The sequence below is a fragment of the Rousettus aegyptiacus genome, unplaced genomic scaffold, assembly GCF_014176215.1.
Source record: "Rousettus aegyptiacus isolate mRouAeg1 unplaced genomic scaffold, mRouAeg1.p scaffold_m13_p_13, whole genome shotgun sequence".
Lineage (NCBI taxonomy): Eukaryota > Metazoa > Chordata > Mammalia > Chiroptera > Pteropodidae > Rousettus > Rousettus aegyptiacus.
Genome location: NW_023416288.1, coordinates 68,693,704 through 69,270,419, shown reverse-complemented (window position 1 = coordinate 69,270,419; position 576,716 = coordinate 68,693,704). Strand labels below are relative to the sequence as shown.

General features: G+C 33.7%; 1 protein-coding gene and 3 pseudogenes across 1 annotated transcript; 1 reads left to right on the top strand and 3 right to left on the bottom strand.

The window, feature by feature from the left end:
• Positions 1–28,990: 28,990 nt before the first annotated feature.
• Positions 28,991–29,109, bottom strand: LOC118611003 (annotated as a pseudogene).
• Positions 29,110–84,252: 55,143 nt separating this feature from the next.
• On the bottom strand, positions 84,253–84,842 carry LOC107503205 (annotated as a pseudogene).
• A 23,149-nt stretch (positions 84,843–107,991) lies between these two features.
• On the top strand, positions 107,992–557,211 carry KCND2 (potassium voltage-gated channel subfamily D member 2). The gene is made up of 6 exons (XM_036230989.1): positions 107,992–110,569; positions 538,287–538,449; positions 547,250–547,345; positions 549,260–549,352; positions 552,698–552,945; positions 554,556–557,211. Exons 1-6 carry the CDS (start codon positions 109,455–109,457, stop codon positions 554,731–554,733), a joined length of 1,893 nt encoding a protein of 630 aa, XP_036086882.1. The 5' UTR covers positions 107,992–109,454; the 3' UTR covers positions 554,734–557,211.
• On the bottom strand, positions 380,682–381,679 carry LOC118610794 (annotated as a pseudogene).
• Positions 557,212–576,716: the final 19,505 nt, after the last annotated feature.

Here is a 576,716-nt window from a genome sequence, read left to right as displayed (position 1 = left end):
AATGGGTTAAATTTTTACCTTATCAAAGGAATTTAATTGATCAAGAAGTAAGTGAATCATATTAATAGGATACAATTTTTTTATCTGTAATATAACATGTTTCATAAACACAGAATGAGAATTTAGAGATTCTGTGTCATATATAGGATAAGCTAAGTTGCAGCAACAAATATATACAAATGTTAAAGACTATAAACGATATATTTCTCTTTTGTCTAATAGTCTAGGCTAGTATTCTACGTCAGTGAGAAGAGATATGTGTATGTGTGGTGATTGTAGTGGCGGGGTAGGTGGTCGAGGGAGTCTTGTTCCAGCATTTATTTGGAGTCCCAGACTTTTAGAAAGTCTTCCATCTTCAATACATGGCTTCTCCATTCTAGGCAACCAAAGGGAGCAAAGAGCATGTTGGAGAGCATGTAGAAAATTGCAATTGTCTGCCCTAGAGGTAGCACATATCACTCTCTTCACATTACATTATTTTGATTGTAACTTAGTTTTATTACTCCATCCAACTGCAATAAAGACTGAGATGGTAGTCTTCGCAAGGTGCCCAGGTGAAAAACTAAAGAAAAGATTTTGCTGAATAGCAAGTACTTCTGCCATGCAAACCAATGTGTATTACTAATTTCTGGACTGACGTTTGTCTTTATAGGATCCTAAATATTTTAAGACTCTAATTTAGTTTCCTCATAAACATGAGTTCTTTTTTTATATATATATATAGATTCCATTACTTTATTTTCTCCCCCTCTTTAATTCCCCACCTCCACTTCCACCCCTGACATATGAATGTTGCCATTCCCCTTAAAAACTGAATCTCTGAAGGTGGAGTATCTCCTCCCACCCACACACTCACTGCTCACTCACGAGTGTATGCCCCTCAGGGGCCTGGCGCACTGGGGTATGGTGTGGCTCCACCTGGGTTATGAACCCAGGACCTTCTGTGTGTAAAGGAGGCATACTAACCATTACACTATGAAGCCACCCCAAGGAGTTCTTTCTTTTTAGAATACTGTATTATATGACTCAAGCAGAGAGAAGTCTTTTAGCTCTGAGAAAGACAGAAAGAATATGATTCTGTAACTTGGAACAAGGACAAAGAAGAATTTAAAAACTAAGCTTTCTGGTCCTGGGATACCAGTTTGATTTCCTCTTCAGCTGCTATATTCCAGAAAAAGAAAAAAAAAAATCAAAACAGAGAGGGATTTTTGAGTGGGAGAAGCTGCAGGTTGTGGTAGCAGAAAGGTGTGGCCCAGTACTCAATCGCTTGTGCTGCAAACAGCAGTCACAACTCAAACAGCTTTCCCTTTTTGTGAAAAAGGATGCTGCTGTAAGAGGCCAAACAGTAGGAACAACAAAATTCTGCTGGGAGATTATGAGCCCACAACAGAGAAGAAACAGCCAGAAGGAATTCTATTGCCTTATAGTCACTGTCATCCTCAGGCCTGCTTCTAAAACCTCTCTATCCAAAGGGGGGAGAAAAAAAAAGAAAAAATAAATAAAATACAATTAATTAATTACACTGCTATATCCTTTGCAGAGAAGTGAACGAAGCATTTCTGAATAATCACTCTTAGATTCCGTTAAGCACTTAACCATCTAGTCCCGGATTATCTTTGAAGAATCCTCATACATTTTGAAGGATCTTCCTTCGGTATTGTTCTATTTTGCACTTCTTGAAAGAATTATATCATTTGTTTGAAACATTCCCCTCCCATCACCTCCAATTTTTTTAGCTGATAATTGCATTCTTCAGATCTTGATACTCCCGATTCTATGAACATCCTAGAACTGAATTAGCTCTTCCAAGTCGAGATTGCTCCCTTAGTAATCTCTACTTTACCTTTTATAGACACAAGATGTATATTGATCTGTTAAATGCCTGACTCCTGCTATTAAACTGTAAACACCCTGAGGACCAGGACTTGAGTATCTAGAGTACATTGCCAAGGCAGAAGCCAGTTCTTCACAGTGGTAGGTCCTAGTAAGTAAATAGTTATTGAATTAAAAATATTTTTGTTATATATCTTTTAATATATAGCACACATTGGTTAACCCAATCACATATCTGAAGCAATTTTTTTGTAAACAAGAGTCCCTAAACCAATTTCAGAAAATACTCAGGAATCAGAATTGAAGACACTCTCATTCATTCTAAAATCAAACATTTCTTAAACTGTTTGTTTCAGCTGACCAAGTACCCATAGGTTATCTTGTTAGTACAGTAGTCTCCCCTTATCTGTAGGTGATATGTCCCAAGATGCCAGTGGATGCCTGAAACTATGGTTAGTACTGAGCCTTATATTTACTATGGTTTTTTTTTTCTTTAATACTTATTCATGATAAAGTTTAATTTATAAACTAGGCACGAAAGGAGATTAAGGCTACTAAGTGACAAACGATGGGTAGCATGTACAGCGTGGATATGCTGGACGAAAGGGTGATTCATGTCCAGCCAGGACAGAGTCGAATGACACAAGATTTCATTATGCTACTTAGGAAAGCATGCAATTTAAAACATGAATAGTTTATTTCTGAAATTTTCCATTTAATATTTTCAGACCGTGGTTGACCTTGGGTAACTAAAACTGTGGAAAGTGAAATCACAGTTAAGGGTTACTGCTGTATATGTTTTTACCATAAAGGATAAGGGGCATATGAATGGGCAATGCAATTCCATCACTATAACTAAAACAAGTAATTTAAAAGAAATATTCCATCTCTGAATCAGTAGATTCTTGTGTTCAAAATTTGTTCACAGAACTACAAAGCAGCATTTCTAAATTTATAAAGAAGTGGCATAAGATAGTCATTAAGAACATAGGTTCTAGAGCCCAATCATGGGGCCCCAAATCTCGGTTCTACTACCTGTGTGACTTTGGGGGAGTTATGCAGCCTCTCTGTGCTCCTAGTGCCTCTTTGGTGATAAATGGGATAAAAATATTCTCTCTCCTACAGGCTATAACATATATATTATGTTCTTTCTCCAACTCTTCCTCCTCCTCCTTTTTATTTTTTCACTTTCTTTTTACTTGAGCAGCAAACATAAAAGCCATTGTTTATTTTAAGAAGCATCCACAGAACATGATTTCTGGAATTACGAAGTAAACTGGCCAGTGAAATAAGAACTCTACTGACGTGTTAATTAATTCAATGTTATTTTTGTTAAATACACTCTTGAGTAATGGTTGTCTGTTGCAACGCTTAAACCAGTACCATGACTGTGTTTTTAAAAAAGCTTCCCCATCTGTGGGGCACGTGGACAATACAAACTAACATGAAGGACCTAGATATTTTGTCAAGGTTATGTTCTTACTCTCAAATGGAGTAACACTGAAAAGTACTAATTATATCTAATAATAACTTCAGTACCTCAATGAAATTAAGAAAATTATTCCCAAGCAAGATTTTGCCATGTGCAATTTAGGTTCTTCCTAATAAATGTTGATCCATTCTACTTGAATCAAACCTGTGCTGGTTGCAAAATATAATATTTTTCAAACAAAGAATCTTCTAAAAATTAAAGGAAGAAAATAAGCAGCAACAAGCAAAGCCACTTTAGTAGTAGACAGAAAATGTTATGTGTGAGATGATATGTGCAACTATTAAGAGATTGTTGCAACCAGAATGAGCTAGCTTTAGACACTAATCATAGCAGAATAGCTCTAATACACCCTTTTATATTGACTCACAGGCAAGTTACATAATTTGTCCTGATTGCAACAGTATTAACAGTATTGTCTACACGGCACTATTCTGTGGAAGCATTTAATACTATTTTGAATACCCATTCCATAAGATTCATAGTATTGCTTAAAATCTGGCTACTGTAGTTATTTATACCTTGAAAGTCAATTGCAATATACCTTAAACTTAGCATAAGTAGCCTAGATTGTTTTTGCGCATACTGTACAAAATGTCATTTTGACTATAATTTTTAGTCAAGATAACCAGTTATAGTTATTCCGTGGCATGTAATCATAGTGATTAATTTATCTACTTATGAAAGAAATATGTGATCTTCTATGAGAGAGAGAGAGAGGGCACGAGCCCTTGATTTTACACTAAATCTGGAAAAAAAATGTTTTTTCCTGGGAACCTAGAAACAGAGAAATGTTTGGCTTAAAGTGGCGTATAAATAATATTGGAAAATATAATTACCAAGAAAAATGTTAATAGCATATTTTCTTTCCAAATCAATCAACCCTTTTGAGATATAGACAGAATTGCTTATGTCTTAAAGTCCAAACTTAAGGTTTCCTTATCAAATATTGAAAACCAAAGCCATATTTTCTGATTCAAATCCATCACCGCAGGAAAGTAGAACTATCCACGTTCCCTACTCTGTATTCCCCACAAGGCTGAAGTGCCTCATAGACTCCGTTTACTTAGCCAGACACAACCCAGTACTGTGTTCAAAGCACAAATCTGCCACTTACTAGTTGTAGCTTTGGGCAGATTATATTTTTACTTTATGCCTTTTCCCTAAATGCCTACATATAACAATGTTAATTATCTAGTGCTGTGACTATTTCACAAAATTCTATGAAGATTAAATGAGCAAATATTTAAAAAGCATTTACCACATTCTTAATAAAAGCTTGTTGTTTAAATAAGTATTATTTAAACAAAAAAATAGAAATTCCTTTTTACTGGTATTCTTTCCATAAAATTCATACTCCAGAGTCCTAAGTAGTAATCTCTTAAAGTAATAGATCTATATGTGCAATATTTTGGCTAAGTTAAGGATGATGTCATATGAATAAACATAGGCAAAATAAAATGTGAGGTAAAAGATTTTTAAAAGAAAGCAGTTTGGTGATATATTTTAAATAATATAACTTTTAAGCAAAAATCAATTTACTTTTTTATTTTTAAGTGCAACAACTTAAAACATTAGTAGTTCATTTTTTAGAAGATTAGATTAACTCATACAAACAGTTTAGAATTCCAGGTAAACTATTTAATTAGTATTTAATTGGGTGATCTTAACTTTATTACATGATAACTAAGCAAACCTGAACACTCTCAAGAACTCATATACTGTATTAACAGAGCATGCAGCTGTCAAGTATTTTTGAAGAGGCAATCAAAATAAATGAGAAACTATTTTTTATGGATGACATAATCCAAATGCAGAAATGCATTAGAACATCTTCTGCATATTTCAGAGCTTAATGACCGATCTCATCTTCATTCAGCATTTTTCAACTTCTTGTGCTTAAAAGGATGGAAGTAATTATAAAATCATCTTTCATACAAACACAATATATCTCTAAAAATTACAAAAGCTATAGGAAATACAAATATAATATATTACCTGAGCTAATATATTAGCCCCTTACCTCTGATGTTTCTTAGCAACTTTACCTTTGAAAGGTACTGCCAATTGCAAATCAGCAAAATGTGTGATATCTTTTCATAGTGGAAATGCACAAAATCCAGCAATCATTAAAGTTAGATAAAGTTAAATACAATAAATGAAACGAGACATTTTCTTGTAGATAACATATTATTGAAGTTCTTTTTTTGACCATTTCTTTCGGGGATAAAGATTGTCTTTGGCCTTGGGATACAGAAGTGTTACCCTGCCAAATGGAAGATGATCAAAGTGATTTTCTTTTCCAGAAATTAAAAGCCTCATCTAACACAGAAAATTTTATTGGTAAAAAACTCAATCTTATGTTGTTTTTCATACATGACCTCCTTTGATAACAATGTTAACTTTGAACTTTCTGTTAGATTTAAAAATAAGTTGTGTTTCCTAAGCAAATATTTCTTAATTCATTTCATAAAACTCTAAATTTTGAGTCATTTTTAGTGGCCAGAATTATTATTATTTTTTTTTTACTAACTGATATGTGTATGCCTGACTTTCAAATATTTACCTCAGTTACAAACACGTTTCTTTTATGTACTACATTTGAGTCAGGAGATTCTTTAGTGATTTTAAATACAGTTCTTGTAGGTTTCTTAATTTGTCAATCAAACGTCTTTTTTAGATTAATTAGCACAAGATATTCATAACTAAGTGAAGAGATGAGACGTTTTAGCCCAGTCTCAGAATTTGCTTCTGTTTCTTTTGAGCAGTCCCCACTCATCCCCAACACTTTTTTTGTATCTTCGACTAAAGTAATGAACTGGAAGTATTCAAGTTGGCAACCAACTCCCTTCTGTTTAGTTCAGAATGGGTTTCCAATCATTATTTTCTCTGTTCAATGATCTTTTCAATTCCAGGATTGTTTTTTTGTTACAGAGCTGTTGTGCTACTTAATTAATATTTGTTACATACTTGGAGATCCTTGGATAGTAGATGATATTCTAGTTCCAGGTACATTATTATTTCATTAAAATTAATGCCAAGTTGAAACATAATGTTGAAGGTGATGGCCTGAAAACTGTTTTCCTACTCCCAAGTAGAAAAGATATATTTGTTTGGCAGCTTTCTAAGCACAGTACAAGCAGGTGGCCACTAGCAAACTGGTACATAGAAGAGAAATTTTTCATCTACATAATTTAGATTTAATTGAATTATTTGCAAAATATATAAAGTCTGGTTTTTTTTGTTTTTGTTTTTGTTTTTTGTTTTTTGTTTTTGCTAAGTACAGATTTAGTTGTCAAATAGAAATCTATAAGGAGAAAAAGCAAAGCTTCAAATTAGAGTTACCTCCAAATGCTTACTTTAGTGTAGTGAAAGGCTGTGAGCTTGAAGTTAAAGATGGGCTAGAATCCAGGGTCCATCAGTGTTGAGATTCCATGCCTCACAGAATGGATCTATTTCATTCACTGCTGTATTCCTGGTATATAAAACATATGGACACATACCAGGGGCTCAGTATCTATTGGTACATGAATAAATGAGTGCATGTCTTTAAGCAAGACATGTAATGTTAGTAACATTAACTTAAAAGTGTTTTGAGTTTAGTAGTGATAGTTGGACACAGGGAGCATGGAAGAGGGGATGTAGTTAACATTAATATGATGGCTAAGTGGAGGGCTAGGGGAGGGAGGGAGCAATTTGGGGGATCGTTTTATGAAAATTATAGATGTCTAACTAATGTACTGTGTACTTGAAACTAATTTAGACAAATAAATTTATTTTTTAAAAAGTGTTATGAAAATCAACTCAGTTAATGGATGTAAATACTTTGCAAGAATAATGTCATAAATATTAATAACATATTCTATTGTTCTAAAACCTTTTGTATAACATCTCCGTAAGATTAATAGTAAACAAATCTACTGACTAAGATAAAGATGCTTTATGTTTACTCTTTCTAGTTTCAATTTTCTCCTTTTAGTTTTAACTAAAGTCCAGAATCATCCATACCAATGTTTCTGACAAAATCAAACATGAAACAACATAGATTAATTTATAAAGTGTTGATTATAAAATTCTGAAACTCATTAATATTTATATTACAATATGTAAAATATAGCAAAGGATAAAGAATATATTTCAAAATAAACTTAAATCCCACTAACTGGAGATAATAATAACTGACATTTTCAATGTACTCTGGTACACACACACACACACATATAAATACATAAACACATGCATGTTGTATTTTCATTTCATATTCTTAATCATTAAATATTCCTCAAAGCATTATTTTGAATGGTTGCTAAATATATTTTATATTAATATTTATTTTAAAAATTAATAACTAAATATATCTCCCCAATGTTTAATTAAAATTTGTAATAGTGTGATAAAATGTATATATATGAAATTTTACAGTCATAACTTTTTTTTCCTTTACAAATATCATTTGATAAAGAATTTTATTCAATTATTAATTATAATTTAATTTTGCTCAGCAAAGGAAACCCTCAACAAAATAAAAAAGCAACCTGCCAAATGGAGAAAATATTCGAAATAGTATATTTGGTAAGAAACTAATATCCAAAATAAAGAACTTGTAGAACTCAATAGCAAAAAAGCAATCTGAATAAAAAATGAGCAAAAGATTTGAATAGACATTTTTCCAAAGATGACATGTAGATGACCAAAAGGTACATGAAAAGATGCTCAACATCATTAATCATCAGGGAACTACAAATCAAAACCACAATGAGTATCACCTTACACCTGTTAGAATGATTATAATCAAAAAGACAAGAAATGTGTTGACGAGGATGTGGAGAAAAGGGAACTCTTGTGCTCTATTGGTGGAAGTGCAAATTGGTTCAGCCACTGTGGAAAACAGTGTGGTGCTTCCTCAGAAAATTAATAGTAGAACCACCCTATGATCTAGCAATTTCATTTTGGGGTATTTATTCAAAGAAAATGAAAACATTAACTAGAAGAGATATATGTACCCTCACATCTATTGCAGTATTATTTATAATATCTAAGCTATCTATGGAAACAATCCAAATGTCTATCAACAAATGAATTGATAAATTTTGGCAAATATATATATATATATATGATGGAATATTATTCATCCATAAAAAAATAATAAAATTTTGTTATTGTTAACAAAGAGAGGGCACCATGCTAACTGAAATAAGTCAGAGAAAGGCAAATACTGTATGATCTAGTTTATATGCAAAATCTAAAAACAAACAAAAAACAAGCTGATACATAAAGAACAGATTGATGATGTCCAGTGGTAGGGGGCAGGTGGTGGAAGAAATGAATGAAGGGGGTCAAAAAGACAAAGAAAAATAATTTAATGCTCTTGATGCAAAATTGATAATAACCTTCAATACTGTAAGAATTACACTGCCACCAGCAGTTACCTTGTACACATTCTTATTGCTCATTTATATTGCACACATATTTTGTGACATGGGTTCATAGTTTCTGCCCATTTTAGTGTGTGTAATGGTTTTCATTTGGTTTATAATGAATTATTTGTAAAATATATATTAAGCTCTTCAAATAATAAAAACATTAATGATTTCCTGAGGAAGGAACATGCTCAGAGTGTTGGAGAGAGAGAAAGTGGCCATTTGTGTGGAAAGAATGAAACAGTTAGTATCAAGATGATCTCTGAAGTGGGCGATTCAGAGCCTATGGGCCTTGTAGGATAATGTAAGATCATTAGCATTAACTTGAAGTAAAATGGGGAGCTGTTGCAAGATTTTGAGGAGAGGAGTCACTTAGCTTTTTAAAAGATGACTACTCTGGCTTATCCTTTAAGCATAGACTATAAAGTAGGCAAAAGAAAAGCAAGAAATGGTGTTGACTTTGGTCTAAGAGAGAAGCAGTGAAGGTAGTAAGACATGGTCAGATTCAGGAAACATTTTAAAGTTATTACTAAAGGGTAGTGATGTTGATAAGTTTCATTCCTATATAAGTTGTCAAATATAAATATGTCTGGATTCCAGGAGAAAAATCTAAACTAAAGATGTAAATGTTAGAATTGCTGCACAGAAATAGTATTTAAAGTGCTGGAAACAAATAAAATTTCAAAGGGAAAAATGAAGGAGAAGAATACGCACTGAACTCTGGGGCACTTCAATATCGAGAGGTGAGAAAGAAGGGGAGAAACCAGCAAAGGAAGCTAAAAAGGGGAAAAGTGAGGTACAAAGAAAATCAGGAAAAGTGGAAGAATGTGAATGAAAGATAAGTGCGTGATCAGCTGTGACAAATGCTATTGCTAGGTCAAGTGCGATGATGATTTAACAATATAGAAGTCATGAGTGCAGTATCTGTGGATGAAACCTAATTGGATTGAGTTTAAGACAGAATTAGAGAAGAGATGAGGACGGACAAGTTATTCAAGGATTGTTGCTTGAATGGGAGCCAAATAACACATAAATAGCAGGCCGGAAAAGTGAGTTCAAGAGAAACTTCATATTTTATTTCATAGTTACAACGGGATAAAAACAACCTACTTGTAAGCTAATGAGAATTATCTAGTCCAGAACAAGATTAGAATGTATATAGGTAAAACAGGTAAGAATTACTAGGGCAAAGTTCTTGAGTAGAAACGCACAAGTACAGAGCTTGGCATTACATAAGAGCAAGAACAATTCATCTCTGAGGTGTGAAGTCAGGTGCAAATGCCGTAGGTGTGTAGAGATGGCAACGGGAGTAGATGGAAATTGTCTTCTCACAGTCCCTGATCCTCATTTCACCTTGTTCATATTTTTTCTTAATTAAACATTCTAGTTTTTGATGTAGTCAATATCACTAATCTTTTCCTATAGGCTTTGTAGTTTTTATATCTTTCATCAAAATGTCCTCCCTTATTCGATGTGATTAAAATGTGTCCCTGTATTTTATTCCAAAAGTTTTACTTTATAAATTTAATTATTTAATCTACCTGGATTGCATTTTTAAGGTAAAAATTATAAAAAGTAGGAGAAATGGTCATAGTCTAATATGAATTTTAAAAATTTAAGATGTATTGAGGATAATTAAATACTTTGTCTCCTAATTATAAATTATAGTACTTTCATCTGTTGTGTTTTACTTTTTTAAAAATAAAGTCCTGCACCTATTTTGTTAGTTATTTTAGGTACTTATTTGTCCATGTTAATACTGTATATGCTATATTTTTTAAAGTAACTTAAATGTCAGATTAAAGTACTGAATCTGGAAGAGTACATCAGGAAATATCTATATTTTCATCCAACGACTGCCCTTAGATAAACTATTTAATCTTCCCCACCTTCCTTTAATGACTCCTTAGACAGAAATCATCACTATCAGAACACTTTCAATTATAGAAACTAATTTTATTCCAGTAATTATAACTCGCTTTTAGATATTAAAAAGATGGTTCCAGTAAGGTCTCATTTAAAATTTAACTGTTACTTCTAGTTTATAGATTTTTTCCCTTTCCCTAGCTCAGGATTGACTTATGCCATATAAACCTGGATTAGAAGATTCTTTTACTGTTCCTTCCTTGTTCATTATTTTCCCAGCCTCTCTGGTTTCCCTTTCTTCTTTAGTATAAATGCGATGTCAAAGCAATCATTGCACTGCACAAAGTTAAACAGGCAAGGAAGATTTGTTTAAGGCTATTGCAATAGGAGAGAGGGGCCAGGACTCAGTATGAACTCAACACTGCTGAAATAAAGTGTTGGGAGTTTTTTATAGCCGGATTTGGGGATGGGGAAACCACGATGGGGTGAGGAGAACAAAGGAGTCTTAGGTTTACTGGTTGGATTGGCTTTACCCAAACAAAAGTAAACTTTCTCTTATCTTCATAAACAGACGCAATTACAACTTGGAAAGATTCTCCCACCAGATACTAGGCGATAGGTGCTTTAGAGTCCTTGGTGATTATATTTCAAAGGATGCCTCCAGGTCCTTGAGAAAGATATTTTGGATAGTAAAATTGACAAGAAGCTTTTAAAAAGATTTACAAGTCGATGAGGTAGAAATAAAAATTTACTAGTACATATTTTCTAAAATAAATGCTCTAAGTAAAGGGAGGTCAGAGACTAGAGTCAGGAAGAAGCCTCTCTGAAGTTTAGTCAAGGGGAGGCTCTGTCCTTTTGATCCGTGGGTACTTGCTGTTCTGTTTAGTGCCTTAAAATTTAGTGAAAACAGGTAGACCTCCCCTGATTATTTGTGCTCCTGTTAAGAAAACAATTAACTTAGGTATATTAGCATTTGTTGCTTTTCAGAAAACTACTGGAACTCTATTTTTATTATAATAATTTATTATAAAGTCTCTTAGGTTGATATGTAAACAATTCAATTACCTTGCCAGAAAATTGTGACAGCTTTGTTCCCTTCTCATTAATCTTTTTTTTTCCTTGATATTTTTACTTTCTGTGTTCAATAAGACCTCCCTTAAAATGTTTAATATATGCATTGATGGAAGGCATTCTCTTTTCTGCTTGACTTTGAAGAGAATGCTACTATTATCTCACCTCTAAGTACTAAATTCGATATAAGGTTTTGAGAAGATTTTACTAAAAAAGACAAAATATCTTTACGTTTTTATTTTATTGAGAGTTTTTACATAGGGTTTGAATTTTATAAAGGGTTTTTCTCTTATTATTATCATAGGTTTGGAAATATAATACAGTAGGTCCTTGAATAACATTTTGTTATAATATTGATGAGATGCCATAGCGATTTAATTCTTCTTTATATCCACAAGTCTGTACTAAAATTTGTTTCATTTAAAGTCACAGAACCTATTGATGACAGTGAGGACTTAGTATACTTATAAATTTAACATAGTCAAAGTTAGTGATTTTTTGTGTATGTTTTTTGCTTTAGCTATTTATGCATTTTTCATTCTAAGATGACATAGAAATTCACTAACACTTTTTTCTAGAGCTCTTTTAATAATTTAAATATTTAATGCCTTTGTAATTAAAAGCATTAGTATGTTCCATCATACGGCTAGTTAGTATGTTCTATCAGAGGGCTCTAGTAATTTTCCTGATTTGTGATGTCTTTAAAATTGCCTATAACAAGTAGTGTTAGTCTAGGGTTTATTTTTTGCCGCACTTTTTTTTTTTTTTTTTTTTTTTTTTTTTTACAACAGTGGGTATGATGGACTCTGGAGCCAGAATACTAAGGTTCAGAATTCAGCTTCTCTACCTTTGGTTCTGTGTCCGTAGTGGATATTTAACCACTTAGAATCTAATTTATCTACCTGTAAAATTGAGATAAGAATAATACTATGGCAGAAAAAGTTCTAAAGATGTCCCCTCAAGTTTCCCACCTCCTAATTATTCCATCAAATGCTAACCTCGGTGATGCTGCGAGGGACTTTGCAGATGGAATGAGGGTTACTTATCAGCTGACATTAAGACAGAGAGATTATCCTGAATTATCCAGGTGAGCTCAATGTAATTACATAAGCTCTTAAAAGCCAAAGGGGAAGGAAGAAGAGGAAAGCAGCTGGAGATACCTAGCTGAAGGTAGAAGTGAAATGCAGTAGAAGAGAAAATCAGAGAACTTTGATGTGTAAAGACTCACTCAACAGTTGCTGGCTCTGAAGATGGGAAAGGAGCTCATACAAATGTCAAGGAACATGGGCAGCCTCTAGAAGCTAGAAATGATGCCTAGCTGAGAACCAGCAAGGAGATGGGGACCCCAGTTCTACAACCACAAGGGAGTAAGTTCAACTAAATATCTAAATGAGCATGAAGAGGGATTCCTCCCCAGAGCCATCAGTAAAAAAAAACAGCTCTCAGTCACCTTGATTTTAAAGTGACAAAAATCTTATTGGATATTGGACCTACAGTAACTAAGGTAAATTTGTGTTGTTTCAAGCCACTCAATTTGAGGTAATTTGTCATGCCAGCAATAGAAAACCAGTACAAGTGCATTCATTAAAGAATTATTATGCTTATTAAATGAGTTCATTTTTTGTAAAACACTAAGAAATAGTACCTAGCATGTATAAAGTCATAAATTCTGACTGTTAGTATTAAGCTACTCCCTATGTTATCTTATTAACCTAAATTAGATCTTACTTATTATAATGTTATATTATATATTAATCTGATATATAATGTACTCTCATTGTCCTTTTAAAATATATTTATTCATTTATCCCTCTTTACTCTGTCAAATTTAAATTATGATTGGAAATTTTATTGGAAATACTGTAAAAGGTATATATTTGATTCTACTTTCAGGTTCTATTGATAAAAAGCAAAGCTTTTACAACTAGATTATTATTATTGAATACTTTTATTATGTTTGTGCTCTTTCAAGAATTATTTTAGCTCTTTGTCTTATATCCATGATTATATTACTTTAGATCAGCTTTCCTTTCATTTTCAAGAATGCATGTTATCTTTTTGTTGCATTTCATTCTCTGTCCTCCATATCTGTTACTTATTGTTGTCATATTATTAATACTCCATATTTTGTTGTGGTGTGCTCAAATCTAAGATCCATGGAGCCAATTGAGATGAATTGTGAGCCTTTATTAGCCAGCCTGTGACTGACTCTCTACCTTGCAGGGTCAGAGGAGATCAGCCCTGAGCTCCCAAAAGAGGCAGTTTATAAAGCCTAGAACCATGCCCTGGTTAACAAGTAAACAGATTACCACGCCTTGGTTAACATCAAGACAAGTAAGCAGATTACAAAATCAGAAGTTGGCTGTTAGCATATTTTTGACCAGATTACCATACCCTGGTTAAGCATATCTTTGAGCAGATTACAGAAACAGAGTAAATCCTTAATGCTGGCTTACTGGAAAATTTTCCACCCTTAATATTTAATATACTAATGTTTTCTCATTCTAATTATTTGCATTTATTCTCTGGATTATAAGAGACATCCCTACAATTTACATCTATATCACTGATTCTATTTTATATAGATTTCACTAAAAATAGTTCAATTTAAGAACTTTAAAAATTTTCTTTACAATATTTTCATATCCTAATGAGGTTCTCCCTCTCTTCTTCCCTCTCTTCTCATCTCCTCTCTCTCTCTCCTTGCTTCATTTTTATCACATACTTTTTTTATTTGAATTTATTGCATTATCTCATTTTTAAAATTTTTATTATCTGCATTTTAATCTTTAAGAGTATGCAATTATTTTTTTGTATTTATCTTTATTACTATATTACTTTTTATGTTGACTTTTTTCATTGGTTTTATTGCAAAATTCATGTACTCTTTGTTTTCTAATCATTAAATGAAGAGTGCTCCAGCTTAGCTTAGGTTTTAAAGTAAACAAAATGATAAATTATTTCTATATCCCTAATTTTTTTGACTCAGAAATTAATCTGGATTGTGAGATGTGTCCCCCAACTTTCTGTTGCTTAAGGTTCAGTTATTTAATGTGATTCTACTGAAATTAAAGGGTTTTCTTATTTTTAATGATGGGAATTTATTTTGGAAATATTTGAGATAGGCTGCAATTCTTTCCTTTTCAGAAATAATACACCAGCCACTGTAAACCCTAACCTATTAACATTCTAATTTTCTCATCTCTGCCTTTCCCTATGATGGACTTCATATCCTAGGATGTAACAGGTCACTAGATATCTAATCAGCCCTGATATGGAAATGAATGAGAACTAGATCATCCAAGGATTCATATCTTGGAGTAAAAAAAAATGCAGAAAGCTACTCCTATAAGGCGTACACATGTATGTTTAAATTAGAGAAAAAAAATTGATAGTTCCTCTTTCTGATCTTGGAAAGATTTTTTTCTCCCAGTAATTGGATAGAAATCTGCCATCAACTCCTTAACACGTTTAATGTTTTTCTCTAGTATTCTATCATGCTGTTGGTAACAGTTTCAGGGACCTGGAAAATCCTTAACCAGTGTTGTTAATTTTCATCTGTTTTATAACTATATCTTTCTGCGTTTCCATGGGTATTTCATTCAGAACTCAGTATCCCTAGCTAGTAGTCATTTTTTCAGTTTGTAGTAGAATTTCTTTATTTTTGCTATATATTTTATCAAACTAATAGATAGCAGAAAATCATCTAAGATTTTGGCAACAGATTGACTGTTTGCTTTTTCTGTGAGGCTGAAATTTTCAGTACTGTTTTGCACTTTCACAGGCATTTGAAATATTTTTTTGTGAAACCTGGGCAGTGCAACAGCTGATGACATCTTAAATTCTGATTTTTACATTTTCATTTTGAATGATCATCACATTTTCATTTTTCATGATCATAAAGTGAGCCAACTAATCTTTCCATAGATATTCAAATTATTTGGTAACATAGAAAAGACATTTTTGAAATACTGTTGTGTTTAGACACTCTTAAGGGCAGAAGTCTTTTTAGGTTATATGTCAGTATATATACCAACCTAATCTGACAGATGATGATGTGAATGTCTACAGATTGTGTCTTATTTTGGTGATGTTTTCCCCTTTCAATGCAACCACATAATAAAATTCTATGTGTATGAAGACTAGAAGATTACATGTTATTAAACTCATTTTGAACAGTTAACATCGAGAAATCTTAAATGTTTTGACCTGTTTTAAGTAAGTCACAAAGATATGTCCCACTCAACTTCTGAGTTCCTATAATTGTTTTTCTATCTTATTCTTTTGAAAATCATTGACTTTCATGCATCCTTTCATCTTTTTTAAAGCTCAAGGAGGGCCTTTAAAAGAAGCAGACTTGGCAAAAAAAAAAAATCTTCAAAGAGAAACTGAAACACAATTTGAAACTCTGTCACAAACCCGGGAGCTGCTGAAAACACAGAAAATGTCCTCACACTTACAGAGAGCTGCCTGAATGGAGCATCACTTCTCCAGTAACTGCTTTAGAGAGCTGTGATTAAGTAAATGCAACAATGCATTTACTTAATCACAGCTTCAAACCCTAGTCAAAGTATCTCTCCTTAGTATAATGCTACAGGAATTGGGCATCATATTGGCTATCTTTAGACTTTTTCCTCTAAAAGACACGTAATTTATATATTTGCACTCCTGCCTGAACCCTGTTCCTTTCTAAAATCACAAACAAAGGAAGGGAAAAAGGGAACATATCAGGGTTTTTGATGAGAGAAACCTTTCAGTATTATTCCCTCCTCTCTCTTCGACTCATACCCACTCCAAGCCACAACCACAGTGAATACATACAAAATGTTATTAATAATTTGGAAACTATGCAGTAATCATATAAACAATTAGAGGACTATGTACATTTTTCTCATGCCAGTAATTCATGATTTTTTAATTCGCTGGTAAGTAACAGATTACTGAATATATAGGTGTTTAAACAACCACTTTAATATGTCTCACTGTTTTGTGAGTCATAAATATAAGCATGGCTCAGGGGTGATTCTTCTGTTTTGTGAAGCATCAACTACCCAGTAACAATATTTCGCAGGCAGCCTGACTAATCTGGTGCCTTGGGAAGGAAAGGCTTAAGGCTGAGCTCAGCTGGTTGCCTCTGCAATGTAATTTTAGGGCCTCTCCAAATGGTCTCCCCAGCTGGGTAGTCGAACATCATTCATGGTGATTCAGAGTTGCAAGAAGCTAAAATAAAAGTAGCTAGATGTTGTAGAGCTTAAGCAAAGAGTGTCACTTTTATTGGTCAAAAAAGTCTTGAGCCAGCGCTGATTTAAGAGTAGTAAAAATATACTCCAACTCTCAATGAAAGGAGAATTAAAAAATTTGTGACATTCTTTTATCCACCTTAGGACAACTTATATTTTCATTGCCTAATAACAATTTATGTAATATTTAATGTCCTTCAATTTAGTTCCCTATATGCCAATTATCAATGCAATGCTGCACTAGGAAGACAGGAATTCGCATTTTAATATAGTCACCGTGTATATCCTATTGTGTGTATATGTACAGCAAGTAGGTCCCTCCCTCACCCTGTCCCCTCTCCATATCATCTGTTAATGAGTGACTCTGAGGTAACTAGTCTGGATTCTGAAGCATTTTAAAGTGGCACTGGTAAGAGCAGAGAATATTTCTCTGTAGGAAACAATGTGGCATATGCACCTTATATTCAGCAGTAGGTTAAACAAGAGTTATTTTAGAGTTATAAATATAACACAAATTGCCAGTGGATGATGAACTGGTGGGCATAGGCTCTCTGAAACCATGATCTGCTTTGTCCTTAGCAGAAGACATTGGTGGGAAAGACAGCAAAACAAGAGCTAGTGAAGTTAGAAGTGGTAGATCATTGTTAGGGAAGGAAAATAGCATCTTGTTTACCCGACTACAATAGAATAGAATTATACAAAGGAAAGGAGAAGGTAAAAAAACACAAGGAGGGAGACAAGAGGGGAAAGATGAATGCTAGGTGAGGAGGTATGAAAGAAAAAAGAAAATGAAAAATAAAGAAGAGACAGAAGAAGGAAACACTTCTGGTCACTTACTTCATCTCAGAAATGGTTTGTTTCCTATCATGTACTCATCAACACAAAATAGCTTTAATGCAATGGTGGCTATCTCCAGGTATATTATTTTAAGCTGTAGTTAACTACCAGAAGGGAAGAATTGTTTTATTTGTTTCTGTCATGGCCTTTTTAGTACTTGACATAATGCTAGGAACTATCTACATATTAAACCCAGATCATGTAAAAGTAAGGATAATTCAATCTAATTTGACCAGATTGAGATATAATGAATGGATCACACATATTAACTTTATTGTTACATTAATTGTAGCATTTGATATCACCTTTGCAGAGATCATTTAAATCTTTGGAAATAGACCCAGATCTTTTTTGAATTCTTGATTACTAATTGCAAACTTGGTTGAGGATATGTCTAACATAGGAAGGTAAGAATTAACATAGATCCAATGAACATCATGCATATTTAGAATTAGTCATTTTTCTCACACTGCAATTTCTCATATTCATCACAATGCTAATAAAACAAAGGAAGCCACCATTGCCCTATAAGATAACACTACCTGTTTGTGTAGCAAAATTGTGGCTTGATTCTAGGCCTCTGTTTTGGGACTCTAGGATAAGAATGCCATCATAAGAAAGGTTGTTCTCAGAATCTCATCATTAAAAATAAACCTATACAAATCAATATCAGGGATCTAAAGTCACCCTCAATGGAACATAAAGAATACACTGTGAGTGTAGATTTAAAAATATAGCATCTCTAATTATATACTATTTCTCTTTTATAACATATCATATAATGTAAATATATAAACACATTTCAGAACACATACATCAAAATTTTATACAAACCTAAAAATGCAGCTTATTAATTATTATTGTAAAACTATATATCTAATAGACATGATGCTTTGAAAGTAGTTATCATGTTTACATGACCATGATTCTTTACTTGTTTTGTCAGTTTCTGAAATCAATTATAATAGTATATAAATATCTTAAATAATGCTCATTTGAAAGTATCAAATTATAATAGCTTTATACAGATTTTATTAACTATGGGCATACTCCTTTTTTTTCACTTCACTTTATTGTGCTTTGCAGGTTTTGCATTTTTTACAAATTGAAAGTTTCTGGCAACTCTGTATTGAGTAAGTCCATGGGTTCCATTTTCCAACAGCATTTGCTCACTTCATGTCTCTGTGTCACATTTTAATAATTCTAGCAATACTGCATTTCAAACTTTTTTATTATTACTACATTGTTATGGTGATCTGTAATCAGTAGTCTTTGATGTTACTTGCTGTAACTGTTGGGGGCACCAGGAACCATGCCCATATAAGATGGTGAACTTAATTAATGTTACATGTGTCCTGACCGCTCCACCATCTTCCTCCCTCTTGTTGGGCCTCCCTATTCCCTGAGATACAACAACATTAAAATTAGGCCACTTAATAACGAATGACCTCTGAGTGTGCAGGTGAGAGGAAGAGTTGCATGCCTCTCCCTTTAAATTAAAAACTGGAAATGATTAAGCTTAGTGAGGAAGGCATGTTGAAAGCTGAGACACAGGCTAAAAAGCTAGGCCTCTTGGGCTAAACGGTAGCCCAGTTATGACAGCAAAGGGAAAGTTAGAGAAAGATAAAAGTGTTACTCCAGTGAACACACAAATGGTATGAAAGCAAAGCAGCCTTATTGCTGACATGAGAAAGTTTTAATGGCCTGAATAGATGGTCAAACCAGCCACAACTTTCCCTTAAGCCAAAGCCTAACTCAGAGCAAGACCCTAATTCTCTTCAATTCTATGAAGGCTGAGAGAGGTGAGGAAATTGCAGAAGAAGAGTTTGAAGCTAACAGGTTTGTTCATGAGATTTAAGAAAAGAGGCCATTTCAACATCAAGGCAAGACCCTCCACCAGCAAAAAGATGATGATTTGTCGAAGGCTCAGGTGATAGTTAACATTTTTTAGCAATAAAGTATTTTTAAATTAAGGTATGTACATTGATTTTGTTTTAGACATAATACTATTTCACCGTATATATAGAGAGACTACAGTACAGTGCAAACATAACTTCTATACGTACTGGGAAACCAAAAAATTTGTGTGGCTTGCTTTATTGCCAATTTCTCTTTATTACAGTGGTCTGAAACTAAACTGCAATGTCTCCAAGATATACTTGTACTGTAGAATTTGACTAGAACCTCTACTTTATGTGTGTGAGTATATGTATGTAGTGTATATAGTAATTTGGAATTCCTGGAGCTTTATTTGTGCTATAATGTTATGTTCTTATCAGTAGTTTAAAATATTGATCTAGAGCAATCTGCATCATATATTTCGGAGAAGAAGAAATAAGAGAGACTATTTTATATAGTCTCTGTATAGTCTCTGTTTTTCTATTAAAGCTATTCCTGGAAGAAAGTGTCTCTACTTCACTATTCATTTAGAAGCTTATAATTTTTTTGCATTTTTTTTTCTGGTTTAGAGAAAAACAATCAAAAGAAGACAGCAACTCCTTTAACTTGTCACACATACAGTTTACGAATTAATCTCCTACATCCCCTGCTATTTGCATATAAGAAATATACTTTATACAGGCAATTTTAGGAACTGTGTATTTTGGGCATGCTTACCACTACCAATCAACAGTTTTAAAAGAAATATCACTATGTTCAAAGCTTTGCTTAAACAGATTCTATTGCAAAACGTTCTTCATTAAATTAAGAATAATTAAAATTCATTTTTTCCTCCTCTCTTTAAACTTTGTAGCTAACTTACTTTCAAAATGTAAACACATATAGGAGAAAAAAAGCATGCAGAGATGGCCTGATAACAAATGTGGAAACTAAAATGCTCATAAAATAATTTTAAAATATTAAATGAAAGCTTAAAATAAATCGTGAATATATACATTGGACAGATAATGTAGTACATATTATGTGTGAAATGTTATACTAGGATCTGGAGATTTTATAATAAACACATATGCTTTGTACATAGTTCATGAGATTTCTTAAGAGGAAACTTTAATCAAAATATACTCTTTGGTGACATGAGATATTTAAAATATTTAAAATATTATTTAATTTAGAAAATGTTAAAAATTTTTGCTTTCAAATCAAGAATCAAAACAATTTAAAAAATAACACTACTCTCAATGTTAAAAGAGTTTAATTATCATTTATCAAACATCTCAGATAATCCACCAATTATTCTATATTACCTTTGACATAGAAAAATTCAACTATTTAATTCAAGAGACATTCTTTCTTATTGTTTTCTGGTATCTACAGCACAAAGTTCTTACTTATAATGAATCAAAACTCACTGGCTGTTACTCCTAGGTGCTTAGGTAAATGGAGTTGAGGATGACAGTTTTCCTATATAAATCCTAACAATTCTATCTGTGTCACTTAATTACATCATTTTTTTTTTTTTTTGGTCTTACTCGAATAGAATTTCCAGAAGAAGGCATTTGTTTAGTTGACTGATGTTCACCAAGCATTTATAATAGATATTTCCAATAAAAGGCATGCCATAAATATTGGATGAATAAACAAATGTCATATAATAGACATAAAGCAGACTGTGGCAGATGCTATTGATGCACCAGGACATTTGCCTTGGGCCATCTGAGTTCACCTACTGCTACATCAGTTTCCAACATGCCGATTGCATCTTAACTTGAGGCCCTGCATCTGCTCCCCTTCTCTGCCTGAGGGCTTTCTCCAGCACCATGGGAGCTTACTCCCCACCATCAGGTGCAATTCTGTAGTTGGTAGAGTTAACGTTCTTGGAAGCGATGCTCTACCAATGCAAAAAGAGAGTTAATAGATAAGAGTTAGAGTCTGCCTGCCCTCTAGTAAGACAGTCCTGGGGTTTGTTCCACAGTGCTCCTCAGCTGGCCACCACACCCCAACAAGATTGAACCCAGCTGCCCTTAGGAGCAACTGACTCATTAATACATTCTTTACCGGCTTTCCTCTACCCCACTTTCTCCAGTTCTTTATTTGTACTTCTCAAGACTGCACTTGGGAAAACCCAAACAATGGATAGCACATAAGTCATTGATGATGATGTTTTCTCTGGGAAATGGTTTTATCAAGTTGAAGTTAATGAGCCAGTGCATAAGAATTAACTTTGCTTATTTTGACGTACATCTGAATTAGGAAAAAAATCAAGAGTCATCAAAGTTAAACATTAAAATAACTTGGCCAATACTTAAATGAAAAGTACTAATAGATTTCAAATGCTTTGTGCAGAACATGTATTCATCCTTATGCTTTATTTCAGTGCCTAGCACCCTGCTACTCCTAACTGTTCTTCTGTATTTAAATTGTAGAAAACTCATTTTATGCAAAACATAGACTATATTATATCATAATTAACAATTATATTTTCCAGAGCTTAAATAATTATATTTCAAGACAAATAGCTAAGATATTAAAAATAAAATCTTTAATCTTATATATTTTTTATCAACAAAGAATTTTCAGACTTTGTATATAAACCTTTCAAATGTCATTTTAAACAGTATTTGTTTTCTAGTGAATTTTGAACTACATTTCATTTCTGAAAAAACTTCTTAAAAAGATAAAATTTTAAAATGAAGACAAAAAGATTTGGAATAACCCACTTTTAACTTTAAATAGGGGGATATCAAACTGACATATGTTTTTGTACATACATAATTTAGCAGTGGTACTCTTTGATGTTCAGTGTATTTAGGTTGTGTGATTTTGCAAAATAATGTAAAATGAGATCCATCTTTTCAATTATCAAAAACGTTATTAGCTAACCCATGTAATTAAAAAGTGATAAAAAAAGATTTTATATTTAATGACAGGATTTTATCTTAACATCTCTCTATATATGTGCTATTATAAGAAGGTAGTATTAAAATTACTATGCCATGTTGCTGAATTAAATGATCATAATGGGTTCATTGGTGTTAATATGACAAGCCCTATAACACGGTGTTTGAAAAAATAGACAAATTTATTTCCCTTTTTATATAATAGTTCTAAGTTAATAGTCAGCGTTTACGAAACGATTCTTCTACACGAACATTCAGAGACTCAGATATTTTCTAACATGTTGTAGCCACATCCCATAAAGCGTTTTCATGTCTCAACGCTGAATCACCATGAGTCTAACTCTAACTCTGTGGAAAGGATAAGGCCACTGTCTTGAGGACTAAACACAGAAATGGAAAACATCACTTTTGTTCACCTTCCATCGACAATCACATTATCATATAGACACACTTCACTGCAAAAAAAGTGAAAAATGTAGTCTACTCATGTCACCATAAAGAAGGAAAGACATTTCTGAGGACCACACACTGTTCCTTAAGCAAATGGTTAGGGCTTAGTCACTAACAGGCATAAAAATATTTCATGTAATTTTAGAATTCTTGAGATTAGCATAAGTTTAAAAGACAGTAAATAAAGTATTCATCCCCATTGTATTTCTTAATATATATTGTTCCCCAGCTCTTATAAACAAAAATTTTAGTTTCTAATAAAAAATAAATCTATTTTTGATGCATTTTAATAATACGATATCAATGTAATTAGTAAACTATGACATGAAAGAAGTTTAGAAAATGTCTCATGTAGGCATGTCTAACTGCTTTAGCATATGTTTATTTCAGAATTATTCAGAATCATTGTAACTCATAATATTACTAGATCTTGCAAAAGCTGAATTATAGAATTGCAATTATTGCACACATGCTTTCCTGGTGATCAAATTAATGGCAATGTACAAGTAGGCAAAAAGAATTTCATTTTTCAGTTAGCTTATGTGTACATTAACAGCATAACAAACAAAAATCCCTAAACCATCATCTATTACTACCCCTTAAAGACCTAAAATTATTAGTAATTTTATCTTTTAACATGTTATAAAATATTGGTAGAGAAATTGATTGGCCAGACAAACAGTAATGTTATAAATATCTGACCTCAGTATCGTTATATATTTTAATATTCATTACTATAATTGTAATTGTTATTTAATAATAATTGTCTCAGTCTACAGTTTTAAAAATGTTGTTTCTGTGCATTGTTCTATTATGTAAGGATTAGAAAGTATATAATTAAAATTGGTGATTTGTGTACAAGACTATAGTATTAATTTCTCAAAACAGAAAATCAAAATGAGTCAAGTTGATGATGGTTTCATCTAGTTTAGTAATGTAATTTCACAGTCATACTTATTTTTGAAATAAGAGTCTAATGGCATGTACATAAAAAAATGCAAGGGTATTAATTTGGTTTACTCAATGTATAGATTGTATTTTCATTTGTGATTCTTCCTTTCATCTTCACTTTTTTGGTTTGTAATTTTATTTTTTTATTTTATTATTTTATTTTATTATTAGTTTCAACTTTTATCTTCACTTTTACCATAATTTAATGTGGAGGGGAAAAAATCTACTTTCCCACTGACTTTTGCCTTAGCCAGCTAATTTTTCCTGACTGGTGAAATGCAGACAGAACAAACTTTGCCAGTACTAAGCAGAGGTTTTCCTGTCTTCTACCATGAGAACATGTCTCATATAACTCAAAAAGAAGTTCAAGGAAAAGACTTCCTCTGGGAGGACATTGCTCTGCTTAAATGTTTCATCTTCCAGAAAGAAATGAAAGAATTGAATAAGAGTAAATAGCCTGACACACTTATAATTTTGGTCTCCCTCTGCTCATAGCCTGTCTCCTGAAAGAGTTATTTGTCCTTCTGTTGCTGCTATTGTATGCAAACATTAAACTAAACCTGAGTTCCTATGGTCAAGAAGATACTCATTTTAATAGAAATGGTAGAGTGGTTTTATTTATATGTTACTTGATAGAATATTTTTAGATTTTCTTTTTAGACAAAGTCATCATAAATAGAAAATAAAATAATACACAAGAAAAGCTGAGAGACATTACAGTGTAGAGATTTTTTTTTTTCTAAACTTAATTAGATGTGAGAGAATATTAGGCTTTTAAAAAAAAAATCATGCAATTAGTAATTTACTTAAATTGTCTAAAAAGTAATTGTTTTAAAAGACGATAGTAGCTTGGCTTTTTTGTTTCTCTGGAAAACAATTTCATCTTTACCATTCTTGGTTAAACTGAACATCTTCGACACTGTCATTTTCAGCTATGTGGAATATAGTGTATATATGTTGTTTGTAAGAGATCTACTATATCACTTTGTAAGGAATCAGAGCACTGCCTCATGCAGACTTGAGCCATAGTAGTACACATGAATCTGGAAAAAAACAGTTTATCTTCAGCTCAAAACTTACCATCATTATAGAAAATTTTATTATACAACTATGGCATGGCAGGCATAATCAGATAATTAAATTTTCACTTTTATTGCCAGAAATGAATTATGTTATTAAAATATCTTTAAAACAACAAAAATTTTATGTTTTCTCTTTTCTATGATAATATAAGTACTAATGAAATTATTGTATTTATAATCTATCTAAATATTTATCCTTTTATAGCTTCGTATTTATATTGCTGTCCTATATTTTAGAGTTTTATATAGTTAAGTCTTTTTTTAAGAGTACTATTTCACTTAATAGATGTGTCTTGGATATCACTTTAGATTCATGAAAGGTAAAATTAGTTTATTGGTTTCAATCAATGGTTGAGCCAATTTTAAAAAATAATTTCTGCTAAATTAACTGGTGCTTGAATTGTACATACTGTAATATTCTCATTAAAGGAGCACATCAATAATTTACTTAGAGATTATGTTTTAGCAGGCACTGTTTAAAAGAGTTTAGACTAATGAATTACAAAATCATTCACAAGTTCTATAAAGGATTCCTTTGATAATTTGCCTAATGTTCCAATTTTAGATTAGTAATCACAGGGTTTTGAAAGCTACCACAATCAGTCATATGCCTCAGTATCTTTCCAAACAAAATAAAATACTATATATTAAATCACACTTTCCCTGATGCTTAAAAAGGTAAATTTATTTTTAAAATGAATGTGTTAGTAGCTAATATGTAGTATTTTTATCTAAATTTCAGGCTACAAAAATAAATTGATAATAAAGAGATGAAAATATAATAGTAATTTCAATGAATTCTTATAAAATGATTTGTTAAATAACTTCTGTATCAGATCTGAATAACTTAATTTTCCTGAAGGAAATTTTGTTACTGTGTAATCTTTATATTGGGTCAATTTAGTACCTTTCTTTCCAATAGAATATTAGATTTAAATCTGAATCCATTACTTACAAATTGTGCAAAGTGAAAAAAATTAATTTTTGTTTCTATTTTTTATTTAAATGTCTATGATATCTCATTGATTTAGTTATTGTGACTAAATTACTTAACACAAAGCAGAGCATCTAATATATAATAAGTATTATATGTTTGTGCATTTCCATTTCACTGGTAAATTTCCATCTTATCCTTATATGATCACCAACATTGCTTTCAGAAGTCTTATTTATTAGTAATAACTATTTTCTTTTTATACTTAACACTGCTATGGAGTATAGACAAAATATTCTGATACTACCTTATACAAGGGAGACCATATATATTTGTACACATATAAGTTATAATTTTCAACATGTATATATGCAATTGTATTCTTAGAGAAACATATGTGATATATACATGTTTATGCATGTGTACGTTTATGTATGAACATATTCATATTATTGTGAGAGAGAGAAAAGGATATGCTTTATAAGAGATAATACAGACACTATGGAGTACAAATAATAAAGAAATAACAGTAATATATAGCTTTTGATTTATTTTGAAGTGAATTCTCAAATGTAAGTAACTTAAAATTTTTAATTTGACCATAATTAAAACTCAGGTTCTTAACGAAAGCCCATTTATTGGGCTGCAGCAATACAAATGAACACCAACGTTTACTAGGCTCTGAATCTTTTCTCTGGAAGGAACTCTCTTGACCATTGTTTGTCATGACCTCTCGCTCTACACTTTGGGAAACTTTTTATCCGGTATTCTCCTTGGTCATATCTGAAGTACATATTTTGGAGCACGTCATCCTTGGGATCATATTGTCTTTAAAGCTTATTGCTTATTGAAAACTAGAGGTCTAAAGGATCGCAGATATCAAAGGTGTTTTTAATTCAGCCTTATGGTTTCTTTACTAATAAGATTCATTCACAAATTTACTATGTGTTGTATTTGCCATTAACCACCCAAAAGTCTGTTCCTAGTCATAGGTCTCAGATTCGAGTTATTTTTCTGTTACGCTGCCCCATGTGCTCCACTTCAACTCAGTCCTCAGCCTTGAGCTCTCTCTTCCTCTCTCTCCCTCTACCCTCTCACTGCTTTGTGCTTTCTTTCTTCCACTTTGTTCAGCTGAGATATTTTACTAAAACTTTGGTCCTCACATCCCATTGCATGGAGTGGCTTTTCAGCCCAGAAGCCCTTTCATCGCTTCATCTCTTATTGCAAACTGGCCTCTGTGTTTATGTGTTAAAAACTATCCTTTCGATGTGTTTTTTAAAGCCAGCCCATAAAAGCCAACACACTCTAACCGAGTTTTGTATTCTATGTCCTGCTTTCTAGCCTCTTCTCCTGGAATAGCTGACCCAGCAACACATGTTTTTTTCTCCATTATTGCCAGTGATAATTTAGTAAAACTTTGCCATTACATACATGGATTATCATTTTCAAAATTGCCAGTGTTGGTTTTCTCAGTTCCTGCCATCCAAACACTGTCAGTGCCACATATTTTTGTTTTTTGCTAAGATAGATTCCCACTTCAAAAAGCCACGTTCTACATTAGGTGGGGTACTAACTAGCTTGCTATATTAGTTAGGAACTATATTTAATAATTAGAAAAAAAAAGTATTCATCAAATAGTCTCCATCCTCATATTTCAATGAAGTATGAAAAGAATGTTTAAGAAACCAATTAGTTTACAGTAAATGTATAGAAAATTCAAAATGTAAAAGGCAGCTTGAAAAGTAATGAGAATGAAGTACAATGAAGGTGACATCCAATTTAATAAAAGAGAGAGAGAAAGAAATAAAAGGTAGATCATCTCTTTGAAAACACCCCCATTGTGTTTTTAAAATTGTGAGTTAGGGATTATGCTTACATAACTAAATCTTTCTCCAGATATCAAGGAGACAGATAAGGGTGGAGAGAGAGAGGCAGGTTTGAGTGAGGATTCCCTAAAAATAAACAGAACAAGGGTGGAAAGGAAATTACTTTGTTAAATAAATGAGCTTCAAGAAATTGATTTTACTAATAATAGTAAGTAGGAGTGTTCTCAGGAAAGCAAGTTCAAAAGGTAAATGGGTCCAGGAAATCACAATGCCACTTTCAAAAATAATTCCATTTGTATTTTCTAAATGTTTATAGAGAAGAGGGAAAAGAAAAAAAAAATAGGCCATCTAAACTCAAAGCTACATAATAATGTAAAATTTAAATTCACTGACAATTAAGGCAAAGTTAGTTCAAAATTACCCTTCTCCTAGAATATAAAATGGAGGAACATTCTTGAAGACATATTTTGCCTTTATAAAGAGAGAAACGAAATAAAGCATCAGTACTTTATTTGAAGTTAAATGACATAGATTAAATACTAATGATAGCAAGTAAAGTATATAACATTTTTTACATTTTATTTACATTTTATCTATTTTTTCATTGGTTACAGTAATACATGCAATGTGGAAAAACAAATTTCTACCTAAACTCCACCCTTAGTTTTTCATTATTCTCCCAGAAGCAACCACTTTTGTCAGTTCTTGGTAATGCTTTCAAAGATAGTCTGGAAGATATTTTAGATATATATAAACATATATGCATATACATATATGTACACATAGATATGCACATGTATACAACAAAAGGAACTTACTCTGCAGTCAATATATAATGTTCTGTATATTGACTTATTTAATTAATGATATATCTTGAAATTATATTTTGTATATTTAGATGTGGAGCTTCTGTATTCTTTTTAAGAGCTATGTACGTAGGCTTATATGTACATACATACCTGTGTATAGCTGTATCATGTTAGATGTCAAATTGCTTAATAATATAAATCGAATAATATAATCGCAACGTCAGTGGGTATGTGAAGTCTTAATTCTGGTAAATATTTCTAACTGCATCATAGTTGAACTTTATTTATTCATTTTTTTTTTTTAGGTGAAGCAACCCTTGGTTGACCTCATAGAATGCAAGGACCTTGTCAGATTACACTCCCTTATTATTTTTTATTTTTTACACCTGTAGTACCTGGTCTTCCTAGGTGGTCTCCCATTCAAGTACTAACCAGGCCCAACCCTGCTTAGCTTCTGAGATCAGACAGGATCAGGCTTGTTCTGGGTAGCATGGCCGTAGGCATCATGGCTGAACTTTAAATGATCAAAGTGGGACAGTACCTATCTCCTAACTCTCTGAGTGTGATATCAAAATGCCAGAATAATTATTTATTCAAAATTAAGTTAACACTTTATTATAATGTGATAATTATAAAAACAATATTTAAAATAACCTATGGATGTTTTATATAAATGTTTGTCATAATGAGTGTAATTTAAAAGAAAAAGAGACACTAAGTAATAGAAATTTAAATAATCTCAGTATTTTTTCTGTTAAGCAAATGTGTTCAACAATAATTTATAATATGCATATAACTTCTTCTAAACCAGAACTGTCATTGAAAACTCTAAATTTGGTAGGAATTCAAACAGTTAGTTGAAAGAAAAAAAACAAAAAACAAAAACTCTGTAACATTTACATAATCTCCTGGTACTGACATATATATTGTTTTATATGAGTGTTATTTACTCAATAATCTATAAAAAGTCATCTGACTCTTTCATAGATTTTTTTTTCCATGTCAAAGCCTATTAGAGTCTTTCCAATGAAATATTAAACCTTTAGGTTATAAAACTCACAAATGAGCCATTACTGTCTTTTAGGTCAGTTACAGGTGCTATGTATGAGCTATCTCTTGGTTAAAATGGCTTATAATATTTCAAAGATAAAAATATCAAGCCTGTATAGAAATGATTTACTATAAAAGATGCCATAAAAATGAAATGCATACATTTTGAAAAAAAAAACCACTTGTGAAATATATGGAAAATTAAATTTCTAAACATTTTTAAACATATATTTCAAAAAATATTTTGCAGCTATAAATTTTTTAGGAAGTTCTATATTTATAGATTATTCAAATGCTATTCTAATTTTTTCCCAGTTATGCAGAAACAGGACTGGAGGAATTATCCTAATTTATACCCAAAGCTGGAGAAATAAGACCAGAGATAAACATGGAATTTTAACAATGTTATGAAGAGGAAAAAGAACAGAATTGAGAGTCCAGAGATCTATATTGTAATCTGAGCTCTGCCACTAGCTCTATTATCCTGGAAAAGCATTTTATTTATTGTGTCTTCAGTCTTATTATCTCCAAAACAATGAGTTTAGTGTATAATTTCTAAGGATAATCTTTGGGCTAAATTAAGTTCTCAATTTTAAGTACCTTATTTTTTTATTGTAATTGAAATGCAATTTTTAATAAAACAAAATAAACATTTGGGTACTTAAAATACCTAAATCCACCAGTAGTCTCAAACTAAGAAAGATTTCTAAACAGTATATAGAAAAGCCATAAAAACAAGGACACACTTCTAGGGAATTAAGAAAGTATAAGTTTGTTAGTCAAATTTGAAGCTGACTTTGAGTTTGAGAAGTAGAATCATTACATAATTCCTAATTGTTTTTGTAAAACAAATATTGTATTCTGAATTGGATCCTGGAACAACAACAATAACAACAACAAAAGATAAGTAAAAACTACAGAAATATTAATATAAGCATGAACTGAAGTAAGTAATAATGGGTCTATATTGTTTCATTAATTGTGATAAATGTTACTAATGGAAGATATAAATTAATAATAAAGAAAATGGCATGAGCATAACTTTTGTAACTTATAAAAGTTACAACTTTTTGTAACTAGATGTATTCTAAAAATACTTTTTTTCTAGATCAGAATTTTTCCTGTTAGCCTAGCTAGTTTATCAATTTTATTGAAATTTTCAAAAAAGTAGCATTTGCATTTATTTCAATATTTTTTAATTTGTTGAGACCTACTTTCTGATTGTTTCTTCTGCTTGCATTTTGCTTTTTCTTGTTTCTCTGTTTCCTAAGGTGAAAGCTCTGGTTACTGATTTTAGATCAACCTTTGTTTTCAATATGTTCATTAAACGTTTCGTATTTCCTTTTAACAACTTCTCTTGCCCCATTCCAAAGATTTTTATACCTTATACTTTAACACGTGCTTACATTAAATGTTTTAATTTCTTTTATGATTTTTTGACTCATATAGTACTATATTGGTTAATTCCCAATATATATTTTTTATTTTTTAAACTTTACTATTTAAGACTTCAGCCTATCCAGTAATACAAAAACCACCAAGCAATTTTTCCCAAACGAAAGCCAATCTGGGGAAGTTCTATGGCTAAATAATCACTACCAAAATTAATAGATATAGGAAAAAAATATATAAAATCAAATCTACTCATTTTAAACCATAGAAAGAAACACATTCAAGCTCCTTTAGTGTATTTTTATATATAAAGAATAATTTCATACATTTTAAAATTTTTCATGGGACACATTATCCCTCAGGAATGCTTCAGTGTCAGATACAAATTATAAACACTTTGAAAGCAGCACTAGGATTAGAATAAACAGCAGATTATTCTATTATCTTTCTGTTTTTGAGTTTGTTTAATTCCATTTTTGTTTTGAGAAGATAATTTGTATACTGTCTATTTTCAAACTTGTTAAAGTATGTCTTATGGCCCAGAAGGTGGTACATATTGGTGAATGTTCCATGTGAATTTGAGAATAATGTTACTATTGTATATTCTGCTGTTGTTGGATGGAGCATTATATAAATACTTAGAACAAATATATTTCATAATGTTATTTAGGTCACAATATCCTACTGATTTTCTTTCTGCTTGACTTATCAATTACTGAATGAAACGTGCTGAAGCCTCCAACTAAAATACTGGATTTATCTATTTTTTCTTTTCATTCCATCAGATTTTTCCTCATGTGCTTTGACACTCTATTGCTGGGTGTGTTGAATTTTGAATCTCAAATTTTTATTTTCTTGAACAATTGAACCCTTTATTATTATTAATGTACCTCTTTATTCTTGATAATTTTCCTTGTTCCTAAACCTGCTTTGTCTGAAATTAATATAGATATTCAGATTTATTCTGATTAGCTTATGCATAATGTATTTTCTTCATCTTTTTGGTGTTCTTATATCTGTTTCCTTGTATTTAAAGTGAATTGCTTTTGGAGAACATATAATTGGATATTTTTTAAAATCAATTCTGACAGTCTCTCACTGCTAATTGGTATATTTATACTATTTATATTTAAAGTAATTATTAACATAGTTGGATAAATAGGTATGATATTGGTACTGTTTTCTATTTGTTTCATTTGTTCTTTGTTCTTGGTTTTTTTTTTTAACTGAGCATTTTATAACACTATCTCTCTTAGCCCATCAATTACACTGCTTTAAAAAAATTTAACGATTATCTAGAGTTTTCAATATTCATTTTTAACTATTCTAATCTACCTTTAAATAACATTATATCTCTTTACATGTAGTACAGATACTTAAAACAGAAAACTGCTAATTTTTACCTCTCATTTCTTGCAACATCATTCATTCTTTTTTACTTATATATATATGATATAATCTGTAAAACATTATTACTGTTATTTAAGTAAGAAGCTACCCTTAAGATCAATAAATAGTAAAAAATGAAATACTTTACTTTCACTTACTTTTCTTTGTGTTCTTTATGTTGATCTAAGTTTCTGACCTATATATTTTTTTTCTTTCTGGCTTTAGACACCTAAGATTTTCAGGACAAGTCTGGTTAGCAATGAATTTCCTCAGTTTTTGTTTGTATGGGGAAAATTGTTATTTCTCCTTCACTTATGAAGGATAGTTTCAATAAATATAGACATTGTCCAAAATTTAAATATATCTATAACTAAATATTCTTTCGTGATTTCTGACGAGAAGTCCACTGTAATCTTATGTATTTTTCTACCTTACGTGAGATGATTTTTTTCCCCCTCTGGCTTATTTTAAAATTTCTCCTTGTAATTTGACTATGATATGTTTAGCTGTAGTTTTTTTGTTTGTTTTGTTTTGTTATTGCTTGTTTGTGTGTGTGTGTTTTGTTTTTGTTTGTTTTTTTGTTTTGTTTTTTTTTTTAGTATTTATTCTGCTTGGTTTTGTCTGAGCTTCTTGGTTCTGTAATTTGATGTCTGTCATCAGTTTTGGTAACTTCTCAACTGTTATTACTTTGGATATTTCTTCTGATCTTTTCTCTCTTTTTCTTTTCTGTTATACATTATACATAGTTGACATCTTTGAAATCATACCAACATTCTTGGATATTCTGTTGTACCTTTTCTCATTCTTTTTTCTTTTTTGTATTTCATTTTGGTGTGTTAGTAAGATATGAGGAGGGGGAGCAGTCTCTAATCTTTTACTGAAATCTCATTATGTTAGTGGCCTGTTTTTTCAAAGCTGTGACCCTCACACATCTTTCCCCAGCGGTACAGCCCTTTCCTCCCTCTGCCACCTATTTCTCTAGCTACAGTGTTCCAGAGGACGATTGGCTCTATTTTTCTCTCCTCTTAGTTAAAACAGGAAGGCTACATGGCACTGAGATTGGGCTCAGAATTGTGATCTGCTAAAATTCATTCCCCTGGAGTAGTTAAGACAACTAAGGTAAGTTGTAGAGGGAATAGACAGATATTAGGGAGGTAAAATTTACAAAATTTAGTGATTGGTTGTATATGGAACATGGAGAAAGAGGAAGAACCAAGCTACATCCTTGGTTGTATGGCTTTATTACGGTGGAGGCTCTGGACATATTGCATACTGATTACTCACCCCTTCTCCCTACCAGAGCCATGAAGGCATCTTTCTTGGATCTTCACTGTGAGAAACTGGTGGCATTCCTGGAGGCAAAGCCCACAAAAGTATTAGAGTCTCTCAAGACTGTGGTCCTGAGAACGTTTGCCCCCTCACACTAGTCCACATTCAGTCCTCAAAATTTATGGCTCCAGTGCTGTTTACTTCAGGTAAGCAAATCTTGGTTGCTAGAGTTTGCGGGATGTACCTGTTTCTACAGATATCAGGCTCTGTAACTTCACTTCTTTGATGTGTCCTGGATAGCACTGATTTTGTTTTTCTAGTTTTTATTGTGATAAGAATGGTGTGATAATTTTCAAGCCCTTTACATGTAAGAAATGAAACTCAAAGTGTAATTAATCGCTTTTAAGCATAATATTCTTAGCTAATGTTTCCAAAATATCTGGTCTATTTTTTTTTTTTTAATCAGAATGACTGTGTAAACCATATAGGAAGGAAGCTTCTTAGAAAAACAGATCCCTAGAGATTCTCTTTTAGAAATGTTGTGATCCAGACACCACTGTTATTAAAAACTACTGTTGGTGGTTCTTTTATACAACCAGGTAGAAACTAATGGTCTAGGAAATAAAGATTATTTTTGGCTAGAGCTACCGACTTATTATTCTCTATTTTCCATCTCTTTTATTATCTAACATACAGCTTAAATCATTTTAAAGTTACAATGATCTTGAATTTTTATATTCTTTAAGAATTTGGTCCTACAGAATACTATAATGAAACTTTTCATTATCATCAAATTCTCTCAAGCCTAAGATAGCATATTTTATCACATTTGATTGGAATCAAAGTAGCTATGAAAATTCTTGAAAGACCTTCAAAAGATGATACATGGTAGTATTAATCAGTTTTTTTTAAAATAATAGTAATAGTCCATTCAATTTATTGTCAGGAAGGGAATATATAAACATACATTAAAATTAGATAGAAGAATATGGTTAAAAATAATTAAGAAGATATAATCATAATTTGAAAATTTTTATATGTAAAGCAAAGTTGAGGATCACACTTAATATTCTATTAATATAAAAATTAATTCAGAACACTCTTGATCTGCTTCTGTATAATGCAAAGCTAAACATATAAATAGAACCGTGGAGTGTTTAATGAAATAAATTCATTATCTCAAAACTGAGCCTCCTAATTTTGATATAATTTTTTAATTGTTATAAACAACATGTGTGTGCATGTGTGTGTATTTACATGTTGACATATATATTTTTTCCATCAGATTAAAGAGACAGATTTTGAAAGACATGGAAAAAGAGAGAGAAAAATGAGAGATCACTAGAAAGCTATGTGTGTGAAAAGCCTAGATTTTAATTTTCTTCCTGGTAAACTTTAAAGAGATAAACCTGGAGGGTGCTGTTGTTTCTTCTTTGAGCTCGAAAGTGTTTAGTCTTCCAGAGTATGTATTCTATCTCTTAACTTTGACGTGGATAATGGAAAATTTTTAATTGAAGTTTTGTATTACTAAAATATTAATATTCCAAATTTCAGAAGCCCAAGCAACAGATGATGTCACTGGACCATGATCTATAGAAAATCTTAGCAATGCAAGAGAATCCATGATACCAATACTTTCTAATATCCAAATTCATTAAGGATATAATGATGGTAGCCTTGACTAAAATATTTAGAGACTCTTGCTCTATACAGCGGGCCTAAAACATTAGCAAAAGTACTTTAATGTATTTTGCCATTGGGGGAAATAGAGGAGAGGAAATAAAATTGTGGTTAATTATGCACAAAATGATATATTGAGCTTGGTATGGTTTGTTGCCTACCAATTACAATATTAACAATGAATGTAAAACAAGATGTGAATTCAGTAGCATGCTTATGATTGTAAACTAACTGCACTGAGAAGATGCTTCACTGGTCCCATAGGGTGAATACAAGCTCATTTCAAGTCAGCTTAGCTAGCAAGTTGTCCTCATGGTATATAATAAGATTTCCAGTACCCTGGATAAGAATGAGGAGATAAAACTTAAATCATAGTACATGACACTTCAAAAGGTTTTTTATCTCACCTAATTTAAGATTCATAACTAAAGCCAAGCTATGATTTTATTCTGACATTTCATCTGCTTAGCATAAGGAAGAGTCATCATGACCTCAGAATGTGAGCCAGCCAGAGTCATTCAGCAATCTAATTTTATACTCAGTGGGCCAGAATATTTTTTATCATTCTGGAAATGTTCTGGTTCATCTAGGAAACACTGGTTCTTGTATTTTATCTTCTTAAATAGATAATGGAATAGTAGTGATCATGTAGATTAAGATTAAATTCCTTTAATGGCTTTAAAATGTAGATTAAAAAAATTTTGTTAATGAGAATAATCCTCTCATTATTTTGCCAGATGCTTGATAAGGACTGTTCTCTAGTGCAATTTATCCTAAGTTATTTGCTTCTTGAAGTTTTCCTGATTAAGTGAATCAGAAGTACTTAGAATGCAATTTATACTCCTTTCAGTTCCAGATTGATCTTCAGCGCAGATTGAATTAGAGTTAACTGCTAAAAATTTTAATTTTTATGTTATCTTTTTCAAATTTTTATATATACTTAATATTCCCCCTGTGTAACTTGGTTTTAATCTGATGTGATTCTATGCAGCATATATAAAACTGGTGACATAGAATAATCCATAACTTTTTAAGATTCTGGCCTTTCTGTAGGTAGATGAATAATACATTTTTTGAATGAAACGATTAATTCTCTAAACTCTAGATTTTAAAAAATGGGGCTTATTCACAATTAACTAAAGTATTAGCATACTTTATATGAGGGTTTTGGGTAGGTGATGAAAATAATAAAGACTATATGTATAGTCAGAGATTTGGGTGTATGAGGGTAAGTTTCCTAAGGAAAGATAAACTTGGAAAAATCCTTGATTAAATGAAAATGCTTCTAACAGATACATAGGTCTGGAATCATATAGTGCTTTTAAAAATATTGTTTAAACTCCCCACCACAAATCCCCAAAGTGTGGAATACTATGCATGAAGCAGAAACTCAAGGAAGGCATGAAGATCCTTTCAGTCAATTATCTGATCTTTTTGCCCTTGCAGTAAGTAGCCCAGGAATATATCCAGACAACCCAAGAATTCTGGGTAACAGAATTAAAAATCTGCTACTCAGTTTATTTTCACATTCCTATAGGCTTATTAGCAGTTTTCTTTAGAAAATTCTTTTGTTAAATATTATGCCTCTCAGCAGTGCTTTTAGAAGTGTCTCTTAAAGATGATGAGGTCAAAGAGAGTTTTGACATTTATTAATAATGTTTAAAAGGTCAGAATCATAGAGCACGTGAAGCTTGAAATAAAATAGCATTCTATGTGTAGATGTATTAATACTTTAGAGATAATACCTTAGAGATAAGAGCAGAGTTGGATGGAAGCATGTTATCATTGAAACTACAGGTATAAAAGGACAGAACCTCATAGACATGAACCAAACAAGGTTAACAGTACTCCAGATGTGATTTACAGGAAACTGGTTGTTCCCAAGGACATTATGAGTAGTCTGCCAGCCCAGCTCTCTCTGTTGAATTAATGTTTATATTATTTAATTTATTTAAATCCTGCCTAATTACAAAAGTGATTTGGGTTCAAAATATATATAAAAGAATAATTGAGTAAATGAGTAAATTACCTAAGATCAAAAGTAGGCAAATACGATACATCAATGGAGCTGTTATTACTTAAAATAATTCATGAATGAGGTCCTATGTTATTATCAGAATTGACATAAAAATTAGGATGAGTTCACAAATGTCTAACATAAGAAGGGAAGATAATTATGTTAATGACAGTGTCCATGACATAATAGCTACCTTCTTAGTGTTTACAGCCCAATCTGTGAGATAAACATATTAATATGCAGTTTCAATCTACTGCTTAAATATTATAGTAATTTGGTCAAAACATGTGGCCTGGTGTATTACAAGATAGAAAGCAATGACACATTGGAATGCTGTTGGAACGATACATTGGAACTAAGGTAGTTGTGGTGGGAATAGGTGAATATTAGAGAGATGTAGAATTTACAAAACTTAGTGATTGCTTATATACGGAACATGAAGAAATGGGAAGAACCAAGAAAGGATAGCATGTCGTTGGTTGCACCATTCTCCAAGGTTAAGAAACAGGAGGTGGAACGTGTTTTAAGGAAGGAAAAGTGAGTTACATTTTAGACGAATCAAGTCTGAGGCTGCTAAGGAGAAATATAACTATTTCTAGAACAAAGGACAGAGTGCCCCCCCCCCACCCACCCCAATGGTCTTCTTCTAAAGGTATATCATCCAGGTAGACACCTTGGAGGTTGGAGTTGTGGATAATTTTCTTCTCAAATTCTTTGGGCTGTTATAATGGAGACATTCCCTTTGGGAATTAATAAGAAAGCTATTTCTGCCTCTCTCTTTACCCTGTATATACTTCTTCCCAGGAGGAGTGATTTATCTGATTGGTGAAATGACAAGAATCTCACAGCAGTTGGTACTTACTCCTTTCTCTATTATCAAGGGTTGAGGTGTTAAAGATGACTATTTTTCTGTTGTTTTTCTTTTTACTTTTAGACTAACTTATAGCCACAGATCATTCCTCCCTGAATCTAGGTTTCATAAAATAAGCATGTCTTTTAGAAGCAGGTATGACTTGCAGTCTACTTTATCTCCATTCTCAGAACAAGATGAGTATAAAACAGTGATTTATTTTAGGCTGCCTGAGTAAATGTCCAACTGCAGACTAAATCTTCTTATGCATGGGTCTCAAATCTGGTTTTTGGAAAAGTGGCAGAAATTCTTATTTTTGAAGCTTTTTATCTTATCTAGTTTTCCCAGAAAGAAAACTGATATTTCGACGCCAATCTGATCTTTGTGTCAATATTTCAAATCTGTAGAAGTAGGAATGCAATTTTACCTTCAAAAACCCCCAACACATTGGAATGAACTTCAGGGTGATTAAAAGAACGGATGAAATACATTTCTCTCCAAAAGATCTAGAAGAGTATTTTGGTAACCGTCAATATTAAATACTTAGATTTTACTGGAAAAATAGCAAATATGTGTATCTCCTAACTCTAACCAGAGAAATTCAAATAAAATAGATGAGCAGTGGAATTCAGTATGTGTATCTCTAATGATAACTGAGAATATTCTGATTCCAACATCCATGAACCTTACTTCGAGACATTGTTATTAATTTAGGAACAAAATAGCGTATCTCCCAATAGAGCTTTTGTTAAACATTATCCATCCTGGAGGCTAAAACTTTACTCTGTATTAGCTACCTGAAATATAACTCCCACACCAGTCATTGTTAATTGAAACATTGTTGGGTACCTGACTCAAAACTGATGGTGGTCTATGTTCTAGACAGAAATAAAAGCTAAGGGAAAAAAATTAGTAAATATCATTCTCTTGATAATGCGAACTAGAAAACACAAAATGAGTAAATAGGTAGCAGAAGGGTCAAAAACCAGAGTCATAATGTAGGAAAAGCCTTTAAAGGCGTAATGTATTATCTTTCAATTAACTTTTAAGGAAGCAAATATTAGAAAATATGCCTATACTATTATAAAACTAAAAAAATATATTAGAGCAGAGAGTAAGCCAGTTGGAAAGAGGACAGAAAGATCACCATGAAGCAAAGGAGTCATGCCCATGATCGGTGATACCAAAGCTATAGCAAAATTCCAGCCTGCAGTTCCTACTCTTCCTAAGCCCTTGGTTTTTGACACGTGTGTGTGTGTGTGCGGGGGGGGGGGGGGGTGTTGATTCATATAAATCATTATGGTAAATTCTGTTACTTTGGGTAAATTGTGTTATCTTTGCTTTTTAAAAAGTATTAAAACTAGATACATGACTCTCCTGGGCATCATTTCACCTAGTAGCTAATCCAAAAACCATTGGCTTTATTATTTTATTTATTTCTATTTACTTGCAGTATGTGATTTCATATTAACAAAAAAAATAAAATAAAATTTTAAATTAATTGTACTTTATGTATTACTTTTGTTGAACAAAACATACATGGTTGTTATATGCCATCTTTACTTAATTTTTACAACAAGGTTTTCAAAATATTTGAAGATAGCTCTTCTCTTACAGAAGAAGCACCTAGTTATTTGCCTTTGTGGATCTGCCTCTGGTGTTTATCACCATTTTGCTGCAACTTTACCTGTGCAAATTGTGGACTATTGTTTTTTTAGTTCATCCCATCTTTGAGCATTATTTAATAGTATCAGATCTGCTGGGGAGCTTTACTTTTTGTCATGTAGCAAACTTACAAACTTTTAAAAAATATTTTTTACAAATTCTAGCAATTTCTAGGGATGTTTTTAGGTTTGTCTTAATGGGAATTGGATCAGTCAGGATCCATCCAGAAATTGGAAATCACTCTAGTCATTTCAAACATGAAATTGGTCACATGGAGGAACTCGGAGAGAATGAGTTAAAAGTTGTGGGAAGCAGTTACCACTTCTAAGTCTAGAAAGAAGAAAAGTAAAGGTGGAGTTACAAGAACCCAACAGCTCAGAAGGAGGGGCCTAACAAAGCTGGCGCTCATACCTCTGCAGAGGGGCACTTCTCAAAGCTTCTTATGGGGAACATTGGCTCTGAAATGACAACGCACACACCCAGAAACTTGGAGATTAAAGCCTACTGCTGCTTCTAGAGCAACACTGACAGGAACAGGAGAAAAAGGAAGTAAATACCTTCTCTATAGCTCCCACTTTCCAAGCTTTCTCTAGTGCCTACTATGACCTAAATGAAAGGCAGCTCACAATAAAATGAATCCCAACAATCAAATCGGAGTACAGTATAGAAGGTTTGATTTAGCACTGAGAAACAATAGATGATCTTAACCAAACAAAAATCTTTTTATGTACTTTTTTTAATGTTATGTAATTACGTGCTTATTATTGCAGTGGTTATCTTTCCTGTATGTGTATGTATTTATTTTAAGACAGTTAAAATCATTGTGACAAAGGAAAATATAAATTATGAATAAAAGTACGATCCTTGCTCTGAGAGTTACCATCCTGCTTGTAGAATGAAACTCTCAAACACAAGATATTTCATGACTATTCATTTTGTAGCTTCTTGAAGTGTTTCATGTTTTCTTTTTTTCCAATAGATGCATTTAAAGCTATAAATGTTTCCATATGTACTGCTTTAGCTGTATCTCATAATTTTCGATGTCATATTATTTTATTTTTCAGTTTAAAGTATTTAAAAATTGTCATGCCAGTTTTTTTGTGTGTGGTTTTTTTTTTTTTTTTTTTTTTTTTGGACTCATGGGTTTATACTTAATTTCCAAGCATTCAGGGAGTTTTTAATTATTATGTTGCAGATTTCCAGTTTAATTCCACTTGACCAGAAAACATCCTTTGTGTTATTTTAAGACTTTGAAATTTGTTTATACTTGCTTAAGTGCCTAGTATATAGTTCATTTTGGGTAGTGCCCTATCTTTACTACAAATGATGTACATTTTCCCCCTCTTGTGTGCAGTTATATAAATTTTAAATAGGACAAGGTAATAGTGTTTTTCGAACACATTACATATTCTTTACAGTTTTTTATTAATAATGTTTTTTAGTTGTAGTTGTCATACAATATTATATTAGTTTTAGATGTACAACATAGTGATTATACTTCTATATACCTCACAAAGTGATCACCCCAATAAATCTAGAGACCCTCTGACACCATATATAGTTATTACAATATTATTGGCTATATTCTCTATACTATACTTTCTATCTCTATGACTATTTTGTAACTACCAATTTGTACTTCTTAATTTCTGTCCTGTTTTTCACCAATCTCCAAACCCCTCCCATCTGGTAACCCTCAAAATGAGTTTGTATCTGAGTTTATTTATGGTTTTTTTCCACCCTTTTGTTTATTTTGTTCTTTAGATTCCACATATACCTGCAACCATATGGCATTTGTCTTCCTCTATCTGACTTTCTCTATCAGTATACAACTCTAAGTCCACCATGAAATAGCTTTTTCCATCCCATTACTTTTAGGTTATGCGTGTCTTTTAATTTTAAATAAGTCTTTCGTAGGCAGTATATATAAGGATCTTGTTTATTACCCATTCAGCCACCGTATCTTTTGACTGGAGCATTTATTTAATCCTTATAATTTGAAGTAATTATTGATAGATAAATTATTGCCATTCTTTATTCAGATTTTTGATACACATTTTTTTCTTCTTAAAGAAGTCCCTCCAACATTTCCTGTAACAGTGGGTTGGTGGTACTGAACCCCTTTAGCTTTTTCTTCTCTGGGAAGCTCTTTATCTGACTTTCATTTCTAAATGATAGCTTTGCTGGGTAGAGTAATCTTGGTTGCAGGTCCTTGATTTTCATCGCTTTGAATATTTCCTACCAATTATCCCTTCTGGCCTGCAAAGTTTCTGTTTAGAAATCTGCTGACAGTCTTATGGGAGCTCCCATGTAGGTAACTGCTTTTCTCTTGCTGCTTTTAAGATTCACTCTTTGTCTTTGACCTTTGGCACTTTAATTATGATGTGTCTTGGTGTGAGCCTCTTTGGGTTCACCTTGTTTGAGACTCTCTGAAGTTCCTAGGATTGTATGTCTATTTTCTTCACAAAGTCAGGAAAGTTTTCTGTCATTATTTCTTAAAATAGGTTTTCAAGTCTTTGCTCTCTCTCTTCTCCTTCTGGTACCCCTATGATGTGACTATCGTTAATGCTTGACATTGTCCCAGAGGCTTCTTAAACCATCTTCATTTTTTTTGGATTCTTTTTTCTTGCTATTTTGATTGAGTGTCTTCTGCTACCCCATCCTCTATGTCATTGATTTGATCCTCCATTTCATCCACTTTGTTGAGTCCATCTAATGTAGTCTTCACCTCAGATATTGTATTCTTCATTTCATACTGGCTCCCTATTATGTTTTCCATCTTTATTTTTATATGGTTTTTTAAAAAATTAATTTATTAAAGTTCTCACTGTATTCTTCTACTCTTACCCTAAGTTCCTTGAGCATTCTTTAACCACTATTTTGAATTTTGCATCTGGTATATTGCTTGTCTCCATTTTGGTCAATTCTTTTCCTGGAACTTTGTTCTTTTCTTTCATGTGGGATGTGTTTTTTGTCTCCCAATATTGGCTGCCTCCCTGTGTCTGTTTTTATGTATTAGGTGGGCTCTTAAGTCTTTCAGTCTTAGTACAATGGCTTTACATAGTAGATGTGTTGTGGGGCCCAGTGGCAGTTCCCCTTGCAGCTGGGAGGAGACCAGCTGCAGGCCAAGTTTGGCTGTAGCCTGTGCACTTCCAGGGTCATCTGGTAAGTGTCATGACATGGAGACTCAGGGAATTCCCTAGGAGGAGTGACCTGTTTTATTCGGGTTGATGGTCTCTGTGTCTGCAGGCTGGGAGGGATGAGGGCTCAACAAAGGAACAATGGCTTTTGTGTGCACCTCTGTCCTGGAGCAAGCTGCCCCTTTAGCCCTCGTCCTGAAGCCCAAAAGCTAAGCACCTCCCAGTATGTCCCTGGTGTCCCTCGAGCAGCTGCCTCAGTGCTGGAGCTCAGAGCAAATAAGTCTGTCAGGGAGTAAGGCTAGGCATGGGCCCTTGAAGAAGAAGGTCACCACTCCTACAGCCTTCCATCTCACTCAACAGCAACCTCCACTGTATTTCACAGCCAGAGGGTGTGAGGACTTCTCTTCACAGCTCTGGAACCCTAGGCTGGGGACCCCAGTGTGCCGCTGGCACCCCTCACTCCTTAGGTGGAGGAGGTGGCTCCACAGTCAAGATAGCCCTCCCAATTCTCAATGGTCACATGAGGTAGTGGGACCTGGTTGTTTAGCGTTTTCGCCCCTCCTATCACCGTTTTTTGAGGTGGCCTATTATTTAAGATGACCTAGTTGTAGGGCTTCTATTCAGCAGGGCCTCAGGCCACTCCACCTAGTGGCTGCTCTGTAGTTTTGCTTTAATTTTGGTGTGGTCGCTAGAAGAGCTGTGCCCAGCCTCTACCTTTTACATAGACTTGCAAGGACCCCCTCCCTTTAGTTTTACATTAGCCTTTTCTAATAATTACTAGGATTTGTGTTCAAATATCCACCTATGATTGTGAATTTGTCTATTTTTCTTCTAATATTTTTAGATTTTTACTTTTTTCATTTTGAAACATTTAAGATTTTTATACCTCCATTTTTATAAGGACCATTTTATCCTCACATAATGTATTTTTTGCCTCTAATAATTTCCTATATTAACTTTTTTTGTATTTTTATAGTTACACTAATTTTTTATTGTTAGCATTTGCACATTTTCATGGTATATTTGTTTTTAGTCTTTTAATCTCTATATTGTCATCTAAAATATAACTTTTGTAAAGAGGAAATGATTAGATCTTTTATATTTTTAGCCTTTCTGACAATCTTAGTTACTTTCTTAGATTCATTTCTTTTATGTTTAAATTAACTATTGATAGAAGTAGATTTAAATCACCATCTTGCTATTTATTTTCTAATCGTTCCATGTATTAATTCTCTATTCTTTTTTAGCCTCCCTTTGAATACTCAATTACCTTTTATATCTGTATTCACATATTATTTATATCATCATGTTTTGTATTCTAGTAGTTAGTAATATAGAGATTAAACTATACAAGCTTTGCTGCTTATAGTCTGCCTTAAATAAGTATTTTTACCATGTCTCAAACAACATGAGAATCTTAAAACTGTTCAATTCCATTTACCTCACTCTTACACTTTGTGCAATTATCATAGATTTCATCTCTTTATTTACTTTAAAACTCACACACAATAATTGTATTTTTGCTTTTAAGTATAAAAATACTTTTTAAATTTGCCTGTAGATGCTTCATTTATGCTGCTGATTCATGGAGCTTCCATCTGAAATCATTTTCCTTCTGCACAAGACACACTTGCAAATAATTAGCCAAAACAGTGATTCGAGTAACTAGTAACTTCCAAGATGAATATGAAGACCCCACTCAGAAGTTACCTGAAGATCTCACCTCTTTATATCCCTGCCCACTCTCTTCCTCATGGAAGACAGGCAGAGTATAAGCATTAATAACTTAAAGCACCCTCCTAAAACAAAAACTGTGCAAACACACACAGGTGAACGTCTAACAGAAAATCTCAAGTACAAAGAAGAAAATACGATCAAGACTCAACAAACATACAAGGAAAGCCAATAACAAAAGCTTATAGCAGTGAACCAAAATAATAACTGCATAAAATATTATAAAAGTTTAACATAAGGGAAGAATCAACTCAACCCCCACATATTATAATTTCAAAGTTTAACTTGGACTTTTCTATACTGATTCTATATTAGAACTTTTTCACATAATTTTTTATCATCTTTTCATATTATGTCCATTTTGTCTTCTGGAGTAGAAACAGAGAAGAAAGCATTTATGCCTTTTTTGTGCTTCTCCGGGGGCTTAGATAAATTTCACTTTTTAATAAATACTGTGCAGAACTTCAAAGTTGAATGTAAAAGTAATCTGTGAAATTCAAAAATAAACACAATTTTAAATTAAGTTTAAATGATATCATCGACAAGATAGAAAAGATAGCTGATCAAAAAATGTAAATAAACACAGTTGAAATTTTGAAATGCTTGTTGAAATATTTTTTAAATATTAAAATGTTATATAGTAAGATATTAAAATGGTAGTTATGCTGGATTTTTTAAAAACGCTAAATAACATGTTACTTCTCTAAAAGATTTAGCCATGGAATCTTTCTGGGATGCAGCACAAAGGGATTGACAGCAGAAAATATGAAAAAAAAAAAAAAAAGACAAGGAAATAGGAAATGGAAGCAGACATTCTAAATCTTTCTAATAGAAAATGATGGAGAAAAGAAAGAATGGAGAAACGTTTCCTTTAAAGACAAAAAAGGAAGACTAATCCAAAACTGAGGAGAGATTGTAAAGGCCCCTAGTGCTGGGATGAAGATAAAAAAGTATCTACTAATAAATACGTGTAGCAAAAGGTATAACATTAACAAACAACTAAAAAAATTCTGAACAGTTTCAGATAAAAAAAGGATAGATTTATACTAAACTAGAATCAAACTGACATCAGACTTTGCATCAACAATGGAATCTAGGAAACAGTTAATGACATTGTCAGAAAGAAATAGATTCTGTACCTAAGCAAGTATGGAATTAAAGTAAATAAAATTGAAATATGAAAATTCTCCGAGATTGTCTCACTTGTAAATTTTTAATAGAAGAATTCATAGAGTATTCACTTTTTAATCCAAGAGAGAATTAGGTTACAGTGAGAAAATATTAGCAATAAAGTTAGTAAAGCTATGTTTACATGCACGTATAAATACATATAAATGGGAAAAATTAATCTGAAAATAATACATTAGACAAAATCAGTAGAGTAAGTAAAGACTAATGGTAAGAAGTGACATAGATTCTCTCCTTGACCAAATTTGACAGAAAAGCTAAGAAAATTGAAAGAATGATTAGTTGTTTGTTTTCCTCAGATGTAGAATATAAATGCTGATTAACTCTACACATAGTTAAACATAAGTAAATGCTAAGAGACTTCTGATTCCTGATGACTATATATAGAAAGACTCTCCTACTAAGATACAAATAACCTTGAATTGCCACAAACATATTTTTAAAAGAATATCTGGGCTCAGAGGGGGGGGGGGGGATGGAAGTCACCAAAAAGAACAAAATAAACAAATAAGCAGAAATATAAGATAAAACCAGACTGGTTTAATCATTGTAAACAATTGTTTTACCTTGGATAAACGTCAAAAAGAGGCTAAGATCTGGAAATAAAGCCTTGAGTCCACACCAAGGTGTGGGCATATTAGGGTGAGACTTTCAAAGGGAATAAAATTGTTCCAGATAAGTAGTATCCATACCTCCTGGCAAAAAAAAAAAAATAAGCAAATGTAAATCTCATCTAAACACAAACTGAAAATATCCCCAAGTCAACTCTCCCTTAGTTAGATCCCTAAATATCTTAGCAGGCAACTGATATACCTCAAACATAAGCAGTAGCCCTCTGAACCAGATAGCCCACTATTTGCCACAGACCACAACGACAAAACTTGAGGAACAATATTATTCTTGGAAATTTATACACTTTGAATGACCCAAACCCCTATAAGAACATAAAATAGTAGAATAATACCTAGACTAGAAAAAAGGAGACTCAGGTTTTAATGTCATTCTATATACTGATTTTTGAAGACAATTAACTGTTTTTCTGAGACTTTTCTTTTTAGCAAAGAAGAAAGAAAACAAAACTGAACAAAGAAAACATTAGAAACATTATGAAACCAAATAGATTAAAAGGAAAAAAATCTTGTGGTACAAACACTCTCAGAAAATCACTTTGATGTTAAAAATTTCACAACCATGCCCATATACACTAACATACACATATGTTTTTGCTTAATAGCAAAAGATTACAGAGCAAAGAAAACATGTTACAAACTCAGGCAATACTGTAGCTTATCTAATAAAATGAATTAAAACAGCTAGCAGTTATTGCTGAAATCTATGTTGTCACATTAAACACTTGAGGAAAAGGACAAAAAGATTAAAGTGATAAGATTGAGATAATACAAAGAGACTGATGATCCAACAGAAATTTCCTAAACTGGAGACTGTATCAATTCAAACCTAAAAAAATGTATTTAGAGAATTGACACAGTAAAATTTCCCTGAAATGAAAATTGCACAAGTAGATTAAAATATGCCAACTATTCCAAAATGAATTAAAAGATAAAAATCAACATTGAGTTATATACCGCATATTATAAAGGTCAAATATTTCTAAAGCATATGTCTAGGTAGAAAGAGAAAGTCAGCTGCAAAGGGAAAATCAGACTGGACTCAAAAGTTATTCATTAAACCAGAAATAGTAAAATTTTGAAAGGACTGAGGAAATTTTGTTACAAAGAAAATTATATTCAGCTTAATTTTCATGCAAGTATAAAAACAAATGGAAAATATTCTCAAATATGAGGAAATACAAAGTAGACAGCATTCAAGAGCTTTTATTGAAAAACATTGAAATTTAACTAACCAAGAGATAGTCAAAATATACAATGCAGAAATGAAGAAGCAATTAAGGACTGGTGGTATATATTGAAATTATACAAGCATAGAAATAAGATTTTGAAATAATTGTGGATGTTGACAAAGAAAATGTGCAAAATGTAGAGAATTATTATGGGCTTATTTGAGCTAAACTGACAATAGTGCTGGGAAGCAAAATCTCAAATGCTCCAGAGAATCCGTTTTGCAGTTTCTTTTATACATTTGGAATTAAGGATGGAATGTAAGGAAGATTACATGAAGATGGGTTAAAGCAAGGCAGGGAAATCTCTGTGATTGGATTACAGGAGCGTTAACAAGAGATTATGTGTTCTCTTGAGGGTGGTTATGCTTCTGAGGGATCTGAAAAAGAGACATTTCAAAGTTGTGTTAACCCAGATATGTAAAAACAAAGGACAAGGCATGTTTAAAAAGATAAAACTTTTACTAAAAAAGTTATAGGCCTGAGGCATGACAATCCATCATGACCTACCCAGTCAGGAATTTATGGTCAGATCAGCCTGTGAGGTTAGTTTTAGTTAGATTTATTACAACAACATTTCCCCCCTCCACCTCCCCGCACAGGGATACAGATCAGAAATGTAAGTACTGCAAACTCTGACCAGTAAAAATATATTCTAAAAAATCAGAAGTTGTACAGAGGGAGAAATTGGAGTGAAAATTATAGTGCTAATAAATTCATCATTCATAGCAGGGAGTCAATAATAATTAATTATTATAAAGTAGAAATGTAGAATAGAATTATATACAGATAACAATACACTAAGTATTATAAAATAGAAATGCTGTTTTAAAAAGAAAAATAAATGACTTCAACATCTCTGATCTCCATTAGACCAAAACTCTGAAAATGTCTGTGCTCATTATCTGCATTTCTCTCCTAAACCTGATGCAGTCATTCTTTTACTCTTGCTATTCCGTGGAAACTGCTTTTGTTAACATCACTAATGAACTTCATGTTGTCACACCCAATGGTAATTTTCAGCCTGAATTTTATTTGCTTTATCTGCAGCATTTGACACTTGGATTATCTTTCTCCCACCAAGACTTTCCTGTTATAGGATATCATAGAACATCTCCCAATTTGATTTTGACCTCATGGCCTATAGCTTTTTATTTTTTTGTTTTTATGTTTTTATTAAATTTATTGGGCTGGTATTGGTTAATAAAATTATATAAGTTTCAAGTATACAATTTAAAAATACATCATACGTATATTACATTGTGTGTTCACCACTCAAAGTTAAATTTCCTTCCATCACCACATAGTTGACCGTTTTTACCCTGATCCACCTCCCCTCTCTCCCCTTTCCCTCTGGTAACCACTAAATTTTTGCCTGTGTCTATGAGTTTTTATTTGTTTGTCTTATTCGTCTGTTGCTTTCAGTTTCATATCTCACATATAAATGAAATCACATGGTTCTCAGCTTTTTTTGTCTGACTTATTTTGCTTAGCATGATAATCTCAAGATCCATCCACATTGTTGAAAATGACAGTATTTCATCTTTTCTTATGGCTGAGTAGTATTCCATTGTATATATGTACCACATCTTTATTCAATCATCTATCAAAGGGCACTTCAGTTGTTTGCATGTCTTGGCCACAGTAAATAATTCTTCAGTGAACATCAGGGTACATATATCTTTACAGATAAATATATTCGAAATTTTGGGATAGATACCGAGAAGAGGGATTGCTAAGTCAATAAATCTTTCTCATAAATCTTAGCACAACCACCAGACATCAAAATTATACAGCAACTATAAATATTGTAGTGCTCCTAGATTTAGTACTTGAATCTTTTCTCTGTACTAACTCACTTGGGGGTCACATGTAATTTCATCAATGTATGAAATGAATTGACAATATATACTGTCAATTTAAAAAATTTTATATTCAGCCTAAACCTCATCCCGAATTCTAGTTACAAATATTTAGCCACTTCTTTGATATCTACATTTGAATATCTGCTAGACATCTCAAATTTAACATGTCAAAAGTGGAACTTCTAATACTACATCCTGACCTCGCACAAGCATTCATTTCTTATCCTGCTGCTCATCCATTCTTCCCCATATTAGTAACTGGCAGTATTACCTTTCCTATTGATTTCTCTTTGTCAGAGCTCATCTGCAATTACTTATTAAATCCTGTTCTTTCCATCTTCAAAATAGATCCATTTCCACTGTAGCTTATATAATCCACTATTATACATCAATATATCATTCCAATTTACTCCTTACCCGCTTTCTTGCTTTTATCTTTGTTCTTACAATCTACTTAGTAGAGTCTCTAGAATAAGCCTGCTAAAAATTAAATCATATCATTTACTCTTGTGCTCAAAACCTACTAATATATTCCTGCCTGTCTCCTAGTAAAACAACAATAATAATTAGTTTTCATTGGTTTTTACCAAGGAAAGTCTGACCTCTGTTACATCTCTGCATTGTAGATAATAACCTTTGTCCATCTAAAATGAAGTGATTATTGAAGGTAAGTGTTTGTAGGACTGATAATCCAGTGTTATAGAAAAAAAAGATGGTAATGAATAATTCAAGAAAGGCTTGGAGGGCTGATTGTCTCTAACCACACTGGCGTTTTAAAGAAAATAGACTATAAATATGAAGTCCAAAATTCTCAGCTCAAAAATCCTCTAAGATATGAGGAATTTCTCTGATTTTATAAAAGAATCAATTATAACCATTTTATTTAATCTACGGTTTACTAAATTATGTTAGATGAATTCATAGCCTTGACCAGACTCTCATATGTAAAAAGAAAGGGAGAGATAACAGGAATTAGAGTCTCCTCTAGAAACAGAAAAAAAAGCTTCTATTTTATGGGAGCTTTGATAGCTTCCTTAAAGATTTTGTGATGATGTTTCTAAGGTACTTTATTGGCAAAGAGAAGCACTTTTTTCCCATTGCTTACTTTCGAACATGCTCCTGGTTTCTAGAGTCATAACAATATAAGTTTAAGCCCAAAAGAGTACAAACTCAAATCTCAAGATTTGTTTGTTGATTTATACTGAGAAAAATCTGGGAATGTTTGGGGATGCATTCTAAGATGATAGACCAGAAGGCTAAATTTATCAACTTGGGTGCATAGAATAGAAATTCTGAATTTAAAAAAGCTGGGTGACATAATGTTTAGCTTTGTTAGTTGGTTAATACATAGAATCAATTGGTAACTTGAACTAAATGTGACTTCCAAGAGCTTCTTGGTCAGGTATACTTTCTAAATATATCCAAATCAATATATTCTATCCCACATACTCTTTTTATATGATTTTGATAGCCCTTCAGTGAAAGGTATATGGTCTCTCTACTTGAAATCCAGGCAGGCCTGTGACTACATCAAAAGTAACAGCCTGTATATAATCCTTATGGGATACTCACTCTTGGAACCAAGCCTCATACTGTGAGAATGACAAGCAGCCACATGGAAAGGCCAGTTTCAGTTGTCCCAGCCACAGGCTAAGCTGAGGTCCCAGTTGGTAACTAGCGTCATCACCAGACAAGCAAGTAGTAAGCAAAATGTCAGATTCCAAGTCATCCCAGCTGACACTGAGTATAACAGAGCCTTACACAAATTCCTATTCATGAGCAAAATAAATATTGTCATTGTTTTAAGCCACAAGATGGTTTATTACCCAGCAATAAATAACCAGAACACTTGATATAATGTGCTATCCTTCGGCCTATTTGAGCAGAGATCTATCCTTCACCGCCCCACCCCCTGCCCCTGCTCTGTATTGCAGCAAATAGGATACCTACTAGCTGCACTTCCAGGCTCCTGAAAGTTGGCTTGATGCTTGTTTAGTCTATTAAACAAAAGAATTGGAAGCAGTTTGGAAGATGGGAGGAAGGGAAAAGCTGAGATATTTAACTTGCATATTCTCTGCCTCTCCTGAAGTACCCTCTAGTGATTCTTATCTTGCCTATATCTCTAGCTTACATCAGATAGATCTGCTGTGGTTTGACCTTCTTCAGGTTAAGTCTGTGCTCCTAGAAATCTGGTAAAACTGCTTCCTTCCTTTGTAAACTCAAGCTAATGGATGGTAGCAGCAACCGCAAGCAGCTAGCTTTTTCTTATTGTTTATTATTTAGATTCTGAGATGTTCCATCACCTGTTTAACAAATTCTGTATACTAACTTTTCTGTTTTAAATGTTGTAATTAGTATACTTCCTCCTCTCCCCAAGTAAACCCTGCCTGGTACAAATATATAGAATTCAAATAAATAGAGAATCCAAAGGAATCCAAATAGAGAGCTAGGACATTTGGAGTTGATCCATCATATACGAACTTCTTACTCATCTCCTAATCATGGCGGGGTGTAGGGGTGGAGTGAGGGGTAGATATTGATAACTTGAATTTTGTCTGTATTTCTGGCTCAGTCTACACTTAGTGTTATGATTAGTTACCCAATTTTAGAGTTTGTGTTTAAAACATATAAAACCAACTCCTGAATATATGGAGCTAGGTTTGTGTAAAAAGGCAAGTGGAAGTCTTGACTCTCCCGCTACTGTTCAAAATGGTAAATCTATAAGAACACTTCATTCCCCTTTTACTTGCCTGTTTGCCCATACAAATAGAGCTGTTGATGTAAATGTGAGCTGAGAACTAGAGCAAATTATATAACCTCTAAACCCATGTGTGTATCCATTGATCTGATAAAGTCTTCATTTTTATCCCTATAAAGAGAGAAAAACACTAGAAGCCATTGACCAAACATGGACAATAGGAAGCCCTCACTTTCTTATTTCAGATTTGCAAAAACATTCCTGCTCTTTATCATATATCAATCCAAAGAGTTCTTAGTTGTGTTAGCATAACCACTGGACATCAAAATTATACACTATGTTGACATATATGCTGATATGTTCTCATTAATAAGACATTGTAGATGCCCTAATGTCTTGGAACAGCCAGTTATGGGAAATAAATCTCATGAAATTATAGGTTTCTACCATCTCAATGAATTTTCCAGGAGGTCTAGTGTTATGGGGTGTATCATGACAACCATTCAAAATCAAAAGACATATTTAAACTTACACTTCTTTCTGCTATAAAGGGGACCCAATGCTTAGTAGGTCTGCTTAACTGTTAGAAAAAAATATATATCCTATATGGGTGTTTTTTTCACACCCTTTTAGCAAAGTCATTTTTATTTAAATGACTATGCTGAAATTCAAGCTATTCTATTGTCCCTTATTTCCAACAATAGCACATTGCTTTACACTTATGAGGTAGATCAAGACAACTCATGGAGTCTAAAGAAAGCTCCATGGTGTAACACTGAGAAGGTCTTTAAGGTTTTGGAACAAAATTTTGGCCTCTTCAGACAAATGACTAATCTCCATCTGATAGCTACTAAATTGTGATTACACCTTCATAAACTAATTGCCTCATCAGTGGATGTGAGACGTCTGTGTGAACCAAGCTGCCCATCGTGAACTGAGCACCCGACACTCCTTTATCAAGTAGAAGTATTTGCAGGACTGGACTTTGACAAGTCCTAAAACTTACCACCATCCCCCTATCCCCCCCCAAAATGAAGTTGCATCTGTATATGGTCATACTTCTTGTGAATCTATTAGTGCTGTACTGTCACACCTTCCTCAAAAATATTTATAGCTTCATGGATATTTCCTACTACAATATTCACGTTACTAAGGAGGAAAAAAAAAAAGGCCTGCTTGACCGATGGTTCCTGGGATACACTTAGATTAGCTTAGCTGGATTTGTAGTACTTCACTTAAGTATCCTTATTTGAAACTAGGGCAGAATGAAAATGTTGTCAGTAGTTTTAAATCCAACTTGTATATCTCATGATCTACTTAGTCTAGAAAAAGAGAAGCATTAATTCATAGACAATAGCAAAATGTTTGGCCAGGGGTTTAAATTGAAAGAAACATGACCAGAGGATATGTGGCAAGGATACTATCTATGAGTGTGCCCACATTGTAAGAAATGTGACTCATTTAAAACTCACTAAATTCTCTTCTGAATAAGAGTCTCTCAGTAATCATGTGGACAAAATAATCCACTTTATGTCAATCGGCCATATTCTTTAGGTACATCGATGTCAATTAATACATTTTTTTAACAAATAACTATGGTAACAGAGTTATCATTTATATTTATACTTTAATTCCCACTAAGTTTTAACTAGATATCATCACTACTATGCATCTTATATGTTGACATCAGCAACCTGCTTTGAGATCTCAATATAGTACCATACCTTAGAGCAATCAGAAAACCAACTGATACACTATGACTTTACAACTCCTTTCATTGAGGGCGTCTGATATTGTGACTTCTGTTGGCTATAACATGCAACATAATTATAATACACCATTTTCAAGCTCACATACCAGGAAACTTGCATGTTTCCTCTCTCTTATATAATCCTGCCTCTTTGCCATGCAGACAGTCCTAGGCTAACCTATTGGGGATTGAGAAACCATATAGACAAGAGATGATCTTTCTCAGTTGAGACCATCCTAGACCAGCCCAGCTTCAGCCAACTAGCAGCTGACTACAAATGCATGTGTGAGCTCAGCCTAGACCAAAAAGAAAAGCACCCATCAGAGCCCAGCACAAATAGTTTACTCAGAATTATAAACTAATTTTTTGTTTATTTTAAACTATCTGTTTTTTATAAAATTATCTTTTGTTAAAAATTCTTTCATATTTTCAATTTGTTTCTTCTTTAAATATTTGCTGGAATTCACCAGTGAAGCTCTCTGGGCCTTGGCTTTTCTTTGAAGAAGCTGTTACTTTTTTATCCTGTTGGTTTTTCTTCTGTGGAATTCCTAGCAGTTAAAACAGAATTTCGCAATTAAAAGGCTCTTGGCTCAGTTATTGTCCAAGAAGGAAATGGATGCCATACTCTATTTAAGATAATTCAAGGAATATTTAATGAAGGGAAAACTTAATAGGTATGATCAGGTAGGGAAGATCATAAATGGATATTTTAATTCCCCAGCTCTAGCAGCATGAGGCTCTTCTTACCCTGATACTCAAAAGATCAAGGGGGATAAAGTGATTATGCAAATTAAGAGAAAAGCTGTGTCCTCCTTTCCAGGGACATAATCATCCCAAGGAAACCAAGCAGGAAAGGATCCTCAACTTGACTTTCTTCCCTCCTTCTGCTTTTTTGTCACAGCTTGAGGTTGAACTCAATTGGAAGCCAGAGGATGAGAAAGCCCATTCATATGGTTAAATAGATGACCCTTCTGGGCCAGAGAATAGGGCACAAAAGGGTATACAATGTATCTGGAAAAACAAAAATATGTTATAACTGGTATACCACACAAGAATATATATATTCTTGAAATAATTAATGAATGGATAGATGTTGCTGTGTACATTGTTGCACTCTTAAGGCAATTTGGAAGCATACATTGGCATTTCATATATTTGATTCTATATCTCAAGATCTAAACTAAGGAAATACTAGTACAAATGAACCAGGAGAGATAACTAAAAGATAACTAAAGAGTTCAGTTTGGTCATTATGTGGGATTAGTGTAAACTTTAAGGATAATCTTTACTTTTATCTATAATTATTTTTCAAAATTAAAAGGACATTTTGTACATGTACTGCTTGGATAATTAAAAGATAACTTAAATTTTAGAAAAACACATGTAGTAATTTTACTAGAGCCAAGATAAAATAATTTCCGTAATTAATCATTCCATCCATATGGCTCTTAGGTTTCAGACAGCCAAAGCAAAATAAACAATATAAAAGATTACATAATATTAATTATCTAATGAAAGGAAACAGACCAGTTGAAATAAATGTTTAATTTCTACTGAACTCTTTTCAATATTAAACACAATGCTTCTGTAAAAGTTTTTGGTTTAAACTATCATATGAGTGACAGAAGTAACTTTCAGGGTACTATCTTATAAGTTTTAAATGTTGCAAAAGCATTCTTCATAAAACATTTTCTTACACGAAGTAGTTAAAAATGATAGACATTATGGTTTAAATGCTCAGTGAAGCAATTAATATTATCCAAATACATTATATTCAAGTAGCATAATATGAGTAAAGGCTAAAGATACCATATTTTTATTAATTTTATACAATATGATATATATTATTTACATAAAAGTGTTTTCATAATGATGATTACACAAACTTCACCTTTTTTATTATTCTCACCAAAAACAAGAGTAGTCCAACAGTAAACTGACACTAAATTACAGAAGATGATCTGTTGCTGTTTTTCAAGTATTCATCTTCATGTATGGGTAAAAAAAGTATTTTTAAAATAACATATGGGCCACACGAACATGATTTATTAAAAAAATGAGATGATATGATTGTTCTATGTATGCAACTCTTCTCGACTTGATCATTTCACATTTAAGTGCTCCTTACTAGACTGTATTTCTAATATTTCTAGAATAGATAATATTATATATTCATGATATATTTATTGGGACCTCACCATAGTTTTGGCATAACATATAAAGATAGTTGTATTTTAGTGGTTTTCAAAAGTTTATTTTCTGAAAGCCCCGAATGGAACCGTTGTTGTACTTTAAACATTACTGAGACATGACTTTTTGTAAAGAGTTGTCTTTAATTTGCTTACAGACATCAAAATCATAAATTAAGTCTGAAGAACACAAATAGCAGAATATAAAAATGAAGAGCTCCACTTCAAATAAAAATATTAAGATTATGACTATTTAAGCTATAACTCCTAAATTTCTTTAAAAAATTATAACTTCTTTGTATCAATAGTTATTTGATTATGTATTTTGGTAAATAGATTATCCTAAGAGTTTCTTTATTTTTCATGTATATAAATATTTGAAAAATGACCAGAGTTTGATAAAATGTATTAAATATTGTTATAATTATATCCCACCTTCACCTTATTAAAGGACTTTAGGAATTGGAAAGGTTATTTTCATAACCCTTGACTCTCTATACACCCCCTTTATATTGCCCCAGATGGCAATGAATACACATGATCTTACCCAGATTCTTGAAAAGCAGAACTTAGGGAATAAAGCCAAGTTTACAGAAATTTAAAAAGTAAAGATGATAATAATACTGAAGAAAATTTTTCTGCTAGGTCAAGTAAACCATTGTTAAAAAAGTCACATAGAAAAATAAAGTATAAATCAATCGGATAACTCAGCTGTTGAACTTTCTGAAGATATAATCAAGGGACAAATAGTTCCTTGCTGAGTCTTGATACTGCATTCTCAAGAATGATAAGACAAGAACAAGGTCAGAATCGAAGGTGTCAAATTGAACTATGTGGCATCAGAGAGCTAAATTGGGTTTGATTAAATTGGTGAGAGGGGAGGGAGACCTAGGCAGAGAATACTCACCAATGCAGTACAATGGGGACTGACTCGATTAACAGGGGCATTTTGGTCAGGATGTGCTCATTAAAAAATTAAAGAAAGAAAGTGGATGCGGTAACAATTGGCCCAAGTCAGAGGCAATGTAAAGTTTATTCCAGTAGGGCATTACTGCAAGGACACCAGTAGGACATTACTGCAAGGACACCTGCAACCATGATAAGTCATTCATCAGCAAATCACTTGAGGTTTCTGTAAAAATTCCTTTTCATATCACACCAAGTCTTCATTTCAGACAAGTACAAAATGAATATAAACTGCATTATCAATGCTTGATTTATCTCTGGAGAATGAGGTCAAAGTCTCAGCAATGGGGTGTTTTAGTGGAGTCCCGACAAAGTCAAGTCTTAGGTCAGTGCTTAGGAGAACAAGCTTTTTCTGTGTGGCAATTATTCTTCCACTCCAATAACAAGGAATTTTCATAATTATGATTTCCCCCATAGATAGTGTGTTATTCATATATTCTCAGCATATGGACTCAGTCCAAATAACTTTATATTGTTCCATTACTTTCTCCAACATGACACAATAATCACTTCTTTATCTCTGGATAGATTTGTTATAATCTCTCTTCCTTTAAAAATACAAATATTGAGAGGGAGGAGATGACATCTACTTTAGATTGCTTTGCTTGAGATAAATCAGTTTATCTGACATTACCTGAGATGACTATCATCTAGATTTTACAAAGAACAGTAGATTATTAACTGACCCAAGCTCAAAAAGGAAGAAAGGAATTTGAACCTAGGTTTTTCTGATTCCAAAGTTTTTTTACTTTTCTAATAAATAAAAATTTCTAATAAAATAAAAGATAGATTTAGTACTCTAAGCTATAAATAATGTTGTACTGGATTGTATAGTTTACCACAAAAATCTATGTCCATTCAGAACCTCAGAATGTGACATTATTTGGAAACAGAGTCCCTGCAGATATAATTCGTTAAGATGAGATCATTACTGGATTAGAGGTGGCCCTAAATATAAGACTGAAGTCCTTTTAAGGGGGTCATGTGAGACACACACACACACACACACACACACACACACACACACACACACACACACACAAGCCATATGAAAATAGAGACAGATATTGGAGAGATATAGCTACAAGCCAAGACATGCCAAGCATTGCCTGTAACCAGCAGAAGCTAGGAAGAAGCAAGGAAGGATTCTTTTCCAGAACTTTCAGAGGAAACATGGCCCTGCTGTCACCTTGATTGCAGACTTCTAGCCTCCAATTAAGAGAAAAAATTTCTGCTATTTTAAGACACCAAGTTTGTGATATTTTATGGGCAGCACTAGGAAACTAATACAGAGGTCAATTAACAGAGAAAGTTTAATTTGCTTGTCACAGTGCTACTAGAAATAAATGTTCTTTAATTAATTAGAGGACAATTTAGAAACATATTTCCTCAAAACCATAATTAAAATTATTAATTAGCAATCATGCTTTTTTATTGATTTTTGTTTGTTTGTTTGTTTGTCTATTGCCTTATTTGACTACCTTATTCTCCCCTTATAGCCAAACCCAGGCACTGAACCCAGCATAACCTTTTGGCACAAATATTTGTTGGTGAAATAATCTAATGAAGGATTGATGAATTAATTCATCATAGAAATTATCAGAGATGTTTGGAAAAGCTGACTAGATGGAAGCCTAGATAAAACTTTTGACCAAACATTCAAAGCAAATATGAGAACTGTGTCACTGACTTTCCCTTACATATACAAAATATATATAAATATGTGTTTACATAAGAATCACTAAGTAGGTAAATTTTTTATAGGTTTTAACATATTATATTGTACAAGTACTTTCACAATGGAGATAAAACATTGTATTTAGACATTTTTAGTAAAATATACCTTTGTAGAAAGCATACTAAAACTACCAACCAAAATCTTAACAGAAATGTGTATAAATAAAACACTAACCCAGAAGAAGACTCAGATTATATTTATGAAATTGTAGCCCTAGGCTCATTACTTAATCTCTTGTGGCTCTAATTCCTATCTAAAAACTCTGGATAAGAAGATATGTCCTCATAAATATATGGACTAATAACTGTTATTAGAATTGAGTAAGATGCATAAAAAAGCAATATGAAATAAATGCATCCTTAAATATGTATATTATTAATGTTTTACTTTTAAAAATTATTTTTAATAATAAAACAAGCACATATTTTTTGACTAACGTTACAAAGCATGTCGAAAATCATTATCTCCTTTTCACACTCCTCTGTCCCCTGATTTCACTTTCCACAGTCAGTAACTTTCAATATGCATGAGCATTTCTTCTGCCCTTAATCTCCATATTTCTAAAATAATAGGCTTATATTGTTATTTCTATATTTATACATTTCCTAGAATATTGATTGATATCTTGTTATGAGTTATTTAGCTCTTTTGAATCTTCTGCTCAAGCCTGTATCCCAAAACTCTTACGCTACCCATGCTATCAATATTGGATGGTTACATTATTATTAAGTATGTAATATACAAGGACTAAGTCTCTGTTCTTGTAAAAGTGTTTCTCCACAATTATTTATTACCCATTTTGGTTGTCTGTCTCTGTAGCTAATTTCCAATATGCTCTAACAGATCTGTCAAAAAGCACAATAATTATTCTAAGTGTCCAGCGATATCAAGTTTTTTCTTTCCCTCTTGGACACCAACTTTCCATAGCTGTATTTCTTCTCTAGTTCCAACTGTACAGCTATAAATATTGAGAATTCCTTCCAAAATTCACCTTTGGGGATCTCCTGTTTCATATACGATACTTCCTTTTTTATGTTTCTTCCTTAGCATATTCTCAGTCTCTTCTAAAACGTGTGGATTGTAAGAAACGTACTGACTTTTCTGTTTCTTGCATATTTAAAAATGTTATCATGCATTCTCTATTGAGTAAATTTTGTCAACTATAGACATCACTCCCTGCCCCATCAGATGGTCTCTTTCCTCAGAGGTCATAGGGAATGGTAAGTTGGTAAGTGCTACAGTCTTGATTCAAATGGCAACCACACCCTGACGCACAAACTCCAATGCCTTCCATCATACATCCTGTCATTGCAGAGATATACTCAGATAGGTAGCAGACAAAGCAATGTGAATCTGCTAATACTGAAAAACATAAGCTCACCAGCTTCCATGCCAGTAAGAGACACAAGAGGTTTATGGTACCCCAAAGTTCCCAATACACAAGCTGGGATTTACCTATACATATCATTATTCATGTTCCAGCTTTTGAACTCATCTAACTTTCTATTCAATGTCTCATTCAGGATAGGGCCACAGATCCGCTTACTTCTCCCCCTAAATCAGCCTACTTACATATAATGTCATAGTATACTAAATGCTCTGGGGTTTTAGGCTATATTTTTCATGCCCCAACAGTCATATCATCTATCTCTTTAAAGTCTTTGTAGAGAAAGCGAACATCTTTTCGTTAATATCTTATAGACAACAGTTGGTATTAAACATAATCTATTTTTCCTACATAATCCATTTTTTTTCCTACTCACTACTTTGAGTTCCATTTTTTAGTGCAAACCATTTTTTGTTAGCATACTTCTAAAATATTCTGTTAAGTTGAATTTGCTTACTATATTTTATTGTCAATTTTACTCTTCTTCAATTTATTCTCCAAAGTTAAAAATTAAACACCTTCGAAGATTTAGAAAATAAAATGTATAAACCAAATAGACAAATATGGAGATGTTTACCCCTCCAAAAGAATCTCTCTTTGGTAGCTAAAGGATTCTATATTATACTCTAATTTAGTGATTGTTTAGCATAAAAAAATTTAGTGTTTATCTTTAAAACATAAAATGATAATAATTTCAGTTAAATTGCAACAAATATAGTATTAAGTTCTGCTTATTGGCTGTTTTCCTGCTTCATGGTATTTGACTCTTCTTATAATTTCACTTGTTCATAAATCCAACTCAAAGATATCTATGAGCGCAAGGCTATTTTAAACAGTTGAGGAAAATAAAAAGTTGTCAAATAGAAACCAAATATAAATATGTAATCAGGAGAAACTGCCAAATTAAAAAAGAAAGATACAGAAGATGTACATTTTCAAATTTTTACATATTGGCTATCTGCATGATTTTAACTCACCATACAACTTTCAGCTTTTAGCTCATTTTTCAACACATTTTCATTGAGTAATAGTTAGAATAATAGAAATGTCCAAGTTTTGTCCTTTCTGGTCCATTGATTTGTTCTATCACCTCCTGTCTTGACACTGTCGGACCTCAATTTTGCAATCTATAAAACCATTCCTATTATATTTTATTGGGTGAATTACTCTAGTCTTGGGATATCTTAGAAAAAAAAAAAGATGATACATCCATCCTATTTCTTTATAGTATGTAGTTCAAAATAATGATGGCTTTCTATTGCTTAAATCCTTCCATTATCTGAAATTTTTCACAGATTATATTTTTAATTATTAAGTTAAAAATATCATAATAGTGGTGATTAATAAAACAATCACCAATCTAAATTTAAATAATTAAAAGTATACTTGGAAAACTACAGAAAACATCAATCATAGAATGTATAATGGAAAAATTATATTTCTATGATAAATATTTAAAATTTGTTTCTTCTTGGAAAAAAGTTCTCTTCTAATGACGTTGAGGAAACAGATAATATCTAGAAATGCTGCTGCACAAGGTATACCTATATCATCATAAAATAAAATCTATGATGTACTGGAAACAAACAAAAAACAAAACAAAACAAAAAACAAACAAAAAAACAAACAAACAACAAAATAGAATTGCCACTGCAAAATACGACTTCCATGGACCTCTTATCTAGACTGAAAGTGCTATTCTCCTCTGCAGATGTGAGCATTTTCAGTTCTCTAGTACATGTGTTATAAAGTAGAGAAACTTAAAAGAATGGATAGTAATAATGAAGATTGGGTCTTTCTTCCAAGATGCACAGATAAGAAAACATTGTACATAAATTTGGTGCAAAAATATACAACTATATTTAAGTGTTATCATCTCAACTTCTTGTGCCTTTAGATGACCTGTGCAAATATTGTAATGAATATCCCTAGCATTTTCTCCAAGTCTTTTTTGTTTGCCTTTCTTAAATCTTAAACATTGTTATACAGCAATACCATGAGAGGATTTGAAAAAAAAAGATTTCTAATTGAGGGTTATTAATCATAGATTAGTTCAATTTTTAAATATTAGTCATTTTATGTCTTCATAATGAAAAAGTTGCTTTCATTTTATTAAAAGTGAAAACTTCACCTTTACATTTATTTTATTATCAAAAAAATGTTTTCCTTGAGTGTAAGTATATATAACTGAGTAGGTAAGATCATTAAACTAAGAAGGCAAAAAGTAAGCAAATGTGCACCCACTGTAACAACCACTCTAAGGGTACCTTTAAGAAAGGTTTCCTCACTAACCATGGAAAAAGGATTAAGACAGGCCGAACTCAACTGTCTTTACCCCATAGCTAAACATCTGGAATCCTTACCCCCTTTGCTCTTAAGGTGACTAATAGTGACTCACATTTCCTCCTAAAATACTTACAGACCACTTATTAAAAATCAGAAAATGTCAAAAAGTAGACTCAATGTTAAAACATACTTTATTAATATTAAATAGCTTATAACTAACTTAGCAAGAATAAACTGAATTTTATAAAATAAATAATGACTGGGATATTAATTGTATATTTATTTCATAGTTAATATTAATATATAATTAATAGAATATGCTTGTAATGGTATATTTGTACTAATATATATAATCTAATTGGTAAAATTGAAACCACTGAAATGCAATTAAATCAAATAATTGAATATAATTGATATAATAATATATAAAATTAACACAATATATCTAAAGAAAAGAATTTGGAGAGCAAAACTTTCCATTTCTGAAAATATCTCCATGTTTAAAGACCTAAAATTATTTTTCTATAGTTTTCTCTCAAAGCTTTTAATTATAATTTTTTAATCCTAAGCAATAAAATATACATATAAAATCAACTTTTATTTAAATATGACCCAAATTTGATTGAATTTTAATACTAACCACAGCACCCCTAAAATCTATATAAAAACTTATTTCAGTACTTATTAATAATAGCAACTATTTCTCTAAATTATAAACATTTTAAGTTTGATATTTGTTCAAAATACTATGCTTTATTTTCTCCTCAAGGATATTCTGCACATCTCATTTCTTAGATTGGCTGAGGGATAAAAATGTTTGGGTACAACTATTAGAAATATATACATACATATATATTTATATATATATACACACTACACATATATATTATAAATACATATATAATATATTACAAATATATGTGTATATATATAAGCTATATATATATATATATATATATATGTACTTTCCTTGCAAACAATGTAAGATATTATCACGATTTATTAACCAAGAGTCATAACCTATGATTACATGGTCAGAACATCTACCAGGTAAGCAAAATGACTCATACATGAAGTTACTGCTCTACCTTTATATACAGTATTTTGATGCTATTTTATGAATAAAAGTAAATAGAAATAGTTTCTGGTAAATGAAATTCCATTTTCAAATTATGTAATTTAGGGCTGAATTATCACTTTGCCTAATTTTACCAAGCAATTAAATTGAGATACATATTTTAAATGTGTTGGCTGCTTGCCTTCTTGCCATAATATAAAATAATGTCCTCAATGCTGCTTACATTGTTTTATCATCTTAATTGATAATAGTCTCAGGAAAGAGTCCAACCATCTATTATCTCTATATTGTACTTATTTCCTGCCCCTTTGCACACACCCACCACATCTGGTACACTTCTGAGAAAAAGGACAGCACAGTGACTTTCTTTTCTAGGCATCTCTTTATAAGCAATTTCGTTTGCTATTTAGGCCCTGATATCCTTGCGTGGTGTTCCTTAATGAGTACAAAAGAGAAGAAATTGTTCAGGATATGTGTGTACTGCTAGCATATAACATTAGGGCAACAGAAGGCTAGGCAGATTCCAGTTTTATATGATATCTGGCTAGCAATCAATACTTTAGGAATCGACAAGCCTACAATAGTTGCAGACTGCAATTCTCATGTCAATTCTATGAGATAGTGATATTGTTGAAATTTGGCAATAGTTTGGACTTTAATTTTTAATTCTGAGTGTTTTGACTTTTGCTGAATCTTCATAGATAATTCAGAGGGAAAATTAAATAATATAGAAGCAAAAACATGTATAGTCAACTGACTATCCTTATTGACTGCTGCTGATATCAATATTCAAATTCTACATAAACATAAAACTGGGTGATGATCTTTAATCTGGGCTAATATTAGAATATGTGGGCTAGAGTATGACAGCCATTCCTTTGAAAACATGCACATACACGACATGCCACACAATGTCTTATTTTGTATACACTATATTTGAAATCCACTATTAGAGATAGTAGATAACAAAAGTTTTACTTGAATCAGCAGATGTCTTAATCAATCTTATGGAGAACAAATGTGTGGATTTTTTTCAGCATGAAGAGGAAAATAAAAATAAAAAAATAAAATGCAAGAGTGCCAGAGAGTATAAATATTTTTAAAAAGTCCAGATAAAAGAATTATAAGTATTTCTCAGATAAAAATCATAATAAATCTCTAGAACTGTACAACCTACTAAGACTGAATCATAAAGAAATAGAAAACATGAAAAGACTAATTATGAGTAAGGAGATTGAATCAGAATTCAAACAACTCCCAACAAAGAAAAGTTCAGGACCAGATGGCTTCACTGGTGAAGTCTATCAAATATTTAAAGAAGAATTAATGCCAATTCTTCTCTAATTCTTCCAAAAAATTGAAGAGTAGGGAAAACATCCAAGTTCATTATACTAGGCCAGCATTACCCTGATACCAAAACGAGACAAGGATACTACATGAAAAGAAAACAATAGACCAATATCCCTGATGAACTTAAATATGAAAATCCTCAACAAAATACAAGCAAACTAAATTCAACATAGTAAAAAGATCATACGTCAAGATCAAGTAGGACTTTTTTTCCTGCAGTACAAGGATGATTTGACATTCACAAATGAATAAATGTGATATCCCAAATTAACAAAATAAAAGATAAAATTATATAATCATCTTGAAGGATGCAGACAAAGCATTTGACAAAATGTAATATTTTTTCATGATAAAAACTCTCAGCAAATTAGGTGTATTTCAACATAATAAAGGACATTTGTGACAAAAACCAGCTATCATTATTCTCAATGGTGAAAAGCTGAAAACTTTTCCTCTAAGATCAGGAACAAGACAAGGATGCCCCTCTCTCCACTTCTATTCAACATAGTACTAGAAGTTCTAGCGAGAAATTAGGAAAGAAAAAGACATAAACCTCATTCAAATTGATAAGAAAGAAGTAAAATTGTCATTGTATGCAGATGATATGATCTTATATATAGAAAACCCTGAAGACTACCACATAAACTCTTAGAACTAACAAATAAATTTGGCAAAATTGCAGGATAAAAAAATCAATATACAAAAATCTGTTGTGTTTCTATACTATGAGATCAAAATGTATTGAATATCAATCATTTGGTAATAGTAAATGTGAGGAAGAGGAGCAAGCACATCCTATAGAATTAACAAGGACATGGCTGAATTCAAACTTTTAATCTCTTTCCTTTTACCCACTCTTTCACATATATGTGCACAACTATAATAAGGTGTTAACTACGGGGAGGATGACTGATGTTTTTTCTGTTTCCAAATGAGAGTCATGTTACTACCTTCAAGGCAAATAAAGGGAATCCAGGAGAACCACTCATAGAGAATGGTGGTGGGGTGGAGACACACAAAAGAAAGACAGGCATTTATTTCATAGCTGGGAATCTTTTTATATAGTAGATTGTGCTTTGCTTCCTGCGCTTATCTGAACAAAGGTTGAAGAGACCTGGAGAAAAATAGGTCAGAGAGGTGTCCACAGAACAGGCTGCAGTACTCACATTGGTAAGACAGGAACACAGACGTGTCCTGTGGGTCAACTGTACAGTACTATGGTGGGGGGTGGACAGCATGTAGGGTGAAGGAGTCTGAATACAAACAATTTTCAAAGACAATGAACTGTGCAGTAGGAGGTTCCCTGTGGTCCTCGCATAACAATCATACAAGCAGCTCAGCATTTGGAAACTTGCCCTACCATGTGTTGTCAGAGAGCCAATATCAGTGAAAAGCCCTTTCCACTCCTCTCCTCCACCCCAGCCTGCTGGAAGAGTAGACTACAAGAAGAGGAAAGAAGGGAAGGCATTTAACTATTTCAGGAAAAGGACTTATTTGCATTCCAGGGCATGTGAGCACAAGCCTAAACAAGTATGAATGGGAAAGGAAGAAGTCACAAAGATTTAAGCTGGGGTATGGGATTGGAATTTTTAAATAGGCTAGACTAGACTTCAGTTTCTGAAAATCGAAAGAGATTAAAATCTGTGAGATTTTCGGGGGGTGTCATTTAGGAATAAAAAAAAAAAAAAGGAAATTCACCAGCATGGTAAATGGCAGTGATCAAAGAACACTAAAATCATTTCTTTTTTGTAGCCCACTGATTACAGATAGTTTAATTATTGGTTAAAGTAATTGCTTGACAAGAAAGTGAAAAATGGAAAAAATAACCTACTATTATCACTTGTACCAAAACTCTACATAATAATTTTGACTGTAGTCTTGGAAAGGACTATGCTAAATAACTTGATTCAGATCGGTCAATTATTTAATAACCTAGGAATGAGGGGAAAACTCTTTACAGCTAACATTTCATGAAAGGCCCTAAGTTGGTAGGCTTAATAAATTTCTATTTCAATTAAAGTAGCTAATATCTAACACCTAGCTTTAGAATTTTAAATGCTAAATTATCTATTCAATCTATGACATGAAAATTGAGGGTTTCAACCAATTATCTGAATAAATGCAAAGATAATTCTTAAGACCACTTTGTCCTAGTCTATAAGCCTCCTTGAAACAGTTCTTCAGGTTAAGAGGTGGTGAGAATTCCTAGAAGCAAATTTAGTCTCATGATTTTATGACTTTATTTGCTTTGTCTCTATGAAAGCAAAGAGATCACTCATCAACTAGAAACCAGAAACTGCATTATTTAGATCCTAATGAGTCATGATAGTACAGTAGTTCTGAGACAAAAGTGTTAAAGTCAGACTACCTGAAACCAAATCCTTCATGTTTATGTTACTTTAGACAAGTTATTTAACAACTTCATGCCTCAATTTCCTTATTTTTTAAAAAGAAGCCAATCGTTATCTTATTTCACAGTTATAAAATAGAAAATCAAATAATTTATAAAAGTCATTCAGAATGTTAATATTAAGCAAGGCAACAATTATGAGTTTGCTATAAGCAACCCTTGTCCCCCCCAAAAAAAAAGACTAAAATAAGCATTATTTGAAAGTGATAAGGAAGTGGGACAATATACATATATATTGTCCTACCTTCCCCCAAGTTTTATTCCTGTTTTCATCTTTGTACCTCAGCCACCTTATTTTAACACCTTGACATTTTTCTGGATCATATTTCAATACTCATACTGCTCAGTGTAAGAAATGGGTAATTAGGAAGATTGAATAGGCATGTCCTTATATAAAAATATACATGATACTTCTAAAATCAAATAGCAGCAAAATTATTTTTTCTCTCCTAACAAATGGATATATACTTTCTTTTAACAGACAATAAGAATACATCCTTGTTGTTGTTGTTGTTGTTGTTAGATGTATGGGAATCAAGTTAGATTGATCAGTTGAAACCATATTAGACTATAATTTTTCTATAATACTATCTCCCCTTCAAATATTTTATATTTTATTATTGCAAGAAGCTCAGGTTAAATCTTATTTTTGACATAGGAAGAATTTAAAATATAAAAGTAATTTATAGAACTATGTATAAACTACTATTGAGGTAGACTTTCCTATCCTGTAGCGTGAAATGTAGTAATACACATTTACTAGTAATCTATATAAAGAGTAAAGGTCAATATCGATTTGCTTATAATAAAAATTCCAACTAAATATCCCATTTTTTGTGGCTTGATCAGAGAGACAGAGAAAAGAAGAAGAAAGACAGATTGAGGGAGACACAAAAGAGGGAGAGGGAGATAGAGAAAGGAAGCGAGAAGAAGGGGAGGAGAGAGGAAGGAGTTTACTAAGAGGTGCAAATATCATAGATCACCGCTTCCACAGTCAGTCATGGACTAGGGGTTGGGGGGAATAAATTAACTGTGGACCCCATTTCTAATCTTCCTAAGAATAGTAGAACCCTTGGGATTATTTTCAGTTGGGAAAATAGCATACAGTTAGACATGGGTTTGTAAATATGTAATGAATGCTTTCCTTAAGTAAGTAAATACACATTTTTTTCTCTTGTTAAATACATTAAATAAAGACCCTGTGTGTGACACAACCACTTACTCAATTTCAATTTGTCCTGGGTTGGGAATTAGAAAGAAAATTCAAACAAAATGTACCTATTTTACTAAAATTCAAAGCATGCAAAGTGGTACTGCATTCGGTCAAACAGAAATTCCGTTCAGAGTTCTCGCAACATCTCAGATGCAAATCTTAGGCGCTCTGCTTCAGGAGGAACATACCTTTGAAAGAAATAAACAGGAAATACATGTGGACCTTTTCAATTTAGGAATAGAGTCCCTATCATTTCTCACTTTAGTTTATACTATTTTCAATTGGAGAATATGCCAATTGAGTACAGCTAAAACCCATGAATCAGAGGTTTAACAATGAACACTTCTGATACCTGAGTATCTGCTTGATACAGCATTAACCAATCAACATTCCACATTTATCTTAAATTAGGACTTTTCGGAAGGTAGAGTTGCAAAAAGGCAAATGCAGAGTCATATTGAACGATCTCCCACGAGTTCAGACCAAATTAATCACACACATTGAAAACCAAATTTTCTTATGTTATCATTATCTACAGATTTTATTGATTAAAAATCCCTAGACAATTTAAACTGAATTCATTTTTTTTTAAATTTTGGGTGCCTTCGAATATTTAAAATATCCTAAACCACAGGTAAAATGCATTGCAAAAACAATTAATACAAAAAGATTTAACATATTAAATCACTTACATATAACCATTATGGGAAGTATATGTCTTTATTAGAGTTAATGTTTTGTTTATAACTTTGTTTATAGCTTTAACTGTTTCGATATCTTTTATAGTTCTAGTAATATATAAATTTGATATTTTATATGGGTTTGCAATAGTCTTACTAGAAATGAAGGTTAAAGAATACCAAATCAAACTAACTAATGATCTGAGTTATGCATCTATTGATTCTTGCTCAAAATATAGTATTAGGATGTTTTTCCTTTGGAGATTTAGACTCATGACTGTCACCATCAGGTTGAAATTTCCTTTAGTAGTTAAACTTATTAAAATGTAGAATGTAGGCACCCATATCCTAAACATGGAGAACAAGGTCTGAAAATTAGTGGGTGTTCAATAAATAAATATTTGTTAGATTTATGATTTGTTAATTATCTTTATTGCTTAATCGTTCATACGCTTTACTTTTTGAAGCCTTGTTTGTCTCAAAATACTATTTATGATCCATTTGAAATTTTGATTTATCACTATTACAAAATTCATTGCCCTAATGTCATGACATGTTGACCTGGTCTGCCAACACTGTTAAAAATCTGTGCATGACTCATCAGTATTTTATGATAACTAATAGTACGATCTAGAAAATTCATCTCCTAGGAGATAAGAAATTGTATTTTCCCTATCAATTTTCCTTTTTTGGAGACATTTGGTCAAGGAAACATTTTTATCACAGTATTTAAATTTTTTTTCCTGGTTGCTCACTGTCTGTGGCAACCAACACTCATTAACTATTGGATCCCAGGATACTCTGTCCCATTTAACTGATATCGCCCTGTTACTAATGGAGTTCTTCCTTCACCTGGAACAGCTGTGATTGATTCTGAAATATCTGGCATTATCGTTGGTTCCCAGTGTTTATTAGTTTCTGCCTACATTCTGCTTTTTTATTCTTTTACACTCTGCTTTTGTATCACAATTACTTTAAATTACTTTATATTATCTCTTTCTATCTTGAGTGTTTACTAGTCAAGGTAAGTAATGTTAACTGTGTAATAAAACAACTCTGAAATCTTGGAGAATTAACAAGATAAATGTTTATTGTCCACTCATGTGGAAGTACAATATGGTCCCCAAGAATGGGGAAAATGAGGGTTCTAACATGTGGAGAAATTCAGAGAACCAGTATAACTGATACTTGGCCATCTCTAACATGTGGTTTCAAATCCACAATCAGTCAACTAAACAGGGAGAGAAAGAGATTTTGAAACATCTCTTAACTGCCACACCAGAAGTGACACATCACTTCTGTTCATATTTTATTGGTGTCAACCACGCATATGACTGGACCTATAATGAAAAAGACTAGAAAACATTTTAACTGTGTTCAAGAAAAAGGAAAAGTTTAATGAGCATCTGGCCAATAGTTGAATCAAATGTCACACACACTTGTGGACTTTACAGACTTGACGTTCTAAATAATTATTTTTAATCATTATCATTATCATCTTGATACAAAAATTGCTGTGACATTTCCAGTGTAAGCTTCCACACTACTTCCTGAAAGGATGTTAAGTCTGAAAAAAATCTTTCTATGCTAGGTGAAGGGAAGATATAAAAGACCCTTCTTAATCTTTTCTTTACTTGAGACAGGGATTCGGCTGAGCTCTCAGTTCTTTTTAAATGGAGAAGAGAATTAAAATCCAACATAAAGGCACTAGGGACATACATGAGCCAAGATTGCTGTAACTTCTGGGTCTTAAAAATGACATAATAGAAGTTATATATATATATATATTTAAGATTATGAATTGAAATTTATTTTTTAATTTAATGTATTGTCATATACTCTTTAAAAAAAATGCTGAGGGGGTTTCATTGAAAACTAAGTTTTTCTACAACTTTGATGATAGTTATTTTAGACTTTGTTCAAAGCCTTTCCAGACTCATCTGGGAGCCTAATCAAAGTATTTCCAGGTGAATAATGCTTGGGTTCAACCATTTTGTAAAAATACATTTCACTTCTGACTATAATGAGAAAGCTGGTCTGACTTCTACAGCTAATAGCCAAAGTATATCAAATTTTTCCACATATGACGAGTGGAAAATTATACTAACAATATACTATATTCTCTATGAGAATTTAGCTTACCATGTCATCGCAAATAAAATTATAAAATTCTAAAACTTTATTTAACTAAGTTTCAGGTTTCCTTTTCCCTTCACGCTTTGAACAGAACACATCATCACTTATTTTTATTACTGAAGCCTGAAATTCTAAGTTATTTTGTGTATTTCATTTGCTGGGCCTTTTTTATTCCCCAATTCATTCATATGCAGAATTACCCATGATATTCTGAAGAAAACAGGATGTCATTCTCTAAATGAAATGCTTGGAAGGAGGATTATTTCTATTTCAAGCCTCCAGTTTATTTTAATTTATTTGCTGATGGAGCCAAGATCTGCAAGAACAGTTGCACATCCTCATGCTGATTCTAAGTGCAAAAACCTACACCATGACCTTTGTATTAACAGACACAATATATCTTTAAAAATAGAGTATTCCAGCCATATGTGCTAGGGCCTTAGTGGCTTCCAATCTAAACAGACAATATTACTATGGAAAAACGTCAATCTTGAGAAGAGTGGCTTTCACACAATTGAATGTGAATTTTTAAAAAAATAAATAAAGCAAATACTGAGCTTAAAATACATTGTCAAAGTACCAGCATCCAAAATAGAGTGAAAATATATGCCTCAATTTAAGCAGTTTTTGTTTGTCACTCATCTCATAGTTTATCATCATTCTCAAGTGAATATCATTAAAGAAGGTGCTTTTGTCTCCTCAGTCTCCATCTCCCTTGGCTACTCTTCCCTATCTTCATGAATATCCTTAGATGAGACTTCGAGGGAGAAGAAGTTCGTTTCTCACATTTCAATTGCACAGCTCCTGGGATGAGGTCAAATTAATGATTTAGCAGCCTTTCTCTCTGTTTTTGTTCATTTTTTTCACTCTTCTAGGACCACAGAAGATAAATAACCCTTTTGTAGTACGCTATTTGATGTCAAAATAATTGAATAGTTAATGTTTTGTTAGGGAATAGGTTGTCACTAACTAATATATCCTTGGAGGCCAACATAATTATTTAAAAGGATAAGAAACTGTTGATATTGTTGAGCAAGTGGTCATTGGAGACTGGAGAGGCCCTTAAAGAAACTAGCTGTCTGGATATTTCCTTATAAGGGGGAAATAAATGTCAATTGTAATATCAATTAGCAGTGTATAATATTGTATAGTTTCCTGTGGGTGACTTACCTTATTTAATATGTCAGCTTCGTGAATAAGATGACACAGGTATTATCTGCAGTTTTTACCTGAAGAAATGAAGATTTGGAGAATTTAAGTAATTTAACCTGTCTTCAAGTTAATATATGCCAGGCTTAGCATATTATAAAACTCTGAACCTTTGATTCGAAATCTTATACTCTTTTTTTTTTTCTTCACTATACTAGTGACTTTCAAATTGTATTCTGTGGTGAAATGGGTCTCTGGAAAGGAATTTTGGGGATCACCATAAGGGCAATGCAGAGAATCGAAGCAAGTAGGAATGTTAATAGCCTACTCCCTTCAATCAAAACAACCCCATTTGAATTGGTTGTTTAAATTGGGATTTGATGTTAAGATTACCTTTGTAAATTAAAAAAAAAAATGTTCTAATAACTAAACCACACAAACAACAGATTTTCAGTACAAAATATTACAAATAGATACTACTCGAAGTGATTCTTGGTTAAGAATTCATCTTTCACGCTTACCTAGAACTCAAGACATTCAGATTATGAGACTGATGTGTTTCTGGCTGTTCCCAGAGGGCAGCTCTATTTACGTAGGGAAAAAGAAAAAAAAAAAAAAACAAGAACAACAACAAAAAACAGAAATTGTAAGATTATTTTTATGGCTAATAAATTTATGTACATCTCTTTTGCTAACCATGTTTAAAGATCAAATTGTAGTTTATTAAATTTATTAGATTTAGCAAATATCCTATATACCTCATAGGGGTCTTACACAGTAGAAGGGCAGATGGATCCCTCTGTGACAGAACCCTGACTCTGCCACTGCTGACTAAATTAAGGCTGACATCTAATTCAAGTTGGGTTACCTTCCACATATCAAAAGCACAGTGGTACAACACTTGAAAGCTGAAAGCTGAGACATGTAATGGCTTAGCCTCACACACTGTAAAACTGCCCAGGTTTCTGCCCATTCTAAAACCTTTGTTTTCCAATATTTCCTTTGACTCCTTGACATTCTCTTTTATTACTTGAGTTACCTCAGTTTTTGTTTTTCCTCTCTTTTGCAGTCAGCAATATCTTACCTAAAAAAGCAACCATTTAAAAAAATATTTGAAGAAGCAGTTATGTTCTGTAAATCACAAGTGTTCTTTTCTTTTTATCTTTCCTTATTAATGAGCTTAAGGAAAATACTTATTATATTTTATAGTAAGTTACAAATCTATCAATAAGAATTTTCTTGATTTGTTTTTGGTGTATTTTTACAACAAATACAAATCATCTCAATGCAGGTAAAATTAAATAAATCAGTGACAATATTTTCCAGATATTAAATTCAACTTCTCTTCTACTGCTAATCCTAGATATATATTTCTGTATTTGAGGAATCTTTAGTTTTGGTATGGTTATTACTCTGCTAAGTATTTGAAAATAGACTACTTAATTTTACAATATTCTCTCAAATGCAATCATTACTGCATATATGACATTTTATCTAAGTACATACTCTAAAATAAAACTATTCTTAAATGATCTCCATATGAAGTAAAATCCCTATTTACATCATTCTCTATTATAAGAAATGTGAACTGTACAAAATGAGTAATTGTATATAAAGGAAGATTTTACTGATGATGATTAAACTTAATTTTATTGTATTTCACAGTATATTATTTTATTAACCTGGGGAAAAGAGGACATCTTTCACATTTTTAAACACCCATCATTATTCAATTAAATAGACTATTTGAAAAATAAAATTCTCATGGTAAACTGCCGAATTGGATCACTCTGAAAGTCGTCTAATCATTTTTATGGTTTGTTCTTAATAGTTGTACATTATCGCCTTATGTTCCCTTGGCTCAGGTACCCATCAATTCACAACTTATTGTAATAACCTCTCAACATTCCTCCATATCTCAGGCTCCTTTCTTGTCATTCTAAATCCAGTGCAACCTATACCCAACGCATAAATTAATCCTCATAAACACCATATTCATCTCCTATCAGCTTATTACAAAAAAAAAAGAAGTATTTTAATTTCATTTTATAAAAACGAGTTACACTTTTGGGAGTCGTTCAAGGTTTCCAAATTGATATTAGCTGACCCAATTCAAACTACTTTTCTAGAGCCAAGCATTTGTAATAGATGTTCTCCAATCCTCATAATAAACTTGTTAAGTACGTTTAGTTATTTTAGGCTTACTGCTGAAGAAACTGTGGCCCAAAGAATTTAACTAAGAATTTAACTTTCTAAGTTATATAGCTAATAAGTAGACATATCTGTTTTTAAACACGAGTCTGTCTGGATCCATAAAATACATCAGAAAATATAGGTCTGAAGGTCAAATAAGTGTATGTAAATAATGTATAACATATCTATCTTAGAAATTCAAAGTTTCCATTAGCATTTTAAGGAACTGAATACTCCTACATTAATAAAACTATTCCAACTCGAATAATCCACATTTTAAAAACATATTAGACCTCACAAGCTATTTCATGTCCCACTATCACATTACTAGCAGACTACCATGAAAGTAGTCTGCTTAATACATTCACATGCTCCTTTTCATGGCTTCCCTGGGAACTTCTCCCTACCTCGCATGGCCACACACCTATTGCCTCTTCTTGGTGCAGTGGTAGATGCACTGCCCAGGTTGTTCAATGAGAGTACCATAGACCATAGAACACAATAATTATTTCAAAATTAGCAAATGTTTGAGGCAAGGCCATTTAGAATTTTTCCCGAGCATTAGAAAAGTTACTTTTAAAAAAGCATCTTTATATGTATATAAAATAAAGTCAAATAAATTCAAAGGATGAAGAGAATAACTGAAACCTCTAGGTCCAACTATGTCTAAAGTAAACTTTCACTCCTGAGATCCACAGGCACAAAGGACAATAAATTTTCTCTTGAAATAAACTAATTTGAATCACGATTCTATTACCTGCAATCAAAAATAGTTCGGACATGTAAAAAAACTGTGACATTTATGTACCATGCAAAGGACTCTGGCAAAAACTGGGCAAGTCTATGTTAAAATAATACTTTTCATTTTCTTCATAATATCATAGATTCCAATAAGCAATTTTTCCAGATTATGTCTTTTCAATGATCATTTCTGTGTGATATGATACATATTTAACTACATGTCAAAAAGCTGCTAGGTTTTATTTTTTATATCATTATAATTACCTATAATGAGGTTGAATCATATTCATATTTAGCTAGTTATTACAACCTTCTTTTAGATCAGATCCTCTAGAAATGTAGCACCTGGATGAGGATTATTGAGCCAGACTCATCAAGGTATATAGTTCCCCCTTTTATACACAGGGGATAAATTCCAAGACCCCAGATGGATGCCTGAAATTACAGATAATACCAAACCCTATACACACTGTGTTTTTTCCTATATATACACACTTTTTATATAGTTTGCTTTATAAATTAGGAACAGTAAGAGATTAACAATAACTAATAATAAAATAGAACGATTATAACATTATACTGTACTAAAAGTTATGTGATCTCTCTCTCTATCTTATTATACTGTACTCATCCTTCTTGTGATGATGAGATGATAAAATGTGCATGTGATGAGACGAAATGAGGTGAATAAGACATTATGAACTAAAATAAGGGTTACTTGAAAACAAATGCCATTGTATTGTGATAGTCATTCCGATAACCTAGTCTGCTACTAAGAGGTGGGGAGAGTCTGCAGCGTGGAGAATCTGAAACAAAGGATGATTTAGGTCTTGGGCTGGATGGAGCAAAACTGAACAAGATTTCATCCTGCTATTCAGAATGGAGCACAATTTAAAACTTGCAAATTATTTCTGGAATTTTCTACTTAATATTTTTGGACTGCAGTTGACAGCCAATAGCTAGAACAGCAGAAAGTGAAACCTCAGCTGGGGGAGGGGGGCAGGCAACAGTACTATGCTCAAATGAAACATATAAGAGAGTGAGAAAGATAGGAGAGGTGAAGAAGGCTGCAAAGGTGTGTGCAGATAAAGTCCAGCCTCAGTCTAAAAACATGAATGTTCTAGCACTGGAATGTCTTCAGAACCATCTTAGCCTGAAGCAAACTGTCTCCCAAACCCTGAAAGTGAGTCCAAGGAGAGGATGTGATTCACCTGCTAGCAACCAACACTCACAGAAACTGGGAGATGGGTAAGGGAGACGTTGGCAAGGCAACAACAGTCAACCACAACTGTCAACTGCTTTCTAAGGTAGAGTTTCGAGAAACTGCATGGTATGATCTAGAGGGAACTTGATCGTTACGATTAAATTAATCTAGCTTAAATTCCAGCTCTAGAATTTAATTTTTGGGTTAACTTGGATAAGTTGTTTCACATCTATCGGCCTATTCACACCCTTTATGGTGATTAGACGGATTTAAAACTTTGATTACATAGTAAGTATTCGATAGCTGATAAGCATTAATAATACTTTTAAAATCAACACTTGGTGGCTTTTCTAATCTCTGTATCAATTCAAAGAACATGTATTCGATATACAAAAATAACTTATGGAATTTAAAAGTAAATTTTTGCTGCAGCCTCTATCAAAAAGGAAAGAAAAAAAGGCCAATAGCGATTACATACCTACTACAGGTCAAACTGCTTTACCATCTTCATTTTTAAACTCTGTCCTCAACTCTAAACCTCAAAGCAGCTGTCCCTAATTTCAGTTCTTTTTCCTTCCAGACTACCCCAAGGTACCTCCCAGAACACGATCTTCATTAAACTATTTTGAATTTTTTCTTTCGTATTAGTTTTTTTTGGAGTCGCCATAACAAAGTACCACAAACTGGGTGGCTTAAGCAACAGTAATTTATCTTCTCACAGTTCTCAAAGCTGGAAGTCTGAAATCAGTCAAGGATTGGGCAGAGTTGGTCTCTTCTGAGGCTTATCTCTTCTGCATTCCTTCACATGGTCTTCCCTCTGCATGTGTTCATGTCCTAATCTCCTTTGCTTATAAGAACCTTAGTCATATTGAATCACGGACCACCCAAACTATCTTATTTTAACTTAACTACTTCTTAAAGGCTCTCTCCAAATCCAGTCACATTCTGAGGTGCTGGGGACTGGGACTTCAGCATCTGGATCAGGTGTGTGGGGAGGTGGGGACCAAAGTCAGCCCTTAACACCTTTTCTTGTCCTGTAGCTAACATTCACCAGACCCTTGTTCTTTTCAGAGGTTCTCTATTCTTTACAGTGCAAATCTTATTGGCCTGTATGACTTCGTAACTTTTGCATGTTACTCCGTAATATGATATGTATAAAAATGACTGAGAAATCACTCTGATAAAGGAAAGTTCTTTGGGACACATCTTGTACAGGGGAGAGTGTATAAATATGAGTGGTCATGAATCAAAATTTTTTCTATCACATTTGAAAATAAAAATAGATCAAAGATAATTTAAAAATAGATCTTATAGTAAAATATCTCATCGAGATTCAATATCAGTAATAGTAATTTATGTTAAAGCTGGCAGTGGTCATTTTACCAGGATTGGGAGCAAGAGCTGAGAGAACTTATTCTATGAACCTGAAAATATTAGCTGAGCACAGTATGACTATTTCACTTTTTCTCAAGCAGTTTTGTTTTATTTTAATTTCAAAATCAGAGTGCAAAGTAGACTGGACACTTACAAAGATGGTATTTATAAAATGTAGAGCTCTTATAAACAGGTAAGATTAATAGAAAGAAGATTACTAGATCAAGATTATTTTGTGTGTATATATACACACAAAAATATATATACAAAATAATATATATATGAAATTATAAATATACAAAATTGCATATATATGAAATTATATATATATATATATAAAATATCATATCATAGTTCCAGAGAGCTTGGTGTTATATTTGCTTGTAACAGGCCCCTGAAGGCAGTTCCAGGGCTGGACAAACACAGGTCATCAGAGAGAGAGAAGATCTCTGACATTTTTATGAGAGAGTCTGCTACTGAGCTGCCTACCAGGGAAAGAAATCATTTGAGGTGGGGAGAACAGGGTATCCTCCAACTCGGAGTAGTAGAAATCTCTTTTGAAAAGAAATGGTCTGAAAATCAAAATTGAGAGCGAAATTATGAGGCAATGAGAAGTAGAAGCTATCAATTTACAAATATTTAAAACAAAAGAGAGAAAAACCCAAGATAAGTTATTAATATCTTTAAATTAACACTCATTTCTTCTGTAAGGGATAGTCACTATATTTTTCATTTATTTAATAAGTACTTTTCTGAGTTCTGCCTGATTATTGCTAAATAATCCAAAGCTTTTCATTTCTTTATTTCTTTCCAATATGAATTTTTAAAAATTAGCTCAGTGGCTCAGATCCTTTAGAATTATCATTAATTTACCAGTCTTTATTTATTAATGTTTCATCCTTACATTTTTTCCTCTCTTTCCTCCAAAGTATTTGTAAAATTCTATTCTCTTAAAACTCTTTGGCCACTATGAATTATTTCTGCCTTTTTTTTTTCTCTAGTACTGAAGACTACAAATGATGTAGCATCTCTTTGTTAAGTTTTTTCCTTCCCTTTTTTCTTCTGATTTTTAATATCAGCTTTTATTATAATAAAAAATAAAACCATAATCATTTTTATAAAATAACATTAATGATTTAACAGTACAATTTGTCATAATTATAATATTTTCAGACTGTTTGAAATATGTAAGCATGTGAGGCCCATCCAATTTATGATGAATATATCTGTATGTGTATAAATTTGTAGATAATTGTACATTCACATGTTGTTGGTGATACTCTATGCTAACATTAGCAATATTTACTTGAAATATTTTACAAAGTATATAAAACAAACGTTAATCTCACTTAAAATATATGTACATTTACTGGAGTGATGGTTTATGCCACCTAGATTCCCCTTCAAGACTGAGGCACACCTTCCCCGCAGCTGGGATTGTTTGCTACTGACTCTTTTTAGCTAATTCACTGTCAGGAAATTGTCCTCATATAAAAAGAATGTCCGTGTCTAAGGTCACATCTCCATCCTGGAGATCAGCATGAATCTAACGACTGGTTGATATTGGGATCTAAACACCTGGTGCACATGCTTCAATCAAATCTGAAGCATCGCCCCATCTCTAGAGCTCCCATATGACTGACTGAGACCTTTGGTACAGCTACATCACACTGTAATTCTTTCCTCTATCCAATCTTGCTTCTTACACTCTTCCGCAGATGTTGACCCTGAAGGCAGTCCCTTATAAATTCTAGGAGCATAAAAATCTCAGTCTCATATCTATTTCCCAGGCAGACCACCATAACAATTTTGGTACCATGTGTGGTCCAAGCAAGCAGACTCTAAAACAAGATTTTGGAAATCGACCACCCGCCACCCAGGTGCAAAATAGGACCCTATTGGTAGCGGGCTGTTGTATGCAACTGTTAATTTTTTCCAGTAGTTAACATATTAACTTTGAGATAGAGATTCACTGGCAGGTATAATATTTTTTTAAGTTCCTTGAAAGTGCAAATTATAAGAATAATTGTATCTTGATATTTTTTTGCTAGGTGCCTTTTATGTACTGAAGGAAGACATTAAAAAGCAGAAGGTGATTAATCACTGAATAAAAGTAAGCATACAAGGCAGAGGTCCTGTTTGGCAGCATGAAGAGACTTATTTCCTATAGCCAGAGGGTAGAAAAACCTAAAGAAGAAGTTCACAACTTAATTATAAAGAGTAGTATCGTTCCAGGGAAGAGAAACGAATACATTGGACCAGAACCTAATTATGCGAGAAGCAAAGTTCAGGGAAGTTTAATTCTTAGTCTCCTCTACCTGCCCCATGTTTGCTGTACAAAACATGGTTCGAAAAGAGTGGGTGTTGAGACAAGGCTTGAGACATCTGTTTCACTGCACTTAAAAGCCTTGAGAGTCCAGACTCCACTAAACTCTCTCTGGACCTGCAGAGACTACCTTCTTGCTTAAAGTTATGGTAATAGCCCTTGCCTTTCAAGATAACATGTGCACCCACACCTCACCTTATCATTAACCGCCAATTACTAAAGCCAAGTCACAACCTTCCCAGGGTTATGGGCTTTCTCCTGTTATACAAGATATAACACTCTGGCAAGGATCTCAGGAAACAATATTAATATACTTCTCTTGGAAGTATGGAAAACATATTGTCCCATACTACATTACATAGAAATGCCTGCGGCAAACTCTGAAAAAGAGGATCAAAAAGTTCAGGGAAGTAATGTTAGAGTAGATATTCTGTGTAAGGCTTAAAAATCTATGTTCTTCAGAAGGACATGAAGGGCACCTCATTTACCAATATGGTAAATAATCCACTAGTGAGAAGAACGTAGCATTACTTTAAACTTAATGGTTGCTGTCCCCTGTAACAGGGCTGGTGGTAATAGATTCTGTTATAGAATTAAGCACACTGATAGCAATGGAGATTACCCCCATGAGGGAGGCCAGGTGGAAGTATTTAACTGTCAGAAGCAAGTTAAAATTGTCCTAATGAGAGACAAGGTTGGAGTGAAAGCCAAGAAAGGCTGATTGCAAACGATGTATGGCTATGACTAATAAAACACAAAGCTAATTTAGCTACCGCTTTGCTAAATATCCACCTTGCCAGCCACAGAGACCAACACTGAGTCCTGACATGGTACTTTATCTAAAAGAAACAAATCAGACACATTGATTATATTTGATTCCTTCCACCCTGAAAAAGCCAATCATTAATTTTGAACAGAACAAATACATACCAAGTGTATAGCTTAGCCTTTTCTGAACCACTATTTAAAAATTTTAAAGAATTAAACCCACTGACAGACCCAACATGACATTGCCTTGGACTAAGAAACCACTGTACAGCAGATGGGTGAAGTAGGAGACATATCACCATTGAATCCCCTGGTCTTTTCAGATACTGCACCTCCCGGCAGCTCTTGACATGCTGTCTCATCAAGGGGTGGAATATATATCCAGAAATGTGATGAAGGAGGAATGAAAACCTTCTATATAATCTCATAAAATGCTTACATCATTATTTTAAGAAAAACTAAATAAATTCCCGATGTTGAGACACATAGACAGAAGAATGAGAATTTCAACCTTGGTCTCTTTAACCTAGCATTTTTATTTCCACTGTGAATCATGGCCTTTCCGTATTTGCACCTAGATCAAAAGACTCATGAAGTAGGAATTAAAACAGTGGGAATAAATAGTCTCTCAGGAGTAAGTGACCAAGATTGCACTTTAGGGTCTCATTCATATACAACAAAGTTCCATTTGTTTTAATATTAACAAACTAGGATCACTCTAAATATCCATACTTAAGGAATTAGTTGTATAAAATATGGCACGTTCACATGATGCATAATTTTGCAACCATTTAAAAATTTTGTTGTTGTTGATTGACTTACCTACGTTATAGCAATAGAATCTAGTCTAGAACACAGGATATTTAATGTCTAACTAATGAGCTATTCACCATCTAGCTATGAATTGGTCTTGATCTCTGTAGACATCACATGCCAGGACCACCACCCTTCCATCCCTGATCCACTATCTGCTCTTCAAAATTATGCATTTTAGGTTGAAAAATGTCATCAAGTTCTAATGTACATATAATTCACAAATAAGTCAATCTCTGCTATTTTAAAAGACAGATTCATTTTTACCTTGTTTTTTAAAGTATATAATGGCATGAGATTATAACTACATAACCTTAGTGAAAAATCAGAATAAACATAAAATATATAGCATGATTTCATTTATAGATGTATACACAGTGGATATTAACCATAAAATGATAGAATTTGAAGAACATTTTATTTCCTTATGCTTTTTCATATTTTCAATTAATTTTAGAATTTTGTAATCTAGAAATCAGAGTTATATTAAAAAAATAAGAAAAAGTAAATAAGAAAGTATTTTTAAAAAAGGAAAACCAAGTTAAATGATAGAAAGCCTGACCCAAGAGCTCTTGTGTACCTGATTTAAAACATTTTAAAAGCATTTTTGAAAATAGTATTTCTTTATTGAGTATATTTCTACAACATCTAACTGAATCGAAGTAAATAACATTTCTCTTAAATAAATTTTAGTAAAGCTGTTCTCTAGGGAACAAAATTTCCTTGAAGACAAAAGCAGGATCCATTAGGGTTTACAAAGAACATACATGTTATTACACCAGGTCAGACGAAAGCAGAAATTGTTTCCAAGACTTAATATTGCCTCTTTAATCTCACTCCTAATTCTTCTATGTTAGTTTATGAATGAAGTGAAAATGAATATTTGTCACATTCTTTCTCAATTAACAAGTTAAAGCTCTACCACAATGTATAATAGAAAAGAAGGAAGGACTTAAATCAAGTGACTTACTACTTAGCCACTTTCATTTATACATTTCTTTCGTGTTCTCCCCAAATGATATGGCTACATCAAAGACAAAGCTAGCTACACCGTTCGATTTCGAACAATTGGCATAAATAAATAACACAAGGGACATAATGTATGATGATTATGGGTATCTTCTTTTTAAGCAATGACACTTTGTAGTAGCTATATAAAAGGCCCAATCATTTCCTGTTTCACCTTACCACTTAAATGCAGTTAGTTAATTGCAGTTTCTTTGCTCATCTGTAGAGCTGATAAATCTTGATATACTAATAAATACTGTTTGTTACCTGAATAACCACATTAAAGTTCAAAACAGCTTTGAAATTACTACCCAGATTAAAATAAGCCTTAAAATCAGAAGGTAAGAAAGTGGTTGTTTAATGTCTAATATATTTAATGAAATTTTACAATATCAATCAGATTCTCAACAGAAATCCAGTAGCACATTCAAAATGGAATATGCTTCAATGACTATTGTTCACAGAGAAGTTATTTACAAAGCGTGGAAATAGGGCAACCAAGGATGGTGCAGTAACCTGGAGTTAGTAGTGACCTGGAGATCAAACAGAGGAGGAGAAAGACTAGTTACTAGAATCTGAGAGGAAGAAGTCCTATTGATTTGATAGCCTTAGGAGAAACAGTAATCTTCAACTGAGAGGCATAGACCACCTAAGGGGCAAAGCCAGATTAAATATCCTGATCTCATGCTCCTACTCTCTGACTTCCTGCTATGTTTGCCCATTTTCAAAATCAAGTGTAATATGGAAGGCAGGGAAGCTCATAGATATAATCAATAAAGTTCAGATTGTCAGGATGGAGGGCAAGAGGAAAACGATGAAATGTGTATCTGGAGAGAAAAAAGGAAAACATCCCACACAATCAGTGAAGTTTTTCTCCTTCGATTTGAGCAAAATAATATAATGATAATAATAATAATGGTTTGTATACGGGTATATCTTTGGTTATTTTATATGTATTTTTAGAGTTTAAGCTAGTCTTCTACGATTTTTTTTTTTTAATACACAACTTTAATTGCATCTTTAATGTATCGCAAATAAGTCTGAGGAATCACCTGACATCTTGGCTTTTCTGTAGCTTGACAACTTAGACCTTATTCATTAGCCTGCTGAAATGTTCCTTTTTCAGGAACACAGACACCATCAAAAATTCTTCTGATATTCTTGTTTTTAATTGTTGTGGTTTATTTAATCAAAACAGCTGAATTTGATACAAATTCAATGTCATTTCCTTCAAAAATTAACTCATCTTTCTGGGCTTGAGATAATGAACAAGCAACACCTGACCTCATCTGAACCCTGCAGATGTATTATTCACCCAAGAAATGTCGGATTTCAACAAGAGAACCATTCTCCTGAATAATGACTTTGTGGGGGAAGTGAGCGTACACAGACCTCACCTTGTAATGGAAGCAAGTGTAACACTCTTGATCATGTTACATGACTACAGAGAGTGCCAGTTCCTTTCTATTTCCGTACCATTTGTCAACCGGGAGCCTCTTCTTTTTCTTTCCGAGAAGGCTGAGTTCTACATTGATGTGATTGAAGTCCCTTCACAGAGGGCCTCTGGGACCCTTCACAATAACTATGCATCCCCTCAGAGTCCCATCAGGGTATCCACATTTTCTGGAATGTTGACTGTCTGATTACTAAGAATGATCTTCATCTTTACAGTAGATGCAGCAAAAAGAGCTATGGTATTTTCATCTAATACAATGTGATACGATATCCAAAGTGGAATTTAGTTTTCTTGGGGTTCACCAATTCAAAGCCTCCTATTGAGCTCTAAAATTATTTTTTACTTTATTTTCCTGAATAATCTTCATTTTCCATGGAATTAAAAGTTACTATTTGTGTTTAGTTTTCTATGCAATTATATTAACTCAAAACTTTTGCTAATTTAAAAATATCCTATCGAGACATTCAGACTCATATGAATTTCATAAATTTAATCTTCCAGGGACAGCCTGCTCTGGGCCTTCTGACCTGCTCCAGGCCTGTGCGTCATCCGTTCCTGGTGCATATTGATGTTCTGGGATCTCCTTTAACCAACATTTCGTGTATTCTCCTTGCCTCTCTTTGAATTGGATCTCTTAGATTCTGTATCACATGTTCTTGTGCTCCGTGATTTTGCGGAAGCATCGTCTCCAATATCCTTTTTAGAATAGTAATGTCAAAAGTGGTATTTTTGAGATATTGGGTTTGCAAAACTTCATCCTACCTTCACATATCTTACCCTCACACACAGCTGAAGTTGAGAAGAATTATCTTTCTGAACTTTAAGGATATTTCTTTTCTTGCCTTCTAAATTCTAGTGTTACTGTTGAGAAGTCTGAAGCCAGAATTTATTTTACTTTGTGTGTATGTGCTGTGTATTTTCATCTTTATCTCTAGAAACTTGAATAATTTTTTTCTTGATTCTCTGTCTTCTCAAATCTTGTAATGATGTGTCTTTTTGAGTTCGTTACATCTGTTTTGTTAGGCATTGCGTAGGCAAACTATTCTGATTGGAAACTCATGTCCTTTGGTTATAGGACTTTTTAAAGAAACGTTTATTGACTATTTGTTCCCCTGTTCTTTGTACTCTCTGCATGTCTTGATTTGTTTATTAGATCTCATGAACTGTTCTTTAATTTTTTTGTAAGTTTTTATTTTCTATCTCAATGTATTTTTGTTCTTTTCTAGAGAATTTTTTTTCAATTTTATTTTCCACATTTCAGTTAGAAGTTGCTAACATGTTTCGAATTTCAAAGAGCTGCTTCATGTTCTGGAATGCTGCTTTTTACATATACGCATAGTCTTGTTCCTGCTTCATGGTTACAGTTGTATATTTCTTACCTCCTTGAGGCCAATGATGATACTAGGTCTTTTCTTCCCCCAAACAGTCTCTCCTTTTTCTAAGCCGGGATTTTCTTTTTTTGTCATCGTTAATGGTGGCTCTCTCATTTTCAAGGCAGAAGTTTCCTTTTATATTTGGTAATCCACTTTTCTACTGATATGTACCTATAGAGGACTACTCACTTACTTCGATGCATGAACCTGTGAGTGGGGCCTATTGACTGTAGTTAAGCTATATATTTGGGAAACCGCAAACATCGGATTCATTTGATATCTCTTTGAAGTGTTAAATTTTTACTTAAGTACTGATGACACCATCACATTTACATCCCTGCCCTCTTATTGACCATTCAATTTTATATTCATAAGGCCCATAATGTGTGGCCATATGAATTATTAGTTTCTATTTCAAAATAATCATGTCCATACATAAACTCTTTTTCTCTCCTAGGATATTTATCTTTTCTCTACTCCTTTAGTGTCCTTTGAGAAACTATCATTCCTTTGATTACTGAGGTTACAAAGTAGACTTTTTCCTGTCTTTTTCATCTCTGCTTCATCTAATATGCCAATCAGTCCTACTATTACTTCCTTTAAATAATCTCTTGGGACTTTCACTTTCTCTACTTGCTTGATATCTCTATTCTGATTTATCTGTATACCACTGAAATACCAGCTCAGTAAATATGAGCCCATTTAATAACTTTGTGTTATATTATCCAAATTCTCACACTCAACGATCCATTCAGAAATTAATGTTGGCAATATTTCAACTTCAAATTAAGGTAAACCTGTATTTATTAATTTAATCTACATTTAGTATTACAATTTATTGATATCTGAAAGTGGAAGGAGAATAAATGGTAACTAAGTGAATAAATAGTCAGTTTTGTTATTATTACATCATTGATTTAATTCATATGGACTCGGGAAAACATTTTTCCCAAATTAATTATTAAGCCCATGTACCTATTACGGTGAAAGCATATTACTGTTTATTCAACAACAATTAGTTTATTCAGTACCTACTATATATCAGTTATTGTGTTGCTATTTGGTTGGACTGTGCCTGGATAAGAATACAAATCTAAATAAGAAAAATAGAGCATGACTTCCCAATCTTTCAAGTCTCACTGGAATGACAAGCTTTTAACAGCAGGACATGATGTGGTATGCTAAGTGTTGTAATAGAGGTAAAGACAAAGCAGATAGAAGAAAAAAAGAGTATAATTTTAAACTTTTTTCTCTTAGAAGAAAGCACTTGAAATGAGTATGGATATTATGGGAGAGGGTATTTCAAAGGCATCAAATAATGAGATAAGATAATATTTTTAAGCAACTATCTTTTCACAATTCATCTTTGAATTTCTATCACATGGGATAGAATGTTGTTCATACTATGTACTTATTAAAATATAATTGCAAATTTATTACATTTATTAATGTAATAATGTACCATATGCATTAGATCAAAAGGAAATAAAGCATATGCTACAAAGTAATATCCCTGGTTTTCTGATAGATATCATTTATCATTGTCCTTAGAGCTATGCTCTATATGCTGTAGTTTCCACCCTCAGAATTATGACTAGTATGTTGAAAAGATGGAAACATGCAAATAGGACATGATAGAACTATCTGTACAGTATGTTGCAAAGTAGAAGGTTTCACAGAAAGAGCTGTGAATCAGAAGTCGGGAAACTTAGGTTCAAGTTTTAGACCTCTCTCTAACTAGCTACGTGATCTTTTTAGAATCAATTATCATTTCTGTGTCCCATGTTCTTAATTTGATAGTGACTTGCACTACATAACAACTAAGTTTCTTTTTAGCTCCAAAGTTACATGTCAGTAAAATGACAAATGGACAATTTCTACTGCCTCTATTCCTTTATAATTATGTCTGTTGGGCTTTGACCTTTATTCTTAAGGTTAGCACAGAAGCCAACTTGTCTCTCTTATGAACTCCCATGGAATTATATTTCTAACCCTCTTAAGGTGAGGTATAGAATGAGATTTAGAGTATAAGTTCTGGAGCCAGACTGCCTAGTTTTATTATCCAGCTTTGCCATTTCCTTACTAGGTGTATAATCCTTGAAAAGTTATTTTAACATATCTGTTTATTTATTTCCTTGCCTATTTATATAACCCTTGTAGGAAACAGAGGAAGAGGACACTCATTTTATGAGGCCCAAATTATCTTGATTAAAAAAAACAGACCCAGTTACTATAAGAAAAGAATACTAAAGACATTTTTATGGTTATATGGTTATATGCATGTCTTTATTAAAACATTAGCAAATCTAATCCAGCATTATGTAAAAAGGAAAATCATGAACAAGTTTATTTTTGTATGGCATGTTGGTTTAATATTCAAAAATCAAACTAATGAATGTATGTTGCCATATTGTCAGTATATAGAAAAAATTATATTATTTCACAAGATACAGAACAGTAATTTCACAAATTCAATATTCATGCATGATAAAACTAGTCAGCATATTGAGAATAAAAAAGAATTCCTAGGTTACTGGTAACAGTAATCTAGAAAAAATATACTGCTAACTTTATACATAAGGGTTAAAGCCTGGATGTTTTTTCTCTTAAATTAGCAACATGGCAAGAATTTCCATTTTTATCATTTCAATAAAGCACTGTGTTAGAGACCCAAACCACTTTAGCAAGGTAAGAAAAATAAATAAAAGTCTTGCAAATCAGAAAATAATTAAAGTCATCTTTAATGTAGACTGTAATAATGTGAAAATTGAAAAGTATATAAATAAGTAAACAAAGCAAACAAGCTACTAGACTTGTTGGTATGGGAGGGATACATGATACATGGTCAATACAGATTTGCTTGTGTTTCTATAAACTAGAAAGGAACAGGTGGAAATGAAATTTTTTAAAAAACACTTTACAAAAACATTAAAAAACAAAAAGTTATTTAGTATGAATTCATGAAATACTCTGCGAATTAAAAAGCACTACTGGAAGAAATTAAAGAATTAAACAAGTGAAGAGCTATATCATGTTCATTCTTCATAAATTACAGGTATCCCCAACTGGCCTATAAATTCATTGTAATTCCAACAAAGTTTCCACAGTCCTTTAATGTGGAAATTAACAAGATTACTCTACAATTTATATGTATTGTACAACAGGCTTGGTGTAGGCAAAACAATTTTGAAAATATGAACACAGTAGAAAAACTTCGACTACCTGCTTTTGAGACTTATAAAGTTACTACTGTAATCAAAACACTATTGTACTGTCATGGGGAAACAGCTGTAGGTGAGTACTGTAGAACACAGAATTCAGAGTTGACCCACACATTTGTGATCAAGTAATTTTCAAAAGTTACCAATATACTTCGATAGGGAAAAAAGAGAATTTTCAATAAATGGTCCTGGGAAAAAAAACTACACATTTCTGTGGAAGAAAGTAAACTTTGACTTTATCTCATGTCATATATAAAAATTGATTGAAAATGAGTCACATATAAATACTAAATCTAATATAATTAAACTTTAATGTAAAGTGTAGGAGAAAAACTACAAGTCTTTGAGATGGGCAAAAATTTCTTAGGACTTAAAAAAGTATAAACATTAAAAATAATTGATAAATTGAACTTCATTAAAATGACAAACTTAAACTCTTCAAAACAGTCTATAAAGATAATGGAAAGGCAAGCCATAGACCAGGAAAAGAGAGTCACAATACATGTATCAAACTTTGAATTTTTATGATGTTTATTAAAAAAATACTGTTAAAACTTAAAAATCAGTAAAGAATGCACTATTAAATAGGCAAGAGATTTAAATGACTCACAAACAAAGTTACATAAGTGGATAAAATGTACATGAAGATACTCAACATCATTCGTTATCAGGGAAATGCAAGTAAATCCATAATTAAATAACGGCGCATACTCATTAAAATAGCTAACATTGTAAAGATCAACTGTGCCAACTATTGGTGAGGTTGTGGAGCAACTAGGGCTTTTATTCCTTGCTGAAGGGAATAGAAATTCTGTAACCACTGTGCAAAAACATTTTGACAGTTTGTTAAATAATGAAACACATACATAATAAAACCTAGCAGTTCCTATCCTTGGTATTTACCCAAGAGAAATGAAGATATATGTCCCCCAAAAATTTGTAAACAAAATTTCCAAGGAAGTTTATTCAGACATTGAAAATATATCCTATGATTTCTTCTATATAAAACTCTAGAAAAATCTAAATTTATAGTGAGAGATACAGATCAGTGATTGCAGGGATTGACAGGGATTGAATTGACTGGGAAAGGACATAGGGAACATTTTCAGGTGATGCAAGTATTCTACAGTTTGATTGTGGTTACTCATTAAAATATACACTTAAATGGGGACATAATATTGTATGTAAGTAAATAAAAGTGAATTAATTTGATTTGAGAAAGTTTTCGCAGGATTTTTTTTTTTTTTTGCATATGATCTTAAGTGAAGTCAACCAATAATCTCCAAATTTATCACATCCTTTTATATTTTGTGGTATGAACTCTTATGTAGAGTCTTAGCCCCATTCTCAAGCAATCCTTCCTTCTACCAAGGATCCAATATGCCTCAAATGGGAGCCACAAATTTAGTGAAGGAAAAAAATCTGTGTCCTCAAATGTGCTAGCATTCCTGCTGTCATATTTGCTCTGGAAATAACTTTGCTGATATTAAAGTTTGTATTTAGAAGATATATTCTGCTTAAGCTATTCATTCATTATACTGTATTTCAAATAAGAATATTCTGTTTAAATACTATAGAAAATAGAAATGTTTGGTACTCCATAAATCACCTATGATTATATTCTATCTAACCTGACATATATTTTTCAAGGGGATTTATAGAGATTAATAAAGAACTTCTGTCAGAAATATAAGTTTATATTTGACTCACTTCCAAATGTTTGGCTTGTCGTTTTTCTGTTCCCGGAAATTACCTCCTTTGCTAGGTCCAATAATACGGAGTTAATCATGAGGCAGTAACTATGGAGATATAGCCTAGACTAGACAGGCCATATGTTATTAATCAATTTCCCATTTAAAACATTAACTTTTACTTCTTATTTCCATCTAATTAAAGGCATCATATTTTTTAATTATCATATTTGCTCTTATTAGAAGTGTTTGCATCTTATTGTAAAAGTCAAAACTCAGACAAGTTTTACTAGTACTCCACCAGAAAATGACTTTGGAACTAAAGCAGAATATATCCAGCTTTTGATCCTATAAAAGTGAGAACCACATGGCATGTGGTGCTGGCTGCCTCCACTCTTTAATATGTTATCCAGATAATTTATTTGTGATGCCCAGATGAATGATACGCACATTACAGTGACCTCGCTGGACTGGGCGGCTTACAATTCACTGTATTTGTTTATGTATCTAATTCAAAAACCTTTGGTAAATTGAGTACTAATCATGATTTTCTTGTCACTTATTTTGAAAATCTACATTTACGACAGTATGCTACCCATTTATTCATTACTCAACTCCAACATTGCCATTTTGGGTGCTGTAAATCGTCTGTAGATTTTTTATTTTGCTTAAATGAATATAAAATCACATGTAGCTGGAGATATCCTTATTGACTATGCATGTAAACAGGCTCAATAGCTTAATGTAAACCTTCTAAAGATTATAACACTTTGCCTAACATAGAAATTCAATGATGAGCATGTTTTATAAACTGAACTTGATGATAGACTAGATCTATGTAGAGTCTAGACACTTTGCAGCTTGTGACTTGAAGTCAAATTATATTTTCTTTTCATAAAACACGTTTCTTGACTATAAGTAGCAATCTACTAACAATATTCAATTCATAAGAATAACACCACCAGTATTGAGGAGAGGCACATACAGTCTAGAGAATTTGGAAAAGTGCTACATTACCATTCACCATCCTTAATTCCAAGTCCATGTAATATGGCTAATTATATAGCAGAAATCTATATACAAGCTATCGTCACTTTAAATTTATACTGATAAACTATTTTTATAGTGTCACTTGGATCCTTCAATCAATTCTGCAATCTCTCAATATTTTTGCCTATAAACATGCCTTCAAAATGATGGATAGAATCTAAGTTCTTTCAGGATAGTGTTTTATTACCTTTTTGTAACTTAGGTTATTTTAAATTATGTTTAGTTACTTGGTAAATGCTTCTCAAGTTTTTCTTTTCCCTAGAAGTGATGTGAAATATAGTAGGGAAAACATTGTATTTAGGGTCAGAAGACAGTACAAATTAAGGGTCTATCAAGTGAGATGCAAAGGTAAATTGAATACCATTACACCTTTGCAGAATTTAAAACATGATAAATATGATTTTATAAGTATAAGTTTCAATGAGAGTAAAGAGGAGGAAGCATGCAACTTATGGTTTTGAAGATATATTTTAAAGAGTAGGATATACCTAAGTAAGAAGTTGCCAAATAGAGAAAGGGAGAAATAGCATTTCAATCAGAGGATACAGATGCAACACATAAAAAGAAAGTCTGTATATTTTCAAGTATTCTGACATGACTATACTACTGTATGTGTGTGTGTTGGTAGTTGTTTGGGGAATATGAGAAAAGGAGATGTACAGATTGCAGGAAATGAAACGGAACCATTGCAGAGTGCATGTAAGTTTATGCTCCAAATAATGATGAACCCTTCAAGAAACTCAGTAGAGAGAAGTAAACCTGTTTTTTGTTTTGTTTTGTTTTGTTTTGTTCTGTTCTGTTTTTTTTTTTTTTAGTTTTTCATTTCCAATATATGGCTGTGTACTGTAGACCTTTGCCTGGATGGAAAAAGAAACTATTGCAGGGAAACCAGATAGAAGATATGGTCATAAGCCAAATGGAAGAAGAGAGTGTATAGAAGAAATGAAAAGGAATGGATAGATTTGAGAGTAACTTTATACCTTGTTAGAAGCACTTTACCTTTATTTACAAAAGTAGCTGGTACGCTTTTCATTGACTCAACACAGAAGACATTGCAAGTATTTCAATTCAAATTCCTATTTTACCCTACTCAATTAAACTTCCTCATACAGCCAGAGGCCACACTGTTGCTTTGAGGAGAATTGCCATTTTTTTTCCTCATTCAAGCTTTCCATCTCATTATCTAAAAATGACTCATCTTGTTAGGATAACTCACATCTTAATACATCATTATGTTTCTCTTCATCTTCCCACTAAGGTCAAATTCGTTTCTCCTTCCTCTTTGCTCCCATTTTATATTGCTTATACCTTCTGTAACAGCTTTTATTTTCTTTGCCACCTTTACTATCTTAAAGGATCCTTGAGAATAGGGACCCTACCATTAACAATCTGTGACACAGAGTTTTTTTCTTTTATCATAAACACTAGATAGCTGTATGTTGAAAAGAAAAATAATTGATTCAAACTCAACTCTAATTTCATAACGTTATCACTTAGTGATGAAAACTTGCCAAGTGATATCTGTGGTATAACACAGAATCCTGAGTCTATTATTTTTGTGTATATTCATCTTTACTCACATTTGTATATCAAACATAAATATATAGCTTTTAATCCCATCTATAAATGTAAAATTTGACTTTTGTTTTTAAATATATTTATGTATAATCTTTCATATTTATTTTATTATATTTTTATTGTGAAGAGTTTTATAACAATATCTGACATTCAGGTTGATTTAGTCAAGTTACCATTGTTACTAGGAACAAACTATTGGTCATATAGAGATTTACTATGTATAAACAAGAACATCACTTCAATGACTAGAACACTAGAATGGAAGTTCACACCTAACTGTACCATAATTTATTAAGTTTTTGAGCAATGAATCCCTACATGCTACTGTAACAGCACCTCTCCATTAAAAAGGCTGCTTTATACGAGACCTAGATTTTTAAAACAAATCAAGTCTTCAACATGTCATTATTATTTCACAAATGCTACAATAGTTTATACCTTAGAAATATGGTAATATTTTCCTATACATTATAGTTATGAATATTGTACTTTTCATAAATGGCTGTAACAATATTTCTAGTTCCACATGATCTTCTAGAATCTTGCTACTCCTCCATTAGAGAGTGTAGTCTATGTAGCTTCCTCTTGAGCTTGGATGAATGTCTAGAGGCAATAATAAAGTGAAATGGCACAATGTGGAGACTGAGGTTAGTCACTAAAGAAATATAGTTTTGTCCAGCTCTTGCTCTGAATGCCTGCCCATGGAACCCAGCCATCACACTGTGAGGAAGAGCTGGCCACATGGAGAGGTCTACATGAAAAGGATCTGAGGCCACATGCCCTCAGTCCTTTCTGAGACCCCACCCAACAACTAACACCAACTGTTTGCCATGTGAGTTTGTCATATGGCTTAGAAACTAGCCTTCCTTGCCAAGCCCTAATCATTACATATTTATGAGAAAAAAAATGATTGTTGTTGTTTGAGGCCACACAGTATTAAGGTGCTTTGCTAAAAGGCAACAGTAATCTGAACAAAGTAAATAAAGCATTCATAAGAGGTATGTCTGGCATTACATTAGAGAGCATTTCCTTGCAATGAGAATGTGACCTCCAGTGCTTGTTTTGTTTGGTTGGCTTCTGTAATACTGATTCTTACAACAGGGCTTGGCCCATATTATTCAGCATGTTAAATAATAATAAATATATGTATATATATATATATATATATATATATATATATATATACACACACACACATGTATATCATGGATAATAAAGATTTTTTAAAAATGTAATCAAAAATGTTTGCAATGTGAAATTTGTCAGAATGTTACCCAAATTTATGAAAATGTTATTATACATAAGAACAAAATATAATTTTATATATTGAAAGCTGTAAGAATCTCAAAATATGACACATAGCTTTATGTCACATTCTATTCAGTTTTCATTTCAAGTATACACACTTATGTTGACCCTCAACAGTACTGCTGTTTGCATACCAATGTAGTTGTCTGTATTTGTTCATTTAATATTTTACTAATACCTGAGATATAGGAATTTATTTAAATATCTCAAAAATATATTTTCAAATGTTCTTTCGAGTATCGTATAATCCTGTAATGTTGATTCAAAATATGTAATGTTATCTTCCCCAAAGCAACTATTCTTCTGATTTCTATATATAGGTTGCAAGGTAGTTGTGTCTTTCTTAATGTTTTATCCTAGATGAAAAGGTCCCTTCAGACACCATCAGTCCAAAGATTTAGATTAGCCATGTGTTTTCCATTTTATTGACTTGAAGCAAAGCAAAGCATACTTTCTCTAAGAAACACGTAAGGCTTTGGGGAAAAATTCCATAACTATGAAAATTGTGATGCAGAGCCCATTCCAAGTGTGATTGACAAAGAAGAACATTAACTAAATAGGCAGAGGCACATAAAAATCAGCATGGGAAAAATTATTGAGCAAAAAGTCATTGAATGATGTTATTAGACATTTTATGTTTCTGTAATATAAATTTATCTATGATGAATTTTAAATACCTCCTGCAAAGATATTCAAATATGTTCTGAAAATAGCAAAAATATTAATTAATTATTGTCATTTATACTCATTGGGCTCAATTTCAGAGGAAATTCTATAATGTAAATATTTTTAAGCCAATTTTTAAAAACATTAGAAACATCATTCTGTTTATAGAAATGCTGTTAGACAAAAATAAACATTTATGGTAGTATAAAATTTTATTAAAATAAAATTTTGTATTTTATTTTATTCAAATAATTTTCTAGATACAGTTCATGCCTTAAGATTTGTCAAAAGGTAAGATTTGTGTTTTACAAACTAGAAATACTCAATAGTTAATGTTAAATTGCAGAGTTAGTGATGTTTCTCTTTGAAATTATCTCTTATGAGAAGTTTTTGAAATTAAAAAACAAAATAAAATAGCACCACCAAACACAGCATGAATAAATTTAGTTTTAACCGACTGTTTTTGATATGTTTTTTTTTTACCAAGGTGGTCTAGCAAAAATTAAAGATTTTTGTTTTTCAAAGACAAATGTTTAACAGCCTTACCCACACATACACTATATTTTAAAAAGACTATATTTTAACTTGTTGACATAGTATTTCATATTACATATAATGCAAGTAATAAATTTTGTTTTGCAGATATATTATATTTTGAAGCTTATGATTGTTCTTAAACTGAAAGAAATCTCAAAACATATAAAACAAAATGCTAATATCACTGAGTAAAGAATGCCAAATTTATTGCCTTTTCTGATTTTTATTAGAATTTATGAATAGGATAAAAATACACCATAACTTATTGCAAGGAACTATTAAGTTAGAGAACTTTAATATGATTCTTTTCTTGAAAATGTAGATTGCAAATAGCTATTTGGCTAATAATTTTCCAGACTATCAATAATTTACTAATAAAAGCATAAATAAGTTTAGCCTAAAGTATGAATAATAGGGATTAAACCTATCATTCTTTTGCTGCCCCAAATATCTGCTGAATCGCTCAATTTTACCAATTTTTCATCCTGAAGACTTCCTAAGTATTAAGAAGTAATACTGAGTAGAACTTCTGAGACCTTCCTTCTGCTTATATTTTCTGACACCATTTTCCTTATACTTACTATGAATTAGTCGTGCATCGCCCCATCTCTCCAACATTGTGTTGATGTCCACTTCCATGCTTTTGTTTATGCTACATCCTCTGCCAAGAAATGCCCAAATGCCATCTTTGCTAGACACAATTTATTTTAGCGAACTTAAAAATCAGTTCAGGAGTGCGTTGGGTGTCCCCATCTTCAGAGATTTGCTAAAAGACTCACATGAGTCAGCATAACGGCATACTCACAAGGATTTATTACAGCATTGGAGCAAGGATATATGGCTAGATCATATGGGGAAAAGGGAGTGTCCAGAGGAATCCATATGATAATTTTCTTCTGTTCTCTCCATCCCATGAGGTGGCATAAAATTGTCATTTTCCTTCAGTAAGGAAATGCAGCAAAATTTGTGCAACATTTCTGTTAGGGAAGGCCGTTAGAGGCCTACCTGCAGGCTGGTCATGCAGGAATCCTCTGCTTAGCATGTACTAACACTCGGATTCCCTGAATTAAAGAAGGTGTTTGCACAGTTAAGGCAGTGAAACTTCATCAGGTAACTCTTGACTGAGGGCCAAATTTCCAGATGCCAACAACCAAGGGCCAATCTCTCAAGCTGGCTTTCCTAAAGAAAGCGCTTGGGGCTGTTATGGTAACTCTTATCTGCACAAGAAGTATCCCCTGAGGATTCTGTCTCCTATTCCTGGAGAGGTAGCTGCTGACTCTGCAGCTCCTCCATGCCCACACATATCATAGTCTTCCCTGCTTTGGAGTGCCATTACCAGTATAGTTAGCCTTCTCGCCCATATTACCTCTGATATATTTTTATATAGAACTTGGAAAATAGTGGGCACTTAGAAAAAGCTTGTTAAAATTTAAATAATGGATCATCAAGTCCCTTTTCATTAAATAAAGCTTTAAAGTCTATATAGTTCATCCCCTTCCCCCACTACCTTTTGTTCCTGAACAATTCGTTCCTAATATCACAAGGGAAGGCTGAGTAAAGTATGTGTCATTGTGTGAGGTGGAAAGGAAGCAAGCTGAGCCGTGGTGGCCCAAAGCTGTGCCAGAGCTGCACAGGGTAAGGAGAGATTCCACAGGAGAGGAGTGAACCAGCGTGGGGCATTGGAACCCTATGAGTTGTACTGGAGGCGACCCAGTACATTGAGTCAGAGCCTAGAGGGGTGAGGGAGTAGCCACATAAGGGGAGGCCCAAGGCAGAATTGGGGATCTTAGGGCAGGGAGAGGAGGGTGACCACACAGGGGTGGGCAGTGGCAGCAGTGTCCAACGGAAAATATCAGACGAAGTATGGGGAGGACAGGCAGTAAGGAGTGATTGCATAAAGGGGGATCAATAAAATAAGTAAATGTATAGAGGATAATGAGAAACAGGAGTCTGTTAGAAAAAGTTACTATAACTATGGCAAGGAAGATAAGAAGGTTGAGTCAGGAGTATCAGGGTGAATTCATAGTTTTTAAGATTCAGAGACTGAAAGAGACAGAGAGAAGACAAAGACAGAGATAGTTACATAGATATTTAAGTTATATTTAAAATTAAATAAGATACACACACACACATAAATTTCCTCTGTGGTCCTGTTATGTAAGTACAAGAGAATTTTAAATATTTTTATGGCCTTTAACCAAATAGTTTACTGCTTATTTTGATTAAAATATATTCATTCTCCTGTTAGGGAGAGAAAAGTTATCAAGTAAATTGTAAGTGCCAAAGAAATGTTTTGTTATCTTGATCTCTAATACATTCTTAAAGTCTTTTATTTTCTTCCTTTCAAGATTAATTCATTGCATTTAAGAGTACTAGAGGTGAAATTGGGGGGTCTAGAAAAGAATACTAGTGTTCAAGTGTTTAATATCAAAAATAAATTTCTATGAGATCTGAAACGGTAAACTCAGGTCTTCCATTGAACCATAGAAAGCTTACTGCAACTCCTATCTCAACATGCCAGTGATGGAAGGTAGCATCTTCTTTCCTTAAATGATTTTCTTCTATTATCCTGTTTCTTATTCTTATTCTCTTGTCATTGGGCTCACAATCATCGTCACCTACCTTTTTTTTTCTTACCCTTCCATGCCTAACATTAAAATAATCACACATGCTATATAGTTCTTTTTTTTCCTCATAACTTGTCTTACGTCCATTTTTCACTGACTTTTTAATTGATCTCTTTATCTGGAGTAGCCTTTTATTCTGTCAGCCTCTTTTCTTTTAGCTTTCTCCTGCATGTGGCTATAGTAAAATAAAGCATATTTGTTATTTCTTCTTTAAATCTGTTATAGAAATAGATACAGTCTGAGGGAGTAGGATTAGTGTTGAAATATCTTTTTTAACTCCTTCCTTCTCTAACTTTGAAATTTCTTTCTCCATGCAAGCAATACCTGGTTCCTTACAATGTCTACATCTCACATTGCACATTGTCCCAACTTCCCTTTTCATATTTTAGATATTTAAAATGTTAACATTATAAAATATTTTGAATATGTTAAAAATATTTATACATTATTTATGCCCCCATCTTACTATGAAATCTTTTGCTAGGATAGAAAAGCTGAGTTTTCCAAATTTCTTTATTCAGAGTACGATTCATATTTTTAAAAAATTACATTGAAAATCAGACACATATAAGACCAAAATAATCAAAGGCAATTATTCATAAGCGTTCTGACAATGTTGCTCTCCCCAAATCTGTATGTACAGAATTCTTTTTAAAGCAAGTGAGAGTTCTGCCCCCTCAAAGGTTTTACACAAGGGAAAAAGAAAAAAAATTAAACATAAATAAGTAGAACAAACTTTAATAAGCTCTCTCAGTAAGTATTTACCTGAGGGACTGAAACAGCTGCAATGTAAAAACTTGTTTAATAACCTTCTATTAAATAATTTTATTTAAATTAAAATCCAATGCAAGCTAAATTATAAACAAAACAAGATTTACATAATATCAATCTTTAAAAATGAGGTAATACAGGGATCTTCTGTTAACCAAACATTTTTAAGTATTGTATTGTTCTGCTTTCTTTACGCTCAACTATTGTGGGTGATTTATTAAAGCCAACTACATAATTCTGTATAGAAATAATGAGGCAAATATACTTCATGTATCAAAGTGGTTTGCTAGTACATATCAAGTAGTTTTAAAGAAAGTAAACAAGCAGATTAATTGCCAGTTTTCTCACAAAACGTGGCTTCTTAAATGATGAAAACCTTATAAGACTTCAAGATTTTCAGTGACCATAAACTGTTTGGAAGTAATTTATCTTCGTTGCCAATGTTTCTAACATATGCAAGAATTAACTTTTCTCCAGTTTTAGAAAAATAAGGCTTTTGTTTCTTTAGAGCTCTCACTGCTTTCTTTCTCATTTGTAGTCACAATTCTCAGTTTATGGCACTGGAATTATTCCATAGCAATTAATCCCAAAGTTATAAATATGATAATGAGTCTAAGAAGCATATTTATATGTTCCCTCTTATGTTCCCTCTTTTTCCATCCCTAACAAATAAACTGTCTCTCAGAATAAAACACTTAGGGAAAATATCCTGAAATAAAATTTACAAGCAAGGTTACTTTTGGATTAAAAGAGATTTCCATGCCCTCTTTCTTTTTAAAAGTCCAGATGTCAAGTTCCCTGAGGACAGGTAGACCTTGAATAACTTGGGTTATGCTAATGTCCAATTTGGTGCCTTGCACTTGTGAGTGATTTATAATAACAATGTGTCAAAAAATGAGTTTTCCCCTTTAATTTGCCTCCTGCTCTCTTATATCATAGGAACAGCAGGTGTATCACCATTCATGCTATCATACATATTTTACAAGAAAAATACACTTTTTGCATTACAACAGTCACTGTGTTCCTTCATGACAGCCATCCCATGAAGCAATATTGAAGCTGCGATAAAAGGTTAGATTTTATCCATCTATTTACAAAATTTGTTAGCCTTACAGACTTCCAGTCACATAGACAGTGATGGGCCTCAGAGAAGCACTGTGGGAACTTTGAAAGTCGAGTCTATTTCATTATATAAATATATATTCAAGTTCTGTATATGAGAAATAAAGTCCCTGAAAATGGGCTATTTTTTATAGTTCAGGGTCTAAAACTTAAAACGGGGAAGTTACTTTGAAGAGGACTTTGACAGTATTAATAAAGGGAAAAAAGATGTTAAGCTCAGGTTGCCAACTTATCTTTTTAAAAATGGTCCAAAAAAAGATACAGGGTCATTGCCCTTCCCCTGATGACCATATTCTAGGAATACTGTTAGGTATTTGAAATCTCAAGTCTGTTTAAAGCATTTAACTAGCCTCCCTATGCTGTGACTTTCTCATGTCCCCTGTGTCTTACCAGTATGTCATATTTTATTTCCCTGAGGAACAAAGAGGAAAAACAGAGAGATACAGCTTGTGTACCTCTTCGATGAACAAATAATTCAAAACAAAATTATCTTTAGATAAAGTAAAATACTCAAAATAATATAGAATCTAGAAAGTGAATAAAAATAGCATTCGTTTTTCTACAGAGCCATAGATTTTTGAAATGTTTGCAATCTGTGATCAAATATTTTGGAGTAAAAAATGTTGATTTTTTTCTTGATATTTAACTGTATGAACAAATATGTTGTTTATGAAAAAAAATTGACATATAAAAATTTGAAGTTACTAGACAGTCAAGGTTAAATGCATGTAATTTCAATTATTGGCCAGAGATTTTGCTAATTTTACAAGTTAATTGATTCCTTTCTTAATTTAGGGCTTTTTTCTTTCATAAAGATGATACAATGCTAAAACAACTTAATACAGGGTTATTAGAAAATAAGTGAAGGTGGCCAAAAGGTACAAACTTCCAGTTATAAGATAAATATGTAGTGAGATGTAACAGCGTGGTGACTAGAATTAATAATATTGTATTGTATACTTGAAAGTTGCTAAGAGAGCAGTAGATCTTAAAAGTTCTCGTCACAAGAAAAAAATTTGTAACTGTGTGGTGATGGATTTTTAACTATACTTATTGTGGTGATTATTCGATAACGTATACACATATCAAATCACTATGTTGTACACCTAAAAATAACAAAAAGTTCTATGTCAATTATACCCGAACAAAAAAATAAATAAAAGTAAAATAAAATAACCTAATATAGACTCTTAGGGAGAGTTGCCTGGGAAGAGGTTCTAAGAATATAATTGGATATACTAAATTTGTCTTATGTAAAATATATAATCCAGATCTTAAAAATCATTTGTCACACTGGGCAGTTATCATAATTAGTTAAAATATGGGATGAACAGATGCCATGCTCCCCTTCTCCGTGACCACAGACTGATTCCTTGCCCTGGCAGAGACCTTACAGAGATGTGCCATGAGGGATGAGTAAGATACTATGCACCTGTCTATGCAAATTAATCACCAGCACTAATAACAACAACACATTGGCAAAGATACTTTACTATTGCAGATATTGGTGTATTTATAAACCTCAAAAGAATGTGAGTTAAGGTCAGGAGGCCTGGGAATGAGTCAGCATCTGCCATTCATTTACACGATCTGGAAAATCCCTTCGTGACCTTGAGTTTTGTTTCCTTTTAGATAAAATGAATGTAACAATAAGACCCACATCACAAGGCAACTTTGAGAATCAAGTGTAAGTACAGTGTAATTAATATAAGTACATTGTACCATGTATTATAAGTAAGCATTTGTACACAGCTAGACAAAATGTGGATCATTTGTCTCATTGTTTTAACTCTTTTCCTGTTTAGAAGAGAAAAAAAAAAGTACAGCTCGTTGCCAGCATTCATTTAACATCACTGGTAGGAATGCTATGTTTTCTAGGGTTTGACATTTTCAGCGATTGAACTACTAAAAACAGAATGCTATAAATAGAATGATGTCACTTGTTTCCAAAGACTATCAATATACTAGAGCTATGCAAAAATAATAAAGGCGAGCTATTTCATGGCAAACTTTGGGGATAAGGTTAGAACTGTAACCCATGAGTTATCTTGGGGTAAACACTGTAGCCGCAAGCACTATCAGCAAGATTTCTCTGGGCAAACGGTAAAATGGTTTCTAAGGTAATTTGTTTTCCATTGTACATCTTGGTAGTAAATCAGCTTGCTCTTTTAAGTCTTTTTTTAAAGAGTTACTATAATAATCTATAATGGGAAAAGGTGCATATTAGCTATCTAATATTCAGTCATTCAACAAACATTCACTGTGTTTCTACCATGTGTCAAGTACAATGGTAGACACTGAGGATATAGAAATAAAAGATTACTGCTTTCTCTCAAAGAGGTTATAATCTATTGGCTAAGAAAAGGAGGGAAAGACAAAAATCTCATTCAAGCTATTATAGTCCTTAATGCAGCATCATTCTGAAGTTAGGCAACGGTTCCTGGAGGAAGGGACTCGAGCTAAATATTTAGCTGTGAATAAAAGGATGCATGAACCATGACCCAGAATTAAGATAAAACACACCAACTTCTGCAAACTGAAAATAGCTGAGCAAGACTGGAGTAAGCTAATATTAAGATGGCAAGAGATAAAACTGAAAGTGTGGAGAGAACTGAGATCCTGAAAGGTTCTATATTCTCTGCTAGAGACTGATTTCTGATAGAAGAGTATTGAAAGGGGTAGTATCATGATTATAAGTGCATTAAAAAACATTCTAAATAAAAGGCATACGGATTGCAAAGGAAGAAACTAACCTTTTCTTCAGGTGAGATGATTATACAGAAAACTCATGAACTAATATGGAAGTTAAACAAGATTACAGGTACAAGACTAATACATGAAACCAACTTCATTTCTATACACCAAAAATGAACATATGGAAATTGAAATTTAAAAAATTGCACAATACTTTTCACAATTCCTCCAGAGAAAATGAAATGCTTAATATAAATCTAATAAAACATGTGCAGGATCTGTATCCTGAAAATTTCAAAATGCTGACAGAAGAAATAAAAAGCAAAATAAATGGAAAGACATACTGTGCTCATGGATTGAAAGACTCAACGTAGTAAACATATGCATTCCTCCACATTGATTTATAGGTGTAACACAATACTTATTAAAATCCTAGCAAGGTTTTTTGTATGCACAGACAAATTTATTCTAAAATTTATATAGAAAGGCAAGGACCTAGAATAACTAAATCAACTTTGAAAAAGAATAATAAGGAGGAAAGAATAATTTTACTTGATATTAAGAGATACTATATAGCTACAGTAACCAGGAAAGTGTGGTTTTAGTGAGGGGATAGACACATATCAGTGGGACAAAATAGAAAATCTAAAAATAGATGACAAAAAATACACCCAACTGATTTTTGACAAGGGTGAAAAGCAGTTCAATGTAGGAAGGGTAGGCTTTTCAACAAATGGTGCTGAGGCACTTGAATAGCCATGGGGAAGGGAGGGGAAGACCTCGACCTAAACCTTAATGCCTTACACAAAAGATAACTGAAAATAAATCACGAGCTAAAATTTCAAATGTAAAATTATAAAATCTTTAGAAAAAAATAGAGAAAATCTTTGGGATATAGGGTCAGTCAGAGTTGTTAGATTTGATACCTACAGCATAATCGATAAAGGGAAAAAATGATAAGTTGGACATCATCCAAATGAAAAACTGTTGCTTTGGAGAACATCCTGTGAGCAGGGTGAAAAGACAAGCTGCAGAATAGGAAAAATATTTTCAAACAACATGTCTGACAAAGGTCAATTATTTACAATACATAAAGAGCTATCAAAAGTCAACAGTAAAAGACAAACTACCCAATTAAAAAATGGGCAAAAAACCCAGGAACATACATTTTGCTGAAGAATATACAGATGGCAAATATGCACATAAAAATATGTTCAACGAAATTAGCCATCAGAGAAATGACCATTAAAATGACAGTGAGATGTTGCTGTATGGTGTCAGAATGGCCAAAACGAAAAAGAGTGATAATGCCAAATTTTTATGAGGATGCTGAGAAATCAGATAACTTATACTTTACTGGTGGGGCATCAAAGGGTACAGCTACTTTGGAAAATATTATGGCAGCTTCTCTTAACCTAAGCAGTCTTAACATACAATCCAGCAATTGCACTATTGGGCATTTACCCCAAAGAAATGAAAACTTACATTCACATAATAACCTGTACATGAATGTTCATAACAGCTTTATTCATAATAGCTCCAAACTGGAACCAATCCAAGTGTCCTTCAGTGGGTGAATGCTTAATCAAAGTGTAGTACTAGTCAGCGATAGAAGGAATGGACTATTGATACATGCAACAACTTGGATGGATCCTAATGTAATTCTACTGAGTAAAATAAGCCAATCTCAAAAGCTTACATTGCATGATTCCTTTTATATAATATTCTTGAACCGATAAATTATAAAAGAGATCAGATTAGTGGTTGACAAGGAATAGAGAAAGGGAAGATAGGGAGACAATGGGGCTATAAAAGGAGATTCCTGTGATGGAAATATTCTACATGGTTACTGTGATAGTGGTCATACAAATTTACTTGTGAGATATACTTGGACGGACCTAAATATAAGACACAAAAGTTAGTGTAGGTAAAATTGATGAATTCTGAATGAGTTTGGTGGATTGTGTCAAAGTTAGTATCCTGGTTGTGATGTCTTACTGTAATATGCAAGATGTTACCTTTGGTGGAAACTAGGTGATAGGATTAAGGGATTTCTATTATTTCTCACAACTGTACATGAATCTATAATTATAAGACGGTTTTTAAAAACTCGCTCTAGTGCAGTATAAGGATAGACTGACCGGTAATGAACGTGAAATATACATGACTTATTGGATCACTGGCTAAGTGTGTGTTTGTTGGAAGAAGCAGTGAAGACTAGGACATGGTCTATGATGACCACCAGGTTTCTTCCTTAGGCTTTAATCATTAGGAGAGAAAACAGGAGTAGAGAGTTGTAGAAGAAGGGTGATTGAATTTAATTTGTTTTTGCTGAGTTTGTTTTCCATCAACCAAGCAGAGTATATAAAATAAAATTCCAGAAGGAAGAGCAAGGGAAGCATCTAGAGTGTTCTTCTGGATTCTCATCATATAGCTTTCAAAACGTGAAAGAGTTAAAATATTAGAGGACAAGGGAATTTTTGAACTCAGAGGCAAGAGTAAGCATACAAAAACATCTGTGGGAATTTCAAATTCAAGCTGCATAAAAGGATCTTTCACGTTTCTACTGTGTATTAAAGTAAAAAGAAATTGGTATTGAGTACCCTTTGTGTGTGCCAAGTTCTGTATTGGTGTTCAGAAATATTATGCTGTTCAATCCTCACAATAGGCCTAAAAAGTGTTTTATTATCTACAATTTCTAAACATAAGTAATTTGCCAAATGAAACAAAGCCTATGAGTAATTTTTGGGGCTAAAATTTGAATCCAGATGCACTTAACTTCCAAGCCCACATTTTCCCTCCACTATATCCAGAAGCTTATAGAAAGTGGAAGTAGAACAGATCATAAAAACTTCTTAAAAGCAGATTTTATATTCTTGCTTATTTAGAGGTTTTTGTAAAGTTCATCATTTACCTTTCTATTTGTAAGTGATCAATTTCCTAAAGGGAAGATTTAAAGGCTCTGTTTAGCTTGCTTGTCCCATTCCTACAAGATGACATGCCAGTATGCTATCAATTGAGTACTCATGGCTTCCCACTCTCTGGACATGCCTGTCATGGTGGTAGCTTATTGTCTGGATTAGAGAGCAGTTGATTTTCTTTTAGTAACTGTTAAGTAGTCTCCTCCTTTTTATTTTCCAGTTAACATGTTTGTTTGTTTGTTTTCAGGTAGGCAGGCTATACAAATTTGTTAGCAAGCATTTTTCACCTCAACTAATACAAACAGATAAACAGCAGGAGTCTTCAGTTCTATGTTTCCAAACTTATATGGTGTATTAGCTCCAACTTCATTAACTACTAACATGGGATTCCTTAAACCTCTACACCAGTAAACAAGTAAACAAAAAATATCTTTCCATCTCTACAGAAAATCTTGTACATTATAAGGTTTGTTCTCCTCTTCTGGTGATTTTCTCTATAGTCCATTTTTTTTTTAGTTCATATCTCTTCTTTGAGGTATTCCATTTCCAATTTTGAAGGTTAACACATCATGCCTGTGATCTCTAGGGCTTGAAAGTCAATTCAATTCAAGACTATACATCACTGTCCACTTAATTTACAAACCAAGGACAGGTCGACCAAGTCTTTAAAAGGCATTTTTTTTTCAGGTAGAAATTAGACTTCTCTCCTTAATCAATATAGATAAAACTTCACTATTTCCAAATGCCTTTATTAGTATTGTTATTCTGTAACCGAAATTTAATTTTCAAAGGCATTTCAACAGGAAACTCTTTACTTCTCATCCCATGTCCATCAAAATGCAGACTCAAGCCTGCATAGTACATGTCCTATAAATACTAAAAAGGTGGGTGGGGAGTGGGGGATATGAGGACGTTTATGTGATCTGCTCCTCTGCTGGCGGGGTTCATTCTGATCCTTCACCTTTCTATCCAAACCTTAGGGATAGATTTAACTTCTCGCCCTTCGCGCCATCTAGTGGTTATAAGTGGATGTTTTGTTTTAAGGAAGATGCCTAATGACTGGGGGGCGGGGTACATAAAAAACGAAAACGGTTGACCGCAACAATTTCCTAGTCTCTCGCCACATCACTTACCCGTCACAAGGACACCTTAAAACACTTTAACCATTTTAGATCTGGGTAGAGATGCGCAGAGAGAATGAGGGGGGTAGGGCGGGGAGAGTGGAGGGAACGCACAACGCACACTCACAGAGAATCCAAGCCCCTCGACGCTGACATTTGGAAAAGGTTCTAAATCCTTCCTGTCATTCGCAAAGGATGGGAAAGGAGTTGTGGCAAGACCTAGACTGAGGAAACTGCCCGACTTTTCGGCAAGTTGAATAGATGACGTATTAACCCCTGCAGTGTTAACATCTGATTTGAACAAATAAAAACAAAGAGAAAGAGGGAAAAGCACTTAAAAATTCAGCTGCGGGGCTTTGCAGGGCTTGCTACCCAGTAGCCCCCAGAAGAGAACCAATTCCTGCGCGTTCCGCTCCGCTCACCCTCCTTCTCAGCCTCTCGTTATTCCCTTTTCCCACGCTCGCCTTGGACGTGGACCCAGAGAGGCAGAAGCAGGGCACCGGTCCCCTTCCTCTTCTCCTCCGCCAAGCCACCGCAGCCGAGCGCGTGCAGCTTCCCTTTGTTCATCGAGGCTCGCTCTCCTCCCCGGCAGATCCACCTGGATGATCTCCCTCGGTGACATTTTGCGCCGGGGCTGGTGGGTGGCTGGGGTGGAGCAAGAGGAGCCCGAGGGGGCGGGGGCGAAGAAAGGTCAAGCCGAGGGGAAGGCGGGAGACGCCTTTCATAACCTGCGTGGCGGGGCGTGCACGCGGTTATTTATTTATTTTTTCCTTATTTAGTGATCGCACGAGCAGAGCGGCGCGGGAAGCCGGGGGACATGCAGGACCACCCACTGGCGGGGAAGCAGCGAACCGCCCCCCCGCGTCCCCGCGCTGCCGAGCGCCTCCTGCCTCCGCGCTCTGGCGATTGCCCGCGCCGGCCCCGGCCCCGCCGCGCCGCCGCCGCCCGCCCGGCCGCCCCGCAGCCCCGCCGCTCCGCAGCCCGGCACCACGCCGCTCGGGCCCCGGCGACAGCGGCGGCGCAGTAAGTTGGCAGGAGAGAGTCCCCTCGGTTCTCGCCTCCCCCGCACCTTTTGAACTTGTTGCTGCTGCTCGGCTCGGCTGCGCCTGGCTTTTGGAAGGTGAAAAGGAGGAGGGAAGCACGGAGGATTGGGGGAAGGGGGAAAAGAGCTCGCTTGAGCTTTATTTATGCTCCCTCAGCGCCTCGGATTCGGTTGCTCGCGAGCTGCTCTCTCTGGTTTTCCCTTTCCGGGTGCACCGCGAAGAGAAAGTCTCTATGCAACTCAGCCCCGGCGCGCACTTTGCCAGGTATGTACCGCGGGCGAAGCGCGTTCTGCGCGGAGGCAGATGCTGCTACCGCCGCCGCCGCGGCGGCTGCCAGCTCCCGGGCTCCGTAACTGTCATACTGCACCTGAGCTGAACTTGAAAAGAGAGTGAAGGGACGATTGGGCGAACGCTTTTTGCAGAAACAGGGGGTGCTTCTAGACGAGGGGGAGAGGGATCTATATTAACGCCCCCCACCGTGCCCACCGCACAGCACCTCCATCTCTGCAAATACGGCCCGAGGGGTAGAGGCGGCGACCGGACTCCCAAAGAAACGTGGGGCAGCGGCTGTGACCGCATCTGGCAAGCTACAACAGGTCGCCTTTTTGAGACTCCTTTGGCGGGAAGGGTTACTTGGAAAGGGAGGGTGTGAAAGAGCTGAAAGAGAAGGTGAAAGGAGGGTCCCCTAATTCGTCGAAAGAATACCAGAGTGACGGCCCTTCGTTTTCTCTACAATACACGATACGTTACTGACCCCACGCTATCCAGACTGAGTCGGGGGAGAAATCAAAGACACCTGTTTGAAGAAATTGCTGCATCTGAAGTCACCTGTGTACTTCTTTGTACCAAGAGTGGTCTGTTCCAACTGCTGGAAGAGGTTTGGTTAGGTTCTGTTGGGAGTGTGTCAGGACATAGTATTTTCCAAATGCCTGTCTTTGAGGAAAACTTGTTCTTCTGAGAACTGTGACTTCACCAGGAGTCCTCCCTTGGAATAAGAGTGACACCTCTGGACCACGTTTCTCTGCACTATTGGACGGGAGGAAGTGGGTGATTGTGGCTACTTTGACCCACTGTAGAGGCCTGATTGCCCTTCTTGCTTCCACCTCAAGGAACCATGGCGGCAGGTGTAGCGGCATGGCTGCCCTTTGCAAGGGCAGCAGCCATCGGGTGGATGCCTGTGGCCTCGGGGCCCATGCCAGCTCCCCCAAGGCAGGAAAGAAAAAGGACTCAAGATGCTCTAATTGTGCTGAATGTGAGTGGTACCCGTTTCCAAACATGGCAGGACACGCTGGAACGATATCCAGACACTCTGCTAGGCAGTTCTGAGAGGGACTTTTTCTACCATCCAGAGACTCAGCAGTATTTTTTTGACCGTGACCCTGACATCTTCCGCCATATCCTGAATTTCTACCGCACTGGGAAGCTCCACTATCCTCGCCATGAGTGTATCTCTGCTTATGATGAAGAACTGGCCTTCTTTGGCCTCATCCCAGAAATTATCGGCGATTGCTGTTACGAGGAGTACAAGGATCGCAGGCGAGAGAACGCAGAGCGTCTACAGGACGACGCCGATACTGACACTACAGGAGAGAGCGCGCTGCCAACCATGACTGCTCGGCAGAGGGTCTGGCGGGCATTTGAGAACCCCCACACCAGCACAATGGCCCTGGTGTTCTACTATGTTACAGGGTTCTTCATTGCCGTCTCAGTCATCGCTAATGTGGTCGAAACAGTGCCATGTGGGTCTAGTCCAGGTCACATTAAAGAATTGCCCTGTGGGGAGCGGTATGCAGTGGCCTTCTTTTGCTTGGATACAGCCTGCGTCATGATTTTCACAGTTGAGTATTTGCTCCGCCTGGCTGCAGCACCAAGTCGTTACCGTTTTGTGCGTAGTGTCATGAGTATCATAGATGTGGTGGCCATCCTGCCTTACTACATTGGGCTAGTGATGACAGACAATGAGGATGTCAGTGGAGCCTTTGTCACACTCCGAGTCTTCCGGGTCTTCCGGATCTTTAAGTTTTCCCGCCACTCTCAAGGCCTGCGCATCCTGGGGTACACACTGAAGAGTTGTGCCTCAGAATTGGGCTTCTTACTCTTCTCTCTTACTATGGCTATCATCATTTTCGCTACAGTTATGTTCTACGCAGAGAAAGGGTCTTCGGCCAGCAAGTTCACCAGCATCCCTGCTGCCTTCTGGTATACCATCGTCACTATGACAACACTAGGGTAGGTGCCATCGAGGGAAATGGGATGGAGGTCGGATGTGCGGGAATCATTGGTGGACCAATTAAGGTTATAAAACAAATAGAGGAAATAATTTTTCTCTTTCCTAAATGGGTTTAGGTAAGCATTATCTAAATGGTTTTGAAGAAATCTTTTGATCTATGAAATGAGTATGATATAGAGATCGAAAAAATACTTAGGGAATTGCCGGCAAATATTTACTGATGCCCGAAAGTGATAAAGACAACAAAGAAATTTTAGAATTCCAGAATATAGGAAAAGATCATGACCATTATAAGTATGAATACCTAAAAATAAAATGACAATGAAGAAGAAAATCTGTGTCCCAATAAAGATATGAATTTGCACAATATATACTGAAATGCCTAGAAAGTGCTTCAGTGTATTCAAATGAAAAGTTTCCGGTATATTTGAAGTATTATTTTCACATGAATAGATACTTTCGGCATGCTTTTTTTCCCTCTAAGAACCCTACTTTTCCTTTTACATTACAAAATATAGGCAATAGATGTAATTATTAAAGGATTTTGTAACATATGTGCATATTCATATATACGCATTTTCATTATGGCTGTTATGCAGTTTTAGTATATCAGGGCTGAAACTGATCGACTTTACAAAATGCAGTGGAATGATATTTGCAATATATTTAAGACTCTAGGTTCATAGTTTCAAAAAAAGAAGCAAATGGACCGTCATCCACACATTTTCTTAGAAACTACAGATCCCATCAGGCAATGGGTCAATTGATGCCTATTAAATACACGTAGAAGGTAGAGCAGTATCTGGTGAGATTGATGGTCATCAAGGGCTGGATGCATTACAGAATTTTGTGTAGTCTAATCTACTTCCACAATTCTTTTGTTTATTCTTTTATCTGGGTGTAATGGTGTTTTGTAAGCAAAGGGACATATTCCTAATTAATATGTTTTTTTTAAAATAAATTTTAGCTAGAATTAAGATTTTTTTAGATTATAGGAAAAAGGAAAGGTATGAAATGATTAATAATATTAATCAAACTGCAAAAAAGTAACAGCATCTACATATTAGAGATTCTAATAAAATAGGATGATTAGAGCCTTTTACTTTTATGAGTTCTTAGATAAGCCAAATAGTGATAGTGCCCTTTCTTCAGCTTTATGCTGCTTTTCTTGCATAGTTAATCAGTTCAATAGGGACTTGGTAATGGCTAAAAGAGTTATTCCCAAGGCAGCTTTTGAAGTTTTGTGTTTCTGACTAATTTAATTGCCTTTTTAAAATGACAATGTGGTTAAAATCAACCTAATTATATTAGACATCTTGTGTTGAACAGAATTCCTCCTGTTGTCTTTTGGCCAACTAACGCAATATTTTATATGTGAAGAATTTTTGGCTAAGTAAGAAATTATGGTAAAGTAAAATATAATAATTTATGATTTTGATCTGGTGCATTTGCAAAAATTAATTAGTGAAAATTCATATTATATTGCTTATATTTCTGTTTTATCTTGTTGGTAATGTGGTGACAAATTTTGAAGAAGATTCCGAATACCTTAGCAATATAGGTGCTAAGAGAGTTATATATATATATAGCCCTTGCCTCTTTGGCCTTTGAAATCTTTATTAAGGACAATTAGATAGTACAAATCAGTATCAGGACTTCAAATTAGAAATACATATAAAAAAAGAGGACTTTGTGTTAAAAGGAAATAAAGGAAGAAATATGAAAAGGATATATATATTTTTAAATTTGATGTCAATAGTGTTTTTCATGAAGTATCAGTGAGTCATTTTAATGCTATGTACTGTCTACATGATTGAATATAGGTATTATAGTGAATGTTGTTGATGAGATGCTAATTTCATCTAACTAGATGTCTTATTCTAGATGAGTAGTATTATTTTAAAATTTATCTTCTGAAATTAATTTCAAATTTTTATTTTATTTTGAAATTTATTTTTGTTTTCAGAAAAAAATGAGGAAATATTAACCATTACTGACATTTTATTATATAAATAAGATCCTTATAAGCATCTACTTTTTGAAATGTTTTAAAAAACTGAATCATGATATCAGAGTAAAATCTATGAAATTGATTTAGCTCACATGTTTTGTATGTCAGTGGATTAGAAAAATTAAATGTACACTATCTTAGAACTTGGGAGCAAAATGGGAGTTACTTTTAAGACTTAAATTTCACTGAAGTTGAAAAGTTTTATTTTCAGAAATTAAGCTAATTAATGATCCTGATCGATAATAATAGTCATACTTTTTAAGATGTAGATATGTTGATGCAATCGGCATTCAATCCACTTATTGGAAAAAAATTAAGAACATTTAACAAAACATATGCTTTATAAGTAGCACAGTTTCTTAGGAAAATGTCTTCAGTTTCTCATGAAAATATATTTATAATGTATTTTATTTTCCTGGAGAAATAGATTCTTTCAAAATTACTGCTTTTTCAGTGTCTTATCTTTGGTTGCACTGTGACTCGACAGCTTTATTTAAGAATAGAAAATATTCAACAAAAGCCATTGCCTGAATTTATTTTTTACTCTGTAGTTTTATACTCATGAGCTGAAATATAAAGTATTAACTTTCTAGAAAATGTGCCAGTAGCTGATGCTAATATCAAACTGTGTGTGGTAGATGACCAAGAACTTCTCATTACATTTTCTGAGCTTTTTTCGTGGCTGTTATTTTTAACAGAGTTAATGTTCATCAATTAATGATAATAGAAGTGAAAATGGAATCCTAAATAGTGGTTATCAAAAGTTCCAGCTCACACAAACTTTATCTACGAGAAGAAATGGCCAAGATCTTTGTAATTCAGGACTGGCAGAATTATCTGCTGCCTCTCAGGTCATTTTAGGTAATATGCAGTTGGTGTTTTGTTCTGAAGAAATAAGTGAGTCTATCTTAGAACAGTTGTGTATTCATCTAATCATTTCTGTGCTCTCTGAAATCTCAAATATATCATTATACTATATCTTAACCATGCTTGTTACAGAAGTAAATATTTAATTTGCTTTGAAATACAATTTTAAGACTACTCATTTCTTATTAAAGTAGGAAACATCAAAAGCACAATTTTAAAAAGTCAATAAAAGAAAGAATGTCAGATTTTTAAAAACTGTTTAGATTGGCCATGCATTTCTGTTCCTTCCTTCCATCCTTTCTGTGTACACGTATTGACCAGCATTAGGCCCTAATTACCCTTTTATTCCTCTGCCTCCCTCTTTTCCATAATGCAATGTCTACTGTCTTCAACTGCTATGGGAGAAAAAGCACCTGCAACTCCTCTTTTGTCCTAATGACCTGTGAGAGATAGCATCCAGGCCTCATTCGTTCAGGTGGTAGTGCTTAAATATTGCCAAATTTAGGAAATTTCCAAATGTTCACCAATAACCAAAAACAATGCTGTAAAAATGTATTTAACAAGGTCCAGCCTCGGTTTATCATTGTACCTCAGGTTCATGACTTGTGAGATGTGGTGCCAGGTGGTACATTAAATAATTTGAGGAGCTTTTGTTTTAGGAAATATCTGCATTCTTGGTCATGATTACTAACCATTCAGACCCTTCTTAAAAAAAGAGATCGTATTACTCATGACATAAAACTTAAAAACTTGAGAAGTGTCATTGCTGTGGTCCATACCACTTCAATTTTCAAAAAAAGTTGTTTTCATACAATTTTCAATATGAGAAAGAAAGCTAGTAATGGCACTTTTATTAAGTTTATGTTTAGAATTAAACGTTATGATTTAACTGCATAATTCATATTGTGATTTCTGAGCAAATCTAGGAAAACAAATAGTTCATTTACAGTGTGTATTCATCAGAAACAAATATGGTTAGAATTACACCTATGCTCAGAAAAAACTTGATGCAGTTGTTTGTTTCTAAGACTCTCAGACACTGGATCTGTAATATTTCAAGTTTAATAGGTTTGGTAAATTTCTATTTAAAAAAACAAAAAAGCAGAATTGTTTTTCATTGTAATTTTTCTAACAATGCATCAGGGAAATTCTCCTTTTTATAATGGCATAACAGGAGTGGATTTTATATATACATAAATATATATTCACACTTATATATGAATAAAATAAGTCCTATATGTTATATTTTATATAATATATAAGTATAATATCACATACAAGTAAATATATTAAGTATGTTATGCATTATATATCTTATATAGCATATGTATGTTATATAACATGTTATAAAATATGCATTATTAAAAAGAATAAACTTTTAAATATCTTTTTGCTATTCATCACTATTCTGACTACATAACCTTGGGAAACATTGGTAGTATATCTTGCAGAATCATTTATGTAGAGACTTTTGCTTTACCCAAATATTACTGAAATGGATGTAATTATTTTCCCCTGGCCAGCATGTTACATAAATATTATAACGTGTTCATCGAATACATCTTTACAAGATGGAAAGCACCAAAATTTACCTTTCTGTTGAAAAGTCATGCTATGAGTAACATTCACTTTTATTTTGGTATATTACAATGGGTTTTGATCAAATTCTTTATGGAGCACGTTAATTGATGGGAGTTGAAAATGAGCTTTTAAGGAAATGTAGAAAAATATGATATATATTCCTATTTTAGCATTATAGGTAAACAAACCTTCAGTGTCTTTATTTTGCTTTAGTCATCATTTGAATTAGAGACAGTATTTGACATGACATATATATTTTTAAAATGTATATATTTATACATTTTTAAAATGTGTACATCTTAATTTTTTTACAAGTATTTACTCGATTGCCAGACAGGTATGTCAGAAAGAGATAATATGTGTTTTCTCAGCATAGTATCCTAGAGAAGAGGCCATTTTCTAATTTTCAGTGGGTCTATGACATTTTTTCTTTTTTAAGAGTTCCCTTTAGGCTACAAATTGTCTTGGTCTTATACTTATTTGTATAAGTTACTTCATTTAATTTTGATGTCATGTATTTTGTATTTGTGTAAACTTTCCTCTCAACTATACGCATCTTTAAAAATGAGTTAATGAAATTCAAATTTTTTATTACCTAATTTCTGAATTCCTGGTGAAAGAAACTTAGCTCTTATTTATATAAATTCTGACATTTTATACATGCAAGATTTTTTATGGATTGGTCATAGTTACACAATTAAATAGCAGCAAGATTTAAAAAAATTTTTTTTTCTTATTTTTTACTCATTTTTTGAATACCTTAAAATGTTATCTAGGAACGTACAATAATAACTATCCAGGGATTACTACTGATGCTACAGGGATTAAAAAAAAGGAATACATTCATTCTTTATTCTACTAATAGAACAAATTTCTTTCCTTGTTCTTCTCTCTGTGACTCACTCCGCGTTTCTCAATAGCACGGCTAACTCTGTATTCACTCAGTAATGGGGTTTATCTTGATGGTGACGAGTTGATGTAACACAATCATGTGTTGTCATCTGGTGAACTGTTAGGTCATTTGGTAGCAAACTACTTGATGGTGAATATTTTACATGGCCTGATGGAGAATAAAGTAAATCAATTACTTTGGCTAAATTACCTAAAAAAGATTTGGCCTGTGGGTCATTAAAACTCTACAACTTAACTTCTCTCTCATTGAAAGAACAGAAATGGTAAGAGGAACAGTGACAGAAAAAGTATTTTTTCTTCGGAGTTGTGATAATGATTCACTCTTGTTCTTCTCCACTCTCCATGTGTGCTACTTTGTTTTCTGAGACCATATACATATTTTTTCCACCGGTTTCAGCACCTAGATTTTTGACAGTGTGGGATATGGTCTGGTATTAAAAAGAAACCCGGGATGAAACACCATCTCTACATTTCTGTGCACATATTCACTGCTCCTTGCTTTAGTAAGTCCATTGGAATTTTTTGCCCTTCAGTTTTCTCCTTTGAGAGCCAGCCTTAAAAATCGACCTTCTGCATGAAGCCGTCTCAACCTTCTAAGCCTACATCATCTGTAGTTGGAATTACTCTTGACATTAGTAAATGCTATTTTATATATAATTTATGGTTTTACTTCTTGCCTTCCTAACTAGATTGAAAGGCTTTTGAGGTTTGGGTCTATACCTTTTGGGACTTATCTACTGGTTTGGTACTCAGATGTAGAAAAATCTATATTAATGTGTCGCCGATCGTGGTGCGAGATCGTGGTACACACCTCGGAGGGCTCCTCAGCCAGAGAACAGTGTCATCTCAATATTAGCAATAATCTACTCATCTAATTTTTGCTTTGTTCAATGTTTAAAAAAATTATTATTTTGACATTTTATCTTTGAATGTACTCCAATCTACTCTTTTTATTTTTTATTTTTTTAACTAGGGAGGGCATTGAGACTTCTCCACTCTATGATCTATAACTAATTCTTCTGCAAAAGTTAGAATTAATGGCTGTTGGAGGCTCTTCTTTTAATCGGTTTGCTTTCTGGTGAAGGCTAGGTAAAGTGTAGATGCCTTTGGGAAATATATGGAGATATCTTATAATGTAAGTGAATCAGCACAGAGATATAATGCCTTCTCTTTCAAGCTCAGTTTCCTATCTAAATATGAACAGGCAAGGAGCCCATGGGTCAAAAAAGATGCTTTGCTTACACTTTGTGACAAGAAAGATGTTCTATCTTTAACCCAGTAAATGGCAGTCTTTTCTTTACCCAGGTTTATTCAATTATGAATAAAATGGAACTATTATCTGTAAATGACATATAAATGTAGTCTCTCTCAGGAAGAAGTTTCCATTCTAAACAATTAAAAAGCAGGTATATAAAATGTAAATATACATATAGATACATGTCTTAGAATGGTACAATTTATTTTGCAGTGGAAATTTTGACAAGTCTGTTATGTAAAGAAGGTTCAAATCCTAAAAAAGTGTGGGGAGAATAGGGAGCAATTTACCAGAAGTTAATAAAGACAAAATAACATTGAAAGAGTAGGATGACAGTTGAAATAATGTCAAATAGAATGGAAAGATTTTGTTCTAAAAGTAAAAGATCTTGTCTTTTTTGCTGTTATGTGGGCCTGATTCTTCTATCTTCACTTTTAAGAATAACAGTAATAGTGCTTTTAGAAACCCAAAGTTTTTTCTAGTAGCATATAATCTCAGGAAATCAAAATGTGATTCACAGAGTTCAATTCAATTTAACACATTTCGTTGATCACTTACTACCTGTCATGAAACATAATAGTAAACAACCACCAGCTTCCTGACCTTCAAACCATGGACTCCAGTGGGAAAGGCAGGAAATAGACACATAAATATGTAATATAATTCCAGTGGTGGCTGCTACAAGCAAAATAAATCAGGGTGAAAGGTGTATTACTTTGAACAGGGGACAGGCAAAGCCTTTCCAAAGGGAATATTTAAGCTGATGGCTAACTAACGGGATTGATGCGAGTCCTGTGACTATCCGGATGAAGAGCTTTAGAGGAAGAGAGAAAAGAAGTATAAAGACCTGGAGGTACGTAGGGACTTGGTGTATTCTACCTAAGGCCACTGTAATTAAAGCAAAGGGAGAGAGGACCTTAGTAGCAAATGCTATCCGAAAGGCAAGATGATGTAGGATGTTGTAGACCATGACAAAGGCTTCTGGTTTCATTCAAGATTCAATATCAGAGCATGGTAGGGATACAATATGATTTCTGTTAAAATGAGCACAAGTTCTGAAATATTTAAATTTTAATGGCCATTTTAGCATTATTTCTTCACCATGTATATATCCTTATCCTTTGTTAGATTGTTGTACTTAACTTAAAATTTATATCCAATTATTCGTGAGATGTTCCCCCAAAATGAAGTATTTTATCAGAATGCATGATTAAATTCTACCTGTCTGACAAAAAGAAAATTAGTTCGAGTGAAAAAACAAATTTTAGCTGAAAAGATGAAGGTGGTTCTGAGTAGATACGGAGCTTTTGGGGAGATCATGGGATTGTTATTTATTTTGAATATTTGCAGACTTACAATAATCAATTCTAATATTAGTATTCAAGAATATCACATATGCTTTGGCTTCTATTTAAAAATTTTTCATTCCTTTTTCTCTCACATTGCAGTAGGTACATATATATCCTCCAGGTGTTTTGTTATATTTGTAAGTTTGAAAGAAAAATGATTTATGTGTATTGAAATTTGTAAAAATTGCAAGAGGATATGCATTTTTCAACGTAAATTAAGTTGGAACCATGTGTGTGGCCAGCATGTAATAAATGAAAATGTATAGAGGCAGTCCTTTGGTAAGAGTCGCCATGCTGGAGAGTAAAGTATAATTATGAATGGATAATTGAAGAGAACTTGGGTTAGAAGAACAAGAATTGAATTAACAGTATAAAAATACAAAAAAAAAAAAAAAAAGAAAAACCTTATGTGTGCTTCCCAGATGAATAACTTGTGAAAATAGTTCTTGAATCTAAGGGAATTCAGTGTGGCATCTCACTTTAGCATTCTGTTTTCATTAAAGCATCTGCCCTTTGGATAATTTTCCATCTTACCCAATAGTTCTATCTAGAGGCTTGATTTCTGATGGAACAACCTAGGTAGGATTTACGAGGGCCATCACAAAGGAAAAAGTCCTGGTAGTCTCTGTCCTTTGCATTTCATGAAGTTGATAATGACAATTATACTCGCATAATTAGTATCCTTTGTTAATTTTGAATGGAGACTGATTTTCTTTCATCTTGCTGCAGAAACCAAAGCTAAATACATGGAAATATTTAATTAACTGCGACTCTGTGTTTGAACTCAAGGTCAGCCATATCAAATCTGAAAATATCTCACAAGGCTTTAGTTGGCTGTTTTGTGAAATTAAGAATGAGGATTGGTGTTGATATTCAACTAATTTTCTGATACTTTATAATATTTTATAAAATATTGCATTTAACATTTTACAAATATTTATAACCAAGGAAGTAGCACGTATTCTCCATTCATATTGTATAGTTTATAGGAATGTTACTGTGTCTAGAAAAAATATACTAACTACAAAGTATCTCATGGGCATTCAGAAGGCGATGCATCACTGAATAAATGTCAAGGGGAAATTACTTTTATTTCAGAAAATTTTTAATTTGGAAGTTAAAATGAGTATTATTTCAGTCCTTCATAGATAATCTTGCAGTATTTTTTTATGTTTGCGATAAAAGGCAATTATTTTAAAAAAACATAAATTTGATGCAAAATATTAGAAGATAACAGTAAATATTCTAATAAAAGAAAAAATAATTTAGAAAATGACTATAAACTCTTCTTTATGGAAATAAAACACTTTATTCAGGATTGGCATGGTCCTAGAGTAGTAATAAGTAAAGTGCCTAATGATTTTGCAGAGAATTTCATTATATTCATGTATAGAAACCAACTGCCTTCATAATCACCTAAATGACAAGTAAGATTATTTTATTTCAAAAACAATTAAAAGAAAGCTCCCTCCCCACCCCCCCGTCAAGTCAAAAATTTTGGCAATTCATTCTAAAATATACTATTTTCAACCAAACTTTGAGTTAATTAAGAAATCACTTTACAGATATTCACATTCATTTTACTCCTGTCCCCTTCTTATTTCCCACATTATTCAATGCCTGGTTTCTGGATCTATACGTGTTGTTTTAGATACTACTGAAATATGTGTGAATGTATAATGCATGCTCAAATATGCTTTTAAGAAACATGAACACACATATACATCAATGCAAAATATATGGATATGTAAATAAGTATTATACACATGTGCATAGGTCAATATATGCATATCTTCTTTTATTTTTCTGGGAAGACACAGAATGAATGATAGACGATAATACTTTTAAGAAGTCTGGGTATGTGGAAGGTAGAAAGAATTATTTAATATTTCATTTTGTACTTTTTCCATCAGCCTATAAAACTGTTAAAAGAGGACTCTCTGGTGACATTTGTGGCCTTTTCTCTTCATATTTTTCTATAGAAAATCTTTATCAGATGTTATTTAAAATTAGATCTCTATCCTTCAATAATCCCTTGATGATTCATTAAAAAAGATCCTAAATATAAAGGAGAACAATTAGAGATGGACTGGGCTTAAATACTACCTGGATGGCATTGGTTAAGTTACCTAAACTCTGTTTGCTTGAGATTCCCTATCTATAGAAATAGGTGAGCAATACCTGCCTCATAAGACTAGTATAGAAATTGTGAAGTTCTTAGAATATTACTTTCTATATAGGTACTATATCAAAGGTTGCTCTTATTATTATTAAATACATGATATTAAAATAATTTTAAATATAGTACATATTTTTCTTGCATAAAAAGTGATAAAGGAACAGGAGGAGACTTTGGGAGGTGACAGATATGTCCATGATGTTGATAGTGGTGATGATAGTAGGTGTTTTTTTTTTTAACCAATGTAATTTACATTGTCTGTACCAATATTTTCACAAAATATTTAGAACTATTTTTGATTCTGTTCATATAGTATATAAATTTCTATAATGCAAAGTACATAATAATATTGTAAAAACATGAAGGCATTTTCTTAGGAAATATAAATGATTTAATCAAAATATAGAACTTCCAGAGAATTAAAAAAATGATATATAGAGTTTAGCAAATTCTTAGTGTAGACTGAAGACCACCAAAATTAGGATTACCCAGAACATTTATTGAAATTCGGATTCTTGGAAGTCACCTCAAACAATTTAAATAGTCTCTGGAGGTGGGAACCGTGGCCACTGCATTTTTACTTTTTACATCAACATTTAAGAACCATTGATCTTGTAGAATATATGTTGAGCCTATCTCTACTGTTAACATCCTGGAATATTATTGACCTTGAACTGGAATTTTGAAAGGAGGTAAAAACAAATCATTTAAAATAATGATCTAGACAAAATATCTAAAGTGGTAGTTTTCAGTATACTTAATGAATGAATATATAAACTTAGGTAGAAATGCACTAATCTTGAGTATAAGTGATAAATTGCTGCTTTATTGCAAAAGCCCTATCCTATCCTGTGCTAAAGAATAAGGTTTCACAGATAATAACCAATAGCACTAGTTTCTGGAGAGCATCTGGAACAAAAAAAGACACAACTACTTCCTTTGGGAGATTTAGGACTATAAGCTTTTAAAAATGCATACATACATACATACATACATACATACATACATACATACATACATTAAGTGTTTGTTTGTTTAACTTCATTTCAAGTATACAGTACATTGGTTAGACATCTATAATGTTCATAAAACGATCCACCCAATTGCTCCCTTCCTCCCTTGGCCCTCCACTTAGCCATCATATTAATGCTAACTATATTTTCTGTGCCCTGCTCCCCATCCCTGTAACCAATATCAACTACTAATTCGTACTTCTTTAAACCCTTCACTTCATTCTCCTAGCCTCCCGACCGCCCTCCCCTCTGTCTGTCACCAAATTTTCCACTATATTTGTGAGTCTGTTTTTGATTAATTTGTTCCTAAGATACCACATATAAGTGAAATCACATGGTATTTATCTTTCTCTGTCTGACTTATTCCATGCAGCATAATAACCTTTAAGTTCATCCATGCTGTTGCGAATGGTAGAATTTCATTTTTTTTAATGGCTGAGTAATATTCCATTGTATATATGAATCATAATTTCTTTATCCAGTCATTTGTTCATGGGCATTTAGGTTGCTTTCATATCTTGGCTATTATAAATTATGCTGCTATGAATACTGGAGTGCATTTTTATGAATGATTATTTTGGTTTTCTTTGGATAAATGCCCAGAAGTTCAATTGCTGGGTCAAAAGGTATATATCCATTTTTAATTTTTTGAGGAACCTCCATACTTTTTCTATAGTGGCTGTACCAATTTGCAAGCCCACCAACAATGTATGAGGGTTCCCTTTTCTCCGCATCCTCATCAACACTTGCTGTCTTTTGGTTTATTGATGATAGCCATTCTGAGAGGTGTGAGGCAATATCTCATTGTGGTTTTAATTTAGATTTCTCTGATGATTAGCAACCTTGAGCATCTTTTCATATGTCTGTTAGCCATCCGTATTTCCTCTTTGGAGAAGCATCTTTTCAGGTCTTCTGCCCATTTTTTAATTGGACCGTTTAGTTACTGATTTCCTAACACTGTCAGGGATAGGTTGGCTGAGCTTTCCTTGGTGCAGGAATAAGTTAACTGACCAGCTGATTATAATGAAAATCAACTTGGAATCTTAGTTCTGAGCCTCAGAAGAAGGGAAGAGCCTATGAGAGGCAAGACAGCATCATGTATGAACACAGTCTAAATCTCATGAGACAAAAATTTTCTTTGGGTAAAATCCTCCTTTTTCTCTCTTTTGTTTTGTTCTCTATAAGCAGAAACTTAATTTGAAAAAATTTACTTTCCAAAGAGGATAATTTTTAGTCATATGTTAGAGATTTTAACTGTGGAGGACCTAAAGATAGAAAACAAATTATTGGTGGATTCTTAGATTATAGCTGAGGATAAGGGAAATTGTATGTAAAAATCCAGTGAATGGCTGATTCAATATTGAATTTTTAATTGGCTTTCCATGACCATTGGTCTGTTCAAAATGAAGTAAACCACAAAGCTTTTTCAACAAAGTCTAAGTGCAGAGGGAACCATCTTGTAAAAGGTTGATCACCAATTAATATGGCCAGGAATTGAAATTCTCTTCCTGCCTTCCTGCCTTGGAGGATCCTGTCTCATTAGATATGGATACAGAATTTTGGGTGAAAAAAGGAAAACTATAGTCAAAAGTTATGATTCAGTCATAAAGTCCTGATAAATATACTCTTATGCAAACTCAAGTGTCCCTTAGTGTTAAGATCAGGAGGCCTCACATGACATTTTAAAATTTTGGTTCGAAATGAGATTAGATGATGACAGGGTTTTTCCAAGTTACATAAATAGGAAAGGGAGCCTCCTAAACCCTCTGGAATTCCTCTTTTCCTGAACAGGGATGTGAGGGAGAAGGTGAGAAAGAGAGGGAGAGGGAGGTAGGTGGGGAGATGTGTAAGGACATAATCTGGGTCATAATGGAGCAGGAGAGTCTACATTTATTTGGCCCCTACTCTGTGGCAAGCATCACCCCCAGAGATGTAAGCAGCACTATTTTTTCATACTGCACATCTACCACCCCTCCTTTCTCTGCCACATTTCAATTCCCATTGGTGAGAGAGATAAAAAGAAAATAAGCTAAACAATTACTTAATAAAATGGAAGAGATGAAACCAAATTAAGACCACTCCACTAAAACCATATTTATGTTCAAACAGCTAGAACGAACATTAAAAAATCAGGCAAGCTCTTCTAGCTAAAATAAAATTCTGGAACTGAAAACAATAGAACATGTTCTGAGATGCATGTTGAATTTTGATACAAATTTCTTCTAGGAGAATATCAGGGAAAATTCAACAAAAAACTCATGTTCCTGATTCGGTATGCCAGTAAAAGAACCTTATGCTTCTACCAAAGATTTGAGCCTTGAGCCACAAAATAAACAAGTCCTCTTATCTTCCTGCAGATGCCATCGGTGGGCTGGCCAAGAGCAGCAACAACTGTCCTTTCCCTGTACCTTAGGACAGATATAAACATCAGTCAGCTACCATACACACCGTGCTTTGAAGTTCTGATTGCTGTTGAAATTTGGAATATTAAAAACAAAACGGCTTTTTAACTTTCAATCTAAGATATATTTTAATTGCATCTATAATTCTTATTTACTTTTATTTCAGTTTATTTAGAGGACTGTTTTATTGAAGAGTTAGACACTTTTTAAAAAGTTAATTTGTTTGTAAGCCTGTACGTCTGTTTATTTGTAGTAACCCTAGGAACCAAATAAGAAAAAAAAGTCATGAATCCGTAATGCACTGCCTGCAGCCTTGTTGTGTTTAAGGTGCCTCAGTGTGCCTGCTGACAAAAGTTCTCTCCTCAAAGAACCTCAGACTTTAGTTGAAATCTCCCCTGTAGGTTTTATAACAATGCTTAGAACATTGCTTTATAGATCATAGATGCTGCATAAAGATTTTCTTTTTCTTTTACTGTAGAGCTAAAGGTCCAGCCCATTTTAGGAACTTATATCACTCACAATACAGTACTTTCTAGCTACTTCTGTCTCATCTACACATCTCTGACTCACAGATATCTATCTACTTACTGAAATACAGTTCCTGCGGATGTGAAGTCTTCAGCTTAACATAACATAAAAATATATATATGTGAAATAAACTTTTAGAGTTTTGGCATTTTTTGAATATGCTGATTGACTCCTCTGTAAAACTAGTTTCCAAATCTTGGTTCATTTTCCTTAACTTTCAAAAGAAATCCCCTACATTCTGTGCTTTTTCTCTCATCTCTATGCTATTGGGTCAAAGATGTACATATCTATCCATCCATTCTTCTGAGCTTCAGAAAATAATTTCTAGACTTATGTCATCAGGAAATATTACGTCCTTGGTTTTTATAGACAATCAGCATAAGAAATGGCCATATAGAGAATATTTCCAAGTCTAATGCAAAATCATTAGACACAGAGTATTTTTTAGCTAGCACATTACTCAGTATCTTATATATTAAGCTGTGGAAATATATTTATATATTTTTCTTGTATGCTAACTCCATTAGAATTTGAATATTTCCTGTGTGACTGATGAGGAGAATTCTCAGGCATGTCCAGGGTCACCAGTAATGGGTGCCACAACCAATTAGTGATGTCTGCCGTAGTGGGGGATGGAGAAGGGTTTTCTTATCTGGCATAAGCGAAGTCTCAGCGGCAGAAAAATGCAGAGCATATCCTGGGCACAGAGTATAGATTCATTTGGCACTGCAGTATCTGCTGAATGTTGACTGAACAAAAATCTGGAATCTCTTGTCACTTTTTGAATCTTAATAAATTCTGCTATGAATGGATTTGAAAGTACTTATTGTGACACAAATAATAATCCCTTTACTTCTTATTAGTTGTATTTGTTCTCATAGTTGTATTTTTTCAAATGTGAGTTTACCCTCAAGTGATCAATAAATATCCATAGAATAAATGGAAAAGTAAAGTAAAAATGTCTTTCTGAATGCATAAAAATTCAACTCTTATATGTGAAATTGAAGAAACACTTCCAGCAAGCAGATGGAATAGAGATTGAATTTGATGACATTTGACTCTTGTTTTATGGTCTTATCACTTGAGCTTCTCAAATAATCTGTGATACGTGACATGTTACTTTACCCCTTTGTAATACTCATCTCTCTATCTCTCATGATTACCTTAAGATTGGTATTTATTAATAATCTATGAAATCAGTGTACGTTAGGTGTTGCATACAGTTAAACATACCAGAACGCTAGTGTTTAACAAATATAATTCCCAGAAACACACGCAAACAATGCACAGTCGTATACAAACTCAGCAAGTAAATAGCATCCGGATTTCATTTACCCCTATTTATTAACTGTTCTTATGTGCCAGGCAATATACTTGGCACTATGAAGAAAAATATAAGTATGAGAGAATAAGTTCTATGCAGAGCTGAGATTTTAAATCCTGGCTCTTCTAACTGGTTGACTTTACAGAGCCTAGATACAGTTTAAAAATATATTTGTGTTTGTGTGATATAAAATGTGTGAGGAATGTTTTAATGCTTTGAAATGAGCTACTGTTTGCCTGAGTTGGAAAGAACAAAAGTCACCCATCAATTCTTGTAGTCAAGTTACAGTCCATGGAGCGTATGAAATTGCAAGGATATTTGAACATGGTTTTTCTCATGTAAGTGCCTCCTTTTCTCCTTTTAGGCCCATTCTAGTAACTAGAGAAGAAGGACTAGGATGCATGCAAGCTGACTTGTGAGCTGATTTTTGTGCCCGTTGTTTTCCTCTTCACTTTTAGTTGGTAAATCATAATCAGTATTTGCTTTTTTCCAAATAGTTTAAGATTGCCTATATTCATTGTAGTTTCAAATGATAGACAACTTAAATTGATAAATAATGCAGTATTGACATTGAGATTATTATATTTTCTGTCTAATGTAAATACATTTTTCAGAGATAATTATATTAAAATATATTAAATGAGTACTGTAAATGTTCTAGTTATATTTTGAAAGACACATTTTTTTTTTATAATGAGAAAGCAGTTAATTTAAATATTACTTCTCAAATTTATTTTAGTTCTTTAGCTCACTTTGTCCTAATTAATTTTCACTCATTTGCAATGGTATCTAAATCCCTTTTGATTTCATCTTGGTTGTTTAGGCCATCATATTCCATGATTCTTACATGTTCCTAGATAGAGACATTTAAGGTTTTTTTTTTTTTTTCTTCCCCAGATAATAGTTCTTTATATTCTTAAAATGATAGAATCTTGAAACTAAAAATTTTTGAGCAGGTCACCTAGTTCAAATGTCCACCAATTGAAAGTCTTTATTTCTAATATATTCTATATATTTTTTGGCCTTCTTTTGAGCTTCTTGAATATTCTTTGTAATTGAAAATTTAAGGCAGCCCATTTCTTTGCAGCATTACTCAAATTTTTATCAAGTTTAAAAAAAATTGAGCTGACGTGTATACCTTCCTCTGTCACCCATTTATCCAAATTACGTCTTAGAAATTAAACAGAGTACATTTTTCTTTTCACATCTTTTCCAGAGCTGTACTTGAAGAGAGTTATTATGTCCCTCCTTAGGCTTTTCTCTGAACTTCCCCAAGTCATTCAGACTTTGCCGCGTAACATGGTTTCTGGACACCTCCCCACCATTGCCTTGATCTCATATTCTCTGAAGTTGATCTGACTGGAAGAAAGTACATTAAGGTCATGATCTATCGTGATTCGAACATTGTGTATCTCTGAATAGGACCTAAATACAATGACTTGTATCGATCTTGTGATAAAATAAGGGGTCTTTTATTTTTACTTGAAATGCTATAAAACTTTTTCTTTCTTCTCTTCCCTTATACTATTTCCTACTTAAGAACAAATTCTACTTGATTTTTTCCTTGTCAAATTTCATTCTATATGCTAATAAAAATGCTTTGTTTGAGCGTTACCTAGCTATGTGCCTCAAACTTCTCTATGAGTCCATTTAATTGTATTATAATAATGAAACAGAACCAATAATAGATAATGTTCTTCTGGAAAAGCTATAAAGGAATCTTCATCAGTTGAAGTATTTATCCAGATCATGTACCCAAAAGGATCTATTCAGTGCAACCAAACATTTAAAATCCAGTAGGGGAAGGAGAATAGAAAGAAATAATGTATTAGAAACCTTAATTGAATCGTTTCAACCCCCATGGACTTCTGGTTCTGTTTGACCAGAGACTGAGGTTTATTCCGGTTTTTGATGATTTCCCTTTCACTCTCTAGGAGGATCATCAATAATGAGCCTATTAAGGCAACTGGGATGAATAGAGGAAAAGAGTCCAACCCATGCAGCTTTTTTGTTCCTCTTTATTTGATCAAATTCATTCCAAAGGATGACTTGGCAATCATCATCTCCATCATTATCATCATGATCATGATCATCATTATGACAGAAGCTCTCAATTAATGAGTCAGGCATTAAACCCAGCTTTGCTTTACATAGACTGTTTCTTATTACATGTGATTCTACAACATAGGCATTATCTTTGTCACAGGTAAACAAAATGTGACTTAGAAAGAGTTGATGTTTATTCTGTCTCTAAAACATGTACATTATCCACAGAAATATGTAGACTCAAATTAATTTTGTTTGTCAAATAGTAGCAGAAATGTAATCTATCTTTCTGGAGGTAGAAATACTGTAGAAAAGGCTTAGTTCAAAGAATGTGAGGACCAGCAATGACAAAACTAAATTTTCTGCTCTTGAAGGATATTTACAAAGACTATTATAATAGAGTATTCTAGGAATGTGTTGGTTTGTGATTTGCAAGTTTCCTAATTGAAGTCCTTCAGGATGAAACACAATGCTCAGCACAGCAGTTCTAAAATAGTTTAGTGAACAAGTGAGTAGGTCATGGAGCCTTGTTTATTTTATTTTATTGCAGAAGGAAAAACGTTGTTGGGTGTTTTTTAACATTTCTGTTTGAATTTATCATCCAAACATCTTTGAAATAATGCATGACTGGATAAAATATACAGTTACTATAACAAAGAGGCTTGATTGTGTCACTACTTTGGAAATAGAGTTTATATTGAATATATTAGTTGTAAACTCTGTTGTGACTTATTAATTGGTGTGTCATGTCAGCAATAGTGGACTATATTGTCTGCAAATGATGAAAGCTTACCCTTGATAGATGGACAGGCAATAGTTTTAACAACCTTAGTATTTTTTTCCTAGAAGTAATTTTATTTATTGCATTTTCTCTCATTTATAACATCACTATCTCTTATTATAACTGGTGGCATATACAATAAAAATATATGATTATAAAATACATATTTACAAAGGTATTTTCATCTAACTTAAAATTTAGAACAAGCATGGATTATAACAAGAATCTTAGAATGGTTTCAGAGTTTACTGACAATTAATTAGGGCTTGTTTAAAAGCTGTTTCTCTAATGAAAGAATTTTTGAAAATCATGAATATGATGATGATTTGCAAAGAAAATATGCTTGTTAGTTAAACCCTTTGGCCTGTTATTGTACATTTAACTTCTCTACATTGCATACTTGCATGTTATATGTGCGTGTGTATGTATATATGTATGTATGTATGTATGTATGTATGTATGTATATCTTACAGAAACCCTTAGATATGTATGCACACACACATAAAAATACATTTGCAAGGTATCTAATTTATTTATCTTGTACTCTGCCTCCTGTATTATAAACTCTTAGAGGTCAGGACTTGTAACTAACTTAATTTTCTCTAATATGCTGAGCACTAATACATTCTTTTGCTGAGTTTTGTGTTGGTTTTGATTTAAAAAATGCACTATTCTATTTATAAAGGGAAATTATCTTGGCTTAGAGATAATGATTCTTCAATATGTGCACTAAGAATTCATATTGATGCCAAGGAAGCAAACTCAATAAAATATCAGTTTAGTTCAGCTTTGAATGCAAGAATATTGTAATATTCTCTTTAAGTAGCTGTTACAAAATATCAAGATTCTATTATTTTACTTATTCAGTAAATATTTAAGTGCCTACTCTGGGCATGCTCTTGCTATATATTAAGGATACAAAGATTAATGAGGCATAATTTTTGCCTCGAAGGCATATACCATAGTGTAGTCTCACATGCACACACACATACATACACACGTGCACATGCGAGCACACATACACACACAAACTGAGATTGTTCTACATTACAATGACAAGAGCACAGTCATAAAGTTATGTCAGAGAATTGTGGGAGCCATGAGAAGGACACCGGATCTAGCCAGGAGGCTCATGGAAGACTTGCTAATAGTGAGTCTTGAATGAAATATTTAAGGAAGGATGAGTATGAGCTGTCAAAGAAATGAGGATGGAGAGAGGGAAAAATCATTCCACATGGAATAATAGGGAAGCTGGAATTCAAATCTAGGCAATCTGACTTCAGAATCCTTGCTATTAAGCACCCCTGTACAATCTGGCATTTGGGGTTGGGGCACTCTCAGTAATTCAGAGTTGCTGTAAACTATTCCTCAAGGAAATAGTCATAGATAGTTGGGCTGGAGTGTCACAGCAAGGGTTCATGGGAATCTTTGAGGTAAATGCTGAATACTCATCTATAGCCTAAATAATTTGTCTTTTTCTAATATATAGTATTAAAGATTTAATAATTTTTTCACACATTGGAAAGGTTGACATATCGCCTTCCAGTGCTGAGTGTTTATGTATCGCCATTCTGTCTCTTTTTGGCAGGATCAGGATTGCATTCATGCTCAGTACACAAGAAATTTAAGTGTAGAATTTTAGGTTGACAGTTCTTCCAGTTATGGAAAGCGCTGTTTTAAACACCATGTTCTTCTACTGAAGTGTTTGAGATCAGACTTCTAGTTGTGACTTTCGTCCCATAAATTTTCAAACATATTCAAAGTGCTGGATCTCATTAAGTTTAATTACTAGGACCATGGAGAGGGTAAATCTCTATTTCAGTTTAATCTCTTAAATGTGAATTTCAGATTTTAAATAATTCTCCCAAGAAAGACTTAGTGCTAATAATCAGCTTTATATCATCTTTCATTTTTACAAAAGCAGAATTCAACATGTGCCTGTAGTATGATCATATGGGAATACTAATTGTTTATTTGAAACAACCTCTTTTAGTCCATATTAAAATAGTCTAAGAATGAATTATTATAGCCTTCGTAATTATCTGAGTGTGCTCATCACATAAGTCTGGAAGAATACTTTAAATGCAATATTGTACTATACATAGTTACTAAGAGAAGCAGTTTTTTAATTTTTAGAGCAATGAAGAATCAAATATTTGAGATAGTTTTTGGAATGCTTGGCTAGGGTGAAAGAAACCAGAGCCAGATCTGCAAATGAGACATCAGTAAAAGGAGCCAAGAATGAACAATTGGAATACCCAAACACTAAACCTTTCATTTGGTTAGCAATTATTTTCTAAGAATTTTTTAAGCTATGGGTTTTTAAGAATTGCAATTTTGATATGATAACGGGACATGATTCTACTGATCTTTTTATTAGTTGAGATCTCTGACATGTTGTATTTACATGATACCTTTTCAAAATCATATTATTTTATATACAATGGAATATTACTCAGCCATAAGAAAAAAGGAAATAATGTCATTTGCAACAACATGGATGGATCTCGAGATTATCATGCTATGCAAAATAAGTCAGACAGAAAAAGTTGAGAACCATATGATTTCACTTATATGTGGGATATAAAACTGAAAAGAACAAATGAACAAGACAAAGACAGACACAGAAAACAGTTTAGTAGTTACCAAAGGGAAAAGAGGGAATGAGGAGGTAAATAAGAGTAAAAGAGTCAAATATATGACGATGGAAGGAAATTTAACTGGGTGGTGAACACACAGTGCAACATACATATGACATAATATTGAATTGTACACTTGAAACCATGTAATTTTATTAACTGTTGTCACCTCAATAAATTTAATTTGAAAAATCAAATTATTTTAAAATAGCTTCTCTATATCAGTGTTATTTTCAGAAACTTTATTTTTTAAACATTTCTACTTATGGCTGTTTTATGAATAGCTATTATTTCTTAGGAAGTTTCAAGCCTCCTGGCCTCTAACTGAAATACCTTGAGGACTTTTTAAATATTTTGCAAGTTTGTTCTATTCAGTAAAAAATATTTTAAACATAACTTTTCATTTTTAAATTAATGCTCTTTTAAAGTATGTTGATACATGAAAATCTAGTTCAGCATTGTCCAATAGAACTTTCTATTATAATGGAAATGTTCTGTATCTATTCTGTTCAATATAGTAGCCACATGAGGCTATTGACTACTTAGAATGTAGTTAGAGTGACCGAGGAATTGAATTTTTCATATTAATTAATATTGATTTTTTAAAATTTAAATAGTCACATGTGGCTAGTAGCTACCTTGTTGGATAGAGCAGTTTGGTTACTACAGTTTAATTGTGTGGCTAGTAAAGTTCTGTATGCATAATTGAGATATTAACTTGGGCATGCACGTTATAAGAAAGTCTCTACATGCAGATTCCATGTGCTTGGCTTCAACACGGGCTATCCTCTTCTTACATAATTTCATGGCAAAACCGAACAATCACCAAAGAGGAAACACATTTAACTAGAGCACCCCAACAATGCCACTGTACTATGGTAGTTTGGCAAACAGAAATAATAAATTTTCACATTGAGAACAACCAGAATTATAAGATATACTAGTTTACTGACTAAAATTTTCTGGCCACATGCTTTTTAGTCCAGCTATTTAGTGATTGATGAGTTCATGATTTTAACTTAAATATTCAATGTGTTTTCAATGATGGATGATTGAGACTACTTCCTTATCCAGCTGTACGTTTCCAGTGTTCCTGTTAATAATCTCTAAAAATAAGTGTTGAAAACCAGTCTTAAAAATGTTTTTTTTTTCAAGATGAAGATATCGATTTAAACATTTCTTTTAGTTTCTACTTTAATGAATTCAAAACGATATATGTTAGGACAAATTAGGAAATATTTCTCTCAAAGTCTAATCTTGGAAAAACCACACAGAGAATTAAGATTCATTTTTATTCTGCTCACACAAGGTAAAAATAATTGAGCCCTACTACTAGAAAGTGTAGCTCTTAGCTATATCTGATACGACTACTGGCTCTTGATGAATCACTTAATATGAGTGAAAGTGTTGACAGATTTGCTGGTTAATGTGAAATATATCATTTATCCTTACTCATTGTTATTGTTTTGTCCTGTTTCCTCTTGTTTTCTTAGTAATACTTTGTACCATTAAAGACACAGTTAGGCAGATGTCATTCACAAACATAAATAAATGCGTCACTATCAGTGAGTTTGAAAAGCTTGATAAGGAGTGAGACTCAGAGCTATCACTCTCACCATTGTGTGTGTGCGATACAACTTTTGCATGTGAAAGTTCTGGATATCCGAGATTTTCACTATCTTTTTTTTTTTTTTTTTAACAATATTCACTCAATTTAAAACACCACATCTATATAGTTTAGAATTTAATTCAACTGTGTATGAGATAAAACCTGAAATAAACATGGTTTAAAAAAGAGAGATATTTCTTTATTTCTCAAATTAATAAAGTCAGTATTTCAGAGCAGTTTTGGCTGTTTCTTCATCAGAGAAACACAGACTTCTAATATCAAGTTCTGCACCAAATTCAAACATGGCTTCTACCTTATGGTCAGAAAGGCTATTGAACTCTAGATATCACATCTGCATTCCATGATGTAAGGAGAAGAAAAAGGGAAATAGGACGAAGTTTTTATGCTAGATGTGTTTGAAGAGATTCTTGGTAGTTTCCGCATGAGCGTTTTGTTTATGAGCTGAACATGGCCAGGCATACCTGGGAGGTAGCCGTCCCAGGAATTTTTGTCAGAGGAGATGTATGTATATTTCCTTTTGAAGATTAATGCTGACCTACATTGAGTTTCTTGACTTATTTTCAAAATAGATTACTATTTTGGCATATGTTATAGCTATTTTGATATATATATAAAGCTCTGCAAATAAAAATGCAGAACTGGTCAAAGATATGTGCCCTCTGGCTTGTAGCAAAGTTAGCACTGTAAAAAGAGTTGGTCCCATTAACTGAGACAATGAGACCGGGCCCTGATAAGATAGATATGATAAGGGACAAACTCTTAGAACAATGTGGAAAACATCATCTTCACTAGAATGGACTAATTCATTTTAGTAGGATATTTATGATATTACAATTCCATTTTGTTGTATCCAGAAAATAAGGGGCAGGTGATAAAACTCAAAACTCACAATGAACTTCTCACAAAAACTGGATGAAAGAACTAAATGGTATTTCCATGAGAATGAATTATAAATTTATAAGAGAATTTGAGTACTAGATTTGCATTCTGATTGCTGATTTGGAAGACATATTTAGAGGATAAACTAAGAGCATTTGGATTGCTATTTAAGAATACTAATATATGGTGTTTTTATTTCAATATTATCTGAAGCATATTGTTTATCTTCAAAATATACAATGAATGTGGATATTACTCAGAAAAAGACACAGTGGTGAACATATGATAAAATTATATACTTTGGTTTTATTTTTAGAGTCCCAAATGCATTGTAAAATATTCTTGTAAATTTAACAAAACAAACTAATTATGGTTACAGCGAAAGTCTTTACCATCTAGAAACTTAACTATTCTTCCACATGTTCTCCAAGTTCATTAAGAGTCTGCTGTCAAAGGCCAACTTGACATTAAGTGTGGTAGACACAGTGCCTGTGGTCCGCCTTACTTTAAGGGGGTTCACAAAAATGGTTTAACTAGTTTTAAAAAAAGAAAAAAAAGGAACTTTTGATAAAAAAATTTAACATATAATATTAACATTTATATTTATACCTATGCCATTTTAAAAAGTGATTTTTAATTTTTAAAGGGATGAAGGAGACCACAAGAGCAAAATACCCTAGAGCCCATGAAATTTACAACGTACCCCAGGATAGTCAAATACGAATCTGAAAAAATACCTCCATTTGGCACGATAAATTACACATAATAATCAAATGAAAACACATAACAAATATTAAATAAAAGTTCTTTAATATTAACTTTTGATCAAATGCTGTTGTATTTTACTTAAGTTAACTCATTTAATCCTTTGTTAATCTTCTGAGGCAAGCATTAATACAATCATTCTTAAAATATGTCCATGCCATTCTTTTCGCTTATAGACAATACCATGGAAATACCCACTGTGAGCAGTAAACCAGAAAATGCTGCAACCACTGCATTATTATCTCTTTAGTAAAGCAAGAAAGTAGAATTAGTCATCAGGTGAATGTTGAATTTCTCTTGTCACCATTACCTAAGATCTATTTTTTTGGCACGTTGCCATCCAAAAGCTTTAACAGGCTTTAAAGGCTTTTGTTGTTCTTGTTTTTTAATTTTAATGAAATGTTACAATTATTTCTGCCAATTTATTAAATCCTGGCATTGCTTACTTTATAAATAAATGCTATGAATATTGCCACCACGTTGGGTTCAATTCCAAGGTGGCACAGTTTCTTCAGAGGAATAAAATATGGCAAACTCTGAAATTTTATTATTCTAATGCTATCTTTCCTGGATATAGTATTTAAGTTTTCTTTTGTTTGTTTTTAACTCAAAATTTTGCTCAAGTTATACATTTAAAAATAGCTTTTGCATACGCTGATTCAAATAGAGAATAAATATAATGTGTCTTTCTGTAATTAACTAATTAACAAAAACGACCAAAGTATGTGCCTGCCACCATGTTTGGCATAACCCGCATAAAACTTACTTAAATAAGAGAACATAGAGAACTGAGACAGGTAACCAGCTGACTAATTTTACCAAAGTGCATGTTTGCTAGGATCACATTTATATTTTCAGTATCTCTATGTTATGTATTTCACCTGCAAATATAGTTTTAGTTTACTTGTTAAAGTTAGAACAACAAACTACACATAAGTTAATATTTTGATATGCCTCTATAAGATTATATCTATAGCATACAGTTACACATGATATATTTGATACAGAGAACTATTTACCTAGTTTATTCCTTCACAACAGTAATCTCACTAGTGAAGTCTCCCTAAAAGTTCAAACCAGTTCTCTAACAATTTATCTAGCTGCATTATTACTGTAATAGTATGAGTGGACTATTGCATATACTATAATTTATTGTACATATTAATATTTGAGTGATATTAATACATTGAACATGCTATTAACAAAGTCTTAAAATGTTTTACATATGCTTGAAATTTTTGAATCTAAAAGTGATATGAAAACAGCTTATTAATTTAATTTCTACCAGAGACTATGTCTTTTTGTTAGAACTCATGCACTAACTATATTTCTGAGCTAAGAACTTTATCTGTGATCTTTTCTGGAATGCCTTATAACATAACCATCCAGGATCACAGCCAGTTTATCAGAAGGAATCATAAATTTGGAGAGCTTCAGTAGATTTTTAGAGGTTACCTAGTCTAATGCTCTCATTTTATATATGAGCAAAATAAGATGTATAAAAGTAGAGTGATCTTTACAAGGTCACACAGCTATTTAGAGGCAGAGATGGAGTACAAGTGAAAACAAGGTTTTAGAACCTCCATCTCCTCACTGCCATCCTTTACAATAAACTCTGTTACTTGTTCTACATGTTATACAATTCAAGGTTCTATTCTAATATATTTTACTTTGTTCAGCAGACCCTTATTATAAAGAAAAGATGGGAAATGGATATTATAACTCAAAAAAACTTGAAAACGGCAAAAAAATTTTCACAAATTACAACTGGGAGAGATGAGACAATTACTTCATGAAGAAAGATACTATAGTTTTGAAGAAGGTGTTGGTTGATAATGTTCATTTCCAAAGATCTATGATCAAATTCACCTATAATTGTGAAAAACACAGCTAGTTTTACCACCATTGATTGTGAAACAAGGAAATTGGTGATCTTTTCTCACAGAAGTTCAGAACTGCATTTCCAAACAGAGTTGTTACTTCTTTTTTTGGATAAGAGGTTTAAGAGGTTAAAGATAAGATCATTACATACTTGTCCCTGCAAACTAAGGAAAGGTATTATACAATATACATGCTTTCTTCTAAATGTATCATCATAAGTCGTTTTTAGCATTTGAAGTAAAATTTAAAAAATAAGTTTGCTTATTGCTTCTCAGTATTCTGCCATGGACAAAGTTTTGATTTAGGCATAATTAAAGAAAATGACTTTTTCTACTCCAGCCTCTTTTTGGACGTTACAAGATTTAGAATTATTTTTATGGATATTCATCCAGAGCAGGAGAAAATAAGTTTAGTCCCTGCCCTGGTCTCCTAAGTGTCTTTAGATGAGTGAAATAGAGAAGATACCTTTCTCTTCTCATTCTCTTTCTCTCTTTACACACACACACACACACACACACACGCACACACACGGTATACACACACCTTTTGTGTCAGTGTCTCTTTTAAGTTAATGCTTACACAAGTAATTAACTGTAAAAAATTGATCTGATCAAGAAAAGCACAGTGGAATCTTTTTTTTTCTCTCTTAGGGTTTTTGGAGGATTAAATATCATAACATATGTAAAACACTTAACCAAATTCTGGCACAGAATAAGTTCTCAATTACTGTTACAAATTGTGGTTGCAATGGTACCTTTAGCTGTTGAGTTAATAAGGCTATTTTCACATGGCACCTAAAGATATTCTAAAACAGCCAGGCCAAATTATACTTGCACCAGCAATAAATGCGAATGTCCATTTTATCTGTTCCTACTCCATCAGCATAAATGTGCACTGCTTCGTCATTTATTTTGCACCTCTGATATGTAATAAAATATAAAGCAAATCTAATCATAGCACAAATATAAGTAATCATGACTCTAACATATGCATAAGTAGAAAAAAGTTCAGTGTTTTGAAACAAAATAATACAGCATGTAGAAGAATAATGGGTTCTAGAATGATCGCTATTGAGATAATTTTCTTAATAATGTAAAGAGCAAAGTGAATTGCATCTGCTTTTCTCTTGGTAACACTCCACCAGCAGTATTGGTACCACCTGGGAACTTTCTAGGACTGCTGAACTCACATCCTAACCCCACAGATAGTCTGCATCAAAAATGCTGGGGTGGGACCCATCGGTCTGTGTTCCAAAAGTCCTTAAGCTTATTTTGATGTTAGTTAAAAGTGAAGAACCACTAATACATAAATTGTCCTATCTCACCATCTTCTTTCCACGTCTCTCTTTCGGTCTTCCTTTTTTTCCCCTCCATCTTTTCCTCCCTTTCTCTTTCTGTGTTCCTCTTTCTCTCACCGGCCTTCCTTTCGTGCTTCTCCTTTCCTCTATTGTGAATTGGTCGTTGTAGAGACTTTTTTAATTATTGTTAAACTAGAAGTTGCCTAATTAGCCATAAATACTCGGCTGATTATTAAACAAGCCTAAGTTGGAGTGAATATCTCCTTGCCTTCTGCCCACCTTCTTTCCATTGCACTGCTGTCTGCTAATAGGTGGAAATGCTCTTGAAGAAACTCCCTGCTATTGTCAGTGTCCTTGGAGACATTGTCTCTCTGACTATAATAGAATTTCAAAGCTTACTGATTTAATCTTTCATGCTTCGAATCTAGACGCTGTGTTACATTCTAGGTGAAAGATTGCTATTTCTTTATTATTAAAGGAAGAAATTGTGTCTTCCTAGCTATAATTAGTTACATCAGCCTTCACATCAAAAGGGTGGTAATTTTCTGAACCAGAGCTTTGAAAAGTAGCAAGAAAATAATTTTACAAGTGTCTTTTTCAAGAGCATGAAAATTATGAGGCTGTAGATTCAAATTGTTCAGTTGAAAATATGTCCAAGTTAAATCAGATATAAATTCATATTTTTCTTATCTTTTATTTTTCTTGTGTCCCTTACTATGTCGCTATGACATTTTAGCTCACCCTGAAGGCTTCATGAGATGGCTAGATATAAGGTAAAGTGAAGAAAGTAGACAATCTGCAATAAAGGAAATTAAGAAAGTGACGTATCTTCAACCCAGAGACAATAAGGGATTTTTTTTCTTAAATCCTAAGCAATGATAAAGCCTTACCTATTTTTCTGCTTCCTATTTCCATCTCTTTGCACTCAACCACGAGTTTGTTTTTCTCAAAACACACTTTCACTTGCATTTTCCTTCTGAACAGCCTTAGTAGCTTTGCAGACTGTGGGTTCATCACTCTATCCTCCAAAATATTTTCTCCCTCGATTTTGAATTCTACTACTCCCCTAAGTGAAGCCAAGCTTGTCTGTTTCAGGTTTTCCTGGAGGCATCCTGTAAAATTAAAGGAATTGAATGCTCTTAGTAATAAACTTTGTTATGGCTAACTTAATTTTGATTTTTGTGAGCAGAGTCTTAAATTCTGAATTTTAATGCTTTTTAAAGGCCTGACCACTGGTGGCAATCCAGTTTGCAAGACTATTCAAATTTACTTGGCTGTTAACCTTTGGCAAGATTCTTAATATTTCTAAGTTTGGCACTAATCTTAATAAATGGAAAAATGCTTTTAGGGTAGAGTTGTTTAAGGGTTTGCTGAAATGACATAGGTAAGTGGCTGGCATGCAATGGACCCAGACTGGTTCCTCCACCAAGAATTTTGGCCCCTCCCTTAGCTCCGGAAAGCCTGTGTTGCTTTATGGTCTATCTTCAATGCCTTCTCCTCCATAAAACACCTCTTAGACGTTGCCTGACACAATATGCAGATAATTTATGACCGGCCTTCATTCTTATTTATTGGTTGTAAGCTATGCTCTTCTCTCCAACTCAATCATGACTTTTTTTTTTTGTTAAAAATTATTAATATTTCGGAACAGTTGTTTAGTCATTGATTTGAGCTCTTTCTGGTGCCCTGTTTTTAGGAAACATCCAATAATAAAATAGCAAAGTTAAAAAGACAGTGAAACAAAACAAGTTGAAATAATACAAAAAATTCCTGTCACACTATTATATAAATAATATTTAACATAAGTTCATTAATTATATTTCTTCCTACCATTGTAAAAAAACAAATGTATTTGTAAAATGTACCCCTAATTTTATGAGGCCGTGTTCTTCATCAACTAATTGCCAGATTCTTAAAAAACAAACAAACAAACAAACAAACAAACAAACAAACTTCTCTATAAAACTCCATGTCAATGTGTACATGTGTATCTGTGGAGGGTGTTTTAGTGGGTAAGGCAATTTTTCAAATATTGACTTGCACACTTTCTGCGTATTTTCTTTCTCATTCAACCCATATATATATTTTGTCTCCAGTAACTAAAAAATATTGTGAGACATGAAAAATCATGAGGGACAGCTAAGAGACAAGAGAAAAAGGAAAATACATAAATCTAGGAGAAGGCAGAGAGATAGAGAATGCTTACATCAGTTTTTAGATTGGAAGCTTAACACTTTGCTTCCAGGCCGTTGGGTTATCATAGATTAACCTTCAGATGAATAGAAGTGAATAGAAAGTTAAATTGCACAGAGTGATAAAAATATTAAATCACAAATCATATGAGTAGCAACTATTAAAATTAGAGAAGTATACACACATGTTTAAAAGGGTCATGTATTGTAAATGTTATTTTTTCCTGACAAACTGGTGCTAACTCTGAGAGGACCAAACTTTCAAGATGTAAGTTACAATCCTTCCTCCTGGATAAGAAGTGCACATTATAGTAGTTCCAGGAAATTCTTGGTCTTGGAATAGCTCTGGCTCCTAATATTTCTAGATATCTGAAGGAGAGTACACAGAAAATAATTTTTAAAACAATTTCAAAAATACTTCTTAAGTGAATTAAGGGAATTTAATTATGTTTAACTGTCAATGATCTAAATTGGGGACTCTCTGAAGAACATACAATAATATGTTGTAATATATGTTATTCTATACAAAAGCATTAAATATATCACTAGCTGAATTTCAAAATAAGTTAGGTAAAATGTGACCAGCCATTTCTATGACAGAAACTATACAGAAATATTAATTACCACTCTTGATGAAACTCTTAGTCAAAACAATTTTTATGTTAATGGCTGATAAGAAATACATATTTTCACAATTACTGAAATGCATATTTACTGTTATTAAAATAAAATGAATGTGGTGAATATTCATTTCTTATATAATTGACTAAAAAATTATTTTAGGGAGTTGAACATTACCTAACTACATATTAGTACTATCGAATATTTTTTAAAAATTCAAGGGAGTATTATTAGTTCATAAATAATATTCAATATCAGTATTAGTGAAACATATGTACTAAATACCCCCAGAATTTTGCACCTTAGTCTGTTATACAAATTATAAATCTGGCAAAAGATATGTATCCTTCAGGGAAATTAAATTGCACTTTAAATAGGGAAAAAGAAAAAAATGTTTGGTCACTCTTAGGTTTTGTTTAAAGTCCTTCTGTTCATAGGTTCACTTTGAAAATCAATGCTGTGTTGAAGACTAGAAGTAAGTTTTTATGTCTTATGGTACAGGTGTCTTTCTGCCTCTAGATTTTAATCAAAATCTGATGTCATCAAATAAATAGGCATATTTCTCTTTGGGTAGCTTCATTATTACAGGGAAAATAAAACCTTCACAGCAAAGAAGAGGAGTTTATATTACTATAACTATCTTTTCCTGTTTCTTATTTCAGCAGGGGAGATTATCAGCAAAAGACGAGTGTTTTTAGAAGATAACATGTGAGAATTTTTGTTGTAGTTGGTTTACGAGGTGGTAACTATACATGTTTTGGATTAGTGATGTGCCTACCTACTACTTGTAACTTGTAGCAGAATAGTATTATCTCTTGAACGTAGTACATTCATAGGACCATGGTATTTGTGTAAAGACTACAAGAAAGATTTCTTTCTCTTCTACTTATTTTTTTTTAAATATTTATTTTAATTAGTTTCAAGTATACAATACATTGGTTAGACATCTATATAGTTCATAAAACAATCCCCCCAATTGCTCCCTTCCTCCTCTGACCCTTCACCTAGCCATTACATTAATGCTGACTGTGTTCCCTTTGCCATGCTCCCCGTCCCTGTGGCCAACTATCAACTACTAATTTGTACTTCTTTAACCCTTCACCCCATTCTCACAGCCCCCACCCTCCGTTCCCTCTGTCCATCACCAAATTATCCACTATATTTGTGTCTGTTTTTGACTAGTTTTTTTTCTTTTTGTGGATATCTCTTCTACTTCTTAAGAAAAGTTCCAAGAACTGGAAATTCTACATCGTTCTCATTTCTGAAATGAGAATCTTCCCAGTAATAGAAAAAAAAATTGAACAAGTAGAGAAATGTGTTTAAACATGCCTGTGTGGTCAGATACATGTTGTATCACAGCATGCATAACTCATGTTGCATAATCTACTCAGGAGGCATGCTTCGGCTATCTGAGTGGAACGTATCAGTGTGTGAAAATTGGAGTTACTCTTTAGAACGGGAGCAAGCTTTAATAGATGCTGCGCAAGCTTCTGAGACTAGACACCGTGAAGATTTTCTGGGCTATTTCATTAACAAATTGTATCTCTGCAGCCTGCATTTCTCTACTTATTTATTGAACAGATAATAGGAAATAACTACTTTCTCTGTGAAGTCATAAATAATATGGCAGAGGATATTAAATGCACTGAGATGTGAAGAAGAGCTAAAACTTGTGGGTTTTAGAATTTTATGATGCAAGCCTTTTTTTTCATGAGCACATGTAAAGTAAACAAAAAAATTTGAGTTGTTTATGTGAACAATTGCCAGTTTAACATTGCAGTTGCTGAAATGTGACTATCTTAAACCCAGAACTTCTATTTCTTCCTGGAAAACTACTAGCTGAAGGGTTTTTCTAAAGAGAGAGAGAGAGAAAAAAAAACTGTCTACATCTTATCTATAGTCCAGCTTCAAATGATATAAAAATCTTTTATGATTATAAAGGTAGTTTTATGTCCATGCTTCTCGTGATCACTGTATGGCTCCTACAAAGGTGATAGGAGTGCACCAGCTCCTCTGGTCTAACAGCTTTATCCTGTTTACTGAAATAGTTCCAAGCGGTACCGTGCCGAGATGATACATTACCATTCTTTTTGGGAACAGCACGAGAGCTCTCTCGGTTTGTCTTTTGAGGGCTTAGCAAGATTTTACAATTATTTCTTAACAGTAAGTGAACAAAAGCTCATGTAAAGATAAAACAATAGAATTAAGGTTTCAAGGGACATAGGCATTGTATTTTTTTAAATTATAAACAAATATCTCAAATTGTATTGGTTCATATAATTTGATTTAGGTGTTGTTTGCAATTGTTATTGATTACAGAAACATGTCTTAGATATGCTCATTTTGGTTTCCTCATCAAGAAGTCATATTTGAATTGTTCAGAGAAGTTTGGAGTAGGAGAAAATGGCTTTAGAGGCAGGTACATCTGGAAGTAATTTTATCCGTGAGCAATTATCAACTGTGTAAATGAAAAATTACCTAACTTCTCTGAGACTTCGTTTTCTTACATGAATAAAACAAAGGTTTCTAGTTTATAAATTAACTGGAACACTTTTATCTCTACTCCTTTCTGAGTCATAATTAAACCGAGCAAATTAATTTTGAAATATATAAACCTACAAGGAATAAGAGAATAAGAGAGGAGGTGACAACAAATGAATGGTTATCATAACTTTTTAAGGGATGGGAAATATGTAGACAGTGGTATATGACTCAGTAGGTTACATAAGCTAAGACTTAAGTGTCTTCCAAAGGGAACAGCAACAGAAAACAAGACAGTGTGTGCTTCAGAAAACCATAAAGGCTCGAGAAGTGGAAACACTTGGGATTTCAGGAGACATGAGTGGAGAATAAGTTAAAGGTCTTTATAGGTTATAGTGAGAACTTCATCCCAGTGTTTCATGCTGTGCATCAAAGCAACTACTTTTTCTTGACCTTGGTGAAAGATATGATATGTGTTCTTCATGGAAATTCAACCAGAAAACTTTTGTAGAGAGAAAGAAAGGCTTGGTGCAACAGAGAATAGAGGGGAGGAACGATATTAAAAATAAGAGTGTTTACAGAAGGTCAACATACTATTTTATATATAACTGAATACATCCCGGAGGGGAAAAAAATGTAACATTCATAAGAATAAAAGCGTTTCTCTAGTGAGTAGTTAAAATATGACACAAAGTATTTGTCTATTTATTTAATTCTTACATAGCTTATTATGTACCAAACTGTTCCAAGTACTTCGCAAATATTAGTTTATGTATTCTCCAATGCATGTGAGGAGGTGTTACTGACTGCTCTCCCACCTTCAGATTCCCCAAGCCCCTCAAATTCAACCTCCAATCTTGTCAATCTTTAGCTTAAAACGATTCAGTAATGACTCTCTAGTACAAACATCCAAACTTTTTATTTCGGCATACAAGTAAGACTCGCCATTGCCTATGCACCAGTCATGGGGATTTCTTTGCAAAATATATATTTGCCTTTACACATGTTATCCCTTCTGCCTTTCACTCTTTAAACGATGTATATTGGAAGGATTTCTACTGTTTCTTCACATCTTATTTCAGTTGTTACTTCTGTGACAACTGATTTTCCCAAGAAGAACAGTTAGGTACTATATTTCTGTGTGAGCAGAGAACATGGAACATTTCTCTATTTAGTACAGGGAGAAGGAGAGAGAAAAAGAGAGGGATTAACGTTAACAACACACGGTATTAATTTTAAGATTGAAAAGAACTTCAAAATGTGTAAATAAAGAATAAATGATCTTTTGAAATTAAATCACTTGTGTTAACCTAAAATTTTAAAAATTTCATCTTTTATAATATCAACAAATAAATAGCTGTGTAGAACTTATAGTCATCTTTGAGGTAACAGCACACCCCATATACTTTACAGTTTTCAAGAACAGCAAAAACAGTTTGTCCTCTATTATATTTTTTTTAAATAAAAAATTATTACAGATAAGTGACACCTGCCAACTGTTATTTCCAAAAAGCTCACATCAATATCTGGTTTAAAAAAAGAATTGCACAATCAGAGGATTGATTTTGTTTCTGTGTCTTTATTTCCCACTATAAAATTAACTAGAAAATTGCTAGTAAATATAATTGTACTTGATTAATGTGATTAAAGCTAATGTCTATTATAGAAAGTTAAAATACATATTGTAGTTTATATTCTGTTTGGTTAGTGGGTACCTTAAGCTCATTGTGTTGCCACTTCCATAGTGTGTATAATTTTTTTCTTTTTTAGTCAGGTTCCTGATAAGTAGAGCATAGACACATGCCACATCCTCTTGTTAGCGTAACTGCTCTTTGAGAATTTTTGCTGATGTATCCATTATTTTTTATGGAAATCTCAAGTGGCTGATGTTTTCTTGATAAGAGTGCATATTTTAAAGATCTTTTGAAGGGTTTTGTAGGTAATTATTCAAGTGACCTTTGTTATATATATATAAAAAAAAAGACAGGACAATATAAATATTTTAAACATTTTCCGGAGTTCTCCATTATCATTATAGTAGGAATTTTAATTAATTACAGAGGCAGTTGTGACAGAATGGAACATTTTAATTTGGGGAACACTTAGGAATGAGTTCAAAGTTTATAAATGGCTTCCTTTTAGTAATAGTAAAGACCAATATTCACTGAGCACCTACAGTATTATAGTAACTATTCTGAACGGATTCTCTTCTTATATTCTTTGTACATTAAGTGACAGGTAATGCTTTTACCCATGTTTCATGCAGCTAGAAAATGATCAAGTAGAAGATATTTGCAAGGGGTATTTGATTCTGTTGTGGATATTTAAAATTGACATTCATGGCTATCACAAAAAACATCTGTACATTCAGCCTCAAAGACTTGCTTAGACTGTTAACTAATTTTTCTAAGTGTTGTTCTCCATCTAACTCAGTGATAGTTCTAGCTTAGTTGTGAATGAGATCCTTCCAAACTTATTTTTACAAATATAGTTCTGATGGCATTACCTGGTCTAGAAGTTTCTAATCTGATGACAGGGCAGTTAAAAAAGACATTCTGAGAGCTTTTTACATTGCAAAAATTTTAAAAAGTGAATTTACTTATGGTAGTTTGTTGATCCATTTGGAACTTTATTAACCAACTCTGCACCTATGTGGCCAAAAATAGTCTGCTTACTTATACACTTCCATTTTTCTTTGTGATCATATGACGTTTTCACTGGGCATAGTCTTTTTATCTGGTTCAGCAGAATGTTGTTGGATTGAAGCATAAATAAAGATGCTTGTTGAATGGAAATTTATTACTACTGATTAGGAAAATTATCAAATGAATGGATACAGTTGTTTATCCTATTATCCTAACAGATACAATATTTCTGTTGTATAACTATATATAGATATATAGATAGAATATCTGTATTTATTTGTGAAAAGTAAATCATAGATGGCTTATATTATTATTTTTTGGGAGGGAAAACATTTATTGTTACAATATTCTCTTGTGAAAAGAAATATTACTAAAAGTTCAAAGTACATTGTGATAATATTGAATATAGAGCGCATAACTATAGCTGATTTAATTCAAACCACATTTTCTGTCTCTTCTGTTTTTCTTTTTCAATAGTAATTACAAGATGTGGATAGCAGATAGAAAGGCTTCTTGATGTGGTAGCATCTGGGTGTTTGTTGAATGGCATAGGCTGCTTTGTTGGTGGCTTCCAAATTACTTCTAGGTTTGTCCTGGCTGGCGGAGTGCCCAAGCTTTATTGTTCTTTAGAAAATTCTGCTCAAAATGTCTACAGGGAATTTTTTGTAAATTTTAAAAATGGTGTCCTTCTTTGGAAACATGCAATATTTTTAGAATCCTGTGATATTATACTGTAAGACACAAGCCAACAGTTTACACATCTTTGTCTGAGAAGTCGAATAATATTCCTGGGAATTTAAAACTCAATTTATACCTCCATAAGGACACTTTCATTTATTTATTTTTTTTGTGTAAATACAAAAGTCATAGTCTGACCTTCTACTCACTTCAAAAAGAGCCCTATATTAGAAAAAGAAGAAAAAAACAGGAACAAATGCAGGTGGAAAACAGAACTATTCAGATTGAGTGAACTTATTTCTTATTTTTAATTACTTTTGTAAAAGCGGATTGTGGATAATATGGGACACATTTATTTATTTTGCACATGCATTTTTTTATTGTTGTTATTTGATTGCTTAAAGTCAAACAAATAAGAGCAAAGACCATAATGGACTTCTTCTCTTTCTCTAACTCATGTTTTAAAAGGCTGATTAGTAAAATGAGTAATTTATAGACAGAATGGGAAGATAAATGCATAATTGAATTAGTACTTAGTAATTCTTTGGCATTTCATGTATTTTATTTTGATTGTCCCACAGTGGCATAAAGAAGAAATTATAAATCCCATTTTATGCTTAGAGAAACAGACTTTAGAGCCTGGACAGGTCATTTATCCAGCAAATATGTGTCAGGGCTGGGATAAGAAATGGATCTATAAACCACATAAAGAATGCCTAAATAATTACAATTTTGTTGCCTGTATATATTGCAAAGCAAACCAGCACATAATTTGGCCACTCACCAAGACATACGTGACTTGAAATTCATAATAATCTCTACATATAATGCAAGTAGGTACATTTACACTAAATATGAAAAAATAATGAACTATTATTATAAAAAAGTTGCATGTGTAAAAATTGCATCCACCCATTTGCTATATTAGAAGCTTAAGCCATAGAGCTCTTTCTTTGTTGAATACCTTCAGTAGCACCACTGAAACTTTTAAGGGACACACACAGACATATACACACACTCACAAGATCTATGGAGGTTATGAAAAGTACAATTATTGAAAGATGTATTGAAGTAAATTATCAATTTACTAATTGATTGAATCTTAGGCCATTGTAAATTGCTTTGTAAAAGAGAAAACACATCTATTAATATGATTTACTTCAGATCCATGCAAGCTTGAAAGAATTGAATTTTGCTCAGCATTTCATTAGGGCCTTCTACCACTTCTCCTCCTCCCCCACCATACATACAAGCTTGACTTGTACTCACAAAAGCAGAGTTTGCACAGACCCAGAATTTTCTGTGACAGTTGATGCATTTACAGGAAACAGTGTTTGAGTTAAAAATTATCATGCTTTAATCTGAAAAATCCTGGACATACATAGCATGAGAATCTTCTTAGGACCTCTAGGAGTTTAACCCTTTAAAGTTCATTTTAGGATGACACAGTGAAACCAGAAACAATGGAAACCCATGGTACTTATATTTTCCTCAGCAAAGTGAAAGACTCAGAAGGAGAAATACCAAATTTGTCTACTCTTACAACAAATTTTGCTATTGCTAAACAGAAAATAACATATTTACTATCTACGATACGTCTGACACATTCTTGTTCCACTCTTATGGAATAGTTTCTGAAGGTCTCAGATGTGAGAGTTACTTGAACTCTGACAGTGTCCTCTAGATCACTGTGCGGTAAATTTTGTGGTCCTAAAGCATTGTGACAAAGGTAGGCAAGGTTGAGCAGTGAGACATCGAGTGCCTTATAGTTTTTTTTTTTTTTTATGAGTACAGTTTTTTGTTTCTTGTTTTATTAACACTTAATATTTTTAGACTTAGTGACTGAATTCAACTTAGGAGTAAGCATTATTAAGATCCAATGATGGCATACATTTTAGAGTGTACAAATCTTTAAAGCAAAGGAAAGTGCATACACTAAACTGGGTCTTTGGCATCTTATAGCTCTTTATGTTGAATCAATGGCTTTTGCATATTTTATATATATATATATATATATATATATATACACACACACACACATTGCATTTAACTCTTAAAGAAATATTTCTAGACATGAATATCCAGTAATATGATATAATTTTGATATTTTAAATGGCAATGACTATATTTGGCACAATATAATTTTCTTTTCCATTAGACATTCACATAAATTAACTTGTTAGGTAAATTATTAGGTAAAATTTAAAACTATTCCTATATTCACCTTAAAATTAGATAATTATTACCTTATTAGGTATTTTAAGTAAATAAACAGATTTAAACTAAAATTTTCTTGGTAAATTTCCAATATTAAACGATCTTATTAGTGATTGCTTAAAAGTTATGTTTCAATAGTGGTTAAAAGAATGAATGAATAAAACCTATTTTTTTTCCAAAATAATAGTTCTTAGGTTTTCTTATTAGAAGTAACATGTGGGTTATGTAAGACTCCACAATTTGGGAAGTATAACAGTAAGTTTACAATTCCTGTCTCTGTGATGTACTACTCAACTGGTAAACAAATAAATTCATCAATCAAAACTAATTTTTTATCCTCCAGACTTTCTGAGGACTCAATTCTTATCTTTTATAAGATTTTTACTACTCTCAGGTGGCATTTCTTATCACCAATAGCCTATGCTAATTTGTAGCTGACTGAGAAAATGGCAAATGGTGGTGAAGAGCAACAGACAAAGTAACTTCCTTTTTTGGGGATCCTTGTGACTAATGAATTTCATGATACCCTCTCCCTAAATAATTGGGAGAAAAAAAAGTCTTAGAAATTATCACAGATACTATCTGAGCTTACATATTTAAGAAGAATGAATACAGAGATAGACAATGCTGATAAATATTCTGTGTTAAGACTCCTTTCTCTAGAAGTAAAAATCAAACTACTTGGAGAAAGGGAAGTTATTGGGACAGCTACAGTTTAAAAAATAAAACAGAGATAAGTCTGTTTTCTCTTGATGCTACATCATTGCACTTCTTTAAATGGCAACTATTTTAATCTATTTTTTGGCTTTTTGTGTTATAAGAAGTGATACGGAGCTCAAAATGTTGTTACTTTACTATTTGGACAGGACTACCTAGGTTGCCAACTAAAAATTCATTCCTGAGAAGTGACCATAGCATAGATGAACTTTTGATCTCTCAGAGCTACAGTAATTGGATTATGTGAATTAATGTCATGCTTAAAATTTTTACATAGCAGTGTGTGTGTGTGTGTGTGTGTGTGTGTGTGTGTGTGTGTGTGTGTTTCCCTTAGGGGAACTTCAGCGGTAGTGTTTGCTAGGTCTGATAAAGTTCTGGAAAGATGATAGGTTAGTAAATATTGGAACTTTGCTATATTTGATGTGAATTCCTGAAGCTTTCCTCAACAAATTAGAAATTAGGTGGGTTCAACAAGACTTGGAAAATTAATAAGATTTAGGGCTGCCAAATCAATAGTATGTGAGATGAAGAAAGCCAACTGGAGGAGTCTTCAGAGTACTTGATAATCAAAAAAGAAGAAACTGCAGTAGAGTGTGAATAGATCTCAGCATCACTCAAACTTTCTGGCAAACTTTTTCTCAGAGGAGAATGTGTGACGCTCACCTCATTCTGAGGTGATTCATCACTGAAAGTGTTCCATGTGCAAATGAAGCACATGAAACAGAATTTGATAGTATCATCTCCTGGAATAATTTGGGGAAAATAATAGCAGCATAGTCTTTTCTAGAACTCTCTAGAATGTGGCCCCTACTCGAACCCTCTAGGACTGTTAGTCTTTTACTTTTTCATGCCTGATACATGTATGCTCAATGACATGAGCCCATTCAATTTTTCTAATCAATTACTCTTTGTGTTTTTCTCAATTGCTTTTTGTCTAGCTCCTATGAACAATGGTTAATGCTTATATTAGCTTTTTTTAAGCCCAAAGAACCTAGCAGATTTCATACAGCTTTGTTAATATTTTTGTGTCACTCCTTCCATTGTCGTCACAGTTATACTTGGTGAACCTGGCTGTTCTATTGATTGTTCAGCATCAGACTAAGAAATAAACCCATTGAAAACTGCTGAAAATCAAAGATTAAATCATCAGGTAACATCACCAAAGCACAGTGTTTGTAGGTGTGTCAAAATTCTAGACATCTGGAATTTGAAACACAAGGAAGGAAAGCATAAAAATTGCATAAAAACATCAATGATTGGTTTATGTAGTTCCAAGGGAGAAAATTTGGAAATATTATTGTATTCCAAAAATTTAGATATATCCAAGACTTATGAAGTTATACAGAACACATTATTAAAGAAGACAAAGTATCTCCAGTTTTAGAAATTTCAAGGTTAAAACCATATTATTTTTTTCATCTATCTTAATATGTCTCACGAGAGATGGGACTCCAGATGCTTCTGGTTTCCATACCATTTTTTTACACCTATTACAATCCTAATTTTGCTTTGAGAGAGAGAAAAATGATTTCACTTCTAGGATTATTTAGCTAGCTAGCTCTATGATGCAAGGCAGTTTTATATTCTCTTTTTATATTTATTAAGAGAATCATTTCTGAAAATGTTACTTTTTATTAAATTTATTGGTGTGACATTGGTTAATAAAATTATGTTTCAAGTGTATAATTCAATAATATGTCATATGTATATCGCATTGTGTGTTCACCACCTAAAGTCAAATCTCCTTCTGTTACCTATATTTGACCCCCTTTGCCCTTATCTACCTCCCCTCCTTTCTGCTTTTCCTTTGGTAACCACTAAACTGTTGTCTGTGTCTGTGAGTTTTTGTTTGTTTGTTTTATTTGTTTGTTGCTTTCAGTTTTACATCCTACATATAAGTGAAATCATATGGTTCTCAACTTTTTTCTGTCTGAGTTATTTTGCATAGCATGATAATCTCAAGATCCATCCATGTTGTTGCAAATGGCAGTATTTCATCTTTTCTTATGGCTGAGTGATATTCCATTGTGTATATGTACCACTTCTTTTTTATCCAATCATTTATCAAAGGGCACTACAGTTGTTTCCATGTTTTGGCCACTGTGAATAATGCTGCAGTGAACTGGGGCGCATATATCTTTATGAATAGATTTTTTTTTTTCAAAATTTTGAGCAGATACCCAGAAGAAGGATTGCTGGATCATATGGTAATTCTATTCTTAATTTTTTGATGAACCTCCATACTGTTTTTCATAGTTGTATCAATTTACATTCCCACCACCAGTGTAGGAGGGTTTCTTTTTTTCCCCACAACTTCTCCAACATTTATTACTTGTCCTGTGATGGTAGCCATTCTAACAAGTGTGACGTGATATCTTGTTGTGGTTTTGATTTGCTTTTTCATAATTGCTAGTGAAGTTAAGCATCTTTTCATATGTCTGTTGGCCTTTTGTATTCTTATAACTGCTGCTCTAAGGTCAATTATTTTAAAAAGGTCTTTTCAATTTCTCCTAATATTTTTATAACTACCACAAGCTTACCTTTAAATCAAAACTTATTTTTGAAATAACCTCATAGACTTTTGAAGCATTCAGCATCATACTTACATGAAATTTCTACATGTGAAATTTGGTGTAAAGATTTAAAGATTTTCTTTTTCTTCCAATCAGTTTATTAAGCTATAGCCAAAGTCATTAATGTAAATTTTAGGCTTACCTTTTACAAGATGTTTTCAAATTGTGTTGCCATATTGGCTATTTATGCTGGTTACTATGAAGAAGGATTAATCAAACCTTAAAACGGTAAAGTTTCAGTTGTATAAGATAAAGAAGTCCTAGTGATCTGCTTTACAGCACAGTGCCCATAGTTAACAATACTATACTGTACACTTAAAAATTAAAAATGTTTTATGAGGGTAAATCTCATGTTAAGTGTACTTATCAAAATAAAAAATCCTATGGGTAAAACTTTTCATTTGGTAAAGAAATGGAATAGCTCTTTGTTATGCTGAATTATTGTGCTTGATATCCAGGATTAAAAAAAAAATTAGATCATGACATACTAATTGCAAATTAGTTTTGTAAATCATTTACATATTCCATGGTTTATTGAACAGAAATATTACATATCTCAAATTTCTGAAATAAATGGTTAGGAATATTTTACATCAATCTACTTATGATGAATGGTAAATGTTCTAAGAAAAATTAAGCCATCAATACATGGCATCAAATTGTCTAAAAAGATGCATTAATTGTAAATTAGATTATTTTCATATTAATATTATATTAACTTTTAACATATTTCAACCACAATGTATATATGTCACACTTATCTAACACATGGCAATTCTGTGTCCTTACTTGTAGATATATTTTTCTCTTAAAAAAGGAATGCATTATGCTTTCTTTCTGTGTTTAGTTGTGCGTAGTGTGAATTATGTATCTTTTAGTGAGAGCATCTCACTCTAATTAAGAATGCCATTTACAATATTTGGTCCTAATGTGACTATCAAGTTGCAAGATACCAAATATTTAAAGATAGGTTTAGAGTACTCAAGGTGAGACAGATTGGTTTTCACCCTTAAATTTCACCTTAATTCGATTTATATGAATCCGTAATTTGGCTAAGATTATAGTACAAGGCTTCAGAAACAAAATTGTCTTTGGAGGTTATTGCTACTGTGCATGTATAATTAAATGCACACGTTGTTGTCTATAAAGCTGTAAAAACTCTCAGTTTTACAGGAAGAGCATAAAGCCAACAATTTCAAATCAATCGGTTGGAGAGAGTTCTGAGATGTTCCAGCCATCAGTTTTGTGAAAAACTTTTAAGAAACACAATCTTCCTGCAGTCAGCCTCGATGGATAAAGTAGTGAAGCTGTGCCATATTAATTAAATAACCATTCATTAAGCACCCGCTGTGTATTTGCCACTATGTTCTCTTAGGTGTGAGGGCTGTGATGAGAGGTGTAAGCATTATGGAATACTAGATTTGGAAAGAACTTTCAAGAAAATCTTGGTCCAATTTTTCTAATTTATTGTTGAGACCTAGAAAATGTGACTGACTTAAGTTCTCACATCTAAAATTAGCGTCAGCCTAGAATTAGAACGCACAAGCGAAAACACGATTAAAATGAGTGAACCTAAGAGCTCAGAGTAGGTGTTGAGTTGACTAAAGATAGTAAAGTGTAACTGTACAAATTACATAGTGATGCCATAGGAAGGAAAGTGAAGAGATGATTAAATATAAAAATTGTTTTTATTGTTACATGTAGATCATGATCTTCATTTTTTTCAGAAATAATATTAGTTACTTTCACTGATTCCATATGAAAGACAACAAACTCTCTGTTGACTAAGGTAATTCATAGTGACCAAACACATGTTCTGAATTCATACTTTTATAATGCTTTAATCATAACATCAACACAACTCATATGTTTATGTAGCATATCTATTTGCTCTAATGGCAATGCTTACTGCTCGTTGAATTTGGAAATACCTTGCAATAACTCCTTGGTTGGGAACCAAACAAAAGCCGATGAGAAAGTTCTTCCTTCAGTGATATATGTAACATTTTAAGTGCTTCCAGACTCTCCTTTTGGCCTCACATCATGAAGAGCAGGGAAACACTTTTATGAATCTAAACACATAAAATTCATAGTCAATGCTAGCATACCAGATTCAAAACATGGCTTTCAACAAATTGGTATTGCTTTTTAAGACAATACCGCAATCATTGAAAAATAAATAAATAAATCATTTACATATCTCATGGCAGTCTAGAAATTGAACAGACTAACCTTACGTCAACATATGGTAGATTTCAAAATTTTTAAAAATTGTATTTTAAATTATTCACCTATAATTTAGAAACAATGTTATGCTATTGTTTTCATCTCTATTCAGCAGATTACCTTAGATTTCCTTTACCTACTATTTTTCAGCCTTCTCCTTCCCCATCTCATTACTACATGGAAACATTAAAGCATTTAGTGTTGTTTTGTGAGCCATGATTCCTTTCCATTAACCTAGTTAATAGAGATGATTTTAATGCCTTTCTTCCTGAATGAACCCTAACTTTGTTTTTTCTGTGTTGTTCATATTTCTTACGAGGCTCTAATATAATCTCAGGCATTCCTCCAAAATCACCGTGGGGTAACAAGGGAATACATACAGAGCTATTTTTGTTTTTAAGGGATAAGTTGTAGAATAATAATACACTGTACCAAATTACACTTTTTTTCAAACAAAAATCTACAAAACTGGGACACAAACCTTATATTCACTATTCTGTTCCATATACTTCGTATATTACAATAGACTTTTGTATTAACATCAAGCACAAGTTCTGAGCATTTAAATATTTTTCATAAGATAGATAAGCTTTTAAAAATATTGGCTATGAAATAGAAGGAGAACAGAATATGAAAGCAAATTCCTTTTTTGCTTCAAAGGTAGGTCACAATAAATAACACTATAGTTAATTCACGAGAAATGTGCCATGTTTTATATCTTCTTCCTGATTTAAGTCATTGAAACAACAAAATCATTTTGGAGTAAAGTCAATGCTTTAGCTATTTCACGAAACTAGAGAAAATATTTAATAAAATTACATTACATTCTTTGTTCCATGAAGTTTTACCGTATAAACATTTTGCTCTTCATTTAATGTAGTAGAAGTCATATAATCAATATTATACTTCATTTTTTACCGATATATGCTAACTAGTGTCATACTATGTTTTAAACCACGAAGTATTTATTAATGTATAGATTTCAGCTAATTGGCATTAAAAAGGTCTTGACACCAATTCCAATGTGTGGAGAGGGGGATGTTTTCCCACACTTAAGCAAGCTATGCTCCGAATGCTAGCTGGGTCTTGTACAATTCAACTGAATTTTGATGCTATTTACCTTGAGATGGCATCAGATTCCACAGATTAAGGGCTCAGTCCTACAAGACTGAGTCCCACTTTAGATGCCCATTGCAAGCTCAGGTTGTTACCTGTACTTCTGATCGACTTACTGTAAATCAGAGGTCTCCACGACCATCCCCTTGGTTTAAATTAATTTGCTATAGCTGTTCATAGAACTCAGGGAAACATTTTACTTATTAGATCACTGGTTTATTATACATTGAAAGGATATAACTGAAGAACTTCCAGATGGAAAAAATGCATAAGGCAATGGATGGAGAAATTGTGCAGAGCTTCCATGTGGTCTCCAGGTGTGCCAGTCTCAATTCTCCATGGGTTTACCAACTTGGAGGCTCTCTGAACCCCATCTTTATGAGTTTGTATGGAGGCTTCATTAATCAACCATTACATGGTTTATTAAATCATTGACTATTAGTTCTTTTCTAAGTTCTGGTCCATTTCTTCTAGGTTATTAAATTTGGTGTTATGTAATTTTTCATAGTATTCTTGTATGATACTTTGTATTTCTGCTATATTAGTCATAATTTCCCCTCTTTCATCCCTGATTTTGTTTATTTGTGTCCTTTCTCTTTTTTCTGTAGTGAGTCTAGCCAGGGGTTTGTCAATTTTATTAACCTTATCAAAGAACCAGCTCTTTGTTGCATTTATTTTTCTATCATTTTTGGTTTTCAATTTCATTTATTTCTGCTCTAATTTTGATAATTTATTTCTTTCTGCTGACTTTAGGCTTCATTTGTTCTTCCTTTTCTAGTTTTTTAAGATGAAATGTTAGGTTGTTTATTTGGACTCATTCATGTTTTTTGGAGATAGGCCTGTAATGATATGAACTTTCCTCTTTTGACTGCTTATTCCATGTCCAAAAAGTTTTGATATGCTGTGCTATCATTATCATTTGTTTCTCTGTATCTCCTGATCTCTCTTTTTACTTCTTCTGTGTCCTAGTTATTCTTCAGTAGCATGTTGTTTAATCTCCATGTATTTGTGGTTCTTTCTGATTTCTTTCTGCAGTTATCTCTAGTTTCAAAGCATTATGATCAGAGAATATGGTTGGTATAATTTCAATCCTCTTATATTTGTTGAGGCTATCTCTGTGTCCCAGTATGTGGTTTATCCTTGAGAATGTTCCATGTGCACTAGAGAAGGATATATAAGCAGCTGTTTGGGGATGGAAGGTTCTGTAAATGTTAATTATGTCCAGTCAGTCTGATGTGTCATTTAAGAGTGCTATTTCCTTATTGATTTTTTGTTTGGATGATCTGTCCATATTCGGCAGTGGGGTATTTAGGTCCTCTGCTATGATAATGTCTTGGTCTTTTTCTCTCTTTAGTTCTGTTAGTTGCCTTACATATTTTGGGGCTCCCTAATTGGAAGCTTAGATATTAATAACTGCTATGTCTTCTTGGTGCATGATTCCATTTATCATTATGAAGTGTCCCTCAGTATCTCTCTTTATCTTTTTTCGTTTGAAGTCTATTTTGTCTGATATTAATACTGCTACTCCTGCTTTTCTCTGAATGCCATTTACTTGAAATATTTTCCACCCTTTCACTTTGAGTCTATATTTTTCTTTGGAACTGAGATGCATCTCCTGGAGGCAGCATACAATTGGGTTTTGTTTATTGATCCAAAGCTTTAAAAATGCCTTTTTATTTTATGATAGATATTTAATCATACTCGCTACCCTCAGTTTAAGTCTCTGTCAGTGTTAGCAACAGTTTTGGGAGCATTTGCTCAGATTCCCCTGGGGCTCTGAGGTGTTTGGTGTCGGAGGGTATGGAGGGAGAGGCCTCTCTGGTTTAGGAGTTGGGGGCTGTGGTTCAGCTTCGGTTTTACAACCACAGCCAGTAAAAATCAAGTGTTGTTTCTCTGCTAGCTGCTTCTCTGCTTTCTGCCCTGATAACTGGGCCCTGCTGCTGGCTGGCCACAGGGAGCTGACAGTTTTCCCAGGCAGGGCTGTTCAGAGAACTTGCACTCCTTTTCCTTTCCCCCTCCTCCTGCAGGGAGCTCTGGAAGCTATGAGAGGCAGCTTCTTTGTTTCTCCCAGTCCACCAGGGTTCTGACCTGTGGTAACTCTTATGCGCAGATCCCACACTCAGACGTGCTGGTGTGCAGTGGGTGATTTTTGTTGAGTTTTAGATGTTTAGCTTATTTTTGTTTTAAGGGGAGAGATCTGGGGATGTCTCTCACTCCGCCATGTTTCCAAAGATTCCTAATCGTTGGTTCTTGAACTCAACCTCCAGCCTTTTCCTCACCATGGACTGAAAGTTCCAACCCTCTTAAACACATGGTTGGCTCCCCTGGCAACATGCTGTCATCCTTAGGTGCTTTCCATAAGTCACCTCATTAACATAAGAAAAAGATCATTATTAACTCTCAATACTTAGGGAATTTCAAGGGTTTTGAGAACAGGGAGCCAAGAATCATGGATGAGGACCAAATATGTATGAGAAATATATATTTGGTCATCTGAATGACTAAATATATTTTTCCTTATAAATCACAACATTGAAGCATTAAATTTTAAAGTGTATTTATTAGTTTAAGCTATACAAATACAAAACTAAGAAAATCATTTTAAAAATTTTAACAAGAGGTATATTGAAATTAAAATTCATTGAGTCAATCAGCCCCACCAAGCTGCTTTGTCAGTTTGTACCACTTGTATAATTACAAACATTGAATAACATTGGAACTGTAAACATGTGGCAGCACTAGAGATACACAAAAATTGAGTAGGTGACAAGCATGTAACATAGTAAGATAAATGCAATAATGGATTCTATGGCAGTGTAGGAGTATTATAAAGGAAAGGGTGATGATACCTGCAGAAGAGAATTAAGGAAAGATTCACAGAGGAAACGTCACTTTCATCTGGTCTGGTAGAATGAATATGACACTGTCAGGTGTTCAGGATTGGAAAGGGCACCCGAAAACTAATAGATGCAAAACCTAGAAGTGTGAGAATTCTGTATGTCTGTGTGGTTCAGTGTGTGTATGAAGTTTATAGTGTGACCAGGGTGAAGCCACATAGGTGGCAAATTAGGGAAATGCCTCTCTGCTCTACAAAAGGACTTTTACTTCATCCTGTCAAAGACAGGGACTCACTGAGGAATTTTAAGTTAAGAAGTAACAATGCAGCTGCACTTTGGAAAATTGATTGAAGTGGATTAAAATTGAAGCAGCAAAGTCAATTAGGAGTTTATTGCAATGGCTTAAATGGAAGAAAATGAGAGTGAAGATGCAGTAAACGAAGAGAGATGCATTTAGAAAGTAGAAGTAGACAGAAAATGAGCCTGGAAGGAGGGAAGGTGTTTGTTCTGTCTCGAACCTGGTGGATAGACTCAAGTGAAGACCAAGACAATACAAGAACAGCAGAGTTGTTGAAAAAGAGGTTCATTTTTGGATATATTAAGGCTAAAGGATCTGTGGAGAAGTTTGGCATTTATAACGAAATACTTTATGAGTGGAAAAAGTAGTGTTCAGTGGGCCGAGGTGGCTGTGCTTAGAATCTATGTCCAAAGTAAAATGTTTAAGAATGCCCAATCCTCAGTACCTTCCTAGCATTAAGTGCTATCATTTCCATTCAGGTATCATGCATTCATCAGTCAATTCACTCAAAAGATGTTTCTATATTTTGCTAGGTAGGCACATGGATGTACGATTAAAGACTACAGACCAGTCTTCTATTATTTTAATTTAATAGGAAGTACTAAGAAGTGAAGCAATGATTACAGTACTGTGTAATACTGGAAAATGGTAATTTATTGATTTGCATTTATGTGATATTAAGACACATTTAAATAATTATTACATACTTGTATTTCTCTCTGTGTTTTTTTCTGTGTACATCTTTGGACCATTTACTTGTTAGAAAAGCAATGATTTTAAACTATTTAAGGTCTTTATTTTTGTGATATTGATATGCTTTGTGTATTGAAAATTTTATTGTTCACTTTTTATATTTGATTATTATTTGCTTTTATTTTATTAGAACTATAACAATATGTCCACATTTTAAATTAAAGAATATTTGAGATAGAGATGGAGATTATGTGTGTGAAAGTACATTGCACTGTGCCTCGCAGAGAATATGCGCATCAACACTTTTTTATTTCATATTATGACTTCTTTTTTAGTCCCTTTCATCACATATACTAACTAATGTTCTAGTTATGTCCAACACATTTTCTCTTCCATGCTTAATAATTTATTAGAGCAGGATAAGTTCAAAGATTCATAAGCATTAAATGGTAAATATGATAAATATATTGAAGGCAATATACGTGGTTCTGGGTGGCTGGACAACTGCACACAGAATAAAGTCATGTAGAATGGGAAAGTAGACTATGTCAGATTGTGAAGGATTTGTTGTGCTTTAATAAGAAACAATACGGTTTTTTTTTTTTGATGTTTTAAAGTATTTTTGTTGGACATCGAGAGATGCTAGTCATTTTAATCAGGAGAATAATACGGACGTGCAATTTTAAATTTTAAAAGGTGGCTCTTTTCACATGAGGATGGACTAAATAGAAATGCTGAACATATTACTACATAGTTATTTTAGTGCTAGATGGAGTTATTAAACTATTTTATTCATGTACGTGTTGTGTGTGTATGTGGACATGCTTGTGTGTGACTTCTAAAAGTGCATGTTGAGTGTGTATATTTTGTAGGGAAGCATGAATTGCATCTGCCAAAGAAGCAGAACTTTTGTAGAAAGTACATTAAATTCAGGCAGTTGAATGCCTATCTGTACTGATAAAAAATGGTTATCGAGTACTGAGAGCAGGACATCTGCTGAACAGGAATGAGGAGATTAGAGTCATTTTTCTCTTTCAAAAGTCAATAATTTCTTCCATTCTAACAACCATGTTCTCTTTTTTTCTTTTTCATTATTATCAGTACTGTCGAAAGGTAATTACTAGTAACATGGAAGAGAATGTATAAGATGAGTTAAAATAGATGCAGTCACTGAAATGTGTTTTAAAAAATGAAAACATACCAGAATTAATGAAGTGTACACTGGCTATAGATCTAAAAATTAATGACTAAAATTAAAATAAAACAAAGCAAAACAAATATGTGTCAGCAGCACAAACAACTGTGGAGTTCTGTGTTTTCGTTTTGGGCATGCCAAATATGCTTTTTGTGAGATATATATTTTCAGAAGTATAAATGACAAATTGAGCTTGAACAAATGAATACGAGAAACATTTTAAGAATGTTTTTTAAGCTGAAGGAGTACACAAATATGGGGTAATAGATTAAGAAGTGGAAAAAAGACAATTTGGATAATAAAACAAAAAGAAAATAAGCAGGCTGATAGTATTGTTTAATCCACACTATAAAGTTTTGGCACCTAATCCATTCTATGAAGTTTCTATAAGATTCTAAAGAGAAGCTATCATAAAACATCTGGAATATCTGCAAAGTAATGATTTACTGGAAAAGGGAACTAGAAATGAGAGGAGGAAGTTAATGGTGATGGTGATGTCAGATTAATTGTTATGTTATTTATTTAATCATTCTTAAATTTTTCAACATAATAACTAGGCAAGGAATCATTACTTTTCTGGAAACCACCTCCAGTTTTTATTGTAAAATTGTATGAGAAACAATCTAAAATTCCCCCTTTGCCATTAGTTCATTTTTGTTACTATGAAAATTTTGTTACTATGAAATAAATTAGTATTACAGTGGAAAATTCTTTTAAAATGGCAAAATTGAAATCAATGACAGATAAAATAATCTAGTTTATAACACTCTTTATGTCAAATATAAGCTTCCTTTATTTAATAGGCTTAAAAGTTTTAAACATAAAAGAAAATTAACACTCAATTGTTCTAGATTCCTTACTTCGCAAGTGAGGAAACTGAGGCGCAGGGATATTAAATGCCTCACATGCAGTGGCACGTCTAGTCAGTGACAAGATTAGGATACAATCCAACTCCCTTCCCTTGTCCATGGCTCTTTTTGCCACGTGTTGTTGACCTGTATGTCATGCGTTAAAGTTTAGAGTATTGTGAAGAAAACAGTTCATAAAGCAAACAACATAATTTCTAGTTATTACAAATCTTATCCTTTAAAAAAGGGAATATTTACTTTAATTTTGCTACTGCCATCATCTAACATTTAGGAAATTTCCTTGTCCTGTTCTCTGGTCGTTAGCTCATTGTAAGAATGAAAGATGGCACTTCTCTCTTTGTCAGCTAGTTAGTTGTTAATATTTTTTATGTCTGAGTAAAACTCAGTACTATTATTGGCAGGATATGTCATAGTTTTGTCTTTTGAGAACAGATCATTTGTTCTGATAAATGACTTTTAGGTGTTGGATCGATGAATATTTGGCTTTTTATTTAGTGTTATTAAACTGAAAATTTTAAACTAAATTCTAGATATTATTAAAAGTAATTCTTTACTCTAAATGTCAATTTCTGATTTGTAATAAAAACTAAAACAGTTCTGAAACAAAGTGATTGATCAGTACAGTGGCTTTAATTAGTAGATTAAAATAAGAACCTGGAAGAAAAACTGTTAGTATTTAAAAATAGAATCAGCCATTTGGAAATAACAGTGTCAGCTTTGTGTGAGATCTTTGGAGATTAATATTGATTCAGTGGCATTGATATGTGCTGTGATGTGGTGTCAACTTTTGGTGATAAAGGAGCCCAGTTCTCACAGTAGGAAAAGAAAGCTGACATCATAGGAAAAGCAGGAGAATAATAGTTCAATTACCAGTGAAATTAGCAACACTGGTTTTCAAAGTTTTTTCTCAATTGTACAAATTGATTTCTTTAAAGACACAAGTTTGATAAATGACATGTGATTAATCTCAGGTAAAAACTTATAAATGAAAGCCTCTCTTGGCACATTTTAAGTTAATATATTAGTAAAATATTATTTGTATGTAAATTTAAAAATTTATATTGAGTAAATAGATGACTATTTATTTATGTAGTAAAAATGCACTTCCTTGATTAGAAAAGACTGATACAGAGTACATCTATGCACAGATATTGCTTACTCTTTGAGCTTCCTAAGAAGAGCACTCTGATAAATTGAATGTAGCCTTTTTAGTATAGTTCATTAATAAATGTTTTATTACTTTATGACAGAGTAGAATAGAAAAATGACACATTTTATGTTGATCATGACATCTGGTCAAAAAAAAGTGCGAAAATTCTAAAGGAAAATAAATTATATAGAATGTTCATTTTCATAATCTATTTAAGTGACTTGTTTAATTACAAAATGTATATATGTGCATAAGCATCCTTGCATACATGTAGTTACAGACGTAAAACCAAGAATAATTGGAAGCCTACTGTTTTTGGGAAAATATATTTTATTTTGTCTTCAAAAAGGAGAATTAGAAGAACTCTTCAAGAAAGTTGTGCAGATAATTTTAATCAGATTCTACCATAATGAAGATGTAAAATAATACACCAAAAATATTTTTTAGTTTGTTTTTTCATGTGTTCTACAAATATGTATTGAGAGCCTGTTTGTTTATCTTTTGTCTTGCCCACAAGAATGTAAAGTGCAGGAAAGCAGTGACATGGTCTATCTATTACTGCCTTATACCCTGCACCACTAACTGTGCCTACACAGAATAGGCATTCAGTAAACATTGATGAATGAATGAATGAATGAATGAATGCCAGGTACTGAATTGCGTGATAGATGTATGCTGGGGACCAAAATAAGCGTAGTCACTTGCCTTAATATCTAGCTGAGAGAGTGAGGGTAGGATAAAAAAAATCAAATACTTACATCAATACATACTTAATGACATCGTGTTAAGCGATAGGAAGAAAAAAATGATATTTTTTTTCAGTTTTGAAAATCTTACTCTTGATAATAAATCTCTTCCATATTACCATAAAATAAGCTATCTACAAGGCTCATTAAATTACTTAAGTTTAGCCTTCAAAAGAGAAACGATAAAGAAAATGTAGGCTATGACTTTTCTGTCAATTTATATTCTAGAATTAAGGGTGTGAATTTGAACCTGTGGCAACATATTAATATAAAAGGTCTTTAGAAATTGCAGATGGTGTTTGTTACACAGGAGTTACATCAAACATTTAAGATGTAGATGTTTCGACGTGAGTTTTCACACATAACTCTAGGAGGAAACCTTAATGATCATTAAATTTAGAATGTTTGTAAACATTTTCATCTTCACATTTATCTAAAATGTTTCTTATATAGACTAGTTAACATTTAAAATTCCATCTTACTCTCCTCCTGTATCAAGAGTTACTCTCCCAAAACAGTAAATGGGAGGATTTTCTGTTTCAAGACTACAGACAAAACTTTGTTTGCTAGAATCAATCCCAAATTGCAGCAACTAAAGCAGTTTATGAATTAATAAAATTATAGGAAATAATCAATTCTAATATGAGACATATGCTGGTGGACACCTTTATAGTCTTTCTTATAAATGATCTACTCAGTTTTAATCACAAATGAATGGAAAATACTCAAACTCAGGTTTTGAAAGAAATACATTACAGAGACAATCACTCTAAATGTAAAGGATGTCTTCTTTTAGAAACTTTTAAACATAACCTTAAAAAGCAAACTGTTCTAGATCATTTAAAAATGTTTGGAATTTATTTTTTATTTGAGTTATATATAAAACTTTATGAAAATATTTATTATATAACATGATCAGCTTCCCACTGAATCTTTTCTTCCTTGATTGAGTTTGAGAGCATGCCACCAAAACTATGTCCCTAAATCTACAGCTCCAGTGTTGTCCCAGATCTCACTGAACATAGATCTATAACACATAATCACTTACCAAGAGGTAGATCTTAATTTCACTAAATCTCTTGCAATTATTCTATCTGCTACAGCCCTTGTATTTTATTTGCATTGCATGACATAATATTATGGCTTTCCCAACTGGACGTGGCGGTAGCATCTTTCAGTAGCTTAGTCTTTATTCATGTGATTTCTATTTCTTAGTTCCATAGAATACAAGACAGTTCTTACAAGGTGTTATTAAAAAAGATACCCCAAGTGCTTAGGTAGTCAAATTTATTAATTTTTTACTCACTATTTGATATTACTTATTAACTTTGTGTTAGACTATGCATTATCTCAGTTAATTTTTAGAATCACGCTGTTGAGTTGATACTATTATTATTCTCAATTGTAGGTGATGAATCTAGTGGTTATAGAGATAAAGTATTTCCCAACAATCATATAGCTAGTAAATAGTAAAGTTGGAAATATAACCAGGATTGTCAGTTTTCAATGTAAGCATGCTTAAAATCTGTGCTATGAATAGATGATATTTTGAATTATAGCCTCAAGAGGAGACATTTTATCTTAAATAATGAATAAATGCATGCATGGATGAATGAGTAAGGGAGTAAACTGGTACATAAAGTGTATCAACACTAAAAAAAAGCAAGAAAATATTATTGAGAAATGTAGTAAATTTCTAATCTCTAAGTTCCTTATCTTTTATTGTGACATTTTGGTTCTTAGCTTTAAAATAGGAAAATAACTTTCTGAGCGTATGTTTAAGAAGCATACACATTCTACAATCTTTATTTACCCTCAAGTATCAAGAGCATAAATATGCATTTAAATTTGTTTTAGTATACATTCTTTATCACGTAAATTATACGAGTTAACAGATGATATTTCAATAAGCGTGTTTTTAATATATGTAAACCTCAACTCTCAGAACTTTTTAACACATCATGTTTTTATCTCTCTAAAGTCATTTGGGAAATGCCATAAACATATCTCACTAGAAACTGTTCAATTGGTTACTTATTTGCCCTGTTTAAATTCAGTTATGAATCCCCTTAATCTAGCTATATGGGCAGCTACTATGATCTACTATTAGGGAAATAAATAATATCATGTGGTGAGATGAAACTATGAGATAATGAAAATATATTTATACTCACACTTTCTTTCTGATTCAGAACCTTAATATGAATTTTCCTTGCTATTTGAAAATTGGGTTAAGTCTCCCAAGAATTTATGCTGATGCTGTTTTTATGAAAATTCAAAATTTAATGACTTTTAAAGGAAAGAATTCTTACTTTTCCCAGTAGGAAATAGAGAATTTTAGTCCAATAAAATGAAGACATATATCTTTTTCTTTCTGGTCATTTTCTCTTTTCTGAACTAACACTTCTGCTTTCTCAAGTACTTTTTGACAATGAAAGAACTATTTTGAGCTCCTGAATTTGCAGTGTTTTGATAAAAATCTTTCAAACTATCCTTATGCTGGCCACTAACTGTGTATAGACTATGAAGGAAGTTTTTCTCTGCTATTGTCTACACAATTAAAAAAATTTTAAATAGTCGAATGAATTTCTGAAATTAGAAAAATGTGGAAAATCCTTGTGGATTGTGCTGCAAATTTGTCCAGGACCCATGTTGTTTAATTATTCTTGACTTTTAAAGGAGCATGTATTTCTATTTATTTTACATCTGTAGATTAAGTAGAATGCAATGCTCCATTAATATTCACCACTGAGAAGTGTTTTTCATTGTTAGTTTCTTTCGTTTTGCTACAAATAAAACAAGATATATAAGGGGAGTATATTGACCCAATCTGTAGAACTATACAGCGCTGGTTGAAACCTCATCTTCTCATATTCATTAGAGATGTAAACCTTAGGCAGGTTGCTTAAACTTGTATCAGTTTCTTCCTCTGTAAAATGAGGATCGTCTACTCTGGATGGATGTTGTAAGAACAAAATGAGTCCATCTACTTTAAATGCTTAGAAGAGTGGCTGGCACATTAAAAATAATCAGTAAGTGTTAGCTAACATTACTGTTCTCAATATAGATTTTTTTTCATCAAACTTAAACACAAAAGCTGCTGAAATAAAAAAAGGCACAAGAAAGTGTGGTCGTGTACTCATATCAGAAATAATGGGTGGGTTCCATTTTAGAATGTGAAAAATGATAGAACAATCATGCAGGTGCAGAGAAATTAATGTGTGAAGATATTGGCTATTTCATTATTTTTTATGCTACTGTTTCTAAATAAAGCACAATACTTTCAACACGTCAGAAAGGATTTAAAAAATAGATTACAAAGTATCAATGTTGTTAACTATGTAAGATTCACATATAAACCTAACTGGGATTGAAATGAGGAATGAGCAGATATTGAACTGATCTGAAGACAAAATAATAAGAAAATAAAGCATTTTTTAAAGATTATAAAACAATGTTATTTGCCTATGTTTTAGCTTTTTACATTATATTAGAGTTTAATAGCTGTAATAGCATGAAACATTTCAAGAAGTAACATTTTTTTCTGGATTTAAATTTTAATCATATGTCTAATTGAATTTTCTCACTTTTAATATTAGAAATAGTAACATTTCAGCAAATTAATATTTTCATTGTAATTTAGTCATTGTTTCTGGTTGTAACATGTAATTAAAAAGGATCAAGGTAAAGGCCTTTTGTTTTCCTTTTTTTCTTTAAAAAATTATCATATTTTTAATAGTTGTAAACTTTTATCTTGATAGTTTTAAACAGTATATTGCCCTTGGCCTGGGATATTAGAAATACTTTTTCTTTACAACAACAAATAAACAAATAATAAGTAAATAGATAGATAGAAAAAATAGGAAAGGAAGAGAGGGAGGGATTAGAAAGGTAGATTTCACTGGCATTTACCATGTTTACAGAAATAATCAGAGAAGTTTTTGACATGTTTTAGCTTTTATAACATGACAAGTAACAAGAAATTAACAATGATTATAGGGTAGGAAATAAGCTTATAATTTTTGTCACAGTAAAAGAAAAATGCCACTGTAATAAACAATAAATGATCTGAAGTAAGTGGAAGAATTCAAAGGACTCTTAAAAATCACCCTTACTTATTTTGCTTAGCATGATAGTCTCAAGATCCAAATGTTGTAAATACCAGTATTTCATCCTTTCTTTTGATTGAGTTATATTTCATTGTATATGTGTACTACATCTTTTTTATCTAATCATCCATTGAAGTGGGTAAAGGGATCGAATATATGGTGATAAAGGAGACTAGACTTTGGATGCTGAGCACACAGTATGATGTATAGATGATATGTTATTTTACATAATGCTATTGAACATATGTAACGCTATTAACCAATGTCACCCCAATACATTTAAAATAAAATAAAATAAAATAAAACAAAACAACTAAACTAAACTAAACTAAAATAAAATAAAACAAAACAAAACAAAATAAAAATCACCCAGATACTTGGGCTGTACATTAAAGTACCATATCCTAAGATTTTAAAATATCTTTATTGATCCCATTCTCTCTAGCCTTAGCTCCCTCTTTTGCTTTTCTATTTCTTCTTAAAATTTCATTTGTATCTCATTCTCCTGCTCTATTTTCAATTTCTCCACCCCATTATCACATTTTTTTTTGGGGGGGGGGTGGGTAGGGTCATGGATGATGCGAAGGCCTTCTGTAGACTCTCTTACCTGATCTTTCTGTTGCCTTTAACACTCTAAATACCAGCGCCACCTCCACCTGTTGGCCTTTTTCAATTTAAGTTGAAATTCACATCTCCAACATCTACCACAGCAGTATTAGTATAATGTAAAGTAAACAAGTTAACTAACATCAGAAGCAGCTCCTTACTTCCACCAAATTAAAATAATAATTAAATAATTACTGCTTGTGGAGTTATCTTTAAAATGTTCTTAACTTTAAGTCAATGATCAGCTTCTATTGCAGCATATGAAAGCTGATTTTTCGGCCTTGCCAAATGTGAGACACAAGGCAATACATGTACCACACATTTTATTCATGCTTAAAAAGCAACGATGTATTTAGAAACAGGTTTGAGGAGACTAATTATATCAAGTTAGAAAAAGTAGGTAGACATGGCTGACATTTCTTGGAAGGTTCTTTGTTAAATGTAGGAAGCCCAGATGCAGTCAGTTTTTTATTTAATCAACTAGTGTTTCCAGTATGAATGAATGGCTATTGAAGCCTTTATATCCCATACTTTTTCTTAAATGCTTCATTGAATGTTTAATACTCTGGCATCCTAGTTTGGAGCTTCTTTTAAAAGAGTCTTTCATAAAACTTGGGACAGAAATCTGCTCTAGACGACCACATGGAGAGTTGTAGAAAAGAGAAATTATAAAAGCTCAGTGTTAACTTGGTTGCTTAAAATTTCTCTCTTACCTCTTTCTTTAAAAAAAAAAAAATGAAATTAATCACTGACCTACTTTAGTTTATAGAGACTAAGTAGTTGACAATTTTATATAAAGGTTCACATAAAATAATTTTATAAGTGAAAAGAGAAGTAGACAGTGTTGCAATTAAGCAAATAGAAATTAGGGAAAATAATAAAGACAACTTACCTAATACATTCAAAATCATTTCTCTACATATACGTTTCAAATTACATAAATCAATACATATATCCAGAGTTGTTGTGAACAGTTTTCAGTGTTTTTGATATCTTTAAGACTTTATCCCCATCACAGGCATTCCTTACAGTATTGTCTGATGATTGGAAGAGCATGGGGCTGGGAGAACAGAGACTTGGCCCTGATTCTGTTTCAGCCACTTGCTTATCACCGTGTTCTGATGTGTTAAAAAAAAATTAAGGCTCAACAAGATTAAGTTATCTGTAAGAAGAGGTTAATAATTCATTTCTTGACTTCTTTGTAGGTTTATTGCAAGAATTAAATATGCATTGTTCCCAAACTATAAAGTGTTTGTAATAGAGATTATTATAACTATAGATTAATTGATCTAATTATGTTCGAATGAGTCTTCACTGACCCATGAAGGTTTAGTTTCTTTTTACACTTAGATCAGTCACCTTGTGGATTGTTGCTGTCGATCACCAGAAGAAAGGATGATAAAACATGGACAGATACCAGAATACAATCCACTGATTGCATAAATTTTGACTCTTTGAAATTTTACTGATTATATTACAATTAATCTTTTATTTTGATTATCACAGATCTTGTAACTAGCTGATTCTATCTCTATTAACACTTTAATAACAGATTTGGTAGAATTAGCCATTTAGCATTAATAAAAATAAATTATCGTTACCAAAATTCTTCATTTTATGCATTTGTAGACAATTTCTGACGGCCATCTTCCAAAATACTTTCCAAAACATCTTTTGACACTTTAGAGCTTAACAACCTGCTATTAATTAAAAAAAATATTTTAAAATGTCATGTAAATATTGTTTGTATTTTATATAAATAAATTATAATCAGAATATTATCTGCTATAGTAAAAGAGTAGAAAGAAACTAGGTTCTTGAAATAATATATCTTTTTTAACATTTTAAGGCATTTTTATTTTTGTTTTGTTACAATGGACAGTTCTTTAAGAGGAACATGGGAAAACCTAAGTTTAGAAGAAGAAATAGGGGTCTTGAATCCGTATCACACTAGCAACAAACAGGGTAAAATAGTATGGCACGTTAGCCTAAATAATAGAATATTCAAGCATCAAAATAGAAATTTCGAAATATTTGAATGGATGTTCAAAGATGATTATACTTTCTCTACCTATTATAAAGGCTAGAACTAAATCACTCGGTGTTGTTACATGGCCAATTCATTTAATTTTGTCTCTTCAACAAAATGTTGGATTTTCTAATAATTTTAATCATATAGCTGTAAAATTAGTTGCCTTATTCTTCTGATCGCTCTCATTTGTTAGAGATAGGCCTACTATGTTTCTGCAGTAATTTATGTATCTTTACCAGGGAGATGGTAATTGTTTCTGACTTGAAGGAGACACATTTCAATCAAGGTCAGGAGTAAAGGTGACCGCCTGAGAGCCTAAAACAAACCACTTGACACTCAGTAAAACCATACTTTCTATATTCTAGTGTTTGTCCTAAGACTCTAGGCACCTTAACTGGTGTGTAAAGGCATGCAAAGTTTCCACTGTGATCACTTGCCCTCTGGGGACAAGGGAGTATGTAATCTCATTTCATCTTAAAATTCTGATGGGCACTGGGGTCAACAGTAGAAACAATTTACTTTCATTAGTATCAGAACCCACTATGGTAAAATATCATGAGTCTCCCTAGTATGTAAATTCTTTAGGCATAAGATTTTAATCTGTGCTGCAGCTAATAAAGAAAACCTACCTTTTTTCGTTTTTTTTTTTTTTTTTTTCCCCAACTCTGTCCTCCAGAGTAGGATACTGTCATTGTTTAGGAATCTATTCTCCAAGATGCATGTGACAAGCACCAGATGTGGAAATGACTCCTTGAAGACTCTAGCTTGACTGTGCAAAGTCCCTGTCAAGTCACAGCCCTCCCCCCACGGAGAAGGTGAAGACTGGGAGGGTAGAATTGGGTTTCAAGAAGTAATCCAGATAGGAGACATATAAATGACCTTCACAACAAGTCATAGTTTGTCTGTTTTTTTTCTTCTTCTTCTTTAACTTACTTCTTCATTCCTTTCCCTGGCAGCAGTAGCATGGGGATTGCCATTTAATAGTAAAACTTCTCCAAAGTTACTACACTAGAAGCATGGTTTAATTACTGCATTTATTTTAATCTTTTTTTTTTTTTTTTTTACTATTTGTCTCAAATACTTAATCAAACTTAGGGAAGCACAGAGAAGCAATATCATAAATAATATTGCCATGAAATAAAAACTTATCCTACTGTAAAAACTCAAAACTATACATTCTAATTATTATTATTATTATTTTGCTTTATTGTTTAGGGTGGGATGAACATAGTTATATTTTTAAAAATTCCCATCTTATTCATTTGTCACAATAAGTATTCAACCAGAAACCATCAAACCCCTTATCATGAATATAGAAGAATTTATTTAAAGAGAAGATGAGTAACTAAATTAGATAATGTCTATAGATATTTCTAAATCTGAGAGACTATGATTTTGTTAATAATCACCCTGCTTTCCCATTCCTGTCTCCTATCCTTGATTTCCCCTAGATTGTCCATATTGTCATCCAAGATGAAAGTGCCTTTTTTTTTTTCCTGCAGGTATATATGTTAGATTAAGCTCTTTCCAGGTCCTTCGACACATTCTATCTTGTGCTTGTATGTCTAACTTCTTCCCTATGAAGACATTATCTTTGAAGGCAGATTTCATGCATGGTAGAAATTTATTTTTTTTATTTCCTGCAGTTTATTAGCATAGTGATATAGCTAATAGTAATACTATTCATGTTATAAATGGGTAAATAATTACACGGACCATTTAAATTCTAACTGTTGATCAAGCCAATAAAATCTGTCTGTAGAGGCAGTTAGAGTTATTTCAGTTCTTGAATTGAGTACTTTTCTGAAACAATCAGTTATACTAATGATAGAGACCAGACACAATAAGAAAAAAATTTTTCCTTAAGTGTACAGATACACCCAGTGCAGAAGTAGAAGCTAAGATGCTTGTTAAAATCTCAAAGTGAGGACAGGGGCAGAACTGACAACTGACAAGGGATCTCGGATCTGTATTTTTAAAAGGATCACTAGGTAATTCTCATGAACACTAAAATTAAAACAAACACTTGTCCAAGAAATTATTTTCTCTCTCGCAAAGATTTGTTTACAACCCCAACTCCAAGTTCCCACATGAAATAGGAAGATTGACTGTGCATTACAAGTAATTTAGTGAGCATTTGGTTTGACCTGCTTTTTTTTTTTTTTTCCTTTGTGGAATTTATATGATAGGGAAAACAGAAAAATAACAGATGTCCTCATGCATATACATACTTACCACACTGCAGGGTGTGACCTATATTTAAAATAGTATATTGTTTATTTTTGAAACAAGAGCAACCATATATATATTTTTTTCAACTAGTAATCCAACTGTAGTTTTATTTATTTAACCTTTGCAAATAGGTAATTTAAAGCATACAAGGTATTATGAATGAATTTCCCTGCAGGTAGTAATTCTTGCAATTGAAGTTGAAGTCATTTTTTAATCTCCTATTCAAGCAAAGATTACCAAACCTGATATGTATATGACATAAAACATCTGGATCTAACAAAGACTTTTCAATGAGGCTCTTATCAGTTTAGCATATACGGTGAAGCAGCGTGGAGTACTAGAAGAAACACTGCACTAAAAGTGTTCTTTTAGAGGTGACCTGGGTTTTGTTGATGAGCTAGTTTTTCAATTTCTTTCACTTCTTTTTCTCTATCAGTAAAATCAGGAAGTTGGAATAGATTACCAGTATATTCCATTTCCATTCTCAAGTCATATTTCTATAGCTTGCATTTCCAAGAAACTAATATGTATGTGTATAAAAGTACATAAAAGCAAACACGTGTATATAAAGTGTGTATATAATTACTAAACCAGAGCACAAGAAAGTCTTTGGAGGAAAAGTACTCAATGAGAATCAGTTTACAAAAATTTTAATGAGATGTGTTTGTTGTTTTGAAAACACAGTTTTTCTATTTTCTGACATAATATCAAGAACTTACTCCTTCTGAGAAATGATTATAAGACACTGTGTTCATTGAAGTTTTGAAAATTTTTATTGAGCTGTACAGAATAAAGTATATTTGAAATGATAGGCCAACATTGCAAATCAAAAATGTCAAGCTGTTTTACATTTCAGAGTCCTACAGTAATAAAAATTGTCCTTTTATCCATTAAATATAACATCTCTACACAGGAGAGCTCTGATAGGAAGATCTTTAGAAATTCAAAGTGTTTAATGATACCACCGAGCACTTTGTTATCATGATCTCTGTGTTATCTTTAGGCACCCTAATTATGAATATTTCATTGTCTCTTATAATTTTATTGCTTTTTTATTCGTTTGTATCATAGTGTGCTACACCACTGAGCAAAAGTCCAAAACATAATTAAAATATGAAAAACGTTTACAATTCAAACATAATGTTTGGGTCTTGTTTCTTTTTAGTAGTTCTTTCTACTCACCTAGTAGTAGAAAGTACAGTGACTTTTTTCAGTTATTTCTTGCTTTCATTTTTGTCTTCATCTTTCCGATGTGAAGGTAGTTTCTTTTTTTTTAAATTTATTTATTTAAATTGGTTTCAAGTATACAGTACATTGGTTAGACATCTCTATAGTTCAAAAAACTATCCTCCCAATTGCTCCTTCCCTCTCCTGGCTCTCCACCTAGCCATCATATTAATGCTAACTGCATTACCTCTATTGTGATCCCCATCCCCATGCCCTGCTATCAACTACTAGTCTGTACTTCTTTAACCCTTCATCCCATTATCCCAGCCTCCCCGCAACCTCCCTCCCCTCTGTTCATCACCAAATTGTTCACTATATTTGTGAGTCTGGTTTCTTAGAGCACAGTATAATGCTATGTTGAAGTTACCTGTGGAATTTTCTACCTCAGACTTTTTGTGAATTCTTTTTCTAGGCCTAGTATCTCTTGATGATACTATTTTATCAACAAATGCCTTATAATGAGAAAATTTTAAAAATATTTTCAATCCTAAAATTAGTATTTTTCAAGTTTTATTGAAGTTTATATATACAGACTCTTGATATTGTTTTCAAATTGACTTTAGTTGTATAAATATATTTTTAATTGTCAATACTTAAAGTACTCATTTGGCTTATTCAGTAGACATGTATTTAAATACACTAAAGGTTTTCTATATAGAGTTGATTATGGTACAGGTCACTGTTCTAGTTGGTAAGAGACCTGGTTTCTGATTTTAACATTGCTACTCTCCTTAATTGCTTTGTAATTTTAGGTAACCTTGGCTTTCAGTTTTCTCATTGCAAACCACATAAAGGTCCCCTATTACTGCAATATTTAAGTATAGACTAGAAAATTAATATGGGAAAACATGTAAAAGAAATATAAACTAAATTACATGCATGGTTGGATTACATAACCTTTATAGTTCTTCACAATTTTGAGTCTATTGTCCTATATACAGAATTATTAATTACCTTTTAGATGTAGGTCATCATCATGTTTCAATTATTGAGGAAATTTTTCAGTTCTGATTAGAGTTGTGTGTGTGCGTGGGTTTAACCAAGCTTATGCATCATCATTTTATACATTTACTGAACATCTATTTTGTGTCCAGCACTGTTCTAGGCACTAAGAGTTACATTTGGGGAAGATACATACAAATTATTTAGATATCAGAAAGTGATGTGCTTTTGAAAACATAGAGCAAAGGAAAAAGGGATGGCATCGGGTTGCATTTTTTAATTAGGTGGACAGAGTTCCTCACTGAGAAGGTGGCATCTGAGCAGACCTGATATACTTCAGGGGAATAAGCAAGCATATATCTGGAGGACAACATTCCAAGAAGGGTATAGCCGTTAAAGCATAAGTATACCTGATGTGTTTACTAAATAGTAAAGAGGTCAGATGGCTGGAGGTGAATGGATGGGGGAACTATTAGATCAGAAAGGAAGTGGAGCCTGACTTTGTAGTCCTAGTTGTGCCTTGTTGTTGCTTATAATGTCTTGAATTTTCCTCTGAGCAGAGGAACTAGCAGAGGGTTCAGAGCAAAGGAAAGACTTGATCAGACTTAGATTTTATAAGGATCACTCTGGTTGTTGTGTTGAAATAATTTGCTCATAGATGAAAGCAGAAAAACCAGTTAAGAGATGATTACGGTACTAATTGAGATAATAATGATGTCTTGGTATCAAGTCAGTAGCAGTGGAAATTTTGAGAAGTGATTGAGTTCTGGATATATTTTAAGATAAACAACAGGATTTCCAACAAATCAGATATGGATGTGAGAGGAGGAAAAAAATCTAGGATGAAGCCAATATGTTTTTCTGAGTGACTGAAAGCATTGGTCATCCATTTAAATGAAAAATGGAAAGACTCTCAGTGGAATAGGTTTGTCAGGGGCAAGGAGACTGAGAAGTTTAGCTTTGGACATGTCAGTTTGAAGGTATCTATTTGATATTTTAATGGATCTGTGAATAGGCAGTTGTATATATGAATGTGAAGTTCAGGAGACATGTCTGGGCAAGCAATGTAAATTTGAGTGACATGAGAATATTGTTGTTATTAATAGTTATTTACTAATTGAGGTCACAGTGTAGTGAATGTAGAGAGAGAAGAGGAGAAGATAAAAGACTGAGACTTAGGTCTGGAAGAGGAGGAGAAACCAACAAAAAAAGATAGAAATGGAGTGGTTTCATGGAAGCCGAGTGAAGAAATTATATCAAGGACAATACGCTTGGTGTTGCTAAGTCAAGTATGATAAGAACTGAAAAATGACCATTGGATTTTTTTAAGGAGGGAGAAAACACGTTTGCTAGTGGTGATCATCTCTACTACACAAGAAAAAGTAATAATTCAAAGAAAAGAATAAATTCTATTCTGTGGTTTTTGTATGTGTGATAGTAAATTGTATTTAGTGTACAGGGAAGGTTTTAGAAAGGCATAAATATCATTTAATCTCCAAAAACTAGAGAGAGAGCAGAGTATATTATGGGTGAATATATGTGGCTGTGAGATTTTCTGGAGATTCTTTCTAGTTGCTTCAAGTTTCTTAGTGGAGAAAGAAGCAAACTCATCAACTAGGAGTGAGTATTAGGATTGAGGTGCTGGAAATTTAAGAAAGGACAAGGTATGATATAGTCCTCTAGGACAGTAGAAGGTACATGGAGTAGTGAAATATATGATTGTGGGTGACCTTAGGGGCCCCCTGGAGTCGGTCAATTTGAATTTAATGTAATATCATTCAGAGTTGTGTGCATCTGCATGCACATTTAGCAGCACAAGAGCAGATGTTCAAGAGGCAGAGAGTTCGATTTAAGCAGGATTACAATTTTGCCTAGTAGAGGAAGTTGAGTTCAATTGACTGAAAGTTTCAGTGAGATCAAATGATTGCTAGAGTTGAAATACTAAAGCAAATGAGCTAGAAAGATAGGAAACATGGTCAGAGAACTGGATACATGAAAGAGATAATGGAAGTATAGGCATTATTTATAATGAATGGATCTAGAAATGACCAAAAAGTTGATTGGTTGAGATAACATGAAGGCCATATTTCAAATAAATTCATATGTGTGTGTGTGTGTGTGTGTGTGTGTATTGAAATCGTCAATAATGAAATCAAGAGTCATGTTGGAAAAAGTGAGTTAGGCAGGAGCTAAAATAGTTTAGAAACATGGAGGGCTTAATTGTAAACTCATTAACTGCTACAATAAAGGTAATGAGCAACATAATCTAATGACAGGAGGTTAAGAACCAGGATTTTCAGGGAAGAGAGAAGAAAAAAAGTATAGAAATGACCATAACATTTGAAGTGGCCATCTTTCAATGTGACCTTTTGGATAAAAGGCAATCTGTTATTTGATTTTTTAAAACTTTATCCATATGTAGCATAATACAGAAACCCATTAAATAATAATAATGATTTGACTTATGTGTTGATATTTAGAAGTAAAGCACTTCAAACACAAGTGTCATGAAAAATACATAGATGAGAGAATCTAGAGATAATTCTGGTATTAGAGAAAAAATGTTTAAAAAAATAGGTATGAATTACAGCCGCATAAAAAAATTCTGCTGTTTATGAGCTAAGTTCTCATTAAAGTGATTCGTCTCTGCAATGGGGATAAAAATAAAGACCTCACAGAGTTATCATGAGGGGTAAGTAGCACCTGACACAGAATAAGCATTCAATTAATGCTAGATCTTCTATATAGTAGAGATTCAAATATTGAACTTATTTACAGGGTACCATAACAAAGATAGACTTCTGAGGTAAATAATTTGATTTCTCTCACTACTTATAAATGTTTCATGAACTCATTCATACACCAATTGTGTGTTAATTTCAGTGACTTGAGAATGTGTGTATAGACCCTTAGAGAGTTTCTTTTTTCAATTTCAATTTCTGGCTTTATATTACTTATAACACCTATTGGGAACAATGATCAAATAATGAATATTAAAGCAAGTGTTAATTTTTGTTTTACTTTTTACTTTTTAAAAGTATATGGATGTATAATTATCATGATCATTGAATACTATATCAATAATTAAATTTAATAGTTTATGAATAATGGAATGCATATAATTGAATGATAATAAGTTTAAAGACAACACGCATTATCTATTAAAAATATGCTCACATTGAACAAATGTTATTAAAATCATAATCGGTTATATAAACAGTTTTAAAAAGCATTGGGATATATTCACAGTATTTTATGATCAATGAGGGAAATAAAAATGACCCAGGAAAAACAAGGATACCATATAAAGTTGTATATTGGGACAGAGGTTGGAGCTTTATTCCATACAGTTATTAAGGCACCTGTGGCCTATTCCATTCCCTAGAATCCTTGTTGAATCATCTGCATGTGGCCAGTAGAAAAGTACTAAGAAGGAGATTGCACGAAGGTTTTTAAAAAGTATAAATATCAGGTCTCAGAGTGTTGAACGTCGTATTTGCCTACATACCACTGGCCAGAACTAGTAGATGCAAAGAGGGTGGGAAATGCAGTCTAAATGTGAGGAGAATTCGTGCTTCTGAATGAGCTAGCTAGTCTATTCTTCAGTTGATGTATTACTAGATGTTAACTTAAAAGTTAGGTAGATATTAACTCTGTTGTACTATAAAAATGTAGAAAATAGATTATTTTAAGCTACACTGTACTAGATAGCTAGATAATGCTTTGCAGAAGAGATTGACCCCTAAGTACGCCTGGCAGGACACAGGAAATTTGGTTTGTTGAATATGCTTTTCTGGGAGCAAATGACAGTAAGAGGAGGGATGAACTTATGATATATTTCAACAGTACTTTAGGGGGAAATTGGCTTTAATTACTGAAGATGCATAGGAAATCCTCATAGACAGATAAATTGGCTCAGACTAAGATCTGTATTGGATACCAGTATGAAAACTGGATTATTCGGAAGCTATCTTTGCAGCTATGTTACTTTACATTATAAGGAATATAATATTGACAATATGTTTAATTAAGAGGTTTATAGCAAACCCAAGTATAATCCCGAGCTCTATAGTTTGAATTTTTTATTTTATACTGGTCTGAATGTAGATCTATTTTTACGTGATATTCAGGATAGTTTCTTTTTATAGAGAGCAATGTGTAAATCTGTGCATGTACACATGCAAATGAATATTTAGGTTTATTAGTCATGCAAGGGTTTAGCACCTCAACTATCATTTTAGACATTACTGGATAGGTCCATAAAGTTTTTAGAGTCGGGAAGAAATTTTGGGATAATCTAGTCCTAAGCAGTTAAATGACTTTTCCAAGAAATTACAATTAATGCTAAAGCTAAATCTAGATACACATCTCGTAAATTCTGTATTTTAAGATTCTTATAAAGGAACTCATATTTTCTATTGTCTTCATTATACTAACAAAAGTGTACATATCTCCCATAGAAAGAGTCTTGACTAGATTCTCTTATTACTTTGAAAATAGCTTAATTTAGCCATAATTTAAGGAAAGATATAATAACTAATATGACACACAAGTAGATATACATTAGAAAACAAATTATGAAGAGCAGACTATACTGCCTACTCAGAAGTGAGCTAGACAAGATAAAGCGTAGAAGAACAGGTATTGCAGTAATGAGAGCACAGCTGTTTAGGATTCTGCTAAAATGTAGGAGACATTATTCATGGCAAAGAAAGGAAACTAAGGAGAACAGTTTTAAAACAGCATCTTCGTATTTAGCCTCATATTGCATATTTTACATATTTTAATCATATCTCACTTCCTTCCAAAATAGACTTGAAGCCGTTTATAACAAGATAATGTTACAATAGCACAGACACAAGGATAAGATAGAATGGAGTAGTGGTGTAATAATATCAGACTGCCTATACTAGATTATTAACATTAGGTGTAAACTTTTATTTAGGATAGACTTGGTGTTTAGCATCTTGACACAAAAAAGAAAAATAAAATTATGCTATGTTATTTGGTAAAATAAGATATTGTTTAATAAAAAGAAGGAGCAAGTGGGCTCTCTCCACTTTCTCAGAGGAATCAGAATTATTTAACAAGGCAATTTTATTAGAAGTAGCCTCAACATCATTATGTAAATAAATACTGAAATTCTATTTGTCGCCTTGTTCTCTGCTGAGTTCTTAGGACACGTAGATGAATATGAAACATTTTACCTATAAGGAGCTCACAGCAAGTATAAATCTAATCGAGCAGTAAATGCAATAAATGAGTTCCTCGCAAGATATAATGGTAGCCCCAAAAAAGAGTGGTCAGCACAGACTTCACAGGGGAAGAGATGTTGAATTGATTTTGAAGTATGACTGGATCAAGGGTTAAAAGAGAAACAAGTAGAACTTTCTTTTATCTTAAAACACATACACACACAATGCATAATTTTATGAAGATATTTGTGAGAGAATTTCTTTGGAACACAATATGGTTTTAGTGTCTAAACTTTAGGAGAACTGGTTGGATAAAAAGTACAAAAAATGAAGAATGAGTGGTTGGTTGGTCTCTTTGACCTTACGTGAATATAATCGGTCATACATTTTTCATCTGGTAGTATACTTTTCCACCACGTAAGCAGTAGAACTGAGACAATTCAGTTTTCTTTTTTTCTTTCCTTTTTCCTTTCCTTTCCTTTCCTTTCCTTTCCTTTCCTTTCCTTTCCTTTCCTTTCCTTTCCTTTCCTTTCCTTTCCTTTCCTTTCCTTTCTTTTTCCTTTCCTTTCCTTCCGTTCTTTCTCTCTCTCTCTCCCTCCCTCCCTCCCTCCCTTCCTTCCTTCCTTCCTTCCTTCCTTCCTTCCTTCCTTCCTTCCTTCCTTCTTTCCCCCTCCTCCTCCTCCTCCTTCTCCTCCTCCTCCTTCTTTTTTTTCTAAAGTCTGTATTTTTTTTAATTGCAGTAGAATACATATAAAATTAAATTTACAATCTTAACCATTTTTAAGTGTACAGTTAGTTCAGTATTGTTAAATATATTTATATTGTTGTATGACCAATCTCCAGAACTTTTTTATCTTGCAAAACTGTAACTCTGTACCCATTAAACATTAACTCCCTATTTCCCCCTTGCCCTGTCCCCTGGTAACTACTGTTCTACTTTCTGCTTCTGTGAATTTGACTACACTAGATCTCTCATATAAGTGGAATCAGTATTTTCCTTTTGTGATTGGCTTATTTCACCTAGTGTAATATCCTCAAGGTTCATCTATGTTGTAGCATGTGTCAGAATTTCTTTCCTTTAAAAAGGTGAGCAGTATTCTATTGTATGTATATACCACATTTTTATTTTACCATTCATCCATCAGAGGACATTTTCACATTGTAACTGTTGTGAATAATGGTACTGTAAGCATCAATGCACAAATATCTCCTCAAGACCCTCTGCTTTTAATTCTTTTGGATACGTGCCCATAAGTGAAATCGCCGGGTTACATGGTAATTCTGGTTTTTTATTTTTTGGAGAATTACCATCCTGTTTTCTAAAATAGCTGTACCACTTTCCATCAATAGTGTACAAGAGTTCCAATTTCTCCACATTCTTACCAACACTGATTATTTTATGTTTTTTTTCCTGATAGTAGCCATTCTGATGGGGATGAGTGATGTCTCATTGTAATTTTGATATGCATTTTCCTAATAATTATTTCATATGCTTCCTGGCCATGTGTCTGTCTTCTCTGAAGAAATATCTATTCTAAGATTTTGACCATTGTTTACTTAGGTTATTAGTTTTGTTTTGTGTTTTGAATTTTAGTTTTCTATATATTCTAGATGTCTACATCTTACCAGATATATGATTTACAGATATTTTCTCCCATTCTTTAGATTACCTTTTCACTCTGTTGATTGTGTCTCTCAAAATGTTTTACTCTGAATCAGCTCAAAGAAAATCTAGTAGTTCATATTCATGAAATATGGAAGCAAAATATTTTTCCTGGAAGAAAATGAGAGTGTTAGTTGTTAATTATGTCTATTTATATTTTAAAATACTCATCTTGACAAGAATGAGGTTACGATTTTTAAGTCCATAAATCTAGTAAAAATAAAAAGACACTTGGACTAAAATTTTAACTCTGGAAATATGATAAAATATATATTTATCCCAAAATTAAGTAGTTTCTTTAAAATTTTCTGCTTTTCTCTCTTTCTGTTCTCTCTCTGTCTCTCTCTTTCTTCCTCTCTCTCTCTTTCTCTCTTTCTCTGTACTGCTCCTACTATACTGGTGCCTTGGTTTCTCTAATATTTAATCTAACATACAGTCTTGATGAAAATGTGAGAGAATCTTCTTTTAGATAGTCCACTGACTGAGATAAACAAACTTATTATTAATAGCTGTTATTTTTGTAGTACATTCTAAGTGCTATGTTGTGCTCTTCTCTGGAAAAAAGTGAGATGTGAGAGGTTACTTCTCATATTGCTTCCCCCCCACACCTGTTTAGTCTTGTAATCCAATGGAGGAACATGAAACAAAAATTTGGATGAAATGCGTTTACTATCCTCCCATGTCCAATAGCTGTTTTTTTTTTATTGAAGATATAGTATATGAGTGACATTTACCCTAATAATTAAGTCCAAATTTTTGCACTGTTTCGAATAAGTTATTTCTAAGAGGGTTTAAGTTCAAAAATGGTAACTGACTTTCATTGAGCTGTTGCTTTTGTGATTTTTCCGTCTTTTTTTTTTTTCTGTTCAATAAATAGTTATTACACTCATAAACAGAGTCTCCAGCCCTTAAATACTCAAGTAGTCAAAACAGGTTTGGGGCTGTGTATATACTGTCATGATAAAAGAGGCCTCATTTTCACTCAATTCTTTAACATCTGCATCCAGGCCCTCCCTGCATGTGGATGTGCAAGCTGAGTGGCAACTCAGTTTATTAAACGCTGAAACATAGATTTTCTAGATGAGGATAAATAAGGAATTATTGAATACTATGAGACTGTCTTTTTGATTTTAAATGTGGTAAAGATTTCTCTTAGATTTTCCCCAAACCACCGTTTAACAGAATAAAGTTATTATAGATGATTTTGGCCACAGTTTTCCTTCTTGCTGTAGGCTGAATGTTTGTATTCCCCCCAAATTCCTATGTTGAAATCTTAACTTCCAAGGTGATATTATTAGGAGGTGGGGCCTTTGGGAGGCTCTGTCTTGACTGAGGTGAGCACTTATAAAAAGAGACCCCAGAGAGCCATTCACCCCATCTGCCATATGAATTTTCAGCTATAAGACGCCATCTGTGAACCAGAAAGCAGGCTCTCACCAGACACTGAATGTGCCTATACCTTAATCTTGGAATTGTAAGAAATATTTTTTTTGTTTTATTAAGCTACCTAGTCTATGATATTTTGTTATAGCAGCCAGAACAGACTAAGATATCTCCCTAAGAAAGCTAATAGAGGCTTAGTTTTTGGGGATGCCGACTCCCTTGGAGGTCTTCTCTCATGGAACTTTAAGAAGTCATTCCTGAGTAAGCTACTAAAGCTTCTCATGATTGTTTTGTTGTTCGAATGTTATTAAAAGGTTAAAAAGTCTATCAATTTAGAACCGAACAGTGTGCGCACACGTACCTTGAAAATTTTAGGTAATATACACCTTGATAAAGGCCAGATCTTCTTCTCTGAGTCAGAGTTTAGCTCTAACAACTTTTGTGCATACAAGGTAGCTAGGAAACAGTTTCTCTGGTATGACCAGAGATCAGACTGGGTAGCTTGCTTTGTCCCTCATGAGACCTGATTAAAACATACCTTACAACCTCATTGTGAGTAAATGCATTCTCCTCGAACGAACCAAGATTCTAACAAATGACAAAAAAGACTAAAATAAAAAGGTCCTATCTTGCTACACCTTACGGGAGACTACTTTAGATGTTATCAAAGATACATTTAGGGATTATTTATATCTCTTTTTTTAGAAATATAAGCTTGTATATTTCTCAGTTTATATGTATTTTTTTTTTTACTGTTGCTACTTAATTCCTGTGCTTTATTATAATGTGCTTAGAAGGCAGGTGTCAAGCTTTACTCTTCAGCATTTCACTGACAACAGAGTAAGATGTGAACATAAATATCCTCCCTAGAGAGCCCATAGTAATACACCAAATACTCAATAAGTATTTGTTGACTATCTGAATGAACATGTTCATACACACACACACACACACACACACGCACACACACACGCACACGCATATGTATAGTATCTGAGCTATAATAGCTGCTCAAAAACGTGTGTGTATATATCTATATATTTGTGCTATAGGTACTCAAGAATAATTTTAGCTGATATATTCTAGGATGGTTATCATTCTATTCCTTTTACATCTCACCATGTGTCCTATTTAAGGGAGATTTACACTACTTGCCATAGCCTATTTCTCAATCCTATGAAGAAATTTACTTTTGTTCTTCCACATCCACCTTAGGAAGGCACACCATGCTTTCTTGATTTCTCCATGTGACTAATTGGTTGGACATCTGAAGTAGTGGGAGGAGCATAAGACCATTACCACCACCATCACCATGTGTAAGCTACCACACACCCACACACTGACACAGACACACATACAATGCTTCCTCAGGGAATGTGGACATTTTAATAATGTCTTTAAAGAATGCACATATCTTTTTTATTTAAGTCAGTGAGGTAAATATGAATAAAATGGCCAGAAGTGCATCCCACTAGTCTCCATTCTCTTGGATGGATTTTCATTTCAAATACACTTGATTGTGTGTGTTTGTTTTTCATGGAGTATATAGAAACTCTGCTGGTTACTCGGATTTGCCCTGCTGCTAAACATTTTTCAGGGAACTTTATTATTGGCAAAGAGGAGCTTTTGAACTTCTATATTATTGATGATATCATGCAAGTTAATTTATTCAACACATGTTTTTGACCAGCTATTACAGCCCAGATACTGTTCTAGATATGTTTAAGTACTGTTAATTAAAATGTACAGTGATTCTGGCCCCTTGGGGCTTTAATTTTACTATTATTTATGATTTATGTTGTTCTTTTCCTTCATTTTACTCCTTTTAGTCTATAGTCCATTATAGATATCATAAGAACAATGAAATAATGTTATTTATTATTCCTTCCATCTAGTGCTTTATTAGTTTCTTTACAAATGCAATGGACAGTAATTTAATTATATATTTGAAATGTATACTATATATTATATGAATTTGTCTACATTATTTCATGATTGGAATTTTGATAAGTTGATATAACATCATATAAATAAGATTTTACAGAATTTGCAAGCATATATGATATCATTTTATGAAGAACTTTATCAGTATTTCTAAAAACTGCTAGATTATTAAAGTTTTCATCTATGCCTTTAAATGCAGATGCTGTATTTCATTCAAGAAAACAGGCATTATTTTTATTGAATGAGCATAGTTCATTTTCTCAACCAGTTTATTTTACTAAATTGCAGAATCCCAAGCTAATACAATGTTAGGATTGCAAATTTTAGCCTCCATAACTCAATAAAATGAAAAGTTAGAGTTTTCCTAACAGCATTAATTTCTTTACATTTCCTATGCCTTATAATAAAGTGTACACTTAGATCACTAACCAGCAATTCAGGAATTATATATAATCAGTGTTGGACAAGTTAATGTTACTAAGAGCATCTTAACTTTCATATTCTCTGATTTGTTTTCAAATTTACAGCTTTAACAGAGTACTAATGGAAAGGTTTTGCATTTAATTTTCTAATTTTTATGAAGCAGACAAGAACAGATAATAAAGGTGAAAAAGCTGATAATGATTATTTCAGTATGATGATTATTTCATTAGTGCATTTAGAGGCAACCTTGGAATTTTTAATCAGTGTGAATACTTAAAGCATGTCCACATTATTTCTAGCTAAGATTCTTAGAAAATTTCAACTATTCACATGATAGCTTGTAACAGAACATCTTTTAACATTTACTGCAAGTAAAATCAGTTACCAAGTCCTATTGTGTTCTAATCATGGTTGTATTTTGACAAATACTGATTTCAGCAATATGCACCCAGGCCCACTGTATGTATTTAAACATTAAGCCACTTATAAACTGTAACAAGACAAAAATGAGTTCAAAGAAAAATCTGCCTTAAACTGATATGTACCTATTAAATGTTGTTGTAAAGATAGTTAAGTGTATTTATTGAAATATAAGTGGCTTTTAATTATTGATAGAGAGTAATGATTTAAATTAAATTATATTTCTTGTGAAATTCTTGTAGGATTATGTACATTAAATATGCAAACTATTTTATTACTGTAGAAAAGCCATTTTTAGAAAACATCATTATGCATTAGGCATTAACATTGTATAAACTTTATTTTATATTTTATATTATAGCTTACATTTTATATTATGTATGTCATTTTGTAATGTATATTTATAGTATGTATCATATGTCATATATTATATATCATATGATTTTTAAATTTTATTGTTTAAATTAGAGCACCTAAAAAATCTAGAATCCACACACAAAGACACACACACACACACATGCAACCCTAGTTCTTGATCACACAGGCTCTTTCTAAGCTCCCAGCAATGTTCGCAACAAACACAAGGCACACTGTGAAGAAACATGCAGTAAAATTGGCACTGTGATTTAATGATTTATGTATTGGCTCTTGTTCGGAGGTTAGGTCCTTGTGTTCAGGGTGGTGAACTTCATATGATTTATTTTCAAAGTGCAGATAAATGAGACCTGGTAGGTAGTTGCCTTTATTGTGTGATTTGACATGTTCCCCAAAGATTCATGCTGAAAAATATATCTCCACTAGTCTGTCATGGGCCCTGCCAATTCTTGATGCTATGTTTTGTGCCATCTTCTATAACAGTGGTTATTAACCTTGTCTGGGTCACAGACCTCTTTTGAGAATATGAAGAAAGCAATAGACATTCGTCTTCCAAAAAAAGCATCACATGATTTACAATAAAAATTACATATAACTTAATGAGTTTTATAGACTCTCCCTATCCTTTATTAAGGCAACACATGGGTAGGTTAAGACTTTTGCTCTTGTGAGTCATTAGAAAAAATGTGTTGTTAAAATGGCTTGGGAATATCATACATATGATTTAATTAAGATGGTGAAGTAGGAAATGCTGCGCTTTCATCCTTTCATGACCACATCAAAATTACAACTAAACTATAGAACAACCATCATTGAAAATCACCTGAAAAGAAGTCCTATAACTAAGGATATACATAAGAAATCATGAGAAGACTAATAGGAGGGACAGAGACATGGGACAGATGGTCCCACGCCCATGTGTGGAAGTTAACAATTGGGAGGGATATCTCAATCACAGAAGTTCCCCTGGAGAAGTGAGTGGTCCCAGCCCCACAGCAGGATCCCTAGTTCAGGGTTTCAGTGCCAGAAGAGAAGTCCCCAAAACTTCTGTCAGTCAAAATAAGTGAATATTGTGTTTGCGTGAGATGGAGGACAGCTGAAGTGCCAGCCATTCCTTTAAAGGGCTCACACACGAACTTACCCACTAATGGACTCAGTTATTTGAGCTTCAGCACTGTCCCCAGTGATGAAAGCAGCAGGAAAGGTGCTAGGGACATACAGGGAGGAACTGAATTGTCTGGCTTCAGGGCGAGGGTTGGAGGGGCAACTTTCTCCCAGACAGAAGTGCTGCCATTGTTCCTTTGTTGAGCCCTCACCACGGCCAGCCTGCATACACAGGTGGCCACTCTATGTGAGTCTCCATCAACCTAGATAACACAAGTCACTCCACCTAGGTGATTCCCTGAGACTGCCCCTCTCCTGATTTATATGCTCACCCCAGCAACTTCCAGTGGTTTATTCCATACAAATGGCTTGTCTTGGCTCTTGCTGTGGACTTTCCTGAAATTGCTCAAAAGTTTACAAACCTCAGACAAACACTATCTGGTCTCTACCTACCCTATACCTTTTGCTAAGCATCCCCAAGCTCGGTACTAGAAGGCAGTCTGCCTTGAGTTAAAGCTTAGCTTCTCCTAGGCACCTCCAAGCCAAGCATGAATGGCAGCCATCTTTAGATCACTTTGTAGCACATATCAAGTGGCTCCATGCAGGCACAGGCAGCTGCTGACCTTGGGCTTCAACAAATCTCCCCCCAAGAGGCCACAGAACCATCACACCTGGTGACCAGACTCAAACCACACCAAAGCACCACTTAGCAACCTCCCCAAAAGACACACCCAAAGGGCAGACTGGGAAGGCACCAGAGCCCTAATAAATTAATCCTGCTCTGTAGGGTGAGCCCCCACACAACAGCTCCTCCACTGTAGTCATGACCAGTCCTGATGATGAATCAGCCTGAGGGTCAGTCCCTTTTACTGACTTGCAAACAACAACCAAAGCTCAACTATGACAGGAGGGCACACATAACGCACACAAGGAACACACCAGAACATTCAGCTCAGGTGAACAGGGAGACCGTGCCACTGGACTCCATAAGATACCTATTCCATAAGGCCACTCTACTAAGACCAGGAAACTTAGCAGCTCTACCTAATGCAAAGAAACAAACAGAGGAAAGCAGCCTAAATGCGAAGACAAAGAGACATATTCCAAATGAAAGAATAGAACAAAGCTCCAGAATAAGAACTAAACAAAATAGACAATCAGTCTACTAGATGCAGAGTTCAAAACATGGTTATAAGGATGCTCAGCAAGCTCAGTGAGAATTTCAACAAAAGATAGAAACAAAAATGAATATAAAAAATATAAAAAAGAGCCAGACATAAATGAAGAATACAGTAATTGAAATAAAGAATACATTAGAGGGAATCAATAGTTTAGATGAAGCAGAGGTCTGAATTAAGATTTGGAAGATAAGGTAGCAGAAAACACCCATCAGAACAGCAACAAGAAAAAAGAATCCAAAAGGAATGAGACTAGTTTAAGAGGACTCTGGGACAATATCAAGCGTAACAACATTCACAAAAGGAGAAGAGAGAGACCAAGGAATTGAAAACGTACTGGAAGAAACAATGATGGAAAACCTCTCTAACCTGATGAAGGAAATAGATATGCAAGCCCAGGAAGTTCAGAAATGCCCTCACCCAGACACATCATAATTAAAATGTCAAAGGTTAAAGACAAAGAGGATCTTAAAAGCAACAGAAAAAAAGCAGTTAGTTACCTACAAGGGAAATCCCATAAGACTGTCAGCTGATTTCTCAATAGAAACTTTGCAGGCCAGAGGGATTGGCATAAAATAGTCAGTGATGAAAAGCAAGAACCTGCAACCAAGATTACTCTACCTAGCAAAGCCATCATTTAGAATCAGAGGACAGATAAAGAGCTTCCTAGACAATAAAAAGCTAAAAGAGTTCATTAACACCAAATCACTATTACAAGAAATGTTAGAGGAACTTCTTTAAATAAAAGAAAAAATAATCAAATATATGAATAAAATGGCGATAACTATGTATCTATCAATAATTACTTTAAAAGTAAGTGGATTGTGTGTTCCAATCCGAAGACAGAGGGTGGCTTAATGGTTAAGAAAACAAAATCTTTACACATGCTGCCTGCAAACGACTCACTTCAGATTGCAAGAGACACACAGACTGAAAGTAAAGGGATGGAAAAGATATTTCATGAAAATGGAAACAGAAAAAAATCCGGGGTAGCAATACTTGTACCAGGCAAAATAAGCATTAAAATAAAGGCTATATAACAAGAGACAATGAAGGACAGTTATCCTACCTCTGGATATTTATCAGAAGAAATCCAAAACATTCATTCTAAAAGACCTATGTGCTCTTATGTTCATTGCAGCATTATTTATAAAAGCCAAGATGTGGAGGTAACCTGGGTTTTTCTCGATGGATGAATGGATAAATAAGAAACGGTACATATATACAGTAGAATATTACTAAGCTATAAAAAATAATGTAATTTTGCCATCTGCAACAACATGGATGGATCTGGAGGGTATTGTTCTTAGTGGAGTGAGTCATACAGAGAAAGACAAATGTCATATGGTTTTACTTATATGTGGAATCTAGAAAACAGATAAATAAATGCAAAACAAAACAGAAAAAAGCTCATGTGATACAGAGAGCAATTTGATGGTTGCCAAATTGGAGGAAGAATTGGGGAATAGATAAAGGGGGGGAGAAGATTGAGAGTTATAAATTGGTAATTACAAAATGGTCATGGGGATATGAAGTGGTATGGCGATAGTTATTATGGTGTCAGATGGATGCTGCATTTATCAGGTGATCATTTTGTAAGTTACATAAATATCTAATCATTGTGTTGTACACCTGAAACTAAGATAATATTGTATGCCAAATATAATTGAAAAATGAGAAAGTATTTTTAAAATAAAAATAATATAATAAACATGGTTCAGGATTTTGCCGATTGGGAACAATGTTAGGTTAATCCTAGTATATGATTTAGCTTATATGTGTTTAGTTTATAAAATATTTTCATCTAGTAATTACATAGAATCTTAAATAATTGAGACATATGATTTAAAATTCAGATAGAAATAAAACTAAGTCTACATTTATAGATAATTCAGAGAAAAGTCTGCTGATTAACTTTCACTAATATAACTGATAATTCTTAATCAACTATGTTTGAATGCTGAGCTATGCTCTGGCCATAAAGTGAAGATCAGTTAATGTTTCTTACTTTAAGAAGATCATATTCTATTGTCTGGGAGTGAGAAAGATGTGTCAGATAATGTTTATAATAAAATTAGGACAACTTTAAGGAAGGAATGGCAAAATAATAATTCTTAATATTTATTATCTTGTTTCATATCAAAGTGTTAACACTCTATGAATTCCCTCATTCTGTCTTTGCAACCATTTGATAAATACTTTTATTAATTTTTTTTACAAAGGCAATATCAGTATATAACACAGAGAACCGGAGTGATTTAACAGGGTCACTCAGCTTGGAAGTGGCAGAAGAAGAAATTAAGGTCAGTATGTGTGACACAGAGTCTCTGTCACTCAATATTGCGTAATCTAAATTTGCTTTTTCAAAACCTAACTTTATTAGGAGAGTAGGGAATGAATAGGAGGAGACGAAGAGTGGGAGATGGAAACTAGATACAGGGCAGTTTTTGAGGTGCTAAAGGCTTAAACTAACAAACTTAATAGTGTCGGGTAAAAATGAATACATGCAAGAGATTGGATTTAGTGACTAGTTACAAAGGGTTAAGGGGAAAGAAAAATTACAAGTTACTCCTAGGTTTCTGACTTGAATGACTTGAGTAATGATGGTGTCTGAGATAGGAAATGAAACCGGAACAGCCAGAGGGAAATGGAAGAAATATGACTAATAATCAATTAAGATTCCATTAGCATATCTAGTAGACTGTTGATTACATGAGTCTAGAGCTGAAGAAAGGGTTCTGAACTGGTGCAGGTGTGCTCAAAGTGTGCTTCACAGACTCCTAAGGGTCTCTACAAACTTAGGGAACCTGTGGGGTCAAACTAGGTGGATAGTGTTCTAAGATAGTATTTGCCTTTTTCGCTATATTGATATTTGCACTGATGCTGCAAAAGCAATACTGTATAAAGGTGCCTTAGCATAAGTGGCATCAAATTTTTATATTCCTCATCACCAATGTTTACTGTTTAAAAATAAAAAGCCAGTTTCACTGAGTGTGGAAGTTATCAAATTTATTAAATTTCAGCCTTTGAGATTTTTCAATATTTAAATATTTTGTGTGCTGAAACAGAACACTTCTGCTTCAAACAAAATATTGTGTCTCAAGAGGAAATACTTGTGCGCTTTTTCAGGTGGTGGACTGAACTAGCCGCTTTTTTAATGCAATAGGAATTTTGGGGGGAGGAGAAGGAAACTCTGATATGCCAATGATGGCTGTTCAGATTTGAGTGCTTAACAGATATTTTTGCAAAAATGAATGAAGTGAGCTCGTCATAACCACTGCTATGAGTTTACAGATTCCTAATACTTAGAGACTTTTCTGATAAGGTTGGTGGTGATGCTAAAAATGTGTTTTTCTTCTATATGCATTTTATAATGAAATGTGTCAACATTTGAGAAATGAGTAGAACTCAGGGAACTAATATTTCACAAATGTCCAAGGCAGGATGTTACAAAATTATTCATGACTAAAAGATCCATTCAAAGTGAATGATAGAGGAATGGATTTAATGTAAGAGAATATGGAAAGTTCACTGATATGGTTTCAGATTCCACCTTGCAACTATTCTTTTAAAAACTGCCACTTGTCAGGAGTTGGTATAGTATTAAAGAATACCTACAGTTATCCAAGAATCCTAGTATAACATAGCACGCTTTCCCAAATATATATCTTTGTGAGGCAGAATTGTATTCATGTATTTCAACTAAAAGAGCATATCTCAAAAAATTGAATACAGACACAAATATGAGAATCCACCTCTCTTTTATTAAGCTAATCACTAGAGATTTGTAAAAATGAAACAAATAAATACCGCTTTTCTAACATATTTTAGCATATATAATTATTAATATAATTATTTTAATGACAAAAATGTCATTTATGTGAAAGTAATGGGCTTATTACTGTTGTTTTAAAAATAATTCATAAAAATGTTTAAATCAAAAATTAGATTGTGTTGTTGATTTGGAAGTGACTTCAGCCACAAATCTAAGGGAAATCTAAAGCTCAGTCATTCCTGATTCACTGAGGTTTATTTTAGATAATTTTGTGGCCCTTTCATAAGATGTTTTTTGCATAAATAGGGTGCACACACATAAAGAATCTGTGACTGAGGAGACCCTTACTCAAATAGGCCAATATGCTTTAAGGGATAATTTATTTTGCTTTAGTAACTTTAATTTGAAATTCTCTAAAGTAAACAACAAACATTTTGTATATGAGATATTCATTATGTAAACTATAATATTCTTTGGCTTTGATAAGTATCCAAAAATATGTTCAAATGAATAATGTTAAGACACAATTTTGGAAGGAATGGAGAAATCATCAAGTTGTTATCCTGCTGAATTTACTCATTCTTCTTAAATTAGACCATTCTAAACAACCAAGAAGTGAACCTCTCTCCCTGGCTTGCTTTTTTTTAATTGAAACTCACTAGCATATGTGAATCTTCTAGTAGGAAATTCGTGCAGTAGAAGCCACAACTTCAGTTTTTATCATTGTTTGTCATTTCTGAGGAACTTGGCAGTATTTCTAAATCATCCATGAAATTTTTTTTATAAATTAAAATACCTCTTGAGCCAGTTTACAAAATTAATTTGTACCTAGATTCTTAGAGAACATTGATTGTATTTTTTTTTCACTAAATTCTTAGAAATATTTAAAGAATTATATTTTAGAGTTAAGAGCTCCTAAGACATCACAAAGCTCATTTAAATGAGGAAAAGTTATCAGAAAGAACAAACAAGTCTCAATGGAAATATGAATTTTGTGATTCCTATGTGTTAACCTTGAACTGAGGGAGGGCACCTAATTCTTTTTGCCAACCCCATATCAGCAATGTCCTAATGGAAAACTACTGAGATCTTAAATGCTTCCTGAGCAGACAAAATGCCATCCCTAGTGTTTATGTAATTATAACATTTTTTTACAAAGGATGAAATAATGTGTTTTCCCCTAGGTATACTTTTAACATCATATAAACTGTAATTACATTGCTCAGAGTAGAGCTACTTTAAGGATAATGGCATGTATTGGGCTCTTCAAAAATATAAAATCTAAAGACATTGTAAAGGGAATTCTAAATCATAGATGAATATTTTGAATGACTACAGGTCCTATAGTAGTGTATCATGACAATAGGGAAGAGATAAGATGATCATAAAATTGAAATCCTGTGGCCATAACTTACTTGAAAACATAGTTGATAAGAGTAGAGGACCCCAGTTTGGCTCACTGTTTGGGTAAAATCAAGTATGGAATTTTGAAAAGCTATAGTATTGGTAAAATCAAAAAATAACTAAGGTGAAAGCAGGGAACAAAATTACAATTTCCAATCCCATGTACTCCCTTCTATCAGCTCCATCTTGGCTTGCCGTATCTTCTTATCCAGCGTGAACTAAGGATCTAATATTTAACATTGCTCTCATTCTCCTTATATATTCTCTTTTGGGCCAACCTCTCTAGACTAATCTCAAGCTCCATGTGAATCCAGTAATTCCTCTTTTCTTATAATTTCCAGGCTAGTTAGTATTGACAGAAAAATCTACGCAACTCTGTGGATAGATGTCTTTAAAAAGTTAGGGTTCTATGCTGAGCTGTACTTTTCAGTACTGCTTTTCCCCTAATAAAGTCTTTTTCTGTCTTCTGTATTTTATCTGCTTCTTTTATACCTTTCCTAATACAGTTACCCCTTTTTCTCAGATTTATTCTTTCCCCAATTTATTCTTTTTCTAGTTGTACTATGTAAAATTGTCAATATAGCCAACATATATTAAGCATCACCAGAAATTAGAGTTAGTGCTTAACAGCTTCTTTTAATCCTAATAATATTGAAAGTTAAGTGTTGTTATTCAATTTTAAAACTGTCGAAATTGAAAACCAACCTACATAGTTATTAATTGTAAGAGCTAGGATTCAAAGACAGGGTTTTATGACTCCCAAGTCAAAATCATTTTCATTACAATGTGGTTTTCCATTTTATACTGGGAATCGTAAGTTATTTTCACTCTTGTATCCTAGCAGTAGTTTAAATCTTCCTAATGAATACTTTCTTCCATAAGAATCTCAAATTCACTCATTCATGTATGCAATAATTTAATCCTCTAATATTGTCACAATAAAATATCTCAAGCATTATAAAAGATTTTTTAAATTTCATAATTTTGTTTCCTGCCTTGCAGAGGATCGGAGTCAAATAAGGGAGGTAAGACAAGTAAATACAGACTATATATTATAGACTATAACAAGATAGCATGAACTGGGTGCGTCAACTAACAGAAATTTATTTTTTAATAGTTCTGGAGGCCCAACTCCAAGAATAAAGTATGTGCAGGTCTGGTTTCTCCTGAGGCCTCTCTCCTTGCCTGCTTTGCAGACATCTGCCTTCTTTCTGTCTCCCCGCATGGGCTTTCCACTGTGCAGGCACACTCCTGGTATCTCCTTGTCTTCTCATAAGGATACAGGCCTTATGGATTAGGACCTCACCTTTTTGACCTCATTTAACTTTATTACCTTTTAAAAGGCCCTATCTCTAAATACAGTCCCATGGGGGAGGGGACACTTGAACGTATGAATTTGAGGACATAATAAAGTGTATTATAGGCAGCAAATATGGTAATTGTCTTCCATGAGTTTTAAAAAAAATAGTATAGGTGTTTATAAAATTGAGAGTTAAGTATAGTTTAGATGGAAGTGATTCTGACACATATCTAGAGAAAAGGAGATATAAAATAGAACTTGATGAATGGTTTAATGTGAAAAAAACTGGACACAGGGGACAGAATATTTCTTATGATGGAAATTAACCATAAGAGTAAATACTAATGTAGGAATTAGCAAGGTGTGTATAACCGATGTGTATAGTAGGCTAGGAAGGTGTTTGAGGACAGACAGTGATGGCTGTGAAAATCCTTTCAAAGTGGGCATGAGGATAGTCCTTGAAGTTAGAGATGTTGCTTTCCCTCCTTCATCCAAAGCAAAATCTAGCAAGGATTTTGTTTTTAGTTTTAACTCATGAATCTAAATTGGATTGATTCAAAGCTGTAATGGTCAGTTGGTAGTAGATGAGGTAAATGATTACTTTTATCTGTTGCATCGAGTTCAAACTTTTCATTTTAGTGCCTTCAGTGTAAGGTTTCATTTTGTCTATCCTACATTATCTCATCCTTTTTCCAGGCACGAACCCTGTGGTTTTTACTAGCACAATGTCTACACTATCCTTAAGGCATTGAGCCTGTATCTAAATCTACCCTTATGCTCCTGAATTTATCTTGCCTGAAGTGCAATACTCAACTCCTCTTTATTAATTTAATTGTTTTATAAATGCTATCTTCATGTTCACCTTCTGCAGGGGTAGTCTCGCCTAAGGGTTGTAATCAGTGAATTCCTAACTACATTCAGCAAAGTACTTGGTAATATACTATCTTGCACAGATCTTTGGATATTTTATGGAAGTAAATTTTGTCTTCACAATTAGAGGATTTTGTTTGCTACCTCTTACATTGCATCGACTGTACAATAGATACAGTACATTGTAATATTTTATTGACTACAAAAGCAGAAGCTATTCTGTAGCATAGGTCAGATATTTAGAAAGAGATGGACACTTGCAAGCCACAGGAGGCATGAATTGATCCTTAGTGTTTGTCAAAGGCATCTTTACCTCCCCTTCATCTTATTGCATGTGCCATGTTCTTATCACATCATATTATATTTCTAGCTTTAATCTGAAAGCTTTGGAAAACTACCAAATTTAAAAGCTGCAATATATTTATAGAATCTACCTAAACTCTGTACAAAGATGATACCATTGTGACAGTATTATTTGGCTCTATATGACATTCAGTTTGAAAGTAGACTGAGTGGCTCTAAATAAATTTTTAATTAAGCATCTGATTTAGATGATTTGGGACAGAGTAAATTTGATTTTTTCCCTCTGTGTCATTAAACTTTTTTGTCTATTTCTCTCTTTAAAAGAAATGTAATTTTGTCCTAACCTCTAAATCGTGATGCCATTATTACATACATTTCAGTTTAAGCAAAACTAAACATTTAGATACAAGAAAACAATGAATGAAGCATTTAAGTAAATGTACAGCTTTTGAAAAATGGAAATGTCTTTTTGCCTAATTTACTTCATCAAAGAAAAATTATGTGATCATTTTTGTTTTTGATTTTCTACTTGGTTATATTCATGAGCCTATTATCTGTAAGTAGCAGGTAAGAGTCTTTTAAAACATTTGTACTGGCAATATCATATATCTTTGTTTAATTCAAATTAAGTTCAGCCCAAATACTCATTCTTTCCCTGTAGACACACATATGGTAGGACTTTCGTATTGGTCATTTGTTGTAGCAAAAGAATCCATGCTTGTCTGTTTGACTACACGTAAGTTTGGTGGTACTTACATAGTTCCAAAAGTGGCCCTTTGTTTTGACTGTCACATTAGCCTTTATTTCTGCAGGTTGAAAATTACTGTGTAACCCGAGTGGTACAATGTGTGAACTAAACCTTGAATCCAAGGACCATTTAATGAATTGCTTTTTAGCCCATCTTAGCCTAAAAATTCTCTTTTCCAGCTCTGAAACACACACAAAAAAATCTGTTTCCCACTTCGTGGTATAAGCACAGCTCAGTCTTTAGAAATAATTTATTGCATTCTCGGAGATGTAACAATCTCCCTTCTCTTTTTCTTAATTAATACAGCGTAGAAATAAAACATAAGTTAATTTCTCAGTTGATTATCTGCCTACATTAAATTTTCAATAAATCACCTTTCTGTGCTTAAAAAGACAATTTGTAAAAGCCATTGATTTGAGAACAGAGAATTGGGATATGAGGCATTCACAGTGGGTGAGAATGACCAACACCACATGGTGAGTGAGTTGCACGTTAAGCATGTTTTATGAGGAGGAGGCAGCCATGATCGAAGATTAAAAACCAGAAAGTCAAAAGCAGAAGTGCTTAGAAACACAGCTTCAACAATTTCATGTACTGATTTTCTATAATCATCATTAATCCCTATTTGGCTCAATAATGTGATGAGAGAACCTGGTTGAAAGGAGTTCCAAAGTATGTTCTAATTCTATTGAAAGATTTTTATGCAACATATTATTTAATTATCTTAAAGAAGTCTAGGCTATTTCTATACTGTCAGAATTAAACAGAAGGTTTTACAGTCCTTGATAAATCTTGATAAATACTTTATGAATCTAGTAGTAAACATGACAGATTTCCTGAAGGAAATATAGAAAGTACAGCTAAAAAAACAAACAAAGAAACAAACAACAATAACCAAACCAATAATCTGCCATTTTGTATAACTATAGTATAGAAGATTATAATTAAAGCAGTTCAGTATTACCTACCTGGTTAAAATTTTATCATTTGTTCTCATATGATCCTAAATTTTCCAGGATGAAATTATAAATAAATCTATATAGTAAAATAAAGTAAAATAAAGTGTAAAATCTTAAGAATTTTTTTTCTAAATTGTGATAGTCCAGCATTCTCTCCATAAATAATTCTTTGAAACTCTTGTAATGTCATAGTTTTTGTATAGCTCAACTCTACTCAATAAAATGTCTTTACAAGTTAAAAGTTAAATTATCTCTGGAGTAAATCTCAGGCCACCTTATTGGTGCAAATCACTTATCTCCTTACTGTTTTACAGTCCATATTCTTATTCATTTTGAGGTTAACTGAAGGTTTCAAAAAATATTTAATTAGAAAAGAAAGGAAAAGAAAAAGTTTTGTTTGCAAGGCCAGGAAAATGAAGACCCTCTGATAGAAGTTTTATATGTAATTATATTCAAATAAAAATATGTAAATAGAATGTAAATGCTGCAGCATATGAATAATAGCAAAAGCAGAAATCAGCTGAGAGGCCACATACCCTAATAGCTTTCAGGATCCCTGGGTTCCAGCTCTGTGATAACTAGATGACTGACCTTTGAAACTCATTTATCCTCCCTGGGCGTCAGCTTTCTCAAGGATAAAGGAAGAGGTTGCTTTAGATGCTGCCTAAGGTTCCTAAAGTCTGTAATTCTATGACATAGGCTACATATTATGGCTTCCTATCAGAATCTGTTTAACAATAAAATATATTTTATCTTTGGAAATTACACAATATATTTTCTGCTTTTCTATTGAACTCTACTGTAGGTTGCACCAAGAGAGGACAGAACCAAGAAGGTCCAAGCAGAAGATTTTCCTCTGTAAATTATTATTTTGGAGATAGGGAGAGAGAATAACAAGGAAAGGGAGGAGTAAAAGGAGAAGAAAGAGATCTGTCTTTTGGCGAGACTCTGGTATAAATCCTAGAGTGTGTAATGAATTTATCAAATTACATGTAATCGGTGACTTTGTGTTCATAATACATCCAGAGAGCAACCACTTCTCGTTGTTTCCATATTGGTTAAAGCCATTGTTATTGCTCACCTGCATCATTACACTAGCAGCTCAGTCAGAATTCCTGCCCGACTCTTGCCAGACTTATCCTGTCAAAACCTGAGCTCGATCATGTTCCTTCTCAGAGCTGTGCAATAGTTTCCTGTTCTACACAGAATAAAATCTAAAGTCTTTATAATCGTCAACATGTCCCTACATGATTTTCTCTCATCTTGGCACAATTCTCTGACATCTTTTTACCTTTCTGCCCCGCCAATGTCTCCTGCAGTTCTTCCTCTTGGTTACTCTGCCCCAGCCTCACTGACCTTCTTATTGCTTTTCTTATTCCTGGAGCACTCTATACTCGTGGTTCTCTTGACTTGGATCATCTTTGCCCACTTGGCTAGCCATGTCACCTCTTTCAGGTTTCTGCACTACCATATTATTGAATCCTACACTGTTGACTGTTTTGTTCACTGATGCATCCCAAGCACCTTAGGCAGTGCCTGATACATTGTACATACTCAGTATTTGCTGGATGAATTCATCTTAGATGTTATATTTCTACTATTAGGTCTTGTTTTATTTTCTCAGTTGCTAATTTTTCCAATGTGTGTCTCTGTTATCAATTCTGTTATCAGCTTTGTGTTTTGTTTTGCCATGTTTTCTTGGGGGGACCTCCCCATTGTCTTACGTGGTATCAATAACTGTACTAAATATTCTCTAGAAGGAAGCCTAGTTTAATAAATGGAGGCATTTTTATTACCTAGATTTCTCTGGAGAAAATCAGTGAGGCGAGCACGTCCACTTTCAAAGCAAAACCGTCCACAGACCAGGAGGTGCACCTTACAGATGGAATAAGCTGAGAATATGACAGGAGGAGGACAAATACTGTAAGAAGCAAAATAGAAAAGTTATAAACTACACAAAGAATATACTGGAATACACAATTGATATTGTAGACAAAGGTATAAAAGGAGGCATTTAAAGATATAACAAAGTTCACAGCTGTTCCTTATCTCTTTGTATTATGCTTTGAGATAGGAAGGAAGGGTGTTGTATCAGACAGTAGCGATCCAACGGGTTTCATACTGGGTCAGGCAGGACCTGGATGGCTAAGAAGACTGAAAGGCCAGACATAACAAAGGACGAGAATCAATGTGTCCACTAGAATTCCCATTCTTCTTTTCAGTTTCTACTCAGAGAAGATAGAAGATGCAGAAATGTGTTTGCATTTATTACAGCTAGTGGTTTAGTCAGTGCTCCAAACAATTCTGTCTTTTGATTAAGGCCTGTGGGGAATGAATGCAGAGATGAGAAAAATATTGGCATTCGATTATGCAATTACTTCATACTTTTTGACGTACATGGTTAAGGCTATAGAAAAGAAGGAAATGAAAAATACACCTACAAAAGAAGATGAATGAGATTTTGCAAACAAGATGCACATGTTCTAAACAGAAGCTTTGTGAATAATATTAATGAAAATTCATGTAAGCATAAAAAAATTGATATCTAGGTAAAGAATAATGTATGTTAAAAATAACATGTAAATATAAATGAAAAAATATTGAACCTCATACTAATTTAAATAGGGATAAAATAGGATTGTATAATAGAATTTGAAAATTATTATTCCAAAATTAACTTAAATGTTGAAATTGCAAAAGAAGCGATCTCTTAGAAAGCTTGTAGAGGATTTACAAATGTGTCTTTCCTCATATGTGATTTTAGGCAACTGTGAATTCAAGTAGAGGTGATTCCAGTTATCAAACAGCGTTGTGATGAATCACATAAGTCCTGCAGAAAGTAAGATCAGAACTCTTTGAGTTGCGATGACTAAACACAAATAGGTTAATGTATATAAAGGACATTAGGCTGCAAGTCCAGACATTTTTTATTTAGACTCCTTTATAATTTTTGAGGGCGGGAAGCAATGTGATGATGATCTATTAAATGCATCTCCATCTTTTATATTCCTTTTATTCTCATGTAATTTTTTGGCACTGAAACCAGACTTCCAAAAACCAAGAGATCACTTGCCGTGCTAAAGTTAAACTTTGCTACTGAGAATTTACAACGTAATAACTACAAGCAGACACAGTATTTTCATGAGCCATAGATAACTTTATGCCTTTAAGACATTATCTTTTAAAATCGTCTTCCAGTGAGGCAGGGAGTATATCAATCTGGATACAGCCTCGGGGTTGGAAAGGAGGGGGTCCTTATCTCTGTAGAATCAGAAGCAGAAAGAATAAATGGAACAAATAGTGGGACCAAGGAAAGAAAAGGGATTAGTCCTACTCCCCACTGTGCAGCCTGGATGTTCAGGAACTGAAGACAAATGTGTGAGCCATGCTGGATTATCCAGTTGGCCAACTGAGTATATGATTAGTGTACTGGTAAAGTTAATAATATTTGTAAAAAAATATAAATTGTATATATATAAAATGTCAAAATAAATGTAAAAAGGTCACCATGGGTAAAGTCCTAACTGTGTTGGTTGTCTTAGTCTTATTTTAGAGCTTAGTGCCATTTTGTTATGTTTAATTACAAAAGGCGTTTGTGTGTGGGTTATTTATATAGACACTGTTTCAGTTTTCAGAGTCTGTAAAACAGCCCTGGTACGGAAATGGCAAGCAAGCAGGGTTTGGGATTTGGGGAGAAGCTCCTGACTACTCCAGAATATGTAAATATCTTTTTCTCCGAAGCTCTCGGTGGCATTGATGCACTGTAAGCTGCCTCCCTGGCTCTCCCGGAAAACCCAACTTGAGAGAAAACAATGGGGCGTAGTTAGAAGACAGCTGTTCTAGAAAAAAGCAGACTAGTTGGCTCTTTCTCACTTGAAATCCTCTGAACTTGTGTTTATTCATTTGTTACAAGAATGAATTGGGCCAAATTATTTCCAAAATCTGAATCTTTGTCATCACTGTGTGACCTTGGGTAGATTCCCAACATTTTGGTTATGTTTCCTCATCTTTAAATTGTGAGATAATAGTTGTTAACCTCATCCATCTCTCTTTCCTTTCCTCCCTTCCTTTGTTCCTCTTTCTTCTAAGTGAATGAGATAGTACTTGTGAAAGCACTTTAAGAATTAAGAATGTGGTATACAGGTGCAACACATTATTACAATTTCTAAGGGAATAGCCAGGTCAATAGCTGTTGAATTCACATTATGTACCAAACACAGTGCTATGTGTTTATAATATGTTATCTCATGCAGGCTTAGTATATTTACAAGGTGGTTATCATATATTTGCTACAGATGAGAAACCCGGGATTCATGAAAGTAAAGGAATATTTTTAAGGTCAAACATAAGTAGCAGAATTTTAGAGTCAAACCCAGGTGTGCCTGATGCCACTCCACTAAGATTATTTCCTGTGGCTTTAAGAAAAGTAGATCTGTGAGGTGAACCTAAAGGATCAAGGCAGCTGGGGATGTCCTATTCATTCTGCATGAATATGATGGCTACTCTGCTTCCTTTCAAAAGAGACAAAGGGGGTCTGAATAGCTACTTCTGTGGGGGTAGAGCTGGCAGATAATTTTGGGAATGATGTTCCTTTTCCCATATGATATTTGCATCATTACAATACCTCATCACTAGAATACTGAAGTTTTAATAATTCTTCTAAAGTAAGTGTTGAGGAGGAATTGCTTATATGGGGAATTGCAAAACATGCATAATTAAAAAAAAAAAAAAAGCCTTATGGATGATTTAAATGGGTCTTCCTCCCAATGAGAACTTCTGTGGTTAAAAGCACTTAAAAAGGGTGGGGGGTGGGGGAGCCCCGTGAAAAATTTTGAAAGTGTCATTCTAATTAATAAATCACATGGGTTTGATTCTCAGAAGAAGACCCCCAGACTCAGCTTGTAGTTTCAATTATTTTCAGAAAATAGTAACCATTTCATAATCATTTTCAAAAGGAACAAGTTGTAATGAGGACACAGTTGTTAATAGCTAAATCTTTCTATTTCATTGCCCTATCAAGGAAACTAGGGAAGAGCCACATCAACCTTAACAAATACCTACTCTAAAGGTTTAAGTTCCTATGGGATCTTTGTTGCCAGAGTGTAAAAAGGCCTGGGATAGTGGTTTTATTTGATACTAATTCAGCCAGGCAAGCCATAACCAGGAGTGTCACATCTAAATGTCTGAACACACTGCTCATCTTCCACCGTGATTGATCTCAGATTATAGTACCACATCAAGGTTCATTTGATCCGAAGCATTTTAGCTTTAGCTTTTACCTCTTGCTAGCTCTAATGAAAGAAATTTCCAGAATGTAAAGGTCGAGGATTCCTTAACCTTTAATAATTTTATTATATTACTCTTCACATTCTTCTTGCAGATCCAGAGACAATTTTTATTGTTAGTGGTAAAACTGCTAATTGCTAGTTGAGAATAGAGAGTTTTTATTTTTAGTACAAGTTTCTTGGGTTTTAAGGGATTTCTTGACAATTTAAGTATTTTTTGTATGGAAGCCAAACTACTACATTGAAAGAAACCAATTCATGTATCCATGGCTTATATTTTTAAGATCTATTTAAAGTACTTCTTAGTAAACATGGAAATGACTAATTATCTTTTTTCCCTGAAAAGTTAATTTTCCCTGATGATAGAAATCTGATTGTAAGTTTAAGAATATTTGACAGCATTTTTATTAATAAAATTTATATATTTAATCTTTCTTAAAATACATAAGCTCTCTATACATTTAATTTTTAGAAGTATTCAGTTTTCTAATTGTCTTTTTTCATTTTTAGTTTAGTTAATAATATGACTGTGTTTATAGGAAATTTGGCTATCAGCCAAGTCTCTTGGAAATAACTATTGGTTGCCATTAAAAATGTAAATATTGACAAAGGAAGAAAACTATAATGAAGTCACAGAAGTCTCTCATAGAAGAGTAAGGATAGAACTAAAACAAGGAGTTGAGGAGAAATTGAACCACTATGTTCCTCCTCAAACATTTCTCTTCATCAGATTTGTTATTTATTGTCTTTAAAAGATTATGCTTTCCGTGGATAATCTTCAGCTGCTCATTTTCCAAACTTAACTGAATCTACTGATTGGACACACCTGAGTATGTTGAGCTGCTACCATAGAGGTGGTGTTTGGTGTTGGTTTTCTTGGTTCTTTGATAAATGTACATGAGCTAGAGTTTGATTTTTGACAGTGTTTTGGGGGAATGAGGTAAATTGGTTAAAGTAGAAAGGAATTTTGAAAAGCATAGTAATTTCAAATTAATATTTTATTAGAATCAATTCACGTTATCTAAATGTGTACCAATCCACTTTGTTATTACCTCAAAAGAAAAAAAAATGCAAAGCATGTGACTAATTAGTTCTCTCTCATATTTTGCCTCAGTTTATTTTCAGCTCTGTGAAGTTAGAAAGATGTCATACTAGTGATTTGTTTTGTAAGAAAAAAGGCACTATTTTAATCTTCAAAAAACAACAGCTTGCAGGGGTCAATCTTTTAAAGTATATGCTTCACAAGTTGCAATTATTAATAAGTTTCCTTCAGGAAATATATGAAATTAAATATTAAAGTACAGATCTAAACAGTGCTAGAGTCTCAGGGCTTCTGAGAGCATGATTTCCTTATTAGGGTGAATTAATTGACCTTCTTCAATCCAAATGTGTAGGATCTTACATGAATACGAAATCCTCATTCTGTCTCTATACCTCATCATTTGGGCTTTATTTACCTGTTAGTATTTGTTTCTTTTAATAGACACAATCTCTTAGAAGTTAACTTTCCATGATGGCATAGTTAGCTGCTAAATAAAGGTTTTGTTTTTTTTTTAATAAAAATGGAAACTTTTACATCATGCTCAGTTTTTTGTTGGTTCACTCAGCTGACAATATTTGTTTATCACCCATTTTGTGTCAGGCATTACTCCAGTTTCTTGGAATCAGTGAACTAAACAAAGGACCTGACCCTCATGAAACTTACCGTCCATTTTTATGGACGGTAGAGGAAATTAATAATAAATGCATATTCTAAGCATATTATATAGTGTGTTAAAAGGTGATAAGTGCTGTGGTAAAATTTTTAAAAAAAGAAACTGTAGACAAGAGCAAAAGTAAAAATAATGAGTGCCAAGTGTGTGTGGGAATTAGAAGAGTTGCAATTTTAAAAAGGATGCTGTGTTTGCTTTGTTTAGAGGGGAACATTTGGACAAAGATGTAAATGAGGTGAGGAATGTAGCAGTCTGATGCCTGAAGGAAGAACATTCATGACAGAGGAAGGAGCCAGAGCAAAGACTCTAAACCAAAAGTATTTCCTGGCGTGTTTAAGAAGGATCAGAAGACAGTTTTCCTGGAGTAGAGTGAGCAAGGGGGCAGTAGTAGAAGATGAGATAGCGAGGCGCGGGTTGGGGGGAGATCACACAGCCAAAAAGGGATAGAGTTGGATTCAGGTCCTGGCATTACAGAATGTGTGCTCATAACTTGAACTATTCATTTTTGAAGCAAAGACTACTTATAGAAAAAGCCCCGAATAGGAAGGGATATCTTTTATTTTAGAATGAATCTTCTTTTGCTTCATCACAAGGAAAAGACAGCAAAGCGGGGAAGTGTTGACACTGCCGAAGGAGAATGATTATGTTTATGCCGTCTGAACAAAGACTTATTTCTCCCTGGTGTTACCAGTCTCAAGAGCCTGATGCAGCTTCACTTCTTACTATCTTTATTCTGGGACTCAGTGTGATGGAGCAGCCCTTATCTGGGGGCATGTCAGTATCATAAATGATGATAAAGAGAATGTGCCAAACCATGGACTGCCTCTTAAATCTTCTGTCTGGTGGAGACACACTTTGCCTCTGCCTGCCTTTCATTGGCCACAGCAAGTCATGTGACCACTACTGAGCTCCACAGATCAGTGCTCTACACACATCCCACAGGGAAAGGACCCACAGAGGTGGACATGAAATTGTGAGTAGACTCCAATCTACCACAGTGGCACCACCTTAATTTTAATCATGCCTTACATCTTTGCAGCTGCTAATCTGCTAGCATTTTCCAGGGCTAAACCAGCCTATAAATAAAGCAAAAATTAAAACAGCTGATGCATTTCTTAGGTTGGGAGATCTCTTACATGATCTAAACCAGTGCTTATGCAGAGAATCCTTTTGAAGAACTTTGACAGTTTTCCTGATTGGATTTCATGAAACCCATTTCTTCTGAAGGAAAATAAAAATACCATGCCCTAAAATATTGGTGGGTAATCTAAACTTCAGCTAGCCATATATATCTTATGAAGGAAGAGAATTAGTAGGCCCTAATTTAAAACAATGGTGATGACAACAACAAAAAACCCAATTATATCAATATTGTATCTTTCTGCTTTTTATTCTAGGACATATACAATATCCTAATACGTCAGTTTGCAGATTTCCCCTATAGAATGTGATCTCTTTGAAAACAAGACCTGTGTATTATAAACTTTCTCTCTTTACCACCTAGTGCTTAGCAAATAGAAAGTAGTCTCAATTCACAAAATGAATGAATTAGTGAATGAACAAATGGAATGAATGAATGAATGGCAACTTAAAGCCAGGTTAATTTATTGAATCAAGATTGTCCTGAAAGCAACTGGTATACCGGTGATTCTAATAGTTTAATATTTGCTCTTTGTGCTTCATTGTAGAAAATCTTCATGAATGGTTCAGGAAGAAGGACTTTCTCCAGAGTAGGACTGTGTGCTGAAAGGCCTTCCATAGGCATAGGCTGTTCAGAGAGAGTGTACTCTTGCATGACATAAAAGAGAAGTCTTTTATATGTCAGAGAACATGTGGTTTTGTTCATTTGTTTGTTTGGTTTGATTTCTTCTCTCCTAAAAATATCTTTGGTAATGTTTTAGCAATGAGGTACAAGCTGTGTAGTAGAAATGTTCTTGAGATTTAGGATAATTTTACAATACTTTTATGAAATTAATTTGCCCTGCTTATTTCTTGAGGTGCTTATTTTGCTACAGATTCTCCAGTGTCCAAGATATTCGACATAATCTAATTCTTCATGCTCCTCTTCACCTCTTCATTTCTCTTACACATCTAGAATTGCTATAAATTAAATTGATCTGAAAAAGGAAAATCTGTAATTTTCTCATGAACAGTTAAATTTAATATTACTCTTATTATTTTACTATGCAATGAATGAAGGTTAATTTTTTTCATCTGAATTTATTTTGTTTTATTTTGCAAAAGAATTTACTTCGGTATATATGTGAACAAAATTTTTTTGCTTCGTTTTGTTTTGTTTTAAGATTCTCTTATTTTGTAGATCTAGAAAAAAATCACAAAAAAATCTCAAATGACTTTCAACTTTTTACAAAGAAAAATACTCTTAAATCATAGACCTATTTTATAACGACTCATTTATTTTCCTTTTTTGAAATTATAATTCTAACTCTTTGGCTCAAATGGTCAAAACCATGAATAGAAATTTGTGTTTTACCGATAAACATCTTTTTTAATAGGTATCTTTTTCCATAGAGGAACAGGACTGCTAAATTTAGCACTGTCAAAAACTCCAGGCTCAAAGCTCTCTGCTCAGACTCCAGAATGGAAATGCTGCCACCAGCCTTTCAACTACAAGTCTTTATGAACCTGGACCTTTTGGATTGAGGTTAGAAGTCTGTCAATTGAATTCTCTTTATCAAGTTTTACTTCATATTGATAACCTTAGTTTCATTTCTCCTCTGGGGTCCTTTAACTGCACTAGAATATTCTTTGGAAAATGGTACTTTTCAGTGACTTGTGCCTGAGTACTATCAGAATTTTCCTATTATGTACCAATGCTCTATTACTTTCTTCCTTCTGTCTAATTAATTATTAAATTTGGGATGTAATTTACTTGATTTTTATAAAGATTATTTCTTTTCTGTCAGCTTTTCATTTTATTTTTGCTTTCCTCTGATCTAGTACTAGATTTTTTAAATATAAGATTAATTTTCTTCCATTTTCTCTCATAAAGAAGGAAGAAAAATACAATAAACTGATCTTTTTGCTAGTTAGAGAGCAGGCCCTGGTCTCATTTCTAACTGGGACATTTTAATCCAGAATAACCAGTGTACATATATCATCTCACTTTAGAAAGCACTTTAGAAAGAAAAACTCTTTTATAAGAAGTGATTCATTATGCAAATCGAAAAAGCTCTTTGCCTCCTTCTTACAGTGGACTTAGCTTTGAGTTGCTTTTTCATTTTTGAAAGTAGTGATAATGAACATAATTGTTCTTGTGGTATATCTATGCTGCTGTGAGAAGGGATCTTCCATAGTTTTAAGAGTTGGTTAAGAGCTGTCTCCACACTGAAAAGAAAGTGATCATGAATATAAATACTTCAAGCTTTAAATATCTAATACCTTCATATTTGAGCATATAGACCTATGGATAGATTAGGTAGTAGACAAAATTCGATAGTCTATATAGTAACAAAACTTGTTTGTGTGGCTTTCTCTTTAAATGTTTTTAAAATTGCATGGGAATTATAGAGGAGGGAAAATAATTTTACCTCTACCCTTCTAGGTTCTTGGCTGAATCCATTCCTAACCCCTGCCCCGCCACCCCATAATAAAACAGATTAACGGGAGAAAAACAAATAAAAGTTTAATAACATATGTACCTCCTCTGTACAGAAAAACTGAGTAACTCCCAAAATGGCCCAAACTCTCACCTTAAATACCTTTTCCAGCTAAAAAACTAAAGAAGGTATACAAGGGAGTTGGAACCAGTTATGAGAGTTTTTCAGGCAAAGCACAGTAAACAAAGATATGGTTGTTATACAGATTTAAGTCCTTCTCATCTCTACTGATAAGAGCTTTTAGTTTTTAGTCATCTTCCTCTTCCTGGTACAGAGAAAACACTCTTGCAAATGGAGAATGTTCCTTATAAATATAAATGTCTCTTACAGAAGTGTAATTTCTACTCTATTTTCAGAGCTTCTTCTCCTTTGTCTGCCGTTTCTTAATAGTCAGCTCAAGATAATTATTATGACAATTATATATATATATATATATATATATATATATATATATATATATGGGTGGCAAATTCTGCTTCCCTTCAGTATCAAGTTTGAGTTCAGAAGAATACCACAGGAAATTTGCTGATGAGTTTTCTAAACCACTACTGAAGAATTAAGGCAGTGTTATTCAAATTAAACGACTCTGAAGTTTTTCTATCCCCATTCTGATATTGTTTCAGAAAGAGTTGAAATCACATTAAAATTAAATATAGACAGTAATTTCATATTCTATAATTTTATATTTTCTGACTAGTTAATAAACCCAGAAATATAAACAATTGAAATATTTTATTGTACTACTAGCTTGTTTGTGTTTTAAAAAGTCGATTTTATAAGTAGCATAATTTTGTTGAAAGTATTTTAATAAGTTGACTAAAATTGCCTTTTCCCAAAAGGTTTTACCTTATTTTATCTATCCTAAAGAGAAATTTATCTTTTTTAGCTTGGAATTACATTATCTATATTTTGATTAAATGTAATTTTTGGCATGTACCTACATGGGTATCATATAATTGTTTAACCTTTATATTTGTTCATTTTTACTATACTACAATGGTTACTTCTTAGTAAATACTCAAGTAACAAATGTTTAAACAAAATTTTAAAGGGAACTCAAAGTTATATATTTGTGATCAATCAAAGAAGTCATATTTTAAATGAGTGTTTTACAATTCTTAATCGGTTGACATTCTTCTACAATCAAGTTGTGGGGGAGGGGTATAGATTTGAGCTAAAGTTAATTAATTATATATTCTATGACCATTTTAAGATATGTCTTAGTTGAATTATTGCGATTCCTCTATATAGGTCTCTCTATGACTTGTCCTACTTCAGTTTTGTCTCCCAAAACCGACAAGTTAAGCTTCTTAATATATACTTTGATCTTAATTAGGATACTTTCTTTAACCACATGTTACTTTTCAGATAAAATTTAGAATGTTTAATGGGTAATTCAAATCCTTTCTTGTCATATGGCCCTACTTTTTCTTTCAGCCTTGGAGACTATATGACATGTTCTGAATTGCTAAGGCACTTTTCCCAAACACACTTTGCCCTTTGGCATTTCTGTATCTTTATACATTGTATTTCTTCTGCCTGAGTATGCATCTTCCCCTGCACAATATTTCAGTAGTCCTTTAAGATATACGTCTGATAATATTTGTTCTGATGAGCTCCCCCAATTGTCATCTACTTATCAGAATAATAACTCTCATCAGTGTTTATGAAGCCCTTGGCCCTTCCTGGTAAAGGAACTTATCATATCTCTGCCTTATAATCATCTCTAGAGTTTTTTTTATAAGTCACATGCCTCGTGCCCTATGGTTGACATAGTGCCAGGAACCCATTATGTGCACAATACGTGGTCTTGCTTTTTTAAAAAAATTTTGTCGTTACTGTTTAATGAGTATTTTACTTCTGAATTAAAATCTCCAAGGTCTCTTTGTTGTGGTATTTATGGTTTATGTAGATATTGTCTGTTTCCCACGGAACATACATTTTTGAAGAAATAAATAAAATAGCTATATTCTTCTTCACAAAACACTATTAAAAATAATAGCTTATTAAGTTATTAACTGAGGACTTCTGTGTATGCCACTTCTAATCAGAAAATACTTAGAAATTTAAATTCTTTTCAGTCTCATATGTAAATGCTGCATGGCACAATGCTTATTACATACCATACAAAGTCTTTTTAGATCAAAGAATCGTTCAGTTTCATTCCTTGTCAGTTTAAATGTACCATAACAATGGAGATATGCTTTTTCAATATGCTACATGAATTTATACCAGGGCTTGATAACTGAACTGTCAGAAATCCTAAATTCATCAGAGACTGAATTATTTTTATATAGATAAAAGGATATGGTTCTTCATTCTATTACATGAATTGTCATCATAATATTACAGTTAAAGCTAATGAACCATTCACTGGCATTTGAAAAGCCAGTTAACATAGCGTTTTCCTGACGAAGCTCAAGTTTATAAATGAATTAAATCTGTTTGTGTGGGTGTTGTAATGATCATGAAATTATTTCTCAGCATTATAAAATAACCCCTTTCTGCCCCCAATTAAGGCTAGCATGACCTACAAAAAGAAACAAGTCATATTCATTTACTCAAAATAAGATATGAAAAACTTTAAGGGAAAAATAATCCTATGAAAAAAATTAGTCATCATAGCAAAAATTTCTTATTGAAATATGAGTTGTATATTTGGCTCAAAACAGTTTGTTTTTTAATCATTTAATCCCAACCAGACACATTCAGTACCACGCCCTTGATGCACTTAGAAGTATATTCACATTTGATTGCCTTTCTTGTCTCCCGAACAACAAACTGCTTTTTAAAAAGTATCAAACAGAAATTCCCAGTGACTTTTTATCTGTATTCTGCTCTCTCTTCTTGAAATTCTGTTAAATTTTAGAAAAATTCCAGTTAGAAGAAGGGCTCTGGCTGTTGAGTGAGGGGAGGTCCTACTTATACTGTGAGGCAAAAACTCACAAATAGGCGATCCTTGCAAGAGTCTTCTGGCAACTTTTGAGGAACTAATTTCAGGTTATCTTTGCCTTAGTAAAAGAGTAAGTTATTAAAAACTTCAAATATGTTTATTTAATAGTAATTGATATCCTCTTATTGTTAATTTAAAAAGATTTTCATTTATCTTTATAGAAAAATAAACTATAAACATATATTTAAATATAAAACATAAATAAAATCTATGATGAATGTAAATATAAAATAAGATATATTATATATGTGTACACTATCAAAATTCCTAGACCTGAACTCATCCTCTGAATTATTGAACTGAATGACGATATTGAGTTTTAGCCACTGCCCATCGACTCTTTTCATTTCAATTTATTAGTTAATTCTACCTTTCGAGAATCATGAAAAACTTTAGGCTTAATCAGTTTTATCTCAACTGAAATCTAAAATGACAGGATTAAAAATTCATCCATACCAAGTTTTTTCTTTTCAAATTTTTACATGTTTATTATCTCTTTTAAAGCATTTAGATGACTCACCGATTTTTTTAATGTTTTTTTTTTTTTTTTTCCCCAGATGTTCTAGTATTATATTGCCGGTATCTATAGCTCAAGTTTTTTCTGTTACATAGGAAATGGGCTTTTTAGTGTGTGTCTTTTTTTCACACAACATCTCATAATGTTTTGACTCCAGTTGAAGTTAGGATGTTTTCAAACTAGAATTAGAGGTTTTATTTAAATGTGCTATTGAATAAAGTGCTGAAATTGAAATCTGAAAAGTTAGGTTCAAATTCCGGGTCAGTCATATACCAGTGGTATGATTTTTAGACAGGTCACATAACTTTCATAAAAGTTAACTTTGTCTTCTGAGAATTTTTAGAAGGATCAGAGATATATAGGGCATATATTTAATTTTAAAAGCGAACCATATATAAGGGAAGCATGTGTCTCTGAATATTATAGTTTAATTCTTTAATTTAATCATGAAAAATACATCTAGAGAAAGAGAACAACTAGAAATGTAGTGGGCTCAAGTTTTCATAGCCATAGGGTTTTGCTACGATTATTAAAATTTGATTATCTCATCCCATGAATAGCTTTTTTTTAACACATTGTATTTCATTTTCCAGAGTTAGTCAATAGTATGTTAGTAGTTTTCCTATATATCACAGAATTTTTAAAAATACCAATTTTATATGTCATTCTCCTCCCAATACAAAAAGGAAACATAGTGCCAATGCAGCAGCTTAAGAAGTCAGACAAACATAAGTTTATATTTAAGCTTGCCACTTCGATTCTTAAACTAAGTCTTATTTTTACTGTAAGGCAGTATATTTATTTTGTACTATTGTTTTAAATGACATATGTTCTAGAAACTTAGGGTATTCTTTTATGCTTTCATGCCTTTGCATATGCTGTCCCTTCTGTCCGGAATGCTCTTCTTACCCAATCTATCCACTTAGAAAACCTCTGTTCGTTCTTTCAATTTTTTCTCAAAAGGTATGATGTCCTCGATAATACATTCTATGATGTAGTCAGCCAGCTTAGGTGGCCCTCTTTATATGCTCACACTGCATATGTAATGTGATTTCCATTAAAGCCATAAAATTATCAGTTTCATAGCTTTTTGTTTGTTTATCCTTTCTTAACTAGACTATCTACTTTTAGAGAAAAGGCAATGATGCACGGGAAACTACTAGATAACGACTCATTGAATGAATGAATATAGAAAATACCTAAGCCTAACATTTAAGGTAACTAAAAATAATAACTTACCTTTTCCTTATTTTTATTTAAAATAAAGAAATATATAGTATATACATGTATTTATATACTTTTAAATTTAAAATATGATTTTAAAAGTATTCATATATACAATATTTAAAATTTAACTTATGGTTACCACATACCATGATTAACATTTTGAGAGATTAAAAGATGATTTATTAAGGGTAAAGAAATACATCAAAAACATTGCTTTCTTTCAATAGGTACAAATTTTGACAGACATTTGTAATACAATCTGTAGACTAGCGATCACCAAGTTTGCAGATGCCCTTTCATCAAACTAACAGTGACTGCAGTGGAAGTTTTTTCTCATGGGATGTTTTGTGGGAATTAGGAATTAGCTAAAAATTCCTTTACTGGCTGCTGTATTTTCTCTAGTGACATGTAATATGTAGGTTTTTAAGTGAATATATTAATTTAACTGAATACAATATAATAATTATATAAAAGTCTTTTGTTAGTTTTATAAGATATTTGAAAAAATAGGTATTATGATTAGAACAAAATTATTCACAAAGCAGGTTCACAAAAATGTTTTATTTTTTCTTTTTCTTTTTTTTAACTGAATTACCTAGCCATATAAATCTTTAGGGATAATTTCTGTTTTCAGCATAACCCTAAGAGATCATTGTTAAGAAACATCTCAAAAATGCCAGTATCTCAAAAATGCAGCAAGAGATACAGAAATTTCCCTAAATAATTTGTTTTTTTTGTTTAAAACACTTACCTTTTAAAAAATATGGAATCTCATATACTGGAACTATTCTAGGCACTAAGAGGGCGATAAAATCTTAGTTGTAATATTACTTTTCTCAGGAGCAAATGGCTCATGTCTCCTACTTTAATCTATTCTGGAAATTTATATGCATGTTTAAGAGGAGAACTCATTTGTAACTGAAAATACAATAAAATTGAAATAAGTGGCCAGGAAATTTTAATAGTTATTTAAAAGCAGAGAGATCTCTATCCATGCACGTTTTTAATATAAGAACTGTTTAATGTGTTTTTTTCTTCAAGGTTAACTCTTTCTTAAGAATAGAATAAAGTGATTCTGACATATAGCATAGCTCAGGAAAAGTAAGACAGTGTATTTTCTATAAACCATGGAATTTCTTAATCTTGGTAAGGTAGTCGAGTTTGAAAATACCACTGATAATATTTTGGTTATTGGTATGCAGCCATGAAAGAAGTCCTTTATCCATATGTAACAGCATATGTCAGGGAAATAGTAATTATTACTGAATTATTATTATTACTATTATTTGGTTGATGGAATGGTGGCACAGAAAAGTTTGATAATGTGTCGTGTTTTAAGTTCACAGCTGATCAATTTCAGCTTGAGTTTCGTCACCCTAGATTCCCTGCCAGTTGGCTATACTGCTTTGAAAAATGACATGTTAAATGTTGTTTATTTCAATAAAATAAAATATAAATCATCATCCGTAGGTGACTTCCAGTGGAATTTCAAATTTGCCTCTCAAGTCATTTTTAAATTCTCTGCACACGCAACTCTTTTTTTTCTCTGTGGCCTGGAAATCCTTCTAAACGATTTGTTTCTTATTTCTTCTTGTTGAGTACAGATGAAAGTAGACAATCTGAATGTCAGACAACATAACATTCTTCCCAGGGAAATGTGACTGGGAAAAATGTTTGACATCTGGACAAGAGCAGGGAAATGCCTTTCCCTCTTCCCTGCTGTGACAAACTGAAAGGCTTGTGTCCACATGTCGAAGGCACAAAGTTGAGATGACTTGGATCATTGGTTAATCACATGTGCAGGAGCCACCCTGGAGTGTTACAGGCACTAAACATCCTTTGTGTCAATGAAATGTAAATTTCTAAATTTCTCACCGATACTAATTATGGGATGTTATGATATGATACTGAACCTCGGGGTTTGTTTCCACAACATAACCTACACTATCCTGCCATATCTTTTGTCTGAAAGACATATTACTTACATAATAACGGTAATAAATTATCTAATATATGAAAATATGAATTTATAAGAAAACAAAAATATGGCAAACATCATGTCAGGTCAGACTATAGATAACTCTTAGAAATACCTACTGCACAAAGACAAGAACATTGACAGTCACAAATATTTTATATGAGACTATTATAAAACCTTGCTAGAATTGCTTTTCCAATGTCATTAATGGATCTTGAAACAGAACTAATAAGGACTGAGTTTGTGTGCCTTATCTGTGTGTTGTAGGATGGCACTGTTTTTTTTTTTCATTCATCTGTGTCTTCCCTCTTCCTGTTTATGAAAGGACTGTATTTGTTCTGAAGTGAGTAGGGTCTCTAGGTCAGGGAGTGCGTGGGTGATGAACTGAATGGAGCCTGGCAACTGGAGACTTGCAGTAGGTTCTGATACAGCACACATTCCTAAGCAGTAATGACAAACAAACAAACAAACAAATGAACAAAACAAAGACAACATGTAGGAATTGAAAGAGTTTTCACACTTAACTCATTATTAGATGAATAATATTTAATACGTTTTACTCCTTTTTATAATTTTGCTATGAGCAAATTTTATGAGCTATGAATTTACTATGATATCACATTAATTATTTTGTAAGGAAAATATATATTTGTCCCTAAAGTTGTCCCTGACTACTTTAGGGACAAATCATGGCCACAATATGTGGAAAATTGACAAAGCAAAATAGATATAACTCCTTTCCCTAAATCCAAACTGAGACAGCAGTCTGTCCTATATATATAACCAGGTTTGCAGAAATTCAGTATACATATCTATATGTTATTAAAAATTGTTTTAGATGTATTTACTTCAAGAACACTGACAACTTACCAACAAGTTAATTAAAATAAATTATTTTATGTTCACAAAATTGTTTCATAAGGAATTGTCAGATACACTAAAGATTTAAAGGTGTTACAGAAAATTTAAGGATATAAGAAATTCTCAGAATATGTTGCTAAGAAAACTAAGTAACAAAATACTACACATAATACAATTCTTATTTCATGAAAAGTACTGAAATTATTTTTTGCTTAAAAGAAGTGATTCAAGTTTTATTGATAATAACATGATACACGATGAAAATAAGACATGGAAGAGTTGTTTGTGGCTACATTATACCAAATTATTATCTTTCTAATTTGATATAATGGGAGCAGTGAATGAAGGCCTTTTTTAGTGTGACATTGAAGAATAAGTAGTAAGTTAATGGGATAGAATAATAGAATAGTAGAAATGTTGTTTCTAATTCTAGATAAAACTGAGCAAGATTAGATTCTCCTCAGAGGTAAAATACTCCCAATTATTAGATAAAAATAAAAATGATGAAAAAATAAAATATGCCAAAATTATAAGTAAATGGTTTCTGTAATGTGTAATTAATTATAAGGTTTGATTTGATTGAAATTTTATTTCTGATAAAAAGTATTTTTAGGTATATAAAAACAATTTATATATAAATATGACTATAAAATTAATTAAGAGAAAGGACGTAACTAGTAATTTCTTATTAGGTTTAACAGAAAACTATTCAAATGATAAAATTTAAAAGTCAAATATGTAATTTTCTTGTTTTATAAAGATAAAAGTTTGCATAGTTGATAGTTTTCCATGATTTACTTATTTGACTTTATAGTTCTATCTAGAATCCAATCAACTTTTGTCACACTGAACACATTTTTATTTTTTCTTGAAGAGTTTTAAGAATATGTAGCTAATCATAAAGCATATTCTAACTAGGAGAAAATGATTTTTTTCTTTCTTTTTTAATTCAGAAATGTAAGAAAATGCTTTTAGAATCTAAAAATCACCAATTTCCCTCTCTCCCCACATAATCTTTTCATTGCCTAAAGACTGAATATTGAAACCAAGATCATAATTAGTCAAATATTGATTAAGGCATTTAAGGGCAAAAAGATGAAAATTTTGTGTAGCATAGATTTTTATGCTAGAAACAAGAATATGGCAAAATTATTAAGCTGTTGGAAGAGTGCAAACATAGGAAAGCATTCTATTCATTGTAGAATAATTATAATACCTTTTTTTTTTGTCTCAAACGGACTACTGTTTATTATTATTAGAATTCAAATACAAACATAATGACTTGGTGATTATTCAGATAATGTTTTGCCTTTTGTTACTCTGAGTTAATGGTCAGCACTGACATAGAAAGATTAATATAAGTATCTTTCCATGAGTATATTTTTCTCATCCTAATTTTAATATAGCTAAAAAGTAGCTTCTGCAGAGTAATAGTCGAATTGAATTATATTATAGTATTGTGAAGACTTTGGGAGTACTTAACAACAACAACAAAATCCTATGAAGAAATTTCAAGGATTACTCTTTATGTTTTAGATCATTTTTTCTGGGTTCTCAAAGAATATATTTTGGTTTTGATAACCAGTACATGTTACCCATAATCTTTCTTCTTTTCTCCTATTCAGAGTTTAAAAATTCACATTCATTGTCACTCAGTCGATGAGTTTGCCAGTCACACCATTCCTATCATCTTGAATGACGTTGCCCTTCAGACCACAAGTCACATCTAACTTTACATCACTGACCGGCGACCCACATGATTCTAAGGCATTCATGCGACTTTATTGTTTCTCTTAAAGAAAATACTTATAAGTAAGTTCAAAGGTTCAGATGTTATAGATTAGTTCTGGAATTAATTTCAAATAATATCATACCATTCTTTCAAAAAAATGATTTTGCCTTGGATTCTTAACACGTTATTTAAGCTACTACTCTTCATTCTTTTCCTTTCTCCTATTTTTTTCTGGCCAGATTTTCTTTCTGTCTTGTCTACTTCTGTCTCAGCCAACAGAATCCAGGCTTTAAAGATTGCTTATGCTTCCATTTATTCTTCACTGTCTTATTGTCTTTTCAGCACATTTATTTAAACAGTTTACTTAATTAAGGAGAATAAACACTAGACACTGTGAATACTATTAAAATGAACCTTTCTTCTTTTTGGTTAGGAAATAGGGATTGTTTAAATTATTGGAGGTTTTACAAATATGAGACCACATAGTGCACTCATCAAGTTTAGAACCAATATGTTTTAAAGTTTTGTCAAAAATCACCCACCTATTGGCATATGATGCCAGAATGAATGGCAAGACTTGACTTTAGTAAAACATTACTGAATATACAAAACAGACAAGTAATATTTGAATCCACATTTGATATATACATCTGTACAAAAAACATATTTGCAAATATGTGTGCGTGCATGTGCACGAACACAAACATACAGGTATGTGTATCATGTTATATCTATATATCTCAACTCAGGAGAACAAAGAATACAAAGCTCAATTGACAGGACATTCTCTGGCAGTATTAAATAAAATTTAATTATTAAGAAGGCAAAATACACCTCACCTTTCATATTATACTCTGAATCGTCTTTGTCATATGCTTGTTTACGTGCAAGTAAGGCTGCATTAGTGAGACAAAATATGTCTTCATTACCAACCTGATTAAAATACATATGGCAAAATGTAACAAAATGTGTATATATTGCATTCAGTCTTTGTTATGTATCCATTAATAACTTTTCTAAACAACAAAAAGAGGAAAAGACAAACATAAAGCAAAAGAATGTCCACAAACTTAATAGTTAAATAGTGTTACAGTATTAGTTACTACTAGGCCCTCCGGCAGAAACTCTCTCCCTCCCTCCATGGCGCATACTTTCAGCATACAGCCAAAACTCCAATGCCTGAATAATATGTTCTATAATTTTAAAACAGATTTTTGTGAGACTACTGTCATCATAATGTAACATATTACATACAACTTGAAACATCATACCTTTATAAACTATATTCACTGGATGGCTTTGACACGGGCACACACAGTTTTTTAGGTCTTTGATTTTACTACCTGGAAGATATTAGACAGGACATAGGTAACAGGCAAAGTGAATCTTTGCTTGAAAAAAAAACACTCTCAGCCATTTTGAGAGCAAAATTTAGAACTGGCTCATAACACTACCACTCACATTCACCTGGTCAGAACTTAATCATATGGCCATACCGAGCTGCAAAGGCTGGTAATGTAATCTTAAGCAAGGGGGTCTTAAGCCTAGCCCAAACTCAATTCTTATAGAAGAAAAATAAAATGAGTCTTCCATACCTTGTAAGTCACTCATATACAACTTCACTTAAAACACAGATCCTACCATTTTGTAATCATGAGTTTCTGGAGTGCGAGATCTCCTATGTATTGCTAATATCCCATGCCTAGCTCAGTGCCTGGCAAAAAAAAGAAAAAAAGTAGCTGATTAGTAAATGTTGGTTGAATGGATGAATTTTCCAACTTTTGAAACATTCAAGTCATCACCGATCATATTTACCCCCAACATAAGGAGGATTAGCAAATAGTTGAATGCTGAAAAGCAGCAATTTACCTTCTAATTTAGCACAGGAAAAAGATAACTCAGTTCTTCCAAAATCTTAAGTCAGTAAGAAACAGCTATCAAAGGCAATAACTTATGCAGCAACAAACAAACACACACACACACACACACACACACACACACACACACACACACTTCCAAAGGATATGGTGTTTTCATTAATGTTCTAGAAATAGCTGAACTATGAACCATTCCTAGCCAAAAACAACATTAAAGGTTTTGAGGAAAGAAAAATGTTTTTGGTATCCACAGTTTTATCTGTCATCTTTGAGTATTTTCATATGTTTCTCCTTTTCTTTACAATTATAGCTCAGTTGGCTTGTGCACTGGTTTCCACTCATTCTGCGTTGAACTATTTTCATTCCAGTGTGGTTATTTTCAGTCTCAACTGGAAATGAGTGCAGTGACCACCTGATGATACCGATTCCATCCAGCCTTCTTTGTATTCTAAGACCAAGCACACATTATTTTTAGTTTGACACTTCTTTGTATTGATCCTAAGAAGTCATTGCAAGTCTCACCTTTTCTGTCTAGCCTCAGGAGTCTGTCAGGCAATACAGCCATTAAAATGTAGGTTTGATGGGAACACAGACAAAGTCAGAAGCATTAGTACATTGTTTATCTCAGGAGTCGCTGCACTCTGATTTCAACTTGGAAGAAGACACTAGAATATTCAGGATATGGAAATGTTTCCCAAGAATAGAAATTCTTTTTATGTTTATTCCACATCCATTTGTGAGGTCTGTTTTATTTGATCATGGGTAATTGATACATCATAAGGTTAAGAGTTTCTCTTGCCAATACCTTTCTCCTTGGCTGTTTGCCACCTCATTGCCTCTCTCTTCTCAATGGCTTTTCAGAACACAGGTTACCTTGGAAGTCAACAAGTATTTCAGAATTGGTTGAGAACCATAGGATGTGGCCCTGAACAGGTTTATGCAAAGGGCCCCAATACAAAGATGAAATACGGTTCAAATGTTCTTTGGTCATCAATTAACAATGGTTCTTAAAAATCCAAGAGTTAAAATTAAGACTTTTTATATATATATATTTAGGAATTCAGAAATTTTTATAGAATCCTGTCTTCTTGTTTTAGTTTTCTTAACCTAAAAATAAAAACTATTTATATTTGTATTCAATTGACAAATGCTGACAGTTTCACAAATTCCAACATTGTATGAAACATTTGATGATCCTTTGCCCCTCTTTATTGTCTTAACATTCTTTAAATTAAAGCTAGCTTCCAGAAATCTTTTTGAAAGAGATTGAGGAGAAAATATTGAGGATTTATATTCAGCTTAACATTTTAGTAAGTATCTACAATCAAAGTATGATAATAATTAAAGGGTGTTTCTGTCTTCGCCAACTTTAGTTCTTTGTTCGATGCAATTTTCCCAGTGAGGCCGATCAAACTAAATCATCACGACCATCAGCACTTGCTTTATTTTTCTTCTGGGCACTTATTATGTCTAACATGCTCTGTGCTTTATTTGTTATCTTGTTTATCCTCTCTCTTCTCCCAATAGAATGTAAGATTCTTGAATATATGGAATTTTAATATGCCATGTTATTTATGAGAATTTACAAATTATTATCAGAATATTTTGGTATAAGTCAAAGTTTATGTAACTTTATTTTGCCTATTAAAGGAAATAAAGATAATGACTCAAAAATAACCAAAAATAGCAAAAAATTACAATTGTTTTATTTTCCAATAAATAATTTAGTGAAGAGTATTTACTTTTAATCATGTTGCATTTGAGTGGCTGCATTTTTGCCTATATATCATCCCATAAACCAAAATAGGGACTTTTGCCTTAAATTTCTAAGCACATGGTACTCCATGTAGTTATACCCCTGTTTCTTCGCTTGTGGAAACTATTAAGAAAGCAGCATGAAATCCAAATTGTAGTTTATAAATTGATTAGGAAAATAATCCTTCAAAATATCCTTTTGTGAATGCCAGAGAGGGAAATCCTGATCACCAGAGGTTTGGACTAAATGATATTCTCTGGTAACTTTTTTTTTTAAACAGATGAAGATATACTTTTCAGAAGCTAGTGAAAGTTATGTATGTTTTAATTTTATGGTCCAAAAATAAACCTCTTCTGAGTCCATGCTGTATCCATTCTTAGTAGGATTCTGTTGATAATAGATTACTATTTTAGAAAATGTTATTGATATTATTCATGAAAATTTTATAGTCCCTTGGTTGAATATCAGTCATCAATGTATATTTATATATTTAAAGAAAGTATACAAGAATTTTAGGCTAAAATTCTATATGTATGTGTTGGCTGGCTGTTAACCTATTTTCCATAGAAGTAGATTATTATAAATGAATTTATATCTTTAAAGTACTGATATATTTAATTTCTTTTATTTAATGGGTTATAGTTTGAGTGTTTACTCATTATTTCTGGGGCAAAAAAAAAGTTTAAACATCCGATATCCATTTTAAATTATTTGTGATGTAGAAAAGATTTTAGTGATAAATTAACCCCCGACCCTAGGAAAGTATTTTTATATAATTGAATAAATGTCAACTTTTAAATTTAATTCTGTAGAGTTCTCTATATTCAGTGAAATGTACCTGCTGATGCAAATGAGAGTTTAGTAGGAGATGTTTTGGCCCAGCACTATCTGCATAATCCATTTCCCTCTCCACAGTGCAAACATGGGCTGTTGTACAAAGCAGATGCCCAATAAGTATATGCTGAATGAATGTATGCCCAAATCTCCTCGTCGCAGCAAGTCAGAGGTGATGCTCTTACACAGGCTGGGGTAAGAGGGGATATGCAATAGAGGTGTGGGTGAAACCTATTTGGAGTTTTAGGGAGAGGGCAAAAGGGAAGCAGAGTTAAAGCCCCAAACCAGAAAGTTTGGAAATAAATAAAAGGATAGTTGGAAAGATTTAAATCTATTGGAGCTAACTGAGAGCAAGAATCACACCCCGGTGAAAGTTCTGCCATAGAAACCAGTCGAGATAGACTAGAGCCAAGGTACTCATATACGCTTCCATGGGCATACTCCCAGAGACGTGTGTATTTTCCACAATAATTTTGTTTTGGAATGAGTGATATCTTTTTGCTGATAGCATAAAATGAATTAATATAAGCCTCTTGTTGCATATCTAGATTTTACTTCTCCCTTTATAATTTGTATGTATAAATATTTTGGTACACTGTTGTTTTATTTAATTGTTTAGGGCTACTGAGAAAGGAATAGAAGTAGACAGTACATAAATAATGCATTTTTATTAAACAGAGGCCAGATGACTTTAATTCACACGGCAGAATGAAGATATTACATTGTCCAGTAGGAAAAGTGATAGGAGCATTACATGCAATAAGATGAGCTTCTGAAATCAAAAGGTCCATAATTTAGCAATTTACATTACCAGTTGGTAAAAATTCTTTTATTTTAAAATAATTTTTACATTAATTTAACTTAGTAATTTAATTCAGAATGTTAACCTGATTTTTACTGGTTTTACAGTTTTGTTGTATTTAAATTATAACATTTTAGTTATTTTAGGTTTATGACATAAGCATAAGGAGTATTTAACATAGATTTAAATATATTTATGCAATATAGAAACAACTCAAGCCCATCTTGGGTTGTTGAAACCTTTATATAGAGTTCTTTTAAAGACCTTAATTACAACCCTGGCGTTTCTCAAGTTTCAATTCCAGAAGTGGAATTATGAGAAATTCCCTTGGTCAGCTATTAAGGAGAGAAAGCTGGTTTGAACTTTATATATCATCATAGATTTATTATATTCATGGACCTTATCAGATAAATAGATGGATAGGATTACTTTCTATTAGAATATTTAAGGTTACATTAACTAATGAGAGAAAAACAAGCAGTAATTTCTCAAACCAAATACTTTCTCTGTGTGTGTGTGTGTGTGTGTGTGTGTGTGTGTGTGTACCCTCCCCCACCCCGCCCCCTGATATTCATAGGTGGTCTCCCATCCAAGTACTAACCAGGCCCGACCTTGCTTAGCTTTTGAGATCGTACGAAATCAGGCATATTCAGGGTGGCATGGCCCTAGACTTGTTTTACTTTCTTTTACTTGATTTTATAAATATAAGATGTTGAACTAGCTGCTAATGGAAATTAAAATATATAAGACACAGTCAGAGTTCAAAAATGACATCCTCCCTAATCACGATGATGGTGATTTCTATCACATATGGGGAACTTCCCATATGTCAGTTTTATGGTGTGTGAATGTGGTCAGCACTTGCGTATTTTATATAATTTAATCCTCATAGTGAGAGAGATACAGTTATTATTCCTGTTATACAGATAAATAAACTGAGGTTTTGAGAGCTTATATAACTAAACTAAGTTCACACGGTTCTTGCAAAATGTAACTGGATGGGATTCAATGTAATCTCTATGCTATATACCTTCCCTCAAATATTATATACTATATTTACATTTAAGATACACTATTAAATATCTCAAAGAGATAATCCTGATTTTTAGTTTTCTTCATTTTGCTTATCAATAAATAATATGATTTAATTCGTAATTTTTTACTTATTCAATAATAGATATGTATGAAATCTGCATATCATTCATCATCCCTTGGATAATTCAGATTTAAAATTTATATGGATTAGCAGTGAAAGATGTTTCCCTTTCTTCCTTATTCATCCAAATGCATCCAGATATCCAATATCCAACATGTAAAATACCAAAACTTGGTTATGGCCAACAATGTTTTAAAAGAGGAAATCTTTAAGAGCATATTCTTTTCGTATAAAAATTAAAAACCTTAATCTTCAAATTCAGATCTATTAATAGTTTCCAGATTTATTATTTGAATGTTAGGGGTAATTTTGTCCTTACATTTACTAGCTTGTTCTCCATGCTATTTTATGTAAACATACATGTTAATGAGTTTCAGACTGGTTTCTTTGGTGGAGGGATTCTTTTGCTCTTCTAGAATTTCTTGGCCAGAATTGTCACAAACACCATTCTTGCACCTGAACTGTTTGTGTGACAAGCAGTTAGTTCATAAGCACAGAACTGATTGTTTTCATCTAACATAACTACTGTATTCAAGATGTGGACATTGACAAATACTAATATCATAGAATTTAAGGATACTGTATTAAGCTTAAACCATTTACCAGATTTCCCTGTGCTATAGAATCTAGCGATAAAAATATATATTTAAAATAAATATCATTTATCATGTTAAATGACATTCTTTCACTTTTTTTCTCCAAACACTGTAATAGTAATGTTTGACACTCAGTATGAAAAATGATAATTAACAAGGTAAAATTTGATAGCCTCAATTTCTCTTATTTTTTAGACAGGTTCAAAATACCCTGACTTTCTGAATTAATAGGCTTGAATTTATTTCCCAACTAATGGCACTTACTAACTATGTGACCTTGCAAAACAGTTTATATCTGTGAACCTTAGTCCACATATTGTGTAACTGTCAGACTTTTTGGAAGAAATAAATCAGATGTTAAATATACTAACAGCCTAGCACAGCACCAGGCTCAGAGAGAGTACCATTAATATTAGTTTCTTCTATTTAGTTAGCACTGAAAAATCATTCAAAAATTTTTTTTTACCTTCAATTTTTTATCTTAGATACCTTTCAAGGGAGAATTTTTTATCATCTAGAAACTCATTCACTTCTCATTTCTCTTTAGCAGGTGAGATGCACATATGTACTGTTCAAATTTTTTTCATGTTGTTTGCAATGTTCTATGTACTTTCTTCTCTCCTTATCATATATCAGTGTATCCTTAGTAAACTATAGTTTATTTAAACTTCATAGGTGATATTTGATTACAGATATGTATAAGGATTTAAGATTTAGAAATTTCAGACAGATTACCTTGTTTTGGGTACTTAGGTTACTTAGAGATAGTTTCATGTAATGGTTTTCTCAGTGCCTCATTGAAATATCCCCTGATAAAGCCATTAAGTAACATGCAAATAAGGCCTATCACTTTCTATTTTTAACTTTTGAAATTTATTCTGGGAAATTTTCTGCAATTTTAGTGTCTGGTAATTCAATGATATAAAATTCTCTAATCACTATAGACTTCAAAATGAAGAAATGTTTGAAAGAAATTTTTAAACTACTTCAAAAAACATGACTTCATAAGAGAGGGAAATGTAATAAATTAACATAACAGTAACATACTGTATTCTTTAGGACATAAATAATAACTCTAAATATATGCTGTAATGAATTTCTATTAGGAAAAAATAATCAGAAACGGAAGGGACATGTAGTGACTATCTATTTGATCTCCCTACTGCCAAACCACTACTTAACCCATCTAAATCAAATTAATAGTCATTCATGTTTTAATGTTAATGTTGCTTTTAACTGCCTTTGGCTGAGTGAGAAGAAAAGGAGTTTCTTTTAACTTTGTCGAAAACTGATAGGTTCTTCTTTGGCTGTTTGGTAGGAAACATTCTACTCTGTGCCATTCAAATTAATGATGTTGAGTTTAGATTCTCTGTTATTTAAACTCTCTTACTTGGGAAAACTACCCAAACCTTTACATGCTAGATGTTTAGCTATGCAGAAGTTTATTCCCGAAGATTTTCAGTTTCACTTTCGGTAGAGGTGAATGATGTTATTTCTCTAGAATTATGACTCTGTTTATATTTTTTAAAAATCTTCAATGTAGATAACTCTAAAAGATTATATACCAAATTCGTTAGTTACAGGATTACATCATACATAGTAAACATATTCAGGGCAGTTTTCAGTAACTAGTCTAATGTTTAATTTCAAACTCAATGTAACTCAATGTAAACAATTGTTAACTGGTAAATGGTTCCAGTTCTTTGACTTCTTTTTTCATTTACAAGGGAGGAACATTAACATTGCTTTGGAATATTGAATAAGCAATTTTTTAATGACACAGAAGTTGCATTTTTTCCTCCCTTACCGGAGTCACTTGGATTTTGTATTCTCCATGTAAGTAAACTGCCTATTTTACTTGGGGCTACCTTTTATATTCACTTAGAATTTCTTACAGAGCAAATCCCAGAAGTTCAGCCATATATTGAGATAAATAGATTACAAACATGTAATAGCTGAACTTCCAAATAAAGTTAGTATAATGGGTATAAATGCACAGTCAGAAATAACCACATGCTGGCAATTACTTGCTTAATTTGATCCTTGTAGATAGCTAAGTTGGGCAGTGTCAAACCCAATATTCGCTCTTTAACCCAAATGTACATTCTGTGTTGGTCAAATTAATCATAAGATAAATTGGTTTTCCTCCTAATTGTTGAGGACATCACGTGAGACTTTGTGTAGAGCTTTACGGAATCAACTGGTGTGCCTCAGCTAATGGTATCCTGATTCATATCCTCTGGGTCAAGAAGCATATTTTATGTTAAATGTCCATGGCACCTTGCTGACTTAACTTGGAACAACTCCAAATGATTTACTCTCTTGGACTGGGTATAATAGTTATATTTTAACATTAATGATATGACTTTATGATTTCTTTTTCAACAGAATATTAGCCAACTGACTTAAATTTATATTTTTCACTGGGTTTGTATTTTTAACTTGATAGATTGATTGTTATTTGTGACTGCCTATTAACATCAGAAAATTGCGTGACTTAAAGCCAACTCAATTAGAAGATACATGTTCAATATTCTGTTTAATTGAGTGTGTGTGTGTGTGTGTGTGTGTGTGTGTGTGTGTTCATTCTAATATAACACTCTAAATAATTTCTATATGTTTAACAGATATGACCTTATTGGTCATAGGGAGACTCAATGGCAAAAGTAAGAACCCTCCAAGTTCATGCCTGATATACCACAAGACATCATGACAATATTATACAACAGACCAGACCCTAGTGGGCTTTTGTTGTTCTTATTTTACTGAATGACTTGTCTTGCTAAATCATTTTACTGTATTATTTCATCAGTATTTAACATGTCCCCCTAGGCTTTGGAAAGCCAACTTATCAACATTTAATTGTTTCCAATTATAAGTTAATCTTCCTGAGTTGTTCCTGAATTGCTTATCTGATTTTTTTTTCAGTATATTTACTAGTTCCTAAGAATGAAGACCCCTATATTTATATACGCATTTCATTCTCCATAGAAAAAAATAATGAAGTATTACCTTAACTCTGCACTATAATGAGATTAAGACCATCTAATACCAGAGTGCCCATTTTTTACAGCTAATATTGGCAACATACAAGTTTAATTTGAAGTCTACTCATTAAATTTATCCACCTAGGTAGAAATACTATTTTAGTGAAGGGCAAAATATATCCAAAGATATTATTATAGTCCCTGTAAGGTACAACTACATATTTTGAACAGATTCTTCATTTATTTGGTCAGTAGTTGGTGCTCTTACCCTTTTTCCAGTTATATATTTAAGGTCTTTTGACCATAACTACAAGATACTTTATTATAGTCCTTCCAAAGTTCTGAATGTTAAAGCTCTCAACTTATAATTGTATTTTAAGTAGTTTCTACATTTTGCTAACTTTAACAATGATCCTCAATATCTTTAAAATGTGTTAATTAACAGCTAAGTCACATCTTTAGTTGATCTATTTATTTGATGACTAAAGCCATAAGTCCAATGAATGGCAATAAGATGTATATTCATGTTGTATTTTTAATATTTCTGTTAGATTGATTTACTGAAAGAATGATAATATCTTGGTAATTTGTATTTTTGAGTGTTTTAAGTAAGTATAAAATACCCTATAGATTTCACTTATTTTTTGGTTGTTATTTATTTGATATAAACAAACAAACTAAACCAAGGTGATTTGTAGAGAAGTAGAAGTACAGAAATAGAAATTTAAAAAAAAGAGTTGATCCTTTATATAAATACTTTTAAGCTGGAGAAACATTATTAATCATAAAATGAGAACCAATTTCAATATTTGAGGCAGCTGTATTATTACTAAATTCATTTGAAAACATTTGTTTACAAAAGGGGAATTTACTGTCAGAAAAAGGTGTCATATAGAGAATATCTTAATGGCCTTTTCAGGTGATTGTGGCAATTTCTAAGACTTCCAAAGTCCTCACTATATTCTTAGCAGACAAAACAAACAAAAACATTAAGTATTAATTGATGTTCATAGTGATTTTCATAATAGTTTTAGTCAGTTTTTCTTCATTGCTCTTGGTGATCCTTCCAAATTTCTGATTGTTTTACTTCTCTGCTAAAATCAGCAACCAGTCAGCCAACCAGCCAGCCAGCCTGCCTACCAGCCCAACTACCCACCACATAAGCACATAAACAAATAACAAATAAAAACATTCTGTGGCTTTTCATTATTGAAATGAAATGAAAATTCATCAGTGTGTATTCTGTTTACTTTTGCCCATTTTTCTTTATGAGTGTCATCTCCTGTAGTTCTTAGGATAAATACATAACCAGATGATAAGGATTGTTTACTCTTACCATCCAAAACCACCTTCACACCTCCGATGCCTCTACTTTTGCTGCTCTTTTGAAATACTGGTTTTCTTCTCCTTGAACTCAGCCTAAATCGAACTTTCAAGTCCAAGTCATTTCAATCCTCTAACCCTTTCCCCTCATACCTCCATAAATTTCTGTAATATCTTGCAAATACATGTGGTTATTTTCTTAGTTGTGGCTTACCAGCTCAAATTTGGGATTCATAAGGGCAGTAAAAACACCTTGGTCACTAGTGAGTTTAGCATCATATTGACACATGTGAGGCCTTTATCTAGAGGTTACTGACTGAATAAATAATGAATGAATGAAATGGTACGATTGTATTTTTATTAATAATTTAAAGCTAGGGAGGGGCTCTCATAAAATCAACATTATCATACATTTATAATCACTTTATAACATATGAGACATTTTTATTAAAGTTTTATACACACATAATTTTGTACCCAGTGCTTGGGAAAATAATAACCAATTTAAAATATATTATATTTGAAGATATATGATTTGCTTTGCAACATGTAGAGAAACATATTTTGGCAAGCATGGGGGCCACTTTTACATCTTCCCAATGCTTATTACACATTGTGGAGATTCCTGAATGTTCTCTCATACTGCCTCCATTTATAAAGTGTTAGGTATATTTTGACCTTGAAATATGATGTATAGGAGAGAATAAAATGTTTTTTTTTTACACTTCATTTTTTTCTTTTATTAAATTATTCATCTGAATTCAGGGAAAATGTGAAGCATGACTGGATTTCTAAGACCTTTTTTATGTAATAGAAATCTTAATGCTTTTACTTCTATAGATACCTGCAACATAACATCAACTTTAAGTGATCTGAAATTGATTTTATTATCAAACATATGAATGATATCTAACCTTTATCATTTTTAACTCTTAGATACATTTTAAATTCTTAAGATTTCTTTCTTTTCCTTTTATTTTTATAATTTATTTTCTAGTATTATCTCCTTTTAAATGTCTTCCTAGACTTTTAAAATGTATATATTAGTTGTGTCTGCCATTCCTAGTGTTTATACTGTTTTGTAACTCATTGTTCACTTAATATATAATATATATATATAATTAACATTTCCCCATATGATTAAATATTCTTTTGTTATCACGCCAGTTAGAAATTTCAGATATCATAAGTCTTTCCCCGTTTAAAATGTTGTTGTAGTAAACATAGTAGAGTTAATATTTAAATAAAAGTATTTACCATGAGAAAATTTATAAAAACTGAATTCATACTTCTAAGAGTTTAAACAGTTTTGAAATATTTTGAGAGAGAGAAAGAGAGATATATATATATTTTGTTCTTTTGCCTGCCAAATATGTTTTAAGTAATTATATCTCAACCAGCTGGTTGTAAAGTTGTTCATTTTCTGAATGTGTACCAGTAAGTACTGGGATAAATGTGTGTGTGTGTGTGTGTGTGTGTGTGTGTGTGTGTGTGTAGACATATATGCATATAATACATATACATATATGTATACAAATTATAATGTTATATTAAATATGTTTTTAATAACAAAATAGCTACAATGACCTGGTAGAAGTGATCATTGAAAAGGAACATTAATAAATTTTTAAAAAACAAATTGCAAGAACATATACATTGCAGATCATTCTGGAAATAATATGAAACTTCTTTTCTATGTTTGATCAATCATTCATTCATTCACTTTTGAAAAAAAAAAATTATTTACTGAACACCTGCTATATTCCAGGCACTGTGCTGGATGACTGGGATACAAAGATCGATGAGCTGTGACTTCAGCCTTACGCCTCTACAGAATATATTTACATAAAAAATTCCATTTCTGTAAAATGTGGCTGCAAGAGATTCCTGAACAAAGTGTTATGTATGAGAATGAGTGGGGAACTTGGTGAAGACTTTGCACAGGAGATAATATTTGAGCTAGGTTTAGAAGTATGAGTAGTAGTTTATTGAAAGGTAAAGGAATAAAAGAGAAAATAAATGCAAATATATACAATGTAGATAGTGAACATTTCATTTTGTTTTGTTTTGTTTTACGAAAAAGAGGTTGATTCAGGACAACCTTGTGGAATGTGGAATGGCTCATACCTTCCCAAGAAGTTCAGTAATTAGTGTAAAAAATGAGAAAAGAAGGTTTTTAAATAAGGCAGTGACACACTTTATGTAAGAAAAATACTTATGGCAGTGTAGAAAATGGACCAGAGTGGAAAAGAAACTGTTGGCAAGAAAGCAATGAGAAAACTGTTAGAACAGACCACATGATAGAGTCCATGTTTCAGTGGTGGTGGCAGTGGAGAGAAAGAACCTAGATGATGGTGCCCACAGGATGCACTGGTTGAAAAGGAGGGAGGAGAGCAAAAACCTGAGGTTGCAAAGAAACCCTTTTGCAGAATAAGCTCTTTTCCCATTAACTCCCTGTGCTCTAGTGAACCATCCCATGCTAGGACCCCAGTCTTGAGCTAAAGGCATTCCAGAGGTCTGACAGGGCTGGTGAATGCCCTGAATTTATAGACAATAATTTGAAGATATAAGAATCCATAGTTTTTATTAGATTCTTGTCTTAGATTCATGGATAAACTAAAAGGCTGAGGTTTTTATGGCACTTTTTTAGAGATGCCAGGCTTTATGTCAGGTTCTTTAAGTAGATACTAACAGCAAATAGCTGAAGACCACTGATCTGTATGAATACTCTTTTATTTTCACACACTTTGTTTGTGTTTAATCCAGTCTTCAGGGCAGGAGTGGATGGCAGTATGGCAGAACATATATGGGTTTAAGTTAGAGATAACTGGTTTGGCATCCTAGCCCTGCAATTATGCTGTGTGACCTTGGGGAAAATTACTTAACCTCTCTTAACTGCAATTTCTTCATTTATGAAATGGAAGGGTTATATCTACCTCAAAATAGGAACTGATTAGCCCAGCACTTAGTAGAGTGGCTGGTCAATAGAAGGCACTCAGTAACTGATAGAAGTAATGAACATTGTTATTATCATTACATTTAATGCAAGGCAATTCTAAGGCTTTGCTCTATTCTCTGCCCTCCATGAAGCCATTATTCATCACTCCATCTAAGGTCAATCTTACCCTCTTTTCGCTTGTACTTCCTTCTGAAATCTACCTTATTTTAACTTAAATTATAATGATTTTTATTATCCTTGTATTTTCTTCAGTGTTGGCTGCCATACATACTAAATAGTTAGAGACAAAATATTTTAATGCTTTAAATTTAACCTAATATTTAATATAATATTTGATATTTTAATAGCTTATTTGATTCCATGGTAATTACATTATTTGTCACACCATGTTGTCTTCTTGACAACATAGTGTACTCTGTGGATGGAGTCTATAGTATATTCATGATGCTTACACTACATTAGAGAAAAAAAGTGTATCATTCGAGTGAATGACCATGGGCTTCTTGTATTTAAAAAAATGTGGGTTTTACCTTTACTCTTTAAAAAATAAGTATTAGATGTTATTTATGTTTCATTATATAAACCTTAAATCTTAATATAGTGTTATAAGTATTATGTTTAAATATCCCAATAATTGCAAAAACTTCATGTAACTTACACATCCGGAAAAACTTAGACACAAATAATGTATTTAGTTGAAAGATAATTGGTTTTCATAATGTTATTCTTCTCATAATTTCTATATATGTTTTGCCAATAGGTTATTTTTTCTTAGTTGCGTATATAAATTAAAATTTCAGTAAGGCTGTGTCTATGAAATACCAATAATGCAAAACATTACTTCAAAACATTATATAGCACTTCACTGAGTAGCAGCAAAAATAGAAGTCAAAGGATTTTGGTTGTCTTAATGTGGTTCTTCTGGTTTAATTTTTTTAAGTTTCATCTGAGCGTAACAATTTTCTGTATCAACAATTATTCCATTTTAAAATATCTAATTGTAAAGGGTTATACAATAAGAAATAACACTGTAGGCTCATGGGAAAAATCAAAAGAAACATTAAAAATAAAATAACGTATAAATTAAGCAACAAACAACTAGCATTCCAATAAGGCGAATTGGTATTATGAAAGCACACAGCTATCGACAGCTTTCTAGAATCACCAGAACTGAATGGGGCAACGCTTCATAAAGAAACCCTTTATCATAGCACCTGTCATGCTCAATTTAATCATCTATTGACTTATCTGTCTTCTCTACTGGAATGCTGTATGCTCACTTCAAACCATCCTTAACATTTTTCAAACAATTTTTATACTCCTAGAGCCTATCCAAGTATTTGGCACATAAAAGGCAATAAATTGTTGTTTATGGGATCAATTAATGAAGTAAATAATTATTTAATTAATTAAAGAATTGGTGTTTCCCAATGATTTTCAAACTTTAAGGTATGTGAAAATTACCTTCAGAACTTAGTTTAAAATGCAGATTCCTAACTCATAAATGCACACATAGATTCTAATTCGATAGGTTATGCAGCCTGGGAAGGTGCATCTTAACCAAGACACCAGTGTTTCTGCTTCAGGAACAAAGATCACTCTTTAAAAACCATTGATAGAATATCATTAAAGTGATTAAGAAATCTTGATTCAGGTAAACCTTAGCAAAATCTTTGGGCCATTTTTTACTGAATCTGAATTGAGAGGGTCAGAAGGAGTGGACTAAAGGTACCATGAGAGAAAACCTGAAGTGATTCTGCAGGCACACTGGTGAAAGCTTTGGCTGGAACTTTCTCCCATTCTGTGCCTGTTAGAATCCAAGGTCAGTATAAATAGAAGATAAAGCTAAGGACAAAGTTGGCAATGTGGGCAAACTACAGGACAACCCAAAGATCCAGATAAAGCCCAGTGTTCCAACTGGGATGCATTGGGGTCATCTCCAGTAGTTCAAACCAAGAAAATAGCAGGGAGCAAAATCTAGGCCAGATAACAGAACAGCATCTCAAGACACAGACAATGCAGGCATATTGACAACATAAAGCAGTCTGATGTGACTTTTGATAGCTGGACAGACCCATTTTTTCTCTGTTCCTATTTTAAGTTGTCTTTCTCAGTGTTAGTGGATACAAGCTAGCAAATTATGTGTTGTTCCTAGCTGGATATGCCTCTTAGGTGACAACCATGGTCGAAAGTTAGATTACTTCAAGCATTTATACCAGACTCACCACAGAATCTTTTAAAAATATTGTTCAGGTTCCTAGACTCTAAGCCAAATCTAATAAATTGGTATCTCCAAGGAACACACAATAGGAATCTATTTACCTGCAATCTTCAGGTGATTCAGGTGACTGACCAGGTGTGGGAGTCATGACTTTGAAAAGTCTTCAGAGATATTTCACTAATGAAAAGGATGTACTGTGTTAATAAAGAGCCATAGTCCCTTTCCCCTTTTTTAGCCACATTTCTGCCTCTTGTACTCCCCTCCTCTCCTCATCAGTCTCTTTAGTATGTTTTTAGATACCCTAACCCTCTAACCATAATAGTAATTTCTTCTACTTCCTTTTCCATCAGTTTTCAGTGTAAAGACTTATTTTTCTTTCTTTCTTTTCCCTCTGTATAATTTTTACCCTAAAGCACATTCAGATTGCATGTCATAATGTCATACACACTCTACTCTCCTATTTGTGCATACTCACATAAGTAGTACAGCAGCTGGCCTACATTTCAAAAAAAAAAAAAAAATTTGACTCCATGCATGTACCTCAACAAGTAAGCAAGCTCATCATTAACCTAAGGATGTAGGAAAAAGGGTACAAAGCAGAGAAAGTTGATTTTAAAAAAGAGAAGGTGGGTTCAGAATGGAGCAAGATATCTAAGACATTTATATCCTTACTTGTTTTAACAAGATTCTATGGCTTCGTAATTCATTTATAGAATGGTTATAGCCTCCTATTGGCTCAGTGCTCCCATTTATTCAGCAGCTGTAAAGAATAGCCATCAGCAAAGGTTTCGAAATCTTCAGATGAAAGGAACTAAATTAAGGAAGCTTCCCATGTGCTTCCCTTCCCCACACAACGGATGCTGACTAGAACACAGAAAGCAAGGAACAGCGAGCACAGCATGGTGATCGTAGCCACCAAATGCACTCCAGGTTTTGGGAACCATAAATGTTTAATTTCTACTTCCTGATATTTTTTTTAAAATAAATATTTATTCTTCATCGAAACAGAGTATAGTGGATTTTTTTTCTTAAGATATGAGAGATGTTGGAGAAGGCAACATCAAGTCAGTTTCATTATGTGGATTAATGCAGTAGTTTCTTTCTTTGGTTATTGCAAAGCTGGTTGCTATTTTAAGGCTATTAGTCACATGTTACTGTACCTGAGAGTGAAATTTTTCATTACCTCTAACGATGATTCATTTTGTTGCTTAAAAGGGAAACCTTGATAAATAATTCTAGCATATTTTCTTTTATTTTTTTTTTATTTTTAATATTTCCAGGGACTTAAAATGCACTTGCGATTAAAAAATTATATGGGTTATCTTTTTGTATAGTTTACGTACATAATTTACATATTTTAAATTATTAGGCAACAAGCTTAGAGTTATAATCTTAATGAAGTGTTTTTTAAAATCTTCTTATGAATTGAGGTATGGAACCAGTACCCATTCCTCTGGGCCAAGTGTGCTTAATTTAACCAGCATGATACATAAAGTTGGGAAGCATAGCTTGAAATATAGAATATACCTAACTTACTAACAGTGAATTTGCAGTTAAAAATTTTTGTATTAGAGCTCTTTGTCAGTTAATCAGTTTATTATATGTGATAATGTTAATATTCAGTACTGTAGGATGCAGTAAACAAAAAACAATATTGCTTATTAAGATCAAGTAACTGTTGGACATTGTATGTGATATAAAAATGTAGACATGTTCTCAGCCTTCCAAGACCTCAAATTGCATTTGGTCACACCAGGATAGATGATGTAGGTGTAGGTATAGGTATAGGTATAGGTATAGGTATAGGTAAAGGAATGGGTATAGATACAGAGATAGGGATAGAGGAGATAGATAGAGATAGAGATGATAGAGACAGAGATAGAGATAGATAGAGATAGAGATAGAGATAGAGATAGAGATAGAGATAGAGATAGAGATAGAGATAGAGATAGAGATAGATAAGCTAAGCTGTATGGCACTTATTTTCAGTGATGCACATATTATATCCATAATTTTTTATACAACTCAGCTGACAATTATTTACAACATGTAGCATCTCCTATTCTATATTTTTAAATTATTTAAATTTATGAACTTTTATACCTCAGAGAGGACTTGCTTCCTTCTTTTTGATGTTTGTTTTCTAGAATAACTGGGATATTGTAGATATAGGAAAACTCTTTTAAGGCTTAAAAATGTTCACTTTATTCCTAATTATTGTTTTTTTAGGACATAAGCATTTTTAAATGCACTGCTTATTCCCTTGACTTATTAAAAAGTATAAGTAGAGTATGTTTTTATTCAGAGGCATCATTATGTGCATCAGTGTCTATGACATTCTCTTAATGGAATCGTCAATATAGAATGGATATGTTGGAAATCCCTTGGTTTCCTGGGAAAAAAAAAGGCATTATCGAACTACTTTTATGTTATTTTTATTTTTTCTCCTAAAGATGTGTGAAGAAGTTAGGTGACTTTCTGTGCCCTTTTTACTAAATTACTACTAATTTAATAAGTGGGTCACAGGCTAAAGCATACTTCTTCCAAGGAGTAATTTCAAGATGTAGAAAACTATCCATTTTATTATTATTATTATTGATATCGGTGATCCTGAATTTCTTGGTATCTCAGAAACATTATCTCAAAGTCCCTCGTCACCAATATAAAGGATAGCTTACAACATTGCAGTTTTCACCCCTCCTCTACTTGCTTTGCTTTGATTTTGTTCCCAATGTAGGAAGGAGGATTATTTTTACCTGTTAACGTTTTTGATTGACAATTGCATTTTTAGGGATGGAGAGCTGGAGTGTGGGAAGGATTTTTGTGACATATCAAAATGTTAATAAAATTAGAAGTCACATACTTAATCTTATGTTAACAATAAAATTAATAACTATTTAATAATGTAATGTTCTGAAATTCCTTTATTCCTAAATTATAACTTCATTTGTTTTGTGAAAATTCCAGAAGGAAGAATATTAGAAAATGAATATTGTACAAAGTTCATGATACTCTTCTAAATCCTCACTATATTTGCTTACTATCTTCGTTTAAATGTCTAATAGAATTATTTCATTTCAAAGGCCAAAGCTCGATTTTGTGAATAATACAGCTATATAGGCCTTATCTACTTATTTGTAAAATAGTTTTTACTGAGTATGTACAAAGAATAATTGTTCCTCCCTCCCCCGCAAAAGATGGCAACATCATAATCACCAGAATCTATGACCGTGTTATGTTACATGGCAAAGAGCTGACCTTAAAATCAAGAGATTATCTATATTATCCTTTTGGACCAAGGCTCTGCACACAGGTGTAGAGAGAGGCAGAAGAGTCAGACACAGAGATGGTTTCCTGAGAAAGACTCAACTGGTCATTGCTGGTTTTGATGATAGAAGAGGGGTCATTGCCCAAGGAATAAAAGAAGCCTCTAAAAGAGGGACAATGAAAGAAAACAATTTCTCCCTTAGAGCCCTGGGAAGAAATGCAACTCAATGAGACCCATGTTAGATTTCTGACTTCCAGAAATGTAAGAGAATAAATCTGTGTTGATTAAAGCCACTGAGTTTTGGTAGTTTGTTGCAGCAGCAATAGGAAACTAAAACAATGTTTATTGGACTCAAAAATAGGAGCATTCTTATGTGGTTTCATGGAAAGTAAGTCAAACAGCGTTGCTGAATCCCCATTTTGGGGTAAGTGTGTGGAAGGGTACTTCTCTGAAACTGCACTTTCAGAACCTTTGGATAATATAAATAGCTAACCTCTCTGAGGCCCAGCGCAGAGACAGGGTTGATGAATCACCCTGTGATTCAGCCCTATTGAATCAGAATATAGGCTTATTCTGTATTTCGGTTTAGAGCGTCATGATGGAATTGCTTAAAGCCTTCAAGAACCACAGTACTGACCAGCATCTGAGTTACTGAGATACAATTATGTTGGGTGCTATATATTCAGGGTAGATATATGATAAGAAAAATAATATATAAAAATAACTCCAGTGACAGACTGCCAGTTAGGGAGTGGACCTTGGCTCCCTCTCCACAACCCATATTAATTATCTGAAATTAATTTAAAATAATTAAATAGATGAGAACCATAAGGACTCTAAATTTGGAGTTAAGAGACTCACTATGAAGTATCTAAAGAGTCCATTGATCTTATTTACTGGTTAAGCAATGTTTCTCAACTTTAGCACTACCAACATTTGGGCCAGATAATTCTTTATTGTGGGGGGCTGTTCCTTGCAGTTCAGAGTCTTTGGGAGTATCCATGACCTCTGTCCACTAGATGTCACTAACAAACCCCTACTCCAGTTGTAACAACCAACAAGGTTTTCAGATACTGCCAAACGTCCTCATGGGACAAAATCACCTCTGCTTGAGAACCACTGGGTAACAGTATTGGAACACTTAATTTTTTCCACGACTAAGACTCTACTTTATAATCTACTCAATTTTAGCAGCCCCTGTCAAAGTACCCGTATTTATAGATACAAATTACCTCAGGGACAGTCCAAAATTTAATTTGTATTTTCCCTATATCTCTGTCATCATGTTAGGTTCGCTATAATGACATTACAGAATATCTCCCTCTCTTCCCATGAGCCAATTATTTGTGGAACCTTAATGATTGAATATTCTACTCTGCTAGATTTTATCCATTGACTTTTGGAGGCATCTTCCCTGATGGGCACAGCCTGGTCAATACCAATGGTTTTCATGTCCTGTTAATCTGTAGTATGTCTTATTCTACTAAAACCTCATTTCTGGCAGTCAAATTTATTTAAAAACAAAAACAAAACAAAACAAAAAAACCTAATTTATACTCATTCTCATTTGCACTTGTAAACACAGATATCACCACCAATAACTGAGACACAGGTACCCATTAAGATTTTATTTACAAGTAACAGAAATCAGCTTGACAGAGCTTATCTAGAAAAGCGATGCAAAGCCAAACCAAAATTGAGTAACTTTTATCAAATGTAAATTGTCTGAGAAAATCAAGACATGAAGAATGAATGGACTTGGGTTTGCACATAGGAATTGAAAAGTGGTTGAGATGTCAGGGAAAGGTATGGTCAGGACCTCAGGGAATGGTGTGCATCCTTCTTTCATCTCTGTCTTTTCTACATTTCCCTGATTCTTTCTCCTAATTGGATTTCTCTCATGCACTGTCCACAAAGTAAGATGGCTGAATCAAAGTTCCCAAGAGTTTACAAACTCCTTTCCAGAGATTAACCCTAAGTAAACTATAGTGTCTTAATCCCATTTCCAAATTCCTCGAAGAGAGAATATGTGACTATGGGTGTGTGGAGGACACTTCTTCCTGCCAGGGAAGAAGATGCCCTGAGATGACAGCCACAGATAGGTTCAGATATTTGCCCAAATCACCTGATCCCCAACACAGAAATTTAATTTTTAGGGTTTTTTTTTTAAATGTAAGATTATGATTGCAAACATTTCACAAGTAGAATTTTAATTTTATAAAAATAACAAAATAAGAACATATCACCTTTGGGAAGGACACACATTTATATAATTATAAATCAACATTCATAGTGCAAACTTTATTGATCAAAGATACATTATAGAAGCAGTTTTGTCCAGATACAAACATTTTCTGCTTAGGAAAACATAAATTTAATTTTTCTTCTGCATGTAACAAATAAATAAAAAATATCACGATCTTTTAAAAGAATCTTTAAGGTTTTTTGCACATCGTTAAAACTAAAGCAAAAAAAGAAAAACCTATTTCCAGGCTTAAAAAAAAAAAGATAATGTAACATTTTTGTGAAGCTACAAAGATGATTTTTTTTTCCTTCCTCTAAAGCATGCTGGTTCAGACCATGCTTGAAAAATAATATTTTAACAAAGGGTGTACAGAAAATTTCAAAATACTAAGATAAAAACACTAGAAAGTTTGGACATTTATGTTTTCCTAATAAAGAAGGTCTGTTTTATTTTCTGATAAGTTCACTGACAGAGCTTAAGGTAACGTAACAGTATCTGCACTTACCTGTCAGCCAGGAATGAGTCACTCCTGAATTTACTAAAAATGACATGATCAACATGGCATAGTAATGAACTGTAGGGAGGATTTTAAGATACTATATGGCAACAGACCCTCTCATTAGTGCCATGGGTCTTATTAGTACATGTCATTTTTCTAACCTTTACAACAATTCTTGAAGAATACAGCAGATGCTAAAAATTTCTACATTTGTGACATCACTTAATGCCACCACATCTTCATTAAAAAAAAAACTGTTTATAGCTTTTTGAATTTTCTAAACACGTTTTAAAGATGAAGAAGTAATGTACAGCAAGGAAAATGAGAAAAATTCACAGACTTTGTGGGAGAAAAATTATGCTAATACATTAAGTGGAAAGAAATACTTGTTCCCTGTCAATTCTTATAACCTAGGGAGGCAGCAACCTACAGGAGCAAAAGCCTGTGATTCAGGCTGGGGTTCTAAATTCAGCTCTGCCAGTAATAATTCCTATTACTCTTAACCTCTCTTAGATTTGTTATTGACATGTGTGATGTAGGAAATCAGTTCCGGGATCCTTTTTTATTAGCATTGATTTTTTTCGAGGCCCTTTATGAATATTTCTTCTCTTGACTTGCCCTCTCTCTTTTTTTCTTCATTCCTTCCTTCTCTTTCACAAACATTTATGGAGCAAATAACAAATCCCATACATAGTGATAGGCATTGCAGATAAATTTAGGGACTTATTCTATTAATGTAGAGACGTGATAGTACTGTAACTATATGCAAGTGGATTTATATTTATAGAAAACACCTTTAGGGATGAATTAAACAAAACTTGGATGTTGTTTATTTGCAGTTAATAGTATGATGGAGAAAAGCTGCTGGATTTGTGATTTAAATACCTCCTTTCAAATCTCATAAATTATCTTGAGAAAGCACAGGATCCACATTTTCCAAAAGGACCAGAAATAAAAAATATTTAGTATAGCTTTAGTATTTTAAAAGCCAAAGTAAGTAATAGAGATTGTGTTAAAATAAGTCCAGTATATTATTTGTTATTTTAAGTTTTAAAGTTAACATTTACCATGTGCTAGTCAAGCCAGCCTTTCCAAAGCCTGTCGCTGTCAGTCCCCAATGTCTTCTGACAGTTTTCAAGAGTGACTGACAGTTGGGCAGATCCAGGTGTACTGAGTGGTGTGGATGGATACTGACACAGCCAAGCCTTAAAAACAAGCAGGAGAGATGGAAAATACATCTTACTAAAAGATGGCATCTTATTCTGATGACTTGCCAAAAGTACAGCATAGTTTTTATGTGAGATTAAATAAATAACACATTTCCATGTGTATATACATAAATATTTCAAGTTGAAATGAGTAAATAAGCACTAAAACATATCATTCACATGCACATCATTATAAGGTTATATCTGCCAAATTTATAACAATAAATGTCACCTCAAAATCAAATGAAGAGAACAGATTTAAAAAAAAAAAAACCATCTGATTTGTCAGGTAGTTACTGAACTACTTGTCATCATATGACTAACTTGTCTTTCTAAAGGCAGAATCATGACAGATATTAAAAGTGGAATGGAGGTAGGAGTATTCAATATGTCTTAAGGTAGTGGTTTAGACATCAGGGAAGCTCCTGGGGAAATCCATATGCTAGTGAGACTACGAATTGTATTGAGCGTTTATTGGTTTCTGTCATGGTATGGTAAGTATTGGTTAGTGATAAAAACAAAGGAAAACGCATTTGTTTGTAGCTTTCATTTCTCAGTTATGTGCTTTCTAGTAAGTACATTTGTCTTAGGGAAGAGGTAGCAAGGTGCTACTTTAGAATTCAATTCTAATCACAGACAAAATATTTTTATATAACCTGTTTTTTCCCCAGTGGAACTGTAGAAGTATAAGATACCTGTAAAGTAACTATGATACATTCGTGGTTAATCATAATGGATGAAGTTTGCTTTTACTTCTTGAATACAGTTCTTTTTTCCCTGTCAAAGGATAATTATTTGAAATAAAATTCGAAGTGATATCTTTAAGATATGCATTATTTCTTCTAGGAATCTCAAACTCAACCTAGTTTGTACAACATATAATATGTAAATTCCTCATCTTGAAATTCTCTTTCACTGCATTAAAATAAAAGCTTATGATTTCAGGAAATCCCTCCTGCTGGTTTCTGAGCAGTAACAGATCAGCCATTTATGATGTGCCTGCCCTGTGTGCCGCACTGCACGGGCAGGGAGGGAACTCAGGTGTAGGTCAAAGAGTTTAAGAAATCTGTTGAAAAGTAAAACATGCATGATAAAGATTTAAATAACCTTTCTAGCCAATAAGAGAAATATGTGACATAGTAGTACATGATTAACAACAAAATTAACAGCTAAAGCAATAATTGCTGAAGAGGTGAGCTACACATTAACAAAGCCAGGGTCAGGAGAGTCATCCTGGCTCAGGAAATGCTCAGAGCTAAGGTAGAGAAATGAGGAAGTAAAATTATTTTTTCTGGAAAAGAGTGAGTGTGGATATATGAAGGCTATCTGAATGGAGCAGAAAGACTAGAGAATTCACTTAGAGTCAGTGTAGAATGGCTTTTCAATGTCTGGCCAAGCAATTTTTGACTTTACCATTAAAGGCAGTATCTCCCAGAGTTCAGTCTCCGGAGCTTCCAAAAGTTTACCAGGCATGATAGCTACTCCTGAGGGTCAGGTGAAGACAGGAATAACATTCAGAAGTTTAATATATTTGGGGAGTTCTCAATTTGAAAAAAAAAAGGAAAGTTTTCTTAAAGGAATTCCTCATAGAGCCCTTAATATATTAACGTGTAGGCAAAACTACAAGAGGAAGATACAGGCTAAATGAATCCTCAGACAGGTTTGATTGTGAGATTGTATTCCTGTGGAACATCCACCATAGGTGTGCATGGGGAAAAATTTAGGAAACATCAGAGTCGATCATTGTTGAACAGGAAGGTAAAAAATGTTTGACGAATTTAGTTTATTCAACTCTACTGTGTTGACAAAACTATATTAAAGAGTAAGAATGTAGAGATGAATTAAAAATAGACAATCTTCAGGGAGCTCAAAGTGTAGTCATAAACAAACCAAAAGAATAGTGTAATATCACTTAATAAATGCAATAATAAGAGTATGCAAAGGGAAAGACAGACATACTGTAGCATTTACCCACATGGATTTTGCATTGAAACCACTAGGCTTTGAATCCTCATACCATTACCGTGTGTCCTTGGAAAAAAGTACTTGCCTTTTCTGTGGCTCAGTTTTTTCATCTGTAAATGGAAAAAATAATACCAATTTTGGATAATTACTATAAAGATTAAATGAAAATGTACATAAAGCATTTTAACAGTATTTGGTCTATAATGAGTAAAAGCATAACAGAGCTGTGACATCCAAGCTACCTTTAGGAGAAGGGATGTAAAGTCCATGATTGAAAGGCAAAGAGGGACGTGTAGGGGCAAAGGCTTTCCAGGAAGAGGTACAGAAATGTGAAACATCTTCAGGTACTCTAGAAATTTAAATAATTTGATATTATAGAAGAGTACTATATGAGGAGGTGAAAGATGAGGCCAGAGTGACACTGAAGAGTTTTCACTTGATTGTGCAGGTTCTTGACTGTTGGGTGAGGCAGAAGCAAGAAACGCTTATAGGAAGAAGACTGCTATATTCAGGCTTATAGTTTTGAAAGGTTATCCTGGTAACAAGTCAAGACTCCTGTAATCATTCATGTATAAAAGTGAGGGCCTGAACTAAGGCAGTGGCAACAGAAATGGATTTTTACAAAGTCTATTTCAAAAAATTTAAGGAATATAATCTTAAATTCTTGATGAGCGAATGGATATGAAGGAGAGGAGAGTCGAGAATGAATTTTGAGTTTGTAGCTTGGGAGACAGTGAAAAAAATATCACTAATCAAATTAGAGAACAAAAGAAGAATAAAATAGGGTGAAGAATAGAAATAGTGCAGGAAGATGAATTGAACTGTGGTGGCTTTGGGTTTGAGGTCCCAATGATACATACAGAGGGATCTATCTGGAAGATATGCAAGCTTATGTATCTGGAACCCAGGAGAAAGATATGATCTGCAAGTCACCATCATGCTACAACAACATATAAATAAAGACATGGGAGATGATGAGAACATACACACAGACCATATGGAAAAGACAGAAGGATCTCCAAGGATGTAGTCTAAAAAAATGAAGGCTACACAACAGAAAGGGATCAAGACTAGCATTATCCAAATGCTATAGTAGAAATTGTTATCTACCCTATCATTGTTCATCTCAAACTTAAACTTCTTCATTCCTTCATGAGTTAGTCGTGACCAATACCCCCCTGCTTACACACACACACACACACACACACACACAGAGAGAGAGAGAGAGAGAGAGAGAGAGAGAGAGAGAGACTGACTGGTGTTCTTATTCACTAGGGAGCAGAATAGATATAGAAACGTTCTTTGGGTGTGACTAAGTGTATGTGTGGTGGAGGGAAGGGAAACTACACTAAGAAAAGATCCTGCAGGAAAAGGAAAGAGCACCAAGATACATAGAAAGTATATGAAAATACACTAGCAAGAAAATAGCAACTAACATTTGTTTTTACTTCAAATTTTCAAGTATCATATAATGTATAGCCTATATTACTTATTATCTTATGGATGAAGAAATTGAGGATTGGAAATATAGTGTCTTTCTCAATATTATAGAGATAGTAAGTAGGAAATGATGTATCTGTACTTGAAGTTGTGGGTCCTATCTCTCTCGGTTGTACCCGTTCCCTCACAACTTGTTATCTAATTGCTTCTTTCCAGAGGTCTGTGCATGAACATATTTATTCCTGCCTAGGTACCACTGTGCGGCCATAAGGTCAGTTTGTAAACCTGGATGAGTATATTTTTACTTCTAGCGATATTACACTACACTTCATTTTTTATTTATGTTCCAGCTGGTCCAAAATATCTTTAAAATAATGCTTTATTAGGGTTGCTCAATCATGAGGCATATGAAGAGAGGTTCCTTTACAATAATTTAATCTCTTTATGGCTAAATTTTTAACAGAGTCACCAAGAAGTTATACGTTTAAATCACACAAATAAATAAAAATTAAATCCTGAATTACTGAATTGGCACGAGCTTAATTTTAACACTCAGATCTCTCTCTTGGAAATCAGTAATGTTTGTCTCCTGGTTGAGTTATTCTCAGTTTTGCTCTTGTGCTTCCAAAGTCTTGGTGTGCCATTTTTTTGTCACGTATTGCAGAGACAGCTTACGAAACTCACACACTTCATTGGGTTGGCACTTAATCTGTTCTCAAGATTTTACTTTTTTATTTGGATTCACTTTGATTCTTTCTTCTTTTGTTAATTCATTTAAAAATTTTATATATAGTATACGCACTGCACCACTCCCCCTGGTATCCTATATAGTTTCCTTTACAGTGCCTCTCGTTCTCTTCTAAGCCTGGAAGTAATTGTGGTGCTCTATACCTGAGCTTCCCACCTTTTTTGGTCAGAAAGCCTTTTGTGTTGCTAGCTTTTTCTGTGACAACGCATTCACATAAGTGTTCGAAATATATTCCAAAATGCTCTCTACACACATGTTTGGAAACTGTTAATCTCAGCAAAGTCCATCAGATTTGCTTTCTGATAGAATATCATTCTGGAATTTTAGCCCAACCTTCTAATGTTTCCATTTCAAGATTCCTCAGGCCACACTAAAACATCAGCCCTTTGAAATGCACAACTCCTGCAGAAGCTCTGCCAGTACTCCAAAACACTGTCATGTGTTTTGCATTCAAGTTAAACAGATATTCCCTGCTTTGGGCTAGTTCTGTTGAAACCTAGCCAATAAAATGTATGAAATCGCCTGCAGTAGAATTTTGATATGATATGAGTAAGGTATGAATTGTGACTACTGGCCCTATCTTCCCAGTACTATAATTATGAAGAATGTTTATTTAAGAAGAAGGGTATTTAAAGAAATATTCAATGTTTACAACACTGACGTGAAGATAGTAGCTAATCAATGAAAATCCTCTGAACTATCCATGAACAAGTGAACAAAATTATAAAGAATTTTTTGAGTAAAATAAAATTTTCAAGAATTACAGAAGACTGTAGTTAAGCAATCTATAGCATCAAACATTAATATTTTATTTAGATTATTTTTTCACCAGAAAAATAACTAAAAATAGAAGTAAACCATAATTTCTTGGGTTAATTAGCCCAGATATGTGTACATTGACATATTATTAGAAAATATGTGTGGTTAATTTTGACATTTCTTGGATATATAATATCCATAATTATTCAATTATTTAAAATATGTATATACAGACATACATACATATACATATACACACATATATATCTAGAGAAAGTATAATCTCAAACTATTCAGTACAACATATTTAAATTATATTTTAGTAGCAATTTGATTCCTTTTCATGTAAGTTATCCTTAAAATTCTGAAGCAGCATCGTACTACCATTTATAATATGCTAAAACAAGTTCTTTGAGTTGATAGGAAAAGAGAAATTCATGTTACTCGCTGTTAGTTGACACTTCCTTTCTGAAAAATTTTAAATATATGCTTCCTGTTAGGTGATTAACATTGGCTAGATAGGGATTTTTTTTTTCTTGTGGAAATCTTAGATAAATCAACGTTTCCAGGATTTTTTTTTCACATGATGATATATACTACTGTTTTATTCCTTAAACTGATTTATTATGTTTCAGGTATTTCCTAAAGCTTTTTTCCCCAGAATATGTACAGTAAGTTAATTTATTAGACCAAAGTTTAATTTTTTCCTTCTGTGCTAAATCTGATGATGAGGTTATAAATTTTCTTCTGCTGGCAAAGAAATAGACAATACAGAACAAAAACCTCTATTTAGAAAACTTATTTATCCTTCATTATTATTGATAGTTTTCATTTCATATTGAGAATGATCTAATTGTACCATGCTTTAAAGATAACAATAACAAAGACTCACTCTTGTAGTTAATTTATGTAGAAAATATGGTCTCAGAGGCAGAAAACTTAAGATATTATATTTTTAAATAGTTTAAATAGATTATTCTACTTTAACCTAGGCCAAAAGCTATTTGAAATTATTCCACGAAGTTTTCAGCCAACAACCAAAAAATAATAGCAATTTTCCAATTACCATCACCTCTCATTTTACTATTTTTCTGTTGTGTGACATTTAATTAAGATTTATAGAGTGCACTTATTTAAGTTTTCTTCTGCAGTCCAACTCCTGCCGTGATTGTTGGTGCAGGATCATGTGAATGACCCTTAAGATTCTAGAGCCTGGTGTCTCATTTCGACCTCCTCATCTCCCATAAATTTTTGTACTACACTTCAGGCAATTAGTCTCACATCCATTGCTCCATACTTATCCCCCCAAACAGTATTGCCTCCACTAATTTAAGCATCCTAGTTTGAAAGTAAACTTTAACTGTTGAAGTACCTCCCATATGATTATTTTCCACTTTATTGTCACCTCTACTTCCTTGGTGCCACTATCACTGACCGTTCTTCATTCATCAGCTTGACCGTGGAAGTCCCCCATATGATAATTCTTCCACCCCATCCATGACAGCTGGCGCTTTCATTTCACTCTCATAGGCCTCTTCTTACCCTTTAGCGCTCCCACACTTCTGTCTTCATTTCCTTCCTTAGTCAGCTTAAAGTTCATAGATCATCACGTCAGTAAGTTCACATCACTACCCCAAATTCCCTTGTCTGACTTGGCTTTCACTTTCTGATCATGAAAATTGTCAACTCCTGATGAAGCCAACTATCTGGCTTATCTGACCGGCATCTTGTAACTCAGGCTCAGCTAGATACAATAACAATGCATGTCAAACTATTGCCTCTATAATTAGTGGATATTTATTAACCTTGACTGAACTGTCATTGCCATGTAATCCTGCTATGTGTTGCCTCTTCCACCCTTCTTAAAAGATTATGTCAAGCCTGTTCTGTTCTCAACAAAACACCAACATTTCTATTAGTTAATTCCCTCTAGATGACTTAACATAAACAACAACAAAAAAAAGAAAAAAGAAAAAAACATAAAACTCTCTTACTTAGAAAGGTTTTCAAATTGATATGGGAGACAGAGAAGTCAACAGAGGGAGCTTTTCGATAGCTTTTCTCAAAGTCTTACTATCTACCCCACCCCCATCTGCGTCATCCACTCCTTATCCCAGCGTGTTATTAAGTGCAATCAAACTTTCTGGGCTTCTGCATAGCTGACCATACTTTCTTTCTTGCAACACTTTTTTTTTTTCCCCTATACACCAGCATAATTTTTGTTTTCTTCTTCCCTCTCTGTACCCATCTTCTCAACGTTCTTTCTTTACCCAGTCTCTTCTTCTTCTTCTTCTTCTTTAATTCTGGGACCTTGCAGGCTCAGTCTAAGGCTTTCCCTTCCCTTTTCATTCTATATTCAATCCCAGGCCAGTTAAACCAGTGAGTGGCTTTAGCTCAAAATTAGTCATTCATGGCAATGACTCTGTTTATTTTTGCAGTTTAGTCCTCCCCTGACCTCCAGAGGTATATATCAGTTGTCTTCTAGATAGCACCATTTAGATATTTAGAAGCACAGCAAAATCAATATGTCCAAAGTTACACAATTCTGTACCCCTGCCTTTCTCTATGTTTCATTCCTTAGTGGAAGGAAAAACCACTCACCTCTTTACAAAGACAGACGCTTAGGAATCATTCTGAAGTGCTTCTGTTTCTTTTACCATTAACCAATCCATTTGCAAGCCTTGCTGATTTAGCCTTTAAATATGTTTGAGTCACATCATCTCTCAACATCATCACCATTATCATACCCACGTACCAGCCACCATCTTCTCTTACCTGGAGTGCTTCAATAATATCCTATTTGGCCTGGCCACCTCTTCTCTTAGAGCTCTCTATGATTTTTTCATAAGCCAGTCATAAAGAGTTTCAAAGGCAAATATTGTTATTAATATTTTTTGTTTAAAACCCTTGTCCTCCACTTTGTGCTTCAGCAACACTGGCTTTTATCAGTTTCTTTAATGTGCCAACCTGCTATATACTTCCTTGCCTGTAACCGCCCACCTCCATGCATATTTCCCCGGCCACCACCCTTGCCTACTCATTTTTATGATCTTGGCTCAAATATATCTCTATAGAAGTCTTTCTTGAGATTAATCTCCTATATTTAACTTTCACAGTATCCTATAAAATGTTTTCCATAAATACTGGTTAAACTACTAAGTATGTATTGTGAAGTAATGATGCAAATTCATGAGAAACAATCAGTTCAATTCAACAAACATATACTGAGCACCTACTATATACCAGCCCAGTCCATGCTCTTAAAAGTCTCATAATCTGTGAGAGAAGGCATCCACATTTAAAAAAAATAAGCAAAACTATATTTTTAAAAAATAATGAAGCCCTTATTTCAATTGAATGAATGCTTTTCAAGTACCTATCATATATTGCCAGGCACAAAGGGAGATGTAAATAGTACACTGGAGGGACTCAGACTAGTAGGGAAAACATTTTAAATAAAATATACTGAGATTATGTGTGTGTGTGTGTGTGTGTGTGTGTGTGTGTGTGTGTGTGTATAAATAATACAGGTATCTAGGTATCTAGAAGCATGCCAATGAGGGAAAGATTGGGGTGAACCAAATTAGTATTTTAAAATAAATACCCCCCCCCTATAGATAGGACATGTAGTTCCTAAATCCAGGTTATCACAGAAAATAATTGAGCCCCTTGGGTAAGAAAAAGTTTAGTCCATGGAAATAAAATTTCAAAGGGACTTATACAAAATCATGCATTTACTTTGCTTGGTTGTTAGAATAAATCTTAGCTAATCATGTCCCATCCCCCTATCCCTCCAAACTTTTCATTTTTTCAGATGACTGAAAAGATTTATTGAGACCTTACGGCTGTTCACTCCCTAATAAAGTTCTCCCTCAGTCATCCTGCTAATTTGGTTGACTGGTCTATTTTTAAAAATTAGCAGTTTTCAGAAACAGCCTCCAGTATTGTGGCTGTGAAAAATCTGTTGAGAAGAAATAAAAGGCTAAAACAAAATCTAATACTGTAAGCAAGTATAAATTTTTTTGGAATGATATACGATCCTGTGTTATGCCAGTTTGGTCCCTCAGGCAAGAAAGAAAGCAATCTGGTTTTCTGAAACATTCAAATTTCTCACCTAAGCTCAGCTAAGAATACATCATTATAGAAAGCAAAGTGGAAAGTCACCATTTTATCCTTTAATTTACAGTGTCAGTGGGACCAGCACAACACAGAATTCAAAGTTCAAAGAGAAAAAAAGATCTAGCTTATAGTGGATATAAACTTAATTTCTTTGAACCAGGTACCGAGGCCCTGCTGTGTAGGTTTAACAATGGGCATTCTAAAGTTCTTTCAGTGGTCTTTTATACATTTCAGAAATATGATAAAATATTCACTTAAAAGAAAGCACCAAACACTTGGTAAAAGTTGATCCAAGAAAAAATTGTGAAATATTTTACTTGTTTTAAGATAGAACAACTTTTTCAGATTGTCCTTCATTTAATGCAGAAAGGTCAATTCTACTTTCTACCTCAGCTGTGATATTAATCTCTCCATTTCTTTCTAAATCCTATTAAGAGAAGGTAGAAGCTTAACTTTATCATCTTAATGCCAAGATCTCAGCAAGCATTTATCTAGATATAAACAAGATGCCTTTCGGAAGGTTATAGCCTCATTGTGATAATGAAGAAAGGGACTCATACATTAATTAACATAATTTCACAAAATGAAGTGCTTGGTAAGTTTAACAAGCATATTTTATTATTTTCTCAACCTTTTTGAGAAGCAAAAATGTTAAGGAGAAATTATCTTGTGATTAAAATGTAGCTCAAGAACAGACTTCTTTCAGCAACCAATGTCTACCTAGAGCTAGAATTAAGACGTATCCAACACCCCAATGGATCTCAATCCAACCTGCTCATTAGAGTCACCCTGGACAGGAAGACGCATGGCTTTCAAAAATACCCATTCCTCAGATGCCCCCACACAGAGATCCTAATGAAATTGGTCCAGGATGGGGCTCTGACATGGGTATTTTGGTTAGTTCCAGGTAATACTCATATTTGGCCAACTTGAGAATCACTGACTAGGTGCTTGACCCTAGCTTGCCACTCTACCAGTTAAACGAAGAGTGGCATTGAGGTTAAAAAAAAGAAAAAGAAAAGAAAACCAGCTCAGAGTATCTGAAACTCAACTCTGAGAATGCCATTTGGCCCCTCATCAAGTTTCTTCACTTAATTGTTCCAGCAAAGAAATCCATTGCTTTAATATCCTAACCATTGCTAAAAATAAGGCATTAATTTAATCAAGAAGGCAAGAAATTCAGTGAAAAAGAAATCATGAGATAAATCACTTGCTTGGCTAAATCGACACTTGTTCTCTGCTGCATATTTAGTCATATTGGCCTTCCTCAAATCCTCTGTTGGTGAAATAATTCATCACTGTACCACTGAATCCCTCTGCCTTTAAAAAAACATGTAATTGAGTGAGTGAATCCCTGTATTATATTTTCTTCTAAAAAAGTGCTGTTCCTGTTGTCAAATTGGAACATATTGTACTTCCTATATATACATCAGCCACAAGTCATTTTTAAACCTGTATCACTGTCTATCCTGAAATAAAAGCTCTACTACTAAGGAGGGACAACTTTATCCTTCTGCATCACTCAGAGCTTTACATTCCCCATCTGCTTTGTGTGGCTGAAGGGGCTGCTGATGAATTTCCCGTGGCTTCTGCATTTCTTTGGAAATAACATTAAAATGATTAGTCAAAGAAAAGACAGCCCTTTATCTATAAGTCATTTCTGTTAAATTTTAAGCATGTTTAAGCTTTATATTTAGACTATGCCATTTGTCCTGACAACATGTTACAAGCCTTTGCACATAAAAAGGAATCTCCATTTAATCCAATTTACTAAGCAGCAGCATCCAATATGAGACCTCTCTTAATCTCACGAAGCTGATGAAAAATATATATATAAATCTATCTATACACACATACATGCATGTAGGCATATATGTACATGTGTATGGTATGTGTACACATGTGTGCATGTACATACACACATATATACGTGTGTGTGTATATATATATATATATACATACACATATATGTTAATATCTGGTAAGCTAGTAGCCCAATATGTCCCTTCCTATAAGAACTCAGAAAAAATTCAAACCCAAAACAAAGCTGATGGTCACAACCTATGGTCAGAATCTAAGAATTATTTCTGTTTATCATTAGACTTTTGGAACTGGGTTAGGAAAAATAAATATGGCTGGCCTAAATAAATTTTACTCCCAGTATCCCTCACTGCTTGAAATAAAAATGTAGAAAGATACTATTTTTATTCCCAGTCCCTGAGCCTTGCTAGGGGGACCCTGGCCAGAGAATCAAAAACGGAAGAGCCATCACTTTTGCATAATGGTTAAAAGTATAGTTCTTCAAATTTGAATTCTGGCTTTGCCAGGTTCTTGCTATTTGATCTTAAGGAATTTCTTTCTCTCTAAATCTGAGTTTATTTTTTAAGAAATGGTAAGAAAAGAGATCTACATTAGTGTTGTTATGAGAACTACAGACAATCCGTGTAAATCCTTTAATTGGTGCCTAATATAAATTAATTACTCTAATATTAATAATGATTAATACTGCACTGCAAGAAAGATATTTTTATAAGTAGACATTATACCCATTTTATTTTAACATCTATTCAGATATTAAAAACTATAGTAACAAAGAATTTATAAACAGAAATGCACTGCCTCCTGCAGTAGAAGAGACTTGATACATCGCCTGACAGGTTGGAGGTGCTCCACAGTTGTTTGTGGAATTAATGAAACTAGATCTTGACAGGAGGGGAAAGGGAATGGAAGTGTTTGGTGGTGGTGCCTCTGGAAAGTCCCCCAGGTACTTTATAAGTTTGGCTTCAGATAACTATTTGGGAGACAGTCATATCTCAGTACAACAGAGAGACAGTGCATGCTTAATAGTCAAGGGCAATTTCAGTGGAAGAGGTGCATATCCATCTGGAGGGAGAGAGAGAGAGAGGTATCTAAAAAAAGGTCTGATCAACCTGCAAGTAGACAGTGAAGCAAAATCCATAATCTTGTCATCATGTCTCTTGATGATTAAGGAGGCCAGATAAATTTTCATTATCTGAGTATAGGTGAGAGGGGAAAAAAATGAATTCAAATTAAAGAAAAACTATAAAGACCAGAGGAGGAGAACAACATCTTCAAGATGATTGCAAGCAAATATATAACTCTGAAGACTATTAACATAGGAATCAAGCACTTACTGTATCATTTAACATACATAAAATCATGCGTGAACTATGTGAGACAGCAGAAATTTATAAGAGGACAAATTGGAATGCTGAGCACTATTGCTAGAACAATAATGGTTATTATAATTGTTACAATAATGATTGTAACAATTATTACTAATAATGTGACTTGTATTTGACCCTATCAAAAATGAAATGTGCCAGTAACAATAATGAACATGTCTCCAAAGTACATTTTAAGTTATGAGATTATACTTGACATTGTTAGATTTTCTAATCCTTAAAAATGCAATTCAAATAACTGCCACTTTAGTTAATGTCAGCTGTGGCTGAGAGGTGATGCTCAGCCATCAACAGCAACAATGTCACTGTCCTTTCTATGTGAATTGAGCACTGTTATCACTGTAGTCATAGTAATTCTAACTGTAGATTGTTACCTGTATCCTAGGGACGATGCAGCTGTAGCTCAGAAAAGTGAGACAGTTTACCTAGAGAAAAAAGTTACAGGACAAACCCTAATCTGTGGCCAGGACACTTCAACATTTCCAGTCAAGTGACCTACACACGTGACAACCTTGCTGAAACAGGTTTGTATTTTGAATAGTAAAGACCTGGGCATGTTCATCAAAATGCTACTTTGTAAGAAAAGCAGTGTTAACATGTTTTAAAAATTTTGCCATGTCATTGGATCAGCCTCTTTATGATGAGACCAGGAATATTTTTCCAAAGACCCATGGTGATTGTTAAGTTTTAGCCAGGTTTAGAGCTCACCATTAGCAAACACTATCTGATGAGAATCTGGCATGAATCACTCAATCTTGCTTCCTCCTAGGTCTCTATTTATACATCATTCTTATTTTTAGTCATAGCCATACAAATATCAGGCTGCTCCCTCTTTTACTGAGGCATGAAGCCTTGAATTGCGAGGCTATTCTAATTACAGTCTAAATAACAAAATAGAACCCCTTCATCCACAGTCTAGATAGCAGCTCGCTCAACACAACTGTTTCCCGGAGGAAAAGTGGTGGGAGCTGGTGGGCTCGAGGTCATTTCTCAGAGACCTGTGCACTGTGAGTGGGGATGAGGGATGGTCATGTATCAGAAACATAGCTTCTGGCAAATCCAGTATAGAGATCCAGGAGCGTGGCAGAATGGCAGAAGGCTGTTTAGTGCATCTTCCTTACAAAATCTTTAGGAAAATTACTAAGTTCACAAAATGCTAAATGTGGGGAAAAAAAAGTGAAGGGGTGGATCCCCTTATCTGGGTCTGACATATGTAGCATGGTTGAAATTTTGCATACTCTAATGCAGGCGTGCCAAAATCTGTACCTTCTTTATGAATTTAGATTCTACAAATGATCTAAATATCTTCATGAGCCTTCCCATTCTGGCTGGTAGAAAATGAATATAGGATTTTCAAACTTTTATTTAAAATCTTAGTTGTTCTTTGAAATGTTTCAAAACAGTCCAGAAAATAAGCAATCAGTTCAAATCCTAAATTCCATGCAGAACTGTTTTTCTATATTTTTCCTCCTTCGTCAATGAAGTTATTCTTATGGGATTGGAGAAGGATCCATTATCCGTGGTCTGTCTTCTAGGTTTATGCTGATCCCACCATGATGTGGTATAATGGGTCATGTGGTATGGGATGCCCTTTACTGTGGGCATCTGGCATTGGTAACTGCTGAGGCATTTTTGACCCTGCTTTGGTTCTTGTGTGCTCTGTGCTAGCAACCCCGAATGCTGACAGTATCCATGGGAGATAACCGTGATGTCTCATCTCTCCCACCTGGTTCTCTGGAATCCACCTCTTCTTCCACAGCTGCTGCCAAACCCGAGGCTCAGACTCTTCCATCAGGCATGTAGCCTCAGCTACGTGGTTACTCCCCTCACCAGGAGCGCCACTGCAGCCCTCTGGCCCTCAGTCTAGCCTTTATCCCTACACCCTTAGGGACCTCAAGATTTGGGGAATTTCTTTTATTTTGGAGTCAAGATAGACTATCAAAATAAGTTCACATTGCTGCCGTTTTCTGTGTAGGATGCTCCATGTTTGCAAGGGAGCACATTGCAAGGCAGTCTGTCCCAGCCCTCATTCTGGTTTGATACTTCCCTCGGACATTTCTAAACTGCTGCCATGTAGCTTCACTGCCCTGCTGAATAAGGTTCCCATCTCTGTAGCTTGCAAAAACAGTGTGGGCTATATTTTGAGAAGAAAGAAGCAAGCCCTCTGCGGTGGGAATTTTCCAAACTCATCTGGTCATTTTTACCACCTTACTGTTTTGACCCCAAATGGGGTATCTGACCTCTGATTTGACTACTTCTCTGCCCTGAACTAATTCCCCTAGACCAGAAGGGCACTCATTTACTTCCCTTCTTGTGTTATGAAATTATGCCTCAAAAGTAGCATGTGCCCTTCTTTTAACCTAGAACCATACATTGGAGGGGTTGCAGGTGAATATAATTTACTCATCATCTCAATATTGTCTCAAAGTGTTTCTGTTTACATTAGATTTCATGTAACAATTGGGGGAGACCGTTCTTTGGAGATGTCAGAAATAAATCATCATGCCAAACTTTCAGCTTAACTCCAAAAGTAAGCGCATACTACCTTCTTAAAGATCAGGTTCATGGATCACGGCAAAAATGGTGCGTGATGATTTGTTTGTTTGTTTGGTACTTTTTGTTGCATAAAGCTGCTTACTGAATCTCCATATGGTCTGAACACAAATCTGCCCCATTTAATATGGGACACAATTGAAACTGGACAAGCTCATCTTCCTTTACCAGCCTTGACAGGCAGGAAGTGTTTTTCTCTCTGGAAGAACCCATTATACTCATGCGGCATTACTGGCTTTTATAACAAAATGATATATTTTATTGCCTTGTTTACTAACCCTTCCTGTCCTGGTACACACTGCTGGCATTTTAAAATTGGCTTTCTATCAAAGCCAAACCACTTCATTTAGTAGTTTTACTGTTTATTTTCTATCTGAGCATTTTAACCCAACTTGAACAAAATGAGATGTAATAATTTTAAATATATAAATCCTCATAACCTTTTAAGACAGACTTACTTGTTTGGCATTAAGTTTAACTATAAGACACTTACCCTAGTTCTTTGCACTTGATAAAAATATTAATAAGGTGGCTTATTGTAGAGGCTACTCAGCAAATGCTTAATTACTCTTCATTTCCCCTAAATCCTGGCTATAATTGTGCCAGTGACAGACCGTTACAGCTTGTATTAGTATCAATGACAGAGTTGATACTTATTTTGATATCGGCTTGACTTTCAAGTTGGTGGAGCTTCGGAATCAGATCCTCAGGATTCAAGTCCCTACTCTGTCTCTATTGGGTTGGTAATTCCATGCACATTAAGAATATCTCTAAGGTTATCATCTCCAAATTGAGATGGTACTTACTGCTTGACAGAACTGAACAGAGACTACGTGAGATAAAGTATGTAAATAATTTGGTCCAGCATAAGACCTCTGTGGAAAGAGTGAATATGTTATCTAATGGTTTGTCAGATATAATTTGCAATAACTAATTAGCATGGTGATATTAGCACTACCATGCAAATCGGTCACAACAAATTGAAATGATGGGATATTCTGGTCACATTCATTTCTATTAATGGTCATAAGCCCAGCTCTGGAAGCCAAGAATAGATTCCATAAGAAGAAAGATACATTTGATCTGGAGCTATACAACAGTCTCTTGCACTGTCTCCTGAAATAGATGCCCTGTTTAATAAACAGTGCCTTCTTACAGATGGATTTGACCTTATCTTCCACTTCACAAGCAGAGTCTACAAAGAAATCTGAACCTAGCTACTAGGGAAAATAAGAGGAGACATAAAAGTAAATGAAATTAAGATAAATATTCTACTTACTTGACAATAGATATGAAGTCAACTTTAATCTACCCCTTAATATAAATTAGTGAAGGACATTTTTTTCTCCACAGCTTTGAAAGAGAGTTAACTATATTTGTGCTTTAGTGTGACATGCATTTTGCTAGTTTATTTCCACAGTTAATATCTGCTGCTATCATAGATTTGGCTTGAAAAAAAAAATATCTCAAGGCAGAGTTTACTAAAAGTGGGAACACATTGATTCCATTTTTATAGTGAAACCAGAATCCTTTCTCTCACCCTGTTATTTTTCAAAGGTGTGCATAATTAGGTTTCTTTTCATGTTGCATATTTGTATATTTTTCTTCTCTTTCTTATGCTCATTTCTGCTATGTTTATATTTATATAACAGGTGCAAACTGAGCATATAATGAAGTGGAAAATGCAGTAATAAACAGTCATTTCTTGGTTCACCCCCTCCAACTCAATTACTAGAAATGCATCTTGTTCTACCCACTCTCATCATACAGAACTTTTTGCCACTTAGTAAAGGGATATTAAGAATGAATATATAGGATCACACACACACACACACAAAACTTATATAGCACTGCCAAAGCCATAGACGTGATATTTTCCCAAGACAATGTTTCTCAACATTTATTCAATCAACAACTATTTTCTGAGGAATTAATACACTCAAGAATGTGACATAGAATAATGAAATGATTGAAATAAGCACATGAATTCTGCCTTCATGGTGACCCCAGTGCCTGTTTAATTTGCAGCTACCACCGTTGTGCATTCTAGCTACTTTCATACCGTAGAAATTTTCCATTCTGACGCTGTCACCGTCTTTTCTCTGTAACTTAACTTTACTCAAATTATCCCATTGTTATTTAACATAGACTCACCATGACTTAAGTGTGCTACAAAGTCCATTCTCTGATTCTAGACAGCAACATTTATTGAAGTAGTATTATTCTTTTCATAGATGTACTGGAAGCACATTAATTGTGGCCTTATTGCCAGGCTAGATCATGTTTCTGCATGGCTTATGGGGAGTAAGTAAATTGACCTTCTCAAGCACTTCAACTGCTACTTTTCTTATGTATTATTTTTAAATTCCTTCCCAAAATTCAATAGCTTTCTTTTACTTTCTTCTCTCCCTTTTCACCATTAAAGGAATAGGTCATCTTTTAGTCCTCATCTTAGATGACAAAGGAGAGTTGTCCAGAGGCTTTGGGGGAAAGAAGGCTTCTGAGTTACTTAGTCTCATTATTATGTTTCTTGGCCATAACCCTAAGTTGCACATTTACTAAAAAATACTAAGACTTGTACTTTGACATTACCTGGTGCTGTACTTGAATTATGTCTGTTGACAGACATCAAAGATCGTTCACTTTAACCATCTCTCTCTTTCTCTCCCCGTATCCCCCATACACACTCACACTTAAGCACAGTCTTCAATTCACAACTATTCTTAGCAGCTGAGATATATACCATAGTAAGAGGCTTAGTACTTGAAACAACAGCATAAATCCCTGATCAGTTTTAATTTCAAAAATACCTGGCCTCACAATGAATCTATATTTGAATAGAAGACAATACATGTTCATTCATCCTAGACAGGTCTTTCGAATCAACCAAAACTCATATTTTCACTATGATAAACATACATTCAAGTATTTGAAGACAGTCATTCATTACCTGTTCCTTTAATATTTTGTCCTCCAGTGTAAATATCACTGATTCTTTCAAGCATTTTTTAGATGAAAATATTTTCATTACTTCACCCATCCTGATAGCTCCTCTTAGGGGATATCCTGATGTATTAATGCCTCTATAAAGATTACCCAGAATAGCATGTTTTCAGATGTGTTTGCAATTATATTGTTTTCCCTACGGTCCCCTTTTTTGTCAGTTTGTTCACTACATTACCGTCAGACCTGTTATCCTAAGTCTAAATTCAATATGTCTGCACTCCTTTAAAACCCTTCATGGTTCCCCATCAACTTCAAGGCCAAATCCCCTAATCTGACTCCCATGGCTTTTCACAATGTGAATCCTGCCTGTCTTTCTACCTCCATCTCCTGCCGCTCCCCAACTATTCTTCCAGGCTTCCATCGCACAGCATGGGTGGTGACTTTTCAGAGATATCAGGCCTGGGGTTTGAGAAGGGCAAGAAGAGGATATTAACACTATCATCTGGATGCTTCTGAAACTATACATGCTCCTCTCCCCAGTTCTCAGAGGTGTCTGTAACCCCCTGCCAGTGGTGGTACCCCCTTATTGAGTGTGAATGCAGTGATGAGTCATTGTTAACACAGAGAATATCATATCCCCATATAAAAGATGAGGAAGCTCTGCCCTCCCCCACCTGTGTTATATAAAATTCAAATTTTTCTTCAGAATTCCTATTCTAATGGCAGTTTGAGGCCAAGATTCCTGGGAGAGTTTAACTAAACTGCAAGAAGGGAGCCACCAGAGGAAAAACGGCAAATTCTTATTGGTTTTGCTATTTAACTTTTTCTTCCCCTTTTGTGCTGAGGGAGAAATTCTCAAAAGAACAAAAGCATGTATGTCTATGCTTGGAATTTCATTTCTTTGAGTGCTGTCAGTGTGTCCATATATGCCTAGGGCAGCTGAAGGATTGAGCTCCTGACCCCTGGCTGTGAACACTGGATCCCCAAGCAGGACTTCCTAGTACTTGAGTCTGAGCAGAGGTTCTAGAAAACTTGGGTTAGAGCTATGGTTCTAGAAAACAGCATATTGGTATTGTTTCTCTTTCCTTTCTTGCATGTTCCTCATCTGTCCAGACCATTTCCCCCCACTGTGAACAGTGCATGAATTCAGGTGCAGTGGGACCCAGTGATAGCTACACTAAAAGGAAAAGGGGTTAAATTAAGAACTCCTATTCTGGTCATAGTTTATTCTTTGTTTGCCTTTGGACAGTGGTCTCTTGTGAAGAAACAACTGAGAGACTCTCAAAGCTCATGGGTTCCAATGTGATACTTTGACCTAATTCATTTATTTTCACTCCTGTGTAAAAAGATCTTAGAGAAAAAATAGACCTTTCCAGGTGTGAGCTATTACCCTGAAATAGCATTTGCCACCTGCACTAGTTTGTGATCGTTGTCCATTAGTAGATGTTAGAGGACACATTGTCTTCTATTCAAGACTCACAGGACTGGCAGACTTTTTAAAAATATATGACATATTTGCATGGTAGAAAACTCTTCACATCTAATCTTGTAGTAGGAAAACATCAATGATTTATATTTCAAATATTAAAATTCATATGAAGAATGTAAAATTTTTTTAGTCTACCCTCCCATTGCTTCTAGTTTTACATTATATTTTAGAAACCAGTGTTTCTTAAAATTTAAAAGTAACCAGATACACAGTAAGGAAATTGCCTCATTTTTACAGGAAATAGTATAAAGCACAATGTAATTACAGTTACAACAAATGAAAAACCTAATTAAAAATAATTATACCTTCATAGAATTTAGAACCAATCAAACTTAGATGTGATATTAATACCGATGCTAATAAAATAAAACAGCAGAATTCAAAAGGTATCTAAATCACTAAGTTGAACTGTACTTCCTACATGTATAGGTAGCCTCAGTGGAGCCCATCCTCGCTCCCCTTCCCCATTTCCCTTTCCAGGGGCATATGTCTATTTGCTTGAATATTTGGGCAATAGATGTATTTTCTCAGCACTGTAAAGGCGCTGTGCACTATATTAAGGAAAATTAATGCCCAAAATTTAGAATTTGCAGCCATGAAATACTTTGTCTAATCAGATGAAAATATTAGATAATTGGTCCAAGAGTAGAGTGTGAAGACTGAAATGCTGACCGTAATCAATTGCAGTGTGACTACAAACTTGAGAATTCCAGTACTTGAAACCAAAAGAGACACACAAACAGTAAGAAAAGGGAAGATCGTAAAACTCTATTATATTTTTGAGATTGATAAACTATTGTTGTTATCATACAAAAAAGAAGACATTGTTTTTAGTAAAAATTGACCATCATTTTTGACAAGCTTAAGAAAAGTATAAAGAAAAAATGTAGAAAGAATATAGAGGATAAAGTAGACAAATAATCTCATAGTAGATTTTAATATGTACTATGATTAAGAAATGAAGAGTAATGCATAAATAAAATAATTATGATATGGTAGTTTAGTTAGGAAATAGAGAGTAGTAGGTAAATAAAATAATTAGGTATATTATGTAAATGCAGCAATTAGAATGCAATATTTGATTAATAAGAGTTGTCCTATATGTCATTCATACACTTGCAGTAGAGCGAGATCTCAGTGCATAAGCTCAGGTATTTAAGTACACAAAAAACAGTTTTCCATATTTTTCTCTAGCTGAACTTAATTTGTATTCTGGCCTCAGTTCCCATCAAGTGGCAGAAACTCAATCTCAATTAGCCCTAACCAATTCTCCTCCAGGACTGTGTCTACAAAGTGCCAGGTGGGGGGCCATCTGGCCCTCAGTGTCATCAGCTATCCCTGCTGGCACCCACTGAGACTTTCTCCTTTCAGTCTGGTCTATGGTCACTGGTCCTTGCAGGTCGCCACTGCAGCCTCCCTGTCCTTCAAGGACACATTAAGCCTGCTGACTCTCTGTGCATGTTTCACTGGAAAATTTTGCTTCTCCTGTACCCATCTAGGCCAAGGAAAACTCTGTGAGCTGTTCTTAGCTTACATGCCTAGTCAAATCTTGCTTTTAGAGAGCCCCAATTTATCTGAAGTTATTGTCATTCTTTCCCAACACTGGGGCTTGTTTTGTGGGCATCAGTAAAACAAACATCCTTTCTCAGTGATATCACAATATCACAAACATCTAGACTTTTTTTTTTTTTTTTTTTGCCTCTCATTTTCTTTCTCTTCCTAGCCTATGGAATTTTGCTCTGAAAATGGAGCTGAGATGGGAAGAACAACTTCTTATACTCACTCTGCATTCTTCCGAATATTTTGGATTTTGAAACTCAAAATTTAGTAGCTCAATCTTATTATTATTATTTTTATTTCTAATGTAGTGGTTACTACTTGATATAATGAGCATGGAACATTCTAGCTATTTGGATGAGGGGAAGGGGCAGAAGGTAAAAATAATACTAAGAACATAAATTATATTGCTATTATAATAATATACTAACCTCCTAGAGATAATTTTCAAGAAATCAGATAAAATTAGTTAAACCTATATTATGTATTTATATAACATAGTGAATAATGTAGATATATTTATTTCACATATTTAAATATCAGATACTAAATAATGAAGCATATATATTTCCAGATTTGTAACTTTTTCTCCTTGTAGTAACCATGGCAGACAAACTAAAATGCAGCACTGTGTAGTTAAATTCCGAATGGCTAAACAAATGTGATCCAACTTTATCCAGTAATAAGTAGTGGAGTGCTTTTAGTAATACATGCCTCTTAGATAATGCTCCCTTGAAGAATTAGAAATTGCCTTGAAAAATTAGAAGTTGAAGAGTAGAGATTCTGGATTGGTCCACATAATGAATGTCTGGAAGGTCTGGTTTTTATTTTGCTCACAGGAAGCTAGGTATATGCTTTGGAAACCAGATGAGCAGCTATCATGCTTGGCAAGTAATTATGAAACTGATGAGACTTTATAAAGGACCAGCCCACCATCAATCAAAAGTATCTATAGGCAGCCTCATTTATCCAGGAAACAATTTTGGATGTGTGGCAGCAGCATGTGATCAAGTGCTTAATTTAGTACCCAGAATTTCACAATGTAGATATAGCAGTAATTGAGAAAAATTCAATCTAGATATCATCAGGAGTTGACCATAGTGATGGAACAATTTCTTGGTGCTCTCCTGGATCAGCTTATACTCACCAGTAGGATACTTTGTGAATCCTATCAGTCGACAATAACATGTTCACTTTATTCAGCCTTAAATTGAATTATATGATATTGATCAATTTGACTAATGTTTGCCAAAGATAAAGACAATAATCATGTGTAGAATATTTTTACTGGATGGATAGATAGACAGATTGGTACAGATGGATATTTAGAAATTTATAACTTCAGGAAAGAACTTGATAGTCACTAAGACCAGTTTTGGTCCTTTTTTGTTTTTGTCCCGGCTACTTCATAATCATAATAGTGATAAAACCACATAAGATGCATTAAAAGAATTCCTGCAGTCCAGTTAAATCTGAAATGATTTGAAATCATAGAGTCATAGATTAAAAAGTACATTGTGAGAATAGGTCTGCCATGATAGCTATCTGCCTTCTTGTGTCTGATTCTTGTGGCATTAAAAATCAGATTTTATTGTGTACATTCAGCCTGATTCATAGCTCATTTTTGTTTATTTTTAATTCATTATTTTAGAGTTATCAAAATTATAAACTACAGTGTATTGTTTTAAACAGCCTTTTTCCATAACGTAAACGTACATGATTTACAGATATTATTAACCTTCTTATACATGATTACATTTTAGTTCAAGATGATCAGTAGTGGAATAACCAGGCCAGATGCTCCTTTGCTCCATGTATGAATATTTGGCTGTGAGCATCAACCTCTACTTTATTAAGAATGCAGACATTATATTTTGAAAGAGGTCTAATTTTGAATTGCCTTTTAGGGGTATTTAGAGTACACTTTGCTTAAATATGTGTTACAGGTTACATGTTCAAGAAAATAATTGAAATAGTTTTTTTCAGGATCTAGAGCCTACCCATTAGAATAGGATTTAAAATGAATTTTTTTTTAGTCAAAGATCTTTACCAGTATTTTATTTGTTTTGAAATATTTAATCAAAATAATACTGTTAGGAGGAATAATTGAGTTTCAAACACAGAGATATCTTGGCTCTACAAAAGTAGATTCATTGATCCAAAATTCTGAGAAATACTTGAATTTCCATTCCCAAGCTTCAGTTCAATCATTTATTCATAATAACTAAATATTAAATATTATCTGAATCCTCATTCTGTGTCAGTCATGGTGGTAGGCCTGGGTACAGCAGTAAACTGAACTGACAAGGCCTCTTCTTCAGAATTTATCATCTTAGTTTATATATGCACCTATATTTCCCATAACCTCTCTCTTCAAATTATACTATAAATATTTACTGTCATCATGGATTCATCAGGTATTTCCTATACTATAAATTTTTAGAGGAAATACAAACTTGGTAATGAGATTTGAATGTACTTAGTTTCTCAAGTAGCCTCCTCCATGTTCTCTGGTGCATGCTGCCTTGCCAAAAAGAAGCGTATGCCTGCATGTCAGGGTGTTTTTACTTACCTCTTAGAATCTCTACTCAAACCAGAAGCTAGACGGCCATGAATGACATTCATAATGCAAACCAAATATAATTTAATCTTTGAAGATTCAGAAAACACAGAGGATTTTATAGTGATGCCTTAAACATTATGAAACATTATTTTTCAGTCTCCTGTGGATGTACTGAGTGTTAGATAATAAGAAATTCCATTTGATATATCATAAAATAAGCCATATTGAATTATAATTCAATTCTAGGGTTCCTCATGCCTTTATTTTAGTATAGAATTATATTAATTAGAACCCAGTATAAAAAAGAAATTCTCAAGCTAGCTATATGTTCTTAGTTAGCCCTCCTTAAAGAATTGTTGAAAACAAATATTATATTTTATATTCATATTCTAGGAAGGAAGGAGTAACAGGAATAAAATACGAATTAATCTTTGACTTTCGGATGAGGCTGTTGACAAAATTAAAACAGATGGCCAGTGTTTACAGATGAGAGATGATGAACAATTTTCAAAAACGTGAGAATTTATTTCATTTTCTTTATCTAGAAAGGTTTTCTTTAGATATTTGTAAGTTTTTTAATTCACTTTAGTGCACAGAAATTGTCTAAGGGATTCAAAGCAGATAATAAGATTCTCGAGAAAAATTGTTTTAAAAGGAGAGTAGTTTACTTAGAACTTCTATATCTCATTTATTTTCATTCAGATTCGACCTAAAGAAGCACTTCCAGAGCTATTTTGTAGAACTGGCACCCTATTTGAACCTCTGACACACTGAATTGTGCTTACATATGCTTCCCTCTGAAATGAGCCCACAAATAGTTTTGATGCCCAAGGTCTCAGTGATCTTGGTGAGCTTTTATATATTCCTGGTTCACATCTTTCCAGAATTGCTCTTCTCTGTAGATATCTCTAATGACTCTATCATTGCAAAACAAATCTCTTTAATATCAAGAGCTGTTTTTCAATAAGTATACAACCAAAAATGCTCAAATTTGATAGGTATTATTTTTTCACCTGTAGTTATCCCTCAGTTTATTGAGCAGTAGTCAGAACCTTCTTGCTATTGATTAAGCTTCCAGTACCCACACTGATGGCTTGTGAAATAAAATACATTATGTCCTCACTTAATGTTGTTGATAGGTTCTTGGAAACTGCGACTTTAAGCTAAATGACATATAACAAAACCAAGTTTACTATAGGCTAATTAATATAAACAAGAATTGAATTCCTATGGCATATTCCTGGTCTCAAAAATATCACCAAATTTCTAAGTGAAGACCCAAAATGCTTCTAATATTAAACATTGAAGTAAATGTGAGCTATACACACATTTAAGAAAGATTAATAAAAACAGGAAGATAATTCTTTGTCAACCCCCTTTTTCCAGTTCAGGTCATGGAGGCCAGAGACTCAATAGCTCAGGGCACAAGGTGGGGGCCAGCCCTGGACAGGACACCCTTCTATCACAGGGCACATTCACACACAAACACACCCATACTCCCTCCATCTGGACCTTATAGACATGCCGTTCACCTTATGTGCACATCTTTGAGATGTGGAAGGAACTAGAGCACCAGAAGAAAACCCAGGTGGATGTGGGGAGAATGTGCAAACTCCACAAAGACAGCGGTCCTGGCTGGGAATCAAAAACATTTTTTTCTCATCAATGTTATAATGAAACAACATTGAAAGAAATGTTATTCGAGGACCTGCTGTAATGCTACAGAGCCTCCTATTACATTACACCTAACAATTTCATGGAAGACAAAGTAAATCAAACCAATTGCCTGGCTTTGGAAAGGAAAAAATAGGTAATGAGGGAAAGGAGAATTTTGCAGATATTTTGAAATCGAACAATGTTTTGTAGAACTGGAGGGACCTGTATTTGAATCCTGACACTTTTCCTTCTAGATGTGTGAAACTGTCCAAGTTATATAACTTCTCAGTTACCAGTTTGTTCACTTGTATGAATAAAATAGGCCTGAAAGTTGTTAGGAGAATTAAATAAGTATGAAATTTGTGAAAGATATATGAGTATGTGGCAGAGAGTAGGACTTTAATAGATATTTCCTTTATTTGTTGTAACAACAAATAGGCACAATTCTATTAATTTTATTATTCAGGAAGTAGCTTTTTTGTTTTGAGGCTCATTTATCAAAGTCAGAGATTACTTTTAATAGTGAGAATGAATGGCAGGGTAGGCTTCGTTTACTTTTTCTTTATGTAAAGAATAAATATAATAGTTTACAATAGTCTATAAAATAATAAATTACTTGTTAAAATAAGTTAACATCTAATAGGTAACCCAGAGAAAATGGTCCATAGAAAATTCTCTTTTATATAACATGTAACTAACCCGTAGAAGATTTTCCTACACATGTTTAGCCAACAACTAATTTCTGAGTGAGTTTAACAAATGGCTATGTATGAAACTAAAATTAATTAGGGAAATATTGTGCTTCAGGGATAAGCTTATCAGAAAATAATGTGTGTGCTCAAGATTTGTGGTTACCATACTCTGCCCATGGCTGTAAACTTCTTTCTAGCACCTTGGCTATTTTTGTGGGTTTGAGTAAACTGCCAGCAAGTTGGCAGCCCACTGATACCCAAGAAAGGTCTCCCTAGTCTCCACTTCTTATCTTTTCTCTTTGGTTAACTGATAGCCAGGGAGGCCCATTCAGAATCAAGAATAAGCCCTGATTCTTGGTAAACACACACGCACGCACACACACACACACACACACACACACACGCACGCACGCATATACTTCCTTTCTATTGAACCAGAAATGGCATCACCAAACTCTTTTGTAGAGTCTCCAGAGGAAGTTCAGAAGTTCCAGCATCAGAGGACAGTACCTATAACCAACAAAGAGAATCCTCCTATGGAATGTGCTAAGTGGAACCTCACTCCCCACCTTTTACAGTTAAAGAATCGAAGGAAGGACTATGGTCTGGGATCTCAAGCGGGCAGTCCGTGGGTCCAAGGCAGCCAGCACATGTGCTGTGTGTGTCCAGCGTGGTGAATGTGAACACCTTCAGTCAGGCGTGCTCTGTCTAGTTTACTATAGCCCCTTCTGCCACCTGTTACCTTAAGTTTGTGGATTTGAGTTTGCAGCTCTTGGTGTAAAATAAGCTTTCTTTAAGTGAGAAGGAAAATAGTAAATAGAGTTATTTTAGAATTTCATAAAATACAAAACGATGTGTAAAAATAATTGGGAACCTAAAAGTCTGCAGAACCAAGAAAGAAAATAGCAAATCTTTTTTGAAGCAACATATAATTAATCTATTGAACATCATGATTTACATAGTTGGAGAGCAATTAATTGCTGGTGTGTTTAACATAACACATAAAATTATTTTTATAGACGCTAATCTAAGAAGTCATATAAGAACATTTTCAAGAAGACAAAATGACTTTGTGACTCGTTCTAACAGCACGTTCTTCATAGCCATCAGTGCTCTTTGCACAGAGCTGGCCAGTATAGTTGACCATCATTTCCAGCTTTACAGTAAACTTAAGAAGAAACAATTTTAAGCTATTGAATTTTTAGCTAAACATAAATTTAATTAAAAGAAGAAATACAAGTTCTATAAATGTCATTAATTGGCCACATTGCTTTATTTTAGTCTAGGAAAGAAAGTATGCAAGAATGTGCATGTAGGTGTATGGATGGGGGCGGGGAGAGAGAGAGAGAGAGAGAGAGAGAGAGAGAGAGAGAGAGAGAGAGAGAGATTGAGACAGAGAGAGAGACAGAGGCAGGGAGGAAGTGTGTGTGATTCACTCTATCACTTCCAAGTATTTCTGGGCCAGTGACTCTTAGTCATGAACTGGAGCAGTGTCATTTTTGACGGACAACCTCAGGTGTGTAGCCCCAGAGCAGCAGCAACCTTGCTTGCTTTTTCGCAGCTAATCAGGGTGAGGTATGCTGCTGAAATTGCATTTCTGACACTTGCTTTCCCACTATCTCCCTTAAGGCCATGTTATTGTGACAGACTGAAGAGTGGGGTAGAAGAAATTCTGGTTTTGAGAAAGATTATATAGGATTTTCCTCCCCTTTTCAGGTTCTAAGCCCTCAGAAAAACTTGAAATTTCACTGGTTAATGATCTCTAAGGGAGGAAAAAAAAGAGCTATCTTTCAGGGGAAAAGAATATGAGCAAGATATTGGGGACTCAGCCTCTTTCCGTGGGGAATCTGACAGAGCCGTCATTACCCTCCTGTTCCTTCTCGCTTCACATAAACTCTTCCCGACTGGACTCCCCACTGCAGGGTTTCCCCGAATTCTGTCACCTTGCCAATGAATGCCAAATTTACCCTGTTGAATCATTAATATTCTTTATTCTCAATACTTTAAAAGGCTGATCATACCACTCCTCAATCCAGAATTTTCAGACTCTCCATTGTCTATCAATTAAGGCACTTATTTGCATGGCATTTGATGTCGAGGGTGACATTGGTGCCCACTTTTCCAGCTTCATTTTTCACTGCTTTTCATAAGCTATATCCTGCAGTTTTTTTTTCCTCAGTTGGAGTGCGTTTGGCATTTTTGGAGGGCAGTATTTTATGTGTGGCACTGACTATAGATTCATTAGTCTCCTTGGCTTCAGCACAGTAAATGCCAACAGCATTGTCATTGTGAGAACCAAAATCCCCGCCCATCTACAAACTCTCAATGAGGTGCTTTACTTCCCTTAGAGATCTGTTCTCTCTCTTGAACTTCACTTGTCTTTGTGCCTTCCTTCCCTGTTCATGCTGCTTCCTGGGCCTGCAGTGTCCCTCCCTCATATCTTCATAGCCTAAGTCATGATGACTTAATCACGATGAAATTATGCTGAAATTACCTTGATCCCTAGTTCAAAGACATTTCTCCTTCCACCTGAATTCTCCCAAGGCAATTCGTATTTATGGAGTGTCTGCCGCATGCCAGACAGCCTCGTTACTTGCTTTATATGCATGATTTCCACTTAACATTGTGCTTCCTTGCTTATCACGAATGGTATTGAAGCTCACTCCTTACCTCTATCATCTTCCTCCCACCAGAGAGCAAGTTAGAGGTGAAATCTAAGCCCTCTAATCTTGTTAGACCTTGAACCTCAGCAGCTTTTATCTTAGGTACAAAGCACCTCTTACTAATTTTCATAAAGGCAATGTATTGACATAGTTATTGCCTAGACTTGACATTTTCATTTCTGACCCTGTACCTGACTAGTAGTTCATTAAAGTCAAGACATCTTATTTATCTTCTTTTTTCCTAAGGAGCCCAACAGATTGTGCTAGCGTCTCAAATAGGCCTCAAAAAATGTTTCGTGTAAAAATCTGGACGCTGAAAAAAATGACTAATGTTATTCCAATTTTAAGTGCTTTTTTAAGACTCAGAACAGTTCAAAGGAATCATGATCTAGAATATCAAAATATTCCTCCGGGGTCGGAGTGGCTGGGTAAGAACAGCTTAAAAAAATAAAACAAAAGAAACTAATGAAGTTATTCCTCTTTTCAAACAAATACATAACAGCAATGTCATACTATAAAACCAACAGAAAATGCCAGGAAAAGTTTAATATTGTGCGGATGATAAGGGGTAATGATTCAGAGCACATTAAGAAGGGCAATTTCATAATTCCCATTACCATCAATGAAATTCATATGCTAAAATTCACACATAATTCAGTGGAAGCATGACCTCAACATGTTACTTTTCATGGTGTGTGATTTTTTCCTCTAATTTGAGGCAATTTAATTTTCTGCCCACCTCGCAAAGAAATGTCAGGCTGAATGACTAGAGCATTGATGTTGAACATATTTCTTTACATGTATTTACAATAAATTTGGTTCTGTTATCCTTGATAGCACCAAATAAAGGCAAAACTGCAATGTTCTTTCGTATATATTCACTTTGAAAATAAGAATTTGGATACAAATCACAGTCATTCTTTTGTAACATCTTAGTAGAAATATGAAACTTTAAAAATAAATTTTAGTAAACGAATGAGGAAAGCCATTACTGAAGAACAATATTATTTTATTTGTGTTCTTCTAATATTTCAGGATGAACTATATATATAGTGATTAAAGGGACAGTCTCTGGAACCAGACTGTTCACACCCTGGCTCTTCTAGTTGATCAGCAGCTGTAATAATCTTAGGTGAGTTACACAACATTGTTAGGTCTTAAGGATTAACTGAAGGTACTAGAATTCCTTCCCCATAAGACTGTAGTAAACATAAAATAAATTAATAAATTTAAAGCATTTTTAAGAGTGCTTAGCACATGGTGAATATATATTTAATGTACATTATCATCTTATTATAAATATAGTAGATATTCTATTAAAAGAAACAAGATAAACTAATTCTCACATTAGATTTACTATTATGCTGTTTCAAAATATGGTTTTTCTATTTTGTTGCACATTAGGAAAAAGGATATCGGTATGTTATATAATTACTTTGAGGACTTGATTTATAAATATCAATACATAACCAAGAATGGGCCCTTTCTAGGTGTCTCGTACTGTGAGAATAATAATCTTTATTGCTTAAGCTACTTTTCATTGGATATTGTTACCTGCAGCACAAGAGCCATTTCTTAACTAGATTCTTTATCTTTTATCTTCAATAAATATTACCTTAATTAATTAATATTTCTGTAAAGAAAATCTACTTCATTTCTACTTTTCTCATTCAGACAATGCACCTGACCATCCCTAACCATTCCCCAGGCCCTTTGATCTTTTGTCCTTTCCATCTGAGGAACAGTTTGATCTCCATCAACTCCTGATTCCTACTCAGTGCTTCTCTTCCACCCTGATCTCTACCTCCTCAAACTTTTCACAACCAGATTCAGTGCAATAGATTTTTGCCATTACATTGATTTAGTCGAGTGTTAAATTTGACTCTTCAACTAGATCATACACACCTTAAGGTCAGAGTTTGGTACTTCTTGAATTTGATACTTCTTTGGTAACATTTCATACTTAGCCCTCAACAAATAATTATGAAATGGTAACTACCAACACGCACACTAGAATTTCTTTGTATGTGCCAAGTTCACCTCTCTACTTGAATTATTCTTTTCATTTCAATGTTGGAGTGTATTGTTCTAACATTAAAGGAAGATCTGCAATATTGCATGTTGTATATTATATATATACACACACTCATAAATACATATAATACATATATGTGTGTATTCATGTATATATAAAACACACACATGTTAACATGTGAGGTTGGGGAGTTGGAGCAGGATTCTAGCTTCTAATTCAAGGACACTAAATGAGTACATATTTTCTTTATACTCAGAGTCCAACTGGAGAGTAAGTCTGTAGGCCCTGTATTTAGTTTCTATTGTTTCGAGGGATGGGGGATAGCACAGCAAAGACCTTGGAGTTTACTATGAGTCTAATACAGTTATTAATTAATTACAGAGACCATTAAGACTGAATTAATATAATTTTACTTGGCATTCTAACATATTTTGCATTTCTAAAAGTTAGTGTAACTTTATCTCTGAAGAAACACTTCAAGAAATTCAAAGTTTTAATGCAGAGGCAAACAATACAATGTTTTATTGTATAAGTTGTAACCAAATATTTTAAAATAAGTAATAGCTCACATTAATTGAAAGAGACACTATTTTATCACTACTTAATATAAATGAGGAAATTAAAATTCCAAGAAGCTCAGTAATTGCTCAAGATCACACAGGTTAGAAGTGGATGATCTAGTCTTTAAACCTAGGAAGTTTAGCCCCAAAGCCCATACTTGTTACTACCATATGATACCACTGGCAATATTGCCTAAATATAGCCTCTGCCACATACTTCCTTTCTGAGAGCCATCTGCATGCTAATTATTTGCCTGGTCTCTCTGAAGGCAAAGACAGATACATAACCTAGTTCTGGCCAACGGGATTAGAAGAAATGTCTTCTGGGTCTTTAATTTTCTACTCTGGCAAAAAAAAAAAAAAAAATAGATGTGTTAAAAGAGGCCCAGTTTTTTCCCTAATTTTAGATATTGATGTGTGAGTATGCAATGCTTTGAGAGTCTGTAGCCATCTTGCAACTGAAAAGAAGGTCAAGAGAATTACAGAAGAAACTACTCAGAGGATGTATATTTATAAGCTTCTGGACCCTGTACCTCCTTTCTTATGAGTGTTTTGTACTGTGAGAATAATAATCTTTATTGCTTAAGCTACTTTTCATTGGATATTGTTATCTGCATTTCGAAACCTCCTAACAGATGAAAATATAAATTTCTAAGCTTCAGCCCTTAGATTTTGTCATAAATAAAACATTTTACTTATCTCAATCAACAAAATTATATTTCCATTTAGATATTTATAAGCATCTTAAATTCTTTTAGGTTTTTATATGGGTATGATTACATTTATAAGACTATCTACATATAGTCTTATATGGCCAGACATGAAGTAAATACAATTCTACTTTTTTAAGTTTAGTTTTTACTAATTATTATATTAGATCACCTAGCACCTTGATTCATGAATTTTTGCTCTTTATGGGTGTTCTAAATTGCATGAGCAAATTTGATGAAGAAAAATTTAATTTTTAAAATGTGGATCCATTTGATTTATTTGGCCACATTATAATTATTGTTAGACAAATAAAAGCATATTTCAGTTTTGCTCTCTTCTTTATATCTAAATTGAACTTAAACTTATATTAATAAGTCAGTATCTTTCATACAGACTTCACTAGCCCCCTCTCACCTAAACAAACAGTCATGCATGAGGAAACATAAATCTTTCCTCCTTTTAAAAAATTTTGTCTTCAGACAATACCATACTTGTTCACATCGCCTTACTGGCATTTCCTTGATCAAATTGAAGATAAGAATTAACCACCACTTAAGAATATTTCAGAGTCCGTAAAAGAAAGGCTAATATGTTCCCAGTTTGTTTTAATTTTGTTTGTTGTTACAAAACATTATTTCACTAGGAGCTAAACACTTTTAATATTTGAAAATACATCTTTATTTAAAGCTAAGAGTTTAATTTTATTGTGGTGAATTGGAATGTGAAGATAGATTTATTAACATTAAAGTAGAAGCAAATGCATAATTTCTGAACCATTAAGATAAGAAAATCGTCCCTTAGAGAGATTGTAAATGAAGGAAACAAACAAACAAATGAAAAACAGGAAAAACTCCTTAGTTAAGCCTACCATTCACTTTATAGTTTACCTGCAGTGACTGACTATCTGTGATGTCTAAGTATGTGAGAGTACAGCTCGCTAAGCGCATTTTAAATCTGAATCTGGAATGACAAAGTTTTAGTTTCAGCCTTCTGTCAATAAAGCCAGTGATCAAAATTCAGAGATTTAGATATATAACTGCAATCACTCTCTCTCTCTCTCATATGAAGCTTTTAAAAGATTCTTGTGGTGAGGCATCATATAATGTCCTGAGAAGATTCTATGATACATGTTATTTAAATACCTGTATTTGATTCAAGTAAAGACATTACCCATTCTCCACCGAAGTACATAATAGGGATTAAATAATGTTTGCTGGTTTGAATTGCATGGCAGGGTTGGGGGACGGGTTGGACTGTGGGAGTGTGAGCAATGGAGGTGTAGGGATAGGATATGGAGAAGGAAAGAGAAAATCAGGAGCAGAAAGGGGACTAGCCCACAAAGACAGTGGAGAGGATTCTTTTGTGGATTTATGTGGGAAGGGCACTAACCACCTATGCGTGTGCACAAACTGGAACTCTGTATTCACCTGCAGTGTGGCATTCTGAAGTTCATGCCACATGATCTGATTTAGAAGTGCTAGGAAAAGAGATAAAGAAAACATAATTGAATCAAGGTAAGTATAAAAACATCTAAAATAATAAGCTGTGGGTCTTGTTTAGGACACAGCACATTTCCTTCCTCTCATATTTTAATAAAGGGAATGAGATTTCTGATCCACTGTCCAGGAAAAAAAGATATTAATGTGAAAGTTTCTGGTATCTCTCCTACACAGCCTTCCCTGACTAGGGAGTGAGGTGATTTACCTGTTGGTGGGATTGAGGAACCTGACATCTATGAATTTCTGTAATTCTCACTTTCCTTCCTTCTCTTCTCTTACTCCCTCTTCTCTTCTGTCTGTTGCCTCTTCCTCAAGCGAAACATTGCTCGTCCCCTTTGCTTCCCATTTGTCTGTGGCTCAAGCAGAACTTTTCTACTGTAATGGTCCATTTGAGGTTTGAGGCAAGAGGCCTGAGCTTTCCATTGCTGCATGTAACAATAACAAAGCCAGGACTATATCTAGATGGTCCTGTGTCTGCTCACAATGAGCTGGAATCTACAGGTGGAAAACATCAACAACTTGGTTTACCTTAATGTCCAATCAATCACTAAATCCTGGGTAGCTTCAATTCTCAAGAATATGTATATATATTTAGAAATATTCCCTGTGGGTGAAGTGGGGAAGTTGAATGACAGATACTTTTGTTATATGAATAAAATTTTGTAGCTTATTTAGATGTTTCTTATCCAATTAAAATAATTAAATAATAATAGGTATCATTTATTGAATATATTATTATATGCCAAGTACTATACTATGTACTACACATTTATCATATCAATTATTCCAAATACCTTCAACTTATAGATTAATGAACTCCTGTTACTAAGTATTGATTACAGTTCTGCTTTAGACTGGTAAAGCAAGATGGGTGAAATAAGAAAGTTTATACATTATAGGTAAACACATGGCTTGAGTGATATCACCTCTCCTTCCATGCCCAATCACTACCAATCAATTTGCATTGACACTAAGAGATCAAATCTATTCTCCATTCTAAAGAGAGAGATCACAATTGATTTACTATGCTTAGATGTCACTGAAAGTTTTAGAAATCTCAGTAGCTGAGAAGAATTTTCTGAACAGCACTTCACAGACTAAGCCTGCGTGTACTGGGAAATCAAGTCATCATTAGTGCTCTTCCTGGTTTGTGAATTGTTGGACGGCATTTATTTATGTCTGTGATTATCCGAACCGTAGCAGAAATCAATAAAAGTTTTTACTGGTAAAATATTTTTTAATTTGATCATTTTCCTCTTATTTAAGAGCTCAGTTTACAGACCACGAGAGGTAATAAAAATGTTAATGTAGAACAGACCAATCAAACCTATTAAACTACGTAACATTTACAAATTAAAGGACTTTTGAGCATAGTGCCTTAGAGCAAAGCCTTTGGTGTCAAATAGCTCTGGGTTCAAGTTATGGCTCTGTCACTTTATTTTCTTGTGCAAGTTATTTAGCAGCTCTACTTGATTTCTTCATGAGTAAAATGAGGTTAATCATTAGTACTCATTGCATACGCTTGATGAAAAGATTGCATGAGATAAAGTGTCTAAAAGCACTTAGCATGGGGCCGGGCCTGCACACATATAGGCAATTGTTTTGATCTTTTATTGCATATTAATACCAAAAGACAGAGGTGATAGAGTGAAGAGTATTCAAATCATGCTCCTCATAGAGAATATTGGCAGGCCCCTCAAAGCCTTCCCATTTAATACTGTTTTTGTCTAATTCACATTAGATTATAATTTGGCTATAAAATTTTATTTGAACAAAGAATAACATGATGTTTTCTGTTTTAAAATGACTTATCTAGTGAAAGGATATTCCTCTGTAAGTAATGACTAGATGAGTGACATTAGACAATTTACCTGAAACTCATCGCTATGAAATAATGGCATTAGTTTGGATGATCTTTAATAACCTGTACAACTCTCAAAATCTATTCTTTAGCTGCTATTACTTATTTAGCATTGATGTAGCACTTCACACTTTAATTCATTTGTGCTTATCTTTGGGTTTTTATAATATTAATTTCTTTATGCCAATGTAATATCTAGAGAAATTCAATTATTTATTTCTGTTTTCCTGACTTTCTCTCTGGGAATATCACAATAAGTAGTTGCAATTTCATTACTATGAAACTGATTACCATTTGAGCTACAGAATTGAGAATACAGTCATGTAAATAACATGTGGAAAGGAGCCCAGAAAAAATAGACTTAGTCTAGTATTTTACCTTTTAGAATGTGTTAGTGAAAACTGTATAACATTTTATCAAAAAGAGAAGATGCCAAAGCATTCGATCTCATTAAAATTTCATTTTAAAAAGTCTCCACTTTTGCTTATGTGCAATTTCATATGGAAAGAGCCCATACTATTTATCAGTTTCTCAAATTGCTAATGACCCCCAAATCAGAAACTATTCCCATTACCTCTTATCTGCTTCCTATCAAATACCATTTGACCTTTGTTCTTTCCCTTCAGTATATCCCTCAATATTTTGCAGTGACTAATAGGAATACAGAAATGGAGATTGCAAGCCCCTAACCCTCTATTCCATTTCAGGGTAATGTATATGCATTTTAAAGGTAAGCTATAATATTCATTCCTTTATTAAGTGATTATTTATTAAGCACTACATTGGTGAGGGTTCTTTATTTAAAGTAACAAAGCTAAGTGTGGTTTATTCAAGCAGAAAGGGAGGTCATGAAAGGATATTGGGTAATTCACAGAATAATTGAGAAGTTTAGAAAACCAAGCACAGACCTAAGCAGCCAAGAATTATACCCCAACACATACCTTAGAAATGATCTAATAAAGAAAGGACAAATAAGAGAAGAAATGTTAAGTAACCTCTATATTTGTTTACTAACTCTCCAGGCTATGTTCTTTGTGGGTGTCTCTGAAAGGAGAACATAAGATAATAAGTCTGGGATCAAGACACAAGGGAGACTAGGAAGCAAATTTTAACACTTTTACTTCTGTAAGTCAGACAGTCTTCGATATCACTCATTGGATGAGAGAGGAGAGCCCCCGCAACCCAGAAATGCATTCAGACACTAGATGGTCCCGGTGAAAAAAAAAGTGTTTATGATTCTACATCCACCATAACTGCATATAGTGTGTGTCAGTTCCAGTAGCAGCCCTGATAAAATTAAAATGAATAATCCACATTTCTTGTTTTCAAGAGGAACATAGTCTAGTTAGGGTGATGGTTAAATGGAAAATTTCGGTCCGATGTGATAGGAGGTATGGGAGCATAAAACAAGCACCTCAGACGGAGAGGATGAAATACATACCAGAATTATTTGAAAACTGTTCAGTTATTGAGCATTCTTCATATGTACATAATTTTTGTATTTTCGTCTTTGACTCTTCTCTTTCTCTCATAACTTATATCTGATCCACCTGCAAACCCTGTTGAACCTTCCTTCAGTTTGTATCCAGAATATCATTATTAATTATTTTATTACTATCATTTCCTAACTCCTACTGCCTTTGTAAAACAAAGCAGCCAATATAAACCAATTAAAATGGAAATCAGAGCATGTCCTTCTAGTGGCTCTCAATCTCTCCCAGAAGAAAAAGCCTAAATGTTTAGAGAGGCCTACAAAGTTATACAAGACATGGCCTATCACCTCTACTACCACTGCCCTGGCCACTTCCTCCCTCACTCTTTGCACCCTGATTACATTTGCATTCTAGCTATTCTCCTTGCACAGGAAGGGTGTTCTTGTCAAGGCTGCTTGACCTTTGTTCTCTCTGCTTAGAATGTTCTCTCATAAATTATTTGAATAGCATATTTCTTCACCTGCTTTAGTCTTTATTTAACTACACCTTCTTAGTGAGCCCTTCTTTGAACATCCTATTTAAAATTTCACAAAACCAAAACAAAACAAAACAAAACAAAAGTCACCAAGGTAAAGAGACAACCATCTGAATGGAAAAATATATTTGCAAGTATTGCCTCTGATAAGGGCCTAATATTCAAAAAAACAAATGATCTAATAAAAAAATAGACAGAGAACCTGAACAGATACTTCTTCCAAAAAGACATACAAATGGACAACAAACATATGAAAAGATGCTCATCATAGATAGCTATTAGGGAAATGCAAATCAAAACCACAATGAGATACCATCTTATATCTTGTTAGATAGCACTAATTAACAGGACAAGTAATTACAAATGTTGGAAAGGATGCAGAGAAAAAGGAATCCTCATTCACTGCTAGTGGGGCTGCAAATTGGTATAGCCACCATGGAAAATAGTATGGAGGTTTCTCAAAAAATTAAGACTTGATCTACCATATGATCCAGCAATCCCTGTACTGGGTATTTACCCCAGAGATTTGAAAACTCATATCAGAAAAGATATTTGCACACTGATGTTCATAGCAGCATTATTCACTGTCTATTGTTTTATATCATTGTTTATTTTATGCATTATTGGTGGTCAGGACATGGAAGCAACTGAAATGTGCTATGATAGATAATTAGATAAAGAAGCTGTGGTACATATATACAGTGGAATATTACTCAGCCATAAGAAGAGATGAAATACTGCCATTTGCGACAACATGGATGGACCTTGAGATAATCATGCTAAGCAAAATAAGCCAGATGGAAAAAGTTGAAAACCACATAATATCACTTATATGTGGGATATAAACCTAAAAGCAACAAACGAACAAGACAAACAGACTCATGGACATGGACAATGGACTAGTGGTTAGCAGAGGGTAGGGGGGAGGAAGGAGAAGGGACGTAGATGGAGTAAAAGGGGTCAAATATGTGGTGATAGAAAGAAATCTAACTATGGGAGGGGAACACACAATGCGAGATAGATTATAGACATAGATATATCTATCTATATCTATATCTATATCTATATCTATATCTATATCTATATCTATATCTATATCTATATAAATGTCGATATAGATATAGATATAGATATAGATATAGATATATATGCCTTACTGTTAAATTGTACACCTGAAACTTACTGATTTCATTAACCAATGTCACCAAAAATAAATTATTAAATTAAATTAAATTAGATTAAAAGAAATTTCAGTGGCTGCTCCTCCATCCATCATGGCACTCCCCATCTCTATTTTTTGATTTATACTTTTCCATAGTAGTTACCACTGTGTAGTGTTTTATATCATTTGTTTATTTTATGCATTGTTTTTATTCCTCCTTCTCTAGAATGTAATTATTAAATTAGCAAGAATTTTTGTCTCTGTAGTTAGTGTTCTGTTCACAGTGCCCAAAACAGTAAGTTCCTGGCATAAACACCAAATAAAATTTTATCAAATAAATGATTGACTAAAAACCCCAATTGAAGTATAAAAACACATAGTTTTCTCTTTCCGCCTTACTTTTTCTCCTCGTGCATCAGAATTTATTTTCCTAGTAATTTAATTTCAGAATCTATTATTTGAATATCATATGTTCATCTTCACTTCTGTGAACTCACAGTCCAGAAATCCTCCTTCTCCCCCCGGTAAAGGCCAGCATCAAGACAAGAAACTTATCTTGTCCTCCAAATATCAAAGAGAAAAGAACAAGGAAAAGGCACAATTAACAAACTGAGACTTCATCTTCTACTTGTTTCTTTTTCAATGCTTCCTTCCTTTTGCTTCTCCCTGCTAATGATTCTCATCATAGAATTTAATCTAGGCAGAAACATAAATGCTCCCAATTAGAAGGGAATGTTTCCCTTGCTCGAACTGGGGAGGAGGGAAATTCCTTTCCTGTGTCCTAGGCCAGCACTTCCTCCATAACTAAGCATAACATTATTATCTCTGTGTAGACTTAGTGAGGCTCCCTGTAGAGAATTTTATTAAATGAATACTATAGACCAGGCTCTCTTTAGGAGCTTTCGAAGCTGTAATGTAATTTAATTCAAACAACATTATTAGAGCTCTAAATTATTATTCCATATTACAGTTTAAAAAACTCAAATTGGACAAAAATAGGCAAAGTGCCTGAAGTCATCTGTCTAGTAGAAACCTCATATCCAAATTCATGTCAGCCTGACTCCAGAAACGGTTCCTTTTCTGCTTTTCTTCATTGCGATTGCAAATATCTTTTCATGCTGCGTCGTGTGTCTTCTCTCATCATTTTAGAGTTATTCTTAGCCCCTAAAGTCATGTTTAAGATACTAAAAAACTTAAAAGAATTTGTTTCATCCTCAAGACGTTTTTTGTTTTAACATTTTAAAAATGAGGATCTAGAATATTAACCACAAAAACAACTACATTTTGAACACGTAAAGGAAGGTAAGTTACAAAACAAGCTAAAAACAGCCTGTGGATGTTATCAGGGCATTTATATACTGACATTAATTATATTTTATAGGATAACTACAAACTAGAGTCGATCACACTAATTCGAGGGTTTAGTCGGCCTCTGACCACTTTCTTTCAGTTTAAACATAGAGAACCCCATAGATGTCAACAAGCTTGAAGAGGCTTGGTTCTCTTCTTAACAAATTCCACCAAGACATGTAGGTCTTTTTTCTTATAGACTATTAGAAAAAAAACTAATACCTTCCCAGATAGTAAAGCGAGCTCCATTTTTTTCCGCTTTGATGTATTACTTGGAGAAATGGGAAAATGTGTTTCTTGCTTCTACTTCACGCTTTGTTAAACTTAATGTGTGACTTTTGTTCTGTTGTCGCCCAGCACCTTCCCTGTTCCTGGATGCCAAAATTCACAGGAGACAATGCGCAGCCTGAAGGCCTCCTTGGGTTTGGCTGTGGTGTCATTAGCACCTTCTGCCCCAGGCACCCTAGCTTCAAGAACTTCCTATTGCAGCCCCCAGCTCCTACAATGATTTGTACCTATTGACAGGATAGCAGCTAATTAGTCTTGGTGGCTTGTCAGCTACTGCTGAGGCCACTCTGATTCTGTTCTATTTGTGGAAAATATCCATAAGGGCAGGCATCTTTTCACTAGCTTTGCTAGAACAAATTATAATTTAACGTTTTTCTCACATTATTAAAAAAAAAACACAAACATTTCTTCCATCACTTTACATCTTCAACCAGCTGGATACAACTGATATTTTAGATATTTTGCTCCCTTTCCTATTTTATTTTTAAGACTCACAGATGCTTACATCAATGCTCTCTCTTCAAACCAACATGGCTCTGACTGTATTTTTGTTTCCTTTTCATTCATGTTATTCTTTCACCATGTGTATGGTTTTAGAGATTTGAGGAGGTTGCTAAATATTTGAGCTGCTATTTGAAATTATATAATTGACAGAGATTTCTACTAACTGTCAAGAGTTTTCTAAGAGGTACAGAATGCTGTTTCAAAGAAGACTATAAATACATATGTAGATTAATGGAAATTGTGTTATTTTTGCAATATGGAACAGTATTTTGGTTTGAAAAACAGATTTCTGCCCTCATTGAATTTTGCTTTTGTCACCTTTCTAAAATCGTAATCTTCCCACTCCTGTACTTGTCTTGTGCTGGTAGTTTTTCATTGCAGATCTAGCAAATCAGCAGGTATGCTTAGTAAATTCAAAAAATTGTATAATATACCTAAGAAAGTTGGATCCTTACATGCATTCTTTTAAAAAATAACCAAAAGGCAATCATTTTTATCAATCTTAATGGAGATTAAGAAATTCAGGATACGAGATGTGAGAAATAAAATTATAAGATTAAATCCTCACAATGCTATGGAATATATAAGAAGGCGCTAACAAATTTTCAGTATTTACTTAGTACTGATTTGTCTCTCTACGAATCAATTTATTAATGTTGTTTCCTTAGCACAATCAAAATGTACTGTCCAGAAAATTCCAAGAAAAAAAAATTGGCTTTTTTGGGGGGACGGGTGTGGTTCGGGTTTTTGTTTTGTTTTGTTTTGTTTTTGTATGCACTAGTCTAAAGAGTTAAGGCCTTCAATACATACATAAAATTTTGAATCTGAAGTGAAATCCTATAAAAAAGGTTATTAATCCTGAGAAAATAAATACAAAGAATATCATCTTTTTAAAAGAAGAAAGTCTAACACAAATACTCTCCATTCTACTCTTTCGCATAAAGTCTGGATTCCGAGATTCATTCAGCTTTTTCTTGTTAAGAATAAATTTGAAGATAACTAAGTACAGACAGTGAAGTCCATAACAGTAATGGGTTTCTGGCCAGGGAGAAATATTACTATTTCTAACAATGCTCTTTTAATAGAATAATACTTATCAGAATATAAATCCCTAAAATGTTTTAAAAATATACCATTATAGAAAATAGCATAGTAAAAACTCTTTGCTTTGAGCCCTTTCTCTGGTTGGCTGAAATAATAATCTATATATAATAATCCCTATTTTAGCATACAACATTCATCCCCTTGCCATGAAAAGAGATAAAACAAGAATATAACAACTAGAGATCTCCAGTCAAGATCACAGGGTAGGTAAATGCTATGCTTGCCTCCTCTCACATCCACATCAAAATTACAACTAAACTACAGAACAACCATTATTGAGAATTGCCTAAAGTCTGGCTGAACAGAAGCCCTGCAACTAAGGACATACAGAGAGCTGGTAATGGGGCATAGACTTGAAATGGGCTGGTTCTACACCAGCCTGCAACAATTAAAAATCAGGAGGGATATCTTGGCTGTGGAGGTCCCCTTTAAGGAGTAAGGGGTCCCGGCCCCACACCAGACTCCCCAGCCCAGGTTTCCAGTACTGGGAAGAGAAGTCTCCACAACTTCTGGCTGTGAAAATCAGCTGACATTGTTGTTGAGAGAGAGGGTGGCTGGAATTACTCTTAAAGTCCTGCACACAGACTTACTCACTGAGGGACTAACTCACTCTGAGCCCCAGTGCTGAGGTGGCTGCTCAAAAAGTGCCAGCAACATATGGAAAGGAACTGAGTTGTCTGGATTCAGAGCAAGGGCCTGAGGGGCAGCTGTCTTCCAGACAGAAGTGCTGAAAGAACCCATTGTTTCTATATTGAGCCCTCCACCCTCCTGGTGCAAACACAGGTGGCCACCATATCTGAGTCTCCATCAACCTGGCTAACACTGTTTGGCCTGCCTAGGTGATTCCCTGAAACTCTGCCCCTCCCAACTTGCGGGCCCACCCAAGCCACTTCCAGTGATTTTCCCATACAAATGAGCTATCTTGGTTCAGGCTTTGGACTTTCCTAAAATCTTTCAAAGGTGGCAAAACCCAAACAAGCAGCGTCTGACCTCATTGGGCTTCATACCTCTTGCTGAGCATCCTCAAGTCTGGCACTAGCGACAGCTGGCCTTGGTTCATGGTTTGGCCTCTCAAGGCACCTCTGAGCTCAGTGCATGTGGCAGCCATCTGCAGATTGCTTTGTGGCTCGTTCCAGGTGGCCCTGGGAAGGTCACAGGCTGCAGCGAAACTCGGCCTGAGATAGGGCCTCTTTAAGGACACCCTGGGCCAGAATGCCCAGTGGCCAGCTTCAGCATGACCAAAAGTGGCATCTGAGAAAAAAAAAAATACCTAAAGGGAAGACTGGACAGGCACCAGAATCCTGATAAAGTGAATCTTACTCTGTAGGGTCAGACTCCACTGGCCATTCGTCGCAACCAATCAGCCCAAAGGTCAGTCTTTTCCACTGACATGAATACAACCAAGGCTCAACTACAACAGGAGGGCACACACAACTCACACAAAGGACATACCCGCAGCACCCAGATCAGGAGACCAGGGAAGACTGTGCCATTGGGCCTCAAGCACACTTACTACATAAAGCCACTCTACTAAGACCAGGAGATTTAGCAGCCCTGCATAATATATAAAAACAAACACAGAGAGGCAGCAAAAATGGGTAGACAAAGAAACATATCCCAAATGAAAGAACAGAACAGTACTCCAGAAAAAGAACTAAACAAAATTGAGACAACAGCCTACCAGTTACGGAGTTCAAAACAGTGGTTATAAGGATGCTTGTGAAGTCCTATGGAGACTGGTGAATGTAGTATATAACTGACTAGTGTGTTCTAGTATCCACTTTTTAAATGTGATCTTTCTCCTACATAGGCTGAGATAATTAAGTCATGACTTAATTTTAAACTTTGGCCCATATATTATATCTTTAAAGACAAACAAAATATGGGTTTTTTTTTTTTTTCAATTTTAACGACGTATTCTGGAAGAATGTAATAATTAAATCTCTCAAAGTAAATGGAACTGCTACTATTTTTAACTTAAAGTGGTCTCTTTAAAGTTATTTTAAGAAGTTTTATTTTTCATATATCACATTTGTGATCTATGAAGTCAAATAATAGGCATATAAATGAGCATTAAGCTTTTATTTTTATTTTGCAAATTACTTTGTATTGCAAAGTATTGAAAGTAATACATTGTGTTAAGTAGAATTAGTCTATATATTTAGGTCACTCTCTGTGGTTCTTTCACATTTTGATACGATCTATTCTAAATGAGAGACACGTTATTTAAAGTGACTAGGGTGTATAGTCAAAACACAAACAGTCAGCTGTCAGTCTTCTCTCTTTACTCTCGGGTTGAAAATTATAGGTTGAATTTACCAGCAGCTACAGTGTTTGATTTGCAGAATGAAACAAAGTAGTCATCTTTGATTGCCACATCTTTTACCACTTATATCTTGGTTTATCAGAATTGAAGGTGACATTGCTGATTATATTTCTCCTAGAGAAAATTGCTGGTCATGGGTTGAACTTTTTACCATACAGGTGAGTTCCAACCCTCAGTTCCAAAATACCCAAGACTTGAGGAAGTCTTTGTGTACAGGAAATAATGCCAACCCATTCTCAAAGGATAACAATTGAGGTATATATTTTGTAGTAGAACACTCTGATTGAATGCATAGAATAAGGCGCATGTTTCTCATTTCTTTCTCTTGTATTTGAGCCTTTTTCTTTAAAGAAGAGTATGATCCAAACCACTCCATAACATGTCACAGTACTGCCCAGTTTACCCTTAGCTGTCATTTAGAATATATTGCTATAGCAAATTGGCTTGTCAGGGGTCCTGCCTCTGGTTGAGTCCATGCTTGCAAGCTTCATGGATAGTTTGATGTGACTGGTCAAGGTTAAAAAGTGTTCGTTTCCAGAAAGCCAGACCAATAGAATGACTAATTTTTGTTCATGAATTTTTAAAATCCCATTTGTTTATTTCTTAGGTATTATGCAAATAATGCAAAATGCTTACCTTTAGGGGCCTTAAAAGCTATTGGTTGAGGAAGCAGATTATGTAAAAATCTTAATAGCTATTGAGATTTCAGTATAGAGAAAGGAGTGATTCATTCGCTGAGGTGGAGGGAGAGTTGGAGCTTTTCTAGTATATTAGGGTTTTTTTTTTTTTTTTTATCACTGCTAGCAAATAACCACACAATTAGCAGCTTAAATCAACAAGCGTTTATTATTCACAGTTCTCTAGGTCAGAAGTTCAAATAGATTTGACTGGATTTTGTATTCTGGGTCTCACAAGACTATAATCAAGAGGTAAGCAAAATTCAGCTCTTACGTAGAAACTCTGGGTAAGAACCTGCTTCCGAACCCATTCAAGTTGTTGGCAGAATGCAGTTCTTTCTGGCTATGTAGTTTCCCTGCTGGCTGTGTGCCAGGGGGCCACTTTCTGCTCCTAGAAACCACCCACCTTCTTTCTCAAGGGGCCCTGTCTGTCTTTGAGGCCAGCAATGGCACGTGAAACTCTCATGCTTCAAACGCCTCAGACTTTTCCTTCTGCTACCAGCCAGGGAAAACTCATTGGTTTTATAGTGCCACATGATTAGATTAAACCAACTCAGATCATCTTTATTTTAAAATTACTGGTTAGTAATCTTGATTACCACTGGAGTAACACCAAGGGACAAGCACCATGGAGACAATTTTAGAATCCTGCACACTATATTTAGGGAAGTCTTTTTTTTTTATCAAGCTAAGGCTGAACCCTAGCATTTTGAAGAGAAAGAATAGAGTAATGGGGTACTACAGTTTAGATCATATTGGGACGGAAGCTGGGAAAGCCCAATATTGTATAAAAACAGGCAAGTGATCTCCATCTTAGATTCTTATGAGGAAATATTTTGTAATTATATAGACTTTAATTTCTATGTGGCTAAGTGATAATTATATGTGGCCAATTGTGTGATTGATGTATCAGAAGGAAATACTATAGGACCATAAAAATGAGTACAGAGGAAGGACATTTGATTGAGTTGTTATCCGCCATATGTATCAGAAGTTTCCAGGAAGAAAGCATAGGCATATTTGCCAGGTAAGTGGATGGGTACAATGAGTGGACCACAAAGAGAAACAAAATATCCAAGACTTGAAGAATGTAGAGGGAAAGAAAATAGCAAATGCAGGAGTAAGAATAAGCTTCAGTGATAATGAATGAGCTCAGTTTGTGTATGTTCAGTTTGGAGTTTTTTAAACAAAGAAGTGGAGGTGTCCAGCAGTCAGTTAAACCTAATCATCCGAGGTTTGGAGATTGAACTGGCTAAAATCAAGATTCGACCATTGTTTGTGTATCAACAGGTAATAAGGCTTGCTGGTGTAAAAGTAAAGAAAGCAGAAAATATAGGCAGATATTACTCTGTTAAGAAGCTTGGCTTAGAGGAAAATGAGTGTTACAACATCAGTTAAAGAATGATGTGTTCTCCAGAACAAACTTGTGTCCTAGATTGTAGCCATTTCACCTTCTCAAGATTGTTGCTCTAGCAATGTTCCCTTTACTCTTCCTCTGTAACAAACTGTGCATCTCTACAGATTATTCCTGTAGTAAAATAATTTAAAAATCTGTGAAAACAGTGCTTGAGTCCATAGACACTAAAGTTATATGCATTAATTTCCTATTGCTGTTGTAATAATAAATTAGCCCAAACTTAGTGCTTAAAACAACATGATTTTACTTTCTTACATTTACAGAGGTTAGAAGTCCAAAGTGAGTCTTAAGGGGCTAATATCAAGATGCCTGGCAGTGATGCATTTCTTCTGGAGGCTCTCGTAGAGAATCTATTCCCTCATCTTTTCCAGTTTCTAGAGTCTGTCTACAGTAACCCCTGGCTTATGGTCCCTTGTCCATCTTTACATCATTCCAACTTCTGCTTTCATCATCCCATCTCCTCTTATGACTTTGACTCCATCTTAGAAGAACCTTTGTGATTACGATGGGCCCACATGAATAATCCCGGGTAATCCCCCCATCTCAACATCTTTAACTTTATCACATCTACAAACTCCCTTTTGCTATGTAAGATAATAATTAAGGTGTTTCAGAGATTAAAGTGTGAACACCTTTGGGGGACTGTTATTAAGCCTACCACTGTATGGTAAAAGGAAAGCTATGACAATATAAGAATTATGTAAACTAGATACTTGGGATTGAGGAGGAAGAATTACATCTGGTAGATATTTTGCCTGAAAATATGTCAAACTTTGGTCATGATATATGGAACAAAGTGATCTCCTCAGTTCTTTCATTCTCAAGACTGAACTAGAATAGGATCAGTGACCCTAACAGTAATTTTCTGTGGTAGTTACTGTTGACTCCATTTTATTCTCGTTTTTATCAACCTACTAGATAATCTAGCAATTTAATTTCTGGTAAATTTGGAGGCCATCAGGTGTTCTTTAAACACAGCCTCTCAAGAAAATAAAGTTTCATCCGAACCATCTGGCAAGTCTACATTCTCAGAGGAACAGAGTGGCACACTCAACCTGCTTAGGATATACATTTCATGCAAATGTGTGAGGCACAAACGCTACTGATCTCTTGTCTAAAAATGGTCAATGGAGGTCACTTTATTGCTGTGCATTCCATTTTTAGCCATATGAAATTTCCAGTCTCTTTATATTTTTTGTCATCTGAGACCAGTTTCATAATAAGCTATACACAACACATTCTACTAAGCACTGACTCAGGAAGGAAAACGATTGTAGCCAGAAGTGGGTGTTGATGCCTAATACATGTAGATGTAGCTAGAAACCATTAGACAATGAAAGTTAGCTCCCAGATGGTATTACCATCTGGAATATAAATTTATAAAGGTACTTCTGTAGTATTTGTGCAATGAAAAATCAGGCCTTACTGAGAATTTTTAATGGCCACTTACAAAGTTCACTGTTAACATTAGTGTTGATAAATTACAGTTATGCATATATACAAACTTACATTCATCAAGGTAGGCTCTGGAAGCTTCAGGCCTCTGTTAAAGAAAAAGTGTGCTGTAATCTAATTGGTCCCTGGGAGAATGCATGCAGCTGGTTTAGTAACTGGGATGTGAATAATTTCAATTCCATATAAGTGCAGAAAACAGCATTCATCTATTAGGACTTTTCTCTTTGTTTTCCCATTTAAATCCCTTGTAGATATTAACTAAATACTTAATCCTCTCTTATACTCTCATTTCACAGGTAAATGAATAAAAGAAAGAGAATTAGTACTTTATTTGTAGCTTTAAAGTAAATAAACAATGGAGTCCCTCTACTATAACATAATATCCCGTGAAGCAGATAGGGAAATGAGGATGGCTTTGTCTGAACACTGTCGTAAGGAACGTACTTCTTTATGTTACTACCTTGTCCATGATACAGGTCTGTGGCATCCCCCAGAGAGAACTGTAGTAATGGTTTTTTCTTCTGATAATTTGCATGATAACCCCCAAATTTATACTTATAACATTCCTTTTGGAAAAATTTCAAATGAACTCTATTTAGAAACTTAATTTTCATAAGATATTTTTAGAACATTGTAAACATTTATAGATATTTAAGAGGCCATAGCAACAACAAGCTTATCTATATGCCATGGTTTTATTTACATATTTATGTATTCTTTAACATTGAATTGGTTCTACTGTCGCTCTTTTCTGTGGAACAAGAGTTGAACTCTAGGGCTGAATTTCAATGTGATCTGAGAAATGTGCAATAAACAGCAGACAGATTGATTTCCTAGAAACCTGTCATAATGAGATTGCACAGGATATAGGCCGAGCTTCAGGCTTTTTCTTCATTGATCCCTGACTGAAAGCAGGGCTACTGCTGACCGTGAAATCCCACTTCCCACTTGTATCCATATTAGAACTTATTTAGGAAACATGGTCCTCAGATGATAATAGCAAATTCTAGAAAGATCTTTATGAATATGGTGTACACACACACACACACACACACACACGCGCGCGTGCACTGCCTCTCATGTCCCTCTATTTGAAAATTAATTTGAAAACTTACTAACTTTTGATCCATTATGCATTTTATTGGTATAAATTCCGCAAATGTCAAGCATGAGTAATTCACAAAACATAGATGAATTGGATCCTCTCATTTGTGAAGCTCTGCACTTCATCTTTGTCATACCTCTGTAATAGGATAGGTTTAGTTATTAGCTGAATATAATTTTATAAAGATGTGTATTTGAAAGTAAAATAGAATTTATGATTTCATCCATGAGTGGCATATTTAGATTCTGTTCACAGTGAAGTGCTACATATAATTTCATTTTGGAATTTTAAATGTCTTTAGTGGATGCATAGCTTTTTAGCATTAATATGTCCAGTGTGTTCATTCTTAGCTCCCCAGTACCAGAAAACTTTAACAAAAGGATATGGGAGAGTCTAACCACACTAATATTGTTAGAGAAATCATCATTACTCAATGCTCTATTTCAGTAGTAGCTTAAGTCCCAGTTCCGTTTCTGTCTTTTTCATTTGCCAGATGCATAGGATATTTCCCCAGGAAGATTCAGTGGAATATGACAGAGTCCAAAACCAAATTAGCAGCCTTGGACTGTGGCCATGAACTGGGGTGAAATATGGATCAGCACAAATTTTTCCTATCTTTTCTCTTAGACCAATTGTGAGTGTTTTTCTGGTTGAAATAATTACAAATTTGATATAAGTCTGCTCAATCAAAAACTACCAAACAAATAGCATGCTACTAGGCATACTATTACTCAAATAAGAGGTGAAAATCTGTCTTCTGGTTCACAAAGAAAGAAAAAGTAAAAACTAAGAACACTGAACTTTTAAGTACTATTAGTAATGTAAAAATGTTGCACTTGGCATGCTGATTCATTATACAGATTAAAATATTGGTTGAGCATTACTTTGAGATTTCAGATGATGGTTGGTAATTTATCTCTCATTGTGAGGAGGTAGAGTAAAATTTCATCTTTTTTTCTAACTTAATATTGAACATAGATTCCTCGGCTGACATGATTTCTAAAATAGTTTTCCTTTTAATACTAACAAGGTTAAGATTTCTCCCATAGTTGTATGTATGATTAGTATACACAGTGCCTCTCTTCCTAAGAAACATTCATGCTATAACAAATTAATAAAGCTCAAACCTTGCATAGCACTATTTCATTACTACTCCTACCAGCTATGCCTACTCAAAACAAAGTACTCAAAACAAAAGGATAATTTTTCTTCATTTGTAAATGAGTTGTGCACTGTTAAATTTTTGCTAAATGGCAATGTCCATAGTCAGGGAAATTTAGCCCTGCGGGCTCCCACTTTATTTTCCACTCTACTATCAAGCACTTTTACTAAGTGCATTGCAGGTGCCCTATCTATTTATCTCTTCTCTAAGTAAGCTAACGTCAGCCTCTTTTTTAAGATTAAGATATTTTATGTCTTAGACCTAAAACTATAATAACATTTTTTAAATTTAATCATGTAAAAGGTAGTCTTCCTTTCATAGATTCGACCTCACACACTTTCTAATCCAATTCCCATAAACTTTTTAACTAAAGGATGTATTTTTGTTCTTGTTTGTTTTTGCTTTCAGAGAAAATGGTAAACAGAAATAGAAGGAACTGGGGGACCTTTACTTCAATTCTAAAACTTAGAGTTTATGATTCTATAAGAATTAATAACTGGTTTTGAAAAGGCATAGAATGGGAACTATCATAGTAGACAGTGGAAAATAAAGAGGGATAGATGCTGTGGAAACTCAATACATTTGTTATAATATTATACATGCAATATTATATGACATTATGTATATGATATATAATATAGGTAAAATCTATCTGGTTTTCATTATGGATTGAATTACTGTTCTTCATAATGTCCCACAGTTAAGCTAGTGTGTGAAATTGTAATAGAGCTTAATAATTCCCCTTATACATCCCATTTCTTAATAAGAAAAAGGAAAAATGTGTTTGCGTATGTATAATATTAAAACCGCTAGTAATTATAAGTGGACCATCAATTAATTGATATGAAGAACACTGGAGTTGTTTAATATGCTGGTGGAAATTCCATGTATTCAGCTGTCATATCAAAATTATATGTAAACCATATTTAACTATTATAACACGTTATAACTATGAACTGTTATATAACATGTAAAGAAGGTATAAGGAAATTTTTGAGCAAGCTTCTATGTATTAATATAATAGGAAAGACTACATTTATTCTTTATTAGTAGTAGAATTAACTGTAAAGATGTTTTCTTTTTTGCCCACCTATCCTCAAATTGAAGATATTATTAATTTTTCATATTCTATATTCTCAAAATAAAGATAATTCATTGTGGCAGATGGACAAATAATAGCAACTTATGTTTATCATGATTGGGTTTAGACATTTCATCAAATGTGTAATATGAGGAAAAGATTTCTTTTAAAAATTAACTCCAAATTATCTCTAAATAGAAAATTTTTGCATGACTTCTGGTCAAGATGATGGAGTAGGTAAACATGTGCTCATCTCCTCCCATGACCACATTTAAATTGCAACTGTCATTGAGAATTACCTGAAGTCTAGCTGAACAGAAGCTCTACAACTAAGAACATACAAAAGAAGTTACACCAAGACTGTTAGGAGAGGTGGAGACTGGCTGGTCCCACATCCATATGTGGCCTTTAAAAACTGAAGGGATATATTGGCTGCCAGAATTCCTCCTGAGGGGTGAGGACTTCCAGCCTCACACTGGGCTCCTCAGCCCCGGGTTCCAGTGCAGAGCTTGTGGCTGAGCGAGATAGAGGGTGGCTGGAATTACTCATAAAGGGCCCGTGCCTGACTGATGGACTCACTCACTCTGAGCTCTAGTGCTGGGACAGCTGCTCAGAGAGTGCCGGGGACATATGGGGAGACACTGAATTGTCTGGCTTCAGGATGAGAGCTAGAGGGGTGGCTTTCTATTGGACCAAAGTGCTGGCAGCATCCATTGCTCCTCTGTTAAGCTCTCCTCCCCCTCAGTGTACAAATACAAGTGGCCACCATATCTGAGTCTCCATCAACTTGGTTAACACAGGTTGCTTGGTAATTGCCTGAGACTCTGCCTCTCCCAACTTGCAGGCCCACCCAAGCTGCCTCCAGTGATTTATTCCATACAAATGGCTTGTCTTGGCTCTTGCTGTGAACTTTCTTACAATAGCTTGAAGGCTCACAAAATGCAAATAAGCAGCATCTGGCCTCATTGTACACCATACCTCTTGCTAAGCAGCCCCTAGCTTGAAACTAGTGGCAGCCTGCCTCAGTTTGAAGCTTAGCTTCTCAAAGGCACCTCCAAACCTAGCGTAAGTGGAAATCATCTGTAGATCACTTTGTAGCTCATGTCTAGTGGCCATTGGCAGGGCACAGGCAGCAGCTGACCTTGGCCTGCACCAGAGCCCCTCCCAAGAGGTTCCAGAACCAACATACTCAGTGGCCAACTTCAAACCACACAAGAGCACCACCCAGCCATCTCCACAAAAGACACACCTGAAGAGCAGATTGAGTAGACACAACAGCCCTGTTAAGGTGAATCCTACTCCACAGGGTTATCCCTTACACGACAGCTCTTCTACACAGTAGTCAAAGCCGGTCCTCACCAACAGTCAGCTTGAGGGGCGATCCCTTCCATTAATGTACCAACAGCAAACAAGGCTCAGCTACAACAGGAAGGCACACACAACCTACATGAGGGACACACCTGGAACACCTGGTTCAGATGACCAGAGAGACTATGCCACTGGGCCCCACAGAGCTCCTACTATATAAGGCCATTCTACAAAGGCCAGGACAGGTAGCAGCTCTACCTAATAGATGGAAACAAACTCAGGAAGGCAGCCAAAAAGGGGAGACAAAGAAACATGTTTCACATGAAAGAACAAAAAAAAATTCTAGAAAAGGAACTAAAGAAAAAGCAACATACCAGATGCAGAGTTCAAAACTTTGGATGCTCAGTAATCTCAATGAGAACTTCAACAAAGAGATAGGAAACCTAAAAATAGAGATAGAAAACATAAAAACCGGTCAGAATTGAAGAATACAATAACTGAAATAATGAATACATTAGAGGCAATCAAAAGTAGATTAGATGAAGCAGAGGATTGAATTATGATTTGGAACATAAGATAGCAGAAAACATCCCATCAGAACAGCAACAAGAAAAAATAAATCGCAAAAAAACTAAGATACTTTAAGGGGCCTCTAGGACATCAAGAGTAACAACATTCATATCAAAGTGGTACCAGAAGGAGAAGAGAGAGAGCAAGGGATTGAAAACTTATGTGAAGAAATAATGACTGAAAACTTCCCTAATCTGTTGAAAGAAAGAGACATATAAGCCCAGGAAAAGCAGAGTCCCAAAGAAGATAAACTCAAAAAGGCCCACACCCAGGCATCATAATTAAAATGCCAAAAGTTAAAGACGTCTCTCTTTAGAGAATCTTAAAAGCAGCAAGAGAAAAGTAGTTAGTTACCTACAAGGGTGCTCCCAGAAGACTGTCAGCTGATTTCTCAACAGAAACTTTGCAGGCAAGAAGGGATTGACACGAAATACTCAAAGTGATAAAAAGTAAGGGACTACAACCAAGATTACTCCACCTCGCAAAGCTACCATTTAGAATTGAAGGACAGATAAAGATCTTCCCAGACAAGGAAAAGTTCAAAGAGTTTATCACCAAACGCCAGTAATAGAAATGTTAAAGGGACTTTTTTAAGGAAAGAAAAGACATATATATGCATATATCTATCAACAATCATTTTAAATATAAATGGATTACTTCCTCTAATCAAAAGACAAAGGGTGGCTGAATGGATAAGAAAACAAGACCCTTACACATGCTGCCTACAAGAGACTCACACAGACTAATAGTAAAGAAATGGAAAAATATGTTTCATGAAAACTGAAACAAAATAAAACAGAAAGCTGCAGTAGCAATACTTATACCAGACAAAATAAGCTTGAAAACAAAAACTATCACAAGAGACAAAGAAGGACCAAATAATTCCACTTTGGGTATTTATCTGAAGAAACCCCAATACTACTTTGAAGGGACAATGTGAATCCACCTGTTTATTTTAGCATTATTTACTACAGTAGCCAAGATATGGATGCAACCTTGGTGTCTATTAACGGATAAAGAACTAATGTGTGTGTGTATGTATATATTACACACCCACACACACACACGTGCACACACACACATGCACAATGAAATAATATACAGCCATAAAAAAAGAATGAAATCTCACCATTTGCAATAACATCAATAGACCTAGAGGATATTGTGTTGAATGGGGTAAGTCAGACAGATAAAGACAATTGTTATAGGATTTTGCTCATACGTGGCATCTGGAGAATAGCATAAACAAACAAACAAAACAGAAACACACTCATAGATACAGAGAGTATTTTGATGGTTGCCGGATGGGAGGAAGGGGATGGGTGAAGGGAGGGTGAAGATTAAGAGGTACAAATTGGTAGTTACAAAATAGTCATGGGGATGTAAAGTATAGCATAGGGAATATAGTCAGTAATATCGTAATAACTCTGTATGGTGTCAAATGGATATTGGATTTAAAGCGGTGACCACTTCGTAAGTTTTATAAATGTCTAATAACTATGTTTTATATCTGAAACAAATATATGTCAACTGTAATTGAAAAATTTAAAAAAACTATTATTAAAAAATATGTGCATGAAATATTGACACAAGAGATCTGGAATCACTTACATTTGATATATTTTTTGACTTGAGTAGCATTTTAATAATGATTGGCCAGAAATTTGAGATCTTTACTGTCACTATCTGTCCACTTCGCTCATAGTCAAGCTACTTAATCTCTCTAAGATTCTAATATACTATCACCTCAGAATCACTGAACTCAGTGCCTGTGTCATGAGGAGACTGATGATGACAAGATAACATTATTCCATTGAAAATTAGCCCCATTTGACAGGATACTGAATTCTACCCTATTACAAATATCAGTAAACATCAAAAATATTTGCAGTAGCTTTTTAATCTTGAGGAATGCTAAGTTTTGAAGATAGCTGTAATTATATAGTAATATTTAGTAAAGCAAATGTAGGGAAAAGAATCACCTGCCTTTAGAAAGCTGGGGGGATCAGGAATGGTAAATCCTCAAAAAACATGTGGCCAATAACAAAACAACAATTAGACTATAAGAATAAACACTATTTTATGTCAAGTATTACCTTAATTAACTCTCACTATAACTATTACTATTATTATTATCCCCATTTTAGAAATAAGGAAAGCAAGATTTAGGAATTGATGCGATTTACCTAAGATTGTATTATTACTGAGTGGCTAGGGGTTGTGGTTCTTGCTAAAAGGAACATGCCACGTGCGAACTCAGAAATGAGTGAATGGCAGGACAAGAAATATGTGAGAAGAGAGTACCTGCAGTAAAATTCCATGTGCCACAGTGGAAGGTTCACGGATTGTAGAATACTCTTGTGTAGGAGTAAATCGCTGTCATCGGCTTGTGATTATAGGCAATTTTATCAAGCCTTGAGTTCTCATAAAATAGTGGTAATAATATATATATTTTTTTCTCATAAGGTTGTTGTGAGTCTTGAAATACACATACATCACATACATCTAGGTTGTTCAAGGCTTTTTGGTCGATTGGTTGTTTCTTTTTTTAACTTTGTGGAGGAAAACTGGAGTCCTGTGAAAAGTCCAAGCTCTGGAAACAGCCATAACTTGACTCAGTGAACTAGCCTCTGAGTAGTAGTCACCAGGATGCAGAATGCTGTGAATGAGAGATTCGTAACTGTCAATAATTGTTCAGTTTGTGAAGACAAACAGCACTAAGGAAGACATTTGGGAAAAGCTCTTGTCGTAGACCTTAGAATCAGTGTGAGACTGAAATCCACAAGGAGATGATAAAGCATGACAAAGAAACATGAACAGTTAATAAATGAGGACTCAGAAACAAACCCAACATTTAATTCATCTGTGAAAATGTAGACAATAGAGGGAACACCAAAGCTCAGGGATGGGAGACATCACGGTTCAATGTACATGTGAGAGCTAGGTGTGGAGCTTGGGATTATGCTGGCCTCTGATGAAATGTGATCCAGAGTGAAATGCATTATGCTTAATTTAAAAGATTTAACCTCGGTGCTCAAGGCCACACTCACAGAAAATAATGTGTCTGGTGAAAGCAACAAAAAGCATCATTATAGGAAAGCATCCAGGTCAAGTGTCATGACTCAGGAGCTCTGCACTTTCTCTGACTGGAAGACTGTCCCCATGATCATTTAGCTGAGTCTTTCCAGCTGCTCCAGTGCCATCTCTTCAAAAGGGCCTCTTCTGATCAGCCCACCTAATACTTCTTCCTCCAACCCCTATGATTCTTATTTCAAGATAGTAAATGCCACTCAAACACCAACTCTTGCTTAGAGGTAATGTAGTTTCATCATTATGCCTATAGTTAACCTGGCCTCGTTCATGCATACTCTATGCACTGGTTAATGAGAAAATAAACAACTTTTAATCTAATCAAGAGTTTTTAAAATTCAATAATTCTAAGTGTGGAGGAATGGCCGACTTTTATGGATGAAAATGCTCCATCCCTTAGTAATTTCCCCCTTTACTCTTTTCCCTCCCTAAGCTAGTCACCGGGTATATTGGAGGGAAGTAGTTTTGTGACCATGCTTGAGAGGAGAGTCAGGATCCCTGGGAGGTGTCCTCAGGTCCTTTGGACTTCAAGGTTGTGTTCTTTATCAGCCAATGGCTGCTTGTCCTGTGGTCATTCTTGACTGAAATCTGTAGTCACGTACCTTGAGATGTGTCTTAATAGTGCACCTTGCCTGTGTCCTAGCTGACATCTCAGTTGTCACTTCGCTGTGGTCTTGCTGCATTTTCTTATCAGCCCAGCTTGAACAATGCATAGTCCTTTCTACAAAGCCACCCACCCACTTGACTCTTTTCTGTGATGTCCTTCTCCTGCAAAGTCTTTAGCAACAGCTTTTGAGGTGCTATGGGTGTTACATAGGAACTCAGGTCTCCCAGAGCCTGACCATTCTGCTCTTCCAAGTGTACGTGGGGTCAGCTAAGTGGTGGTTTACTTTCAGAGACCTTAATGAAAAGTAAAAGCAAGAGCTCTTTGCCCTTTCTGCTGCCCTCAGCCATCCAAGGCCCCCTACCATCATCTCCCCGACCTCTGCACAGATGGTCTTTATCTAGTTTCTCCCGGGAAGGAGAGTAGAGGATATCAATGTCACTTGCTTCTCTACATATTTTCTTTCTTGTCTTTGCCAAGCATCACCTTGGTCATCTGTTCCCTTCAAGGACTTTCACTCCTTAAGGTACTCCTTTGATATCAAAAGTGAGCATTGTGCATTTCATTCTATGAGAATTATTGCTATAAGAAATGCTAATTCTTTTTAGATATTTTTATTTAGAAAAGTCTTATGTTCAGAAAGGCAAAAGAAAAAGTGAGGGATTACAAGTTTCCAAACATTATGTCCTTAAGAAGCAAGAAGTAATGACATTTTTCTCTATTTTCTTACTTTGGTTTTTAAAGTTCATAAATACATAGGAATATATTCCAGTGTGTATGTAACAGGGGGAAAGATAAAGAAAGTTAACTAACATTTGTTCAGTGCCTGCTATGCATGGGTGCTTCTCTTTGTCATTTCACTTCCTCCTCCCTTCAATAAGGATCTTGGTAATGATCTTGCATAATGCTACAGTCAGCAAAATGCCTTATCCCTATCCTTAAAATTTTAAGATAGGCAATGCCCAGGTTCAGCTGCAACCAGGGACGGAGGAAATCATGATTACGTGGGAAAGCTGTGTGAACCTTATGATTGCACTGGTGTTTTTGAAAATGTCAAAAGCCTTTTTACTTACATTTTTCATATCAGATTCTCATACCAGTACTGCAGGTGTGGAGGAAGGTTGATAGTAAGTTCTCTGTTTTAGCAGCGGAAGTTGAGGTTCACAGAGCATAAATGGCTGGATCCAATGTCGACTAACAGATCATGGTGGAGCGAGGACTAGAATGAATGCAGGGAGTGTCCTTTGCCCTTCTCTTCCTCACGTTTACAGTGATCATATGGTCATACAGCATTTCAATAAGCAACAGAAAATTTAATGTGTTCATATGTAAATTGTGTAACACTGAATGCTAACCTTAGCACAAATCTGACCAGTTTGGTTAAATTAGTCAAAATTAAAGACAGAAGAGAAAAAACATGGTCAAGTTCCTACTAAATAAATCTTGGCCCCTCAAATCATACACCGGAGGATGGACAATGCAACAGATTTCAAAGGTGAATCCTTATCATCATAACCAACCCTTAAAAAATATTTTTTAGTTCCATTAGAAAGGAAGGTATCAGTTTAAGACAACAGTTACTTTATAAATGTTAACTTTTTTAAGCTTGCATGAAGTCCCAACTATGTAAGTGGTTGTGTGCACAAAACCTGGAGGTAAATTAACACCCCTCAAATTCCAGCACCACCATTTCCTAGTTGCATGACCACAAGAGATGCACTTAACCTTTTAATACCTCAGTTTTCTTATCTTGTTAATAGTTTCTGATTAAGTTACTGTGAGGCTTAAAACACAGAAATGAACTTTAACAGTGCTTGGCACAAAGCAAGAAATTGTAGCAATCACTAGAGTATAAATTCCTAAAACCAGATTCTTGTCTGTTTTCTTAACTATCGTAGTTCAGTGTCTATTACAGTGGTTGGCCTAGAACGGTACTTTAAAATATATGTCAATTAATTGAATGCTTATCATTTATTTAAATAAACAAACTAGAGAATGTAGAGCTAACCAGACCATTCTGTTCTATTCATATGGTGAAGCTTCTAAGTAAATTGATACTTTAAACTTGACCTGCCCTTATTCATATTAAATTGTTGTTCTTGTTCTATTTAGTGTGTGTGCATGTGTGTCTGTGTGGGAAGGGAGGCGTGGTAAGTTGGAAATCATGCTTTTATAGATAATCTCACTAATTTCATTCTTACTCCTTTTAATATACAAATTCATTATATTCTCTTTTCAAAAGAAGTTTATGCTAACTTATCGTTAAAGGATAACACGTTAATAAAATAGAAATAAGAAATTATAATCAATAAAAGGAATAGAAAGAAATATCAAAACCATGTGTATAGTTGCTATGTTTGAGGATCACAATGGACTCTAAGCTTTCACACAGCTTTTAAGCTTTCCGAATGCCAATCAACAGGGCTGGCCTCATCTCATGATTTTCGTGGTAAGTTGGGTAGCCATCACCACAGGACATTTGTGAGAAGTGGTTAGATTGTCTCATAACACCAGTATATTTCTCTCTCTGGCCTAACATCAGTATATAAATGCGAAGATGTAAATATGTAAGAGAACAATAACATAATAGCTTGAATATGATTATAAGTGCTCACACTACTACTCCCTTCTTATAAGCTATCTAATTTACCATGTGCTTACTATGTACTAAGTAGGTTAGTGGCATTCCAAACAGTGGCACTAAAATTTAATTTTAAGAGTCAGAATAAGAGAAAGTTGCACAGAATTATCAACTAAGGCAGTTGATCTGGGTAAGGCAGTACAGTCAAGCATGCTGACCAAATTAGTGAGGCATTTATTTGGAGTTGAGTAAACTAGAATAATATAGGGCCAACTACCTAATTCAGCAACAGTTGTTAGATGTTCCCTTTATGGACTCCATTCTTATAAGGTGAGATCAATGCGACTATCTATAATTACTACAAGACACACAAATTGTGTGTTGCTTTATTTTTCAAATGTCTAGTCACAAACCTCTCAATTTATCTCTCAAAATACTGAGTGGATTCTATTCCTTGTATATGAATCATCATCATCATCAAGTTCTTCTAAACATTCATCATTCCTTAATTTATGAAGAATTTGAAGCAAAATTAAACAAGAAAAAGACTTTATAAAGTCAATTATATCTATTATCTCTATGCTAACTCTTAGCATTGCTCAACTGAGAAATATGTCCTAAAATATTTGCACTAATTAAAGCATGCTGCAAATATAAAAGATATGGTATTGTCACATTGTATATGACACTTTTAAATTGTAGTTTTATCACCCATAAATTTTCACTTATGTCACACAACGGAATTGACCTTATATCACCCATAAGTTATCATTTAATCATAGTAGCTACCCCATTGATATCAATAAGTTCTGCAGACTTTAAGCAAAAATAAAAATAAAAATAAAAAAAACTTAGTAGTGAAGTAACATTTTCACTTTACTGTAGGGATATTACTGGAACCAAGTTCTGCTACTGTCTATATTTTTACTTTATGCAAGAGGCCCATGGAAAATATGGAAATTAATTTACCTCAACTTAGATAATTCATCATGAAAAAAGATTTCTTTTCCTGATTAGTGTGAAAAATAAAGAACTTAGAAAAATAAATCTCTGTTGATCTGGGTAAAGATTTGCATAAATATTTTGAATAATATAATTATAGCTGTAAGAAAATGACTGAGTTGGGGAAAAAAAAAGCCCTACTAACAATACACATTTTTAACTCAATAACAATTTCTTGTACTAGCCTTTGGCCATAATGTTTTCTATCAGATTCAAGAGACAGGACCTTTATCTCTTTCTTAGACAAGCCAGGAAAATAATCATAGTGGAGATTTTATATTTATATCCAACTGAAATAGAAGGAAACTTGATCTTCTCTAATTTAATAATGTATCAAACCATTAATATTTCCCCCTCATTATGCATTTTTATAGGAAGGATAGTACCTTAGAGTCTTCTCCTTTGTTCAAATGATAAAATTCATTTGAATGTGATACTAACCAGGGAAATAAGTATTTTCTGCATCTTTGCTATAGGGAATGATTGAAACAAATGTATTGAAATTCATGATTCACACTTGACTACAGGTGATATCAAGTTAAATTTCAAGGTTGTAGTGTTGCAGATGTGTTATGAGGCTTTATGCATACAATTTCATCAATGAGAAACAAAGGAAAAGCATAACATTATAACTTTTTCCCTAAGAAGCTTAAAATATGTCCCTTTAATGCAAAGCTATATAGGCATTTGTTTATCAGAAAAAGTATACACTTAGGCTTCAGATTCCTGTCTATTTTCATTTTGTTACTGGAACTCCAGTGATAAAAATTTAAAATACAGCAACATACTCAGAGTTAAAGTAATATTTCAATTTTAATTACGATTTAGTAGATCGTTGTTACCTTCACTCAAATTTCACCAACATGTGTATTTAGGATTAGGATGTTGATCATACATATTTGTAACAACAAGGTTAAGGTGAAAATTATACTGGGTTTTAATAAAATTTCAACTTTTTCATATAATGAAATTAACCTAACATTTTAAAAAGAGGTATATTATCATATATTCAAATCTTTATTTTATCAACTCATGGAAATATAATAGCATATTCTTTAGTTTGATTATGAAACAATTTTTACTTTTAGTGAGTCTGTGAACTAGAAAGGCAAAAAGGAATTATAAGCATATAGAGTTATAAAATAACTTGAAGAAATGTGTTTAATTACAGAGGACTTTTACTCCTTAAAAGGAACCTATAATGAACCTCAATATATATATCATGATTTTCAAAAGTACTTACTTCTATGGAAGAGGAATTCCATTTTGCTGTTTTTCCATGGATTTCCAAAACTTTTATTGTGGTAATTTTCAGCACAAACTTTCTATCTGATTTGTATAAATACTCATAAAAGGAGAAAGAATCGGACAACTTAAATACAGAAGGGATATATAAACCATTATTATAAGGCAGGGATGAGATAGTGAGCCCAAAGCTTAAAGTTTTGCATTTATTTAGCAAGAATTCATAAAAAGGACTTTAAACTGACAAAACTACCATATCCTAGAATAGATTATTTTTTGCTCATATAGATCATCTTTTATTGGTGATAAATTGGTAAATTTAATGTTGATTGTAATTAGATCTGTTCATATGCTAAATTTTCTGCTCTCACCATATTGTAGAAAGGTATTATAACACTAAGATCTGTGAATAATTGCAATATAGGAAAAGCTACATAATAGAGATTACAAAGCATTTGTAAATGCAAAGTATTCTTCTTTTTTGATAAAGACATTATTTAAGATCTTTTAACATATGTTGCCAAACCTCCAGAAGACACATGGTAGAGATGCACTGTTTGTCAGTTATTAATTAAATACTATTTTTTAAAAGATATAGTTTTGGTAAAATGACATGATATAGGGATTTGTTTTTTAAAAAAAAACAAAAACAAAAATTGGAGAGGGTATTTAAAGCAAATGGGCAAAATCATGAAAACTTGAATCTGATGATTTTATAGGGATTTGCTTTATTTTTCTCTACATTTCTATGTCTCATGGTTTTTCATAGTAAAGTTTTTTCAAGATATCCTTTAAATTGACCATTAAAATTTATAAATTGATCATATGCAGGTATTTATCATATATGAAATTATATTTAATTTTCTCACCTCAATACTAACATTTCTAACTTTAGAATTGTTTGAAGAAAATGTGTCTTGAGTTCTTGCTGGTTATTCAAATAAACTTTTTGTGTCATTTTATAGATGCCTAAAACATAGTGTTATGAGCTATTAGAAACCTGTAAGCCAAAAATGTTTTATTCTTACTTTTATGATCCAAATTGATTTTTTTTCAAGTCACATACATTTTCCATTCCATAGCATCTAAACTTGCAGTCTATACACTACTCAAATTAGTTCTAAATGTGACTCTATAGAGCCTCAAAATCAGAGTCATCATATTTCTCACATTTTCTAGAAACTTATCTATAAATGCTTTTCTCCGAGAAGTGATTACCAGATAATCACATGAAGGTATACAGCTGATATAATTAAGTCTGATTGTTTAAACTTGCTGAACTTGAAACTACCATACTACTTGGAGCAGGGAAGCTTAATTGCCTACCTGCAAATCCATTCTTCTTTCTCCTTATCTTATTCAGAGTGGCCATTCACCCAACTAAAGGACACAGACTCCTGTGCATCTGTATTTTGAAAACACGTTAGGCAACTTCCAAGATTTTCTTTAAAGAGAGAAAGGACATCTTTCTGTTTATTTTTTCATTGCTACTCTAAAGGTAGACATGATGACTCCAACTCAAATTGCCATTTGGGATGATATACTACACTCTTAAAGAATTTTGTTTTATTTTTAATAATAAACATTGCTAACATATATTATTTATGTTCTGAGAACAGTGATACATTGCTTATAATTGATTGTGTCAGTTATTACTCATGACCCTATAAATTAGGTTCTGTTATTATCTTCATTTACACTGTAGGAAAACCAAGGGTTGGCAAGGTTAAGTGGTTTGAGAAAGTTCACTAAGATTCTGAGAGGTATAGGTGAGATTCAAACCCAGGGCTACCTGACTTGAAAGCATAGGTTCTTAGCCACTGGGCTGTAGAGTTTTTTGACATAAAGCTTTTATATTTATTTAAGGATTGACTTTTAAACAAACTTCGACTAGTTTCTATTGACACCATCCAAGACTTTAAGAAGAACATAGCATTTGTATCATGTCTTGAAAGGTGTGTGGCTTTCAACAAGAGTATTGTTGAGGAGAGAAGCATAAGAAGAGGAAACATGATGATTTAGAATTTGCACATCTTGTGTTTAAGATGTCAGAATGACAACTAGGAGGAAATAAAAACTCAACAGGCAACTGGAATGTGAATCTGGATCCTTCAGCTTTTTAAAAGGTCAGAGCTAGACATATTGCTTGTGAGTTATTTTCATGGGAGCGATAGGTAAAACAGTAGAAGGTATCTGAAATTAGCTAAAAAGGGAAATAGAAATCTACAAAATAAGATTGGTGAAAGATTATTGAAAATATCTGCATTTAGAGAAGGAGGGAAATTAAGAATGTAGTAATTATAAAAGAGAGGATTCCTCCAAGCGAGAGGAAGGAAATTTGGGGCATTCGGTGTCAAAGTAACCAATGGTAGAAACAGTGGAAGAAAGAAATAACAGAAAAAATGTTGCAGGCACATTCCATAGGGCAGGGATTCAAGAGCTGAAGGTTAGAAAGGTACTGATGACTTTGAAGAAAGAAATTTCAGTCAACTAGTAAAAGGAAATACTGATGATGTTGGATTGATAAATACATATAAGATAAAGAATTAGACACACTAAGTATAGAATATTGTTCCAAAAATCTGATAAGAGAGGAAAAATGGGTACAAGCAGACACCTGAGAGGGAAGAAGAACCCAAAGATTATTTTGTTGTTATTGTTTTGCTTTGTTTTTTACAATTTGAGTATATGATAGCTGGGGGGAAAAAAACTAGTCGAAAATGTGAAGATTAAAAAAAATCAAAAGAGATTCATAAGGATCAAGGTCCTAGAGGACAGGAAAGCCTCAGTAAAGAGCAGGAGAAATGAGCTTTAGACATGAGAAGACATGCTGCCTTGGAGATAGTAAATGAGGGCAAGGCAGGTACGGATAAATGATACACTAATGTGACTGCTATGAATCTAATTCCCTTTGAGTATTTATTATCATCTGCCTCATTTGTGTTCAGGACATTATTTCTTCAACGTATAAAACTCATACAAACACCAAATCTTAAAATGCCCAGAGTTAATTATGCTAGAGTAAGAAATTCTCCATTGCCTCCTCATATAATGCCAAAAAGGAGTTGACTCCATGGCAACATGAAATATCAAAGTGTAGAATGGAAATGCAGTGCCTGCCCAGGAACCTGGACAATGGCATATGACCATAAACACAAAACACAAAAAAGAGAATAGAGTCCTTGATTCGCTCAGACAAAAAAATGACCTCCAGGCATTTCATACTGGATTCCCTATGGACAAAAAAAAACAAAAAACAAAAAAAAAAACAAGACTCTAAAGACCCTAAAATTTTTTTTTTAAATGAAACAGGGAATATAAAAGAAAATTTATGAATTTATGACAATTGTCACCTCATGAAGGAGACTACTGTTATCATTTTTTTCTAAAATAGTGACTTTGCAGACCCTTTACGATATTTTATTATTCTTCCAGACATTTGTTACTACAGTGTATATGTTTATTTGTTTTTGTATTTTCTATCTTCCTTCTCAAAAAAGTAAGCTACATGAGAGGAGGGACCTTGCCTGGTGTTCATTGCTGTATTACAACACCTAATATATATAATGAATTTCAGTAAATATTTTTAATGCATAAATGAATGAATGAACATATCTGAATTATTAGAATTTCTTCCCCTAAGAATAAATATATTTTTGATGCATGTTTATCTTAATAATTTGTGATAGCTGACTTTAAATATAAGCTATATGATGATGAAAACTATATCTATATATTTGAATGTTATAAACACAAACTTTGAGATATACATATTTCTGGGGGGAAAATCTTTTGCAAATTGATACCAGATATGTTTGATATTAGTATAGATATATGTTTAGCTCTACTCCATCCTGAGGGCCTGCATAGGTTATAATAAATTGAAAAGAATAAAACATGGGGGAGAAATGAAAGAGAATGGGAGGAGAAATGATGAATAGAAATATCATTGAAATTTTAGAAGCCCGAGAGTGAACAGAATAGGGGTATATGACCTAGAAGACCAGAAAACCATGAACTCTGAGCCTGCAAGAGGCAGAAGCCAAGAGGATGTAAGGTGATTTATGCTGCAGCTCATTAGACACACTCAGGAACTGCAGGTACCAAATTCCTCAGAAGGTGTAAGTATAAGGCCAGGCAGATAGAAAGTTCAGATAGGGAGGAGTTAGCCAGCCAATCACAGTACAAAGAAAGGTCCAGAAGTTTTCTTTACAAAAAAGGTCAAATTAGAAAGCTTACATGTAGATTCATGGACTCTAGATGAAGGTAGAGCATCAAAATAAAAACAAAGAGAATTAATAAAAATGCCCATGCTGAATGGTGGGAAATTCCAGTCATCTTTGTTTGCCTCATTTATTCTCTCTCTTCTCTCTTCTTGTTTTTTTTTTTTTTTTTTTTTTTTTGGTTTGAGTAACACAAAATTATCTGAATCAGTTACAGTAATTGAGACAATGCAAGGGCAATTTGTAAAATGCTGCTACCTACCAATGCTGTCCTTTTAAACATTTTACACACACACACACACACACACACACACACACACACATATCCTTTTAAACATATATCTATATACACACGCATATATATGTATATATGAGAATTCGGAAATGCTAGACATTAAAAAAGGAAAATCAATTTTAACTTTCAATACCAATTTGAATGAATTGAACTATTAAAAAATCAGAGCTACAAAGGAAACGTGCTGCCACGGAACAATTCCAGTGTTCTTGACTGACATAAGTGAATTGGAACTATAAAAGGATCAAGGCTGCAAATAGATTTGAAAGCCATAAATTGTAAAATCAATATGCTGAGCTACTGGAAGGCAATGTGAAAAGCACGGTGCATGAGCACTCTAGTGATCCAGCCTGGCTCCCACCAACATCTGGCATTTATATTCTATAAATTATATTGCAACAGGTTTGGCTTTCTCACCAAATAGATCTACAGCTCAATATAAATAAGAAATGTTCATTAAGAGAGATCAAGCGATATCAGAAATATTGTTCTCAATATCAGAAACTGAGCTAAATCACTCTGCTGTGATCACCAAAGTCCAAGATAAAATAAACAACTATTTAAAAAACTAAATATCAGGAAAAATTAAGAAAGTGGAAGAGATGATATAGAATAAGAAAAAGAAAAAGAAGTCAACAGCTCTCTCCATTGTAATTGAATTTCACAGACCCTAGACAAGAAATTCAACTGAGATGGCCATGTGTGGTCTCCCCAAGCCCTCTCCTTCCACTGGGTGGTGTGGAAAGACATTATATTTGGGAAGCATCACCATTTCTACGCCAAATATTCTTGGAAGGGCAAGGTTATGAAACACTGAAACCACATCTTCCCTTGACTATCTAGACTTCACCTCAGCTAAGACTTTTTTCAGATAAAATGGGAAGGATTTGAAAATTTTACATAACAAGAAAAAAATAGATTTAAAATTAGTTATTCATTTTGAGACATCCATACAAAAGATATGCAATTAAAAGGGGGGCCAAGAAAGTAGTATTAGTGGCTTTACTTTGTAGAAAGATTGAGTACATTTTATTCTTTAAATTTTTATAAAAGATTAAATTATTTAAAACAAAAAATTTGCTAATGTAAAATAAAATTGTTGTTACCATCTTTCTTTTATTTAACTTATTTCATGTTTATTTACTACCTTTGTACTCCCTTTTATGAATTGTCTTTTTGGCCCATTTATCTGTATTTGCAAAAAAAAAAACAAATTTTGAAAACTTTATGACTTTTAAATGGAAGTAATATAGGAAAATAACATAATAAATTATGACTTATTTTAGGTGTCTAGCATGCTAAATACAAAGTATATTTTCTAGTCTTTTAAAAAATAAACATATATTCCATAAGTTACTTTAAATAATATGTCCAATTTTCCCCTACCATTTGTTAAGTATAGAATGTTAGATCATTAGGCTAAATTGACAATTACAGCTGAATGTTAACAAGTATCCTGATTAAAATTACCATTTTGCTAGAAATAAATTCATTTTTCTGCATATATGTTAATATATGTATATTAATATTACGTACATAAATGTAGGACAAAATCATTCTATATTCCCACTTCGAATAGTTTATATTTGTGTAACTATGCACCATATCTAAAACATTTAAGATAAATAAGAATTAATTCATACATAATATAAATGACCTACATACCTATAGATCATTCTGTTATTATTATAACTCTATTATAAATTAATTCTCTTCAATTTATATGTGAATGAATCAGATATGGGTATAAATTATGTATATATGTGTTCATACAATTTGTGTAATATACATATACAGTCTACAAATTAGAGATTAATAAATTTAATAGACTTCTGGTCATGATAGTCTTGACCAAGTAGGTAAACACTGTGTTTGACTCCTCTCATGACCACATCATACTTACAACTAAACTACAGAATAGCCATCATTGGGAGTCACCTGAGGTCTGACTCAACAGAAGTCCTACAACTAGGGACATACAGAAGAGGCCACCTTGTGACTGATAGGAGGGGCAGAGACACAAAATGGGCTAGTCCCACAACCATGTGTGGCAATTAAGAATTAGGAGGATTATCTTGGCTACGGAGGTCCCCTGGAGGAGTCAGGGGTCCCAGCCCCACACTGGGCTCCCCAGCCCAGGGTTCCAGTGCCAGGAAGAGAAATCCCCATTACTTCTGACTGTGAAAACCAGTGGAGATTGAGACTGAGTGAGATGGAGGACTGCTGGAGTCCCAGGCATTCCTCTTAAAGGGCCTGGACATGGACTTAATTGGTGATGGACTCACTTGCTTTGAGCTCCAGCATGGGGACAGTTTCTCCATGAGTGTCAGGGATGTACCGAGGGGAACTGAGTGGTCTGGCTTTAGGGTGAGGGGTAGAGGGGTGGCTTTCTCCTGAAAAGAAGTGCCAGCAGAGAGCATTGTTGTTGTTGTTGCTGTTTTTGGTTGAGCCCTTCCCATTCCTGGCCTGCAGATGCAGGAAGCTGCCATATCTGAGCTTCATAAACCTAGCTAACACAGGTCGCCATACCTGGTTGATTCCTTGAGACCCTGCCCCTCCCAACTTGCAGGCCCACCCAAGCCAACTCCAGTGTTTTGTTTTGTTTTGTTTCTATACAAGTGGCCTGTCTTTGCTCATACTGTGGACTTTTCTAAAATTTCTCAAAGGTTCACAAAACCTAACCAAGCAGCACCTGGCTTTGGTATGCCCTATACTTCTTGCTGAGCAGCCACAAGCCTGGCACTAGCAGCAGCCAGCCTTGGTTCCTGGCTTGGCCTCTCGAGGCACCTCTCAGCGCACCACAGGTGGCAGCTATCTGTAGATTGCCTGTTGACTCTTGCCAGGTGACTCCAGGTTGTGCACAAGCTGTGATTGAACTTGGCCTGGAGCCGGGCCCATCTCAGGAGGTCTTTGAACTGGCACTCCCAGAGTTGGAGCGCCACCCAGGGCTGTATCTGAGAAGGACATTTTGAGGCTTATCAGACATGAGGGTAATGGGAGGGTTGGTTAAAAAAAAAGGGAGGGGGGAAGGGATTAAGAATTATAAATTGGTAGTTACAAAACAGTCATGGGGATGTAAAGGAATATAGTCAATAATAGTGTACTAACTATGGTGTCAGATGGGTACTAGGTTTATCGGGGTGATCACTTGGTAAATTATATAAATGTCTAATCACTGTATTGTACTCCTGAAACTAATATAATATTGTATGCCAACTATAATTGAGAAATAAAAATATATTTAAAAATAGTAAATTTAATAGAGTTATATTCAATTTGATTAGTGACTTTTTCCTTCTGAAAGATAGGTATTTATGCAATTCATGCGGTTATGCAACTTAAGAAATAAATCTTCAACTGAAATAAAACAATCATCATAATATGTTCTAAATAATAACATTCACAGAAATTCCACATCCATTATAAAGTTCTTCTTCTTCTGTCCATGATGATTATACTGTCCGCAAGGCTGAAAGAAGCATATTCTGTAAAGTTGTTTTTCCATGTTGCATTTATAGTGACTCCAATATAGATGAGAATGCTTACATTTCAGTTGTTCTTATTCACTCAATCATATTTTTATTAAAAGTTATGTTAATTTTGAAGTGGTGGTATTTCATGAAGTTAAAGAAAGCACTAGGCTTCATGTCCCATCCCAAAGGGATATAGAAGGAGTATATAAGGTTTAAATATTTTAGATCATATAAATTTAAGAAATTAGTAAAGATTATCTAAATTCATATTATGTGGTGCTGTGATAATTTTGGCAGAAATACAGAGAGGATATCTGAAAACATTTTAAGTGGTAACTCAACCTAGCACTTACTACTAGATGAGTCAAGCCCCAAGGGCAAAAAGAAAATGAAGAACGAGGCAATACACCTTGTCACTCTGTAAACAAAGAAGCATCCTTATGAAATTACCCTAAATCTCTGGGTTTGTTAGGGTGACCTGGAAGCCTGAACCCTGGGAGTGATAACAGAATGTTTTGTCTCCACAGCTCCCCTAGGCAGAGGGCATCCTGGCCATGAGCATATTACACACAAGAATCAGAGATTTCAGTAATATTCTAGTGTCTGTAAACTTGAGTGGAAAGTACAATTTCATTTCCCCCCAATTACTGTTGATGTTTAGCATTTCTCTGAGTTATGAATAAAAGTAACAAACAGTCATATCGCTATACTACTATATGATCGTATCATATTGTATGATATTAGTTGCCCTCTTTAGAGAGTTAAACTCATCATTACTTTGTGATCTAGGTGGTTTATAGACCCAATTCTATATATTATTTTATATGATCTGTTGATAATAAAGCGTATTGTGATTTTAATTTTTAATAAATTTATAACTGAATTTCAACATTACTCCTTTTTGTTGTAATCCTATACATGTATTTTATGCATTTAGAACTCTTTTCGGAAAAGGAATCCATGCATTTCACCAAAATACTGAAGGAGTGCATGGCACATATACAGTGAAGACACTCAGAATGCAAACCACAAGTCAAATCACCTCAAGTCTCAGGTGTGGAGTGATTTTTATGCTATACCCATGTGGCTCTAGTCTGTACCTTAAGCACTCCCTAGGAGATTGCAAAAGGCCTAAATAGCCACAGAGGGATTTGGAGTGATTGGATGAAGGAATTATTTACAAAAAGAAAAATATGAATAGCTCAGGAAATAATATTCCTCTCCATATTCAGCATTAGTCATCACCATCTGGCATAAAACTCTTGCTAAAGCAAATAAATCTGTCCTTTCATTGCTGAAGTTATACTGTGGTTCAGAGAATGGTGGGACAAAGTACCTACCTAATAGACCACACCTATATATAAGATACAAGAACTCAACACTGGTGATCTAGGTAATTATTAGACCCAATCCTATACATTATTTTATATTATCTGTTGATTACAAAACATATTATGATTTTAATTTTTAATAAATTTATAACTGAACTTAAGCATTACTAGTTTTTGTTGTAATCCCATGCATGCATTTTATGCATTTTAGAACTCTTTTCAGAAAAGGAATCCATACGTTTCACTGAAATATCAAAGGAGTGCAAGACAATCTGGAGTGCAGATGCATGATTGCAGACATTCTAGTATCATAAAAAAAGATTTTCTAGTATTATAAAAAGGTTTATCTTCCTTTTGAAGAGATAGCTTAATAGGTTGTTTTGATAAGTTGGTAGCCTATCATTTGTAATTAAACATAACCTTTTTTCATGTTTCATGGAATTATGGTAAAAAGACTCACCCAAGGCACGTTGGAATAATAGTCTGGATTCCTAGTACATACCAGAGCAAGTACTATGCAGAGATTCACAGGAAATAGTCATGTCTATAAGTGTTAAAGGTAGAGGAATAATATCAAATCTTGGCAAAGTATGTGGGGATTTATTTTAAGTACTATAAGCATATTAACATTTCTTTTCTAAAGAATTCCCAGAATCCTGTTCTCTTCATTTTTATTTTTGTTTTCATTCTCAATTTATGTATTTGAAATTTTAGAAGCAAGTAGAGAATGTTTGAAAGTGCTACTACCTATTTATGTGACAAGTGCAATTATTTAATTAATGTAAATGATTCCAACCCAGCAATTATAGTTTATGTTTTAATAAAATATCTATATTGGTAAGAAACTTAATGTAACAGTAGGAATTTTAATTTAAATCTTTGGTCATTTAAATCATGTGTAATAAAACTTTTCATTAATAGTGCTGTGCAAAATAGCAGTTACAATTTTATATTTTCATGTGGAAAAAAAAAGTCTTCCATATGCCTTACATAAGCTGATATCAGTATTTTCCTGACCACACTATTTCGTGGCCATCAATCAAATAAAAAGTTATTTATTTCTCTGGATCTTAGAATACTTCAATTCCCATTTCTATTTATTCTTGTAGAATGAAAATCTAATATAAAGTAAGACACACATGCACTCAGAAAATTATTTATTCTCTGTAGTAACATAAAATTATAACAATGTGTGATTTAAAAAGAAAGTCTTAAGGTAGGTAGATTTCTTGAAGTCACTTTATAGACAAGCAGGTGCGTAGCACACCAAAATTTGATATAATCTTTCTACTGAACCATTATTATATATATAATATATAACATACATAATATATAGCTTATCTTATATATACATATATATATATATATATATATACATGCACATACATATATGAGTGTGTGGGTATACACACACACACACATACACATACACACACACACATATACATATATATACATACAGACAGACATTTCCTGGAACATCCGTTCACTTCTAATCTTTTCCTAGTTTATCATCCTGTAAGCATCGTGTAAAACATGATTAATATTTTCCCATTTTTAAAATTATTTAAGAAGAAATTGTAGCAAAAGAAACATGCTATCTGAAAAAGAGAGAACTCTAGAATTGAATCACAATGCTGATCGTTGGGAGTGTAACAATCAGAGAAGTACTGTTTTTCCCTCAAAGGATTTAGGTTGGAAACAGACATCTGAAGAAACAATATACAATTTTATAAATAATTTTTGCAAATATAAAAGAAAAAAGCAAATAACCAAAAAAGAAATGTGACAAAGTACATCATTAGGCATTTTTTTTTTCCTCACAGAAAAGCACACAAAAATACCAGAGACATGTAGAGAGACTCAATATTATCTATTCTAAGAGAGTACAAATTAAAGATTCCTTAACAGGATAGCATTTGACACTCACTATATCTGCAAAAATTAAGAATTTTAACAAAGCTAAGTGTTAGTGAAGGTATGAAATAATTCAAACTCATATATTGAACATGGGTATAGAAATGTATAACACCACTTTTGAAACTTGCATATTTGTATCAGGAGATCTGATCCAAAGTTTTCATAGAAGTATTGTCCACAATATCATTAAACTGGAAACATCTCAAATATCCAATTGGGAATTAAATCATGATATATTTATACAATGGATTAAATAGGCAGTAAAAATTACTGACCTACAGGTGATTGCATTCAACAGGAATGAATCATCAAATAGTAAAAATATAAACGAGCAAAAAGTGTCATTTGACTTTGTATACAACAGTGTTATTTTAGAAAGTTTAAAAATCAGTGAAACTAAACAACATACTGTTTAGGGAAATAGATATGAAATAAAAATATATTTTAAATCAATAAAATTTTTGGAAAACAAATCTTAGCATAGCTGTTTAATTTGGCAAGGATGATGGAAGATGGCTTCTAGAAGAAGCCATTAAGTAGTTTCGAGTAGCAGTAATGTTTAGATATTAAGTTAATTGATGAATTTTAAGGTGTACATTTTGTCATGCTGTATAGTTTAGTATGCATTACATATGTTTTTTTCCCCTATTATGACCTAATGTTTAAAGAAAGCAGTTTAATCAATATATTTATTTCACAAGAAAACATGTCTTTAAAAGAGCAATATTTACAAAGCATTACAGAGGAGTTGCAGTGGTAGTGAAGAGAGAAATCTCCTGGAAAGCTATATTTAGGTCAGACTAACATAAAAGATAATAAAAATTAGATGTACAGGACAAAATCTCATGTCTTATGGACAATTTTTATTTACCTTAAAAATACATTAGTGCTCCAAAGAAAAGTCTATTTAAATAATTCTAAAAATATTCAGATTCTCTATTAAATAGCTTTACTGTGGAATCCAAATGATATGTTAATCTGCTAAAATGTAGTTGGGGGTGTATTCTGATACAATTTAAATGCAACAGAAATTTGTATGCATGGCACACTATTTTATTTTTTAGTGCTCTAAACTAATGCATTCTTACAGGAAATTATTATATCACTGTATGTTAGAGTGAATAACATGTCTGAAAATAGTCCAAATATATGTAAATCAGTATTTCAAGTAGGACCTAATGGAACCATTTAAACAAGCTTGTTGAAGTTTGACCCATAATTATGATTGTACCAGTGTGCTATCAGTTTTACCTCCCACTGCTAGTTGATCACCAGAGGACATAAATAGCCATGGAGTATATAATTGTTGCTGTGTTGCCACAAGTAGTTATTTAAATTCAGCTTCTTTCTACTCCCCTGGAATCATGTGCATTAGTAGTAATAAAGTTGCCGAAATAAGTAGATGCTTTGGAAATATAATCAAATGTTTGAAACATATTACTTTTATTTATTTATTTTGTCTTTTTAGTGTATGAACTTGGAAACCTTTTGTGTTTACATTTTATAAAAGCTAACATTTAAGCCTATTCTAACAAGCAGTAGATAATGTAGGTTGTTTTAAACACAGTGATGTTTTAAAAATTAATGAGATTAAACATTCCATTAAAAAACTGACGACATTAGCAGCCCACTCTTGGATATTTTAAAGCAAGATAGAATGGCAACATTTTTTTTTAACTCAATTTAATATAATCCAGCTTTTGGATGAGACCTACTTTATCATTATGAGATAAGAAACAAGCCTGTCAAACCAATTTGCCCAGGTCACTGTGTCCCTTTCAATCAGGAAAGTTGGGGCTGTAATGTCACTGACCCAGAACTATGCAGATCTTCATTAGCATAATGGTTGATCAACCTAGTGCATTTTAATGGCATTAACTTTTTCCTATCCCCAGGAAGGAAAAGAAAACATAGAAAGTTATAATTTTAGATTTGTCATGGTAAATCCTCAGTTGAGAATTCCTTTTTTGAATCTTATCGACTAAATGTCACTCATAGAAACTCCATTCACTTATTCAGGCCAAGGTCAGGATTGAGAGTTGCATTACTAGAAGGAAAGGTAAAGAAAACAGTTCAAAATATTCGACCCATGCTCCACAGCACCCACTTTAGGGCTGCTGTCTACCTGAAAAGCAAGGTCACAGAACAGTAACTCTGTCTTTAAGGCAGCAAGAAAGATAAGAATTTCCTAGGTTTTGAAGAAGTAAAATATTCATCTACCATATTGTTGTTTAACAGACAACATACCAGGGACAGGAAGCAGGCCTGTGACATAGCCAGGAAAATGCTAGAAGGAGGTTGAATTAACACAAGAAACAGGCAAAATCAAAAAAGAACAGGTCAGTATATACAGGTAGCTTCAGAACTAATAAAAGTAAGATGAGTCATTTTCAAAGGTTGTGGAAATAAAGAAACAAGACCCAATGGATGTTAGAAGCAGTGGTTTAATAAGAGGAAACAGGATCTGCTCTGGTTCAGGGTTTCCTTGGGAAAAACTGCCCTGTAAACCTACATCATTCTCCTCAAACAAGCTGCCACGAAACACTCTGACATTGGAGGACTTGGATCTCAAGTCTTACTTAGACTTCCTTGATAGATTTGAACTTCTCGTTGCTCTGCATGTGTTATCCGTGGCCTGAGTTGAGGTCAAATGAGAAGGCCACATATTCTAAATTGACTAACTGTTGCACAGTGTGTTACTGCTACCCGCTTCTTGAAGCTTTCCTAATCCCTGGTCATCGGTTGTGATGTTTCTCCTCCAAATCTGTGTTGTACTTTCTAGCAGTTATCATACCCTGGTTTGTGTTATAAGTATTTTTATCTAATCTTCCCTATAGGATGTTAACCTCTCCAAGAGTTGGAATTATGGGTAATTCGTTTACCTACCTTGTGCTACTCAGTGTAATCCCTTGTTGACCTAAATAAAATACATTACCCTACCCTATAAAATGCTATTAATCTGACTTAATGATGATGACAATGGAATTAGATTTGTCTAGGTCCTTTTAAAGATAAGGATAATTTACAAGAACTGCCATATATCTGAGACTATAATAATATCTTTTCTCTGCTAAACGTTATATGTAGTATGCAAAAATGCTGATTAATCATCTCTTGGTTAACTAGACTGAAATATGAAGTGAAAATAAAGAATACTGCTAATAAGTAGAACTAAAAATAAGCACATAAAAACATCTAATTCTATCAAGAGCTCTTTAATTGCATTATTATTAATTTCCAGCAAGCTCCCAATGTCACTTTCATGTGACATAAATTTTAAGAGGTCATCTTGCTCTTAAGGACACTTTGGAGGGTCAGTATGGCCACAGTTGGAACTTTTATTCATAAGGTCACCTCCCCGATATTTGCTCAGTCTTGGAAAATTTTCTGAAAGAGTTGAGGCTTCAGTATGCTTAAAAAGATAAGAGTTAACAAATCGTATTGCATAAGATTAGGTCCACATGTTTATTTAAATTAGGATTATGTTAATAGATTTTTAAATGATTGAGATTTACATTTCCTTCTTGAGGCAAATGTGGCTCTACCCTACAAAGTCCTCAAGGACCCAGGCACACTTAACACAAAAGAAACTGGAAAGTAGTTTTAAATCACAGGAATACATGTGCTCAGGTAAGATGGGATTTGCTGTGTTGGAAGAAGAGGAGCATGGACATTAAAGGATGCTTAGCAGCCTCTGTCACAGAATAGTACATATTAAAATGGAAGTATTTACACTTATAAATTAATGAAACAAGAATAAAAGAAGCAACATAGTATTAATAATTTTTTGCAATTTGCCATACTGGTCCTTATCTCTCACTTTGAAGAGATATTCATTTACCTACATTTTGTAAGTATCAGGTACCACTTTCATGTGAGATGAGCAGAGTATAAGACACAGTAGCTCCCAGGGGCTATTAGAAAAGCATTTAATTAACTTAATGAGAATAGTGTTTTAAAAGGCACTGTGGAAACCCAAGCATGTTAGTGTGCGCCCACGGGAAATAAATGTTGTCCATGAGGCTTAGGCTGACCAGTGTATAAAGTTTTTCTGTTTTTTAAATCACTTTTAAAGAGGAAAAATGAATTGCAAGAGATATTATGTCCAGCATGGTTATTTGAAGATGTAATTATTAATATACTATTCGAATCATAGAAAAGTTTTTCTTTGGGACTAGCATAAGAAATCTGTGATTTGACTTACATTTAGAATTATGGGCAAGAAGCAGTTCATCCACATGAGCTTTGTATCATAAATTGTATTCTAATTGCTGAACCTGTCAGATTTCTATACTGCTAAATATTTAGCTGAAGCAAAAGGAAGAAAATCTCATTATATACTGAGCCATATTTAAATGGATTCTTTGATAAGGGGAATTTTACAAAGCCAGCTCTGACAGGCTTATGGAAATTAATGAGCATTCAAAATATAGTCATGTATTTTACTGTAAATAAATTATAATTGAATAAAAAATAATAATAAATAATTTGTATTATCTTATTATTATTTTATAAAGTTCCAAAATAAAGGAGAAAATTACATTTTCTTATTTTCATCATTAGTAGCAAAAAGACATTTTATTTCTGATTCTGTATCTTGTATTTGAGAGCAGTACAAAGCATATTAAGGCAGGTACGGCCTTTATTTTTCAGGAACTTAAAACCATTTTCAAGTAATAATTTTCATTGCAGAAATTCTGATATGTACTATGGAGCTTTTAATTGTATGTTCTCATTATCTAGCACGTCCATCTCCAGTTCTCTCTGCCCATATCTTGTCCCCATCATATACCTTTCTCTTAGAGCAAAACCTACTTAGTTTTCTAGATCCAGCTTACACACTATCATGAGAATACTTTATGCTGCTCTTGTCCAGAAGCCATGCCTACCTCTTGTGCCCGCCTTCTACATGTACTTATCTGATCCGTCATACAACACATGCTTTTTTGTTACAGTACTCAGATTTCATCTTCTCTCTCCTATTATATGACTCATATCTTGAGCATCAAATCACTATCTGATAAATTCATTTTGTACCACAGCCACCATGTAGCACGGGTACCAAGCACATAGTGAATGTTCAAAAATTACAATAGTTGTGGAAGCAAAAGAAAGTGACGCTTAAATAAATACTGGATTATACTGGTATTTTCTAAAATTCTGTTTTGTATGTGAGCTTTTTTAGTTCCAAGATGTTGATTTGCTCTGTTTCCTTATCATTTTTTTACTAAATTACATATTGCTTTTAAAGATCTGAGAAGGTCTCTAACCTGTATTTTTGGTGTAAATTAAGAAGGTTTTATTTGGACTAACAGTACACTCTAAAGATGGGAAGCAACTCGATTATTCTGTGGCTGACCAAACCTTGGCAGGAAGGGCTAGGCACAGCCTCTATTTTACAGGTTATCTTCACCAATCATCTTGAACATAAGTCAGCGTTCTTGTCCCATAAGCACTTCGCATTTCCATAACTATTTTAATAGTGCCTATTATTTTCTTCTATCAGGTAGCAAAATAAAATGTGTTTTCTGAGGCCATCCGATTGATGTTAAGACCTATTGAAGCATTCTTGCAAAATTTGTGACAAGCATCACAATTTTCAGTGTTAGAAGTTCCCAGGTGCTCGTACTACTTTGAAATTCTTTCAGAACACACTCTTTGGACAAGGTGTTTAAAAAAAAATCTTTAAATATCCTGGGGTAATTCAATACAAAAAAAAAAAAACTGAACAATGCAAAGAACCCAACAAACAATAACAACAGTAAAATAAAACCGAAACTCTGAGTTAAGCAACGTTCCAAAGGAAAGAAAATTTTATGAAGTTATATAACTTGAAATTCTGTCTCATTTCACAGGTAAACGTTGCTTTTCTAAAACATATTCATCTACAAGTTATGATGAATATGAGTTTAAATGTCATTACTGAGAATATTCTACCTATAACACCAAGCATGTGAATAAATAATATGACTTTTGATTCACTTTCATTCTATTGTACCAAAATAATGGTTAAATCTTATATTTGACTTCTGGCTAGAATTTGTTCTGTGTGAAGGAATGCAACACCGTATTCACTAGATTGCATAAGAACTCATTAAATGTTAGCTTAAACCCTAAAGCTGTTTTGAATATTTTTTAAGGAAGATTATTTATTCCAGAATCTGTTAGTCCATGTTCTTTGTTTCTTAGTTGTACAAGTCTTTATACTTTGACATATGCCATCTTGGGGAACAGACATTACAGCAGTAATAACCTTGCCAAGGACCAAGAGGTGTGTCTTAAAGAATTATAATCCCTTGTAACTCGATTTATGTGATTACTGTATAAAACAGGACTTGTTCAGCAATGATGGATAGCAATGCTGCAGGTATTGACTGATCTTTAGAAATATTTATATGACAGGTCCCTTAAGGATTTGTACATTGTAGGAGAGAATAACTGCATACAGAAAAGAAATGAATTGTGATTCAGGTTCTTGAGCAGTGCACTTAATTATCATATTTCTTCCTTGCCTAGCCTAAAAACCTGAACATTTGCCAATGCAGTAGAAACAAGTGGCACTTAAATAAATGCCCTCTGACCTTTCAGAGCATAGCCTTTGAAAAAAATATACATTTATGATTTTGAAAAAAGAATACCCTTAGAATTATTTGAAAAGGTGAAGAATATATTTAAAATCAAAACCTACTTTAATTATTTAGCTTCTAAACTCAATGTATTCTCTGATATATTTGTAGTCTTGGAATTGCAGGCATACATAGACATACAAATATAAGAAACTCACTTAGCCTGTGCTGACGTCTCCGCTTTGTTTAGAGAATTCCAGCTCTTGCTCCATGAGATCTGTGGCTTGATGTATTCTACTAGGTGTTTCAGATTTTTGAAAATCATCACTTTCATACTTTAATTTTCCATTAAGTATTTACTTTGGGTGACTAGAAGGAAAATGGTTTGACAAAGTTAAAAATTTTCAGGAACATGTACTTTAAAAGTGTTTCATTGAATCGATTAAGCAGAAACATATTCACAGAAAAACGAACTGTAAAAACTATAAAGTCTTTGTAAGCAGTGCTTTGAATAATGTAATCAGAAATGTGATGTAATCAGAAAGCATCTTTATGTTTATCCCTACCGCCCTTTCAAAATTGAGTCAATGTGTGTGTGTGTTGGGGGTGGGGGTCTCCAACCAAGAATTGAAAGCCCATGATTGGTACCTTCTTTTATTAGCAAATGCAGTCTCATGTGGCATTTTGTTACATATAACAGGATAAATTATTGATGTAAGGATAAATTTTTTTCACCTTTCAAGCAGGACCCACTAAAGGCTGGCTACTGGCTTAGAGAATTTGGAATATTACCTTTATTATCTCCTTCTCCTATCCCAAGTTTTCACTCCTCCCACTATCTTGTGAACCGAGAGTTTTGATCTCACCAGAGTTGCAGAAGGATGGAGAAGAGCAAGCAGAGAGCAGAGGTAGAAGAATTCGTGACTGGTCAGATGGCTTTGCCTTCCCTGAGCGTAACAGATTTTTAAGCTCTCTCATAGGCTACTTAACTGAAGTCTGTCCCCTAAAATCTCTTCAGTCTGGATGAAAATTTCTCTATTCTAATTGTTTGTTTACTGCGTCAGTAGCAACTAGGAATTCACCCATTCACTTACAGCTTTGGTCGCATTGCCCATTCAGGTGGCCCTATCAAAAAAGACGCTATTCCTTTTCTTAGAACAAACAAATAACAACAACAACAACAACAAAACACAAGGAATTAAAGCTAATTCCAACATAGCAATCACACTCTCTTTCAGACCAGCACCAAAACAGTTAGCGAGCGTCTTTCCTGTGAGGTTTCTTCAGTAGAAGTTGAGCTCTGGTTCTTTGCATCTCCAAAGTACAAGGACATATGCAAAATTTTTCCAAGTGGTCCCACTAAATGCTGTCTTTCCTGACCTGTGGTAAAGTGGGAGCAGCCTCTCTTCCTCCATGGTGGAAAAGGAGCGGCTCACAGCACTATTCTCTCCAGGAAATCTGCTCTGCGAATCTCGTGTTTCATATCTACTGTCCCAACCATGATATATGCTTGAAGTAGGTGAGGCAAAACTGGTTTTTCAGTTTATATTTAGCTGTTTTGAAATTCTGCAGGGTAGAAGGTATTCTTATTTATCTGCTACCAGTTGCTAAGCTATTCTTATTTGCCAGCTCCTGCCTTAGGGTCCAGGCTGAAATCCATCTTAACATCTTGTTAAAGTAAACACAATCTACTGCACTTTAACCACTTAGCAGTTCTTTTGCAAGCATCTTAAAGTGGATCAAATTCTAAGAGAAAAAGAGGGAGGAGGAAGAGGAAGTTCACATGTTGAACACATGTCGAGTGATTTTTCTCCAATTCATACTTTTGTATGAAATAAAAATAAAAATTAAAAGGCATGTCCAGATTAAAAGTAACAAGAATTCATGCTAACATTGCAGTTTATGTTTTAATTTAAGATTACAAATTCATTTCTAAGGTGAGAGACACAGCTAAAAACTGTGGCCAAGATGCGTGTGAGATGTGAGTGTATTCTTTTCAGCCACTTGAAGACTCAAAGACTTTCTGATCTCTCTTCTACCTTTCTCCCTCATACCTTTTCATTCCTACAACTTTCCTCCCCCTCTTTCCTTCATCTTTCTGCATTCTGTTTTTTGTTTCTCTCCTTTATTTACTGTTGCAGATGATGAAAACTTGCCCATAGTTCTGCTCATAATTCTTCAGGATTCTCTATTTAGTTTCTTCTCAATTCCGAAGTTCTCAACTCAACAAAAAAGACATCCAGATGTTTCTGTACACCACTGGGCCCATTTTGTATGAAGCCTGAAGAATTTGAGAATGGTGGTGGAGAGGAAGCTATGTTAAACAATAGAAAGAGAATATAAGATAATTAATATAAAATTAAGTTCAGGACCTTGGAAGAGACCCTTGCAGGCAAAGGGCTTTGAAACTTTATTAGCTTCACAGCCAATCTGCCTCGGCATTCTTATATAAAAAGCACTGAAAAATCTTTTGCTCCTTTCTTCTATCTTTCTAAAATAGTCATAATTAGATAGCTGCTTCCCTGTGTCTTTCCCCTAGGTTATGTAAGAATAAATAATGAAAGAAACTTGTTAGTTCAGATCTTCAAGATCCAATTCTTAAGTGGGTGTTAAATATAAAAGCTACATCTAAGTAATTAAGTAACTCTTTTGGTATGCACAAATATGATAGTGCACAAAAACATAATTTGGGCTCATTCAACACCCTCACTTATATAACTAATAATGATGCCAAAGTAATATTACTATCTCTCTTAAAATAATTCTTTAGTTCAAAACATGCAATAAATAGAATAATGTTTGAGTTCTTAGACAGTTCCTTATTATACTAACAAAATTACCTCAATATGATGAAGTGGAACATGTTAGTTTTCTATTGTTTCATTATTATTTTACATAAACCTTAAAATTATAACCTCCAGAATATGGGTCTATTTTTATCATTCATTGAAAAAAGCCTTTATGTCGCTTCTTATTATAAATAACTAAATTTACAATGCTTGTCTCTCATGTTATATTTGACAGCAGTTAATTGTTAGTTGGTTTTAATTATACATCATAGTCTTTGTTCTGGAGACAATCCAAAGAGTAGATCATCTTAGTGTGTAATTTACTGAAACAGTTTCTAGGCAGTCTGCCATACTAAAGACCATGTGATACAATTGTCATTAAAATTAGAAAAATATTGGTATACATGTTTGAATTAGGGATTAGGGGGTGGTTCTATAAATTATAGAAACCTCTGCAAAATATTACTAAGGTTTGAGTTCAGCCAAAGGTCTAATTTCTAAATATCATTACAGTGCACGCTGCACTTCTTGTACCTGTGCTAAGGCTTTGATAATGCTGCTTCTGCTGGTAAAATTCTGGATCACTTATGAATATTGATATACTCTTTTTTAGCAGGTGAGTAGGTGGGTAAATACTGTTAGCATCTGGATATAGGATAACACACTAAGAATATTGTCCCTTTACAAGACACAGAACACTTTAGATTTTTAAAATAAAGGACCCAAATTCTGGTTAATATTTTTTCAGATAACACTTTACCCAATTTAAAAATAGTAAAAATGGTCAGGCTGTACTTAAACTCATAAATTCATTCTCACGAAATATAAAACAACTGCTCTGCTAGCTACGATTGAATAACAACATTAAACCTTATTTGTGATTATTATTTTGTTTTTAAAACATGAAAAAAATATGTCAAAGAATAGCACGAGCTGGCTGAAGATAAGAACACTATGCACCCCTTTGAAGTAAGACATGTCTTCTCTCTCCTTCTCGACATCTATCTTAAAGATTCAGAAACAAATTTCAGGGCAGAGAGCAAAAGAAACAAAATAAGGCAGAGAAACACAACTCGTGTTTGCTGAAGTAACGTATTCAGCTGCGAATACAATTCTAAAAACCTAGATCAGTTTTGATTTTAGTGTTATGCCAAAGCAATATTCTTGTATAGTAAAATTTAGGAAAATATAGAGAAACTGCATATTTGTCATAAAACAACAACAAAAAAACATGTTTTTGCTTTTTCTAAAATCAAATTATATCATGTCAATCAAAAATCTAAGTTTCAATAAAATCTCTTGTCCCTGGATCTCTGCCAGCTTACAAACTTTCCAGCATTGGCAGCTATTCACTGGCGCTGCCTAAACCCAGAGAGATGTTAGAATGGTATATGAATTTTTAGTATAGTGATAAGAATTCTGGACTCTGGATATACAACAGATAAATGAGAAAAAAAAAAGTACTGAGAACAGTAGGGCTTATAAGGAATGGCCTACTTACTCCTATCTAATTTTACCCACTATTCAATATCTAGGCGCTGCTTGGCCTAATAACATCTACTCCTAGTTTGAACCTCTATGATTAAAAACAAACAACCAAAAAAAATCTCACTCATTTGACATTAAAATCTATTTTTTATCAAGAAAAGTAAATAAATAATTTAAATTGTTTTTATTCTTTGATATTACTAAAAGAATTTAAAAAGTCATTGCTACATTAAATTTGCTTCCAATAATTTAAACCAATTGTTTATTTGAAACCTTCAAAAGGAAAAATGGCGATTTCACCTCTCTTTCAAAATTCTGTTGTTTTTTAAAAATTTGTTTCCTTAAACTTTAGACGTAAGAAAAAATACACAAAGAAAATAGATATTTTTAAAAACTAATAGTGTGGGATTCTAGTTTTATTTACTAAATATTGAGCTCAATTCATGTGCCAAGAAATGTGCTAGATGCTGGGTGCACAAAAATAAATATGATTAATGCCCTTGAGCAGCATTTAGACAAGGGCAGTATCTGGTTAATTGGATTAGAGCAGCATACTAAATGATGCCAAGATCATAGATTCCACTTATGGACCAATTAGCCTGTCTTTGTTCTATGGCCATAGATTGCATACAGATTAGATATTTTCATGGCTTTGTGCATTTCTTCTCTAGCTCTTGCCAAAAAGAATTTGAAAGAGCATACAGCAAAGATTATATATAGAGTACAGAATCTCAGTGAAAGATAATAGAAAAGGTTTTTAGAGACCGTACTTCATAAGACTATTCAAATGTACAAAAATTTATTTCTATTTTAGCCTATGAAACACGTTTAACTAAATGTACTGATTAATTCAATAATCTGGAAAATATTTAAAACTGTAAAATGATTTTAATGAAAGAAATAAATTTAACAATTCCTTAATTCATTTATTAGAATCCAAGCCTTAAATATAGAATCTACAGTTAATAACAAATACAAATATAATAATTTGCAGAATAGAGAGGTTTCTTAGTTATAGATAAACTACCTGTAGAACAAGTTTTCCACAATAAAATTTATCAGTTAAATCCTTTTTTAATTTTTATATCTACACTGTTTGCATAAAACTTTAATTGTTGTAGAAACCATAATAATCATCATTTTATTAATTTATTTTCTGAGGAATCTCACAAACAAATAAAGATGAAATGAATCCCTGATTAAATCCAGAGGCTGTATCTATGCATTTATATATTCATTATATATATTATATATATATATAGGCATTGTTTTTAATAATAAATTATTAACCAGTTGACTTAATTGGTTCAGTTAAACATTTATTCAAACTGGTTATTTGACATTATTAAGAATATACATCATCATGGACCTTTTTCTTCATCTTTTAATAAATTATGTTAAACATTTTAGGAAAATAGATTTTTAGTCTTGTTCTTCATTTTTATTTTTATTTTATTTTTTTATGATGACATTGGTTAACGAAATCCAATAAGTTTCATCTATATACTTTAACAGTAAGGCATATATGTGTGTGTGTGTGTGTGTATTTTTTTTTTACATTGTGTGTTTACTTCTCATGGTTAGATTTCTTTCTGTCACCACATATTTGACCCTCTTTACCGACTACCTGCCCCCTTCTCCTCCCTTCTACTCACTGGTAACCACTAGTCTATTGTTCATGTCTGTAAGTCTCTGTTTGTTTGTCCTGTTCATTTGTTGTTTTAGGTTTATATCCTACATATAAGTGATATCATGTGATTTTCAACTTTTTCAGTCTGGCTCATTTTGCTTAGCATGATTGTCTCGAGGTCCATACATGTTGTTGCAAATGGCAGTATTTCACTTCTTCTTATGGATAAGTAACATTCCATTATATATATGTACCACAGCTTCTTTTTCCAATCATCTATCATAGGACACTTTAGTTGCTTCCATGTCCTGGCCACCGTGAATAATGTTGCTATTAGTCTTGTTCTTCAAAATCAAGGACTTGAAAAGGGTAACAGGATGGAGACGTTGGATCTTTAACAGATCTTTTTATGAAGATTTATAATTATTTACCAAATTTGTGGAGAATAGAGAATTCTGTTACTTTTTCTCTACTAACATATGTGGCAGAAACTTCTAGTTATCCTCAACATCTGTCCTCTCCTTCTTCATTACTAACACAGAACTAATTTTTAGTTGGACATATGATCACGTGGAATAAAGACTACATCTTTGAGCCTTCCTGAAGTTAGGTGTGCCCAAGAGATGAAAGTCTGGCCAATGAGATGCAAGCAGAAGTCTTGAATGTGCAATTTATAAGAAATTTCTCTTTTAGGTAGAGTCATGTCCATTTTTCTACCTCTGTTGGTGGGAAAGCATATCTGATGACTAACACAAGTATTTCAAGTTATCTTGAAATATGAGATGACGTTGAGAAGTGGAGCTTACATCTTATGGAATTTCAGGATAGAATAATTCTGGATTTCTTATCTCATGGGGCTCCAATTAGCCCTACACCTCTTACATGGACTTTCTGGAGAAAAAGAAATACATTTTTCTTCCAGTTTTATTGAGAAATAATTGACATACATCACTGTTTAAGTTTAAGATATACAGCATAATAGTTTGATTTACATATATTGTGAAATGATCACCACAATAAGGTTTAGTTAACATCGATCATCTCATATAGATACAATAAAAAGAAAAGTAAAAAAATTTATTTGTGTAATGAGAACTCTTAACGACGTTCCCACTCATCATAACAATAGTGTTAACCATACTCATGATTAACCTTACATCCTTAGTACTTACTTGTTTGTATATTACATACCCATGCATTATTTATTTTATGACTGAAAGTTTGTATTTCTTGACCTCTTTCATCCATTTTGTCCACCTGAATCACTTTCCCCAGAAATATATTCTTATTTTACTTAAGGCACTGTAGGTTTTTAGATTTTTTTAACTTGTATTCCAAACTAATTACACTTAAATAACATATAAAAAGACATTTTTAACATAATATCTCAGCATTATATAATGTTTAAATTGATTTTCAGGGTAACATTTCATAAATATAAGCTCATTGGGGGGTAGATATCAAATATTTGAAGTTTTATTTTGAAGCTATATTGTCTTAATTTAATGATAAGCTTGTTCTCTTTAGTGTTGTTAAATGGTGTTAAAAATCAGTATTGCTACTTTGATCATTGTAATGAAATTCAAAGTTTTGTTTGCTTATTGGCCACTATGCACATTTACAAGATTTTAATTAGTTTTTTATTAAAAAATTATAACCAGAATTAGTTGTCTTCCTCCTCTTTTAAAAAATTTACTTCTCAATAGTTATTAGGACAAATAAAAATTATTTTTTTTACAATTAAAAAAATTGCTTTTTCTATTACAAATATCATTTCCTTGGCTAATAGCCACAATTTTACATTTTATTAGAAAGCTTTTCTTTTTCTAAATCAATCGTAGTATATTTCCATTACTTGGAGATCTGAGATTTCCAATCAGAAATAAGTATATAATATTATCTGAATTTCTAAATAATAACTAATATTTTTCATGACATTCAAAATGACCTGATAGATTTTGAAGGTTTTATGCTCAAAGAAGGTTGTTAGAAAGATGGTTTCAAGAAAGTAGTTGTCGATATAATTCTTCTATTCATTCAGCCTTCTGGCTCCAACATACTACTTATTCACAGTAAAGTAGAATGAAAGAAAAGTGATGTTTTAAAAATTAAATTATATCTTCAGAAATGATTACTTAAGTAATCTTTATCTAACAGCCTAAAAGGAAACCAAGGTTACAGATGTTAACTAGACTTATGGTGGTGATCATACAAATATTGAATCATTATTTTGTACACCTAGAAGTAAGATATTATTATATGTCAATTTTACCTCAATAAATTCTAAATTGAAAATAAAGAAATCAATAAAAGGAGGCCAAAGTAAAAATCAATCTGAAAAACCATGAATGCGTTAAGTTTCAAAATGCTTATTTTGATTGTTCTCTAAAGTCTCTAAATTACTTAAAAATTAATCACAACAATATGTGAAATCATTATTCTGAACTAAAGGAAGCCTGTTCTGCCACAAGAATATCTATTCTGGCTACTTCGTGGCATCCACCAAGTTGTCACCAAGCAAAATAGATGATTCCACTCTGACCCTTCTCCAAATACACACTTTCAGGACAGCAGTTATTTTTTCCTGTGATAGTCCCTTTTAAAGAAAAGACTTAACAGGTTGCGCTTTGCCCTTAGCCGCACTGTTTCCAGAGACTGGCACTGAATAAATATTAGATAAAATATTGGATGCTGATAAAATACTAGACACCGATAAAATAATAGAAACAAGTATTTGTGAATATGCATATGATATGAACTGTCAAAACATCAAAGAGATGTTTCTGCCAAGAAGTTTTCAAATCAGCATAAGGAATGTATCGATTAAAATTTTTATTTTACTTGTAATAATATTTATATTGCAAAAATATTATAGTAACTGTCGCAGCCAAGAGACGTCTAAGGAGAAATGATGACTAAATATAATGTGGTATCTTAAATAGGAATCTGGAACAAAAAAACTAAATTAAGTAAAAACTAAGGAAGTCTGAATAAATCATGGGCTTTTATTAATAATAACATATCAATATGGCTTTATTAATTATAACAAATATTTCACATTAATGTAAGATGTTAATAATAGGAAAAATTGAGCACAAGACATAAGCAAATTCCTTACACTCTTTGCAATTTTTCTGTAAACTTAAAATGGTTCTAAAATGAAAAGTATATTTAAAAAAATACCTCAAAATATTTTGTTTTCCAGGGATAAATATTCAAATATAATCTCTTATTCAAAGTTCTAATTATCGCTTCAATTTATGAGCTTCACAAATATCCAACTCTTTACCACATGCTAGAGGAGGCTGATGGTTTGTTAACAGTCAAATGGAATTTAAATTTTTTTGATGTTGGTTGCTGACATTTATTATATTTGTGCATGGAATGGCAGGTGTGCTGCAACATATTAATAAGTTGCTGCAATGGGATTAGTTTTGTTGTTTATTTCAAAGCAACATGAATAATCCAGTTGCAAAATTATTTGCCAGCTATGACCATGTGTTTAAAATGGATTTTACCTCTAATTAAGAAAATAATTCCCACAATTATTTCAATAAGGTATACAATACCTAGAACTAAATGTTTTCACACTATATAGGATAAGCTTGGTTTTTTCTTCGAACAGAACACTTTCCAAATAGTAAGAGCTGTGAGATAGCTTTTGTGGTGAAAATACTGTCTTCTACATAGGACCACTTAGTCATAAGACCCTACGGGAAGCCGTCCTTTTCTCTCCTATTATTTTTGAGCTTTAGTATTTGAGGTTTAACATTTATGCTTTCTTATATGACAAAAATTCTGTAATGCTTGCATCACTAGCACTAATGTTCAAGCTAAAAGGCCTTGAATTGATCCTAACCTGAAAGGCCTCTCGTTTGTGAAGTAGGTCGATGGCAGCATATGAAGTACAGCATGTTCTAGCTGTCATAGATAGCACGTGATGTTCTAAGTACTCTATATGCGTTAAAGTTCATGTTCAACAAACTGTTTGAGGTTGGCATTGTTGTTAAGTTTAGAGAAGAAGAAACTGAGACCTGAAATTTTAATTCACTTGCACAACATTGCCAACTATTAAGTTCTGGAACCAAGTGTTGGACCCAGATAGCCTGATTCCAAATTCTCATCAATCACTGCCTTCCAGAACCTTTTCAGTGCATAAAAATATTGAGGAAAGTATTGTTTGGAGAATTTTAAAGACCTAAATTCAAGCCCAACCTTGGCCAGAAGTCCTTAAAGCACTCATTTCAATGCATTTATTAATAAATGTGTGTAATTTAATTAAATGCCAGTTTCCCAAAGACTTATAAGGTTGAGGGGTCTATTTGACATCATATTTTTTAGTGAACTTCCATGAATTTCAAAAATTCTATACCTAAATAATCATTAAATTCTTTCGACATTTAAAATTAGTTGACAACTATAGCTCTGAAAATATTGATACTTAGAATGTTTTAAGATGCTTGCCATACCTTCGCAAATGAGAAAGTTAGTCATACCAATCGAATTTCCCTATTTCAGCATCTGTCCCCTATGTAAGTTCTTTACACAGCAGCCAGTGAGTCTTTGAAAACCTAAATCGCTCCTCTACTCGCACCTTAAAATGGCTTCCCATTTTCAGAAAAACACTCAAATCCTAAGATGCTCTTTAAGGCCTCACATGATTCAGTACTTTCTCATCACACGGGCACACACACACATTCTTCTCTTTCTAACTAGTGACTCCCTCGCACACTCTTTACTGGCCACCCTAGTGTCCTTACTATTTCTTGAACGTGCCAAGAACACTCCAATTCAGGGCATATCTCCTCTCCCTGAGCAGTTTTTCACCTGGAGAGTTTTATGGCTCATTTTCACTTTCTTCATATATCTTCTCAAGGATACTTTCCCCAAATCTTCCTTCACCCTATGCACAAAACCCTTGTTACTAGGTTTTGTTTTTCTCAAAAAGATTTATTATACCTAAAATTAATGTGAAATCATTATACCTTAATAGTTTATTTGATTTTTATTTGTCTTGTCCCCCAAGTATGTGATCTTCTTGAGATCAGAGACTAGTTTTGTTTACTGGATATCTCTAGCACTCAGTGTATCATAGAATATTCAATAGATAGTGTTGAATGAATAAATGAATGAATGAACCTATGAGTGAATGAAATGAAATGAATCTATAATGAATGAAAGAAAGTGTTAACATATGTAGTGTGTAGCAGAATATACTTCTTCAATATTTTTTTTCTTCCTTGGTGACTCATAAATCCGAAAAATGATTTGTATATGATTTGCATAAAATAAATTGTTACTTTCTCATTTTCAGAGATATATGATTTTAAATTCCGATAGTTATTTTTTTTTGTTTATTATAGGGACGAGGTGTGAATTTTTTTGACCTTTTTGAGATTGTGTTTTCAACTGTAATGTGGGGATAATAACACCTGTCTTGCAGATTTTGGTGAGGAGAAAATATATAGAAAATATTAAGTTAATCTTATATGGAGATGTCAGGCTAATAATACAGCTGTTCATCACTAAAAGCATTTATGCCCGTAACAATAGGACCCTAGTCCAGCCCATTTTTGTTATATAATAAAAGCACCTCCTCCTCATCACTTCCCAAACCTGGCACAAATATAATTTCTCCAGTTATACTTCCTCTTTATTCACATGATTGGAGCACTCTGAGATAAATTGCCTTTGCCCTAACCCAGATATGTGAATTACCAATTAGTATTATTTATTCTCACCAAAGCCTCCATTCATTGACGTTGAATAATGGAGAGTTGATTATGTTTAAGAAGATCAACAATCCTATGATTCAATTCACTTTCAAAGCAGAAAACCAATCTTCAACAGAACAAATAGTCATACATTTCAGTAAACACAACGCAATTAAAAAATTTTTATCTACATTGAATATAGCCAAAGACATCAATGAAAAATAAAGAAAATAGAGATAAAAATATGGAACTGATAGAATAGTAAGCAAGGAATATTTGTGAATATGTATAGTTGTTTATTTTGTGGTAAATATTAGATATTAAACATTAAATATAAATATTTAATTAAATTTAATATATATAATGGTCAATTTTTCAAACTTAAAAAATTTTTAAATAAATAAAACTTATTGAATCTATCATGGTACATTAGCAATACATTAACTTCTTATAACCTTCAGAAATTAGGAAAAGGCAGCAATTATACTCTTAACAATTTGCTTTAGAATCAACTAATTAATCATTTATTGCCCATGGCACTAATAAGTCATTAGTCTTGTGAGGACTCATTATAAGGAGCAATATGTAGACAGGTTCATTTAGGTAATTCTTTCTGAATGTTGATGAGGTTATTTATAGATGATACATGCATGTTAGGATCAATTATAACAAATTAGAGAGGTTTTTTCTCTTTTTTATGAAGTCAGGAAAAATAGAGACTAAACCAACTAAGAATTATGGTTTTGAGATGTCTTTGAAGTTTCTTTAAAGTGAATGAATGAAGCAATATCCTAGGGAAACCCATTTTTTGTATCTTAATGTTTTACCCTGAGCAGCTCACAATATTCAGATGAGCATGCACACAAATTCTAAGCATGATTTTAGAAATTCACATTCATAAGGTTTTAACCATAAAAGACTTGGACACCAAACAGTACAGGCAATCAATAGTGACACTATATCACTGTATTTCTTCTCACACACTGCAAAAAAAAAAAAGTTTTTGATTAACTTATTTAGTTATTAAATTCTTTTTGCCACCTCATGATACAGATTTAGTTTTTATCTATGTGAAATTAAAGAAATTTAACATTTTTATAGACTCAGTTACTCTAATTTTAAAAACAAATTATTGGACTGATTTATTTCAATGAAGTGACCCTCCAGGTTCATTAAGTGAATGGAATTAACTAATTGCCTTGGATTAGATGGATACAAGTTAAGTAGATGATTATAAAGATCTAAATAATCCTTGTTCTATTTTAAATAATTATAATACTTGAGTGTTCGTTTTCTTTCCTAATTATCTATTTTGGTTTATCTGTTTGTATGTGTAAGTATAGAAAAATGTGTCATTAAGATGAAATTCACATTTAATGTGGAAATTTTAAGAAACCAATAAAGTGATTTAAAATATCAATCCAAAGGCTTTGTAAGTTGAAATTTATATATTTCAAGAATTGTTTTGGAGACAATTTCATTTAAACCAAGCCACTACTCTAGCAAAACACATAGACTATCATTTAATGTATTATTATCAACAATTTAAACCCACTAATGAGCATTTAAATGTGAGTTCTTTAATAGTAATGACCCAGACTCTGCCCATGGATGCTCACATATTGCTTCCATTGAGGTCAGTGAGGCATATGCTGGAAGGACTATTGATATAATGATTATTTTTTAATCTACAGTATATTCATAAGTTTCTGGAAAAGATATTGCAAATATAAATAATATTAAGTTAAATCTGATTTTCACATTAAAAAACTGGTATGGTTGAAGGTTTTTCCCATGACTGATGACATGCTCATATTCTTACCTGTCCACACCAAAAACCCAGAAGGCAAAGAATGCTTTGTAACTGTCAAAAATACGAAAAAATGTCAAAAGAACATGAAATCAATTGTGAAGCAGAAGTCATGGTTGGATTTCCCCAATGACAGTATATAAATTGCAAACGCCCATGTTATAAGCACTCCAGAAATAGATGTCACACCATGCCCATAAAAACTACATCTAGTTTTAATCCATAAAAACTATACTTAGTTTTTATAGGTTAAATCAAATATTACATTTGATCAATTATAATTTATATTCCTATCTAATATAAATATTTAAGTAGGAACTTTCAGTACTTATCACATAAAGTTTGATTTTTTAACTTATTATAAATTAGCTTATCTTTATTGTAACAAATTAGATAGTGAATGTGTGCTTCCATGAGTTTTGAAGTCAGAATTCACTCTTTAAAATGCATGCTTTTTTGTGTCATTTTTCTAAAACCTATTGTTCTCTCATTAAATGATGTCATAAGTTTAAAAGGCTTCCAACTTGTACTTTGTGTTTTTTGTACACCGAAAAAGACAAGTAGTTCTGAGTTGATTTCTCCCTTCCTGTCACGCTTCCTCCAGCTCAGTTGACCTGTTCATCTTCCCTGTACATGCTCCTGCTTTCCTATCTCCTCCTCTTCCTCTTTTATTTTTTGACCTTCAATCTCATGTCACATCAAAGTTATCTTTCATGGCCCAGTGGAAATGCATGTATCTTGTGAAGCCTTCCCTGATCTTTGCATCATCAAGTGTATATCACTTTCTCTGAGTTTTATCATTATCAGTCAGAATTCAATGAGATAAAATAATCCATGCTAGTGGTTTTACCAGAAAGAATTTAATTAATAATTTGTTTAAACAAATATTGGAGGACAAAAAGGAGTGGCGAACTCTGAAGTTATGGAGACACAGTAATCAAGGAAAGGAGATATCATCCCTAGGGCTGGGAGAACAGAAGAAAGAGGTTGGGATTTTAAAAGTGTAGAAGCTCAGGAACAAGGACCCCGTGGGACCGGGACCTATACCTTTAAGACTAGGTATGTTCTGCTGCCCGTGCTGCTTCAGGAACTCAGAAGGGGTCACTTTGCCCTCACTCTCTCCCCAACACACAAACACAGAATTTGGACTTGGAATTCTGAGAATAAGGCAACCCAGCTGGTTGGGGCTTGTATCTGCCTCAGAGTTCAAGAGTGGAATATGGAACTAGCTGGTGCTTTGAAGGTGAAAAGTCAATTGCTGGGATAATGTAGATAGAAGCTGGAAGCAAAATAGTTAAGTGGCATCTCTCTGATTCCTCCTTTGACCATTTTTCTTTTGTTGGGAATAAAAAAATAAAAATAAAATAACCAACAGGGAGCCAGCTGGCACAGGAGAAGAGAGCTCCAGAATCACAAAATAGCTTAGAAGGGTGGATTTAACACTGAGAGCTAATAACTTAATAACTAGCACCTTAGCATTTTAATTATATCTCTTTCAGATACTTAGCATTTTCTTCCTTCTAATGTAGCATTCTGTACTATTTTATCTTCTATCAGTCTCTAAGATCCTTGAGAATAATATCTGGATAGGATTCGTACTTTGATCTTCCAAAATTTAATTAATATTATTCAATAAATGAGTATATAAATTCAATTTCCCTTTCCTTTTCAATTATAAGTACTGAATGTTTTATTATAAAAGATTAGAAAATTAGTTTTTCTTTTACTTGACATGTCAAATTTTTCTAGGATTTTATTGAGTATGCTTATGATGATACATGTAACTAAACAAATACACACAAGAACATGTTCTTTTTAAAATTAATCTTGTAGTAGTCTATGTAATTATGCAAATATTGCTTCAATTTCTCAAAAGATTTATTGATTTTCAATGTAGCCTTTCCTCTTCTCCTTATTCGCCTAAGGGAAAGCAAGAGCAGAATATCAGAAAGAGACCCTGATGGTATTCCGAAGCCCAGCCAACTGAAAGCAGGGGTTATGTAGGCTAGAGCACGAAGGAAGGCTGGGGAGAAGCAAATGTTCAAGATTAAGAAGTACAAATTGCCAGTCGTAAAAATAGTCACAGGGGTGTAAAGTACAGCATAAAGGATATAGTCAATAATATTGTAATACTATGTATGTCAGATGGGTACTAGAGTTATCAGGGGGATCACTCTATAAAGTATATAAGTGTCTTATAACTATGTTCTATGCATGAAACTAATATTTTAAAAATGAATATCTTCATACTACCCACATCCAGAAATGATTTACTGACACAAATCTGTGTATACATACACTGCCTGACTCTCCAAGTAATATAAGTTGAGCTCATGAGGGTGAGTCAGCTAAACTCCATTAAATAAGTAGTCTGTATTTACCTTGACAGAAGATGGAAACTCTGCTGTTGACCCATAAATATATATCTGCATATTCAAAATACACATATGTAAACTTAAAACATGTATGCCCTTACCTGATAACACTTCAGAGCTTCAGGAAGAATTTTAATGGGTAGGAACATTTTACAAGAGGTCTTTCTATAACAACTATTTTGGACAAGGCCCTAAAGAAATGTTGTATAAATTTCTACATAAAACTCTAAAGGTTCTGAGGTTGTTCTAAGAAGTGTAAAATAAGCATTATAACTTGTCAAAATTTCATTCACTCCAAAGGAAACCATTTGTTCCCCTGAAACAATTTTATGTATAGCATGTCAGGTTCTAATCTATAAAACAATGGTAAAATAGGAATTGATTATTCATTTTAGAAATTATTGACCACACGATTACTTTTATTAAAGTAACCCCATTGCATATTTAAAAAGCAATTCTATTTATCAAAATTGGTTTTGCACACAATTTTACAAGGAATGATTTTTCTGTGAATTGATCTGTATTGCCCGAGGCACAATCATAGTTAAAACTGATGGGAGTTAGACTTTGTTAAAGATATACTCAATATCCCTTTGAAAAAATTAAGGAAAATGTTTTTTTCAGTACAATTTTTGAGTCAGAATTGCATCTTCTATAACTATTTTTGTAACCGTTATTCATGAATACTATCCATAGCTGAAGTTCAAGTTATAATTAATATCAGAAAGCTGCAAAGTGTCAGCAAAATCACTATTTAGTATCTGATTTTCTAAAAGAAGCAATGCAACATAATAGGGGGAAAAAAGCACAGGATTTGGGTTAAAATATAATCTCCTTCACTTACTAGCTATGTGACCTTAGATGAATTATTTCATTTGTCTAAATCTGTTAATGTACAAAATAAGGAGACTAATATCCATCTCTTAAATTGGTTTTGCATATTGTAAAAAATAGGAAGCCAATAACGGAGGGAGGGGGAGCTACTATGAATACACTATTGTCAAGTTTAAGCATTTCTTATCTGTCTTTACTACATATTTATACATATGAATAATATAAAGATATTTATTATAGAAGTGCATTTAAATATAAATCTCTTGCATTTTGTGATCAATTTTTAATATCATATTACTCTCCTTTAAATCTCAAGGTAGTGATTAAATAATATATATATTTTTAAATTTTACATGAATATGAGCTATAGGTCTTAGGATATTCAAGCTTGCATTTTGTTCCTCGCATCTCCTAGACCAGCTGTCCTCAACCATATTGGCACCAGGGACCAGTGCTTCTATGAGAATTTAATTCCTGATGATCTGAGGTGGAGCTGAGGCAATGATGCTAGCAAATCTATACTATTCTCTTCATCTAAGGATTCTTTGCTAGCAAAAGAAATTTGAATGACAACCTAGTGTCGAGTAACAATAATTTTTATTATAAAAACATTTATAAACACTTAACTTTAGACATTAAGGTAAACAAAATAACCTAAAAATTAAATGAAGCAAATAACTAGGTATCAAACAGAAGATAAATATTAAGTCACCAAGTTCTCACAGTTTTCCCTTAGAGTCATCTAGAAAATTATCACAGATCTTAACTTCATGCGAATGGAGTAGATCTTCCCTATAACTCATCAGTACACTAAAGCATCTGCTAGAATAAAGTTCACAATGTTGTTATTGTGAATCTAGATTTCATTACATCTTTTACATAGGTAAGAAATATGGAACTGAGCTAAATTAATAAATAAAGAAGAATTGAAGCAATAATTTGTTTCAATATGATAGCACTTTGCCATAAGCTGGATGATGGCTCTCAAAGATGTCCATACTCTAATCCCTGGGACATAGGTATGTTTTTTTTACATGGCAAAGAGACTCACAGATGTCACTAGATTATGGATATTATCATGAATTAACCACGTAAGTCCAATTTAGTAACACGAGATTTTAAAAACAGAGAGGGAACTTTCTCTGGCTGGAAGAAGAGATGCTACAGAAGAGAAATTCTGAGAGATTTGAAGCCTAAGGAGGACTGGACATGCTAATTTGAAAATAGAGGGGGCAAGTTAACAAGGAATACAGGTGGCCTTAAGAAGCTGAGAGGGCTCTTGGCTGATGGCCAATAAGAAAAGAGGGACCACAGCCATACAACAAGGAATTGAATTCTGTCAATAATAAGGATGAGCCTGGAAATAGGTTATTCTCCAGAATTTATGCCTCCTAATTCTACATAAGAACCTTGGCCAACTGATACGTAGATTTCAGTTTCATGAGACCAGGAGAAAACAATGGACTTCACTTGGACTTCTATTCTAAATAACTAGGATAATAAATTTATGTCATTTTAAGCTATTAACTTGCTGGTAATTTGTTATGGCAACAATAGAAGCATATATTTTTTCCACAGTTGTCTTTCATAAGAAAAGTGTTATTTCATTAACAGAGCCATCAGACAAAATAAAACCAAAAAAATAATAAAATCTATTCTTACATAGTTGGTGTTTTTACATTCAAATCCGATTCATTACTTTCATATTTATTTAAAATAGTTTCTAAAATTCTTATATGATTGAAGTTAATGTAATATTTATGCAATCAAAGTTAATGTTAAGACATATAATGATTTTATCAGGTAAGCCATGAATATAAATTACAAATTATCATAATTATTTAAGATCATAATATTTGCATGGTGAAAATATTTTTCAAAAGTAATGGTGGTTCTCATTAATTTAGTGAGAACATTTTCACAATGACTATATTAACAATAGTTTTTTATAATGAATAAGTAACAATTGCCATATAATATAATAATAAAAATAATTATGACATGGGTGGAAAAGTCCCTGTTTAAATGGCTTTGTATGCCTTTTATGCATAATATAAGTTAGCAAAAGATGTGATATTCACTGAATGGCATTGTCATTTCAATAATCTTAATTCTAAGAATTTATTTTAATGAATTACTTATAAGTATGAAAAAGTTATGCATAAGGGTATTCATTACAGTGTCATTTAACAAAAATGTTAAAGTGAACTATACAATAGGGAAATGATTACCCAAATTCTGGGGTACATACTCAATAAAATATAAAGCTTCTGTATTAAAGGTAGTATATAACAACTGAGTATATAACAACTCATAAAATTATTATTTTAAGTGAAAATATACAAAAATCCACATTATTAGGATTATAATTATTTTTAAATTTTAATATTTGAAAAGGAAGAGAATACATAAAATGATTATTTGTTCTTTTGAATAATGGAATTGTGGTTATAGCTCTTTTGTTTGTATTTTCAACCAATTTATGGTTATATAATTTGTATGATTTTATTGAAATGCATTTAAAATACATATCTGAATCACATGCGTATTTCTTAAACCCCATGAGTCTGATTATAGTCTTTCTTCTCACATAATTTAGTAGCTTGATGGAATCTGAGCTTAGGCAGGAATGGGCGTTACAATAAATATATATATATATATATAAAAACACTGGAAAATAAGGGCAAAAACCCTTGATATTGTGCTCATAGCAATCACTATAGCCCATCTACACGAATCCTGGTTCAGTCTGTTTTAGTTCTCATCTGGACTATAGTAGCAGTCACCCTGTCTTCCATCAATCTCTCTCTCTCATATCTCACTGCTTTCAGAATGATGGATTTTAGTAAGAGATCTATCCATGTCACCCTCCTTAAGCCTACTGATAGCTCTCCCTAGTGCTGGGGTTAAAAGGTAAAATTCTAACTTTGCTAACAGTTGGCTGAGCATGGCTTACCCTCACTAGACTTTCTAGCTGCTTTTCAGTCTCTCACATTCTCACCCTCTTCTCTTCAGCTTCTTTGTCTTTCAGTCAGTGTCCCAAATATGGCATGCCTTTGCTCATGCCATTCTTTCTACACAACCTCTTGATCTGTTTTAGTATTAATGCCCAGTTATCCTTCAGGTATCGACTCCAACACATTTATTATAGTTGAGAATCTATTTGTGTTGTATATGTACTAGGTAATACTCATTCTTTTAAGCACTTATTTAATAAGTTTGTAGTTATACTTCCATTTTTGTGATTATTTGATTGCCTGTCTCCATTAACATGTTGCAAACCCTAGAAGAACAAGGTCTGTCTCTGTTCTAAGCACAGTGAAATATAATAGGTACTCAATAAATATTTTTGAATGAGTGAATAAAAGAGTGAATGATTGAAAGTTATACTATAGGTTACACATAAAAACAAAAGCACCTCCAAGTAAAGATCAAATTCCTAGTACAAATGGAAAATAAAGGTGTCAATGGAATTCATTGGCAAGATTAGCATTATCCCATAAACAAGTCCATTAGTCTACCATAGTCAAATCCATTAAGTATTTGAGTCAACAAGTTGTTACTTCATGTTTTTTTCCAATAAACCTTTTGATTCTGAGTTGGCCTTTGAAGTGATTAGGTTTACAGGAAGAAAATGTGATGGCTATGAAAAATGTGAATATATGCTTATTCATTTATTAGTTTTGCTCATATAAAGTAATATTAGTATTCTGATTTTATATAAAATGTTACATATTGGTTAATGTGAATATAACCAAAAGAGGTGGGGCCCTTTCAAAATGGCAAAAAAATTAAGTTTTGAGATTTTCTGGATTTAGCTAGCTGTAAACCATGAACTGTGAAAAATTTACTGAGCAAAAGTACTTTATAACTTCTCTTTGGAGATAATTGGCCTTTTCCAAACAATATATAGTCATTATCACATAACTTTTAATTTGATATGCTGATATTCATTGCCTTCTGTGCAGTATAAGAGAAAAAGAACTCTCCATATATATATTTCCTGAATGGAATGGAGAGATGAAGAGAATTTGTGACTTTGAGAAGGTTAGAGGAAATAAACATGAATGAGTGAAATAAAAGAAAAAGAAGTAAGGAAAAGCAACATAGTATATGTGCTCAAGGATGCTTCTAAAAATGTGTAGACAACATATAATAGACACAGATGGATAGATCTGAATGAAGAAATGTGATAGTAACTAAATTATGTGACAGACATGAAGCTAAAAATATTTTATTATTTTAGTCAAAGAATCAGTCAAACCAACGATATGTTTAATTTTTTATTGGCAATATGTTGCTAGTAAATGAGAAAAAAAGATGAAAATATAGAATCCAGGGCATCTTTTTAAAAAAGCAAAAGAAAAAGCTTGAATGTGTATATTAGTTAAGGTAAACCTACATGTTATTACAATAATTCCCAAATTTAAAATAGATGAATATTATAGAAGTTTATTTAACTCACAGTCAAGGTAAATGGCTTTCTTCCACATAGTGATTCAGGAACCCAGGTTCCATCCATCTTTTGGTTCTACTATACTTCTTTGCATTCAGGTAGCTAAAGGGAAAAAAGAATAAAGAAGGCATAACTAAGTAAGTAATCTGTACATAGTCTATCGATAGGAAGTAGTCACAGGGTCAAGCTTGGATTCAAGGTAGACTGACTTGGGAATGTAGTCTATACAAAACACTGTGGAAAGAGGGTCATTATGTGATAGTGATTTTCTACCAATTAGGCTCTTTGAATATCATATCATTGCACATGAATGCAAAACTTACAGACTTAGCACTTTAATATAAGAATATTATAAATGTAGTAAAGAATAAATATATTCTAATTTAAAATAACTTCACCCAAAATGTACAATTTTTGGTTTCTAGGAAGCATGAAACCTAACAGCTTTGCCCTCAGAATACAATATTATGATGGCCAATTTCAAAGAAATCATTTCTAGAGTTAAATTCCAAATGTTTCCTTTAATTTTCACTTGTAACTCTATATTATAAAATCAAGGGAAAAATCACTAAATCAATTGAGCAAGGCTCTTTTACCTGTTAACAGGCTTATTGTAGTAGCATGATCAGATAATCTTAAATTTGTAGAATGTTTTTTCCTCTGTGTACTTTTAAAATGTAATGCATTGTTTGCATTAAATTTTGAAAATATTGAAAATATTATTAAATATTAAAAATATTTAAGTTTAGGTATTAAGTCACATTCAGTAAAGGAATAGATAGTACTGAATTCTTAAATATATATATTCAGTTAACATTTCAGATCATTTATTTCCTAGTCTTTAAATTGAGCAAAAGATATGCCTCCCTTATCTCATAGGGCTTACAAGATTCAGATGAAAAAAAAGGTGTGAAAGTCATTAAAACATTAAAAATGTTTTGTAAATACAACATCCATCTATCATTCATCTATCTATCTATCTATCTATCTATCTATCTATCTATCTATCTATCTATCATCTATCTATCTATCTATCTAGGGTTTTTTTATGTGTATATAGTTTGTGTATATATATATACATGTATACATATATACACGTACGGGCTACATAAAATATACTTGAGTGCTGTAGTGGAACATAGCAGAATAAATTATTAGATAAATTGGAAGAAAGTCCTATTTTTATAAAAAATGAGAGTTTTGACATCCCTCTATCCTATATTATCAGCTGTTTAGTTTCCTAAAGGCAAGTATTGCACCCAATGACCTCTCAGAGTGACATTCTCCTCTATTAGTCTATGAAAGTGTAAAATTACTTACACTTTACATACAAAGTAGCAACTTGCCCGTCCTAGTCTCGGCTTTTATTCTTTTAGTTTTGGTTCTGGGCCTCCATTTATGGTGTTCCCTGCCACTGTTTTTCATCGCTCTCTTCTATAGCTCCATTTATTTACCCTTCATGTCCTCAGGTTGTTGTTAGGAAATGAAACTATTTTTTGCTGTGGTCCTCTGTGTGAGCTCTTGTTTGGGCTTTTTAGAAAAGGTCTTGTGTATGCACCTTTCAAAAATCCATGTGAATCTACCCAGTTGATCATAGGGCACAGTATTGGAACAGAATGCACAAAGACTGACTTCTCATCCAAAGACTTAATGCAGAACCCTGAGTGAATCACATTATCTCGTCAGGCTTTTGCTCAGGGATTTATCTTAGTTACCTACTCCATGATAGAGATATTGAAAGTTCAGTGAAATAATATATGTAAAGTGGCATTCAAAGGAAAAAGAGGAGCAAACAAGGCTTCTCTTCACATCCTCTCCTTACTTTTATAAGTGAGTCACTTAGAGTGCTTTGTTAGGATTGCCTTGTGTGTCATTTACTTTCAAATGCTGCTACAAATCCTAGAAAAAGTGATTATTCAGCATGTTATAATAGTAATACTAAGAATCATCCCTGATAGACCAGAAAGGATAAGTAAAAGTCATGAATATTCAGGTTCTTGATGCTCTAAATCCCCACTTCAATATTGCTACTTTGTACTATTAGTCAAATCTCATCACAGCAAGCCTCAGGTTCTGTGCCTTTAAAATCTGGTAAATTTAGTTTTGGTTTAATGAATAATAAAGCAAATCTCTGTAAAGGGGTTGTTTTATGGAAACATTAAATAATAAAGGGAGTTATTTTGTTCTCTCAAGTTTCAGTAATCTTTCTTGCCTTCATTATTTAGAAATGCATGTCTTTTTAGATTCTTATTCTGAACTCAGTATTTTTCACTAGATTGTGCCTAAATTAAAGCAACCAGAGATAGAAAACCCAGAGCCTATGCAGGTGAACCATGCAGATGAGTAGGGTAAGAGTCTCCGATTCATCAAATTTGGTAGCACCAAGAAATGCCTTTCAAATGAGGGCTATGTGAGTTAATAGATTTAAAACATAGGACCACATGTAAAGCTGAAGGAAGCCAAATAGTCCTATCCTGAGAAGGCTTAGAGTCACGGTGCTACAAACCACCAAATAAACCTGGAACATTGTCTCAAATTATTACATCAGACTGGATTATTAAAAAATAATAATAATTTATTGGTAGAGACAACTCAAAGGGGATAACAAAAACACTTATAAATCTTACAACAGATACACAGTTCAGAAGGTTTGCTGTCCTCTGTTTTTTCACCTCTTCCTTAGCTAGGTTGGTAGGATCATAAACCTAATTATTTATGCTAATTTATTTCCACTGCCCACACAGCTGTATTCTATGTCTTGACACAGAAAATGATTTGTGTTTGTATGAATTTCACAAATCTGACTGTTTAGTCAAGAATGCTGTGGTGTAAACTGTAGCTCTAAGGTTTTCTTGAACCTTTATTTTCAATTTTTAAAATCTTTAAAAATACCAATTTATTGTGTGCTTTCTAATATCAAACTATATTTTTAGTGTTTACAGCAAGTAACCAAGCAGATTAGTGAATTATTCCCATATGTAAATTTGAGCCATTTGGACTACTGGGTAGAAAAGAGAATGTAGGTCCAACCCATAGCTCTCATTCAAGGTCATCTCAAATGCCAGATCTCAAATAAAGCCTTCCCTCATTCATCCAGGGGGAGGGAATGACTTGCTCAGAACTACCACAGTTCTCCTATGAAACAAAGTACTTCCCATGTCCTATTACAGTGATTGTGTACATGCTCAATCTCTTCCATTAGTCTCTCAATTCTAAAAGTTCAATGCTATGATTTATTTGTCTCTGACTCTTTAGAGAATTTACAATTGTCATTCCTGCTTCATACAGGACAACAGCCAAATCTTTATCACAGGTTATAAGTATAGGGTGGACCTAGCATTAGCTCACCTTTTTGAGTGAAAGGAGGCAATGTTACTAATTACTTTTGTAACAATGGGCATTATTGTTCTGGACAAACAGGGATGATGCATGGTCACTATTCTTACACGGCACTGTTCATGATTTGACCATTGCCTTGATTTCCAGCCTTATTCTCCTTCATGCTCTGTACCCACACTGAGCTATAGTCATGCTACATTATTTGCAGTGCCCCTGAGGTGTGATAATCTCTTTCATGTCTAAATCCCTGCAGAAGACTCAGCTGAAGTGGCAGTTCTCCCTAATCCTTTCTTCAGCTCTCAGGGCAAAGCTGAATTACCCTATCGACCGTGGTTCTCAATATATTGTTATAATTATTCCCATGTCTGTCTACTGCACTTTACTCTCAGCCCCGCAGGGCTGTGTGCAGGTTTTAATCATCTTCATTTCTTTTCCCCAAAAAGAGTTTTTGGTTTATTATAGGTATATAATTAATTGTGTAACTGTGGTATTTGGAATTATTTTTAAAAATTAATTATAATCCAAACTGGACCTGCAAATTACATTCTGCTGTGAACATAGAGCTAAGACATAAAATTACATGGGACCAAACCTGGCTTTGAATTTTATATCTTGGAAGTGACCAGTGTATGCCTTTTATAACTCACCAATAGTAGTTAATAGTTAAAAGATAAGCAATGAAATACTTGTAGAAGGTCACCATCTGTCCTTTAAATTTACCTTATCACACTTTAGGTGTGGTAAATCATATCATGGTTGTACTGTTCCTACTCTCCATGTTCAAGTACTAACGTCAGTTACTGAGAGCTATGTTCTTAAACATTACCACTCTATTCTAATTGTGTTTGGTTTCTCACCGTGAAAGAGTATTATGCAAAAATCCATGAAGACAAAATTCTCTGTGTGCCTTTAATGATGAAACAGATTTCCAGACATTTCAGAACAAATTATCATTTTATTAAGTAAATAAATGTTTCAAATACTACTGTGTTTTTTTTTTTTTGAGTATATAGTAGTCTTTGTATGTTTTTGTATTCTTACATGGAGAAACAACTTGGGGTTTATATAATTTTTTTATAAGCTGACATGATCTTTACAGAAAAATAATTATAAGCCAGAGTATACCAACTTAACATTTTGAGACATCCCAATTAGAATTGGAAATATTGCTATCTCAATTAGAATTGGAAATATTGCTATTCTTCATATGCCAAAAAAAGTTGTTGAACCAAAAAAAGCATGAAATATGAAAATTATAGATATTTCATGAGAAAATTTTTGAAAATTAATATTTTTAATTTAAAAACTTAGAGAGTAAGCTAATGTCCTAAGAAGGCCAAAGCCAAAGAGAGCTAATGAAATGTACTAAGAATAACAAGATAGTAGGAGCTGAGAGATAGAAATAGTAATATAATAGTAAAATAAATTGTGTAACCATTACATTACTTTTAAAATATATCCTTAAATGCTATTTCTTTGACATTTAGTCTTCAGGCAGTACTAAATATGAATACAACCTTCATTTGTTTAGAAATGTAATTTTGTTTTTACATAATTACCATCGTAGCTGCTATTACAGTAGAGCTTTGTTAATTCATACTGATGACAGGGAGATTATTGCTGAGTTTTGCAAGTTACTTAGTATGTGAACAAATATAATAAAATTCATGGACATTTCATCTCTTCATTTATTTTGACAATTTTAGTTTAGTTCTTAATTATTCAGATAATATTAAGACTAGTCGATATGCTGATGCATATTCTATGAAACTTAAAATACTCACCAGTGATGCTTCCTTGCCAACAAATCACTTGAGTGAGCTAGCTTAGGATACCAAATTATCATAAGGGATAATTGATAAGGTTTTTAGTTTCCAATTTTTTATAAATTCATACTTTCTTGGGAGTATATTCAGCATTAGGATAGCAAAGTTCATGAATACTATACCTCACCTCTGAGGACTTCACACTCTAAGTGTGACTTGGAAATCTTATTCCTTTTAAAATACTTAACAGTCTTTATTTATTCCTGATTCCCTTCTTTAGTCATTCTAAATTAATGAGCTATTATTATAATTTACCTTAAACTATGTTTTAGGTTAACCAGCTTCTATCGTGTTAGATACCGTTGGTATTACTGTTAATTTTGGATAGGATAAAATAAATTCCCAGAGTTTGTGATTCTTCCCCCAAACTTGTTTGCTATTTGGTACAAATTCAAGTTGTGAACCACTCAAAAAACATTTTTTTAATTACATCTATAAACTATGATTTAGTGAAGAAGTTTTAAAGTTTAAAGCTTCAGAATGGAAATTGAGAGTTTTAGATTCTGAGCCCAAGTCAGAATATATACCAAGGCATGGGACTTATCCCTCTTGAGTCTCCAGAACTTTATTTAGTTTTGGAATTCTTACTTTACTTTCTGGGATTGTTCTTATTTTATTACTGGGCACTAACTTGTGTTCAGAATACTATGACTGTATAGTCTTAAATCAGCATAAGAGAAGCTGGCGTAAGTGAAATAAATTCAAAATTCCCACTTACAGTTCTGAGGGTGAAATAAGTATCTGGCAGAAAATCCTAGTCTTTTCCCCAGATGGCTACAGACTTAGTGAATTCACGCCTTTGCAAAGTTTGAATTGACCCACAGACCTCTCTACAATCTTCATATAATCCTCCAACATTAACATTATACAATCTTTTACTCAATGTACACAAACACCATTTAATCATTCAGTAATTATTTGCTAAATTAATGAGTGAAAAAAAGAAAGTCTAGTGTAAATGCCCAGTTGACCCCCACTACCCTGACAAGGCCAAAGTGATATTTCTCACACTGGTTTCTATGCAAACGACCCTGTCTGAATTCTCCTTTAGAAATAATTTCAACCTTCCCATATTAATAACTTCATCGTCGCTTCATTGTATTTGCTGTGTTATTCTAATACCCAGTCTGGCCAAGCATGTTTGCTTCGTCTTCTTCATCTTTTCTTCTCCCTGAATAATAACTCCCCCTATAATCTTTGAATTTTCCAGTCTCTAAAGTCTTCTCCACAGAAAAACAAAAGTCATTTTCCTGTTATCTTGACCCAATACGTTCTCATCAGGTCATGCTTCTTGCCATGCTGACATATGAGTGTGATCTTTCATTCTACTTGATGAATTTTTACATACAATTCACCAGACATTATTTTCTGATCCTGGTTCAATTCAGATTTTACCTAATCTGTATTGATTGCACATTTCAGAAAAATGACAGAATTTAGAAGTAAGAGAAATGGATCTTAAATTAAAAGGTTTAGGATGAATCCCAGCTATGAAATTTATGTGGCTTTGGGGGACAATAATTCCTTTAAACTATCCTGAAGTTGTCTCCTCATATACAGAAGGAAAATTATACTTGAAGAGAAAAATGTAAGGATGTAAACTTTACCTTACAATAAAATTCTTAAGGAAGTTTCTTACCTTCTTTTGTTCTGCTTGTAACTAACAAAGGACTCCAAATATACTGTTCAGTACCTCATTCACTCCCAAAGAATACAGATTGAATTCATTTGAGAAACTTAACAAAAGGGGCCTGATAATTTGTTAATTTTTCTTATTTCTTTAAATATCAATTATCCAATAAGCCAATAAAAGAGCTGCCTCAGAAATTAAACTATTGTGGGGGGGGGAGGAGGAGTTTTAATTTAATCCATAAATATCAACTTTTAATAATTATCTATTATAGAAAATGCTCATCTAAATTTAGAATTGTTTAACTTATTTTTTAAATGTCATGATATTCATGGTGGACATACTTTTTCCCAATATAGAGAACTTTGATTTTTTTTTCAGCCTTTCAATTTCTATTGACATTTCCTTCTTTGTCAGAAAGACAATTATCTGAACCCCCAAATAACTGTCTAGAATCGATTTTGAGAAGGTAATGTGTCTTTCTTATACCTGAGAAGACATCAAATATTTGACTTTAATTCAATAAAAACAACAATGGATCATTTTAACGTTTGTAACCAATATAGCTCGTGATAATGAAATGAAGTACATCAGATTCATTGAGTAATTATGATGACGCTTAATCAGATATGCACAATGTTCTGGCTGAAGAGTTACATCAATATATTTATCCTAATGTATGTTACACAGCATATAATAAATTCTCTTTTTTATAGTCTTCTGGGAATTGAGGGAAATGATTCAATTAGCAAGCACACGTGAACTGAGGGAAATTAAATCAACTTTAATAAAAACATCTATAAAACATGTTGCAAGCGAAGAATAGTGGTCATTAGGGGCCTCGTTCCTGGAAATCAATAAAACATTTCAAAGGTCATATTTTTATAACTTCTCGCATGTTAGTTGGATTCAGCTCAAAAGTATTCCTAAAACTACCAAACACCTGAGGACTCCTGACTTTTGACTTTTCCGTACACATCTCTAATGAGGTTGTTAGGCATGCATTCATTCATCCTATATATGGAATGGCCTGGAAAGCTTCACAGTAAGTGATAAGCGAATTTAACACATCATTGATAGGAAATGCCCATAGAAAGGTGAAACTTAGGAAATTTTTGTTTCCCCTAAGTACTTCAGGTTTTCTTGACCAAAATGTTTTTCACCCATTTTAACCTATGCAGATCCTGCTTTTCAGTTATGATTGTGGGAGTTTGGATCGTTTCCATTGCTTCTTTATACATTTATGTATTTTTTTCAACTTTTCTAAAATAACTATGTATTTTTAAATTGCCATTACTAAATATATAAATAATTACATGCATGTACATTTTAAACATAGCAAATATACAAGTGTAATGTTTTTCACTGCTTCTTCCCTCTTCCCAACCACTTTTTAATTCCGTGCTGTCAGATAATCGCTATTTACAGTTTATTATCTATTCTTCTAAAAAATTTGTCTGTTAATGTATGCATAGAGAGAATATATACATATTCTATGCTACCATATATGTATTCTCCATGATACATATTATTCTGATGTTTTTTATTAAATAATATAATATCATATTCTTATAAAAGTTACATTGAATTGCCTAGAATGCATATACCATACTTTATTGAACCACCGATTTTTGCTTGTTTTCATTTTTTTGTTCTTAATATTGTTTATTTTTCAATTACAGGTGATATACAATATTAGTTTAATGTGTACAATACAATGATCAGACATTTATACAACCCATGAAATAACCACCCTAATGAGACCATACCTAGTTATCACAATATTACTGACTATATGTCCTATGCTATACTCTACATCCCCATGACTATTTTCTAACTACCAATTTGTACCTTTTAATCCCCTCTTCCTTCACCCATCCTCCTTTGAGGTTGTTTCTGTATTTGTTGTTGTCATTGTTGTTGTTATTTATCTTATTCTTTAGATTCCATATGTAAGTGGAATCATATGACATTTGTCTTTCTCTGTCTGACTTACTCCACTCAGCACAACACCTTCTAGGTCTGTCCATGTAGTTTTAAATGGAAAGATTTCATTCTCTTATGGCTGAGTAATATTCCATTGTATATAGGTACCATTTCTTCTATATTCATTCAACCATTGATGATCACTCAGGTTGCCTCTGCACACTGGCTATTGTAAATAATACTGCAGTGAACATATGGATGCACATGTCCCTTCAAATAGTGTTTAGGATTTCTTTGGATAAATACCTACAAGTGGAATCACTTGATACTTCTTTCTCTCTTGCTATAGTCTTTGTTTTAAAGTCTATTTTGTCTATATAAATATTGCTACTTATGTAGCTTTTTGTTTCCATTCATGAAATATCTTTTTGTATTCCTTCATTTTCAGTCTGTGTATGTCTTTCTGTCTGAAGTGAGTCTCTCGTAGGCAGCATATGTAAGGATCTTGTTTTCTTGTTCATTCAGCCACCTTACATCTTTTGATTGGAGCACTTGGTTCATTTACATTTAAAGTAATTGTTGATAGATATGTAGTTATTGTCATTTTATTATTCATATTTTCAATCCTTTTTTCCTTTCTTTTAAAAGGAATTTCTTTAACATCTTATAATACTGGTTTGGTAGTGATAATTTCCGTCAGCTTTTTACCTATTCTTTGATTCTAAACGATAGCTTTGCTAGGTAGAGTAATCTTGATTGTTTAAGTTTTTGCTTTTCATCAATTTGAATATTTTATTCCAGTCCCTTCTGGCCTGCAAAATTTCTGTGGAGAAATCAGCTGACTGTCTTCTGGGAGCCCCCTTATAGGTAACTAACTGGTTTTCTCTTGCTGCTTTTAAGATTCTCTCTTCGTCTTTAACCTTTGGCATTTTAATTATGACATGTCTTTGTGTGGGTTTCTCTGGGTTCTTGTTTGGGACTCTGTGCTTCTTGGACTTGTATGTCTACTTCCTTCACCAGGTTAGGAAAGTTTTCTGTCATTATTTGTTCAAATGGGCTTCAAATTTCTTTCTATCTCTCTTATCCCAGTACCTCTATGATATGAATTGATGTCCCAGAGATCTCTTAAACTATCCTCATTTTTTTTGGATTCTTTTTTCTTGCTGCTTCCCTGATTGGATATTTCCTACTATAAATCATAATTCGATCCTCTGCTTCATCTAACTACTTTTGATTCTCTCTGATGTTTTCTTCATTTTAGTTATTCTTCATTTCTGACTGGTTCTTTTTTATGTTTTCTAGCTCCATTTTTATGTTTCCTATCTCTTTGTTGAAGTTCTTATTGAGATCATTGAGCATCCTTATAACCAGTGTTTTGACCTCTGCATCCTGTAGATCACTGGTCTCTATTGGTTTACTTATTTTCCTGGAGCTTTCTTCAGTTCTTTCATTAGGAACATGTATCTTTGTCTCCACATTTTGGCTGCCTTCCTATGTTTGTTTCTATGAATTAGGTAAAGCTGAGTGTTCCAGATGTGTTTCTTATGTGGATGTTTGTGCTCTCCTGTCATAGTTGAGTCTTGGTTACTGTTTGCTCACCAATGGGAAGAATTGACCTTCAGGTTGATTGTGAGGACTGGTTGTGAGTACAGCGAGGAGCTGTTGTGCAGGTACTAACCCTACAGAATAAGAATTGCTTTAGCAGGACTTTGGTGCCTGTCCAGTCTGCCCTTTGAGTATGTCATTTGTGGTGGTGGTTGGGTGGTATTCTGGTGTAGTCAACATCTGGCCACCAGGTGTGTTAGTTCTAGATCCTCTTGGGAGGAGTTCAGTTGCAGGTCAAGTTCAGCCGCTGCCTGTGCCCTGCTCAGGGTCACTTGCTATGAGCTACAAAGTTATTTATGGATGATGGGCATTTGTACTGAGCTTAAAGGTGACTGGGAGAAGCTAAGCAAAAAGTATGGGGCACACTTTGATCAAATGCTGCTTGCTCGGGTTTGTGAACCATTCAGAGATTTTAGGAAAATTCACAGCATGAGCCCAGCATGAGCCAAGACAGCCCATTTGTATGGAAAAGCCACTAGAATTGGCTTGAGTGGGCTGGCAAGTTGGGTGGCGCAGGATTTCAGGGAATCACCAGGGCAGGGCAAACAGTGTTAGCCAGGCTGATGAAGATTCGGATATGGTGCCTGCCTATGTGTGAAAGCTGGCTGAAAGGAGAGCTAAACAAAAGAACTAAGGCTTCTTCCAGCATTCTGTCTGGGAGTAACCTGCCCCAAGAGCCCTCGCCCTGATGCCAGACAATCCAGTTCCTCCCTACATGTCATTGGAGTTCAGAGCAACTAAGTCTATCAGTGAGTAATTCTGTGTGTTGGTCCTTTAAGAGAAATGCCTGGGATTCCAGCTGCCCTTTGTCTCACTTAGCCACAATCTTCACTGGTTATCAAAGCTAGAAGTTTTGAGAACTTCTCTTCCTGGCACTGGAACCCTAGGCTGGGGAGCCTGGTGTTGGTCTGGGACCCCTCGGTTCTCATACAGGACCTGCACAGCCAAGATATACCAAATTTTTAACTGCCACATGCAGATGTGGGTCTAACCAGTTCCACATCTCCATCCTTCCTACCAGTCTTGAGGTGGCCTCTTCTGTGTATCCTTAGTTATAGGGCTTCTGTTCAGCTAGACTGCAGGTGATTCTCAGTGATAGTTGTTTTGCAGTTTAGTTGTAATTTTGATGTGGTCATGGGAGGAGGCGAGCACAGCACTTACCTACTCCACCAGTTTGACCAGAAGCCCTCTTAATCTCCTGTTTTAGTGAATGATTTTGTTATTTTTGGATCCCAAGATTACACATAATTTTCCTATAATTCCATAATAAATTTATTGGTTACTCTTTTAAGTTTAGATTTTTAATAATCAGAATTTATTAGTGTGCAATGAGGTTTCCTATGTACTAGTTTAGTTTAATATTCCAACAAATTTTAATTAATAATGGAGAAAAAAGCTCATGGTCCTTTTTCTTTTCCTCTGCCAACCCCCCTAACGCACCCTCCTCCAGACTCTGAACTTTGATTATTGATATTTCTTGAAGGAAATTCAGTTTTGTTGGGAGTCACATCTTTTTCCTGTGTGGAGTTGCAGGTTCCATAACTCTGATGGACTTTATACTCAATTTGTTCCCAACTATGTGATATTTTCTAGAAACCCTTCACAGTTTGTTTTGTTATAGACCTATCTTTCCCACCCTAGTAGAAATTAGGAAGAAATTGCGAATATAATAGAGATAAACCATAACAGTCTTCTATAGACTTATTTTTATATTTCTTCTAGCGCTTCAGAGATTTTGAGAGGAACGATATTAAATCAGCCATCTTGAACTAGTAGCTACTGTATTTATAATCAATACAAGCTATAAAAATTTTAAAAGTCTCTATGCATCTTTTAGGACTAGTTTAGAGATGCACCTGCCCTTCAAACATTAATTGATCTCCATTCTGGTCCAATTTACTTCATTCTTTGTGTTCCCATTGTTCTTTACTTACACATTTATTGTACTCTGTGTTGTTTTAGAAATATATGTATATAATTTTCTTCCACACTGAACCCTTAGTTAATTAAAGATCATGACAATGACTAATCTCTCTTTATATTAATGGCCACTCTCACAAGAAATATAAGAAAATATTAATTATTTTATTAAATGATGAACATATATATGTCTGTGTGACTAGAGTAAGTAATGGACACTAAAGAGTAAAGAAGTTTGTACAGCAGAGATATTTATCCATCTGTTTTTATCACAAAGAGTTGCTGTGACCTAATTGTGGAAAGTGATAAAATAAATGCATTTTTTAAATATAGCTGTGGTTTTTGTTCTTATGTTACACAATAATGTATTACAACAATTCAGATATACTTACATTTTCTCTGTGATTTTATTACTTTTCTGCTACAAAGACAAACATTGTTTCAACACTTTAGGACCCTCAGGGAAGGAGGAATGATTTTCACAGTAGTTTATACAACAGTGCTCCTTAAATTGGATCAGGAAAGCTTCCTTAAAAACGACAGCAGTCATAGAGTTTAGACTCTCGATTGTAATATAAAATTAAAGTTTTAGTTTTTTCTAGCTGTGGGGAATGATTTAGAAATTAGATTTGAATAGAAAACTTGTTACATATGTAGAAGAGTTTTTAAAGTGATTCATTATAAAAAAAAAAAAAAGATATTTTCTCAGGCCACTTAGCAATAAGCTATTCTAGTTTGAGGTTCTTTAATCAATCTGATCATATACAATCTGGACAAAATGTTCATTTATGGTCATGTAAGGTATATGTAATTTTAAAGTAAACTAAATTGAGATAGGTCAATATTTTTTTTAACTCTCTCCTTCTTAATATACTCAGACTAACCAACATCTTCCAGGACATGGAACAGAAATTGACTAACCTTACTGAGATAATCTACAATAAATAAATGAAACACAGGGATAATACAACTCCCCTGCAATAATCATATCTTCTATGCAACCATGGCTACAGTATTACAAAACTTTTTTAACTCTATATTAAGTCAACTTTTCTAGTAATACGTAATGATAACCCCTGTTCCAATTTGACTACTATTCTCAGCAATACTGTCTCTTAATTTCAATGCATTGACTTTTGAAGTACATGAGAAAATAAACCTGTTGGATTTAGAAGACCTCAAAAGTGATTAAAATGTTTGCAAACTTCTGTAACAAACTACTTTCTATGATTTTTTTCTATAAGCAACTAATACAGGATGCAGTGCAGGAAAGGTAGATTTTATGAGTTGATGATCTTCTAAAAACAATATTTGGACAAATGTCTTACTTAATATGTTTCTTTCTTGGTTTTGGTAGCTTTTGGAATAAAGGAACTTTAGTGGAGGTGGTGTGCAGTGAATGCTTACCTGGGAGCCCACTGGCCTTGGCTCATTTTAAAACTAAGTCCAGGACATGCTGTCTGCCTCCTTTCTTTCCTGCCACTATTAGATTCCCACAATGCCAATTGCATTAATGTTTGATATTAGACAGTGTCTAAGTTTGAGTCTAAGTGAGAAAGATGTTCTTCCAGCGGCTTATTCAGCAATGAAAATAAGTATCTGAATTATAGAAATGAAAAGGTTGCCAGGATTTCAAATATACTTGGACTATTTCACCTTCGTCCTATTCCTCTCTTCTAGAAAGCTTTTCATGGCAGCCCTCCAGCTGCTTTTCTTATAGTTGAATTTGAAATGCTCTATTACCTTGGCTAAATTTCAACTGTGTCAGTAAAATTTCAAAACGCAATTCAAACTAGCAGCAAAAATATCATTCCTAAATAAATAGACTGCTGTCCCTCAAATGTGAGAAGAGACATCCAACCATTGGGATTATGTTATAGTCAGTTTTAATAAATGCTATCATTTTCTTCTGTAGAGGATTTCAATTGCTTAAGTCAAGTTGGAACTCAGTTTAATGAGCTGCCTGTCTCAGGCTGAACTCAGTTCATGGCAGCACTTCCAGTACAACCAGCACTACTGCATTAACCACTACAAAATGCCAAAGACCAGCATCAAAAAAGAAGCTATTCACGTTCCTCTAAGAACTAATTAGAACTAAATACACACATCATACTTCCTCGGTAACTTTAACCTTTATGAGAAACCAATTTCTTTTTCTTCTGAAACAGATTATTCAAAGCATGTGGTTTCTGATGATTACATTCACCACCCTTCTTCGTAGTAGCTAAGTAGCATTGTACTCACTCCCCAAAACATCAGTTATCGAAAACTTAACTCCTATGTCAGCACCAAGCTGATCGAGAAGGGAAGATTTCAGTCGTGAGACTGAAACACAGGCACCAACTTTATTGCAGGGAGTGCACTTCTGCTGCACTTCTTCTGCTGCTCTAGGGGAGTGCGTGGGCTCCACCTAGATCAGAATACAAGAGTGCATGCTGCCACACATGCGTGATACAAGAAACTGAATCATGCTTACGTGAGCTGGGCGCAGGCGCCTTACCATACTAATGTAACATTCTAAATCCGGGGTTCTATTCCTAGCCGTGAGCCTGAATCACAGCCAAACCTGGGACCGGCCAGGCCTGGGACCCACAACCTATTCTACTCTTTCATCATTCTTGGTGAGTCCATGAAGGTCTTCCACCTCATACTGAGATCCTTAGTCATCTCTTCTAAGGAGCTTATCTTCCACCCCACCTTATGCACCCTTTCCCTGAGTCTCCCTAGACCTGGTCAATATCGATCATTATAGGCAACATCTCTAAAATCTCAATTTTTAGTGTTTCACTGTTTGGCCACTACCTATTACTTCTCCACCTCACTTCCTCTACTGGCTCAATTTTAACCGTTATTCAATCTCATAAGTACCTGCAATTCATTGACACGTCTCTTTTTTTACCACCCCTTGTCCCACATAACCTTACTCACTGTGCTTTTACATAGCTTAGATTTCATGATTCATCATCATAATTATTACTCCTTTGCATACTCCTTTATGTTCATTGCCTGTTTTTCCTTATCAAATTCACCTGTCAAACTCCAGCTTTGGTTAAAAATCCAGCTCTCCTCCTACCAGCCTACATCTGAGCAGCTAATGGTTAGAGAAAATCAACAGCTGTCCTGACTGATGTTAAATTTATGGCCACAGATTTATGTCTCAGCACTGCCTAGAAATTTTACCGTACTTCTGTAGTCACTTCATGCTCCCACACTCTGAAATAACTATTTGATATCTTCTCTCTTTAAACATCAATATCTCCTCCTCCATTCTAACTTTTTCAGCTGAATACCTTGATTTTTATGTCCCTTTTTAAAAAAGCAGTCAGGTAATGACTTTCTAATTCTTCTACCACTAAATCTACCAACCTGCCTTTACCTTTACTCATATTTTTTTTAACTCATTTCTCAATGGATGAACTATCCTTGATGATATTGAAATCCAGCTGTTTAAACTACATCTCACCCCTCTTCATGCATCCATAGTCCTTGCTCTTGTAATTGCATCTTTCTCCTGTACTGATTGATCATTATCCTCAGCATACAAGCTTTCTGGAATACTCCCTTGATAAAATATCTCTCTCCAGCTGCTACCTTTATAGAAAAACTCCTCAAAATATTTTTTATTGTAAAAATATCTCTCTTGATATTTTTACAATCAGGCTTTCAAGCCTACTCTCCTGAAAGTTCTTTTTTTCTAGGTCACAAGTAATATCAATGTTACTGCAATGATCAATTCTCAGGCTCCATTTCATTTGATAGTTCCTTTTGACACAGTTAATTACTCCATCCTTTACAAAAGACTTCCTGGTTTTCGTTCTATTTGACTAGTTACTCCTTTAGTCTCATTTCTTGGTTCATCTTTCTTTTTCCAAGAAATGCTGGAGTTCTGCAGTTATCTAATTTTGGACCAAGTTTCTCTTTTACATATATTACAATATTTAAAGCCATAACACCAGATAAGATTATTTAGATTATCCTCTAAATAATCTTATCTGGTGTTATGGCTTTAAATATTGCACAAACTCTCAGGTCTCAAGCTGCAAATTTTCCTCTGAATTCTGCTTGGCTGTCCAATGGGCACAACAAACACAACTCTTACTGTATGAGATGTGGGGATTAAGTCATATTTTCTAAATTTATTTTTAAAAACCAGAAACAAATCAAATAAAATGTTGATTCTTGCTAAATCTATGCAGTGATTATAACAATGTTAGTTATCTTCTGAAATTTTCTTTATAATTTTAATACATCAGTATTTCTTTTAAACTAAAAGATACAATCTGTGTCACCATCCTTTAAAATTATCACTACAGAGAAACAAATTCAATTAGTTCACATCTAAGCAAGTATTAGTTTAAAATATAAGCAATAAACTTTAAAATCAGTTAAACCTAAGTTTAAGTGATTTTAGGATATTTTTAATACCCTAATAAAATTGATGATATATCATTGAAATTGTTATAAAATCTGTGTTCTAAAATACTGTTCTTTAAAAAACAAACTCACAAAGTTAGTTGTGACATAAAATTTGAGAAAGTCAGGATTAACAACAAAAAATGAAAGTACCCACTAGCCGAAATAAAAAGATTGTAACTTTTTTCATATCATCACAAAAACAAAAGAAGCAAAATTATTAAACACTAGTGGGTGAACAATGCAGAAAAGAAGCATAAAATAATAAGAAAAACATGAAAAAGTAGACAAAATAACTCTAAAATAATTATGAATAATAGTAATGACAGAAGAAAACATCCACAGGGCAGTATAAAATGAAGACATAGGATGAACTACTATATAGTTATAATAATATCTTAAGAATAAATGCATATGTAAACACACACACACACACACACACACACACACACACACACACTCATTCACACCCCTGAGAATAAAAGTAGATGTTTATAGTAGTTCTCAGATGGAAAGTTGACAAATGATTTTATTCTCTTCTTTTTACTTCTCTTTGTCGTATGTTTTTATAAGTGTTCTTTATTTTTAAGATCAAAAAAAGTTAATGTCAATACATTATTTAAATAAACCACAGCCCATCATTAAAACCTTTAGTCTCAACCCATTTTTAAATTATGTCACCTTGATTTCAAAGGCTTTGAAAGTCTACTCCACGCACCAACTTCTCAATCATTTTTCTGACTTCCTTATTACATGAAAATTGTTCCGACCAAGGAGGTCTACCTTCTGACTTTTAGGTACTGTACACATTCTCATCAGCCAAACTTGTGATGCCGTAAGGTCCAGCTCATATTTTATTTCCTCCATGATGTCTTTGAGACCATTATAACCTTTGGAGATTGTTCTCTCCATAGATTCTCATAGCATTTTCTGTACTGTTCATCTCTCTCTTGACATAAGATTTCTGGCATAGTTTTTATTTTAGTAATTATATTCCCTAAATATGAGGGATATGATTAAAGAAACAGTAAAAATAACTGCACTTAGCTCAGAGCTCTACCTACAAAAATTCTTAACAAATTTTGATATTGCTTTTAATAATGATAACATGTACATGAACTACCAGAAATCCATTACTAATGTTTGAACACAACTTCTATTAAACCAAGACAGTATATATTTAATCTCAGATAAATAAGGAATTATATTGGTTGTGTGGAAAGTAGCATAGGTCATATTAATTGGACAACTGGATCTACAACCTCCCACTCTCACTTCTTTTTGTACAGATCTGTCCATTGGTCTCCTTCCCCTCCATCTTGACATATAAATGTTTCCACAGATCTTTCTTTGTGGTACTTTAGCTACCACAGAATTAAGGGGAATTAATATCTTGAATGTCAATTATATAATGTGACCTTAATTAAATAATAACTGGTGCAGAATAAGCAATGGTCTTCTTTGACTAGTTTAAAGAAAACCAAGTAGTCACAATCATAAAAATGAAATGGTAAGACCAAGTAGAATTTTCCAAATCCCTATTGCATAAAGTCATCCACAGATTAAGGATTTTGAAAAACATCTTTGTTTTATATGACAACATTCCACCATACTCTAGAAAATGTGTCTTGTATGAATTTCCTATATACAAAATGTTCAAATAATTTACATAGACACTCTCCACTCAAGGAAGTGAAGCATAATGCTCAGCCCTTGAGTGTAGGCTGTTTGGTAATTTGCTTTCTGAGAGTAGAGTATAGTAGGAGTGAGGAATAAGTGTACATTGGAGAAAGCTGAAAAACACTTATTTATCCATGTGATCAAGGTTAACGTCATCAATAATAGCATGTGCCATTATATGTGTGATAAGAATGGCATTTTATCTCTGTGGTCTTCCTCCCCAAAACTCTAACTTCAGTCTAACCTGAAGAAAAACAACAGACAAACTCAAATTGGGGGACATTCTACAAAATACCCAATTAATAATCCTCAAAACTGTGAAGGTCATCTAAACAAGGAAAATGTGAGAAACTGCCCCTGTCTAGAGGAGACTAAGGATACCTGGTGACTAAATGCCATATGGTATCCTGGATGGAATCTTAGAACAGAAATAGACATTAGGGAAGATTCAATTAAATCTGAACAAAATATGGACTTTAGTTAACAGCGAGGTACCATGCTGGTTTCTTAATGGTGACAATCTACTATGGTAACATAATATGTTAACAGTAGTCGAAACTGGGTGAGGGGTAAATAGGAACTCTTTATGCTGTCTTTGCAATTTTTCTGTGAATCTAAATTTATTATAAAATAGGTTATTTAAATTTAAAAATGTCTCTTGGACTGTCTACGATAAAATAATATTTATAGGAAATACTGTACATGCCACATCAAGTGGAGTGATAAAAGAAATAATTTTTTATCTTTGATATATAATATTCTTTAAAAGAAACATGTGTTGGTTAAAGAAGCAGGTGTTCCAGAAAGTTATTCTATCACACTAGCAATATTGTTTTATGTATAGTCTTTGGTTGTAAAGAGTTGTAATGCTACAAATACAGTTGACATACATGTCTCGATAAATAAGAGGGAAAGTAGATGAATGTCAATAAAACCTTACTATTATTGTAATCTGCAGAATTATGAACTGTTCTATATCCTTTAGATGTCTTCATTCTGCTATAGTTAAAGCATGACTTACTCCTATTGTTATTCCCTTCCACAAATAACAATATATACACATTCTATGTGCTTTTCTCATCTGACATGCATAGTTCAACAATGCAAGTTTACTTCTGTGGAATTGTACGCTTTCAGTCATAAATTGTTTAATATTATTTTCCTCTCTACTGTTCCATTACAGTTGCTAGTTTCTTTGAAAAAATAACAATTGATACACTATCTTACCAATCCTTATTTAATAAGTGTTTTGTGTAACATTTAGATGAAGCTACATCATATTTACTTAGAGTAAAGTTTATTTTGAAGCTGGAAGGTAACAGAGTTCACTTGCTACAAATTTTCATTCTTCAAAGGAAGAAACTAGGAAACCTGAGACTACATACCTAATTGCAAACAGATACTGGAAACCTGACTCCTACTGCTCTAATATACTTCTCACAAAGTAGTATTTACAATTAGTTTCCCAATGTTTAGATTTTCATAAGATATTTTAATCTCTAGTTCTCACAATTTCCAACAGAATATGTTAATATTAATGTTTTTGACAAATGGGACAACTATTCTAAAATTGGGCTGTGTCATTTGTGGGTGATAATAGGAAATAAATGTGTGCTATCCACAGCAGTATAAAAGGATCCAGCTGGAGATAGTCCATGATCCCCAGAAGACCCTTCAGTATGGTCTAGAATTCTGAATTACTTCAGTGTGTGTGTGTGTGTGTGTGTGTGTGTGTGTGTGTGTGGCACATTTCGAAGATAATTAAAGAAAATACAGCCCACTAATTTTGTTATTCTATTTAGTTTTATGCTAGAAATATGGCTACTAGTTAAGCTAGTTTTTTAAACTAATTTTTAGATAAAAATCTTATATAATATATTAATTATAAGAAATATGTATTAATATTAATATATATTAATAAAACACAATTTTATATAATATATTAATTATAAGAAATATGTATATATAATATATTAATTATAAGAAATATGTATTAATATTAATACATATTAATAATATTAATATGTATTAATAAAACATAATTTTATATAATATATTAATTATAAGAAATATGTATTAATATTACTATTAATATGTAATAATATGTAATAATATTAATAAGTATTAATAAAAAAACAATATTCATTATATACACTATAGGTAGATAAACTCCTACAAAATATATTTTATAGGCAATGACTAGAAAGGGAGATTATTACCAAAAAGTCCAATAAATATATTATCAATTGACAGATCTTATAGATACACATATCTTTATACTTTCTCATGAACAGTCTGTTAATTTGTATGTTTACTTTGGAGGTTCAGGGATATGGATAGTAGCCACCTGAATTTGGTTAGTGAAAGCCTCCAAACTCATGGAACCAAAGTCACCTCTGAAGAGAGCTTGGGGGCTTATGATCACTTTGCTGATTCCTAGCAGGGACATTCATGTCTGCGATGCATTTCACAGAAAAGGAGGGTACTTACTCCCTCTGAGCCTGCCAGGACACAGTGACACAGGGCAGCCAAGCCATGGGAGAAAGATTGGAAAAGAAAGTCTCAGAAGTGCTGACCAGCTGCACCCGTATCATTTCTGAGGGTATGACTCAAGCATCACCCATACGGGAGCTCACTGATGGAAACAGAAAAAACCTTTGGCTGTTAAGTATTAATGTGAGATAATATCTAGAACAGGGGAGCATGCCTGTGAACTCTGATGTCTTAATGTCACAACTCAGTGATGTGTGGTACTCCAAAGATAAGGAGGAAGGGCTAAAAATAAGGAAAGGTGGGATTACTACTTTCTTCAAGAAAATTTTCTTCTACAAGAAGGGCAAGCCTCCACCATGGTAAACCTGATAGAATAGGAATTAGAAAATGAAGTAGCTGGGGAATAAAATGAAATAAGGTATATTTGTAAAGTTTTTTAGCAATAGGTGTTATATGACAGGTAAAATGCTATTTAAGCTTACTTTATGATACAAAATTGTCAAAATCTCTTTAAGGTTATCTCTATAAATTTTCTTATTTTTATATAAGGATATAGGGCTTGATAGATTCTATGAATTTATTATGTATTTTTCACATAGGCTTTAAGTGTCTTGTTCTAATATAGTTGCTTAATTTAAATATTCTCCAGCTGGTTGGGGAGACCCATATATAGGAACTTTTTGTCATACCTTGTTGATATACTAGCTTTGACTGTGTTTTTAAAACATGTCAAAATTTAGGAGTGATATTACAACTTTTCTTAATTAGAGTCTCAGACATTTAGATGATGACTAAAGCTTAGATAAATATCCATATATAGAATAATACTCAAATTTCACTTACTTCTTAAGCATGTTGGCTACAAAAGAAATTATTAAATTTCCCAAGAAAGCTGCCTCCTAGGAGGAATGTCGTGTTTACATAGACAACTTTCAACCACTATAATAGATTAGTCAAGTAAAATAATAATCAAATTCATTAATATGTTGACATTCTCAAGTGATTTCCTTGAATGGGATCGACGGTTTCATTTTTTTAAAAAAAGAAAAGAAATGATAACAGCTTGCATTGACCAATGCCTGAATTGGTTAGTTTCTGTCCATATAGCTGAAAAACATTTTATAAGAGCAAAAATTGTTAAGCTGATGAACTGATAGTTTCAAACTGACTTGACTATACCTTTGTAACCTTTCCTCAGTTCTCTGGAAATTATTTTAACAATAATTCAGGATGGTAGAACTTAGAACAGTATTGTTAATTTATCCTTTCTCTACCCCAGCTTATACACTATTATAGTTTTACACCCCCGAATACTTTTTTTAAAACGTAGTGAAAAAAAGTAGTAGCAAAGTAGACAAAGACATATAAAATGGTAACTATTATTAGATACAAAAGTACTCATTGAAATGCTATTAAATTTTTAAACCTGTACTCTCAATTCCTGTCCTTATCTCAACTTGAATGGGGAAAAAGAAACTCTAGCTCCTTTGAGTACCACTGCTATAGAATAGAGCCACTATTCTCAGCCTGGATGATCATCAGAACCACCACTGGGAAAACTTTATAAAACAGAGGTGTTCTGATTGAGTATATTTATTCAGATGACGGAGAAGGTGGGACTGTTTTCCCATTTAGACCAGGGTGTGGAATGCGTCATCTACCCACACTAAAAGTAGCTATAATAAGACCTCATGAAATGGGAAAAACTGGAGAGTTTACAAGTCCAAAATTCTAGAATCTTTAGTGTGGAGGAGGATTTTCTGACCTCATGCAGGAGGCTTGCATGCTCTGAGCACATTAAGGCCTTACAGTTGGTGTCCACCACAATAGCCCATAAGTTCACTCACTTTCCAAACTGTCTTTGGCCCCAAGCTTAGCGACAGCAGATGAACTGAGAGCAGGAGGAGGATCTTGGCCTTAGTGGTTTTCATAAACATGGTATGATAGTTCTTCTGGCCAGGAAGAAAGAGAAATGGACCATATTATGCCATTGTTGTTCAAAATTATGTGAACATATGTATATTTGATAATAAATTCACAGACATCCAGAGGAATTTATTTGCAAGTATTTTATAACCAATGTCACATTGGATTTTCTAGTCAGCATCTTTCTTTATGATGGAGGAATGGATCATTATAATGTTCTGAATGTTTACCTGAAACATATATGCCATATTAATCATTTATGGGTTTAATAAGATGTTTCTGTGACCTATTAGATATTTTTAAATACTTTGCTACCAGAAACATGGGTTGAATATTTGCTTACTACAACTTGGTGAACTAATGGAGCTAGAAATAGAAGTAGGAGCTGAAATCTCAGATCGTGAGGACTCACCTCTCCAGTTTGAAAGGCAATAAAGAAATCAAAGACAGTGTCAGTTCCAGTCATCAAACAATCATTTCAGTATATTGGATTAGATTCAAATTCACTGCAGTAAGCACTTACCATACAGCGGGTAATTTTATTTCATTTCCAAGTGTCAACACCTTTTAAGTGTTTTAAAATCAGTTTTATAACTGACTTTGTGAGAACCAGTCACAACACTTGACACTGTTCACTGGCCTAATTATCATGTTGTATTATTAACACAAAGCCATTTTAAAAGAAATTGACTCATTTTATTCCTCTCCAATACCACAGGATTTCTAATGTATTGGTTCTGCATAACTGTAAGAAAAATAATAGAATTACCATGATAAATGTTCTAATGTCTAGCCCAGCGACAGTATTAAGTGAATGAGACCTGATGCTAATGCTGTTTTAACCAAAATGCCCTAACCATTGCTCTATGAATTATTCAGTTCACTTCAGCATGTTTCTGTTTGTTGTTGTTTTTTAAGAAATGTTTCCTGTCCCTGTCTGATGACTCCAAGAGCCAGTGAGATACTTCTGTTCCTAAATAATAGTAGAAACATCTTTACCTTTTCTAGTAATCCATGGATAGCATCTGATATAATTTGGAAGCCTGAGCTCATGGCTTGGGAAGAATGACTAATATTGAAATGGTGTCTATTGTAACAACTCTTTGCATTAGGATGCAGCAAATGGCTGCTATTTATTGTTCACTTTCTATGTGTCAAGCAATGTAATAAATAATTCCAACTGTTATAACAGCCCAGCAAGGCAAGAATTATTCCTGTTAACCGGGTCATTTGCCCCTACTTGCTCTTGACAAAGGCAGTTTTTATATTTTTTAATCTAGAAAAAGATTCTCTCTCTCTCTCTCTCTCTCTCTCTCTCTCTCTCTCTCATAGAGCGAGCCTTTCTCTGTCTTATCCAGTTGTCCTCTTGTTATATGTGCAAACCCTTAAATTCTAGAATTCTTTTTCACATTTCCACTTCACAAATGAGAAAAAATGAGGTTAAAAATGAGGTCTGTTAGGTGAAGCAGCTTGTTCAGTTGCTTACATAGTTAAAATACTACTATTTTAACACGAATTTGAATGAGGTGGTTAGATTAGAATTTTTTAATGTTTTCTCCCCACTATGTAACACTGTCTTATGGTGGTAGAAATTTTATCTAAATCTATGAGCTCTAAAAAACAAATATAGTTGTCTTGTATACAGGATATATCCTTTATTTAAAGCCCCTACTGATTCTCAAAAAAAAAAGTCTATCTGTCCCTGTTATTTTATCTTTCTTTTTAAGCCAAGGTTTCATTGCCATCTAAACATCTAATTTGCAAAAAGGCCATAAGTTTTTTTCTTAGCTAACCTGCCTTCTGAATAATAGATATTGAACACAACTGACTCATCCATTTCTGATAAGAACCTGCATCTTAGGCAATTATATCTCCTGAAAAAAGTGTTACCTTTATGAGCATTTTGGTTATATGTATAGTTATGATAGACTACCACTTGAACTGACTAATCTGAAAAACTTAACAGAGAATGGACAAGGAAGTGATGATCACATGATTCTCAAGAAAGCAGATATTAGTGACTGCTCTCTACTTACATGACTAGTTCGAATTGTGGGTTTTGATAAGTAAAAAATATTAAAATGCATATGGAAATGTTTATTCCTCTCCGAACTGGCTACCCTCAAAAAAAATAAATTTTGAATGAAGCAGGAGCATACTGTGAAATATAAATTTCTTAAAAGGGATAATGTTCTTTGTTAAAGCAAATTATAATACGCTATGAGCAGTAGGAAACAGGAAATCAGGAAAGCTACAGCTAGGAGGATTAGCAGAAATTCTAAAGTATGGTTTGTGCTTGGATTCCATTATGTAATAGACACAACCTTATCTTACACACGATTGTGATCAAGAATGTAATTTAATTTAGATGTGTGATTTAATTTTTTTCAACAATGGAATGTAAAAAGTAGTATTATTATTAGAATATCTCATTTGTTTTATTCTAAATTAAAACTTATCTAAGCAAATATTTTTAAAATTGTAACCATTCATAAATTAATAATTAGTATGTAACCACAGGTTCTGGAAATATTTTCATAAAAGATTAGAATCGACCTAAAGTTAACAGTATACTCTTGACCTTGGCTTTACAATTGGTTGATCCTTTAAAAAAACTCTATGAATCATGGCTCTACCTGAAACATCAATTCAACAATGCCAGGATCAAATTCTCAGGACAAATTTTGCTCTCCTTTATGTCTGCCCTTGATAATAATTCCACATTACCACAAACTCATTCTCAATGACTTTTGCTCATTTCTAAATCATCGGTGACTGAAAAAGCTAATTTATTAAACAAAGTTGAAGTGCAAAATCACTTGGTTTTCTTGGGAAGTCAAGTGATAAGAGATGATAAGAGCTGCTGGGTCTAAGTCTGCTGAGAATTTGCGAAGTTACCTTGGAAATAAGAGCAAGTTTGAATATTAAAAAGTGGAGATAACTCCTACTTAGAGAAAGCGCCTGAGAATATTCAATACTAGTAGTTTCTTCCTGGTTCTGAAAAGTACTTTAGAGATCTTAAGATATTTATATAAACTCCTTCCCTTTTTTCCTCTCATATAAATCCAATCAAATACTGCCATAGGTGGAAACTAAATATTTAGATTCTAATCCTAGGCATGTGTCTGAAAGGAAAACTGTCTTGCAAAAGTAATTTGATTCATGCTGTCATTATGCGCAGAAATTACTTCTACTTCTCACCCATCAGTCTCTGCATTTCTATGTGCCTACCACCGCAGTAGGCACTGAGAATGAGACAGTGCAATTGAACAACAAGGCAGATATTCATCTTTGTAATCTACCCTCATTGAAATTAAACTGGATCTCCTAGAAAAGACTGGAGAGCCTCAATTGATGTAGAATTATTTGAACATTTGAGTATTAAACTGTATTTTATAGGTGTTACACAGATAACAGAAAGGAGATTTAAATATCTGGAGATTTTCATGATGTAAATTACATAAATAAAACTTCCTTTCGTGATTCTGCAAAGCTTTAATCTTTCAGTAAAACTAGTTTCCAAGTTAGAGGTAAAAGTTCTTAAGTAGAATCAGAAAATATTCCTATGATAAATTAGACTTATAAACAGGAACTCTTTGTTTTATTTTTTTATTGATCAAAGTTTCAGACATAAGTCGTGTGGAGTCTCTTTGCACCTCTGGTTTGAAGATTACAGGTCAGCCAGCATAGGATTGATATACTAGGGAATGAAATTTAGGGTTTAGCAAGCACGATTTTGAGAAAGAGAAGTTATTGGTATTGAAGCAGATTTAAAAAACTACTAAGAGTCACAGGAAAAAAACTGTTAGTCTTAAAATGAATGAAGAATATGTTTTATCCTCTCTTTCAGCAATTGTTGTTATCCTCACCAAAAAAAAAAAAATCAAATTTGAAATAAATCTTTCTTGCAAGTTCTAAGGACTAGTAAGTCCTTAGAACTCAAAGGTCATTGATTTCAGAATCCAGGACTAGCTTCTTGACTCTGAGCTGACCATATACCAAGAAATATGCTTAATCAAGGGAAAAAACTTATAATGTACAAGGAGAGCTCTCTCAAGAAATTTTAATAAAAAACACGCAAAACTAAAATATGAAATATTTTATAAAATAACATAGCTTATTATGATACATGTAAATGTTTAATTTTCTTCCCCAAATTTTAAAAATGATAAATATCAAATGTCAATCATCTAACTTCTATCTTCCTGCCAACAGGACCCAAAATTCAGGAAGTTTATGATCTCTATTTTGAAAATAAAATTTATTAGTGTGTCTCAATACTTGTTTATTGAGCACAGGTCTAGCCTTATCAGTGTAACAATATATATGAGTTGGGAAGAAGGAGATAGAATAGGAACATCCCTCTTTCTTTGAATTTCAGAGAAGGGATCTACTTAGCAATGAGAGAGTAATCATACTACATGAAAATTTTAGAGTGATTCATATCGATTATTTTACACGGACGTCTTAATAACCCTATGAATTGAGAGATGGAAGTTTTACCTATTTCTGTTTTTGAAATTAGAAATCTAAACTCAAAATATGTAAGTGATTTTCCCCAAATCACATGACTACTAAGTGTGAAAGCCACCAGGTTCTTCTGACTGTAACTTCAGGTCCTTTTCTTTTAAGTTCTTCTGCCTCCTGGAAAACATTTCTTCCCACAAGTCCTCCTTGACAGTATCCAAACTGTGAGGTGGACAGTGAGTTGATAAACTCTTGGACAAGAAATAGTTCATTGAATATTCAAAAGATAATTGTCTATATGGAATTGTCTACATTCAATACACAGTACAGATTTTAGTTACATTTAGCAGATAAAAGAAGTTATCCATTCTATACATAAGTATCTGGTATAATATATATTTCACGCTATCTACAATGTAATCTTCAATACAAATATTATGCCTTTAAAAATTATTTATACTTTAATGTGGATTTTCAGTCAATATAAAATAATATCCATCTAATTCTTTTATCCTCTAATTCTTCCTATGAAATCTAAATTCTGTTATCAAAATCAGAAATGATAACAGTCATAATCAGTGTTCTTTAGTGATTATAAACTACAAATACTGGTGCTAATCAAAACGATTAATTGAAAATAAAGTGTATAATATACATGGAGTTACGAGAAATCCATCCAAATGCTTGATAGTTACTTATTAAGTCTGTGTTCTGTTAAATTAAAATGAGCCTTAACAGGTCAAGGACAGAGAGAAAAATTATGAATTAATCAAATTTAGCCAGCCTCAGAGTTACCTGGCCAAAACCCCTTGGTTTGCATCATGAATTTCAATAAGACCTTGGTAACTGAAATCATTCTCCATGCTACTCTAATACTATCTGAACAACTTCTGCCTCTAATTTCATTTTCTGGGAAAGTTGGGGTTTTGTGGGTCATTTTGTTCCTGAGCCTCCATTTTCTTTTCAGTTCTTACTGCAGAAGACTTTTCACTTCCCCTATGGCTCTGAAAAAATGACAAGCAGGGACTCGGGGACATACTTGTTGCAGTGCCGTAGAAGCTATTAGAACTCTCAGTTACCTCAGCTCTTTCTTTCTTTGTTGCTATTAAAGGGTCCAGTACATCTAGGGGTGATATGGATTTCAAAGTCAGCCCAAGGATGTGGATAAATTATTCACTCATCTTAAAAAGTATTTTACTTAAAATAACTCTAGGCAACTAAGAATTCTGCTGCTCCTTTATGTTTAATTTTAAGTGCAAAAAAAGACTAATAGGTGCTTCTTGAATGTTCTTTATATCGTCAGTGGTATAGAATGTCATCGCATGATTGATGCTATATTAATACTGACTTGAGACTTGAGTAATTTATTAGGAATGTGAGACAGTCAGCTTGGTTCACCTTTATATGTCTTAGGGATTTTTAGATACAGCCCTTTCCAGAATGGAGAGAGGCAGAAGTGTTTCAGAGAGAGCTCTGGCCTCAGACTCTGTCACAAACAAGTCGTATGACAATGACCAGGAGACCTAGGGACTCAGTTTACACATATCTTTATTGAAACAGCTCTTCTGACTATATGACATTTAAGGTGTTTTCTAGTTCCCTCAGTTTTATGAAGAAGAAAAATGTTTCTCTAATGAGCAACGGGGTGATCTAGAGAACTGCACAGAAGTGGGTGATGGAATTTTCCACATAGCATGTGTTTACCTAGGCAATCAAGACCCACCTTAGGAACCACAGGAGGAGTCTGGAGGCTCACTCAGAAGAGCCAAGCTCTCACTTATGTGGAAGTCTGCCTTGTTTGTGACTTTCATTGTCTGCTTTATTTTATGTCAGAATGAAATGACCCAAATCAAAGTTGGGTAGAGGAGAAGGAATTGAAGGAGGAGATAGATAATCTTATTTCTGACTGCTGAAACTATTGCCTTTTTCTTCTTCTACAATTAGGGAGGAGAGCAGGATTCTTCCTTAGTTTAAAACGGTGTTATCAGTTTCTATGTGGGGAGAGTTAGGAGAATCTGAAAGCCTTGCCTTCCCCGCAATGGCTTCCTGTCCAGCCTGCCTTTCTTCTTTTGTTCAGCTAGTATTCCTCAGAGACCGATTTTTTCTAGATCAAACAAGGGAAGTTTTGCCTCCATAAAGCTCTAAGTGGGAAAGGAAAGTTCTACAAAAATACTTTAGCAGTACATGCTCATTAAATATTTATTGAATGAATTAATTAAAAAGAAATGAAAGAATGGGGAGCTCTTATGGCTTTCCCTCAGGAAGTGTGAGGCTCATTTTACCAGAATCTGGTGAAGGTGGACTGCTGCAAAAGTTATGTTTCAATGAATCAGGGGAAGAAAAAGGGGACTCTTACCAGTGACCACTTCCATGGCTATGTGTGTTGCTGATGAAGACTGAAGAAAGGGCTGGACCAGAAAGGCTGTCAGAGGAAATGCTGAGCACCAGGCAGGAGGAAAAGCAAGGGACACACCTAGGAGGAGTGAACAAATGGGGGAAAAGGAAGCATCTAGCTCATTGACCCCATGGCAACATTTTTTCAATGACCATTTCTATTTGGTTGTAGCATTTAGATGCCATCCTTTTACTAGGCTTTGGATTCAAAAGAGACACTCAGTTATAGGAATTAAATTTTAACAAGGTTGGTATCTCAGGGAAAACTGACCCCCACATCCATTAAGATGTCAAAAGCCGAGGAAACAAGGGCTGATCCTCTTTAAATGGAAGCAAAAACAGCACATTAGCTTTAGACATGGAGATTCCAAAAGGAAGGCTCATTCAAACTGTATTATAATTGAGCAATGTTGCAATTTAGAAAGCATGTCACTTTAAAGGGGACCTTGATCCTGATACCCGATGTAATAAAACATCCCCTTCTGTTCTATAGATCAGTCATCATTTATAGAAATTAGCCATTTTCTATTGAGGACATGTGAAATGTGTAGAAAAGTTAAACGAGAAGAGGAAGTAGGAGAAAGCCGAGGTGGAGAGTCATTTTCTCTAAGCATAATAGCAAACACCTGCTGAGGCTTCCGTCTTTGCACACTTGGTGTTTGCGTGTTGATTAACACCGTTTTAGTGTATCTGTTATTACTTTACTGACATGTTGCTGCAAATTATAGCTGGGGCACTATAGTGGGTTACAGATACAAATAACATTTAAAATAATTTCTTTCCTTTATACCTAGAGGGATTGTGAACTCAACAGCAGGTTTTCCCTTTACTCTAAAAGCATCCATCCTGCTAACAGAGTAAAATAGCTGTTTTTTGGTTCATGCTGAGTTTTAAACATAATGTGTTATAAGGTGTTTTTTCTCTCACCGATTAGCTCCCATTATCATTAGTGGGAGATACCTGAACAAATCCTCCATGAAGTAGTGAAAAATATTATCTTCTCTGGATGCTTTTTGGGGAAATGCTTTCTTTCAGAAAATTCTTTTCTTAACCTCAACTATCTTAAGTGTCACATCATTTGTTGTACTGCCGTTTTTTTTTTTTCCTGTAGTATTGGCAAAATGAAATAGAGGTAGCCATATCAAAAACAATCATAATAAAGGGCATAAAGATAATAAAGGATAGTGGAGAAGAATAGATCAAAACATGGATAATTTAGCAGTCTCCCCTGAGCGTAGAGCCAATCTCACACATAGCTGGAGGTAGAAGCCACCTCCACAGAGGGATTTTAGGTTTGCACAGCACCCATAACCAGCTTTCTCTGGTTCTGCTTGTTCTATTGCCTTCTGAGGTTGGTATTAAAAAAGGAATTAATTTTTTCTTCTTTTTTTAAAGTTTAAATACCCACAAAAGCGAAGTATATTATCAAGATGGTTTAGTGAGGCATGCAGTGAATAGGATCATTTTTCCCACTTTACAAATGGAAAAAGATGAGATGATACGAGATTCAATGACACATCAGCAATTCACCAGAGAATATTATCTCTTACCCCAGCGATCAGCATAAAATGGTTATATTGCGCCCATCGCTCCATTCATATTTTGTTTAAAAGAGGGAGATCCACAAGACATGGTCAAACTGAAGATACAGAATTAGTTGTATTCAACTAGTCAGATCTCACTGTGGTGTGTGGTCAGATCTCTGATGTAGCTGCAGATTTTCTGAATGCTACTTGTTCTTAATGTTTTATGTTAAGAAACAGAAAACGGTTTTGCAACCAAGCACTTTGTAGTCAACCACAGGAAGCTCTTGCTGTTTGTATTCACACATGTTCTTCAAGGTCTCCAGGGAGCAATTTTATGATAAAAACATGTCTTCATAACTCCCTGTCTCTAGAGTAAGAACAGTTTGCCTTTATGTTTGTAGAATCTTCCTATCAGTTTTCAAGAGAACCGATGCTTAAGAAAGAGGCAAAGTAATAAGTTACTCTCATATGGACTTTCCCAGTCAAATACATGAATGGAGTTGGAAAAGCAACCTTGAAATAGCTCTTCTCAAAAGGAAATACATCATTTTAAAAGATTAAATCAAGGTGTTACAATCAGCACTGGACCAGCTCTGAGAAGGGTATTGTGTTATGTTTGAAGCTCACAAAGAAAAAGGAGTAAAGATTAAAGAGAAGTTGCAATTATGTATTGTAGAGAATTGAAGATGAACAATCAACATTCAAGTACAATGAAAAGCTCATAAATTTCTTCTTCTAGTCATTCAAGATTTTTAATAAACTTTCAGGATACTAATAAATTTCCTCTTTATACTGTTTTCAAGAGAGAGATTCTAGGAAAGAAAGGGAAAACTTGTAAATATTTGAACAATTGAAGAAAAATTATTTCCAGTATTCATACGCATATAAAAACATTGTACTGAAATAAAGTACTACACAATTATAAAGCATTTCTACTTATTAAAAGCAGATCCATAAGAATCCCTAATAATGAAATACTCAACAGCGTATGGCTACATCTCTCCCATTTCTTTTATTTGTTCATATATATTTGTCCATTTGTTGATCAATACTTATTGTGTACCTTCCTTGTGCCAATCACTGTACTAGGTTTTGGAGATATAAGTTGAATCATGCAAGGTGTGTAGAGAAAACCAGAAATTGCATTTTTGTCTGGTGATAACATCATAACTGTGAGTCAGGGTTTTTCATGGGATAGAACTCAACAGATTTTCTCAGGGCACAGGAAGACATACTATTCCATTTGTTTCCTTGTAAGTTAGTTTTCACACTTTAAAAATTTGCCACAATGCTGCTATAAAAGCCACATGATTCCTTATTAGCTAAACCATGAGAGTTCTAAAATTTTTAAAGGTACTCTTTTCTTCCTATTGAACTGTGTCTACTCTAAAAAGGATAGCAGTGTATGATATAGCCTTAGCCTATAATAAGTATCCAGTCATTCATTCATCTAATATTCATTGAATGTTTATTATGTACTGGGCATTTGCTGTGCTCAGATTTTGAAGAATTGAAGGTGGATGAGATAAAAAACCTTGCCCTCAAGTATCCCCTGGAGTGATAGCACTTCCTGAGGATATCATATAACCAGGGACAGAATGCTAATACTGGTTGCAATGTATTTCTCTTCTACCTTCTTCAGGGATTTTAACAGCCGGGTTTGACACGGAACATAGGAACAAATGGAAAATAGACTCTAAGAAAATAAACTGTAGTAAATGGCTACCCTCAAGGGAAATAAACGTTTCTTGCAAAGATATGCAAATCCTGGAGTGGAATGTTTTCTTATAATCCTGTATATGTGAATTATAGTGAGAGCCAAGTGTGTTAATTTGTGGTGAACACACACAATGCAAGATACAGATGACGTATTATGGAACTGTCCACGTAAAACATATGTTATTAACCAATGTCACTCCAATAAACTTAATTAAAAAACTATAATTTATATTCAAAGAAAAAATATTTTATCAATTACATTGCACCAAAAGAATCTACAAAAGCTATTTTTTATCAAATTAAGAGAATGGGCAGTGTGTTTATTTACTGGCTGTGATGGAGTAACTAATTATGAAAGAAGATTTCTAAAATTCATACTTTTACAAGTTCGTACTACCTATTCCTACCATTTATCACTCCTTTGAACACCTTTGAATGTATTTTTTTTTTCTTTAAGCATTATTTTGTTTTTACAGCTAGATAGTGAGTCCCTCAACTTTGTGGCTCCCATATCTACGATACAGTCTGTACACTGGGTATTCAATATGCTGTTTCTGCTGCCACAGCTGCTGATGAGGTTGATAAATCATCATCTCAATCCATCTCTAAATAGAGAAACAGCCTGCGTCTTTCGGGGATGATTTTAGGCCATCCTGAGAGCACAAAGATTAGATCACTCAGCAAAGGAAAATGATTCTCATAGAATTTACTGACTGAAGTGAGATTTTAAAGAGATGGGCTCAAATTAAGTACAGAAGAAAGGGTGTTCCAGCATCTTACACTCCGGGCACATGGTTCAGAGACTGGTGTGAGTTGGGGCTCCCATCGTGAGCATTGCTAATTTTCCTTCTCTCCCTCAAGAAAAAGTTTATTATGCAGATTCCTTAGGCAAAAGCTGAAGGTCTTCTGGGATCATCTCATCCTGTGAGCTTTTGGCCTTGATAAGCAGCTCACATCTTTATGGGCCTTTAAGTTTAATATACTTCACATGGGAATTACTAGGGTTTTATTATTACTCCCAGCAGGGTTAGCCTACTTTCCTGCTGAGCTGGAAAAGAATACAAAGATCGGTTTTGGCCTCAGGTACACACCAAATATAAAGAGTAGCTTAGAACCTTAGAGTCAAATCACTCACAATGCAGTTCAGAGAATTAACTCAATTAAATCTTTTAGAGTAAATACAATATGGTATTCCTGCTACTTTTGGCCAGTTTAAACATCACCTCAACTATCAGAGCCATGGTTCTCAAACATTACCCAGAAGGCTTATTAAACACCGATTGCTGGCATCTATCCCAGAGTTTCTGGTTTAGTAATTCTAGGGTGACCCCAAGAATTTACATTTCTAACATTTCCAGGAGATGCTGGTGCTTCTGGTCCTGGGACAACACATTTAGAACCCCTGTATTAGAGAAGGTCTTCTGGATCTTTGGAGTTAGCCAGAATGAAACCCAGCTCACTGCTCCTTCTTCCTTCACAGGCTCCACCTATCCTTTGTTGCAGTTTCTTGACTATCTCAGTTTCTCGCCTCCTTGTTCCATCCATTCATTTACATACTCAATAGATCTAAGAATGAAACACTAAGAATCTATAAAGTCCTAATTGATTCCGCATTTAGCTATGTGGTACTCTACTTGCACTATATTCTGAATGTAAATCTAAGTATGTGCCAGGGAGCAACATTGCTGTACATCCACCCAGAGATCTGCATGCATGTCCTTGATCTTCTGAGTCCCTCACAAGGACAATGATGCCACACATTCCTGGTATCTGCTGACCCCTAGTGGCTTGTGATTCCATCCTTTACCCCTATAGTGATTTTTACGAACTGGGATCTAGGGGAGGATTTTGGTTTGGGGTGAGGGTAATAGTGAATAATTCACAATATTGACCATCATTTTCTATTTTGAGGAAAAACATAGACAATTTTTTTTCTGCTTGCTTTGTGTTTTCTTAGTAGAAAGTAATAATGATTGGCAAAGTCTTCTCCATGAAAATCAAATTTGTCAGATCTACTTCTTGCAAATTCAATACACTGAACTCTACAAGATCTCACTGTTCAAGATTTAATTTAATACAACTTTAGAGATTAATATTTGGTGTGGTTCCAAAGAAATGTAGTTTAAAGACATTTAAATAGGTGTACAATGTAAATCAAATGTGAAGATAATGACAGTTATTTCAGGGAACATTTAAGTCAGATAAAGTTTCCAATTCAGATGTTCAATATCTGTGAATACAAACATATCTGCCATAAATTTGCTGGCTTTAGCACAGTGCAGAGTTGTTAAATAGTATACCAATAAACAAAATTCATAGATATTTTTCACTATGGAAAAAATTCAAAGAATGCATTAAAATATTATATTGTTTGTAATAATGAATCATAACTTAAAATTATCAAATGAGGGGGATTTTAAAACTGAGAACAATATTAGAGATTATAGGCACTTCAGCAATTCTTTCATGAAGGGTAAACTTAAATTGACAAGTGAGGTACAGTTGAATACTGATTATTTATATAAACTCTTTTGTAATATTATCAAAGAGATTTATACTAAGCAAAAAATAGCAACCAAAAAAAAAAAAAAAGAAGAAAGAAAGAAAGAAACTTCGAATACTATTTGTCGTTGTCCCATCCCTCAGCACCTCTAAAGAGAGTATAAAGAACACTAAAATGAGTAACTTCTCTGGTGAGCCAGAGAAGGAAGCTTCTTCATAGAGAATAATCTTTAAATCAACTGCTGGCCTAACTGCCTCAGAGTACACAAACAGAGAGCCTCCAATTTCAACTAGATCAGGTGACTCAGCTATCCTGCACGTGTTATTGGAAAGGAGATGAGAGCAGAACCCAGGGAGGCCTCTCCTCAAGGGACACACGAGAAGTCTGCTCAGGCACAGAGAAAGGTCTGGAGGTGTGGACACTGTTTCAGCATCTAAGGCTCTCCCCTTAGAATAGACAGATCACTAGCCAAGAATCTGCTGGTTTTGTTTTGTTTTGTTTTGTCTTGTTTTATCGCTATTTCAAAGCTTTTCCTGGAAGGTTCTTTTAGGATCTCATCAGAGATGTGGCTAGTGTTTTATTCACTATGACTTTATTGAGATGCAGAATGAGGATTTGCTACTAAAATACAGATTTGGAAGAGAAGATTTATTACACAAGTGCATAAACAGTATTACCTAAAAAAAAAAAAAAATGTGGTCTCAAACAACCTAGACTTGCAATATTAATAAAACAGATTGACCTGCATAATAGACATGAAATATAAATCACTCTAAGGACTTTGTGACATATTAACATCACAGAGATCAGAGTTACCTTGGGTAGAGAGCTATTACCTTCATCCCAGCTGGAGATTATTCAGTGTTATTCACTGACATTTTACAAGTGTTACCGGGCATATTGTTAAATCAACAACTGTGTTAATCTATTAAAGTTTCCAAATCTTCAAGTTTGTAATCCAAGATTTTATTTCTGAATCCTGCAGGCTGGCTGCTAGTGTTTCATTTTTCCTACGTATGACAACATATTGCTTGCTCCTATCAATGAGAAATGCTTCCCAAAATATTTTGTCATTTTTAATATATATGTATATATAGATATCTTTTAAATCATATATAAAATTAAGGTATTAAATAATTTGTTTAAGTATATCTCAGATTCTCTTCCATGCTTTTAATCATGCTGCTGGTCTCACTTGAAATATCCCATTTTCCTCTTCCAGTACGAAGTCCATTTTCTCTAAGGAGTGTCGCCTAACCCCTTTAACATCTGCATTTTTGCCGTTTTGACATTTTGTTGTTGATGACTACTAACCTATTCACTCAACTAATAACATACAGCTTTCTTACGAAGGTACATCCATATTTTAATTAATTTGCTTATCCCTCCACCTATAGCCTAAGCTATATTTCAACTAACAATTATTAACATTTAATAAGTGCTCACTAAAAATCTTTTGCTTTAAATTTCATAATTTATGCCTCATTCACACCTAATCCTAGTTTATGTGGCAGTTGTAGAGACATCTAAAAAATAATGCTCAATTAAAAGAGAAAAATTCTTGTTTTGTGGTTTTCGAGTACTAAACTCTGAATATATATAAGATTCGAAAATTCACAACTGCTCTAATTGGCTAACATCTTGTGACCTGGATGATAAAATTAAAATTATAAGCCTTTTAAATTTTTACTAAGTTTTCCCCTTGATTCCTTTATTATTAATATTTTTCATAGCTCTACAAAATATTCAGAGACCTTTAGAAAATTATCTATAGATTTTCATGACATGTTTAATTATGTTTTCATATAATTTGGAACTCAACAAAATGGTACACCTCTAGAACATTATGATTTGATTTTTATAAGATAAGATTTCATTCCAGGCTTAAATAATAAAAATAACTAGAAAACTGTGCAAGCGAGGGATTATAAATGGCTCTGATGAATCACAAAAGGAGAGGTGTTGCAATCATAGGTACTGGGATAACAAATTTGGAGAACAACCATCACACCCTTAAATTATAGCATACTTAGTGACATTAACAGCTCTCAAAACTTATTCTTTTTAAACATAGACACATCCTCACCCTAACTCTTCACCCCCAGAAATGAAGGGGGACATTAACACTTTATTTTCAGCTCAGGTTTAAATTAATGTCATCTATCTGTGCATAACTTTGGGATTCTAGGAAGAACTAAATGGGATGTCTAGGATATATCTGAACAACTAATTAGCTACTGTTTCTTATAATATCTTCACTTGAATGATTCTTTCATTGAAAATAATGGTGTATGTCCTATGGTGAAACAGATTGAGTCAGCTGTTCCCTGAGCTTTTCAAGTGATGAGCTGATGCACTTGTTCTTTATTTGCAGTATAATTGAGGGCTTAAATTCCTTTTTTTTTTTTTATAATGCCTATTCCCTCGAAATATCTACTCCCTTTGTCTATACAGATTAAACATACTCTGGTGAGCGGCAAATGCAAATATCTAGGAAATCATTATATCCAGAAGGGCACAATAATATAAAAGGAGGTAGGTAGTTCAAAACATCATTCCAAGACCATCTGCTTTTTAAATTATCTGAATAGATAAATGATTGATAAAGGATATAGCCAGAGTTCACAGAGTAAACCTTTTCTTTTTGCATTAGTAACATGTGAACCTAAATACTGATTTAAAAGAAAAAATTAAAAAAGTGAATATTAATAAGTCTCTCAGTTGAGTCACCTTTTATGAGCATATGATTAGCTTTAAGTTCAAAATGTTATTCTTTGGTGAAATGATAGTCATAGTGCTACCATTAGCAAAATTATATGTTTTTTTTAAACATTTTTAAATTCGTGGTAACCATACTACTAGCTATCATTTTATTGTTTTGTATATAGTTGTAGCAACATTTTCTAAATGAAAAAAATTAAGCAAATGGTCTGATAGGAACAAAAAAGCATACTTAGGAGAAAGTGGGACAGAATGTTTGAAACTGAGACTCCATTGAACAATTATTGCTGTGAGATAGCTTGTGCTTTGGCACATGCCCTGCAATCTAGTCTACAATACGCTGATCTGTCATACACTAGCATTTGGCCTTAGCTAATTGCAATTTTTTGGGGAACTCAATATGTTAATCTTCTGCAACAAAATATGTGTTTGTGAATTAATTTTCTAATGATACCCGTTAGTAGGTTAATCAAGGCCTTAATAAATAGTAACTCTGATCTCCAAAGGATGTATTGTGAAAAACCAGTCCTTCGGAGTACAAGTTCTCAGATGAAGGATAACATTAACGTAAAATAAATGATTTAATGTTGCATTCAAAACGACTTTCTATAGACTGATAGAACTGGAATGACTTTCCTATTTCTCTACCAAAATCGTAATATGACTGACTGTCTTTGACAAAATAATAATTTAAGCACATGGTGCATGTGGGCCAAAGTTGTTGGGAAATTCTCAGTTAAAATTTAGCATTAATACAGCTGACTCATAAATATTGATATAAACATTGTAAAAGAAAATCTTTTCCCCCAGGTCCCAGAAATCATTTTTGCAGTCCATTTTTTATTATACAAAAAAGCTTGCCATAAATTAGTTAGCAGAAGAAATTTTAGGTATTCAGTAGTTTTAAAAGACTGTATTTAAAAGACTTTCTGCTTGAAGTGGAATGATGAATCAAATTTGATTTAAAATAATATGCCTTTTTAAAAACCTTCAATCAAGTAATCAGGGAAAAAGTAACAATAAAATATTGGAACTGGTAATTTTTAAAAGCCAATATCTTCTTAAATGATAGGGATTCATTTTCTATAGAGCCCTTTCTGGGCTCTAGGTCAAAACTTTAATGTGTAACCAGCTTACGCTAAAATCTTTCATACTTTTTTGAAGTTTGGTCTTTGAAAGAGATGCAAATGAATGCTAAGACAGGGGAAATTTTGCAGATTTAAATTAAAAAAAAAAAAAAAAGTCCTTTAGAAAATACTGTCTACCAGCCTCTCATTGAGCTAAGCAACAAACTGAGAAATCAAGGGCATTAGTTTAATAAATCCCTGACTGAAATTTTTTACATGATGTATTTGTTTCTTTCAGTGTCTCATATATTGAGCATTGAATAATTGCTCAAATCTATTGAAATCGTAAATGTTAAAAAGGATCATTGTGATAATTCTAGTCTTATTTACTTATTTCATTTTATTTTATTTCATTTAAGAAAAGGAATACTTTATTCAAACCCATCAGAGAAATGGGCAGGTTGGGTCTGTAACAAAGCATCGTGGTTTAAAGCATAGGCCGGTAATTGTAAAAGAGAGTATATACTTCCACATACAAATTAACTGATTAGATCACAACTTTTCAACTTATTCTGTTTAAAACAGAGTAAGTTTCTCTGTAAAAGCAGCGCCTTTGTGACATTTTAACTTTAGTATTCTTTTCCTTCTTCCTCACCTTCTTGACTTCAGTAGAATCCACATCAACCTCCTCATGATCCTTCTCAAGGGCAGTCATGTCCTCATGGGCCTCAGAAAACTCCTTCTGCCGTGCTCTCCGCTATGTACCAGTGAATGAAGGCACACTTGGCATACATCCGGTCAAACTTGAGGTCCAGGCAAGCAACAGCTGTGGTGTGCTCAGCACGCACACAGCTCGTCGTACTTTGGCCGGGTCTCCACCAGGCACCGCAGTGAGAGGCTGGTAATAAACGCAAACTTTGAAGCCAGTGGGACACCAGGCCGCAAAACCGGATGCTGCATTTGGTCTTGGTGGTGGCAATGGGAACATCGATATCTTTGGGAACCACGTAACCTATGCTACGACAGGCAGTGAGCCATGTATTTACCGGGGCGAGGGTCACATTTCACCATCTGGTTGGCTGGCTCAAGCACGCGCTGGTGATCTCTGCTACGGAAAGCTGTTCATGGTAGGCTTTTTCGCAGCAGAGATGACAGGGGCGCATGTAGCGAGAGGGAAGTGGATGCAGGGATGGGACACCAGGTTGGTCTGGAATTCTGTCAGATCAACATTCAGGGCTCCATCACATCTCAGGGATGCAGTGAGGGAGGATACAATTTGACCTATCGATCTATTCATGTTAGTATATGTAGGGCGCTCAAGATTGAGGTTTCTATGATGGATGTCATAGATGCCAGTGCAAACTTCATCAATGGCCATGGGTTCCAGGTCTACAAACACTGCCATGGGCACATGCTTGCCAGCGCCTGTCTCACTGAAGAAGGTGTTGAAGGAGTCATCTCCTCCCCCCCTCCCCGCCCCCAACACACACACACCCACGATGGTATTGCTGTCACTCGGCATCTGGCCATCAGGCTGGATGCCATGTTCAAGGCAGTAGAGCTCCCAGCAGGCATGACCAGTCTGAACATCAGCCCGGCCAACGCGGGTGGAGAAGCACTCACGCATGGTTGGTTGCTGCTTCGCAGCTACTGAGCTGATGGCTGAGAAGAGAGGTAGTTGCTTCTTACAGCGCCCCCTTTAGGCAGTCGATATAAGAGAACCTCCTCACTTACTAATTTTAGAGAAGAAAATGGAACTCACAGAAGCTGTATGTGACTTCCCTGATACTACAAAAATAGCAGACAGCAAAATGTTCAATTGTGACACTAAATGCTGATTTGCCCGTAAGTTGGCCATTAGTAATGCTATGTCACAGCAGCTTTACAAACGGTAAGACTGTTTAGCAAATACACCAATATGTTTGTGTCTGAATGATCAATCTTTCTAAATAATTACCTTAAGAGAATATAGAAATAGTCCAATGATTGCCAAAAAAGAATTTTGGAGTCCATTTTCACAGCCAGATTTTGAAATATTTAGACATTAATTTAGTTTTTATTTAACAGTGACTGTGAGCCTACAATGCATTGGGCACTGCAAATAAAGAGGTAAATGCCACTGTGTCCTTGTTGTCAAGGATGGCAGTACAGGTGAAGATGAACGAAAGAACAAGTGAGTAGGAGACACAATTAATTAAATCAAAAGATTGGATTCAAGGCATGCAAGAGAAGGGAGAGAGGGTAAATATTAATGATAACTTACATATACTATTTCTAAGCATGTATGAAAATTACTCTTCAAACCATCCCTATGAAGTATAACTATTCTCATTTTTATTTTACAGATGAAGAAACTAAGGCCCAGAAAAGTTGAAGTACTTTCCCATAGCCACAGTGTATGAACCTGTGTAGTTCAGCTATAGAGTCCACATTCTTAAATGCTAAACTGTCTGGCTTCTATAGAGTAGTTCTGATGGCTTGAGTGCCTAAGCAAATAGAAATATTTCTAAAGTAAATCAGATGTGAAGAAGTGCAAATAGGTTTATGAAGAATGGAGAAAGATGGGCAATTTCTGTATTTGGACAGACTTGGGGATCTGTTATGGAGTCAAGCGTTTTTCCACATTGGTCGGGGCTACAGACACCTCTTTGGAAGTTATCAGCACAAAGGTAGCAGTTGAAAATATGGGGGTAGCCAAGTTTGCTCAGAGAGAGTATACTGAGTGACAAGCAAGGTTCTCTGAAGTGCAAACACCCACATTTAGGGAAATATAGCAGAAAATAAACCAGTAAAATTGATTGAGGTGAAAAAGTCAGAAACGAAAAAGAATAAAATATGAGAACTTGGTAAAGGATGATGATAGCATGTTTCACAGTGTCAGCTTTAAAGAAAAGTCAAGGAATTGAAAGACAAAAACGTGTCCACTGAAACTGATAAAAAGGAGGTTATTCAAGTGGCGAAGTGAAAAAGCCATTGTGTGGTATGTGGAAACATGAATCTGAGATGGTCACGAATTAGTGATGAGGTGGACTCCTTGTTGAAGAAACTCTATTGTGAAGTAGAGGCAGAGTCCAGGTTGGGGGAAGCAGAAAGATGCTTTCTTGGATATCACATCCTAATTTTTATGTAAAAAGAGGCTTAATTTCATCTCTCATTTTGAAATGACAGGCTATTAATTGCATCGAAAATAAAATAATATCTTAAAGAATCATTTCTGCCCTCATTTGAGACATTAAAAAAGATGTTGCAAACTCTGTTTAATTCCATAAGATAAAAATTCAGATATATTTTAGTAAATGTATATAACACCAGGCACTGCACTTGACTCTAAAGATCAATAAGGAGCAAATGTGGACACAATTAGAAATGATTTGCTGAAAAAAAGTAAATATGTCAAGTTAATAGCAGATAATGAAAGATACTACATGCCATTCATAGATTCTATGAGATAAAGTGTCTTTGTGAAAGGTAGTAGGAAGCTATAATTATGTTCAAGACAAACCTTCAGCCTGTCTACAATACAGACAAATTTGAATTTGAAATATCAGGTAACATTAAGTTTTTATGCTCATGGTTTATCTTAGACCCTGATCAAGCCATTTATTGTTTATCATAATTAGAGATTCTAATGCTACAAGTGTTACAAGTGTTTCTTCTAAAATAGAATTCTGACATATCTGGTAGAGGAAAGCTCAATATAATTATTTTCCCTTGTAATGAAAGAATAGATTACAGCATTCTTTTTTATAAGAAACAAGAATGTCTCTTAAAGTTGAAAATTCGGTAAGGATTCACATGATGTTATAAAGAAAAAAATTTAAAAAGTGCCTGTTTAGTTCCGTGAGCTCTCTCAAGAGCTGGTTGAAGAATGCTATAACGTGTTACGGGTAGAATACCCTTAGAAAATATAACTGAACTCTCCCTGCTTTCTACTATTAGGAGGAATAGGCATGCACATGGTTGTATTATTATTCAAAAATAATTCAGAAGAAAAACATTGAAGTCGTGAAGGACTTTTCTCTTACCATTAAAGCCTTTCCTCCTATATTTCCTGTCTCAGATTGTACCACTCTTCGCTTAATTGCCTAGCATGTGAGATACCTTTCCATACTCTTTATTTTCCCATCACCCACATCAATCACTAAGTCTTTTCTATTCTACTCCCTTTTTATATGTTGATCCTATCTATCATCTGCAGCTCCACTGTCTCTTCCTAGACTTCATTTTTTAAGTCTTGAAACTGGTCATACTTCCTGCAATTCTATTCCTTTCTAATTCATTTTCCACACCATTAGGGATCATTTTAAAATGTAAAAGTGATAATAGTCAGTATCTTGCGATCACCAACATATTGAAGTCCAAGTAACTGAACATGTTGCAGAAGGTCCTTAATGATCTGATTCAAATTTTCCTCCATTTCTATGCACAGGCCAAACTGAATTTCCTGCAGTGTTTCAAATACTCTAGGCACATTCCTACCTCCAAGTCTTTGCAGAAATTGTTTCTCTGCCTGAAATATCCTAACTCCATCTTTGCCATTTCTTTACCTGGTTAACTCTGACTTGTTAATTTATCCATTTAGGTGACCACATAGGTGTTTACTCCCCTCGAAATGCTCCAAAGCTGATTTATGTATCTTTTATATGCCCCCCTTGTAGCCTGTACTTATCCAATTTGAACATTTCTAAAACTATATTGAAATTGCCTATTTATATAATGGGGCTTCTATTTGAAGCTACTTAAATAGAAATGTAGAAGCTACTTCTTTACTATTAGTTGTATCCTAGCAGGAAAAAAAAATGAATAAATGAATGGAAAAATACCTCATTTCTATACATAATATATAAACACATTTAGAAAATAACTTTTTCTCGAGCCTCTGTTTTTTCATACCTAAACACATAGTATTACTGAAAAGAACAAAAAGGGATAATTAAGCTAGAACCCATTAATAATAATAGGGCAAATATATATGTATGCTATATTGTTGTAATTTTTCTTCTTGTTAATGATTCCTTATAAAATTGATGCTATGCCATGAATACGGCTGCTTTTATGAGCAACTTGAGATGGCACCTTATATTCTTCTGGAAAAGAATTCCATATTGCAGACCTGGGCTCTCCCAACCACATTTTGATAGTCCATCAGTTAAAGGATTCATTGGAGACAACCACAATAGTAGCCTATGAATTAATGACCGGTTACTAAGAGTTTGCTTCCATGAGTTAGAGCTGTTTGAGTAATAGAGGCATTACTCAACAAGGATATAAATACATATAGTTCTGCAATATAGTTCTTGATAGAGTGTAATAGAATTAGACCTAACCTTAAAATCATTGGAATTAATTTAACTCTTTGGAGTTTTCTCCATAGATTTACTTGTAGGTTGAAGTTCTTAATTTAGGAGATTTTATATGCACTCAAAGAAAACATATATGAAAGCAATGGAATAGATGTATTTTTTATAAAACATGAAAACTGTCAAGAATTGCCTCTAATAATCCTTATGTAGTTGTATAAGCCTTGAACATCTGAATTTCAATTTTTCTATGCCTAATTATTACTTAAGATTTATAATAAAATATATTATTAATGTTCTCACTGTTAGAAATTCTGATTCAGTGCTCTGGTTCAGGGCTGAGGAATTTGCATTTTAATGAGAACCTCAAATGATTTTGATATGGGTTTAAGTCAGTTCATCCTTTAGAATCCAATCTAAAAAACGTACCCATCTTCATTTTCATTTTCTTACAAAAGACCTTGCATTTTTTAATCATATGTAATATATTGCCAAACATGCCTATTCATGTAGAGTAACATTTTTAGATGCTTGTAATATGGTGAGATTCTCATTTTCAAATTTTGTACTCACTTATGCTTAATTTAAGTTCAAATAATATAAATAATGTATTTCTCTTACATTTTAAGTAAAGTTCTATATATTTTATGAATAGGTGCCCACAGACTAGACAAAGATAACACTGTTTTCATGGAACCATTATCCTATTACTGGCATCATATTAGAAAATGGAGTGTAAAGCCCACTGGACATGAGGAAATCTGCTTTACTACTACCTCTGTGACCCTAGACAAAGCACCTCCATTGTCTAGGGTCATATCATGAGGTCCATATCTGGGCGAGGAGATTGTACTTAGTACTCTTTAAAATGTTTTTCAGATTGAACAGTATATTTTCCTACACGTGAAATGATTTTAATTTATAAGAACATTTTTTTTTTTTTACATTTGACAATGGTTGCTAATCTAAATGGGATGGGGAAATATGGGATATTTTCTAAAACATCATTGTATTATATAACTTATATATTACCATCTATCCATCACAGAAAAGAGAGGGACTAAGACTTAGTAAAAGTGTCTAGGACTGTAACAGCCTCTCAGTTTGCATGACCAGTAAAGGGAATGATGGCAAAGCCATATTGGATATTCATCCAATGGATAAAATAATCAACTCATAATATGGTTGTATTGACAACTTTTCTCTGAAAAGCCCATTTAGGATCCACGAAATCCTAACACACTTGTTTTAAGAAATTCTGTTTGTAAGAATTATTCTGCATGAGTGTGAAGTGACAGACTGTTCTCTGGACAAGAATGAAGGTTCCTGCGATTCCATGATTTTTCAAATGAAGTACATGTCTGTTAAGTCACCATTAAAGAGGCTTGGGATTCTCTTCCTACAGTGTTTTTTCTTTTAATGATAAAAAATAAAATACACTGTATATCCTTGCAGAATACCTGAGAAGAAATTTGCAAGACTCTGCTTCTGTTCTCCCTAGGAAATCAAAGTCTACATTGTTGACGAATATTTTAACTTTCTGAAGTTTCAAGGTGAGAACGATTAGTCAATTTTCCAGTGATCTAGCACAAGGATTACACAATTATTCTTTAATTCCTGAGCGTCCTGGTCATCCTGTTCATTAAAGCAAAATTAAGGTACTTGATATTGAAGGCTCGCACACCATCTAGCTGTCCACAGGGGATAGCTGATGGCTGTCACATATAGAGTCCCTGGAAACTTCTGGGACTAAAAAAAAAAGATGTGCTTGTTCGGGGGCTTATAATTTTGTTTTTCTCTTCCTGACATGTGTATGTTGAAGATGCTACTTAGACATTTGTTTTCTTCCACTCTGATATAGCAGAAAGCATCATGGATTGGGGTAAAGAGAAGAATTTATAAGGGAAAACAGACATTGTTTTCCTTACGGTTCTAAATTTTGAGGTAAAATAGTTTAGATATTAATACACTTTTTAAAATATTTGTATCACTTCTTTAGCAAGGATTTCTATTGCTGTAAGTCTCACTGAGGCCAAGAGAAGTGCCACAAATCAGAATAACAGGGTTTTTATATAAAATTGTGGTTTCTAAATTCCATTCTCATATTTCTTTTGTTTATACTGTTGTTAAGACATTGCTCTTTCATAATGTTTAAGTTATTTATCTTTCTACACACGTGATTTTCATAGAGAATTTTATACACATACATTTAAATATATTGGCATTCGTACTAAACTTTTAGCAATGGGCTTAGTTTCTGGCTCATTTATGAGATATGCGATTATACTTTACTAATGAGTGCATTGAAAAACTTCAAACATTTTGTTTGTATATAAACCTATTTTGCATTTTTAGAAGTAGGAAATTAGTTTTCATCTGAACTTATTTCTCCAAGGGAAAAATATCATGTAAAAGAATCATCATGCTCTTGCTCCCACATTCAAAGACCTCTGGAACTAACACTTTTATTATCTTCTCCGCAATCGCAATGATTGCTATGCTTTTGCCTAGAACATGAACCTTCTCCTCTGTAAAAACTCTTTAATAAATATAATCATATTCTGCTCTAGCTACCCGATCCGTGAACAGCCATGTATAATTATATGTACTTAATATAATTCCCTAGTAATCCAAAATCTCAACAGAAATGGCATTCAGTTTATGTTTATTATATCACTTCTTCCACTTGATACAAATGACTACCTCGAGTGTACTTACTGTTTTGAAATCCATGTATCTGTCATCTGAAAAATAGCCCAGGATCTGAGGAAAAATTAATTTTCGGCAATTTGTAACTCAGAAGTTGATTTTCTTTTAGGTACACTTACAGAGCTTGAGCTACAGATCTCTATTTCAAAGAGCAATATGGTAGAGCACTTTCAGAATTTCAGCTACCAAGGTGAGGGCATCCCACAAACTCTATAGTCACTTATCTTTATATGCAAATATTTTTCAGAGAAACACAAATATCTAAAATAAGTAAATGTTTTTCTTCTTCTTCCAGCATAAAATATGACTTATAGTTGCTTCCTGACATGATAATTATGCAGTATAACATTTTCATTAAGATTTATATTTCTGCCTGCAAAACTGGTTACAGATTTTAAATCTTGCACATCGCCATCATACAGGCCATAATGTCAGTAAAGAAAGCACTGTTTAGGGAACAAAATTGAATATTTGTAGATAAGATCACAATTTGTGGCATCAAAGCTAGTACACATTCATTTCTTTCAACTTTCCAGTTATGTATATATTACTTTAATGATGCATGTAGTGCTTGTGAATTTAACCAATATCTGCATAAAGGATTAATTTAGCACTTCCCCATGTAGGTTCTTGGTAATAGACCCACAAGAAAAATGGTTGACATACATCATTTTCCAATTTAAAGCACTGCAAAAATATCTGGGACCATTTACAGAAGATTTTTCTCAGCGTGAGTGGAGGAACTAAGTTTAACGTCTTTGATGCAGGCAGCAAATAAACCCTTTTCCTAACCCTGAGGATTACTGTAGAAAATTCAGTGGGGTTACATGAAGACTGCTCTTTATTAAAGTTAAAAATCTCAGGCCTAAACCTCCATAAGTATTTTGTAATGAATTAAAAATCATTTGACTTTAAAACTACTGAGTTTCTAATAAGAATGATCAGATTCCTGTTTACCCCTGGTCAAATGTGCATCTCCACTATTAGGATAAAAGACTAATCAAAAAAAAAAAAGTCTTATTGAACTTCAAATAATTCAAACTATAAATGAAGGAGAAATTAAGGGATTGATTGTACTTCTTTTCAAAACACATTTAGTTATCCTACTTTAGGGCAAATTATCATCAAAATCAAACCCTAGGACTTCCAAAAGAGTTCCTTAAGATATGTGGCAAATGTTCTAATTGTGGAAATACTGCTTTAAAGTACAATGCACGATCACGATTAGAACACCTAGAATTAATGTTGAGAAGTAGATTATCGCATAGATTCTGGGCCAGGTTGCCTGGTTTCTATAACTTTCTTTGTTTTGTTACCTTCGGCAAGGTACTAAAACTCTTTGTATTTTCCAAACCTTTATCAATAAAATTGAGGTAGTAAGAGCACCTCTTAGGATTGTCATGTGGATAAAATTAGTTAATTTAGTAAGTTCTGTATAAACTTGCTATGGTAAATATGATGGGGATCATTATGAATTATTAAGAATTTTGAAATTGATTATTTATCTACTCTATAAAGATAAGGTATGTCTGTTTGTTTTTTTTAATTTTTTTTTTGTTTTTCCTGGCACTTTCGCAATAAATACTCAATACCTTTGGCTATAGGAGCGAATGAATCTTTCACTCCAGTCATTCTTTCTCACTAATACCAGAGTGGAAAGGGTATGCTAACAGAAGAAATAGAGTAAAAAAATAAAATATTAACTCTAGTCCATAGTTCTGATTTCAATTTGATCCAGGAGGATGTTTGCATAAATTAGTAATTTATTTTTTCAATCAACTCATGCTAGGCTCATTCTTTCTATATCAATATATTCCTAAGGTGACCACACTATATGTTCTGGTTAACGTCTTCCTTAACCACAGTATTACCAAAGAATCTTTACTAATTAGTGGATGCTCTAATTCCAGAATTGATTCCCTGATTCACCTGCTTCCTCAATTAATAAGAGAAGCAAAATATCCTCCAGTGCCGTTTTCCTAACATTATACATTCTAATTGTGAATTGTCGCCCCTCTGAAAATTATTTAATTATTTCTTGATTGCATCCTCTTATTTATAAATAAAACTTAATATCCAAAATTATTTATTTTACTTTGAAGGACGTTATTATTAGTACATCTCAAAATTAAGAACTCAAAGAAGGCTTTAGTCTTCTGCATGTTTACCAGTCGTCTGCTACTTCCCCTGCTGTACCTCCTCACACACTGCTCCTGCATCACTAAAGAGAAATATAATCACCACTTTAAAAAAATCACGTCAAGCTAAATAAATAAATAAATAAATAAAACTGACTTTGCATCAACAAATACAAAATACGCCCATAAGAGAAAATTTCCATTTGCCAACTATATACCTAGAAGATGTTACTTAAGGAAAATCTAGTTTGGAGAATAGAAAAATAATTATTTTAGTATAAATTATCTTTCCTGTAAAACACAGTATAATATCTCTCTAAGATGATTTCATAAACTCCAGTTTATCAATTGATATTCAAAGCGAGAGGACAGTTGAGGTTGATTTGATAGCAGCCTGCACAGAGCCACAGGACTGACAGCTTGATTGAGCTGTAATGGAGACAGGGGACCTTTCAGATGAGGATTGATTTTTATTTGACAAATGCTAATGATGGTTTAAAAAAGATAACTAAAACACTCCAAGCACTGTCTCTGTTAGGCAATATATTAAGGATATTTGGAGACGTGTCTGTCTCCCTCATTGTGTAAATACTTGTTTTAATTGATTTTCTTCTACCTCTTAGCATTTTATACCTAATTTGTTTGTTAGAACATAATTTCAAAATATCTGCATAAGGAAATTAGATGTTTGTAAATTAGCAATTGAATTCTAGTGATATTTGACTTTCCTCTTTTAATTATTCTATTGCAAATAATCTTAGTGTGATCTTTGCATTTTTCTCATTGTTCTCTCAATACCAATTTTTACTAAATCTCATGATATGCTCTTCCATATCCGTGTATAGATAACTTACTACTTTTCTCATTATAAATGATTCTCAATTAAGGATCTGACCATTCCTTTATTTATAATATTTCTTCACAGTGTTAGTATCATCTTCAGATTTCTTAAAATTCCAATTACCAAGCATATTTCCTTCACTAATGTAACAACACCAGTCCTGTTCTCAAAACTATGTGTAACTTTTCCTTTCTGGCTAATATCCAAAGTGTTACAAACAGTTGATATTCCTTAAATATGTCTTGTGACAGTAATGTTAAAAAAGGTTTGAAAAATAAAAGTGCCACTGTGACGCAAAGTACTGCTGTAGCAACTTTGTCAATTCTAAGGACCTTCACAACATCTCTCTCCTTCCAATGTCTGTGACGATAGCCACTCTCACTCCCTCAGCACCCACACTTGCACCCCTCTTAACAGCTTCACCACAAGGTAAAGCAGCCTGGCTCTTGCAATCAGTTCTTCGACTGAGGATGGGATAGCTTTACATGCCTCTCTCGCTCTATCCTTGAAAAATGGGCAGGAAACAATTTAGATTTAGGTTTTTATTTTACATAAAGCCTCATGGCAAGAAACTACGCCTTACATTACCCCTGCATGTTCATCTGTCTTTCCTTTAAAAGCTGCATAACTCTTTCCCAATGAACCGTCTCCCACAATATGTATCACCTAAACATCTGGCTAAATAAAACCAATTATATGATTAAAAATAAACGAGGATTTGCCAACAATATGTTCCGCTACTAGTCTTCCTCAAAGTCAGATATTTGTACTCCAAACATGACTGTGCGGATTTGCTGGTTGCATTTTTTCACCTAGAATAGTTTTTTCTCTTTGTTTTCTCTGATGTCATTTTACTCTTACTCTTCACTCTCAAACCCTGATTAGAGTGGTAAAACTAGGGAATAGTGACACAAAGAGGAACAGTAGGGAACAGAAGTACTTAGCTCCTAAATGGATGTTCCCAACTTTGTCTTCATGACAAATTGCTTATTGGTGGTGTTTATCTACTTTACCTTCTTGCGTGTAGATTAGTTAAATGAAAATAATGATTTCAACTCAGCATAGAGGCTTTGACAGAAGCTGAGGATGGAGCTATAGCTTGACTTTTCCCATCAGAGCAACATCTGTTTTTTTTTTTTTTTTTCAAGTAAATTAAAATACTTAATTTGATTGCTTAAACAATGCTCAAAGACCATCTGTTCAAAAAATAGTTTCCTACATTAATATGAAAGTAGTAAATATGTAGGTATATAGGTTCAGATATTGGACTAGAGAATAGATTTCAAAGGCAATTCATTCTGTACTTTCATTGTTTGCAAAAAACCAAAGCAGAGGTTTATGGTTTCTATGTATATAGTTTGTATATGGTTCATTATTTATATAAATGTCTTATGCATACATCAGGCAACACATTGCCATACTTAATGTGACATATTGTGATGATTTGTTACATTTTAGCAATTTGGGAAAGTGTGAACATAATCTATATAACAAGTTTAATAAAATAGTTTGAAATGAGAACTAAGGAGGCATAGATTAATAATTACATGCACAAATGCATACACATATGCTCACACTACCACACAAACACGAACACATGTTTTTTTTTTCTTTTTTTAAAAGATCATTATCATCTACCTAACATTTACATGTTTAACATGAACTATTTCTTGGTTTTGATGAGAAGCAATTTGTTAGTTTGTAAAAATTTTTTTTTAGATTTTAAGTCCCTTAAAATAAAATAAGTCCCTGAACTATTATAGTATTTTCTTTTTAATTATAGTTCTTTAAATTCTATCTGCCAAAGCAGCAAAACTTGAGTACTTAATCTCCCGCAACATTTAAATTTACACATATGAGAAGAATGACTATGTCGCTCATGTTGTAAAGCTTTGCTTTCTTTCAGTTTTTTGTTTTATATTACACATTATTAATCAGACTTCTGATGCATTTGTAAAATGCACATTAGAAACTAGCAGCAAGTATTGTCCTCAACACTTTTGTTTGACTAAAATGTTGAAAGTCTACTAGAAATGCAGGAAATGACAAATTTCCATGCATAACCATTTGAAGTTCCCAAAGCACTGAAGACCAAAGTGAGGACTTTTCTTGAAACAATGTTCTTCCACTTGCATTTTTCTGCCTTAAGTTTATTTGACAATTACTGTTCTCTGCTCACCTAACTTGAGCTGCTTCTTCTAGCAATTCAGGGCACCTAAAAACTTTTTTCATAATAAATGAAGGGGAAGGGATTAGAAAATGCATTTTCAGTTAGCGTTTAGAAGGGAGGTTTCATTCATTAAAATAAGCTGTTCCGTGCTATCAGTTTGAGAGTTTTGTAAATGCAAGAAACCAACATCTGCCAGAAAAAGAAAGAGCCCTTAGCATACTAGATACAGTCACAACACCATATCTTTAGTAAGCAGTCAAATGAGTTACCAAACATTGAGCAAAATACCAGTTCTATAATAGTCCACTTTGATAAATTAAGGATCAAGAAATTATTCTGAAATTAAATAAAGTAACGACAATTAAAATCCTGTGACAAATCTTATCTTCACATTTCTGTATACATTATCATCTTTAAACAACTTAAATTCATGCAGTAAAAATACTTGTATATTATTTTAACACTTAAATCTCTGTGCTTTTATCCCTGTGCTGTTACTAGGCACTTAAACAGACTAAGTTAAAGATTCCTCTAAAATGGGGAAAAAATAGAACAAATTTAAGCAAATCCTAGAAAATACCAAAGTTTAAGATTCCTGATTTTTTCATATACTACTTATATTCACCACAGAATTTAATCTAGAATGTGATAGTTGACAGTTGTTTATAATGCAGTTAAATGTATTCAGTTTTAAAGATGAAGGATTCCTTTTTAATTGCCTTTAAAAGGAGTTAATTCTAAGTAAACGGACCAAGGTAGCTTGAACTCAAGTGTCTTGTGACCATTCATATGAACAAAAATACTTGTCAACAGCCATGTTTCACATATCATATGTGAAAATAAAAATAAAAAATGATTGAAAATATCAATGACAATACTTAAGAAGGAACAAGTAGTAGCAATAAATGTGCTCAATAATGTTTTTAGCTATAATATTTGATGAAAGACTCAAAAATTTTAAAGAGGGAGAACCTGAACATTTAGTAAAAGGCGATTGCAACAAAAGATGAGATATCAAAGATGTAAGATAAATTATCAAAAACTTCTAGACCGGTGGTTCACTAAATTGACAATACTTTGAAATCACCTTGAGAGTATTAAAAATATACCACATCCCAACTCCTTAGTCCTATTCTCAAGTATCATTCGTATTGGACTGGGGTGCAGTCTAGGCATTGGAGTTTTTGTTGCTTCTCAGGTGATTCGAATGTGCAGCCACAGATAACTGCTGCTCTAAGACTGACTCTCTCTCTCTCCCCACCCCAACCCCAACCCCCATCTGTAAAGCAGCTTTGGCAACTTCAAAAAATAAATTATAAGTGGTTTGATCTTTGGGGGAACTCTATGTGATGATTTTCTGTGGCTGTTTTCTTTGAATGGTTCAAAATTTCCTTACTCAAATAAAGCTGACCCTTACTATGAGATGAATTCTATTTTCACTCTTACGGAAAGCTATATTAAAGAAACAAATAAATACTTATACAGAGTCTCTTTACAATTGATTTTAGCTACCTAAAATATGTACCCTTGGCTATATGGTACCCAGATTTTAGGGACTTACAAATCAAAATATGTTTGTATTGAGCCCTGAATTTGACGCCATGTTTGGTTGAATCAGAAGCGTGCTGGTGACTCTGGAATCACTATGCATGCAAATGCACTTCTAACTTACATGCCCTTGAAAGAATCTGTTTCCACTTCTTGCCTCAGCATTCTTATCTCTAAAATAAATAAGTTTGACAAAGTCATGGCTAAAGTTCTTAACAAGTCCTAGATGGTGCACTTTATCTTTTTCACATCTTAGTGATTTTTTTTCTTTATATATAAACATATATGATGCTCTACTAAGAAACTGGGATCATGGTTTATACAAAGTTTTATATCTTCATTCTCTTACAACTTTATAACATAGCTGATTGTGAAAGCATATGTTCATTGTGGAAAATAAGAAAAGTTATTTAAAGGGAATTCCAGTCAAAATGGTGGAGTAGGTAAATGCTGTACTTGCATCCTCTCATGACCACATTAAAATTATAACTAAACTAAAGAATTGTCATTACTGAGAATCACCTGAAATCTAGCTGAACAAAAGTCCTACAACTTAAGACGTACAGGAGAAGCCACGACAAGATTGTTAAGAGGGGCAGAGAAGAAGAATAGGCTGGTCATGCATCAGCTGTAGAGGTCCCTCCAGAGTAGCAAAAGTGTCTCAGCCACACATCCAGCTCCCCAAATCAGATTCCAGTGCCAGGACATACAAGCCCAGGCAACACAGAGAGTCCAAAACAAGATGAACCCAAGAAGGCCCACACCAAGACACATCATAATTGAAATGCCAAAGGTTAAAGGCAAAGAGAGAATCTTAAGAATGGCAAGATAAAAGCATTTACCTACAAGGGAGCTCCCATAAGACTATCAGGTGATTTCTCAACCAGAAGAGATTGGCATGAAATAGTCAAAGTGATGAAAAGTTAGGACCTACAACCAAGATCACTCTACCCAGAAAAGCTATCATTTAGAATCGGAAGGACAATAAAGAACTTTTCAGACAAGAAAAATCTAAAGAAATTCATCACCACCAAACCAGTATTATAGGAAATATTGAAGGGACTTCTTTAAGAAGAAGAAAAAATAGTAATAATATGAATAATAAAATACCAATAACTACATATCTTTCAATAATTACTTTAAATGTAATTGGGTTAATGCTCCAATGGAATATATAGGGTGGCCAAATGGACAAGAAAACAAACCCTTCCTTGAATGTGCTCCCTATTTGAAACTTACTTTAGATAGAAAGGCACACACTGAACATAAAGGGAAGAAAAAAAGATGTTTCATGAAAATGGAAACAAAAAAAAAAGAAAAGCTAGGGTAATAATACTTATACAAGACAAAATAAACTTTAAAACGAAGGTTATAACCAAAGACAAAGAAGGACCCAGCCATTCCACTTCTGGGTATTTATTTGAAGAAACCCAAAAACACAACTTTGAAGGGACTTGTGTATTCATATGTTCATTGCAATATTATTTACAATAGCTAAGATATAAAAGCAAACTGGATGTCTATAAATGAATGAATGGAAAAGGAAGGGACAACTACATATGAACAATGGAATATTACTCAGCCATTAAAAAAAGAATGAAATCTCGCCATATGCAATAACATAGATGGACCTTGTGCTCAGTGGGATAAGTTAGACAGAGAAAGAAAATGTCATATGATTTCGTTTGTATGTGCAATGTAGAGAAAAGGAAAAATGAACAAACAAAACAGAAAAAAGCTCATAGATATGGAGAGCATTTTGATGGCTGCCAGATTGGGGGGTGTTTTAAGGGGATGGGCGAAGAGGGGAGGAGATTAAGAGGTACAAATTGATAGTTACAAAAGAGTCATGGGATGTAGAGTATAGCATAGGAAATACAGTCAGCAGTATTTTGATAACTATGAATGGTGACTGATGGCTATTGGATTGATCAGGATTATAACTTCATAAGTTATATAAGTGTCTAATCACTGTATTGTGCACCTGAAACTAATATAATATGACACTTGTCTCACCTACCAATATTTTGGTAAATTTTTTCAGTCATTTTTGAATGAGTTAGCTATATTGTGTGTGTGTGTGTGTGTGTGTGTGTGTGTGTGTGTGTGTGTAATAATGTTCATGGAGGTACAGTTGGATAAAGAGAAAAAATTGAATAAATCAATAAATATCACAAGTAATACTACCATCGGCAATGAGTTATTTTTAGGATTTCTTTCTTCTTTAACATTGTAACAAAAATATTTTTCAATACCATGTAACTTTAAAATATAATATTTTAATTACTGCACAGTGTCCTATCTTACAATTTTATTTAGCTCTTGCCTTACAGGTAAATATTTAGTTTGCTTCCAGTGTTTTTGTATTCGTAAATAATGTTATGAGGAGTAACTTTGATTACTTCTAGTTATTCCTTTGGGCTTGATTTTATGGGATTGGAAGTTCAAAGAGTGTGAAAGTTTTTGGAGTTCTTTATTGATATTGCTAAGCTGGTTTTCAAAGAATTCTTTTTACAATTTCAATTTATTCTAGCAACAAATGAATAAGTCCCAGACAGCATGCTCTTTCTAAAATGAAGTATTTTGTTTTTGTTTTTCAATCGTATAAGTGAATGAAAGACTTACTTCTAAACCTATTTTCTTCATTCTCCCAATAAATAATTTCCTTCATTCTTAGACCAGTGGTAAAAACTGAGAAGAATCCATAGATGATTACAGCCTGATATAGACTGATGTGCTTATTGAATAATGACTTACTACTTAAAAAAGAAAAAAGGATCTAGGTCCCAATGTATTTATAAAGATATATAAAAACACATGCAATAAAGATTTTTCACTTTAATGGTGGGTGATTTTAAATAATTAATTTTATACTTTAAGAATAGCTAAATGATAAACCCAAGAAGACAGAAGAGAACAATAATAGCATAGCCGGAAGATCATTTTTCCCCATTTGATTTATACAAATTTTTTATTCATAACATTATAAATGTGCCAATTATGAAATTTGTCTTTCCTGGAACATACATCATCTCTACCATTCTGTTAAGTGACTTTCTCATGACCATAGGGGTGAGAATGAAGACATACCTACCTGCTACTTCAGCCCATGCTGAGCAATGCTAAGTTAACTAATGTTTTCCCAGATCCTTTAAACACACACACACACACAATATTTTTAAGAAAAAAAAATTCATGTCAGTTTTTATTCATTTAAAAATTTATCTTATAGACTATGGCCATGCTACCCTGAACAAGCCCAATCCTGTCTGATCTCAGAAGCTAAGCAGGGTCGGGCCTAGTTAATTCTTGGGAGATCACCTAGGAAGACCAGGTGCTATAGGTGTAAAAAAAATTTTAAAAAAATAAGAGACTGTAGGCCGACAAGGTCCTTGCAATCTGTGAGGTCAACCAAGGGTTACCTTGCCTAAAAACAATTTTTTTTAATTATCTTGCAAAACAATGAAACACCAAATTAAAATTCGACTCATTTTATATTGCCATAAAAAGTGGTAATCTAGCACATCAGGTCTTATCACTTATGGTTGCCCCGCAAGCCTGCTGTTAGTAACTGCTTTGTAATTATTTTCTATCCTCAACAGGTGAAGAATATATACCACTTGAGAAATTAAGTTTACAAAATCTACATTTGTTTTTATAAAATGAAAACTACCCCTAGAATGAATTAAAATGAAAACTATGCACTCTGAACTGAGCACTTTAATAGATATTTTTACTTCAAGTTAAATAAAGAGCTTTTACTTTAACCATAATAAACCAGAAATAAACTATAGAAAGAGCATAGTATAAAACTGGGCAATTTTTCTCTGTGATAAGTATGCTAGAGCCAAAAAAAAGTTAAACATTGAGAGAATGGTGGAGGGTACCTAGATGTGGGATACACCAGCAAATTTGAGAATGCCTTTAGTTGCTGAGGCTGAACACCCTGACTCCATCTTCGATACTGAAAAGTGTGTGGTTGAGGACTATCTTAGATACCCCAGTGTTCACTTGATTATATCACCATGCCCACAAATAACATAATTTTTATTTCACACAAAAATTCCATTGTCTCCACCACATTTCTCGTAGGTTTTAACCAGTTGTACTATTTCCATAAGGGTTTGCATGTCAGTAGAGTGTAACCCTTCCCAATGAGGCAAAGCAAACCTAGAGAGAAAGAATAATAGAGTGAGATGATACAGAAAGCTGGTTAACTGTCCCTCCTCCTCTTCTCCCTTTCCTCCCCTCCCTCTTTCTTTGCCTCTTCCTCCTTCTGCTCCCTGAAGCAAACAATCAGCAAAGCAACCTGAAACTTGAGAACCAACAGAACCCACTCATCAGAATTAGGGCACTGCATCCCCAAAGTGATAATTATTCAAACAGTCTCTTGTTGTTTATAAACACCTGCCTCTGTTCCAAATGTCTAATGTTTTCTTTTGATTCTTGAACATATTTACAATTCACCTTTTCTAAAACTTGTGTTCTATTAATAGAAAACATGGCCTTCTTTTGAATAAGAAGCCATTTTTATGTCTTACAAACTACTTTAATTTCTTACACTCTCTGATTTGCAATATGCAACCGGAATCTGAAAATAACTTCCATAACTTTAGTGAATGTTGCTTGCTTTTTATTACACAATGATCATCATTGAAAGGCAGTGAGCTCTCCAGCCCTGAAAGTACTCGAAGAAAGGGCAGATGACCTTTGTGTACAGATACCTAAATTCAGCAGGAGACAGGACTAAATAATTTCCACGTTCTATTTCAACTTCAAGAATTTATATATGATACCTATTTCCAAAATTATTTGACATAACCTATAGTGAAATATATACTATAAGTCTGCAAAAAATGGAATTTGAAACTAAAACTTCAGAGAACTCAAATGAGGTGAATACTAATGTGTGATTAGAAGATGTAATTAGAGATACTCATGAGGCAAGTTTTCAAAGCTTATTTGTACTGTTCAGAACAAACTTGCTAAGTGTGAAGTGTCAATAGGTTGTTTTTAGAGTCAGTTTAATGTTCCTCCTTCTAAACCAAGTTTATAGTTTGTTTCTCACTTACCTATAGAAATCATCTAATTTCTAAGTCTGTCAAAGTTTGTATATTATAGGTGGTCCACACAGACAATGCCTTGCATGCAGTAGGTACTACATAAAAGTGTATGAATTGAATTAAAAAACCTAGGACAGAAAGTTCTTATCCAATTCTACCTTAAAATGTCTTAATTCTTACTAAAGAGTGAAATATGGATCCTGATGGAAATCTAATTAGATTATAAAAGAGACGAACAAAACAGAACAATAAGGAGCAGAAATAGCAACAATTCAGTTCCTCTCTGTGTGGAGAGAAGCAATCCTCCACCTACATTTTTCACAGGAGAAAAATGTGGCTTGTAGCTTTAGTATTCTGCTCGAATAGAGAGTAGGCAAGATGAACAAGCATGAGGCTATTTGCCTGGAATCCAAAATTGATAGATTTTAACAATTTATCAAAGTGTTAAGAAAAAGAAAAAAAAATAGCCCTTGATCTCCTTAATATTTAAGGATAATATATATCACCCTTCATCTTGAAAATGCAGTGTAATTACTCTCCACCTTTTGTCACTGGATTTTTCAGAACGTTGGTCCATGGCCTCTCCTATCCCCAGTACTACAGCAATGCTAATACCTTATCACTCACTGTCCCTCAAAGATCCAAACGCTTCTCCATCATGATTTTTTTTTAAAAATCACGTGACTCTTCTACTACTGCCTCTTCAATTTTCTATTATTTCTAGAAAATCTAACTTTTCTATTAAGGTAGCTTTTCAGTTTTGTTTTTTTGTTTGTTTGTTTTTGATGACATGTTCACCCTCCTCGTTCTAAAACTCTTCAGGTAAGCTTCTGTCCTCATCCTATAATGATAATGTTTAAGGACACAAATGATCATCTGCTCAAGTCAGTCTGTGTTTTCCTTCACCTTTCTGGTGCATTTTCTATTATTAGTCACTCCATGCTGCTCCCACCCCTTAGATTCTGTCACAATGCAAGACTCTGTCTCTTCTAAGCACACTGACTCCTCCTCTGCTTCTCACCTTGTAAGATGTTGATCTTTGCCTTCAATTTCTTTCTTTACACATTCATCCTCATCGATTTCATCCACCCTCAAGCTCCTAAGAATTAAAGTCAGTGCTTTGGCAAATATTTTAAAAATAATAAAAGTATAAATATAAAAGTATATACAATTACATAAATAAGTAAATTTCCCCTGAAAATATCTCTCTGTTTTTTGGTCAACTATTGGCCCCAATCCTAACTTGCTGCGTATTTTAGTCCTTATAGCTTTTCTTTTCTTTTCTTTCCAGGCTCACTTACTTTCAGCCGTTATATAACCCGCGGAACTTTCAAAATGGCTTCCTACAGTTTTCCTAGCTTTACCTTTAATCTCTTGTCTCTCGTGCTATCTGGTTTTCACGTCTCTCTCTCTCTCTCTCTCTCTCTCTCTCTCTCTCTCTCTCTCTCTCTCTCTCTCTCATACACACACACACACACACACACACACATATGCACATACCAACATATATACATACATATGCACATATATACATGTACATATATACAGTTAAAGAAATTTAAGTAAAAAATAATCTTGTTGAAACAAGAAATTTTAGAAAGACTGTAAGCTTTGAGGACAAAAAAGAACCATACAAAAATTTAACTACCCATCCAGCCTGATGTCTGAAAGATTCAGCTGGGAAGACACAGGACATCGGGGAGGTCACTTGGTTTAACATTGTCATCTCAGTAAAGAAAAGGAAGTAGCTAATACATCCAGTGGAATTTCAGAGGGCGTTAATCATATCAATTTTTATTCCCTTGAGAAATTCTCACAAAACTGAGGTAAATATCTGGAATGCACAATTGACAGAGACATATGGAACACATGCTTTAATAATACAAATAAGCTTTCTATCCTCTTTGGGGGCATAAGTTACATTTTGAATTACCTCCCAGCACATATGCTGCCCTTGTGTATCATCAGTTTAGCATTCCATGCAGATCCATTTCCCAAGACTATCTCTAGACCTGGGTCATTTATCGATTGTGTTCAGTCATGGCTTTTACTGATCATTTTTAGTCTCATATGCAGGTGGCTCTTTCAGCACATTTTAAAGTTTTCTTGCTGGTATCCCTGCTGTTTTTTCTTAGGTGACTCATGTTGTAATTTTCCAAACGGACTCTTTTAACAGTAAGAAGAAAAGCATTCACTCAGCTAAGATAGATTTTGTGTTCAATGCCATTCTAAACTCTCGGTGGAAAAAAAAATTGAACATGTTAGTATTTGAAACAAGAACATTGGGAGTAATATAAAGGGGCCAGGTAGGAATTAGCTGCCTGCAGAACATTCTCTTGTCGGAAAGACTCACCCCAATTCCCCTGCAAACTCTCACAGAAATATAATGTGACTCTCAGAAATCCTAATCCATACTGGGAATCTTAAACACATGGGCCCACTTCCTTCCATGCCTCTGTAAATGACATTCTCCAGACCGTGTGTGTACATACTTGCATACACGTACACACGCATGCACACGAACCGTTTGGGTAAAAGATAAAATATTGGTTAATAGGAAAAATAAACTGAAAATGTGTAATTGCATTATGCTTGTTAAAAAATAATACCTATTATTTTTCGTGATCAGTATTGAAAGGAAAAAAACTATGCATTGGTAGAAAAATAAGGGAAGGATAGAATGACAACATTTTTTTGGTGTATTTGTGTGAATTAGAACAGTGACTTTTTTCACCTCTTTAGGATGGCAGCATGAGATCTGGGTTAGGCAGGGCTTTTTCAAACTTAATATGTACCTTGGAGTTCTGATGCATACATAGTGTGTTTCCTCTTCTTGAGAATGACTAAGTATAGTAGTGATATTATTTATGCTTGCTTTTTGTGCACATGAAGTGCAGGTAAATGATGTATATATACATATATACATATATGTATATGTATACACACACACATACATATATATATTTACATATATATGTGTGTGTGTGTTTGTGTGTGGGGTGTGTGTGTGTGTGTGTGTGTGTGTACTGGGAAAAAAAGCATGCTGGGAAATATTAAGAGTAATATAAAATTCACCTCAGTGAAGATGTAGCTTGTCCCTTAGAACTCACAAGGAAATATGGATGGAAGAACATAGGCAGAGAAAGGGAGAACAAATGGAAATAAGGAACATCATCACAGTCAACAAAGGGGTTTAATGTGATCCAGTTTGAAATTCTTAAAACATATGGAAAAGGAGAAGTTTGTAATTTTGCTCACTTGGCAGGCATGACTTGAGCAGACAGAGTAAATAGAGGAACAAACGCAAAGAAATATATTGTGCTAGGACTTTGCAGAGGAAGCCAGGGGATGAAATTTAAGTAGCCTGGAAGAGGATTATTTTCCACCAAATATTAAGGAGGTAAGAGATCACATGCACTAGGCACAAATGGAAGAAAGGACAGTGAGAGACAAGTAGAGGTCAGGTGCCATCTGTACAAATTGGTAAAAATGAATTGCAATAAGAGGAGCAAAGAATCAAGAAGCCAGGTCAGGAGACTAAAGACAAACGTGGTCAGTGAAACATCTCAGTGCCCAGCTGTTCGAACCAGGGACTTACACCAAAAGTGATATTTGATAGCCTCGGTAATGAATCATAATCCCTTAAATGTTCATCCCTAGAAAATTAGATGATCTTTCCTGGTGTTTACGAGCCATCACTGGCTGTTCATTTAGTCTACATTAATGAGAAAATTCCCTAGGTTTCATGGAATTGAACTGGTAGCTTTTTAAGATTGATCCTTTAATAGTCATATGGCTCCATCCAGTTCCATCTATAAATTCTGAGCTCACTCTCATACTTCTTTCTCAAGAAAAATGCCAAAAGCTACTCTCCTTGATGTCTGTATGAGTTTTTTCCCCTAATGTAAGTGTTATAGGATCATATTTATAGGAGACTTAGGTATCATACAATGAAAAGCATACAGTGGCTATAAGCATACACGTGTGTGTATGCATGCAATAAAAGCTAGATAATTATAAAACAATGACACTGCACCTTCCTCCTATGAAAATCACACATATATATTCTAAAGTTAAAGTAGTAATCTTGGGCCTCATTTATTTATTTCCATTCTCATTTTTTCTATCTACTGAAATTCTCATCATCATCATCATCATCATCATTATTATTATTATTATTGGTATTAGTATTAATATTTGGTCTTTTTTCTTGTCAAAGGACAAAAGACATCTTTGGTTACACTTAACATTCACCAAAATCTGTATTTACAATTAAACATGTTAGATATGGTGTTTTTATAAAAATTGCTATAAATTGAACTTGTATCAGAAATTGTCAGGCATAAATAAAGAATGTTCTGTGACTTTTAAGCAATTAATTCTTTTTCTAAGCCGTAGAATTCTGTTGTGCATGTTGTAGGCTGTAAAATAGCTGAAGATATTAGTGATTTGCAGTATTTTATTTTTTAAGATTTTCACTGCTTTCCCAATAGTTTCCTGACTTTCAGAGGATTTTTCTTTCTTCTTTTTCTTCTCATTTCCTACCAGGGTAGCATTTTAAGTAGATGCTATAAATCTCTGCCAACAGTGCATTCATAGCCCTGCTTGAATGGTTTCATTTAGGCTAGGACTACCCTTACTTTTCAAATCTCTTCAAGATCTTTTTCACAGTGAAATAACACTTTGTTTTCATTAAAGAATCAATCACAACTTCCTAAAAAGCCCTTAGAGTAACTAAATATAGATGCTTTCTTTGGTTTTGGAATAAATCCAATGTTATACCACATCATTAAATTAACTTTAAATTTCTACCTCGAATCCAAACATGGATTTTTAGTTTTCTTTTTTTTTTTCTTTTAAGGAGAGAAGGAGACACTCTTTGAATACATATATATTTTTAACACATCCACTATTTTAACTTTATAAATTAAATACACTTGATGCCTGAGTTCTGTAAACATTTTCTACAAAGGCAAACAGGATGCTGGTATCCTATTTTGCAATTTTAGTCAAACGTTTTCTTAAATACTAGTAATGACTATAGTATGTTTTTGCTTAGAGCTTCCAAGACCTCTAATTCAGGCCACAAATATATATTTTTTAAATGCACCAAATTTAGTGGAGAAATATATTAAGTCAGAGATTCAGAAAGGAAAAACTGGAAATAGAAATCTTTCCCAAATTTCATTTCTAAACTAGCCAAGTAGACGCAAGGCATACTGATTTTTTGAAAAGTATCATAATTTTTCAAAATTCTAGCCTCAAGGCAGCAATATACTATTCTTCTTGATGTGTTCCACAATGAGTAACAATAGTTTATTCATATGGTTATCAGTGACAGGGGAATGTGTATCCTAATGACTTACAGGATTTTTTTTCCAGGTGAATTCATTTCCTAACAGACATATCTATCCTTTGGGGAGGAAAAAAATTATGTGAATCAGAGATGAGATAACCTTTCTTTTTCAGGATTTTTTGTAACATCAGTCATTCTGTTCTTTCCATATGATGAAAAACGGCTTTCAGTTTTATAAGAGCTTCTATCTTCACAATGTCCCATTTTTATGAAGTATTACACCGTCTTTATAATAACGCATGTTGTCCATAATACAGCCCCCACTGTGTGCTGTTGCATTTATTCTTGTCACTTTATTTTTGTGTATGTGTTTCAAATAATGGAAAAAACATAATTCCATAGCTCTCACAGATGCTAATCTACAGGCACATCTTATAGATATTGTGGCTCCTATAGTCGAGACACAGGTCTAGAAGTCAAGGCAATTTTGCATGTAATTTAACAATGTGCTTGTGTTCATTCATTAGTACTAAAATATCAGTCAGAGAAAGGCATCCTCTTTGCCCAGTAAATAACAAAACTATCTTTTTTAACACATGTTCTCCTTTCCTCAGGCAAATGTTTGTACAGTTATAATTTTTAGGACATGATTCTATGGTACTTCTATAATAAAAATTCAAATTAAATTTAATGAGATTTTACCTAAGTAAAGTGAAGAATAGTGGCATTTCTAACTTGAAGTGCTTTTCGTATTATTTCATTATATTCTAACAGGTGTATAGCATGTAATTTAAAAGTGCTTAACATATTTTGTAACATATTTTGTGATCCTAAATATCAGAGTTAAAACGTTACGAATGAATTATATCGCTTTGAAGGGCATATGCAGTGATCATTAATTTTTATTGCAGCTAGGAATAAAAATAGAGGGAGATGACTATAATATATATATATATGTACATACACACATGCAAGACTGCTGGTCACTATCAAGTATGTTAAGACTGAAGTGGTCTGGATGAAACCCAATATGGCAAGAGACTGGATTCTACCACTAGGAGCTATGGCTTTCAGGGACTAAATTAATTCTAAGATGTCTCAAGATTTGTACCCAGGGTCCTTGTAGAAACAATGATGAGCATATTTTTTCTGAGTGTGTCTCTAAAAACATAATCTAGGATCAGAAGTTTAGAGACCGCTTAGTTTGGGTTTATCTTCTTAAAATTGAATCTCATAGAAAGCTACATATGGAAAGCAGATCACAGCACTGTTTATCGGGGGGATGGAACTTGATCCTGTTTCACAGCTGCATTCACTCCCACCTCTTCCTGACATCTGTGGGCTAAGGGAACACAAGCTCGTGAAGAAAACTACATTCCCTCACCAATTACAATGAAAATGTTAAAAGGGGGTAGAGAGTGGAATGATAAAATAGACAGGAACAGGAAGAGAGCTGAATTAACTTTATTCCATCGCCTAATGTATATTTTTAAATTTTCCTTATCTAATTTTTTTAGGCTTGGGACATACTTATGCACCTGCCTGCCTGGCAGTATTTTACTCAATAATGCTTCATATAGCAATGTTGTGGTGGTCTCAGAGCATTATTTCTCGGGCTAAGTTTGAAAAACCAAAATAAAATGTTTTTTTTCATAAAGCAAGGAAATAACATATTGATCAGTAAACACCTTTTCTAAGCCAGCCAAAAAGCACTCTACTGAGGACACCGGACACAGGTCAAAGCTGACAAGTACTATTTAACCCTAAAAGAGGAGCTAACTCAAATACATACGTAATGTTTGTTTTCACAAAGGTGAACTGTCATGCAAAGCTAAAGAATATTTTTTTCTTTCTAAGATTAGAGTTTAAGTTAACATAAATAATGGATAATAGATTATGAGTGTCTACTAGACTGTATACTATGATAAATTCATGGTATGAAATAAATATTTGAGATGAATGATGAACATGAAATAGATTTTTAGACTTTAAAATTTAATTATTTCCACTCACACCAATTATATATTTAATGTATATAATATACATAAGTGTATTGAATAATTTGGTAGACTATTCGGGGAGGTAAGGCTGCAGAGTTTTTTTATAAATGATAGGAATGATAATATTTGACAACCATATACGATAAATGAAAGCATTTGCAAGGGAACAGACAGAGTTTCTATTGAACTGGTTTCCAGCTCACTGAGCCTAAAATCCTCAAATGCCAGGGCAAGCAGCAGGCAGTAAAGTGAATTTTATGACTGTTACTTTTTTATTTTAACATCCATTGTGATACAAAAGTTTGCCTTTTATGCATTTAACTTATTTTTAAATAATTTCTTTTATAGGAAAAATAAACACCACAATTTTTTTTAAGTGGAGAACTGAAACCTTTCCTAATGAGTTCTGTTAATTCAGGCGTCATGTCTGGAGTTGGACCTTGGGCAAGTTACTACTCACCTTCGTTGTTCCTCCATTAATTTCCCTGTAAAATGAGGATAATGACAGTACTAACTTGATAGAGTTGAGTGGAAACCTGAGTGGGAACACCGAAGCACTCAATTATTTTGTTACTCTCGTTGCAATTTTATACATTTCTGGTCAGAGAGACGTCTAAAGTGTGTTCATCTTGTTCCTTCATAAAGGCTTTTAACTTTATTCTCTTTACAGAGGATTGCATCTCCCTTTGATCACTCACCAAAAAAAAATACAGGTTCTTGGCAGTGATTTCAGTCTTCAAATCTTTCATGTTAATCTTTACCAAAAGCCTCGTTGTGGCAAATGTTAACAGGGCATTAACACTATCCATTCATGTATAGGAAGAATTCGAAGGTGAGGACTGGGCTTCTGGTAATTTAGACTGTTGCTAGATCTTCAGTAGTTCTACATCGATTTTTTTTTTCATTAAATATGTACAACTGTAATTTTCTGTTTGCAATGTTGGAAGGAGGTTCCTATCACAGCTGTCATCTGATTTTCAAAATGATATATGGCTCCAAAGCTATATTTTTGTGAGATATTTTGTATATTTTAATTTTACTCTTAAATTGATCCAGACCCTCAGAAAATTATATATGTGCACTGTAGTGGTTTAGTCTTTCATAGATATTTTACTGAATTAAATTTTGGCTTTCTATCATTGTCATCTAGTTTTAATGGCATTTTCTGTGTAGATCATTGTCTAGAATAACCTTTACGATAGCCTTCTATAATAGTCTTGTTATGAGAACTTGATAAGGTAAATTTAACTTATGCCTCAATGTCATGAAAAATTCTGAAAAGCTATCTGCATTTATCTCATAGACAGGAAAATAGTTTTCTAGTGCTACTAGAAAATTTATACTGCAAATCACATGTAGATTTTCCATGTTAAATTTATTATGGATTAAGTATTTTCCTAACATGTTACTGCTTCGCTTAGATTTCTCACACATTTTCTTTGAAAAAGTAAAACACGAATAGCCTTTTCTTTAGTATATACACCACCCATATTTAATGTCTTTCAGTAATGTTATGCCTCAACTTCCCACCCATATAGTTATAATTATAAATAAAACAGTTACAGATTTGGAAAACGTTTATGTGATATTTGGGGATTTTAGGTTAAAAACATGTAGCAGTATTAAAGTACACTCTTTATTAGCTGGTTTTATTCTGAATTATTTTCCACTGAATATTATAGTTAGGAAAGAATGGATTGGCCTACAAAGGGAGACCATATGGTTCAATGGAAATTGCCCAACTCATGGGGTTAGATTCTAATCCAGGCTCTGCAGCTTTAGGCAAGAGTTTATTCTCTTCGCAGTAGAAGACAATATCACTACACCTGTACACCTCACAAGATTGTGATAAGATAAATAAAATAATACAGTGGAAAGTGCTGTGAAAAACACTGTAGAAATACAAAGTATTGACATAACCCATAATTTGAAGTAGATCTACCCAGCTTCCTTGCTTAATAGAGAATCATAAGCACTCTCAACCTTATAATTTTAACCTGTGGTTAAAGAGCTCTCAAGCAATATAAATTTATTCAGTCTGTTATTTAGTCGGCCTTCATCACCTATTAGTTATATGATCTCGGGCAAGTTTCTGAGCCTGTCTGTCCCTCAATCTTCTCACAACTTACTGAGAGGAATAAATCAGATAATACTGGTAAAACCCTTAGTGCAATATTTGCCACTGTGTGTGAAGTTTAATAAACCTTAGCCATTGTCATTAACATGTAATTCCTTTGCCTTACAGTTAGTATGCATTACAAAATGAAACCCTCTCAAACTAAAATATATACGCTAACTGTAAGTGGTTTCATATAATAGCAACTGGTGGCTGACAAGATTTTAAAAGCAATCATTAATAAGTTTCTAGGCACTGGTTAAAATTTAATGAAAAAAAATTAATTTAAAAATCGCTGTTCAAAGTACCCTGGTCACCTAATTTTAGTTTAACAGCAGTGGGTGCAGTTGAGGAGATTTACTGAGGCATCTGCTGTCATGAATGTCTGTCAGGTGTGTTCAATCACCAAACACAATCCAGCTGGACACAACAGTGCTGACAAAACGTGATCCTGAAACAATAGAGCTGTGCTCTCCCTCTTACATAAAGAAGCAAATGCAGTGGAATGCTTTCTTATAGTTTTAATTACATATATGATTTTAGAAGAAGTGGACAGAGTTTCTTATAAAATCAAAACAACATGTTGGTAACATCGGGCCTCAGTATGCATCCCATAGCCTTTACTCAGTCTCTTTGTTGCTCACTCAATCGAGCTGGAAACAATTCTACAAATTGAAAGGCTAGGAAATATTAGTATGTTGAAGGCTAATAAACATAAGTTCATTTGATCCGAAGAAAATTGAGATGCCTTCATTAGAGTGCTGGTAGTGCCACTCAAAATTTCTTCACTAGTATTCATTTCTTACAAAATATATTTTATGGAGATATTTAAGAGCTTTAAAAAGAGAAGAAAATTTCTAGTGGGATTACAACATGATCCCGATGAACATTCTTAATACTCATATTTTCTGGGAGAGTAAAGAGTTATCTATTGTCAATACATCCCTAGAAATATCAAATATTACAAGAAAACAGTTTTTGTTGAAGTGTTCATAGAAAATAGCCATCTCAAACACAGCAAAAACAGTGCTGACAAAATTTGGTCCTGAAAGATTCTGTGAAAACCTAGTTTAGTTTAGCTAAACACTAAGATGGAATGAAAGAAAAGCTCCTACCTATCAAATACTCCTTCCCAGAGCTGACACTAGAGCCAAAATAAGATGCAGGACGTGAGAGCAGATCCAATCACACGCTAATTTCTCTTTGTTGTTCCTAGAGAATACTTGTATTAGAGTAGAAAAAACTCCTGATTGATTCTCTGAACAGAATTAACTTCAAAATGCACAAGCAAAGAGCTAAGTAAATTTCTCTGCCCAATGAGGTCCATAGGCATTGTCCTTTTATATACTGGAGGAGAATGTCATGGAATCCTTTCAAATATAAACTCCCTGTCACTTCCCACTGTTATTAAGACAAGGCCAAGTGATTGTGATAAGAAAGACGCGTCCTAGAAACAAATATGCTCACCAGTAGCCAGGTAAGAAAAACTTATCCAAACGATTTTGGCAGCAAGAGATCTTCCTACCACAGGCTTTATTAATGGTGTTTTGTAACAAAAGATTTACTGAATCCCAAAATGGAAAGACAGTGAAATATATATTTAGATATATATATAAATCCAGACATAAATAAGGTGTAACCAAACAATTACCCACACCCATAGTACAAATGTGACACCATAGAAACCAGATGTTGGTTCTCTAATCCCTTGCCCACTTGTTTAGAAGGAAATTAAGCCTTCTGCCCGCAGTCTTGACTCTCAACTCAGGTATTCCTCAGGGAGAAAAGGGGAATATTTTCTCATGTATCATCAGAGCTGTGCCATCCCTCTACTCTAATCCTCCCTTGACCACTATTGGCTGCTGCTTCTGGATAACTGTCCACACAGACACCAGCCTCCACTAAATCACCAGCCTTGGCACTCTCCTCTGTGACACATGGGCATCTTCTACTTCTCCTAACCTAATTTAAAATGCAGAGCTTTTGGAACTCTAATACATAATGGTATGTTCCCAGGGGGCCCATTGAACATCAGGATCATCTGGTAAACCCTTCTAAAATAGATTTGGGGATCTCACCCCTGACCAATGTAATATGAAACTCTAGGAGTAGAGCTCATGAAATCTGTATGTTGAACAAGTTCCCCACAAGAAAGGCATATAGTAAAGATACAAAAAATAGTTGTTAAATTCATTCTGAGGCTGATAGCACAAGTCTAGTATACAAATTGGCATTTGGAAATCTCAGTTTATATCATAGCCCTTTTCTTCCTGTGGTAGAAGACCTACTTCATTGTTCCAAACATACAGAGACAGTTAAAGAAGTCCTTAAACATTAAATAACAAACTGAAGGTTGGTGTGTCAGGAACACACAATGTTCCTCTATGGAGAGATGTTGCCTAAGTCCCCTGTATCTCAAGGGTAACAGTCCCACTTCAATCCCCACTAAAACCCATAATGGAAATTGGTACTTTAAAAAATCCCTCTTAAAGAAATTGTTCTGTCATTGCCAATATGTCAAAGAATACATCGGATCTTAGAGATGGTTAAGTTGAAACCATGTCAATGATATTTTTAATTCTATTTTGAAAGACCAGAGTGTAAAAATAATTGAAATTTAAAATGATCAAGTAAGCTTTCCTAAAATTACATTGAGTTCTTGAAAAGATAAAGCACCCAGCATATGGAAGTCACTTAAATAATATAATCTCAAGGAAGGAATGAAGGGAAGCAGGGAGGTGAGGAACTGAGATACAGTTGGATCTCTGAGTAAACGAATAAAAGTATAAACTCCTGTTAACACAGATCTTACATTTGTCTGCTATTTCACTGTGTGTTAGTTTTTATGCAGTTTCTCCATAATCAAAAACAAAAAAAACAAAAAACAGTAAGATCCAGCCTCTACTCTAAAGAAGCCCATGGTTTACATGGAAGGATAAAATCATGATCATGTGATTTTGCTACATTGTGTTGAGACCTGCAAGGGAGGTATATTATCACAGTTAATACAAACTATATAAATGTCCAACCAATGTACTGTAGACTTGAAACTAATTAAAATAAATAAATTAATTTAAAAAAAATTTTAAAAAAGAACAAAAAAACTATCATAGTTAACACATGTCTAGTAATTTTATGAGGTAGGCCCTGTACTAAGGACTATATGTCAACCTCATAGAAACTCAGAAAACTGAGACTTAAAGAAACTAAGTAGCTGATCCCAGACTGAAGTTCAGACTTGGGCAGTCTATTTCTGGCACTCTTATGCTCAATCACTATTCTATATTTCTTCCCAGGTTAGAAAGTGAAGGAGAGACTGAAATAAGAGATCAGTTAGGTTATTACAAAAAATCCACATGAAAAATGAGAAGGATCTAAGCTAGAATGGTGGTGGTGGTGGTGGAACTGGAAAAGAATTCAACAAGAGATGCTTGAGAGAGAGAAATGAGAACGTTTGATCCCTTATTGGATATAGAGGAGGCAAGGAAGGGTATTGGTAAGAGACAGGGAGGAGTCAAAGATCAAGGATTAGCCCAAATGAAGAGAAAAATAATATATCCTTAACAAAAATAGATATATAGAATCAAGAGAGATTTGTGGGGAGAAAAAATAGTTTTACCTTTTGACATTTATTTTAAATGGAAGATTTCAAAGATGCAATAAGATTTCTAATCAGCTAATAGAAATAGAAATGGGCTGGAAAATCAGCTGAGAAAAATGCTAGCTATCATGTATGGAAGGACGCATATGTTGTTCAGTTTTTCTTAATGATAAACTGTCACCAGTTGGAGTGCATTCCTTACTAAGGCCTCACAGCCTTAGGGTGTACAGCGCTTCCTAGACCTGAAAGGCACAGTTCTCACTACACAATGAATTAGACCTGGAAACCATCTTTTGAGAAACAGATGACCTGAACAACTTCCATCCTGAAAATCCTGGGAGAGTATCCTCAGATGCAAGCATTCTTTATTTTTTTCGATTTTCATGCTAAAGAATATTATTTGGGAATTATAAATGCTTTTAAATTTTACGAATTCCAACGTCTGATCAGTCTTGTTTTGTTCGTGAGTTGCCTTGTTTTCTTAGAAGACCACCTGAGCTAAGTTCCAGAAGCTGTGATTTAGGTAAGGAAGAGTCAGCCCCTGTTCCTAGGGGACTCTTTTAAGTCAAGAGGACTGTCTGAGCGTTGTGTGGGAGATTTGTTTACAGATACTAAAAATTGCCTAAAAACTGCCTCCACAAAAGTACTTAGCTTCCCCTGAAAAATATGCAAATTTTCCTCTAGAGTACATCAACCCCGAACCACTAGCACTTCCAGTTCTGCAGTGAAAGGCTTTATTTATTGACATTTTTTTATTCTTCAGTAACTACCTGAATTAAGTTATTCTACTGAGAAAAGGTGATCTGTCTTTTTTGACTTAAAGTTTAATATTATTGTTTTTTATTATAAAAAAAAACCAGGAACATTTGTGGGAATATTAACTCTAGCCCTAAAAGGCAGTTATTTTACTTTTGAATAGCATAAATACCTTACTGCTCAATAAATTTAATGCACTGTTGTGGACGGTCTCTGTTTTATGGTTAAATTATTTCGTACAGGGAAAAATATGGTTTATGTAGCTCTTTATGTGGAATTGCTAGGTCATTTGCCAGTGGCATTTTTAAGTTAAGAATCTGACAAACTGTTTTCCAAAGAGGTTGCATGTTTTGCATGCTCACAAGCTATAGGTGGGTGTTCAGTTGTTTCTCTGCTTTGTCAGTACTTGGTATTGACAGGTTTTATTAGATATAAGAATTGTTTCCATTTTAATGTTTTGTTTTGTTTTTTTATTTTAGTCCAATAGATGTTCAGAACTTTGTATCATTTTTTTTTTAATTGGGTAATGCATTTTTTTTATTGAGAATCGAAAGTTTGTATAGGCTGGATATAAGCTCTTTATAGTGTATTTTTCTTACAAATATTTTCTCCCAGACTGTTGTTTGCCTTTTCATTTTCTTAACAGTGTCTTTTAAAAAGAAGTTATTGATTTTTATGTACACAAATTTATGTAAGTCTTCATTTCATTAATTGTCACACTTTTAGAGTTTAATTTTATAAGGTTATGAAGATTTTTTCTGTTTTTTACAAGTTTGATTGTTTTTCATTTTACATTTAGATTTCTAATTCATTTGACTTAATTTTTGTATATAATGTTAAGTATGGATTGATGATTTTTCAATGTAAATGTCCTATTTTTCTAGCACCATTTGATCAGAAAATTACCATTTTTCCATTATATTGCCTACATATCTTTATAGAAAATCAACTGACCATATATATGTGAATGTATTTCTAAACTCACTCTTTGGTTCCATTGATTTGTCTATCTTTTGCCAATGCCACACTATCTTGTTTACTGTGTAGCTTCATAGCAGGTCTTAAAATCAGACAATGAGTCCTCTAACTTTGCTCTTCTTCAAAATTATTTTTGGCTATTCTGAATACTTTACATCTCCACATAAATTTTGATATGAACTTATTCATTTCTACAAAAAAAAAATTCTAAAATTTGTACTGGAATCACACTGAATCTCTAGACAAGCTTTGAGGAGAACTGACATTTTAATAGTATTGACTCTTCCTCGGTATATTTTATTTATTTAGATCCCCTTTAATTTCTTTTGTCAGTGTTTTGTGGTAATTAGCATACAAATCTTGCACATTTTGCTGGACTTACACTTATGTATTTCATGGTTTTGGTGCTATTTTAAATGGTATTTTTTCAATTTCCAGTTGCTAATCTATAAAAATGAAATTAATTTTTGTATGTTGATTTTGCATCTAATTTGTTGACATTATATACGTAGACAATCATATCTCTGTGAGTAGAGATGATTTTATTTCTTGGTTTCTGATCTATATTCTTTTTTTTTTTTTTTTCTTGCTTCATTGCATTGGCCTTCAGTAAAATAATGAACAGGAATTGTAAGAGCAGACATACTTGCTTTGATTCTGATTAGAGGGGAAAAGGATTTAACCTTTCACAAAAATGTTCGGTTCTATGTCAAGGTGTTCTCTAGATACACTTTCCTTAGCCTGAGTAAATTACCTTCTGTTTCTACATTCTGAGAGTTCTTGTCATGGGTGGATGTGAATTTTTCAATTTTTTTCCAACATATATTGAAATTATCATATGTTTTTCATTTATTTTCTTTAGTTTATTCAAAATGATTTCTTCTCTTAGAGAAATTTGGAAGCATCCATATTGGATAATCACGACATTAAAGCTTCACGTCAGAAGGTACACCCTCTTTCCAGGAGTTTACACATTGCATATCATGCGAAGGAATCAGACTTCTAAATGTCCAGTTCCTCTCCACTCTTATATCTATACTGAGCAGACAGATACCAAAAAACTTTTTGTCTCAATAAATCCTAAAGAAATTATCAAAATATTATTTTTAATAATTTACTTCTACTCTTTCAGGCTTAAAATTTAGAATACTAAAATTAAATATAGTCCCATTGACTGTTAGAGTTTTATTGAATGTGTAATATTCAAATATATCTCGTTGCAATGAGTTTTATCGAAATCTAACTTCTATGGGCAAAGTATTAGATGTCGAAGAATGTCGGCATTTCCAAATGTGCCTCAAATTTCATCAGCTTTTAATTTCAGATAATCTAATAAGAGTTAATTAAAAAGAAAACCAGTAGACTGTGAAAGTAAATTGTAAATTGATTTTTCAAAATAGAGAAGACAAGCAATGATGTGTCTAATAACCAGATGAACATCATTGCTTATATAAAGACATCATTTACTATCACTTATTAGAGATCTGGGAAAAACGATTGCAAATTTCCTTTGTTTCTAATTCTAAATAACTTCATGTGATTTTAAAAATTTAGTATAATGTGCAGAAGTAGGAAAATATCTTAACGTGCTTTATGTATTATCTCAATGAATACTTGTAAATTGAACAACGGAATGAATCAATAAGTCACATATTATTTTTACTGAAAAAATGAAAATATTCTATTATATATAATTCTCTAATTTTGGTTAAATTTTATTTAAGTTTTTGTATTTGTGTATTTTTTTTTTTAAGATTCGCCTTTTGTCTGATAAATGAGATGTGTGCTTTTAGCGCAATATATCCAATCAATAAGCACCTGAAGCATTTTTTTTTTTCTGTGTAAATCCTTGTGTCAGGTGCTGCGAATGCAGAGATAAATGAAACTGTCTTCTTGGATTTTATATGCTATTCTATTAAGTGAATCAGATGCATAAATAGTAGTTAGAATATTATAAATTTCTTCAGAGTACAGACTACATTTGTATTTATACATATTAGTGGCCTTTGTGTTAAAAAAAAAAAAATGCTTGCCACACAGTATGTACTTACATGCCAGACACTGCAGTGGTAGAACCCTTTTAAAAAATATGGAGAGAACACAGAGGATCCAATGACCAGACTTACTAGAGAAGTCTGTTTAGAGGAGATGACATTTGAAATAAATCTCATAGGTGGGAGAAGGAAAGAAAAAACATTCAAAATAGGATGGCATAAACAAGTGTTTTAGTGTTAGGTAAAGTGGTTTCCAAGACACAGCTAACTCTACCATGTAGGTAGTTGTTGCAGAAGTTGGCTATTTTTAACACAGAGTTAATCTGTGGACAGAGAAAGAAGATTTAGCCTTTCTGTTTAGGATTTACTTCTCTGCAGGAAATGCAGGTGACAGCTAAAGAAATCTAACTCCATATTATGTTGTCTAGCATACAGCGTATTGAACTCGTAACATAGGATTCAAAAGATTCACATTACAACAGCTCTTTAGTACTATAAACCACCCTTATCAATTAATTATTTTCTACCTTTTCTCACAAGAAGTCCTTGTAATAGTCCATTACTAAAAGTATTAAAACTTCTCACCAACAATGAGCTATAGTATCCCTTGGAATATATAACCCTCTTCTCACTTAGCTAATTTATAGGTCCACCAGCTCACGTGTGAGGCCAATATAGAGTTCCATTCAGTGATTTTTGCAATTCGATCAGCTTAAAGGGGTGGATAAGGGAAATCCTAAAATATAAAACTGTCCAGTGAAGATAAGAGCATATAATTTAGGACATGCAGCAGCAGACAGCATTAGTTATTGCTCTTTCCTGTGCACTGAACAAAAGCTGTGGAGCTTCTTACCTATTGACAGAATTACGGCCTTTACTTCAAGCCTTTTATGGTACAGATGTAAATAATAAAGTCATGTAAATAGCTATAAGGGAAAATTTTAACATTCTCTACATTTATCAAATTTCCTCATTTTAGAGAATTCATGGGTATTAAATGTATTACTATGGAAAATGTTGGACCTCAGTGATCATCTAAATGTGACAAAATTCCCAGTGTTGAGATTAATCTGTCTGTCACCTTTTTTCTTTTCCTTCAAGTACACCACTGAGCTTTAGTGTACATTTTTTTTATTTCTTTTCTTCTTTGTCATCTCACTCCAGCTGCATGGGCTTTCTACAATAATTTATCCACTATGGCTAGACAGAGCTATGTGGTTTCCAGTATTCCATGACCCACCTCAGCATTGGAAAGTTGTGGAGATGCTGAGCAGAGAGAAGTTAATGCAGGTAAAATAAATGAGGGCACCCTCACTTAAGCTACAATAATAAAACATGAATATTTCACAGTGTTTGGAATATTTCATCAAAATTACAGAGTATGAGTTTATAACCTAAAACATTCAGGAGACATATAAAGAGAATCCTCTTCAGAAATATATCTCATATCAAAAAAAAAAAATCTCAAATCTCTTGAGGAATGAATACACAAAATTCAGAAAGACATCCATTGAGAATATTACATAGCTCATCATTATCTTCTTCAATAGTTTCTATGGAAACATTTTAAAAGAATTCTGGAAATAAAGTAGAGCAGATAGAAATAAAGACTCAGATTCAGAAACAGTTTGCGAAAGCAAATATTGTCCTCAGAAGTCTATTGAAATGTTCCTTTCTACACCTGAGAGAAAGATGGGAAGGGACTCAGTACAAATTATGTGAGAGATTCAATTATTGTTAACTTGCACAGAAATGTTTTAATAGAGAAAAAAATTATGTGGTCTACATATGGAGCCTGGTGAAATAGAAAAAACACTACTTATGGGATTAAAAGACCTACTTGAGTTTTTCCACTCATTGACACGTGACCTACTAGAAGTTACTTAAATTCTCTGAATCTCCATCTCTTCATTTATAAAATTAAATCATAATAGAATCTGGATTACTATTTAATGGGTAGTTTTGGAGTTCAAATACAATAATAAATGTGGAAGCACCTTTTATATAGCTCACCACCCTGGGTATAATACACAGTGGGTGCTCCTTTTGAGGAACAGCTTCTTCAGTATCCCAAGTGGACCGCAGGGTGTCCGAGCCCCTGAGGGATCATTTTCAGAAGTCAGGCTTTCAGCTTTCTGAGCAGAGGGCGAGTGTGCTCCTGAGTTCTATACCCATCCTCTGGGTACACAGTTGGAGGTTGGGGCTGGTGCCAAGCCCTGTGTTTGATACGTTTCATCTGCATTGCAGGGTTGTGTGAAGCAGTGTGGTGCTGTAGAATGACCAAGAGGTCAGCAATGAGATAGACGTAGGTTCAAATCTTGGCCTCACACCAAGCAATTAAGCATTTCCAGCTTTGATCTCCTAGCCTGATTCTTTGGGTAGAGACAACCATCATATCTTGACCTCCTCGAGACCCACCTCAAATTCCTGTTTTGAAAGTATCTCTGGTCTCTGTCACATGAAAACATATTTACTAGATACTCACAATAGTGATTTTTACTTCTACTGGCAAAGATGGCATTGAAAATTCCACTCTATGTAATAAGAAATGTAGTACAAGTCACATTCTTTGTTCTATTCTGATTCATAAGATTTAAGACTTTTTGAAGATATATGAGAAGTTGACGTAACACATGGGCTTAACCATTAAATAAACTTGAATTTGGGACCCTGTCTCACCACTTGTTGCCTATATGTCCTGAATCTACTTAAACCTCAGTTTTCTTAGCTGTAAAGTTGAAACAGTTCCATGTAATTAAACATAATTTAAAATAAGCAGTGCAAAGCCAGACACATTTAATTAATTCTAAAATGTAAATGATTACTATTATTCTGTAAGTATTATATAAGTGTTATTATTCTGTATTAGTGATTACTATCATTCTCTACTAATATTCTTGTTAAGTGAGCCTTAATAAGGATATTTTACCTTTTATTGCCATTTTCCCTTGGTATTTTTAAACTAAGGTGGTGTCTCTTTCTGTAGAGAATCCAATTTAGATTCAGTGTTCTCTCTGACAATTAAAGTAGAAACAGGTGCTCTTTGTATTCTCTTGTCTCGAATATGCAAAAGTTTGATTTATTTTTATTTATATAATTATGCTTTAATCATGGAAAGTAGATTGAATATTTTTCAGCACTGTCTTAAGTACATAATGTAACAAGAAAACTACCTTTTTTATGGTGCATCATCTTTCATCTAACAATTATAAAAAAAACATTCATAAATGTAATTTCTAGCATACTTTTGATGTAGATAAAATATTACTACCTATTATTCACAGGAGAAAATTATTTTTCAGATTATTTCTACCCTATCCATTTGAAATTTGTTTCTCTCTTAAACTGCAAACAATCTGTGCAATTTGTTCTACATTTTTATTATTATTATTATAATTATTTAAAAATATATTTTTGAGATCAGTACACATAGATCAACATCAGTGGTTCTCAGTGGGGAAATTTTCACACCCATATGACCTTGGCAATGTCTGGAACAGTTGCACAACTGTGACCACAATCTAGATCCAGAACATCTTCATCATCCAAAAAGAAATCCTATACCCATTAGCAGTCACTCCCACTCTCCCCTCCCACAATATCCTGGCAGTCAGTACTCTACTTTCTTTCTCTATGCATTTGCTTATTCTGTACATTTCATGCAGGTGGAGTTATACCATGTATGGCCTCTTGTATCCAGCATCTTTTACCAAGCATAATATTTTCAAGGTTCATTCATATTACATCATATATTCATATATCATTCAGTTTTAGGACTGAATAATATACATGTATATATACATAAATATAGTACATTTTCTTATATATTCATCTTATATATATTTATATAAATATATATAAGATGAATATATAAGAAAATGTACTATATTTATGTATATATACATGTATATTATATATAGATGTACATATCTTATATATAGATATAATTATATATATAGATATATTTATTATATATTTATTATATCTATTCATCAATCAATAAACATTGGTTTCCACTTTTGAGGATTTATTATTAATTCTGCTAGTAACATTCATGTATAAGATTTTGCATGAACATATCTTTTTAGCTCTTTTGGGACTATAATTAGTAGAAATTATGTGTCATATGGTAACTCAGTGTTAAACTTTTTGAGCTACTTCCATATTACTTTTTTAAACTGGCTGCAACATTTAGATCTCTACTAGAAATGTGTAAGGGTTTCAATTTCACAGATCCACACCAACACATATTATTTATATTTTTTTATTATAGCCATCCTAGTAGATACAAAGAGACACTGATTTTCATTTTCCTTTGCTTAACAATATTGAGCATCTTTTTACATACTTATTAGCCATTTGTGTATCTTCTTAGGAGAAATGTCTGTTCAAATCTTTTGCCCATTTTTAATTGAGTTATCTCTATATCATCGCATCGTAAGGGTTCTTTATATATTCTAGATACAAATTCCTTATCAGATATGTGGTTTACAAATATTTTCTCCCATTCCATGGGCTGTCTTTTCTCTTTCTTGTTAGTGTTCTTTGAAACAAAACATTTTTAATTTTGATAAAATTAATTTATCTATTTTTTTCTTTTGTAGCCTCTGCTTTTGGTGTTCTGAGAAAACATTGCTTAATTTAAGATAATGAAGATTTATACCTATATTTTTTTCTGTTAGTTTAAGTTTTAACTTTTGCATTTAGAATTTGATCCACATTGAGTTAATTTTTGTATTTGGTGTACAGAAGGATCCAACTTCATTTTTCTGCTGCATATTAATATCCAGCTGTCCCACTACTCATTGCAAAGACTATTCTATTCCAGTAGAATTGCAATGGCATTCTTGTGCAAAATAAATAGACTATAAATATGAGAGTTTATTCTAGATTCTTAATTCTATTTTATTTGTATGTCTGTTTTTATGCCAGTACCATAACTGTCTTGATTAGTGAAGATTTGTAATAAGCTTTGAAATCAGAAAGTATGAGTCCTACAACTTTGTTCTTCATTGTCAAGATTGTTTTGACTACCCTAGATTTCTTTAATTTTCATGTGAATTTTAAGACAGCTTCTCAATTTCTGCAATGCAGCCAGCTGGGATTTTGACAGTGATTGTGTGGAATCTTTAGATCAATTTAAGGAATATTGCCCCTTTAACCATCAAAACCAAAGCTCTTTCCATTCACTTTGGTGTTTCATTTCTTTCTATGATGTTTTAGAGTTTTTAGTACACAAAGCTTGAACTTCTTCTATTAAATTTATTCTTTTTTGAAGCTATGATAAATGGAATTGTTTTCAATTTTGTGTTTGATTGTTTATTAATAGTGTATAAAAATACAATTGATTTTTGCATATTAATCTTGTTTCTTGCAATCATGCAGAACTAGCTCATTGGCTCTAATAGTGTGTGTGTGTGTGTGTGTATGTGTGTGTGTGTGTGTGTGTATTCCTTTAGGGTTTTTTGTATACAGGAACATGCGTCTACAAGTAGATTTACACCTTCCTTTCTAATCTAGCTGCCTTTTATTTCTTTTTCTTGCCTAATAGCCCTGACAAGGAACTCCAGTAAAATATTATTTTCCTGATCTTAATTTCACCATTAAGAGCAATGTTAGCTGTAGGTTTTTCATAGAATTTCTTTATTGGATTGAGCTAGTTCCTTTTTATTCCTAGTTTGCTAGGTGATTTTCTCATGAAAGAACATTAGATTTTATCTAATGTTTTTTGCACCTTAAAATAATCATGTACTTTTATCCCTTATTTATTGATATCATTTATTACAGTGATTGATTTTCAAATGTTAAACTAACACTGCATTCCTTTCAGATGGCTACTTTTAATGTGGTCCCAGGGCTGTTGGTTTTAAGGACTATGATAGTACTAGGAAGAACAGAATGAGAATAGAGATCTAAAACATGACAAAGCTCACTTTATAATGGATGTTCAGCCAATTTTTAAATAAACAATCCACAGAATGTTGCAAGCCTCTGGTTAATTTCCAGACTTCTGAAAAAGTATATTTTGACATTTTTCATCAGAGTTGTTGCTGCTTTAATGTAGGTGCAATTTCCAGAGATCCTACTTTGCCATCCCCACTGACATCACTCGATTAATGCAACTAAGGATGGTATCAAATATTTCTGAATGTTCAATTTAAAACATTTGTAGGGTAAGAAAACTGCAGATTCTCAATTTTATTTTCTAGTTGTATCCAATCTCTCTTAAATCATATTACTATTTATCTCTTTTTATCCTTTTATCCTAGGTAAATATTTATTCATTATATGGATTCCTTCAAATGTTTTATTCAATGACTTCTGTGCTTAAGGCACTGGTGATAGACTTTTTAGTGGACACACAATAAATACAGATTATTCTCAACGTGATAAATAAAACACATATGTAACTAAAATATAAGTCAAACACAATAAATACTAAAAAAGGAAGGATACAGATAATTGGATTTCGAAAAATAAAAAAGGTGGAGTACTGTTCTCTCTTTGTAGAATAAGTAGGAGAGTTTACACAGAGGCCATGATGTTTGTTTTGAACATAGCATGGGTAGGACTGAATTGCGCATGATGGAGGAAGAGCATTTCAGACAAAGAAAACAGGAGCCAATGGCACGAGTCCTGATCGAGAAATGCGAAGTAGGTCTATTTGACTATAGCTTAGAGTATATGAAAGAGAGAAGTGACAGAAAAAGTCAAATGAAGTTTAAGCCCAGAACAAGGACTGCATACAATGTGTGTAAAGAATGTGTCTTTTTTTTTTTTTCCCCTGTAGGAGACACAGAGCTGTTGAAGATTACTTGATTAGACCTATACTCCAGAAAAATTAATCTTCATATGTCTATAAATATTTGATAAATCTAACTGAAGGATGCACTATGATCAAATATAGTCCTGCATTAAGACAAAAACAGCATACAAAGATGGAAAATTATAAATTAAAATTCAGAAAAACATAGAAGGGCAGCATGAAGATGGCATGGAGCCACCAGCCTCTTGATGATTTTATGACTTATTTTTTATATACTTGCTTTTCAATAGTTTTAGAACAAATAATCTGATATTACATATATTAGTACAACTGAAAGTCCCAGGCAACAGAAAACTAGCCAAACAGAGATTAATTATTCAGGCATTTCTTTCATTTGCAAGTATATAAAAAGTTTCTTAATGATGTTGCCACATATTCTATTAACAGCGTCTCTGGTTATGGCACCTTTCTCTGTTTCTTTTTTTTTTCTTTTTTTCTTTTTTTAATTTTATTTATTTATTTATTTTAGTCTAACTTGTAGTACCTCTGTTTCTAGCCCACTAGGTTGATTTGTCTTGAGTATTTTGTTTCTGGAAGTCCAGTGCTGAATTTTGTATAGTCTTCATAGTTCTTATTCTTTGTTTTTCTCTGTATTCTCACTTCAGTTGTTCGGGCTTCCCTTGATCTTCTATTCTTACATGATTTCCAATATTTTATTCACTCAACCACAGCATCAGGAAAGCTAGTCTTTAGTGGGTAAATTTAAATATTGCTACCAACTCTTCAAAACACCTAATGTTGACAAATTCCTTCACAGTTTAGACTAATGGCTGGTAGCACAATCTACCAGAATTCCAAAGGCCAGGCTGGCTTTCATGATTAAATAACTTTCATTAAAAAAGGCAGCTGACCAGTTAGGCGGTGTGCCCTCTAAGGAGTCGGGTTTGTACGGCTCACTCGTCTGTCATGCAAAGGAATTCTGGCTGCTGTTAGTGAGATTTTTCTGTACTTAGGGTAAGATATGACATTGGTTTTCAGCAAATTAATCATCTTTTAAAATACCATGCTGATAGTGCAAAGTAGTTCATAATACTCTAGATTTTTTTCTTGCACAGTTAAGAATGCAATACTACAGCAGCTACTGAATCACTGTCTTGAGGATTCTGATAATGTCCTTAGCCTATTAAGCTGAGGGAGACTATGATAGTATTAAAAAAAAAAAAAAAAAGCTTGCAGCATTTCCCCTGTAATACCTTAGAGCATAGGTTGACTAAAACTGTTAGCCAACATTTTTAGTTCATTGATGAAGGGAGGGTTCCACAGCACTCTGTTGGCCCTGACATAACTGTTCACACTATTTTCAGTATCCTTGAGAACTTATTAAATGTTTCTCGGCAGTCAGAGTTACTGACACTTTGCCAGAAACGGATCCATTAATGTGATCAAATCAACACCGGGGAAGGCTAACGTGCATAGTGTGGATATCTTGATATTGCCCACTATTTTTCTATAATTGCCATGCAAAAACATGTTTGTGTTTGAGTTTTATAAATTTTGAAACTTGCAGACACTTGTGATTTTGCAGTATGAAGCCATTTCTGAAGAATGTTCCCATCTAAAGTGCAGCGAGAGAACTTAAGGACACGATTCCCGGTTGGAGTTTAAGAAGCTGGCTCTGCTTGCCTCTAGATCTCTTTCACACAGGGCCAGCTACATAATTTTCAAAATGAAAATGCAGGACCTCTGACAAAAACTATTTTTAAATTTCGAGACAGTCATAGCTGAGCTTTAAATTAAGTGTAGGGCTATTCTAAGCACAGGTTGCACATTCATAAGGCTGCCCTGTTTCTATGCACCCTTTAACTATAAATGAAAACCAGTATGAAAGTCATCTACCCTGGACTTATAAAGTCCACACTCTGTGCATATAAACAGAAATAATGAATTTTTAAATATACACTGTTGTTTTGCAATAATTTGGAAATAATATAGTAACCATCTCATAATACATATCTATTTGAGTGCCTACTATGGGCTGAATACTCTCAAGCATGTTATATTTTCTCCTTACAAAACCCAAATACTCAGTGGCAGGTATGGTGTCTACAGAGGATGTCTAACTATATCTCCCTTATTTTAAAAGAACAGAAAAGATGATGAAAGTAGGTGAGGCAGGCCTCTACAGCACCTCTTAGGTGAATCGGCTGCACTTCTTGGGATCCCTGAGGATTATGGAACCATCTTTAAAACACTTTAAGAATAAGAAGCCAGATTCCACCTCAGTAACAGAAAATTTCACAGTGCTGGAGCCAAGTGTTTTATGCAGGGTAACTGGTTTTAACCACTTCCATCCCAAAATGAAGGAGAAATAAGGATCTCCTGGACTCATGTTTGTCCCACTCTCACATGCACACGAATCACTGAAAATCTCAATAAAATGCAGAGTCTGATTCCCCTTTGAGGTGGGGCCTGGCCTGACATTTTTAATTTCCAACAGGATTTCAAGAGATGTCTGTATATCTGGTCTGCTGGAGAGGCAAGGCCCAGTGGAAACAAATCAATCACCTGCCCTGAAATAATCACAGAATAGATATACTATCCAATCACTATTCATGAGGAAACTAATTACTTTTCTTGCTTCGTGTAGTCATTCCAAGGTTATATCATTTTTAAAGAAGCTACATTCTCTCTTTTTAAAAAATGCATGTCTTCACACTTAAGGGGAACATTAACAGCATGCCTCTCATCTGCTCACCTTGTTGTTATTGCTTGATTATGTAGATAAATGTGTATTTTCAGGATTATTAACCAGCTTGCCCTTTTATTCTCTCACCCACTTAGTTGTTCTTAGAACAGCTCCAACCTCACATCTATCAAAAGCTATTCTCATATCAGTTCTGAAAATACCCATCTTGCTATTCCTCCAAAAAATCACAAATGATTTAAGTTTTACTTCTTTTATTAAGGGAGGACATTTGCTTATTAAACGCCATGTTCTACAGCCCACAACAACCCTCTCGAAGTATTGAACCATTAAATGAAAGTTAGTGATAGCCACAACTGCCCTGAAGACTAATTTCTGGGTTACTCTATGCTTTGTATGCTTTGTTATTTAATAAACTCCAGTTTGCAGATAGTATTTAACCATTACACACATCACTTGCCATCCTATCATATCGTGCTTTTTCAAAATGTGAAGCTGCAGTTTTGTTATAAATTCAAAACTTTATGTCAAGAAGTAGAATCTTAAAGAAAGCTGAAGTAAGAGAACACAACCTTTCAAAATAATTTGCAGAAGTCCATAGATTTCCTTTTTTCCAGATGTGGAAGATTTGTAATTTGGTGCCCCATATTTTCAGAAGTAAAGATGAACTTCTGCTGAAAGGATATGAGTGGGTTTTGTGATAGTTATTTGGTTGGATTTGGAAGTAAAGTGTATAAAAGGGACAATGGAGAGAATTGTTTTTAAAATTCTAATCTGTGTCCAGAAAACCATGATTGAATTGCTGAGATTAGAAAGGAACAAATGGATAAAGATGCAGAGAGATATCAGTATAAAAAGATTTTATTTTCTGTTCTCCACAATAAAGTGAAAAACAGACTTAATTCCAAGATGAGTCTCCTAACAAAATGACCTTTCAAGCCTTCCTTTTAATGATATTTAAAATATCATCAAAGGTTACAGAATGCTTGAATCATCACAGGGCTCTTGCTGTACTTCCTTGAGAAAATCACTAACAGAGGTTCGAAAAAGATGTTTCACAGGAAGAAACCTTTGGCCTAGTGTGTTTAGGCTACACAGGTTGTCTCTGCTGTCACAGCTCTGTAGAATTTTTTTCTTACCAAAAAAAAGTGTGTTTCAGCACAAGCAATCGACTTCTCCAAACTCCAAAGTGTCCCTTACCAAAAATGAACACTGAGACTTGGTTCTTGCAGCTTTCCCAGCTCATCCCATAGTTAAGCCAATAGCTCTCTCTACTCAAAATGTGGCTTTTGTGAATTGTTTACTACTAATGAGCAGATAGAGAGCTATCACATTGTTGCTAATTTTTCCCTGGATTTGTATACAAAGTGTTTGTAAACAACTCAGGCTGAATTTGAACAAGCAAATGTATCTGAGAAAAACACCATAAGGCATCTTTCAAATCCCCTCTGCCCAAACGCTTAAACTTGTAGTTCATGAAATAAAGAGCTAATGTTGAACTTTGCTTCCATAGCTATGTCTCCTCAAAACACTCTTCTTGTGTAAAGTAGTGTTTCTCATTAAATAAAGTAATTATGAATCATTCACCAGTGAAGGAAATAACACACAAAGTGTGATGCTAAGGTACTAAATAAATTATGAAGAAATATGTTGAAAGATGAAACAGCCACATCTGTTTTACTGCATTTCATGTGAGGCATACATAATAGTTTTACGAACTTTTTCACATAATTTTTCAATAATTAAGTTTTATCCTTCTTATAATGTTGCATTGAATACCTAAACTGTTTACTGTATGCACACACTAAGATCCAAGGCATCCACACTTCACTGGCAAGTCTCGAGAAACATGCATTTCAGTTGTAGAGGTTAGTTTCTAAAAGAATGAGGCCCTTCTTGTTGTATATTTAATTGTTTCTAGTTAGTAGCTTTTATAATTTTTTAATCTATAAAAAACTTGAGAAACTTGGGAGTACTATAATTACATGGTTCTCATTTAGTTACTCCTTTAGGCATTTGAAGAAAGATGTTAAAATAATTGGATTTCCATTGGTTAATTGGGAAAAGGTTGCATGTTATTCCCAGACCTTGTTTCGCAAACCATTTTATACATTCAAATTGTGAAATAAAATAAATTTTGAATAATCTGCTCATTACTGAATAGTGTGCATATGAATCTAAGAAGAGTGCAAAAATGAAACCTGAAGTTGGTAGAGGTATTTAGTACTTTGACCAGTAGAAAACTGGATGTTTAGCTTAATTTTTAATTCTCTTTTTTTTTCCTGGGATAATCAGAGTTTAAGGGATGTCTGCCAGCTATTACACAGTGATTTAAAAAAAAAAATCCAGCATACTACACCAGAAACCAGTATAAAATAATATTTGATGTCAACTGTAACTGAAAAATTAAATAAAAGTATTTTTAAGTGAAAAAGAAAAACAGTATATTGCAGAAACTTTTTAAAAAGGTCATTTGTTCTAACTCCTGCCTGCAGATAGCTAGATAATTAAAACCTCAAGAAAAAAATTACAACCATTTACAAATTAAAGATAGTTATGATTCAGCATTTGTTTCTTTTTCTCCTCCAGAATGAATTTATTTCTATTTCTTGAATTGTTCCCTGAATTATACCATGGTGTAATTTATCCTCAGTGTAAGGGAGAAATTCCAGCTAAGGAGTCTGGTCCTTTATTTTCCTTACAAGGCCCTTTGTGATTTTTAGGAATGGAATTACAGTCTTTTCTATATTTTCTTGATTGTTAAGATTCCTGAAAGGTAGTTTCTACTTCCCTACAAAAATATTAACCAAGGATAAATTTCACATTTCATATCCCAGTCAATTTAAACTATGAAATGTATACTCAAATTGTTGTGAAGTCTAAAAATTATTTGTATATAAAATGCTTTTTAGATAAACAAATCTCTAGTAAAGCATTTAACCCTTGTTGGAATAATTTTAAAATATTGTACTCAAAGCTTGTTGGCTTAAACAGTTGGCACAAAGTGCTCCAAGAGAGAATCATTTTGAGCTTTGCTTTATTTGAATCTCAACACCCCTTCATCCGCAATAGTCTATAGAGCTAAAAATCCTCTACATCTAGTGTTATTTGCAGTTGTAGAACTCTGCTACTTCATTCAATTCCTTTGCCAACAATCTTCCAGATATCACCTCCTACCGCCCTATTTCCAGACACATTTGTTTCTTTCCCACTTATGTTTGTATGTTTCCAGCTAAATCCAATTAAAATGTGCTGAACATTGGATTGAAACTGCATTTACTAACCTGATGTGTGCCAGGAGATAGTTAATATCACAGGATAAGTACGGTACTAATGTTTTTTATATTGACATTTTTCCTAATGTTAAGTAATTATATTCATCCCTTTGTATTGAAATGAACAAAGATACCTTATGAAGTAAAATAAATTTGCATAATTCTTAAGAAAAAACAAGAAACTTCAAAGAAATTTACCAATCTCTGCCTAGGAGAAAACGTACTGGAAAAGTTTAATAAGTACGAGGCTGACGGCCCTATACTATGACGTTTTCTTTTCAAACAATACACACTAACAATTTCAATGCATTCATCATCAACTCACAGAATTCAGAATAAGCAGAAACATAAGATCGTCTAAGTGAGACTTCAAGTAAAAATGAAGAAACAGAGGTCCTGAAACTTGAGTGAGATTTTTTAAATCAAATTCACACATCTAGATAGCTGCAGTAATCATGTGAGGATTTATAATCCTGACTTGAATTCCTATTCTTTCACCTACACCATTTTGCTTGATGGACCTATTTGTTATCCTTTGCTTTTGCTTCAGAAATTTATAAACAGAAGGACTCTACACAATTGTCAGTGATAGAAAATGGCATTGCCATTGGTAGTTCTCCACTGGAACCTGCCTCCAAGAACAGAGCTTGTGTTGGCAGGTAGTTTGCACATTCCACTGAGAGTGGCTCAGTTTCTGAAAGCCAAATCATCTAATTATATGATAGTCTTATGTAGAAAGTGCTTGCTAACTTCGCCTTGAAAGATCATTTTAGTAAAGAGGTCATATGTGTTACTCTTTTAAAAGACAAATAAATAACAAAAAATTCTGTTCCTTCCAAGGCAATCTACCCATTGTCTTCCTGATGACTGACTCTTATAGCTTTTCTGTGTGCATCCTTATTTGAAAAGAGGAAACCCCATCTCAGAGTGACAAGATGCTAAAGTGCCGCTGTTTCTTCCCAATAGCCAAGATGTTCTCCATATCATTTATTGCTGTTTCCTTGAGTATATTTCTCCTGTAAATCCTGCTTGCAGTTACAAGAATTTAGTTTTATATAAATCACCTTTTAACTGCCCTGCTATTACACTAGAAGATAGGAGAAAATAAAATGGAGCAAATTATTTTTTTTCTCCAGGGCTTGGGTTTCCTTGTATTATAGTATCATAGCATAATCTGAAACTTTATCAGATTCTATGGGCTCCCTTTCTAAAGAAACATGGTCCCTCTCTCAGAATTGAATCCTTCGACTTGAAGCTACCGAATGTTCAATGATGACATGTTAAAATGAATGGAATTACATTGACTTGAAAGGTTTAGGGAGTTCTCTTTGGGGTTTTTCTTTCTATATTAATCAGGTAGGTTGAGTTTTTCACTAATTGAAGTAGACACACTTTAAGGGCTAATGATGAGAAATATCTGGGCTATTATATTGGATCACAGGTTAATTTTGTAGATTAATGTGGCTGGAACATGAGGTACTTTCTTGTTTAGGAGGTATGATATAACAAAGATAATCCTGGGTCATTTTTAGAGGATTTTGAAAGTCACTCTCATCTATGTACCTCTGACTTTATTTTATAGATTAGGGAAACATAAATTGTTTACAGAAAACAAAATGACAATGTGCTCTAGTCGGTTTAATAAAGATGAACCAGGTAACAGGAAAAGAGTGAGGAGGTAGCAACAGCACAGAATAAGGGGCATTTAATCATACAATAATAATGGTAAGAAACAATAATACTCATTGAACAAATGTTTTAGAATCTAACTTGTGGAAGATTCTGTGTTTTGGTTATCTAATGAAAAAATAGACTGATATGACTCTTGTCCTCACGAATTTTACTTTCTAACATTGAGTGATAGACAAAAAGAAAATCTAATAAATGTTGGAGAAAAAAACAAATAGAATAGAGGGCACTTTAGGGGAATATACTTAGAATGGGATGATCAGGAATAGATTCTTCAAGAAGTTGGTATTTCAGCTAATGCAAAGAGTGGGACTCTCAACATAACCAAAGAGGAGAACACATTCAGAGGGACAGGAAAAAGAATTCCTTGTTCGAAGAACTCATAGAAGACCCGTGCAGTTGGAGCTCACAAGATTTTGGAGAGAAAAGCAAGGTAGGGAGAGGAGTAAACCATTCAAGGCCATATAGGGTATGACAAAGACTTTAGATTTCATTCTAAGTGAAATAAACTGCAACTGAAGCGATCATTGCAAGGGAGCCCCATGCTTAGATTTACCTATTCAGAGGACCCCTTTTCTGCTCTGTAAAAAAATAATTCGTGGAAAGGAGGTGAAAAGGGAAATAGTTTAGGAGGTGACTTATGTAATGACCTGAAGTAGGCTCATAAAAATAGACATGAAAAGAAATTGAAGATTTGAAACTATATTTCATAGATAAATTGCTGATAATTCAGATTTGTATGGTTAGAAAGAGGTAGTAACCCCAGATTTCTGGCTTTAGCAACTGAATATATTTATCTAAAAGAAAAATAATGAGATGAACAGATTTAAGATTAATCTTGAGATGTCTGGAGATATCCAAAGAATGACTGAAGCATCATCACTCATGCAATGGCAGACTGGGAGATCTCATTCCAATCTTGGAGTTGGTAGAACTTCTTTCAAACCTACCCAAACAGTTCTCTGTATTCCTCTATATGGTATAACAGAAATAGTCACCAGGGGACTTTTAGGATGTTTAGATGCTATTTTTAAAGTTGTATCAACTATGCTAAAATGAACATTATAGAAGCATCAGGAATACATTTAAATGGATATTGAAAGTTTCTTCTTTCCTTTGGTTATTGTTAAATGCTTTACTTTGTGATGTTTTCAGAAATTTTATAGCAGAAATTTTATCAACATTATCAGAACATACATATCCAAGCAATCTGCTAGCTTTATTAACAATGTTTCTGGAAATTTGTTATGGAATTGCCTTTCAGAGCTTATAAGATATTTTTAAATAGTGATGTTTTCTTCACTAAAGGTTAATTAATTTTAAAAAACAATGAAATTTTTTATAAGCAAAGTATGGTATATAAATTAAGTATCAAAATTAGACAAACATTATAAAGGGACTATAAATCAATTAGACATATTTTCCCATTTGGTTCATAACTGGATAAAAGGATAATTCTTTTTTTTTTTTACTTTTTAAAAGAATATATTTTTCATTTTTTAATTATAGTTGGCATACAATATTATATTAGTTTCAGGTTTACAACATAAGGATTAGACATCTATAAAACTCATGAAGTGATTACCCCAATAAATGTATTACCTATCTGACATCATATATAGGTATTAGAATATTATTGACTATATTCCTTATGCTCTGTTTTATATCTCCATGATTATTTTGTAACTACCAATTAAAATTCCTTAATCCCTTCCTCTTTCTCTCTGCCCTCTGCCCCCCAATCCTTTCCTCTTTGGTAACCCTCAATATGTTCTCTGACTCTATGTTTCTGTTTTATTTTCTTCTTTTATTCTTTAGATTCCGCATGTACATAAAATCATATGGCATTTGTCTTTCTCTATCTGACTACTCCACTCCACACAATACCTTCTAGGTTCATCATAAGATATCTTTTCCCATCTCTTTACTTTCAGTCTCTGTGTGTCTTTTAATCTGAAATGAGTCTCTTGTAGGCAGCATATTTAAGGGTCTTGTTTTCTTATCCATTCAGCCAACCTGTCTTTTAATTGGAGCTTTTAATCTTTTTTCATTTGAAGTCATTTTTGATAGATATGAGTTATTGCCACTCTTTATTCATTTTTGACACGTATTTTTTCTTCTTCTTAAAGAAGTCCCTCCAACATTTTCTATAGCTTGGTGGTGATAAACTCCTTTAGCTTTTTCTTGTCTGGAAATCTCTTTATTCATCCTTTGATTCTAAATGATAGCTTTGCTGGGTTCAGTAATCTTGGTTGTAGGTCCTTGCTTTCATCGCTTTGAATATTTTGTGCCAATCCTTTCTGGCTTGCAAAGTTTCTCTTAAGAAATCAACTGACAGTCTTATGAGAGCTCCCTTGTAGGTAATCAATTGTTTTTTTCTTGCTGCTTTTGAGAGTCTTTCTTTGTTTTTAACCTTTGGCATTTTAATTAGGATGTGTCTTGGTGTGGGCCTCTTTGGGTTCATCTTGTTTGGGATTCTCTGAGCTTCTTGGGCTTGTATGTCTATTTCCTATATTAAGTTAGGGATGTTTTCTGTCATTATTTCTTCAAATAGGTTTTCAATTTCTTGCTCTCTCTCTTCTCCTTCTGGTACCCTTATGATGTGAATGTTGTTACACTCAATGCTGTCCCAGAGGTCCCTTAAACTATCTTCATTTTGGTGGTTTCTTTTTTCTTATTGCTGTCTTCTACTACCCCATCCTCTAAATCACTGATTCAATCCTTTGCTTCTTCCAACCTGTTGATTCCCTTTAATGTACTCTTCATCTCAGATATTGTATTCTTCATTTCTGACTGGTTCCTTTTTATATTTTCCATCTCCATTTTTATGTTTTCTATCCCATTGTTAAATTCATCTATTCTTCCCCTAAGTATATCGAAAATTCTTAGAACCAGTGTTTTGAACTCTGTGTCTGGAAGATTGCTTGTCTCCATTTTGTTTAGTTCCTTTTCTGGAGCTTTGTTCTGATCTTTCATGTGGACATATTTCTTAGTCTCTCAATTTCAACTGCCTCCCTGTGTTTCTTTCTATGTATTAGTAGAGTTCATAAGTTTCCCAGTTTCAGTAGGAGTTCTGTGGGGCCCAGTGGCAAAGTCTTCCTTGGTCACCTGAACAAGGTGCTCAAGGTGTTTCCCTTGTGTGGGTTACATGTGCTCTCCCATTGTAGTTTAGCCTTGGTATCCGTTTGCATATCAATAGAAGAGATTGATCCTTGGGCTGATTGATTGTGAGGGTTGGCCAGTGAGGGCCTGACCATATGAAGCAGGATTCATTTTTGCAGGGCTCTGGTGCCTGCCCAGTCTTCCCTTTGGGTGTGCCAACTGGCTCTGGCAGTAGTTAAGCAGGCCACTGCCCATGCTGGCCCAAAGGCCTCCTAGGAGGAGCCCAGCTGCAGACAAACTTCAATCGCAGCCTGAGCATTTCCAAAACCAACTCATAAGAGTTACCAAGGAGTCTACAGACAGTTTCCCCCCATGCTTCGCTTATAGGTACCTAGAGAGACCAATTCAGAAACCAAGACCAGCTGCTTCTAGTGCCAGACTTGGGTATGAGGTATAAAGAGGTATGAGGCATGTCAAGGTCAGATGCTACTTTTTGTTTTTTGTGAGCCTTTCAGAGATTTTAGGAAAGTCCACAGCATGAGCTAAGATAGGCCTTTTGTATGAAATAAACCATTGGAGGCAGCTTAGGTGGGCTGGCAAGATGGGAGAGGTCTGGTCTCAGGTAATTATCTGTCCAGAGTGACTTGTGTTATCCAGGTTGATGGAGCCTCAGATATGGCAGCCACCTGTGTCAGTATGCTGGGAGGGGGAAGGCTCAACAAAGGAATAATGGATACTGCTGGCACTTCCGTCTGGGAGAAAGCTGCCCCTCTAGCCCTTACCCTAAAACCTAACAACTCAGTTCCTCCCTGTATTTCCCTGGCACTCTTTGAGCAGCTATCCCAGCTCCTGAGAACGGAAGGAGTGAGTCTGTCAGTGAGTAAGCCTGCAAACAGGCCCTTAACCAGGAACATCTGTGATTCCCGCAGCCATCCAACTCACTTAATCATAATCTCCACTGGTTTCACAGTCAGAAGATGTGGGGACTTCTCTTTCAGGCACTGACCCTAAGCTGGGGAGCCCAGTGGGGCCGGGACCCCTCATTCTTCTGGGATGGGGGATGGGCTCTGCAACCAAGATAGCCCTCCCAATTCTCAACCACCACATGCAGCTGTGGGACTGGGCCAATTCGCATCTCTGCCCCTCCTACCAGTTTCAAGATAACCTCTTATCTATGTCCTCAGTTGTAGGACTTCTGTTCAGCCAGACCTCAGGCAACTTCCAGTGACAGTTGTTCTGTAGATTTGTTATAATTTTGGTGTGATTGTGAGGGTAGGTGAGTATAGCATCTACCTTCTATGCCATCTTGACCCAATTCTTGAAAGGACAATTTTTAAAAAATAATTACAGAAAATTGAAACTAGTTATAGCTTTCAATAGGCTCTCAATTTCTACATACTTATTTAACATTTTCTTAAAACCCTAGTACTTTGAAATCACAATCTATAATCAATTGCTGTGAGATTCTTAACCTATATTCCACATAATCCTAATAATTATAATCAATGTTAGCTACCATCTATTGAAAGTGACTCTGCAGATTTCTGAATGGGTTACCACAACCAGTAGTGAATCTCATTACTGCCAATAATAACCCTGGAGTTAACATGTGAACATTCAAGGAAATGCACCTTAGTCCCAACCAAGCACCTCAGAGGTGACCTGATGTGCAGTGTACTTGTCTAATACTGAGAATTTTGGATATGCAGTGTGGTAGATTCCTAGGTTACAGGTTTTGAACCTGCCAAATCTAGCATTCTCTCTGCTCCATCATGAAGCTTACAAAAGACTTACTATCTAAGGAAGAAGTTTCCTTAGTGTTTTGATCAACTCGGGTCTATTTCTGCTTTGCTGACTCTTGTTGTGGTTTTGACATGTCCCTCACCCTTGGCATCTGTTTATCCTTCACTAGACTATAAAGGGTTTCAAGACAATTTTACTTCCATATTCTCACTGTTTGGCACAGAGAAGGTCATGAATAAATCTTTTTGAAGGAAGGAAGGAAAGAAGTTAGTTGAATTTATTGAATTTCACAGCCTTAAAAAATGATTTGGAGTCAAAGTGCTTGTATTAAAATCCTATTTACCACTTACTAAGTAAGTAATCTAAGGAAAAAATATTTTCTTCTTGAGCATTAATTTACATGACTGAAAAATTCGAATACGATTTCTACCAATTTAAAAAGGCTAGTGTAAGGATTAAATGAGAGAGTACATATTAAAAGTCGGAATAATACATATGTACTATTTGTTGCTCTAACTGTAAATAACTCTATACATCTCATTTTTATTGTTTTGAGATGTCATGAATCCATGCGAGAATCTAAAGAAAATGGATCATCTTCTCAAATAATTTCATGGCTTTAATAAGCTCTTTAAACTTATACATGTATTCCATATTAAGAACGGATCATTAAAATTAGTCACAATTTTTCCCAGCTACATATCATGACTCATTAGTGAAGTGAAATCTTGCATCTTACTTAATTAGAATAAATGTAAAAGTTTCATGAAACTTTGGGGTGTGTGTGTATGTGTGTGTGTGTGTGTGTGTGTGTGTGTGTGTGTGTGTGTGTGTTAGGTTATACTGTAATTTACATTTCTCAAGATGGGTCACACTTGAGCAACCTTCAGACCTTAATGCCTTATTGGTTTCTCAGCCCTTCCTGTTCTTAGTTCCATCCAGTGTTCTTGATTCTCAGACATTTCTGATTTTAGTTCCACCTTGTCTGCTTGATTTTTCAAACATCCAAGCACAACATGTGGCTCACTGTAGGGTTAATCATTAAAAAAATTAATTAACTAAAGCCAGTGATTACATTTATCATTGCATATTAACCCCACAGCATCATAAATGTCATGTTTAGAAGACAAGATATATGCATCTAAATTCCAGGCAGTTCACATGGATGACTTATATTCCAGAGTTTCATCATTATACTGCCCTTAGACTATTACCTGGGAGAATATTATACATGAAACAGGTATAGCAAGATGCTTCTGGTAATTGTATTCTTCTGGATAATATCTAAAATGCCAATTCTATGCTACACTTTGTGCTACAGCATGATGCCATATTATGAAATTGTAATGAATATATGTTGCAGATTTTTTTACTGAAACTGCTTTAAGCCAATTTATCCACTTTCTTACCTTGGAATCAGAATTGAAATATGAGTAAAACATGAGTCAAGTGACTCTTCTATAAAACATATTTCATACTTACATTCAAGATATTTTTAACTTGAATTTTAAATGCCGAAGATTGTGTTCACAAAAGCCTAAAAGTCTGTAGATTTAGACATCATCTAAATTCTCTGTATTGCTGATTATTAATTTAATTTTCTTTGATTAATTTGCACTAATTAATTTAATTTAATTTAAATGTTTCTTCAAAAGGGATAGTTGCTCACTGAGTCTAAACAATTACAGTTGTATTAACTTTATGGGTCCAGAATATAAATGCCTTATTTATTATAGAAGTATATCACTTGTTAATATAATTTTTAATTTTTTTAAGACTGTCATTATTTCACAGGGAAAAGATATAAAATTATTTTTTGAAAAATATGAGCTTTTATTGTTTTCTTCCTAGCATGTATTTTATCTAATTATCAAAGTAGTAATTGATTTACACTGAACTAGGAAAGGCCTTTTCTGTTACAATTTAATTTAGTATAAATGAACTTCAATCAGCAACATTTTGCTACATTTCAGGCAAAAAGACACATAAATGAAGCATTATTTTCTGTATTCTTCTGTTCCCATATCACAGATTTTGGGAAGATTTGTCAAAAGAATCTCAGAGATTAGAAGTCAGTATTTAATCTCAGATGTTTGTTGTATGACTGAAGAATGAAATAGTTATCGTAGGAAAGAAAACATGACTAAACTTTTTATTCTAACATTACTGGGCCTACTGACTAAGGATATATGGGTGTTTCATGAGGAAAAACATCTTCAATAAGCTTAACATAAATGTTCAAGATGTTTTACTAGATAGATAGATAGATAGATAGATAGATAGATAGATAGATAGATATCTTGAATATACATACATATATATATATATATATATATATATATATATATAATGTGAATAGTGGCAATGAAGCAGCTAGCTAGTACATGCATGAATTTAAGAAACCGAAAAACCATCCACTGGTGTAATAAATAGTATCTTGTGCATGCAAACAAGGAAAATATAATTTACAGGCATGAAATAGAATTTGTAGTAATGGCAACGGAAACTAAACAACCAGGATATAGTCACACAATATGCTTCCTTAAAGGGTATTAATCCACAGTCAGGAAGCCTTAATTTTATTTTTCTTATTGTCATGACTGTTCTTGCCTTGTGTTGATCTTTAGAAAACTAAACATCAAATTATGAATTTGTGAAATAGAAAAACATAAGCAAGGTTCATGTCTGCCCTATGCAAGGTAGCATGTGGGAAAGAGAAAGCTGAAAAGGATTTATTTTGCAAGTAAATATATTCAAGTGGTGGCTTTATTCATAAAGCTAATATTTAGCAATCTGAATATCCTTCTAATGTCTTAAAAATAAAAAAAAATCTAATTACAAATGAATTGTTTATATTACTTCAAATGATAATTACTTCAAATTATGATAATTTTCAAATGAGAATAATTTTATAAGTACAGAAATAGGTCTGTTTATTATGAAAAGTAATATTACATTAAGTAACATGTAAAAATTGGTACGAGTATTTCCTTTAAATGTTGTTATTATTCTCTCATGTGAAAAACTGGTAGAACTCTAACTGCAAAAAAAAGCTCTCTTACTCTTAAAAGGCATGCAGAGTCATTTTAACTCATTTACAATTCATAATGTCTAGTCCATGAAAGAATATAATTTGGATTCAGAGTAAATGTTGAAGCAGTAATCACATTGATCTTGCTCACTGCTGTGTCTCTAGCATAGCTCCTAGTAGTAGTTCAGTTCATATATTTTGTTAATATATTTTCAATAAATGGAAGATCAAAGCTAAATCCAGAAAAACTAAACATGATAAAATCATTTGTGGTTTTAATGCAGAAAAATCAAGATTCTTTCCTACCAGATTTTTTTGTCTGAAACATCCTAATATAAAAGATTTTAAATTTCGTAGAAACAATAAGTGATTTTTTAAATCAACTTGTCCAAATTAGTAAAAATTCATGATTTTAAGAATTAGGCTACTTTTCTTCACTGATAAGAAGAGAGAAAATTGATATGCTAAGTCATAATTTCTTGATCTAAATAAGTTGGATAATATTGGGCAAGTAAAACCCTGATATGCAAAAGTCCAGATCCTAGGCAAACTCAGACCTATCTTGGATAAAATTTTAAAAAATGATTTTTAACTTACATCTAAGATATCTTGTCACCTTGGGCCTCTCCCTTATTCTTCCAAGTTACCGTGTACCTTTCATTTGTGCTTCTGCTAAATACATTGAAGGATGAGGTACCAATTTTTACAGTGCCACTGAAGATGAAGCATGTACCTGTCTGTATTGCTTAACCTGGATACTCAAATACAGGTCAATATACTCCGAAGTCTGTGATAAATATTTTAGTTATCACAGGGGTAAAATGAAACAATATGGACAGTGAAGAGAGCTCTCATTCAAAAATAATTTTCAATAAAGACCTACTCTATTGCAAAATGTTATTTCTTTTGTAAAATAATGATGATAATAAACGTTAGGTTATTATTCTTAATAGAAAATGAAATTAGTAAACTTTGTTGTCACCAAGTACAAGTAATTCAAAACATGTAGACAGTCGATAATAGAAAAACACATGCTGAGACTAAATAAAAAGAAGGAAATAGGAAACATGCTGCATAGCTTAATACAAGAAGAAAAACAAGAAAATGAAGAAAAGATTCCAGTATCTCCATTTACAATTGCCCTTGACTGATGAAGGCACAAAATCTAGAAATGCTGAAATAGAGTATTTTCCTCTTTTGTTCATTGTTTCAGAAGTCCAATACTTCTATTAAGAATGGTACTTAACTATATAAAAAATAAAGGGATGTCTTCTTTTTTTAAAATGAAACTAGCTTTTTTCCTCACTCTTTTTTAAAATCAATTCATTATGATATGACCAAGTTATAATGCTACTTGTCCAAAATAAGTAATCTACTCAAGCAAATAGTTTATTGCCATATTGGATTTTAAACATCTTAACACTAATGTGTCTGAGTTTATTTTAAAAGTGCTCAACATATGTTAAACTTCTTTAGAAGAATGGTTGAATTATTAAGATATCAATGTCAAAGTTGAGAGATGCATGAAGATTAACATATTTGCATTTATGGGGTTCTTTTTTTAAGAGAGGGAGCATAATGCTACTTCAAAATGGATAAATCGGGTGTTCTATGGAACTAGTGAATGGACGTTTTTACCCAAAGATTGTTTGTTTACTCAAGGATTATCAGGAAATTTAATTAATTAATTACAAAACAATCCATGTGGAACTATTATACATACAGTCTTATAACTTCTGCCAATAAGTAAACAAACAAATAAACACATAAGATATATATTCTAACTTTCCACCAGGTCAAGGAATTAATAGAGGAATCTGAGAACACTCAAGATAATGTCATTATTTTGTGCTCTTGGGTTTTAAAATAACTCCTCCTTTTTTATATATAGCTACATATTTACATCCCTTTATTTTGTAGCTAGACAGTTTTGGATAAACCGAACCAATATATGGCCTATATTATCAAAGTTGAAAAAATTCTTCTTTGGAGAATTGTTAATTTTCAAATATCAGTAAAATATTTATTTAGTGCCTTAAGTTCTACAGGACAATTAAAGAAGCATAAAATTGAAGATTTAAAAGTCTTCACAATCAAGTTTGACAGAAATAACACATATTCAATGGAAAAAGTAATAGATTAATGATATAAATCATAAGTTTCAGCAAGAAAAGTGTCAAAAAAGTGAAAGAACAGAGAAAATAGACATAGATTTAAATCCTAACCAGGACAATAGCTGGCTAATATATAACCACTTGAATCTTTTTTTTTTTAACTAATATGTGAAATGAGAATGCTAATAACTACATAACATGATCATTGTTATTAGAAACAGGTCCTGTTAAAGCCAAGCGCTAGACCAAGTACATACACTAGAATCTGTAAATAAGTATTTATTATTTTTAACGGTACTTCATGGAATTAATAATTGCAATTACATTTGATTGTGATCTCTTCTCTCTTTAATATCCTCTTGCTCTGAAAACTTTATTTATGCTTTTGTCATATCCTTACTTTCATTCTATCTTGATTATTTAATGTTCTGATATTACCCAGTGAACTGTACCAGGGCAAGGATTATGATTTTCTCATACTTATATTTTTCAGAACAGTGCTCCACCACCTTTAATCACCTAGGGATCTTATTAATTATCATGAAGATTCAATTCTGTCTCAGTAGGTTTAGGTGTGACTCTGATATTCTGCATTTTCAACAGTGTTTCTGGTTACTTCTGGGTACACGTTGCTTTGCATATGGAAGAAATATTCAGTAATATTTCTCAAATTAAAAAGATAACATAAAAACACATGATTGAAAAAAATTATTTTTTAAGATGGTCAGAGGAAGGAGCTACAGATAACTTTATGGAGCAGGTGAGAATTAACCCAGGTCCCGAAGAATTACAAAAATGTGAATGGTCAAAGTGGAGGGTAAGCAATTCTAGGCCTGTTAGAAGAACATGAACCAAATTGTGGAGGGAGCAAAGCACAAGGAATGTTCAGGGATGACTACGGCCAGTCTGCCCAAAGCATAAGATTTAGGTTAGGTTAAAAATAAGTTGTAAAATGTTGATTGATGCAATTATTTGTCTAACAATCAATGAACAGACATAGCTTTTGAGCAATCCTCGAAGTGATTATTGTGTTTTTAGGAAAGTTATTCTGGGTGGGGGTGTGTAAATGGTTGATGGTAAAGAAAAAATGAAAGATGAGAGGTTCAATATGCTCTTCACTTTAGCTTTTAACTGTATATATAATTAAGCTTCCAGGATTTAAAATGACATCAAATATAAGACATTCTTACATATTGTTCCCTTTGCTATGTTAATACACATTATAACTAAGCCTGAAAGCAATTAGACAGAAGTACATTTTGGTTTCAAGATAAATTTGTTTCACAAATTCTTCTACCAATAGAACACAATTAATATACAGTTTTTCTAAATTGATCATCTCCAGACTTTTGAGATCTTCAGCAATTTTTACACCAGAAAGAAAAACAACAAAAATAATTTACTGCATTCTATTGAGACTCATATTTAACACATATTATCATTATTTTCTCATATTTAATAATATTGTATGAAATTATTAATAACCCATGGGGGGAAGTAACCCAATTAGCTATCTTATATGAAAATTGAATATGATATTGTTTAATAACATAGTGATAGAATGAACATCCATGTTTTTGAAAAAAAGGTTTTGATTATATCACAAAAGAATCGACACAAGTTTTGATCAAATTTATGGAGTTCCCAGCTGAGAAAATCACTCAATAATGCATACCTCAAAAGATCTAATTGCAATTTTGCCTATTATGTGATTCATTTCCAAGGAGGAAATAGAATGAGACTTGGCCCATATTGTATGATATTAACATCTAACCATAGTATATAGCTGCCATAAAATTAACTGGAGTAGCCCTCATAAGTGGTGTCTAAGATCAAGTGATTTAGTGTATTGCATCCCTTAGAACCAATGAAGCAGAGTAAGTAATTGGCAGAAAAAAATTAAAAACATAGTAAAATAGCAAAGCAAGGCAATGACCATTAACAGAAAAATGTAATGATCTCATTAAAGGCATCGCACACAGTCTCCATTCCAATTTTCACATCTCTGAGTTTTTCTCTAAGCTTTGCAAAAATATTATCTACTATCACATAATTTTAACTTGAATTTAAATGTAAAATAAGAAAATATTTTAGAACTTAATTATAGGTTTCATACTTATTTTCTAGCGTTTCATATACAACATCAATATTTCAGTTGATTTCTTTTCCTCCCCGACCCCAGCTTTTCTAATCTGAGATACAGTAATTCACTTAATTCAAATAGAAAAGTCCAAGAATAAGGGTTCATTAATTCATACTATATATGAGGGAGAAAAATTCATTTTACTTGTGGAAAACTCAATAGAAATCAAGAAGAAATTTAAATATTTTTGGAATAAGCCATATTCAGAAGCATACCTAAGCTATGTGAATTGTGAAATCTGACTGAAAAATTCGTGAGACTAAATTTCTTATGAGAAAACTGAGGGAATTGTGAATGTAACAGAGAAAAAAGAACAAATGTAAGAAACTTGAAAATTTCTGGTTTCATTGATTATTTCAGTTTTACTGTTTACTATCAATGATTATGATAAATCCTCAATATTTTATCTTAACTTCGCAAATCAAAAAAGAGAAGTTTTAAGCTAACTATGAAACTGCTTCGGGAGAATGCAATTTTAAATATGTAGGTAAAGATATATAAAAAGACAATGGGACACTCTAAATTTTGTGACATTTTGCAATCTAAAACAGAACCTATTTGTTCTAACAATGTTTATACTTCTTATAACATTTGTTCTAAACTTAATATCACTAATAAAAATGTGTTCTGCATTAATATTTAATCATTTACTTTTCTTGCATTTTCTATTTTACTGCATCAGAAATAAATAGAGTGTAAATTTGCATATTTATTTTTGTTTCTACATACAAAACTTGGCTCTAATAAGATTAAGTTACCGTTCTCAGTATATTATAAAAAATTTATTGAAAACCCACTTTATTATTAAGCACTACAGTGGAGCATACATAAAAGAAAACGTGTAGCCTCTTTTTTTCAAGTATCATACAATTTTTTTGAGGTGTAACAAATATTCTTAAAAGTAAATGCCAATTATCTTTGCGTGTATTAGCATGTGTGTATGTGTATGTGTGTATATATATATACACACACATACATACATACATACATACACACATACACATATATATATAATGAAATGTGAGTTAAAAGTTATCATAATTTGGTGGCACTAACCACAATATTCTTGATTAATGAGTCTTACATAGAGCACATGGATAGGTGGTTGTAGTATAAGTGCCATTGTCAATCAACACTATTTGATTCCACTACTAGTAACAACAACAAAAAAAAATGGTAGATATCTAAATCAGTCCAATCTCTTCTGGAATGCTGAAATTTAATTAAAAGTAAATGTTACAATAGACTGCATTGCATGTCAATATGCAATTGTATTCCAGATTCAAAAGGTGATTGAATGTGTAACCTTCAGCAAATCATTGCCTTTCTATTTGTAAGATTACCTTCCTATTTTTAAAAGGGAAATTATGGTTTCTGCCCTATGCAACTGAATGTTGTTGAGAAGTTCAAATGAAGCTCATAGTAAATACACTTTGAACAATGCAGTACCCTAGAGAAATATATACCTACAAAAAAAATTTCTAAAGAAAACCTCGTGCTTGTTTTCTCATGATCCTTAAGTTCCCCAGTGCTGTGATATTCACTACACTCTCTCAGTCTCTGAATTTGTCTAATATTTTATCTGGAATTGGTCAACATTGACTCCTATTTGTTTACGGTATGATTTTCATCATACACCACATGGCTATTATATTCTAATATAACTTCAGGTAAGCACTTACCACAGCAAGAACTGGAAATCGAATTCACTGTTTCCACAAACCCTTATTAAACATCCACAATGTGTCCAACTTTGTGCTGGTCACGGCAACACAGAGAAGAAAGACATATCCCACCTTTCAGGGGCTTTTCATCTAGTTGAAAGAAAAGGCAAATGAACCTATAATAACATCCAACTTTCAACATGGTTATTTAAAAATGGGTAAATTATAAATGTTTATTTATTGCTGCAAAGAGGTTTTTGATTTAAAAGGTTGCCGTATGATTTATAATATTGGTTTGTGTCAATTTTTCAAATAAGTACCTATTTTGAAAAAGAAATTTTCTATTACATGTTATTCATTATAGATTATTTCAACTCTGAAAGAATTGTTCCTTAATTTGATTCACTTGTCAATGTCCTAGCAGCGAAATTTAAATGCCTTCTATCTAGTTGAAGTGATATGTTTTGGTCTATACTACAGTTTAAGATGAGAAGAGTATGGCACTGGCCCAAATAGTTTAATCAAATATTCTCATGCTTACAGTCACTGTGCAAATGCATGTATAATACTTTCTATGTAATATTAAAATCCTCTATTAATTTATTATAAATTGATGAGCCCGTCCATTTATTTGTAGACACAATAATAGCTATTTCTAGAGCCTTGGTTCTGATGGCAACAAATGTACAAGGAGGATATAGAAAAGAGAAAAACTAGATTATAAGACACTAATACACTATAAAGAAGTAAACAAAGACCCTCAAATAATTAAGACAGAGGTTTTGATTGTCTCCTTTTATGAACTGAGAATGATGATGAGAAAGCTAAAGGTGTGGAGTGAAACAAATCTGCAAACCAAACAATCAGGCTTTTTTCTGAACACCGTAGTCACCTTAGAAGTGGAGCGCAGGTTCTCTTAGAGTCACTGCATCAAACACCAAGTAGGCAAAGATATTCCAGAGTTCGAGGATCAAGGAAATACGTACATTACCATACACTGAGGCAATGTTAGCTATGATATGGCCAACCAACTGTGACTGTCCTTACAGAAAATCTCCTTTGAGATCATTTTAATTCTTTAATGATTATTTCTCCAGGTAAATAAGCGAGGACATGAGATGAGCTATACCTACTGATCTGCAATCGAAGAGACTAAGAATTTCTTTCCTCTTGGCATATCTGTCCTAAATAAGAATGCATTAATAAAATCAGAACTAACGGTGTGCCTAACGGGGAAAAATAAATATTTCCCTTATAGTCTTAGGAATTCTAATGCCTATAGAAAAAGTATATTCCTTAAACCCAACTGCCCAGTTCCTGTCATTACGTGAATGGATAGCATCCTTGGAAACTTACATAATTAAATATATATTTACTACATTCTCCACACCGTCACTTCATGCAACTTTTTATGAATTAATTCAATAAATTGTTATTGTGTTTCTACATTGTGCCAGGCACTGTTCTTATGTGCTGATGAAACTACGGTGCAAAAAACAAAGTCCTAGAACTCAGGGACTCATATTCTAGTCGGAAGATGAAGACTATATGTGAAAAATAATATAATGAAGCTGTTTAAAAAATGAGCAGGGTAAAGGAGCAACTGATACAGGAGCTCAAGGAAGAGCTTTCTGATAAGGTGTCATTCAGAATGGTTTAAATAAACAAAAGAACGAACCATGCATGTATCTGCAAAAAGAATTTTCAAAGCGGAAGAAATAAGCTCAGGCCCTGAGACAAGAAACTACTTAGCCTATTTCAGTGTCAGAAAGAAGGCTCAGGTGGTTGGTCCAGGGTAAACAAGGGGAACAGGATGAACTGGAGTTGGGGGAAAGGACACAAAGGAACTGATATTGACTTTATAAGCCACGCATAGAACTTTTGGTTTTACCTTGAGTGAGGTGGAAATTAACTAACCAGACATACAGATTTTTTGAAAGAAATATTTTTTATTTTTTTAAAAATGATATTGCTTGTTATAAGATTTAAAGTCAATGCAAAAACGTGCAAAGGAAAAGTTAAAAATTACAATTCAGATATAACCATTATTATTATTTGTAAACTTAATCCAGAGAACTCTATACATACAGATGGAAGGTTTGGTAGATAGTTTATAAAAGTGGGATTATTCTACAACCATATTTTAAATATAAATGAATTGCTCTACCTGCTGAATGATGAACAAAGTATAAGGGGTCAAGATGCAAGCTATGAGTTAATTAGAAGACTAATGCAATAGTACAGGTGACAGCTGTAACAGCTTACATTGAGAAGGTAGCTGACTCTGACATCTTGACAAGATTCTGGATATGTTTGGAGGCTATTAGAGACTGTGGTATTTGTGAGAAAGGGGTAATATGGGATGATTCTAAAGTTTCTAGTCTGAACAACTAGAATATTGGTGCTGAGCTGAAATAGATGAATGGAAATTAAGTTTGGTTTTAAACATATGAAGTTTGAGATATCAATTGAGCATCTAAATGGAAATGTTAATTATGTCATTGGAAACACCAATCTGAAGTTCAAGGGAGATATTGTGGCTGGTGTTATAAATTTAGGAGTCGTCAGTATAGATATCATAATTAAAGACCTAGGAGTGTGTGCACCAATGGGAGTCCCAAGACTGACATTTAAGGAAGAAAAAGATGAGCACGTGATCTTGACATTTCTCTCATTAAGAGGAAAGTTCTCAAGACACAGTAACCAGTTGTTTTGCCATGCTCAGCACTGAAGCATGTTCAAGTAGGCAATCAGCAAGTCACTACCATAATGATGTGGCAGATCCATGCATGATTGACCCCAATACACTGGGAAGTGGCTCTTATCCGATACAAAATCATTAACATTTTGGAAATGATCAAGGCGCTGTAGCATCTTTAAAAAAAGATATGTAAGATAGAATATTAGTGCATAGACAGTGATTTGAAGAGTCAAACTTGTTCCATTTCTTTAATATGCAAAAAGATTTTTTTCCCAAACTATCCAAAATTTTAGGTGTCAATTTCCATTCCTCTAGTTTAGAAATATCAAGCTATGATTCAACCAAGTCCATGCCTTCAGACATAAATAGTAGATAAATTGTTAAATCAAAAGCTCAGATCATTTTATCCTATAACAACATATTATAAATAGTTTTATAAATAAACTATTAGGAAAACGTAGTAAATAAAAATATCCACAAAGCACTGATAAAATGTCTTTTTATTGCTTATATTATTAGAGAATTTCCAAAATGCTGGAAGAATGTGAATTTTAGTATCTCTCTTAAAGGCTAGTGAGTCATATACTTTTCAGAATATGGTTTTTTAAAGATAAATCACATGAGTTTTAAAATATCTAAGTTAAAGATTTGCATTTTTATTAGTCATTTTGTTAGTATGAAATTATTCTTACCAGAAGCAGACTACAACAATATTTTAAGGAAGAAATTGAGATTAGGTGTATGTGTCTGCTAATGTTATGTGAATAGTGCTAACTACATTTGCTAACTAAATCTTTAAATTAGAAATCTTTGGTTTAATGATCACATCAGACTTAAGGGTCTGCATTTTAAAAGAGATTAGATGTATTTCTAACAACTGCTTCCAAAGCTGTTGATATAAAAGGAAATGAACACCTATTTTGAGAAATGTCTGAAAATTTGATCAAGATAATATTTTGATCCTTTTCTGTTGTTGTTATTCAGATGGCACTAAAGCATAGAGTGTAATAAAATACTGTTTTTTCAAGTTTAAATATAATCTTATAATCTTTACTTACTGAGTCATTATTTATCCAACTCTTTTTGCTGAGATGCTGCTATATTTATCTAAAATTGAAAACATGACTATATGAAGTAACCCGGCATTCAGATAGTCACAATTCCATTTGAGGCCTAGTTATTTTTAAAATCAAAACTAGTATCTAAAGTTACTGAAAGTCATTATTTTGCAAAAGCTTAAAAAATGCAAATGTAAATGACCACATTAAAAAAGCAAGCTTTTATATGAGTATTCTTCACTTTTTAGGAGGATACACAGAAAAATTAGCAATAGAGGTTTGCTCTGGCAGAAAATAAAATTGCATAGTCTACTTGATGCACTGTTTTTCTAAAACAGCATAATTAACTTTTATGGAGTTAGCGTTCTAGATATAATAAAGGAATAACAATTGTTTTGTCTACATATTACATTGCATAGACTGGCTTTTATATCTATAAATAGAAAATATGGAAAAGTATTTGTGCATAATTTATTTATCGGTTCATTATAAAAGCATCAAGTATGAATAGTTCATTTTCATTTAACCTAGAAATGGGGATTGTAGATTCTTTATTATACAAATGTACAAATTCTATTTTGAAAAATTCTTACTAAGGAATAACAGAAAGATTAAAATGATAGATACGTTATGTGGTAAGCACTGTCCTCATTTTATTCATATATTCAGTATGTTGTGGCTTCTCAAAATGAAATTATTAGGACACTGTCTCAATTCATGATATCAGGTCTCCCAATTCGATTTCAGGTTCTTGTCATTACTCTAACTAAGACTTCAATTTTCTTGAAGGATAAGTGGATTTCTATATATTTTTATAACCTCTCTGGGACATAATATGGTTTCTATATGATTAGAGAAGAGAAATTTCAGTAAATTGTATTCATAATGCAGCATCTGCTATTAAAGTCTCCCAATTTTCTACTTCTAAAAAAAAGATGTTACAGAATATCTCATAATTCTGCAATTTGCTATCATTAGGATGTAATTTCAGCAGTATATATGCACACATGCTAAACAGTGGGAAACAAGGGCATACTTCCAGAAAATAAATAATTCTGTCTTGCATATACATATACCTTGCATCTAAGAAATTGAAAGTAGTTAAAAGAAATGAATTTTTAAAGCCGGAGACAATAACCTGTAAATTACAGTTACTGCTTTTTTTAGAGAGGTGAAATACACAATGTACAGAACAAGAAAATGTCTCTCTCTGGAACAATTTGAAGAGTGAGAGGAGTATTATGAATATATCTTTTGCTACTGACATATGATGTTTTTTCCTTTTCATTATAAGATGAGAAAAAAATATATATTTGACTAAAATTTTCCATACTATGTTTGTTTTATTTTATTCATTTGACTTTTTAATCATGATTTATTTATTGCCTAATATATAATATTCGCTATATAAATTAACCCATTATAACCTTACGAGATCACAAGGTGTTATTTACCATCTCACAGATGAGGAAATGGGCGTGGAAAGGTAAAGTAGCATGCCATAGATCACACAAACTGTGATTAATATAGGATCAATATCCTACTCTGCCTCCTTTAGAGGCAGCCTTTGAACTTAGGACTCCATGTCAGACATCTACCTGATAGGCTACGTAGAGGCGAATTGTTAGAAGACAGCAGGAATCTCCCAGGACTTACCAGGACTCACTTTCACTGGAATTAGGGTAACTCTCCAATTTGTCATAAGGAGAGACTTTAAAACCTAGAGTAATTCTTACAGTGTTAGTCAAGCTACAAGAAAAAATAATCCCATTGGTAACAACACAGTTACCGGCTTGCTCCTCCATTTTAAATTACGTAAATAAAACCTCAACTTATTGCCATTTCAAGTATTAAGAAAAATGTCTCTTTTCTTTCTCAGAGAAAAGAGAACTTGAGAGGAGGTAGGGCTGAGGATATCTGTCTTTCATTTTAAATTAATTGCCAATTTGTTCACTGTTGCCCTTATAATTGGTCGCTTTCTCACTAGGGCTATTTAAAAGGGGACAGTACTATTAGTTATAAAGTTCCCATTTAGACAAACTTGGAAGGTGGGTCCAGAGAGATTAGTTTATTTAAGGAAGCTCTTATCAATGCAGAGAAAATCACTTTTCAATTATGGACCACCAAATTGAGGCACAACTTGAATCTATAATAGAGAGAGAAACCAAGTCTCATTGTGGCATTTAATGGAGGTCAAGAAATAATAATAATTATTTAGAAGAAAAAGACATGCTGTGTCCTAGAGGATGCTGGCCTATCCAGATAGTTATGAGCCAAACTTAAGTAAGCACATGTTTATTGGGCTTACCTCATTTAATTATCCCAGAGAAACTCGTGAGTATTATTATTTTCCATTTTACAGATGAAGAAACTGGAGTTAAGAAAGTTAAGATGCTTTATCAAAATTATTTCCAAGCTATAGGCCCAAGATGGGAATCCAAATAATTCAACTCCATAGCCCACATTCTCAACCACTTTGCCACTCTGATTTATCACATGGTATATAAGTGAGGAAGCTTAGTCTCTTTTTACAAAATGGCAATGTTTGCATTATGTTTAAGTAAACTTATAAGCTACAATTTATCTCAACTTCATGTTGTTTAGAGAATACATCAAGTTTTAATTTGGACAGGATAGCAAGGCTTTCAAATCTGAGTATCTGACAAGTATATTCAAATGATTTCAGTAGAAGAAAAACAAATTTTATTAAATCCATGAAAGCTATGATTATCAAGGAAAAGTCAACTTTCTAAGTACTAGCTAATATCACCCACCATGATCCTTTACAGGAATTGATGCCACATATCCTCCACACTCGACCCAGGGCCCTGGGTGTTATACTTGTGTTCACATCCCGTCTATCGCCAAGTCTGTTAAGTGTACCCCAGTGAGCTCTCAGAGCCATCCATTTCTCGAAATAAGTCCTGTTACCATCATTTCTCACCCGAAGCAGTAATTCCTAAGAGATCTTTCACATTTTTTTCTTTCCCACCTCATTTCCGTTCTCCACTTTGCAGCGAAAGTAAAGCTTTAAAATTATACAAGTGACCATGTTACCTCCCTGTCTAAAAACCTATAATAGTTTTCCTACAGACTTTCAGGTAATGTTCAAAGCTATGACTCTGCCTGACCAACATTCCCCCACCTCAAATCCCTCCTCACCTAGGGCTACTTCTGCACCTAGAGGGCTAGACATCAGCAATTTTGGAATTGCTGAATATCTATGTCATGCCACCTTTTCCTTACATCTCAGCCACATCTCGGATGATACCTGTTGAGCCTAAAAATCTACACATTGACATTATTTCCTGACCAGGGCTTTTCCCAATCCCTTGAATCATGTTAAATCCTCATGCTAGTGAAAATCGAATACCTTTTATTTTCCTTCTGAAAATAGTCACGATACATTTTTTTATTATTATTATTTTATAAGCTTGTCTATCTTGTTCACATTTATAGCCCTGGAGTCTAGAGCAAGTCATAAATAAATACATGAATATTCAAAAACTATCTGATGTCACAGGTAAATGAATGAATAAAATAATAATACTAACTTTTCAGTTGGCTGGAATAGGAATCAATCTTATATCTTGAGATCGATTCAAAGGACTAAGCATGGGGTATGGATGCTACTCCCACAAGTAGATTAGTGTTTTATATAAAGTTTGAGAACAGGGACAGTGCCTTATTTCTTTTTCTCCATCCTGAGACCCAGGAAATTCTGAGAACCTTGTAAGAAAAACACACATATTGGTATATATAAGGGAAGGAGTCAGATTGTTTGCTAAAATGTGAAAGATTGAAAATACAACCGAGATCATACAATCAGATGATTGTTTTTTGCCTCCTTCAGAGAAGACACCCTAGGACACAAATATTTGTTCCAGGAATGTTCCCATCTTTTATGATACTCGAGGATCTTTCTTAAAAATAATTACATTCAGAGTGATAAAAACTTTCTTTGGAAAGCATTTGACAATGACAAATATTTGACCTTCAAGAGTACCTTTGAATTTTTAAGCCATCCACAGTTAAGAGCTACATATGATGAGGCTGATCACAGGGACAAAATACTGTTTTTGAGTTTAAGGGGAAAAAAGAAGAAAAATAATGAAACTGAATTTCTTGAATGAGTCTTAAACTCTCCAAGAATAATTCTGAAAAAATTTTTTAAAACATTTAAAGTAATGAAATAGGATGACTTCAAATGACATTATTCATTTGCTTGCCCGGAGATAAATATATTTATTTAAAAAGCAATCCCTGAATCAAGGGCACTATTGCTAGGCTCTAAACACATATGTGGCATTCCTATTCCAGAAGCTACTATCTTGTGTCTAAGTAAAATGTATCTGGGCCTCACCTCTCATTCCATAGCTTTTCTCTTGGTTCATAGGTTTATTTATTATCCAATTTATTCACTTACTCATTTATTCTTTTATTTAACAAATACCCAGTGATCAAAGATTATCTGTTAGTGAAGGGATATATAATAATGCCTTAAAAAATCTTACTTTGTTGGGTTGGAGTCAGGGCAAGATCTGAGATTATAACTACAGACAGCAGAAGTCATGGTATATAAAAACATTATAGGATTTTAATAAAAGGAAAGACTCAAGCTAGCTGCAAAATTCTCAGTACTATTATATAATAAGCACTCTTCCTCATTACGAAATCTTTATGTTTGCACTAAAGAGTCTAGGGCATGTTTCTTTATATTTTAATAATGCTTCATGGGCTATGTTTCTTGTGAATGCTATTATTTGTTGCATAATTAAGTAATGAAACAATTAGCACAGCAGGCACATGTCAACTAGATAGTGGTTAAAATTTGTGATTAACTAGAATTTTTTGCTGTCTTTGCCAATATTCTCCTTCTTACCAAATGAAGCTGTACTTTTTTTCACTATGAAGAGATTGAGCTTCTACATATTTGAAGCTTTGCATACATAATAATATAACTAGATGAGTCTAAGCAAAATGTCTTGATGGCATATAAGGATGCATTGAATAGCTTTCTGTGAAGTAAACTACTAAGAACATTTAGCCTGAAAAAACATACCAAGGAATAAACATTATGCAGATTATTTAATTAACAGCTTACTCCTCTACAGTCCAACTAGTAATATCATAGCTCCTTAGCTCGTTTACACTGTGCCTATACATCCTGTGACAAATCGACAACCAGTCTATAGTTAAGGTCTTGCAAAATTATAAGAAGGAAAACTTATACTTAATTCTACATTTATGACTCCATTATGGAAACTAGCTGAAGAGAAAATGCAATTCAGCCAGACTTGAGGCCCATCGCGTAACTTCACTCAGTAGACATTCATTGTGAACTTGCCCTATGCCAGGACTTTGTGTTACTCTTTGAGCCAAAGGTGAGTGTGAAGTGGAGTCTACCCTTGAGGATCATACAGTCCAGACTAAGTGAGCAACTAGATTTAATTTACAGTTAAATTACATTCAAAACACATAATGTTTGCTAAATTTTGATGAGTCTCATGAGTTTCTGAATTGAGTCTCCATAACCTGGAATCCAGTTGTTTGTGTGTGTCTCTGTGTGTGTGTGTGTTTCTTAAAAACATCTAAAAAAGAGTAGAATTAGATAAGAAATTGGTAAGGGTAATAAAAAGAGTTCAGGTATTAAGTCTGAAGATCAAATTTCTCCTCTGCTTCTTACTTCTTTGAGCCTGAAATATGTGAATGATAACAATACCTGTGTTGCTAAGGCACAAGTTTGTAACCAGACTCAAAATAGATAATGGATTGAAAAGTACCATTTTTAAAAAATTTATTTATTTTATTATTTTTTTAGGATAACATTGGTTAACAAAATCCAGTAAGTTTCATCTGTACACTTTAACAGTAAGGCATATACCATTTTTATTCAAATTTTTTCTTTAAAAATTTTGCACTTCCCAATTATCTCAGATTTGACCACTTGACAGTAAGGACTAATGTAATTCTTTACTGGAACATTACTAATATTATATGAACAAGGTGAAGATTTCATTTCTATCCATTTCAGGTAACAACATTAATCTAAGGCCACTATTTCTCTAGCAGTTACAGTGCCTATTCTGTATGTGGATAAGTAAGTCAACTTGATTTAATCACTGTATAGGTGAAAAAATAACCCATCTATGGTGCGTTTGTGCTGTCAAAGTTGGGATGCTTGAAGGGCTTGAAGTGTTTTAATCCTTATGGATAGTTGTGATAGCCATCGCAGAGTTCTAGGATCTAGTTTGAAGGGATTAGCTCATGGTGGCTTATGCTAAGAATTCGAAAATGAAAACCCAATGGAATGTCTGCCTCAAAGCTAAAATAAAGTATTAGGAAGCAGACACTAGAAGATAACCATTCTTCAAAAACACAAACAGCTGATATAGGAAGTAGTAAAGACAAACCAGAAAAGACATTAAACACATTAAAATTGAGATGTTAGATTATTTTGGCTTAAGTGGTAGAGAAGAAATAAAGTGGCTGCAGTAAAGTCAAGGTCAGAGCAAAAAGTTTGACAGGTAAATTTAGGATGAGGGTCTTCCATCAGCATTTCTTAGATATGGGCTGGTAAAGGCATTCTTTCCTAAAGGCCCACAAGATGTTTTTATCTTTCACATTTTATTGTCTGAAACAAAGTTAGGAAGAGTTGTAAAATATCTCCAGTGTGGACTCTTTGTGATGAGCATTCTATCTGAGCTTCCAGAGAGTGAGATCTGTAAGACACACTGAGCCACAAGCAGACTGAGGTATAGATGTATTCAGTATCATAACCTTCAATTAAGCACTTCATGCACCGAATCCATAATAAAGGCAATAGAAAATTAACTTACAAAAGGAGATGTTTCCCTGACATTTGGGGAATGATTTAGATTCTCTACCCAGCTAATAATTAGATATTTACTTTACTAGTTTTCAAGTCTCTTATCTCAAGGGTTAAATTTCATGTGGATCCTAGAAAAATCCTTTGGTCAGAATATGACAGTGCCCCTTAAGAGAAAGGTAAAGATGATATGTGTATAGTTCTCAGTGTGATGACAAATAATTTTCACCCTAAGATTTTAAGAATAATAGGTCCTATTTATAAACAGTATGTTCATATCGAGGAGGCTTATATAGCTCTCCATACATCCAAATGGAAAATTCTCTCAGAAAATCAAGAGTATTTGTACCCAACAGGTGCTACATGCATTCTTTGAGCTTGTATAGAAATAAAAGAGGCCATTAAAAGTGTTAAAGGTGTGTAGATTATTTAATCATACACACAACTGGAGAGGTGGAGAGAGGTGAGGGGGAGTATGGGAGAGAGAAGCTAATAAAAGTAAAAAACCAAAATATACATATTGTCATTTTGCCAGGTTCCTCTTCAGTGGCATTCTGCTGAGAATATTTTTAAACTCATTTTCCCAGAATAAATTTTATAGAATGGTTTCCCTTTGGTGCATCATTTATACCCGAGAGAACTTCAAATGCTAGCATGTGTGCATACCTGCGCGCTCGCGCGCGCGCGCGCGCGCGCGCACACACACACACACACACACACACACACACACACACCTTGGTATTACTGAATATAACCTGGAGAAGGAGATACCAAAACAGCGCCAATGGCATTGATCTGGAGAAGAGATCTCCTTCTTGGCAATGAAGTTAGAAAATTTTATCAATTTTTCTGACTTTACTTATAGAGGAAATGCAAGTGAAAAATAATAACTCTGGAAGAAAACATAGTCTGGAGATCTTCTTTTACTGTGGGATCTTAGGGAACTACTACTTTCAATATAATAGATTTTTAAGTACCAGAGAACAAAGCTTAAGAACAGTAAAGCTGATATTTTATAGTGAATATAATTATTCCTTCCAAAGATTTGAGGGGCACAACTGTGGGTCTCAGTCCTTCCACTTTAAAATGTGGTCCTCGCAGCTGTAGGAGGGAGCAGTACAATTCTTTCGCCTGGGAAAAAACCTGTGTTTCCTCCATTGTTCCCATTACTATCGATCATTTACAACAGCATGAGCATAGTTTTTTTTTATAGATTCATGTCAATAGTTGTCTATCATGCTGAAATATTAGACAAAAGTCAATGCAAACTCAAGATACAGGAAACATAAGCAAACTTCTTTCCAGTCATCAGTAGCAGGTAAGAGTAATGTGTGTATCTAATCCAACTCATCCATCCTTAAAGCAAGTTTGCCTGCTTTGTTTGGTTATGTGTTAGGCCTTGTGAGGAATTATTCCGTGCCGGTTAGCAAGTGCAGTCTCTGGAAACTAACACTTCGCACAAAGAGATTTTTCTACTTCCAGGGCTGGAGTTTGTATTGAAGCATTAGTATCGCTAAGATCCCTTTGTATTATATTTATATTTTGTTTGCCTAATAATACCGAAAAATAGAAAGGCAAATGTTCCATATAGATCTCCTATCCACACACGTGTATCGCAGCACTTCCAAAACATTCATATTTTAGACTTATGGATATTTTAAATGTAGCTTTTTAATAACGTTGAATGCTTTCAAAGATTGATTATTCAGCAATATTTCTTCCTTCACTCTGTGATTTTAGCCTACCTTGTAGAGTGTTTTGATGAAAAGTCTTGTAATATATTGAGCCTTCACTGAAATTTATTGTCCTTTTTAGATGACACATATAAATATCCTAAATGAAACATTGGCACCACCATCAAAGTACTAAAATATGTCATCATTCCTCTCCAACAATTTCATATTTTACGTGTGTTTGATGTTAATGTGAATATTATATTTGAGCTTAAGAAATATATGGTAAGAAGAAAAGGAAATGTCAATAGGCTTTTTGAACCCTTTCATTAAATGGTTGTGTTGCATAAAAATGTATCATAAACATAAGATGCATTGTAAATCTGTTTATTGGCATTACCTAGTTCTATATGTTTAAATGATTTATATTTGGAAAAATGTATATTTCCATAGAGAATGGGTTAAAGTTATAATGAAAATTCTTCAGTAATGTGTTACAAGAAGAAAAGTTTTATGTTAGTTGTTTTGTGAATTTAGTTATTACTAATAGCTCATAGTGTAAATCTTTCATTTGACATCTTGCTCTGAAAGATATTGTTCAGACATTGGAGAGAGATTAAGCTGAAGACCAGGTTGGTGATGTGATTTTCATTTTTTGTTACATGGAACACATGTCTCACAGGAGGATTAAAGAGTATAGACAAGGAAAAAAGATAGCGGAGGAATGAAATTTCTACAACAAATGGAGGCTATCTAATTATCCAGAGAATTAAAATGGAATCTGATTGAAGTCCTTAGGGCTTCCTTTAGGCAAGCTGTTTGGTTAACCCAGCAGATCCAATTACCTAGACTCTGTGTAGATCTGGTATCCGCTCATTCAGTTCATCTTGTAACCCAGAAAGAACACATGGGAAAAATGAAATGAGATAGTCTTTCCGGAAAGGCTAATCCAAAAGGCCCTGTGCCCTCTCCAAATTCTCTGGAGACCAGCAGGCAAGCTTTCCAGCCAAGTTTTCCCCCTACTACCTGCTTTTAGAGACCACAATAATCTGTGACCTTGTGTAAATCACAGTGATAATGGACATTTTCTCCAAGGATTTGCCTCTCATTTCCTCTGGGCACCTGACTCCCACTGACTTTAATTGGACTTCTGCCTGATCACCCCAAGAGAAATGCACCCCCTCTCAATGCTGTGGGCTTATGGATTAAACTTCAAAGAGTGTCACTACTTAATATCCATGCAGTGACATAAAATGAAATAAGACACTATTAATGTCATTATTACAATTCTGAACTAGACATTCATTTTAAAGTGAGAATATTATTAAAACTTTTCTGAGAAAATTTTTTTTTTTTTTACATTTGATCTTAAAAGTCTAATTAGTGTAAAAATTTCCTGGAAAGAATAACCAGTGTTCTGTACTACGAAGCATAAAGATAAAACAAAATAATAATAATAATAAAAAGAATGGAAAGAATGGAAAGAAGGGGTAGAGAGAGAGACCGAAACAGAAACAGAGAAAGATAGGGAGGGGGAGAGAGAGAGGAGGATAAGAAAGAAAGAAAAAAGAAAGAAAGGAAGAAAAAGAAAGGAAGGAAGGAAGTAGGAAGGAAGATCCTTCGAATGTCCTTCCTTCCAAAAAAAGAAAAAGAAGAATAACACAGACAAGAAAAACTCCCCCCTCCCCCCTAAAAAACAAGACCTATTCTCTCCTCTCCTTCCTTAATGAATGACTGGATAGGTCTTATTTCTTGGGAGGGAGGGAGGGAGGGAAGCATTCTTATATTTACCTAACATGAAGCCAGCCATTCTCATTCCCTGATGAGATGAAGGCTCTTAGAACTTCCTCATCCTTATGGTTGCTGGAGTTTGATACCTAGTTTAAGTTTATGCACATAACAAAGATATTACAGAATCAGAATCTAATTGAAGTACTTCTGGATATTTGCTGTTGATAGTGTCTTTGTAAAGTGTTTCATTTTTTCAACATCCTTATGACTTTGCCAGTTTTTTCTATCCTTTATTATATCACAAATACATCCTAGAATCAAAGATATTGATTTTGTCATGAAATAGAAATCTGTATCCAGATCTGTCATTTTATACGATAAAAATATATATGTTATATTGTAGGAGTCTGCAACCCCCAGGTCTCAGAGCAGTACCGGCCCGTGGCCTGTTAGAAACCTGGCTGCACAGCAGTAGGCGAGTGGTGGGCGAGGGAGCAAAGCTTCATCTGTATTTGCAGCCACTTCCCAGCACCGGCATCGCCCTCTCAGCTCCCCCTCATACATCAGGCATTAAATTATCATAGGAGCATTGGTCCCTGGTCCTAAAAGGTTGGGCACCACTGATGTATTGTATAAAAATGTTATTATATGTATAAAATATATTTATATATTTATATTTATAGAAAATATATTCTTATATTTTATGAAACACCTTTTATATACTTATTTTTTAATTATGTGAAATATGCTACATGGTTTTCATTAAATACTTTAAGAGCAATCTAGATGTTTGAGTATAGTTTAACAAATTTTTTTTCTTCTCTGTTAGATGTTCTACTTCTTTAAGGCAGAAACCTCCGTTTATTATAATAGTGAACATTTATAAACTACCTCAGAATTCACGAAACATTTTCACATACATTGTCTATTTAAATCTAATAATCTTTCTATGAAGCAGTCACTGTAGATTAAAAAACTGGATCACAGTAAGGTTAAGTGATTTGCCAAGATTACTCATCTGGAAAACAAAATAATTAGGAGTTTAATTGTATTTTGTGATATCGAAATCACATAATTTTTTCTATAATATATATCAGAATTTTTTGAATAAAAATTAACTGTCACAATAATAACTTCCATTGTGTCGCACTCTTCAGCTTCCAGAGCATGTCATTGCATAAAATCTGTCACAAAAATTCTTCCAGGTGCAACTGTACCAGGTTTTGCACACATAGGTATGGAAAAAAAATGTTGCTAATTAAATGAACAACAAATTCAGGCAGAGCTGTGTATGTTGGACTATTTTACCAAATAATGCGCTATCTTCTAAAGCCATTCAGTATTACATATATATATGTAATATATATATGCGTATGTGTATATTTATATATGTATGTGTATATACGTATGTATATTTATATATGTATGTATATATACACACAGATATATATACATATATATATATATATATATACACATATATCTAAAAGGTTCACAAACCCCAAACAAGCAGTATCTGGCCTCGGCGTGCCCCCTACTTCTTGCAGAGCAGCTCCAAACCCAGCACTAGAGACAGCTGGACTCAGTTCATGCTTGGTCTCTTGAGGCAATTCTAAGCCCAGCACAGGTGGAAACCATCTGTGAATTGCCTGGTGACTCTTGCCAGGTAGCCCCAGGCAAACAGTTCATAGGCTGTGGCTGAACTTGGCCTGTGGGCTCCTCCCAGGAGGCCTTTGGGCTAGCATGCCTAGTGGCCAGCTTTGACCAGAGTTGTAGTACTACTTAGGCCTGTATCTGAGATGGACACACCAAAAGGGCTGACTGGACAGGCATCAGAGCCCTGTTAAAGTGAATCCTGCTCCTTATCAGCCAATCCTCACAACCAGTTAGCCTGTAGGTCAGTCTCTCCCATTGACGGGCAAACAGCAAGTAAGCCTCAACTACAACAGGAGGGCACAAACAACTCCTGGGTGCCCAAGGGACAAACCTTGGACACTCAGCTCAGGTGACTAGAAAGACTCCTACTACATAATTCCACTCTAAGAAAGGAAGAGTTAGGAACCATATCTAATACACAGAAATAAATACAGAAAGGCAGCCAAAATGGGGAGTCAAAAAAACATGTCATAAATGAAAGAAGAAAATGAAGTTTTGGAAAAAGAACTAAACCAAATGAAGACGAGCAATCTACCAAATCAAGAGTTCAAAACACTGGTTATAAGGATGCCCGATGAATTTAGAGGAAGAGAAAATCAACTCAGTGAGAACTTTAACAAAGAGACAGAAAACATAAAAGTAGAGACAGAAAACATAAAAAGAACACAAATGAAGAATACAATAACTGAAATGAAGACTACCTTCGGAGGAATTAACAGTAGATTGGATGAAGCAGATGATTGAATCAGCAATTTAAAAGATAAGGGAGTAGAAAACACCCAATCAGAACTGCAACAAGAATAAAGAATCCAAAAAGTGAGGCTCATTTAAGGGGCCTATGGGACAATCTCAAGTGTACCAACATTTGCATCATAGGGACACCAGCAGGAGAAGAGAAAGAACAAGAAATTGAAAACCTCTTTCAAGAAATAATGACTGAAAATTTCCCTAACCTGGTGAAGGAATTAGACATATAAACCCAGGAAGTTCCGAGAGTCCCAAAGAAGATGAACCTAAAGAGGACCATACTAAGATCCACATCATAATTAAAATGCCAAAAGTTAATGACAAGGAGACAATCTTAGAAGCAGCGAGAGAAAAGCAGCTAGTACCTACAAGGGAGTTCCCGTAAGATTGTCAGCTGATTTCTCAACAGAAACTGCAAGCCGGAAGAGACTGGGGTGAAACATTCAACCAAGATAATTCTACCCAGCAAAGCTGTCATTTAGAATAGAAGGAGCAATGAAGAGTTCTCCAGACAATAAAAGCTAAAGGAGTTCATCATCACCAAGCCAGTATTACAGGAAATATGTGAGGGACTTCTTTAAGAAAAAAAATATATATATAGCAAAATTTGAATAATAAAATAGCAATAATTTCATATCAACCATTACTTCCAATGAAAAAAAATAAATGTCCCTATCAAAAGATAGGGTGGCTGAATGGATAAGAAAACAAGACCCTTACATATGCTGTTTGCAAAATATTCACTTCAGATCAAGACACACAGACTGAAAGTAAAGAGATGGAAAAAGGTATTTCATGAAAATGGAAACGGACCAAAAAAGATGGAGTAGCAATACTTATACCAGACAAAATAGATTTTTTAAAACTAAGTCCATAACAAGAGATAAAGAGAGACCCAATAATCACACTTCTGGGTATTTATCCAAAGAAACTCAAAATACTACTTTGAAGGGACACGTGCATTCACATATTCATTGCAGCATTATTTACAATAGCCAAAATATAGAGGTCACTTGGGTGTCTATTAATGAGTAAATGGATAAAGAAGTAGTACGTATATACGATGGAACAGCACTGAGACATATAATGAATGAATGAATGAATGAATGAATGAATGAAATTGCCATCTGCAACAACATGGACGGACCTAGAAGATGTTGTATTGAGTGGAGTAAGTCAGGCAGAGAAAGACAAATTCCATATAATTTCATTTACATGTGGAATCTAAGGAACAAAATAATCAAAACAAACTCATAGATACAGAGAACATTTTGAGGGTTGCCAGATGGAAGGGAGTTTGCGATAGGTAAAAGAGGGGAAGGAATTAAGAAGTACAAATTGTTAGTTACAAAATAGGGGGATTCAAGTATAGCCTAAGAAATATAGTCAATAATATTGTAATAACTATGTATGGTGTCAGATGGGTACTAGATATATTGGGTAACACTTCATAAGTTACATAAATGTCTGATCACTGTATTGTACATCTGAAACTAATATAATATTGTTTTTCAACTATAACTGAATTTTTTAAAATTTTAATCTTGTTAGTTACATTATCATAACAAGAATAAAATGTAAAAGTAGGCTCCATATAATAGGGTGCAATTTCTGAATGTCAACATAGAGTGAGAAATATTCTAATTTGTGAAATTAACTTTATCTTACAGTATTAAAACTTCTATAAATTTCTCAAAACCATTAACTTAAAAATATATATTACTCAATTGTAAAAGCAATTCTTGTTGCTACAGGTGTGTATGATTTAATCAAAATAATAGATATTTATATCTTAAATTATACAGTGTTTCCCCTTCAATGTCTATGAGGGGTTTTAGGAAAATAAATGGCTCACACTGTTTCAGAATTTGAGGAAATTATTTCAACACATTAGAATTCAAAGTCCTTGTAAAGATCTGTCATGTTTGGAAGACTGACAAATAGGGATCACAATAACCTTTTTCGAAAATTGATTGTAGATATACTTCCTGTTTTATATTATATATACACACTACAAAATAATTAATTGTACAAGAATGTCTTATGGAAAATTTTTAAATATTTCAACTGTGAGTGAAACAAAAATAATTACTACCTACTCTCAAAAATAGAGAATGTTTACATGGAATATTCATTTTTAATGAGATAAATTCAAGGAATATTTAAAATAAATAAATTATTTTATTTTATATATGGTTAGTTTTTGTGTTATTATTATTAGCTATTTTCAAGGCATATAGTAGGAAAAATATAAATAATTTAGGCTTATTTCCTCATACTAGTTCACTAAAATCATCTCAAAATTAACTTTGGCAAATGGCAAAAGCATATTTTTTTAAAGTGATATATATTTAAAGATTAACTTCCTTATATCTAGTTCTTTAGAAACTGAATGAAATCTTTGTAGAGATACAACCAATCCCTTTTGAAAATTTAAGGTAACAGTTAAAGGTTAGGACAGGAATTTCAGAATAGTATATATATGGTGAAAGAGAATATGTTGAGAGTGTCACATGACCATTATGTAGTATATGAAAAAGTCATTCCTTTCAGGAACATTCCTGTTTTCAGCTCTACTGGAAAATGTATTAGTCAGATATTAGAACTGAGTTTCATTTCTGATGCCCAGAGATTCCAGCCAGGTTATATTACCAAATAAAATCTGATGATTCTATAAAGGTAGATACTCTAAGTGATAGACCTATTAACTTTACCAAGGAAACTGTTAAGATAAATGATTTAAAAATCCATTTCCAAAACTCTAGGCAAGAACAAAATGCTGGGAAATCACCGTATTTAATTTTTATATTATTTTATAATGTTAGTATAAAATTTATCAAAGCAAAGAAATCATTAGCAAAAACTTTATTTCTGGTCAAGATGACAGCATCCAGTTTTATCTACTAAATTAGATGTTCCTGTGGGCAGAAAACATTTGTCTTTCCACAACAATAGGGACGTGCATATTATGAAAATTCACATAATAATGCCATGATGGCTGTAGGTTCTGTTTACTAGTAAATGCTCATTATTGGCAGAAGCCAGGTCCTATCCTTAGGAATTAATTAAGAACACTTTTCCTTAAGAGTAAGGACTTCTACAGAAATTTTGTGTGTGTGTGTAATATTTATTTCTTCTGCTAATATATCCTAGACCAAAGATAACTTTTGTTGATAATTCTTCTAAACCCTCACAGTTGTGATTGCTGGCTGGGATTTGGTCCTGTCTATATGATTGTATGCCAAATATAATTGAAACTATTTTTTAAAAAGCTATTAAGAAAGAAAAAAAAATTAAAAATAAACGTATAGGCTAGAATCAGACTCTGGTCACATTTGTACTGACAGTTGTGAACAGTATCTGAATCATGATAAGAACTCTATATTCTCTTTTATGTGTTGCTAGTTTGTTTTTCTCCCATGAAGTTATTCTGCCTCTCCGTAAACTTCGTAGATGTCCTGTATATGCCTGTCTTCTTTCTCTGTGCTAACTGCAATGATCTACATTTAGGAGGGCATTTGTCATATGTTGTTAAATGACTCAGGAAAGTAATTTAATAAAACGAATATTAGTTCAGAAGGAATTCCAGTCCTTATAACTAACTAAAGAGATTGAACAGAACTGTGGCCCTTGGCTCCATTGCTATAGTCTACCTGTTAGCTGACCTCATGCTAAAATAGACTTTTATGTTCAGTGGCCAGATATCTTAACATTTATTTGTGTAAAGCCATGAACTTAGTGGACACTTAGCAAAGTTTCACTTTTCCTCTCTTTTAGAAAGAACTGGAAGCCCTCACATTTAATGAGGTGAGACAATAGATAATCATCTTGTAGGCACCCACCACTGGGATGCAGCTTTGTTATCTTTTGTGCATATCTGGGCAAGGAAATCACTTTACTTTAGAAAGATGAAAATGTGCCACTAGGAAATTAAACAGATCTGCTGGAATTATTTTGTAATCCAGACCTTTCCCTATGAAAATCTGACCCAGGAGTTTCTTCCCGCAACGAAATGTGACATATTTAACACAGCCCAGTAAGTTACTTTCTTTTTCTGAATGAGCAATGAAAAGAAACTTGAAAAGCGTTCACCCTGACAGTAGTCACACTGTGGCCTTGGCATTCTTGATCTCCATTCTCGATCTCTGACCCCTGCTTTGTTTTCTTATTCCAGTATATAGGTCCTCTTATCCCTTTTCCTAACAGCTCAGACTTGTTTCACTCTGAGAAGGGATCATTTTTAAAACATCTTTTAAAAAAATAATTCCTCTATTGGTGATTTTGCTGATTGTGACACTTACAATTAGATATTTGTCCTTCAATTTTATTTATTGTGATTTTTTCTGTCTCAACTCTCATATCTACATTTGTTTTATATGTAGTCAGATCTTTCATCAACCCTCTTTCTGATTTCTGCCCCTATCAGCATGCAGTGAAAGACCTTTCCCACTTCAAGATTATATAAATAGCCACATTGCTTCCATTTGGGAGGAGTGAGGGAGCAATAGCTAAGTTTCAAAATGAAGAAGCTATTTAAAGCAAAATGCAAGGGAAATTACAGATATCCTATCAGTGAGGGACAGAATCAAATAGTTTTGTTTTCTTATCAGCTAAGGAATTCAATACTGAATTACTGTAAATCATATTCCTTTTGAAAGACAACAATAAGAAAAGTGCATTTTCTGTTAACAATAATACAAGCCTCACTTTGGTATTTGAGTCTTCCTTCTTGGGTTTATTTTTTCAAGTTTATTTGATCTTATGGAAAGACAAATCAAAGAGCCATTTTTTTTTTCCTCAAACTTTCAGGTCTATTTCTCTGATACACAAAGAGTTTTAAGAAACAGCCTAAATGGCAGAGTGTTCACTGGAAGTGATGTTAGGTTGAGAGGATTTATTTCATCTATAGCATCTTGTAGTAATCTCTATACTACTAGGTCTTGAACTTGACTTCTAGTATGATTTAACGTCTTTTCTATTTTTAGCCCTACCCTTGTGTACAGTGACTCTATCCATTGATTGAACATATTTGAATTTAAAGGCCTGTGGTTATAATTTGCCTCAATTAAACATCATATCAACTTTCAGGGCATAATCTTTGCTTTCACTATACCAGTTCCAGGCTGCCTGACTGCTCTGACTGTCCTTGAACCCAGCTCTCTGTGGCTGGTTAGAGGTATGAGGATAGTACCTTCAAAGAATTAAATCACAACCGCCATGCTTTTAGGAAAGATGGAGGATATGTCACCATGAACAGCCTCTGGGGGTACATGAAAACTCAAGTTCTTGAGCTCAAGGGTTTACAGTCCAGAAAAGTTGCTGAGAGGCCAATAAATAAACACAGTCCACAGTGAGAAGGGGTGCAATATAAATAAAGCAATATGGGTATATGGAAGAGGGACTCGTTAATTTCACTTGGAGAAAGTTAACAAGTAGTAGACCTTAATAGGTATGTTTTTGTGTACAGTCTCTCAACAAAATTTTATATGGTGGCTTAAATGTACTTGGGCCATGTCTAATTCTGAGCATTTTTTACAGTACTCCTTATAGTTAGTGCTCATATAATGCTTATCATTAGCAATTATTTTAATGCATTTTTCTGTAAAGTTATGTTGTTTTATTACAGAGAAGGTAGTGGTAGTTGAAATCTCTCCTATGGTTCTTCAGTTTTAATAACAAACTGTGCTTGATTGTTCCTTCAAACTGTAGGATGACTCCAAGAATGCAGAATGTTTGATATTTTCAATGAATAAAAATATATATTTGTATAGAATGCAAAATATATATTCATAATTAATTAACCAGGTATTTGACTAGAGGCATACTACTTTTAACATAAAACATTCTATTTATGAATATGTGGAGTAGTACACACTTATGTTCATTGTTGGTTGACATGTTAAATGGTGCAATTTATATGGAGAATGATTTGGAAATATCAATCATAACTTATAATTCAAAGAATCTTTAACTCAGCAATACTAATTTTAAAAATGTGTCCTGCAGACATGTTAGACATTTGCGAAATAACATTTGTATAAAAGTATTTATTGTAGCGATTACAGCAGCAAAAGATTAGAAACCACATAAATGTTCAACACAGTAGAGGACTGGGTTATTGAATTATTAGATAATTTTCAGATATGGTATTTAATGTATATTCAGTTATATTAAATGGAATAATATGCAGTGGTTAAAAAGGAGAGAGCACAATATATACTGATATATCGTAAAGTAAAACAGCAAAGTGTACAATTGTGCCTGTAGCATACTCATTAGTGCAGAAAGATAAAGATATATGGATATAAATATACTTTATCCTTTTCGAAGATAATATTATGTGTATGTATTGCTTATTCAAAAATGCATTAAACAATTTAACAAAAGAAATATCTAAAATGGGGAATGTCTCCCCAATATAATTATTATAATTATTATTATTATTTATAATAATTGTTCTGGTGGAAAGTTTTTCTGCTCACAAGTTATACATGTTAATTCATTATTATACATATGTAGAGGAATGTATGAATTTTTTCTAGAGGCAGAATATTTTTTTAAATTCTTTAAATTGCTTTTTCTCCCAGGAAGTCAACAAACTTCAATTACTTTGAAATAAGCAATGTCAGCTGTAAAAAAAAGGGGGGAGGGAGATGAATCTTATATTTGATAGCATAAATGAGGCATAATAATCAAAGAAAAACCTTTTGAAAAGAAAAATGTGTGAGCTACTAGATCCTTGGGACAGCAGCAGTAATTTACACACCATTACTTCTTTGGAGTTGCATTCTTAATTATTCTTTAGAAAAAAATGGATAATTATTATACTGTAGTCATTACTTCTTTCATCATACAAGAGAAACAATGCTGATATAGGCACATCTTAAAGAAACGTGACTCTGTTGAAAAATTGTTTATATATTTAAAAGGAATATGTTAATAGCAAAACACATATCTTAAAAGGCATTGAGCTTTCCATTTAACTCTTTGCTCAAGAATTTCTAGAAAAATATACATAAAGTCGATTTAATACTAGGTTCTAGATTATTCATGACTTCCTAGCTTTCTCTCAGATGTTCGTTAAAGCACCTTTAAAAATCAAGTAGAGAACGCTACTGAACTGTACACTTCAAAACAAGTAAGAGGGTAAATGTTATGTTATCTCTTTTACCATAATATTAAAAAAAAAAAAACTGATGGAAGGTTGGAAGAAAGAAAAAATGAAGGAAAAATTTGCCTTTTTAGTATGAATAATTATTCACATCCTAATTACATGAAGCCTAAAACATAAGCCTTATCATTTACCTATAATCATATTTGAGATTATCTCTCTATATATCTTGGTTTATATACCTAATCAATCTAATTAAATAGAACAAAATTAATGAAGAAAGGTTCTGTCTTGATTGTACATACTCAAACCACAGACTTTCCTGGTTTTCCATCTGTTTAAAATTATATTTAGTTTTTTGCTTTTACAGAAGTACTTTAACAAAGAGGAAGGACTTTTAATATTCTGTCAAATCTTACAGATCTTCTATATCATATACTCAACTAAATGTAGTTCCTCACTACCATGTATCTCTCTTTATGGCCGGTCTGGCTTTCCTGGCCATCAGTTGGGGGGTATATATGTACATACAAATTTTATTAGTAGTCTAAGCCAAACCAAATTCAGAAAAAAATGAACATGAAGAAAACAGTTAAGGATATATTCCAGAGACAAATGCATGTTCCTGCTTTTTAGATTATGCACATCATTGTCTCTTCACATTACTGTGGACTAGACTTGAGTCATAGAAATTTAACCAAATGAACCATAGAAAACTATTTTCTTTCATAATTTGTCAATGTAAAGCAAATGTCTAAATCTGAAATGGTACAAATGAATCTTTCATTGTATTTTTAAATACACAGAGCATACTGAGATTAAGTATTTAGAATTCATATTCAAGTGTATCTACAATGTGTTTTAATAAGGTCATGAATAATGAAGTAATTCTATACAATGTGGAAAAGCCGTGAAGTGTAGCATTCAAGTGATATTTATCTATGAGGTGTATCCATTTTATGGTTTTCTTTTCATAAATTTGATTTCCACTTGTGGAGTTGTGTCATTCGCAGACTAATTAATATGATTTATCTTGTGGCTAAGCAAGAATGTTTTTCACTTTTCCTTTATCCTTTCACCTTGTGCAAAATTATTATTCTCCTTAACACCTCATTTATCTCTTTCCTTCACCCTAGGGAGTCCCTGGCACAGAATGTCTAGGAGGTGTATGTAGGGGAACAACAATCTGGCAGCCTCATCATAAAATGTAATATGTTAGCTATTTCCCTTTGCAAAGGACCTATCCAGCTGAGACTGTACGAGGCCTCTGGGCCACACATTCAAATGCAGCAAACTCACATCTCAAGAAAACTTTTTGCCAAAAAAAGCAGCAGGAAATAGCTCTTTACCAGAGCTTGCACAAAAGGGGAGGGGGGACGTTGTTTTCTGGGAGTTTGTCATGAAAGATAAATAAACAGCTATAATAGGTGACAAGAGGAGATATTTTTACTGGACCAGATATTCATAGAAATAGAGTTCACTACCATGCATTATTACTGCTAATTCTGGAAAGATTGTTTATCTCTAACATACGGAGGCTATTTAAAAAAAAAAAAAAAAAACTGGGTAGTCAACTGTCAAAAAAAAGTAAAGAGTAATTTGAACATTTGTTATTAAAAACAGATGATTTCACCCATAACTGATGTGAAAACAGGCATTAATAAACACGTATATCAAATTTTCTCTGTTATTATTAGCCCTCATTTGAGTTTACAGTTGGCTCCTGGTAAGCAGGAAGATTTTACTTTTAATTTATGTTCTTTGGGCATGTGTTTTTAGGCATGCGGCTGATTTTCAGTAGTGGATAGATTTATGACAGTTTCCATTACTTGGGTTTACTCTTGACTCATAAAACACATTTTGATGGATTTTGCTAGTATTTATGCTTTAAGCTTGATGTGGAACTAAGAGAAGCTAACTGGCCTGGGCACTGGTTAATCTAATACCTAATCCATATTTCCATCAGAATTTGATCAATACACCTAATCAACCTCTCTAAAGAAAACTACACATGGATTCTTGATATTTCAGACAATAGAAAAATTTTGTTCAAGAAGAGGTATCAGTAGTGATAGTTGTTAGCTCCAAACAAGTGAGAATTTTAGCCTATTTTGTTCCTGCTATATCCTCAATATCTAGAACATTTCCTGTATATGCATCCTTTTATGATTTAAATGAAGACCGCTATGCAGAATGATCTCTAGAACAGGAAACCAGATGAGTAACTTCATTGTTTTAATCAAACAAATTTAATCTGACAAATACTTATGCTGCACATAATATGTGCTGGGCAACATAGGGTTTAGGCATAAATGATAATTCATCACATATGTGATTGAAATTAGCATTATTATAAATAACCAAATCAGTTTTTTTTATTATTATTATTATCCTACCATCATTTGACCAGTTTGAGGGAGTTTATTTTCAACCTTTTTTGTTTTTCCAGATATTATGTGAAAATTAAGTCGTTATGTACGTCAGCGGCACCATGATACACTCCAACATTCAAACCTTAAAAGAAAAAGGTCCTGATTCTTTACCTACGAACAGCCAGGGTTCTAGCCCCAATGCAGCAGACTGGTGTTTACTTTGTTTCCAGTATTATAGTCCTACTGCTTTACATTAAAATACTATGTTACAAGTCATAAAAATGCTTTAACTGAAGGTATGCTCCTCACACACACATTCATTCCACAGTTGTGGAGCACATAATAGGCATTGTGGGGTGGGTCAATAGCCATAAGAATGTGCTGAATATTGGAAAAATACAAAGATGAACAAAGCTGAACCCTTCCTTCAAACTTAAACACTAGAACGAGAGGTAAAGCATATACAGGGATTGGAAACTTTCTGACTTTGTATGAAATAATCCTCAATGTATAACTGATGGAATGAGTAATGTCTTAGTCCTTTCAGGCTACTATAATAAAAATACGACAAACTAGGCAGCTTATAAACAACAGAAATTTATTTCTTACAGTTCTAGAAATTGAGAGGTTCAAGATCAAGGCACCAGCAGATTCAGTATCTGGTGAGAGTTCCTTCCTGGTTCATAGATGACCATTTTTTTCCTGTGTCTTCACATGGCAGAAGGGGCCAGGGAGCTCTCTTGGGTCTCTTTTATTTATTTATTAGTTCGTTTGTTTGTATGTTTGTTTTTAGGCAAAGCAACCTTTGGTTGACCTCACAGATTGCAAGGACCTTGTCAGTTTACAATCCCTTACTTTTTATTTTTCACACCTACAGCACCTGGTGTTATGGCGCACTCAAATCTAAGACCTACAGAGCCAATTGAGATTAATTATGAGCCTTTATTAGCCGGGCAGTGACTGACTCTCCCCACTAGAAAATCAGCCCTGAGCTTTAAGAGGAGGTAGCTTATAAAGCCTACAATTACATTAAACAAGCAAGCAGGTTTATAGAAGCAAAAGTTAGCCATTATCGCATCTTGGCACGGGATAACTACACCCTTAACATTAGCATTTCTTTGCACAGAATATCTCCTAGAACTACACTCTGGTTAAACATTAAACAAGCAAATAGAAGTTGGCCATTTGAAAAATTTCCCCCTAACACTGGTCTTCCTAGGTGGTCTTCCATCCAAGTACTAACCAGGCCTGACCCTGCTTAGCTTCTGAGATCAGATGGGATCGGACATTTTCAGGGTGGCCTGGCCATAGACTTTCTTGGGTCTCTTTTATAATGGCATTAGTCATGAAGTTTCTATCGTTACGGCCTAATCACCTTCTTCAGGCTCCACTTCAAATACCATCGCATTGGGTATTAAGTTTCAGCATATGGATTCTGGGGAGACATAAACATTCAGTCTATAGCAGTAATTTTTACTAGGATTAAGAATTATAAAACAGGAAAGCCTTGAGTGCCTAAAATTCGAAAGTAGATGGCAGAAAGGAAAAATAAGTAAATATGCCACGAATGGAGGGAAGAGGGCGAAGAGAGATCATTCAAACTCGAGAGACTTTAGAGTTTTTCCCTCTGACTCTGCCATGCCTTCATCTGTGCAGAGGTACACAGCTGACATGTCTTTGGGCTGCATCTCTAGGATGCGTGGATCTGAGCTACCACATACCCTACAATAGAGCTGATAGAGGCCTGCTTTTTCTTTAAAACTATAACCAATCTTGACTCTGAGTCATAATTACTACTATAGATGACACAACTATGTGGTCTCCATGACCAGAGACTTTGATCCAACAAACATGCTAATAATATCAAAGGCACTGCCTTCAAAGAAGTAGTTGTATATAGAATTATGTGACATATTTAAATTCTTTATATACTATGGTGAAAAAATGACTAGCCAGTGCAGTGTTGCCTCATATGTTTAAATTGCAATAGTGAAATTTTTCTTTGATTAAGATGCTGTAGTGCTGATTGTACACCATAAGGAGACAATAATAAGTAAATTTGCATCTGTCCTTATGCATCAAACTAATGAATCATTTATATTTAAACAGAAAACTAACTTTAGCAAAACAAATATAGCAAGAAAAATTACCTTTCGATTTTCTAGTTGCTCAGAGATCAGTCGGAAACATTATCACAACCACACACTGCTCCGCCCCTCTGCTCCAGAGATTCTGTATGTTTCATGTGGGTGAAAATATTGTGGGTGGTCAGAGTTGACATGTTACAAGGAACATAACTTGTTATTGGGAGAAAATATACCTCCAGTGGGTATGGCATACTGGTACCTCTAATTATGTTATTTAGCTTCTACTAATTTTTTTTTTTTCTTTTTAACTTGCTAACTGGTTTTCAAGAGAAAAGCAGGTTTTGGTTCTCATCGGTTCCGAAGTCCTTGCAATTAAAAGCAGTGACCAAGGTACATTCAGTTTTCTGACTAAAATGCATACTTCCTTTTTTAAAATTTCCAAAGGGAAACAATAACTGGTCATGTGAAGAAAGCATCCTAATCAAGAAAAAAAAAATGTCTTTTCCTTAAATAAAACAAAAGTAAATGTTAAAAGGAATCTTTAATTAAGAACAGAACATTTCCTTCCCCTATACATTTTGACCTATTCTTTCTATTGTTTGGGTTTCAATAGAAATAACTTTTATGTTGTTTGTTTAACCTTAATTTGTTATAAATACAAAAACTGTACCATTATTATTGATTAAGATAGGACTGCCAGCATGGCCTTGAAAAACCATTATACGCCAATGTGAAACATATCGTTATAATGTGAACTGAGGCTCGCTTGCATACAAAAATATCAATGGTATTAGTACAGTCATTAAAGATTTTTTAGGAAAAATACTTTGTGTTGTGATGAGCTCCATAGTTTCAATTAAAGAATACAGTGTTTTTGGATTTGATTTATTAATATATTTATTTAAAAATACATTTACATATATCATATAGCATTTTTCCTCCCAGCATTTAAAAAGGAGTTATTATATAGCCTTTTTCTTAGAAACTAAGAGGGATAAAAGAAGTATTAAGGGTAATTTTCTTTAAAGCCTCTTTAAATGGGAAACTTTCTCAAACGATATTTAGGTGAGGCTTTTTAACTTTGATATAGTTTATGAAGGTAAGTCAACTCAAAATATCTGAACCTAATAATAATGTTTGTTTGTTTGTTTGTTTGTTTGTTTTTTGAGGGAAGGTGGTGGAACAGAGAAAATTGACTCCCTTAATCCCCAAAATGGGTCATCTGTATTGCGTCTAGAAGCTGAAACAAAAACCTTTATTTGTCTAAAAGTTTGCAGTCAAAAAGCAGTTGAACTATTCTGTTTTTAGACACAAAATATTCCAAGGTGCTGTAGTAATGGTACTCATGTACACAAGCTCCTGAGGTATAAAGTGGGGTACACAGGGCAATAAAAGAAGAAAAGAGGACAGCAGGCCTATGAGATCCATGCAAGCTTTTGGTTACTAGTACTTCAAATCACTATATTGGACGATACCTGAGAAAATGAGATTATATGATGAAGAATCTCTTAAAGACAACCTGTTTTGTGATTGGACTTAATGCTTAGACCAATGTTATGGTAGTACTTTGTCTTTCCATAGGGAGAATTAATAGAAACTTCATATATATTTTATAAAAGTTAATTGGATAAGCATTATAGTCTTCTACTAAATACCTCCAAGAATTTAGGATAGTGGCACCTTTAGTCAGTAATTTCTAATTATGACAATTCATTTCGATATGAGAAAGTTCTGTATAACTAAGCCATATCTCCATCCTAGCATATCTCTCAAATAAACAATGCTTCAAGGATAAGATTATATTTCTTGCTTCATAACACAGTTCTACACAGTGGCTTTTTCTAGTGCTTGCCCCGTAATAGCCATACTTTGCAAAAATATATAAAAAAAATTTCTTTTATATTTATAACGTGTAAGGAGAGGCAAACTAATCTTACATATCAAATGGAAATATTTATTCTTCATTTATTTTGTTCCTAAATGAAGATGAAATTATCCTTCAAATTTTCTTAACTTTTCTTACTCCAAATAACTCAGTTATCTAAATAAAATGTACTCATGCACCAAATCATCCACTAAAAAAGAAAAACATAAAGAGACTTGAAACCAGAAGGTAAGGTTACAATAAATACTTGGGCCCAATCCTGCTCTTTGACACCTGTTTATATTCTTCCATGGATTCCAGAAACTTTTTTTTTTGATAATGTAGTTTTTATTTGAAATTATTGGGGTGACATTGATTAAGAAAATCAAATAAGTTTCTAATGTATAACAGTTTGTCGTATACCTATCACATTGTGTGTTTACCACAAAAAGTTAGACACCTGTCAAATATTTGATGACCAAAGACTTTTAACTTGCCATAACTGCCAGTACACTGATTCATCTGAATGTTTTCAGGCTAAAATGAAGTTTCAGCAGATGGCCCAACTTTGTTTGTTTATAATGGTGACTAACTGGGTTTATAAATAAAACTAGTTTACTGAAAATCAGGAATCCTACGAAGCTCTCCAAACCACCTTGGTCTGACTTCACCCTGTGAGAGATCAGATTCCTCTAGAATGATTGATATCTGATGTATAATATGACCTAGAAGGATAAATTTGTAGCATTATGGTGCATGATATGTTATAAGTGATTTAATTTTTTCTGCTTCTAATTTCTGGGAGCACTTTCTAAGTACTTGCTTAGAAGAATAATCACATATTACTTTTCCTACTACTGCAACCCACTGCCAATCCACGTATATTAACAAAAAGGTGAGGTTACAAATAAGATTAGTTTATGATCCAATTTTACCAGTCAAAAACAGAGCAAAATGACAATGTGATTTTTCATAAAGTGATTTTATGACATCCTTACTTCATGATCTTTAAATGTTTTTTTTTTAATTTTATGAAACAAAGGGACAATTAAAAAGATGACAATTCCATAACAGTCCTCCAATTTTATGATTTTGTAAACCTATGATAAATAAAACTTTAAGAATTGCAAAATTTTTTAAAACTTTTACTTTTTAAATTTACCAAATTTTTAAGTTATAAGAACAAAGCAGATAAACATAATAATAAAAATACTATGCATAAAGAAATCATTAATTATTTATCCCCACCATTCTCCAGTTCATCTCCCTGAGTTAACCAATACTAACCTATCTATACATTTTCTCATTTTTCTCTACATTCATAAAAATGGTTACATACTTATATATGATTATAAGTACATGTTTATTTCTCTGTACATTGCATGTGTTTCTCAATACTATATTGTAGAAAAACTTTCAAACTAATGTGACTATGAATGAGGTTGCAGTGAAAATACAGACTTTGCAACACCATTTAACCTTTAGACACAGCTTCTTCCCTATCTTTCAAAAGTCAGCAATTAGTTTCCTTGTAATTATCTACTACAATTAAAACTTCCAAAGCATTTTACAGCATTTGTACTCAGTGATCCAGTTACAGTTCTAGAGTATTTGCATAAAAGAACAGAAGTCTAGGCATGTAAGTTAATGTCTCCATGACCTCTGAAGACCTAGTATAGTTTCAATACTAAACCTCTTTCCAATATAGTCACCTGCATGCCAGGATACACATGCAAACTTGTGTACATGTGTACACACACACACACTATGGATCCTAGGTATATAATTTTAGGAGATTTGTATTGTTGCATTAGCGTTTTAGTTTTTTGTTGGTTTATTGGTTCATTCTTCAACCTTCTTACCCTAGTAATGACTTTGTAAAAATAACGACTTTTGTTTATCCAGCATACCGACCTATTTATTCTCCTACCTTAATCAAAATACTGTATACACCAGCCATCAACACCTTTGATATAGTTAGTATACATATACTTTAAATCTTCACCAGACTGATATAAATTTGTATTTTTGTATTTTGAACTTAATATACTTCTATACTCAGGGTAGAATGCCTATAATAACTTATTGAATAGAAGGAAAGAAAAGAAAAAAATTAACTAGGCCTGACACTGCTTAGCACGCTAATATTCAAAATAAATAACGAACTCATACAACTCATCAACAAAAAACAAAGAATCCAATTAAAAAATGATCAGAGGATCTGAACAGACACTTCTTCTGAGAAGACATATAAACAGCAAACAGATTTATGAAAAGATGCTCAATTTCACTAGCTATTAGGAAAATATAAATCAAAATCACATGAGATAGCACCTTACACCTGTAAGAATGAATGGCTATTATCAACAAGACAAGTAATAACAAGTGTTGGAGAGGTTGTGGGAAAAAGGAACCCTCATACACTACTGGTGGGAATGTAAATTGGTATAGCCACTATTGAAAACAGTATAGAGAGTCCTGAAAACATTAAGAATAGAATTACTATATGACTTAGCACTCCTTCTTCTGGGTATCTACCCCCCAAATTGAAAATATTTATCCATAAAGATATATGAACCCTATTGTTTATTGCAGCATTATTCACAGTGACCAAGACTTGGAGATAACTAAAGTGCCCTTCGATAGATGATTGGATAAAGATGTGATACATATATACAATGGAATATTACCCAGCTTTAAGAAAAAATGAAATACTGCCATTACTGCCATTTGAGACAATGTGGATGGATCTTGAGATAATGATGCTAAGTGAACCATATGATTTCACTCATATCCAGGATATAAAACTGAAAGCAGCAAACAAGACAGACAAACAAAACTCATAGCTAGAGACAACAGTTAAATGGTTATCAGAGGAAACGAAGGGAGGTGAGGAGGTAGATAAGGGAAAGAAGTTCAAAAATGGTGAAGGAAGGAGATCTGACTTTGGGTGGTGAACACAACACAATATACATGTAATATATTATTGAACTGTTCACTTGAAACCTATATAATTTTATTAACCAATGTTATCCTAATAAATTTAATTAAAAAGGGAGAGAAGGAAGAAAGAGGGGAAGAAGAAAAGAAGGAAAATGAGAAAAAGAAAGATATAAGCTACAAGAAATGCATATTTAGGTTCAATGTTTAACAGATAATAACTATTTAATTAACACTGACCAAAAATAGAGCTACTCATATTTTGCGATAGTAAGTTTCTTGTCATTGTAGGTTTTCAAGTGAAATGCAATTATCTTGTGCCAAAGACAATTATGTTGGCGAGAAAATAGAATTCACGAATCCCTGGTTTTCTTCTAGCCCAAAAGCTTTGATTCTAAGTTTCATCTATGACTTTCTTGATGCTTTAGCTACCACATTAGTAATCTAGTGATTATTTTAAGCTGGGGAACTGCAGGAGAGATATTTCGAGGTGGGTAAACTCTATATAACTTTCAAATCAAATAGTAGCAGAATATTCACTAATTCAGTCCCAGATCTCCTCCTATGAAAACATACAAGGATATCTACCTTTAGAGATATTGAATTTCATATTTAATTAAACTGTGTTCTAGATTATTACTTTTTATTTTACAAGATCCATGAAGCCATGTTTCAGTTAGCCAGATTTTAAAACCTAGGGATTCAAAATGCTTTTTATTTCCACAAATGTTGAGTTTTGTGTGGATAGGAGTGGCACTCCAGCTCATAAACCTAATTACTTTTCTCCACTGAGGTTATAGTGTAAACAAGTGGGTATTTAAGGAGATAATGGAATTAAATGAAACAGCTTCTGTGTTTCATCATAATGAAACAAACTATTGAGTAGTTGCTAAAGCAATCTGATTTTATAAGTTGGTCGATTGATGAATTGATAAACATTTATGTCTTTCTGTGGTTCTAAATTTTAAAAACATACCAGAAATTTAAGTTGAATGTGACAGATCCACCTTCCTCCTAGGCAAGATCTAAATGCAATTTCTTTAACACATACAACTTTACTAAATATATCAATGTACTTTTTATTATCTTAAAATTTAGTTAATTCTTTATTAACTAGTTTTATCTTACTGACTTGCAGGCCTATATAGCACAAAAATAGATTCAAGTCTTTTATTTTCTTCCAAATTATCGTCAACAGCTTTTATTCCTTCAGAATGTAGAGAAAAAGTATTGTGTATGCCTGTGGATTTTCTAGCAATAAAATCAACATAAAATTAGTTAAGGAGAAAAAGAAGAGGAATTGGGAGATTTTGTGTGTGTGTGTGCTGCTTTTACTAATCTAAAAGAAATCACTGGAGTCATTTACTTTCCATTCTCTTTATGATAATTGACTCACACAACCCATCTCTTGTTCTTCAAATAGTTCTTCAATGATCAAACTAAATTGGATCTTTTTGTGGTTGTGTCTTTTATTTTACAAGCACAATTATTCAAAAACAAATGGGAAAATCATCCATGATCATGCACTCTCAATCAAGTATAAATCTACAATTGCTCCATTAATAGTTAAAGATATTTCATATGTGGTCCATATTTTTGCAAATGACCGAATAGACTAAATATTAAGTGTTTGATTATGCAAATAAAATTTTATATTAACCGGAGAATAATACTGGAGGGGAAGACAGAATTATTAAGAAAATTATTATTGGGTACAAGTCTCTCAGAAACTTGAAAGGATTTGATTTTCAAAGGTCAAGTAGGTTTGTCAAGTATTCACATGTGAGTACATAATGTCAGTCCAGTAATATCTCATCAAATATTTTTAATATTGAATCAATTTAGTAAACTGTTAAACATAATTCTAAATATATCAGTTTGGGGGGATGAATGGAGTGGTGGTAACATTTAAGATGTAAAAAGCATTGTGATCCATGGCATTGAAAATCAGGAATGAACAGAAGAAAGATCACAATTAGCAAGAAGAAAAGATGAATTCTTACAACATAAGACTGAGAAATGAAATTGGTTAGTTTTGAATTCCTACTAACAGATGCATTTATTTTACTTTAACAATGTACAGTCTAGTGCATAATAGAATCGTGTAATTCTGATAAAACCAGGCCACAAAATGTAAATAATACCTTAGGTCACCATTAGGAATTTCAGATCGGAGTTTTACTCAAGGACAAATTAGCATATGAGCAAGCAAGAATGTCCCCATTTCCCATGTGAGATATGTGTAAGCTCTTGCAGAAACATCCCAAATATGTACCATCTGGACCCAAGCCAAAGTATGCTAAATTAAGTTAGCACAGTCAGCCTAACTCTTAACCACTAGGTCCCTTCACTCCATCCAAAAACCAACTCCATCATAGAGTAATATTTCAATCTCTCTCTTTTTACTTGTCATGTATTTATATTTGTAGTTCTCTAGGTAATTCAAGGGGACAGAAATCAATACTTAGGATATTTACAATCAAGAAATTTTAGAGCCAAATTTATTCAATAGGTTTCAATTTTTTAATGCATTCTTTTTAGCTACTCAGAGGCAGAGACAACTACTGAGGAATGAGTGGGAGGAGAGGGAGGAAGAGACAAAGAAATAGAGAAAGAGGACTATGCAAGTCCTGCAGAACACTTCGTAAGGAGAAAATATATCACAAACTGACGTTAGTCAACAATCTACTGCTTGGACATAGAGTGCAGACTAATTACATGCTTAGCCTCTTTTTCCCCCTTATAAAACAAGGCTCTTACTATAGCAGGGAGTGTAGGCTTTGATTTCTCAATTTAAATTAAGAAAGGAAAATCTAATGTGGCTACTAGTTAAAGCAATATGAGAAAGAAAAACATAAAAGCTAATCTGTGTGTATATAAAAATCTAAGAAGCAGCATACTGGGTCAGATTAATGAATGTAAGTAATAAGAATCTAAAAAATACCAAACTGGGTGAGGCTAATGTTCCTCCAGGCCCATATTCGGTTTCTAAGAGTAGTCATAAGAAAACTTGGAGGGGAAAAGAAATACCTCTTGATTCTCATTTTACCTAAAAATATTAGAGTTCTTCAAATCAATACATCTAACCTTCTCTTAGTAATCCAATTTATGCATCTATTCAGCAGATATGAATATGCTCAAACTCATCTTTTTATTGAACTTTGGGAAAAAGAGAAAAAAGTAAAAAGGGGATGAAGAGACAGCTGAGCCAGACACGTCCCTCCACTTTGACCTCAGCTTCTATCCCTCACAGCAACACAAATCCTTTTCTCAGGTGTTAGAAGGTAAAGATTACACGTAATACCAAAGTGAACTCATTGTGTACTGACAGCCCCAAATAGAAGCAGAAAGAATGTGCCTTTAAATAACTCAGTAACTAAAAAGTCTATGCCTGAGTGACCAGAGGAAGGATATAGACATCAAAATATATGTGTCTCATATCCCAAAATTAAAATCAAAATTCACTGAAGCACTCTCAAATAATGGCTTAGAGGAAAAAAATGTGTTAAGAATAAATTTTTCATGGGACAAAGTTGTACATTTAACCAGTGTGCTTATGTTATCAAAATGAATGGATTTTCTTCCTTGAAAAATTTCACACATCAGTGGTAACATAAAGTTCAGTAATTATCTTCTATCTTCTATCTAACACTGTGTGATGCAGTAATTCTTCTATGTCAAGATGTAAAGTAGCTTGGAATTGAACAAAATTAACACACATTTCACATAGGTCATGCTCTGAGAATATCTTTTTTGCCCAAGTGAAAAGCACTGGGGAAAAGGAAAGAGGCGGGCGTGCCTAGGAACAGAAAGTCTTTGTAACAATAAGCTTTTAAAATAATTTCCCCACATTAAAAATGCCAAAAAAAAAATAAAATTCTAATAAATTATAATAATTCTTTAAGAAAGCGTTTTGATTTTTTAAATGTTTCTTAACATAAGATAAGGTGGTCGTTTGAATAGTAAAATTACATTGTATCACTTTTCAGATATTAGTTCAAGCATAATAAAATTTTAATAGAAATATGCTTGATGAGCTTAACTTACTGCTGAATGAGTAGTACTCTCCAGCTTTTGATAGTATATGACTCGAGAAAAGATTATTAAGAAGACATATAATGCACTCTTATAAAAGATATTTGCAGGAAACCATTAGATGATACAGAAAATCAATAATGTCCTAGTGCCAATTTCAGCAACATTAAAATCACAGTGCTCCTTGATATTTATGATGATAGAGCTACCGAATCATTTCATTTTTATCTTTCACTACATTGGCATTTTTTTATTATCTAAGACCCGTTGCAAAACTGCATCAGCTCTTTTTAGAGTGTTTTTTAGATTATCTTGTTTCTAAACTGTTCTTTTCAGGGAAGAACTTTAACAGTCCATTCTTTCTAGTTCAGTGTATAAAAAAATGGATTGGTAAAGCCCTTTCCTTTTAGGGAAGCCCTGATAAGTGTAAAATATTAAGACATTCAAAATAGATCTTAGCAGAACCATGAAAATGGGGTTTAATAAACAGAGTTGCTCATCTTTCTTTATTTCCTAGAATAAAACAATAATAATGCTCTAGCCTCCTTGTCTCACATGTATAAAACTGAGGTCTAATTAATATGAATTATCCAAGAGTAGAATTCTGTATAAAGGATAAATAAATCTCTTGATTTTCATCTATATCTTTTTCTAAGGTCACTCAAACAGAAATATAGAGCTTACAATTATTTGGCATTTAAAATAGCACTGAATTTTTTTCTAATATGCTAGCATATTATCACCATAGGATTTAGATAAATTCATAAAGCTAGAAGAGAAAATTGTGAATATGGCAAAATATTGTTTCCACAATATCTACAGCTCTGGCTGTAGAAAAACAGAAGCTATTTGACTCCATATCTCATTTATTAGGCTTCTCTGTAAGTAAGGAGATGCAAAGAGGCTGTCTAGGACTGTCATCTCCAACCTGAAAAAGAGCAAGAAAAACTTGAAGGATTTCCCAAACTCTCAGATTCTCTGGTTGTAGAATATAAAAATAACAACTGCCAGAGGCAGTCTTTTCGCTGGTGGCTTCCATGAATTGTGAAGTCTGCTGCACTGACAATAGCTGGGAGAAACCTTTTAGATCTCACCTGGCACTAAAGCTCCTGGGAATCACCCTTTTTCCATAGTAACCAGTCTAGCATACATGACCATATGTAATAACAGCAACAGTAATAAAAGGTGAAGGTAAAAGTTCACTCCTAATGGAATCTGGTTCAAAAGATAAGTCTAATCTCTATAAAAATAGAGATATGTTAAAAATTGTTAAGGATTTCTGGGGGTATGTTGTCCTCTCAAGCTTAGAATACTACTGGTAATATTGCATCTTGACTTAGAAGTCTTCCAATTTGCTGTGCCACTCAGACTAGTGTATCATTTTCTTGCTTAGAAACATTTTCCAGGTCAGTCCTGCAAACTAAATATACTTTTTACACTGTTCCTCTCCTCGATGTTCTCATCTATTGTTATGCTAAATGATCACTTACAGTCAAAGAGTCCAAAATCTATCTGCAGATCAGACCTGTTATGGGCAGTTTTGTACTCCTCCAAAGTTCATATGTCAAAGTCCTAACCCCCATTACTTCAGAACGCAACTGTATTTAAAGATATATGTCACCTTTAAAGAAGAGTAATAAAGTAAGTTAAATTACTTGTCCAAAAAAAACAGTCTGACTCGTGCCCTTATAAGAAGAAATATGGACACAGAGATGCTAGGGGCACTTGTGCACAGAAGATACAAGAAGAAGCTGACCATTTGCAAGCTAAGGAAAAAGATCCTAGAAGAAACCAAACCTGTCAACATCTTGACCTTGGACTCCTAGCTTCGAAAACTATGAGAAACAAATTTGTGTTGAAGTGATTCGGTCTGTGTTGCTTTGTAATGCCAAGGTAATACAAGATCGTTCTCTTCAGCTCCAGATTTGTAAATATAATAGCATTCTAGTTATCTCAAACTGAGTGTTTCATAACTTCCCCCAACCTAACATCTTCAAAATTAAATAATTTTATTTCTCTCAAAATCTGTTTTTCTTCTTTTATTCCCAAACTGATAATTAGGCATCTACATCTAACCAGTTGCCCAACTAGAAACATGGGAATTGTCATGAATATATTCAGTTTCTTCAAAAAACATTTCTATTCGGTCACGAGATAATGTTAATTCTACAGCTCTCAAACCCATCCTCCTTCTTTATGTCATTATTTCTCACTTAAATGCTTCATTAACCTCCTTCCTGGTCTCCTGTCTTGCCTTGCCCTGCTCCAATCAATCCTTTGCACTGCAGCCAGAATGAGTTTACCAAAATGCAAATTACATTATGTCATTTCCTTGTGGTAAATCTTTCGATGGTTCCTCATAGCCTAAAAACTAAAATCCAAGTCCTCATTATGCCACCAAATGGCCTCTGTGACATAGCGACAACATCTTACACCATCTACCTTTCCCAGTGTGTATTCCAGACCTCTCAAAGCACATGGAGCTTTGAACATACTACTCTTTCCCTCATACCTCTGTGCAGCATTCCTTGTTTTACCTGCCTAGCTCTAATTTTTAAAAAAAAAAAAAAAGTCAACACAGATAACAGGGGTAAAAAGTCTTACTTAAATGACCTGCCACAGGCCAACCTAATCTAGGTGTTCCTCTAATGAAAGCCAAAGGCATTTTATGTATATTAGTCCCATAATAGACTCTACCTGTGACTCTAAGATACCAGATTTAAATCTTTCAAAAACTTTATATTTGTAACCTGAGGCTCTCATTGAGTTTAATCAATATAAATTGATACAAGAATAAATTAAGGATTGAGGATATGAGTGTAGGTTTAAATTTTATTATGAATTTCCTAAAGGAAAGCCATTCATAGACCCAGCTATATTCTGTGTCTGAGAATTTTCTTAGTTAAATATTTTTAGATAAACAACCTGTTCCCTTTAGCTATGAAAATTTCCCTACTTCTATTAAAAAAGTACAACCACATCCTAAAGGTAATTTGTTGGCATATATTCTTAGTTCTACAATTTCATAAACTTCTAGCTTCATGATCAACCACCATGTGTCCACAAGGCCCAAGGCCCTCAAATTTAATATTGCTGTGTTTTGATTATATCCCACTAGGGGTGTGTGTATTGGGGGAGAGTTCTTCTTTTCTCAAAATAAGTAAAAGAAAGTGTCCCTTGATGATAAAACTAATTTCAAATAAAAATGCCTTCATCATATGTACATCAATGAACATCATTTTAAAAAGAAATTTCTTGATTTTTATAGAATTTTTATGACTCTATTAAAATTTCATCTTTTCCAAGCCTTGATTAGAAATTTTAAAAACTTTTCCTACCTGTAGCTTTTTTTGAAATATTACTTTTTTTTCTATCTCCTCCTTTCTTACAAGTTTTTCATCAAACCACAACTTTTTTAGCTATCTATGACTATTTAGAATCAATACAAATTGTCCAATTCTGTTCATATTACTGAAGGTTGCTAACCCCTTGAGTTTTTAACTGTTGATTCATTATTGAGTTTCTAACTTTTTCTACTGTGGATGCATGCTTATGTGAAGCATATGTCTGAGTCTCTGGAATATGTAGAAAAATCAATCGTAGAGAGACTTCCCATCTGCTACTTACCTATTTCTATCTCAGACCTATACGCATTCAGCTAAAACCGCAGATGTCAGGAATGAGAACGACCTCAAAGGTTATTGTGTTCTCATAACACTTTGCTTATCCCTCAATGATCTCATTTATGATAATATTATAATGAGCTATATACCTATTGTCTCCTCAAATAGTTTGTAAGTTATCTGAGTGTAGCATGCACTTACTTATTTTTCTATTCTCAGCACCAAAAACAACCTAGCATCTAAGAGATGCTCAATAATGGTTGCTGTATTGAATTGTTTTAATCAGTTGCTTTTCTATTTCCAAGTTAAAGGATATTCTTTGATTTTTTTTTTTCTCATGGAGTCTTGATTTTAAATGATTTCCTTTCTTTTTTGCAATTAAATGGAATTTTATCATCACTGAAAACACATTTTGGTTGTATTTCACTTTGTTTAATTGCAGTACAGGCATCACTTCATTCCACTGTGCTCAGCACTGCGTCATTGAATTTAACTGCACAGACTTTAGTTTCTAGATGTCTTTAAATTGTATGGATTGTTAGTCCTTCATTGTAGAGTTACCTGTAGTATTTTCTGTCTTTGGCTTACCACTACATTCATTCATTTTAGGATGTAGGAACTCTACGTTGGCCATAAATTCATATTTCTTTAATGATATTATAATCTGATTCATTTGAAAATAGATATAATTCAAGAGATCAAAAATGAGTCAAGAAGTGAGCAAAAGTCCTGATCAATGATTTACTTTTCTCTCAAGAAATAATGTTATTATTTTTGCTATGGTAACTGGTCTTAATTTTTAGTTTTCTTACAATATTTCCTTCCCTTGTGTCTCTAGCTGTTTCAAAATAGGTCACTAAAATGTTTACAAATCCCATCATCTGATGATGCAGGATAGAAAGAAGAAACAAGGAGTCTGGGTGACTGCAATCTTCATAATAACTAAGAATGATACCTTCCTTTAAAGGGCCTATCTGAAGTAATCAGATATTGTAAAATTATAAGTAGTAAAGGTGGGTTGCGATTAACTAAACATTATGTTAATCCAATGGGCAATCAGTATGGAAAAATCAAGTAAGCAAATGATCACAGTAAGTTGAAAACTATTCTTTTCTTCTCTCAGGCACCCTAGCAGTAATCAGGCTGCCAGGATTTAAAAGCAGAAGATGACTATGGTAAAATCTTTGGAAATGAATTAAGGCAGAAATTACAGATATAGAGCCTGGTAGAATTTTTTTTTTTAAAGAATCAATATTTAGTGGCAATAGAGACAGTGTTACAAATAGGACATCTGTGAATAAATGGAAATCTGAAACATTTATATGACTGATATCGGAGGGTCTGTTAGTAGCCAGTCACCTTGGAATGAATCAGTTCCAGGGAAGAGTGAAACAAAAAACCAAGAAGATTAAGGAAAGAATGATGAAAATAGGTTAGAAAGACCACTTTTAAAAAAAATTTAAGTCTAGTTGGTATACAATAGTATATTAGTTGTACTAGTTTCAGGTATACAATCTAGTGATTAGAATTTTTTATTACTTTTAAATCCTGAAGACTCCCTATCCAGCTAATCTATGTGAAATAATTAAGGACCAAGGTTGGTGTGCTGTTGAGTTGAGTTTTTATGACCATCTAGAATCGGTGGTGAGACTTGTATATATACAATATCCAATGTTGATCTAAATGTTGCTTTAAAAAACAGCTATTTGAATTTCCAGAAGATAGAACATAGGAACTCCGACTTCCAGACAGCAAAAGCTTAAATTAAACGAGGTCTGTCTGCCTTGTGGACATTATCTCCAGTGATTATATATGGTGTTAGTATTTTCGTTTTTGCTTTCAAAATGCTAGATAACAGCAAAGACTAGATTGTGTAGAAAAATATTGCAATATGAATGGGTTCTTTAACTCCTAAGCTGACTAATGTAGGCTTATGTTTTAAAGGGAATTTAAGCTTTAGATAAGAATATGTATAGTGTGTTATTTTAGGGTTTATGAAACTAATCAGTAGTCCATATAATTTAATCAGTGTTCCATTTATATATTTTCTTGGAAATAGAATCATTAATTTGTGAGCCACTTTTTTTGAATTGTCAGTGCAATAGATGGCTTTAATGAATTGAGACCAAGTGATACTTCACTCCATTTATTGAAAGTATACCTTATCTGAACAGAACACATGCACTGTGTTAGCATGGGTTATATTTAAACTTCATTATGATTCTTGATATTAACTCTTAAGATGATTGGGAGAATTTGACCTTAGCAAGAACATCACTTGCATTTATACCAGCAACTAAGTAAGCATTGTGCATTCATTCACAAACCCCTGTTGCATTTGATTGCATAGGACTCAGTACTACAAAAATATGGGTATGCTTGTCTTCTCTGAAACTCTTGGACCGTGTATATAACATATATGTGTATTATATGTGCTAAAACATGCACGTCTGTATGTGTATGTTTTAGTTCATGATATAACTATGATCTTCCTCTCAGCAAGGGCATATTATAAATACAAAAGTCCAGTTTTGAGTGCGTGCATGAATGTGTCTGTATGCGTGTACACACACACACACACACACACACACACACACACACACACATATTGTAATTCATAACAAAACCTTTAGAAACTTGACCCAGTTGTACTTGACTTTAGAGTTATACTTTTAAGGTAACAATACTTTCTAAAACTTGTATATTGCTGTTAAACTTTAAGCCTTTTAAAAGGACTAAATGTGGTGGAGAATATATATAGACAGCATGATTAGGCAGTTACATAGCTTACATAAATAGTGAAGTTTCCATATTTGTATATATCTCCATCCTGTATATATTATTCCATCTGGTAGCCTATCCTGAGGCTTCATTTTATCACCCTTCTTGTCCCATAAAGTGTCTTGAGATTTTTATTGAAAGAAACAATGAAAATGCTAATTAGTTATATTTTTCATCATAATCTGTTTTTTATATACTAAAGGATTCCTCTCCCTTTTCCGTTCCTGCTTCTGTACTCGACTTCCAATGAGTTTCATTGCCCCAAAGCTATCATTTTTAAGCTCCTAATATTGTTTTCTGTTCACAGGGCTTAATAACTACTTTTTAATGGATTCTGTTTACCTTAGGGGAAAGCATTTTGGAGAATTCAGCTTATATTTGGGCAGGATTAAAAACTTCTATGTGGCTTTGGGGGCTTCTTCCTTCAGAAAATTAAAATGGTTTAATCTTTTGACTGAAAGAGGAACTGAAATGAGTCCTTTTTAAAATGAGATACTTGGGTTTAAAAGGGATCTCAAAAGAAGACAATCCTGCGTGTATTTAAATTCTAAGACAGCATATTATGTACACATAATTATTTTATTTTAATTATTTTTTTACCTGCTTAAAAAAAATGGCTACCTAAATAAACACTAGAAGTAGAAGTTCTATTGCTCCAGTAAGAATAACCAAAAAGCTATACATCTTTTTAAAATTTTCTTTTTAAACTTAAAATTTTCTCAATTTCTCTGCTCTCTTTAATCATGAAAAGTCTATACCACACAACTGATTTAAATAATGTTAAATTCAATACCCAGAAAAAGGTCCTATCATTTATTGATTTGTTCAATTAAACATGGGTTGCTCATCTGCTTCTGATAACCTACATAGATTGATGGTGACACAGAATCACATCTTCATAATGTGGATACTGATTGATTAAGGTCGAGGAAGAAGTCTGAGATGGTTTAAATTCAGATAGACATAGATAATGGAATCAAAAGAGACAGATGAGTTTTGTTTTAGACATGATTCATTTATGTGTGAATACTTATCTCCTTCAGAACAATTTAAAGGAAAGCAGTCACTAACAGTATTCAGAGAACAAGTAGTCATCTACAACAAACTCCTATAGCCCAAACAAGGACCAAACAAGGAAAGGACTGTGCTAAGAAGCCCAGATACAAAGAAGAAAAATATATCATCACTGCCTCCTTAATATGTGGCCAGGAAGACAAGGCTAATATAAAAGAGTGTTCTCTCATTTTCCTTCTATCTTCTGAATTCCCTTGCACTTTACCAATATTTCTCTTCTATATGCACTACCACCAGCCCTGTTTTAGTTATGACTACACACCCATGTTATATCTCTGATACTAGACTGTGTGCCCCATGAGGGTGACACCTTACGACTGTCTCATCCAAGTATATACCAGGCAACACACCTTAGAGCAGAGGGCACATAACAAGTATTTAATAAGTAAATAAAACAAATTATACAGCAAATAACTCCTAGGGCCACATTCATGGGACCTTTGATCAAATGTCATACTAGAGAGGGCTTCCCTGGCCACCCAGTCCATATTACTTTCCAGCCCACCACTTCTCTATAAAGCAAAGTTTGTTGCTGCCTTTTATTATATTAAATATTAATTTATTTTTATTCTAATCCAATACTATGTAAGCTCTTTGGAAGGAGAGAATTTGTCTGTTTTATCCACTGCTGTGAAAATCTCTTCATTTTAGAGTACTACCTGACACAAAGAAGTACTCAATAAATATTTGTTAAATAAAGAAATGAAATAACGGTATAAGGAACAGTAATGAGTTTAATTTGAGATAAAATGAATTCAAGTCATCCAAGTACTTACTAAACACTCAAATACTAGATCATAGGGACAGATTCCCTGCAGTCTTGATGCCCCTGTCTGATATGCTAACGTGGTGCTACATGTCATTGTAGCTATTGGACTATCAGTGATGCCATTCTGGTTAGTGCCTAAAGGTGAAATCCCATAGTTCACATTCAAGGACTGAGATTAACCTCATATTTTGAACAACCTATTTGTGTGTAATGCATCTTAAGCTATATAAATTAGCAATTTTCCAGAGGAGATGTATGTCAAAGCAGCATTTGAATGGGATGAATGGCCCCTAAAAAGTTGAGACTGTCCAGAACTCTTCATTTCAGAGTAAAATGGGCTGAAATTAGGAGTTTCAGGATCTCTGCTGACACTAAATAATTGAGGAGCCTGGATTTCTGAGTCTCAGTTTCTTCTTTTCTGGATGGAGGTATAAGGGGTATAGAGGTGGCATACATGGATCATAAAATTCCTTCTAACTGTAATGATTCCATATTCTGTTATCGTTTCTGAAGAATGTTTTAATAGAGGAATGGGGAAGGTAAGGAAAGGAAGCAGGATGATCATGCTCTAACTAAACACATTCGCTCTCTACCCACAATTCTTCGCTTGCACCGACATCTGATTACATTTCTGTTAGAAATATGTATAGTGCATCAGTAACAAATAAATAATTTCTGTATACACCTCTATAAATGAAGGAGTAAGCTTTAGTAGAAAGTTATGAAATTTCTTTCTACTCAATTTTACCAAACTATCATATATACATAAAGGAATTTGGAACTTAATAATTTCTATCCTTCGGTCATAACTATACACATTTTCGTTGCTGAATACCAAGAAACATATTTGGCAGGAGTATTGTTAAGAAGGAAACAGGTAGATTATGAGAATGCTTGTTTATATTAGAGATTGAGGGTTACCTTTAGTACCATACATGGAAATATCCCTTGCTGAATGTACATATGTTTGTCCCATAATAACATAATTAGGCTAACTAAGCAGCTAAGACTAATTTAGAGATAACTTCATGAAACTCCCAAAAAGTCATAGTTAAACTTTAAGTAGATAACAATATAATAGAAAAGATACTGTTTAAAAATAATTGATAAAATCCTATATGATGTAGTGAATACAAATTAGCTTGAATTGTAGTTTATTGTCTCATTGCCACAGATATAATCTCTAACTCTTCTAGGACATAAATTAACATGACATGAGGTACTCTGTTTTATCAGTGCAATAGTAACCTTCCCTCTATTTTCTTTTTCCAAGTAAGGAACATAAACATAATTTCACAAGATTTCTCTACGTTTCCTCTAAGTGAAGTTTGTTTTCATTATATAAATTATTTCCCTCAAAGGTATATGGAAGAATAAAAAATAATACTAACAAAAATGAGACTAATAATACATCTGTTGATGCACACAATAAATTATATTATTAGGACATTTAAAAATTAAAAATTAGCAATCTTTCAGATGCATTTTCATTAATGGTCACTTTTTCTCATTGGTGGAATACAGAGTAAATTAAAATCTAGGACTATGAGTTGCAATGGAATGTAAATTGGGTTAAATTTCCTATGGTGTGATGTTCTTTCTATAAGAGACCAGTATACACACACACACACACACACACAAAAGACTCGACGGAACCAGCCAAAAATTACCCCAGCTCTCCATTAGTATAAAAACTGATCCTACTGATGATTTCAATGATTATTAAAAGACACAGCAGTCTCTTTTTTATAACAACGTTATACAGCTAAAACTGAGATAAACTTCAGAAATGTAGCAATGATTTAGGATTATTTGGGGAACATAGTTGTAATATGTATTTTTTAAGATTTGTTAGCTTTATGTAACACAATGCTCAGCTAAAAGTACTTTTAAATATAGTCATTTATTGTCTCTCTCAACAAGAACTCTGGAGTTAGGCAGTCCCATGGTTGATTTAGTAGCTTCATAATGTTTGTTCCACTCTTCTGCTCTGCTATTATTTGGTCTGTTGGTGATATCCCTGCTTAACATTTTTAAATGACTATAGCAGCTAGAAGAATCATGTCCTAAAGAAGGGTCAGTCTTCCCATGTGTCAGGTCATAGTCCCTGTCACCCACTGCCAGTTTGATGAATAAATGAAAAAAGCCTGCAAGCGTTGATTTGCTTTCTCTGATGATAACACTGCAGTTGAAGATGGAGGAAGAACATTAGTCTACCGTGGACATATTAGTTGGCATTTCTTACACAATTCAGCATGAGGACAATCCAGTAATGATAAGTGTCCTAGTGACTCTGTAGGGCCCAGTTAATATATGTCAGTGGAACTCAAAAGTGCTTTATCCTCTGTCAAGACAACTAATTGGAAAAGTGCTAGTAGTAGTGTTTTTATAGTCAGTACAAGAAGCAAATGCCCAAAACAAATGTGAAAAGTTCTGCTTTATAAGATGCTTAGCAAAAGAAATAATGATTGAAAGTATGTAAATAATGTTATGACTGGCATTTAATATCTCTACAATTTAAATGTGTATAACACAATTAGGATATTCTGTGCTCAGAAAAGATGATTAAGGAGTGTGAAAATTTGAGGATAGCACTGAAATCACTGACCAGATCAGATATGTAGAGTTTTGACAAAAGCAAATTCTATTACAGAAACTTAAGTATAGGGTGAAAAATTATTTCCCTTTGATTTTTCTTCAAGAAGAAAAAGAAATTAGAAGTGGAAATAAAACATTTCAGAGATTCAACAGACTTGATGTCTGAGAGCTTAAATGTAGATGTAGCCATTATAGGAATGGTGGGGTAAACACAGATAATTCCGTTGCAGCTTATACAAAATAACTTTGTCCTTGTTCTTTTCTTTTTCTCTTTTTTTATGTTTCTCTGGCTTCTTATTTGAGTCATTGGGATAACAAGAACCATCTCCAAATAACGCCTTTATGTAGTAGAATGTTGTAATGAGAAAACAGAGTACTTATCACTTAAAAGTAAAGGGGATACTGCTGATTAACTACAAAGCCTCTGTCAAGACAAGGCCTACTTTTGTACAAAAGATTGAACTCTGTGTGCTTGCTAGCATAGAGTATCCTTATACCTGGGACCTTCAAATATAGTAAGTGTGTCTTTGCTAAAATATATGTCCTGAAGGTCAAGTTAGCACACTCGTTTTAGTGTCCCAAGTCTCATGACTTAAGCATGTAAGCAGAAATTATTTTTAAGGAAGAAAATATTAACAAAAAGAAAAATCACAAGAAGCTCTCCTGGAATAATAGGATACATGAATTTCCCTCTTAGGTAATGAGAACTGTAGCAGATTGGTTAATATATTTTATCGTATTCCCACAAGCTTTCATTTTAAAAAGTCAGAGGTTTAGCAATACAAGCCAACTTTCAGCTACACAGGAAGCTGCATATTTAAGTGTCTCTGGGTAGACTCTAGTAAACCTGAAGGCTCAGAAGCACTTTATAGCAAAGCCCAGATGTAGCAGCACAGACGAGTGCTGATAAAGGTAGATCCTCTGTGTATGTCTAAACCAAGACTAGGAGAAAGATGAACTCCCTCCCTCCACGACAGGGAAGATCATCCTTATAGATTTGATTGTTAATAAATTGAGCAGTTACCTAAGCACGAAGATCATGTAAGCTCTGAGGATTTTTCAGCATCATTAGACTTGCCATGGTCTGGTATATACACTGGCACAGGAGTCTGTTCAGATTCTCATAAATATTTCTTGTCAGATTACATGTATAGGGATAATCATATGACAGTATGTGTGGAACACTTGGAAGTTGATATGATGATATCGGATGCCAGTGTCAGGTGACAGAATTTGGAAGTCTGAGATGAATGCACGTTCATACAGAAGAAGACAGAAATATCCCAATTCAAGTGTAGCCAACTCCTGCTCTGAGAGCTATTCGTCACTGCAGAATCTGGCTCATTTAGCATTGCAATGTCATCTCCATATCTTCTGCTGTCATACAAACAGTAAAATTTCTACTCCACAACTTTATTTGAATCCTGATATTTTGTTCTACATACAAAAGAAAATCTTTTGAGAAAGCAATTCTTAAGGAACATTCTGGTCAAGCAATTTTTTTTTAAATTTTCTCCTACTGAGAAAAAGTAAAATGTGATACCATTACAATGGGAGAAACTCTTTCTTCCCCTCTCCCTTGATGATCAGGAGTTGACCTATCAGAACCTCTGTCTGTCTTTCCTCTACGTCCCTCACAGGAAAAAGAAGCAAGAACCCCTAGATCTCAAAGAGCATATTCAAGAGACTGAAAAGATTAATCATCCCTCTCCTCCCCACACGCCCTCCTGTACATTAACAAAAAGCAGTTAGAAAATATTCTCTCTAGAAAAGCTCAAGACATTAAGAGAGGGATATAACTTGGAAGATCCTTACATCATACATGTTTGCATTTCTGGAGCCCCACATAAGAATAGCTGGATTCTAAATAAAGATTAAATGGTAAATAATACTAAGCAATATTCAAATCAAGCTGCTTTCCTAAAATTAAGGGAACATAAATACATAATCTTTACAGTTAGTGAAACAATAATTGAAGTTTACCTTTTAAAACACTTCATCTTTATAAAAAAAGTTTACTTCTTTCAAAGGTATCTCTTGTTATTGAGTTTCAGCTATTTAATTATACCAGTATTTATTTTACTAATTCTTAATTATAATATAATTTTATTTTTATAGTAAAATTAGATTAAACAAATCAATGTTGTAATATGGAAAATATGGATTTCTGGTTAAGACAGCAGAATAGGTAAATACTGTACTTGCCTCCTCTCACAACCACATCAAAATTACAACTAAATTATGGAACAACCATCATTGGGAGCCACCTAAAGTCTAGCTAACACTGGTTGTCCCACCTTGGTGATTCCCTGCGACCCTGGCTAATCCAACTTTTGGGCCCATCCAAGCTGCCTCTTGTGGCTTTTCCATACAAATGGCCTATCTGTCTCATGCTGCAAACTTTCCTAAAATTACTCAAAAGTTTTAAAAAACCAAACAAGTAACATCTGATCCAGGCATGCCCTATACTTCTTGCTGAGCAGCGCTAAGCCTGGCACTAGCAACAGCTGGCCTCAGTTCACATCTTGGCCTCTTGAGGCACCTAGAAGCCCAGCATGAGTGGCATCCATCTGTGGATTGCTTGGGGAATCTTGCTGGGTGACCCTGGGCCCGGCATAAGCTACAGCTGAACTTGGCCTGAAACAGGGTCCCTCTCAGGAAGTTCTAGGCCAACAGACCAGGTAACTAGCTTCTGACCAAGCTGATCCCCCACTCAGAGCTGCACTGGGCAGGCACTAGAGCCCTACTAAGCAAATCTTGCCTCATAATATCAGCCCTTCACTGTCCAGTTCTTACAATCAATCAGCCTAAGAGTCAATCCTTTTCATTGATGTCTAAAGACCAACCAAAGCTCAACAAAAACAGGAGAGCACACACGGCACATACAAGGGACACACGTAGAGCATCCAGCTCAAGTTACCAGGGAAGACTGGGCCACCGGGCTGCACTGTACACTTACTGCATAGGACCATTCTCCTAAGACCAAGAGACATAGAAGCCTTACCCCTAATATATAGAAACAAACACAGGGAGAAAGCCAAAATGGAGAAACAAAGAAATGTGTCTCAAATAAAAGAACAGAATGAAGCCCCAGAAAAAGAATTAAAGAAAACGGAGACAAGCAATCTACCAGATGCAGAGTTAAAAACACTGGTTATAAGGATTCTCAATTAACTTAAGGGAAGAGTAGATGAACTCAGAGAGAACTTTAACAAATAAATAGGAAACATTAAAATGGAGACAGAAAACATAAAAAAGAACCAGTTGGAAATGAAGAATACAATAACTGAAATAAAGAATATCTTAGGAGGAATTAACAGATTATATGAAGTGGAGGATCGAATCATCCTCTCCAGCCCTCTCCCTGAAGCCAGAAAACCCAGTTCCTTATTTTATGAAGATAAAGTAGCAGAAAACACCCAATCAGAACAACAGCAAGAAAAAAGAATCAAAAAAAAATGAAGATAGTTTAAGGGACCTCTAGAACAACATCAAGCATATCAACATTCACATCACAGGGTACCAGAAAGAAAAGAGAGAGATCAAGGAATTGAAAACCTGTTTCAAGAACTAATGACTAAAAACTTCCCTAACCTGGTGAAGGAAATAGACATTCAACCTCAGGAAATGCAGAGAGTCCCAAACATAATGTACCCAAAGAGGCTCACACCAAGACACATTATCATTAAAAAGCCAAAGATTAAAGACACAGAAAGAACCTTAAAAGCAGCAATAGGAAAGCAATTAGTTACCTACTAGGGAGCTCCCAGAAGACTGTCAGCTGATTTCTCAACAGAAACTTTGCAAGCCAAAAGGAATTGTCATGAAATATTCAACCAAGATTCCTCTACCCGGCAAAGTTATCATTTAGAATTGAAGGAGCAATAAAGAGCTTTCCAGATAAGAAAAAGCTAACGGACTTCATCATCCCCAAACCAGTATTACAAGAAATGTTAGAGGAACATCTTTAGGAAGAAAAAGAAGAAAAAAAAAAGATAAAAAATGTGAATAATAAAATGGCAATAACTACTTACCTATTAACAATTGTTTTGAATGTGAAATGATTGAATACTACAATCAAAAGATAGGGTGACTGAATGGATAAGAAAACAAGACCTTGCATACAAAACAATACGCTGCCTACAAGAAAGAAATACACACACTAACTTGGGGTAAGGGGATGAATAAAGATATTTCATGAAAATGGAAATGAAAAAAAGAAAGGCTGGGTGACAATACTTATACCAGACAAAATAGATTTAAAACAAAGACTATAAGAAGAAACAGAAAAGAACCCAGTAATTCCACTTCTGAGTATTTGAAGAAACCCAAAACACTACTTTGAAGGTACACGTGAATCCATATGTTCACTGCAGCATTATTTACAATAGCCAAGATATGGAGGCAGACTGGGTGTTCATGAATGAATAGATAGATAGATAAGGAAAAGATGGTACATGTATACAATGGAATATTACTCAGCCTTAAAAAAGAATGAAATTTTGCCATCTACAACAACACAGATGGACCTAGAGGGTATTGTGCTTAGTGGTATAATTCAGAGAAAGACAAATGGCATATGATTTCACTTACATGTGGAACCCAAAGAACAAAATAAACAAACAAAATAGAAATAAACTCATAGATACAGAGAACATTTCGATGGTTGCCAGATGAGAGGGGAGTTGGAGGGTGGGTGAAAGAAGGGAAGGAATTGAGAAGTACAAATTGGTAGTTACAAAACAGTTACGAGGATGTAAAGTATATCATGAGGAATATAGTCTATAACTGTATGGTGTCAGATGGGTATTAGATTTTCAGGGTGATCACTTAGTAAGCTGTATAAATATCTAATCACTATGTTGTACTCTTGAAACTAATATAATATTGTATGTCAACTGTAATTGAAAAATTTTAAAAATGTGTGTGTGTATATATATATATATATATATATATATATATATATATATATATACACACATATACACATACTTTTTTTTTTTTAAAGAGAGAGTACAGAAAGCATCAGCTACTAGTCCGGACTACTACACAAAATTGAACCTGGAGAAAACATTCCTGAATCTCAGGTTCAGTTAAGTACATAGGACATAGGTGAATGTGGTTATATATATATATATATATATATATATATATATATATATATACACACATATACACATAGTCTTATATATGTGTGTGTGTATGCGCACACACGCACACACACACACAGAGTGAGACAAAGGGGGAGAGAGTTCGTAAGTGATTTTTTGTGATAAATTATAATTTTTTATTTTTTGATTACAGTTGACACTAAATATTATTTAATATTAGTTTCAGGTGTATAGCATAGCAGTTAGACATTTATATAATTTACAAAGTGATCCCCCTAACTAGTTTAGTACCCACCTGACACTATAGTTATTACATTATTGACTGTATTTCCTATACTGTACTTTATATCTCTGTGACCATTTTGTGACTACAAATTTGTATTTCTTAATCCCTTCACATTTTCCACCCAGCTCCTCAACTGTCCTCCTATCTGGCAATCATCAGTTTGTTCACTGTACCTATGAGTCTGTATTCTCTATGACTTTACATATATGTGGAAGCTAAAGAACAAAATAAACAAACAAACAAAACAGAACATGGCTTTTTCAATACCTAGAGCTGCAAAAACTAAAGCTATACTGTGGAATAGACACAGTTATCTCTGAGTTTGTATCGAATGTAAAAGAATGGCAAATAACTTACCTTTCAATTTAAGGGAAGAGTCATGTAAATTATGCTGTAAGTCTACAAATGTTTTCTGTAAAGCACAAGATAGTATATATTTTCAGCTTTACATGTCATAAGATCTCTGTCAAAACAACTCAACTCTGCTATTGAAGCATGAAAGCAATCACAGGAAACAAATTAGCATGTGTGAGTTCCAATAAAACTTTATTTATAGACACTGAAATTTGAATTTCATACTATTTTTACTTGTCATGAAATATTTTTTTGAATTTTTTCAGTCATTTAAAATTTTAAGGACTATTCTTAGTTTGCCATACAAGGCCATACAAGAACATGAGGATGACCAAATTCAGCCATGGTCTGTAATATGACAAATTTTGCTCAATAGATGGAGGTCTTCCCAGGCCCTGGAGATCATACTTATAGCAATAAGTAAGTCATTGTCCTCATCTTTGAGCTTGTGAAAACCACACTGGTCATCTTCAATGTTTGTTTCAAGACTCCATCTTGATTCTATAACATAATCCTTGAAGGAAAAAAATAAGAATAAAACTCAAGCTTGGTTATGATTTTAAAAATAATGCTAACTGCCCCACTCTGAGAATACTTTAGTTTGTATTCCTGGTATTTATATTCTCAAAAAGATCTCCTTCTGTAAAACTGAGCACAAAGAATGGAAGTCTTGCCTCCTGTGTGCCAATAGCCAGATCCTTTATATTCAAAATATAAACTTTTTCTGTAGATGGGATTACTCAGTGATGGATTTAAAAGCAAGTGCCACATAGTTAATCCTCTCTTCCATTTGGTACCTTTATTGCTTTCCTATTTTCCAGATGCTTTAGAGAACCATATCACGGTTAAATACACACACAGTGTCACTACATAACAGTCTTATGAGAAAATGAGAATGTGAGCTGAAAAATGCACAGTAGTGGGACTAACTCAGATATTAACTTACAATATTACTTTACATTTTTGCTTTCTGGACAAAAAAAAAAAAAAATCCAACACAGGACACAAAATAAAAACATTCAACAATCACAATATAGTGTACCAGGAAACACTGGTTGTGGTTGTCACCAATTTTGTCACAGTGAATAATAGTGCAATTAAAATTTGATTCTCTTTATTTTAAATATCTTGTCTTAGATACATTCATTGAAATAGGTGTTTAATTTTGTCTTTAAAATGTTTCCAGCTCAATAATCTATCTGATTTTATAGTTTGCTATATTTTTGTTTATAACATGTGTGGGTCTAAAGTCATCACCTAATATTTACTTGAGATATGTATATAATAAATCTCAAATTATAAAATTTATGATGCAGGTGACCTCCTAGATCAATATTTGGATCAATATTCTGGTTTAATAATTACAGTTTATATGAAAATTTGATCATAAAGCATCACTATTTTTCTCTCTAAAACTAGTTGGATAATGTACTTGGAGATTCCAATAATGTGCTTCTTTATAGCATGGAATTTGTGTGAGTTGACTTCATTTTGCAGCTATGTGTTTTTCTCCTTAGAGGCAAATAAATAAAATCAGGATAGGAGATTAATAACCTTTTTTCTTGAGAATATTCCCTATTAAGTAATTCCTCAGAGTAGCCTTTGGCTAAGCAGCAGGATTCTTGGTTCTGTGTACAGTTTCAGGGAGCATAAGAGCTTAGAAAGTATTTACTAGTGCCCATCTCTTAATCCCTTTATAACAGGTTGTACAAGGGGTATATGCTGAGGGAAATGTAAAAGTTCTAGTCAACTTAACAATACTGCTATATACTCCCTGATTTTCTCCTTAGCACCCTGTAAATCACAGCATAAATGTTTCTACATGATTCTGACATTAGAAATGTTTCTTTTTTTCAACAGTAAATTTTTTTTTATCAAAAATGGATATATTATTTATTTTCAGTGATAGGCATTCAATAAATAAGTATGGGTACTGGCATCTATTTGTGAAGAACTAATGTGTTATGCAAGTGTAAAGCATGTAGAAAAATATCTCCATTGGAATGACTTTTAAATTTGCTTTATTCTTTTAAATAAAAGCATGCATATACACAAAGATAGTTTTACTACCTTTTTATGTAATACATCTTGTAAATGAAAGAAATCCACAAATAACTCCCAGAGAGATCCTGACACTCAGCGTTTAGTTGTTTCCAGGTATCACTGAATGGGTGGCCTCAGGACAGAAGGGAGAACCATGTGCTTGCACAGACATGCAGAGTCACCAGAGCTCCAACCCCATCCAGTGCTGTAATCCTGTTTGAATTGCCCACACCATCATCTTTGCTGACCCACCCACACGGTGCAGGGCAGGACACTGGAACAGTGCAGAAGAAGGGAGTACAAGAAGCAGAAGGGAATAGGAAGTAAAGTAGAAACACATCAAGCAGGGTAAGGATACGCTTTAGAGTAACAAATTCTGTTTCTGACAATCACATTTATTGAATTGAGAAATACTTATTGGCTGCCTCTGTGCCAAGCAATGTTCTCAGTCATGAGGATACAGCAGTGAATACAAGAGACAAACATCTTCACCTTCATGGAACTTGGATTTTAGTGGGGAGGAAGGGTTGGAGAAGAAAGGTAGAAGCAAATAGACAAGTAAATACATAACATATTGGAGGGCGATGCAAGACATAGAGAAAAAGAAAACAAGAATGAGTATAAAGAATGTTGGAAAGTGGTGTAAATGTTGAAATCTTAAATAATGTAGTCAGGAAAATCCATATTGACATGACATTGAAGTAAAGACCTAAAGGCCTTGGGTATCCATGGAAAGAGAATTCCAAGCAAATGTAAGAGCGCGGAGGCAGGAGCATGTTCAGGATCTGTGAGGAACAACAAAGAGGCCAGTGAGTGACGCTAGTGCAGAACGAGATCAGGGACTCACTAAACTGGAGATCCAATAGCGTAAGGCCTTCTTGGCCATTTCAATGACTTTGGCTTTAGCCACAGTGAGACTGGAAGCTAATGCAAAATTGTAAGCAGAGAAGTAACAGCTCTAAAACATTTCTAACATCTGCTTTAACTGGATCTCTCTGGCTACTAAACTGAACTATGACGGACAAAGCAGAAGCAAGGGGTTATTACAGTAATCTAAGACAAAGAAGATAGTGACATGAACCAGAGTGTTGGCAGAGGAGATGTAGAGAGGAGATTGGACAGTAAGCTTATTTCACATGAAATAAGATGTTGAGCTGACAGATTGGACAGTTGAGTGTAAGAGAAAAGAAGCTAAGATGGTTCTAAGGTTTTGTGCCTAAACAAGGGGGGCGGGGGCAGGGACCAACAGAACCAAAAGGGAGGATTAAAAGTGGAGTTTTGGACACGTAGACGCGGAGATGTTTACTAGATGTCAAGTGGGCATGAACACAGGCAATTGGATATGCAGGTCTGGAATCCAGGGAACAGATTTGTTTGTATTTGGGCAACATCCAAGTATAAACGTTAGAAAGCCAGTCGCTGGATATGATCTCCAAGGGAACAAATATGAATATGAAAGAGGAGAGGTACTGGTGCTGAGAACTGGGTCACTCCGCTGCAAAGGGATTAACGCAATGTGGAGACAGACTCAGAAGCAGAGACCAGTTAGATAAGAAGAAAACCAGGAGAAATGGGAAAGGGTGTTAAGCCAAATTGATAAACTGTATTGAGGAGGAGCTTGTGGTCAGTTCTATCAAATTCTGTGAATGGATAAAGCAAGATCAACAGTTTGACCGTACAACAAAGAATTGAACTCTGGATTTAGCAATTTAGAGGACCTTCAAAGAAACGGTTTTGGCAAAGTGGTAGAGGAAAAAGACTGATCGTAATGCAATAGAGAGAAAATGAAAGGAGATGAACTAGAGATGACAATACTCTCAAGAAATGGTGCTAAAAACAAAGGTAGGAGAGAAATGAGGAGGTAGACAGAGACGGAAATGGAGTCAAAAGTTTTTTGTTTCTTCGGTGATGGGTAGTGGGAAGAGAGATAAGGAATGTATGTGTGTGCATATACGTATGTAAGTGTGCGTGTGTGTTGGGGCGGCAGTTATTACATGAAGGCCAATCCTAATGCAACAAAGATCACTGTAATGACAGTTCTTAACTGGTCCTTAATCAGTTAACTCCAAATTCTCAATTACAGATTTTTGGTAGCTATCTTTTCTTTCTCTCAAGTTTTGTCCCTAAAATAGACACTTATTATAATGAGAGAAAATGTTACACAAGATTATGTTTAAGTAACATAAACATAGTGACAGGACCCAAATTTCCCTGCCTTGGTAGGCAAGGCAAGTGAGGAAAAGAGATTTCTCAGCAGTCCTTTAATAAAAGTTAATTTTATCCCAGACTCCAAAGGATCCTGCAAAGAACCCATTCCTTCTAGGATTAACAAGAAGAGAATTATTATGCAATAAGGAAGTGTCTTGCTATTTGGGACTGCTGACTTTTTTCTCTTGGCAGCAAGAATACTTATGTAGATGGGGACTTTGCGTTCTCTATTTGTCCAAGACGCAGGGCCTGGAAGAGGCTGCAGCCTTGCCTACAGGGCATTCCATGCCACGAGGCTGCCTCAGCTCTATTCATTACAGGGAAGCTCCTATGAGAGAAGAAGCTTTATTTTCTATTTAGTGGTTGTAATGTGATTTAACATAGAGTTTCTGGACAACCCACTGTTTTGAACTCTAAAGTACATTTTTCCCTCTGAGGAACAAAGGAATTTCTATTTATTTAATCAAAGGAAGAGTAAACCCATGAAATCTACTAAAACAACTACTATCCCCCCCAAAAAAGAAGAGCAAAACAAGTGTGAAAGACAAGCATGAAATAGAAATATATTAGATTGTGATGTCTGTTATTCAACTTCCTGATTCCAGAATTTCAAAATACAGAAGTACCAACTTTCACATACTTTCAAGAACAATCAACCAACATATAAACATTTACATTATCTATTAATATTCTGGGTTCTATTCTAATGTAGCTTATTTTTCTGTTTATAAAAAGGGACAAAGGAAAATGTATTAATAATCCAATTATTCATTCTCATACCTCTTTGTACTTCTGCTTTAAATGCAAATCATAATTTTTTACATTCATTTACATCCTACTCTGATTAATGTTTGTCTCTTTTGTTAGATGGTAAGCTGATGAGGGCAGGAATTATCTTTTCCATCAAGTGACCAATTTATTTTCGGTGCCAAGCATAGTACTTAGCAAATGGGAAGTAGTAAAAAATATTTTCCAATAGATAATGAATAAAGATGAGAGGAAGGAGGCAAAGAAAGAAGAGATAGGGAGAAGAGGTAAAGTGGGGAAAGAAGGAACAAAAGAAAGAAGTAGGAAAGTAAAATAGCTTCCAATGTTTAATTATTGCATGTCTAGCTCTATGTTGGCTGTTTTATATGCACTACTTCAATTCTGACAAAAAAAATAAACATTATCTTTCCTATTTTAAGAAAAAAACAGACTCAAAGTGGTTACAGTCACACAACTGGCAAATGGCAAATAGAACATTTCTCTATCTAAATGTCCAAGGCATTTGCCCCTTTCCTTCCTACCATGCTGGAACACCAAGAGTAGCAATATGGCAGAGGCAGAAAGAAGATGAAAAATGTAAATATTTAAAAATAAACAAAAATGATCTCTGTCTACTTTCTAGAAGTTAGACTCTGAACCAATTCTTGACAACTCGCATGATGCTTTCTTTCCTGAGCCCATTTTTGCCAGATGTAATTATCATCTACATTTCCCCAAACTTTAAAATATGTCTATTATCAATCACAACACTTTGGTACGGCAGACCCACCCCAGTGTGATATCTTAGGGAACAGCCCTTCATTTTGGACACCTATACCTAGGTACAGTCCTCACAGGTGGTCTTTACAAAATATTATCATGTGTATATGGACTGTACAGTTTGGTTCCTGGGTTTAATTAAATCAAGCACAATTTATAAATAAATAGTTATGTCTTTGAAATTCTTTTTTCTATTGGAAAAGGCCACATGTAGACCCAGCTTGGAGGGAAACTGTCTCTTCTTATGTTAGCCAGGTTATAGATAATGACAAGTCCACACTCTACTGCCTTTTGTTCCAAAGGAACTTTTGGATACTTTTCCATAGTAATGTTATACAGCCTCCAGTTATGAAAATGACTAAATTCAGAGTTAGGAGGACCACTACAATTTTAGTTCATGTTCATGTCACTACCTATCTTGATGCCTACAATGCCCTGTGCTGGCTGATTGAGGACCGCGAAGTTTATTTACTTTCATTTTAAGAAGCAACTATATATAGAAAAAGTGTACTTCACCGTAAACTCAGAAATATTTGGGCATACAAAGTACGCTAAATTTAAGGTTTTGTATTTTCTCTGTTGGTGAGACAGTGAGATCTCTCACTTTATGTCAGACATATTTTATGATAGAGTGTCAGCAAATTGTCATATAAACTGGTATTTTACCACACTATCTGCTGCTTTTTAAGAAAGAGAGGACTTAGGCTAGATTTAAATAAGCATGCTTTTAATAATTCTCAAATGTGTATGCCTTAAAAAGAGATTATAATGGAGAAAAGGCAGAAAATGGCAAATGTGAACTTAATCAATTCATTTATTGATGATAAGGATGAGGATGAAGATGATGATGATAACAACAGTGGAAAAAGAAACTTCATTTTCTTCTGCTTATCCACAGAGCCCTCCACTTTCTCCTCTCTGCATTTAGTACCATTGATTCACTTATTTTTGGTAAAGTTTAGGATGATGTAACACTAATCAGAATACATATAAAGTATCTCAGAGTACACTGAGTAGTTTATAGAAGGAAGTTGATTGACTACACTGCCATGAGTTGATTTCAAAAAGAGGTGTAAAATGAAATGCCAAAATTAATCAAAGAGTCAACTAATCCTCATACAAAGGTCACCACTGACTCAAGTTCCACTTCACATCAATCCTTTTATTTAATAGTCTCAAAGGAAACCACTTCTGGAAGCATCAAACAAGGCAACCAGCCAGAAATGTCATTATCCCAAGCACCATTTCTATTGCATAAAGCTGCCTAACTCAAACTGTAATTTACTTTCTTAAAAATCTGGTTATATTTTTCATGGACAACCCAATATGATGTTATTCCCCATATAATTTGCAGACATTTTTTGTTGGTATTGAATGGGGAAAAGAAAATCATTTCACTATATATTTTTCTCCTCAAGAAAAAAATTTTGACTGAGCTAAAGCTAAATAAGCATTTTGCTGAGTGCTCAGGTCAAGTTTAATATAGCGGTTTCCATTGCTAAATAGGAGTGACCTGCAAAGACCCTAACCAACTTGTATTACTTTGTAATAGTTTGGTGGGACCATATTGTGACCTCTTAGGACATTTTTTTCATATTAAAGTTAGCCATGTTACAAAACTGTAGACTGAACTTAATCCGTAAATTGTCTTGCTTGATGAGGACATAAAATGCTTGTAGATTATTAAACAAATTATTAAACAAATATAAAAAAACAAAAATACTTAAATATTTGAAAAACCTAGAGTTATATACATTTTCAAATACTGACATTATCCTTTTTTTTAAATCTTGAGACTATTCTATTTTTTTACAGCTTTGAACTGCTGAATCAGTGCAAGTGTTATCATTTTTCATATAGGTAGAGAATGTATTGAGGGGATCAATCTTCCCCAAGCACTAATAAATCGAGTGAGTTTGCATTTTAATTATAGATATGGTTTATGTGTTTTCTCTTTTCAAATGAGATTACAATGTGTAATCAGAGGATAACTTATTATACTACGACCAATGATTTTTGCACTACTTAACTAAGCATCTTTCCAGCGTTGATTTTTAGAATGCCAAACTCTAAAAAGTTAATATTTTTTCTGCCAATATGGGTAAAATAATTCCCTTTTATATTTATCTGGGTGTGAGAAGAATTTTTAATTACAATTATTTGTGTTAGAAGCTGAAAAAGAACTCAAGGATACTTTAAAAGAACTCCAAGATACCTCATATTTGAGAGTCCCTACTTTGCTATGCTACCAGGTTTTAACAGTGTTTGCAGAGTATAAATTTTTGCTGTATACTCTAATATGTAAGTCATGCATGCTGTGATATACAGATTGTACTTTAGAGAGGTTTCATAAAAACCTGAGAGCATGTAAAATGCAAAAGAGTAAGAAAGCAGTATATTTACCCCAGTGGACCAGCTACAAGAGACTGAAAAGTAGAAGCTGAGAGGCTAATGACAGGAAAATAGTAAGAACAACAATCAACAAAGTTGGGAAGTATAGTTAAATAGGAAGTAATCTGCCACTACACAATAAGATATAGTTGGCAGTGCTTTAGATTGAAGAAATATTTTTAACATCATGTATCAACTGCTCTCAAATAAAACTACTGGACATTTTAGAAAATAATAAGGAGCCTTTATTTACTGTTCACCCAATTGTGATTGTGGGTTTTTAAATATCACTATATTCATACTTGGAAAAAAAAGTCAAGAAATAATTATTTAGATTTCTCATAGCTCTCATATTTTGGAGAAGCATATTTGGTTATATACATTTACTTTACAAAAGCGTTTGGAGTCCTTTGTCTATCGCAGAGCAGCTATTACAGATGACTCAAGAACATGCAGGCCGGAACCAGACTACTCGGCTTAAATTTTAGTTCTACTGCTTGCTAGTAGTGATATTCTACATAATTTACTAAACCTCTCTATGGTTCAGTTTCTCAATCTGTTAAATGATAATAACAATAACAATAATAAATCTACCTTATAAGATTGTAGAGGATTAAATGAGATAATATAATACATGTAAAGCAGTAAGAAACTCTGTGCATGGCAATATTGTGCTCTCAGTAAATGCCAGCTACTAATGATTACCATGAGTTATGAGCTAGTTTACATACTGTCTCAATTTCAAATAATAAATGAAGAGATTCATGCATAAAATCAGTCAACATATATTCACTGTGTCCCTACTAATACTAGGCTGTAGATTAATCGGTTTTAGGGTAAATTCTAATGTCAGACTCAGTAAGTGGGCTAGGATTCTAATCACAATTACCTTGTAAAAGAAATTTGATATTATAATCTGACATGTATTTCTTTCTCATCACCAAGAAAACAATTGTGTTCTTTGGGTTCAAAAGATGGGAGAAACAAAATATTACTATGATTCTTCTGTAATTCTTTCCTATACACTTAGATATTTCTTTTACATAATAATAAAAAAAAAGCCTCTAAAACAAATAGAAATTTAACTTATAAAAAAGAAGACTAGTTGAGGTGGGAGATGATTAAAGTATAGCAAATGAAAAAATGGAGATGAAATCAATGAATAATATATCTAAACTATGGCTATGTTTGCAAAGGTTGAGGAAATATTCATTTATTCAAAAGCATTTCTTGAGCTCCTAATTTATATGAATCACTTTGGTAGATCCAACAGACACAGAGATAAACACACCAAAGTCTGGCTCAAAAGGAACCAACAGTGAAGATGATTTAAAGTAAATTAATGATAACAACACGGGGTGAACATATTAAACGGAAATCAGACTGTGGTATTATGGAGGCGAAGAGCAAGAGCACAGGAGAGCAAAAAGCTCAGTAAGGTCAGGAACCTTCCCAAACAAACGTGAGATTTAAAATTAATCTTAAAAGATGAAAGAGGTTTGTTTGTTTGTTTGTTTGTTTGTTTGTTTTTAAGGCAAAAAGGGGTAGACAAGGAAAATGACAATGCCATCGCCGAAAAGAGAGAATACTGTTGGAGGAGAAACAGCTTGACATTTGAGGGAGGTAGATGAGTTCAGTCTTAGATTTGTGGATTTTTTTTTTAACAATTACAGAAAGATAATTTTAAATTTCAGGAAATAGAATGTACGATTATGAGTCATCGGAAAATAGGTGGTATATGAAGTAAGAGAGAAAGAAACTCAAGATAGAAAGAATCCTAAGAAAAACAATATTTGGGGCATGGCAAAAGAAAAGACTTAGGTAAATGAGAATGAGGGGTGGCTACTAAGTTTGGAGAACCAGGACAAGAACTTTCATGGAAGTAAAGAATTCTCATGAAGCAAAGGGAGCTTCGGGGATGATGTTTTAAAAAGTAGCAAATGCCAAAGGTTGGTCAGGAAAAATTAGATCAAAAAAGTCTCACAAAAGTGAGAATGTGGAGCGAGTTTAGACTAGTGGTGAAGTTAATCTCTATTAAAATGGAGGTAACTAGGACAGTAAAGTAGATGGACACAGTGGTGAGAAGAGGGTTTTTTATTTTTAATGGAAATATTTTGATCATATGTACTTACTGAAAATAATAAGCCAGTTTGAAAGAAGTTTCACATGACTAATTCACATAAAGCTAATTATATGCTAGAAGAAAAGAATTTTCCTTTAAAAAGTGTAAAAGGAACACTTGCAAAGTTATCTATATCCATACTAACTCTATTCCCCTAGATACAATGGTGCCTTATTGAAGCTACGTGAAATATTATTCCAAATTGAGTGAAAGCCTGTTCAACTTACAAAGCCACATTTTCATCTGTGGTCATGATATAAAACTATGACATGATAAATTAGCTACCTCTTAGGGGTTTTTTGTTTTTTGGTTTTTTGGTTTCTTTTTTTTTTTTAATTCGAAGTGAGTATTCTGTTTAGATACAAGCTTACAACCATAACATAAATCATAATCAACATCATGGCCCTCTCAACATGCAAACTTTTGAACACTTAAAAAATGCAAAAATTATAGTGGCTGTACCAATTTACATTCCCACCAGCAGTGTATGAGAGTTCCTTTTCCCCTACAACCTCTCCAATACTTGTTATTACTTGTCTGGATAATGATAGCCATTCTAAAATATATATAGAGTGTCCTCAAAAAATTAAGAATAGAATTACCATATGACCCAGCAATAATCTCTCTTCTGGGTATCTTACCCCAAAATTTTGAAAACATTTATCCATTATATATATATATATATATATATATATATCCCATTGTTTATTGCAGCATTATTCATGGTAGCCAAGACATGGAAACAGCTGAAGTGCCCTTTTCTAGATAAAGAAGATGTGGTATATATATATACAATGGAATATTACTCAGCCATTGGAAAAGATGAAATAATGCCATTAACAACAATAAGGATAGATCCTGAGATTATAATGCTGAATGAAATAAATCAGACAGAAAAAGATGAGAATCATATGATTTCACTCACACGTGAGATATAAAACTGAAAGTAACAAACAAACAAGACAAATGAACAGAGACTCATGGACACAGGCAACAGTTTAGTGATTACTGGAGGAAAAGCGGGGGAGGTGGTTAGGGTCAAGGGGGTCAAATACAGGGTGATGAAAGGAAACTTAACTTAGGGTGGTGAATACATAATGCAATATACATACGATGTACTATTGAACAGTACATTTGAAACCTATATAATTTTATTAACCAATGTCGCCTCAATAGATTTAACTGAGAAAGAAAAAAAAAATGTAAACATTGATCTTTTAGAAGTTAAAAAAGTAATTTTAGTCAATTTGGCAAGGTCGTTTTTGAAACAAAAAAATTTTAAATCAATATTTTCAGTTCTACAGATGTTGCACGAAACTGTCCTGAGATGGATAAGTATCATTTGCTCATTAAATATTTGAGTGCAAAAAGTCCATTGGTTTCTGCAGTCATGAAGGGGAAGACAATAGGTAATAAATGTAATGTTAAAAAAAAAAAAAAAAAACTTCTGTAAATCCGTTATGATCTATATTAACATTAGTTTGCCCATGTAAATTAAAGAAGATAAATATATATTTGACCTTTATATAAAGGAGGAATCTTTATTTAACTTTATTTAAAGGAGGTGGGAAATAGAAAGCTGGTACGAAGACTCCACAAAGTCTTGAGGGACCCCGGCTGCTTCCAGATCACTGTTTTCCTATACTTAGGATGTGGCCTTTGTCCTCGTGGCCTCAGAAAGCTTCTAGAGTTCCATTTGCAACATTCATATTTCAGGCAGTAGGTGGTAGAATAGGAAAAATAAAAATGTTCCATTTCTTAAGAAAAGTTCCCAAAAGTTCTTTCGAATATTATTGCATATATTTTGCTAGCCAGCCAGATCTTAGTTACATGGTAATACCTAGCTGAATTAATGTCTAGTTGAATGGCCATAGTGGATATTACATATTTCTATTACTAAGAAAAATATATATCAGCTATATTGGCTATATAGCAATTTCTGCTATACGGTTCCACTCATGATGAATATTTAAAGCTTCAAAAGCTTCCTCCTTGCCCAGTAGCGAGGACAAGAAGCAGGCACTAGGCAAATTTAGGATGAAAATCAGGATGCCTAACAGGTCAGGTTCTAAAGGAGTGCTCATATCCCTAAATCAGTTGTGAGAAGTTACATTAGTTCTTTTGTGAATGTTCACTGTCATAGCTCTTCTTACATAACTTTAATAAGTCCATGAAAAGAGTAGAAAACTGAGCCTCACATGTGGAATGTGTAATCTAGATGTCCTAATTGTTCCAGTGATGAGGGACTAAATTGACATTGAGAAACTCTCAAATGGCTGCTGTCAAAAAGAGAAAGCATCTGAACATGAGTCAAATTTTCAGCCATGCCATTTTTCACTGGCACATTAGCTGGATACAACCATCACTGTAACCAACTGTCTATAAAATTAACAGAATCATAGCTGCTCCTACCCTTCATCAGAAACTTTCTCCAGGAATTAACCAAGGTCAGCTTTCTTCCATTCTTACTACTTTATGACAGGATCAGCATTCAGCCATCACCCTTCAGATGGTTATATTCAGAACGTTGGCATGCTGCCTTTCAAAGGTTGTGAACTCTAGTGGAGAATAATTATCTGGATATTGAACTGATTTTTTTTTACCTTTATAGTTGAAATAACTGGGAACAATGTGGCTATGTTGACAGGATATTTGGCTGCCAATTTCTCCTTTTAGATAACTACAAGTGGTAAATGATGTGAGCCTACTCATCTGTTGTAACATTCAGGACAGTTATTACACAGCACTAGAACCTAAATTAGTGCCCTAAGTTCAAGAAGAGGAGAAAAGAAAGTACATCCGCAGAGTGAGAAATTGGATATTTATTAGAGGTATGTGCACTTGCAGGAGAAAAAGTGCTGATACATTGCAGGTGGCACTGGCTGCACTGTGGTGTCAGCAATGTCACATCAGCAGGTCAGATCAAACTTCCACAGTAATCGACAAGGGCTCTGACACGCTTGGCACAAAGCCAGGCGCAAACCAAATCTCGTTTTGTAACTACATAAAGCTGCTTTATTTCACCCCTAGCCTAGCACCTTCAGATATCTCATGAAACATTTGCCAAAATGCTATGTTCATTTAAGGAAGTCATCCACATCTCTAATGGTTTCCCGGGCATCCTTATACCGCCAATAATAAAAACAGCAATAGCTAACACTTAATTGAGCTTTTACTGTATGCCAGGCACTGTGCTAAATTTATATTCATTTCATCTCACATAATAATGGCTATTGGCCAAACACTATTCAGTCCTGTCTACTTTCCTTCTAATAGAATTCTGATTGAAAAAGTCTAGATAAAGAATATTACCTTTTATAACCTCTGTTTATTCAAGAAAAACAAAAAAAATCAATATCAGTGTAATCAACCATAACAGAGCCAAGAAGCAATTTTTAGAAAAAAAAAATTTCTAAAATATCAGAATTTTTAAATAAATTTTGGTTTATTTTTGGATGATACTTTATTCAGGATGGTGGAATTCCTAATATATTTTTTCTTCTAAGGGCATAAGTAAATATTTTAAATCCTTGGTCTTCAGTTTAAAACACAGAAATGATTCTTAAATCTGAAAGCTCTGGTCAGATGAGTTGTTTTTTTTGTATCTATTTCTGCTCAATGAGAAAATTCACAGCCCTGAGTATTTATGCACCAAGGTTTCTGTTGAAGGAATATTCAAAAGCTAGTAATCAGATCATTGATTTCAGTGACAAGCCATAATCGTTTCACAGGTAGTAGGAAAAGAAACACAATATAATAAGAACATAATATAAGCATATCTAAATGCCCATATATTGAATCTTATATATGTTAAACTTCAACAAAATTGGTGAAATATTTGCTATTTTTATTCAACCAAGACCTGGGTTAAATTCTGTTTTGCCCTTTATCATTTGGGTGACCTCGTGTAAGTTACTTCATCTAAGTTTCACTGCACACACACACACACACACACACACACACACTATTACATTATATATGGATTAGAAATATCATATGTAAGACACAGCAGATGTTATTGACAGTGAGTATTATAGTCATTATTCTAGGTTTTAAATAAACTAAATGACATAAACAGTAAATTCTTTTAAATGAATGAATATGTGAAATACATTTTAAACCTTTTTTTAAAGGAATTACCATTTCAATTTCTTTAATATTGCCTATCAATGTTCTCTTTTAGAATGAAAAATGCGAATTATTAGATTTGAATTTACCAGCAGGCAAATAGTTTTTATTCCACAGAAACAATATGAAGCTATGTCTGGGATTCTTATACACTCTCAGAATAGGTAAAATTTAATGGAAGGAATGCAGGACATCCAAGTTCTTGGCTGTTTCAGACACTTATTCTGGAACCTTGAGCAGCATCACTTCTAAGTCTACAATGACCTTAATGTAAAAATGAAGGGTTGAACTAGTTAAACTGTATGTCTTCTAAACATCCAATAATTGTGAATTCAAAACCATGTATTAAATTCCATCAGCAGAAATCAATTCCTTTGGCTTTAGACATTGGCAAACAATATGATATAACACAGTTTGGAGTCACAGAAAGCTGAGTTGCAATCCAGCTTTGCTTTCTCATTATATGACTGTTAGTTAGCAAGTTACCTTCTCCGAGGCCGTCTATTTTCTCACTTGTAAAATGTTGATAATAGCTACTTGCTGGGGATGTTGTGAAATTAGAGATGGTGTAGGTATTCAATAATTTGTCTGGCATTCAATTAATCATAGCTATTATTTTCCAGACTCCTCCAGTAAAATGCAAATTTGTTGGAAATGATAATTTTTCAGGACGTTTTTGGTTTCTAGTAACAGAGAGCCACTCAAATCTCAATGAGAGGAATGCGAAGCAGTGGTCTTATAAGGTCACAGGTAGTTTCATGGATCTCAAGACAGAAGATCTGGAACTGGGAAATGAAAAGAAATAAAAGTCTCTCTCTCTCTCTCTCTCTCTCTCTCTCCCCACACACACATACTCCTGACATGTGATGTGTGTCCTTCTATCAGAACATCTGCTCAATTTCTCTCTCCTCTTTTTTTTTTTTTTTTATCCCAGCTTTAATACCACTGGAATCCCCTCCTGTCTCTGTTATCCTCACAGAGGATCCCTTACTTACTAACTTCTATTTCACTGACAGATGTGGGACAGAAGGTAAAACCAGAGAATGGGGTTGTGCCGTCCACTGACCATTTCATAGAGTTAGGTTGTAGGAAGACTCTTTAAAATGGGTACACAGCAGAGACTACCCCAACATAAAACACAGAGTAACATAAAGGGCTTTTTACCATCTTAACATTAATATTCTGATGACAGATTTATAGAATTGGACTCAGGGATGGATAGAGCATTTGTAGAGCTTGAATCCTATATTTTGAGGCCCCTCTTCAACACACACAAAAAGTAAAATGATGAATGCAAAATTTTATATAAAAGCAGATGTTTATTTAGAATTAGAAAAGAAAGTAAGGATTATACATTTTAAGAAAGTGGAATAGTGTCATAAATATGAAATCCAGAATAATTTTTATGAATTAATTGCTTAACATACATCAGTAATACCTTTTGTTTTAGGTTGTTTACTTTTAGGTTGCTTAGTTTTTGCTCAACTTTTTACATAATAATGATATTTGCAATATTTTTTGTAAAGAGAATATAAACATAATTTAGCCTTTTCTATTACATGGTTGATCAAAATTTGGTTTTGTCTAATTATTGATTGAGATGCATAAAACAGATATATTTATTGTTGGTAGTACTATTATAGGCTTGGTTCCTAAAAAATAAGAAGAATTGTTAGAATTCGGCTAGAATGTAGCACAGTACAATTCTATTTTAAAATTTCCCTTAAAAGTGAATGATAGTGAACCCTGCATTACCAATTCTATCTGTCACAGGAGAAGACTTGTCCTTTAATGTGGCATTAATTAGAACTGAATTCTTTGCTTACCAGTTTACACATCTGATGACTGGAAAAAATTTCCTCAGACTACCTCAGGCTAGTCTGGAAGAAATCTACCTGTTACCAGTGCCAGGCCATGTGAAATACCTTAACAGATCGATATAGATTTTAGCCAGCAACTCTGGACCAGGTACAGGGAGACCGGTACAGAGAGTGGTAAGTGAATTTCTGGAAATAATTCCTACAGCAGGACAGCTGTATCAATAATAACTACTCATGGAAATTACTGCAAATCATATAAATATAGCCTACTGAACTCAAACTAAGCATATGCCCAGCTTAAGCCTTTCTCCAGATCCCAAAATGTTCCAACACTCTCTGACCATTTGGCAAAGATGAAGGAGAAGAAACTGAACTGGGAAAGTAGCACTAATCTAGAGTGGTTACAATGTCCTACTCTGAAAAATTAAATAAATATATACAATATACTGAACACATTGGTTAGACCCCCTTTCAGAGCCCTAAAGTTTATGCTTCATTGACTGCTTCTCTTTAGGGTAAACAAGGGACTTTCTAATACCCAGGATGCTGCTGAGGGACAACAAGCCAGGCTGATGTAGGTGGACGTTATTCCTGAGGGGTCAGATTGAGGGTTCTGGGTGATCAAGGAAAGAAAGCTATAAGGAATTATTGAGGTAGGTGAAGTGACATCAAAGACCAGCTTCACCTGTTACAATATTGTGCTCAGAGACAGTTCTACATTTTCTGGCCTCTCCCATATGTATCTGCTTTAGCAAGAAACTAGCTAACTTGACCTCAGGCCTGGGATTCCGTCAGGCAAGATGACAGCAGAGGCTGTTTTCAGATAAAAGAGGCATACGAGAGACACCAGTTCCATGATTGGCAGAAAGGGGAAGAGAAAAGTGACAACTTGAAGAGAAGAAAGACACTTTTTTGTACATTTTCATAACAGCTGTTAAAATCAATGACAAGTAAAAGCAAACTAAAGACAGGAAGAAAAGAACTTCACTAGATTTCTTTAATTGAAATTCTATTATGCCCTGGGGCATAATAAGCATGCTATCACAATACAATAAAACAAAACTGAATCAGAAATCATAGATTTAGATCATGTACTATGGGCATCCAAAGTAAATTCATGAGAAACTGACAGGTGTGTGTAAGAAAGAGCTATACCAAGGAGAGAGAATTAATAGAATAGAATTGTATTACGTTCTTAAAGGTCAGCTAAATACTGTTCAATGAGTGATTATGTTGATAATAAACTTTCCAGAAAAATATTTAGACATATAGTGCTGAACATAAATGGATGGTGAGGACAGGACTATAAATCACCTTATAAATTGCCTAATATCAGCCTTCTAATAATGGTAGCTACTCATGTACTCACTATTTACTATAGCCAGGACTATGCTAATGTTCTTCATAGGTATCATATAATCGTATAATCTTCATACATGCATTGTGAGGAAGGTATTTTCATTTCTTCCTTTTCCCAACTCTTTTCCCATTTATCTTCTACTCATCGTCTGTGCCTCAACTTAAATATTTCGCCACCCAAACTTAATATCAACAGCCTCCTCAACTTTCTATTTCAAAATATCCTAGTATTTCTTTATAGTAATTATCATATGTATAATTATGCATTTATTTTTGTTCATCAGTTTAATTTCTATCTTCTACTCTACCGGTCAAGTTCTACAAGAGTAGAGAGTCTTTTGTGTTCCTTGTATACCCAGCGGGCTCAATAAATATAGGTTGATTAAATAACCAAATGATGAGACAACAGGGTTAGGAAAGTTAAAAGAGACCATGGCCAAGTTACAGAATGTGATTCAGATGGAGCTCTCAGCACCTTCAGAGCCCTTGGACTTAAGCACTATGGTATCTATTCCATGCCAGATAGGCTACATAATTTTCAGGGCTCAGTCCAAAATAAAAATTGACCCCCTGCTCAAAAACCAAGAAAAAAGTGCTATTATATGTATTAAAATACAAAGCTTTATCATTTCTTTCACAGTTTCCTTTCATTTGCCATATTTTTAATTCGCTACTTCATGTGGTTTTAAGTAAACTTAAAACAAGAAATTATTACCATGAATTTTACTGTTCATCTTTATATTGTGCAAAATTAGTTTTAAATGCAAATATGAGTATTCACCTTGTATGCAGAATCACTGAAATTAGACAATTCATATTTCATAACTTGAACATGTATATGTATTTTGGTCTGATAAGAATGGTGGAAACACTGCACAAAACTAACTCAATTGTTTTCATGTCACTTCATGATTATGCATACATTATATCAACACTGTCTACCTTCAGCTTGCCGATGAGCAAAGAGGAACTCGGAGGATAATTTGGCTAATTGAGGAAATTAACAAGAGTAAGAAAGGATCTGGTAGAGGATCTTTGGTTGTTCATGTTTCTCAGAATGCCATTCCTTCTTTCTGTGTTCGAAGCAAATTTTAGTTCAAGAAGAAAACATGGTTTTTCAGGGTTATCAGCACCCCCGCTTTCTCACGTGTCGACATCATATGCTATAGTATACTTGCTTGGAGTTTTGCTGAACTTCCACATAAGGTGACTCCACCAACGTGGCCTCGTGTTCATATAAACCGAGCAGCAAGGAGCAGCTGATGCACATACTACATGCATCTCCCTGCTCACACATATGCTCCGTTATCCCGCAGGATTTCACCTACAAAACACAAAATCAACGATAAAATTATTAAGAATTTCAATAGCAGAGCATTAAACCAAGCAGGGGACCTTTGTGACCATGGGGTGCTATGCAACTGCACAGGTCACACAACCAGGAAGCAGCCCTGTGTACTGTGCTGCTACTTTTTACCCGATGATAGTATATCCAAACTCCAGAGTTCCAAGAATGAGTCATGTTATAATAAGGTAAATACACCTGATTTCAGTACCCCGTGAGGACAAAAACAGATGACAAGTAGTTCCCAAGTACTTTTTCAAACTTCTATTATAACCGGTACAAGATGCAGATACATATGTTTACACACAAGAAATAAGGAATTATTTTTATTTGCAGACATTTATAATCGCTTTGCCATTGACTGAGCTATTAAATATTCAAATCTGAGCAGGAAGCAAGTAATTTAGTGCAGCAATATTTTCTCCTCTACTTCACTATTAAAATTGAATAAAAGTTAAATAATACAACATTGCAATTATAAATATTTTAGCCAGAAGGACATCATACTCTTCAGCCTCTCTTGAAAAGAGAGACAATCATAAACAAAGTCAACCATCTTCAGAGTTCTTTGGGTCTGGGTGGGATTTGTATTTTTTCCCACAGTTCCTCCTGACACGAACCCCAATTCTGAGGACATATGCTCTAGGACCCATACCAAAAACAAGTTTTCTTACTTACTATCACACTGGGGACTGCCTTCACTTAAGGAGCCATTCAGAGATCAGTACTTCGGCTGTATCAAGAAAATTAACCAACTGAAGTTTTCTGGTTTGTTTAACAGATGAGAATACTTAGTCTCATAAAGGTTATGTAACTCACACAGCTGGTAAACGGCAGCATTAGAATTTTTAGCCAAGGTTGGCAGAGTGTGCATTCTTATCCAATTTATTCTCAATAAGCTCACTAAAGCCAGAAATACAGTAATGATAATATCTATATCTCTTTTATAAAACTAGAGCAATTATATCCTTTTCCCCATTCTGTCTGATTTTTTTTAATTTGCATTAGTCGGTTAGCTCTATTATGTTCTTATGTACTAGGCTAGGGTACACATTTTCTGTGTCTACACTGTTTCTCACTTCTTTTTACCTTTCTGCCACTATCTACCTGAAGATATTTCTTTAAAATACACTGCAGTTAGAAAATTTTATGCTAAAGTTTTTCCTTAGTTATTCATTTATATGACACAAAAATATAAAATGTAGATTACGTATTACATTTTTATACATTTATGTTATGTATAATTTATAAATGATTAAATAAAAATTGCAAAGTAAAGTCATCAGTTGTCTGAAAGATGTCATATCTTCTCACCAAAGATAGTGATTTTAGCACTTGATCAAAGATTCAAAGAAACCAATTTCATCATTATAGTGTCCATATATGTTTATATCTCTAGGTTTATGTTTCATATTTTGTATAACATTTATTATTTACTCAGTAAAACTGAAGTTTAGGGTATGCAAGGCAATGAATTCAACATTGTATTTGAATGACTTGCATTCACTTTACCAGGATGCCTAAAACAATTCAATGCCTATTAGCTATGAAGATGTAATTTTCCAGACTTAATATAAGAAGTACCAAAGGCCCATATTGAAAGAAATCATGCTCTCTTATGCATACAGCTAGAGTCAGATGGGAAGTGGAGAGGATCATGCCAAGAAAACGAGCCCAACAGGGTCGCTTAAGTTAGAGCACGTAAGGAGGATTTGACATGAATTCTTTGTATTTCTTCAGGAATAAGTAAAACACTTTAAATGGTTTTTGTGTTTTATGCAAATTCTGTTCATATTTTTACTTCAGCAAATATCCTGATTGTATTCCTTGAGACTGGTTTCTGGGCAAAAGCAGTATGTAACAGATTTGTAGGAGTGAGTTTATTTTTTATTTTGGTTCATTTGAATATGAGAATTCGTCAAAGTCTGTATTTATAGTAAGGATCATAATTTATTTTATTTAAGTGCAAGGTTATAATCATACAACTCAATAAATGAACAAATCAAAATATACAAGTTAAGTGGACAGTAAAAGAGTTTATTGTGTAACAAAGACTCTAATGTTTAGGAAAATTAACAAGACTGAGTATTCTGTGCACAGTAGTTGATGTCTCAAGCACTTCCTTTCAATGTAAAAGATTTAAAGTTGATGTAATCAGGCTCAGTTGATGCTAAAAGGGCTGAGATAAGAAAGCTATTTCTTTTTGATATGGTAAGTTTAATTTGTACTTGTATTTGTAGAGCCTATTTAATTTTTAAACCTTCAGTTTTGTGGTTTTCCTTTGAATTTTGGATTTCTGATGTATTTTTTAACTTAGCTTGGTAGTCTAGGAAAAATATAAATAAACAAAAGAATATTAAATAAGGAGGGCAACAGAAGTCCATAATGAAAAGCACAAAACAATTCTACCTAAAAAAAGAAATAAATTTTATTTGATTTTAAAACAAAAGAAAACTAAAAGAAACAGTCATTTTAAAATGGAAATTCAGAAAGAAGCTGCAGGTCCCTGATGTGATGGCTGAACCTAAATTTCCCAAACAAATTCAGGACAGGATCTATCCCAGTTTGCTTCTTGAAAGACTTTTATTTCATCTGCAATGTCCAGAATGCTGAAGTTCAGATTTAATAATCACGCATCTATGTCCGTATAACATCATTTGTAACTAGGGCCGAATGACTACATGTGAGGCCAGGCTCACTAAGCCCTTCTTGCCTCTCCTATGATTGTCTTTACAGGCACATAACCCCTCTAAGCCTTCATTCCCTTATCTGTAAAACAGAGTAGTGATGGTACCTACCTCACTATGGGGTTATGAACTTATGACAAAGGTGTTTTTCCTCATAAGGTTCTTAGCACAGCGCCCAATAAATGTCATTTATTGTTTAGCCAAAGTAGACTAAAGTTTTCCAGCATCACTGGAACTCAGCCCTTTATAAGGGAAGCTCCTCGGGAATCTATTTGGCCTCCATGAACTAACTCATCTCCATTGGCAAAGAGTCCACCTGGCAAGATAGTTTGAAATAGAAATCTCTATCATGAAGTGAAAAGTGGGAAGAGTGGATATGCTTATCCTCACATTTTAAAGATAAGAACATAGCCTCAGAGAGGTTATTAACCTAATATCACAAAGCTGATGGGAGACAGAGCTGAACTTGAGCACAGGTGTTCTGGCTCCATGTCTCGTCAAAATTAAAATGAAATAATTTACAGTCACGTTGTCTCAAATAAAATGCCATCAAGTGTGAAACAGTAACAAGGGGGCATAATTTACTAGTATTTAATAATCAGTAATAGTCGGTTTTTTCCTTTTATTTAACAAAATTCATTTGGGTCACAAATCTGGGCAAACGTGCCATCAGAGATGGACATGGATAGTGATAAGTGCCTCACATGTAAGACCTTCATTCATTCAAATGATCCTGTTATCTCTTGCTAATATGAAATTCAGTTGCATGAATTTAAAATTTTTTTCTGAAACAAACTACAGTGCCAACTGGGCTTACAGACCCTGTGGTCATTGGGAGGTTTTTTTTTGCAATGTTATTACCTATGTGAATTGCACAGTCTTAAATGTGAGGGTAATGACTTCAGAAGATCTGGATTGTGGTGACATACTATTCTGTCTTGGTTTGGTTTAGTTTTTCTGGAAAATCAGAAGCAAATTCAGACATAAACATTAAAAATCTCAGTAATAATATTGGTTTTATATCTCCTCTGTGCAATAGCTTATTCCAGGAGAGTTATAAAATAAAATAAAAAGGTTTTGCTCATATCTGAGGGATATTACATTATTTATAGTACTTCCTTGAGCACATCGATTATTATTTAATCTCTAATACTGATATTCAATTAATACAAGAAAACATTTGATATATAATTCTGAGAGCTTTTGTCCTTCAGTTTCTCTAAACAAGCTCACTTGTTTTCTTCCTAAAAAAAAGTCATTTCCTTTCTACGTTCTTTCACTGAAAATGGTACTAATATGTTCAATCATTGAAAATTTTAATTTACTATGTAAAGTTGGTCAGTTAAAGCTTCTTTACATGATAAAGAAATTCTGACAAAGAAAATAAATTACTTTTTTATGTAATTATATAAGTAAAAATATCTGTTGATTATAGAACACAATGCAATTAACATATAAAAAGTGTTCAGCTATAATTCATAGATTTGTTTGTACTACAACCCAGGATGAGCCAGCATTGTGCTTGCAAATAACTATCCACAGAAACAACTAATCACGTTGATGTAGTTTACCAGTTTTTATTTCTGATCTTTGAACTTCTGTTCCCAGAATTGTATATTAATTTGAAATCGTAAGAATATGGCAATATTAAGGTACATTTTGTCTATTACTTCTGTATCATTCTGTTTGCTCATGTTTAATATTTATGGCATTTCATGGAGGAGGGTAATATGGCATAAAAAAATAAAACATAAATATAGAAAAATCTAATTTTTGGAGCTAGTCCTAGTCTTTGGAAATTGAAATGCTTTTCTTGTTTTGTTTTGACTTTATAACATGTATCCATTTTTCTATTAGCAGAATGCTACATATATGTGCGTATATATGTATATGTATGTATATACACACATATATGTATGCATGTGTATATGCATACATATACACACATATATATGCATGTGAATATATATACACATCTATATGTATATTATACACACACGTTCCAAGAGAATTAAGTGTAAATTAAATTACACGCACAAAAAATTTTGGAAATATTAAATAATTCTTAAGATAAAGACATACTAGAATACCAGAAATCAATAATTTTGAATCAAGAATTTAGAGCATATAGATAGTGCAGACCAAATATACTGAATATATTTCTCACTCATTTCTCTGGCTTTCCATGGTATTCACCTTCTACAGCATTAGAGATAGAGTACTGACGTTACTGATCAAACTTGACTGATTAAGGACGCTCTTTGCTGGTATTTATTGTGGATGACTCACATCTCTGCTTACATATGGCAGAGATTGTCTCTGTTGTCCCAAAATTTGTTTTTTTTCTTTTAGAGATGTTAAGATTAGTTTTGAAAAACAAAAGTGAAATGATAGTTGTGTAATCAGATAAGGTAAGAAAACGTCCAAAGTTTGTTTTGCTCCTCTAAAACTACGTGGACTTTACATGTACAATTTACAAAAGAATAGAAAATATTGCTACACTCACCTTCTTGTTTTCAGTTAATAACCCTTAACTGCTGGCTGCTCTTCTTACCTAAACCTGTTACTCCACGACAGCAGATGCTCTTGCTCTCAAAAGACATTACCGTATGAAGGGTAGATGTTCTGTGTGCAAAGGCACAAAAACAGTTTAAACGAACTCATTAAAATTATTCTCAAAGTCACTTAATTATGTTAGGACTCAGAATTAGTTACTGCAGGATTATTATTATTTTTTTGAGTAGGAAAATTGAGGGGAAGTTAAAACAGCATATTACACATATATCATGAGATCATGAGTAAGATCACAGAGCTTAATATTAACACATACCAATCCGGTTTCACATCCCTTTTCATTACATGGTGTTCTATTTCAGCAAGTACATAGTGACAACTCTTCATAGAAGCCAAAATATAAACTGACTTTATATTAAATCCAACACGTAGCTTTCTATGTAAGTTCTCTACTTGCAGTCTTTCCTAAAAACCAGTTGTAGACTCATTTGACCTTTATCATTAATTAATTATTCCGGAGTTAAACTTGTATCCATACTTAGTCCAGTTAAAAAAACTATTTCATGTTTTAATGTGAAGGAGGTTTGAGTTCACTCAGACAATTTGCTAAGAGAATGTTCTTATTTCTCTGTTCACTCAGTAAGCCTAAACAAAATTCCACTCAAAATTATCACATCTCTATTCTAATAGAAGGCCATAATGACCTAGATTCGCTCTTATTTTAAATCTTCTATAATCTTTTAGAATGTTTCAACAAGAAAGGTTCACTTAGGCAAATAAAACAAAACAAAACATGTTTTTCACATTTTATTTCTTCTACAATATAAAATAATTATCACCACACTATGTATAAACAGTAAATCCAAAAACATGCATAAAGTTAGAAAGTTACATAAAAAATTACTTTTTTTCTGATTTCCTATAATAGAATTTAATTTTAAAAATACGTGTTTTGACTTCCCTACATTAATTTGTTTATTAGGTTCTCTGCTCTCTTCTCTGCACAGAGGGAGATTTCATAAACACATATTGATGTGCCCACTGCAGGCTTATGCGGAAGAAGGATTAATCCTCCATTGTGTAACAGTCAAGTTCCATTTAGTGGTTTGACTGCAAAGATCAATACAGGGTCTCTAAGGCATAATGGCTGGCTCCAGCTCACTCCTACTCGACAAACAAACGCCCTTTTAAAAGTCAGTTCACGTGAAAAGCTTTTTCTAGGCACAACCAGCCCTGGGTAAAAATTTGCAACAGATCAAGTTTGAATTTTAGTTCTATAGGCATCATTTCTGGGCTCTTTTCCCTTTGCATGTGACTTCTCTCTGACCTTTCCCCATTAAAATCTGCCTTCAAGGAACAATTTGATATATAAATTCAATCCCCAAAAAGTGCACATGAGTTCAAAGGCCTAATGTGTTACTACTTTCAGAAGGGTTGAACTTCAGCAAAGATAAGAATTCTTAGGTAGATAAATCTTTAATTGTGAAATTCAGTAATTCAAAGAGCGTGAGAGACATGAAGTTGTCAGGCATTTGTCTCGGAGTCACCACAGAGATTCACTCCACCTACTCATAACCCTTTGGCGTTGCCTGGAAGTCCCTTCACACACTCCCTCTCTTAAATGCTTGGCTAAATCTTTTTCATTCCAGATTCAGTTCATATCTTGCCTCCTATGAAAGTATTTCCCAAATACACTCAACTCCCAAGGAACCTCACAATCATTTCTATTACAGTAGTTATTACACTTAACTATTATTTTCTGTGTCGCCTCTCTCCCTGCTAGAAGTCACTAAGAACAAGGACTGCTGCTTTTAATCTCTGCCTTCCCACACTTAGCACAGTGTTTGGAATGTAATATGTCCTCTTTTGATCCCCGCTGTACCAATGCTGCGTAAATAGCAGACAGAACCAGGGCAATCAGCTCGTTCTCCCATTCATCTACTATATGGCCCATGACACCAGGTGTCCTGTAATGGTGAAGAAGGCAGTCGTGGGAAAGGAGTGGATGAACTGGGACACAGAGGCTCCTCTACCCTCTTCTCTGAGAAGGTGCATTTCCTAAAGTCAAGAATTATAAAATGTTTGAAAAAATATATATGTTTAACAGTATCGAGGTAATGATTTGGTGAATGACTTCAAACTCTTCTACAGGAAAACACTTACCTTTCCAAAGTGAGTTGATTACTCCAAGAAAGGTCATTCTAAATCAGGGACTGGCCAGATACAACCTGCTGATTAAATACGGCCCATTTCCTGTGTATGTACTGGTTGCGATCTTTAGAGAGTATTTATATGTTTAAAAGGTTAAAAAACAATAGAAAGAAGAATATTTATAGATGCATCAAATTATACAAAATCCAAATTTCAGCATCCATAAATAAAATTTCTATTTATTTATAGACACTGACATTTTGATTGAATTAGAGTAACCCTCATTTATTAATGGATTATCTAGGGCTGTTTCTGCCTACCAAAGCAGTTAAATAGCTGTAACAGAAACTATATGTCCTGCAAAACCTAAAATATTTATTATTTCACCTTTACAAACAAGTACTCTAAATAAGTATATTTGGAACCTAATGACATTATTTACCTCTCTTTTAAAAAATAATTCAGAAACAATTGCGAATGAGCAAAAACTATTCACTTAGGCTTGACGAGAATAATAAGTCACTGGAGTATTCTTCCTTTGTATAAATAGAGGAAATGTAAACACATAATTAACAATTGTTTCCAATAGAAGTTAGGTCAGATAAATAATGAATGCAAACAATACAGCATCTTGGAGGTTGGAGAAAAATATATAGAAATATTTAGAATTCTGAGAAAATGTAAGAGTTCAATTATTTTTTTATTACTCCAACTTCCTTCCTTAACTGGGAGATCTGAGAGAAAAAAGAATCAAGTATTAACCATATTATCATTATTAAAGTACCCCACTTATTATAGAAATTAGATAAACTTTATATTTTTTTTGAGGAAAGACAATCCTTTGTTGACCTCACAGATTTCAAGGACCTTGTCAGCTTACAATCTCTTATTTTTTATTTTTTATGCCTACAGCACCTGATCTTCCTAGGTGGTCTTCCATCCAAGTACTAACCAGGCCCTACCCTTAGCTTAGCTTCCAAGATCAGACATCAGGCTTGTTCAGGGTGGCATGGTCGTAGACTAGATAAACTCTTGAGGAAGAAAGAAAACAAGAGCAAAAAGAAGGAAAATATATTTAAGAAGATTTACTTTTAGCTTTATCATTTGCTTTAACTTATTTTTTCTTTCTTATTTATGGAAGTTTGCTACTTCGAGTGATTTTATCTAAGCAGACAATTTATTTGTGTTTATAAAATCATTAGAAAATGTTGCAAGGAATATTTCAAGGAATGTTACTTTTGCTATTTCAAGTTTAAGCTTCATTTTCTCATAATGAAAATCAATCATCTTTGATCACATAGTGACTGCTCTTCAGAGGTTAAGGCATTGTCTTTCCCTTATAACTGTAAATAAATCATTATCATAAACCTCATAAACCTTCCTTAGTGGTAGAAACATCAAGTTGTCAAAAAATCTTAAAAGAGTGTTCTATCCATGGTAAAGACATCTATTATGGAACCACTATGTTCTTTTTTTTTTTTTTAATTTAAAGCACACATAGTATATTTTCATTTTATTGTCCAAACCCTCATTCACAATCTTATATTTTCCTTTAAACATATGACAATTTTTTCCTCATTTAAATTTATAACTAACATCCAGGCTTTGACATGTTTAGCTATAGGCTTTTACTACTATAATAAACCACAACAACAATAAAAGCAAAACCCGCATCAACTAAAAGGCTCAAGAGCCATTGACCAATTGTGGAACTATATTCATTTTTAAAGGCGACTTGGTTTTACATATATTCACCTGCCTTTAAAATATGCTTTGATTTATTAGTAATGGCATTCTCAATGACCTGTTGAAGGATAGAACTCTGAAATGATTCATTCTAATTAGGAGCTTGTTGCTAGCACTTAGTCACCATAGGGCTTAGAAGCCCCCATGGGCAAGCTTTTATTACACACTGTGCCCATTTCATACAAGGAGAACATTTTATAATCATCAGATCTAACGAGACATCTATATAATATTGCTTCATGTTTGGCATTTTATCCTCACTCTGTCAAAACAGATATTTTGGTTCTTTAGCTTATTCTCAATTTACAATGGATTGTAATGAACATCTTTGACAAAAATTGAAAAACCTGGAGCCTGCCCTTATAAGAAAACCCAACTTTTTCTTATCCTTAAGGAAGGAAGGCTGATGGCATGATGTCTCAGAAAACAGAGTGACATGACACATGGTGCTGCTACCCAAAGAGGTCCTATCAGTCTCACTACCAGGGTTCTAATTCTGGTAAAATGTATTTCCTGTTTTTAGGGGGAGGGCTGGATCGTAACATCTTGGAACCAGAATAGACCTTAGAAGTGAGCCATGTTGAGGTGGACAGAGTATAGCTCTGGGGGGAAAAGCCCTGGGTTCCAGTTTGATTATGCCTTTTACTAGCTATCATGTGGGCTGTATTTTCTAGGCTGGCTTGTCATCTGATTTTCTGCCAGTTTGGCCAATGAAAGCAGTGGTAGAAGACTGGAAGGAGACGGGGGAGGAGTTAGGGTATTTGTCTCTCTTCTTTGCATTTTCCAAGGCAGCAGCTGACTCTGTTCTTTCTATAAGGCTGGGTAAAGATCCGGCTTCGATCAGGGACTCTTCCCTTGTACTAAACCAACTCTCCCCTCGTTTTCCCCTCTAGCCTCACTGTGGTAGTGGCTTCTGGCCACTACCTCCTGGACAATCTCCAGTTTTGTCTTGTGTTCAGGTCTCAGCAATTCCATTGCCAGCCCTCGCCCACAGCTCCCACATTCCCTTCATTAAGTCCATTCTGCGGTAAATACTTAGGTGGTTTCTGTTTTCCTGCTTAGACTCTGAGTACAAGCAATGCTATCTTAAAAGTAAGGTATTGTGCCTATAACCTAACCTAATCTCATTTCCAGGAAAATTTAATGTAGATAGGAACGTGCAAAGAAACGTAACAAGTTATGTATTTAATGTGCTTGGCGTATGAGATATATTCTTGAGTATTTGTAAAACATTTTTTAGTTTCAGCTTGTTTTCACATAATTTATTTACCCTTCTTTCTTTAAAATGAAACTTCAGGAAAACAGTTTTCTTTTATAAAAGATTATTTTAGTCAGTTTACTTTTAAGCAGATGAACTTTTTTGTTTTATTTTTTATTATTTTGCTTTGTGTTGTTGTTTTAACTAGATATAATCAAAATGTACCACAGGAATGGTTTCGTACACAAATCTGATCAGTTAAAATTACAAAGACATGAATTTATTTAAGACCCTCTTCATTTATATTTATTCAGGACATACCCTAATTTACATAGCTAATAGAAAGGATGACCATTCAATCAATGTTTTAATCTCCTGAGAAGAAGTAAATGAATCTAAACGCAAAATGAATATATTATCCTCATTTGGTTTTAGGAAATAACTTTGTTTTACATTGATTGGAATAGAGTCGTTCTCCAAAAGCATCTCTAATGTAAATATAGACCCTTGGATTCTCATCAGAAACAAAGTTTGTTTAAGGATATAGAAACTTACTAAGTTAAATTGAAGACTAGAATTTTAGTGGAAATGCCTGGCTGTCTTTAGGAGGTTAACTCAGAGCTTCTCTAATCTCCCTTCCTGTTATATTTAAACAACTGTGACTCTTTACATGAAACAATTATATTAAGTTATTTATGCTTAAAGAATTTTGGAATATTTAGCAAGAAAGCAGCTCCTGGTCAGTGATGGTGTTGAGCAAAGCGTAGATGAGGAAAGAACATGGCAGCACACGACTTGGCTATGTGGCTTGTGAGAAACCGCTCTGTGGTGTGAGTTCCAAATGGGATCCTTCCCTCCACCTCAGAACAAGGAGGAGCCCAGGTCCTGCCTGGCGTGGTCAGCTGATCAAGAGGCACCAGTCCATTCATGGGATTGCCGTTAGATCATGATACAAACCACATGTTTGTTTCCCCTCAACCCAAAATGTATACATTAAATCCTAACACCGAATGTGATGTTTTGAGGTGGGGCCTGTGGGAGGTGGTGAGATCATGAAGGTAGAGACCCTCATGAATGAAATCAGTGCCCCAGAGAGCTTCCTTCCCTCTGCTGCCATGTGAGGGCGCAATAAGACAGCCATCTATGAACTAAGAAGTGAGCCCTCACCAGATTCCACATGTGTCAGCATCTTGACCTTGGACTTCCAAGCCTCCAGCTCCGCAGGAGGGACACAGCTTGTATTTGCAGTACCACCAGCTCAGTCAGATCCTGCTGCTGCCAGAACAGAGCCTAATTTTCTGCCCCATTTGAGAGTCAAGTCTTATCTCTAGTAAAGTTAGAATTTTTTGTAATTCTTTTCTGTAAAACTTAAGAAGTAGACAATAGTAGCAAAATTATCAGTCCTTTTTGGGAAGAATTAGAAACAAGGGATATGTTAAGTCATTACTGGGTAATCTGTAAGTAATTTTAAAAGTATAGCCCAAAATAAAATAAGTAAACTCTTAAAGACATCTTAAAGGGTCCATGAGGCTTATAATAAATAGTTCATAGGTTTCAGACTGTGTAAACCTAGGTGGAAAAAAATAAAAATAAAAACTTTAACAATAAACATCTCCACTCTATACTTTTACACTGCCTATCCGAATTCTCTTCTAAGACTGGCTCTGTAGGCACAACCTTGGGGACCAACTCTTCTTACATACATGGCAAAGGCATCTAGGAGTCTTTGAATAGATTGCAAACAATGAATAATTTTGGTAGTGTCAGCAAATAGGTAGGTGGCTGGTTATGAGAAAACCAAATTATGAAGAGATCTGTCAAAATAGCATTGAGATCTGGCTCTTTGAATGACAGCTGACAGTATAGTAGCAGTGACTTGGAACTATGCACAGTGGGGAGCTTACTCCAACAGAGCTACCTTTCGAAGGACAGGGAGAGATGGAAGCAACAACAGCAGGTAACTGGAGAAAGGTCCCAGTGTGAGAGCAGCTGACAGTGTTGATGAAAATCCTTGGAACGCAAAACTAAAACACGCATCTTACCTAGCTGGTGACGTCAGCCCAAATCCAAAATGACCATGCATTGGCTGAGACCTCGATTTGCTTGATGGATTTCTTCTAGTGGAAGACTAGCATACCTCCTCCAATATACTCTCAGGGCATAACCAGAGAGGACCTTGTTGAGATAAATGAATACCAAACAGTGGAATTTTCAGAGAACTGCTAGCTCTCACTACCTCAGATGAGCAGCATCTGTGAGAAGATCCGAGAGGTCTGGAAGATCATCATCTCCCAGGATGACATGTGAGATCAGAGAACCAGGAGTCATATTCACTAGACTTGTTTGGCATTTCAGGATCTCCTAATCTGTCATATTTGGGGGGATTCGTATTTTGAAATTCTGGCTGGACACAGGTTGGTTAAGCATATGACAATGGAAAACAGGTAGAGACTGGAAAAGTGTCAGATCTCTCGGCTTCTCTGTTCATTTAAAATCATGCAGGTTAAAAACGATTTCCCTGGGTAAAAACAGTAAAATTACTTAACTGTAGAACTAGGTTATTCTGGACCTTTTATCTAAGTATTAGAAGAGGAATCTAGACGAACTGAGGAGATAAGATGGTACTGGGCCTGGAGAAACGGCAGCAGGTGTGTATTCCCCTTCACTCCCTCCCATATTTGTTTACCTCCATCCCTCTCCCTGGAGGATTTATTTAAGCAATAAACATTTATTGAGTTCCAACTATTTGCTCAGCACTGGACAAGGTCTGTGCTAGACTTGGGTTTATAATGATGACATTATCCTTGACCTCCTGGACCTCGTTTTGAATGGGAGAAAATAGACCCGTAAAGAACTAATTGAACTCTATTAGCCGCAATCAGCATCGGAGGCATTAAGAGGGAGAATATTACTTTTATTGGACAGAGATAAAATTGTCAAGAGGTTCTTCAGATAAGCACTGATGCTTGAGCTTTACCAATGTAAATTAGGAGTTCACCCAAAGGATTTGTACAACAGGGGATATTCTATTAAGAAAAGCATATACAAAGCCATAGAGGAATGGAAGGACGCAGTATATTCCATTAATAGAAAATTATTTGTTCCAGTTTGAACATAGAGTGTGGGGTGAGCAGTGGAGGATGGGATGGCAAAGTCCTGAAATGCTGTGTATGTCATACTAGCGAGCTGGAGCTTTTTCCTGCAGGTGATGGAGAGACAATGCAGGCTTTTATGCCTGGAGAATGACATGATTAGACTCTAAGATTTGTGAGGGTGAAAGGATAGCTCCAGGCAACAAAGACTAGGAACCCAAAGCAAGAGAAAATATTTCCGGTGGTCCCACAGCTGGGGCAGACAGCCTCCAGTGTTTTTTTATTTTCTTTTAATGTGTGCCTCACAATAATCAATTGTACATACGTTTCTGCAACTTTTTAAAAATAAAGAATAAAGTAAGTGTTCCAAACGTAAGCTCTGAAAAGTATACTTTGAAAGCATTCTTTAGAAAGAGACTCTAAGGACTTACTGATAGTATTAGTTTAGGTAAAACACATTTTATTAGGATGTTAGGTTATAATCATGTTTCATTTACAATCTTTAAAGCCTCATTTGATCATATAATTAAAAAACAAGAGAAAAAATAGAAAAGAATTGTTTTTGAAAAAAGGCACAACCAGAGGAACGTAGTAAGAACTGCTGAAATCTAATGTTGAGTTTTGAGTATTAATTTTAGTAAATGTAATAAAAGCATCTTAGTCCTTTCCTCAATTCCCCCCATTTCTATATGCGAACCCATTTTTTTTTAATTGCCCCTAATTTTCACACTAAGGGTCTTGGTTAAAAGGCTTATAGTTTTAAATCATGCTTTAGTGATATCTCACATTACAGAAATTCACTGATCTTTCTAAAAGAAATAGAAAATACTCTCAGACTTATTTTTCATCTTTTTTTAAACATCGTGAAAAGAGACAATATAATATTGACGAGGTTTTGTCCTGTTCAACTATTTCCAGAGCAATAAGGTGTCCAAACTATATCCTAAATATTGAATGTATGTAGGCAAAGATAAGAAATCAGAACAGGTAATTTACTGGAAATACTTGTCACTGTGAAAACCAAAAAAGATCCTGGTTTGTTTTCAAACTTTCATTTAGGTTTTTATGCCCCCTAGTGGATACTTGGGATTTCTGCGGTTGTAAAATAATGCTGACATTTTTACAGCATCTCCTTTATGCAATGTGTATTTATATCGGCAATATATATATGGCATTCATATGCCCCCTATATATTCAAGCCACAGGGGCTTAACATTATTTGGACCATACAGCTTTTAATAATTTAGTAAAAGCTATGAAAACTTTCAGAAAAATGCCCATGAAGGCACACACTATAATGGAGTTCTTGACCCACTTAAATTTATACATAAATTCCTAAAGAGTCCATGGACTTCTGGATGAAAACTAATTAAGGTGTGGGATTCTATAGTAGATGCTAAAATTGTTAACATGAACAATGGGAAAAGGAAAAAGGAAAAATATTTTTAAGTAGCTCAAAATTTAGCTTACATTTTAAGAAACAAGAGAACACAACATACTTCAAATAACCATATATATATAATAAAATCCAAAAAAAATATCAAGTTTTCAGGACAGCTAGTCTAAAGCTAGTCTAAGATAGGATAGTGATTAATCCTACAGGCAAGAGAGGTAGAGACAAAATCAAAGCAGCTTTTTAGGCAAACATTAATTTTAAACTGTCAAAGAGAAATCTATTATTGAAGTAATACCTGGGCCCTTCTAGCAAACAAGTTCTGTACCACAAGCAGGTGTTACATACCAACACTCTAAAAAAAAAAAGTCATTTGCTATTTGCAAACATTGCAGCTACTATAAAAATTATCCATCAAAATATATGGTTCCTGCTAGAATACTAAGCTGATGGCAGAAAATTCATGAATAACGTAGCTAGTGAGACCCTAAGGGGTAGAATTATTAATTGCGAAGTGATCCAGCTTACAGGTCAGAGAAATTATTTCTCAGACCTCTCTGACTAGCAGTCAGGTCTAGGAGAAAACTCAAACACAAAATCAGTAAAATACAGTGAGAGAGAGAGAGACAAAGAGAGAGAGAGAGAGAGAGAGAGAGAGAGAGAGAGAGAGAGAGAGAGAGAGAGAGAGAGAGAGAGAGAGAATCGGCTAATAGCTTTCACCAAGATATTATTATACATATCACTTACATCTAATTTTTCAAAGGATGCCATCTTTAGTCTGTTTGGGCTGCTATAACAAAACACCACAGATTTGGTAGTTTAGAAACAGCAGAAATGTATTTCTCATAGTTCTGGAGGCTGCAAGGTCCAAGATCATGGTGCCAGCAGTTTCAGTGTGGTGGCTGGTGAGGGCCCATTTCCTGGTTCATAGATTGCCTTTTTCACAGAGTCCTTAGGTGGTGGAAGGGGTTAGGGAGCTCTATAGTATCTCCTTTTATAAAAGCACTAATCCCATTTATGAGAGCTCATGACTTAATCACTATCCAAAGGCCCCTCCTCCTAAATCATCACATTGAGCATTGGGATTTCGACACATAAATTTTCAAAAGACACATTCAGACATATCATAAGATATCTATTTTTCAAATATTACTTTATGTCCCATGTGAAGTTGTTGGGTTGTGTTCTGTTTTGTTTTAACTAATATAGTGTTTGAAATACAGTATTTATTGGACCAGCACCTCCCCTGGACTTCTGTACAGCTGCACAGGATCTATTCACTCCATTCCTTATACCTAAAAATTTAACTTGTTTATTGTAATTAAAAAAAGGGGGGGGGAGGAAGGTGAGAGACTGAGTTACAGTAAGCGCTGAGGTTTATTTTTAAATCAGCATTTTCTTCCTGTTATGTGAAGGTCTTCTCTACCTTCATGATTGTTTATAAAATACATGATTTTTGTTTTTTCTGTTAGTATTCATGTGATATAGTTTTACAGATGGAAAGTCATGCTTTAGCTGGGGAGGTTTGACTTATGTAACATTTCTATTTTATCAAATGAGTCTATATTTATACTCTTCAAATAAAAAGAGATAAAAATAGAAACTACATGAATAGGACTAGGAAGCTGGCCGTGTTGTGTTCGAACAGAAAGAAGATTCAAGAACATATTTCTCCATTTGAGATCTAAAGACAACCGCACTCATTTCTGCAGAAATGACAAAAAGGGGAAAATTGAGCAGATATTAATAAAATTTGTTTATATTAGTTTTAAAAATTATGCATACTGTTCAACCTATTTTGATATTACTTGATAAATTGAGAGGGTGGATGTACAAATAGATGATGATGATAAATAGATAATATATTCACTCTACTTATTTAATTAACCAGCTTTAGCCACTTTTTTGGCACTGAGAACATGCAAGAATTTAAGTACTTTACATGAAAACTCTGGATGATATTTAAGATTAAAATCTTTAAGAACCAACAATTTAATCTTTCCTAAAGAATTGGTCTTGCACTCAATATGACCTTTAACATATGGCAAAGATTGTAATTGCAACCAAGTATTTTAAGGCAATTTGTGCAAATTTAGAATTAATATTTTATGTGAATGACACCTCCATATTGTACCTTTTAACTGATGTGAGGAGGAAAGGGAGTAATAAACATGAAGTTTGGCAGATGTCAGGGTGAAAAAAATTCAAAAAGAAGATGGAGTGGCTCTACATGGCGATGGAAGGGAGAGAGCGAAAAGTTAGAAGCAGCTGAAGGATGTATAGGAAAATCTCTTCAATTAACAAAGTTCAGGTCTGCTCATTCTTATTATCTAAAACTTTCTGATACTCGTTCTTTTATATTATACTATCCTCTCTCCTATTTTTTTTTAAGAATTCAATATTTGTCTTATTTGACCTTAGAGGCCCCTATAGTCTTTGAATAAATTTTATTTAAATATAGAAAAATGTTTCTGTGAAAACAAAAACACATTGACATGATGTTTTAGTGTAACTCTTTGGGAAATGGAATTTTGAAGATGAGACATAATATTAAATTCTGAAGGAAAAATGAAAGAATAGAATATATAATGCTCTGGGCTTAGCATAAATTTAAGAATAAGGAGTCAAGAAAAATGCAGTGTGTTTTTATATGGAATGTAAGAAGAAAACACCAATTGTTAAACCAGTTGCCTAGGATTGAAATAATCATTTAAAAAATGCCAGTACTGTAGACAATATTTTACTAAATGATCATTTAGCTACAGTAAGTGTCACTTTTCATTATACAGCTTTCTTTTCTAAGTCTTTCCTGAGTTTTGGAGATATTACTCCTGAAATATATAATGCCATTTTGCTTCTAAGAGTATAAATATTAGTTAAAAGATCCTTTGTTAAACAAATGAAAGCAGTTGATTTTTCCAGAGAAATATACCCCATTCTAAGCAGATTCTGTCCCCTATTACAACTTTGTAGATAAAAACGGACGCTGTGAAAACAGACAGTCAAATTAGTAAACCATGCTTAAAATATGACAAATATCAATAGCTATCCAATTTTTAAAAGGGAAGCAAAGCAGGGTGGAAAAAAGAAAGAGCGATATATACTGGACCAAGGGGCGCATGGCAAAGGGCAGCGGGCGCTGGTTGGCAATCAGCCCGGCTCCAGCTGTGGTTATCTGCGATCCCGGGGCGCTGGCGCCACCAGAAGCGCCCTTGCAGTTCTGCTCACTTGTGCCTTCACCATCTCCCTCTGCCTTGACCTCAGAACAACAGAGCCTTAGACACTATCCTAATTTGCAATAACTGGGAAAGCTCTGGCTTTCTACCCAAGAGTGAAAAGATGGCAGAAAACGTGCCAAGGAATGAATGAGCAATTACTTTCCCTTCCTCCTTGCACCGGAACAATTGCAGTACCGACCAGCTGTCTTCCTTCCTTCCTTCCTTCCTTCCTTCCTTCCTTCCTTCCTTCCTTCCTTCCTTCCTTCCTTCCTTCCTTCCTTCCATTATAATCTGTGTTTATATTCAAAAAAGAGTCGCAGGGACTCTTTCTCTAGTTGAATCCCAGGCACGTCATCAAAAATTGCTTTCCCAGGGAAAGCTTTATTAATTGGCCCAGAATCCTTTTGAGCAAAGTCCCTCAGATTCGATTTTCTCCCTTCTTTTAGCGGCGACCCTTCTGAGTACCTGAATCTCCCCCTTTCCCACCATCACCACTTGCTACCTGAACTTACCAGTCTGTCTTCGTAAAAGTCTTCCTGAGCTTTGAGTCCATACCCTACAGTTGAATCCTTGATTTTCTCTAATAATTACAAGTGTGATAACCTTGTCCACTCTATGACAATAGTGAGCCTGAAATATAAAAAAAGTCACTAAGTTCATACTTCAGAGGGGGCACAAAAAAAAAATCACTAATAAATACTAATTTTTAACAAATGTCTTAAAGAGAGGCAGGAAAAACTGTATGACGGATTCATCTAACTATTTCATTTCATATATTTACGTCTTTAAAGGTTGATTTTAATTACATGGACTCAATGCTTTTATTCTCTGGTCATAACAAATAGCTGAATTTTATTTACCTTCCCTTTTGAGAAATACTTTCCAGATCTTAATTGGCAGACATTAAAATCAAACCCCTTTTTTGAAAAGGTGCTTATATGTCTGTGGGGGGTGGGGTGTGGGGGAGAGGGGTACAAGAGGTTACACTTCTCCAGGGCCTCCTGCACACTCAGTGCAAATGGAAATATTTTCATAACATATGGCTACATACTCAATGTAAACTGTGGCAAACATAGAAATTGGCTCATGTGCACACAGCATTGTATAAAAATTGATCTTCCAATTCTACTGATCTATCCCTATAGTAAGAAATTGCTCAAGCTTGTTTTGCTTGCTTCATAAATTTCTTTAGTTTTGACCATTTCCTCACTAACATAATCTTCAGATTATGGTTACTCCCCTGGTAGCCTACAGAAAGACATCGTGTTTCATATGGATACAGTGTTCCAGTCCCTGGGTTATTATTATTTTTTACGATAAATTAATACTGTCTTTCTGATGCCAAAACCTTGTGAGAATTTTAGTTATGGTGAATTAACTCTACTGTCCATCACCTACAAACACTGACAAGAATGAGCAACCGGGTCTTCAAAGCAGAGGACCAAAGATATGAATTTATTTAAGACACACAATAGAGCAACTCCTGGTTATATTCTAATCTTGGTAGGGCAAGTGAGGAGTCAGACGATAAACACATTAGTAAATTAGAAAAAATCAAGTGTTGATAAGTACTGTGAAGGTAATCAAATGGGAAAATGTTATTTAAAAAGGGCAGGGAGACAATATAACCACTATGGATAAGGTGGCAGGAAAATAACTTTTGGAATGGAGACATTTAAGGCTCAATCTGAATAATGATGATCTTGGGGCTGTATATGTGACGGAAACCCAGAGGGCCAGTGTGACCAGAGGGCAGTGAGCTTAGTGCAAGGCAATGTGAAATTAGGCAGGAACTAAATAAGAAGTTTGGATTTATTTTTGTTTCAAGTCTATTAGAAGGTGAAGCAAAGTAACGATTGTACAATTTCCCTTTATAAAACTGTGAACTCTGGCTGCTACATTGGAATGAGTAATAAAGTGGTAAATGTAGAAGAGAGTTCAGGTAAGAAGCCATATCCATGGCTCTGGCAAGAGATGATGGGCTTAGATTATTGTGGAAAATGGAGGTTGAGGAAAGAGACCCAAATAAGATATAATTTGGTTTGGACAGAGAAAACATGACTACCTGAGAAATGAGATGAGAAGACTGAGGATTTGGTGGCTCTTTCAATTTTGATATGAGCATTTGAGTGGTTTACGGTTCCACTTAGTTAGAGGTGATAAATTGTGGGTGGAACGTATTTGAGGGTGGGCAGCAGAAGTTAGGAAAATAAGTTTTGGGGTTTTTTGGCTGATTTAAGTCTTAATTGGCTCTTCCACACACAGAGGTAGAAATAATCAGACAAGACCACTAAAGGTTTGAATCTGATTTTCAAGATAGACATTGGGGCTGTCGATATAAATGAGGGTATCATCAGCATATGGATAGTAGTCTTAAACTACGAGATTGGATGAAATCACATAGAAAGAGGGTTTAGATGGAGAAGATAAGAGGACTTGAGTTTGAAACCTAAATTACTCCAGCATGTAGAAATCAGTTAAGAAAAAAAGAGCCAGAAGAGAAGATGAAATAACAGTCGAGGTAGAGGAGCACCACTACAGGAATTTTCTAATACTGAAGCCAACAAAAAGTGTTTCAAGGAGAGCGAAGTCAACTAACCAAATACAAATGAGAGACTGAGTAAGATTACCGTGGAGAAATGGCCTTCAGATTTAATAAGAGAAGGTTAATGGGACCTTGGAAAGTTTATTTTTAAGTGATTATATCTGATGAAAGGAATGTGATTTAACACTTTTTCTACTTACATTTTATAACTAATCCAATATTGAAAAAAATTAAGTGAAAAAGTGTGTTATCTAGACTATAAAATTCAGCGTGGAAGTATTTATGATTAAGTAAATGTAAAGAACTGTGCCATATTATAGAAAGGACAAATTGAAGAGCTATCATTACATCATCTAGCTTAAAATATTTTCCAATCAAAAAGATTTTTAAATGTTAGAATCAATTTCTGCAAGGTTAAAACATTACTTTTTATATTCGGATATTTGTAATTTCTGATTTATTAAAGTCTCAAGCCATGTATACTGTAGTCATGAAGAAGAGATAAATTGTTCCAAAATATCATTTGGCTTAAAGCAAAAAGGTATTTGTAGCAGATGAAAATAACTTTATGTGACTTAAAACAATATCTTTTTTTCTCTAACCCAGGTACGGTGACATGGTACCAAAAACCATAGCAGGGAAGATTTTTGGATCCATCTGCTCTCTGAGTGGGGTCTTGGTCATTGCTCTACCTGTTCCAGTGATTGTATCCAACTTCAGTCGGATCTACCACCAAAATCAACGAGCAGACAAACGGAGAGCACAAAAGGTGTGTGTTTTGCTCTGTGTAATCATGATTCAGCATCTCCCACTTATAGTGAGCTTTAAAATCCTTTACTGACTATTCGTGGTTTCAGTTTTGATCGATAGTTGCATTAGTCAGCAAAGCTAGGCTGTATCACAGCAAAAGAGAACCTTAATATCTCAGTGGCTTAAAACAAGGAATATTTCTCAAACGAACTACAAGTCCATTACTGGTCCAGTGATGGAAACTCCATTTTGACAATGTGCTTCTGCAATCATTTAAGCAGGGGTAAAAGGACATGATGAATCACACACTGACTTTAAAACCTCCTCCTGGGACTGGGCCAAATCATTTCCATCTCTGTTGCATTAGCCAAAGCAAGTCACATAGCCATGCACAACTTCAAAATGGCCAAGGAAATACAATCCCACTATGCAATCAGAGGCTGAAAGAAAGAAATACCTAGTGAACAACACTAACAACAGCAGCAAAATCAAAGATAGATTCTTGGCAAATTTTATTAGAATCAGTGTTCTAGACCTGATTCATTTAATCTCTGTCCATCAGGGGTCAGGCTGGTGCCAGTAGACAAGGGCTATTAAAGGGCACCGAAATGTGTCTCAGATATTTTACATAATTGACACAGGAAGTGGGAGAAATCCGATCACTCGTAACCGAGTTCTATTCTTGGCTTAGCATTTTATTGTTTCTCTGAACTTCACACCAGTTAATTAATCCCTCTAAGACTAAGCAAGGTGCATAGTCATCTGCCAAATGGGGAAAATAATACTCACCTCACATCAGATTAAGCAACTATGCAAATGTATATAAATCTATACAAGCATTTCATATTAACTTTATATTTATTGATGGCTTACTATGTACTAGGATTTGGTTTAGAGTTTTAAAAAAAATTGTAAAATCTTTACAACACGTATAGGAGTTAGTTGTATAAATGAGAATCCTAAGTACCTAGAAACTGAGAAATTCTAAAGTCACATATCTAATAAATTGGAGAAACATGGTTCAGTCCAAGCCAATCTGGCTTCCAGGTTTATATACTTAAACACTATAGTAAATTGCTTCTCAGAAAAACTGACTAAATGTTAGCACATTTCTCTTCCCCATTCTTCGTCAAAATAGATATCTTGAGAGCTGGGGCCCTTGTTGCTTTGAAATAATTTTGGAAAGCTTCGTAATTTCCTCAGGACTCTAGTGCTAGATATCCAATATTCTGCATGAGACACTATAGCATTGTCTTTTAAGGATAGATTCACTTTTCTTAATATCCAAAACCATTCACAACCAAGACTAAAGTGGACGCACAACCTGTAATGTGTTACAGTTATAAAATATCAGAGATTTTAGGGCAGTTCATAACTGACTTTGTAGGAATTCTAGAATAGGATTTTAAATATGCTTTTGAACAATGTCAGTCTTTTTGGTAAAGTATGAAATCTCATGAGGTAACTCTGGAAAGTTCAAGTTCATCATTATAGTCCCACAGCACATTGTTCAAAGAATTTCTTCATGTCCTTTGTCAAATATCCTCTTTCTTTAGCAAAGAATCACTCTTTCAGCTTATAGTTTCTGCTTTAGAGAATCTCCTATATTTGGACAAGTACCTAGTCTTTAATTATTATAGACAATAGTAATAAATAGACCAGTTACCCTGAATATATAGAACTGCTAATCCAACAAACAGGGAAGGTTAGGAAAAGGCATCTTCTGGACAGTAGTGGTCTCCTGCAGGGCATACCTTTGGCAAGCAGAGAAGGAGGAGTTTCCAGGGGCTTTCATGCACAACAACTGTGGTTCTGTCCACACATTAAAATCCCTATACGGGGCATGCAAATACATTGTTTAAAATAATAGAATCTTAAGAAAATCTTAGCTCCCAGCACCCATCAATCTCCATTCTAGAAATTTCTTCTTTAATATAAGAACTACCTGTAAAATCATTTTCTCAATGCCAAAAAAAAAGCTACCTATATGAAATCTGTAGGAAATACAAATTTGATTTTAAATAAACCAATCTTCAAAATATCTGTATTTTTTCAAACTCCATCATCTGTAACAAGTAAATCGACAACAACAACAAAAAAAAACTTAAAATATTTTAGTAGTCTTTTTTCCTACATAAATTTAGGATGCAAAAATTTTTTAATGTGATGTCAAATGAGTACATTAAGTTAAAAAGTGTTTTATGAATGCTTTTTAGTAGCTTTAGCATATCTCCTATATTTTAAGTATCTACTACCATAAAGTGTGGATTTTGCATATTATGACTACAAAAAAATTGACTTAATAAAGCCAAATATAATAATCTGATGTGATATGTTCAGGAAATAGAACAATGAACTAAACATATCATCTAAGAAGGAACAGTGGATGTGGAACTAAGTAAGTTACCAAGAGATAGTTTCTATTTTTCTTATAAGAAGATAAAAAAAAATTATTAGATTAAGGTAGTTTAGATTTATCTGGAATGGGGTCATTTGACAAATAATGAAGTTAGGCAAAAATAACCTGCTAATTCAGTCAAGCAAGAAGTCCATTCAATAAAAACATCAGTCAAGATGAATAACAAGAAACATTAAAATGATTTTTTAGAGCAGATTTTGTGGTATTTAGTTTAGCCATCGCCAACTTCAAGCTCACACAAAAACATGAAAAATATACAATATGCATTTGGACACATTCCCATCATCACTCAGGGATGCTTTCCCTCTTTCAGGCTCTTCCCGCTAGCAAGCACCCTTCCTGCTTTTACCACCTGTCCTTGTCCTTTAAAGGGACTGCACCATTTACCCCATTTCTATCAATCCTTGATTAGTTCTTAACAAAACATTGACATGTGGGTGAATCTAGACTTAACTGTGACCTCTTCCCCACCCCTATCATTGGAAAGTAGATTTTAATGGATTTATTTATTCAATAAAAATTTATTGAATAAAATATAGTAGTCAAAATAAAGCTCAATTGATGCAATGACAGGTGGCAGAGTTGATATTTTGAAGCAAAGAGCCTACCCTGTTTTCAAATACAGATCCCACCTCTTAGTCATCTGCATACTTAAAGGCTAACTGGTAAATAATTATCATGTATAATAGTAATAGTAATAGTAATTATAATTTAATAATGCTAACAGTAACAACAACCCTCTCTAGAGTTTCTAGTATGTCTCAGGTGCTTTATATCTGTTAACTACATTTTCACAATTAATGTGCAAAGGGAGTGTTATTTCCATTTTGCAGATAACTTATTCATACTTACACACCTATTGTTTAAAGTCAAAATCAAGAAAATTCTGGCATTGTTAGAACTATGAGTCTTTAGGGATTTTCCTATAGATAATTCTAAATACAGTGATAATCTTAGAATTAATGAGACAATGTAGAGACAATGTACAATTAAGTGAATTTTTTTTTTTACCTTTCACATGAGATGTTGACTTTGATACAAAAAAAAAAAAGATGTTACCAATATTCAGTCTTCCATTTATCACACTCTACTATAGTAGTTCTCAAACTTTAGATTCATCAGAATCATCTGGAGAGCTTGTTAAAATACATCTGATTTAGTATCTGATTTAGTAGTTTTGGAGTAGAGACTAAAAATGTGCATTTCCAACAAGTTCCCAGGTGATGCTGAGACTGCTGGTCTGGGGACCACACTTTGAGAACTGTTGCTTATACATTCAGCAATGTTCAAATCAAATAAATTTTTTTTTTTTTACAGAATGCTAGAATAGTTAAAAGGTAAAAATAATTTCTTGCTAGGGCATCAGAATGATCTCTTTTATATATATGCCTTACTGTTAAAGCATACAGATGAAACTTATTGGTTTTGGTTTACTAAGGTCACCATAAATATATAAATATATATTCACCCAGATCCTACCTCAAATCTCTGTGGATAACCTAGTGATTTTCTATCTGTGTATAGCTTAATATTCCTCTATAATCAACACATGTAAAAATTTGGAGATTACACACTTCTCAATATTCACTCTACATTTCAGCCTTATTGAATTATTCACCTCTGCTCTTAAGTCTCCATTCCATCCCCACACTACCTAATGTAGCCACCTGGCAAACTCACACTCAGAGGTCAAGACTTAATTCAAATTATCACCCAGTTTATGCAAATTTTTCTGAATGGTATGAACACCGTTAGTTGCTTCCTCTTCTTTTCTTCCACAGTATTCTACATAGTCTATTATTATGTATTACATTATATTCTCCCCCTTCTCCATTGTACTGAGTACAGTGCCTGAGATAAAATAGGCATTTAATATTTGTGTAATAACTGAAAGACTGATTAACAGATTTTATTCACCATGATACGTTCTCCATTTCTAGAGTAGGATGGACATTTCCAAGACCAGGTGCAAACAATATTGGAAAGCATGATTTTTTTTCTACTGTACCTTCCTACATCCTCTTTCATTCCCAATTCTTCCCACTTCCATTCCCCTTTTTGCCCTCTCATTCCACTGAGCATTCCTCTGATCCTTTCAGTATCCTTTCCACTGGCCTAAATTCAAGCACTGTTACAGCCCGGTGCTGACATCACCAGGATTAACCAAGCTCTAGAGCTGGGAATCTTGCACTTTCTTCCACTATTTCCTTCCTCTGTCTATTTATATTATTATTTGACACTAACTCGTGTCATTTCTAGGGGAGTAATTTCCTTAGCAAATGTAGAGATTCCAAAAAATTCCTTAAATTTTTGAAAACTGATGAAGCTTAATATGCTGCCTCCACAGGAGGCATTTTACTAAACCTTAAATGAAAATAACAAGTGTAAATAAAACTTCCAGAATAAACGGTACAAAAAGTTTGTGGTCTGATATTTGAGGGGTAAGAAATTGCCTCGGATTATAATTGCCTCACTCATAAAGCTGCCTAAGATACCTTTGTTTTTTCAAAAGTATTGTAAACATTTTGTGATTTAGTAAGAAGACAGTGTACTAACTTCTCTCAGTCTACTTCATACCTCATTTAGAAGATGGACCCCATTTAAGGAAGTTGCTGTCTCAATGGTTTCTGGCTTATACATCTTTCTCTGATTGGCTCCCCAGCCTCTGTTCTAGAAAATGCACTGTAAAGTCTATATAATGTCATTTGGTGCAATTGAAAAACAATTCACTTGCTAAAAACCACTGCATACTTGCCTCTGAATGTTCCGCAGTAAGATAATTCCATGTCAAATTAGTTTAAGAAAAATTGCATACTATATCACCCTTTCATCTTCACAACGAGCATCCACACTATGATCTATTGTGAAGAAGCCAACCTAAAAAAATCTGTTTAAACTCTCAGCATTTCCCAAATTTTTCCTGACCACAGAACCAGTTGTTTGTTTCATTTTGTAGTTTGGATTTTACCCATAACGCTACTGGTTTCTTGGAAATGACATTGAGAAACCTTGCAAAATTTAGAGAATTTTTTTAAAAACTGAATTTATGAAGAATTGGCATGCATAGGAAAAATGTGCTCATGAGACAACTAATTTTTCCCAACACCATCAATATTTCTTAAGGCAGATAAAGAATTTGAAGATAACTGCAAAGTTATTTTTTTACACTGATGATATAAACTTTATTTTTAAAATAAAATTTTGAAAGCCTCCTATTGTCCATATAGGCTAAGGATTTACTGAATACTTACTCTAACTTCCATAATATTTACTTGTACTTTACCACGCAAAGAAGTTGTATTTCCTATAGGGCTGGGGGTTGAGGGCCAAAAAGAATGCATTTTCTCTTATCAGTGAATGGTATTCTTTTAACCTCCTAATTACACAGCCAGAGTTGTGAAGATTGCCATACTGAGTGGGTCAGAAGTAAAGTGATTTTCTAAAATATCTTTGTAAAAGAATTTACTTCAATTATCTACTGGAAACAAAGATGTAATCATAGGTCAATAAAGGCTAACATCCAGCAGACATTTTGGTGTGGTGCTCCACAAGACCAATTAAACCCATTAACTCATAGTATTGTAGGAAAATGAAAGAAAAATGATTGAAATTGAGATGGAAGGTTCTTTTTCTAACATAGAACATGACTTAGCAAAATGACTATTCTGTCTCTAACATAACTGCTTCTCTTTCCCTAAGCTTAGAAATACTCTCTGTGGTAGTGGTTGCCACTGTATGTAGGCTTCATATGAGAAATACATTTCGTTTTCCTTTGTTGGACAGTATTTTGGTCAGTTTATATGTGTCCTTTATTAAGGACATAATGTGCTCTAATACCACCACTAAATGCTTAGAGAATGGTATAGATGAGACCAGTAACTATGATATAAGCATTATAATTATATGCAGTCATTGAATAAAGGGAAGGAAGGAAGGAAGGAAGGAAGGAAGGAAGGAAGGAAGGAAGGAAGGAAGGAAGGAAGGAAGGAAGGAAAGGAGGGAGGGAGGGAGGGAACTTGGAGGATGAAGGGAGAGGAAAGGAAACGAAAAAGCATTGAATGTTTCAGGAGACCAGTGAAACTTGAGGACTGAAATTTCAATACTAATTCTTTCTGGAAATCAAATGTATATTTAAATTACTTATTTCTGAATTTCTATGTCAATTCTAAGTCATTTCCGAATGTGTTTGTTGCTCGCCATTGTTTTATTCAGTCTAACCTGAAATCGTGGCTGCTCAATACAGCTTTGGAAGTTAAAAATTTTCTACCTTCCAACTTCATTGTCTAGTATTGTCTCTGTATTTTGAGCAATGTAAACATTATACCGTCAACAAATAATAAAATTTATCTATTTTTCCTATTACTTATAAATGTAATCTTTGTACAAGTATTATTTTAACCTGGAATCAGCACATAGAAAGAATAAATTCATGGAGAAAGAGAGGCCATTCTCTTCAAATTCATGGAGTTGAAGGCAGACGATATTTTAATGCTATTTTGAGAGCTTCAGATGTCTTAAATGCTGTGGGTGAAAGGGCATCTTGATACAACTTGGGAGGGAAGTTTGGTAAAACCTGTCCGACAAAACACACACACACACACACACACACACACACACACACACACACTCTTTTTGATTCAGGAGTAATTTTGTTTGTAGAAATTTGTCTTGTAGATAAGCTCATTATGATTTCAAAGCAGGAGGCATCGCTCATAGTAGCAAAAGATGCTTTAAAAATTAATTGTAGCTGTCTGGATAAATAAATGATGCTTCATTCATACTGTGTATATTATATGTCTATAAACAAATGAGGTAGATCTATATGAGTAGATATGGAAGAAGTTCCAAGCTGTAGTAAATGAAAACAGCTGAGTGCAGAAGTGTGGAGCATATTCCCCCGAGTAAAAATATATGTGTATATAAATATGAATATATATACTTGCTTTTATATGCCTAGAAAACTTCTGACAAGATTCTAGAAAAATAATCAGTAGTTGACCTTGAAGCATAGGAGTAGGGCATCTCCAAGGTCTCGAGAGACTTGACGTGTTTTTCATTCATGTTTGTAGCATTATAATTTTATCATATGTATATATTTATTTTCTATTTTTAAAATCTAAAAAAAAATTTATTGTTACTGAAAGGAATATTCCAGAACAAGAAACTAAAGATACTATTTTCATAGGTTGTTTAGAAAGAAAGAAGAAGGTGTCTTTGTGGGATAATTTTACAAAAAAAATTCTGATTCAAGTCATCCCAGCCGCTTCCTTACATACACGTGATAGATATGTGTCATATAAATACAATTATCAAAACAGTGTTCTCCAGGACATGAAAACCAGACTCATTCCACAACAGTCTGGAGAAGATATATAACAGCAGTTCTGAAGTAGAATGGAATACCGGAAATCTGGCTAAACAGACAATTTGCTCCATAATATCACTTTGGCGATTAGAGGATTTAGGATGAACAATTAAAGTGGCCACCCTAAACCCTCCAATGTGAAGAACATTCTCTATACATAAGTGCTTAAAAATTAAAAATAATGTTATGAATCTCTTTGAAGTGGCACATTATGTTCATTTCACCAAATTTAAGAATGAAATAGAAATTCAGTGAGCATGATTTTGTTTGGACTTGTGCCAATACGAAGTGGGTAAATTTAGGGATTTTTTTAGGAGCCCATATTGTTCTGCACGGGGTCTATTTTGGCCAATTTAGCAAAATGATAGCAAAAAAAAAAAATTATATTTGAAGGCACAGATGCACTGAATAGGTTTTTTTTTTTTTTTAAGAAAAAAGGAGGGAGGGAGAGAGAGAAAGAAGGAGGGAAGGAGGGAAGGAAAGAAGGAAGGAAGGAAGGAAGGAAGGAAGGAAGGAAGGAAGGAAGGAAGGAAGGAAGGAAAGGAAAGGAAAGGAGGGAGGGAGGGAGGGAGGGAGGGAGGGAAGGAAGTGGTTCCTGGAACTTAATTACTAATTTTAAAAAGGACATTACTTTAAATGAAAAGGAGTTGACAGCTGGTGTCTGGGTCTTCATTTCCTTAAGTTACTCAAATTGGGGAAAGTGAAAATATAAGTAAGGAAATGCTGCTATTTTTCTCTTAACACAATTGACAGAAACAATAAAGAAATAACTCAATACTACTGTAAAGACTTAATTACAATTCTTAAATGCATAACCCAGCTACAAAGTACTTCGGTGATCTTACCAATATATATCGTAACTAAAATAAAGCACTCGTGATGAAAATTTAATTGTCAATAGTTACATGTGAAAAACTGGCATATTTTTTAAAAAAATTTGTACGCTGACATTAGGATTACGCAAGAGTTCGTGCAATGTTTTAAAAAAAAGAGTTCATAAGTATTAACAGGACATTCATTTTTCTTCTTTTATAGAAAGCCAGACTTGCCAGGATCCGGGCAGCCAAAAGTGGAAGTGCTAATGCGTATATGCAGAGCAAACGGAATGGTTTACTCAGCAATCAACTACAGGTATGGTCGAGCACCTTGCTTTTTTTAATGTTCAATGTATTGATGAATATTACATCAATTACTTCTACTTAGCCATATAATTTTATTGTGGTAATTGTGAAATGGTTACTGAAACAAGTGTCATTTTTTAATAACCTCACCCTATACAGTCTTATTGGCAGCAGCAGTTTAGAAATTGGGCTATGAAATATTGCCAGTGGATCACGATTCTCAAAACATGATTGGACAATAGTTCTACACCGTATCATGTAAACGTGGTATGATATTCTGCTTTATAATAAATATATATTTGGTCTTCTTCCTGTTTATGGCACGGGAGCTCCTAAATCCCTTGGAATTTCCTAAGTGAGAGCTAAAAAGATGTCCTTTTTTATATTAATGAGGCGACTTTTGGAAAGCACCCAAGGTTGGAGGCTGGTTGCCAGGGGAACCAACTAATTAATTATAGGGTTGGAACTTTCAGTCCTTCCGCCCCAACCTACTGGGAAGAGAGAGGGGCTGGAGATTCAATCAACTGTGACCATTGATTTAATCAATTTTGCCTAGGTAATGAAGCCTCCATAAAAACCCAGAAGGAAGGGGTTCCCAAGTTAGTGAACTCATGGAGATTTGGGAGAGTAGTATAATCAGAGAACATGGAAGCTCATCACCCCTTTTCATATACCTTGCCCTATGCATCTCTTTCATTTGGCTGTTTCTGAGTTATATTATACTCTTTTTGGTAAACTGCTAATCTAGTAAGTAAAATGTTTCTCTGAATTCCATGAGTCACTCTAGCAAATTAACAAACTCAAGGAGAGGGTCATGAGACTCTGATTTATAGCCAGTTGGTGAAAAGCACAGGTAACAACTGGATTTGTAACTGATGTCTGAAGTCTACAGAAGAGGTCATTACAACCTCCAAACTATAGCTGATTAATCAAAAGCACAGGTGATAATCTAAGATTGCATCTAAAGTGGGGTGGGGCAGTCTTTAGGACTGAGCCCTTAACCCGTGGACTATGATGCTGTCGTCTCTGGGTAGATGAGGTCCAAATTGAGTTGAATTGTAGGACACCTGGCTAGTGTCCAGAGAGCATTGCTTGATGGCATAGGGGAAACTCCTTGCCACTTTGAAACTGGGTCCAGAACCTTTCTAACATGGGAAAAGGCAACAATTCTCAAAGACTCAAATATCTCATTGTTTTTTTATCTCAAAATTAATTTATGTTTTTTAGAGTTTATTTGGGTAGAGGTACAAGGTGACATGTCTTGTTTTACTTTTTAATGGGAGGAAACACCATTTAGTATTATATAAAGGTCTCATAATATGAAATATAATTTGAAAAAACACTTTTACTTCATAACTTTCCTTTACTATAGGATTCCAATCATCTTTATTTACAAAATAGCTTTTATTTAGGTGAGCAGGACAGCAGTTTCAGGCTTATCTAAGTATCAGATTAAATTTTATTTTCCAAAAATAATGGCTCTCAGGCTTTCGAAGATAGTTGGTAGTCAAATGAGTAGGGAAGATTTAAATTTTCAGTTCAGTCTATGGCATGCCACCATGAACAAGCCTGATCTCATCTGATCTTGAAAACTAAGCAGGGTCAAGCCTGGTTAGTACTTGGATGGGAGACCACCTAGGAAGACCAGGTGGTGTAAGAGTAAAAAAAAAAAAAAAAAAAAAAAATCAGAGAGGTATGTCTAAAAGACCAAACTGCTAATTTGACAAAAAAAAAAAAAAAATGTAAATACTGATTATCAAACTTAAAAGCAATGACTCTTTATTTCTTTCTAGTTTAAAAATATATGTAATGCTGCCATTTAATCTGAAGAACTAGGCCAGATCTCTCTTTGGAAATGTGTAGTGGAGGCTCTCATTGTTTGCAAATAAAACAGAAAGCATTTCTCTCTTCTCTGTGTTAACAGTCCTCCGAGGATGAGCAGGCCTTTGTTAGTAAATCCGGCTCCAGCTTTGAAACCCAGCACCACCACCTGCTTCACTGCCTGGAAAAAACCACGGTAAGGAAGCAGCATGACTACCTGCCCTGGTACTTACTCCACAGTAATCCCATTTACTTTGGGGAATAGTCAGTGCTTCCCAGCAGGATTTCACTGTCTGTGATACTGGGGGGAAAAAAAAACACCTCCACAACATTTGAAATTATTTTGAAAAACTATGGTAACATTTCAACTTGGACAGTCCTTTAGAGACTTATTTAAATTGTTTTTATCCTTAGTATTTATCCTTAGTCTAAAATATCTGCTAAATGAAGATGGAAATTTGTTTTCCGGTACCCCACTGCAAGTTCTATAAAATATCATTTTTTTCCTGATTCTTAAATTGCTGATTAAACAGGAAAAAAAAGTAATGAATTTCAAGTGTTCCCGACATCTGGGTAAAGGGGATATCAATAACAATAACAACAACAAAAAAAAGAAAATGGCTACATATAAACATTTCCTTCGTTTACAGGTATAATTAACAGAAATAGATAATAAAAATGCCATAAGAAAAATGACACACTTAATCACTGATGTGCCCTTTTGGCTGAAGACTGGGTACACATTCCCCCATTTATAAGTTTCCAGTTGGATATCCTCTTTGACAAAGTCACCAATTCTCTAGCTAGGTTATGAAAAGGTGTTGTACTCAAGTAAAGGTTTGAACTGCATGCTTCACAACAGCCAACAAGTCAGATAACAAGGAGTTGGGGCAAAAAAAGCGACTTTATTCTGAAAGCCAGAAAGTTGAGAAGATGGCAGACTAGTGTCCTGAAGAACCATCTTGAGAAAGTACAGAATTCAGGCTTTTTTTATGTCAAGGAAAGAGGAAAATGCGAGGGGTTTCAGGTCAGGAGGTGATTGATGACCACAGACATCTGGACATCAGCAAGGGTCCAAGGGCGGTGGTGAAACTTCTTTGTTTTTGGTCAACAAACTCTGGTTGCCGTGGTCCCAGCCATAAGGTTCCTATAAATCTTTTGACAAACAATTATTGTTTTTGTACATAACTTCCTTATCTCCTTAGTAAGGTAGTTTAGTAAGGAGATTGTTTCAGTAATTCCTAGGCTACAGGTTAGATCTCTTTAATGATTAGCATATCTATGTGCAAGACCAAGCAAAAGTTGTTTACCTGGGAAGGTTGAAGCAAGGTAGGGCCAGACGCTCTGATTATTTTATTCTATTTCAGCATCACAGTCTGTGACCACAGAGCAGAATAAAATTTTCACCATATTTAGGTCAGATTTTCTCATTCACTCACTGGGGATGTATATTGTATTCTCATTTTCAACATATTGTCCATACATTTATTCATTTCCTTTTACTTAAATATATAGTCATTCGACAAATATGTATTACTTGCCTACTATGCTCTAGACAGTGAGTCAGACCCTAGATGGACTGTGAATTCAGGTGTGGCCTCTGCTCCCATCAACCTCCACATACGGGACAAAACAGATCTTACTAGAAAAGAGCAATGAACGCAGAAGCAACAGTGGGGCCACAGTAGAACAAGGTAAAGTGGGCGAGGCCAGAGGGTTCACGATCAGGCGAGGCTTCCTCCAGGAAGGAGGAACTTGAGTTGAGACCCACAGGATGACCAGGAGCTAGTTAGGCAAAGAAATAAAGGGCATAAAAGGCGATGTAACCTGAGGAAGGCTAGAACTTGGCCTAAGAGGACATGAATATATCTGAGGGTGGTAGAAGGAGAGGGTGTAGCGTGGCACAAGGAGAAAGGAAGTGGCTAAATAACACTAGGTTTCGGAGGCATGTGAAAAATTTTGATCTTTATCTCAAATGGAAAACTGAGCGCTTTAAACTAGAAAGTTACAAGACTGTGGCAGCATTTTTAAATAAAGATATAGACAGATCTGTAATTTACTAGGATACTCTTTGAAATTTAAATAATATTACTAATAGAATATATTTTTCCTATCTTTTCCTCTCTTTTTATTTTCATTTTTTACTATTTTATTATTTAACACTTTTTCTAAAATAAAAATTATTTAATACCAATCGATATAGTTTAAATTGAGTTGTATCAATTGAGCTATAAAAATATATGGTAACAGAATTTACAGTCTCTAATGAGATAAATTAAAATCTCATGCATTGTAACTTGTATTACAATGCAAAAGAAGAAAACAAAATGTGACTCCTTAGTGAACTTTTTTCTTTAAATTTTAATATTTAACATAAAATTCTGTTATCTGCTCATATTTTTCTCTGGACTTCAAACAATAGATTGTTACATTTCATTTATTTCAAAATTCATGTCTCAGCAAAGAAATGACAAAATGAGTAACTAAAACAATCTGTTTTCTATTAGCCAGGGAATTGCTTCAATTGTTTTACTAATATTTTAGGATGAGAGATAAAGTGGAATTCAACATGTGCAAAGCCTCCCATTATAAGATGATCCCCACCAACACCAGGAAAAAATAGTAATTGAAGTCATTCTTAGTGTCTCAGGCCAAAAATGTTTTCCCTTATGTTTCTGAGATAAAAGTCTTACAAAGGCATTTTAGGAGGTAATTCTTTATTAAATATTTTAAAAGCAAATTTTACACTGTGTTTTTCTAAGATGTGGTATAGGAAATGGTGTCCGTCACTGTTTGCTAGAAGAATTCCAAATGCAGGCAGAGATCATGAGTACAGCTAGTGAGGTATCGCAAAAATAAGAAAGGAGACCTGAAAAGTTCAGTGGTAACCTCTTTCAGCAAACATAAAGTAACACATTTTTCAGATAAATGTATTTTACTTATTTATCTAATAAGTCATATGCTTTTCTCTGCTAAGAATTTTATTGGAACATCTAAAGAAATGTGAAGTGTCTCAGATATCTCATTTTCTAAATAAAAAATGTTTTCAACCAAAATATTTGCTAATATGTAACAATCTAACGGGACATTCGATTAAAACAGTCTCTTTTCCATAATTTCAATCTGTTTGAAAAAGAAAAGTCTATGTGAATTTATCTCTGTGGATATTATCTATATTCATGTTCAGGTTTTTTTAGCTTATAACTTACAGATTTAATGTTTAAGTTAATAAATGATATTTTAAGATAAAGTCAGCCTATAAATAGATATTAAATCAGCTTGCATAAATAAATCTCGAGGTCTAACTAGAGAGATTTTATTTCCCTACAAATGCCAGTATAAGGTGGCTTCGATAGTCTAATCTTTATGAAAATAGTATTAGTTACCCATTGGATAGTTTCAATGTACATAGATATTTTTGAACTTTGAAAATAAAGCTATTCATTTTCTATTTTATTTATTTATTTTTAAAGCGTAAAGTTGTCTTTTTTAAAAGTTAAAGTGTGTTTCTTTCTTCCCATTCTTTACACCTTTGGAACAGAATCACGAGTTTGTGGATGAACAAGTCTTTGAAGAAAGCTGCATGGAAGTTGCAACTGTTAATCGTCCTTCAAGCCACAGCCCTTCTCTCTCTTCACAACAAGGAGTCACCAGCACTTGCTGTTCACGACGCCACAAAAAAACTTTCCGCATCCCGAATGCCAACGTATCTGGAAGCCACCGAGGCAGTGTGCAAGAACTCAGTACGATCCAAATCAGATGTGTGGAGAGAACCCCGCTATCTAACAGGTACCTGAGATTAATCTGTGTGCGGATGTACATTTCTGCTGGTCCTCAGAATGTAGCCCCACCTGAAGTCATGTCGCTGCCTCTGTGGCATCCAAATCCTAGAGTTTAGTATGAGGCGAAACTTAGACTGTAACAAGTAGGACAATGAATCTACTATAATATTCATTAAGAGTCAAAAGTAGTAGTGGTTTCATTGTTAAAAGCAGAAAGAAGATAAGATGGTCAGGCACTCACAAATGTATTTCTGCCTCTTCGACTCCACAACTGTTTCTTATTTGAGTAGACACCTTTATACTTAGGAGCCCCTTAGGTAAATGCAAATAGCCCAAAATGATAGTCACCACTGCTAAAAGAAATAAATTAAAGTGACATTGATATAATTGAAAAGTATTCAACAGCACCTAAAAATATATCAACACAGTCAACGTGACAGTGAAAAATAAAACTATGCCTACACCAATCTTTTGAACCAATAGATAATTTTGATATAAAAGTATCTCTGGCCACAAAAAAAAAAAAAAAAAAAAGAAACCACCACAAAAATTAATCCAATTAAAGAAAGATAAGTGAAACGCTAAAATTATTTACCTCTGGTGAGTTTATGGACAATTTAAGACAAATTTTTTTCTATTGGTATTTTCCCTTTGCTTCTCTTTTTGTACTACTTATTTTTACAATTCATTAAAAAGATCAAAATAATTTTACTTTGTTCTTCATATTAAATAGCTTATATTTTTAGATTAACAACCATTAATTCAGTGCTACTTCTTTGTTGGCATTCAACAATCTTTGTGGAAAACCTGGATGAGATTCTGAATTCAGGCTATATTAATTTACATAAGTTAGATGCCTCTGGAATCAGAATATTAAATGTTGGAACAAAGAAAGATTTCTGTCTTGAAGATATTCTACCATTCTGAAGTAGAAAATGGAGAAATTTTTAGAAAGAAAATAAATCTTGACATAAAACTTAATTTAAATTATTTTTAATTAAATAAAGTTTTCATGAAAATGAAATATTTTTAAGTTCCTATGTCTACTCTGCTTGCTCTTTGCCCCCTTTCTCCCTTCCCACCTACAGTATAAAATTCATATAAAAACTTAAGCAAGTCTTTAAGTATTAGTGATTGCTAACTTTTGGGAGTTCTTAACTTTTGACTGTGAGGGTACCACATATCCCAAAGAGATAAGATAGTAAAATGATTTCGTGGTCAAAGAATTGAAGTATATTCATAGGATAGATCCTTTTTCTGATGGTATCTCAAGCCTCTCAGAGGGTCTGTCTTAAAGAAAACTCTTCTACCTTGCACACCCTAGGTCCTCCACAGCTTACCTGTTCCTCTTGCTTGCATTTTTATAGGAAACACTTTGTTTGAGAACCACTGTTGGAATCAAATTTAGCTGGCTTTTAGATATTTATTTAATATTAATGACCTGACTAATGTTCACTTTAACATACATTAAGGTTTTCTGCATCATCTTTGTAAATCATGGTGATTATTCTTAGACATTTAAAATGTTACATATAAACATGAAAATATGTATATTCGATTGCATGGAAAAAATTAAGTAAACAACTTACTTTCTTAAATCTATTTTTTCCTCATCAGCCGATCCAGTTTAAATGCCAAAATGGAAGAGTGTGTTAAACTAAACTGTGAACAACCTTATGTGACTACAGCAATAATAAGCATCCCAACACCTCCAGTAACCACTCCCGAAGGAGACGACAGGCCAGAATCTCCCGAGTACTCGGGGGGAAACATTGTCAGAGTGTCTGCTTTGTAAGACGATCAGAATCGGGTCGAAAGAACACTTGAACCCTAGTTGTGGAAAGAATCTTAATGTGGAAGAAAGAAGAAACAATAAACCTTTGCAGATGAAAATGACAAAGCAAGAAGATTGGCAATGGAAAAAAAAAAAAAAAAAGCTTCCAAACTAGAGGATGGAAATAAAACCACCAAATGGCATTTCTAGACAGAGTTTGACCTCTTACACAGAGGAGTGGCCTGTGGCCCTTTGACTGTGTGAATGAGCACAATGAAATGCCACCTGTTGATGCTTCTTATGACCAGAACTCTTTTTTAATAAAACGAATAAAATAAATCTTTGAACCTAATGTTCCAGTTGAATGCAAAACAAAAAAAAATATGGAAAACATTTTGATAAAAATTTTTCCTGTTAAAACCATGAACATTGGCTATGATGAAGATTATTGCATATTTAAAAAAAAAACTCATGCAACATATTTGTATTGACTGAAGGAAACCATCATAATGCATGCTAAAATTCTTTGGAGCTGTGATCTCAGTTTCTTTATGTTGTCTTCAGAATAGGCATGAAAAACTATAATTGTAGAAAGGGGGGATTTCTGTGCACTTACAACAAGCTGATTGTTGATGTTCCATGGTGGGCCGTGCAAATAAACTCCTTTTAGAACTACAGCATTTCTCATAGGGATGCTCAATAGTAAATCTAAAGTGTTCAGATAGTTAAGTATTAATTGTCATTTTAACTTGCACCTAGATACTGTTACAACTGCAATAATTCATTGTATACCTGTTGTATCAGGAATCAGGATTTTTTGTTGTCGTACTTTCCAGATCTTCATAAACACGGTGAGAGCCACATCCATAGAAAAATTTCTAGTGTGGCCAAGTTTTAGATCACTTTTAACCCAAAACTCTTGTGTCATAAATGTCTTTCAGTAATATTCTTCGGTCTGCTGTATTCCCGTGACAGTGCATTACTTGTTCCTGTGTTGCGGTAGCACCTTTCTATTGGGTTTATCATCATCAACTAGACTAACATTTTGTAGTTCAAATGACCTTTCCTACTTTTCTATCCCCAACAAATTATCTTGTAAGTAGATTATCATTATCAATTCCCTCGTCAAAAATTAGGGGGAAAAAAGGAGTTGACATATATGAATTATCTCTAACCTCTTTGCTGTCATGGAAAAGCCCAGATACTGGATATACCACTGTAGGTTTCAAGAAAAGAATTGGCTGGGACTAATATCACAGGATCAGTGATCCCAGAATCTCACTCGACGTATTATTTATTTTGCTTTAGATCTCAAATACGTTTTGAGAATAACTAATGTGAATCGAAATGCAGAGATAAACTGGAGTGCTTTATATAACAATACTTGATGAAAGCACGCTTTCTACACCATTGGGGAAGACTGCACAAATTTATTTCAGAAAGGTTCCTGTGTATTGCAGGGAGCAATTTTCTCTACAAAATCAGGACAGGAATTCAATGATGCAGAGTTGATCTCTATGTACAGTTACGTGAAAAGTCTTGATTCCTTTTCGCCTTTAAAATGTATCAGCAGACATGTCTGCACATGACTGTATAAAAGTTTTATGTCAAATGAAAAGTTTTGTTCATTCTAAGTCAACAGTGTAAGGAATAAAGTTTAGCTTTTGTACATGGAAAGAGTTAATAATTATCCCTCTATTATAAAAATTTTATAATGCTTATCATAATTTATCATAAAAAGAATTAATCCAACTCTTTTCAAGTAAAGCCAGAAATTCTTGCTTCCCATTTCTAGAACAGCTTCTAGAAAAATGCTGTGCACACAGTAGATTTTAATAAATGTTTGCTGAGTGAAAGTAAGATAAACTCTACTATTGGGAAGAACTGGCTTTATTTATAGTATGTCTTTTTAAAAGTTACTAACCTTCCTGGAGTGTGAATATTAACAATTATATTAACACCTGCCTCATGTCACTTTATGCTTCTAGAGCAAATATATAGTGAAACTTCTTTGATGGCATTTGTTGAAAAACTTTTTTAAAAGTAGACTAAAGAAAACACGATCAGGAATACTTAGGTTTTTTGATTCCCAATGAGAAGTTCTATTTTCATGTTCTGAATATTACATTGAAAAAATACAGTTAGATTATTTCACTTGAAAATTCTGCCTCCTTTATAGTTTATCATTTATCCAAAACTATTACTTTCTTTAGACTTTTGGAAAAGAAAAAAAAAAACTTTTTGGTGTTTTAGGTGATTTAAAAATATACTGTATTGGTGGTGAATGACTATTGATGACTGTGTTAAGTGCATCTGTATTGTAAGTGAAATGTAATTATTTCTGTGTACCATATGGAGTAATCAAGGTCATTGTTTTTGACAATTTTCTTTGAAATTCATATATCTTATTTCAAAGGATAGCATAATATGTGCATTATGCTGGAAAAAAATAGACTTTTGGAGAATACTTAAATAAAACATGTGCATGCTTGAACAGGACACATGGTTGACTGTTGCCCTTTTTTCTTAGACTTCCATCCTTTCCAAAATCTAGGATGTGCCACACTCCTAATACATATTTGGGAAAACTCTGTCACATGTACAAACTAGATTTAAGTGTTACTCACTTAAATCTAGTCTAACCCAAAGGAGATATCAGCTTTCTGCCAACCATGGGAAATTAGGCAGAGACTTTAACAGAATAGTTAATATCATTTAAATATAAAAGAGGACTACTGCTTTAAGAGGCAATTTTTGGAAATATTTTATCAACTACAACTCCATAGGTATGAATTATGATAAGTATATTACAAGGTTTTATTGGTTGCTAAAAAAAGAGGTAGTGTGGTTTATATATGATACTTTCAGGTAGAGTGCTCTCTTCAGTGTGTGACCCACAGTTTATTAGCCTGTACCCTACATGCTAATTGATTCTTGCATAGTGTAGACTGGAGAGAAGTAAGGCTACTACCTGAACCTTATGATTTCTTCAACACCACTATTTGAGATTAGCAAAGAGATATTCTGAGCTAATAACTTCAGTCAGAACTCAATAGATTCTTAGTCAAAGACTCTTTTCTACCTAGGAAAGCAGACAGGGTAATTCATTTGTCTAGCTATATGTACGTATTTTTATTCATTTTTTAAAAACTATGCACATGCTGATGGTTTCCATTCAATAGGGGACAAAAAAACAAGATGATGTTATGAGATTATTAGAATAAAGAAAAGGCAAAATAAATCATTTAGTACAGAGAGATTTTAAGTAGTGATAACTACTGATCTTCTTGATGGGTAGTCTCCATTTGTTTTCTTTCCTTTACAGTCCTTGATTTATTGAGATGTCAATGCTGCATTAAAAGGTTCGATACACCTCCCTATTTCTTCAACTTAGGTACAGCGTGGGCTTAGAAATAGCCTCCAGGGAGTTATATCAATACCTGCCAGTAACATTGCTCAAAAGAATAAAAAATGGTTCTTGATATCAAATAGATGACACCTCAGAGTTTTAGAAGAAACTTACCTCCTAATAGTGTTATTAAGGTGTTTATTTTATTAGCTTGTTACCTCACGGAGTGATGTGAAATCCAGTGTCACCCCAGTGGCCTGGAGGGGGTCCTTGGTTCTTCTCGCTGACTTCATAAAGAATTACAAGTCAGCAAGATTTAGAAAAAGTGAGATTTATTGAAAGTACATTTTTAGAAAGAGATGGGCCTCACCAAGGAAGGCTGCAGCCCTTTGGAATTCAGAAGGTGAAAAGGCAAAAGAAAGAGTTCACTCCAAAGGAGGAGCGGGTTTCAGTGAAGAGCTGTAACAGCCCGGAAGTAGGAAGGTGTGTTTACATTTGAGGCAGGCCGGGAGGTTACGGGGTGGTCCTAGATGATCTGCAAGTGAGACTCGAGGTCACCTTGACCGATAGTTGGCTGTTAAGCAGCCATTTACCTGCTGAGCATGTCCTTACCCAGAATTCAGTCTGTTGTATATAGGTTCATGAACTTCCTGGCACATGTATGATATTATCATGATGGTATAATGAGGCTGAGGTTACAGGCAGGTTAAAGTATCACTTTTCAGTATTTGTGGCTGCTTTAAGCCAGTAGCACTTACGGTCTTGGTGCCTTAGGATGTAGGGGATAATTTATAACCATAAAATGGGTGTTTTTAGGAGGTCCTTAAGGGAGGTAACAGAGCTGAGCCTGCGCTCCTGTCATTTGTGACTACTTAACTACCTAACAAACTCACAAGTACAAAAATGGTTATTGCTTTGTACTGTGTGAACTTTATTAGAATTTTCAACACAATTGTGCAGGCCACTCTATTTTTTTGAAAAAATAATTTTAAATTTGTATCTACTTGAGCTGGTTGTATTTAAGGTAGTAAAAAACATTCTCAAAAGGGTAAAATTTTTACTTATAAGAAATTACTACTCTTGAACAGCATGTTTGCTTAAGACTTTTATAAACTATATTTATTGCAAAAGCTTTTAGTGTAAATAATATTAGATTCAACCTGTACCTTCTAATCCTTTATTATTTATTGCCTGCCTTATTTTTCCTTCCTTTCTCTAAAGCACTAATCATTCTTTGACTAGATTATTCTCTCTCTTTCCTTCATCATTTTCCCCTCTGGTTTTTCCATGGAAATCCACTAAGTGACTATTGTTCATTCTATGTATAACTCAAATTCTTGAGTGAATAGGATAAGCCAGACATTGTGATAGGTGCTAGAGAAATAGTGGTTAAGATTCCAGACCAAATTCTCCTCAAGCAGTTACATAGGGAAAATAGGTTAGAGTACTCTCTACTTGACACTGCTATTCATAATCTAATACTACAGTTGTCTTCTTTCTGACATATTGACAATTATTTTTCTACTTCAACTTCATGAAGACATCACTTCAACAGAGGCTACATCAAGATAGTGTTCTTCAAAGTATTTTCTAATATCTTCCCATCACATCATTGAAATCATCTTTCTGTAGGCCATAGTCCTCTTTCTATGGAGGAAAGAGTTGGGGATAGTGGGGTGTCAATCTCTACCTATCTGCTTAGAGAAAGACTAGAAAACAAGACAAGACAAAACAAAACAGAAAAGAAAGCAGATAATGTAAACATAGTAAAAAACAAACAAAAACAAAACAAAACAAACAAACAAACAAAAACTAGGCTTTTGAAGTACACACTCTGCCCTTTTTACCAGTTTCAGAGGATATGAAGAAGGCTACTAAAATAGTTTTCCATGAGGAGTACCACACAATGCCGCTGTGAATCCTAACTATACCTCAAATAAACTCACCTGATTAATCCCATTGAAATATGTGAGAGAATGGGACAATAGAGCAGTAGGTCTAGAAAGAGAACTAAGGTGATAACCAGCAGAACTCATCAAAATGTGGGCCTAGGTGGTCTATGTCAGTTTCAAAACATGGGGCTGGCTGGAGAAAGGGTATTGAAGAGTGGGTACTAAAGATGTGAAGAGAGATTTAAAGGCATCCTAGAGGACAAGTTTGGGGAGTTGACGAGGGCTGTGAGGTGAATGAGAGGCATCCTTGGGCTTTTATTCTAACTGCAAATTCAGAATTTTTCAGTTAGATCAAGCTAATTCTTTTGTTAGAGCTAAAAATTGTAACACTGAAAGACATTTATCTTAACTTATTCAGTTTTAATATTTGAGCACAGATAAAATGCTCAGAAATCTCCCAGTATCCCTATCCAATAGATGACAAAAGCCTGAAAGAGCAGAATAAGGAACTTGTACTGAGAAAAAGGAAAGAGAATTGAAAGAGCCGAAGTATGGACCTTGAGCTTCGCTAGATGAATCTGTTAAATTTCTCTATCATTGGCACTAGATATAAAAATTCTAAAGCTGAAAAAATGTCACACACATCACAATTTTAGATAAACCCTAATCTGGATTTAATTAGCATTATTTTTATTCCCAGCCAACCTGACAAGAAACCAATATACAAACTACAGAAGTAAACTCCAAATGCAGCCTTTTCAATATACAGTTTTTTTCTTCTATATATTTACAGTGAACACTAAATAATAATGATTATAAGAGCCATGAAAAGATAACAATATTACCAAGCAAGGGCCTGCTGCCTGACACACTTCAGAGCCATGGGCTACTGAGTCGGTCCACAGAAGACAGAAGGCACCACTCAAATCTGTCTCCCTGATCTGGAGTCTGGACAAGTTTTAAGGATTAGGGAGAATGAGGCTGCATGTGGTAGTGCTGGTGGGGCAAGTTTTGATCAGAGAGTTTTAGAACTTTGCCAGTTATAGTATAGAATTGAAGGGCAAGAAAAAGCATGAAGGAATTCCAATCATGATTGGTCAGTTCTATACGTGTCCATATGTGGTCTAGGCACTGGATCTCCATCATGGAAGGACATCCCCCTTCGTAAAGGGCTCCCGTGGCCACATTCCTGTTACTTGAGTTCTGTAGACTGAAGATTCTAGGTTTCAAGGTCATATCGAGGACAGACTGGTACATGTGCAGTGCTGTCTATAAAATAACTCAAGGATTGCATTCATTAATCACCAATTTGTTTAAGGATACAGAAGCAGTGTGCTATTTCAACAACAATGGCAATGACTACTCACTTTTACTGGATCCTAAATGTATGCCCAGGAACTGTGCTAATCACTTTACATGTATCAGTCCATCAGGTAATTGTATTAGCCACATATCTGCTATGAATACTTAAACACTGTAAAATGATGGGTCTGGATTTTCTTAATTCAGATAATACACACATTTAATTAAATCATTTATTTCTGTGACAGAGTTCTACTCTATAGAAATATTCATGCTATTTCTTCTTTTAGAGTAAAATAGAAGTGAAAGGAAACGGGGGACAGGAGGAAGCCTGGTTATGCCGATCCTCTGTTGGTCGCAATGCCATTATCAAAGACAATCAAGTTTTCTTCTCATTTTCTTTGGTCTAAATTATTTTCTAATCTTGAAAAATATGCTGCTAATAACTATTCCTGATTGACTATTGGTGAATTACAATAAAAATGGAAACTAGCTGAGAAATATATTGCTATCCTAATTGACAGATTTTTCCAGCAACTCCTTACCAGCACAACATACAAATAGAGTTAATTTTCTAGTAACAGAATTATGAGTTAGAGCTTCCATTGTCTTTCGCTTGCTCCTCTTTTTGAAGCAGGCCTGACAAAATTTTCAAGGTAGTTGATTAGGGCTGCAGTTATAGCCTGTAATATCTAATTGGCCCATTGTCCAAGTCCTAGAGACTAGTAACAACAGAACAAAGATATTTTGGAATTTTCACTATCTGTGTTTCCTACCCTTCATTATCTTTTGTATCTTCCTCAAATTATTGCAGGCAAAAATTCCCAAAGAACAACAATGAAGTGCCTATTGGCATTTAATGCTGCATGCAAAATAAGATGCAGAGAGATTCAGATAAGTACACTGCATGTTTTATTATCCCAAATTAATATGAAACAATTAAAAGTGTTCTTGAACTTTTTTACTCTCAAAAAATTTCAAGTTTTTTTGTAAGGCGTTGATATTTTTTATTTGCTCCTAATAAAATAGAAAGCTTCGATAAAGGTGTAAACACAGACATTTGATTTATACAGAACTGTAGAAAATTTAATGAGCCTTTTAAAATGGTACTTGGGATATAACTACTTGTCATAAAACTTCTTCTTTGGGTTTCATTGTTTGCTTATTTTATGTTCCAAAATAATACTGGCCTGTTAATAATATCTCTACTTTCTACCTCAATCGTTTCTTTCTTCTTTCTTAAAAGGTAAATTTGTCATTTATCAGAAACATTAATATTGTGTCCAAACTTCTTTTACATGAAGGTGCAATTATGAATAAAAAGAAATGTATAAAATTTAATATTAATAAATAGTTTATTATTGTCAAATTCTACTGAACATGATAATATAAATATTTGCCTCATTGAGATAAAATTTCTTCAAATTATCTTATAGAAGATAAAAATTCTCATTTCTGCTTTTTCCCAAAATAGTTACATTCAATAGGTAAACTCTAAAATAAATATTACATTATATTTTACAAAGTAGACATATATATGATATCTAACAGCAGCTCCACTGGTATCTAAAAGAAAATGCATTTATTCATCAAAGTGTGCACAAGCCCACTAATGAAAGACCAAGAGAGAAATGGAACTGTGAGTAACTGCAGGAACTTTAAACTATACATTATTTGCAGCATACAGAGTTTGAAAGATGGGAGGAATTCAATATCATGTCAGTTTATTTAGCTGTCTTATCTAGAATTTCATTCATTGGCAAAGATTCTGAGAGTATTTGATTATTCTGTAATTATTTACTATTAGATATAGATTATAAATTTTGTAGGATTATCTGAAATTAATTTAAGACATTTCCTCCATCACTTATAGCCTCAAATTATAATAAGTATCTCAACCTAAATTTAGATGGAATGCTAAAATAATTATAAGGAACTCAATTTAAGTAAGGGTAAAACCATAAGTCAAAAAGCAAGAGTATAAGTGATAAATGCCTCAGTTTATGTGTCTGAGTATCTCTGAATCTGACAAATATATTTCTGTAATAATCTCTGACCATAATCAAAATTTAAATACAAATAATCTTTGGAACGACTATTGTTTATTTTTAATTAGTTGTACTCCCTGCCTCTACTTCTTCTTATAACAGAGAAAAAAATATCTGATGCCCTAAATGTATTGTAAGAGCACAGCCTCAGCAAATGGTTTTTCATAATATAAGAGAAAGCCAAACAAATTAACATAAGCATCCAGTGCATTTCTCATAATAGAAATGTAAAATAATATAAAATATCCCTATAAAATATGAGTTCTTAGGAAATCTCTTTTATATACATTTTTATTTTGAAATCATAGATTGCATGCTTTTCTTGTGAAATGTCTTTCATGTCTCAGATAAAAGGAGAGAAAATGGGGGAGGGAGAATAAACAGACACACACACTAGCAGAATATGAAGTTCATTTGTTTTATACCTATATTATAATGAAATGCAGAAGGAAGTTTTTTCTTGCCAGTAATCATTATATCTTCTGGTGTTTTTTTCTTTGTTGATTGTAGAAAATTACAATGTAACTGTGTCTAGGCTTTTTAAATGAATCTTCCTGAAAAGAACTGTCTAAAGTAGCATTCTTAGGATTACTAAACATCATTGTCTTTTTTTCTACAGCTTAAATGCGTAAAATGCCTGAACTTGCATTAGCTAGTACAGGGAAGAAATGAGATAGCAGTGATTTTGAGTGCACACATGAAAAAGAGAAACTCATTGCTTATTAACTTGCAAATATATTGAAAATCTGTGCCTATAGGTTACTTTTAAGTAAGCAAGAAATAGTTGTGTTTTTTTTAAAATTCAATCCATTTCTTCAGTAAATTTATTTTAAACTTTAAGGTAATTGTCTCTGATAATAGGGTTGTGAAAAGCAAAATATCCTTCTATTTTATTACCATGAAATTATAAAGGACACTAAGCACTTCAAATCTTGTTTTCAAAATGTTATCTATGAGCTTCTGTCCTATTCTCCTTACTACTTTTCAAGCGTCTAAGCCACTTTCTGGGGGCTTTGTAATTCATAAGGATCACATATGTATACATATGCCCACATTCTCCAGTCCATGTTAATCACTGTATACAACACTATGTGGAGAACTGGGGACAGACACACCAGGGGGAAGGAAGCAAGGTCTCCTTACTCAGAGGGAATGTTAAATGCATCCCGAATATTAAACAGTGTGAAATTCAACTCAAAAGAGTTGGACTATGTATCACCTGCAGCTTCAAATTATGTAAATTTCAAGAGATTTCTAACTAGGAAGACGACTTTAAAAAAAAAATGATTCTCACATTATGCTTCAGCTATGACTAAAACAGTACTGCGAAGATTATAAGAATGCCCAGGCTGGAGAGGAAGCCATTCCATTTATTCATTTTCTTTGTGAGTATATGTTCCAGGCACTGTGGCAGGTGCTAGAATGATATGATAACAAGACAACCTTGATGGTGTTGTAGAAAAGGAAAAATTCTGCTCCATTTTTCTGAGTTCTTAACTGAGACCCTCTGTAATAAAACAAAGATTAACAAGGAAAACAAGAAGTTTAATAATATGCATATTTCATGTCTGCACGAAGATACTCAGGAAAATTAACAGTCCAAGGCGGTCTAGAATACAGAATGAAATAGTACCTTAATGGGGAAGGCATAGGTAGATGTAGGCCTCTTGTGGAAAAGTAAATAATTTTTAAGGAGGATGAATGGGCCCTTAGAAGAATAGATAGTAGGTATTATAGTTTGTGACAAAGTTTGTCTAGGTACAGTGATGAGTTTTAGTCTCTTCTCTTTTGACAAGAGTTGATGAAATTCCCAGGGAAGGAATATATGAGAATTGAGTTCTTTAAAAGGATGGATGTTGAGAGCATTAAGGGAGTTCAGAGAAACTCTCCCTGCATTTGCTGTTTTTCAAGTGCCTACAGTCCAAATAATACACTAAAGAGGCATCTTTTTAGATTGGTATCTTTTTCTACCCATCAATATTTATAGTCTACATTTTGACTTGGACCCTGAACAGGTAAAAATAATTAAGGAACCTAACTTCAGAGGGAGATATATTATGGGGAAAAGAAGGTATAGTGCTCAGAGGAGTGATGAAATGGTACTAGGAAGGTACTGGGAGGTGCTTAATGTGGTATTGAAGCAAAGGCCTCTAAGAAAAGACAGATGAGACCTGCAGAAGGAAGAGGCAGCCATTCCAGGCCTGGGAAGCACATGTATACTCACTCAGAGAATGTAAAGCACCAATCTATTCGATTCCAGTAAAATTCATGGGTTTTAATTCTTTCTTTCTATTACCTGTTATTTCAGGCCTTTATATGATTCAGGGGCCAAATTTTTCTAGATACATATATTTTTAATCAACAGTTTATCATTCTTGATTCCTATTTCTTTCCCTTTCATAGTTAAGTGCCAAAAATAAAGGTCTTTCAGTGAACATGACAGCTAACATTTATTCATTAAACAACCAACTGGAGCCATTTACTTCCTTACAACAACTTTGTGAGCTGGTGTTAGGATAACCAAGGGAAGTTAAACAACTCACCCCTGGCCACACCACTGGTAAATAATTAAGGTGGAATCACCCGTATCTGACTACAAAGCCCAAGTACTTTCCCCACAGCAGAGTCTCTCATTTTGTTAACAATATAATTAAATACTATTAAATCTGCATACAAAACACAATTCTGGATTTCATCACTTAAAGACAATAAGTTTAAGAACATTTTGTGACTTGCATATATCCATTTTATTTTATTGTGTTTTCATCACTGAAATCACTAGTAAGTATTTGTAACAATCAGAATTTATTCATTAATTCACACAACAAATATTGATTAGACATTTCTCTGCTAGACATTTGAAATAAAGCAGTGGAAAATACAAATGAGGTCCCTGTCATTATAGTGTTTGCATCTAGTTTTTCAGATTATCATTAAGCAAATAAACACAGAGATAATAGGTAATTGCAAATTGTGATTATGTAGTTAGTAGAAAATAATGGGGTTCTACAAAAGAGATAACAGAGTCCTCAGTCAGACTTAAGGTCCAGAAAAGTTCTCTTTGAGAAATTGACATTTATTGAGGGCCAAAAGAGAAATGGAATTATCCAAAGATGGGAGAAAACATTTCAGGCAGAATCAAGAAACAAAATTATAACTCATAAGACAGAAAAGCTCTTGTAAAATTTGAAAACCTGTTAGAAGGCCTGTGTGGCTGAGCCACAGCAAGTGAGGGAAAGAGTGACTACTGATTGGAAAGTGGACATGGCAAAGGACATGTATGAACTTACAGACCTTTCCACTTAAGGATTTTGGATTTTGTCTTCAGTCCAGTGCCAAGGAGTGATATAATCTAATTTATGCTTTTTAAAGATCACTCCAGTTGCTGTGACCAATTAGGAAACCATTTCAGTAACTCAAGAGATGAGGTATGGCTGATTGAGTGTCGCCTGCGAAAACTGGACAATTTAAGGGACATTTTGCAGTTAAACTTAAGGAGACTTGGTAGTAATTGGTACCAGCATGAGAAAATTCTAGGAAAGCTGTTGATTTCTGATTTAAGCAGCTGAGTGGAAGAAAGTGTCATTTGATGAGACAATCAGAAGACAAGGATAATCATCCAAGAGGAAGGGGCAAGTAAAGGAATAATAACAAGAATTAGTTAAGTATTTATTAAGTGCTTATTGTAATAGTAAATATTTAACTGGGCCAGCACAATTTTTAAATGCTTTAAATGTATTAACTTGTTTATCATAAGAAAAGTCCTACAAAGGATATGCTACTAGTTGCCTTTTTTTTTTTTTAGTTTATAAAGACATTTTATCTATAAACATAGAAATGTCACATAACTTAATTAGAGCCATGCAGAAAATGAGATGCAAGATGGGGACTGAACCCCATGTTTCTGACTCTGACTCTGAAGCCTGAAAACTTACCAACCTTCCACCAGAGGTCTCTCTCTGTGGTCTAAGTAAACAGTTAGAGGAGCACAGGGTACAAAAGAAGTATCAAGGGTTATTCCTTTTTGGAATCAGTATCACATAATAGGTATCGAATTTAAAGGAATGAAATAGAATATAGAATAAGAAGAGGATTCCTGCAGTGATCTGGGAGGAGCTACAATGAAATCTGAAAAAAGTAGAAAAGTAGCCAGAGAGGCAGGAGAAAGTATATCAAAGGGCAGGTCGGCTCAGTAAATGCCTCTGGAATGTCTAGTGAGGTACACACTGGAAGAGCCGGGGCCAGCTGGCACCAGAGTGGTCATTGTTTTCAACTGAGCAAAAGCACAAGATATGATGTGCTGAGCACAAAACCTAGATTGGATTAGGACTCAAAGGGTAGAAAACATGCTTGAACAGCTTAGCCTTGAAGTACAGCTTTGAGATGAGAAGATTTCTAAGGGAATATAGGGTGAAAGGAAGTGGGATTTTTATTTTCTTGACTTGGTAGGATGTAATGTGACATGTCTCAATCTTAATAAGAAAGAGCTAGTAGATAGAACAGGAAAGGTTGAATTTGCAGGAAAAAGAGGAAGAATATACAGTGTGAAAAAAGAGGGGGCATGGAGTTAGAGAGCAGGAGAAGGAAGAGGCTCTGAATGGGAGGAGCCAACAGCACCTCTCTGAAAGACTCCTCCTGTGGCTATGCGTGATGGAACAAGGAACACTCACTGAATGTGCTCTGTCTGCTCGTGCTCACCGAACACGAGGGAACAAATCTGCCCTTTCACTATTTCGAATAGAAGGAGAAACGACCCTAACTCTGAAGAGCACTTGGAAACATCTGAAGCACAGAATGTACCAGGCACTTGTGGCACTCAGCAAAATTTAGAAACAACTAATTTTTTCATTGGTTTCCTCTGAATTCCTCTCTGTACTCTCTTCTCATTCCCAATGTTGGCCAGTCTTATGGACGAAAAGGAATCCCTATGATCCAAGGAGATAATTGAGAAGATATTACCTCATCCAGCAAGCTATCCACCCATCACCAAAATGTCCCTGGGTTTCCTTTCTTGAGACAACTTGGATTTGTTCGTATCTCTGCTTGTTGTCAGTAAGTGCTAGGAGGAACACAATCTAATGATCATAACTCACACAAAGATACAGATGACAAATGCAACTTTCAGGATATTTGCAATTAAAAAGAGACTATTTAAACTCAATGAGTCTCTAGAGAAATATTAATATTGAGAAAAAAGATATCTTTGGTGCCTGAGTATTCTCAAGGGAGCTGTCTATTCTGCCCAATCTGCCTATCAATCAGAATGGTCCTAGGTACACAGAGGCATACCAGATACACACACATGCACACACACGGAGATGCACATACAAATATTCAGTCACATGCTAACACATCAAAATACCCATACATTATACATACCTACACAGCATGTACATAAACATATATAAACACACAAACACACAAATCAGATATACATGTGCAGAATGAGCCAATAGACCTAGATACTGTGTATTTGTTACATTGAATCTACCTTCTTTAACAACACTCAGATTGCCAACTTTATTTATCAGCTCATCATTCACCAACTTATTGATCCTAATCTTGGTCTTTTTTTTTTTTTTTTACATAACATGGCACGAATGATAATCATCTTTATTTTTATGGGCTACTCTTGTTTTCAGATTTTCTATATAATTGTTTTTCATAATTATTACTCTAACTATATGTTCTAAGCTTTTAGTTACAATTGAAATAAAATTTAAATTCTAATTAAGCTGTTTAAATGTGTGTGTGCATGTGTGTGTGCGTGCGTGCGTGCACACGCATGCGTGCAGTGTGTGAGCAGTGTGGTGGGTTAATGAGCAGGGACAAGAATATGTAAAGCATTGTAAGTCAGAGCAAAAAGTTTGCGCTTATCATTCGAAGCAAAATAGAAAGCCATAAAGAGTTTTAAGCAGAGGAGTGATAAAAAAAAAAGATTTTGTTTTCAAAATACCACCATGCTTGCACTATGGAGAGAATACTTACACAAACATGAGAAGTAAAAAAAAAAAAAAAAAAACTATTAGGAGGCCATTGTCATGGTCCAGATGAGGAGAGAGGTAGCTTAAACTTGGGTGGTAACAGTGGAGATAAAGTTTGGTAGATCTAGGAAAAATTTTGAAGAAAGTGCTGACAGGACTCACTGAGGGATTAGACATGAGATAAGTAAGGGCTTAAACAACTGGTGGATTTTATAAGAAAGAGAACACTGGTAGTGAAGTGGGGGTGGGGTAGGGGGCGGAATCAAGAGTTCTGCTAGCCACAGTTCATTTTAAAGTCATGTGATACGTGGTCTGTGTGGCAGTGTCAAGGAGCAGCTGGATGTATGAGACTGGGATTGCAAGGAGAGATCAGGCCGAAGATAGAAATATGAGAACTGTGAGAATAGAGATGGTGTATAAAGGATGGTTGGTACAAGAGGATGTTAGTAAGGTGAACATGTACATAAATAAGAATCCCTGAGCAGCTGGGACGCTCCAACATTTTAAGGCAAACAGAGGAGGAAGAGCAGGAAAAAAAAAATAGAAGAAACTATCGGTGAAAAATGAGATATAGCAAGAGAGTTATTTTTTTTTTACCAGTTTTTATCAGTTTTACTAGTATATGATACAGCTGTAAAGGAATAAATCTATTTTAAGTTCTTTCTCCTGAAAAAGCTAAGAATTTGGGCAAGGCATTGTGGTGGTTTTAAAGTTATGCCACAAATTCTTTGGCACTCCTCTTGCCAAGAAGTGGAGTTGAATTTCCCTCCCCTGGTGTGTGTCCTACATTTAATGAATCACTTCTAGTCAGTTGACTCTGCAATAATGATGGGTTATCACTTCAATATTAGATCGTAAAAAGTCTGCAGCTTTTATCTTGGGTACTCTTTCTCACTATCTGGGATCACTTGCTCTGAGGCGAGCTGGCTGCCATGTAGTGAAGGGACCTGTATTGAGAGATGCTAAGAGCCCCAATCAACAGCTGGCACCGACCTGTCAACCATGTGAGTGAACCAACTTGGAGGTGAATCCTTCATCCCTAGTCAAACCTTTGGGTGATTGATGCCTCATCCAATATCTTCATTAGAGACCCTGAGCCAGAACCACCAGCCCAGAGGCCCTCAGAAACTGTAAAATAATAAGTGTTGTTGTTTAAGACATTAAATTTGGGGATAATATGTTAGAAACCAACAGATAACTAATATCACTAGAATGATGACAAGAAAATGTTATGTAACTACGTGTGACAAACTTCCCCTATAATATTCTTATTGCTTCACTCCTATGAAGCAAAAATACCAAATCTGCTAAATGTATTTAGAGAGATCAGAATTGACATCATTTTTCTCCACACAGAAATAAGATCTTGTGGCAAGGATCCAGAAGTGGTTAATATCATCTACCTTTAGCCATTTCAGTCAAAGTACCGCCTACCTTGATTTGTATTTCTGATAATGAAACAGAATCCTGGAGGTCAGGGTCAATACACTACGGGTTTCGTAAATTATTTTCAAAAGAAATTATTTTAAACTCTCCCCCAACCTCCCTGAAATTGAAAGGGCAAGACCAAGAGAACATATAGAGAGTAGTAGGGAGAATGTGAGAAAACGGAGAAGCACAGACAGCCAGACTCATCCACCACCCAGCTGTGAGACCTGGAAATTTATCCAGCCTTTCGAGCCCCAATGTCTGCATCTCTAAAATGAAGTTCCGCACAGCTCATTGATGGATGTGGTGTTAAATAAAATAAAGCATGTGAAAAGCCCTTTTAAATGACAAGGTTTTAGGATGATCACATAGGCCCTCCCATCTACTCTGTCTGCTACCGATGTTGATGGAAGACCTAGATAGAGGTCAATAGTCTGTTGGAGGATTGAATACATTTATTCAGGTGACCGCGAATATTCCTCTTTCAAATTGTTCATATATTGTATGAACCCAGCACATTTCACTCCAAAGCACACATTTCTACCTAAGGGTCCCCAAATAGCTGCATTACCCGTTTTCAACTATTCTTCTATTTTACTTTTATATGTGATTATTAGGAGCTTGTTCTTTCTCCCCTCCGCCAATTCTTGTTATGAGCTGTTTTATCTGAATTAAAGACACAGAAAATCTTAGGAATAGCCATAGAATCTGAGTCAAATTAGTTAACATCATTAGCATCAGTTTCTACTCTTATTTCTCTGTTGAAATCATTAAAAAGAATTGTACAAATCATAGCAGTCACTTGTAAGCAGATGATCATTTTAAAAGTCTCTCATAAAATCCACATTTTGAGAAATGTCTTACGGATAAAATTTATATAAACAAAATATATGTGCTCATGGTTGGTTATTGAGATAACTGCGGCATCAGACTTAACTTTTTCTTTTTTCTTTTAGCTTTCTCTTCTCTTAACCTTTAAGAGAAGGACATTCCTAGGAGAAGCTCCTGGTCTCTAGGGGAAAAAGGAATAAAAGCATTATAATGACAAGCTTGATCAATCTAAACTGGTGAAGGTACATGCAGAATTAGCATCTCTTCATTAAAAAACAATTTATTTCTCTCTTTGCTTTCTCAGAGGTTACTTTTTTATAATAAGTTATTTTTAAGAGCCCATATTTCTGAACTTCAGCAAACATGTTTATAGTTATCTGTACTACAAATGTATTTACCTGCAACTGTTGGCTTCATCTCAATTGAGGGCTTAAAGTATTTTTGGTATAAAATATTGTGAAAATACTGAAAAGTAGGAGAAATAAACAAACAATTATATTCTCACCGCTAAGATCCAACAAATGTTAATGTTATATCTTGTTTATTTCAGATAGTTCCATTCTTTTAAAGAAATGAAGCATTAAAATTATAGGTGAAGCTTTCCAGATTCTAATTTTTTTATTCCCTTTCCACACGCAAAACTTACCCTAAGATCTGTATGTCACACTGTCCATTTATGTTTCAGTAATGTACTATATATGTATGTATCCAAATTTAATAAAGTTGAAGTGCCAGAATGTCTTTGGTTATTGTAGACGAAGAGATTCAAAGGTTTACTGGGAATGGGAATGTGGAGTGAATTTATCGTGTGACCTATTCGTGCATCCTGTAACTCTCAGGAAAGAACCAACATCCAAAAAATCTCAGGGTGCTTCCAGTCAGTGATGATGTTAAGAGATACTCCCTTTGAAATGGGTTCCCTGATTCCCAGTCCTAAGGGACAACTGTAGGTGATTAAAAAAATGGGCGGTGGGATTAGAGCAGTAATGGAAATAGTTTAACCCACAGAGCTCTTTGGTAGTAGCTAATTGATTATATATTCCTAGAAAAAAATATATTTGGAAAGTTTATATATATTTTTAAAAATGTTTAATTTTTAAGTCTTGTGAAGAGTCTTGACTTGAATTGACACAATGGAGAGTCACAACTTGCTACTCAACACTCAGACTCAAGCATGTTCATGAACATGAGCCCCTTCAATGAAAGGCAGACCAAATTCCCTCAAGGATGCCCCTGTGCCAAACTACTGCAAGAAGGTTGTGTAACTCTTCCTTGAATTTCTCGAAAGCACCTTCCATCATTTACTCATGTGGTTGTGCCCTGGGGAAAGAGAAATACTCAGTCTCTTCAAAGATTATTGGACGGGCTTACAAGTAATAGTAACCTGGGGAGATCCTATATGTCAGTGTGGCCCAGTAGTCAGAGTTGGAACTTACAAAAGTCAATTACCTACATGAGATAGAGTTGAGAAACCAGAAATTCTTTATTACAATGTGAAGAAAGGAATGCAAAAGTCAGAGTTCATCTCACAGTAGACTGAATGGGTCTGTGAACTCATCTATGTTTAACTGCGCAGTTTCTGAATGCAAATCATACATTAATCAACAGGAAGTATATCTACTTTAACTCATTGATCTATGAAGCAGGAAAGACAAATGAAAATCAAATCAAATTTAATAGTGCCACTATCAAATTTAAAAGAGAAGATGTAGGCATTACTGTCACCTCTTCCATATAACTCGTTTATAAGGTCTATGCCAAAGACAGATGGATTTCGTAGAATCATGTGGATTACCATAAATATAATTAGGTAGTGGTACCATTTGAACACTTGTTTGAGATATGGCTAATAGTATGCCACTATTAAATCTGGCAAATGCTTTTTTCTCTAGACTAGTTAGTAAAGACCAGAGAAGTAATTTGCTCTCGTGTAGCAGGGACAGTTCTGTAGGACCCCTGAAACAACTCAGGACTTTGAAGTCTCTCTGGCTCTTTGTAATAACCAGGTTCCAGGGATCCTGATCATCTTACCATCTCACAAGACACTATGTCGGTCCACTATTTCGTAACATCATTTTAATTGTCCCAGGAATTAAATGTGCAGGAATATTCTTACGCTGAAACTTAATTCCTGCAAGTCATCCTTCACTTTGGCAAATATTATACCTTTTTTTCAGTGTGCATCTCTTTTTCTTTATTTTGTCACTGAACCTGATAAAAAATTGTCTCCCCCCCAACAATTTTCTCTTAAATGGCTTTTTCTACAGGATCTACTCATTTTTTTCCTTAATTTTCTGACCATTCTATCTCTGTGTCTTTCATTGGTTCTATTTTTACTCCACACACACAAAAATATAGCTCACTGTCAGTCATTGTTCATGTTCTCTTTATCCAGAATTTGTTTTTCTCTCAGTATCCATGAGGAAAGAAGACTCTAGTCTAGAAATTTAGAGTAGAAAGGGGTTAAAAACAGGGAATTAGAGGTGTACACAACTTTAGGGCTGGAGGAAACAAAAGTAAATCCAGAACGTGGTCAGAAATTTAGAAGTTCAAAGGCAGGTGCCACCAACGAGATATCAGTCTACAGCTGCCATAGGAAAAAGTAATGACCGAGCCCTCTGACCTTCTGAAAAATGGCTCTCGATGGTTAAGCTACTCTAAAACCATAAAAGAAGAAAATTTTGAGGAATAGGATCTTTAGTGATGTGAGCTCAACTTTTACTCTGTACACTCCCAGTTCAACAAATGTAGATATAAAAGTTAAAGGATTTGGAGTTAGGCATAAAAGCTTATAAACTTGAGAGACTATTGTATTATTAGACCACAAGTGCAATTTGATAGTCCACTCATACATTTATAAGACTTGAATGAGCTCTAAACATATTCTGCTGATCCAGTCTACATCCATTTATAGCCAAATGAATGCTTAGCCCGTGATAACCTAGTGTCCTCTATCCCAGCCAAGAAGAGATGACCTTCTTTAGAACAGTTTCTCCTTACTGGAATCATTTTGGACAATGGCTTTTGATTCATTACACTGACTCATAATTCATGCACTTATTAATTCATACACATAGTGCATAGATATGCAAATGATAGACAAGAAACATTACCTGGTCTTACGCAAAATGCTGAGTGGGATACAAAACAGCATATTTGTTCTTAAAAGAGACCAGATGCACAAAGAAAAAAAATAATACAAATAAAAAATAATATTATGAAATAAAAAATATAAGGACCAAATTAGCAATAAATAAATGCTGAGCTCAGAGAAGGAAGGAGTGTGTGAGAAAGGTGGAGTGGTCAAGGAAAGCTTCGTATAGGAAGTGGCCACTGAATTGGGAGTTAAAGGCTAAGTGCAAGGTGAACCTATAAAGAAAAAGGTATGTCAGGGAAGTACCACAATGTGAGCAAAATCAAGGAGGCCTGGGATATGTGAGATGTTAGAGGACCACAGCTGGGCCATCTAGCAGGTGTATAGTTACCTGTGGGAAAGTATTAAGGTTTGGGTTTGGAAACATAAATTCCACTGGAAGATTTTATCCTGCATATATTGAGGAATGTGGCAGAGATTGCTAATTGACACAAACACCCATTTCCCCCTCTTTTTGTGGTCATAGAACTTTCTGGTTTAACTCAGTACATGAGTGTCTGGAGCAAAGGATATTTTCCACTCCTCAGCCCCACATTCATAGCTGTGGGAAGTGAATGGAAGTAGTGTGTGCTTCTGGGTATACCCTAAAGTGAAGAGGCTTGCACCCTCCCCTTTCGCTTTCCCTTTTCTCTAGCCCACTGCCTGAAATACGGAAGCAGAGTAGAAGTACCATTTGGGACCAGGCGAATAAGAGAAACATCTTAGCAAGAGAGGAGTCTGAGTCCCTGACACCCTTAGGTAGCTATACCTTGGGCTATTCACACATGTATGTTTTATGAAATAAAAACTCACTCTATTTTGTCAAAGCCACTGTATTACAGAGAAACCTGTATGCTAAGCCATTGCCTCCTTGTGGTCCTCATTTATCCAGGCAAGGCCTAGGATGACTGGTCATCTCTGACCTTCACTGACCCCAATGTGGCATGTAAATGACACACAAAAACAAGTTAGGAAGCTCTGTCTTCGTTAAAACAGGGAACCCTGGGAAGTGTCAGCAAAGAAGTGACAGAATGAGAATTGCATTTTACAAGAATTAATGTAATGTATAGCAGATCAGTGTTTCCTGCTATATGTTTTATATGTGTGTGTGTATACACACATATATATTTGTCAAAACTCATAGTTAAAAGTGGTGATATATATATGAATATATATATATTTAATAACATCGATTGTAGAAATTAACTGTGTGTGTGTGTGTGCACGCGTGTGTGTGTGAGTTAGATCAATGGGAGGAGACATGATGTGGGTGAAAAGAGCAATTTATGCTCTCAATCAAAGTTTTAGATAATTAGGACTTATTCTAAAGGAATAGAAAGAATAAAATCACATTGACAAAACAGTTGTTTTGATGAAAGAAGTAACAGAATTTGGAGAGACAAATTAGGCCTAGAGATATTGATTCATGTGTAGGAGGATCTGGCTTTTCTATGTAAGGTAACAGCTGAGCTTCCCCACAGGCCGATGAAGATGCCGTGTCACAAAATGGAAAGAAAGGAAGGTAGAGCACTGCCACTTGCTAGTTAAACAAATGTTGGTCTCACCAAGTCCCTTTTGTTTGTTTGTAAAATGTCATGATGCCTACAGATTACAAAAAAGTTATAAAGATCAGGAAAAGTATGTGTAAAACACCTAGCACCCTATGGCCTGCCACATTGTGGGCATCCATAAATGACTGAGGTAAAGAATGATTGCAATAACACATTAGAATATTAAAAAATACAAATATTAAAAAAGATGATATCAGACACTCCCATACATGTTTCTAGGAAGTGCTCGGATATGAGGAAATAAGAGCTCAATTAATAGTGAAGATGAATCCGCTTCATAAATTAGAGGAAGGTAATAGGAAGGAGGGTTGGGAGAAGCCACAAAGCAGTTAACAGTATTGTTTTAAAAGGAGGAAGCTCCTTTTACCGCAGAAGATTCAGTGATGTATTTATTTCTCCTTTTGCGTGTTGACTCATCTGCAGGAGTGGGAGTTCAGACAAAAGGAAGCTCTTGCAGCATCCTGCT

What these genes read in the sequence shown, in the direction of transcription:
- KCND2 (XM_036230989.1), top strand. Translation starts at nt 109,455, where the DNA reads ATGGCGGCAGGTGTAGCGGCATGGCTGCCCTTTGCAAGGGCAGCAGCC. An exon ending in GTCACTATGACAACACTAGG is followed by an intron (nt 110,570 to 538,286) that starts GTAGGTGCCATC and finishes TCTCTAACCCAG; the next exon opens with GTACGGTGACATGGTACCAA. An exon ending in ACAAACGGAGAGCACAAAAG is followed by an intron (nt 538,450 to 547,249) that starts GTGTGTGTTTTG and finishes CTTCTTTTATAG; the next exon opens with AAAGCCAGACTTGCCAGGAT.